Below are 576,716 nucleotides of genomic sequence, written 5' to 3'. Positions count from 1 at the left end.
AGAAAATACTGGAGCAGCAGCTAGTTCCTGCATAGACATGTGGGAGGGAGGGAGCGGATGACCACACACGGAATGCTGATGGATGGTCTGCCTTAGACCTGAGATTTTCAGCCTGGATCACGAAAGCTCGGGGCATACACGAGCTTTTGCTGAGAGGACTGAGAAAGTTGGCAGAGGAAAGTGAGCCAGCAGAGAAAGACGGCCAACTGCGAGAGCTTATGTCAGCCTTCCACCTCCAGCAGGCAAAGCTTCAGGAGGCATCAGACCAAAGTAGGGCGGAAATCAGTGTTTCTTCCCAAACAACCCCATCAGCACCACCAGGTGGGGTTAGTCCAGCATCAATGCGCTGCCGACGAGAGCCAGGTAGTGAATAGTAATTGCAGCCCCATTCCTGCAGCGATCTCTCCATAGAGGTTGCTCATTGACCCAGTGCAGTTTAGCTTGTGAGGTGTGATGAAATCGCAGCCGGAGGGCTTCTGGCAGTGGCTGCAGGCTATTAAAGCTCAGGTGCCATCCTCAGCTTCTGCTGTGGGCTCTTCTTTATTCCTGACGTGACAGGCAGAGGATGAGGTGTCAGGCATAACGCTAATGTTTCCGGGCACCCATTGGTTTGTATTGCTCACAAAACTTTGCCTTATTTAGGAGACGATTTGTGTATTTATAATTAATATGGATTAGATATTATTATCTATGCAATATGGCAGGCAAGCAGTTGAGAGAGGCTAACAGCTGTTCAATAATGCAAATGATGCGCACATAAATTACAGTTTAGTAATGGGATATTATTACCAACGCACACAAAAGTTCAGAACCCAGGGGTGGCAAATATAAATAACCATGGCATGGAAACATTCCCAAACTTTCCCTAGGCTTGCAGCTGAGGTGCAGGGAACAGACCCAGGCATCGGTTCCTCCTACATTCACCAACTGGCCTCGCTGTTTGCAGCAGTTATGAATGAATGGGAAAATAGCACAGCTGGCCTCTAAACAACCATCCAAGCTTTGTGTGCTCGCTCCCAGCCAAAAAATAAAAATACAACAACAACAACAAAAAATGTTTCCAGCACTTTTGTTGGCACCTGGAGTTTCTGAAGAAAGGCATCAGCTTTGACAAACGTTTGGTTGGGAAGGTTGGTCTGCTCTGAAAATGAGCCTCCCCAGGGAAGGACGTGTCTGTGTGGCCTCTTTGATTTTTTCCAGCCCATGCTATGTATGGTTTCTTTTCCTTTCCAATGCAGGCTTTCTTCTTCTGCTTCCCTCACCTGCAGAGCTGGGGGAGCTGGAAATCCCAATGTGCTCAGCAAGAGTGAGCAGACCTCTCTGGGAAGCAGAGGCAGTTGGACCTGGATCAATGTGCTTGTCCCTCTACGTGAGCTACAAATCCAAGGTGCTCCAGACAGGCTGCACACCCTGTCCACGAGCTGCACAAAACAAAGGCAGCGTTTTTCTCTGGTAAACTCCAGGTGAAAATTTAGGCTCTATTTTTCATAGAGATGCCTGCTTCTAGACCCAGAACTCTACCAGCAAAGTGCCTAAAAGTAAGGTTTCTTCCCACATTTCTGACTCAAGAATTCCTTCTTAGCAGCATCCTGTTAAGACTCCTGGAAGCTTCAGCTGAAGCTAGAGCTTTGTTAGACACTGAAGTCCTGCAACCCCCATGAAACCAGGACACAGCAGTTCTTGCATCTTCAGGACTCCCCATCCCACAGACATTGGGCTCTCTGCACTCCCAGCACCCATCCCAGTAGGGATGAGGGTTGCAGGAAATGGCTCTCCTTAACCCAAACCCAAATGAAACAAAGCACCAGGAGGGGATGGTTGTGGAAGCAATACATGCACCTTCTCACTTGAGAGCAGCAAACAGGCACAGAAAGCACCGCATTCCAGTGCTGCCTCCACCCTACAGGTGAGGAATGCAGTGGGACTTGTCACCAGCTCTTCATGATCTTGTTAAGCCTGTCTAGCGATGTAAAATATACTGACAGGAGTCCTGTTAACACAGTGAATCCAAATCAGCTCCTCTGCCAATATCCCCGCAAGGAGCATAGGAACAAGGGAGAAGCAGGGCAGCAAGGAAAGATTTGACATCGTACTCCCAAATCAGCTGTCACATAGAAAGGGATAGCCGGAGGTACAGAAATGTGGTGGGAGAGAAGAGGGGAGCAAGAGGAATGTAAAAGCAGAAAAAAGTGAGTAAGAATTGCACTTGTCTTCAGGACTGAGTCTGCACAGGACACATCTATGTCAGAAATCTCAGTGACACAGAAGAATCATTTCCTTTACCACACCATCCTGCAACGTAGTGCACCTAAACCACAGCACCCTCTCACTCCTGCTCTGAGCAGCAGCTGAAATCCACAGGTCTCTTCTCCATCCCAGCTTGTAATTTTGCTTGCAATAGCAACACGTGACAGTGGGAAAAGCGCAGCATTTCCCCAGTGTTGTAAATAAGGCTGAGATTACTGACGGCTAGAATAGGACTGACTATTGCAATATTTAATTTGCTGGGTGGGCAATTCATTAAAACAGATATCTAGGGCTTTAATCACTCTGCCAGGCTGCCATCTGCTTCTCTCACGCTCCCTCCTGGCTTAGGCCGGGTCTCGATATAGGAGGGGACAGCTTGTGAGAGGCTCTTTGGGGCCTGTGTCATAATTCATCTTGTGCACACAGCAGAGCAAACTGCTTGGTGCAATGAATCCTGCCACGTGTGTGCAACAGAACTGCTTCTGCTCTGACAGGGACTGCAAGAGCAAGGGGTGTCCCAGGCTTTGGAAACAGGGCTGGGAACAGAACTTTGGGAACAGGTCAGGGAGTTGGATCCAGAGCCATATGCCAGCAGGATGGAAAATGTAAATATCTCCTATTGAGATGAGGGAGTTGGGTCTCAGGAAGATTAAGAGGGAAATGAAGAGAAAATAGCGGACGGCAGTGGGGCAGATGGGGAAGAGGAAGTATCTCTGTGGTATTTCTGCCATAAGGACCAAAGGATCCCATGGATGACAAATTAAATATGTTATTATTCCTGGGCAAGATGTTGTCATTTTTTGTTTGCTAAGGCTCCCAATTCTCAATCCACTTTTCTCTAATAGCTGGCCTACACAAAGAGCAATTTTGGCTACGTAAAGCTTTGGGAGGAAAAGATTCTCAAGTGGTTTCATGTGTAGCATGCAAGGAATTGGGGTAGACAACTGAAAATGGGCAGATGGTCCTGGAGTCCTATGGAGACAAGAAGAAGAATAAATAGGAGACCCTTCTTCCCTCAAAGAGAGGGGTTTATGAATCATGCAAGAAGTTGGGGGGCACGCTGAGTAAAGCATCACTGGACAAAGCTCTTGTATCATGGTGAGCAGGGCAGTGCGATAATGGGGCAGAGCACAGGATTCTGCCTTTATTGGAAGAAAATGGCTCATGCTAGCTGAAAATCGTGATGTTTTTAGTTACAGGACTGCTGGGACCCACCTGGTGCCAGGGAGCAGCACCTGAAGAAACTACACAGCCGTGCAGATTAAGGAAGCATTTAACCAGCCAGGCAGGAGCCTGTCCCAGTCAGAAGTCCATCTTAACCGATAGGGGTTCAAAACTAATTTGTCTGTTTGATTTCCAAGAAGTTGATGCCTTCAGTGCAGTAAATGAGTCTTGTAAATGGAGGTCACAGCAGGGCCTGTTGTTTGCTTTTGCTCCTGTCAGGAGCCAAGCAGAAGGGCTTTCACACACCACTCTGCATTTCAAACCAGCAGCCGCAACAGCCTGGGAGCCTTTAAGTAGGCCCTAATTAGCACTGATAGATTTCAGGGTGCTCTGAGGCTAGATGCAGAGCTGGGAGGCAGTCTCCTTCATTGCCTGAATGACAAAAAGCTTTTTGCTGGGACTTCTTTGAGAAAGCTCAATACAAGTGGTTATGGCATGGCCACAGGCTTGGAATTAACAGCCAACCCAACAAAGAAAAGAGGTAAAATGGAAACCAATTAATGCTGCATCCTGAGCATCCTCCAGACAAACTTCCAGAGAGCTGCAGTTTTGGGTTTCAGCTGCTTACCTGCGTGTTCTCCATTCCTTTGGGTTGGCAAAGTTGGAGATAAGTTCTTAGGAAGAAATGTGTCAAGTCATAAATTCCCGGCAGTTTTTAACTCCCCTTTGTATGTGTTTGATAGTTGATGAACTGTTGCAGAATTATGATGATTAGGTTAAGCTTCAGCAGCTTGTGCTTTTTAACTTGGCATGCCTCCAGCTGTGACAAGTCCATGTGTGTCGAAAGGCTCTGCCCTGTGTGTCTTTGACTCACAGAACTCTAATTCTGCACTGGTTCTGTTTCAGCAAGAGGAAATGATCCTGGAATGGTCAGAAGAGAAAAATTATTCCATGAGATTTAATCAGTCCTAGTTTCCATGTGTTTGTGTCGCTGTTTCACCCTCAACATTTCCTCCTTGGAGTCACCTTGCAAGAGACCTTCACCATCTTAATCACCCACTCATTACCTTTGCCATTCCTCCTCCACCACTTGCTTTGGCTTCTCTATACGAGGAACCAGTGCTGTTCTGTGGGTCCCAGGCTCATCTCTTGATCAGTGCTATTCTGCTGCTGAATGAGAATCATTTAACCCACTATACTGGAGAACCTCTCTCATACACAACAATATACCGATGTCTGTGCAAGATCCAGAAGGATGCACTGACACTCACACGTGATACAAGCTGAAATCCTGTGTTCTTTTTGGATCATTGCAATGGTATTAAACTAAAACATCAACAAAGAAAAAACCCAGCACCAACAGAAAAGTTTCATGTTTGCAAAGTTAAAGCAGAAGGGCAAAGAGCTTTGTCTACAAGGGAAAGGTATGCAGAAAGGAAGAGGGAAAAAAAAACAAAAACTTATATAGCTGAGGGGAAAAAAAAGGTCAGTTAAGAAGGGATTTAATTGATAATGGTTTAGATAATGTCAAGTGAAGTTTCTATTCTCAGCCCAAGTGCAGATGATGAGGCGAAAGGACTAAATGTAGAAATTAAAGAAATACCCATTCAAAGCTAAACTGAGAAACCTTTTGTCACACAGAGAATCATAAGTGAGTGAGAAGTCCCAGCAGGAGAGGTTCTCAAGGCAAAATAACACTGGGGGCATTCAGGAAATAATTAGCTGGCTTCCTGGAGGGAGCAAGTAGATGTGTGTGAGGGAAGGAGGAGTGTAGAGGAGGGGGGATGACTGGAATGATATAAGATTCTAATAGAAAGAATAGATGAGGGGCCTTTAACTCATTCTGTGCAGGGGGGAAGAGAGTAATCAAGTCAGTAAAGGAAGAAGATCTCATATGCTCAATGTAGGGAGCTCCTCAGGAGTGGCAGTCTAGATCAGATGCATGAAATGAAGCTCCCTGCTCTGCCTGAGATACACCATCCCATCACACAGCACCAGCTCTGCAGGAGGCCGTGTGTTGCAGAACAAAGTGACCCATGGGCTGCTCCTGGTCCCTCTATGTGTACTTGTGGATGTCTGCTCACCTCATTTTGTGGTTCTGTTGTTAATAGGCTGGACCTGAATGGCTCTCACACTTATCCCCATTCTGGTCAGGGGTAGATGCATTTGTTGACAATGTTATTGTTGATGCTGTGGCAAGTCAAAGCATTTGTGTAGGAACAATCCTTCCAGCTTTCATGGGAGGACCTCCTCATCTCTCTCAGACAACACATGCCAACGTAGAGTTGGCCCTCAACATTTCTGCTGTTAACAAATGAAGGGCAGGTAACCTCTGTACCCCCAGCACCTGACTTTTGGCTGGTTCATGCTTAGAGAGAGAAATCCCACACTGAAATCAACACTCTGTGCAGTGGATTTGCAGCAGGGCCTTGGTTTATATGTCTGGAATTATTGTGATCACTTTGATATCGTTACCTCTTTGCATGAACCTTCTGGCAATTCTTGTGGAAGAAGTTTCTGTCACGATTGCTCTCATTTCAGTAGTTTCTTTCCTTTTTTATTTTACTCTAAAAGTGATAAATGATGATGCGTTTAGAATTAATTTCCATTCTAGCAGCTCGTGACAGCCTCTTTGTCTGTGTTACTTGGGACAAAGCAAAAAAATTAAGGAAGGGATTTCATAGGTTTTATCCTCAGTGCTAACGTGGAAAAAAAAAAAAGCCTAAAGCAGAGCCAAAAGGTACAAGAGCCACATAAAGACATTTGTCTGTACCAAATACATCTTCTGATTTTCTCCCTTCCCAACTATTCCCAAACTGAAAGATGGTCTTTTTTAGATCACAAAGGCTCAGACCTTCCAATTTCTATATATTCTTTGGGAAGGCAGCAAGTGGTTCCCCACACCTGCCTGCCAACCCCTAATTGGAGCAGTCACCTTCAAGGAGAAGAGTTCAAACTTTGGGCCTATTCAACAAGTGGCTTTTCAGCAGGAACTGCTAACGAGGGCACCAATTAGTACTCACTGTACTAGTGGCTTTCGCTATATGAGTAGGAGTCCTCTAGGAACCAAGTGAGACCGCCTTAGGATCTGACCTGACCCATTGAGCTCCAGCCATTCAACAGCTGCCAGAGGGTAATCACTGCAAACCACTGCCAACCTCTGCTGGAGATGAACCACTGACTGACACCCATGTGCCCCCATGGCAATCTTTCCTCATCCTCAGAAAGCTTCCCTGTCATTAACTGTCCCTCCTTCCACAGTCTCACTCCAGCCTCATTCTAAAAGAGGCAATCTGTGCCAGTCTCTGCCCCTACTTTGATGCAGTGTCATGTTCATAGCACGTTCCAATAAAGAGTGGTTTGCAGACTGCAAGCATCCTCTTGTCTGGAGCATTTCAGAGCTGCCAGCTATGTAGCATGGCTGGGAGCTGTGTCCAAGCATGCATGTCAAGCCACTCAGAAGAGGCTGAAGAGCATTGTCTGATCTATGAGGACTGAAGCTATGGAATAGGAGATTAGTTACAGTCAGAGCTCAGACACCATTGCTAGAATCCCTCCTCCAGTCCATATCTCAACAGCAGTGGTTTAGCTCAGTATACTGACTGTCACCTTGGGTGTTTTCTAGCTAAGTCTGAAACACCACCTCAGTCTCAAAACAACCCCAAGCTCAGGCCTGTCCCCAACAAAGTGTCCCTACTCTACACAGGTGTAGGAATACAGAGTAGACTCCTGAAGAGCAGTTCTTATTTTCTTCCCCCAGATGACTGTGGCTGTCTACAGGATCCCCTTCCTCACATGGTTCCCCAAAGCAGGGGCATCCTCAACCATCCCTGCAGGAAATCACTGCCTGAACAGAGAGCAGTTTCCTCCCTTGCTGCTCCTCTGCAGCCTGTTTCCATTCCTTTCTATCACAGCCTGCCAAAGCAAACAGCAAACACACAGCCCAGCACCAGCCAACATTAGGAAAAGGTCACTGAAGCCTAAATCACTCTCCCAGGCTCTCCCTAAGGAGATGGAGGGGAACTGGGCACTGTGGCTGCAAGCTACAGTTTAAAAGGGACAGACAGACAGGGGAAAAGCTTCCATCTTCCCCCAAGGCTGCTGACAAGGGGCAAATTAATGGGGAGATACAAAGCCTGGAGATTAGTATTTGAGCGTATTGAAGAAGCAGAGATTGTAGGAGGTCTGAGAGGGGACAGCAGAGAGTTTACAAACCTTTTAATCTGGCAGATAGTGGCTGTCGGGGATGCATGTTCCAACCTGCTCCATGACACTGTAGATCATGTTAGCCTTTGTGCCGGTTTAATTGGAGCTTTGCAGTTGCCCTTGGTCACTGCTAATTGCCTTAATTGAAATGGCTTGCGTCTGCGCGAGTGGGAATACATGCTCATGTGGGTTTAAGAGGAAAATACATCCTCAGCGTTCCTTGCCATTGTCCAATGAGCTTGGGCTGAGCGATGTGATTGCATCAGCTGCCTGCTGTGCTTTAGAAAAGCTGGCTGGATTTATTGCAAGCTTATAAAAACCCAGCTTTAGGCTGCATTGGTTGCACTTGGTTACTTAAAGGAATAGAAGGGAAAAGAAATAGCTGTTTGTGTAACATTCACCCTGATGCAGAGGGATTTCCATCCGCACCCCTTCTCCCTACACTCTGCATCTCCTCTCTGTCCATCTGTGTGCACAGCAAAGCGAATTAGATCAGGAGCCCCAGTTGTCATACTGTAACAGACCTTAGGACAGTGGCAGGTATCTCTCCTCTCTAGCAAGTGCCTCTTACTATAACCAATGCCTTTAATAGTGTGAATTCTCCCAGAAAGCAAAACCAATCACTCCACCACCTTGCTTGAAGGCCCTAATCTCCAAGCAGCCAAATGAAAGCTGTGATTGGAGTTCAGGAAATCCTATACTTAGCAGTGAGAAGCCCAAGAAAAGGGCTGGGTTTCAGAAACATCTCTGTACACATCATTCCCATACTGGCAGCCAACTGCCTGGCATCTTCCAGGGTCTTCTGTTCTCCCTCATTTGAAGTGCTGAACTCAGGGCCATGTACTCCACTCCTGCCAGTAACCTCAGAGCTGGGTGCCATGACACCAGGGCCAAATCCTTCAATTATATGCAGATCTAAGACCCAAATCGTCACAAGGACCTGGAAGCTTGCACAGGTTTTGGTATAAGAAAGCTTTGGCAGCCTACAAAGATGCATCACTTTGAGTTAATTTATAAGAACTTGGACAGGGAGAGAGTTCATTTAATTGAAAGATGTAATTATCAGGTGTTGAAGGCAAAGAGGCTCATTAATTTCTGAGACATGCTGTTGACTGAACTGTTCTCATTTTCATTTTTCACTCCATATCAAGGCTGAATTCACGTGCCAGGGAGGGCTGGAAGAAACCAGATCACTGATGGCCTTTTGCTTGTCTCATTTTCTACAGGACAGAGATTTCTCTGTAGCCCAACGGTGGCCACAGGCTGTGTTGGCCTGCCCTTGTTATATGACAGCTCCCATGCAGACACCTTGCCATGGTTTTATTAGAACCTGGACTCAGGTGACTCCCAAAGCTTCATGTAGCAGGGTAGGTTGGGATAAAGTGAAAGGTGATGGATTGCATGGGCCCCATCTGGTGATGAAAAGGAAAATGTGAACTCCCATCACACCTTTTCTCCTTCCTTCAGCTTTAATGCCTATATCCAGCCTTCAAGCAAAGAGGATGAAGATGCTTGGAGGACACAGGAGGTAAAGAACCTCATAGGGAACACTGAGAAGTTGTGGCTGAAGGCTATCAGTGTCCTTTGCCCAGAAATCCAGGTCACAGACCTCTCCATCTGGACTTGCACAGCCATCCCACCTCTCCTACTTCCTCACTTCTGCCCCCAACAGAAACTGAGGCTGCTTTGCCACATCCCCCCTTGCATTGGTATTCCCTCTGGCTTGCCAGTCTGCACTCAGATTTATGATTTATTTAGAATTGGATTACACTGAGGCTCAAGGCCAGCACTCCCTAATCTGTCACCGTCCCTGCCATGGCCGTACACAAACATTTGTTTTAGCTGCATCAGCATCTCTGGCTCCTGAAGAAGGACGCCCATTGTTAATTGCTATAGCAACCACAATTCAGGGTTTGGGTATTTTTTATTATTATTTTTTTTTAATTCTCCTGTCCCTGCCGAGAAGCTCTGGCATTGTCAAGTGATAGATATTTATAACTCAATATAACAGTGGCACGTTGAAGTTACGCTGCTGAAATGCATCACAGCCAGAGTTGTTCTGTTATTTGTGTTTGTGCTGAATAGTAGCAAGCACTTTAAGTTATTGTCCTCACTCCCCCATAAAAAGGGAAAAGAAGGGCTGTATAATTGTTGCTCGTATTTATAGCAATTGGATGCAAAGTGCCAGGGTGCAAGGAAGTCTGCCTTCAGCAATGTCACTCAAGATGCGATGGAGGGCTATGTTCCCTTCAAATACGCTGATCATGAATGTCTGCCCGGATTGGGAAATGAGGTTTTTGGGTTTGGATGAACAAACTGATTGTGCCAGGGATATTTTTGGCCCCAGCTGGCTAAAGTTTGATGAGCAAAGACGTGGAACCAACATAAAATAATGAGTAAGCCCTCTGAAATTACTGAGCATGAGCGCAAACCAGGAAGCAGCAACCCATCTTTAATGCACCATGACATGAGTGCAAAGAGTTTGCACTCAGCCTTTTTCCTACTGCTATCTAGGCAAGGCCCTGTGGTGATTTGTTCTCCTCAATCCCCCGGAGGGATGCAAGGCCAGCTGACCATACACTTATTGTACTTTGGGATTGCTCAGAGAGGATGGGCCAGGAACCCAAGGCTGAAGTGTGAGGTGTGCCACTGGGTTATGGGTTCACCTTGAAGGGGCTCAAGGGTGTTTCAGAGCTGTTCTAAGAGGAAAGAGGCTTAGAAGAGTGGCCGGGATTGGGCTGTGCTGTGAAAAATCTGAGTAGCTTGCTACTGCAGTGGGGCCTTTGCATGCCAAGGGAAGCTCTGTGCATAGATGCAACAGCATCATGCCAAAAGCAAAACTAGAAATCAGTGAGGGCCTCTTCTTCCCCAGGTCTCAAAGCTTTGTTCCTGTTGTGCTGCTAATGCTCGTGTGGTCCTGAGCTGTGGGGCTTCCCTAGGCTCTTATGAGTTGGGTTAATGTTTGGAGACCAGGTCATTGTCCCTGTGATGGAGGGGAATGCCCCAGGCTCAACTGCTCCAGTGTGAGGCATCTGATGCTATTTCTCGGCAGCTATTAGGTTAACAGAGAACTGCATAAGAAGCTGCTTGTGGGGCTGGGATGGAAGGAGGTAGGGCACTTCCTCAAACAGCTTTAAAACTCATCAATGATTTGATTTGCTTTCTGAGAATGCTTTAGCTCAACAAACAATTGCAAGCTACACAGTCGCAAGGTAAAATGAGAAGCCCATGGGCATTAATTATATATATAGATATTAAAAAAGAAGCTACTGCTTAATTATTGTTTGCAAATCTCAGTATTTAAATTGACTTATTTGCAAATGTCTGTTTAGAAATTGACTTTGTAATTATAAAGTCGGTGCAGGCATATCACAGGCCCTGGAGGGGTCTCTAACGAGGAATGATAATGTACTAGGCAAAGTGAACTATCCTGAGCTGCATGTTAATAACCAAGAGGTGCTTGGAAGGGGGAGCGGAGGGTCTGCAAGAAATCCCAAAGCCAACAAATGTAGAAGCAAGAGACGGAGGATGGAGATGGCTCCACAAAGCAAGGGGCTAACGTGTTTGAGAAGGGGTTTCAGGGAAGCAGGCAGCTCTTTCTGAAGCCCCAGCAATTGCAGTGAGTTGGTAGCAACCTCTGTTTCAGCTCTTGAATGAGAATGAGGCAGGCTGTTGGCAGCCAGGCACTGGCTGCTGCAGACCTGGAGCTCCCCACCAGTGGAAATGACACTGCTGGGCTTGCATTCAGCCATGCCCTCATCACACTCCCCTGTAGCAGGTGGGATGGACTCACACTGACAGTCATAAGCCCCTTAGTGGGCATGTCTACATGCAGTGGGAGGGCAGCTCACACTGCTTGCTCCCCAGGCTGTCAGAAAGTAAGGTGGTTCCCAGACCTAATGTCCTCTTCTTGCACTTGAAGCCTTGCTAACCAGGTGGAGGGTGATCTCCGTGACTGGACAGCCTGTATCTCCAGGTACCCATGGCTGTGCTCTGCCATGTGAAGCAGGTGACCTCTGATGGGTTGCAAGGTCTTCTGGGTGAAGAGTGGTATATTTTCCAGACCACAAATCTTTGTCAGTCCCACAGCATGTGCAATAACTCTTAAGATTTAACTTCTGCACATGTCCAAGTTGTATAACTACATCAAGGGTGGAACAGGAGTGCTCTATCACCTTTTCCTCTACATCATCCTTGACAAAAGCACTTCCAGTCTCTAAATCTAGTGGTCTAGGGTATTTCTTCTTTATGGACCATCACCATTAGCTTTATAGCCAGCCACTGGTCCATGGTTTCTTGCATAGTTCATTAACCAAGGGGGAACAAAGCTTGGCTGCTGAGCTGCACATTAGCAAGATCAACAGCTGGCAGGGTGCAAAAATAATAACTAAACAAATTACCATAGGCAAAAAGCTCTGGGTTTTTGACTCGTCTGCTATGCATAGTCATGTTATCCCTTATTCGTGAGCATTCAGATGGTGCCAGTATATTCATGAAAATGTGGCAGCTTAAGACAAGGTCTGAAAGTTAAATAGGATCCAGGATCCTGCTGGAACAGAATAATATTACACTTTTGAGTGAAACCATGAGTGAAAGTGTGGTCCTTGTGAAATTAAAGGCAAACACCCAACACCTTTTTGACATCGCTGGGAAGGCAAAGGAACTGTGTGAATCAAAAAACAACTGTTTCCCTGACCAGAGTAGCTGTGTCGGAATAAAGCACAACTGATGGACTCAATATCCTCCTGCTATGTTTTCTAAATGCGAAGCATTGCTCAGCGTTTGCCATTCGTTCCAATGTGCTGCTTGTGCCTATTAAATACAGAATAAATTCTACTTGGAATAGCAATAAATGCCTGGATGGAAGATAAGAAGCCCCACCCATTATAACCAGTGATATGGAAGACCCAAATTCCTTGCTGCCTGCTTGAGCTGGCCAGAAATAAGCTATCTCTCATCTAAAGGCCAGGTAGAGGTACTAAGGCTGAGCTGAGAACATAAATAGCCACTGAGAGCTGTTTGTAGGCACATGGCCCTGGACAATGTGTTCAGCTTCTATAAGTGAGATTTTTCTGGTTGTTCTGCACGCTGGCCCAGTGCATTTGCTTTTCAGTTACGTCAATGAAGCATTAAAAGAAGGAAAGAAAGGAAATAAGGAAAGCAGCAGCTTGTGTTGAATTAAAAGGTGGAACAAAAAACCCACCTTAGTACCTCAGTATCAGCTCACCTAGCAGAGAGACGATCCTTGTTCAATTGCAATGGCCTCCATGTTGTGAAGGACGTGTGCAGTCCTACCAGCTTTCCCAAGCTCAGAACTCAGAATGGGATCAGAGCAGCCCTCATCAATGCTCATCTTCCTCCCCAGGTGGGTTCTGCTCAGAGTTCCGCAGCCTCCCACTTATTTGTATTTTTCCCACAATCCTTCAACCCAAAGGTTGTGCTAGGACAATAACTGTTCAAACAAGAAGCATATTACATCTCCTATTCGTGCATTAATTAAAGCCATCCAAGATCTCACCAAGTTTGTCGTTGATTCAGAGTGAATGGGACCTGCAGATAATTAATGACTCTCAATGACAGTTCTTGTGGTTTCTGGCAGCAATCAGCATATGTTGGATAGGATTCTATTTTATAAGCCTGTTCTCTTCTTAAAGACACAAGAAGCGGGGAAAGCAGGCTGTTCTTTTCAATATTAATTAGACCATCATTTATTTGTTAAAGAGAGGATTTTGTTTTAGATACTTACGTGTTAGCTGCTGAGAATTCTACCCTAAGTCACTTAATAGCCCATTAAGAAATTGTTGTGATGACTAATTATTTATTACAAATTCAGAAACCGTTTACTAGATAACTCTGATTTTATTAATTAATAAGATTACTGCTTACAGCCCAAACCCACAATGACAATTCTGGCATTGTCTTGAAATACAACATATGTGAAATATGATACATCTTGCATTTTCCTATTAGCGTGATCTAAATTCTGTCTGTGGAATATGACCGTTCTGTGCTTCACTGTGGACACACCATTATGTCAGATTACAGCTAACTGCTTAAAGCAAACACTAATCAAGGGCTTCATTTTACCTTTAGGAGCAATGGAGCTGTAGAAATTCGTGCCTTTGCATGTATCTGTGCTACCAGGCAAAATAAATGGTGAGAAGCCATGATACAGCATGGCCAGACTGAGTTAGACAACTGGTAGGATGAAGGCAGCCTAGACCTCAACTCAGGTGAGCTATAAGTACTCAAATCCACCAATAGACCAGAACTAAAGTTGAACCAAGGCTGATTAAAACTGTACTTCCAATGCATACATCTAGAGAACCTCCTGGACAAAAAGTCCCATCCTTCTACCCTTTGTCAAGGAGAAAAGGTATTGCTTGTCTACTTCCACTAAATATGAGCTTCAGATCAGCTGTTATCTATGCTCAGTTTTCACAAGTTCAAATCCAAATCCTTCTCCATCAACACAACTATTGTAAGGCTCTTTCCAACTTGCATGCCCAGGTTGGATAGGGCAGCACCCTGCCCAGGTGCCATAGCTGCCCAGACCCTCCACCAAGAAATGCTCCTGCAGCACCACAACACCCAAGGTCTGTGCCCAAAGGAGCTTGCAGTCTATATAGCATTCATCAGTTTCAGAGGGCTGACCTTGAGGAGAGCACCTTGGGCTCTCTCCGTGTGGAAACAGCACCACGTCTAATGAAAATCCATACTGAGAGGGTATGCAAAGATCAGACTCGATTAATTCTTTCCAGAGGTGCCCCCACAATGTCAACATTGATCTGCTTCCTAGTTGCACAGTTTTCTCTCAGCTGACAACCATATGCCAGTCAGAGCTGTGCTGTGTTGTAAATTGTAACAGATATGGAGATGGGATCATTAAAATACCTAGAGAATACGCAGCAAGTCATTGTTTTGCTGCTTTTGCTGAGAAAATCTCACAGCCACGCTGAAAAAGTAAATGTTATAGGCCAATCTGATGGCAAAGAAGTTAATCCTACAATGAAATTGGACGGAATGCCTGAGGATGGGGATCAGTACATGGGTCTCCGTGCTGCCTGCGCTAAAAAGTTGCTGCCTTATGAAGAAGGCTTGTACGACAATCACTGAGATACACAGGGCTTTTCTTTCCAGCCATACCTATGGGAAATGATAGCAGCCTGCCCTGTAAGTGGTCACTCTCAGGGTGCCTCTGTCTCCCTTGGATGGTATTACATTAGATATGGGTTAGGGCTCAATCACCTCATCTTACCAGAAGAAGGTAAACTCAGTATCATCTGTCTTTTTCCATATGCAACCTCATGGAATCACCTTGGATATACATTAGCCTGAAACCACATGCAACCACTGGCTTTTGGCTTTGGGCATGTAACTGAGGCATGCACCAGCCACTCAAATCCTCTTCTCATAAACTTGGCCCGAATCTGAGAATGTGGGTTAACTCCGTCACCACTCAGCTGTTACATGCTTGATTGAGTCCAGGGATAACCACTCCTAATGGTCTATGCTAATAAGCAGGAACCTTTTTTCACTGTAAATACAGACCTTGGAGGCTTCTGCTCCAGGAAAGCCTACTTAGCATCTCCAGGTAATGATGACCTATTTTAAGAATGACCATTATTATTTATAAAATCCACCAGTCAGGATTCTGTCATTTTTGCTGTACTTTTTAAGGACAACTTCACTGCTACCCAGCGATCCACTTTGTTTGTTCATCTATCAACCTTTTTGGACTGAACTTCAATCAAATTGAAATAACATATGGAAAAAAAGAAAACAAACAAACAAACAACAGAAACTTCCCAATAAAAGAGTTAGAAGAAGGAAAATCATGAGATGAAGTTGCTTATTTTTCCTTAGGGCCCAAACTTTGAAATGAAAGCTTTGCAAATAACCACCACATGGCAAAGACAACGGATGCACTGAAGATATATGGAGGCTCCTGCTGTCCTAAAGGTCACAGGCACACATGAAGGATCTCCTTGCCAAGGTAAGCAGAGCCCAAGAAAAATGTACTGAGGATTACTCACCTTTCAAAGGAGTTGCAGACAAATGAGTACGGCCTTTCAAAGGGGCGGCGTGATTATGAGCATGTGCCTTCCTTAAAATGCCTCTGAAGGCAACAGGAAAGAAAAAAACACCAAACCCCGGTCGAATTAAATCATCAATTCAGCAACATCTTTGCTACTCATCGAGCTGGCATTTCTGGATGAATAGGGGTTGAAAACAATCCAGAAAGAGATATCTGTGCAGAACTCAGAGTGCTCCCCACGTGCCAGTCTGCTCTCTTCAGTTCTGGTGTCTCACCTGCACCTCCCATCTGCTTGTTTCCAGCATTGCATTCAGCAATGTGTGCAGGTTGCTGAGCCTGCTGCTCCGGCACTGGATAACTGTGACTTCCACAAACAAGAAGGCAGCAGTGAAGTACCTGACCTCATCTCGAGAGCAGGAGAGGGAGAATTATGTGAACGAGCTTTAAGGAACAGAAAGAGGGAGAGAGACAGAGAGATTTTATTGCTGAAGGGGAAGGAAAAAAAAAAAAAAAGATTATAATTGAACTGCAGAAAATTCTCCACGTCGCAGGTAATGGTGCCTGGGTTACCTCTCTTTATCTGTGCAATAGAGATTAGCAAACGGGGTCATAAAGGGAAATTAAAGTCAAATAAATTCCGGGCCAGCACTTGGTAAGTACTGATTTCCTACCATTTAGAAAAGGGAACATCAGGGCAAATGGAGTGGTGCAGCATAAGGCAGCAGCCAAGGGAGAGCCACGCTACTGTGAGCTCCTGCACTGCAAAGAGCCTGGGGGGGTCTGGGAGCTCCCTGCAGAGACGACAAGAAGCTTTGGAGGCTCCCAAGATTTCCCAACCCATTCAAGATTCTCCAAACGTAGTAGGAAAAATAACATAAGATCTCTGGAAATTAGGTTTCTGTAGGTGTCTGATACAGAGAATAAATAAAACACATGGGGAGGAGGCAGAAAACAGCAAACAGAAGACAGCCCAAAGCAGGCAATACCACAAATCACTTCGGATCTGCTGAAAGCTCCTTTCTGCTCTTCTTAGAAGTGACTGTTGCCTGTTGTGGATGTTTTTTCTTGGATTTCTCAAGTAATTTTTACTGACCTTCACAGAAGTTTTACAGCATTGCTAGCCAGTAAAATATTCAGGGAGCTTTCTGAAGGGAAGCTGATGTCTATATTGAAGCATCTCCATTCTTTTCTTACAGTGCCAAATTAAATCAGAACTCACCTTCCTCCCCTGGCCTGGATGGGCTGTACGTGGCCAGGAGGACAACCAGGATGTGTTGGGCTGTCAGAGGCTGTCAGCAGGCAAAGAGCTGGGCAGCATCCCCACCCTGCTCACTGCCCATTGTGCCGATGGAGAACATGCTGCACATCTCCTTGCCAAGTCCTGTTTCTTGCAGTATTGTGGGCAATTGAGCCCGAAGCTGGCCCAGCAGCTGGTAATGCAGCAAGTAATGCTTTGCAAGCAGCAGCATCCTTATCGAACAGGACTGGGGTGGTCGTATGCACTGGGGTTATTAGATTGTCTTTGGAATGCAAAGAGCCTGCTTTGGTTTAAGTGGGGCAAGAAAAGTTAATGGGTGTTGGTAGCAAAGATGGACAGAGATCAGAGGGAGAAATAAGCCCATCTGCACTCTTCTCCACTCACTCCTTTCAAGGGAATGTGTTCCCAACCATCCATTCCTTCACTCCCTCCCTCCTCCCCCGCCACATATTCTCTTGACTTATTTGATGCTGTTTGAAATCAAGTACTTGGTTTACCCTTCTCAAGCAGAGCTGATCTCTCCCAGCATGACTCTGACTGCAGCGGGAGGCACAGCGGGATGCTGGATATGGAAACCTGGCATTAGTATCACTTTCAGATGACAGCAGATCAGAGAGCTGGACCTGGAAGCGAATTAATATAGGGCTAGGATTCACTCGGAGGGTTTGCTGCTGTCACACTCCTCTCAAGATGTGAGAGAGAATTAATGTGAGGGGCTGAGATTCACTGCGAGTGCTGCAGCAGATGCCTGTCATCACAGGGAGCGTGGGACTGGGGTGAGGGAGTATGGAGAGCAGGTTTGCTCCAGGGCCTGCAGGTGTCCCAGAGGGCAAATGGAGGCCAATTTACTTCTGGGGCTGTGGGTTAATGGTTTGATCCAAAATCCACCAGTGAGGATGACTGAGGTTGGGTTAAACTCTTACACACAACCAGTTGGCATGCTGCTACGTGATCCCAAGGGATTCATACTCCTCACTCAGGGATGATGCAAATAAGAATGACATGGAAAATGGTAACAGTGCCCCCTTGTCTCCAGTTAACTCATCACCCGAGGGACAAGGCAGCAGATCCTGGTAGTCCAACAACATGACCCTTTCCACACATCATCCTTAAAAAGTGGCATCGCATGTCCTGGACAGCCTAAAGCTTGTGGTCATGGACCTCCATCCTATCCTGTTTCAATGAGGTTGTCAAGGACTTGGGCTGGGAGCACCATGTTGCTCTAAATAAGTTCTGGTGGCCACCATGAGCCTGGCTTTATTTGCTGTGGTCCACAGAGCATCTCACTGTGCTCAGTAGCAATGCACCCTGTAGGAACACGTGCACCATCACTGAAAAGTGGTGCAGGAAAGATGGGGAGAAACACTGCAACTGTCTGACCCACATTTAGGGGAGGTTGGTTCCTTAGAACAAGGCGTCCCTGAGCCAGTGGCTCTGTGGGACAGGAGGCAAAGGAGAATTTACTCCCTCTTTTCAAAGGGAGAGAGGTTTGGAGCCTGGAGCATAAACACAACCCAGGTTTCTGAAAACAGACAATATCCTTCAAACGCAGCCTAGGGATGAGATCAAATGATCCCACACACCCGATTTCTTGAGGAGAGAAAACAACAAAACAATAAAGGGAGGAAGTGGACCCTTGGAATCAAAATAAAGACAGAACAATGGGAAACTAAGCACTGGAGGAGATAGCTTCAAATAATTACCCTGTGCCAGCCTCCCACTGGGAAGCAGCATATGCTGAAGGAGCCCGGGGTGGGGATGCAGGATGCATGGATGGGAGGAGGGCAAGGGGAGAAGGCTTCAAAGCAGCTCATGCCTCGCCAAGCTCGGAGCCATTCCAGCTCTGGGGAGGTCAGCAAAGCGATGCCAGGGATGAAAATATCCTCCTGCTTAAAACAAATCCCTTCCTTCCATTGCTGAGAGCACCTGGTAATAAGCAGCAGGAGAGGGACTAATGTTGTAGCAGGTATTTGGGTCACGGGCTGTCACTCAGTATGGGCAAGCACTGCGGGTGCACGTCACTCAGTGCTCCTTCTCAGAGTGGCATGGAGCCCCTTGGGGAGCTGGGAAATGGCATTTAAGTATTGGAGATCAGAGGTCAGGCTCAGTGCAGGCAGCACAGGACACAGGGGGGTCGGCCCCTTGGGTTAGGGATCAACAGCACTGCATTGAGGCTGTAATTTCCCAGCATCACTGATGAGAAGTTAGAAGACAGTGAAAGGGGAGAGAGCTGCAAAGAGCTGAGACAGAAGCACTGCCTGTGACTGCACTCAGTTTGGTAAGCAAGGCTGAAGCAGGACAGAGTTCTGGCCAGGTTTGTGTTGTTCAGCAGGGGAAAAATGCAGGGAGTCAACACACTGCAAGATGTGAAACCTACTGCTGTAGGCTGGCATTTGTATCTTCACTATTTACACAATAAAAATACAGTTAAACTGCACGAGCACAAATGCACCTTTAGAACTCGTGTTTACCAACTCAACCCAGTCATACCTAACCTATCCAACTATCTTTATCTGCTCTTATTGTTGTGGCAGCTCTTAGAAGCAGAGAAAGCAGCAGGCCCCACTGGACGGCTTGCAAACTGCTCAGAGAGATGCACTGTGAGCAGGAAAAAACATCTCCCCAAGCACATCAGTGATACACAGCGCAACTTGTTAAGGCTGGATGTTCTGTAAAGTTCTCTGAAGTGGCAAATGCCTGAGCATGCAGCTCTCCTCTGCACCCCCCCCCCCCTGCTCCAATTCATCCTCCATGCCCACAAAATGAGAATAATGTCATCCCTCCAGAAGGCTCCTCAGCAATTCTGTTATCGATCCCCCAGCAGTTTCATTTCAATATCGACCAGCTCCATGATGATAATTGATGAGAGATGCAAGTGATGGAAGTGTGAAGACAGAATGCTGAGCAGGTCCTCCTTTGCACCAGTGGTGGGCATCTCCTCTCCATGCCTCATCCCCATCTCCTTTGGTATTTGGAAAGGGAAAAAAGAAAATCATTTATTGTGTTGTAGTGCCTGCAGCCAGAGGTGGGATGCAAGCTGGGTTCTTCCATTAGTTCACCTCATTTCATGTGCTTTCACAATTATACTTTTCACCTCCCAGGAAGTTTCTTTTCCAACAACCTCCTCCTCTCTTTTCTTGCTCCCTGTAGACTGGGTGTCCCATTTCACCTTGATTTCTTCCTTGTGTTGTTGTTCATGCAGGGGAAAACAGCTTGCTTGGTTGAATTTCACACTCGGTTAGCAGCAGCGAGGATGACATTTGCAGGAGCTCCAGACGGTGCTGGCACTGGCAGTGGTAGAGGCTTCCTTCCTTAGCCCACGTGCAGGGCTGAAGTCCCTGGCAGGTGGAACAAGAGTTTCCAAGACAGTTTCTGCAAGGAGTGGTTCTCTGTCAGACTCTGCTGCTGCAAGGAAGGTGCTGCTTGAGATGCAGGAAATGGTGGACTTTCCTGAAGATCCTGAAGACGAAGGATATCAGATACCATGCTCTGCACTTGTTTCATAGGTAAAGTGGGATGTCCTGAGTGTACACCCAGAAAACAAGTCAGTACGCTTTTCCTACTGCTATGTCAAACAGGCCTTCTTTAATGCTGCTCCACACAGTGCTATGCAGCTGAATTTACACAGATCTCTATCTCTGTTTGCATCTCACCCCATTCTCCTGCTTGGTTCAGAAAGCAGGGATGTATAATGCCAGATTTCACTGATCCCTGGATCCAGCTCCAGCTCTGCCTGAGAACATCTCCTATCCCTTCCCACCCACCATCTCTCAGTCTTCTCAGGTATGAATACGAGTTTAGGCCATGCCTATGCTGGGCCGTGTTTTCAAGGTGAACCTTGAGGATCAAAGAACCCAACTTCTAACACGGATACCCCTCAAAGCAAAAAAACACTCTCGGAGAAGAGTACACACGAGTGTGCAGGTTGAGCTCCTAGTGGCTGCACTCAGAAATTGCTCTTAAACGACCCGCAAATAGGAGCAAGGCAATTGCAATGTATATTCTAATAACTGCAGCTATAATAACACCCCCTCCTGCCCACTTTCCTCTTTAGGGGTGATCTGCCAAAATGAGAAACAAAATTACTGTGTCTGTTCAGCAAATTCTTACTGACAAAATCTTTAAGAGTTGACAAGAGTAATATACTGAAAATTAGTTTAGAAGTGTTTCAAGTTTCAAAAAATCAATCAAAATCAAATTAAGTTCTGAAGACGCTGTCTGTAGAGTTTAGGGAAAATAGAGATCAGCTGCAGCAACGTGGGATCGTGGGCTCAACTTCTGAGCAGGAGTTACTTCTGCTGTGCCCCCTCCTCTGGCTGAGGGCAGGGGCTGCAGCTGATGCTCTGGCTCCTGTGGGGGCCAACAAGAAGAAACCCAGTCAGAGCAATCTGCAGTGGGATCTTCAGCCCCATCCTAAGGCTATGGGGGGGTTCCCAAACACCTCCAGAGACAGCGATCCCACCACTCTTTCTAAGAAGACATTTCTCCTAATGCCCAACCTGAAGCTCCCTTGGCACAACTCATTGTATCGCTGCTACCTGGGATCACAGGCTGACCTCTACCTCACCATAACCTCCTTTCAAGGAGTTGTGGAGAGCAATAAGGTCTCTCCTGAGCCTCTTCTTTTCCAGACTGACCCATCCCAGCTCCCTCAGCTGCTCCCCATCAGACTTCTGCTCCAGATCTTTCACGGGCTGCTTCCTTCTTGGCTGTGTGATCTCAGCTATCCCAGTCCTACCCCAGCCCCGATGTCACCAAAGCAGCCTGGGTGAGAACATGAGAAAAACTGCTCAAGAGTTCGTGCTGCTTCTGAGTGATCTTGGGATGAGCAGAGCGTGCTGCTTGCTCAGACATTCTGTCTTTTTTGCCCTTCATCCATATGGCACTCTGACCCCATCCTGGCCCCGTCGATCCAAGAGCTACTGACCTACAAATCCTCAGCCATCTGCTTTGCAGTTCAGGCTCAGCCCAGCTATTCCTCCTTGCTGTTTCAGCACTCACTCCGTGTGGATGGGGTTTCCAATTATGTCTTTCTTAATTATATTCCTCCTTGGGGTCCTGGAGGCCCTAGAAATTTCCCCCCACTCTGTCTTTCCCCAAAGCTGTGAGTCAACAGTTCAATTATAGTCTCTTTATACAGGCATGAGAATTTGTTTCTTGGGCAAAGTTCCTTGATAAGATGATATGCTACATAAATGTCTCTAGCAAAACACATTTCACAGTGAATTTATCTCTGCACAACTTCCCTGCCTTATAGCACCTTATCATTCCAAGACGTCTCAAGGCACTTTCCAAAAGGTGTGCAATAATAATACTTCACAGTTATACACAGCCTTTCATGGGAATATCTCAGAGTGCTGTATGGAAAGAAGCACTCAGCTCCATCAAACAGCCAGGACTGCTGAGGCAAGGGAGGAGGAAGTCGATTGCCACATGAGCTGGGAAAATGCAGGGCTGTGATGGAGCCCAGGGCCCACAGAAACCTCCTTCCTTAGCACATCTTCCCTAAACCTTGGAACATAAATGTACTTTTGACCACATTCCTTCTCCTGACAATCTGTCTCCAGCTTTTGTGCACCAGTTGGGTATCGACCCAACTTCCTCCACCTGCCTGCTGGAAGTTCTTCCTTCCTATGGTGCTTTTCCCTCTTTGTTTGAGATGAAGCTGAAAACACAATGTGAAAGACAGCCATTGTCTTTGTCCTTGGGACATCATGCCACTGGATTGCTGGTGGGCTGCTGGGTTTGGTGGTGAGCCACCTTGCTTGAGCCTGCTGCCTTAGACTACTTGGTCCACTATAGCTACAGACACAAATGCTGTCGTGTATTCAGACCCCACTGGAAGCATCTCCTATTCCTGAAGTTGGGGCTGAAGTGAAATCAGAGCTGTTTCTTTCCTGCAGAGAAGCATCTACCACAGTGCCCATGGGGTGTAGGCACTGCTGATGCTCTCCTCCAGTGCTGCAAGCAATTGGCCAAGCACCTTGTGCTGCGGTTCCTTGCCTGGCTGGATGACAAGCAGGAGAGCCATGAATAATGATAATAATTTGCCTCCTCAGGGATGAACTTCCAGCCAAATAATCAGTTTTCTACCAATATGAGATGGGGACCAGGCCAAGAGCAATGCACTGGGGTCCTGGTTATTTTTAGGGGTATCTGATGGTTCCTCATGAAACTCCTAAATAACACACTACAGAGGCACAGCATCCTGGACACTTAACCCCTATTTCATCCAGTTCTAGCTCCTGGCACTGACCATTCTCCTCCCAGCCCCAGTGCTGAGCTGCCATGTACCCATCAGCCCAGTGCCCTTGGCTCCAGCTCTGCTTGTCACCTTCCTCCCCGTTTTATCATGTTCAGCAACCCCTCCTCTCCTTTCTCCCTCCCAGCTCAGCTTATATCATCAAAAAATCACTTTGGCACCTTCACTGTCAGCAAGTGGCTGTTTATCTGCTATATCATTGGAAAGATCTCTAAAGCCAGGCTTGGAAAACAGCCCTTCATTTTTTGGTTTGGCTTTTTTTGTTTTTTTTTTTTTGATGCAGGATCATCTGAAAGGAGGATGAGAAGCAAAAAGGATGTGTTTTCCTTGTACAGATCAATATGACTTTTGCCTTCCTGCTGCCTTTGCTCACTTATTTTTCCCCCCTTCTTGCACTTTTGCACTTCCAGCCTTCCTTAAACGTGGCCCTCCTGGCCTGGGGTGCGTCAGTGCACATTTCTGCCTGGCCAGAGTGCCATTCAGTCCTCTTCACCCCACTCTCTTTTGAAGCACCATAGAGAACTCCGTTTCCAGTCATTGAGAAACACGAAGTCAATTTTCCATCTCTTTTCCCTTTAGGGCAGAAACAATCACGTCCTTCTCTCGTGCACCCTTCACCTCCGCCAGTGGCAGATTTACTCCTGCCCAGTTTCCTGGCAGCTGCTGCAGCTGCAGCATTCAACAGGACCACACTGTGTTGTTTGCCTGGAGGTCAGAAGGAAAGCAGCAGTTGTTTGGGTCGTATGGTGCAGTTCTGAAGACCCAAGATCAAACCAAGACGGGCAGGCTCATTCCTGAGTCTTTTTATCTCCAGGACAGCTTGGTAATAGACCACTGTTATCAAGTTATACTCAGGGAAACTGAGGCACCACTTGGTGGAAGGACCGTGGTGGCACAGGGAGGGAGCAAGAGGTCTCTCAGGGCACCCAGCTCAACCATTACTAAAGGAGAGGCTGAGATACAGTGGGCAAGCTACTCTCATTCAGCCTGCCATTGAGCACCAGTGCCAAGCTCGTTTTCAAAGGAAAAAGACAGAGCCCTTCCTCTGATCAAAACCCAGCAGCACGCCCCATCCTGTTAATCATACCCAGAGACAGGGAAGCACTTCTCTTCTCAGATGGAGATAGGAGGGGGAGACAGGTTGTTACTGTAATAGCAGTAAAGACGCCCACCACTGTGCTAAATGATATATTTATATGCACGTCTGTAATGAGAGACTGTTCTTGTTCCCAAAGCACCGACAGCCTGAAGGAGAAAGGAAAGCACTTTTCCCAAGGTCACTGAGCAGCACTGATTGTGTCCTGGTTAAGAAGGTGCAGGGAAAGGTTTACCCACAGCCCCTCTCCTTTCACATATAACGTGCTCCCAGCCAGCTCTGAGCACTTAGGTCAGCCAACCCAGGCTCTGAGGGCTGACACGTCCACACAGACAGATGGGGAATGGGACAGGGAGTGGGACTTTATCCTGCAGGAGCAAACAGGATCCTGAGAGGGGAAAGGCAGTTTGAAATTTCACCTAAAAAAAAAACAACAAAACCCTTAATACAAAAAAAAAAACCCCAGAGCTGCTGTGTTCTGTCCACGTCCAGCCAAGCACCAGGTGCTGTCAGAGATTAGACGCCTTAGTAGATAAAAGCAGGTAATAGGGCCCTACCAGATAAGGACAATAGAAGGAGAATAAAAAGGAGGGGGAAAAAATCCAGAGGTGAAAAAGAGGTGAAAGGACGGACAACAGCATGGATAGCAGCAGATCAGAGACAGAGGGACAGATCCACTGCTGGGCAGGGGGAAAGCAAGGCTCTGGAGCCAGCAGGGGAGCATGGGGACTTGGAACCTGCAGGAAAGTGTCCTGGGCACTGGGGTCTGTGCTTCTGTGCCCCCAACGGCATCCCATCCAACCAGAGGTTGCTGCTGTCCTGACAAACAGCTGTGCCACTGTTTCTGCAAGTTCACCTGGGCAGCATCCCAGCACTCTGGCCAGGCTGGAGCTGCTGTGTGCTATGGCTGCTGAGAGCATCCAAAGAGACATGTCTGAGCTGAAGCTGTCTGGCTGGGAGAGATCCATCTTGCCACTGAGATGCAGCCATTGTTGAACAGCATTAATCTGAGCTGAATGCAGCAAAAGTTCATTGTGAATGACTCCAGCCTTGTAAGTCAAGTGGGGTCTGAAGAGTTCCCAGCATCAAACTCCCCTTCTGCCCCCAATTCCTCTTTTCCACCCTGTGCCCCATGTATAGAAAGGACATGGATGCTCAGCCACTCTGCAGGGAGCACCATGCTGTCTGCAGCATCCGAGTGCACTGCATCACTGCTGCTCTCCCACCCAAGGACCCCAGTATGAGTGGGAAGGAAGGAAAAGCAATCGTGCAGCATCACCCTCCCTTTCCTCTCACCACCAAAGCTTCCCCAGAGCTAACTGGGACCAGTCTGTTACAAAGGGGCACTCAGCCTCCTCACTGCAAAAGATGCTCCAGCATGGGTAGCTCATTTCAGTGCCATTAATTATGCTTTGTGAAAAGAAGGGTCATGTTCAGGTCAGCCATTTTTCTCCCTGTGTTACATCCCAGAGACCTGCTTGGGATGCAGAAGCACATCCTGCATGCTGGGTGCCAGATTCCAGTTTCAGGGAGGGACCTGAGCAGTCCCATGGGAAGAGCTCAACCCCTCAATGAATCCATCTCACTGTTCCTTCTGCAACAGGCTCCTTGGGACCCCCATTGAGGGATTCAATGGCTTAAACTATTCAAGGCTCCCTCCTGCATTCTCCCTGAAAGAGAAATACCTGCTGCTTTCTGTGATTTATCTTCTGTTTGAGGAGCCTGGTAATTCCCAAATCTGCTATTCTTCCTCATAAATGTGGAATCCTCCTCACTTAGCAGCCTCCTTGTTGACAACTTAATACAAGGGGCTCTGAAGTAGATATTGAATACCTGGAAAGGTCTTGGAAACCTGGAGTTCTGCAGCAAGCCAGGTTGTACCAGTGGAGAAAACTGAATTCAGAGGGAGCTTACAACTCAGCCCTGGTCATTTGTGGCCAATAAATCTTCTTGTGATGTTTAAAGGAGCTGACGCTGATGTCTGTGCCCCAGTAAACTTCCTTTCCTACCTTTCTGGTTCACACACATCTCTCTGGCTGGGAAGGATGGAGACCAGCAGCACGTGCAGCTTTTGACAGGAGACTCAGGCTTTGATTCACAGCTCCACTTCCCTAAACTTTTCTGGTGGAAAACGGGGCTGTTTTGCATAAGGCAGGCATATGTTGCAACTTTGGCACGAGGAGAGCCAGTTGGCTTTTCCTTGCCAGACTTTTCCCACCCTCCTCTGATACCATCTGCCTCTGCGAAACGCTGAAATTCCCATCTGTCAATTTTACTGTAAACACACAATTACTCGGGCTGCCGGGAAGGAGTGTGGCTCAGCCAGACCTTGGCCATCACGGAAGGGGCCAAGCTGGGACATGAGGACCTCTGGCTGTGGACCCCGGCCACAGACAGCACACAGCCCATCGCAGCCAAGTTCTGATGTTCCCACTTTCTTTCCTGTGGCCGCTGCCCCACCAGGAGGAGAGACCACCACCTCAGCCACCCTGCACAACATCTCAGCCTTGCAAATCACCCTGGGGCAGAATCCACACCAAAACATTGTCAGCATTAGAGAAAAAAGCCTTCCTGTGCTTGTTCACACCAGCAGCGTATCTGCTGTCAAGCTGGTCCCTTGCGTGCAGCGTTTATCGCACCAATGCCCAGATCCTGTGAGTCTGGATAATCCCCTCCAGGGGCTGTAAAGCTGAGAGTGTGAGCCCAGCAGGATGAATGCAAGGGCTGCAAGGAACAGTGGGCTGGGGGATGACTTTGGGGCTGGGAGGCAGCTCTGTGCTGTTAGATGGGCTCTAGTTCCCCATACAGTGCCTCCAGCCCTGGATCCAGCTCTGCCACCTGTTTCATTTAGATGAATGAGGAGGGAGGGGACTGTGGGGTGGCAGAGGAGCAGGCAGATGGCATGTGTTCCCAGAGATAACATGGGGCTAGTTCAGAGGTCACTAATTGGGTTCCTGTTTGCCTTTCATATTCAATGTGAATCAAAATGAGAACATGCTGTTCAGTGCATGGTGGGCTCCTTCCCCAAGGATGCTTCTGCATCCCTCACCCTGAGCATCCCCCCCACAGAAATCCTGCGTGTGCCGTTCATTGACAAACCAAAGTGAAAGGGAGAGGGAGAAAATAGCCAGGAGGAAAGCAAAGAAGCAATTAACAGTTTTCTCAGAGCCTCGGGCCTGCAACCAGCCCTTTGGCACATCACAGAATCACTGAGGTTGGAAAAGACCACTAAGATAACCGAGTCCAACCATCAACCCATCACCACCATGCCCACAAAACCAATGTTCTGTGGAACAGAATGCAGCAAGTGTGCACACAGGCTCCGAGTGTGGAAGAGGACAGAAGTCAACTGAGCAAAACAGAAAGAGCTTTGGAAAGGAAAAGAAAACAGAAAGAGAAAAAAGAAACAAAAACCATCAACATCCTTTTCAAAGCTTTTTTGCAAATATTGCTTTTCCTCCCATCCCTCATTTTCCAACAAGCTGCAATCAGCATTCAATATTGTCACTCAGCACCCGATTTCACAGGGGCTAGGTATCCATGCTGTAAGAAATACATAAATACATCTGGCCACGTAGCACCAGGGCTTAGCTGGGAGCCGAGCTCCTCTGAAAATCCGGTCAATCACGGTGACATTGATTTCAGGACAATTACTCCTGATTTACACTGGTGCAAATGAATGGAGTGGCATTAAAGTGCTGACTGGGGAGCCCATGCACAGGCAGAGCTCATCAGGAAGCCGAGTTCCCGTTCTATGAAAGATTGAGATTAGCTTCCCCATCCAAATCAGGACCAAAATGGTCTATTTTTCTTCGAATGGAACTAAAAATGGGTGAGAAAAGGCACTCGGGTTCAATAAAAACTTTGTTTTTGAATGTGTGACATTTATCAGTCTGACGCTTTGAAATGTTATTCATATCTAATAAACATGGCTGAGCCAACTTCCCCAATGCCACAATGAAGCAATTGGCTTCAAGTTTTCTTTTTGGCCAACTAAAACCTCATTGTGTCTGGGGAGGACACTCTGTGTCGATGTTCCCCACCCCATTCACCTCCTGCATTTTCCACTCCAACGTGCAGCACCTGTAGCAGCACATGGAGTGATGGAGAGATGGGAAGAGGAAAGGAGAGATGTTAGGAACCCCGAAAAGCAAGAAGAGGAGGGGAAGGAGCTAAAGCTCTTTGAAGGCCCCTCCTCCAGCTTTTAAAATACTTTTTACCTGGATGTATGCCCTGGTCATAAATCACTGTTGCTCAGGATGAATGGAAGCCCGTAAGTGCCATACACGCTAATGACAACATCCATCAAACACCGAGCTGCTCCATATTGTGGCGGTCTCCGGGATGCCTGTGGACATATGGACCCAGAGCGCTCCAGCAGCCCCATCCCAGCCCTGCAGGGACAGCCCTCTGGTGCTCCTGGAAAAACATAAAGTGCACAGAATAACCCCACAGCATCTCGCTGTGCTTTCCCATCCTCCTGAGAATGTTTTACTCCGGATTCTCAAAATCGTGCTATTGTGAAGGTTGGAAAAGACCAGTAAGATCATCTAGTCCAACCACCAGCCCATCATCAGCATGCCCACTAAACCATAAATGTGGTCTTGAGACCACAGGAAAAAAAAAGCAGCCCTCCATTAGAAGTGTTCACAGCAATGGGATGCATCCTATGAAGCAACTGAGTTCCTGAGCCTCCACCACGCAGTATCTTGCTGCTAATCCTGCTCTCTTGCAAAGTGCATTGCATTAGCTTAATTGGTGAGCAGAGTGGGGCAGAGATCTGGGAAGGGTTTGGGTCAACAGGAGCTGCTCCATAGTGCTACTGCAGCTCCGGTGATGGATGGGGACTGCATGGTGCATTTACCCCTCTGGTCCCCAAGTGCTTTCCTTGGGACATCATCTCCCTCTGAGGGGACATTAAGCCTCATAGATCCAATTCAGGGCAAAAATCCCAACCCTAGAAGGAAGGCTTTAAAACCCAAAGGGAAGAAAGGGACGGGAAGGGGGGGAGATGTTGTATATGCATTCAGTGGAGGGGAGCACTGAGTCTGCCCATCCAACGTTTCAAAGCACAGCCTGAACCATCACACGGGTTACTCTGTCCTTATATTTATCAAGAAACGTATTCAAAACGAGATCTTTTTTTTCCTGCAGATGTGTTTCAAGTTGAAGAGTACCTGTTCTCAAGGTGAAACAGGCAGGAGCCGGAGGAACAGAAATCTTGCAGGATACAGAGCTGCGTGATTCTCAGCAGGAATCTAAAGCTGGGTCTGTCTCACACCCCCAGCTGAGCTGATTTCTTGCCAGACCAAACTCTTCCCCTCTAAAAAAAAAAAGAAAATACCCGAAAGAACAAATTTTAAAGTCAGCAATGAATAACCAAATAAATAAACAAATAAAGAGCAAGGTAACCTCCTCATTTCCTGGCTTTGGAGCTTTAAGAACGAGGTAAGCAAAGCAATTTCCTCCATTTCCTAATTTAGTTAAGCAAGCTGCAAAACTTGGGTTCAATTTAGAAACAGAAGGTACAGCTATAGCCACAAATGACACAGCTTTCATTAGGGGAAAGGAAAAAAAAAAAATAGAAAAGGATATAAATGTACTGCTCAGATAATGAGAGGTTAGAGATTTTGTTTGCTTGCTCGCTTGTTTTCTTAAAACCTATCAGAAAGTTAATTTTGTGTTTGAGCTAAAGCAATTGTTTATGAAGATGTTGATTATAGTCATCTCGCTGCTTTCCCATGGGCACCGCGGGAGGAATATCAGCGCAGACTGAAGGGGAACGTGGCATTACCCAAGTGAAAATCAGCATTAGTTTTGGACTGTGTTCTGAATTGCTCGAAATATTCATGAGCGGGAACATTCGCTCAAATGGAAATAAATAAAAGTTTATTGAAATATGAAACTGCAAATAGAAACGTCTGTTTTTAGGCCCTTCTCAGCAATTATGAGGGAGACATTCATTTCCTAGCTTTTATATGCAACTAAAAAGATGCTTTAAAGTAATTTTATAATTTATTTACTCAGGGAAAGCCCAGCTCAGATGCAGCATCTGCTTTGTTTTAACTCCTCTCTCCAAACCTCAGTGCAAAATGCATTTGCCCCCCAGCACTTCTTCCTTATCCAGCTTCTAGCTATGATGCAGAAGAAAGGCAGAGGGTGCTCCTGAGGTCACCATGGTGGCCAAAATCAACCCGAGATCCCTTTGCCAAGGCTGCTTCATGTTGCATTGTCTGCAGCGTTGTCAGGCATAGGAATATATCAGAAATGAGTGGTGCTGGAGAGAGAAGCATGAGGACACAGAAGGAAGAGGCACTGCTCAAGGCCGGTCCAGAATGATGATGCTCATTGCTGGTAGAGCTTCCTTTGGACACCTCCCAGCCAAGGGCTGTAACAGCCTGGGGAGCAGACACCAACATTCAGTTTTCAGAGCAGTCAGCAGGAAACACTGGTCCTGTTCTCTTGCACTAATGCCCAGGCCATGCAGCTGTTTGAAGGCAAAATCTGGCTTTCAGAAAAGAACTCAGAGTGATACATGCCGTATTTCATCAGAGCGGCTGCTCAGGGAGGGGTTGGAGAGGTAAGAGTCCAACAGAAGTGTTCCCCAGGTGTGAGCCCAGCTGCACTGCACAGAGAGCTTTGAAAAACATGGAGTGCCTGCCATGGGCCTTCATCTTGCCAGACTCAAGACACTTAATTTCATCATTCCCTCATTTCATGGGTGAATTTCATGCATAGAAAGGCAAAGAATTAATGGTATGAGTGTGCTCTGCGGGTGCAGGACCGGATGAGATCAGGACAGAAAGCATCTTCTTCCATGAAAAATTTCAAGCTATTTTTAAAATTCTTTTAAGGGGGGAGAAAAAAAAACCCCAAACCTTCATTCCTTCATCCTAAAAGGTCAAATATCTTATTAAAAAGTTGGGAAAATAATTTTGTGTGGCTGGTTCAGGGCAGAGTAGAGAGCTCTGGAACACGCACCAAACAGCCACCAAAGCACCCATATCTCTCTTCCCCTCCTGCCCCACTGGATGGGGCTGTCACCAACCTGAGCACCCCCTGCTCCTTTCTCCACTCTCAAAGCTGTTTGCATCAAGAAGCACCTTCTGAGCACCAAGGCTTCCTTCTCTACCTTCACAGGTGTTCCACATGACTTGGTTTGTGTTTCTCAGTCTGACCATAATCCTCTGCATCCAGCTGGGTGGGACGTCCTCATCTCCTTGCAGCCACTCTGTCCTTCACTCTGCTGCCATATGCTTTCACATTAATTCCATTCTGAGCTGCTCGTTGTCTTGTTTCATGTCCATAGGGAACAGCTTCTTTAGGATTTTCTCCCTGGAGGTGTCCAAGGCCAGGTTGGATGGGGTCCAAAGCAACATGATGTTGTGCCTGATCTAGTGGTTGCCAATCCTGCCCATGGTCAGGGTGGATGGAACTGAATTATCTTGGAGGTCCTTCCCAACTCAAGCCATTCTATGGTTGTATGATTTTCAGCAGGACTGCCTGGGAGGAGCAGGGGGAGAAGCAAACACTCCAGGGATGGCAGTGCCAGCGTGTGTCAGCTTGCATTTGTTCCATAGAGAACTGAGGAAGAGAGGAACACAGAGGATGGAGAAACGTATCAGTGGAAGAAAAATAAGCAGATAGTAAAAAAATAAGTGTGCACGAGTGAGGGAGAGGTAACACAAGTGAACAGCATGGGTCCTAATCTCGTTACGCCTTCGGTTCGAGAGGCTGATATACCCCTGAGGACAGGTTGACATTTTGATGCTCCTAGTTAGGGAAAACATGAACTGGGGGAAGCTGCATTAACAAGCAAATAAATTTATGGTCGGCTGGCACCAAAATGAATCTCGCTGTTTGTCGGCAGCATTTTCTCCGTGATGAATGAGGAGGGTGAGCTGCAGGCACAGCATCCCTGCTGCCCCTAAGAGCCAGAGCTCAGTGCTGGAGGAAGGTCATGGGATTTCCAGTGCTGGAGAATGGGAATGGATAAATCAGCCCAGGTGGGGACCCAGCCTAGGAGCTGGGGTGTTCTGCACCTACAGAGAGCTGATGCTGGGGGGTCCTTTGGGACAGCCCCCTCGCCTCATCCTGCTTCTACCATAGGGGTTTGCAGCCCCAGAGAAGGCTGGGGAGGGGTTGAGTGCTCAGGGGTCCCTCATGGAGAGGCTCCCTGCCACGGGGATGGAGCCCAGCACTGGAAAGCACAGCTGTGTCCTTAAATCCTCTTTTCTGTCTTTCTGCCTCCTGGTGAAGAATAAAACTTCACAGAATCTCGCATCTTTACCCAGCAGATAGGGAAAAAAACACACAGAAAGCTGAAAAACGTGGACTTTCTCCAGTCCCCCTCCAGCAAAGGAAACCTTTTGCTCTGACAGCTCCCTCCAAGGCACCTTGTGCAGAACAGGGGTGTCAATCACGGGGCTTTGTCTCGCACTTTCAGGATCCACATCAAAACTCACCAAAGACAAAACTCTTCTCCCTGACATCCGTGCGTTCCCCACTGCACTTTCATTTCCCATTTAAGGACATGATTGAATTAAACCTTCCAACCCCTCCACATGGGAGAAAAGGAGGAACCGTGCGTACCGAACTGCCTCCCGCACACTTTGGGGACAGCCCAGCAGCAATTCAGTACCATGCATTAGAGCAGGGAAAAGCCACCACGGCCTCCCATTCTCATCCCACACATTGATGCTGAGTGGGTGCAACCCCATGGCTGTGACCCACCAGCAAAGGGGAGAGTCAGACCACAATCCTGCCCTTTCTGCTCGTCCTCCATTCAAGCAGGCATTGCTAATAGCCTGTTTTCCAAGGAATCAGATGTGGGAATTTATAGAAGTCATAACAATATTAATCAGTGATAGGAAGATGGTTGGACTAGATGGTCTCGTAGGTCCTTTCCAACCTTGTGATTCTAAGGAAGGCAGCACAAGATGCAGTGCTGCAGAGCAGGGCTCAGCTCAGTGTTAAGCAGCTCCGGCCCCATCCACCTGCACCCTGCAGCGAGTGGTTATTGCAGTCCTCAGGCATAGAAACATCCCCAATAAAACGTCCCTTATGGGTATTAAGGACAGGCTTGCTCATTTTCCAGATCCTTCATATCTCCTGCCAGCAGCATCAACACCTCAAAACTCCTTCAAAGCACAGCACCCCAGGAAAGCTCGCAGCCCCCTGCCTTATCAGCATGGCTCAGCACAGCTGATTTGCCTAATGGCATCTGAGCACTGACACACAGTGCACCTGCAGGCAGCAGCCGTGCAAGGTGCTTCCCCAGCAAAGCACCCTACAGCCCCGCATCCCTTCTGCTGCCACCTTCCAAAGGTAAAGGAGCTGGGCAGCAGGGTGGCCGCAGCCATCGGAGCTGTTAAATCACAACTGAGCAGCTGGAAAACAAACCTATAAATCCATATAAAAACATACGAGTGTCTATGTGCAAATGCTCACGTATAAATATAGCTCAATTTATAAGTAAAATTATAAATTACAATGCAGCCTGACCTGTGGATCGCATACGCACGCTGCTCTTTACTTTGCAAATGGAAATCTGAGCACAGCTGGGTCAAAAGTTTCTCTGCAGCAGATTTTTCAGGCAGCGGATGCTATTCAATGAATGCAAAGTGGATAGCAGGAGGATGACAATTCCACTTACATTTTACTGCTATTTAACAAAGCAGATATCAAAATGATACGCTTCTTCTTGGCCACGTTTTTGGCCTGTTTTTGGTGTTGTTTTTTTCTTCCCCCCCCCCCCCCCTCTTTTCCCACATCACCCCTCAGAAAAGACTCCCAAAGTCAAAATGCAAATCTCAGGGTGAGCCACCAAGTGTCAGAGCGCAAAACAGTTTCAGTGTTGATGGTGCTTTTATTCTAAATGCAAAGACTTCTTTCCAGATTATTCTGGCGTGGGTATTTTGCTTAGGAGGAGGGAGTTGGGGGGGGGGGGGGGAGGTTGTTTTTTTTCTCCAGGAAAAATAACTTTTATTCTCCATTGGAATGAAACCAGCCCTGGGAATATCACAGAACATCAAGTCTGAGCTCTGTTCTTGGCTGCTCCCCACACACCGATGTGATCCCACCCCTCTGTTTCGTAACGCCGGCCCCAAAGTGCCATCCGGATCTATTCCTGGGAATATTGGAATCCACACAGAGCCAACGCTGCGAGGAAAGCATTCATTCAGCCTTGTGCCAAAACGGACCCGAGCCTGTATTTCATCCAGAATTTCATTTCTATATTTAGTTGGAGCGCCATTCCTGCTGCAGAGGTTCTGGCGGCGTCCCCGCAGCCCTTCTGAAGTCGAAAACCGAACAGTGCTTGAAAGCAAGGCGAAAACAAATAAAAAGCAAAGCGAACGAGCCGCATCCTGCGCTGCCCCTGCGAAAATGCCGCACAACCGGAGCGCAAACAGGGACAGCGCTAAGGATGGAGGGGGGGGGGGGGGGAGGGCACATCTAGGAAGCCACGATGTTTTAGGAGCTAAAACACACTAATAGCGGCGATATTGCAGAATACGAACGGATTGAACGAAAGCATCCTCAAATAACTCAGCTATTCGTGCGGATCGGCCCCTCGGGCACCAGCAGCGAGCAGCCGGGAGCGCGCCCTATACCGCCGGCGGTGGAGCTGTAGCGCCCCCTGCCGGGAGACCGCCGCCTCTGCACCCACCCAGCTGGTAATCTATTTCAACGTGCACGTTAGTGGGTGCAGTATCTCCTGCATGGAGGAATTCAGTTTCATATCTTTGCTTCATCCATATTTCCACGCCAATTCCCTCAGACCTCCCCTCTGCTGCCATCTGTAGCACGGCAACAAAATGCAACGGAGCATTTTTGGGGATGATCCGGTGTCTACATTCATTTCCACCAACATCCGCCTCTGGTGCTGTTAGACATAAAAATAGGAGGCAGTACTTTCGGAGCAGCCCTCGTGTATATCTCAGTATCATAGAATGCTTTGGGTTCGAAAGGACCTTAAGGCTCACCCAGCTCCAAGCCCACAGCTTGCATTAGCTTGGCCCACCGGCACCAGCAACCCCCTGCTGTCTCCAGAGTTAAAAGGTGAATTTCAACCCCAAAGTTTCTTTGGGAAGCTGAGGGAAAATAACCAAAACATCCCATTCCAAACACCTCCCTGGGAATGTTCCTTTCGGTTCTATGATTAATGTTGAGGGTGAAAGCAACCCTAACCCAATGCACACAGTCACCCCACCAGCTTCTGCACAACCTCTGCAAAACAGGGGACAATAAACACTCCTTTATCCTGCAAGCATGTTAGTGAGGCTTCGTTAATTCCGAGCTTCAATTAAAGTCTATAAAAGGCTTTGAGCTGCTTGACCAAAAGGCTCTTAGGCAAATTAATTTAGTGCTTTTGTGACTGCTCAGCACTGCAGTGGGATGCTCTGTCCCACAAATGGGTGTGCTGTGCTGGCAGCAGGCAGGGATGCAGTGGGAAGGGATGCAGGGGGAAGGGATGCAGTGGGAAGGGATGCAGGGGGAAGGGATGCAGTGGGAAGGGATGCAGTGGGAAGGGATGCAGTGGGAAGGGATGCTGGGTTTTAGCACTGCTCTTCCTTGGGTAGCTGACTCACAGCTGCAGGCTGAAAGCAGCGTGCTCATCTCTTCACAGCTGTGATGTTTGCAGTGCTTGGGATCCTGATGAGATGAATCAGAGTAGGAGGGGGGTTAATGGCACAGCAGCATCCTTGTGGGCTTTCCCAGGTAGCCAGGAGCAGATACAAGCCTGGGGCCTGAGAAATCAAATACTCTGATTGTGGCCATTTCCTCAGTTTCCCTCTCTATAAACACTCTTAGAGCACATCCAGGAGCTGGTCAGCCTGGTACCCCCGAGTGCAAGGAAGGAATTTGCCAAGGAAGAGGAAAAGTGAATGAGGGAAAGGGCAAGAACAAGGGAAATAAAGAAAGAAAGATGAGCATCGGTGAGATGCTCCATTCTGAATGTAAATAAAACCAATTTCTTTTCTCCTGTTCCCTGACAGTTCTGTCTGGGGGTTTGTGTTCAGCACAGGCTCCTCAGTAAACAAATACGAGAGTTTTATGCAACAGAATAATTGTTTAGTATCAAACAGCTCTCTCCATTTGTACACTTCAAGCTGCAGATGCCTGGCAGAGCCGACACTCCCTGCTTAGTTAGAAAGGGAATAAACCGCACAGGTATGGGCAAAGCATTGAAATGGACCCAATATGGAGACTGTCCTCTTTGCTGTCACCCATGGGACATCACTGTGCCCATCAGAGGAAGCCCTGCTTGTAGCTCTCCACTTAGAGAGGCAGACAGACGGCAACTCTCAGGCCTCCAGCACTGCCTTAATACAAGACTCTGCAGTAAGGGAAATATTACATTAAATCTCTATATTTATATGTGTAACAAAAGTGGTATCAGCAAAATCCGACAGCATCAAAGCAAATCACTTACCTATTTTTAGCTGTGTGATTTAGTCACACGCTGAGGAAATAAGGTCAGGTTCTTTGCAATGTATCCCTCTTCTCTCTGTCTCTCACTGTTGTGTTTTTTTTTCCCTCTCCACTCCTTATTAAAATTCTTCACCCTGCAGCAGAGCTTTACGACATGGAGAGCTTGTGAGATCCTCACCATCTGCAGGGTCAAGCTGTAGCCCTGTCCCAGTAGGAGTCTGTCCTACTGTCAACGTCTCCAGATTAGAGGCAGCAAAGGATCCGCATCCCAGCATCTCCACCGACCTCCACTCAACAGGCTGGAGAACCTTGGGATTTTTCCAGCCCAGTGGGGTTAAATAGGAACCCTGGTGAACAACAGTGCTGGAGCCATGAGGGACATGGCCCTGGAGTGCCACCTCATGGAGCTCACTGCCTCAGTTTCCTCAGTTGCTGCTTATTGGCTTCGGTCTTGTTGAGTAGCAAAAGGGCAGAGCAAGGGAGGGAAGGGAAGGAGAATAACTTTCATATTTAAAACAGAAACTCCCTCACAAATCCCCTATAAAGTAGTTTTCTCTGTTTTCTCTGCATCCGTTTCCTACCCCTCTGCAGCACCTCTGCACTGTTAGCAATGACAAACAGGTAAGGGAAGCTAATTAAAAGAAAACAGAAAATGGCTTCTGTCACTTCTCTTGAAAGACTCCAAGTGAGATTTGTTCTGCCTTCAGTTGCCAGGGAAAGGTCTGGGCTGGTAAGCAGTAACACATTCATCTCATGATGCTGCTGAACTTTGAACTCCTTCGTACGGCACAAGATAACCTTATTACTTCTTCTTTTTCAGTTTGATAATTCACAGTTATTTATAACTGGAACATTAACCACCGTCTAATACATTGTGATATTTTACCTGTTGAGCAATGCTGGTGATTTATAGCCTTACTGTCCTGTGAGCACAGTTACTGACCCCTGAAAATTCCTTTTTTGCTTTGCAAGTTGCAGTAATACACACAGAATTGGCTCCAACTCAATTTCTGTAGCACGTGAAACCGAGCTTTCTAATAAGGAGCCATAAAAAAAAGCCTTACAAACAATGGTGTGTTTTGTTGCCATAAGTTATGCTGCTTTTGGTACTGGGGCAGAGTTAAAGTTATTGTTGAAACTTTAATCAATACCTTTGTTGCTTTTTGGCCCCGTGTGTTTTTTGACCTGCTGAATCTACGTTTGTTTTCAATCTTTCCATTGAGTCATGACAATAGAAGTCCTACTTTTCTTTTTTCATGAATAACTGCGAGGGACTAATTACGTTCCTGTAAATTAATGGTCTATTTACTGCCTTAACCTACCTTAACAAAGATTTTGTTTGGGAATATATTACTAATGAAAAAGCCCTGACATCTTAACACTCTCCTGAGTAAATCGTTAGAATAGATTCTAAATGCAATTAAAGAAAGCCTTTTTTTTTAACCACTGTATTAGCAGATAAATGGGCACGGTCTCCCCTCTGAAGGATTGTTTGTAAATGCACAGAATTCCCATTAAATCCATGCTTTTTTTTGCAAAAGAAAACCATACCAAAACAAAATGTGTTTGCTGAAGATGGACCAGAATGAAGAAAAGTTTGGGTAAGAGGGACAAGAACTTTGCGCCAGACAAGTCCCCAGCTTCTTATTGCAGATGAATGTAAGGTGTTTATGCAGCTTATCATTACCACTCCCCTGCCCTTATTGGCCAAGAGGGGGCTTTGTTCTGTGTAGGGGATTTGGAGGGACATGAGATGAATGCACTCCTCCTCTCCTCGTCCCAGATCTGTCTCTCTGGTTCGTGCTGGCCCCATTGGATTATGGCACTGTGCCACGCCACTGCTCTCCTCCTGCACTGCAGAGATGTCCCCTTCCCACATCCCTTCCCACTTTGCTCTATGAGAACAAGCAGCTTCGAATATGCCAGAGCTGCTCGTGTCACTGCTGAGATTTACTGTGCCATGCAGAACAAAAGCATGCACCGTGCGGCCAGAGAGTGAGAGTGACAGCAGGAGATGGATATTTGGTCTGAGGAAAGAGGGGAAAAGAAATTACAGGGGAAGGCTCCGTGCCAGGGCTTGGAAATGGGGCAGATCATGGCCCAGCACACCTCACTCCTGCTACCAGGACTGGGAAAAATGGGCTGCTTTCTCTTAGGAGGGCAGATGCCCAGTTCCATGCTCAGAGAACTCCTTCCTATAGTGTCTTGTCTCCAATGGGAGAGCTGTCCTGTGCCAGCATTCTTCAGCCTGCCCAAATCTGCCCCATTACTCAAATCCTGCACCAAACACACACTGCCTTGCTGCATTTCAAGTCCACCCTTCTGTGGGCTTTGAGCAAGGGTGAAAATTGTTTTGTGTTGTTATTTCTTTTTCTTTAACAGGACACTTTCAGCCCTGCAGAGGGCATTAGAAATCTCCATGTTCAGCCTCTCACTTTCTTCTTCCCAGTTCGGTTTTGGTTTCATAGATATATTTCCCCCCAGTGATTTTCCTGTAATTTAAATATGCACTTTACAAGCCTTTCTAGATGCTGCTGTAGGCAGTACTGTATGTCTTCACCTTCCCTGCCATCAAGATTTAGCTGGAAGATCCAACTCCAGTGGTAAATACCTGGCCCTTAAAATTCCAGCCTACTGCCATTGATTGCAGGGGGTTGTTTGGGGTTTAACAACTCAAACTGAACAAAGCAGTGCCTTTAATGCACAAAGTACCCAAGCCTATTGATGTGGGGTTCAGAGAGCAGGTGGGGGGAACTGGAAGCACAGCTGTGGGTGCTCACTCGGCCCCATGTTCACCCCAGCACCCTACACTCAGTCCACTGCACTGCACTCACCCCACGCAGTAGATGCAGCAAGCTATTTCCAGCAGGTAGGCCATAAATCCCCCATTTATTGCCTTTTATTATGTTGTTTCAACAGCTCTTAAAGCTGGAACAGCCACCGATTGATAGCTGCTTTAAATCTCTTTCATTTTCTGCCCATATTTCTTTATTTTTCAGGGAGGGGGCATCCACTTGTTTCACCTTTCCTTGTTTCACCATTGCCTTCCCTTCATGAGTCAAACCCCGTCCCTTTCCCTTTATGAGCCAAGTTTTGCAGATCCCCTCTTTGTCGGAAGACTGTACTGGAAGAGAAGCACTGGTGGTGCTGGGGGGCTGGGGCCAGGGAGCATGGGATGAGGATGCAATGTTCGTGTTGTGCACAGAGTAAGGGAGAAGACTCAATGGAGAAAGATTAACTGCTATGCAGTGGGGAAGGAGAGACCTGCAATTAAAATAATATGAGATGATTGTAGCTTGGATCAGTGTTCAGGTGTTCATTTGCAATCGCATTCACTCCTTCTGAACGACCGTCTTGTTCTGCAGGGGACAGGACAGCGAGCACAGCCCTGTCAGTTCGGCTCTAAGGATGCCAGCAGGTCTTTATGAAGACACTGGAGGAAAGTTATGGATTAAATCTCAGTTTCTCAGGCAGCTCTGAGCACGAACCCTCAGCTAAGGGTCACCAGGGTCCTGTGAGTCACAGCAGCAGCAGCCGTGCTCCCAGGGCTTGCTGAGGCAACCAGCCTGCAGGCAGGGATGTGATTGATGGCAGCGCTGGGGATCTCAAGCATCGCCCTCCCAAAGCCTGTATTTTTCCAAGAGTTGATCAAAATCTTATTATTTCGGTCATGGTAGCTATCTACTAGCAAAATAGAGTTTTCCCATGAAAACATTTCATAAGGATATGTCCACAGCACTGAAATTTATCGTGGGGGGAAAGAAAAAATCAGAGTGAATTATTTCAATAGTGTTTGCTCCAGCTCTCGTTTTGATTACCTTCATTTTGACACGTATTTTAATATATTCATATTTTCATGCTTTGACCTTATCAGAACGAAACGCTTCATTCCATCTAAATGAAGGGATTACAAATGGGCTGGATGAAACTCTTGGCTGTTCTGAATCTGCAAGTGTGACAGTTTCTGTTCTGCAGGAAACTTCCAAATTTCAGCATCTGATATTCATTCAAAGCAAACTCCCCAAAGAGCGAGAAGGTCTTGAACAAGCACCAATTAAAAGTCTGGGTCCTCTCACCAACCAGGAACCTTTTTAGGCAGGTTTCCAGTGTTCATTAAGGCTCCTGAACTAACAGCAGATTTTCATGCTGGATTCAACCTGGTCACTGCCAAGAACTTCTTGCTTTAAGGGTGGTTTTTAAGCACCTGGAATTGCAGCCCCAGGTTCCCTGGGCACTCTGATTCCAAGCCTTTTGCACATCTCTAATGCTCTTTTCTCTGGCTGGAGGTGAAGACTTTTAGCAGTCCATTAGCTGTAAGCAGACCCTTCTCTAGGGGTTAAGAAAAATACCGAGCACACACACACACACACACACACATACATACAAAATGTTGCTTAAAAAACAAAAAGTAAACAGTCTCAGGAATTAGCATCCTTCCTAGTAAGACTCTCTTAGGGCTGTGGCTGCATGCTGTGAAAGATGCCATCCACCCAGCAGGGCTGCTCATGTACCATCTGGGAGGCCAGCAAAACGTGTCTTCAGGCTTCCAGGGTTATGTTTTTCCACAGAGTGCATAGGGATTTATTGGTATAAATCCCAGAGGCCAAGCGTGACAAAACTAAATCATGTACACACACCAAAGAGGGGGGAAAAAAGTCTCCAGTCACTTCAACACGCTCAGCAGGTTTCCTATCCAAAATGAGAATGAACTGTCTTCTTTCCTCTTTAAATTAACATGGAGTGCAGAAACCAGAACTTTTCAACACACGACTTGTCGTTTTACACTGAGTGCGTCTGGATCCCACATCTCGACTGGCTCCACCTTTCCTGATTTATGTGACAATTTGCTCTACTGGGAACTGTGACAAAACCTCGTCGTCTCTGATGGATGGGATGTCACCGCTGAATAAATTCTTACCTGGGTGCTTTTCAAGCAAGGAATGCACCTTTTGTCCAACATCTTCATTTCGACACTCTGTTATTACGCTTTTAAAGCTTTCCCAGATAAAGGCCAAGTGTACACTTAAAAATTTGGCCAGCCTGAGCTATATCAGTAAAAGGGCAAATCACTTTAAAAAAATATATATTATTTAATTTTATTTTTTTATGACTTAGAAGTGCCAATAAAACTCTTGGCTAGTTTTCCCACAGTTTGCTTGCTGAACAGAGAGCAAATTAAACTGAGAAGGTAATGATTTTTTGTAGGAGCAGGAGCTGGTAGCAGAGCTGCTTTCTAGGACGGCCATCCAGGCAAACCTCTGGGCATCAGCTAAGAGTCTCTTTTTTATGCAGCATGGGGACAGAACCATCCCTTTCTGACATGTCTCGTTCCAAAGAGTTTAACTGATGATCCAAACAAATAAGCATAGAAAGAGAGTTAAGGAAAAGTGGGGTCTAAGCTGAGATAAATCTTTATCCAAACATGAATAAGAGTGGCTTGGGACTTTCAGGACTATGGATGACACAGTGAAAAGAAGACATAAAACTATTGGAGAGTGCCTAAATGAGGGCTACAAAGATGGTGGCAGGTCTGGAGGGCACAATGTGTGAGGAACAGTTGAAATCCCTTGCTTTGTTTGATAAGGAGGAGGCTGAGGGGAGGCCTCATGGCTGCCTGCAGTTCATCATGGCATCAGCTCATCATGGCAGCTTGCTCATAGGAGAGCTCAGCAAGGGGCACTTCACCTAGGAGCCCTGCACACCTATTCCATATTGGTTTATTGAGTACACTTAGGGCAATGCTGGTGTCACTGCCTGCATCTTCCCACTGCATCATCTATGCAGTGGTTTCCTAACACTGGGATGTCAGGCAGCAATATTCCACTATTGCCCCCATCTTGCTGTGTTTGGGAGGTGGCACAGATACCACCAGCACCTTGCAAAACCCAGCCTGCTGCTTCTCATTAGCAAACTGTTTATTAATAGCCACTGTCACAGCAACCAAACATTGCCCTCATCGGCCCCTCACAAACGAGGACAGTTGCTCACAAAACTTCTCCCTTTGCCCAAGTGCCAGACTGCTGGCTCTGGTGACTGGCGTTCTGACTATTTCTGCCTTTAATAGCTGCAGCACTGAGTAGATTGCTCAGAGTAGCCCATGTTCAGCAGTTTAATGGGTACCAGCCCAGACAGACTAATGGATCTGGAGACCAGGAAAGAGCAGGAAGGTGAGCTGAGTGGGGAATATTGAGGCTTTTAAGACAGAAAAGTAGCAGCTAGACATGGGGTAGCTGACTCGCAGAGCCTCACTGGAGACAGATATCCTCGCAGAACGTCCTCGGCCATTCATCACAGCGCGACATGCCCATGAAAAGCGGTCATTTCTAGAAACAATTGGCAAAATGCAAAGTAGAGCTGGGAAGGGTTCCTGGGGCTCAGGGCCAGGTGAGTTATTGTAGGCTGCACTCACAGGCTTTTCCCTCTGCTAACAAAAAGCGTTTCTATTCCCAACATCTCGTGTCACCACCCAAGAGGTGTCAGCTGCTCATACGCTCTGTGTCCTTGCTCCATTCAGTATGGGTCACTGTTCAGGCCTTGAGCGGTATAGAGAATAGATATCTACTGCTCCTCCTTGAAACAAACCCCCCCAAAAAATCCCACCAGCACTTTGAGCCTTCTCTCATAGAAGAAAGAGAATAAACAGGGAAAGATTTGCTAAAATTCTTTCTCGTAATCAGCAACTTCCCTTTGTTTTGCATTTCCATTAGAAAAGGAGACGATTCTGATTACATATGGAAGGAAGAAGATGGAAATCTGAGATGGTGTGTGTCCTTTGGAAGAAATATTCATAGAATAATGCTTATCATTCCTAAACTGACTACGATGAACATTCCCCAAACATTAAGAACTCTGAGTAATGAAGGATCTGCACCAACAGGAATATGAGCACCTGGAAACCATCAGAGCTTATGTAAAGCACCACTCTCTGGTGGAGAGAAAAGAAGCTCATGGACTTCTCACTGATACAATCTAAAGGGAAGGGTCTGGAGAGGACCTGGATGATCCCATAATTAAACAAAAGGCTTTCTTTAAAGTCCCCGCTGATAGTTATCCTCCTGCAGGCTGGGAACCAGCTTGTGTGGTTTGGTTTTGTTCCACCAGCCATAAATACCAGCTCTTTTGGGAGCTGTGAGGAAGGTAAAAGTAGTGCCTGGCAGAAGAATTGCAACAAGGACAAGTATGCGATTGAGACCTCAAGTAAGGGATGTAGCAATACATCAGACTCTAGGGAAATGCAGCAGACTTTGCTGTCACTTCACTGTCTAGTAAAGGGTGGGCTCTCCAGCAAATCCATCCCTTGGGGTTTCAATATTAAGTACGTATATTCAAATGTTAACACAGAGTTGCTGATTGCATTCATCTGCATTTCTGGGTAGAGCTCTGAACACAGCAATGCTCCTTCTCCTACAGACCTGACCCTTGGCAGCTAATGCTCTACGACAACGCTGAGCACATTTTCAGTTTAGTTACTTAAGGTAAATTGCATCTCAGCCCTGGCAAATTTAAAAGGTAGACAGCAAACCCGCCAAAGAAGAGCCAGGATAGAATTCAATTTGTGTTGACTCCAATGTGGCAAGGATTTACAGCCGTGCTCAATCCAACACAATGCACTCTTAGTCTTTTTATAGTGCAGCCTGAATGCAATAGTGTAACAGTCACGTTAGAGGGAGTCAAGCAGAAGCAAAAAGAATAGAAAGGAATTTTATGGATACAATAAGATTTATGAAGAGAGACATTTCTCTGGAGCAGGAAGTGAGGGAACTTCCAAAGTACCAGAATAATTCTGCTCTTTCCCCAGATCCTTTCAGCAGTGCAAGGAGTCTATTGTATCCTTCAGGTATTTGTTTAATCGTAAAATAGAAAGGAGCACAAAGTGGGATTGTGTTCCAGTTAGGATGAGAAGCAATAGCCTTAAGATGTCCCAGGGGAAGGTCAGGTTGGACTCTATGAACCAATGGTATAGGACGAGCCCAGGAGTCTGGGCAAATTCACACACCATAGTGAGATCTATAAAGCATCTGGAGGCTCTCAGATGTTAACATATTGATGTATGTGAGGCAGTGGACCTCTGCTAACAGTGTGCGTGAGAGCTGTTCTTCCCCTTCATTGCAGCAGGCCAGCAGAGTATCCTCTCCGGGCTGCACAGCCCCACTGGGCTGTCCCAGTGGCAGAGGACACCAGGATCCTGCTCATCCCTTACTGCCATCCTCCTTCCCTTGCTGCCAGCACTGCAGCTCCGCCAGCTCCAGCCGCGATTAATTGGAAGATCTCCCACTGATTCCTGATTAGCTGCTTTTGATTAGGGTTTAATGACTTCACTCGGCCCCTAATTCACAAGGATGAGCTTCGAAACGCCTGTGAACTGCTCAAACAGAATTACATTTTCTCCCACCCTGGAGCCACCACTTAAGCTCTGTACACACAACCCTTGCTTCTCCAACCCTGCATAACCTGCCTCCTCCTCCTCCTCCTCTTTGCAGCATCAGGCATCGGGAGCTAGGCATTTCTTTCCTAACTGGTAGGTCCAGGTTCTGGACTTTGGGCTGAGCCAAGGTCTCTTTACAATGCTGAATTCTGGAGAGTCTGCTTCCTTCCTCCACCTCAAAACTCTCATTCAGTGCCTAAAGGAGAGCAGAGGTAACTCCACATGGAAGGTGGGTGACAAGTCCCTGCTCCTTGAGTCTCTGGTCCCAGCTCATCCATCCCAGCCTGACCTTGCAGCTGCTGAAGGTCGTGTATCTCTGCCTTCCTGCCTTGTTGCCAGCCAGAAGCGGTTGTAAGCACAGGTTTCAGAGGCTGCCTCGCTTTTTGAAGATCTGAAAGTACATTTATCTTCTTGAGACATACATTAATCTATCAACTACAGGTGAAGATAAGGGGGATGAGAAGAGGCTTGGGGGGGGAGGGGGAGAGAGAAAAAATAAACTATAAAACAGGAGTAATTTTCATCAGGAAGAGGAGGTTCGTGGGCTCTTTCTTGCTACCTTAGGCAAATGTCCCACAGAGCAGCTGCCTTATCACAGCTCCCTGAGCACCCAGCTTGCCCCAGCGCTGTGTGGTGACAGCTCACAATGTGACCAGGTCCCTCACTGTGCCCCAAGCCATGCAGTGCATCTCTTTAATCGCCACATCTCTGTGAGGAGGCAAGAAAGCAGCTCAGCTCCCAGCAAGGCAAACCCAAGGCAGGCTGTCTGAGCTCTCTGTGTCTGGCAAGAGACTCCATTCCCCTGGCTGGGAGAAGGGCAGAGCTGGCTCCTGTCCTTCTCCATAAAGGAAGAGGATGAGAAGTGACCTTTTTTTGTTGGTTACAGACTGTTCTGCTGGTGGCCTCCCAGCTGCAATGCCTGCCCCGTGTCTTCTGGGTGCAGGCAGTTCCAGCTAGAGAAAAAATATCCCTTCCTGAAGGGCACACAGTGAGGAAGGTGCACTATACAGCAGGAGGGGGAGAGAATCCAGAATGCCTCCAGCCCAGGGAAGGCACATTCCCAAAACTTTTTTAAGGGGAAGGAGGGTTCATCACCATGCCGTGTGCTGGTGATTCCACCAGCAGCATAATCTGGGCAGAGCCACCCTGGGGACCTTTCTTGTGGGGGAACCTCAGCTGCATCCCAGTAGGCTCAGGGTGATGCCACCTCCTCTGCTCATACAGCCCAGGTGTCCATGAGTGTCCCTGGGCTGCTGGACTCTGCTGCAGCTGAAAGCAAAGGAGAAATTAGGTAAGGGAAAGGTGGGGGGAAGTGCCAGAGAACTAATAAACAGCTTTAAAAGGGATGGGAAATTGACTCAGGTCCACATTAAAGGGCAAGGAGATGAATGCCGAGATGAAGGCGCCTGCAATTTCAAATGTAGCAAGCTGATAAATAAATAAAGTTAAAAGAATGACTTTCAATTACATCTGAAAAAGAGAGAGAGCTGTCGGGGGGGGGGATGCAAAAAAAAACACACAAAAAACCACCACTGGCAAACCCAGCTGCTGCTGAACTGCACTCCTGTCTGCGGAGCAGCCAGTGGGTCCCAGCAAGATGAGCAAACGTGCCCTTAATGCCTCAATTAAGGTTCACTCCATTCAGCTTTAAAAAGCGATTTAGCCCTGCTAAGCTGCACCGGGGTCAGAAGCAGGGATAGATGGCAAGTCTCATTTGAAAGCCAAACACATATGTTTCCATCATTAGCAGTCCCTTCCCATTAATGAGAATAATATTGTTGGCTTATAATGTTGCTTTCATTTAACAACTGAAGAAGAATGAAATGCTTTCCTCCGTGCTTGGTCTGATGCCAGGAGGCGCCTGTAAAATCCAGATAAGCGTTCTTAGCACAAACTTCTGATAAGGGAATTACCAGGTAAATCTTAAACTTTGGTGGAGGAGGAGGTGAGGAGAGGGGAAGTGTTTAAGGTCCCTCACAGGTGTCAGCCTGATGGGCTGAACCTCACCCTACATACCCAGCTTCCATGCTCCGTGGGTCCTCATCCCTACTGTCCATCCATCCTGGGAAATTAGCTTTTTCTATGGCTTATGCTAAGGCCTCATTCTTGAAGGATCTTTGTTTTTCCTTTCCTTTTTATTTTCTTGTATCCCCATGCGCCACCATCCTTACTATTCCTAACGTAACACTTCCCTTAAGTGGAAACTAATTCTCCATCAAATCTTTTGGTCTCATGAACGCCATTAATGCATCACTCTCAGATATAGGGATGATTAAGACCTCCAAGTTCTCAAATTTCAGGAAAAGCTGACATCATAGAATCGTTAAGGACAGAAAGACCAATGAGATCATCAAGTTCAACCACCAACCCAACACCACCCTACCACCAAACCACGTCCCACCATGTGACATCTCCCCTTATCTAAACACCTCCAGGACAGCAACTCCCTGGGCGTCTGTGCCAATACATCACTACTCTTTCTGTTAATACATTTTCCCCCATCTTTATCATTGTCATCCCTGTCATTCTTAGCTCTAACTCCTGCAGATGTCCATTCCCTGTTTTGAACCCCGGCTTCACATTACCCAAAACTTCTGTCCTCTGTGCTGCCCATCATCAGTTACATACATTAGGCTTGTACAGGAAAATTCACCATTTCTGGAACAGCAAAAAGCAGGCAGCAATGTCTTGTTAAGACATTTATTTCAGTTTGAAAAAGGCTGATTCATCTCGATTGAAATGCTTCACAGAAAGAGCCGGTTTGATGAATTTCTTCTGTCGGGGGGGGGGGTAAAAAAAAAGAAAGCGATGAGATGAAGACGACCTGCTTTAACTTGTTATTCAAAGTGACTTTGTTTGGAAATTTAAGCTGATTAGAATAAAAAAAAATACATTTTCTTAAATGAAAAAGAGGTCACACGTGAAACACTTTGATACCATCAACATGAGGCACGGCGGGCAGTTTATTTATTTATTTGCCTGTTTGTTTGTTTAATTATTTTTTGTCTGTTCACAAAAGTCTCAAGAGATTTTTGACTTTTCTTCCAGGACGAGGAATTTTAAGCCTCGTCTCAGAAAGAAACATTTATTGCTCGTTTCTGATAGAAGAAAACAGAACCAGCTTTGCCGTTTCTCGTTGCGCTTTGAACTGAGGCTGGGAGTTAACTACAGCGATCCAAAGTTGTTAAAAACCCAGAGAAAAAGCTTTCAGATTTCAGGCTTCAATCTTACTCCGCTCCCAGCGGCCAAAGAAAATGCCATTAGCCTTGGAGGTGCTTTTGGTAAATAAAGAAAAGGGGAAAAAGGAAGAAAGAAAAAAGAAAAGAAGACAGACAAGAGAATTCTCCTTTATTCCTCCTCTTGTATATGTATAATAAACCATTTTTTCAAGGGTGTGAAAGTGTCTCACTTCAGTCCGCAGCATAAGAGGAAATGGAGGTTTCAAAGCCGCCTTTTGAAAGGGGCTGTTGGCTTTAAAGCCCATCTCAGACATCGTTTGCTAATCTGGGGCCCTTCACAAGGGTCTGCCAACACGCTGCTCCCCGCAGGGACCCCTCTTAGTGCAGCTGAGAGCCTGCAGGAATCAGCTCAGCGCTGCTATCTGCTGCTATTTGCAGCACCCAGAAGGAGGGGATGAGCTGCTCTGTCACATCTCTTGGCTGTGAGTTTCTCCCTGCTTCACCATTTGAGAATATTTGTGATGGGAATCGCTGTCAGGAGGCAAAGGGATGCAGGGACATCACTGCTGTCCTTCTCCAAAGGGATTTGAGGCACTCAGTGGTGGCTTGGCTTTTGTAAAGCCATCGCTGCTTCAGTCTTTACTTAGAGTCAATAGAGAGAGAAGCAAAGCTGTGCAGAAGCTCTGCTGTATGGAAGCTGATTTGGACAGGGGCTACTTTGAGAAGTTTTGTCTATGAACAAAGTCAGGAGTCCTTGTTTGACTTTCGAGTTACTTGCACACAGAGGAGGTGACTTTGCACTTTGCCATCTTCCTGCCCCAAGGTGGGAGGAAAAGAAAGAAATAAACAACAAAACCGAGGCATGAGACAGAAGCAGCAGACCTGGGCTGCTAAACGGTGTCACTTTGATTCCAGGACGTTCCCATAGGACCAGACTTAGCAGAGCAGTGGCAGTGATGACACACGTGTCCTGCCCCATGCAACCCAGAGCTGGCCATGCTGACAGTGACAGCTTCAGCACCATGACACAAAGTTTCTGGGCTTCTTCCTGCAAGAAAACACTCCAATTCCATCTCCTCCATGGTGTGCCCATATCTCAGATCTCCTCAGGACTGTGTACCTAACAGACTTCTGATGCTGGTATATATTTTTAAATGGGTCTTACTTTTCTGCCCATCATGCTGTCCCACTGAGCATCAGTCTGAGAAGCGTATTCCCCTTGGGAAAGTACATCGTCCATGCCTGTTCTGCTGAACCATCTGCTGCCTAATGTCTGCCTTGATATGTAATGAAATGCAGCTCCGGGAGGGACAGAAGTGCATTTGGGACCAAAGGCATCTTGAATATGGGGAGCGCACTGCTGACAAATAGCACACAAACATTTACACCTTGAAGATTTCTGACAGTGTTTTTGCACTGTGCCCTTTGGAAAGTCATCTGTCTGCCAAAATTAGAAACTTCGTCTCCATGCTGAAGGCACTTAAATTGCACAGGGTGGGTTTGGGAATGAGAGAAAGGCAGGAAGAGGAAAGGGAAAGGAATAAGGGGAAAGGGGAAAGGAAGGAGGAAAAGGGGGAAAGGGAAAATGGGAGAAGAAAAAGGGGGAAAAGGAAAGGGGAAAAGAAAAAGGAAAAAAAAAAGGATAGGGGAAAGGGGAAAGGGAAAGGGAAAGGAGAAAGGGAAAATGATATGGGAAAAGGAAAAGGGAAAAGGAAAAGGAGAAAAGGAAAAGGGGGAAAGGAAAAGGGAAAAAGGGAAAGTATCCCTTCAACTAGAAATAATCCGTCCTTTGAATAATCATGAAGTTTGTCAAATTTTGCATTAAAACAAACTTGTTTCCCAGCGTGCAGAGAGAAGAAGGAAAATACTGACTGAGCAGCTCCATCTATTTGTTCTTACTAAAGGAAAGGTTTCAATAACAAGCGCCCCAGGTAGATGAGACATAGACTCACATCCCAGTAGACACGGCTGGGATCCCACCCTGTTGCAGGTAGATAAACTGCCTTTAGGTGGCAGCAATTTGGGGACAAGAGTGTGATGGTTCTGGAAAGCAACTCATGCTACAGAGGCTGCTGCACTCCCAGCCTGGGAGAAGCCACCAAGGGAAGGACACACTCACCCCACTCTGTTCTACAATACAGGAAGGGCAGAGGAGGGGCTGGGGTTGCATGCTGTGTGGGAAGTGTTCAGCCAGAGAGCACTGTGAGAGAAACATAACAAGATAGTTTAAATGCTTCCAAATAAATGGCTCCCAGAGCGAGGCATCTGCTCCTGGCTCTCCCTGCTGAGTTCTTTAAATGCTGGTGGCAGTGTTTAGATTTGAAGTCACTGGGAGTTTTGCAACCACGTTGAGTACAGCCTGAGATTTCACCCTTTCTGAGAAGGGACCTGCAATCGCCAGCCAGAGGAGAACACAAGGGAGGAGGGAAACTGCAGGGCATGCTGGTGGGGTGCAGGAAGTCAGCTTAATGGGGCTGGGTTTGTCATGCAGTAATTGCATCCACTTATTTGCTTCCCTCGTGAGTCTTGATAACAGAACTGCTGCAAAGCAGTGCTGATGTTGACCCCATGGGAGGTGCAGCTCTTTTCATGAACAATGATGACTGTGCAGGGCAAAGGCAGCTCCGGTGCTCGTGATGCTCCCACACTGCAGTGCTCCATGGCATTTCTGCAGATATTTACAGTTGCACTCCTAGGGAGTCTAATAGTCCCATCTGGAAACATCAGAACTCAGAGGGGGCTGGAAGTGGTTGTGGTAATTCCGAGCAGCAGGAGATTGGTGTATGGGGCTTCATAAAAGCCATGGCAAGGATGTGATACAGGCAGCCCTCATCCCATGTAGCATCAGAAATGGGGAAAGGATGCAGTGTGACTGTGGGAAGAGCACAGAGTGCTGCATTGTGCTTTAGGGCAGAGCTGTGTGCTCACTTGCCCTGGTTCTGCCCAGAACGCTCCAGATAGAGCAGGTCCAGCCAACCTTCCTGAGCCCCTACAGGGCTCCTGAAATGGGAATAGCCTGGAAGTCTCCTAGTTAGCAGGTTTGGGTTTAGGGAAGAGGATCGGAAACCTTAAGTGAAGCAGTGCATCAGTGGGGTTCACTGCCTGCTGCTGGCAGGAAGGGCAGTGCCTCTCTGTGCTCCTTCCTAAGGTCATGCTGCCCCATTGCTTGAGCTCAGGGTGACCCTTACTACATCGATCAAGTATTTAACATCCCAGACAAGCAAAAACATCTGTGTCAGCAGCATCTCCCATCATTTCCAGGAGTCCTTGAGTAAGCATATACAGCTCTGCGTCCTCGTTATGCACAAGTGGGTGCCTCCAGGCACATTTAACAGTCTCAAGTGCTTAACATCCACTGAGAGCCACTGCCTGACTCCACTCACACCACAACTGGAGCACATCGTGTCCACCACAAACCACAGACACACACCACAGCACAGCCAGGTACGTTTTAGGCAGGCCGGATCCCTCCCTGCTCACAGCATCCAAAGCAGATCAGCCTTGCAGCCCTGCTCCAAGGAGACAGGATGATCTCATGCAAGATTTGCAAAGTTTTGCTGGAGTGGGTGGCAAAGGGGAAAGCCAGCTTATTGCAGGACTGACAGCTGTCCTATAACACACATTTGCCATGTGTCAGAGAGGGTTGAGCCCTCACAGCTGTGCGGAGCACAACGGAAGCTGTAACCACAGTAGCTCTGATGGGACTGGTGCATAAAAAGAGCAGCTGGTAAATGAGGCTGTGCCCCAGGGCTGGTGGTCACCACAGCTCCCTGTTCTGAGAATCACGTTTAGGGGTTTGGTAATAGGGGAGCGTTGCAAAACAGAGCTGAGCTGACAAATTCCACCCCTCCCCCCCAGTCTATTTTGCTTTGCAATCAGTCTAATCCAGAGGCAAATTATAATTAATAAAAGGAAGGGAGATTAAGGTGGCTTTTGGTTTTAGGCAAAATATGTGATAGGGAGCACCCTGGTGAGCATGCTTGGGAGACAGATGAAGGTATGCATCCAGAGAGAAAACTGCAAGTGTTCATTCAGGATAAGAGAGTCAAGCAAAGTGCAGATTCCAAATGGTCGCTACTCCATCACATTGCCCACTAAGCCTGCTCCCTGTGGGGCCCTTGCCATGTACTTTCAGACAACAAATGAACCAGGACCCCCAACAGAGGCTGGGTGTCAGGGCTCTGCCCTCTGCAGTGCTTCAGTTTCCCCAGTCAGCCAAGGGTACTGTGAAGGTGAGTGCAATAGCAGCTGAGAAAGGTTCTTTAGAGGGAAAGACTAAGGACAAATATAAAACAAATGAAACAAATGAAAAAGCAGAAATAGCATTATTATGAGCAAAGCAAAGCAGGCCATGCTATTCTGGGCTGCACATGCCAAAGTCCTGCATTGCTGAGCTGGACAGGAGCTGGCACTGCATGTCTGTGCTTGGGAAGGGAGCCAGCAGTATCCTTCATGGCAAGAAGGATGAAGCTCCCCAGGTGGGAAGTCACAGGGATATGGGATTGAGAGCTGGGAAACAGCCTGCTGCTGTGGCCTGCATGGGTTGAAGTGCTGCTTCTCACCTTCCCCATCCAGTGCCAACAGTGGTGATGCCAAGTAGGGGCATTGCCCCAGGTGCAGAATGCACCCAGAGCTTGTGGCACGTGCTGTGCTGCTCCAATGCAAAATAAAATGAAAGGGGGAAAAAAAATAAAAGTGTCAGCAAATTGGAGGGTCTCCAGGAAAAGGAGATAAAGATGATTAAGGGTTTAGAAGGATTGACCTATGAGGAAAGATTAAAGGAACTAATTATGTACAGCTCAGATAAAGGATGAGTAAAGAGGTGATTTAATAATGGCCTGCAAATACTCAGAAAAGTGTCAACAGTAAGGAAGGGGGAGGAATTATTTAGAGCCCTTCACTGATGAACAACACGAGATGGAATGAAAGAGGAAGGTTACGTGGGACATCAGCACAACGCAGAGAGAAAGAGATTTCTTGAGGGAGCTACAGGTGAGTCAGGAGCACAAATCCTCTGGAAATGTTTTGGCCTTCCATCCCTCAGTCACCTAAGAAAGCATTTTCAAATGCATTTAGATGCTTAAAGGTCCAGGGTAGTTCTTTAATAGGATTTCCAGATGCATCTAAGCAGGTTAGGCACCAGATTTCAATGGGAGTCAGGCTTCAGTTCCGTCAGATGCTTACTTATATCACCGCACAAAGTAACTTGAAGGTCTGGCTTGAGGACTGATCTGGAGGAGATTACAGCTGAATCCCACAGTGCTGGAGCAGCATCGAAGAGGGCTGGCTGATGTGCAGGAGGACGTCCTGTTGGAAACCATCTTGCCTTGTCAGGGCATTGTGCATTGATCTGCACTGTCGATTTGAAAGTCAATGAGATTTAAACTCCCAGGCCCATTAAAATACAAATTTAACAATGCCTTTGGCACTTCAGCACTTCGGTCAGTTAGGTAAGTCTGTGATGCAGAGTGGTTGTGGGTTATCAGAATCCAAGGTGAACATACACATGGGGAGAGGAGCTCCCAAAACAGCATGTTCTCTCTTGTGCTTCACTTGGATGGCTCACCAGGATCTGAGGAAATATCCCGTATTTCTTTGTGCCACAGTTGTCACCTGCTGTTTTCCTGAGGATAGAAACGTCCTTCCCCTTTTGAGTGGTGAGAATACTCAGCTGCCCTTGTGGGTGGAGGAGTGGGAAGACTTTAATTACCAAAGAGAAGGGGTGGGAAGACATTAAAGACGAAGTAGCGCTGACAATGAAAACTGAAAGTCAAGAGGTTGCCAGGATGAAACCCCCACCAGAGACTCCAACCACTAAACCTATAGAGTGGAAATGGCACGTGTGGGCTTCAAAGAGAATTTCTGCTGCAGTGCTCCACATTACCAAGGGTCCATGACCAAGCTGGTCTCCAAGGAGCTCAGTCAAGAACAACTGGGGCTCTCTGCTGACAACAACATGATCAATGCGCTTTGCCCATGGCATCCAGTAGGGCTTACTGCACGTACCTAAGGTAGGCAGCATGACCTCTCACTACACACCCTCCAGCTGCTTGAGGGGAACTCTAACCCTGCACCATGCACGCATAGAGTTCTATATCTCTGCCTCCAAGCCCTGAAGCACAATGAGCTGTGAAACACATTTGGTTTCCCACTGTTCCCAGATACATATGAATGTTTTTAAAACAAGAGGAAATAAAAAGTGGAAGCCAAAGTGGAAGCCCAACCGATACCCAGCGCTTGGACTGTCACAGCTATCACAGCAAGTCCAGGTGACATATGAAAACTTTGAACACGGTAATAATAGAAGGAAGAGTGAGAGGAGAAAGGCTGTGACTTGTTCCTGTTATCACCCTGAAGGATTCTTCAGGGCAAATATTCCAGAGACAGTTTTCATTAAACCTCAAACTTGGCTATTTAGCCTAAAATATACATATTTTTTTTTTTTATTCCAAGTAATTGCTTAAAAAAGGGGAGATATTTCCAGAGGCCAGTTAACCCTTTCACAGCACTTGAGTCCTCTTGAAATGCTATGAAAGAGGAAAGTTAAATACAAAGATAAATGCATAAATGGCCAGAGTTGCTATGGAAATGTAAGAGGATGAAAATTGAAAGTCAATAGAGGACTAACTTACTGTTCAATTTTAAAAATAGTCTTCCCATACAGAAACAGAACATTTTGCAAATCTCTGTTGGCCTGTATTATACAAAATGGGAAGTGGTTTTGTAGCCGGGTACATCTATTTACTGCTGCATGTTCAATGTGCAAACTGCACGGTCAGTGGTATATACTAAGTGGGACCCGCTCTCTGCTAATCTCTATCATGGCTACAGAGCCCTGCTGATAAATGCCAACCATGAAAAGCACAGGTATGTGAGTCGAAGGCTGTGGGATATAAAGACAAATAATTTGCAGAGATTCCAGGTCAGCTCTGTTTATTTTTTTTTCCCACTTCCCAGGGGAGGAAGGCTCATGGGATTGGGCCAGCTGGCCCACAAGCATTGCGTATCAGCTTTCTAAACCTGCTGGTCTGCAATCAGGGCTGGCAGAAGAATACAGGTCTCAAAGGAATGAAGTTCTAACAGACTTTATAAGAAAGGATATACCCAAATAACACTTCTTCCCATGATCATTCTATTTCCCACCCCACTCCCAGGCTGTGATATGGGCTCAGCCACTCTAGCTGATACCAATGGTCGCACATGGGAGCCCACCACAGGAAGCCAGGCTTCCTGTCCCATCACTTGCAAGATGACCTGCTTTCTTAAGACAAATGTAATCCACTTCTCTAGTTACATTCAGAAAAGGAGAGAATTACGTTTGAGCAGCATAAAGCATTGTCCATGAGCATCATATCAAGAGGAAAGCAGAGCTCTGATTCTGACTGCCTATACATGTCCTCTCTCCAGTGCTGCCAGAGGTTGGTGATAGACTTCATTCACCTACAAAATGCCCCAAATTGAAGATCAGCACATCTCACATCCCCACAGTACAGCTCTTTGAGCCTCACTGCCTTCTGTGCCTGCTTGCTGTGGCATCCTTCTTTCTGCACATGAGTTCCCTACAGCTGGAGGCATCTCACTGACTTTAGCACAGGGAACCCAAAAAAAGACACACGAGCTGTTGAAATTCAGCTCTGCAGGCGGAGAGCTGGCACGAGATTCAGCCTTGGCAAAACAATCCTGACACTTCCTTTTTAAGCCACATTCCCCAAGTCTAGCTCCATTCCTACATGGGGTTTGAAAGCAATCCGTGGCACCAGCAGGATTCTCACCAGCTCTATCTCCCAGCCTGACAGAAACAGGCCTTTAAAAATAGTTCCGTGCCGCTGGGTGGGATTTTCCTCTGCAGGTGCTGCGCAATACGGAGCGAGATGAGATTCTAATCATAGCTCCCTCGCAGAGGGAAGGGTTCAGAGTTGAGCCTCATTTTCACAGCAATATCGCTGTGTTCTCTGGGTGTCAGGGGAGCACATATTGCTGTCATTTTCCCGTGCTGTGTTTGGATATCGGATGCAAAGAGTGGCAATGATGCACGCAGCTTCCCCTCTTCTCACATCGCAGCCCCACCCCGGGCTGCTAAAAATCCCCCACACTGCAAAACAAAAGGTTTTTTTTCCCCAAGTTAGTCAGAATTAGCGAGTTTCTCTGCACATCCAGTTGCCACCAGCTTGCTGGAGGTGTGCGCCCTTCTTGGCTCCTCTTGCTGGCTCCATCACTGCCCTGCCAGCGGCTGAATGCAGCTCCTGCCAGGTCCCTTCACTGCAGAGCCGACAGCCCATGGGAAGATGAGAGCTCAGCATCTGCATCCCCTCGGCAGAGCAGCCGGGGTGCCTCAAGGCATGGGGGAATTCTGACAAGGTCTCTCAACCTGATCCAGCCAACACGTCTGCCATCTGCTGAGTGCAGTGCAAGTGGGAATTGCATCACCAGCGCACAGCACAGACAATGGCATCTTCTCCCTTTATTTTCCTCTTTATCTGGCACCGGTGCCAACACAGACAATTGTATGATTCTGTGATCACCCAGGAAAGGATGTGTGTATCTCAGGCCTGACCTAGGGAAGGATGGGAGCATTTGGGATCCATGACCATCCAGCTGGGCACCCAGTCTGGAGCATCCCCCCAGCCAGCAAAACTGCCCAGGTGCATCTGTGCCTTCAGGACCCCGTAGACTGAAATCATGGAAGCAGAAGTGATATCCATCATATGGACTCAAGCAGCCACAGCCTCATCACAGCACACACAGTTTAGTGCTGCCCTCCATCTCACGTCACCCACACTTCACCCACCACCAGCAAACCACAGACAACAGCAAAGTCATGGCAGTGTGACCACAGAGCTGTGACCTACTCTTAGATCCACACCTCCACATACACGGATGTTTAATCAGACGCGTGACAGCACCGGCAAATCCTGTCTCAGAGCTGTTCTGTGGTTACCAGCAGCGAAGCTATTAAGCCCCTTTTGCAGCCCCATATGCATTCACTTCATGCATTTAATCCTGACAGCCCCAGTAAATTCTCCCTGAAAATAAAAGAAAGCCCTTGTTTCCCCCCCCCCTTCCCTGAGCTACCACTTCTTGTTAAATGTCATTAAAAGCAGAACCCACAATAACATCAGCCCTGCTGAAGGTTGAAAACACCTTGACTGCAATCCTGGCGTGGCACTGGATACAAGAAAAAATAAAGCAGATACTTCCTTCCACTTCTCTGTCAGCTCCACTTTGCATCAAAATCTCCTTTGTATGTCACACAGTTATTAAAGTTGTGGATTGTGGCTCGCAGTGTGTGTGTGTGAATGTGAGTCTGCCTTGAAAACTGGGTCACCAGGAGAGCTCTGTGAAAACTCGGCCCTGACAAACCAGGCTGGTGAGGCTCAAAGATACCCCTTGTAATGCTTTCCTGCCTCCCGTCATGCTTTGAAAGGAGCAAATAATACTACTTTCTGCTGTATTCTTGTATCTTTTATTCAGCAGTTTCCTGAAGGTAAATAACCTCCGGCAGGCAAATCTAAGAGGATGCTCCTATCTCGTTCGCTGTCTCCTCACACCTAAATCATGATCTGTTTTGATTTCATGAGGCTTTTTATAAAACATTCCCTTTTTCCATGAGAAGCAGCTATCGGGGGGGGGCAATCAGCTCCCTAGATGTGGCTCCAGCACCATTCCAGCATCTCATCTCAGCAGGATAAGAGGTGATGGCCTTAAGTTGTGCCAGGGGAGGTTCAGGTTGGGTATTAGGAAACACTTCTTCTCAAAAGATTGGCAATGCATTGGCACAGGCTGCCCAGGAGGTGGTGGATGTGGTCAGTGGGCATGGTGGGATGGGCTGAGGTTGGACTTGGTGATCTTAGAGGTCATTTCCAACCTTAATGATTCTAGGAAAGCTTTTTCTCTGCCAGGTAAATAGTGAAAATGCAATTGTTCTCTCCTCAACTTATGAACCACACAGTACTTTTTGGTAGCAGGTCAGGCTGGGAAGAGAGGACAGCTGGGAGCATCTCACCCAGCAGAGCCTGTGGTGCATGGGTGGACACTTACAGCACACAGCAGTTTGGCACTGCACCCCAACATGGGGTGTTCTTATCTTCTGCAACGCTGTCCTGCTGAGCATCATGCCTTGCAGGAAAGCATGTCCTTCTTCTGATGCTGAAGGTCTTGGCAATAAAATAAATAAGACTGTATTTTCTAAGCACTGACTATTACTGAGACCAAGGGAAATATTTAAATGCATTGAGGGAAACAGGAATGATGTTGACTGGGCTCACAGAGGATGAGCCTCACCTCAAGGCAATTCATGTATCTGCCTCTGCGGTGGAAACCCTAAGTGTGTTCAAAGAGGATGAGGATGCCACGTGACTGCCTTCTGTTTGCTTTGTACAGGTGGGAGCCTCCTCTCTGCACCACCCCTGCTGTCCTCCTACAGTTGCTTTGATATGCAACAAACCATTCCTTTTTAAGCAATACTGGCCTAAACCCTTATTGTGATGCTCAGAACCACTTGCAGGCTTTCTGAAGCCCATTATTACAATTACAATCAAGAATCATAGGATGCCAGAAATGCGTATGCACTGAACTGTTTGCAGAAGAGACACAAAGAGGGATGGAGAAATGCTGCTTCTGTACTGCTCAACTCAGCAGCATTAAGTCTCACCCTATTTCATTTTCCTTCATTCTTTTTCCTGATGTAACTGATGATATCCAGGGCTAATATTTGCTTTTCCTCCATGTTCTCCTGTAGCCTTCAGGCATGGAAACTAGAGCTGGGCCTACGTCCCAGCATTGCCTCCCATAGCCCATCCCCATTCCCTGCCCTGGGTGAGGGGCTGGGGGTGCTGTGAAGTGCAGAGCTCAGGGACATCGAACAAGGCAGAGGTGAGGAGCGTTGCACTTTGGAACTGACTGCAGCAATAGTCAACAGGTGCAAAACAAACTGTCTAGGCAAGCAAACACAGCATCCAGCTTGGTTTTATTAAAGCTTTGTCTCATGGGTCACAGAAGACCTTAGAGAGGTTTTTGTTAGTGTTATCCCAATACACTACAGATAGAACACACAGAGAGGGGACTGTGGGGCAGCTTTTTCCAGCACAAGCCCTGAAATTAGCTTTCCCTCTTTTGCAAGTAACGTCTGAAGTCAATCTCGCCTATTGCTGGCTTCCATGGAGATGCTGCTATCTGGTGCTGAGAAAAGTGAGATGGATCAGGCCCTTTCTTCTGAGAAAATATCAGGTCTGATTCACCACTCAATTGCTTCTGTTTTACCTCTGTAGAACGGCATTGATTATAGAGGGATTTGCAAGTTTAAGACTAGACTAATTCAGTGATTAATCCCAACCAAAGCCTTCTGTAAATAGAGAACAATACTCCAGCAGTACTCAGTATCCAACACATCAATAAATTGCTCTGTACTGTAATTCAATGGCATTAAACTTTCCCTCCTTTTAGTCACATTTAGTAATGGGATGCTTTTAGTTTAGCTAACCCAGACCTAAAGACCTAAATCTTATTTCTTTTCCTACCATGTTTAGAGTTTAGAGCTGTTCCGTACCTTTACCCTCCCCCAGAGACCCCTGGGTCCACTCAAAGTATCAGACTGAAATTCCCCTGAGCAAATAGCCCAAACTGAGTGTCAGAGGTAAGAACAGCCCGTCCATTCTCATATCTATTCACTGACCCACCAGATCTGCATGGATTGCTGGACCAGCTTCAGCTGACTCCTACAGACAACCACAAGAGCTCAGGTATCTGCAGTTGTCACACCTTATCTTGATAGCTGCCTGGAGGAAGGGCGGTCATCAAAGTAGGTGTTTCTGTAGTGCTTTTACACTGTCTCTTTTCACTTTGTCCAACCCTGAACAGCCACAGAAGGACCAGCTTCTGAGCACCAAGCATCAGCCAAGGCCAGGGTGGGAGACAGGACAGAAGTGATGTTTCTTTCTCCTTACATGAGTTTTATCTCCTCCTGATTCCATCTTTTGCCTTCTAGCAGGACTGATGTCAGCTGCCTCCAGAAGATATGCCTGCTTATTTCCTTGTCTTTCCACTCCAGATACGTGTTTCTCCTCAGATATCGGGACAGTCCCAGCCTCTGCCTCAGCAAGGCCTTATCCACTTCCCCTAGTATGATCATGATGATTCCAACCTTCCCTTCAACAAGCTGCCAGGACTGAGCAATGTCGAACTCAAAGCTACACCACTTGCTTTCCAGAAAGTCAGCTGAGATGACTGCAATGACATTTCTGCTACTCAGAAAACCTTCTTGGATTATATTAGTGACAATGGGTACCCCTGGTAAAAAATCCCTGTAGTAAAGACAAAGCTGGAAGGGAGGTCTTCCTTCTTCTAAGGGTTCCACCAGCTCTTTCATCACCCATTCTTGGTCTTTGCTGGAATGGATAACAAAGGCATCGTAGGTATCTCCCCTTTCTGCAGAGTGTTTACACCCACTGAGCAGCACCAACGAGTAGTATAGCTGGAAGTAGTACTTATAAATGAAGAATAGAAACACTCCTGCAGCAACCAACACAATCACTGAGCATGCTACTGTGGTTGGGTTGGGATGGCAATAGTACATATCATCAAAGCTTGACAGGCTCACGTTCTTCATGTAGGCAGGTGTGTGGCATATCATTGAATGCTTGTTCCGCAGTAGATCCTGCTTTTCCTTGACCCATTTCAAGAAGTTCAAGTGTATGCAGGAGCACTCAAACAAGTTATGAGAAATGTCTAATGAGACCAGACTGTCAGGCAGGATTTCCAGGGCTGAGTCTGACAGGAAACTCAACTGGTTGTTGCTGAAATCCAGGGCTGTGAGGGCTTGGAGTGGCTTGTAGGTTACAGGATCAAAAGTCAATAGCTTGTTGTTGCTGATGATTAGCTCTTTTAGTTCAGAGAGAGCATTAAATGTACTTTGGTCCACCCATACTAATTTGCAATTTGAAATATCCAAGATGCGGAGGCGTCTTACGTTCTCGAAGTTGTTGGTCAATGTGTTGTTCTCAAAGGAGTTGCCTGCCATCTTGAGCACTTGCAAAGAGCTCAAGCCAAGAAAGATGTGATGGGACATAACATGAGTTTTGGTGTAGGAGATATCAAGGTAAATGAGTTTATGAAGGAGTAGAAAGACAGGATAGGTGCCATGATGAATTAACTCCGTGTGTTGAAGGTCCAAGTAGAGCAGATTTCTCAGATTAGCAAAATCTCCAGTCAAACTGATGTCAGAATTGAAGCTTAGGTTCAAGTGTTTCAAATTTGGAGACCTGGGAAACTTAGGGGAACAGCAGCTAAGGAAGGAGAGACGATTCTCACTCAAATCTACAACCTCCAGGTAAGTCAGACTCCCAAACTTTTGCTCGAAGCTATTTAGGTCTTTGCTCTTGGTAATACGAAGAACTCTCAACTCCTTAAAAAGAGACAGCTTCTCAGCAGGCAACTCCTGAAACTTACATTTCTTCCATTCCAGGTGTTTCACTTGAGAAAACATAGGAACTTCTGACAACGTTTTTATACGAAGGTCCACCAACCGAACAGTGGGGACATTGCCTATGCAGTCAAAAAGAGTGTCTGTGTCATTCTCAAAGTCTCTGAAACACATTAAGACAAACTCCTGCATCTGCACCTGACACAGACCACTCAAGAGTCCGTTCTGAAATGCTGTCAGCTTCAGAATGTTAGTGAATTCTCCAACTATTAGTCTGTTGACCTGTAAACCTGCCAGGCCCTGAAGAGAGGAGCGCATCACACTGAGGTTTTCGAAAGAGGATCTCAGAACCAGTTCACCGAGGTGAATCTTTGCAAAGGATCCTGACTGGATGTATTTGATATTGTTCAGAGAAAGTATCAATGTGAGGTTGAGTCTGTTTGTTTCCCTCAGGGCATCAAGGTCTCCTTTGGAGATGTATGTTATATTATTGGAAGAAAAGCTCAGGTATCTGAGAGAGGTCAGGTTGGCAAAATAGTTAGGAAGTTTCAATGAAGCAATATTGTTATGGCCCAAATTCAGCTCCTGCAGGGTATTCAAGTGTCCGATGGGTAGGTCAGACAAGGAGGATATGCTGGTTTCCACCAATACTAGTTTTTTCAGTGACGTTAAGCCATAGAATGCTTCCAGACCCAGGTGCTGGAGAGAATTGGCAGTTAAAATTAAGGTTGAAAGGTTATGAAGATCCACAAAAGAGTTATCTTCTATTGTATGGATGTGGCACCTGTTAAGCAGGAAAAGAAGATAAATGTGGATGAAACACTGTCTCTTTCGCTCCACGTTCACTAACATTACTGCACTAAGTACAGATACAATGTTATCAGGCTCAGCATCACTCTGGGGTTTGGTTTGGCTTTATAGCACTGACCAGTACCCCCGAACCCAACCCCTCAAACTATAGGTGAACAATCTCATTTCCCAGGAAGGGGAACCACTACCAAGACATAAAGAATTATATAATAACAGGAGACCTTCTCTTGCCTCTTCCTTCCTCCCTAAATCTAAAGCTCAATTGCAAAGCAAGAAGACCTGGAGCCACAGCAAAGGTCAGAACTCATGCAGGCAGAAGGACAGAAGACCCAAAATTTGACACCCAAATCCATTCTGCAGGGAACTCATGAGCCTTACAGCCAACCTGCTCTGCCACTCAGTCACTTCAGAGCTGTAATTGGATGGAGTGAAACTATTTACCCAGAGAAATTATTGTCTCAAGCGAATGAAAACTATATATCAGTTCACGTCTGCTAATAGGCCTCCCCCATCCCCTCCCCCAGGTGTGTGAGTAGAAAGGAAAAGAGGATATGCTGATATTTTAAAGCAACCTTTTAAAAAATTAATGTACCCACATTTGTATTTTTTACTTGGGATTACAAAAACGGTCCACCCAACGTGTTCCACTTCGGAGCTTTTCTAACAGTGAAAAGTCTGGCATTGTTCTTGTTTAGAGAGAAGTGGAACATCTTCCTTCCTCCTTCTCACATCCCATCCTCCAAGATCAGACTGACAGGCTCAGCTCTGGGCAGTGTGCACTCAGTATCTGGACTGAAAGCTGCACGTCATTGCCATGGGTATGTGCAGAGAGACAGAGGGATCGAGACAAGAGCGAAACAGGAAACAGCCAAGAGCCACGAGACTCCAGAATAAGGAACTGCTGAGTCCCAGATAGTGAAGACAAACCCATAACCACACAAAAAGGCTAACTACCTTGAAAGGTCCAGAAGCTGCAGTTCAGGTACTGATGAAAAACAATTAGAGCTCAGTGATTTCAGCTTGTTGAAACTGAGGTCCAAGTCCAGGGTGGTGTTTGGGATTTCAGCAGGAACTCCAGCGATGTTCAGTCCTGTGCATCTGAAAGCTTTGCTGGGGATGACCTGTGACAGATCTTAGTCAGCACCAAATGTCAGGAAATCATACTGCTATACAAGAAAGCAGGAGCAGAACCTTGTAGCTCATTTTTAAATGAACCTTGTAGCTCATTTCTAAACGAGCTGCCCTGAGCTTCAGGAAATGAGCTCATATATCCCGAGTACCTGTCCCACTTCTAATAAGACCAATCCTACTCCCCAGTGAGAGCTGCATTTCTTGTTGATTGAACAGGACAGCGTTCCCTGGGGCTGAGGGTGACCCAGCAACAACCTCTGAGAGAGCAAAACAAACACACAGAGACGTGTGCTGTGCTCAGGACCAGCTCTCAGCTCGGTGACATTGCAGATAAGCTGGCAGATAGAACAGAAATCTCTGAAAGTAGTAAGTAAAGTTTGTAACAGGCACTGATTGGTGCCAGGGGTTTGGGGTCGTGGTGAAATTGGTGTACAGTGTGAATCAGGCAAAACTTGTATAATTTGCAGTTGCTTTAGGCAGGGCTTGGATCTCTTCCTAAAAGGAATAGAGCCATAGAATCATTTGAGTTGGAAGGGACACTTAAAGGCCACCCCATCCCACTCCCTGCAGTGCACAGGGACACCCACAGCTCCATCAGTGCTCAGAGCCCCATCCCCTGACCTTGGGAGTCTGCAGGATGGAGCACCACCACCCCTCTGAGCAACCTATGGCAGTACCTCACCATCCTTACGGCAATATAAGCTACCAATAAGGAATGGCTAAAGCTGCTGCTTGTTCTGGTTCTTGGATGCTTCTGGGACCAGTGTTTACTTCAACTATTTCAATTGCCTTGGTAACAGCAGAAGAAAGAAGAGCTTTCCTAGGAAAACTAACACGCGACAGTTTTGACTTGCAAACCTCTCAAGCAAAAGAGAAAGTTGTACCAGAGAAGCGAAAGGGTTTTGTGTTCCTTTAGAGATCACATACCTCCAGGCAGGGACTGGGGATGCATCCTGCCAGCAGGGACAGCAGGAGCAGCAGCTGCAGCAGCACCCCAAGCAGCGTTGGAGAGATGGGAGCCGCTCTGCTGGGCATCTTCAGGAGAAAGCACCATGGGTGGCACTCAGGGATGTGGAGCAAAGGACTCCCCGAAGCACTGCATGCCTCACCACTCCTGCTTCTCACACAGGGCAGGAAGGGAAGTGAAAGCTGTGGCTGCCCAGTTTCTCGACATGCTTGCACTGAATTGCTCTTCTAGCAGTGCTGTGCATTCAAAAAAAAAAAGGAGAAAAAGGAAGTGATGAAATGCACGGTTTTGTATCGGTGTGATGTCACTCGATTGCCTCCATTTGGATCAGGCTAAATTAGTGAAAAAAGGGAAACTTTTGTGAAACTCTGAGCCCTGTTTCCAGAAAACCAGATTTCACATCCATAACATGAGCACAGGACCGGGATGCCCAGGACTGGCTGAGCTCTGGATTCAGAGCCTTGCTACAAAACTGAGTTTGTTGAGGGCTGTCTCAATGCCATCCTTTACTCACAGCACAGACACAGCCATTGTTTCTGGAGGAGACGTTTGTAGTATTAATTTAATTCAGCTGTGAGCTTTCTAACAAAGCTCCTTGGCTTCATTTACCTTGATAAATGGTAGTTCTTTATTGTATCTACTCGTGTGTTTCTGTAGATAACTGAGAGCTGTTACTGAGGATGTAGCTGTAGGGTTGGGGGATATTACTGACACAGAAAAGTGGCAAGAATGGGAAATGAGGACAGGATATGAGTGTAGAAGCAGATAGAACAGGGAGTGGCTAATCGTGAAGCTGAAAACTGATAGTAAATATAAGCTGCTACACCAGGTGAGTAGCAATACACTTATACAGATACGATCTCAGGGAGAGGGATGTGGGACTTCTTTGGCAAGGTCAGCAGAGGGCCGCTGAGGGATGAGGAAATCCTAACATAACAGATGACCCCTGTGATAAAAAAACACATGGCAGCACAATGGGAGCAAAATGGGACGCCCTGATATGCAGCCAGATAGAGCCCATTAAGCCAGCAGACAAAAAGTTTGTTGAAAATGGGCAAGTTCAACAAAAAGCCTGTTCTGAAAAGCCTCTTGTGATTGCAGGTATTTCCTTTTGCAAACGGAATCAAAAGTGAATGGAAACAATCGCTGACTGCTTCTGTGCCTGGATTAAGGAAATTGGCAGAGCATCATGAGTCTGCAGAGAGGACAAATGAGTGTGTCCTTTAGTATTCAATATGCAGAACGAAGCAATCCACTTTTAATTTTTATCTAAAGCTGAGATGAGCCTGAAGTAGCTCGAGACATTAACATTTCAATGGAGGCTCGCTGAAGATGTTGGAGAGTTTGGGAGCATCACAAAATCCATCAGACAGCCACACTTAGGGGTCAAGTGGAAAGCACGGTGTGAAGGACACGCAAGAAACGTGCCACTTGTGTCACACTGTCACAGTGACACTTTCACAATGCAAGCCACCAATAGTTCAAAAACAAACCGTGTCGAAATTGCAAGGAACGGGGCACAAGCAGAAAACACACCAGCCAGCAAATCAAACCCAGCCACCAGTTTAGAAAGTCAGTGCCAGTTAACTTCGCATTCTTCAGCTTGCATACAATGTGCAATGACTGTAGAAAGCATAATGCCTCTGTAATTTCCTCTTTCAGCTCACAGGAAACAAAAGTATTATTTTGAATCCTTTAAAGTGACAAGAATAACATCTAAAATAAAACACGACTCACTGCGCTGGCAATTTTCTGGTAGGATCATCAAAGATCTCTTAGGAAGGAGGTGTTAACGGGAAATCGCAGTGCTTCTACAAACACTTGCCAGGGTAAACTCTGTTCTCCTGATTATTATAATGTAAGTAACACAGCAGCACACAGCATACATGCAATCTCTGTCATCTGAAGGAAGATATTACCCAGCATAAGATGGCCACAATATAGTTGGACCAACAAAACACATTACGTTAGTTAGACAGTCACTGAGGTTCAGCTGAGGCATGGTCCTTATGCACAGCAAGTGAGTCATCTGGCTGCAAGAGAAAGGGTGTCTGAGTGGACACAAAAAGGAAACATCTGAAATCCAAAGTGCTGAATTTCACTGTCTGTTTGCTGGGAAAACAGATCGGCAACAATTTATCTAAATCACAATGAAAACTAAAAAAGAAAATCCCAAAATGGCTCTATGAGATCCTCTTGCTGAGAATAGCAGCATTGCATTACATTGCTTCCTGGAAGCAGTGAGTCAGTGTCTCCCGCAGCCGGCCGGCCATGGGTAGAGGCAGCACTGAGCCGTGCCCTGCGTTGAGGATGGAGAAGGGGCTGAGGATGGGTGGCACTGAAAGGGTCCTCACTAAGTGTCAGGTAAGGACGTGAAGTTGGGATCAGAGATGGTCTGTACATGCTTGTGTTGGACCAAGCCCCAGCCAACTGCAAATGGGGCCACCCAAAACAAAGCATGATCCATTGTAGCTAAGGTCTTTCCCACCGAGGAAAAGGACGGGTGTGGGTGTACAGAGAGGAAGGATACAAAACCAAAACTACTGTCCAACTTAGTCTGATTGAATGCAGCTGAGCCTACACTGAAGTAGGTAATGTGTGTCATCAGATGGGCTATTCCCCAAAGCCAAGGTCATATGAATACCCCAGATCTATTCAAAAGCTATTAGGGAAGAACTGTGTCAGGCAACCAGGGATAAAATATACAACCAAAGGAAGTGATTAATCAGTGTCAAGGCAGTCACTATCTGTGGCAGGTACTCCATATGGACTATGTCAGGTCATTTAGGAGCCCTACATTTTACACAAGTCAATGTTCAGTTGAAATGGTTGGAAGGATCTCACACAGATGGTGGAGGCATGCAGACTTACCTGCCAAGTGCTGCCAGGCAGTGATGACAGTGGCTTGGAGCTCCCTCGTCCCTTGAGGACAGGCAGGCAGGCACCACACAACCCAGCAGCTCCTGGCCCTTCTGCTATGGTCACCCCTCGACTGCAGAGCTGGGGACTCATTGTCACCATTGATGCAGGACTGTTTGCAGCGCTTGGCATGAACGCACAGTGCTGGGAAGGAGTGCAGTTGCCCTCCTGCAGCTCCGAGAAGGTTGCTACAACAGGACTAATTTCCCTTTTCTTTCCCCCTCCATTACTCCATTACATCCTTATGGTATCTGGTAGCCTAATTTACATATGTTCTGTATTACCATGGCTCTGCTTTATCCTACTTATTCCACCTCCTTTCCCTCAGTTCTCTTGATAATAACGAGCCTGCTGTAGGGCAGGGATTTATTCAAACTACCAGGCAGGAAATCTGTGTAGGACATGGAGGACTGCAGCTCTCACCCTTGATGGCTGTGACCAGTGTTAAGACTCCTGAGCCTGGTGGTTATGGTTTTTGTCACTACACAACAGGAAAATGTTGCAATGACTGCGGCATAAAGTGCAAATGCAGCTCCTACAAAGTGTGGTGAGGTTCCTGTGTGTAAGAAAATGTAAGCCATCTCCTGGGATTAGCTGGTAGCACGCCTTATAGGTCAGCTTTTAGACGTTCAGACTTCTGTGCCACTTTACCAAGAGAAGAACAGGGAGTAAGTGATTATCCATATAGTTGAGAGCCACTGCATGCAGAGTACTGCAATAACTTCTGAAACAGTCTGAGCCAGATCCAAACGCGTACCCGCAAACATTCAGGAACACCGGATTATTGGAACCCAGCAGAATCTGTGTGGTTATTGTGTGCTAGGTAGAAAGTAAAGGTTTATTTGTTTTCAGAACATAGCCCAGAGCCAATGTTTAGCCAATAAAGAGAAACTTATTGAAACAGCTTTTTTTTCTTCCTCCCAAGCTCAGTTCAGTTCAGTTTGCACGCGCAAGATTAGGTCATCCCCTTTTAGCCTTCAAGTGCCCTTTCTCAAAGCTGCAATGAGGCCTCAGTTCTTCCACAAGGCTCTTGGGGCAAGGCAGTATTTCTTTGGCCACAATGGCATGCAGGGACCAGGGCAAAACTATTCCAGCTGTAGAGGAGGAACCAGTCTGAGCAAAGAACAACATGAAGGGGGATCAGCTCTTCACAGACCATGAGAAGGTGTTAGAGAAAGCCTTCAGGAGAGAGGACTGAGAGGTTACCCAGGAATCGAATAGCATGGGAAGTACCCTGAAAGCCTGACCACAGCATAGATGGGAAGGAAGTGGGAGGGGAAGCAGAAGCTTTGCCTGGGGTAGAAAGTGTCAGAAGTTATATGGGTAGTGTTGTAATGCTGAGAACAGAGCATGTTTCCACACATGCAGCCTGACATAAATTAAGCCAGTCCCACCCTTAGAGCTGCCTTTCAATGAAGACCTGGCTGAAATGGCTGCAACAAAGTTCAGAAGTCCATTTATTCTCTAACAGAACAACAAAAGATACATTTTTTTTATTGTTTTGGTGTTTACTGCAGACATTAACATTTCCCAACAATTAGCAAGACAGTAAAACTCCGTGTTTTCAGCCTAGTCCATTTCCAAAGCAATGGATGTAACTTTCTTCTGCTCCAATTTGTGCATGAAGGAGTCTGAAATCTCAGGGTAAGCACTGCACCTTCACCCTTAAGTTTCCCAGGGCCCGCAGACCAGCTTAGCATCTCAGTCTGGTGCTTTTCACAAATAGTTCAGTGAGTACAGGATGGCTGATTACAAAGCAGGAGGAGATTATATAAGGAAGAAGTGTTGTACAACACATCCTCCACTACAGCAGGCAGTGGTGGAAGCCAGAGGCAAATAGAGGATGGGGAAAGTGCTCTGAATCTCAGGGTTTGACCTCCCATTCCACCTGGGAAAGGATGTAGTACGACATACTCAACCTGAAAGAAGGGAAAGCCCAACTGAGGTGTCTGGATGGGGATAGCATGGTCTCCTCTCAGTGGTTCTGGGCCTGGAAGGCATGGTTGGTAAAGTCAGCAGTCACTCCCCACTCAATCATTTTCAGAAGCCAGTTCCTCTCTGCTGTGAGATTATGCTGAAAGAGCTGCAGGGATAAGAAAGCCAAAGTTACAGGTTAATCCTTACAGTGCCTCTAATTCTCCCTGAAATGCACTGATCCTGCCTGACCCAACTTACAGCCCCACTGCACAGGACCTGAGTCAGCAAACTAGGACAGACTAAAGGCATCAAGAAGAAACCAGCATCTGTTTTCAAGTAGTTTTGGGAAGAATATGTACCCTGGCACTTACAGAGGAGTTGGTCTAGTTGACCTTTAAAAGGATCCCTTCCAACTCCAGCTATGATTCTAATTTCCACAAGCAGCACTGGCGATAGCTACCAGCACTCACTGCTCCTTTAGTCCCAGCTTTTTCCAATGGGTTCCCCTATGGAGAACACCTTAGTTTGAAGGGAAAGCATTTTCTACCTCGTTTTTCCGTGAGAGACCAGTATTGTAATAATGTATTGGTGTAGTATTGTCATGGTTGCCAGGGTAACCAAAGCCTGCAATGTTGACCTCTTGGCACAGATGGAGGGCTAAGTTCAAAGCACTGATTCCCGTGGTGGCATATCTCTGAGAAGGGAAAAGAGAGAACATCTGTTTAGCATTTCAAACTCATACTTTTACAAAACTGACATCAGCAACACCTTTGCAGCTGGGACCAGTAGCTTCCTTCACACTGCATGCAGGAAAAAAAAAAATACATAAATAAAACAGAACAGGTGCCTGGATAGCACTCCCAGAACTCAAACAAGGAGCATCTTATGAGGAGGACTCAGGAATGTACAGCCTCTGAGATTATAAAATGTGGAGCTCCATGGAAATGAAAAAGCTTTTGGATGGTAGCACGCCTTATAAGAAGACCACATCTATAACTGAGCCTGTATTAAGTCCCTAAATCTCTTTCATTTCTGTGTGCCTCTTTGTGTGTGTTCCCTGCTGGGGGCCTTCGTGTGAAACCTCGCTTCTCATCCATGCATTAAATTCCTGTCCCTGGCCTATGTGTTACAAAACTTCCCTCTGCTCACATAAACTAACATGGCCTTGTACCAGCTGAGACCTTGCCTTAACAACCTTGAGATGGTGCAGAACACCCACCGCACTGCGAGTGGCTGAACTGGTCCCACAGGCTTCACCCAGCACTTAGCACTCCTCCTCTGGATTGCCCCGCTTCACACTTTCCAAGCAGTTTAGCAGGGAAATGTACTTTTTTACAGCACTGCTTCAGCAGTCAGGAGACTTGGCACCTAATCTCAGCCCCCTCCAAGTTAGTGCATGACCTTGGACAAGGTTATTTCACCACACTAGGCCTTCAAGCTTCTCCTGCTTTTGTTGCAGATTATAAACATCCTGGTGGTGCCCAGCAGGCTTAAAGTTAATTAAAGATTGCACAGCACCATCACAAAGATCGTAAGGACTGAAGACAAAGTAGATTCATTAATGAAGTAATCCTCCATTGTGCAGTGAAGGGGAAATTTGCATTCCCGAAGTAGTGGGCATAACAGCCAGCCTCAGGCCAGAGATCTGCAAGACCTGAATGTTTTAAGGAATGCCAACCAAACTTCCTCTCAATATGCTAGCTAATTATCAGTAATGGTCTAGAGACAGGAAAATCACAGGAACACGTATGAAAGAGCGTTATGACAAAGCTGCTGATCACTAGAGAAGCAGGTGTCCTGAGGTCTAGAACTACAGCCAGAAATTCAACTCTGAAAAGTTATTTGAATTCAAAATGGCAAATATGCACCCATCTGCAATCTGGGGTCTAATTAGTGACAAATAAGGTCTCAAGTGCCTTGTGTGGTTCATTAAATATTTGAAAGATACATGATGATGAGAGCTATTGAGTAGGTGACTACAAATAACCCGGTTTCAACCATCCATCATTAAAGACATCTCACCTTGTTCTTTGTTTTCAGCAATACTTCCCTCAGCCATAAGAAATCCAGAGGCTTGAATGGAACAAACACCATCAGTGTATTGTTGTCACTGTTTTCCAGAGGGTTGGGCAGAGCTGATTCAGGGAAGAAGAGATGAATGCTGGTTCTTTCTCCCACATCATCCTTGTACTCTTTTACTGGAGCATCATTTAATCTGAGAATCAAAGCCAGAAGGGATGGATTTGTACCATTTTACCATTACCTGTTCCTAACCACAGAGAGTTGCTGTCAGATGCAAGACTGACTATATGAACACATATGAGGGCACCAACATATATTATGGCCCAGTACAGCAGCCTAGTTCCACAATATGGACCACCTCATTAGATATCCCCATAGCTCCTCCTTTGCAATATAAAGGCCAATGAAAGTGAGAGAAGAAGGAGGAGAAGGTCACAGAAAGGGTCTAAATAAAAGTGCTTGTCTACAGCTGCTGCAGACAGGCTACTTCATTTCCTGCTCCCAGTGAACATGGGCAGGAGCACCTGAGGGATTCACCCAACTCCCAGCCCGTCATGCTTGGGATGGAATTAGAGCAAGAGAAAATAGATGGGACAGGGCAACACTGAGAAAAGAACTCGGGGTATGACAAAAGTTAAAGGGAGGGAGCTAGGAGCTAGCAGCTTAAGTTCATCAGTATGAGAGCTGCTTGAAAGGGTACCTTTAAAAGGGACAGAAAGAGAAACCTACTGAGAGAGGAGATGAAGAGTGGCAGGAGTAAGAGGCAGAAAGACTGTGAAGTTGAACACTAAGAGAGAGAACTTCCAATAGCTGCAGAGACCATGACTCTCAATCTAGCTATCACTTCCCTGACAAATGTGCTTCCCCAGCTCCCATCTCCAACCCAGACTCCTGGCACAGCTACAGCCAGGAATTAAAGCACTGTCCCCATTTTTCAAAGGCATCCCATCCAGTCAGTCCAGATTTCCCTTGGTGTGTTGCTCAGCTGTGTTTCCATTTCCTCTGCAGCAATTCAGGCTGTTCCATGAATAAGAGGCTCTCCAGCCCCACACACAGTGGGGCAATACCAAGGGCAGAGTATTTCAATACCTGAACTGTACAGCCCAAAAGAAAGTTTATGGAGCCACAGAACTTCTTCAAGCTTAAAAGGCCTGTCCAAGAGTGAGTATATGGATTTGCTGGTCAGGAAAGGCTCCCAGTGAGATTCAAACCTAATGAGAGATACAGACAGGCAGCAGTTTATGGACAAGTAGAGCTGTCAAAGCAGTATCAGACACAGGACTGGTACAGCTGAAGCAGGCAGAATAATGAAGAGCTTTGGAAATCTACCGAGCTATCCTCAAGTACTTCCCAGAAATGTCCCACGTTTTTAAAATCTACTGCTGTTTCTAACTCATCTTTCAAGCAGCAGTGACAGCAAAAATCTCATTTCCCCTCCAGTTCTGCCCCTCCTTTCTCAGTCATTCCTCTCTCCATACAGGTTTGGGGAATGTCTACTCGTTGTTTCATTGTTTATCCACAGAGGAGAAAAGGGGAGAATTCCATGTAGATTCCCACTTTCATTTATTCATTCATTCATGACAAAACTCACAGCACCCACGACAAACTCTCACAACGCTCATGACAAAGCCTGACTGCGCACAACCATTTCAGCTGCACATCTCTTCCTCTTTGCTTGCCCTTTGGAGGAAATTCTGCACACACATCTGCATTGCATCTTCCCACTGGCCTTTTGACTCACTTGTTACGGTGCCAAGATGCAATTGTGCAAGAGTCAGCTCTATTTCCCCTTCTGCATATCCGCACGTAAACCCCAAACTGCCACTTCCCACCAAACAGTAGTCGCTCAGTGACTCATTATCTCATTATAATTCCCCAAACAAATGAGACAGTTAACAAACCTTCTAAGAAAAGGCTTTCTCCACATGAAGTGTCTCTGCCAAGCACCAACGTGCCTCCTCCAAAAGGAACAAGGTTCATTACTTATGAGCTCTTCCTGAAGGCTCTCAAGCCTTAGACTGTGGCCTGAAAATCAGGGACAGTTCAGGAGGTCTCCTAAAGGTGTCTACAAAAGGAGAGTTTTGAGCTCATGACCACTGGTGTCCATGAACAGGTCCCCTCCAAAGACTGTTTAAAGGGCCCCATTTCTGTTGAGTAGAAACACAGATGGAAAAAAGATCTCTGGAGAGGTAATACCAAAGTTAGGTCAAGCTGCTTAGAGCCTTGAACATGTTGAATTTTAGAACATCATTAGTGAGCACTGTTATTTCCTCCATATAGAGGCAGACAAAGAGCACCATGAGACATTCACAAGACTCCCAAGCAGTGACCATGATCACCATGGAATCTCCCTGTGGTCTAGCTATGACAGATAGCTACTAAATGAGAGTAGGCTGAATGCATGTCCTTCACAGGCTGCTGCTGTGGCTTAAAAAGACTAAGGAAAGCAAGTCTTGCCCCACTTCCCTGCAGGCTCACACTCTGCTCTCAGTTATACAGATCATCAAGTTTTCTCCTATTCACACAGTCTTAAGCACTAAGAAACAATTTTGTACGTGTATCGCTCTCGTACCTCCCTGGAGTTAATACCAGCCTGGTAAATGTAGGCATTTCTTGCTGCTTTCTTCTGCTGTAATTTCCTCGAGGCTTGCAAAGGAGGGCCAGCAGGTAGGAGAAATCCCATAATGAATTGCAGAAACCACTGGAGATTAATTTAACCCTTCCCTTTCAAGTGAAAGAAAGAGGCATGGCCAAGGCACTTATGACAATAAATGGTCCCCTCTCCCCTTTATTCTCCCAACAGAATAATTGTAACCAAGCCACACATCTGCCCTGCAGACAGAGCTGGAGCTGTAGGAGGTCGAGCAGTTTGAGAGCAGCTCTCGCTGCCTGCAGAAATGGAACACTACTCAGTGCAGACAGGCTTCCACCTGTGCCTCTTTCCTTGCACTAAGCAAAGCAATTCCCACAGCTGGTGTGAGTACACACACTTGTTTGTGCAAGATGCCTCCTGCCTGGGCTTCATTTGCTCATTTCTACTTCTTTCAATCCTTTCAGTTTTCACAGAGCTGCTTTATTTTTCTGTATGATATATTGGTTTTTTTCCTCCCTTCCATTCTAATTAAGGTATTTGTCTCCGCAGCAGGAAATATAAACTGCAGCAGACAATCTCAATTATGTATTTTAAGGAAGGAAAAAAAAAAATATTTAGAAAAGCTATTCACTTCAGATAGGCACAAAAACAATCACTAACCGCATCCCCAGAAACCAGGAAAAACAAGGAGGGAAAAAAAAAAAAGGAGGGATGCTAACCCTTTAAAAACTATTGAAAACTATGAAGTTTTTAATTCCGTGCCTAGGAATTAAGGGTCACGTTTTTGGTAAAGGAAAAACAGCGATTCCCATTAGTAAAAGGCAGGAGGTTTTCCTTAAGGCACTCCAAGAGTGGAGGAGCTGGATTCTTTTGAAAACTTGCAGCTCGGTATTGTCCCCGCTAAGCACTGCTGAAAGCCTCCTTTTGTCTAAGTGTAAAGAGCTGAGCGCTGCTGAAAACGCCGCCTGGATTATGTGTGCTGAGTGAACCGCTGTCCCACGATCTGAAGGGGAAGGAACCAATTTACTACGCCTGCCTCAGTTTCTCTGCTTGCAAAGCGGAGATGATCACAATTCCCTACCTCTGAAAGAGGCTACAAACCTGAAATCATTGGCACAGAGCAGCTACGGTGAGTCACTGCAGCAGGCCAAGAATAACACAAAAATACCGAAAGAGACGAGGCATTTTCTATTCTTCAGAGAGCAATTGATTAGTTGAGCTATACTGGGATTTTTGCCCATCAGAGATTGCAAACTTGAGAAAACGGCCTAGAAAATGAGAGCTCATTCTCGTTGATTCTCTTTCCTTCTTCCCACACCACTCCCAGCCTCTACCCCTCCTGCTCCATTTCTTTGTTTTTAAATCTACTTCTCTAAATATTGTTTCTCTCACATCAGCCCAGCGGGAGAGGCAGAAATCAAATTATAAGCACTGAAAAAAATAAACCAACCCATCAGCGTTTAGTGCCAGGGGGGTGGGTGGAGAGAGTGGAACATTTTGCTTTAGGTTTTGAGAAAATATATAATAAAATAAATAATCTATCTTTATTAAAATAAGCAGGCAGAAAAGGAGAAAGAAAATCAATCAGCTGCATTTAAAGCAGGGAGATATCAAGCAAAGAGCTCTCCATCCAGAGAGATGGGCTAGAGATGTAGAAACCAAACCCCACCATTCCTCTCCTTTCATGGAAGAGCTTTCTTCTCTTCTGATGCTGATTTTGTGCTTTTCATTCTGGATACGCATCTTGTTACTTATGGAGAAGTCCTAAGGATAACTTACGTTCATAGAGGGGTAACAGGAGGACGAAAAGCAAAGCCATCCACCTGGTAACTCAAGAAACCTCTACAAAGGTGGCTGCACTGTTTTACATAACTATGTGATCTGGGCAGAACTTGCTGCATCTATCCTTCTTCAGTACAGCAGGAAGCTCTTGTCTGCAAAGCACAGCTAACTATCAGAACTGTCACATGCAAGTATTTTTTTAAAGGATTATTTCAGGAAAAAGCACGTGCTCGGTGCAAATGCAATTATAGCTTTTCTGCTCCTCTCTACACCTCTCCCTGGTTTTTGGCTGGAGGATTAGTAGCTTCAGGAACCAACAAATGGTCTCACTCTCTTCTAAGCCTCAGGAGCCAGCCAGCAGGACGTTATCACACAAGACTTGCACCAGGGCTTGCTTCTGACCAGTGTGCATCTGAAGACCATCTCTCCACCTGCACGACCTCAAAAAGTCAAGACAGCTTTAGGGACCCAAGGGGAGGATGGAAATCCTCAGTACTCCCAGGTGAGCACGTTTTGTGCATATTAGTTTTTAAGTGCTGTATCCCAGATTAGCTCTGCACCTGTCTGGCCATCTCATTAAGCATGGCTGGTCTCTTTGGGGAAGGTTTGTTTGGGTCATCATCCGTTCTGCATTTTGGATGATGTTGGTCACACCCATTGCAGCACCATGTACTCTTCTGGTTCCTCCTGCCCCATAGTGATGGAGTGACGTTGTGGAGGCAGGCAGCAGCCTGGGCTCCAAGTTTTACCCTAGTAGGGAACAGCACTGGGCTGTCATGCCCCCCAGAGTTCTCTCCGTACCTTGTCTTTGTAAAGTGCACCTGCAGGAGTTTTGCCTCCTCGGAGGGCTAAGAAACCCAGCTGGGCTGCAGAGAGGTCTGAGGCAGTTATACGCTCCTGCAGTGCCATCGTGTGCTTTAAGTGTGCACTGCAGTATATCCCGGCGGCCAAAACTCACAGAGGATGAGGAAGCCGTGAGCAAAACCCCAGTGCTCCCGGGTGTGCCCAGCTCCCAGCACTGACCACTCAGGAGTGCCAAGTCCTGTGGCCACAGCCACAAATGAACACCCGCACCCAGAGGTGTCAAAGGACAGCCCTGCACCGTGATGCTTCCCGGCCCACCGATGTGCCGCTGCTCCCCCTACTGCAGAAAGTCAGCTCGGTGGCTGTGTTATAGCTCAGACTGTGAGTCCAGGAAGTGCCGTGGGCAGCGCAGCTTAATTACAGCTTAAAGTGACGTTTTACTAAAGGGAAAGAGACTGGGAGGACCCTCAGATGCATTCCTGGGGGATTTTGCAGGGAGCGCCCCGTTAGTGCAGTGCACCTACCTGGAACAGGTTCTCATTCCCTGCAGATACCCATGCCCAGAAGCAGGAGAGAGTACCAAGATCTCAGAGGGGAATAACAAAGAGTTCAAATAACAAGGAGTTCAACAGGAAAGGACTGAAAAATGGGAATTTTGCCCTCCGATTCACCTGGAAAATTCCCCATCCTGCAGATGTCCCAGCAGGGTTTCCCCTCTGCTGTAGAAGCCCTGTTCCAGCTGTGGCACGTCCTCAGCTCCTGTCAGCAGGCACTGTGCCACACTGCTAAGCGCATCCATGGGAGAGAGCACTCATTAACTGTGTGAGTAAATGGCATAACGATGCCTTGACAGCACCTATGGTGACAGCTGCAAAGTGTCCCAATCAGTGATGGCAGCAGCAAGCAGCATGCACAGCATGGTCTATGAACACCTTGGGGGATCTGGGATGGGGATATCCAGCTGTAAATCTGGAGACAGAGGAGCCCTGCACTGTGTACAGCATAGGCAGGACAGAGCATGTGGCTGGCAGCACTTGGGGCTGATGGCATCGCTGTGTTTCTTTAGCTGGGTCCAGACTGGCATCTTGCTGGGAAAAGGCACCTCAGGGTGCTGCAGCCTTGTCTCTCCGCAGCCAGACAAATTTCCCTTCTCTCTGCAGCCAGCATGACTCCTGTCTCCCCACACTGCTACTGCTGTTTTGCTCCTTCCCATTCCCCTAGTCCCTCCAGGGCACAGCTCCAAAGGAAACCCTCCTTCAGAGCTCTTATTTTCTCCCATTGCTTTGATGTCAGCCTGCCAGCCCAAAGCTGTGGCAATTCATCCTGTCCTCTGCAGCCTTCTCCTTTCTTACTCCTGAGCCTTAGAAAAGCAGCAAGGCACACAGGCAGGCCCTGGAGCCTAACCTAGACACAGCTTATTCAGAAAAGGAAAATACAAGCTGCTGCATAGAAAAAATGAGCTAACCCAAGGATTCAGGGGAGAAGCCCTGAAGGGCAGGAGGAAGGATCCATATACACTGTCAGACCCTGGGGCAGAAGCTGGTTCTCTAAGCCCTGGGCTGTGCATGTGCTTTCCCACACGTCCCTGCCTGCAGCCCAGGATGACACAAGCAGAGGGGACATTGTGCACATCCCAAAGTCCCCTCATAGAGTCCTTCCAGCCTGCTTGCCCTTAGCATGTCCTAGGGCAGACTGTCCAGCTAAACCCATGGGAAGGCGAAGCAGGAGGAAAGGACTGGAGAGTGGTGAGAGGAAAAACAGCCAATTATGGCACCTTGTGCTTTGAAGAGCAGCTGAACCCAGGTCCAGCCCTGCATGTTTGGGGCTGAAATGTGGATGCTGTCAGTGTGGACGGACACAGCAGCAGCACGGTGTGTCCCTGGTTTCACAACAGTACAAGTAAAATAAAAATGAATCACCAGAGAGGAGGAAAACGAAGCTGTCTGATGGCAGGAAGATAAGCAGTGGGGTATGTACCACTGGGGTCGGGGTTATAGTGCTGTAGTAACTGCGGCCTGGAGTATCTTTTCTGTGTGGGGGGGAAGTGAGGCCTGCTGTTGCAGGGCGCAGTGTGAGGGAGGCACTCAGCCGTTGGTGCATCCCTGCTGCTTGGACTGGCGTCGTGAGCTCCCCTCCAAGGGGCTGTACCACCCCTCTGCCAACCACAGCCCCAAAGAATGTTTGCCCACCTGTAACCCACCTGACAGAGGTACTCGGCCCTTGCTTCATCCTCCTTGCAGCCCGCAGTCATGCAGCAGGCCACCGTGCCGCCATTCCCCTCATAGCATGCGGCCTTGCAGGCCTTGGCTTCCCCTGGGAAGGCCTCACTTCGCACCTCTCACCCCAATACTACAAGAGACTTTAGGGGCAGAAGGGAGACTTCTGGTTCCTTGCTATCCCTACCTCCCTCCCCAGCCAGCTGCCATCCATGCTGTGTTAGTCACAGAGGTTTGCATGTCTCCAAAACGCCAACCTGCTCCAGGCTGGCCTTTGCAATCCCGTGGCAGCCATGCTTCGCCCTGTGCTCTGTGTGGCTCCCAAAGAGCAGCTTTATGATACTCGATAAAATCCCTGGCAGTGATGAAGGTTGCACACCGAGGTGGACAGGTAAGAATTTACTTTCCTGGGAAGCTGCTTTTTCAGTCTATGTATCTGTGCATTTTCCTATTTTCACTGCAGTGCGTGGCTTTGACAGGCCATGTTCAGTTAGTACTATTTAATGAAAGAAAAAAACAAAAAACAAAAGGTATTTGGGAGAAAGTAGGTTCTTTTCAATCAAATAATAAAATAAAGAATCTACCTCATCCAGATTCTGAAAGAAAATAGTACTGAGAAGAAAGTTATGCTAATACAAATGAATGTAAAAAGCATTAGAGTGGAATCATAATATTCTCCTTACTTTTTTTCTCTGGTTGTTTAAATGACATCAAAAACATTAGCAAAATTAGAAATATCCGTATGTTTTCATTCCTTTCCTCTTTGCATTTCCTTATCTCTCCTAGCCTGCTCCATCTGGAGAAAGGTTTCCAGCTAGGCAGCCTGGCAAGAAGTCAAGGGCAAGAGATGCCTTCAGGCCAGTTCCCAGGGCTGAGTCTGGGTAACAAGAGGGAAAGAAATGCAGGGTTTCTTTAACCTCTTGCTCTTTGCTAAAGCTTTATGGAAATGCACTGTGATAGAAAGGGTACTGAGGCTGCCCATTGCAAGAACACCCTCAGTGTGTCTTATACTGCTGTGAGCCAAAAGCTTCCTACGACTAACCATTCTCTTGGTCCCTTCACAACTTAAGCATATGCTTTGAAATCGCATTGACAACAGTAGGATGCAAGCAGTTTTGCTTAGATGCTCTCCTGATGTGGGTGTCTAGCTATCCATCAGCCCTATCCCTCTTCCTTCCCCCGCTTTGAGTCACTTTTCCCAGGTTTTTTTTGCTGGCGGTGGTGTCTATTTTAGTAGATAGGAAAGAGATCCCTCTTCAGACTACTGTGCTGCAGTCAGGTAGATAACAGTTGCTGGATTGATGGTTTCTAATTCATAGAAACATAATAATTGGAGTTGGAAGGGACCCTTAAAGGTCATCTAGTCTAACTCACCTGCAGTGAACAGGGACACCTACAGTTCAGTCAGGTGGCGAGAGCCCTATCCAGCCTGACCTTGGCTGTGTCCAGGGATGGGAAATCTACCACCCAAAAAGGTGGCAGGCAGCCCCACATCTGCTCTGCATCAAGTTCTATGTAAGGGCCAAGCCTGTTACAGTGCTTTGGCCCAGAGGCAGATAAAAACACAGCTTTGATTAGAGATAAGCGGCATGTTTTCCATTCAAAACTCTCAAAGAGATATTAGGCAGGATCAATGGAGCAAACTTCTCTTTAAACACCATCTGTAGAAGACAGATCCAGAGTTAATGGGGAAAAGAGCTGTCTGACACAGAAGTGGAGGCCTTTGATTTCATCTTATCCCTGTGCCAAAGCAACCAGCCCTTAGGAGCACAGTGTGCTTTGGTGCATAGCGAAACATCCTTCTGCAGTTCAGAGACTCTGCACAGGAGCTGGGGAAACCTCACTTTGCCCTAGAGCAGACCCATGTTAACAGGGATGGGGGAGGTCTGAAGCAGCAGTTTGTCGTCATGAACCAGCTCCTGGCAGTGATGGGTGCTGCTCTTAATTGCACTGACCCCTCTTGAAAGCAGGTTAAGCCCTTCCTTTACAAGTGGTAGCTTTTTATTCAGTGTATTTACACAGGATGTCTGCAGGAGGGCTGAAACAAATCATCAGAGCAGGCAGAGCTTGAAGGCCCTGCCAGAAATCTGGTGAATTGAGCTTTTTTAGCTAAGACGTTTCATGCCGCTCAGTACCTAACAGACACTGCTATCCCACCACAACTGGCTGATCCCACCGTGGATGTCTCTCAGAGCCCTCATTCCCCACCCACTGCAAGGAGAGACAGAGGAGAAAGCACGAAGGTTCTCTGTGCAAGCTGCCAGCCACCCACTTGTGTCTGCCAAACTTCCCAGTGTGCTCCCCCAGCCCAGATGAACAGTGTAGGTTCAGTCACGCCACTGCAGAGCAGCACTGCTTCGAATCATGAGGCTGACTTAAAAATAATAAACTTTGAGACATGATGAATGTTCACATCCTCTTCGTTTCCTCAGGTTTTTGGAGGAACTCCCGCTTTCAGCTTTTCTTCACTGCTATGATGGATAAAAGTTTGCATTTGCCTTAGTGAAACCTTATGTTTCTTGTAATTAAAAGGTTCCAAGAACAGGACTTAGAAGTTGATCAAACAAAGAAAACCACCAAAACAAATAACACTGTGTTTGCCATAAAGCCCACTAGAGCAGGCTACAGTAAAAGGAGGTCCTTGGGCAGGCAGTTTGCTTGCCTGTGTATTTAGAGGATTTACTGAGGTGCCATAAAAATGGGAATAGATTAATAAGGGGACAGGGATGTATTTTTTAGTCCTTTAAGCAATTCCTTTAACTTCAGCCAAGGGACTTGGTTTCTGTGCCATCTCCTCTTCAGAGCAACTCTACCAGCTGAATGACTAACTGCCTCCAGCACCATCTCCCATGTTTGCAAAGGGACTGTGAAATGGGTATGGGCTCAGCATCTCCTCCAACCTCACAACTGGAGGTACAGAGACACAAGGTGTCCATGGGCACACTGCAGCTGACATGCCCTGTGAAATCAGACTTAGTAATTCCCATCTCCCATTAGCCCAGGCATCCCTGTGCTGCTCTCTGTTTTGTGAGCCAAACATGTCCAAAGGATGGGAGCTGAAGAGAGGACGATTTTTCACTGTCTCTTTAATGCAAGGACTGGGAGTATCAAGTAAAATTAGTAGGTGATATGCAGAAAACAAAATAAGACATACGGCTCCATTCAGAACTGTGTGAGTCTTTGAGTGAAGATTTTGTGGATGCTGAAAGTTTTCGTGAGTTTAAAAAAGAACTAGGCAAGTTTGTGAAAGAAAATTCCAGTTGGAGGTAGAAACCATAAAGATCTCCCTGGACTGCAGATTGCTGGAGGCAGCTAGAGAAATAGCACTCTATGATTGACCTATTCCTGTACATTTCCTAAAGCATCCACTCTTGGCCACTGCTGGAGACAGAATACCCGGCTAGATGGACTTGTGCTCTGACCCAGTCTGGTCACTTCTTTCCCTTATTTGTACTGTTGTAGCAACTCTTGAGGGAGGAAAGATCTGTGCCATCGAGGAGCTGAGTTCTGTTTTCTGAAAAAGAGGTTCCTTTGAAGACTGAGTCTCATCAAGAATCAGTGGTGGGACTCAGGGACAGCAAGTCAAGGGTTCAATGACTATATCAACAGAAACGTCCCCAAAACAACCAGTAGAGCTTTATTAATAGACAACAGTCTCAGGTAGGTTGGGTGTAAAAACATATTCCTGCTACCAGTTCCAAAGGCTCAGCCTGGCAGAGAATGTGACTGCAGATTGTGAATGTCTGCTTCCTTTTCTTTGTTTCCTTGTTGTCTTTTTTAAACAATCTGCCAATTCATCATTAAGAAATTAAATATTTTATAGCTGCTGTGATGCTGATGACAGGTGCCAGATTGATTGGTTCTGGCAGAGGAAATTTGTTGCTCTTTTCTTCCCTTTGCAGCAATAAGTTATGTGCACAGGGGTAAAAAGAGGGAAGAGCTGAAGTCTCCAAGCTGTCCAGATCTGACCCAATAAAGAGTTTAAAAATAGGTGCAATCTGGAAACATTTTGGTGCCAACAACAACAGCAACAAAAAAAGCGCAGCTAGAATGGCTGCATTTGTTAGTGCTTTCTGCAGAGGGTGGAAGGAGAGTCCTTGGCGTGGCTGGCAGAGATGTCAAGGTTGCCCTGACTTACAGGACCCTAAGAATAATCATGTAATTTTGCCAGTAGCCCTTCTGCCAGAGACTGACAAATTAAGGATTCATCAGACCAGCAAATGTCCCCTTCCCACATGCAACCTACCTGCTCTTAGCTTCATCCTTATCAGCCTCCGTCTTGCATCCTAGGAGCGAGGGGAGTTGGAAAGTCTGTGACCATCTTTGATCGCCTCCACCACCTCCTTCTCCACTGCCTTTCCCGTAAGCCAAGTTCCCCTGGGGCAACCTGGTTTATGCAGCACTCGGCTGCGAAGACAGACGAGACACATTCCCAGAGATGACACTAACAAGATTTACTACGTGACTAAGGCTTGCAATCAGTGGTGATAACTAGAGAATTACCCTGATAAATATTTGATATGATTTGGAGAGTAATAATAGATTTTTCTTGCCCACGATTTCCATCAGGAAGAAGTAAGGGGAAAAAGCTGCTGGAAAGGGGAATGTAATTATGGCATCCATCTTTCTGGCTGAGGTTACCTGTCGTCTGCAACAGATCAGTGGGGAGTAGGCAGTGGGACATGGAGGGGTAGAAAGTGACAGTGCATCTCTCAGCTCCACTGCATGCAAGACCTGCTGGCAGCTCTGTAACTGTGGGAGGCTTGAGTGTGAGACAAGTGAAAGAGGAGGAAAGGGAGAAAAGGAGGTCAGAGAAGGAAGATGGGATGGAAAGATGCTGGACAGCAATGGATAAAAAGGCTGGGGTGAGGAGGGAGAGCTGGGATAGGGACGGGGAGGGAGGGCTGGGATGAACAGGCAGTTTTCTCCTTGATGTTAGATGTGAAAGGACAGGAGAGCTGCAAAGGCAGAGTGTCCTTTTGTGAATCATCTTGGGACGTGTGTCCAGAGGGAGATGGAAGCAGTCTGCCTGTAACTCCAACCACAGCCAGGCCAGGGGAAAGGCTTGTGCCTGTGCTTATCAGCCTTGTTCCTAAGCTGCGGGGCTGCTTGTGAGCTGTGCATTTTCTTTAAACATTGCCACATCTAAATAGGACTTCAGTTCATCAGCACAAATATATTTTATTAATATATAAGCAGCAAACATCTCTGATGGAGCTTGGAAAAGCAAAAGACACGCAGCACAGCCTCAAAGAGTGTGAAAGCAAATCTTCCCCTCTCCCCTGGCATGGAGTGGTCTCAGTTCTTTCTATGTTTGGTGCCTTCATTTCTTTCCAGTGCTTCATGCACCGGTTCTAGCTGTCCCCTTTGGAGCAGAGGCTTGACAATGCCTAGCACGGCAGCAGGATATAAATCGATGTGTCCTGATTTCCTGAGAAGCTGTCACTGGTGGAAGCAGCAGGAGCTCTCTGCCTCTGGAACAATGGGTCTCCTTTCATTTTGGTGCCCAATTTGAGGCCTCTGACAGTAAATGTTCATCTCATTCTTTATTCCCATCCTTATTTTCCACTCAAGTCATTACTCAGGTTGCATTCAGTGACACTGGCTAAGGGAGATTTTAAGCTAATGCAGAGAAAGCAAGTGAGAACAAAGATCACAGCAAGGAAAGTGGTACTTTGGCATGTTCACATAACAGCTACTCCGTCAGGTGGAACATGACAGTTATTGTAGGAATCTCTCCATAAACCCTAGTACACACTCAATTATATACTGTTAGGATTCTCTTTTTTCTCCATGTCATTCATCTAAAGAAGTGTCAGATGGAGAAAGGCAATAATCCACAGAGACCCCAATTCGTTTTATCCATATACTCAGAGATATTTATTAATAGCAAAGCTGCCGGTTAATTGCACGTGTCCTGTTACAGGAGATCAATCACATACAGAGGAGCTCAAAAACAGCTCAGTGTCATTTTACACAGAACTGTTTAGTCAGGGCTACACTCCTGTCCTTGCTGGGTTCAGACAACCTTTGGTGAGGGCTAAAATTTGCTGTGGTTGAGCTGTCCTAGAAACATTGTTTCCTTCCCTGAGCATGGAGTGAACCTTGGTTGGTCTGCTTAGGCAGTGGTGTAGGCACAATCGGTGGGGACAGGGCTTGCTATACTGATATGCACAGCCTTGATGTTTTCCATTTTAAAAGATAACAGGAAGAAAAGGGCAAAAGGCTTTTCTGCTGCAAGAGCCTGTGGACAACCTGGTTGTCTCTTTCTCAAGACAGAAGGAAGGGGAGAAAAGGAAATGTGCAGCACATAAACAATAGTAACCAACACGCCATTGATAAATACCCATGTTTTATTTAGGATCACACAAAGTTCCTAGACAGAGATAGGGATCTTTCTGCATGAGGTGCTGTGCACACATATAAATAAGATTTAGATTCCTTCAAATCATTTCTTAAATTAATAATAGCACCGCAGTGAAATCAGATGTGAAAAATAAATAAATAAATAATAAAAATGGATAAGAAAAGCCCAATAAAAGGCAAACTCTATTTTCTCCCCTCATCTCTGTCCCCAAATCTTAGTCCAGTTTTCATCACTTCCAGCTCCCGATAATATTCATGGGCTCTTGAAATGAACAACAACTTCCATCATCACATCGTAAAGGTTAATCTCCCCTTCAAGCAATCATCTTCATGAGAATGACGAGTTTAATTTTAAGGGATAGGTCCTAGACAATAAAGCTACAAGTTACACTTCTGGGCTGAAGTCAGATTCAGACAAACAAGGCACGGTCTCAAATGATGGATTCATTCAAACACAGAGAGCTGAAGTTAGAAGAAAAATTCAATAAAGCCTGCTTGATTTTTTCCTTTACTGTCCATTAACTTGTCACCAGATGCCTTAATTAGATATTGTTATTAACAAGAACGTAGCACAGAAATTAAACTTACTGCACGCTTCATCTCATTTGGTCAGTAAGGCAATTTTACCCAACTGTGCTCTCTTGAGGGCACTGGATCTGCTTTGTCTATTTTCTTCATCTCTGGAATAGCTCCAGATTTGGGTCCCAGTTCAGCTGTGCTTTTGGGCACACTAAACATGTGAGGCAGTGAGATAACAAGGCAGTGAGATACGCGTTTCACTGAGTTCAAATAGTTCGCAAAGACTTTTGTGTCTTACCCTGCAACCAGGACCTCCAAAATCACACCAAAAATGTGTCTGATGGGCCCCTGGACTCCATCTTTTGTCTTTACTATGTAGGATATGGGACAAATAATGGAAATGGTTGACCCAGGGGAAGTCAGACATGGCTCCATTCCTTACTCCCCTGCATGACTCCCTGACCTGATGCTTGAAGTGTGCTGGGTTGGATGATCTCATGGAGCGGGGACGAATTAGTGGAGCATCTTATAGATAGGAGGATCAGTGCAGAAGAAGGTGGTTGACTTCACACTGCTTCAAGCACTGCAGCACCTCTGAAGACTCTGGCTGTAAACCAGCTGAGAACAGCTGAGGAGCTGGCTGCAAATGTGTGTGTGTTTGGGAGACTTTTATGTTCTGCCACTAAAACAGACTCCTGGAAAGGCTGCCAGCTGCCCTCCTGCCCTGGCCTTTCTCCACAGAGTCACTTCCATCTGTCTGTGCTTTGAAAAGGTCATGGTACCACTGCCCAGAAGTGCTGGGCATTGACCTTTTCTGGAGGAAGCAAATACTGATACTTAGAGGTTCACTGTAAGCTTGCCAGTGTGGTGATCCCACAGGAAGGGGAGGGGGCTCAACACAGATGGTGAAATTATATCTGTCAAACTACATATGTAACGAAAGAGGACTTCGGCCTCAGCAGAGCTTGTCTTCCCCATACAGACTTGCTGTAGGGTGGTCCCATGAGCTACCAGGACCAGGAGAGGGGCAAGGACAGGATGGGGTGACATGTAAGTCACTGAGCATGTACCTGTGTGCTGGCTGGACATGCCTGGCTCAGGGCAGGGGAAGGATGCTCCCATCATTCAGACTCAGCAATTGAATCTTGCATCACATTGAATAAAGCACCAGATGCTTAAAATGACTAAATACTTTTCACAGCTCTATGCCTTGACTTTGTGGCAGCACTTTTACTCTCTTCGCCTCAGTTTCCTGTTTTGACGAATAGGAATTATAGCATTTCTTAGGGTTTTTGGCAAGGGTCGACTTTCTGGCAGGAGCCCAATTTTCAGGAGCATCAGGAATGAGGAAGCTGGCCAGAATAGTTGGGGTCTCTGAAGGGAGCAGTGCCCTGCCTGGGAGCACATTAATGTCAGGTTAGGAAGACCAGTCCTTGTCATTGCGAATGGGAGAGAAAGAGCTCAGAACTCAAAACTTTGCATTCTGTTCCTGCAGCTTCCACCAGTAGGCAGATGGACTCTCTTTTCCTAATTCTAATCTGACCATGTTCCTACCCAAAGTGCTTCAGGCCCAATATCCCATCAGCTCACAGAGCTCTTTTCATAGAATCATAAAATCATTGAGATTTTACCACTCTGGAGCTTCTCCTATAGCAACCTGTATTTTACCAGATCAAACATGCTGTTCCTGACTCCTCTGCTTTTCTCTCTCTAATCTGCTTTCCATCTTCTGTATCATCTTCCAGCCTTTCTTTGTGCTCCTGCAAGGTTAAGCTTACCTTGACCTTGAAAAGCAAGGCCCACAGTCAGTGACACCATTTGCTGAAATACCATTTCAGATAAATCCAAGAATATCATTTGCCTTTCTGTGGCTGAAATCTGTTAGCCAGTTTTCACTTAGACCGTGCGGGTCTTCTTGATCATTTTCAGCTCATACTCTCCTACACTACATCTGAGGCCACTGCAAATCCTCAGATTTGTGACCTGGCATCTGAAACTTTTTGTTTTCCATCTCATTTCTATTATTCTTCTCAAGGTCATTTTGTTCTTTCCGACTCGTATTCTTATTTTCCTCTGCATCAACAGAACTTCCAGTTCTGTGTCACTGGGGGATTTCAGCTTCAGGATTCTGCTTTCATTACCAAGATCACACACAAGAAGAAAAGAAGATCAGTTCCCAAACTGTTCTCTGAGAAACTCCTCTAGTAAATTCCCTCCAGAGAGTTGCACCTCACCTTACAGTTTACTAATCCTCATTTCCTCCAGCTTCACTAATACTTTCCCGCATGGCACCTATCAGATACCTTACTGAAGTCTGGATAAAGGAGATCAGCAGCATTTCCTTTGTCTAGAAAATCAGGTATCTTATCAAAACAAAGCTATCATGTTTGTCTGACACAATCTACATTTCGTAAACCCATGTTGCATCTTATCTCATTTCCTCTTTATCTCTAGGCATTTAATTGTTCTTTCCTTCCAAATTCACTTTGAAATCTCAAGTCAAGGTTAGACTGAGAGGCGTGTAGTTAACAGGATAACTTTTTATCCACAACTTACTATTTCTGCTGTTCTCTGCCAATATGGCATAGCCCCTACAAGCTGTTATGAATCATCTTTTCTGGTGGACCTTCATCTCAGTGTGCTAATTCCTTGTGACCTACCACTCTATGTTGTGGGAACTGAGTGGTTTCAAGTGTGGTCTGGTGTCAAAGCCTTCTTGGGGATACAATGCAAGAGACAGGATTTGCTCAGGTAACCCAGCAGAGTGCTGGATGCAATGGACAGAGGTTTGCAGGAGGAGCAATCCGGGACCTGTTTTCTGTTGAAAGCCAGCATTAAAGTGGGTAAAGAGGAGGCTGGCTCTGCTGCTCATGAAAACAGGCAGCACAGGGTATTAACGAGGTGCAACCGGGCTGTTTTGTTTGTGAGCAGCTTTTGAAATGTTAGACTTATTAGCGATGGTTGTCAAAGTGCTGCTTGCAAAGTTGCAAGCGACTGCCAGAGCTTTAATGTTAATTGGACAGATTGTCTCTGGTTTTGAAGAGAAAGCTGTGATTAATGAAACAACTGTTAACGAGGCTGGAGGAAAGCAGACCCTTCACCTTCCTTCTTTTGAGAGGAGGTAAACAACAACTGGCTCTGGCTGCCCTTATGAAACAGCAGATTGAAGGACCTCCTTAAGAGCAAGGCCAAAACCAGGCTGTAAAGATGAATTCAAGGGATGGAGAGAGATGAAGCAGCTTCATGCCTTTGTGAAGGTGGGAGCTTTTACTTCCAGTCTGCCTTCTGCAGAAGGAGGAGGCTGAAGGGTTTGGTGCCAAGCCCTACCAGGACCTTCCTTTTTCCCTAGGAATTGACTGAGGCATCTCTATGGAGCCTCCCAGCCATGTGACGGGCAAATTCATCTTAATGTTGTTCTTTCTGTAGACAGCAGTGCAACTGCAGTCTGACTTCAAGGGGACAAAGATCAGACCTCCAGTGTCTGCTGCGAGCAGTGAGCCGTGAGTCCTCCCCCCTTCTCATGGTGTGCTCGCACTCTCAGGTCTCTGGTCATTACTCTCCTTGCTGCCTCATTACCAGAATGTGCCATTAAAGTTTCGCTCACTTGAAAATGATCTCTTATTATCTCTCCATGGAAATTGCCCCGGCAACAAGCTTCCTTCAATATCTATCAAGCCAAAGAAAGCCATTAGAGAAATTACAGTGAGCTGCACGGATGCTCATACCCTTTCCCTGGCAGGTAGGGTCCCTGGGCACGCTGTGCCACCTCCATGCGCTGCTCTGGCTCCATCGTGAGGCCAGCAGAAGTGAGCCTGCCAAGGTGCCAGCAGGAATGGGCTGGAGGAGACCTAGAGCCCAGGCCAAAATGGCACTGCTGGAGGTGTACCCAATCATGGGTAAAGGTTCCCAGATAATCCTTACTGGTTGCCTTCATTTGGGGGTGTTCCATTTGAGATGCCCTGAGAGCCTCCTCTCTTCCACCTGGGTGTCTGTGGTGCTGTTCATCTGCTTTTATCACACCTTCCATCCCAAAGAACCAAGCAGGAGGCACATCCAGGGCATGATTCATTTCACTTGTTTTACACATCAGCACAGGATGAGTTGTACCCCAGAGCTGTGTGCTTCTCTCCCATGCCTACAGAAGTCAAAACAGCTCACTCTGCTGTAGGTGCCTGCATTGTCAGTTGAAGCAAACTCTGTGCACAGTATCCAGAAGTGCTAAAGCACTCAGATTAAGGGCTTTGAAAAGTTGAGGAGCACCAGCTGATTTCCCATTTCCAAAACATAACTCAGTACTGTGCAGAAGAAGGACTTTGTCTCATGTTATCTTGGCTGTTTGACAGGGGAAGTGTCAGACTACTTGAAGCTATATTTGATATTTAAAATGTTATGAAGCCCTTTGAATTGGGATGTGTTGGCAGCAGGCTAGGTCCCAGGTCCCCCTTTAATCTGTGCACCCTCCCATGACTCTAAGCCAAAGTGAAGGCACGTGGTTATTATTTTTATTCCTATTCCTCTCCCTTGGCAGAATAACAGCACTGCCTTGTCTGCCACCTTCAGCAACGGTGTAAGAACAAAACACTCAAGACATTTGCAGAACAGCAAACCAAAAACAAACTGCTAGAAACACACTGCAGGAGCAGGGCCCTGCTCTGCCCTTTCCATCACCAAACTCTGCAGGCTGCCCTTCCACACTTCAGAAGAGGTTTGATTCGCTACCTGCAGCCCTAAAAATGGTGAAAAGAAAAAGAAGGGCATTTTCTTATTGCCAGCTGGATGTCTGTCTTCAGAAAGATTTCTGTACGAGGAGCTGCAACATGGCATCTTTTTGCCAAGCACTGGACAGCCTAAGCACAACACAGCTGTACTACCAGGGTTACATCTTGCCTTTAGCTAAGACATACTAGAAGGGAGGATGGTAAGAGGTTATCTTCCAGGCTAGTGACAGGAGCATGCGGTTTGAGTGATCATTATGCTAGAAGCATAGACTGATCCCTAAAGGGACTGCATGTTGGATATCTGCTTTCTTTGAGCCTGTACTGTAGTGGCTTCTTGTGTTTCACAGCCCTCTGCTGTGTGTGCATTCTCCTGCCTCTCTGCACATCTCTGTTAGGGCGGTTTGTGTCTCCCCTGAAATGCTGAGAGCTTTCTTCTCTCTTTTGTCCCCAGTTTTTGCAAATATAGTCCACTGAGCTCCATATTACACAAGGGCTGACACGTTTGTGGGAGCGACTGATTCCAGGGAGACCTCCCCTATCTGCCTGCTGTTTTTCTGGATCTTATCTTCACTATATTCTCACCTATGTCAGATATTCACTGTGATGCTTCCAACTTCTCCCTGAAGTGGAGCAGCTGCTCTGCTTGGAGGTGGACCCTGACACCCAACCAAGGTCTCCAAAGGCTGTAATTATGCTACTAATTAAAAACAGCTCAGTGTCCTTGTGCCTAACTTATTCCACCCATCCAGCTTGCCAAACTTCCCAGGCAAAGCAGTGTTGTGGCTTATCCTAGGAAAGGAGGGGAGAGTAAGAAGGGAAAAGGGGGATTGAAAAAGAAACAAGAAATCAATAAGAAAAAAAGTTAAAGTGATGTTGGTATTGAAAAGCAAGCAAGAGATACGGGCAAAAAAGAAGCAAGCTATGGGCATGTGTTATGTTCAATGTTCTTAACTCCTAGGGAGCAGCGGGTTTCATGGTAGTGCTTCTCAAAAGCCTGCCTAGATGTGTTGGCCTCTAGAAAGCCTCACAGTACAGAGGTGAAGGGTTAGAGAAACGGGGGAAGTATTGAAGAAACACGTTTATATTTACCTGCACTGAAGACTTGCAGCCTGAACAAATCTTGTCTTCATGGTTTCCCTTGCCAGTGCCACTAAGGTGAGTTCATACCAGTAAGCAGAAAGGCTCATCTCGTGTAAGGAGAGGCAGGTTTTTCTAAGCACAAAGCAGAAGAAGGGTTTCTAGAGGCTCAAGAAGTGCTTATGGGACTTGGTTTGGACTTCACAGCTCACTGAGCTGCAGGAAAGAGATGTGGCCAGAGATTTTTGCTAGCTTACTTGGTCTTAAAACAGCCAATTAAGTCTGAAACTCTCTTGAGAGGATTTCATTTATTTCTGCTGGGCCCTACGTGTGCTCTCTTTCTCCAGCTGGCTGACAGCCAGGTCTGCTGGAGCAGCCTGGGTGTTTCTTTTACCTAGAGAGGCTTGCAAGCACTCCGTTGGTTTCCACTTACACTCCATAATGGACTCCTGAGTTCTTTTCCTGAGCCCACTTCTTCCTTGAGGTACAGCTTCAAATAAATCGCTTCCTTTCCCTGTGCTTGCTGTGTGTTAAGCATTGCTAGTGATACTCTGCTTCCTTTTAAGATCACTTCTAGATTCTCCATAGACTTGAGGTCGTATAGTATTATTGTAGCAACCCCTCTGGACTTTCCTGATGCAAAAATGGTTTTCTGAGATAAGATAGAAAACGGACTTTAAAATATCTCTACAGACCTGGGCACGAGTGGACAGCCCCGGTACAACACTACCAATTCAGGGAAGAGAAAGACATTCGAGCTGTGGGAATTGGGATCTGAATTATTTGCAATAGGTGAAGAGCCACTACCCATGCTTCCCATCTGTACAGAAAGATCTGGACAAATTTAGCCTGGATATACTTAGACTGTATCATTGTATGTTCTGGGTCATTTCACACCGGGGAAGATGTCAACGTTTAATTGAGATTGAAAAATTGAAGGGAAACAAAGGCTATTGAAGGCCTAAATGGGGTTTGTCTGTGACTACCCCATGTGGCCAGAATTCTCAAAGGGTACTTAGCCTGGGGAGGAATGTTAATGGCAGGAGTATTTTAGAATTATAAGAGCTACAGTGAAAAGCAATTTCTTGCTCTTCTTGTCTTACCCCATAATATGAAAACTATGGTGTTATTCCATTAGATTAATGGTTAGGTAAATTTAATACAGGTTAGAAGGAAAAAAAAAAACCCTACACCTGATGTACTGTGTAGTCAGTTCATGTAATTCACTACTGCAGGAGGTCAGAGAGTGATATGCTGTTGCTGGAGTTAAAAAAAGAGCTCAGTAATTTTACAGCCATTAAGAGCATGTCATTATATCTGTGAATGGGGGAATGGAAATCTCGAACTTCAGAATGCAGAGAAAGAACAAGCTTGGGAAAGAAATTTCCTCATCTTCTCCCATCACCTCTCACACTGCTGAGAAGCTGTATTAGACTGGGTTACTGCCATTACCCTTGGAATTGCCAGCCAGCAGCCTCCATAATGTATGCAGCTGTGCACTGGTGCAGCGAGGCACATCAATGGTCTCGTTCAGTTTACTGAACAACACTATGTTTCCTTGCAGGATCGAAGAGCCCATCCATGTATGTGTTTAAGGGAACACATTCTGCCTGCACCCTGAAATGCATCGGCCACAGTACTTCCCATCAGCAGATCCTCTCCATCTCTTGTGGGCCTATCCAGGAGCACACGAAAGGAAGGGAACACCGTTTTTGTGGTACTTGATTACTAAAAGGAAGCTGGAAGGAACTGTGTTTCTATGGTGGCAAATGGCAACAGTAGCAGCCAGAGGTCTCCAGGTAAGACAGTTCATCCTCTAAATTTTCACAGATCCATGAGATCAAATTAGTTGGTAAATCTGGACTTTCCTTCACAGTTCCCCTTTTCCCAGGGAGAACCATGGTATTAAATACCCAATGTCATGCCCCCACTCTCTTTGCTAACAGCTCATATTTGGATGAGGAGGAGTACTATTGAAGGGCCTCTTGGGTCCAGGAAGGATGTCATGGATGTGGCAAGCACACTGTGAGCTCATGGGACACTTTTTTGGGTGATGTTTCTCTACCTCCCCCACTTCGTGATTCATCTGCACATTCAGGTGCCAAGCTACACCTTCCTCCCAGCAGCCAAAGGCAGACAGTTGGGTTTGTCACATTCTTACGGATTAGCCACACATGGGAAACCAGGGCTTTCTCCACCTGCCTTTATCTTCAAAAACTGAATTAATCTGAATTTAAATTGGCATTGTTTTCTGTGTGGTGTGTGGAACTGGGGAATAGCTTCTTGTTTTAGTCAAGTTCTAATTTGGTGGAGAAATAAAGCCTAATAAATACGGCACAGTATTTATTCTGCACATCTGATGAAGACATCCTTCCTATAGTGCCAATACAATCCTTTTTCTTTCTAGAAGCTGGAGACAGGGAAATGCAAACATTTTGTATGCCATCAGCACATAAAACTCATGGCTGAAGCGCTCAGCTGGTGCAAACTGGCACCAAGCAGTGGCTGGCAATGCAAATGCACCCACCAACCCTGCACAAGGAGGTGGCAGAGCTGACCTTGCTTTGCTCTCACACATCTCAGAAACACTGCTCCCAACCTGTGCAATCACACATGCATCTCCTTCCAGCTTCCCTGCGCTTGCTGTCTGCTCTGTCTGCAGGAAGCAAGTACAGCCCTCTGCTCTGTGCCTGCCTGCCTCGCCAGCTTCCCAGGGTCCAAGTGGCCTTTCTCCAGCTCAGCTAATCCGTCACTGCTGTATCTGTCAGCTGGCGGATAATGTATGTGCACCAGCTCTGAGGTGAGCAGGGAGGGATGGAACAGACCCAGGATTTACACACAGAGGGGAGAGGAAGAACAAAAGCTTCAGACATGATGCTTTTCTCCCACTGTTCCCAGCAAGCTTCCCATCCCCTTGCAGGGGGAGCAGCCAACTACCGATTCCAAATTAATCCCAAATGTTCACTATCTCCCTGCAAATAGCCCCCGAGTAACTCGCATAGCAGACATTTGCCAGAGAAAGAAAATCAGGGTGCTTTCCAGGAGCACATTTCCTGCTCTCCTAGGTGAGTTTGGACAGCACTTCCATGCAGCTCTCAGTGCCTGCCACTGCAGATGAGCAGATCTGCAGTCACAGCATTCCCTTATCAGGTCAATCCGGTGCTCTAAGCCCACAAGCTGTATGCATGCCCCCCAAAGCCCCCAGCCAAATCCCATCTGCAGCAGGCAGGGGCTGCACCCTGATGGAAGGAGCCCAGCTGGCACTGCTTCAGCTGGCCATCATCCTCCGGTGACAAGCCGTGCTTTACAGCTTGTGAATCTCTGTCTGTTCCTGGCTATCTCCAGGCTCTGCATGGCAGCCAACACCTCACTCAGCTCCCTCACCTCCCTGTTAAACAAAGCTCCTTATAATTAACCACCACCCAAAGTCCTGCTCCTTCCCACAAGGCCACCAGGCCCTCCCTGAAGGGCAAGCTGTCTGTTTCTAAAGGCATGGGTCGAACAGCAGGCAGAGCTTTCAGTAACACGCTCCGAAAAGAATGCTATGACAGGTAATTATGGTGATCCCTGTCGTGGAGATCAGAGCTACACTCACAAAGCAATACAGCTAATCTGTGTGGTAGGACAAACCTGAATTCTTGCACTCATGTCCAGTCCCACACTGCACTCATATCATGTACCACACTGAGATATGTGGACACACACCTGCTCCTGGAAATTCCCAGAGCATTATGGGCTGCATGCTGGAGCAGTTCCCAGTGCACCGGGCAGGACAACTGCAAGGTTTCACAATGAGCTGATGAACCTAACAACGCTCAGCATCACTGCAAGCACCGCATCACCCAGAAAGGCAGAGCGTGCCTTTGTGAGGCTCACTCTAATTGCACGGAACTGTGACAGCTCTTGTGGCACCATGTGAATTACTTTGTCAGCTGGACACTTATCACCAGGAAAATAATAAACACTTAGAAACAGGGTACATCAATGATGTGCATGGCCTTTGAAGCACGATCGGTTCCCCCATCACCAAAGCAGGTGTCTCTACTTGATGCTCTTCTTGTGAAGCCAGAGAGGCAGAATCCTGCTGCATGCTTCTGGTAGGATGGAAAGTAAACAGTAATTTACCACCTGTTCTGCTTTCAAGTCCTCGCTGAAGAATTGGAACCTGGCATTACCCCCCAAAGACGGACAGAAGTCAGGAGTGACACCAGGCAGTCTGCTTGTAAAGGTGGCCAGAGGTGGCCCCAGAAGGGCCACATTTTCCTGTCCCAAACTTTTTCATGCATCTGCTCTCTTCATTTCCAGCTCTTCAGTGTGAGTGTCTGTGTGTCTTCTGCAGGGTTGCATCCCTGTAGGGCTGGATGTTTGGCATGGGGAGAACCTCATGGGATCTGCATGTGACGATATGTATCACCCAGATGGGATTCCTCCCCATTAACCAAAGCTCCACCACTTAGTATAAACCGATGGTCTGGATGCTTTCTGTGGTCATGGGAGAAAGATTGGCACGTCCCAGGGCAAATTATAGCCATAGGGCAGTGCTTATCTGGGGAAGGATGAGTTGAATTACCACCTCACTAGGGCTATGTAAAACAGAAAGGACATGCAGCTCACCTTGATTTGGCTAAAATACCTGATCTGCCCCTGGGGTAAGTTAGTAAAGCTCTTCTAAACCATGCCAACAGCACATTTGGATTGATCAATAGCCCTGGCTCAGCTATCCTTGATATGCAGTCCTGTTCATCTACAGCAATTACCTAAAAGCCTGAGGAGGGGAGGAGTTCAAGTAATTTAGCAAGGGGACAGGGCCTTTGCATTGATTAAAAATATAATGGGATCTTTGCAATGGCTTCAAAGTTGCCCCTGAGCTACTTCATCAGCTTCAGGCAGGAGCTGCAGAGCTGCTGGGGCTTTGCACCTGTCCTCCAGCCCAGCAAGCCAAACACGGTCAAGAGACCTCTTTTAGGCAGTGCCTGTCTGGGAGGGGCTGTGTCTCTATAGCCCCGTTACAACAGCTGGAGATCACAGACTGAAAGAGAGATGTGCCAGAGATTAGAGAGCGTGGGGATGGAAAGAGGGACAGGGCCAGCATCTTTAAATCGATGGAACAATCAGGCTGAGGCTAAAGCAATTTTGAGATTAGACCTCCTTTATGGAAAGCAGTGATCTCTTTCTGATGAAAAAGCCATCCCAGCCTCTTGTTGTAATCTTAACTCTGCTCATGTACTTTCCATGTGTCTCCTGGCTGACCCACTTCCTTCATCTCCTTCACTTGCTTCCTTCAAGTGCAGTTTTAGCTCCAAACCACATAAACACCTTGTTTAAATTGCTTTAATCTCCAAGTGCTCTTTCTATTGATTTGAAACAGTTAAGCTGTCAATCAGCCCTTTCTCTTCACACTGTAGACCAGGGAGGAAGATTAAAATAACAAACAAACAAGAGGCGGATGGGCAGGGACTTTAGTCTGAGTTTTGCAAGGGATGCTGGCTCCTAAGAGGTGGGATTAGGTATAAATAAAGTACATCCAACCCTTGAGATCTGTAGAAGGGAGTTCAGAATGGAAGGCAGCATGTGATGCTGCCCAGAGAGTGGTGGATGTCCTTGCAGACAGCCAAGGTCAGGCTGTTGGGGCTTTGAGCACTGCTGGAGCTGTGGTGTCCCTGTGCATTGCAGGGAGTGGGACCAGATGGCCTTTAAGTGTCCCTTGCAGCTCAAATGATTCTATGATTCTGTGTTTGTGTGTTCCTATGCTCTGAGTACCTGTATCCTTCAGGCATTGCATTCAGAGCAGCATCTAGGTGTCTGTTCAGGCTCAGTGCCACATAAGTGCTTCTAAGAGGCAACCTCAGTGTTACAAGGTTTGCAGTCAGCGACGATAAGATAATCAAAATTCACATGGCCTCTGAAGCCCAGATTGCTTGCATCTCTGCCCCCCAAATCTCTGCAGAAATGCCATTGAGGAAGGACATCCAAGCTGGACCACCGACACTGTGGATGCATCCCCTGGCACGTCCCCACGCCTGGATAGCACACCAGGCCATCTGCACTCAGGGCAATCCTGATGGCAGGCTGGAGGCAGCAAGCTATTATTTCATCATTACAGCAGGGATAATGACAGGGCCAGGGAGGCTGATTGCTGCTAGAGAGGTGAATGGTCAAGGAAGAATGAAGGAGAATGAAGATGAGGTATGGCCCATGTGTCTTTGCAAGAGGTGTACAGCTGGCTTAGCCTTGCTCTGGTTGGAATACTGATCACAAAAATGAAGCTGAGGGCCTGTGGATAGAGTCCTCAAAGTGGTCATGCACTGAAGCCCAGTTCAGCGTTAGTCACACGCTCTGAAAAGCTACACATTAATCACATTATGCAAAGCCAATATTAGACAGAGCAGCACTCAAATACTCCATGAGCTTGCATAGGCTGAGGAGAAGCCCTTCTGGTGCCCCACTTGTTTCTTTCCCCAACATCCCTCCAGAATGACAACGCCAGAAGGAGAAGGACCCTAATATGACCAAGCAGCAGCATCTGCTCACCCCAGGGCAAAGCTGCCATTCTGCAGCTGGGCACAGAACCATTCCTGGAAAGAGTTTGCAGAAGAAAGAAGCTTGAAATTGATTGGGTCATTCATTTGAATGTGTAATATAATTATAATAATCATAATAATAATAATAAAAACTCTTTGAATGGGTTTCTTTGCCCTTCAGCAATTCAGGCAGCTGCTTGATTTCCATTTGGCATCAAGATCCTTTTATTGATACACTATAAAAACGTGCATGTGGTGGAAAGGTCACTGGAGAGCTGGCAGGAACAGGGGCAAACCTTTTGCTGCAGGGACAGCAATGCTTTCATTTCCTCCTTCTGACTTTTGGGAGAAGGAGTGGGAATAGACACTGGGGCAGTGGGGTCATGGAGAAAGAGGCAGAGATTACAAGTGAAAAGATCACCTTCTGAAATGAAGTGACAGTCCTCCAGATAACATCTCCTCCATTACAGTTCTCTCTCAAAAGGCATCAGTGTTAGGCACAGACTAAGACGAAGGTCCTGGCGAGAAATATGAGGTGATCAGAAGAATAAAGATGGCATAATGAATTTAAACAAGCAGCAGATTTAAGGTCAGTTGGACTGGTCTTTTACTTCTAGCTGTACAAATAATTCCTTTTTACCATTATGAATAGTCTTTGGTCAAATGTGAGAAAGGGAAGGGGAGAAGGGAAAAGGAAAGGGAAAGGATAAGGAAAAGGAAAAGAAAAAGGGAAAAGGAAAGGAAAAGGAGAAGGGGAAGGGAAAGGATCTATGTGATTTTTGGAATGATTTGCAAGGATGTTGTGATCATGTTGCTTCTGCCTGGGAGAGCTTCAGGAAACCCTTCTGGATCTCAGGAGAGGACAAATTCACACAGGGAGCGATGTCACATGGAGGAAGAGGGTTATATGGCAACGTTTCTTTTCTGATGACAAAGCAGGGTCAGTCCAGGAAAACCAAATTTCAAGAAGGGAAAAGAGAGGCTGTGAAACAAGCAGATTGTTTTTCATGCACAAAAGACAAAGGCAGAATTGATTTCATGTGTTGAGAGAACTTCAATCAAATGAATAAAGAACACTTTCCCCTCCCTTTTTCCACTCGTTAACAGCTGGCAGTGATCACACACAGCAGTGAGGGCTACAGCACTGAGTGGAGCATCCAGAAGTGGCAGTGGTGAACGAGGACTCCAACAGCAGGACAGAAAGAGGGCTGGGAAGAGGTATCAGCTCAAATAGAGAAGGACAGCAGCAAGGCCACAGCACAATTACTTGATTTGTGGGTTTGTTTGAGGGCTGATGTGACACCCACGCGCTGAGCAACAGCTGGCAACATCTGCTGCAGCTCCTCCCCTTCTCCAGCTTCCAAACACTTGCTGTCCTCATCAATTCTTCCTTCTTCTCCTCCCCTTGTGCTTCCTGATTGCTGCAGTTTGCTTTTTTTTTAATGAAGTCCCATATTGGGGCTTCAAAGGGGAGGTGTACAGAAGCCAGGAAGAGGGGGGAGAGAGGGCCCTCCAGCCTTTCAGGTTAAAACTGCAAACACACACTTATGCATGCACATTGAAAAAGCAAAGCAAGAAGGGAAATCAATAGCCCTGGTCAAAACTCATTTTCAAATCTGAATGAAGCTTGTGATTAGTAGAACCTTGCAGAAGCCATGGTTTCCAGACTTGATCTCATCCTAAAATGTCAGCTTTGTGGAATCATGCAAGGTTAGGAACCAGAAGGACTCCCAGAGGTCAGCTAATCCATCCCTGTGTCAGACAGCACAGTGTGCACGAGGTTCACCAGCAGCAGGAAATGTCAGCTCCCTTCTCCGGTCCGGCACTGTGCTTGGACCAGCAAAATGCAGCAGGCAGAACCTGCTTTCTTTACTAATGGTCCTCCTCATGCCAGCTCCACAGATGGGCTTCAGCATCCTTGCAGTGGGGTCAAGAGGGATGGGATGAGCTGAGTGGGATGATTGTGTCTGATGAAGAATATATTCACACAAATCCAGTGCTGTCCCCAAAATTATGGTCATTTTTTTTAACCTTTATTTCATCAAATGGCACTTTTACCAGCACAGTCAATAAATAAGTGGAGATGGGTGGGAGGGTGGGGGGCCAGGCAGGGACAGATGGGAGCATGAGAGAGAGGAAATGAGAAAAATAAGCTTTGGCCACCTGAGCTCATTTCTGAAGGTGGTCATAACTGCTGATTAGCGAAGCCTGGCTTTATTACTATTATTTCCGCCCCAGCCCATGATGTAAATGTCAGCTTCCAGCAGCAAGGAGAGGACCACTAATGGCTGCAGCAAAGCAAGGAAGGGTGAGGAACTTCCAAATGAGCTTGACATTTTCTTAACCTGATACAAACGGAGGCTGCAAAGGGCAGGGAAGCAACCCATCGAGTAACTGAGAGGGCTATAAATGAAGAGCAAGACCTTGCTTAAACACAGCTATTTGTAATGGGCTGTTGAGCTGCTACAGAGGGTGAGCTGTGGGAGTTTGCATTGGGAGGGGGTGCCAAGAAGGTGGGTGGAGCAGCAGATGTGTTCACACTCCCTCTTGGCAAAGAGGATAATAACATTTGCCTTCTTTAAAGGGAATACTGATGAGGAGTCAGTAAGTGTGGGCTGGGCTGCTTTCCGTGCGCTCACTGTTTTCTCTTTGGGCTGATGGTACGGGATAGTTTGAGAAGCAGGACTTCCAAACTGGAAAAAAAGTAAAAATAAGAAATGAAGCTACAGAACAGGAATGATTCCCCTGCTTGCAAAACTTAGAACTCCAAAGGAATCAAAAGAATATTCCATCCTTCTTAGGGGAAAGATAATGAAATATCAAAAGCGTAGTAGTATGGGAAACACATTTCTTCAGATGAGTCAATATAATGATAATTAGCACAGCCACCTAAGACTTGTCAAACAGATTCAGTTCTTTGCCTCAGCCTGCTTCAGACCAAGACTGGTCTATATCACAGAGTCCATGCTCTTGGTCGCAGTCCTGTGCACCTCAACACTGTGACTCAGTTCTGCATCTCCCTCCTGGGATCTTCCAGTTGGGAATTCATCTCACCTGGCTCATTTCCCCCAGAAAGAACTGATGTCAGCCCACAGTTTTAATTTTGCATTTAAAACCTATTTCAGAGAAATGAGGGCTTAATGAAGGGTCTATGGTGCTGTGCCAGACCAAAGGTTTCTTGAACTCAGTCTTGGACAGCAGACTGCAAAGCTTCAGAGAGGGTTTAAGATCAGTGCACAAAGAATGACCCTTTCCTTGGGCATGTTTCCAAAAGTTACGTGTCTTACTAAATGCAATTCATGCCACTGGAAGAATACTTGGGATTTGAGGTGCACTTCCACTCCAGAAAGACCAAAGCACCAGAACTTTCCTTGAACCTACACGTAATCTCCACATTATTCTTGCTGCATGTAGGTACGTGCTTATTATAGTTCAGTGGAGAAGCACAGGATGTATTTTACCACAGATATACTTGCAAGGTTCATTATTGATTTTAATGGACCTGTGCCAGGAGGCAACGGCAAGCCCAGTTTTTTAGAGAGAATGAAGGAAGACTAAATATACTCAGTCCTTGCCACCTTAGCAAACATTTATCCATCCAGTTCTGTGTGATGAGAAGTCTCTATTCCAATGAAAGAATTAAATTTTAATGGGACAAGAAGTTGTTTGTAAGGTGTCACGGTCCAAGATAGGAACAGATTACTGCACTGCAGGGGAACACAGGAGGCTGCTGGTAGAAGAAAACGAGGTGATAACTTATTCCTGAAGTGACTGATGGCACAGGAATAGGTGATGCAGAGCAGAATGGATGTAACCCCTGATAACAGCAGAGATATTCCCTTCTTGGAAAGAGGGCAGAGCAGCTCCTACCATTACACTGGTTGTAGTTGTTGCTCACAAATGCAATGCTGAAGTTACAGAGAAGGCCAGTAAATCCCAGTAAGGACTACAGGGCTCCTCATTGATGTATACTCAGTGCCATGGGCTTTCCCAGCAGCAGGAACCAGCCTACAGGAGCATGTTTCCAAGTTAACACCTTCCCCTCTTTGCAGATGGACTCTGGGTGGGGAATGCTTAATCCCTCCAGGCAGTGGCAACCAAACTCAATGCAATTGAGAAGTTGGTCATCTTGTTTGGACAGAGAAAGGCTCCCATGGTGGTGAAATTTTTGCTGGGCTCTTCAGGTCTACTGGACTAAAGTTGGTGATATAATGTGCATTAAGGAACTGTGCCAGCATGGGCTGGCAAATGGTTTGGGCAGCCAACACCTTCTCTGCTGTGCTTGGCGCTGCAGAGTGGGCACAGCAGAGGTTGTGCGCTCCCACAGTCAATGCATGCGCCATGTTTCACCCCATGGAGAAGTCAGTTCACTTCCTGCCCTTCAGTGGCCTCCACATCTTCTTACTTCCAGTCATTACTGGCCACGGTCTGGATTTAATGAGGCCAGAGTTCACTGGATGAAATAAATGCAGGTCCTCGCACCTTCTAAACCAGAGCTAATGAAAAATATATGCTCCCTCACTCCTGCTCTCATTTTCACATCCTGCAAATTATCTGTGCTAATGCACGCAACTCTCTGCTCCGCCGCGGCTTCAGATGCTGAACTTTGAGTCTTTGTCACATCAGCCTGCACCAAGTAATTCCGTACAGAAGTCTGACATTTCCAGTTGAAAAAAATAAATTGATTAAAATTCAACAGGCATGTAGTGTTCAGCTTTTAAAGGTCGGCGATTCTAAGGAACTATCAACTGTAAAATAATTCAGCATTTAGAGGGGAGGGGCGGCTGGGGGGGGGATCCTGGGAAGAAGAAAGAAGTGAAGAACATCAGAATCATTTACCACCTTTATTTCACTGTCAAGAGCATAATTACAGGTAATTTAATTACCTTGTAATAGAAGGGCTCCATCTTGCTGAGCATTGTGGCCAGATCCTGCTTTGTGGTGCAGTGCCAGTATAGGGGACCTCTGGCAGTGACTGGTGTGTTCCTGCGGGTGAACATCTGGGACCTCACCAAATGAAGATAGGTGGTGCTGTTTCTAGGCTGCTACTCATGACAGAAATGGATTTGGTTCATCTAAAGACTTTCTGTTGCCTAGTGGAAGGAAGATGGACAAGAATGGTACAGTTGTGGCAGAAAACCCAGCTGAGAGAACTGCTTTCATCTGGGGAGGATGAATCCATCCAGGCAGGGGTCTTCTGTCGAGCTCACTACTGTCTGGATCTGTATGTCTCCTATAACTTCTTGATGGGGGTTCTGCTGAACCTGGAGGCCAAGATGGCCGCACGCTGCCCATATGTGAGCTGCAGAGATGAGTAAGGATCTCAAAGAAAACCAGGTCAGGGTTTGAAGAGCTGCCTCATCCATTTCACTTTACTGGAATGCTGCCTATATCCTAAAATTATTCAATCTATGTCACCTGCATTTTGCTTTTTGAGGTTCGTACTACTTGGTTTTGAGTTAGATCAGGTTAGACAAAGAGGAAACAAAACCCATTTGCATCAACCTAAATGGATCACCACCATTTACATGAGAAGAAAGTTTGGGCACAAGTGGAAATCTTGCATGAGCCTTTTGTGATAGGTTCCTGTCTCTGCTCTTGATTGCTCTTGATTGTTATGAAATACATCCTATGACAATCATCTGGATCTCAGTGGCAGAAAGAGACAGAGGAGGGGTTGGAACCCACTTCTGAGTGGGGTTGGAGGCAGTGAACATGGGCTGTGGGCACTTGGCATCTTGCTGGCTTTCTGGCTGTTGGCTGGCAGGAGGTGGGCAGTGTGTGCTCTGATTTCCTATCCCAACGATGGGATCAGAACCTGTTGTACAATCCAACTGTGACCCCTAGAGGTCTTTGAAAGGAGAGTACTCTCCAGACACACAGGGAGAAAAAAAGCATGAGCAAGGGATCTCCTTGGCCCTTATCACTCAGTGCCCTTGAATATCAGGGCACATGTGATACACTTGTGATTCATTATTCCTTGTAATATTAGATTCTCTCCACACTCACACAGTTGCCATGCCATTGATATCAGTGGAAACCAGAGAACTATGCCTGAAGGGAAAAACATGATCCATAAGGTTGCTGGTGAATTGTGCTCTACAGACCAGAGAGCACCAGAAGGACTCAACTCAGGGAGCAAATACACACATCAAAGCAGAGCAGGATGACTCCTACCGCAAGGTGGCTGTAAGAAGCTTCTCCATGAGAAATAGTGACTGAACAACAGGTCAAATCAACCTGGAAAATCATAACAAGGGAAAAGAGAGAGATAGCAGCAGGCACACTGCTGCTGGGTAACAGTGCAAAGGAGAGACGATGTAAAAGGAATGCTGTGTCTTTTTCACACGAAGCGCACCTAATCTCATTTTGCCAACTCATCTTCATCCTTAGGCCTCTGTCTTACCTCATCTCAATAGGATTCCACTGAAGTACACCACTGCAAACTCCTGGCAAGCTTTTGATCTTGCTGCTATTTGTATCACCAGAAGAGAGTCCCCTGCTCTTTACCTTGCCTAGTGGGTCTGTTTTGCAAGCAGTGGGACACCTATGCACCCACATCTCCACCCAGTACTTTATCTCAATAGTGGGATTCACCTACTGATAGCATAGACATCACATTGTGTGGCATGGTCTAGAACAACCACAGGCATGATTTAACAGTTGGACTTGATGATCTTATTGGTCTTTCCCACCTTAATGATTCCATAATTCTGTGGTCTCCCTACAGACCTGGGCATTCTCCACTTAAATTCCCTTCTCAGTGCTACAAACAGACAGCCACAGCCTCCAGTGCACCACATACTTAATGCAGTTCATGCTGAACCAGGCTCACTGCACACCATCAGGCTGCACAGTGGTCTTCCTGCATGGTTGAGACACTCCAGGTTTCAACTATTCTGGCAAGAAAATCCATAGCCTGAAAAATGAGGCAGAGAAATAGGAGGTCCCCTTGCAGCTCCGCATCCCACCAGTGGTTCTGTCCTGGGGAAGGTGGGAACAAGGTCTCCCCTCTGAACATGGTTTGCTGACTACCAGGCCAGGGCTCAGCTGTGAATCAACAGCAGTCAGCCAAGCTGCTCTGCCTCCTTCCTCCTCCCACTGCTACACAGCAGCCAAAAAGCACCATGTTGATTATTCAAGAGTGGACTCTTAACAGCTCTAATCAGCTGCTAATCCAATAACACACTCAGCTGAGCCACACTCTCTGCTCCCAGGTCCCAGATGCAGAAAGAACATTTACAGCTGCCTGGCATTGATAATAACTGCCCAGCGGTCAGGAGGAGAGCTCAGCAAATGACTCAGTGCTGCTGAGCCAAGGTAGTCCCCACCTTCCCCTGGCCCTCTTTGCCCCCAAGGAGCACAGACTGTTGTATGTGTGGTGGGGTGCTGCCTTCTGCTTTGTGTGCAGCCCAGCTCCCCAGATCCCTAGGACAGTAAGCTGCGTCTTCTCTTGGGCTTCCCCTTGGCAAAGCTGCTTTAAATATAATAAATAAAAGAGGAAGCATCAAATTCGTCTTTCTGAAGGCATTTGAAATGCAAGATGCCAGGGACCAGCCAGCACAGCCTCGGGCCCTTTCAGTTCTCCAACACTTCAGTGCAAACTGTGAGTGTTCAGCCTGGGTGGCCTGGAGCCAGCATGCAGGGGAGAAGCATTAAACGCAGAACCATCCCTTCCTCTGCACCACCCCAGCTTTCCATCCCCAAGCTTTTCCTGAGGCAGGCAGAACAGCGTCACACCTGCTTCTCACTGCCTTCACAGCCTGGTTCTCAAATAGAGATTTTGGCAGCATCTCCTGCTAAGTCCTCTCTCTTTGCCCTACCTTCCAGTTGGCAAAAGCCCTCTATGGGTTTTCGCTCTGTTTGTGCTCAGCCCTCTCCTACACCCACTCTCTCCCTTAATCAATATCCCTCATTAACCATATGATTACAGATGACTTTTCATTTTCCTCTGGGTGCACCCTAAGAGCTGCAATAGCAAAAAGGTGTGGAAAGCTGTTTCTGGGCTTAAATAGCAACTTCTCATCATGAGCTGAAACCGGTTTATCCTTATACTGAGATAACTACGCAGCCGTGTGTGCAGGGATTTGTGTGGTCAGGGCATGTCACATTTCTGTTCCTGGTAGACTTACTAATGAGTCCAAAGGGTGTGGAGAGTGGTCCATACCCCACTGAAACCCTTCTTTGGGTACAAGAAGAAAACATGCAAAATAAAATAAGCCAAAGAAAGATCTGTGCAGAGTATTTCGTTATCACCAGTTCTTACAGTGCCCAAATGAATCCAAGTGGTTATTTTTCATGAGCAGTGCGTTGGGTTAGGGAAATGCTGATGTGGGACCAGAAGAAGAACCTTCAACCCCTGCTTCCTCCCCGCTGACACAGAATGTGCAGACAAGTTCATGCAGTGTTTTCCCCAGTGCTGTTTATTTTGGGTAGAGTGCAGATCCTAATAGGTTGGAATGGCTCCAATGGGGCTCTTCTGCTCTACTGTGTGCGTAATCTCCTCCCTGCGACACAGCCCTGCCTGACTGTATTACTTGGGCAAGAGGCTAGAAAAGCCCCAGGGATGCTGAGACTCTCTACATAGGAATATGAGAAGAGATGAGTTTTTGGAACTCAAACTTTGGACAACAAAGTGAAGATGTGCCACTGACCCACTTTCTTCCTGCCTACCAAAAAGAGGGAAGGACCCATCTATGTATTAAGCTCAGTTGCCTACCATGGGCAACTTCCTACTGGGAAGCAGTGATGGTGCACAGCAGCTCCTCCATGTTGGCTGCTGGATGGTAGCCAGTTTGGGGCAGCAAGTGTGCAAAAGGAGGATGGAGCCCACCTCTAGGCTGGGTTTGGCACAGCCCATCCCATTGGCACCAATCCCTGCATCCAGTGTTCCTGGAGCCGCACGCTCTGCGTCCCCACACTGCTCTGCCCCTCCTTCCTGTCATTCGGTGACATAATGAAATCAAATTAAAGCCCCATTTACCAGTTTTATTGCCTATTATTTATAATACTCCAGCTCCAAAGTGCTGTTTTATAGAGTGCTTAAGCTGCCATTGCTGGATAGAGTTTGCCATAAATGTCTCCGCATGCACAGAACATAATGTCCTCGCGTCGCGCAGGAAAAGGGAAGAGATTATTCTCAATTATTTCATATAGTCTGTTTTATTGTCTTATTGTAATAAACTGTCATACCCTACAACACTTTAAAATCAATAGTTTGCATTAAAAGTAATGAAAAGTAGTTATTAATCCCGCTCAGTGCTTCCGCTCTTCCGCTCACCGCGAGGCCCTGGAACAGGGACTAGGTGATAATTATTCATTTCCGATCAATAGGAACATTTCCCAGCGCTGCTGTGTGTATTGCTGCTCTTGCAGCTGTGCCAGTTGATGATGATGGAGGCTGGGGGGGTGTTAGGTGCTTGGCTGTGCCTCAGTTTCCCTGTGTGATTTGCCCATGTGACAGAACTGTTTTGTTCGGGGAGGGGGGATGCAGATAAAGCAGGGTTTGGTTTGGTTTGGTTTGGTTTGGTTTGGTTTGGTTTGGTTTGGTTTGGTTTGGTTTCCCCAAGAGCTGCCCGATTTTTGTCATGCAAGGGATTTTTTGCAAACACTGAAAATGAGAAATATAGTATTGTCCCACAGCAGATTTTCCTCATTATTGGACTAACTCATACTGAGCTCTCTTCCTTGCCCAGGCTGTGACCCTGTCACTTGACCCACGTTCCGCTGATGGCCAGATGTTCCTGGGACACCCATTAGTGCCTTCTGACTGCTGTACCCTGACGACCCACATCACAGGACCTTGGCTTGAAGGTATGTGTCCAGGTGGACTCTGGTACTGAATGATGTGGTGTCACTCATTGCTGTGTGAGTTGGGATATGACAGGAATCTGCTGTACACACATTCACATACAGAGCCCAAGCCTTTGTAGAGATTTATTGTGAGCCTGGACCCACTGCTGTCCATGAACATAGGCAGTGCCACCCTAAGCAGACCCAGCATCTCTCCAGCACAGTGAATCATCCAGCAACCACCCCCTGCTATTCCCAAATCCAGGCTTTAGGTTTCCCTGGCATGTCAGACCTTGATAATCCCTAAAATCTTGGATTTATGCATAGCTTGGAGGCATAGATCTCATCTCCTGCAGAGAAAATCCTCATCCTCTGTCTGCAGGACAGGCTGGACTTCCTGCTCCCACAACAGCACACTTACTTCTTTGGGGGAGTGGGAGAGGGGCAGAGCCAAGCAGAAGCAAGGGCTGAGCACAATGAGCATAGAGAAAAAGTAGAGCTGAATTCCAAGTTTCTCTGCAATCCTGCAGCAGGGTATGCAAATCTCACAACAGCTGGGCAGGAGGAAACAGAGCTGAATCTCAGCTGAGAACGATGGAGAGAGTGAACAAAGGGCTGAAGGGACACACTGAGCAAAAGGCCCATCCTTTTATTTTTATTATTTTTTAAATCACATTTCCAATATATGTATATATTTTTCAATGGGAAAACCCAGCTGGTTACTTGGATTGACTCTGTCTCTGATTCAATGCAGTTGTAATGAAAAGAGCTCACTAGCACATTAATTGCCATGATAAACATCAGCATCACCCAACCACATGCGTACACACAGCTCGGTGGTATTGTGTCAGTATCAGAGCAGCATTTCTTCATCGCCGCCTTCTGCAATAACTGAGAAATAGAACAGAATCCTCGTACAAGCGAGAAGGAGTTATCAGTGCTTGATCAGATCTTGAGAGATTTCTTTATTTTTAATAAAGTCCACCTTCCCCCTTGTTTGTCAGAAGCACTTTGCTTTAAATGTTGGATGAGCAAAAGCAGGAACTACTTGTGTCTGCGTTCACTCAGGGAAGAAGACAGACAGGCACTTCCACTCCTCATGCCCAGAGATTTCAGTGCATGTGGGAGCATCTTTTTCCAGCACAATGGCTCCACTTTGGTGGACTCTTTTAAAAGGAAAAGAAACCAAAGCATAAGCCTGTAAATTCTAGTTTCCTAATTTCTGTGTGATTCCAGAAGAACCAAGTCAGTAACCCTTTCCTACTCTGCATGCATCCCATAAGGGGGATTTATGGACCAGGCACAGCAGTGCCCTCTACATATGTTGTTTCCACCATCCCTCATCTCCCACGTGTCCATGAATTACAACTGTCTGCGCCTCCCCTTGTCCATAGATGAAGCACACTGGCACCATATGAACATCCTGGGAGTGGGTGACACATGAGGGACAGGGGGGCTCTTCTGCCCAGGACCAGCACTGGGAGAATGTCCTATGTTGGGTGGGATGTCCTTTAGTTTGTTGGGATGCTCTACCTTGGGTGGGCTATCCTACATTGGGCAGGATGTCCTTTGTTGGGTGGGATGTCCTATGTTGAGTGGGATGTCTTTCGTTGGGTGAGATGTTCTTTGTTGGGTGGGATGTCCTGCACTGAGAGGGATGTCCTTCATTGCGTGGAAAGTCCTACATTGGGTGGGATGTCCTACCCTCCCATGCAGAAGTCTTAGTGCATGCAAAGGGAGAGGAGGGAGTTCTGGGAGTCATTGTCCTGCTGGCTCAGTGAGATGGGTGGGAAGGATGGGTCTCTTTTTCCCACCTAGATGGTAGGGCTTTAATCTAACCTTGACATTATCTGAAATTAAAATCAAACCTGACATGCGGACAGTGGCAGAAATGAATTACACCTCTCCTGTTGGTAGATAATCCCCTTCTAATTCCCTCACTTTATTCAGATGAGAGATGATTTAGGGAAAAGAGAGGTAGGAAATATCCTCCCTTTTGCCTTCTCTCAGATGGCAGCACCCCGTGTGGGATCACACAGCAAACATTAACCCCAGGCTAGCAGCACCCCGTTCTGCATCTACCAAACAATGTACAGCTGATCTTGAGGCTAAGGCAGATTAAGAGAGAGATATTGCCTCAGTGCAAAAGGGAGCAAAGGCAAAAACCCAAGCAATGTATCAGGGAACAGCAGAATGAAGACAAAAATGTTGATGCAAAGCAGCTTTATGCATTCCCATCTCACCTTGCCCACCCCTCACCTGTGAGTGTGAAAGCCTTGAACAGCCAGCATGCCCTGGTCAGAGGAAATCGAGGTGTTGGTGGAGATGCCACAACTCTTTGATCCATCACTGCAGCTTCCATCATGAGCATGGAAGTGAGGAGATGAGTTGTCTGCTCCTCCTTCACAGGTTCAAGCACATCTCAGAGCAGCACTGACTGAAAGCAGGGGAGAATCAGTGCTTCCAGCAGCTCTACAGCATTTCTTCCCAAACACTTGTAAAGTTTTTCCACCACAAATGATGTGACTGAGGACATCAAGATGGCCTCGCTCTCCCCACAGCTGGCCAGAGGTGCACGCATTGAGTCAGTTTTGATTAATAGTGTAAAGAACAATTTTTAATGCAGTTTCCTAATCTGCCTGATGAAAGCTTCTGCATAGGAAGTAATTATTTACAGAGCCCCATATCACCAGCTGGTTCCCCTCCTCCATCCAGACTTTACTTTTCTCCAGTTCTAATTCAATCCCTGGCTATGAGAGTGGGTAAAATCAGCTTGGACTCTGCAGCACAATTCAGTCTCAAAGCCATTCCAGCCAATAATGGCTCTAAACAAAATATAATGAGTAATTCACATAGTAATATCACCTTAGTTACATTCTTTTGAACAGGCTTTTCTCTCTTGCTGTCTCCACCCTCCCGTCCTAATAAGTATATCTAAAACTAGAGAAAGAAATTCATCCGCCTCTTAAAACATCAATAGAATTGGGAGGGAAATTGCAGGAAGAATAGATAAAAATTGCGAGGAATTTTGCCCTTTTTGTGGAGCAGTGTTCTCAGCATCACCCTTGCATGCTGGGTAATTGATTTTCCATGGAACTCTTAGGGGTTATTTTTTTCCAATTTAGTTTTTGAATTTTAAATGCACTCCATGCCAGTTAGCTGGGCCTGCACATAGAAACCTCCTGTGTTATCCTCAGAACAAGCACAGAAAGGACACAGCAGCGCTGAGCCATAATCCACCTGTCCTACGGATATGCCCTAAAACTACTGAATGCTGTCTAAACACTGACCATAGAATCATAGAACCAGCAAGGTTGGAAAGACAGCTAAAATCATGAAGTCCAGCCATCAATCCATCACCACTAATGCTAATCCATTCCCATGCAGAGGGTTATGGAAATGATTAGGTTATGCTTAGCTCTCCCCATGGAAACATGGGTCCTAAGGCTGAAGTAGCAACATAGTTTGACTTCTGGTCAAGGGGGCCATGGGATTGCCCTGCATTCATACCTGTTTGAAGTGCAGTGAAAATGTAGCACTGTACTCCTTCCCATTTAGCAGAGTATGAATTTCAGAGACAAAACTGTAGCTCCAGGTGGAACATCAACACAATGCAAGCATCTGCATTGCAGTTCTCCAGCATTTGAACTAAAGATACAGCTCCGTTACCAAAAGCTGCCAGAGGTCCATCAGCAGCTTTGTGTGACCCAGAGAGCACAGTGAGAGGGTATGGATTACAAGCACACCTTCTGCTGGAACAGCTGATCCCATCCATGGCTGTAGAAGCTTCTAACACCTGTTGGGCGAGTGCTGGAAGGAGCAGCATTTAACAGCAGCTGCTACACACGGGCTATTTTCATAACACAGGCACAAGACATAATCTTGACTGAGATGCCCAGCAAGAGGCTAACTGGGAGTCGACAGCTAGCAATGCACACAGCTGCGACTCACCAAGGCAGAGCTGAGCCAAGAGCAAGAAGCCATTAGAAGGTAATAGTGTGAAAACACTAATGGCCTAGAGCCAGATTTGAATTAACAGACCAGGAGAGAAGGAGCCTATCAAACCTTCTTGGTTTCCCGTCTGGCTTGTTATAGGACTGCAGTGCTGTCAAATTGCAGGGAGAAAAAGGTGGCACATCCCATCCAGGATTCTTCCCCCAGTGCTCTGCAGTGCATAACTTCAGGCTGTAGGATCCTCTGCTCACTGCTCGTCCAGGCTGGGAGGTTAATGAGGGGAGGCACTGAATGGTGGACCTAAAAATTAAAGACCAGTAGGGCTTTCGGCAGGAATTTACGGGCAACTTTAAAGAGTGTCACATCACAAAGACATCCGAGTGACTCTGAGAGCAGATTCTACTTTATTCTCCCTGTTTGAATTACCCGAACTGAAAGTAATTATCCACTGAGTATTCAAGAGAGCCTGTACAAACGTCAGTGATGGATGAACGTGCAATGGAGTTCGTTCCCTGAGACCCCATCCAGCACGAATGTGAGACAGAATCAAACTCAACAGAAGTCTAATCCACTTTGCAAACCCTTCCACCACCAGCCTGTACCTGCTGGCCTTCTGCACCCTGAGTCACATGCTGCTCTCAGCATCTCTGCTGCACAGTGTCATGGGTGCTTTTTGGCTCAAAGCCCTCTGGATGTGGGTCTCTGAGGCCACACACTGGCCCATTGCCTTTCCACAGATGGTTCCTTTCCCTCCCTCACCTCCCGTCCCCAAAATAAAAATGAGGTCTCTTTGCAATTCTGCATTCTGCTGTGACCGACAGCACTGGGGTGAGACCACTTAGCACAGATGGCAAATTATCCTTTCCAGCTGCTCCTGGGTAATGGGGACCTTTTCCAGCTTCATAACTCTTCATCCTTGGGTTCTTCTTCTTCTGTGCTCTCAGGGGATCTCCGTGCCATGAGGACAATGGGTTCCATCCTCACTGAGTCCCAGTAACTCCCAGTAGCTCCCAGTGATGTCAGCTGGGGCTACTTTCAGATTGAGAGGACAGGTCCCAGGGAGGGACCTCCCAGGGATGACGAAAGGGATTTTCAGTTCTCCAGGCTGTGCTCCCATCTTCCAGCTCCTCTTTTTCTTTCAGAAGTTCTTTGTTTTCTTTCTTCAGTGGAGGGAGTTCACAGAGGTTGTCAGGGTGGACCGCAGTCTTGTAAATACATGTGTGACCTCTCATAGCTCTTCTTTGAAAAAGTCCTTTTATTTTTTTCTCTACTAAAACACATCAGTAAAACACCCTTAGGGCCCCTTCTTCTGACTGCTGTGAACATTTCATCTCTTGTTGATGCTCCGTCCGCCTTCCTCTGTTCTCTGCCTACAATCAGTGGTTCCTCAGCTGTGCTCCCAACAGAAGAGCACATACATACAAGAAGGCCTCCATTGGTTTCACTCACAGTTAAAACAGCCCCTTCCACTCCAGCAGCGCTCCTCTGTTTGTTGCTCTGGTTGGAGTAGGTGGCAAAATTTGGAGCTGAAAATGAGAGGGGTCCACGGAGAGGTCTGTCTGCCACCTCTGTCACTCCAGTTGCCTTCCCCTTTGTGGGATACAGTCCCACCTTCTACCTGGGGGGGGTCAGAGCTCCACGTTTGCTCACACGAAGGCAAACCTTGAGAAAACAACCAAGAGATGCTGCTCATTATGAAGGAGCACTGCAGAACGGGAAGAAATTACAGGCGAAGCGCCTTGAAAGCCCTCCCATCTTCTAAACATTTCTCTCTGGTTTCTCGCCGATTTCAAAGGTCGCTGGGAGCTAATGAACCTCAGATAGCAAAGCTGTCTCTTGTTTGTTTGTCATTTCGAGTTCTTCTGGTTGATTAAGATCCATGCTGGCAGTAAGGTATAAAATAGCAGGTTTTGGTGTGGATAGTGAGTATGCAATTCCTATCCCCAAAAATGCTGAACTGAACAGGAAGGCACCGTTAGCCCCATAGACCAGAGAGCAAAAGCACAGGTAGGAAAATGAAGATTTTCCTTCCATGCCAGTAGATTTCTCCACCCTTCCCTTTGTTTTTTTTTTTCTCTCATCATTTTCTGCTTTGTTTCACATGTTTTCAGAAACAAAATGAGTTTTTGGTTAAAAGCAGAGAAATTGAATTCTTGGTTATAGGCATAAACTGATGAAGAAGCATGTTCAGAACAAGGCCCAATGAGGCAGGTCTCAGCAGACCATGCTCCAGCGTGGGACTGTTTGCATATTTCCCTATTTATTCCCAGTTCCATAGGCTTTCATTGCCATCCACCAGCTGAGTAGTGCACCAGGTGTACCCCAAGATGGGTTGATTGTAGTGCTGCCCTATGTTAGGGAATGACAAGATCTGTCATCTTTTTCCACCTGAGGACTTCATCTGGGGTGTATCTGAGGACTGTGGCTGTTTCTCTGGCTGGTCACCCACTTGGGGTAACAACAGAGGCCTAAAGGCACAGATCAGCTCCACAGGCACATCCCCATGTGTTGTGGCAGGTGGATGGTTGGGATAGATGATCTCAGAGGTCTTTTCCAGCTTCAGTGATTCTATGATTCTATGACACATCCACAGCCCTGTTATGAACGCCTGTCACCCCCAGCTGAAAAACAATCCAAGCTGGAGTAATGCTTATTGCCTGTGAGTCGATTAGCTATGCAAAATATTCTCCCAGTGCATGCTAGATACGTTGGTCTGCAAATACCCTGTGCATATGAAGAAGAAATCTGCCACATCAGAGCTCTCGAGTGATGCAGACTGGTAATGCATTGGAGCACAGGAGGCTTAATGACTCGTAGGTTTGTCAGACTCATTCTAGTTTGCATTCATGCTAGCACATGCTAGTCAGAAGTATGTTAATATCCCTATTCAGTGCCGTGGCTGATGACTCATCTTAGCCCTGCCCCACTGCAGAGTCCTTGAGGGCCAATTCTCCTGCTTTCATCAGCAGCATCTCATCTCTCCTCCAGAGCTCTGGACCCAAGTGACGATGGTAAAAACAAAAAGCAAACATCCAATTCCATTTCCCACCTCTCCCCCTTCAAGCCTACTCAGAGCTAAAGGATGAACACAACGCTGTTCTCCTCCCTGTTCAGGAGCTGAGCGTTCACAGCACAGCTCTGAGCAGCACCCATGGTTTGTGCTGGAAAAGATCCCCCAGCAACTCACTGAGCAGCAGCTGCCTCCCAAGAGCTGTCGACTGAAGTGGGAACGTTCTGCTTCCACCCGTACCACAAGAGAAACAACCCTGGGGAGAGAAATCTTTCTTGATGGAAGCTTTGATGTCTGTTTTTCCACCTGCTGCACTGGCTCATGGGGCACTTCAGGGCATCCCTCAGATGTGCTCTGCTCCAAAAGTAATGCCTGCTATTTTGTGGTATTTCCCCATGACATCAGGCAGATGTTGCTGGGATGGCAGTAGAGGCTGGATCTTGCCACCAATATCCTATTGCATTTTGTTGCTGTGTGACAGATGGCAGCAGAGGGGCTGTGTGACAGAATGGCGTCTGATGTGGCAGTGCAGATAGAGCAAAGGTGTGTCACCAAATTCCTCCGTGCAGAAAAAAATGGCACCCACTGACATTCACTTACTCTTGCTGAACACTGCTGGAGACCAAACAGTGGATGCTGGCACAGGGAGTGATCAGTGTTGCTCCAGCATCATTGCTGTAGCAGCTGTGATCCACTGGTTCAGATTTTGATGGGTTCGCCATGCAGGCTCTTGTTCATCGCTGGTGAAAATGCACAGCTAAAGGCAGTGACTACGTTGAAAAAGAGTGTTTTGCAGCTGAGAATGTGCTCTTTGCCTCTGTTCTAGTTTTCCTCTATAAATGAGAAGCAGTAATTTCAGAGCAACCTACATACTGCCTTCCCATTGTTGATTGCATTGGGAAGGGTTGGGTATCTTGAAGAGAAACACAGAGAGGAGTCTGAGCTCCCTGGCTGCAAGAACCTCTATCGAGTGGCATTACCTCACCAACTCTGACCTTTCCACTGAAATGCATCCCTGCTCCCACCGGGAGTGGGGAGCAGATGTTTAATCACACACCACGGCACAGCAAACTGGTGCAGGCCAGGGAACAGCGGAGATTCCACACTCCAGTGAAGCTGCAGGATGGATTTTGCAAAGCAGAATGCAATTATCCAAATTACAATTTGCTCAAGACGTAAGTCTTTTGAAATAATAATAACACTTAGCACATATAAAGCATTATAAACGTTCAAAGCGCAAGCAGTAACGTTTATGTCAAAGAGGTTTGAACTTCCACTCATTATTAGCAAGCAGAGAAATTGCATAGCTGGGAGATTTTTCCAGCTTTAATTCACAAGGAAGAGTTTGCTTTTGTTTTTAATTCCAGGAAAACTTTGCTCAGACTTCTCCCTGCTCTCTGCAGATCCCAGCTGAGAAAGAATTGAAAGAAAAACAAAAGCAATTTCCCTGTGCAATTAAAAAAAGAATCTTAGGGAAAGAAAACAGAGAAAATGAGGGGAAGATGCGACTCTGTGAGCAGACCACTTCTTGCAGCTAAATGGATATAAGTGTGCTAGAAACGTGTATGTTTTATATCCGTGTGTACATGTCTGCATGTGTATAAAACACACCAAAGTTCACACTTTGAATGTGAAGTTTTGGTTCATTCTGGCTCCATTCATCTCAGATAATGAGGAAATAGCTTGCAGTGACGTTTCCTACCTTCCCAGGTGCTCCAAAGACAATAGGCTGTATCACCTCAAGCCTTAAGGAACAGATGGAGATGGCCATAACACACACTGGTGCCTTGGCTTCCCCTCCTGTCTGCAGATACCACCCCAGTTTTCACACAGCCTCGGTGTCATTGAGGAACACAGAATTACAGAATCATTAAGGTTGGAAAAGAACTCTAAGATCATCCAGTCCATCCCCACCGTGCCCACTGACCACATCCCTCAGAGCCACATCCCCGTGGTTCTTGAGCACCTCCAGGGATGGTGACCCACCACTCTGTGTGCAGCTGTGCCATTGCATCACCACTCTTTCTGAGAAGAAAATTTTCCTAATATCCAGCCTGAGCTCTGATTTCACACCTTACACCAAAGCACACAATGAGCCAGTATTGGTTTTCTGACTGAGATGGGGCTGAGCATCCTGCTTTCGCTGGAGCAGCCGGGGGACTCTGGGATGTTTGTTCATGAGAACAGTAGGCACTGCATTGAAACAAATAGAATGAAGCCATGTCTCTGGACAACTTGTGGAGCCAGAATTTGTTTCTCTCATTCTGGTCTCCTAAAGCATCAGAACGGCCAACATTTCAACCACCGGTGGCACATTGGCGAACTCACCAGCACTCCAGGGCCCATTTCTCATTTGTATATTAACATAAATTTCCATATGGCACAGAAAAAAAGCCATAAATAGAGGTAACGCTGTAATTCTGTAATTTTCCATGTATTTGAGGTTGGGTTTGTTTTTTTTTTAACCCTGCCTGTTGTTGAGCCCTCACTGCCCCATTCAGCACAAGGACATGAGGTGGTGCTCAGCATAAGGGGCAGATGGGCTGATGCCAAAGTGAGAGCTGTGCTCTCAGAGAAGCAGCCCAAGGTGACAGCAAGAGCACCGGCATTTCTGAATAGCTGAATGCTTCATCTTGTAGATGCTACAGGGATAGGAACCTTGGAAACAGGCGGGATAGAGAGAGAAACTGCTTGAGGAACAGACTGGGCCATGGTGTAGAATACCTTGGTATGTGTGGGGCTTGCTCCCTGGGTCACTCCTCCTTGTTAACAGGTGGAAAACTTGCAGGTTAGGGAATGGGCTACAGGCTGCCCTTTGGCCTTTTCCAAGCAGAGATGCAGGAGAGGGGAAGGCAGCAGGAGGAAGGAAAGGGAAGGGAAGCAAAATGGAAAGGGAAAGGGAAAGGGAAAGGGAAAGGGAAAGGGAAAGGGAAACAAACAAAAAATCCACCCAGCCACAGCAGTATCCAAGCAGCAACCTTGGTTTAAATACCTTTTCCAGACACAATTACACTGAGTAGGCTGCCTGAACTTTCCCTGCAGGAGGATCCCACTGGGGTTAAGGCACGCTGAACTCACAGTGCCCGAGTTTCTCTCTCCCCAGCTCAGAGCTGGAGGGGAGATTGACTCATTTGCTTAAAAATAAAAACACTGCTATCTAAACTTTAATGTCTTTGTTTCTTATTGCTGCAGGCAGTGGTTCATATGCATTCCAAACAGCACTTTGACTGCAAATGTACCATTTTGGAAGCTATTCCACCTGAAAAACAATATCTTTCATCTCCCTGCCTTGCACTGTTGGGGGCTGGGAGCTTGGCTGTCCTGGCTCCACAGGCAGCAGTGGGGTGGAAAAGAAAGGAGTTGGCTCTGCCGCATAGATGGCCCTTGCTGTGTGCAGAGGGGATGCTGGAAGGCTGAGGTGTGCAGAGCAGGACTGCAGCCCTCACTGGAATAGAAGGGATTAGCCATGATGTTGGGCCGTGGGGTGAAGGGAAAGCCTGCTGCACACAGGATGTACCCAGGAGCCATTATGCTCCCTTCACATGGGTTGCATGCTGAGAGCATGTGTGCACACACTTATGTCTGTATTGGTTGCCCCTTCCTAGCCCAGGAACCAATTGCACAGCAGAGGGGATGCTGGAGCTGTGGGATGCTCTACCAGATGCACATGCACTCTGCACCTGTCTTTGCTGAAACCCCTTCCATGATGTCCTCACTACTACCACCACCTGTGTTAGGATGAATTTGTTGTGCTATCACCTGCCCAAATGCTCACCCTTCACCTTGCTGCTAGTGGAGCAGTGCCACACCTGTGCCACACACGGATGCTCATGTGCCTGTTCTGCCACTGCCTCTGCAAAGGGAAAGTGCACAGGGAGCTGTGCGCTGTGCACGTTGTGCAGTGGTCACTGCTGCAGCCCTGGGCTTCACATGGCTGTACTGGCCGTCCCACTTCTCATGCTGAGTTGCTCCATTTCTCGGTGTCCTTTTGTGAGATGTTTGGATGACCATTCCCCTGTTGCTCCTGCAGAAATCACTGAGCAGCCTCTCACCAGCTTTTACACTGCGAGATCTGCTTGGAAAGGGGCAGCCAAAAGGGATCAGGTCACACAGGGGTGGCCAAATGCCTGGTCCTCTGAGGGGGCTGCTCATTCGTCTCACGCATGTAATGACTGTGTGGTGTTACCCTAGCAACTACATCTCAGAGATGATGCAATCAAATTTTGGAACGATGTGATTAGAAATGACAGGCAAGGGGAAACAAAGGGAAGCAAAGTTGCTGTGGCAGCTGGGATGCAGCGCTCAGCGCGTAATGCATGCAGCGGGGCTGCGAGACGTTCTTCCGAGCAATTACACTAAATATCATATTCTATTTGCCAGCTAATTACAGAATATCATTCAGTGCCTGCCGTCCAGCCTGTCCCTGCTCTCCCCACTTTACAGAGGCCCAGGGAACGGCACTCTCATTAACCCGCCTGTGTTTGATCTTCTCTTACATTTCCAGTTGGCACCTGCCCAGCACAAAATGCTGCACTCTTTCCCCCATCCCTGCATTATTCCCTCCCCCATATCGCAGCCCCCTCTGTCCCAGGGTCCCGCTGCTCCCTCTGGGCAGCCCCACAGTCACTCTTTGGACATGGCTCATTCATATGCCTGGAGTCTGCCCCTGCAACTGGATAGGAGAGAGAAACAGGTGGAAAAATCAGGAATGGGAGCTTGCACTGTAAATACTGCTGATGATTCATAAACCCCTCTTCTCAGAATTTCAGGTTCCTTAACTATTATCCCTCTTGCAGAAAGCCCCGGCTGTTCTTCTGACAGGTTTATGTGACCCAGCAGGCACTTTTCAGTCATTTTCACTGTAAAAACAACAGGCTCAGTTCTCCACTGCTCAGTGCCTGGCAGCGTGGTTTGCTCAGCACTGAGGATGGGAATGGGAAGCTATGACACCTCTTTGCAGCAATCCATGCCATCTTTGGCCATCAGATGGATCTGACAGCAGCTGGGGGTTGCCTCAGGGGTGCTGGGGACACTGAGCTGAGGTTAGGTCTCTCCCAGCCCACATGGCTTTCTTTCCATTGCCAGAAAAAGAAATGATGGTTGGAACTGTGCGCCATCGGACCTCTGTCAGGATCCTGGTGGTGAAAGGACACCTTGGTGGGAGGGCAGGATGAACCCTGGAATTGCCCCTTGTGAGCAAACAGGTCCAGAACAGAGCAGCTTCTGAGTTAAGACTTCAGCATGGAGTTAACCACTTGGGAAATGTGATGAGCTGCCACAGATCTGCTGTTGGCATCCCACAAGGAACAAGCAGGAACCTTTCCAAGCCCTTCTGTCTCACTCCAGATGGGACAGGTGGGGGCCAGGGCTGGGGCTGGAGCTCTCCCCCTCCTCCCCCCCGTCCCCCAGGGACCCCACATCTTCCCTTCCATCCCTGCTGCTGCAGGTATCACTCCAGCAGGGAGCTGCAGCACCGTCGCTCCCTGCTGCTGCAAACAGCTGCGGCACAGAGCACTTGAATACCAATTTCCTTCTCCCACTTCCACCAAGTCTCCATCGTGTATCCAAGAATGAGCTGTGGGAAATGACTGAGGCTGGGATGCAATGAGCCCCAGCGGGTGTCTGTGCAGCACCGTGGGCCCACAAAATGCAGACAGATCAGCCACCATCAGATGCTTGAGAGGGAGAGCAGCTGAGAAGGCAGCACACGGCAATGGGGGATCTGCTGCTGCCAGATGGGGCACGGGGAGCAAACTTCATTTGAATTGCTTGCAGGCTTAGCAGCCAGGCAGAAAGAAATCATCACAAATCCATCTAATGCAAACTAATGCTGGTCATTAGGAAGCAGGCTGGAGCAGCACTGCCTGCATTGGGGAGAAGGCATTAGGAAGAAAGTTTCTGAGCAGGTTGCTGATCCAAAATAGATCTTCTCTGACCAATTTACTCTTTGTTTACTGTTGTTCTCCAGCCTGAGGATGGGAGGGTTGGTATTTTCCCCCCCAACAAGGATGAAGAATCCCAGGAGGATCTCACTGTATTTGGCCAGATTTGTAGTAACACTGGCCAGAGAGCAATTCTTGTGTTGTCAGGGAGAGCCTCAGTCACCCAGAGTCACCCAGAGAAGAGCAGCCCTTCCCTCCATACACGCACCCAGGGTAATATCCCCAATTGGATTCCTGCAATTCTGGGCTGGAATACTGAGCAGTGTTACCCAGTCTGGTTCTGACCACATCCCCTCCCCACTAACCAGGCTGCCACAGCACTGCTTTAACAAGAACCAAATGCTTTTTGATGTTCGTTTGTAAAAAATAAACAAATCAATAATAAATCTCAGCTGAAGACCTTGGAGGAGCTCTCCTAACTCTCCTGGATGCTATTGGAAGACAGCAGCAGAGCCGAAGGAACACGGAGACATCAGAAAGTTATCTGTCAGAAATAACCTGTCTGTCCCAGAGCAGCCTTTTTGGTTATTCAGATATCTCTGGCACCAAGGCTGTGTCAAAATGCTTTTCCATCTGTGCTGCCCCTGTTTCAGCATCAGCATCAGCCAGGAGATGGCAAGAGGCAGGATCACTTCCTATTTCAGTGACCTATGGAGGAGAAGGAAGAATGGCACATCCTCAAGGAAGCAGTCACCATGGAACTTAGCAAAGACCAACAAAGAAAAGGACGGAGTTGTGGGGAGTGGCTGAACTAGATCTGAAGCAAGATGGCTTTTGGGTACATGACCTCTTGTTTTGAGGTCTCTCCAGGGAGAAGAATGATTTGGGAGAAGAGGACACAGGATGGGAGGTTTGGGAGCAAGAGACTTTGTGAGTCTTTGAGCTGAGTTAGTGCTACACCACCCAGATGGGCATTGGTGCAGCTGGAGCAGGAGTACTTTCTCTTACCACCCTCAGCTTATGTTGCAGCAGCCTGCGAATTACAGGAGTTGGATGGCAGATGCTCTATCTTTTCTTGTTTTTGATACAAAGTGCCTTGAGCCCACCTAAGCAACTGCAGCACCAATTGCAGACCTTGACCTGCACATTGCAAGGGCTGGGCTGGGTTCCCGGTGGGGAAGGAGTTAACAGGCTCATCTGGCACAAGGGAGATTGAAGCCAGACTGGGCTCAGCTGGAGAGATTCACTTTATCAGAGGAGGTTATGAGTAAAAGAAACTCTTAAAAGACTCTCCAGCACACTGTGCAGCTGGGGAGGAAAGTCGTGTTGTTTGGAGCTGGGAGCACTGCATGTTATGAGAGCTTCTGCTGATCTCTACCAGGGGCAGATTTTGGTACAAGGAGCTCACTGCTGTGAGCCCAGCTTCTGAGGATGGGGGCATGGAGAGGTGATACTGCAGCCCTGTGAACCTCGTGGGGATGCACTGACAGAGAGCTGAGGAAACTCCATTTGCTTCACAGAGCGGCGTGCCCAAATTAGAAATGATCTTTTCTTATTTCTTTGATAGAATGTGAATTTTTCAAGGAGGTAATTAAATGCTTGTGTTGCAGGTCAATGAGCAGGGTTAGCTTCAAAAGAGCAAGAGAAAAAAGAAGGAACATTTTGGACCGTGTAAATACTGTTTCACTACTATTTCTTGCTGGTGTGACGTGCTGCAGCAATGGTTCTGCTAAGCATAGGGTTCTTTTCCTTTCTCATTTAGAAAAAGCTGAAGTTTGAATATAGATTAAAAGAAAACACAAATAACTTCTGAAGTCAATCATTTCATTCTGGCCTTAGGATGTGCCCAGAGAGGGTTGGGTTGGATATTAGGAAATACTTCTCTAAAGGAGCAGTTGGACACTGGCACAGCTGCCCAGAGATGGTGGGGTCACCATCTGTGGAGGTGTTTGAGAACTATAGAGATGTGGCACTGAGGGATGTGGTCAGTGGGCACAGTGGGATGGGTTGGGGTTGGAGAAGATGATCTCAGAGCTCTTATCTAACCTCTCTTAGAGCATCCCCGCAGCTCCCGTTAAGCCACACACACAGCAGCGCTTCTCTATCTTATCTCTTGTCACACAGCACGGAGGTCCCAGCACTTGAAGGCCACCATCACCTCTCTCCATCTCCAGCCCTCCAGGCTAACACATGCCGATGTTTGGGTTGATTTCAGCTTTGTCTTTCTGATCGCTGTGCTGTGACTGTTTTGCCACCTCTACGCCTCCCCGTCCTCCTCCTGTCTGACAGGCAAAAAAAAAAGAAGAAAGAAAAAAAAAAAGCAGCTTAAACATATTTTGTGGTTAAACCACTTTTTTTTTTTTTCATGTCGACCGGTTCCCACTGGGCTGAAAAGCAATAAAAAGTCAGGAAGAAGTATGGGCTCCCCTCTCAGCTTTGTCATATGGATGAATAGCACAGTAAAAAGCACTGAATGCTATCGGTTAAAACGAACTCACCGCTCTTCCAAGTACATTCCGCAATGCTCTGATGCAAAGGGGTGGGGGATCAGATGGTGAAAAACCTCTCCCATAGATGGATCCTTTGTCGGGCTAAAGATTTTTGCATTAAAAAGAAATTCTGGTTATAATCACTCTCCCCACAGCAACATTTCCAGCCCTCCCCCACCCACCCCCCCCGCCCTCACCCCTCTCACTTTTCCATGGCACCGAAATAAATCTCAAGGTAATGTAACTTGCAGCAAGGCTATCTTTGAGTATCTTGGAGGCTCTGTCAATAAGAGGCCAGGCAAGCAATGCTGGAGTGCAGAGATCCTCCTATTATCTCTCCCTGCAAGCCCTTCGTGGGCATTTCTCTCGCTTGTGTTCCTCATCAGGTGCCTGATCAGACTGATAAAGGGGGGGAAAAAAGCAAATGTTATGCATGGGGCTTGGGGGGGGGGGGGGGGGGTGGCGGAACAGCAAAGCTGGATGACAAGACCTCGTTGTGCTTTACATTTTCACCTGGAAAACACTCCAGTTTGGAATTTTAATATCTAATTGCAGATAAAAGTAGCCAAGCAATTGCTAGAGAATTTCCCATTAAGATGCTCCGATACTTAGAAATCACTTCTTACATGGGGTTTGATCTTCTATTGTTGAGCAAGCTGAGAGCAGTTCACATGAGGAGAAAGCAGGCTCCATTGTGTGCGACGGAGCTCTTCTCCAGCAACGAAAGCCAGGCTGCAGGTTTTCAAATAAATGTGCTTTTCTTTTCTTTTCTCCCTCGCTTTCTCTCCCTCTCCCCACCCTCCCCCTTCTTTTTTTATGTCTTTTTTTCTTCTTTTTCTTTCTTTTTTTTTTTAATTTTAATTAGAGTAAATCCAACTGCTCAAAAAACAAACTTTCCCAAAGAGCATCAAGCCCTGATGAAGTGGTGCAGCGGTGCCAAAGAGGGACCTGTGGTTAAACCCCTCTATGGGAAAGAGAGATCTAGAGAGCAGCAGAGGGCTGCTGAGTGCCTGGTGCTCAGAGCAAAGCACAGAGTGGGTGTTTGGTCAAGAGCGGGCACTGGGCCTTTCATGTGGCTCCAGAGACCCAACAGCGGGGTGCTTGGAGAGGGCAAGATGTCATGAACTCTGTCATTTATGTCAGTGGGAGATGGTATGTAGGTTGTAACCAGCTTGGTTGGATGGACGAGCCATATCCTGCCCAGACCTACCCAGAGCTTTACCCTTATCTTGGCCCAATTTTTTTTTCAGTTCTTAAAGATAAAAGGTACACGGGCACTTGTTTCTAAGGCAAAAACATCTCAGACAAGGATTAAACTGGTTGTTTTTGTGGTCTTTTTGTGCCCCTGGGGTGCTGGAAAGAAGCTGCCTGCACAGAGGCTCTAGCTCAAGCAGTACGGATTGCTCTGGTATCCCTCTCTGGCTGGTTTTGGTTGTGCTTCACAAGGGAAATGCTGAGGAAAAAGTCAAGAATGAGGTTTTATCCTTTGGTGTCCTTGTAGGATGTTGTTGTGCCAACCCCATCTCACCTATGCCTGCCCTAACCCTAACCCTAACCCTAACCCTAACCCTAACCCTAACCCTAACCCTAACCCTAACCCTAACCCTAACCCTAACCCTAACCCTAACCCTAAAGTGTCTCAGGATTTTCATATCTAGCTAAAATTTCTCCTTACTACTCGTGGCCGTTGCTGCTCATCCTTAGCTGTGAGAGGAGCCTGACTCTGATTATACTGAAATCTGAATGGGCAGAAGGGGCTGACTGGTGGAACTCAGTGCTACAAACCAACCACAGAGGGCAAGGGCTCCAGAGGATTCAGAGAGTGATAGACAGATAATGAACATCCATAGATAAGAGGATAAAATGCTTACAAGGGATATAATCCCTTCTGTTCCTGGTGATAAGCCAGCTGCTGACTGACAGAAGCAAGGAGGAAAACCCTTCTGGGAAGATTATTCCAGACCTGGTGAATTGAAGCCATGGATACTTGCAGAACTGGCTGTGGCGCAGTCATAGAGTCATTAGGGGTTATCTCTGGGAGAGTCAGAAGACTGAAAAAGGACAAAAAATGCATAACTTAGAAAAGCATTGGGGAAGCGAGCAGGGGTAGGGAGCTATAGACCCACCAATTTAACTTGAATCCACCAAAAGTCCTGAAAAAAAGACATTTATATAACATTTTTAGGTATCTAGAAGGTGTCAAGGAGAGGAGACTGACTATGGGTTTATCAAGGACACCCTTTTTAAAACACCTTCATGAAAGACTGGAGAAATGAACTGAAAATAAGAGGTTGAGATTCAGTTGGGGCAGCCTGAGGTTGATTGACTGGGCTTTGGTTCAATTGAACGAGAGCTGGGGCTTACTTTGTTCCACAAAAGGAATGTAAGGCAGCGATATCAAGCTGCTACAGAAATAACAAACATCATCCGGGTTGTAAAAAATGGCAAATGATTCAGGATGTGTGCAGTCCTTGGGGATGCTGAACTGGAACTCTATGGCCAGAGGGGTTATCACATGGGAAGGAAGAGGTGGGACAACTGGACAGAGATCAAGGAAAGTAACAGGAGTAATGAATCACGGAATGGCTTAGATTGGAAGGGACATTAAAGATCATGTAACTCCAGAGCCCCTGCCATGGGCAGGGCTGCCAAACACTAGGTCAGGCTGTCGATCCAACCTGGCCTTGAGTGCCTCCAGAGATGAGAGATGGGAGAATCTGTCTGCAAACTAAAAAGCAATCTAGGAGAGAAGGAAAGTGGAACAGCTGTTTGGGTAGTGCAAGGCTTGTCTGTAGAGCCAGTTTTGCAAGGAGAAATTCGTGGTAATTTCCTTTCTGCCTGGATCTTGGATTGGAGTGAAGGCTCTAAGCAAAGCCCATGCCTGGGAAGGGCAGCTCAGGGAACCCTGGAAGAAGAAATTTCCACATTTATTTGAGGACTGAGTGGGTGTAAATGAAGCGAGCCGTTCTTAGGATATACCCTAGATCTGCATCAATGGAAAGTGCCCTGCATGGCCCCCAGCATCTGCTACCGCATCGGGAGGGGATAGCAGGGAGGCTGGGGAAATGCTTAACTTGACTTTCTTCATTCTGTAAAATGCCTCCTGCTGTTTGTTGGGGTGTGTGGATGGAGGAGTGTCAGAGGAGGCACTTGGGTCACGGTGTCACACGGTGTCACCAGGAGGTGACATGCAGTGCTGTGCTGAGGTGTTCAGGAAACAGGGATATGTGGCACTGAGAGATGCAGTCAGTGGGCACGGTGGGAATGGGTTGGAACTGGGCTTGTGGATCTTAAAGGTCTTTTCCAGCCTTCATGATTCTGGGATTCTATGGGAGGTGAAGAGGCACAAGAAATGACGATCCTGCAGAAAGCCCCAAAGCAGCCTCACCACCAGCATGGGGACAGCAGCCAGCAGGGAAAACCCTTTTGTCCCACCCCATATGGGTCCACAGTCTCCACAGAGAAGCCTTCAGCAGCAAGCAACCTGAACAACCAGCCCAGCTGGGATGCCTCCCTCAATCAGTATCTCGGGGGAGAGAAATTATCCTTCCTTTCCTTTAGAGAATCACAGTTTGATAGAGAAATGGGAGCCTGCGACAGTTACTCTGAGTGGGCAGGAGCCCAGAAGAGGAGCAGAGAAAGGCGCTCAGTGCTCTGCAGGCCTCGTGCCAGCCCTGTGCTGCTTCCAAGAGCCGTCCCAGGGAAATGGTTCATGTCAAAGGAGCACGAAACAGTGCAGAGTGCTGCTCCATGGAGCGTGGTGGAGGTGGGCTGGGAGGAACCCATGGGGAGCACGGCCCGGCGTGAGGGCGAGAAGGGCATGGAGGTCACTGCATGGAGGGCACCGTGTCCGTATTGATGGAAAGAATGGCTTTTGGCATCCTATGTTTCCTTAAAAAAACACTGCTCTAAAAATCTCCCGCATGCACACGCTATGTATGAGCTTTACCAAAGACTTTTGGCCTCATTTATAGAAATCCAGGAAAGACTCTGCTTCCTACCACCCAAGGGCAAGCCAGAGTATCAAAAGAGATAACATCCCCAGCTATAAAGCGCTGTGTGCATTTACCCAGACTCTAAAGGCCGTTTTTATAACTTCAATCTTGGTTTCATTTCCAGCACTCTTATCTTTTTTGCCGTGTTTTGGAAAATATATAAGGATTGGCTATTGGAACAAGCAGCTTTTGCAAAATATTTAATCAAAGCCCTTAATTGCAAGCTGTAAATGTAGAACCAGTGACAGATTGTAAAGCCAGAAACCATGTGGTCAACACGCAGCAGCAAACAAGAGCGTTTCATCAGAGAGAAAAAAGCATCGTATAGGGTGGTTGTGTAGAACAGACATGAGTTTTAATGCACAAACAAAACGAACCTCTCGTGAAATTGAGGAGGAAGAGAAACGTGTTGGGAGATTCAAAAGGCGGCTGGTAAAAAAACAAGGCTTTTTTTTTTTCATTGCTGTTTCCCAGTAGGATAAAATATCTGCTTTAAGTCAGCCCGGAGAGGCGATACATTATCCTTACTGAAAGGGATTTTTTTCTACAAGCACTTTCAAGACCTCAAACAAAAACAAAGGATGGGAACGTGGGAAGATGCTCGCCACTGCTGTTCAACCCGTGTTTCCTCTTGTTGCTGCAAAGCATGGTTGGTTCTCTGATTGTTGGCAATGACAAGCTTCTCCTGAGATGCACGGTGCAAGGATTGTGCATCTGTGCAAAACAGCTTCCCTGTTGCATTTGCTGCGCGCTGAGCGAGATGCTTTGTGTGCAACACGGCAAGGTCAGGTGATGCTGCAGTTGGTTACTGCTTCAGTGGGAGCTGAAGCATTGGATATTTATATTAATGGGGGAATTAGCTATCTGTCAGAAGGCACCTCGTGAAAGGTTGTTAAGGAGAAAAAAAGAAGGACAATAACGTCTTTAATGGCTGCCTGAGTTTTAAAGGCAATCTTTAAGAATTAATTAAATTAAGAAGGCTGTTTTGAGAACCGAGAGACTTCTGTACATAAAAGTAAGGCTCTTTGGATTTATTGGAAACGGAATTTCAGCCTTGAGGAAACTAAAAGAGTGACTCAGAAATCTGAGTGAACAAAAGAGAAACTCATCAGATGCTCTGAGAGTTTCCCACTGCAGAACAAAGGCAATAAGAAGCACATTCCATAGGTGACACATGCCTGAGCTGCAGACTTCAGCGGGTCCTTCTGCAAGGTGAAGGGATGGCAGCCATCGGTTGGCCCTTCCATAGGGCAGAGGGGTGAGGTGGGCTCCGAATCTCTACACAGGGCTACAGTGCTGTGTCCCTCACCTCCTGCTTTGCCCAAGGGTGGGCAGGGCAGAACGGAGCCATGAGATACCAGCATGATGCTTCGTTTGTGTTTTTAAGCAGCCCCAAAGCGCCTTCATAACTCACTGTGTTGACAGCTCCTCTGCCAGACACCAGATCCGTTAGAATGCAACTTCCAGAAACTGGGAGCCCGTCTGAATTTGGGTCACAGGGCGGGATGGTGTGATTGTATTCAGATGTAAGAACCTCCGTACCCTTTGATCTGTCTTTCTTAAGGCACATCTTGCTATGGCTCCCTCTGAATAAGTGACTTAAATATTTGCACTGGCTTCACAGGGTTTACTTAAGATTATTCCTGTTTCTTATTACCAGCTGTTTAGATTATCCCTGATATACCAAATAGGATTTAACAGACTCCCCCCACACACACAGATGAGCCCTCTCTGCACCTTGTTTTTTATCTACCATTAAAACAAGATTCCAGCCTGTTGCAGGAAAAAGGCACTTAGATCCCCTCCAAGCGTAAATCCACTCTTACCATATAATCTCTGTTATAAAGTCTCCTCAGAGAGACATACGAAGGAGGCTGTAACTGGAATAATCGTCATTTATTGCTTATGATCTCCTTTGGTTCAGAGTTTGCTTTGCTTCCTTTGGCAATAAAATAACCACAAGTCAATCACACACATAGCTGTGCTTGCTCTCCAGTGAGGAAAGTTTTGAGAACAGGGTGAATAGCTGCACTGCCCCTTTGAACTGCTACGAAAGGCAATTTTGAAGATGAGACCTTCCTTGTACAGCTTGCTTTTAGTTCTGAGATGGAGCCCAGCAACAGGAGACATCGTTTCTAGTCCCACCTGCTGACAGGTTCCTCCCCCATGCACCTGGGAAAGGCTGGCAGGCTGGGAGAGCCCTAACGAGCCCTAATTAGTCCCACCTGTCTCAGCCTTGATGGGTTGTTTAAATTTAGATGAGTTCCTATGCTCTTTCTGGTGTGGCAGGGGGCTGCTTCCAACTGCTTTGTTGTGTGCTGTCTTTTGGGCCCTGCTCCAGTGTGGTGGGATCACCAACTCCAGGGCTCCTGGTGGTATCTCCTTGAGCTGGGGGTCTGTGGTGCAAGCTCTGCAAACCATCTCTATACACTGCCCTTCTCCATGGAGAGATCTGCACTGTGGCAGCAATCACAGTGATCTCCAGATTGTTGATAAAGAGCAGCCCGGTGCTATGAACCTTCCCTACTTTTGTAGGGTGCTGTGCTCATTGTCAGGCCTACCAGGAGGCACAAGCTGACCTTGCATTCTGGAGTGCATGGAGCAGCACCCAGGGAAGCAGCTTCTCAGCTTGCTGGCCTATGCTTAAGAACAGACTCTGGCTGTCAACACTTGCTGCAAGACTATTTGTGCATCCCTGCTTTATGCTCCCCTTGCTCATCTGTAACTCAGAGGTTCCTCCTGGGCTGCAGGTAGAGCTGCTCACTGTGGGAAGCTGCTGCATCCATCAGTGGAGCACACAACTGCAGAAAGTGAGCCAGGAGCTCCTGGCCACAACAGGAACTCAGGGAGAGTCCCATAGACAGTATTTGTATTGCTGTGCTACAAACAGTGTACAGATATTCCTTCCTGTAAACGAGGTGTGGGCTCACCAGAGCAGGGGCTGCCATGATTTACTTCATGCTCACAGCTCAGACCCCCGCTCTGGGGGCTGTTCCTCATGGCCCAGGACAAACAAAGAGCAAAATGACAGCGATTGGGAGCAGCCAGCTTGTGGTGCTAATCATATTGCTGCAAGATGCCAACAGAGGGCATCCGCTGCCAGGCACGCAGCCTGCGAGCTCCTGCTGCAGCCCCTCTGCCTGCCTTCACATCCAGAGCAGCTGAGCTTAACCCTCTCCCACTACAGCTCAGGTTCTGCTCTGCCAATGTTGTTTGTTTTTTTTTTTTAAGCAAACAGGCCGTTTGTTTATTTGTTTGTTTGTGGTGGTTTTCACTTTCTTTTGGAGAAAGGAAAAGGAAGAAGGGAACAATAATCCCCCAGCTGCAGTCCCTTGGCCAAGGCAGAGCTTTGATAGTTGGTGTCGGAGCAGGGATCTGTGCTGAGCAGCAGCCAGGTTCAAAGGGAGGTGGATGCTCTGATGTTGTCCTGTGCAGCTGTAAACAAAATCAGAGACACTTCTGTGCTGGGCTTGGAGGCGAGAGGGAGCCTTTGTGACTGATGTCCTGGCTTTTGTGGGCTTAAATAGTCAGTTTTATTTATAGGTGTTTATTCCGGGTTTTTAATCTCCTTGTTTCATGTCTCTTGTGGACAGTCAAAAAGAAATCGAACTTCTAAAGCCTGCTGCTCCCTCTGGTAGACACGCATTGATGTTTGGGCTCACTCTGAGCATGCTGCTGCTCTTATTTTTGGACCTCATACTGAAGCAGCAGAGGCCTTCCCAGCCCATGTAGCTGGTACAGAAGCACACTCATTAATGCAGGCTTGACTGAGGTCCCAAGGCAAGGACTGCTGGTAGACAGGGCTTGTGTGAGAGTTAGGAATGGCAGAAGCCTGATCAGAGATTTCCTTCCTGTACATAAAACCAGCACAAGTTTAATGGGTGCAGAGGGTAGGGAATTGTGCTGGGAACAAGTGGGCTGACAGCAAGGGTCAGTCTGAGCTGGGTTGGTGTAAAGGGGCTGATTCCAAGCTCCTAATGAAAATGACAGCAGGCTGTGAGGTTCTGCTCCCCTTCGTGCTGTGTTTCCCTTCCATCAGCCTGGATGGAGCGTGGCTGCAGGACCTACAGAAGCTCAGCAGTGCAGTGGCTGCTGATTGCTGCAGTGCCAGCAGTATGTTCTGTTCCGGGGCTCCCAAATGCTACGAACACAAAATATGGGGTAAAAACCTAAAAATTCAGGATGGCTGCTAGGCTGTCCTAGGGGAGTTTCCTATGCTTCGAGCCCCATCTCAGTAAGCTACAGCTGATCCAGGCTGTGCCATGCCTACCCTGGGTCTCTCTTAACCCTTGGTACAAGAATATACACTCTTTACATTCCCAAAAGCACATTTTCAATGGTATCACTTGAAATATACGGATGTGACATTTTCAGATATGGTTTTCTCTCTGTTATACCCAGGGTGTGTCCAACTGAGTGCCTAAAAATCCCCGTACATGTAGGTCATCTGCGCTTCGCATTACGCATTGAATGAGGGCCAGAAACAGAGAGCCAAAACTGATTTATGGACTGCCATAGGGACTTAAGAAATTTATGATTTGATTAATCCATCCCATCTCTCTTTTTCTTTATTACCGGTAATTCATCCCATATATCACCACCTTCTGAACAGTGATTTGGCTGGCGGGTGCACGCCAACGTTTCCAAAGGGTTAAATGACGTGGTGCACCAACCAGACAATAATCTGTTGTGATCTGCTGGTTAAATATGCATTCAGCGCTGCTGGAGTCTGACTTAGCAGATAGATTTGTTCTAGTTTATGAAGTGGCTGTGTATTTAGGACACATTATGTGCAGATGTACTGGGCTTGAGGGGGGAGCTGATGTGCCAGAGTGGTCAAACTTTGGAAGAGGAGCGGAGATGAAGGCAGTGCTTTGCCAGGATGAGTATTAGCAGTGAGGTCCTCAGCGCTGCTTCTGTGCAGGGGTGGAGGAGGTTTTGGCAGAGGGCAGGGAAAGCAAACCAACCGATTAACTCGGTGAGGAAACAGAGAACGTGCCTCAGATTGAGTGAGGATGTGACCCGAGATTGCGTGGTTCTGCTGCTGGTAAACATGTTTTCTGTCTTTTGCTGTAACACTATTGACATTTCGGAATGATCAGAATATTTCAGCGTGCGTTTAACGAGACAGAAGTACAGGATTTCAATACTGTCAGCTCCAGAAAGCAGGAGGCAGGCCCTAAATTACCTTCACAATCACAACAACTGAAAAGTGCCATACTTCTTTATTCACCTTCTACTTTTCCAGCCCTCTCTGCAGCCTCTCCCGGGAGCAGAGTGCAGCAGGAGGAGGCAGGGGCAGGTGTGCTGCTCCGGGTGCTGGGGAAGCAGTGAGCGAACACACCTGGCAGCCCCAGGGCGCATTCCTAGAGCAGCTGTGTGAGCTTCCCCTGCACTACCTTGCAATGCCTGGGGGATGCCTTGCCCTCACCCTGCAGCCCCTGCACTTTGCTGTGAGTGCTGGGATGCCAGTTAACACGGTGCTGGGTCCCTGTGGCAGTGAGGGCTTGCAGCTGGTGGGGACAGGTGAGCTGAGCGTGGTTTCACCCACAGATTGTAATAATGGCACAACACTGTGAAGCTGCCCGTTTTCAGCCAGCCATCTCTTTCAGAAAAGCCCTGTGTCTTCATTACCTTCCCCTCCAGCCATCTGGTCCCCCTGCCTGACCTTTTTTAAAGAGATTGGTTCAAAAAAAAACCCCACCAACATCCAGAGCAGTCCCTGAACAGCAGACCTTGTGTGTCATGTCTGAGCCCAGAGCAAGTTTTTATGTCCAAGCTGTAAAACCTTGAAAATAAAGATTTATAATTGAGATTCTGGCTGAAGCGGAGTGAACAGAGATGGTCTAATTAAATTCTGTCGTGGATATAATTAACCCATTTATTCATTTATTACCCTTTATACAGCTAATGCAGGCTGCACCATCACCATTTGTTTATGGAGAAACCGCTATGTAGTGGTGGGCTGCCCGGAAGCTGACTCTGTTTGGTCACCCATTGGGTTGCCCATTGGGTTGCCCATTGGCATCTCATTGAATCATAGAACTGTTTGAGTTGGAAGGGACCCTTAAAGGCCATCTGGTCCCACTCCCTGCAATAAACAGGGACACCCACAGCTCCATCAGTGCTCAGAGCCCCATCCCTTTGTTGGATGGGGCATCCAACACCTCCGTGGGCAACCTGTGCCGGTTCCTCCCTGCCCTTCTTGGACAAAACTTCTTTCTTATATCCAGTCTAAATCTCGTCTCTTTTAATTTGAAACCATTTCTCCTTGTCCTATCAAATGCTCACTGGGATTTTACCCTGGACTTCTGGGCAGACCTGCCAGGTGGCTGACAGCGTGTTGCTTTGGGATCAAAGGGCTTTTGTTGGTATTCTTTAAGAGCAGAGTGTCTCTGCCGTACACCAGTGCTGTGGCAGCGAGTTCTCACTGTGCCCTGTCAAGGGCTGCTGCGATATCCACACTGACGTGTGCAGATTTCTGCTTTCTCTCCTCCATAGCTCAGTGTGGGAATGGCACTTGCCAACCAGTAACACAGATAACTACTCACGCATCCTTGGGGAGAGCCTCATCTGACTAAAAGCCACGTTGGCTCTTCTGGAACGGAGCCGTCTTTTTCTATTTCTTTATTTATTTTTCCCATAGAAACATCTCACTTCTCTCTCTCACAGCCATCAAGAGATAAAAAAAAAAACCCAACACACAACACAACAATGAATCAACCAGAGATTATATTTCATGAAAGTTTAATGAGGCGCTGTCCCCTTCCAGCTCCTGCGTGAGCCAACCTGGATAAGCACGCAGGGCTTGAACGTGGAATTCAAAACTGTTGTTTGAGAGGCAGGAAGAGCAGCGAGAACCCTTTTCTTACTGTCCGTCTGCCTGGATGGAGCATCTTGCAAAGTCTCATTGCTGGCAGTGCAGTCTCTGTCCCTCTGCCCATCCATCTCCAGGCAGCAGCAGTCACTCCTGGTCCCTCCCCCCACAGCTTTCCCCTTCCCCTCCCTTGGCTGCTCCTTAATATTTCATGCATCAAAGAAGTTCCACTTGTAAGAAAAAAAAACAAAACCCCAAAATGAAAAAAAAAAAACAACAACACCCACCTGATTAATTAAGTAGAGTGCAAGAGTTACGTGCATTGAAAGTCTCTTTCATCTTGGGAAGGAGGGGAGCGATGCTGGAGGCTGCTATTGCTCAGGGGTGTCTGAGGGCAGGCAGTGATGGACTGGCGGTGAGGTAGGGAGGGGAATATCAGTGTGCAGCATTCCTGCTGTCTGTTCCAGCAAAAGCCTCACCTCCCTTGGCTCCAGTAGTTGGTTGCCTTCCAGTTGTCCCCATGAGGCACTCAGGTTATCCCTGCTTCTCTCTGCCCACCGGGCTGCTTGGAGAGGGGCAGTAGGGTGAGCTGTAGAGAGGTGGTGGCCGCACCATGTTGGCACATGGCAGGAAGATCAGTGAGTGCTCCAATGCTGTGGTTATGGGCACCAGCCCACCTTCCCACTGGGGTAAACCAAGTTATTGATGCTGATGGGACTCGTACAGAGTGAAACACAGCCCTGTGATTGCACCACAGCTTGGACTTTCCGCTTGCTGGTGAAGTGTTAGCAGTGAAGGTGCTCTGTATATTGTAAATACAAGGTGCATTTTAATGGCTGTTGCTGTGTGCACATCTCTTTGGTAATAGAGCCAATTGAAAGCCACTTCAGAAAGCTGCTATTGATAGCTTTGTGATAACCTCCCCAGCGCCAGCCGATAAAAGATGCATTAGTTCTGCGTGCCCAGAAACCCAGCTCCTGGGATTGGAAGTCGAAGAGTGCTTCATGTGTGACCCTTTAACTCCAATGACTCCTCCCTCCCCGTCCTTTTTATGCCTGAAGAGTTTGAGTATTTCAAGCATTTTCCAGTAAAATGTCTGCAGAAAGTTCCTCCCAGAGGAACAGAACCACGGGTTTCCGAATCTCACCGGGGATATCGTCATACAGATGAAACCAACGCTGGAGTTGAGCTTGGGAATAAGAAAGAAGGCAATGCCTAAAGCTTCCGCTGCAAGACATCTGCTTGGGTGAAAAGCTGGGAGGAAGGTGGGCAGGTGCAGACAGGAGGTGGCACAGCACATACACTGTGCCTGCTGCACTGAGAGCACCCCATCAGTGCAGCTAATAGCTGAGGAACACCCGGCTCACTCAGTCTGTGCTCTTGTGCATGAAAACCCACATTTGGGACTGCCACACATACCATTTCTGCAACCCTTTGTATCAGTTATAGCGACATCCAATTCTTTTCTTGCGTTTTACTATATGCAGGTGCTGACACCAGCCCCCATGTGCTGATGGAAGGGTGGGAATAGCACCGGTGTGCCCTGAGCTGCACATTGGGTGTGAATGGGGCCATGGCCTCCTGACAGCCCATCACTCCCCCTTGCACCCGCAGCAGATGGGGCCTGTCAGCAACTTCTGCAAGACAAGCAAAGTTCACTAAGGGTTCCTCAGTATCTTCCTAGCAGGAGGAACTTCCTCACCATGGTGTGTTTTCCTTTGCTCATAGCATTTGCTTTCCTATTGAATGCTGCTCAGGGTGGATAATAGAAATCCATTACCTCCGTTATAAACCAGGACAGAAATATTTCACTTTGCAAATATTACCATTGGCTTTCAAACAGTTTTGTGTTTATCTCAATTCTTCAGAACTAAAAAGCAGGTGGAATCCTTTCCTTGCAAAAGAGAAACTGAGATGTGTGCTTACACTGGGGCTGCATTTAGGCTGAATGTGCCTATTTAAAGGCAGTGGCTTGAGGAAAGCTCCCCTTTATCATCGTGCCCACGTTTGTACAGGAGAGCTTGCAGAAATCTCAGCTAGCTGCTAACCGTGCTTTACTGATGTGGGCATTAAGGCACAATAAAATGGGTGTACTGAGGATTTAACACAGGGTATAAAACAGACAGTGCTGATCTGGTATCTGGGTAGAGGCACGGACAGAACATCCCCCTGAGGTCCCTCCCAGCTCTGTTATTCTACTATCTCATGATTCACCCAAGGATGGACAGTCAGCAGCAAAGCAAGCAGATGAGCTGATGTCTCCCAACCTTCTCTTTCCAACTCTACTCCCTAAAACCCATTCCATTTGCTGTTCAGTGTCATATGCTACATCAGAGAACAGCTGGACTAAGCTGAGAGATGCATTCCCTTCTTCAATTCAGCCACACCAGGCATAAATCTGAAGGAAGAAACATGCACACCAATGCATGTTGCCCACTGGGCTCCATCCTGACCCCATGGGTTAGATTGCTTTCCCGTCGGTTTCCCATTGCCTTACCAGAGGTTCCCCTTTGCCTTCTCCTAGGTTGCACCCATCCATTCCATAGGTTTTCCATTGTCTTCCACTAGGTTGCCCCTTGCTTTTGCCTTGCCTTCCCCTAGATTGACCCTTTCCTTCCCCTAGATTGACCCTTTCCTTCCCCTTGCCTTCACGTGGTATCCCAAGGCCTTTCTTGAGGTTTCCCTTTGACTTCTTTCCTTCCCCTAGATTGCACCTTCCCTTTCCCTGGTTTCCTCTTCCCTTTTCCTAAGCCTCCTCTTCCCTTCCCCTGGTTTCCCTTTGCCTAGCAGTGTAGAAAGCTCCCTGCTCCACATGGGACGCATGCAGGTCTACAGCGAGTTGGCTACAAGGAGATCTAAGCACCAGGGTACGGCCCTACACAGAAATAGACTCTCTTTTTTTTTTCTCTTTGCAGGATTTCTAGTTCTGAAAAACAAAAGTGCGCTTCATCTCCTTTTAGACAGACTGTCTTACCATGTGTCATTCTGTATGCCTATGCAATGCTCTGCCTTTGCTCGCTCTTTCCTAGAATCTTCAGAACTAGGAAAATGAAACCAGTGACAGCAGCCTCAAAGGTCCCAAACCTTTCCATTTCCCCTTAAAAACAACACTAAGAGGATGGGTGGTTGCAGTTCTCCCAACCCATTGCTCCCTGTGGATGCTCTCCATGGGGGCTGTGGTTGCTGAGCTGTGAGCTGCAGCGGGGCACGACCCCCACTATTTGTTTGCTGTATTTCCTCTCTGCCATTCTGCCCTTGTTGTGGTTTTAACAGTCAGTGACCGAGGTATCTCGGAAGGCTGTTTTGCCTCAATAGGCGTATGATGAATTGTTCTTAATTAGCTTGTGGAAATAATATAAGCCTGAGCGTTAAGCGCGCTTTGTTAGGGTTTTGACATCTTCTTTTATCTGTACATCTACAAATAAAATCAGGTAGATTAGCAGTCACTCGGAAATTGTTGTTGTGAGTCATCGGCTCACAACTGCTGTGGGCTGCCCGTCCCCATTGCCGTTAGTCACTGCCCACCCGTGGGCAGCTCGTGCTGCTGGGGGCTGGGCTCAGCCCCATTGAATTGCCTGAGGTTTGCTTCCCAGCTGACCCCTGTGGTTCCAGCATCCTCCCTTCCCCTGCAATTCCAACCTCCCATCCCTCTTGGATCTGCTGTGGCTCAAGGCAGAGCGTGAGCCATAACCACACGGCTGTGGAGCTCGTGCAGTTGTTGTAAGCACACATCCAGCCCTCGGATGGCATCAGGGCACCTGTGTGATGGATGGATATGGGCACCCGTGATCGGACCTCAGCAGCATTTTGGCCTCTGGCTCCCATTTAAGTGCCTTCTGTTAAAGACCAAGTCAAAAATCTGCTGTAAGTCAGTGGTGTGTCTGCTCCAGGCTCAGCACTGAGAGCCATCTCCGTGTGCCCACAGATGTGTGTTCACCTGTAATGAGCTAATTACGAGTAAAAGCTCACTGTGCCTATTGCAGCCAGAATGATCCTAAAGGGAAGGATAAGCCTGTGGGTACACACAGCAATGAGCCACATCCCATTGCCAGAAACTGAGCAGACGTAGAAGGGAAAAGCTGGATAAGTAGGAAAAGGATGGTCTGCAAAGGATGGTGGTGATGGGAGATGTGATGGCGTGGGGAGGCAGGAGGGGGGTGATAGGGTGGCACAGCGCTGGGGAGAATCACAGGATCACAGAAGGGCTCAGGGGGCCTTAAAGATCGAGCACGGTCGCCAAGCTCTCGATCGGGCTGCCCGGGATCCCACCTGCAGGCTGCTACAGGTAGCGAGGGAACCGGGGCCCGAGTTAACCTTAAGGCGAGGAAAAACCGACGGTGAGAACGGAACCAGCTGCGAAACGGGGCAGCTCTGCGGGGGGGGAACCGCGGGCGAGCGGGGTCGGGGGGCGCCGGGCCTGGCTCCGAACGGGGCCGGGGCGGGGTGGGGGAGGAGCCGGGGGCGGAGCCGGGCGGCGGCGGCGGCGGGCTGGGGCGGCTCAGTGCGCCCGGCGCCGCTCGCATCTCTCCGCTTCGCCTCGCGTCGCTTCGTCGCGGTTCTCCCGCGCCCCGGCCCGGCATGGCCGCTCCGCCGCGCCGCCGCTCCGCGTCTCCGGCCCCGCTGCCGCCGGTTCCGCCGGTGCTGTTGGTGCTGGCGGTGCTGCTGGGCGGCGGGCCCGGCGCGGTGGCGGCGGCGGCGGCGGCGTCGCGGGAACCCCCCGGTCCGTGCCGCGTGAAAACGGTCACCGTGTCCACGCTGCCGGTGCTCCGAGAGAACGACATCAGCTGGAGCGGAGCCCCGCCGCCCGCCGCCGCCGATTCCCGTCTGCTGCTCTTCGTCCGCAGCGAGCTGCCCGGCCGCGTCGCCGTGCAGGACGATCTGGATAACACCGAGCTGCCCTTCTTCACCCTCGGTAAGCTGCGGCCGATCCCGGCCCGGTTTCTGTCCGTAGCGCCCGCAGCGGCACCCGGCGCTGCTTCGCGGCTTTCCGTTCTTTCTCTTCTTAACAGAAATATCGCTGCTATTTTTTCTATCGGGGAGGGATTTCAGCGGGGCCTGAGAGCTGCCCGTGCTAACCCTGCGAGTCGGCGCTCCCTGCCAAGTGCCGCCTGCTGCCGCCCGTACTCGGGCTCAGCCCCGGGGGAGGCACCGCGGCGCCGGGATCTCTTGTCTCGGCAGCCCGCATTTCTGAACGCTTCGTCTCGGTGCTCTTCAGCTTCGTGCCCAACTCCCGTGATAGGCTGTTACGGAACGCCTGCCGACTTTCTCCCTGTTTCAGCCTTTGTGGGGAGGGGGATTGAGCTACAGATAGTCGCGTGGCCGTGCTTGGGTGTCCGGTACATGGGGAGGGGATGCCCCAGCTTCGGTCCGGTCCCTTTCAGCCCTTTGTGTGCCGTAAGCAGCGCCGCTCAACCCGAGCGAGCTGCTCAGAATTCTGCGTGGAGTGCTGGCTGTGTGCTGTGCCAGAGCGCCGGCGGCTTCTGCTGATCTCTTTAGCCAACAGCTTTTTGGTGTCTGCACGTCAGGTAATCCCTGCTGAACTTTGCGTCTGAGCTGCTGCTCGGCATTGCACTGCTCGGCTGCGTGCACTGGCTGCACGGAGCTGCTCGGTGTGAGCACGGAGCTCTGTGTCCCCTCGTGCAGTAACCGCCGTCCTCCAGGTGCAACGAACACCTGGCTGTGCCCCCCGCTGCCTCCCTCCCCCTCCACCCCCCGTGAAGCCTTCAAGCCTTCTCGTAGCAAATCCCTCCAATAAACAAGTTGGTGGCACTTCTCAAACTGAGCCTCTTCCATCCCGCCTTTGCCATGTGCCTCCAAAAATCCCCCACAACCCAGCTGCTCTATTTCAAGTAATGAAAGTGGGAACCCAAGGCTGGATGCGGCAGGAATGACGTTTGCTTTGCAGTGATTAAAAGTAACGACAAGTTTTGTGGTTCGCTGCCTTGAATTTCCCCATTAGAGCCCGGTTTCTTCAGGGTCTGGGTGTGAATTGGGCACTGATCTGAATATATCAGAAGGCAGAGAAACCCCGCTGCGTGCAGTGTAGGTTACAGCTCAAGTTGGAGGAGAGAAATGTGTCTTGATAGATCCGAGACGTGATCTTGTCTCACAAATCCTATTGCTTTGACTGACTGCTGGTACAGAGACCACGGCTTGGTCTGAGAAATCCCATCTCCTTGCTCGGGGTGCCGGTTATGTGTGTTCTATGGAAATAACAGGGCACGTTTCTTGCAAAGCTGTGTTTCTGTCGCTGTCACTTTGCGGATGTGAGACCCCTGGATGTGTAGTGCAGCTAAATGGGGCACTGGGGTGGCTGTTGTGGGCCTGAAAGCACTCAGTGGGATGCCATCCTGGGAAGGGAAAGCCCTCGTCCTTCCCCACAATGTATCTCATGGATTGCAGTGGATGCTCTGATAGCTCAGATCTGTTTCTTCCCATCTCCTGGGGTGGCATCTGAGGCTCAGGCTTAGCTGTGCTCTGGGTCAGTGCTTTGCAGGACTGCTGCTGGCCATGAAGTTTTGTGCTGTTTCTTTTCCTGCTGCTCCGTCTCCTAAACTGAGGACTGACCTGAGAGCTGCTGCTGCCTCAAAGTGGGCTCTTGGAGGTGAAAACTGTGCTCCTGGTGGGGGGATCAGAGCAGTCGCTTAGCTGGGATTGCTTTAAATACTTCCCTGTGCTGGGTTCTTTGGTAGTCCCCATTGATGGTTAATTGCTGATGTCTGCGTGTGTTGTTGGATGTGTTTGCTGGGTGTCAAGGCTGGAACAGAGGGAGATGTGTAAGGGCTGAAGTCCCACTGCTTTCCAGTGTGACAGAGGTTCCTCAGTGCCTCTGAGCCCAGGCTGCTGGCAGCTCAATGGGTGAGGCTGCAGTAGGGAGCTTTCCTACAACCCGTACTCAGTGCTGGCACTGTGGTATCAGAAGTGAAATTATCTGGGATAAGAATGTGATCCTGTCCATGTGCAGCACGGTGGCTGCTGGGCACTGCCCTCTCTCTGTAGCTGCCAAGCGCTGCTGCTTGCACTGCCCTGCTCCATCCCGGGGCCAAAGCCCTTCCAAAGCATTGCCCTGACACGGGTATGGGTTGGTTTGGGTGCTGTGGCTGCAGGAGGTGGCCTGTCCTCTTCTGGGTTCTGAGCCCCTTCGTGCTGCTGGAGGGTGGGGGTCTGCAGCCAGAGCCTCATCTGCAGCAGTGCAAAACTTCTGCTGGATTTGCAGACAGATGGGTGGAGGGAAAGGCTGCTTAGAGCCAGTGTGTGCTGCAAAGCAAAGCCAGGAACCTTCCTGGGTGGAGATGGCTCTGTCCTGGGGCTGTCCCATTGGGCACCTGTTTAAGCGGTGATGGAGGTCCGGTGTGGCCCCAAACTTTGTTCCCTCCTTGCAGTGCTCCTGGCTGTGGCAGCAGTGCCCGAGGGCGGCACTTAGGGCCCTTCTCTTCAGGTCTGAGCCGTGTGTTCCCTCTGTGGATGCACAAAGGATGGTTCTCCCTTTTCTCCACGCTTGTATTACTTGAAAATCACACAGCAAAGCGCGGTGATGGCAGGAAATGACAAATGTAACTTCGCCACCAGCGCATTATGAATTGCTGCGCATCCCCTTTCCTGAAGCAGCCTCCTGCCCTTTCCTTAACCTTGGGTACAGCCAATGCTTTGCGGTAGGATTTTTTTCCCCCCTGCCTCTCATTCTTTTGGTGTTACACAGCGAATGGTGCAGCGTGGCACTGACTTTGTTCCTGCTCGACGAGGCTGTGTGAGGTGTGTGCTGTGCTGCAGTCCGTGCCGTGCACCACGCAATAGCAGCATCCTGCCTGAAGTGCAGTTTGGGAGCGGAGCAGTTCGCTTCCACCCTCGTTTGGATGAGCTCTGTGTGCACACAGATATTGGGGGAGGAAAGAGGCAGGTAGACGTTTGCTGCTCTTAGCTGATAGTGGCTTACGTAAGGATGGTTTACTACTATGGTTTACTATGGCTTTGGCGGATGCAGTGTGCCTTACCTGTGCCGCTGGGGCTGTTGGAGTGGTGCTGTGCATCCCCTGCAGCCCATCCACCTGCATCCATCCCAATGCAGGTATCCCCATCCCAATGCAGGTATCCCCATCCCAATGCAGGTATCCCCATCCCAATGCAGGTATCCCCATCCCAATGCAGGTATCCCCATCCCAATGCAGGTATCCCATCCTGGAGCCATGCAGCTCCTCCAGCACTTCTCTTTTTCTCTCCGAACTTTTCTCCAAGCCATCTTGGAGAAGTTCTCTTTTTTTCTCTGGGATAAGAATGCATTAAAATAATGGAAAGCACTTAGTTCCCCGTAGATTGTTTGAATTTACTGCTTTTCTCTTTTTTTCCCCCTTTTGAGCAGACGTGAGCAGGGTTTTGCTGCCTTTTGCATTTGTCAACAGCTGCGGGTTTTGTGGAGCAGGTGGGGAGGCTGAGAGCTGCCTGGAACCCTGCTGGGAATGGAGCTTTTTGGTGCTGCTTTAAAGGAGGGCAGATCCTCCAGACGCTCGCCGTGCTGGGCAGAGGTTTGGTCAGTTAGGTGCTATTTTTTATTCTATATTGCACTACCCGAGGTTTAGGTCAGATCTGCATAGATGGGGACAACCTGGGGAGGGCAGTGGCACTGCAGCGGTACTGAATGCTGCGGTTGCATTTATCCCTGTGAGCTCTGGGAGGAGGTCCTGGGCTTTGAGGTCCCTTTGCAGTGGATGCAGGGGGGTGAGCACCTTGATAGAACCCACAGGGCTGTGGGCACAGAGGTGTTCGTTGGGGTGGATCAGCCTTGAGGTGAATGCTGACCCCAAAGCACTCAGTCAGATGTGGAATGTCCAGTACGGTCAGGTGGGCTTGCATAGGTTTGGTTTCATCTCCAGGAGAGACATTCCCAGCTCAAACTGGAATCTGTAGCTGTACTGGAAGCTGTACTTGGGGAATTGCTGCTTTCCTAGAGTACCCGTGTTGACCAGCTAGTGGCAACAGAAGATTAACTATAGCAAAGGCAGGCAGCGCTGCGCGGCACGGCTGGCGGCTGGAAGGCTGTGCTGGGATCCCCTGCTCTCCGTGGCAGCAGGGCAGTATGTGCTCAGTGCGGGAGGGCACTGCCTCCAAAATACCCTGCCTGTGCCTTTCTAAGCCCTGGGTATGGCTGTGAAGCTGGTCTGGTTGGCCAACAAACCTCGGGGCTGCCATAGTGATGGGGTGCTGCTGCTGGAACCCCCCTGAGCAGCAGGGCTGTGCTGGTGCAAGGGTAAGGAGTGCAGGCACGGGGCTGTATGAGCCAGGATGAGAACAGATTGATGTCACCTGTGGGAGCAGTGAGGGGCTGATCTCATGCTGCTGGCACATATGTTAGCAGTCACAGGTGGCTGGAGAAGCACCTCCCAGCACAGCAAAATGCCTGTTGGAGTGTGGGGGCAGGCAGGGGCTGGAGGCAAAAGGGGTGGAAATAGAGATGCTTTGGTTGAAGCCTTTCATTGACAACACTGTCCCTGCGGTGCAGCTCCTGCAATGGGATACCTCGACCAGCCCTCCTTGCTGTGCCGGCATCGGGCAGGGATCTGTCTGTGTGTAACCGGCTGAAGAAGTGGTGCCACTTAAAAGAATTGAATGCTTGTGCTGCTGCTCGGGTCCCGGCTAATTTGGTTAAGGTTTCCAGTGTCCAGACAGTATGGAGACACTTAATGGTATTGAAGAAGCAGAATGGTATGCGGAGGGGGTGAGCAGCCATCGAGGCTTCCTGCGTCTGCTCTGCTGGGTAGAGCTTTCTGGCAAGGAGATGGGGCAGATAGGAGCAGATAGGAGCAGGCAGGGGCTGGTGGGAAGGGAGGCACAAGTCCTGGGGGGGGGGGAGGCACGAGTCCCTCTGTTTCTCATTACCAGCTCCCTGCCAGTCTTACACCCCTCCCTCTGTGCCTCCAGCTCCGCTGTCTCCGTGCAAGACAAAGTCTGCATGAAACCAGACTGGCTTTGAAAGCAGCAGAGAAAGGGGAGAAATTTTCCATTAGCAGCATCAGCAGTAAAAGAGATTTCCCAGTCACCTGGTAACTGCTGTGTTTAGGAAGATTACGGGGCTGATGGGGTTGCTCCTGGGCACGTTTGTGAGAGCTGTTCTGGTAGGGACAGGGAGCAGCGGCCACTGGTTTTGGGATCTGGGACTTTTCTTTCTGTGGTGTTGGTGGGCTGTCAGTCCCCGAGAACATCCATGCAAGAACTCAGCTGTATTGCTGTCTTTGAGGCTTTGGGTCACATTCTTTTTCCCTTTCCTATTCCCTTGGTGGGACAGGAGGGGCTGAGGCTGTGGTGCCTGCTCCAATCATAGTTCTTTCTCATCTTCTGTACCTCTCTGCTGTATGAATTGGAGGAGTTTAAGCTCTGTGATGCCCAGTTTGCTGCCTGGGGGGTTTCTCCGTGGGTTTCTCTCAGTACTCTTGCTGGTGTCACTTTGCAATGGAGCTCTGTGTTTCCCCAAGGTGTGGGAAAGAGATGGAGGGCCCTGGGAGGAGGTGCCCGTGGGTGGGCTTTGGAAGATGATGCAGTGGCTGGGTGGCCATTCCCCTCCCTCTCCCATCCAAACTGGGCAGAGCAGGCTTCAGCTACACCCAAAGGCTCATTGATAGGTCTCAGTTCATTCTCATCTCCCAAAGGGCATGACGGTCCTGACTAGTGGTGGCCTTTGGGGTGTGAGGCTCTGAAGCTGAAGAGGAGGGATGCTGCAGAGGAGCTGCTCACAGCATTTTGGGGACCTGACAGGTGCATTTGGAGCAGGGAGACAGCCTGCAGGCTGCGGGGTGGGCGGCATCAGTCTCATCTGCACAGGCAGCCCACTGGGTGCGGCATCCCCATCTCTGGTGATGCTGAGTTAGCTCTGTCACACACACAGCCCCCAGGCTCTGGCTGAACTTCGTGTTCCAGCAGTAAAGCCGAGCTGGGAGCTGTGTGCTGTAACCAAGCCCACGGATGTAACACACCCGTCTTGCAGCACACCTTTCATCTCCAGGAGCTTTGCAGACGTGCTGTGCTGCAGGTGATGGAGTGCCATCGGTGATGGCTGCGGATGCTCCCTGCCTCATCCCGGGAACAATGTGGGGTCGGGTCTCAGCTCAGCGCTGCACTCACTTGTTTTTCCCTAAGCATGAGTTTCTTGGGAGTCAAAAGGAGAGCGGTGCAGCTGTTTGTTATGCAAAAGCAGTGAAGAAATATTCTTCCCGGGGGCAGTAGGAGTGGGTGGGGGTTCCTTTTTTGCACAGCTTCAACAGCTTTGGATGTCGGCAGCAGAAGCGTTCACAGGGGAACGTGCCCTCCACGCGGCCCCAGGAAGGTGGGTGATCCAGTTGGAGTGCTGAGAAATGGCTCCTGGCTGTAAGGGCAGAGTTCAGCTGTGGGGCGAGGGGCTGCTCTGGGGGCAGAGATCACGTCTTGTCACCCTGCATCCCCTTCCCAGGTGACACCTGCTCCTGGCATCCCCAGAGCTGCGGTGGTGGGAGTTTGAAGCGCTGTCGTTGGTGGCAGCGCCCAAAAATCCACATTGCAAGTGGGAGAAGTGGCACTAAAAGGAGCCGTCATCAGAGGCATATGCTTGAAAAGCTGAAGTTAGCTCGAATCTATTTCGGTTTGGAGTGGTGCTCACTTAGCCCGTGTTGTTTAGCAGTTAGTTTATGGGATGCGTTTTCCCATCCTGTGTCGCTCCTGCAATGTGTGCTGTCAAACTGTAAAATCTGAACTTGCCTTTGTTAGTACCCATTAAAAGGGCATCCCGGTGCACGGGAGATGGAGGATGTGTGGTGTGCAGCGTGGAGGGAGGTCGGAGCCGCTGCCTGTAGGGGCTGCTCACAGCCAGCGTGGGGGATCGCTTCACGGCAGCTTGCACCGTCCTGGGCTTTGCTCTGCTTTTGCAGCAGCTGGCCGAGCTGCCGAACAGCAGGCTGTGCCTTAAGCACGCTGTGTCCTGTGCCATGTGGGAATGGGGCTGAGAATCACAGTGGTAGCATCAGGGCAGGGTTTGGGCTTTGCTGAGGCATCCCAAAATTGAATGCTCTACCTAGAATGTGTGTGTCTGGGGAGTTGGTCTCTGCTGCCCAGGCTTGCTTTGCAGGCTGTTGTAAACCTGCCCCTCCTGAAGGGTTTTACAGCATGTTTCAGTGAGCCACTGAAAGGCAAAACAGGAAAATAATCGTGTTTGCAGCCCTGCTCCCTGCAGGGCAGCCCAGGGCGAGGTGAGGATGCAGGGTGCTTTGGGGGATGCTGCAGAAAAGCTGTGAGGTGAGATCTCTGCAGAGCGACCCTTTGGTGTTCCTCCTCTGCTCCTCCCCCAAAGCTGTATTTGCTCCCCACTGGTGAGGACCTGCATTTGGCTCTTGCAGCTCTTTGGCATATTGTTGTGCAGCCTTGGTGCATTTTTCAACCGACCTTGTTCTGCAGAGCCTCCCCTCCCTGCAGCGGGAATGGTGCACATCTGCAGCAGCTCCGTGGTCACCTCCCTGCAGGGTGGTATCCCACGTTGCTGTGTCCTACATGGAGCTGGCACGGGACAGCAGGGTGGCTGGGAAGTGAAGAAGTCCATGCCCTGACTGCGGCACCAGTTGCAAGCATTGCCTGTTATCGTGGGATTGCAGTTATCACTGCTTGTTCTGATTGCCTCTCTGTAAAACGGTTCTGAAGGCACCTGAGGGCAAAGCAGGAGGTGCTGATATTCTTCTTTTGCTGTTGTTGGGTGAGGGAAGGTTTGGATGGAAGAAAAGCTTTGCTGCTTGTAATGGTGCTTCTCACCTTGTCTGTAGCAGCTGGAGGGCATGGATGCTGGGGAGTGAGCTGCAGCTTCCCTGGGACAGCTGGGAGTGTGTTGGTCAGCCTGCTCTACTTCTTGCAAATCCATCCTGATACCTGCAGGGCTGGGGAGCTGCCCAGGGAGCACTATCTATGCTTGAGGGAGGACTGCAGTAGGAGCAGGGTCCTGTTGTCTGTGGCCCAAGAAGATGTGATGGAGCTGGTGGTGCTCCTGGAGCTGGGGTGCGGTGGGAGCAGCTGGGCTCGTTGCGGTTCAAGCTGGTCTGAAAGCTGACAAATGCAAACAAATTTTTCACAGCTGTTTAGCAAGCATCTGCATAATGGATTAGTCAAAGGACAGAATCTGAGCTGTGGGTGGAGGGGGGAGGCTGCAAATGGCCTCCTGCAGTCCTGGGCTGCTCTATCTGGGGCAGGGGCTGGCTGTGAGTGCAGGGTCAGGAGGAGCAGAGCGTGGGGAGATCCCAGCTGCTCACGGCCTTCTCCAGAGACTTCTCTATAGAGTTCTCCATCTCCACAGCCTCTGCTTTGGTTCTCCTGTCTGAGCTGCAGGCCATCGAGTCATGGAATGCCCCAAATTGGAAGGGACTACCAGGGATCATAGAATCGTTTGAGCTGGAAAGGACCTTTAGAACTCATCTTGTTCAATTCTGCAATGAACAGGGACACCTACAGCTTGATCATAGAAGATGGAAGGAGCCCATAAGGATCACTGAATACCAATTCCCAGCTCCACTCAGCACCAACACCCAAACCCAATCCCTATGTCCAAGAATGGTGTCCCAGTGCTCCCTGAGCTCCAGGCCTGCTGCCCTGGGAGCTGTGCTGGGGTACAGCCTTTCTATGCCATCCCCCTTGGTGCACCCCACTGGGATGCAGGACTGAAGATGACATCTGTGGTGTGTGATGGGGTTGGATAGCACAGCTGGGCACCCATCTGTGCTTCTTGGCATTTTCTTTTCCTTGACCTAAATGCATCGCTGTGGGGGTGATGGGTTTGTGTTGCTGTTAAGCTCTAGTTTCCATTGTGTGCTCTCAGATACCCAGTGCCTCTGAGGCTGTGCCCTGTAATTAAAAGCCATCTATTATGATGTCTGAGGGGGCTGTGCTAGTTTCAGGGCCATGAGCCCTGGCCCGCTGCAGAAGCGCTGTCAGGCAGTTCCTTCATCAGAAAATAGGCACCAAAAATTCTTCTTCCACCCCCAACTTTGTCTTCCTGCCAGTCCTGGATTCCAGGTTTATTTTGGGGTCCTTTCTTTTGGGTTCGGGTGGGTGTGCGGGGAGTATTTTTTGCCATGCGAGTCTGACAGGCCCTCGGGGAGGATGAGTGGGTGCCTCGGAGCATGAGGGAGAAGCTTGGCAAGTGCTTCATTTCCAGGGATCTCTTTGCATTTTTGGCTGCAGCTGCTTTTTTATTCCTGCTGCTCTTCAACTTCTGTGGAACAGCTCAGTGCCGCCCCAGCAGCACCGCCGTCCAGGAACTGTGCTTATCCTGTTCCTAGAAAGCTTGGCCATGGATCCTGGGCAGGTCCTGATGTTCCCCCACCGTTGCCAACCTCTGCGTTGTGATGGATGGGGCAGCCCTGGGCTCTCTGTGCCTGCTGCTTGCAAATGTGAGCATATATTGTGTACCAGCATGGTGACATATTGCCTTGGTGGCTTCTGGAGGAGGGGAGAGTGGAGATGTTGGACGCACTGGTTTGCAAAGTGGGGCTGGGTGGTGGGACGGTGCACTGGTAATGTGGTTGGGACTGGGAATCGTAGAGACTTTTGAGTTGGAATGGACCCTCAAAGGCTACCTGGTCCAATTCTGCTGCCATGAAAGGTAGAGGGAAGGCTCTGCATTGTGCCCTTGCTGCTGACTCACAAGGTGACCTTGACTGAGTGAGCAGTGTGTGCTGCTCAGTGCACAGCAAGAAGAGGAAGATGTGAGTGGGGGGAGATGTTATGTGGGCTAAGCATCCTGGGATGTCCCCATTGCCCATCTAATGGCAGCAGCTCCCCCAGGGGCTGATGGGTCTGGCTGTGGTGGCACAGTCCCATTAGCAGTTAGGGTACTTCTGTGCTTTTCCTGTACTAAAACCACTCAGCATTGTTTCAAGTTCCCCTCCTCCCCACCATGTGCACAGCATCTCCTGATCCATGCTGAGGGGTAACCTTAGCAACTCTGCTTTGGGAGGTGCGGGGATGCATGCAGCTGCCTTGCACAAGACCCCAGGAGTGTTTCTGTCCCTGAGGTCACTGCAGAGCCCACCCTGCAAAGCAGCATGCATGCGAGGAGCTGCATCTGTGCTGCTTGTGCTTTCCTTGCTGATGGCTGGTTGCACTGCCTGGTGCTGCAGCCCTGGGGAGATATGGGAAGGGAGTGCTGCAAAAATAGTGGGATGCAGGAGCCTGCCTTCTGCTCACCCCGTCCCATAGGTGCAGGCAGTAGCCCTTGGCTACTCCAAATGCTGCTTGGAATATATTTTTTTTCCCCTTGTTATTATTTTTTATAGCAGCTGGGAGTGAGCCAGGGTGAAAATGAGCCGAGGCCACTGAAGGGAGATAAGCTGAGACGTAAACTGTGATTTTCTGCCCTGTGAGCCCTATGCATGGATTTCATCTTTTAATGGAAGTGCAGTAAATAAAAGCCATTTTCACAATAAGCTGAGCAACAGGTCATAAGCGTCTGAGCCACTGAAATTGATAGAAGTGAGCTAAGCGTAACAAATCTCCCAAAATTGCACCAGACTCCACTTGTATCTACTCCCTTCCTGCATCTCACCAATTACAGCAAATGGCAATTATTTCTGAGCCACAGATTTCTCTGAATAAAACCTCACTCAAACCGGAGATGCTTTATCTTCTTTTTTTTTTTTTTAAATACATTTGTGCCGGAGGAAAAACCCCCGATGGGGAGAAATCCCATTTGATGGGGTTTTCCCATGCAGGCAGTCAGTGCTGGCCCTGCATCTCGTCCTTGTTGGGATGGAGCATCACAGTCACCATCCCTCAGCCCTGCTTCTTCCCTGTGCACAGCAGTGGGGTTGCTGAGCGCTGCTGGAGATGCTGATGGATGAGTGCCGTGAGACAGAGGGTGCAGGAGGGTCTGTGGGCTCTGACTGATGCCATCAGTGCTCCCTTATCAGATAACCCAGGTGAAGCTGGGCGGTCTCTGCCTGGATTTCTCTGGGAGTTGTAGATGAGCAGCCTCAGCTCCCCAGGATGCTGTGGATTGCAGCTCCCCCTGCGCTCCATGGAGCCTCCTCTGAATGCAGATGGCCCTGCTGCCCTCTGCTCGGTTTAGCAAGCACTCTCTTTGTTTCCTTCTGCCTTAACCAGCTGTAATCCGTGCCCAGCTGTGCCTCTTACTGGGCAGCCATTTATTTTCCTTAATCTCTTATGAAGCACTTTTATCATAAGCTCTCCTAAAATCTGCTGAAATTAGACCCTCTACATCATCCTCCTCTGTTCTGAAGCCTTTCCTTGGCTGCCTGTACCACCAGGCTGCCTGGTGCCTCTCCTCCATTGTTCCTTATGGAAGTGGTGCTGCCCTGACCTGCTCAGGTTGTGCTGCATTGCCTAATGTGTTGGCTGACCCTGGCTCAGAATAGCCCCTTTCTGGCACAGCTGCTCATCTGTCTCCTGGAGGTGAGCTCTCCCTGCTGGGACAGGTTGCTCTCAGTTGATAGGGACATCACCTTCTGCATCTGCTTGGAAAACTGGACTTTAGAGAGGTCAGAATCGAGAGTGAGGGTTAATGTTCTATATTGTTTAGACCAGAGCTGTTGCTTTCATGATCTGATGCGCTCTGGCCATTCTAGGAGTGTTGTTCTAGGAACAGTGGCTCTGACCATGGAAGGAAAAGTTTGTACCTTTATATATGAGTGTATGTGTATTATATTTAAACATGTTGGCTAATCCATTGCCAGTAATTGTTATTGGTTACACAAATTACTGGCAATATTGCTGTGACTGTATTACAGCTTAAATTCTCACTTGATTGCCAGCACATAATTTTTTAGCAAATAACTAAAGCATTCCAACTTAAACATTGTCACAGTATCCTTTAAATAGGCAAATGAGGTAATTACAATCTCCTTGGATAATGGGATGGCTTCTACCTATAGTGGGCACATAGAGCATCTTAGTGATTTCAGCAAGCTTCACTGCTCTGCCTGTCCTTAAGTGGTAGTTCTGTAGAGCTTAAAAAGTATCAACTTTGGGTTGATGGGGAGCTCTGTGAATGGGAGGGAGAGAATGGAGCAGGTGGTGTTTGGGTTGGGGAATGTTGCTGTGTTGTGTCCTGGACACTGGGAAGGACCTGGCTCATAAGTTAATTGTGCTTTGAATCAATGCATATTGCAGTAGGTGAGTCTGGTGCAGTAGGTTGGTCAGTGTCCAGCCCTCAGAATTGGGAAGGTGTGTGAGCTCTGCAGCTGAGGGGCACCCACAGCCAAACCTGTCCTGCTGGGTGCTGGCCCCTTTCCCCCCATGCTGCTGTTTGCTCCAGGAAGGAATGCACAGCTGCAGAGCGAGCCCCATGGCCATACCTTGCTGTGCTCACCACCTCTGATGATTGTTCATGTAGGAGCACGCCTGATTGCTGACAGCTTTCAGGAGTTGTGGCACAATTGAATCAGTTCCCTTTCAGAGCATAGAAGCCCTCCAGATTGTAATCACGGACCATTCTCCATCTCTGTGTTTTGCCCAGCAGGCAGCTGCCTCCAGTGTGCTCCTCCTGCTCCTCCCAGCCCGCTCCCTCCCTCCTGGGATGCTTTTGCTCCTCTGCCCCAGTTCCAAACGCTGAGGTCCCTGCAATGGGCCGGGGACCAATGCTGTCTGCCCAGAGTGAGCCGATGCACTGAGAGTCAGCAAGTCAATGGAAAATTGAGTGTAGAGAGAATTAGGGCAGCAAGGCATAATAATAAAACCTATTGCTGTTGAAGCCGAGCCAGGAGAAGCTATAGAAGGAGGGCTGGGTGCCAACTCGAGGGAAAAAGTATGATTCAGTGTGGCCCTTAGCTCATCCATCTGCAGGCTGGAATGGAGATGGGAATAGGTTTTGGGGGCATGCAGGCATTGGGAAGTGTTGCAGAGCCCTGTGCCATGCCTAGAGCTGGGATGAGGTGTTGGGGACGTGATGCTGAGCCCTCTGCCATGTCCATAGTGGGGGAAGGCTGGGCAGGAGGCACCTCCAGCACAGCAGGGTATACAGGGGGATGTGGGGCTGCCCTGAGGCTGCATAAAGCCTCGCTCCCCTCCTGCAGCCCCGTGCCTGCAGGTTTTGCAGCCTTGTTCTGCTTAACTGTGGTCTGGATGATGTCAGGAACTGCTCTTCCTCTTCCCCGTAGGGTTTGGGGTGGTAAAACTGAAAAGAAATATCCAACGGAGAACAGCTTGAGCGTGGTGCTGCGCACAGAGCTTTGTTTTTTGTTGCTCTGGCAGTACTCAGCATGCATGCCTTTTTTCCAAGGGGGAAATCTCCAACTTGTTAAACAGGAGATGCCTGAGGTCCATGGTGTGAAGGGCTGGGTGGGAATTGCTTTGCAGTGAAGCACCTGTGCCGTGAAGGCTCTGAACGAGTGTGTGTGCTGAAGAGCATCCTGTAGGCTTCAGGGGCTGCTTGCTTTGCTGTGATCCCTCCCTTTGGAAATAAGGGCTGTACGAGAGTGGCAGTCAGATGGAAAGCAAAATGTGGAGCCCATCTCTGTGATCCTCCTCCCCACAGTCAGCCCCAACAGAGGCTGCTGAGCATGGGCTCAGCTCTCACAGCCGTGTTATCATCTGCCTATAGGCTGCTTTGTCTCCGAGGCTTTCAAACTTTCCTTTGTCCCAAGAAGTAAATTGCAGGCAACCAGCTAGAACGTGCTTTCCTCAGGGATCCGTTTTCCTCGGCAGATAAACAGGATTTGGTTAGGCATTGAGGTCTCTGCAGGCTCCTCAGCTCTCCCCCTGTACAACTGGTGATTATGGGCTGCAGGATGACACGTGTGCCTGGGGACCCCCTGACCGAGCTGGGAAATAGGGCAGTGGCTGGGGAAGCACAGGCATCCTTATTGCAGCATCCTTATTGCAGCATCCTTATTGCAGCATCCTTATTGCATCCTCCCAGCATCCCGTCTGCACCTCGCTGCATCCTGCAGCATCCTCAGCTGCACGCACGGATGATGCTGCTCTCACTGGGGGTTTCCTCAGGGAGGGCTTCCAGGTGAGGGAAGAACCAGCCCTTGTCCTGTTCTAGAGCCTCACATGGCCCCAACTCCAGCTTCAGATGACGGCTGTGAGTCGGTCCGGGTGGAGGAGCTCATATATCCTTGTTTCCCTAAATGAAGGATGCACTCAAGCAATTGAAAACAACTTCTGGGACAATCTCGTTCCATTATGTCTAATGGAATTGGGTATACGTGGTGCGTAGTGTGTGCTGATATCTTAGAGAAACAAAGAGGGATTTTCCCATTATTCAGAGAATGGATGAGACGTGAAATGAACTCCTCAGAGGCGTTTCAGTTTGTCACAATAGAGCAAAGTGAGTCACATTTGGAGGATTTGGGAACAAAATGTGTGCAAGTTTGCATTCCCCATGTTTGTGTGTTCCTTCCTCTTTATCTCCCTCCCCCCTCCTCCCCCTTTTCCTTCTTTTTCTGTTAAAATTTGGCAGCAACAACCCAAAATCCAAGGACATTCCTTACAAAGAGATGACCCTCTTGGCTTTGTCCCTTGCTGTCCCCAGGGTGGGCTGGAGCTCACGGCTGTGCTGTGGGTTCCGAGCTTTGCTCCTGGCTGCTGATGCAGGAAACCACACAGGTTCCCAATGGAAGCATCAGCAGGATGACCTGAAATGGGCTTTATTTGCCATTCTGTTGGTGAGCCCAGAGGAGATGTTGGGTTGTGTCTTAAAAGCTGGCAGTGACCACAAGGACTGGTGAATGCAGTGAAGCAAAGCAGAGCATCTCAGCTCTCCAGAACGCAGCAGCTGGAGCACACCAGGAGTACCTGAATATCCTGTTGAGCTGCAATAATTAATCTCATATTGATAAGTAAGCTAATGAAATCAATGAACTATGGGATGTTGTATGGGCATTGGTGGGATTGCTCAATGCTTGCCGGCCAGATAGGAACCAACAAAGCTTTCCTCATTGTTTTCCACTCAGACTGTTTGTTTCTATTGAAGAAACAAGGGAAGGAAAGGGGTGAAGGCTCTGTTTGTACCCTTGGGCTGGCTGGATTAGAATTAGAAGGGTAATTTTACTTGGAAACATTGTTTCCAATGTCTGAATTCCAAGAGGTTTTGCTGTGCAATGTTTGGCTGATTCTGCACTGTTGTGTTTTTTGAGGGCTGGGATGGGGCTGGAGATGCAGCACAGACAGCAGCTCCCCTCCATCACCTTGTGTTGAGTTCAGAAGGGATGTGGAGTCTTAGTTTCATGGCACCAAACACTGTAGTTTGTTTCTCCATCGGCCGCATCACTTAATTTTCTCCTGCAAAAGCCTGAGAATAAGGCCCTGATAGGAGAAACTTAATTAGAAAGAGACATAAATCTCTTCCATTGCCGTGCAAGTGCCCGGCTTCATCCCTGCTCCTTCCTTCTTTGGGTCTTTGTGCTGAGCTCCTCTGCTGCACCCTGACGAAGAGCTGCCTTGAAACTCGCAACTCTTTAAAGGGCTGTTTCCTGACTTAACAAATCAATGCATTAAAGTCTATAAATATTTAATCCCTGCTCGCCCTCTGGAGGAGCTCCATACCTGCTGCCTTGCACTTCTTCCCCTCTGTGCTGGGGTGAGAACCCTCCCCATGGTACCCCATAGCACAGCTGCCCTATGGCATCCCGCTGTCTGTAGGGGAAGCCCTCAAAGACCATAAAGAGCATGGGAAAGCCTGGATGGTGTTTTTTAGATGCGAGTTAACTGGCAAGTTGCATGGCATTCCCAGCAGGTTTAACCCTGGAGCTTGTAAGGGTGTGGGAGTTTTGTTTCTAAGTGTTCTCCCATCTGCTTGAGGTGCTCAATGGTGATCTTGGCCAGATAAAGAGTCTTTGGGAATCATAGACTCGCCTGTGTTGGAAGGGACCCTTAAAGGTCAGATAAATCCCACTCCCCATCCCACCTTCCAGTCCCCACCTGTTGTGGGAGCGTGGCTCACCCATAGCCCTCATTTCTGTGCATGCTGCAGCCCTGAGCTACAAAACACCAGCCAACACCCAGGCAAACTCTATCAGCTTCTGCTGTAGGAACCTTGGCCGGGTGTCCTGTTGCCCATGAGTTGTCTGCAATCTGCCCTGTTGTAATTCCTGAAAGCAGGACAGATGCCCAATAGATGAGAACTTCTGGGGGCTGGCTGTGATGTGGGGATGCAGCCTGCAGGGAGGTGCGTGGGATCCATCCCGTGCTAAAAGCCACGAGATGCCGATCGTCTTGAATTCACCCCACTCCCTGAAATGGAAAGGAAATTCCAAAACTCTCACCGTGACAACCCTGACACTTCTGTTCCCATTTGCTCTGAAATTACCTTTCAAATATAGTTCAATCCTTCTCCAACAGAAGATCTGTCAGAGAGAGGCTCTTCCAGGACAGCTGAAAAGGAGAGAGAATGCTGCAGCATCCCTCGGAGGGAGCTGAACGTGGCACATCTCCGCTCCCAGTGCCGTGCTGTGCTCTCTCCTCCTGCAGCACGAATCCCAAAGGGAGGCAATGTTCTGAGTATTGTAATTTGATGATAATAATTCAGCATTTACAGAATCTTCCATCTTTGAATAACAAAGCATGTCAGGTTAAAAAGAATGTGATCCCCGCTGACAGGTGGGGGGGGATGAGAGGTGAAGTGACTTTGCTGGCTGAGCTGAGCTGCAGATCTGGGGGTGAAAGCTGCATTTTGGGGCTTCGAGTTGTAGGGTTTCACCTTCCTGCATTGAGAAAGGAAGGGGAGGCTGTGCTGGAGCTTGGGAGAGGAAGGGATGACATTGTTCATCTGCAAAACAAACAAAAGCAAGCTCCTGAAAAATGATCCCGCTGCTTTCTGATGACATGTGAAATGTCAACGCTGGAGAGAGCAAGCAGTTTTTGCACCCCTGCCCTTGGAGAAGTGTTCAGACATCCGCATGGAAGCAGAGTCCGTGTTATCATTATACCTAATTGTTTCAACTCCTCCTTATCTGCATGGCTTCCCCTCTGAGATGACCGAGTGAGGGGATATGGGAAGGGGAGGGGACAGTGAGTCAAACCCCGGGACTGGAACGGGAATTGTCTTTAATTAAAGTGCTGCAATGCTGTACTCACTGAGGTGGCTCAGCAAAGCATGGATTGAGGTGCATGGTGGGCAGCGTCCTGGCAGGCTGGGAGCAGAGTTTGGAGATGGGTGCTGATCGGAGGCTGCTTCTTTCTGAGATCTTTGTTAAATGCTCCTGAATTAGTGGAGCTGCCTGCAGGCCGGCTGCTGGGCACTGGGAGGGATCAGGGCCGGGTGCATCTCTCCCTGCTCCAATGCCTCCGGCTGCGTTCTCGCATCCTGCTGCCTGTTTCAGGCATGTGCTGCCTCTTCTCATCCCTGTGCTCTCATCACAGAATCATTAAGGTTTAAAAAGACCACTAAGCTCCAACCCCATCCCAAGGTGTTCACTGTCCACATCCCTCAGTGCCACATCTCTGCAGTTCTGGAGCACCTCCAGAATGGTGATTCCACCGCTCCCTGGGCAGCTGTGCCAATGCATCACCACTCTTAAGGAGAAGAAATGTTTCCTAGCATCCAACTCGAACCTCTCCTGGTACAACTTAAGTCTGTCCCTTCTTGTCCTTTGCTGTTACCTGGGAGCAGAGGACGACCCCCATCTCACCATAACCTCCTTTATTGCTGGGGTACACAGTGATGTTGCTGTGGTGTGTTGTGGGGTTTAAGGAGCCCGGCATGGAGAAAGAGGGGGCCCGGATTGGGCATCCAGGCTGCAGTGCTGGTGAGAACACACATCCCTGCAATATGCAAAACACTTGCAGGAGCAATGGGAATTTCTGCCTGACCTCAGCTGGTGTGATCAACTGATGCCCTGAAGCATGAAAATAAATAGCTCTGACTCATAAGAACAAGTGGTGCAATTACTTTAGCTCGGATAAAATATTTGTAAGTATCTAATCCTTTCCTGTACCGTGTGCAGAAGCGAGCACTTATCTCCCTGCTGTTCCCCTTCCCCACCCCGTGCTCTATGTACAGTGCCTTTGCTCCCGCAGCAGTGCAGGGAGGGATGCTGTGACCCCACAGCCACCATTCACCGCATGGAAGTTATTCTGTCCATCCCATGCAGCTGAGGGCAGGGCAGGGGATGCTAACAGTGGTCAGCCCTATTGAACACCATGCAGAAGGCTGACTGCGGATTGATTTATGCACAGGGAGCTGTGTGGGGTTGCCTGTGGTTATGGGGCTGTGTGTGGGGTGTGCTCACCTCTGGGGTCTCCAACCAGGCTACCCAAAAAGGGACCCCCCTGTGCTGCCTGCTGCCTTGCCCTGTAGCTCTTTGCATTTGCCTGGTAACGTCCCAGGCTGTCTTTGTGCTCTTCTTGCAAAGTACAGAGATTTTTCTGACTCAAACATCTTATGTTTCTTAAGAAGTATTTTTGTCCGACACTGATTTAATGGTTCTTTTCCTCAAGCTTCCTTTCCCTCTCAAGCACTCCTTGTTTCCGAACTAATTGTCAAATGAACATTAAGTTGACAGCAAAACATTTTAAGTGGTTGTTGTTGGTTTTTTTTTCCCTCTCAATGCTTTCAGCAAACAGAAAAATGACTTAATCACATGGCAGTGCCCTGATGTCCAATCTGCCTTTGGTTGTGCTATATTTGGACAGATGTACGTGGCAATACGTTCCTCTTTTTTTTTTCTCCCCTCCTTTTTCTCCCAGTTTCACAGTCAGCAGGAAAATAGCCCTGACTTCAGCTGTGCTATTGCAGGATTAGCATCTTGCCAGGACCTGAGCTGTGCAGCTGGAGATGTGCAGGTAGTGGGTTTGAGGTTCCCTGCAGCACCAGGGTGAAGGACTTATTGCTGGATGGGGACTGAGTGACACTGGGCTGCTGCACCTGAGCTGCTCTGAGGCAATCTGAGTCTACAGAGCTAAAAGTAAGGATGCTGGACTGCTGTTCGTCATCCTCCTTCCAGCCCTCATCCCGTGTTCCTTAGGGTAGTGGTGGTGGTGGGACTGTGGGGTGATGGGACATTGGATGTCAGTAAGGAGAGCTCCATGCTGGGAGATTCATGGTGGTGTTAGGGCTTTGCTGGCCTCGTAATGCTGCAGGTGGGTTTCTGCATCTCAATGTAGTTGAAGCTGCACCTCAGGTACTGTGTTCAGGTTTGGGGCTCCTCACTACAAGAAAGGCACTGGGGCCCTGGAGCCAATGGAGGGGTGAGAGGTGATGGCCTTAACTGCAGGGATGAGGCTGTGTGATGAGGGCTTGGGGCACACGTTGGGCCAGGTTTCTCTGCTTGGCAGTTAGAGTATTCCTGCCAGGTACTCCAAGCAGGGCTGGAAACCAAAAGTACCTGTGACACACACAGACTAATTACCATGGGCTGCCCCTGGAGAGCGGCTGTGAGCAGAGCTGTGCATCCTGTATCTCCATCACTCCCTGGGAAGGAAACAAAACCAGGCTTGTACCCGCGGTCCCTGCGGACACGGGGAGATGTGTGGCTCAGACTTGATTGTATTACGGTCTGCTGCCGTGATATTAAAAGCATTTAATGAACACATTTTGGGCGTGCATCGATGTACCAGCGCTCTGTTTGCTTTGGGAGGGAGGTGCTGAGGTTCCTGGTAGAACTGGTACCCTGAGGGAGACAGCACACCCTGTCACTGGGCTGCCACCAGTTTCCCATAGAACTCACTTCCCGGGCATTAAGGGAGGAGACAATATCCCATAGTGCCTACGTTGTGAGCCTGTATGTCATATCTGTGGGGCTTTTTGTTTCCTTTCAAAATGGAGCTCTGTCAGTCTGCCTGTCTTAGGCATCCCAAAGGTTGTGTTTTGCCATGTAGCAGGATTATTTCTTTGGCTGTCTTACTGATAAGAAGTGACAAGAGTCTCCATATGGCACTTGTCAGCCTTCCCTCTAAAATGCAAGTAGCCTTGGAAGACTTTGGCTTGAGCAAAGCGTGCCCTTCCAACAGAAACCTATTAGCTGCTGCTTTTACTTTCCTCCCTCCTCCGCCCTTGTTAGAATAAAGTACTTTGCATGATTTTCCCCCTTGTTTCAGCCAACAAACATGTTTGTTTCTCCTTAATTACCCAGGTGTCAATGGGGTGCTTCATCACTGTCTCTCCTCAGCCGGTTCCTTTTCCTTTCCACGGGTAGCAGCTAATCAGAAGCCTGGATTGCAAATCCTGCAAAATCCTTAAGACTTGAAACTGGAAAGTAACCCAAAAGTGACCTTGAAATGACTTTCCGTGTCCATGGAAATTAAAATTAACTGGACTGATTTGACTGGCCTGAGGGGAAGAAGGTATTTTAAAATAAGAAAAAAAAATAGTAATCTGACAAATGAGCCAGGAAAGTTTTGAATGTCTCAGGTGAACAGGAACATTAGAATATGCATCAGTTATAAATGCTGGAGCGCGGAGTGCCTGGAACTGTTGGAGGAAATAATCAGTGGGTTTGTAGGAGATATGAGGATGTGGCCGTGGGAGCTGCTGCTTATTCTGGTGGCTCTGGAAGTGTGTTGCACAACTGCAGAGCGTTGGAGGGGTGTGCAGGTGTTGGTTGTTGTGAAGCTTAAAGTGGTTCGTGCAAGGTCATGGAGGACGGTCCTTGCTGAAGTTGTGGGTTAGTCCATATCCCTAATCCTGCTTCCTCTGTATGGATGAACAGCTGGGATGGAGGTGGCTGGAGATGTGCATAGGGTTGGTCCTATTGGGGTTTCCAGCAGGCTGCCCAGGGAGGTGCTGCAGTCACTGTCCATGGAGGTGCTCAAGAACTGTGGAGATGTGGCATTGGGGCATGTGTCAGTGGGCATGGAGGGATGGGTTGGAGTTGGACTCAGTGATCTTAGAGGTCTTTTCCAGCCTTTGGGCTTCGATGCCAAGCAGCCAGAATTGCAGCATCTGCAGGCAAAAGGTGTTGGTGTGCTCACTTGGAGAAACATGGGTTATGAAGGAGAACTGGGGTTACGTGGCAACCTCTGTTTCCCTGTTGTCAGTCCCATGACTGCCAATGGCCTCGTTTGTCAGTTTTGAGGTTGGGCAGCAGCCTTATCTTGACAAGAGAGAGAGATTTAGAGCTCTGTAATCCATGCTTGTCCATCCTAATTACTTCCCTTATCAGCCTTCAGGAGAGTAAGTTCACAATGGTAATTAGTCCCTCGAATCCCACCCTGTCTGAATAATTAACAGACAGTTTGAATAGCAGGGAGGGGGGAAATTGCTGTTTTGGGCTGGGAAGGTCCTTTTTGGGTGGAGAGTAACACAGATTTCTTAAGCAATCAAACACTGTCTGCAGAGGGCAGCCTGGGGAGGCACTCATGGCTGCAGGATGATGACCAGGAGGAGCGTGTTGCATTTGTGTTTGCATAGCATGAGCTGTTCCAGAGCAGGGAGTGCTGGTGGGGCAGCATCGAGGTTGTGAGCTCCTGTGGCTCGGTTGGGTCCACCTGGAGCTGGAAGCAATGCCATTGCTGCAAATGAGCCCATTCATCATTGCTGGTGGTAGAGACGCAGCACAAAAAGAGGGCAGTTTGACCTAATGCTGCCCTAGAGCAGCTGCAATTACTGGAGTATAATTCATTTCAAATGGATCCAGAGATTTCTTTCCATTAACATCCAGAGCCAAATAGAGGATTCCTGAGCTGAGCGGGGGGAGGCTGCATGCTGCAAGGGCAGGGCTGGACCTGGCAGGACTCCTCCATGCTTCCCTGGGTAGGCACCACTTGTCATTGCTGCTGTTTAAATGAGCACCTTAACACAGGTGGCATTATTGGGTGTGATGTGATGATGATGAAGGGCAGCCAGCGGTGGCAAATCTCTTGCAGAAAAGCTTAATGTTCATCTTTTTCCAAGTGGAAGGGCTTACATTCATAAAATGTGGTTATTCCAAGCCAGTGCGTTGTTTTGTGTCCAGAAGTTTGCAGGAGATAGAAAAGTGTGACTGGAAATGACTCATCTTTCATTGATTTTAGGAATTGTTGTTGGGGTTCAATGTGCAGAGAATCATTAAGGCTGGAAAAGCCCTCTAAGATCCCCAAGTCCAACCCCAACCCATCCCACCATGCCCACTGACCACGTCCCACATCTCCATGGTTCTGGAATGGTGACTCCATCATTCCTTGGGCAGCCATGCTGCTGCATCAACACTCATTTAGAGAAGAAACGTTTCCTAATATCCAACCTGAACCTGAGACTGTGGTGTTAGTTTGTGTGCCTGGTGTTGCCATCACTAGAAGATCCAGCTGTGTGTTTTGCATTTGGTGGTTCTTTGAAAGCAGACGAGTCCCAACCCAGCCCTGCTGTGTGCCATGATGAGGCCATTCAGCAACAAGGTGGGTCTGAGGGGCAGGCGGTGCTTTTGCATGCTATGCTGGTTCTGAGAATAAATGCAGCTCGGGCTCCGTGCTCCAGAGCTGACCTCTGTCTCCAAGGACCCTGCAAATAAATATATGTAACGGGAAGGACAGAATTGGAATCTTTTTTTAGGTCGCTGCTTTAATTTTCAGATGTCTTCTATCTAACCTGGCTCCGGGAAAAAAACATCTTGGTTTTTATTACAAGCCCCAAAGGCTCATACTAATAGGTTGGTTTAGAGCTGGCAATAATATCTTCCAGAAAGTGTGTGCAAAGCTGGCCGAACTCGAGGCTCTGCCAACACTTCAGCATCCCCATCTCTGCATCTTCAATGGCTTTTTCCATTCCCTGCTCCCAGCCCAGGTAGACCATTGGCCATGTCCAAGAGCTCATGGTTGAGCCCAGGTTTTTGGGGAAGGCTGCAGGGACATGGACTGGCATGGGAGGTGCATTCCCTTCTGCTCTTTCCAAGGCAGTTTGTTCCTTGCTATGGTGCTAGGCAGTGATGGCCATGAGGAGGCAGTGGGCACAGGGTAAGGACTCCGGTGGCTCCCACATGGTTCAGCTGTGCTGGGGGCACAGCTCCTGTACCATCTGCCTCTCCTTCTGTCATTGTGTCTCTAAATCAAAGAGGCAGCTCCATTCAATAATTCATAGCCTCGTGTTGCCTCTGTAATATTTAAAGGGGGGAAAGATGCCATTTGGGTTGTCCTTCCTGCAGGCTGGAGGGAGAGCAGCAGGAGTGATGGAGACGGGTTGGTTCCTTGAGCAGTGCAGTTCATCTGGCAGCCCATTCCCAACACCGACTGGCAAAGCTGTCCCTTAAGGAGGGCCTTTTAGAGGTCTTATCCTGCACCCAAGCAGGCTTATTTTCATTCCTGTAAAGACTTTCCCAAAATCGAAGTGGAATGGAGGGTGTTCTGCAAGTCCAAAGAGTCTGGTTGTTTAGAAGTCACTGGAGTATCCCATGTTCATTATTTTAACAATTGGAGAGAGGATTTTATTTTCTCCCGAATCATAAACACAATCTTCGGTGTGTTTTATGAAAACAATAAAGCTAAACTCTAATAACCACACATTTTCCTTGCTTTATGTGCGCGCATCCTTGGGGAATGGGGCCTCAAGGACTCATCTTGCTCTGCTTTTAACAGAGTTTTAATGTGCTCAAGTTGGGAAGCGGTGGAGAGCTGGATTCTGAATTTGCTTTGGTACCTGAAGGAATTTCTTTGCCTTTAAAAATGCTCAAGGTGAGCAAAAAGGGAACATTTGGAAGAGAAAATTAGTGACGCAATGCAAAGAAAGCACTGCGATCTGCAAATCAGGCTTCATTTAAATGCTGTATATCACAAACTCTTCTATACGAGGTCTAGTTCGTTTTGTAGCATCTCTTTTTTTTCCTTCTTTTTTCTTTTAAATCTTGTGAATAATATTGTTTTCTTTTAGATCTGAGGCTCTCAGAGGCAATTTGTGACATAGAACCAAAGTGGGGAGGTGAACGAAGCGGTTCCTAAAGTAGTTAGCCACCTGATGGATTGTTTTATATTGGAGTGCAGAAGTAGGTTAGGGCCCCAGCTCTGTCTGTGGCTGTGAGTTTTGATTGAGAACTCACTTAACGAGATACTTTCCATCCAGAAACATTGAGAAGTCCAAAATACCATGGAGATGCTCCAGTTTTGAGCACTTTTCGGGGAGCAGGGAGGGAAGGAAATGCCATCTTTTGGCATTTCTTTGAAGAAGTGTGGGTATGGAGCATTCTGTGCTGTAGACACTGCGGGACAGCAAATAGCAACTGACTGAGTGGAGGAGGAGGTGGTGAAGTGGGGGTCGGCCTCTCCTCCCAGGTAACAGCGATATGGTGGGATGGAATGGCCTTGAGTTGGCTGGTCCTTGAGAACAGTGAGTGGCAAGAGAAGGAACCCAACATGTGAGACATGGGGAAGGACAATCTGTGGCTGTGCATCCCAAAATGTCGACACCAGAGGGCTGAGGAGCCCAAACGGTGCTGGGATGGGAGGAAAGGAGAGGAGATGAGATGTGGTGCTGCTGCTGATGGCAGGAGGTGGTGCACTGGTGTGGGCATTACTCAGAAGGGGTCTTTTTAGAGGCAGCTCTGTGCTCTGTACATGGACAGGCTCTCACTCTGCTCCTTGGGTGTTTGGAAAGGGTATTTGGGGCAGCAGGAGAAACGATGTGCTCTGACCATCCCCAAGGGCACACACAGATGTGTGCTGAGCAAACCCTGGGATGCACACCTGCTCACACACGTGCCCAGCAGTGTCCCTGAGCTGGCAGAGCCATCCTGGGTAGCAGTGCTTAATGAGCCCCAGCTTGAATGTGCCAGCACTGCTCGGTGCCTGTTGGAGCTGACGCGGTGTTCTCACGTCCCGAGCCCTTTGATGCTTGTCTGAGAGCATCGGCGCGCTCAGGCTTCCAAAAGAGCTCTCGGCAGAAGAGTGATAAATGTGTTTAATTTTTGCAGAGCTTGTAGACTGGTTTTATCCCAGGATCCGTCTCTTGAGGTTTTATTAGCTGATGGCGACTGTAGGAAAAAAGTCAAAGCGACCAGATAGGAACAGCCGTGGAATTGATGTCGGAAGCAAGAGCGTGTTTTGGAGATAACGTTTCTCGTTCTCACCATTGCTGCGTGCTGAGTTCTGGCAGCACAGTCCCAGTTCTGCTGTAGCTGTGTGGCTGCTGCACACCAAAAACCCCTCCTGTATAGATGGGGGATGCTTTGTTGTGCCCTGCTCGGGTCCGTCAGAGCATCCCTTCAGGGACTGGTGATGAGACAGGTGACAAATGCCCATTTCCCTGATGTGCAGCTGATAAACCTGTGCAGGGAGAGCTCAGTTTGGGCGGCAGGAGGGGGCCCAGATCCTGTGTGCTGGGTGGGGGAACCGTTACCCACCTCTGGGGCTGCAAGAGGGACAATTTGCAAACATGCGTTGTTGCGTTGCCGTAGGGAGCCGGGCTGTAAATCATCACCTTGCAGCCTGCATGCAGATTCATCCAGGGAACCTATTTAATTAGGGGATAAATTTAGAAATCAATTATTATTTGCAGAAACAGTTTCCTTCCCTCTAATGAGGCTGCAAGGATTCATCCCCCTCTGCCTCTCCCATGACCTTTGTGTATGCAGAACAGGGCTGGAAAGGTTCGATATCTTTTCTTATTATGGCTGATCCTTTTGGGGTGGCGATGTAGGACTTTCCCCAGGACTCTTGTAGGGCAGCAGATGGGGATACAGGAGTGAAAGTATGCTGTTTGTGATCTATTGGTGCAGTGATGGTAGGGGAAATAGGTCCAGTGTGAATGGGGATGTGGATCAGCCTTTCCAATGAGTGGGCTGCTCTCTTCATCGCAGCAAGCAAAGCACTTGATGTGAGAGAGGTCCCGTGCTGGATGCAGGGACTGTGCTATGCCCAGCCCAGGGTGGCAATCACATCACTGTGAGAGCATCACTGCTCTGGGCTGCACGTGTTTCTGCCACTTAGGAGCTTTTAAGCTCTGACAAATTGCTTCGCCTCTGTTTTGATTCATCCACTTCTGAATGTGGAAAAGCTATTTTACCCACAGGCTCCGAGAAGTCTTAAATAAATTCATTTGCTTTTATTTTACTTTATTTTGGATTTTAATGCCTCCTCGTCATCTGATGCCACTTGCGGAGCCCTCCGGCTGCTCTGTGCTTTTAGCTCTTTTGGCTCAGTCTGCTTCATCTCAACACAGCTCAGTTCAGGTCAGGGAGAGGTGGCAGGTTTCATAGCCCAGTTTCCACAAGCCTGTATATTCTGGTAGGGGATCTGTGGGCAGCCGCCGTATTGCCTGGTACGTGGGCACGTGGGGCTATCCAGAGAGCAAGAACTCAGATGCATCTCCCAGAGAAGGGCAAGGATGCTCAGCTAATCCTAATCCTTGCTTGAAGTCTGCCTTGAAAGCAAGGGTGGGACCCTATTGGAGTGGGCTTTCCATCTCGATGTACATGGAGGAGTTCTGTCAAATGTTCCGCTTTGTATCAAATACTTCTTGCCTTTTGGGCAAGGACAAGCCCAGGCTTTTCCAGGCTGCTCATCCTGCTGCTCCAGGTGATCCCATCCTTGCTGTCCTGGTGCTGTCAGCCCATGGGCAGCTCCTGCAGTTCACCGGTTGCTGGCTGTGCCAGCGTTCACCAGGAGGAGAGGATCCGTGGGGGAACCGTGCTGTAAAAATTGCTTTGCTTCACTGTCTGAGCAACGCCGTGAGCTATCATCTTACCTTATGGTTTTAAGAGGTATGTTTCCCAAAGAGAGACGTTTAAAAATGCATGGAGGTTATAAAGATCTTGGCTAGTTGTAATCAAGCTCTGGGCGATGCTCGCCCCTGGAGTGCCGCTCTGTTGCTCCAGCAGTGCGCTGTGCACACGTGTGGATGCTATAAGCCCGCTGCAGTGCTCGGCTTTGTGGTGGAGCCTGCTGGCTTTGCAGTGCCCTTCGAGTCACCCCAGCAGGTCTGGCTGCCCTTTCCTCCCACAGCAGCTTGCAGGGAGGAGTAGTGAGGGGATACAAAGCTGCCTCATCCCTGTGGACTGTGCTGCAGCCACGGGCACTGCCTGGCTTGGGGCAGAGCATCCTGCCCTGGTGCTGCAGGTATCTGCAGAGAGCTGAACTCCCAGCCCTGCGTGTCCCTTTTGTCTCTCATAACCCAGCCCTAGCTCAGTCACGGGGCACTGCTGGCAGTGCTTGTTACCTGCAGGAAGGCTTCTCAGTTGGAGAGATGTGCACCGGTTTCTTTAATGGGGATTAATGGTTGAGTTATCAAAAAGGAAATGGTGCTTGTGCGTTTGAAATAGCTGGCAAAAGCCTCTTCAGATTATCAGCTATTCCCATTTATCAGCTGTGTCTGCTTGGCTTTGGGTATGGCACGCAATGAGATCTCAAAGCGTCCTTGGGGACGCTGTTGTGTCTACATGGGGAGTAGGGGTGCAAAAAGGGCATAGGGCTCTCCAACCCTGCTATTCTGGCACTGGTTTAGTGGGCATGGTGGCAATGGGTTGGCAGTTGGACTTGGTGATGTTAGTGATCTTTTCCAACCTTAATGATTCCATGATTCTCTTCTGGGCTCAGCATTCCCCATCCAAGCAGCAGTGCCCTGCTGTGCTGAGCCACATGCCAGACATCTCCATAGGGCTGGTTTAACACGTAGCAGCACCATCTGCCTGAGTGCAGTTGGCTTCCACGGCTGGTCAATGGGAGTCTCTGCTGACAAATAAAAATGGAATTGAATGGAAGGGAATTGAAAGTCAAAAGGGCCCTGTAATAATTTTAGACTGCCTGAGGCTCCGCGCTGAAGCCCTGGCATTATAAATAAGGGTAATGGACTAGGGACTGAATTGCAATCAAAGCAGCTGTAAGAACGGGGAACGTACACGGAGCTTCCTTAAGGTGCGTGGAGGCTGATTGTGATCTGCAGGCAGTGAAGGCAGATCAATACCTGCTCGTGGCTTCTGTCAGCCTCTGCAGCCTTTGGTTAGAGGGGACGTGGGGGCTGCAGAGCCACGAGGAGGGGTTTGTGGTGCACGGTGGGAAGGGCTGGCTCTGTCCTCATTGCTTGTCCCATCTCATCTCCTGGTCCTCAGCTCTGTCTGCATGGTGATGCAGCCTGCTGGCCTCCTGCTGTGCCTCACCGTAATTGCATCTGCCCGGAATATGCACTTTTTAGAAAGAAAAGCACAGTGCACACATGAATGTTTATGAATTAGTTTGGTGGGAGAGTGAGAAGAATCCCAACATTCTGGTTGGGTTCACTGTGCCTGATGTACACTACTCTAGAACGTACATGAACCCAGCTTCTCATTCTTCTCTTTCTAGACAGCCCCCAAACAGCAAAACCCACCTCTTTGTACACCTAACCTTGTGCTGGGCTTTGGCCATTGGGTTCATCCAGCATCAGGCAGAGCAGGGGAGATGCTGAACTCGAACCCTTACAGTGCTGAGGCTGTTCCCCACGGGCTACCTCAGGACCAAGGCTCCCTGCTGCCCTCCTGCATCCACAGCAGCTCCCAGTCCCAACCTTAAGGACGTGCTGTGCCAGAACCACCCGTGGAGTTCCGTGCAGGTGCAGAGCATCTCATGCTTTGAAAAGAGATGATCAGAGAGATCTTGTCAACCTTCTTAAACTTCTGAGCTTCTCTATTCCTTCTTTACAACGTGCAGCTGTGTTTGTGTGTTGCCCTGGGGAGCACTGCGAGGGGAGCACGTTTAGAAGGAAAAGAACATGTTAACATTGAGCGGAGGGAAAGGTGGAAGAAATAATGAAGTGAGCTAATGATTGAGGAGGAAAAATACCCACCGCACTGCCAACAAAAGACCCAAACCCTAAGATGTGTTAGGGCCTGTTTGACTGCAGAATTGTTCCCCTGGGGAACGGGGGGAAGCCCCATTACTGGAGTCATTTTGGAGCAAGTCTGCTATAATCTGCTCTGCAGGGAGCAATTGTGTGCTGGCAAGGGCGCTGGGGAGATCTCTGTTTATGACTTTGTGCATAATTTTGGTTCATTAGCATAAGTGGTAGTAGCTAGCACCAGAGAATCTATATACCAGCACTTGGACAGTGGGTGATGGCTTTGGAGAGCATGAGCTGGGGAAAGCCAGTGGCTGAAGGCAGGAGTGGTGCTGAGCATTAGGGTGAGGGATCTGGGGACCCTCTGCTTCTGTGGGTGCACCCAATGGGATTGGGGATGGGGACGGCTGTGGGTTGGGTCTGGGGCACAGAGCAGGGGCAAAGGGCTCTAAGCAAAGTGGGTTATTTTAATGCCGACCTTCAAGGATGAAACAAAACGTGGGCGACGGCGGTGGATTAGCAGAGAACAAGCCAATTAAATACAAAACAGGCTTTGTGAAACTTGGTGGCAGATAAGGCAGGGCTGCAACCTCCCGAAGAACCGATGAACGCTGAAGCATTGCATAAAGGCAAAAGGGGGGGGGGGGGGGGGGGGGGAGCTGCTGAATATTTCAAGCCTGGCAGCCTGCCTTGGAGAAGGCAGGGGTGAAAAGGCTATCAGCACTCTTTGTGCCATCAGCCAGACAGCACGGGAGGAGGAGGAGGGGGATTGGGGGGGGGAAGGCAGAGCGCCCGGCAGCCGGGAGGCACGAAGTAACAATTCTCCAACTTTAATATCTGCTGTTTCATTTTATATTCATCATGTCAGCATAATCTGCTTTTATGGGAATCGTCTTGGTTCCCAACCAAGTGCGTTTTAGGCCTTCTTGCTTTTAGGTTTGATTGTAATAAGAGCTGAAGAGTTAGAAATGTTTGTGTGTGAGGATTGTAGGAACGGTTGGAGGGAAGGTGGAATTTCTACATGGATCAGAGGGAGCCCTGCTGGGGTCCCACATCCCTCCATGACCTGTCCTGGATTGGTGGCTGTCCCATTGCCGTGAGCGGTTTGGGTTCTGAGCAGTGGGAGGTTTTTTGTTTGGAAGGTTCGATATCCAAGGAAAACATGAAGCTGCAGCCTTACGGGACCCAGAGGAAGGGCAGAGAAGGAGAAAGTGCTTTGTGTACTTCTTCTTGATGAATTCAGAGCATCGTTAGCAGATGCCATCCATCCTCTGGGGGCAGTCAGCATCATTGCCAACACAGGCAGGGCTGGATCTGTGGGTCAGCCTGACCATTTTCTCCTTGTTTCACCCACAGAGCTGTGGCTGTTGCTTTAGGGCCGGCTCGAACGCTGAATAGCTCGAGTTCTTGAATAGCTACAGCCTACAAGTGCTTTTCCATTGCTGCCCATTTCGAACCCTCGCTGTATCTCATTCTATTTTAGTGCAGGAATGCCCTTAATTTGCTCCAAAAGTATTTGAAAGCTCTGATAACGGGCAATCTTGGCTGCAGACTATTGCATTCCTGCTGATGGACGGCGTATCGCCGCTGTAACTACCGTGTAGATAGCGGAGTGACAATGCGTGTCCGGCGCAACACGGGCAGTGTAATATTCGTGTCAAGTGCTCGAGGCCAAGAAACTTCCCTGCATTTGGATATTGAAGGGTTCAGCAGCTAAAAAGGCTCGAGAACATTTTTCTTGCATTTTTTTTTACCCCCTTCCTTTTTTTCTCTCCCCGAGCAGCAGATCTGCTGGAAGGCTCCCAGTGTTCTGGCAGCGCTGGGGGTGGTGATGGCCAGGTTTCTTGCATTGTGGGGTTCAGGGCTTTGGGGAGCATTCAGATATTTATAAATGGATGGTAAATGGCGCCCGGCGTTCATCAGGAATTGCCTCGCTGCCGGGTTTTGCTTAACGTCGCGAAATGAATGTTAAATTGAAGTTTCTACTTTTGGAAGAGACCTTTTGAACATGAAACAGGCTTATCTCCAGTCTAGGCTAAAATCCAAAAAATTGCCTGAATCTCAGAACTCCCCAGAAATGTTCTCTGTGATCCGTTTATACACCCCGTGCAAAAAAAGATACGTGTGGAAAGGGAAGAACTTCGGAGGATTCTGGCTGCTCCTGGGGATTTCTTCCATGCTGCCCATGGTGTGATGAGCCTTTGAGAGTGGTGGTGGTCGGGTCCTGGCAGCGCCACATTGGGTCCCTGCTGTGGTTCAGGCAATGCAACTTCTGATCCTGAGCCTGTTTGGGCAGGGGTGTGTGGGAAGTGTGCGTGCCCAGCAAGCAGTACTACAGATTGCCCTGTCCCGTGGGTGACTGCACCTCTGAGCAGAGTTAGGATGGGGCTGTGCTATCCATCCTAAAGCTGTCAGTGCTTCTGCTCCTCCATGTGACCTTTGATGCAGTTTTAATTAGACAGGTAGGTGCTTTTCAGTGCTGAGCTTTGAACTATTGGTATAAAGACAACTGTGGCTAAACAGCCCTGATACTGCCTTCATTCTGTTCTTACTTTTACCACCATACGAGGCCCTCCACTCTCATCTCTTTGCAGGTGAGATGGCTGTGTTCCATCCTTACTGTGCAGTATCGCACCAGCTCCTGTCCTGAAGTGTGAGCCGCAGACCTGACTTGATTTGCAGGGCAAAGACTGCGAGCAGCTCCTCTTGGTTCTGCTTTGCTCCAGCAAACAGCTATTTATATTAAAGGAGAGAAGGGATTATTAGGAGACATCTCGTTGCAGTGACGGAGATGTGACAGTGAGTTCACGCATCCCCTCCAAAGTGCGAGCGTGGGCTCTTTATGGATCCCATGCATGGTCAGGAGCTGTTTAGTTTTTTTCCTCTGAGTGCTCAGATGTGCACAGAAATTGGGGATAACGACCAGTGCTGTGCTTGGGAGGCAGCGCTAATGAGCACAGACCTCGATGAGGTTCAGCTGGCAGTGGCACGCCTGCAGTGCCATTAGCGAGGTGCTGAATAAGGGGTTGGCAGTAGCAGGGTAGTCTTGTCCTTGCCCCAGCCCTACTGAATTCCCACAGTAGCAGTGGGGCATTGCCTTCCTGCAGCGGCAGCCCTGTGGATCCATCCTGTGGCACAGTGGGGGCTTCTCTGCTTTAATCTGTGGTTCAAAGCCCAGAGTCTGCTGCTGAACAATGTGCTGCTTTCAGGGTTGGGAAGAAGTGTTCCTGAAAAATAGACTTTTGTTGTTGGGTCAGGAGGGGTCAGGACACGGGTCTGTAGAAATGGAAGCTCTTGATCTTGTGGCTACCAGTGATCCAGCACCTTGAAGGACCTTGACCCAAAAGATGTTGGGAGCTCTCAGGATGCCCTCAGCTGGGCTCACTTCATTGTTCCAACCCCAACCCAACCCCACCATGCCCACTGACCATGTATCTCAGTGCCACATCTCCACTCTCCTTGGAAACATCATTCTGAAGCATGTCACGACCCACTGAATCAGATGTGAGGTGGCTCTCCTCAACAGAAGGGAATGGGGTTTGGGTTCCCCATGATATGACTGCTTGCTGACACCCCACGTCCGGTGACTCAGAGAACTGCCACTGGGAACCTGACATCCTTCCCATTGCTTGTCTTGCAAATGGAACAACAAATGCAAAAAGAGAGGTGGTGGAAGGAGAAATATTGTGGCTTATTTAGCAGCAGTATTTTTTTTTTCAGTTTCGGTTTAGCTGCCAAACTGACAAATCGGTTCTTTGCAGAGATCTGTTAAAAACTTGATAGGCAGCTGTGGAGCTGTCAGCACTCCTGTTCTGCTGCTGCCTGGCCAAGCCAGAAGCTACAGCTGCAGATTGGAGCTGCTGGGAGTGCTGAGTGCAGAACTGTGCTTGCTTTCGGTTGCATGAAGCCCAAATGGTCCCAGCTCCTCATTTGTCAGGTATGGTGCCGTGGTGGTGTCGGGTGGGGATGCTGCAGCGCTGGGGCGTATTGGGATGCTGCCATCACGACTCCCAGTCCTGAGATGGGAGATGCAGGTTAGATGTGAGGAGGAAATTCTTTACGCAGAGGGTGGTGAAGCCTTGATGTCGTGGAACAAACTGACTCTCAGTTTTGTGTTTCCTCCCTGCAGAGATGTCGGGGACGGTGGCGGACATCTCGTTGGTGCACTGGAAGCAGCAATGGTTGGAAAACGGCACCCTGTACTTCCATGTCTCCATGAGCAGCGCTGAGCAGCTCTCCAGGACCACCCCCCCCAGCCTCCAGGAGCCTTCCGAGATCGTGGAGGAACAGATGCACATTCTTCATATCTCTGTCATGGTGAGTAGGAGTGTATGGGGATAGTGATGGTAAAGGACAGGCTGGAGAGTCTGACGTGCGTGTCTTTGTCCTTGTCTGTGTCTTCTTGTCCCTCCAGAGATGGAGAGGTGTGTATGAAAGGGCCAGGAGACAAAGTGGGGCTGGTCTTGTATGAGAATGAGGTGGTGGTCTAGAAGTTAGGTTTCTAGATTCCCAGAGCACTGTGTACCTGCACATTGCTTGCACAAAGGAAGTATTTTATAGGACTGGGAATCCTACTGCAGCATCCCTGTGCACGAGGTGCATCTGTTTGTGTTTTACAGCCTGTGTGCTATTTCTGTGCCGTCTGTTTTTTTCATTTTGGAAAGCAGAGCAGAGGTAGCTTCATGATGACTTTTTTTTTCCTGCTTGAACAGGCAGCTGTTTGGCTTATACAACCTAAATCTGGTGGTTTGTTTTTTTTCTGGGCACCTCAACCCTTGTCAGCGAGGCTTCAGATTGGGCACTGAGTGCAAGTGAACACAGAAAGAGGCTCTGCATTAATGCTGTTGGGTGAGGGAAGGTACAGTGTGAGAGCAGGATGGCAGAAGGGGCCTTAGGGTGACAGACTCCAGATGAGCGAGGTGAGGACAGGAGAGAAACCAATGTCCCTCGTGCACTTTCTTTCCAAGTCCTGGTGCTCCCAGCAATGGGAGCTGTGCTGGGGACCTGCAGTGTTCCCTGGGCCAGGACTGCCCACCAGCAGAAAGCTTTGCCCATCTTTTGGATGATTCATTAACTTCTTTGAGTGAACCCAAGCCAAGGTTGGAGTTACTAGCAGAAGATAAATGCCTTTTGTGGGTTTCTCTCAAAACCACATGGAGTTGTGTAGCTTAAGTAAAACTTCTCAGAAGTCTTTGTTTCTTGGATTAAATGCTAATCCATGACCCTGAGCTTTGGGCTGCTTTCCCATACTATTACCTAACATCCTGACTGCAAGTCATTGCATCCTGCAGAGCCCACACTGCTGTGTGCCATCCGAGTGCCCAGCTCCTGCCCTCCCGTGTCCTGCTGTGTGCCATTCACTTGACATGACCTTGCCATCATTTCTCTGTGTCCTGCCACAAGCCCCAGGGGCAGCTGTGACCCTCTCTGCACCTCTGCTCAAGCTCAAGGACATCTGTAGCAGCACAATAGTACTTTTTTTCTTTCTTTTTCTCACCATTTTGTCTTAATCTTTCCCTGATGAAACATAACACATTAATTACTGCAGTTAAAGGGAATTCAGTCTCCATTACTGTTTGCCACCCCTTTCTTCTTGGCTTGAGCAACTAAGATTTGTCTCCCAGATGAAAAGGGAGGAAAGGAAATGTATATATATATATAAATATATTTATGTAAATGCTAGATTTTATTTACTCTTTATTTTTTGTGCAGCGCCAAGTAGGAAGGAATCGATATTTTTGTCATTATGTCTGTTGTGTTTTTTCCCCATAATCTTAGCTGTTATTTGGGTTTAATTGTGTTGTTTCCTCTTGTGTGGAAGTAAATCTTATCTGTTTTGGATTAAAATTCAATGAAGGTCACAGCAGCTCGAAAACTTACCAGGCTGCAGCAATTAATGTTCATTTGGCTTTGATAAATTGGAATGTTCCCCACAATAGGACTGGAGTGGATTTCAGAAGCAATAATTCTTCCATTAACTCAATGATTCCCTGCATGATAGAGCGTCTTGTCACTGCTCTGTTTGTCGTCTGTCACTTTGAGGATCTGGGCATATGCCTGATATGATTTATCATGATTATTGGGGCCGCTTGTGTCAAAACATTTTAAACCACTAATTATTCCAGCCTTGTAAATTGCTGAATTTAGCAGAACATAAGATATATTTTTCTCCACCATATTGTGCCTGTTCAGTTATTGTTGAGCATCGTTGTGGGCTCAGGCTCGGAGCCACGTTTTCTAGTGCTTGCTGCAGCTGTGTGTGCAATTGCAGGATGCAGAGCTGTGGGCATTGGCAGGATGGGCACATTTCACCTTGCACCTGAATGGATGAGCTTTTTGGCAGCTCTTTGGCTCTGCGTTGCCCTGTGCTGTGCCCCTAAGATGGGGATGCAGGACTGGTGCCTGTGGGATGTGATAGGTGGGGAAGGTCACCTCTCACCTTCCCAGGATGATAACACACCAAAGCCTCATTTCATCTTGTACCACCTCCATGCAAGGGGCTGTTGGAGTGTCTGGAATAAAGATGACCAGGTATCATCAAACTGATCTATGTTTTGTAACTTCCTGCTTTCTGCATGCAGCAGACAGTTAGCTGCTGGTTTTTCGGTCTCCCGGCAGATTTTTCAGCTCTTATTTAGACAAGTTTCCTTTTTATTTCTTGATCTTACGCATCCCAATGTGTCCCTAATGATCAGCTGCTTGTGCTGTGCTCTGTCAGCTTCTAAGATGGGTATAAAGTGTGCTCTTAAACGCTTCCCTCTGATTGAGCATCCTGCTCTGAAGTGGAGCAGAGTGGGATGTGCAGCCCAATGCCTTCCTCCCATTACCATGGTCATCACTACAGGTTCAGAAACATTGCATCTGTATCTAAGAGCTGGAGGGGGGGAGGGTTCAGAAACTGCTGCCTCCTTCCTGAAGCTGCTTCTCTGCCATCATCCATCCATCTTTAAACTCTCTTTTTCCCCTTTTCCTGTCAAGAATGTCATGACTCTGCCTCTCTGCACTGCCTGTGTTTCCTTGAAGAGCCCCATTCCCATTGGGCTCCCAGCTTCAGGTTGGCTGCACAATATATTGGGTGTAAGGGCTGAGTGCTCCGGTGGCTGTAGGATGCTGCTGGAGCCTCTTTGCACCTCTTTGCAGTGTGCCTTGTTGATGGCAGCCAGCTCATTTGGAGAAGAAGGGTGTAACATGAGTAATGAGGTAGTGAAGGAGGCACAACATCTGTGTCATCATTTCTGCACCAGGAGGTCAACCGGATTCATAAAACAGGCACTTCCAGCTTGTGATATGTTTAGGAATTAATTAGGGTAGGGGAAAAAAAAAATAATGCTGCAGCAGCAGATTTCCTTATCCGAAAGTTATTAAGCGGCTAAATTGATCTCCAATGAGCTGTTTGGGTTTGGTTTATTTTTTTTTATTTTTTTATATTTTATTTTTAATAAAAAGAGGAATAGGATCGGTAGGAGCTGCCCCAGGCCGAGCCCAACACGGCATCCCCACGTCGTCTGTCCCTGTCCATGGTGCTGAGCCCTCCCCGAGCTGTCTGAGGGCGCTGCTGGGCCCGCGGCTGTATCTGATGCCCATCAACCAACTCTTTCTAGGCTCGGAGAGATATCCTCTGCCTTTCCCAGTCTTTTCCCCTCTTCTTTCCACCTCTCCACCTTTGCAGAGATGGGATAGAATGGGAACCGGGTGTAATTAGCGATGTGCCCTTGTATTTGGGGAATTCGTTTTGAGGGGATTTGTCTTTCAAGTGTTGCTTTTGTGACAGAGGGTCCTGTTATGTTCATAATTCTTCACTCGTTCCTCTCTTTTCTACCTTAGTTACTGGGAATGCATTATTTTATAACTCTCCATCTAGCAGAACCCCCGGTGTTAAAATATGTAACTGGAGTGCTTGATTTGCATCCCTGATAAAGTAAGGATGAATAAACACTCTTAGTTCATCCAAGCTGAGCAGCGAACCAACTTTCTGATGTCATCCCCAGGGCAATCCAAGTCGATATTAGGGGAAAAGCAGCCATGGGAGGGACTGCTCCTTGCAGATGGCATTGAACGCGTGGGATGCATCTGCTGCCGTAGAAATTTTCCATCTTCAATGTGCTGAAGAAGGAGAATAGTTGGAGGGGGAAAAGCATGAGCTCGTGTTAGATAGGTGGTTGGTATAGACAGAGGGTACTTGAGCAGATGCTGAAGTGAGGAAATGGAGGAGAAGCATAGGGATTTGGGGAGAAGAGTAGGGTTAGTGCATGGCTCAGAACATGGGCACAAGGGAAGGAGCTGTGTACATCTGCCCTCACCCTGTCTGTGTGCATCTTCATGCTGCTGAAAAGTCAAGTGCGTGTTCATAGTGGGGCTGTGCTTGGAGTTTGCAGATCATAGAACCACCAAGTGGTTTGGGTTGGAAGGGACCTTGAAGACCATTGAACCCCACTCCCTGCTGTGGTTTGGCTGCCCCCCAGCAGCTCAGGCTGTCCCAGGTCCCATCCATGGCCTTGGACACCTCCAGGGATGGGGCGCCCACAGCTCCCTGGGCAGCCAGTATGGGAGAGGAAGGCACATCCCTGCCCCATATGGGCTCCCTGTGCCTTGTCTCGCCTTTTCCTCAAACTCAGTGTAATTTGCAGCTTTGCCTTCTCTCAGTAGTTGTCCTCGTTTGAATATATGTGCAGTGCTGCTTAGAAATGCTTCTATCAGGTAAAAGTTATCAGCATCAGGAGCCGGCTCTTGTTGAGGTGAGCTGTGACAAACCTGATGTAGGATTGCTTTGAGATGCTTGGGAGAGATTTTTGTACGAGACAGAATGTTTTGTTGGCAAATCTCACAGCCTGGAATAAGTCTTAATGACAGGATGAAACACAATATCTTATTTGTCCCAAGAAATATGATGTTTGCTTTCATTTAGAGCTTCTTTTTTCTTTCCCATTTAAAAATAAATTGGACTTAGTTTCACACAGCAGCACAGCAAAGTGAAAAGGCAGAGTGCTTTGTGCTCAGGAAAGTGTCAGAGTGAAATGTTTCTCCTCTTCAGCACTTTCCATATCCTCCCCACAACGCTTTCGTTTCAGCTGATGTGAAACTGTCTGAGCAGACAAACCGTTTGTAGAACATCTTGCCAGGCTCCTTTATTTTTGAGTAACTGCAGCTAAACCATGGGTGAAAAAGATTTGATGAACGGCCGTCAGCACCTTCATCACCCAGGAAGTGGGGATTGGCTGGAAATAAACCCGAATCTGAGTCTGGGTTCCATTGGGAAGGGATGCTCCAAAACGTGCTGATGAGAAGCAGAGGAAGAAGCTCATACGTGGGTGATTTTTCTGATTGTTTCAGGGCTGCCAATATAGCTGAGAACTTCTTTGAGGGGAACAAATGTGTGCGTGCGTGTCTGGATCTGCTGCAGGAAACTGGGCACAATTCCTACTGGTGTAACTGGGAGCAGTGTGGGCCACATGTGGTTATTTTTGCCTGTCCTGCTCCTGCTCCACCTCCCCCCTCATCCCCCCAGACAGCAGGACCCAGCTCTTTTTTAGCCTTCACAAGGTCTCTGTGGTGTGCAGCAAAGAAAAGAAACTAATGGTGCTTATTCTAAAAATCCAATTACCTAAAACCACGGGAAAATAATGATTTCTGAGGGAGCGGTGTGTGCTGGGTGCGGGTGCTGGTTCAGCCTGGAGAAGAGAAGCCTGTGGGGAGAGATGAGAGAGAGGTCTGTCGGTATCTAAAGGGGCTGTAAGAAGGAAGGGGGCTGACTCTTGAGCAGGGGCCATTGTGATAGAGGTGATGATGCTCCATCCCTGCAGACACCCAAGGGTCAGGCTGTTGGGTCTCTTGAGCACTGATGGAGCTGTTGGTGTCTGTGCACTGCAGGGAGTGGGACCTGATGGCCTTTAAGGGTCCCTTCCAACTCAAAACATTCAGTGATTTTGTGACTACCCTGAGCCCAGCTTTCCTTATTGCACCAGACTTGGAGGACTTGGGTGAAACCATCATGCTGATGGCAGCAATTGCAGAGAGAGCTACTGGGGAGCATGGAGCAGCTGACAAGGTGAAATGCAAACACTGGGGAGTCCTGGGAGAATGATTGAGCTCCAGAGAAAGCAGGGAGCACGGTGGTGGAGTACAGGTGTGTCGGAGCTGGATGCACTTTGGGACATGTTGTATGGATTCTGTCTCCCATGCCATTTTAGGACACCGCTCTTTGAGACCTGGGATGCTGCATGCTAGTTTTGGGGATCTCTGAGCTGATGGAGGGGCTGTGCTGCTGGTCACAGTCACCTGTGGTGTGGGGTTGGGAAAGACAAGACTTGCTTACAAATTGCAAACAAAGGGCACGGTAGCTGCAAGGCTTACAAAAACAAACAGAAATGAGGTGAAAGCTGCACATACAGCGACCTACAGCTCAAATTAGTGCCAGAGGCTCATCTGGCTTCACAGCATCAAGTAAACGAGCTGCAAGGCGCCTCTCAGCTTCGAGGCTAAGGTCTGGTTATGGAGGTGTGGGGTTGCCCCAACCATAGGGTACTGCTTGGGTTGGGGCGCCCCTCCCAGGACCTGCAATGGGTTTGGGTGAAATGCAGACCCTCAGAGATGCTTGCTCCATTGCCTCGTGCTGGCCACGTTTCCCTCAGCAAAACAAGCCGCGTGCTTTGTTTCTTTGCTTTTCCCCTTTTTAAAAGGCCACTTTTCAATCCTTTGTGCACTCCCTCCTTGGCATGCAGGGCCTCGAAGGGGAGGGAGCCCTCAGCCAAGCTCTCCATCACATGTCCCTTGTTTTGCTGTGTTATTTTTTCCCCACTGCTACCCTTGCCAATGAAAGGACATTGTAGAGCTGCTGAGACTGGCAGGGGCTGGGACACTGCCTGCCAATAGCCTCAGTGTCTGAAAGGGCTTAGGAAATATGAGCTCTAAATTAGTTCCCAATTTTTCCTCTTTTTCCCTGCTAAAAGAGCCCTGTAAAGCCTCCTCAGCACCCCCGGCATGAGGGGTTTTACCCAGAGAGCATGGGGACACCAAGAGCACCCTTGGAGCACCCTATGGGAGGAGGGGGGCAAATGTTGGGTATATGCCCTGGCTGTGCTCCCCCCTTCATGGCTTTACAATACTCCCTTGGCAAGTGCCTTCAGGTCCTCAGCTGCAGTGCTGAGAGGGTGGGAGGGGAAGTGCATGGCTGCCTGGAGGCAGTCAAGAGCTGTGGGGTGCTCAGAGCTTCCTAGGGTCCCAAACCATATAAGGGCCCTGTGCTTTGAGACTGTGGCTTTGCTCTAGGGAAGAAGGAGAGCATGCAGCCCTGAGTGCCAGCAGCGTGCATGGAGGGAGCAGGAGCTCTGCGTAGTAGCCTTGGGTACCAGCATTCTACCTACTTTCTCAGTGGTACCTTAGGAAACAGCAAAGGAAAATTCCAGTTCCAGAAGCCTACTGTTGTCTTTCTCAGGGCTCGGGCTCCTGCTCTCCCCCCTCTTTATGCCTTGCAGCCAGCTCTGAAGCAGAAGCAACGCTCTCTGCCAACCTAATGATTAGCCTTTCTGCTAATGACCCACGAACAGTGTCCAAAATAAATGAGCCCAACCTGCTCATCTTATTAGCCAAATGATAGCGAAGAAGGAAGAAATATCTGCAAAAAATTGCTTAGGCAGCTGGAATTTGGAAGTGTGATGGAGTCAGTGCTTGAAGCGTGGAGAGGGATGGGCGAGTTGTGCATCTCCAGAGCTTTGCAATCCCTGGTGCAAAGGCCTGGTGATGATGGTGGGGAAGGGCTCTGGGGTCTGAAAGCATTATCCAGTCAGCCCCCAGGACTGGCCCTGCAGCCTCATGTTTAGTAGCAGAGAAAAATGTCCTTGTTGCCTTGTCCCCTCCTCAAGCAGGAGAGCTGGCTGAGGATGCTGAGGACTTCCTGCTCCATCCAGCACCCAGCGTGCCCACCATATGCTCTCTGACATCAGCACTGCAGCTTGTCCTGTAGGCTCCTTCCGTTGTACATAGGCTTAAATTGTGTCTTGGGATTTGTTTTCTTCCTTTCCTAACTGGGAAGGGAAATGCTAATTGTTTGGTTTTGTTCTGAGGAGTTTCAGATTGAAACGATTATCTGTGCTGAAGAACATCCTGACAGTGCAAAAACCTTCAGACAGGCGGTAGATAACCCTTGGCTGGTTGTGCCCATTGATGCCTCCCTCTGCATTGACCCATCCTGCAGAGCTGCCTCTGCTTCCCCCACTGTGACACCTGGTGTACAAGGAGCTTCACCCCCCAAGAAGGCTCAGTGCCAGCTCACAGGTGTCACCTCAAAGTCATTCCTGTAAGCGAGTTTGTCAGGTTTATGCTGACGTGGTTTTGCTGGTTTTGGACTGACGGGTTGTTTTTGAGAGTGGAAATTGTTTCCTCGATGCTCCGACGTCGCATCCATGCATAACCCATCGATGGCACCAATATCCATTGAAATGCTCCAATGAGCGATGGATCTCTGTAGGGCTTTGCTGGATGAGGATTCCTTCCCCATAGCATCTCAGCAGTGGAATAGATATGGAGACATCATTAAATCCATCCCTCTGCTCCGAGCGGGATTAATAAACCCCTGTCACTGCTGATGGATGTTCCCCTATCCTGTTCTGCACTGCTGCCCCGGCCCTGCTGGTGGATGGAGGTTTGGGGTTGGGCTGTAGCTGACCTGGGAGCACCACCCCCCATCATGCTGACTGCAGCTCCGGTTTGCTCCTATTTCAGGGGAATTTTACACTCTTTGGATGGATTTAAATAAGCAGGTGGTCAGAAGTGATTGATTGAGATCCTTTCCCTATAAATGCTTTGCTCCAAGAGTTTAGCAGCCCCATTGCTCCCTGCAGTGCCGTGTGCGTGTCCTTGTCCCATGCAATGGGCTGCGTGCAACTGGCTGCTGCAGGACGTGCTCCTCCTTTCCTTGAGTGTGAAAGGCCCTGTGCAGCCCAGCCCTGCTCTGTGTGGGCATTAGCAGTGTGTAGCTTCACCTGCTGCTGCTCTTGGGAAGGGCTCTCCTTTCCTCGTGCCGCCGGGGCTATTACAGTAAATTGCCAGATGCAATTGCTTGGCCATCTCATAGATTTGTATCTCAAGTGTCCTTTGGAAAGGGAGCCCTCAGGTGATGCTGGGAATGTTAAAACAATAAATCCGCTTCTTCCCATTGCCCTTCTGCAGAACAGTGTTAGAAACTGTACCAGCGTGTGGGCAGCTCTGTGCCTGATGCAGGGCAGGAGCAGAGAGCAGCTGGGCCTTGTCGCTTGTCTGCTCTCTCAGCTGCTCCCCATTCCTCTGTTCTCAGACCCCTCATATGCAGCAGTAATATGCACATGGGGCCGGGAGGGGATACGAGCCTGTTATTATCCATTTACCCAGATATCCCAGCTAATCAGCTTTCAGATGGGGAGAATTAATTGCTTTCATTCAGAGAGCCGGGCAGGTTTAATTGAAATGAATCCTTTCCTGTTTTCAAATGGCCACTTCCTCAGAGGCTGCAGCATGGAGCTCTGCCTGGCTGCCTCTTGTAGCAGGGCTGGGCAACACAGCTCCCAAATTGTCTCATTCTCCCCAGGAGTGCAGGGCAATGTGTGCCATGGAGTTGGGCATGGAGCTCAGCATGTGCCCGCTGCTCCAGGGGAGGTGATGGAAGGATATGAGGTGGTTTTGCTGTGCTGTCCCCAGAAATACAGGGCACAGTGGGGACAAAGCTGCATGTAGCAGCACAATACTATGCCGGCAGCACAAGGCAGGCAGGGACAGAGCTGACACCGTGTCCCCGAGCCGTGCTGCTGCCTCTCCTCCTCCCCACTCCTCTGCTGTCTCTGCCCAGGCAGCGCTGGGCAGGCTGAAACCCAGCTTCCCTTAATTAAAGGTCTGTCTCCTCATCACAAGGATGTGGCTGTAATTAGAGCTGGATGCAAAGACTGCTCCGCACCGTGTGGGAGCACAAGTGACAGCTTGCCCTGGTGAGCATCCCCTCGAATGGCACCAGCAAGGACACAGCTGGGACAGGTGTCTCTGAGCTGCCCCTCCAGGTCCCTTCCTGCAAGCCGTGCTGCAGAACAAGTTTGCTTGCTGTGGGCTCGGAAATAGTAACGGGTTTGCAGATGGTGGTGCTCTAAATCCAAACCTGTTGAGCAAATCACTGCTCAGAGCTCAGCCCGTTTGCAAATGCAAGCATCTCAGTGCCTGTCCAGCTCCTGTAGCATCCCACAGGGAGAAGAGGCATGTAGGACAGGGGAAAGGTGTGGGAAGGAGCTGTGATTTCTTCTGCCTTGTCCTTTGCTGGGTTGCAGAGCGCAGTCGGATGCTGTGGGTGCTGTGTGTGAGCTGTGTGTCCCTGCTGCAGTGCCTGAACCCCCAACAAAGCAGCGGCGGTGCTCGGAGCGGAGCGGTGCTTCGTTCTGCCTCTGTTCAGAAAGATGCTCGTTATGCTGAAATATTTGCACTTAAAGAAAACTGCCTGACCATATTTACACAATAGGCTGGATCGTTCCCAAAGCAGCTGCCAGCTGTTGGCTCAGTCATAAACCTTTAACAAACCCCACGGGCAACGAAGGGAGCTCGTTCTTTCCTTCCCTACACGCACAAAAGCATCTACCCATCAGCTCTTAGCTCTGTAAGTATTGAAATGTCCTTATATAAACCTTCACAATCCTCCCATGTGTCATTGCTTTGTCCCACGTGTGGGCAAAAAGTGACAGCAGTACACTTGGAAGCAATGGGGACCCAAGGCACAGTGCTGGGCCACCAAGTGCAGGGCGCATCCCAGCTCCCATTACTGATGGATCTCTCAGGATACAAACAGCAGCGATCCTAAGAGGTCCTCTACTGTAACCCTGCTCTGTTATGCTGATTTTTTCCCCCTTCTTTGCCACCTTCTTTGGACAAGTGTAGAGGAGCTGACAGCCCCACGGAGCTGGCTGGCTAATTGAGCAGAAGAGCTGTTGTAACGTGCCACTCACAGGCACTTGGAAGCTGGAGGCACAATGTGAGTTGTGTTAATGTTCCCTCATCCGGAGATGTGCATCTCTTATTAGATTAATTTTTTTTAATATATGCAGAATATACAGTGGGAATGGTATTAATTCGCACTAATGGTTGTGAGATCCAGCGAGAATTAACCACGTTTTTTTGTAAATGAGTGGGAAGTGGATAAACACAATTATTACAAAAACAAAAAAAAAAGGCGCTGTTTGCAGCAGTGGTACATGGTACTCATTTATCTGACAAGTGTTCTTTACTTTTAATTATATTCCATCACTTGCTAGCAAATGCTCTGCTGGTAGATGTTGTAATAATCCGAGTCGTTGCGAGGGCTCACTGCGGTGCAGGGGGTTTGGTTGGAGAGCTGGCAGTGTGGGTGGTAGGAGCTGCAAGCAATGGGGATGCTGAGGTTTGGGTGGCCATGCAGGGGGGATGAAAGCAGCCAGGATTTGCTTCCTGGCTCCTAAAGGATGGGGGAGCTTGTGTGGCAGGGGGTTGGAATCATAGAATCACAGGATCACGTAGTCGTTAAGGTTGGAAATGACCTCTAAGATCCACACATCCAACCCCACTGATTGTGCCACTCAATGCCACATCTCCATAGTTCTGGGACACCTCCAGGGATGGTGACCCTGTCACTCTCTGGACAGCTGTGCCACTGCATTATTGCTCTATCAGAGAAGAAATATTCCCTAATATCCAACCTGAACCTTAAAGCCCATCCAGTCCATACTCCTGCTGTGGGCTGAGCACCAGCACAGGCCAACTGAAGAGCAGAAAGCAGCACACCCTGACCCATTATCCATGTGTTCTGCCAGGGGGTTGGGATGTGCCATGTGGTCACCCAGCAGCCCAGGGCACGAAATGCTGGAAGAACCCCACTGGATGTACCAGCACTAGATGTGGTGGCCCCTCCTTTAAAAGCTTTCCCATTGATCCTTAGCTCAAGTGGCTTTTCCCCCTCTGTTTTATAAGCTGACTAAAACGCGATACACTGAGCAGCTCTCAGTGAGCCGAGCAGGAGGAGCACGTGAGCATCACTCAGCAGGGAAAGGGATGGGGTTGGGGAGCTCCGAGCCTTTGTGTTCCTCAGCGATTTGCTCAGTCTGCCTGCGTAAGGGAAACGCACGACCATAATGCATTTTAAAATCATCCCTCTCTTAGGGCAGGCCCCGGGTTAGCAGGTCAGCCCAGCTAGGTGAGCCGTTCAGAGCGCATTAAAACCACAATTTATGCAATCTGCACTCAAGTGTTAGGAAGAGCCGGCAATCAGGTGCTTAATAAAATCACCTACAGCCCTCCTCTTTCGGCTGGCTGGAAATAAATGCCTTTTTTACATGATAAAAATGGATTAGGAGTCATTTGGAATTGTTAGCCAGGCGTGGGGCACGCAGGCGTGAGGTGCCATTGGGGCAATGCTGGGGAGAGCATTCCAACTGCCAGCAATGGAACGTCCCCTGTGTGCGCCTGAGCTGATTGGCAGCTCCACTCCTTCTTTTTGTTTCTGTTCCCGAATGGAAGTGCAAAACAAAATTCAGTGTGGCTTGAAAAAAAAAAAAAAGAAAGTAAAATTATATGGAAATGTGACTTTTTTCTGACTCTTTCTTTTAATGTGGAAGAGGCAGAGATTTTAAAGTTATGGTTCCCACAGCAACTGTAACTCTCATCTCTTGTACCTCTGCGATGCTTTGCAGGACTCTGTGTGCTATTAGATTTATGCCCGATGTGCTTATGTACAGCATAGCAAGCAGCGTGCGAAGATGCATGGGCTGGCAGAGCAATGCTGCAGGAACACCAGGGCCAGATCCTGCACTCTCCTGTGCCATGGAAACACAGGGTGACTGGGGTTGGAAAAGACCTCTGAGATCATCCAGTCCAATTGGACATTTACCACCAGTATTGCCCGTGCCCACTGATCACACCAATGGGGACGGTGACCCCATCACTCCCTGGGCAGGTTGTGCCTGTGCATCACCACTCTGCCTGAGAAATGTTTCCTAATATCCAATGTGAACCTCCCCTGACACCAGTTGGACAGGGCGTTTCTGGTCCCAGGCTGTGCTGCATGCGCTGAGTGTGAGAGGGTTGGGGGTCCTGTGGGAGCACGAGCCTCTGCCTGTTGGAATGATGCTCACAGGGTCTCCATCCTGCAGTTTGCCATCGCTTGGAGTTAAATTAATTAGAAATCTGCTATTTCAAATGACAGCTCGGCAAAAACGTGATGCAAATGTTTGCAGCTTGAAGCTGCTTTATTACAGCCTTGGACCAGGAGAGGTTTGGGCATCCAGGTGTGAGGTTGGTCCACGCTGTAGCATCCTCTCCGCTTTGGTGTATCTGCATTGAGCTGGAGTGGGGTGAAAGGTCTGGAAGAGAGATGAGGTGCTGGAGGGACCCCAAGGATCATTGAATTCCAACCCCACTGGCAGAGGCAGGGCCGCCAACCTCCAGGTCTGGTACTAGAGCAGGTTGCCCAGGGCCTCATCCAGCCTGGTCTTGAACATCTCCAGGGGCTGAATGATGGACCAGAAGGGGCTGTGGGGTCTTCTTGGACCTCAGGACTTCCCTGGAGCCTTTTATTTCTCATTGGAGTAAAGCGTAACTTTTCTGAAAGCATCCAGCCCTGGTATTAAAAAATAAATAAAAAATCAAAACTGACAGTGATGGATAATCCACTGCAACCCATGGTAAATTGTTCTAGTGTTTAATTACCTGTACTGCCAGAAAGGGAAGAGAGGAAAAACTACAGTGTGGAGAGAGCTCTGAAGGACTGCATGGCCATCACTTGGCTCACAGCACGGCCCCTGTATACCGCATCCTTGCTGCTTTCCAGCTTCACCTGAGCCTTGTTCCTGTGCTGTGTTTGACCCCATAGTTTTGCAGTGCTGCACATGCCCTCTCCTCCCTCTTGCCACATCCTTAGCAGGACCAACCCCATTCCCCTCTTTGCTGTGCTCCCATTGCCGTGGCTGTGCAGCTGGGATGTGTCCACATCCCCATGGTGTCCAGGGGGTCGTGGCTGCATGCAGCCCAGGGATCTCAGGAGAGCAGTGAGGAGGAAGGACATTACGTGGGAGAATATGCATGTTCACAGCTCACAGGATTAAAGGCCCATGTTCTTATCACTGCAGAACAGAGTATTATAAATCCAGCCTTAGCATACCAAATCCCCTCGCGGCTCGGCCATTGTTTGGGAATATTAAAAAGCTCTGAGACAGAAATAATCAGTTTCCGAATGACACATTGTCAAATAAAACATTTCTCATATTATCCCTTCCTTCCCCTTTCTCTCTCCCGCTCCCTCAGTTGGATAATTTAACATGAAAAATAGATTAAAATGAGGCTGGCTTGAATGCCTCCTAAGTTTGACTTTTCTTTCCCCAGGAAGCTCTCCCTGCGTGTGCACGGCGCTCCAACAAGCGGCTGTGATGCGGGGTCAGGGATGTGGGGAGCACATGAAACTGAGCTGCTGCTGAATGCCGGCGGTTGGCACAGCTCCTGGGCACATGGACCTGACCCAGAGCCACCCAATGTGCAGCAGGGCTGTGAGGCTGAGAGTAGGGCAGCAAATGGTGGGGCAGAGCGCCGCTCCATCTCGCGTGCAAGTTGAATTGGGAAAGTCAAGCTGAGCATTGTCATCCTGAATCTTCCAGCCAGGCTCCCATTAGTGTCAATTAGTGGAGAGATGAGAAGGCAGAGGGCAGGGCAGCAGGCTCCTCCTGCAGTACTGCCCACTCCACACCCTGCCCCATCCCTAACGCACACACTTCCCATGCCGCCTCTTTACAGATGATCTTCTCTCTGCACGGCACAGTGCTTTGTATTGTGTGCAGAAGAAATATTTGCACGTCTTCACACCGCTCTTGCATGCTCTGTAAGGTTCCCAGCTATGGCATTCTTTGTGCCAAACAGATGCTTGCCCTGCCCCAGCTGCTACATGTCATGCTGCAAAGCACCAATTGCTCACACTGCTCCTGATTTATGTGCTTTGCTCGCCTGCTGTGGGGTGAAATTGCTTTGGTGCTGCAGAGAGATGGAAGGGCCCAAGGTGGGTGAATGCACAGCTCGTGCTGTTTGTGTCAGCCTCCAGAGCAGGCAGAGGTAGGGCTGCCCCATGGGTGGGGAGACCACATCCATGGAGACATTCATATGAAGGAAGTTTGTGCCTTTAGGTAATGATCGATGATTTTGATCATAGAGTCATAGAGTCACGTGAGTTGGAAAAGACTTCTGAGATCCCCAAGTCCAACCCCAGCTCACCCCCACCGTGCCCTCTGACCTCATCCCTTAGTGCCACATCTCCAAGTGTGTTGAATGCTTCTAGGGATGGTGACCCCACCAGCTCTCTGCAGAGCCTATTCCAATACCTGGCTGCTCCTTCTGAGAATAATGTTTCCTAATACCCGAACCTCCCCAGCTTTCTTGCCCTTCTCTGGATGCTCACCAGGGCCTCAGTGTTTTTCTTGTAGTGAAATGCCCCAAATTGGACACAGTATTTGAGATGCAGTGTCTGTGCACAGGGATAATCACCTCCCTGCTTGCTGGCTGCACTATTGCTGATGGCCGTGATGCTGTGGACCCTGCTTCATGGCCTGCCACTGCAGCTGGGGGGCCTCATCCTGCAGTTCACAGGAGAGGAAGAGGGCTGGTTCTGGGAATGGTGAGTGGCTTTGGTTCTCTGTGCCCTGGAGGGTGAATGTTGGGTGGCTGATGTGTTGATTACAGGGTTATGTGTAAGAGGGGAGCGAGCGCTGGTGGTTGCTGCTCATCCCCCATCCCTACGTCTGCTGATGTGTCTCTTTGCTGCCCCACAGGGTGGGCTGATCGCCCTGCTCCTGCTCCTCTTGGTCTTCACAGTGGCCCTGTATGCCCAGCGACGTTGGCACAAGCGCCGCCGCATCCCACAGAAGAGCGCCAGCACCGAAGCCACCCACGAGATCCACTACATCCCCTCGGTGCTGCTGGGCCCCCAGGCCAGAGAGAGCTTCCGCAACTCACGCCTGCAAGCCCACAACTCGGTCATCGGCGTGCCCATCCGTGAGACCCCCATCCTGGATGACTACGAGGATGAGGAGGAGGAGGAGACGCCGCAGAGGGCAGAGCCCAGCAGCAGGGAGGATGAGTTTGGCAGCCAGGTGACGCGGACACTGGAGAGCCTGGGCCGGGGTGGGGAGGAGAAGCCTGACTACGAGAAGAAAGGTTGGTGGCTGTTCTGCCTGGTCTTCCCATCACTCGGTGCCCTCAGAGTGTCTGAGCTGCTTGGGGCTTCCTGAGGAGGAGGTCCTGGATCTGCTGTTTTATCCTGAGTTTTCATCTTTCAGCTGATTCCATAGAACCATAGAATGGTTGGGTTGGAAGGGACCTTATACCCCCCCCCCCCCCCCCATGCCTGCACCCCACCTTAGGCTGCCCAGGGCCCCATCCACGGCCTTGGGCACATCCAGGGATGGGCACCCACAGCTTTGAGCAGCAATGCTGGGGCCTCACTGCAGAGCATTGCACAGGGCAGAACTGTCAGTCTTACTACTCCAGCAGTGCTGATGAGCATTTGTTCCTATTTAGTCTGTGCCCCAGGCTCCTGAGTAGGTTGGGAATGCTGGGATCCCTGCTGACTTCTTGCTGTGGGTGAGCACTGGCACATGGGCATCAATCAGCCTGGGCTTTATTCTCTAGGTGGCAGAAATGCTCATTGCCTCGCTGTCAGGTAGTGCATCAATTCCAGCATAGAACACATCAGTGGGGCCCCGCTGAGCAATGCTGCTCCTCAGAGAGCTGCACCACAATGCTGTGTTTTCCAGGGGCTCCAAAACATTGTGATTTATTCTATGAGCCATCAGACAATGATCCTGGAGTCCTTAGGATGCTGGGATGGGTTGGAGCTCAGGTCCCTTCAGGTTTCCCCCCAGGTAAGGCATCATGGTGCTGGGGTTGGGTGCAGCAGGACAGGGAGCTGTGTGCTGTGGGCTCCTCTTGCCTGGAGAAGAGCAGTGCTTTCCCCAGCGTGTCTGGGCTAATGCACATTTGATTGCCTGCTTTTTTAAAGCCTGTCTCTGGGAAAGTGTATCTCCCGCCTCTGCTTATTGAAATATCATTAGAAGCAGTTTGATGTAGTTAACCTGCAATGTGGTGAAATGCGTTGGAATAAACAAAAGCGGAGCGCGTTGGTGCTAATTGCTGAGCGACTGCAGCAGGACTGGGAATGGGCACGGGGTTCTGCTACAACAGTGATGGTTATCACTGCTCCAACAACCCAGGGGTTCTCCTGCTGTCCCCACTTGGAGCATCCCCGTTGGCGTCCTCCTTTGTGGCTCTCATTGGTTCATGGGGTTAAGAGGTGCACCCCCAACCCTCTGCACGGTGAGAGCGAACAAATGAAGGCCTTCATGTACTGTAACTGAGCTGCCTCTTTTATTCTTTCATATTCTCTTCTTTGTTTTGCTTTTCTATAAATTATTTAGAGTTGTGTGAGTGGGGGAGACAGCAGTAACTGCATTTCAGTGCTCTTCAAAACATAATAGTAAACAAGATCTAGGGCAGAATATTAAACTATCTCAGGGTTTCGGGAACTGGCAGTAATGCAGTTCTTGTTCTGAATGCAGAAGCCCCAAACCAGGGCTGAGGGCAGGGACAATCTGCAGCAGTGGGTGCAGTTGGGCTTCCCTGGGGGTGCCCAGGTGGGACGTTGCAGATAACACGTGCCCACTGATCTGCAAGGGGAAATCAGGGCTGCTGAGGCACAGTTTCACAGGTGGTTTTGAGATGGATGTGGCAAGGGAATCCCAGCTGGGGCCTGGCCCTGGGCTGTGTTTGTATGGGTGCAGCAGGCTTGTGCCTGTGAGCCTGGCAGTGCCCAAGGGAGAAGCTGCGTGTGGTGCGTAACGTGGTGATAAGACATCAGCTGGGACTTGTCAGCAGGCTCCAAATGCTATCATTGCTGGGGCTGTCACCAAAGACTCTTTCAAGTGTCAGTTCCCAACATTAATTACCAGGGATGGCAAATGCAATGAAGATGGAGTGCTTTGGCTCACCCTCACCTGCCTGTGCCGCTCACTTCTCCCACGTGCTGGGCAGTGATTGATTTGCAGGTGCTGGTGCTTTCCATCCATTGGGATTCCTGCATGCTGTGAGCTGTGGGCTCAGTTGCCCTTGCCATGCAGTGGAATGCTGTGCTCTCAGTTGGATGGACAACTCCGTGTTGTTACAGCCCTGCAGAATAGGGGGGGAGAGCACCCAGTGGATCTGCAGCACAGATATCTGCTGTGCCAAGCGTGGCTGCACCCGGTGCAAACACGCAGCACCAAATGTCCCCCTGCCCGCTCAGGCGATGCGCTGCAGCTGGCGCGGTGCAAACAAACACGGGAGCAGTGTGCTGAATAATGACATCTAGCAACAAGCGTGTAGCAGTGATAAAGTTAATGAAATTACAGGTTCTGACCTGATACCAGGCTCTGCAGCGGGTTGATAAACAGCAGGGCAAAGATGAGATGTTTATTTCTCCCCAGCTGCAGCCTGTAATCTGGATGCGCTGAGCGGGGACATTAACATTATTGCTGTTATGCAAAATCAGTTTTGATTTGGGGGAGAAAGGAAAAAATAAAGAAGAAAAAGAGGAAGAAAAATTCCCCCAACTGCCTGGGAAATGGGAGACGGACAGCATTAGAATTGCAGTAGGAGCACAAAGTGACCTCGTGACATTGCACAGAGCCCTGATGAATTTAGACAGAAGAAAAATCTAAGGCAGTTTAGGAAGAGGAAAAGTAGTTTTTTTTTTTATTAACGTATTAAAATGAGAGGGAGAGAGAGAGAGAAGGCAATAGGCAGCTCTAATGAGCTGAAAGGAGGCCTGTGTGCTGGCATGGAAAGGGAGCTGTGAGGTCTCCCTGCAGTTTTGGGGTTGTCTGTGGCAATTTGAGAATGGAACCGAGTGATCTTTGAGGTCTTTTCCAATCCAAGGCATTCTATGATTCTGTGAATTAGGAAATCTCCTTGGGGTTTGTGCCTCATGGATAGCATGTGTCCAAACTCACGTGTCCAAAGCCCCATGTGGATGAAGCTCTCTGCGGTGAATGGCAGTGAATGAACATGGATAGAGCCCAGTAAACATGGCTGTGGGGCTGAGCTGGGTTCCTTGGGTTCCATGGGGAGGGAAGCCAGTGATGGGCCATGGAGAGGAGACTTTGGTCTACCAGGCAAAGCAGCTGTAGGACTCTGCTAGTCATGGCACTACCAGAGGCTTCCTGAGCCTTCAGTGAATAAAATGATGGCTTATCATTAGCTGGAGCTGGGAACAAAATGGGACAGTACATCAGGCTGGCATCTGATGCGTCCTGTGGCTCAGCCTTCTTTTCAGTGACCTAATGGGATCGTGACCCTCTCTGTATTCGATCAGCTTTTCCCAGATCTAATCCCCGCCAGCTCCTTGTGTAATTGACAGAGACCTTTGACAAATACATATTCACGCAGGCTGCGTGGCCATGACACAGAGGGTTTCCTGCACTCTGCTCATTCCTGGCTGCAAAAAAAAAACCCCACTGCAAATTCTAGTCCTGAGAAACTCAGAATATATGAGACGCAACAGGGTAGGAAATGGATCAGCCTCAGAGATGGGTTCTTCCCATCACGGCTCACCCCAGGGATAGCTGTGTTCCGTGCCTGCTGTGTGCCTGTGTGCTCAGGGATGGGACAGCCCTATGATAGAAGGCTCCCAGGATGAGTTTCCTCACACAGTGTTGTTTTTCCACCCCTCCCTTTGCTGTCGCTTTATCCCGCTGGCTGATTTTATGAGACAGAGGAGGGAAGAAGCAGATGGAAAATCAGCTTCTTGATGGCACTGTGGGGAACGGAAGAGGAAAAGGGGTGTTTTAATATTCCAACACTTTGCTGAGCATCCCAGAGGGACGGTGGCTTCGTGACATCTGTATCACAGCGTTGTGACATCCCATACCCACAGCCACCAAGTGCAAAGGGAAGGGCCCTTCGGGATCCCCTCTGCTGGCTTGTGGTCTCCCAGCTCTTCAGCTTGAGGTTTATGTTGGTTTTATGGGGCTGTCTCAGCCCCTCAGTGCTGCTGGAGATGTTGTGACAGCTTTGTGTGCAGGAGCCCTGAATTCCCCAGGTGTCCAAAGTGCTTTTCATCCAGGCAAAATCACCAGCGTGCAGAAGAAGAGCTGTGAAGTTCTGGCTGTCCAAGGAAAACAAGCCATCAGGAACTATATTTCTATAAATGCCAGGCTTGCGTGGTTCATCACTTTATGCATAACTATGAATGTTTGATAACATGCTGCATTATTAAAGGCGTAGCTGGGTTGTAGGCCAGTTGTTGACCAGGATAACTTTCAAGAAGATTGTTTTTTGCCTTGCCTGATGCAAAACATAAGAAGTAATGTGGTGGCTTTTTGTTGGCTTTGAGACCTGAACATCCTCCCTTCTAGGGCTTTCTGTGCTGGGTCTGCCCCATGGTGTGCTGTGTCTGCATTGCTGGGAGTTGGGATCTGTCCCCAGCGCTGTCCTTCCATCTGTAACATGGTGCTGGCGTGGAACAACTTGCCCTCAGCTGCTGAGTTTGGAGTGGGCCATATTTTCCATGGCCATGCCATATATCCCACCCATGCCTGCTGCCCATGGCCTGAGATCCCCAGCATTCCCCTGCCTCCTGCCTTGGAGCTGAGCTAGTGTCTTCCTTGGGCAGCTGGGGATGAGCTTCATCTTGCCCTTGGTTTTGCATCAATTTAGGGAGCTGGAGGGAGGGAGGAAGGAGGGCTGCTGGAGTTCAGTGCTGTGTGCTCAGCACTGTCAGCTCTCCCTCCTGCCATGCAACATTAACCTGGGCTGCTTCGTGTATCCATTAGCACCAAATGGGGAAGCTTCCTCCAGAGTGTTTTTATTTAACTTTTCAATTATTTTATAACTTGAGGAGTATTAGCTGCTGCTGAGGGTCTGCCCATCTTCCTGTTCCTCTCTCTGCTCGCTGCATAAGCTAAGAAGTTATGGTGTCTCATAAAATAGGTAAGTGAAAGGCTTTATTAGGCTGGAGATGTGGGAAGGAGAGCACCTGGTGGCCTGGATCTTCTGAGTGCTGGGGCAGAGAGAGCTGGAGCAGGTTTGGAGGGGCAGCATCGTTTTTGCTAAGGGTTTTTCTTCGCTGTGGTTCCATCAGGAGGAGAAATGGGCCAAGGGGATGAACGCTGTGTTAGTGGCAGGGGAGGGCTGTGCTCAAAAAGTCTTTGCCCCATAGGAAGAGCTGAGGATTTCCTATGGAAAAGCAGCCCTTGGGGAGGTCAGGGATAGGCTGAGATGGTGGTTCTATAGAAGACAGAGCTGGGGCTGTTGGACCGTGGCACACGAGCTTTGATCTTTCACAATGTGTTTATAATTATACTGCATTATCTTAATTACCAAAATGGGAAGTCAGGAGCGTGACGAGGGGAAGGGAAAGGCAGCAAGAAGAAATGCAGGGAAAGCAAGGGGTGACAAATAACTCGCAGCCTCTGTCGATGGGGCTGCTGGTTGTGGTCAGAGCTGGAAGTGATGCTATTAATACCACGCTTATTCATTTCATATAATAATAATAATAAAAAAAAAGGGAGCTCTTTGCAATTACCCGATTCCAAATGAAATTAACATTCCGTGGCATTTTCCAGTAAACGGTTAGTTTGCACACATGAGTGGAGGCAATTAGCTGGCAAGTGATTGAGCGCCGTGACTGGAGAGAGGATGAGGAGGGTCGGGGCATTGGGTGCTGGGGAGGGGCTGTGTTTTTTCTTACCATCAGGGTGTTTTTAAAGTCAGTCTCTCCCCTGTGCATCACAGGCTCCTCCAGTTTTGGCTTTTCCAAAGGAAAAGGAGCACTGAGATGAACCTCCAGACATGTGTAGAGGTCACAGCTTTCACAGGAGGTAAAGCTTGTTCCAAAGCCAAAGGGCTGTGGGTGCTGCCTTGTGCCCACTGCGGGACCATGATGGGCAGCTCTGCTCCCATCACCACACATCCCCCCCCCCCAGGCTGCATTAACAACTCATATAGAGACTTTTCTCCAGATTTGCTGAACTACTGAAAACTTGTGATCGTATCAGGACTCCTTCCTGCCTCGTACCAGATAAGGACAGTGCTGGCTCAGAGCCCGGAGATGAGGGTGGTAGGGAGTGGGGTAGGGAAGCATCAGCTCATGAATATATGAAGGAGGAAAGTACATTTGTTCGGTTTCCTTCAAAGGAGACATCTCGGAGGAAGTTTTATCTCTTCTTCTGCCTCCTTCCCCCTCTAATTTGCAATTACAATTAGGGTTTTTTCTGGTTTTTTTTTGTTGGTTTTTTTTTACGTATAAAAAATCTATTTTTATAGCGAGAGATTTATTAGTGGATATAATGATCTATTAGTGTATGTTAATGTATATTAGAGGAGATGGGTGCATCGCAGGAGCTGCTCGGTCCCCTGAAATAAAACTCTGTGCTATCTGGCTGTGTTTTCTTCCCAATCAGGGTAGAACGGTTGTACAAATCTCCCACCTTCATCACACAGGCTATGGCATAATTACCCAATTTTATGCTTGTAAAGCTCTCTGCTTCCTGGAGCTCAGTACCTTGAGGGTGGCACTGTTGAAAATCAGTCCACATCCCAGTTTTAGAACAAACACTGCTGCTTATTTCATGCTTCGGAAAACAACAAACACCTGTTATGTAAAGCTGGTGAGAAAGCAGGGTTTCCTCCATTCAAAGAACTTCCTGCGTTGTGAAATTGATGCCTATCCCAAAAAGAATAGCAAGGTTGATATTTCAAAATGCTTTGTGGAATAGAAGTCTCCAAAAAGGTCGACCCCCAACCATTTAAAGTATGGAAACTCAGAGTTCATAGAATGATGGAATCGTAGAATGGCCTGGGTTGAGAAGGAACACAATGATCATCTAGTTTCAACCCTCTGCTATGTGAAGGGTTGCCAACCACCAGACTGGGCTGCCCAGAGCCTTGAGTTGGTTTGCACGGAGTAATTACGACAGTATTAAAGTGTTGTAGGAATCTGACGCATTAATACGCAGCGCGTGATGGCCATAAAGGTGCATTGGGATTTCAGAGTCAGCATTGCAGGAGAGCACCCCGCTCTGTGCATGGCAAAAGTGGGCTGTACTGGGAATAGTGGAGACACTGGTGAGAGGGGAAGAGCTGCTTTTGGAGTGAGGTTAGCTCTGGGATGAGACTGCATTGCACACACGGCCACGGGACCAGCAGAAACGCATGCAGGAGTCAGGATGAATGAAGATGCAAAAAGACCTCGACCTCGATTTCTAATTACGTCCAAACGTTTCCGTTTAATCCCTAATTGAGTTTGATGTGCTGCTGGGAAACGTCGCGATCGCAGCATCGCGGTGCGTTCAGCTGTGCTGCTCTGGAGCTGCTTTGTGCATTGCTCTGCACGGAGCATTCCAACCAATTGTTTTGTGGGAGATGTGCAAACGGATAGGGGAGCCATAAGGAGAGCAAATGGCTTTCAAAATAGCGTATGGGGGTGGACAGGAAGGAGGTGTGCAATGGGAAGGCGTAATGTGCTTCACAAAGGTATGGTGACCTTCAGCTGTGTCCTTAAATCACTGATGGGGATAGAAGCTGATTTGGAGGAGGTTGGGAGCCTCATGTTTCCTCTGTGTGAGCATGGTGGGGGGGTGGCTTTGTGCTGCCAAGGCGTTTTAGGATGGGGTGAGATGGAGATGGTGGTGCAGGCCTGCCAAGGCTGGGGTGGATCTCACCACCACCTCTGCTTGGCTTCAGAAACGCCCCACGTGGTGATGAAAATGTGAGCTCAACGAATTCATCCCAATTGTCCTGATGAATTCATCTCCTTTACCTTGGGAACCAAGGCAGGAGGGAAGGTGGACTGGGAAGCTGTCAGCTGGTGAGCAAAGCTGCATCCTCAGCACTTGGGGAGGAGGAGTGCTGGCACTTTGTGCTGGCACTGTGTGGTTGGGGGGCTCTCCCTCCTTGTTGGTTTCAGAGCCTTCTCTGTCCCCTCATTTCAAGCTTCCTATCCTGCATGCCCATCTCCCCATTCTGCACTGATGCACCTCTGCGTGTGCTGCACAGGGAATCCATATGGCCCCAAATGGGCACAGATGTGCTGTGGGCAGGGGGAGCTCTGGGAGCTGATCTGAGGCTCCAGGACTCTCCTGATGGAGGCAGAGGTCACGCTCCACTAATGAGTTTATTCAAGCTGCTGACAGAGGCCAAGCTATTTGTTAAACCTGGGTGACCTCTGTGGCCTTCTGGAGGGCAGACCTTTTGATCCCAGATTTCATCTTTGCCATTTGCAAACATATTCATTGTTTCTGCCTGCTGTGCGGGCGGACAACGGGTTTCATAGGGCAGTTCTGTTTGGAGTTATTCTTTTTAGCATTACTGGGTGGTGGGGCAGAACCAACCCTCACCTGACCCTCCCCTGATGCAGCTCCATGCTGTCTCCTCAAACTCTGTTGCTGTCATCAGAGAGCTGAGATCAGCTCTGCCCCTCTGCTCCCTGTGAGGAGATGTAGGATGCTGTGAGGAGCTGTAGGGTGCCACGAGGGGCTGTAGGATGCCACAAAGGGCTGTAGGGTGCCATGATGAGCTGTTGGATGCCATGGTGGGCTGCAGGATGCCATGGTTCCTCGCTGCAGTCTCCTGTACCCCTGGCCAAACAAACCCAGGCACTTCAGCTGCTCCTCACACCTCTTCTCCTCCAAACCCTTCTAACTGCTCTCCCTTTGCTGGCGTTGCAGCTCCCGAGGTGACACAGGAGACGGTGGAGTCCCTGATGCAGAAGTTCAAGGAGAGTTTCCGCACCAACACTCCCATCGAGATCGGGCAGCTCCAACCAGCCCTGCGCAGCACTTCTGTAGGGAGACGCAAACGCCGGAGCCGACCCCGAGGTAGGATAGTAGGATAGTGCTGGGATGTGGCCATGGCTGTGGGGTTGGCCATGGCTGTGGGGTTGGCCATGGGTGAGGGCATGGCAGAGCAGGGAGCTTCTCATGGAGATGGAGCTCATCTTTTAGGGGGAGGTGTGGGGGTGAGCAGATGTGCCTGCCCAGCTCTCTGTGGGAAGCTGGGCAGGAAATACTGTGCTTTCTGTTTACTATTGGGTTTGTTTTTCATTTATTTATGAGTCTGAAATGTGATCTTTTATTCTGGATGCATTTTGCTGCGATACAGGCCTGGAGAGGGCTTTTTTTTTTTTTTTTTTTTTTTTTTTCTCTTTTTTTTTTCTTTATAGCCCTGTCCATAAATTATTCACTCAGTGTGAAGAAAATGTTCTGACTCTTTAACTGGTTTAAATTATTTGGTATGTTTTCTAGTCGTTATTCAAATCCGTGTAGCTGGATTTTAGTGTGGCTGAGGGGAGAAGCTTTGGGGTCCACAGTGACTGCCTGCTAAAATATCCCCGATTTCCTGCTCCAAATGTCGTTGTAGATTTGATTTTTATTTCACTTTAAGCCACGTGTAGCCAAAGAGGCTTTTGGTCACTAACAGAACAGCTGGATTCGTCCTTTCAGCTGAACTCAGGAGGAGGTGTGATGTGATGCCTGCTACAGGAGCACAGCCATGAGGCAGCTGCCAGCATGGAGCCCCAGCACCCATCCATGGGGGATGTCTCCTCCATCTCCCCTCACTGAGATGATGCTCCTCCCTACAAGCCCGTGTCCACTTGTGCTGCAGGGTGTAGGAGGACGTCTTCTGGATGTCCTCCAAATGGTCTCCAGGGCAGTAAGAGGCTTTTTGAATGTACTTCAGGCAGAAAGGTGTCTTCTGGGCATCCTCCAGAAGGTTCTTAAGAGCCCCAAGGCAGGAGGAGGCATTCTGAATGTCCTCCTGGTGTTCTCCAAGATCATCAGAGCAAAAGGAGTTGTTATTGAATGTTCTCCAGAAGGTCCTTAGTGCAGGTAAGGCCTTCTGAACGTCCTCTAGAAGGTCCCCAAAGCCCCAGGTCAGGAAGGAGGTCTTTTGGACCTCTGGAAGGCTCCCAGGAGCACGTTTGAGTGAGACCCATGCTGTAAGAAAGCATGCAAACCAAGGCAGCTCCAGCAAAGAGCTCCCCACGGCCCCATCCTCTCCTTTTGCTCCTGTTTCTATTCCTCTCTGCCCTGAGGGCCGTGTCTGGCCACTGCTCTGGGCTGAGAGTGTGGGTTTTACAGCCCATATTTAATTGTCCCTGCGGCCGTGAGTGGTTGGAGCGCTCCCGAGCATTAAGGTTAAATGATGATATCACAACTTACGATGTTTGCATTTTACATCCAATTGCAAACACAAACCCTTCGCCTCATTAATCCTTTGCAATCCGTTTTTGGTTCTTTTTTTTTTTTTTTTTCTTCCTCCCTCTAAATGAAATTGTCCGTTTGGGATGCATTTATTTCCCTCTAACAGCCACATGACAGTTCTGCTGATGGAGTTTGCATCCAACTTTGTTACTGGGTAGTGACAAGTTGGCCTGACGGATGCGTGTGTGTAATTATTTCCTTGCAGTTCGATTTAATTAATGCTTAACCTCATCAGAGTCCTACAGCTGGAGGGCTCTCCCTGCAAGAACTGCTCGCAGCCAAAGGATTTTCTCCTTTGCAGAAAGGCTCCAAAAGGGCCCTGAGTGCATCAGGACCGAACCAAACCACAGCGGAAAACAAACAGCCCCCAAAGCTCAGCCCTACAGAAACAAATCTCAGCTAAGCTCTTCCTTGCTACGTGTCCCCACACTAAGTGCATTTAAACTGCTGCCTATTGCTTGTCATTAAATCTGACTCTGCGCTAAGTGTTTCTAACAGCTCTGCGAAAGGTCATATTTTGCCGAGAAGATGTGCTTTTATATAGATAAAAAAAAGAAAAGCACCAACCTTCTCCATTTACAGTACCACATAACTTTTTTGAGTGTAATGCCTTTCTCGTACCAACTTTCTCCCTAGATGCCTTTATTGAGTGGAATGCCTTTAAGCCTTATAAATAATACAAGGAGAGAGGATGGTGTGGATGCAGGTGTGGGAGGGTGGCTCCTGGCTGCAGGTGATGGTGGGCTCCACATTGCTGGGGCTACAGCAGGAGCCCTTTACATGCCTGGATGGGAGCACACTGTGCTGCGTGCCCATTGCCATGCTGCTTGTCCCTGTGCCCCCCAGGGCCAGGCTGTCCCCAGGGCCACCCCAGGAACAGCAGCCAGGCTGGGTGCTCAGAGCTGAGGGCTGGAGGAGGCCCTGGGGAGGTGGGTGAGCTCTGAGAGGGGTCTGGTGCCCTCTCCTGGGGCAGGAGCTTAAAAGCACCCTGGCTGCCTGTAATGTGTAAAAGTCGTCTTTGCATTTGTAAAAAGACCCCCAGATGCAGCAGTGGAGTGAGGTTGGTGGCGGAGTTCTGTGGCTGCTTTGCTCTTTTAAAGTAAATGTGTGATTAATGGACTGTTCAACCTGAGGCACGATTTAGTGTAGGTGAGGGTTGTGTCTCAATGCATTTTAGATGTCACCACTGTGCCGTAATCGACCGAAAGTAACAGACCCCAGAACTGCATCTTGGCCAGGCTGTCCCATTGCTGCTCTCCTCTCTTTTGCCCCCATCCCATGTTTTGTGGCTCACTCAGGGCATTCACCTCAACCAGGTCACAGCATCGCATCCTGCTCCTGCCGGGTGCTCCTGCTGGAAGCAGAATGCAGTGGTCCCATCTCAGCCAAGCAATTGTTGCCATGCTGTGAGGTTTGGGGTCTTGGCAACTCCCTACAGCAGTCCTAAAAGGAAAATTACAGGGAATCTGCCTCCCTTGCCCACCCAATGGCTTCGTGTGCAGTCACAGCAGAGGGGCTTTGGGGACATTGCCACCTCCCTGAGCAGCCAGGTGGGCTTTATGGGACCATCTGGAGCCCTGGGACCTGTGCACATGTCCTTGGCCACCTCAAATCCCCAAATCACAGGGCTTGCACAACCCCAGCTGGGCTGCAATGCACGCACCTGTTAATGATAGGATCTCTAATTATGTGATCGTGGGACGTGTTTGCCTTGGATCCCTGCCTTGCTCCCATCTAAATGAGCATCGGATTGAAAGACTGCATCAGCACAGGCTGCCCAGCGTGGGTCTGAGCTGCAGCTGTTTGAGGGGATTAATGAGTTTGTCAATCTGCAAACAGGATTAGCACCTTATTGAGATGTCTGGCAAGTGCTGCAGGGCAATGTGAGCACCTTTCTGCCATCCTTTGGGACTGGCTTCATCTGTGGGTGCTGGGGAACATCAGCACTGGAGTTGGGGAGTTGTTTGCTGCGCCTTATAACATAGCAAAGTCTTGTAGGTTTGGTGGGTTTATTATTATTTTTGCTTGTGTTTTGCAAAGTAATCGTGTTGTCAGCTCCCGTTTGCTAAAAGTTTCAGTGCAGTGCTGCAGCACTCCTGTGGAGCTGGCGTTGCACTGTGCCAGCACAGCTCTGCTGCTGCAGTACTGCTGCAGGGGGGCTGTGTCTGTGCCATGTTACCTCCACCCAGCCCCTCATTCTGCTTTGGGATTGGAGCAGTAATCGGGGTCTCCTCCATCCTTATACCCGGAAAACCATCACCAAGATGAATCCTGGTGCCCGCAGCATCTTGGGGGGGGGGGGATAAAAGCATCCCTGCCCTGATGGATTGGAGCAGACATTTCCACCATGGGCTGGGGAACTGCGCTGGGTCCCCACCTCCTGTACTTTGGCATCCCGCACGGTTCTGGGTAATCAGAAAATGCAATATTGCTGTCACCAGTTCTCCGAAGACATCCAGCCTGAGTAATGTAACATGTCAGCACCATCCATCACGGCAACGCGGGCAGCAAGCAAACACGGGGCAGCTGGTGGCCGGGATTTGGGCTGGCACGGGGCTGGGCCAAGCTGAACCTGGCCCTCTGCCCTGCAGAAAAACATGGGGTTTTGCTCTGTGACTTTTATGCAGTAAGGCAGCACTGCTCCAGCCATCCCTGCTGCCCTGCCAGCACTGCTGCTAGTTGCCGGCCCTGCGGTTTGCAGCTTGTGTGGTGGGATGGAGGGGACCCTCAGATCCCAGGCTTAGGGTTCTGGAGGCACAGCTGTGAGTGGGGTCCCAGCCTCACTGCCACCGGCATCAGTGCTTTTGTCAGCTCTGTGCTGCATTAATGCCCTCCTGCTGCTTTCTAGGACCCTAATAGAAATATCTCGGTAACACCAGGTAATTAATGGTCACACTTAAGGGCCCTAAATCACACGTGGTAGTAAAGCAGCAAACACCAGGCAGCGTTTAAAGCAGCGTGAATCACCTCAGAGCCCTTCATTCCCATTTCTCCTCAGTGCCTCCCATCCTGGACACTGCCTGGCTCCAGCCCTGGGAGCTGCAGCTGGGGATGCTCTGGGTACAGCACATCCCCTGCTCCAGCCCATCCCACGGAGCTCTGGGTCCGAAGGCTCTTCCACCCACCTCTCATCCCAGTGATGGAGAATTCCCAGGGCAGGAGGCAGCGCTTTGGTTTTCTGTTCCCCTGCCAAGAATCTGTGCTGCTGCCTCAGAATAAAGGAGTTTTTAAAAACAGTAAAATATTTTAATGGCGGTTTAAAGGCCCACTGTCAACCTCCGGGGGCCTCTTTGCTTGAAACTTGGTTAGGATTGCAGGCCTCCTGCCAGAGCTGCTTCTCATCTGTCTGTCCCTCTGTGTCACAAGGAGGTGGCACACAGAGGTGTCTGTGACTCCAATCTCCCCACTGTGTGTGGGGTGCAGGTAGAACTCGGTGCTTGGGAGCCAACCCTGCACTGGGGGGTCCTGAATGCTCCTGAGTGCAGGATCTGTTCTTTTATTTCTGCTGCTTTTCCTGTGCATTGAGCCCCTGAGATTCACTCTGCTGCACTGCGTGGGTGTCTCCAGGAGGAGCAGCTCCTGGGTGTGGAGGTTTTCCTTGTTATATCCATTGCAATTGTCTCACTGCAGCAAGCAGTGAGCGTTTGCTCGTTCTGCCATTGGCGTGAGGGCAATTAGGTATTGGCAGAATCACAAATGGCCAAAGTGCTTGGCCACCTCTGGAGGCCTCAAGGCTCCAAAGAGGGCAGTGAGGCCCCAGCACTGCTGCCCAGAGCTGTGGGTGCCCCATCCCTGGAGGTACCCAAGGCCATGGATGGGACCTCGGGCAGCCTGAGCTGGTGGGAGGCAATAATCCCAATGGTTGGGGCTGGGGGTGCTTTGAGGTCCCTCCTGACACAATCATTGTGTGCTTCTCTGATCTTTTCTTCTCTGTCACTTCAGGTGGCATCGGCTTTGGTCGCGCCAAAGGGAACTCTGGCTCAGAGGCGGATGATGAAACCCAGCTCACCTTTTACACCGAGCAGTACCGGAGCAGGAGGCGAAGCAAAGGTAAGAAAGAAGCAGCCAGCACAGCACACACACCTCCTTTTGTTTCAGTGATGAGGCGTTGGGATAAATGCTTGCAATGTGTTGATTTGAATGTGAAATTACCTCAGCACCTGTGATCAATCAGCTCGTTGATTGCATGCTGGAATAAACGTGCGCACACATGGATGTATTGTGTGTGTTCCTGCTGAAATGTGGGAATTCCATCTTTTCCTGCGTGCTTTAGAACCACGGGAAATTCCCACTGGGTTTAAAAGGAGCTTTGGATGAAAAGCCAGGAGAGAAATCAAGGTTGAGTTATGCTGCAGTGCTAATGCAGCTGGATTAAGAGTGAAATGGTTTCTTGGTGCCTGTTCTTGAAAATAAGGAAGAAATGGGTTGTGTGGCACACGGTGACAGCAGAAATAGTGCTGCAATTCAATGGCACAAGGGGGAAAAGTTCCATAGTCCTTTGTTCCGTGAGTTACAGCGCAGTGCTGGGCTGTGTGCGAGCCCATGGGTACTTTGGGAGAGTTGCTGAAGTTGGGTTTTCTCTCTTGTTTTGCTGGGAAGGGGATCACTGTGTGCAAGCGAGGGGGAAAGATGTGTTTTAAGGGAAAGCAAATAAAGCCTGGCTTTCCTGCTGCCTCTGCACCATCCCCATTGGGCCAAGTGCTCCATCCGTCTCTTGAAACCCCCTGTAGCTATTGCAGAGACATCTGAGGTGTGTTTGTTTGGGCTGTTTGTTTATGCTTCCTTTATAGCAAGGAGAAGGGAACAGATAAACAGGAAGAATGCTTTATTTTCCTTTGAATACAGCCCTGTTCACCTGAGTGACTTTGATGGCTGAGTTAGAAGGGAATTCAAGAGGCAGAGCTGGCTGTTAGAGCTGTGTTAGGGATTGAGTGATGCTGCAGAAAGCAGCTTTGTTTGTGTTTGGTAATGGCTAAACAAGGGAATTGTCTTGCGTAAAGTCCCCATTGTATTTTCCTTCCTGTCTAGCTAAATTTTGCCGTCACTTCGTCCTTGAAAGGAATTTTCCATTATCCTTTCATTGACTTCTCTCTCCCTTGTGGAAGGAAAGCAGTGGCTTAGTGGGAAGTCACAGCACCGAACTCATAATTACAAGTTCAGAAAGATCCATAATTGGACAAGATCATAATTCTAATAGAGAAGGACGCGTGGTCAGATATGGTTCATTCGTACGGTGATGTTCCCCTATCGATTCTGCGATGGTTGTGTGTCACTGATGATGCTGCAAATAGTTATTGGGTCCGAGGAGAGAAATTCCTTGTGACTCCTCTCCTCAATTTTGCAGATTTGAGCTCAATTACCGACGCTGTCATTGATCCCAGACGGCGTGATGGGAAGTTTCTGCTCCGCGCTGTGCAGGTTGGCTCTGAGTTTGTGCTGCCCCTAAGCAAGCTGGTTAAATGGTCGTAGGCTTAATTTGTCTGCTGCAGAAGAAAAGCTGCGGGTTTCATGGGGCCCAGGGGTGTGCTTGACAAGGTAAATGAGCGGGACGTTCCCATAGGTAAATGCTGAAGGAGGGCAAGTGTGCTGCTGTGTGAGCTGTCGTCCTGCTTGGTATCTCCGCAGCAGCAGCCACTGACATTTGCTTTTCAATATGGGAATGCACAGAGGAGCAGTGCTGAGGCTGACTAGAGGGACAGGTGCTCTCTCTCATTCCCAGCTCTTTAGGATTCTCCAGTTTTGGGTTTTCCCTGCAGGCTGTTTTTTTTTTAGGACAAGAGGTGATGGCCTTAAGGAAGGTTCAGGTTGGATATTAGGAAACGTTTCTTCTCTGATAGAGTGGTGATGCAGTGGCACAGCTGCACAGGGAGTGGTGCAGTCACCGTTCCTGGAGATGGTACAGAACTGTGGAGATGTGGCACTGAGGGATGTGGTTGTTGGGCATGGTGGGAAGGGTTGAGGTTGGACTTGGGGATCTCAGAGGTCTTTTCCAGCCTTAGGGATACTGTGACTTTGTTCTCAGCAGCTCTGTGCCCTCCTGAGCTCTCCATCCCTGTGGGGAGAGCTCACTCCCCTCCTCTACTCCCCCCTGAGCCCTGGGGAAGCTGGGAGCACCCCAGCTCCATCCCAGCACAGAGAGTTGCATCAGGTTCAGCAGCTGCAATGCATGGAGGGCCCCATCTGAGGCCATCATACAGCAGCACTGAAGTCTCCAAGAGAACCCACCACCTTGCGGGGATGCTATCCCGCGTCCTCAGCTGCCCATCATCGGAGGGATCAGACCTCAATGCATATTCAGTTCTTCCTTTCTCCAGTGGCATGGGCTGTGTTCAGCCAGGTCCTGCTGCTGGGTTTGAGAGGAAAAGATGAGCAGCAAAAAGCAAAACAGAGAAATGGAGCCTGGTGCACAAATCCTTCCTGCATGGTGCGCAGCTCCTGCTCCATCCCCACTGCAAAGCACTGAGCTGCTCAGCTCCCAAGGGGACGAGCACCCTGGGTCACTTTGCCTTGAGCTGCAGCCTGGTGCAAGAGGAAACATCCCACTGAATTCCTGTGCATTGCTGTCAGCTGGATGCTACTTTGCTGTCCCTGGAGAGCTCCTTGGTGCTGCAGGGATGTGGGATTCGGGGATTACAGGATACAGGGATGTGGCATGCAGGCATTGCAGGATGTATTGTGTACTGTGGTGTGGGTTGCCCTTGGGTGAGGTCTCCCTGAACAAGGCATCCAACTGTTTCCATAGCACACGGCGCTGTGGAAAATTAGCACAAATTAGCAGAGCCCAATTATGCACCTTGGATTGGTGTCAGGCGCGTGTGCGCACGCATGTGTGTGCCTTGCTGGCTGGCAAAGTCTTCTGAGGGCTGTTAGAGAAATGAGAAGCCAAGCTTTGATCTGCCTCTGTATTTGGTGTTTAAAACAAGGCCTTTTATAAGCGAATATTAGGTATTCGGAGTCTGTTACATACAAGGAAGCTTCTCTTTGATCCTCTCCTGTCTCCAGAGGCGGCAGACACTTATTATTTCATGGGGAACTAAATGAAATGCAGAATGAAATTTGAGTAGTGCTCTCGGTGTGTGCCGGCCCCGCTGGGGCTGCGCCGTGGTGGTGGGGCAGCGTGTCACCGTGTCACCGTGTCACCATACTGCTGGCTTCCATGTGCTGCATCCCTGCTCTGTGCCGTTGCAGCCCTTGGTGCAGTGATTCAGGGATCAAGCAGGAGACAGAAGGAGACAAAGCAAGCATGTTGTGTTTCAGTGCTTGCACCAGCAAGAGGGAATTATCAGTGTGTCCCATGCCTTATGCTGTGCCCCAGCTCCTGCAGAGGGGGGTTTCCTAGAGCTGCAGGTGGATGGGACAGAGCTGTGCTCAACTCCACACTGGACACAGCTGCAGGCTGCTGCAACTTCCCCTCCTCCTCAGCTACCAGAGCTGTGCTGTGGATGCCACTTTTCCAGCAAGCTAATGAGCGCGGTGCTTTTTGCATGATGGCTTATTTTGCAGAAAGAGCTCACATGCCTCGCATCAGCAGATAAACCCCCCAGTCCCTCATTCTTCCCTGCTCGGTGGCATCCAGAAGCCATGCTGGGGCAGCTGAGGGGAGAAGACCCACTGCAGGAAGCAGCTGCAAAGCGAGGGGCCGGCAATTAGAGCGGTCGCAGTGCACGGCAGCCGCAGGCGCTTTAACTTCCGCAGACTGCGCCGCAGATAACGCAGTTACAGCCGCTCCCGGAGGCAGCGCCGGGCCTCCCCCTTTATTTATTTATTTTTGATGGTATCTGATGCAGCCTCCGCCGGTAATTGAGTGTTTGAGAGTGAAAAATTATCTCCCCCAGCTTGGCCCTTATCTTGACAGCAAAGCAGGGCTTTTAATTTAATTTTGTTCCGAGCACGCGGGTAACAAATTTCACTAATCGCTGCGCTGTCGCCCTCCGCATGGTAACAAGGCTCTGCTCCCCAGGTAGTCCGATGGGCTGGAGGGGGATGGCACACGGTGAGCTGCTCCTCACTCTGCTCGTGCTGAGATTTATCCCTTCCCGGAGCAACGAGAGAGCTGGAGGGCGGCGTGGGAAAGGAAACTGAGACACGGCCATGGCCCAACCCATTGGGAGCTCCTGCAGAGCAGGGATTTGTGTTGTGCGTCTCCTTTGGAAATAGAAGGAAAAGTGGTTGTTTGGGGTGGTTTGCACTAGAGCAGCCCAGCTTGGCCGAGCATCACCCCCATGTTCACTGTGATCCCAGCTCAGCTTGATGTTAGCAATCCTCCAAGGGCTGTGACATGGCATGAGCTATTGAGTAGATCATGGTTACTTTATTTTTCCCCTTTTCTGGTAGGAAATACGTTTTCATGGTGCTGGATTGAGCATTGCTTGCCGTCCTTCTTGCAGTGAAGCTTCCTGCTCAGATTTGCGTTTGTACTCAAATAATGTAGAACTGGGACTGGAGTTTAAAACAAAGCACAAAAATGAGACCTTAATTCTGAGCGAAATGTTTCCATTGATTTGCATGAAAGAAAATTCCAGTGCAGACAATCTCTGGCGTTCTGCATGTAACTGCTTCTTTAATGTGATTTTATCTCAACTGATTCTGCACTGAGAACATGAAAGCAAAGCTGACTTCACTGCCTTTAATTGTCCATGATCTGAGAAATGTGAGAGAAGTGGCAGCGCAGGAGAGCAAATGGGGCTGCAAGAATTCTCCCCTATACGGGGAGCCCAGCCCCTCTGGGACCCTGCAAACCCTCAGCCTGGGCCGCCTCTCTCCTTTCTCTTTCTTTCTCTGCTGCTGTCCCACTCCATGCCAGCCTGCAGGGCTCCCTTTTGCCCTCCTCTTCCCCCTTACTCCTCTTTCTCTGCACCGAAATGTGCTTGTGGCATCTCACTGCAAGCTGCAGGCTCTGCATTTTAGAGTGAAGCGGGAGCACTGCTGGAAGCAGCATAAACACGAAGCAAATGCATAAATACGAAACAAACACAGTTATTCAGTACAGGGGCAATAACACTCCAGAAGCACATCAGCAGCTGCAGCACTGCTGGGGTGAGCAGGAGCTGGGGTGCAGCCCTGGGCCCAGGACTTCACTGGCCCCATCCATCCAGCCTCAACCTCCCCTCATTGCCTTCCCTGTTCCTAAAACCCTGGTATGCTTTTCTTTGCAGCCCCCTGCACTTGGCTGATTGCCATTGGGTAATTCATAAGTGTTAATAGCATTAATCTGATTCAGCGCGTTCTTAGCAAGATGAAACTCTCTCTAAATTCAGATGCATCTGATTCTCCCCCATCTGCTGCTGACACTGGTTGGGAATCGTACTGCAGTGATGTGCATCCCCTGCTGGATGCAGGCACTGGGGCAGAGTGGTCCCTGCGGGGGGGTGTTGGGGGAAGTGGTGCATCCCGAGGGACCCAGTGTGGGGCAGAGATGTGGGGCTGGGAGATGGGAATGGAGTGTGGGGTGCTGGATGCTGAGAGCAGCCTGCCAGCACTGCCGCTAATCTTGATTGGTATTTGATTTGATTTAACATGATCTCCCGCTTGTAAAACACCTTGAGATGTTTCTGTGTGTGAGGCTGTCCTGGAAACGCTGTTGTAGTGTATTAATGAGCCTCTGCTGGAACATAAAGAAGCATCATTAGGAGTGCTGAACTCGTCTGACGTGCAAAAAGCAGCGCGCAGCATGGGCACGCCTTGCATGGAGCTCTGTGCTCGGGCTGCCTGCAGGTGGGCTGATGCTGGTAGTGCCAGGATGGGCTCTGGGATGAGGTGGGTGCTGGGATGCAGTGGGCACTCGGGATGCAGAGGGCACTGGGGTGCAGAGAGCATTGGGGTGCAGTGGGCACTCAGGATGCAGCAGACACTGGGGCACAGTGGGCAGTGGGATGCAGTGGCTCCTGGCACGTAGCTTGGCATGCCCGTGCTGGCAGCAGTGCTGTGTGTTACTAAGCAGTCACAGTGCTTGCTGTGCTTCCCCTATCCTTGTCTTTCTCAGGTGGCAGAAATGCATTTTAATATCCGAGTAGCCTCAAAGCATGCTGTATTATGCTGTTATCACGGGGGGGGGGCGGAGAAGATTGCGAAGCACTTGGTGTTTCACACCCACATGTGGTGAACACTATGGGCTGTGTGCTGATAAAGGTGGGGTAATTAAAGTTTATTTATTTTTTATAGACTAATCTCCCAAGTATGTATTTATGAGCCTGATTTAGAAACATCGTATTACCGAGAGCACGGGGTGTTTGTGTTGCTTGTAAATCCATACGTGGTCTGAGCTTACCTTTCTCTTTTTTTTACCTTTCTTGGATTTAAGCAGTGCTGCCACTGTCAGACAGAAACGAGCCTGGAGTTTCGCTGTACTTTTCCCCCACCTTGTTCTTTAGATGAGCAAGGGAAAGTGTATAAAGCAGTGAGTAATTAACTGCAGGAGCAAATGGTGTTTCATAGGAGGCACGGTGCATTTGGAGAGGTTGCTTGCAGACTGCTTACACTGGTGCCTTTGAATTATATCTTCGTCGTGCAAGAGGTGTGCAGTGTTCAGGGGATGGGGTGCATTGCAAGCACCAGCACAACTCCCTTTTCTTTCCTACCTCTCCTTTGCACAGCCTGGCAGGTCGATTCTCCCCATGTGATAGGATGGGATTGCTCCTGCCCACCCTCCTGGGACGTCCCCCTATGGTGCGGGCACTGCTGAGTGTTGGGCTCCTGGAGCTGCCCTCATTGCTTTCTCCCCCCACAAGTTAGGCTAAATCCAAGGCTGAGCTCCGCCGAAACCACCCAAGGCACGGCAGAAAGCTGATTAATTAAAAATAAGGAGGGAGCATCTCAGGATAGCAAGGATTTGCTGGGAATCTGGGGAGCAAGCTTGGGCTCAGCTGTGCCCAGACATAGCGCAGCAGTTGTGTGCACTGCGGGTTTCAGGGGCTCCCGAGTCCCATCCTCCACTTGGGGAGGTTGTGCATTCCCTTCCACACCTTCTCCTGTAGCTAACGGCTGATACCAGCCTGTTCAGTGGAAGTACGTTTGCAAATCTGCAATTTAAACACTTTCCTGGAAGCCCAGAGATCACAGTGGGAGGAGGGAGGTACCCGAGCGCAGCTTCTCCTGCAGCGCTGAGCCGCGTCGGATCCCACCCCCAGGACAAGGGAGGAATTATTCATTTTGTTTCACATCTCGAGCCGGAGCGCACAGCCCTGCTGAACCTGTTGAGGTTTGTTTGGTTAGCAATGGGTTGTTAAGAATACATTTGTGTTGCTAGAGGGCTGCCGCTCAGCTGGTTACCTCCAGATGGGCGTTTGAGCGCGGTGCAGGAGTGCTTATGCTGGAGCATCAGTGGTGGGATGGAAAGCAGGAGTTTCCCTCTGTTGAAGGAGCTGCTTAAAGCTGGCAGCAAACTGCCTGTGAGCAATAAAGAGCTGAGCTGGAAAGCACATTGCTGCTCGAGCAGAAGTCCCGTAGTCTTGGTTCAGTTGGTGAAAGCCAACTGCAGGCAGTTCTAGGGGTCAGTAATTAGCGGTGTGATGGAAATAAGGCGGGGGGCAGAGGAGCTGGGAAGGCAGCTGGAGGAGAACTGTAGCAGCAGCCCTTCCCTTGGGCAGCCAAGCTCATGCTCATGGAGATGGAAAGGGCTTTTGGTTGGCTCAGGCTTCTGTGCCCCTTTCTTCTTAGTCACGGGGAGAGAAGCAGCCATGGGGATGGGGGTGAAGGTGGGGATGGGAAGCTCCGGGGCCCTAATCCAGCTCCACTCTGCAGCAGGGTGCTGAAGGCTGCCTCATATACCTGCGGTTCAGGCTCTTTGTGAGAAGGGGATAATACTCCCCTAACTCATAAGGGATTTGTGATTTAATGTTTGCAAAGCACTTTAAGACCCTGGATTGAAAGGTGATTTATAATGGTAAAATCCGGTGTTCTCTGTTCTATTGTGTACTTGACTGTGTCCAATTATCTCTACAGCAGCCTTTTTTCCCTTTATTTTCTATTTCTTTTTATCTTTTGCATGAGTATCATAACTCCAACCTAGAGCTGGGTTTGTGGCAGGCACGGGATGTCCTGGGAGGGGAGGAGGTTGGAGGCACTAATTTATACTGATGATCCAAATAAAGATCAGGAAGGAAAAACAGGGTGTTGAGAGGTGAAGGGCACAGGAGATGGGTGATAAAGCTTTGAAATAGTGGGAAAGCTGTTTAGGTGCTGCATGCATAAGGAGAGTGAGAGATGCTTTGTAAATAATCATTTTTGCTACTCCTGCTGGTCACAGGGATACGATCAGCCACTCCTCTTGTCCTGCAAATGCCAGGAGCAGGGAGGCTTTGGTGGGGCACACTGCTTGCCTGGAAAACACAGGCTGTGCCCCGGGCTCCGCCAGTTCCTTGCTCTGGCACCAGCGTCTCTAAGCAGATTTGATCAAATTATAGGGTGAAAGACGCGAGTGCTAACTCGCTGGATGCATTTCCTGTTCAATTTTCAAGCAGATGCTTTTTAAATCTCACTTTGCTGATGAAAGAGTGAGGGCAGGGAGCAAGGAGGGGGAGCTGGATTGGATTCCAACGATAAAGACGCGTCTACGCCTGAATCCTGAGCAGCGATGGGGCCAGAAGAGCAGGGAGCAGATCTTGGGTTGATCCCTCCCTGGGACCAGGATGCTGGGGCTGTCCCTGTGGGTGGGTAGTGTTGGCTGGGGAACATTTCTCCTGGTCCCTTCCATCAGCAAAGTGTGGCTCATGTGCTCCTGGTCTGCTCAGAGCAAGAGCATCTCCTTGGACAGCAGGGTCCAGGTGCTGGATTCAGAGGCTCCTCTTTGTGCTGGGAAATATTAAGTTGGCACTTGCAGCAAACCCTTCAGTGAGCTGCTTTTCTGAAGATACCATAAGCTTCTGTGACTGACGAAATAGAACTTCTTTTGTAATATCTGCTGCCTGTAAAAGGTGGCTGGCTCTGTAGATTGCTTTGTTGTTCATCACAGTCCCCGTGTGATGACTGAATGTTTATACGTGTTTGTGTAAATAATTAACACTCATCAATGCTATGTAGGAGCTGCAGGCATGGATGCTACATGAGAAGAAATGCTGTGCTTGTCTGGGGGGTCCTGCAGGACCACAAGCAGAATGTGATGGGAAGGATGGGGTTGGGAGGCTCTGGTCCTGCCAGTGGGGGAAGCAGAGCAATCTGAGGAGCTTTGGGGCTGAGGCACGAGGCAGTCCCTCCCGTGGCTCCCATCTCTCTCTCTCTGCCTTCCAGGTTCGATGAAAAGCCCCGTCAACAAGACAGCCCTGACCCTGATTGCTGTCAGCTCCTGCATCCTGGCCATGGTGTGCGGCTCGCAGCTCTCTTGTCCACTGACCGTCAAGGTGACTCTTCACGTCCCCGAGCACTTCATTGCTGATGGTGAGAGCCCACGGGCACCAAACTCCTTAACCCCTCCTAATGCCTCCTTAAGTATGCACTCAGCAAGAGGACCGCGCCATGGAGCTGAACTTGCCTCTTCTGCATTGCACCTTTATTGTTGTTATCACTGTACTATCTGGTGGGTGTTCCTGTTTTCCCCTGGACTCGCTGGTGAGCCCTGGGAGCAGCACAGACAAGCTCCTGTCCCGCAGCAGCTGAACTGCTCATCTCAGCCCCTTGCAGCAGCACGGAGTGGAATTGCTAGTGGTTGAGCCAAGGCAGAGATGCTTTGAAAAATTAGACAAGGGCTGCTGTCACTATTTATTGCTTTCTCTGACTGGGCTCCTTGCATTTGTTGTGTTTCGCTGACCTTTTCTTTATAATGTGCAGCGAGCGTCAAGTGCAAGTTTGCAGTAAGACGAGGGCAAATTTCATTTTCTTCCAGTCAACGAAAGCCATTATTCAGTCGGTTCCAATTGCTCAGCTCCTGTACTCGCCATGCTGCTCGGGGCGTGCTGAGGGCGGGTGGGTACAGCTTCTCCATGCTAGAAACCCTCAGCACCCATTCCTATACTGGGGTCAGGATGGAGGGCAGGGAATGAATATGTTGGAGATGGGAGTTGACACCACTTGAAGAGGTGCAGTGGTGGTGGAAGGAGCAATGCTTAAAGCAACATCCCATGACATAAAGGAGTTCCACAATCTCTTTTAAACAGGTTTCATCCTTACTAAAGGTGGTTTCTTCCTGGGGTTGGTACGCGTGTGTAGGAAGTCACTGCACTGTAATACAGAGCTCTGCTCAGCCTGAGCCTCACCACGTCTGTGTGTCTGTGCCTTTAAGGATGCTTTTGGGATGGCACTGCAGGCCCAGCAAAGGCACCGTGGTCTCGAAAACTGAAATAAAACGTAATGCGGCTGCTTAGAATTGAAATGAAAAGCTGAGCCCGTGCTTGTCACCATGGAGGGAGTGGCAGTGCAAATTATGCAAATATGGAGAACACTCGAATGGAAACGGCAGTGAAATACCAATAAAACAGATTAATATCCTCAAAACTGGGGGGAAATGGGATGATCTCCAGTTCCGACTTAATGACTTTTCTAAAGAGGAAGTGGCAGGAGGACTGGGGAGAACGGTTTGGAGAAGAATTCAAATGAGCTTCGTAATGAAACTGTAAAATATAATTACAAACTGCAAAAAACTTGACAAATATTTTTTATGAGAAACAGTCAGATTCTTCACCGAGGAGCAGCGAAGGCGTTTTGCAGCAGCCATCAGTTTCACTGAAATCCCATCGTTTTCTGCAGTGCCGGAGTCCTTTATAAGGCAGAGTCCTTCGCCTGGGAAGGGAAAAGCTCTTCCAGTTGTCCCTTCTATTTGAATAACAACAAATCCCAAGGCAGCACCAAACTGGCAGCAAAGTACTGTGAAATGTTTGAAGGCGTCACTGAGCTCGGTTTGGAGATTGTAATGGCACCCAGGAAAACGCTGCTGGCTGTGTTTGCAGAGATGGGGAGCAGCTCGATACCTCCTGGTTGCCAGACGTTGGGTCTGGGCACGTGGGCATCACCATGTGGAGCTGGAAGGAGCACGGCCCCAAGGAGGCTGGGAGCTTGGATCAGCCTGAATCCTGCTGCACGTAGCAGCTCATAATTCTGCCATGTTCTTAAGCAGCCTGGATCCTTAAGCTCTCCTCCTTTGTATTTGCATGATGGTGAGGCGGGCTCAGCGAGCAGGCGGGGCACCGCATTGTCTGGAGATGTTCCTGCATGACAGAAGGGTGCCCACTAATTCCCATTTGATGACAGTATTTCAGTAGATGCCGGCAGCCAAGGAAAATCTCACAGCAGAGAAGGAGGCTACCAGCACCTCTGCAGGAAAGGCCAAAGAAAGACAGGCTGAAAGCTATCCTGCTCCTAACAGATGAAGACTCAGCTTTGAAGGAAACTTGAAATAGACACGAGCCAGCTCTGGTGCGCCAGGATCCAAAGCCAAGAGAGAGGAGGGAGGGAGGGAGGTGGTCCCAGCACGTCTGCAACCCCCAAAGAAAGAAGCTCTTCCTGCAACCAGCAGCAGCAATGGGAAAAGGAGCTCCCGAGCCTGTTGGAGTCGCTAATGGAAAGAGGAGGGGGGGAAGGACTGGGACCAGGAGCCAACTGGCAGCAAAGGCTAGGAGAACAGATTACCACCGGCAGTATTAATAACCAGCCTGTCTCTATTGCCCTTATTTCTCTCTCTTGGTTCATTTTCCTCCTTTTGTTCATTTGATGGGTTCTCCCCCCCTCTCCTCTCTCCTCTGAACAATTATTGCCTGGTTTGTACAGCTGCTCTGTCTTCATTTTCCAGGCCAGCCAACTACACGAGGACCTGGCACAAGCTGCCACGCTCTGCGCTGCCATGGCTGGCAGGGGGAGGCTGGGGGGCCTCCCAGAAACACATCTGTGCCCATCAGTCCCCTCTTACAACACACTTCTGTGTGGGGCTGAGGAAGGTGCTGGCTTTGTCCCTGCCTTCCATGCTGCAAGATGTTTCATTAAACCAACAAGGACAGGGACACTTCTTTTCTTCTCCTAAAATGACTTGAACATCATCTGCTCCCTTCTGCAGCATCCAGAGAATCATAGAATGGCTTAGGTTGGAGGAGACCTTAAAGATCATTGAGCTCCAAACCCTATCTATGGACAGGGATGCCAGTCATTAGACCATGCTGCCCAGTGTCCCATCCTTTGCTCCCTCCTGCAGCATCCTCCTCTTGCTCTAGGCTGTGGGATCATGTCCCCCTATATCAGCAGCTCAGGCAGCCTCTGGCTGCACCCAGCAGCAGGCACTGTGCCCATTTCAGAGCAGGCCTGAATTGATGGCAAGGCTCATGGTGGCTTTTATGAGGATCTGGAAATGCAAAGCATTATTTAGAGGAACGTTTAGCAGCATCAAAATGGGGAAGAAGAAAAGAGAGCCCCTCCATCTGAGCAATAAAACCCCTCATGAATATGATAGCCACTCAGCTCTGTGCATTCAGGGGGACTTTTTTCTTGTAAGTAATCATTCAAAACATGGAGAGGGAGAGCAGTGGGAGCTGCTTGCAGGGAAAGCAGGGATGGAGAAAGATACCCTAGAGGACTTAGCCTGGAGTATGTCCTTGCTGCACAACAGTTTGAAATATAGTATCAATTAAAGCTTCCCGTTTTTACAGCCTGCAAAGGGGTTATATATGGTGTGGGTGGATGTTTGTATCTGGATACTTTAGTGGGAGAGGTAAGTGAGGTCCACCGCTGCGTACGGAAGGAAGGAAGAGCTACATTTAGCCAGGGGCTTGTAGGGCTTCATGTTGTAAGTGGAAATAAAGTAAAGGACATAAAGCAGCCTTCTGTCGCGTCAAAGACATCTCCGGGCATTTACAGCCTTCTCCCTTCCTCATTGGAGACGTGTGCCAGAGAAAATGTGGCGATGCCTCTGGGACGTCATGCAGCTCAGGTCAGAGTGCTTTATGGAGGTCAGAGCAGAGGCATCGCCTGTGCAGCTGTGATGCAGCCAGCTCTGCTCAGAGTGCTGCTGCTGCTGCAGCTCCAGCCTGGGGGTGAATGTGGCTATGTCCTCCTCCAGCTCCTGCAAGACAAGGGGAACACAAACCGAGCACCCCCGTGTGCAACCCGTATGGGGCTGGTGAAGCCGGGTGAGCACCAGACAGGTGCACTGCCACTTGTGACTGTGAAAACCCAACCCAGCCCCACAGCGGGTCCAAGGAGCTGGTAAGGTGGAGGGAGCTGTGCATGTGGCTTGGTTTTTCTTCCAAGCTTTGCCTGCCTGAATGATGACACTGTGAGATTGTCACGCACCTGATCAGTAATTGTTTTGTCTGAAGATTATTTATTTCTTCCCCTCCACAACTGTTTCCTTCAAGACGCCACTGGAATTGGATGTTGCTATTAGCAGCTTCTGCTAATTTTCCCCAAAGATCTCCAGAGCTCTGCAGTCTGCAATTGTTGGGCTTGCAACAACTTCTCATTTTGGTTTTAATTAAATTTGTTGCTTTAAATTGTTTGCTTTTGACATCTCCTGCTCAATCTTGTGCAGCCCTCAGAGGTGACCAGGCATTAGGTTGGTTCCTCTGGTGCTGGCTCGTGTGGGCTCAGCACGTGCTGCGCATGCGCTCGCATAGCAATGAGCAGTATGAGAGATGCAGGCGGTGGGGAATTGCCCAGTGCTGGGCTCTGCTTTGCAGTGAGGAAAAGCTGGAGATGCTCATTGATTTACAAATGAAGCATCCCCACTTTGCACCAGAAGGGTGGAGGAAAGGCTCCAATCTCAAAGGAGTCCATCCCTCAGTGTTCCCCGGGAGCAATCAGGCTGCAGTGCTCCCCAGCTGGTCCCAGCCTCACCAGCACCCTGAAATCAATGGGGGAATGGGCTGCCTTGAAATCAGACCATGTGCTCAGCCTGGAGCCTTTCAGCTGCAGAGATGCTGTAGAGAGGTGTGGGTCAGTGCTTGGGCAGGAGCAGCAGCATCCCTTGCAAGCCTTAGCCTCACTCTGCCTGCCCCAGACGTAACATCTTTTGGTGAGGTGGCTGTGCTGGGGCAGCTCTGCAGACTGCATTTAATTTCATCAGCTCTTAATCACCGGGTCATCTCCTGCCTGCCTTACAGCTTGCTCTCGCTCCTGCGCCTGCTTGGCTGGCAAGAAAATGTGAGCAAATGGCTGCAGCGTTACCAGACATGAACTCTAAATATTAACATCAATTTATAAACTGTATCAGCGCGGATCAAAGGGATTCCAAGACGGTTTTACGGCGTGAACACTCTTTGCATGAGGAACGAATAAGATTCTGTAGGCTGAAGTACATCATGTTTTTATCGTGCCTCCGACAGGCTGTGAACCTGAGCTCGTCCCTGTGCTGGGGCAGCTCTGTATGCAGGGGAAGGCAAATGCCTCCTCCTCAGTCCTCAGCAGGGTGTATAGGAGCCGATCAGGGGGAATCGGTGCTGGTGTTTGGCTGGGGTCAGTGGGGACCTGCTGGGAATTGTGACATCCTGGGAGAGGCAGAGTGTGTCCATCACTGGAGGATGGCATCTCCCAGCATCTGCTGGGCTTGCAACAATGCCATTTACCCTCTAATCTGGGAGGGACAGCAAGGGAAGGGTGCAGTAGGATGTAATGCCTTTGACCATCAAGCATGTACTCTTCTATAGAAAGGAGAGATGCAAATCTTGGCATCTGTATTTGCAGGATGAGACCCTGCCTGGTCTTACCTGTGTGGAGGTGGGTTGAGTCTGGGGAGCTGACTGAGGTCATGCTTGGCGACCTCACTTAGGTCATGCTTGCTTTTGTACAGAAAATATGGGATACCTGCAGCAGCAGCAGTGCAGCAATGCAGATAGGATTTACTGAGGCTGCATAGCCAGGAACATGCTGAGTCGTGTTCTGATTCTCCCAAGCGGTGACATTGGTGTTGCGTATTAATCTCGTGATGAGCAGCTGGTAGCTCACTGTGGCTCTATAGCATGTAGACTTTGCATGTCCTGTGTCTTGGCTGTGTTTTCTGTAGCCTGGGGGGATGTTTGGTCTTTGTGCTGGCTGAAAAAACCTCTTGCATTCACACACACTTGATGTTTCTTAGAGCTTATCATAACTCATCCATCAGATACGTGGAGGAGTGATCAGATTTAGGCAGGATTTCCCTGAACTCTCGTCCAGTATCTTGAGTGTTGCTGAAGAAGAGCCTCTGGCTGGAGCGTGGGAGTGGGGAGATAGGGAGCACTGAGGAGAAGCTGTGTTTAGATATCTGATCTGTGTCAGCTGTTGCTTGCCCAGATGCCTGCTGAAGACACAAACGTGCTGGTACTGGGCGGTTATGATGTCTTGATAACAGCACAGAGCAGGCAGGGTGGTTCCTTAGCTGTTGCAGTTGTGAGCTCCAGCCTGAGTCTCGCAGCAGTGAAGTTGCAGCACGTTTGCATGTGGGCGTTTGGGTTCCTTTTGGGTTTGAGAAAAGGCATCTGAGTGATCGCTTGCTGTATGAAAGGAAATACAGGCGTTCTTTGACAGAAGTTCAGCCCTGGTGAAATCTGGACTGATTTCCAAGAAAACTCAAAGAAAGAATCTGTCAGAATTCTCAAGCAAGTAACAATTTAACAATTAAAATGTAACCCCGCTCTTCCCACAGGAAAGATGCTTCTGTGCTGTAATTGCATACAGGTTTACGGTGCTAATTTGCTTCTGCTGCACCAAGTGGAGCACTGTGCCAATTGATGGCATTTATAATGCGTGGCCATGGGCTGGGCGGCCCACGGAGCTCACAAATCCCTTCTGGAGCTGAGCCCTGCGTGGTGGGAGCTGCCTTCAGTTTGGCTGAGAGATAAATAAATAGACAAGAAAATCGTGTGTAGAGGCTTTTGTGGTTTTAAAGGCTTACTAAACTTTCTGTTTAGGCGTTAGGTAAACAGAAGGGAATGTCTGGGGTGGATTTGAACACACGGCGATACTATCCTTAGTTTCCATTGGGAAGGAAGAATTAGAGATGTGACTTGGAAGAGCTGAAATTAGTCCAAAATTCTCAGGCTTTGTGCTGAGCAGAGAGCTGGAAAGCTGGGCTCTGTGTCAGTCTGTGGGTGCAGTCCAGCCCCAAGCCCTGTACCACTGCTTGGCTCACTGTATGCGTGTCCTGGGATCTGCATGTTTACTTGGTTCTTTGTTCAATTTCCTGAAAGCAAACTAAGGAGCAGAGTTCTTTATCCCATTGTGCAAGGATGGGAGAGCAAGAGCTGATCAACAGGAAGAGCTGATAGGGGAGGAGTTGTCTCTTTGGGGAATATTCTTTCAAGTTTTACAAGGAAAAGAAGATCTCCAAAGAAATCAAATCATCCTTTGTGCCTATAGGGGATAATCCTTCCTGTGGTCTTCAAAACAAGTAACGGGAATCTGTAACAGGATTATAATTGTGAGATAGTGTAGGGATGGATGCATTATTAGCAACCTGTCGTACGACCTCCTGCAGGGTTCTAACACCGAATACTAACTTTAGATGACAAGGAGTTTTGTTGTCCAAGATACAACAAATGGAGCAGAGAAGAAAGAAGGAGTGGAGGGAGGAAGAAACAGAAATTCTTCAAATATATATATATATATATATTTGATCTCTTCCCTCGGAAAAAAAAGAAAAAACACAGAGAGAAAGGAAAAACCAGCCCCTTTTGGCTGCCTTTTGGGCTCTTTGTTCTTTTCCCTTGTTATATATCTCTCTTCTGAGCTGTTTTATCCTGTTTTGTTCTGGCAAATGATTTTCGAAATGTCAAAACTTCAAGCCTCTTTTGTCACGGCTTAAGCAGTCCCAGTGAACTTTGAAGGAGACCTCAGCATGAGAGACATGAACTTTTGCTGCTGTCTTAGCCGGCCCGGCTTTGATCAGCATTGCAGAAGGAAAGGGGGGGAAAACACACGTGCAAAAACCCAAACAACGCAATCCCTTGAAGCACCAGCACTGTGTAGCCATGCACTGGGGTTCTCTTTAGGGCTGTGATGCCTATTTGCCTGGCTTCTGAGGCCTGTGCAGCTGCAGGGCTGCAGCCTACAGTGGGGTTGCTGGGCGGTGGTCCTGCTGTTATCAGCTTGACACCTCACCCTGCTTGCTTTACCCTCAGCATCTCTGTTTAAAAGAGGATTTTGCTCAGCTTTCGGCTGGGAATATCATGTAGTGCCTGTGGATTGTGCTGCCCTTGGGGTGCTGATGGGTAAATCTAGATAACCCGATTACAGAGCTACAGGTGAACCCCATTCCCCAAAGGGTGTTTCCAGCTGGGAGCTGCAGCTTCCCCCACCATCAACACAGGCAGTATCTGATCACCACCGCTGGCCCTATTTGTTTAGCTCTGCTGAAGGACCACGCATTAGACAAGACAGATCTGGCGGGTCTTTCTGACAAGCTAACCATGTTGGAAATGACACTTGCTTAGAAGATGTTTGTTCTTGGTGGTTTCTAAAAGGAGCTGCTATTCAGCTCTGCCCCTTTGTAGCTATTCAAGATGGTTTTGATAAGCGCGCGCCGGTGTCTTGTGAAACTGTTTTATGTCTGAGGGTTCTTTGAAAACAAAATTTGTGTAGAAAGGCTTTGAAATCTTCACAATTTGAGCTTTCGAAATGTTTGTAGAACTCCTTTTCCTGTTCTTTTTTGGTTTTTTTTTGGGGGGCGGGGTTTGTTGTTCTTTTCTGAAGCAAACTATGAAAGGATCGAGGTTGGGATTTTTGTTTCTCTTTTCAATGGGGAAAATTGTCTGTGGATGCATTTCAAATGGTACCCAGCTGAGCTGGGATGTGAGAGGTTTCCTGGCTGGAAGCAGCCCCCTCCCACCCTACACACTCCTCAGTAAGGAAGTGTTTACATTTAACCAGAACTATCCATTTCCCTGCTTTTTAATTGCTTATTTGTTTATTTTCTTTTTCTGAGGTGCAACAGTGTGTATAGAATAGAACAGGAGAAGGCACAATTTCCTTCCCAAATCTGTGTTGTTTTTCCTTTCTCCCAAACAAATTTACACCTGATCCATCAGTCCCACCCCCGAGGTCACCCTGATGTCACCTGCTGGATTCCCTCCACCCAGGTCCAGTGCCAGGACACTGCTGGCTCAAGTCAGCCTTGTCTTGAATGAAAACTAATTACACGACTATTTTATGTCTGATTTCCTTCTGTTGCTTTCACTCTGGCTCCATTTTAAATTGGACTGGGGTTCATTAAGGATTTAATCAGGAGCTGGTGGTTTTTGCTTTTGAGTCTTTGGGCGCAGAGGGACTTGTCTGTCACCGAACCTCCAAATGCACTTATGTGTTTCTCCAGCCACACTCATTACTAAGAAGCTATAAAAATAAGTAAGCAACCAGGACTGATGCTATAATAGATGTAAACACTCCCAATGGGTTCATGTTTCCATTTGGTTAAAAAAAAAAACACAAAATCCAATGACCAGTAATAGTTATCATTGGTTTTTAAAGCTGTCTTTAAATATTGATGGAAAAGAAGGATAATTAACAGAAAAAGTTAGGCAGCTCTAGGGTCCTTCTTTGTGCTGGGTGCTACAGTGCTTTCTGCAGTTGCCTTGTGGCTGATGGAGATGTCTCCTGCAGCCTGGTCATCCAGCCCCTGCCTCACTGGTCCCCAGTGCAATTGTGTGCTGTAGCTCTGTGTTATTTGCGTGTACGCTCATCAACGTGGCTTCAACCCTCAACTATGAATGTAGAGATGCATCTGTGTTATCGGTGTAAGTGTGAGAGATTGAAATTCACATGAAATTAGGGCCTGGCTGTTTATGGTGTTGTGATCTCAGGATGCCTGGAAATGGGGTTGTTCGCTCAAAAGCCTGACTTCAGGTTTTGCTTCTTTATCTTCCATGTGGATAACGTGGCACAGCATGAGGTTGAGGCAAACTCCTTCCTGCTCAACCATCATCAGTTCTCATTCCAAAGGAATCACGTGGGGTGGCTGCTGCTATGTCTCTTTTGTTTTGCTTTTTTCATCCCTTGGCTTTCATTGAGCTGAGAAGTTCTGCAGCTCTCAGTATCGTACTTAGACATTATTTTTCCAAGTGGTTTAAGCCTTCAAGTTTCAAGAAAATACACCCTGGATCTGTAGAGTTCTTGAGTAATCACAAAGGAAGATTTGAATCTTCAGATAGTGCTTGCAAAGCTTGCCCCTATTTCCAGTCCTAGCACTTAAAAGAAAGGTGCCTGCCAGCTCCTGGGCTACCTGGCCCACTCCTCCTCTTTAAAGGTTTCTTCTCCCCTATTTTTAGAGGCTTTTACCTGGGTAACTTTTGCAAAGCACCTCGTAATGGCAGAGGCTTTTTGGCTCCCCTCTGATCTGTGCAGCACTATTATGGAGGCAGTCTTATAATCAATGTAATTGAAGATCAGAGTTAATGAGGACCTCTGTGCCTGCAAAATCCCCCAAGCGATGCTGGGCCTCAGATGTTAGATAAGGAAATGATTGGGCTGAACTGAAAATCTATTTGGCTAATTAGATGATGCATATTCCCAGATGCCAGTGGGGGAAAAATACATTTCACAAAAATAAACGTAAGATTTTGTAAGAAAAAGGGTTTGGTTTTTTTTGCAGGAATTTACTTCTGACTCTCAGGAGGGAAAGTGCAGGGAAGTTTTTTCTGATAGAAGCTGTGTTGGGTCAGTTCACGTGCCTTGAGCTGGGAGACATGAAGCAGGGACAGCCCAATGGACTGCTGCCCTCTCCCATCCTGGTCCTGGGATCTGGCTGACTGGTAGACATCGTCTGCATTAGCTGGGAAAGCGATGCTCCGATCCTATGGATCAGAGTAATTGCATCTTGTACACATTCCTGCAGAGACGTAGGAATCAAATCCAGCATTTTGTGACAGGGAGTGTCCATTCACTGTCCGTTTTCATAGACGTGCAGTAGGAATGAAAGAGTGCAAATAGACTGAATAATCTATCAGAGAGGAGAGCCTGTAACTGCAGGCCTTTGAAGTTCTGCTGCCTCACGTATAGATTCCTCTGTACCTTATTTAGAGTCACAGAATGCCTTGGGTTGGAAGGGACCTCAAGGATCATGAAGTGCCAGCCCCCTCACCACAGGCAGGGCCAACAACCACCACATGTAATAACATCCCAGGCTGCCCAGGTCCCCATCGAACGTGGCCTTGAACACCTTCAGGGATGGGGGCTAAGATAGCTCTGTTCCTTCTTGCAGCATGCTCCCTTTTGGCATGAAATGCTTTTCGTTTCCTTTTTATACTTGCCTAACACACTTCTTTTCCACTCTTAGGCAGCAGCTTCGTTGTGAGTGAGGGGAGCTACCTGGACATCTCCGACTGGCTGAACCCAGCCAAGCTGTCCCTTTACTATCAGATCAATGCCACGTCTCCCTGGGTGAGAGATCTCTGTGGCCAGAGGACCACCGATGCCTGTGAACAGCTGTGTGACCAAGAGACAGGTAAGGGAGACCTGGGGAGAGAGAAAACCTTGTAGAGGCTGGAGGTGTGTGGGAGGTTTATCTCTGGGGATGTCAATACCTACATGGCTCACCCATGCCTGGCATCAGGGCAGAGTACAAGCAGGGTATGTCGTGGTGACCTTCATTCACAAGGCATTAAGCAGCTGAGTGCCAGGATGGAGATTAGAAATGGTGGACTTGTCAGTTCTTTTCCCTTCAGTGCTTCTGCCCATTGTGATCTAGTGCTGATCTCTTCTCTACCTTGTAGAGCTACAGCAACTACACCTATCTACTAGTTAGGTCTTTCCTAACTTACAGATGAGCTTTTTGCTGCGTGCTTTGCTTGCACACGGATCTGCAAGCCTGCTGTGCTGAGGCTTTACTGGGTGTGGGGCCACCTTCCTTTTGGCCCCGTGCTCCTGGGTGATACGTGGGGACCTGCAGTGAGCTGGGAGCACAGAAAACAGCAAAAGTGCAACAAGGAAGTGATGGGGGTCTGCATGGTGAGAAGTTTCCATGCCAGGCTGGGAACAGATCGTAATTCCATGATGCACAGCATGTATTTTTAGATTTATATTTATTAATGTCATTCTATTTTTAAGGGTGATTTATTTTTATCACCACGAGAGAGAGAGGTTTTACAAGGGGACATAAATCCTTTCTAGATTTCAACCTTTCCAGGTCAGGGATTTTATCGTTGCTGTGAGCATCTAGAGGAATGGGTGTGGGGGGTTTCCCTGCCCTCCCTCCTCTCTGGATGGGAGAGGAGAGGTGCTGGGCCAGGTTTTGTCTGGTGTAGGACACGAGTGCCCTGAAGGTTTCCCTTATGAGGAGCAGCAGGGCACCCCCTGAGGTGCTTCAGTGTGTTTACAGCCATTCTGCTTTCAGTCCCCCTGTTTACAGCCATTCTGCTTTCAGTCCCCCTTGGAGGCCACTCTCTTCTTCAATGAATGCCTTGTCCCAAAGCTTTCTCTCTCCAAGCTGTATGCAGACCACCTCCACCTCTGTGAGAGGACTCATCCTCAGCAGCAGTGCCAGGAATTGCTGGCACAGGTTTGTGGACAGAATCCACCAGGTCACACGTGCTGTCTGGTGATGCTCAACCTCTCACTCCTCCCTGGGCTGAAGACCTCTTTTGGGTTGGAGTTTTGTCCCATCTGTCCGTGCAATGCACTGATTCGTAACCAAAGCCACAAGTGCTGCTTCAGTATGAATAACAACCCACACTGAAAACCATGGCTCGGAAACGCTAGGAAATGCCAAAACACATCTTGCTTGCCTGACCTTAATTTGCTTTCCCTTGTGTCTTCGCAGTGTGACTCATTCTTTAATTAAATGATTGCTGCCCTTGACAGATTCCAAGCCCTCACTGCAAAGCACCAGCTCATCAGAGCTTTTCAGGGAGAGCACCAACATCTGCACAGGAGCAGAATATCATCTGTGGCTTTGGGTGAGCTGGGTGCCTCTCCTGCCTCTATCCTCAGCCTCACACAGTGTGGATAACATGCTCCAGAGCTGCGCCTTGGTTGGGTTTTCCAATGGACGTCGCATTCATGCCAATGCTCTGAGATGCTTTTTCCTACAATGAAAGAGTGCTGTTTTTGTTCATTCACCTCCCTTACAGGTGCCGGTAACATTTATGAGGGCATCCTATTTTTTTGGTGGCATATGCAAATCCTGATTTGTGAGCACAATTACCTGCTTTGTATGCACAAAACTGATTCACTTGCACATTCTGTGGGCATCGCTTAAGAGACCTGCTGGAGAATTAGTCCCTTAGGGCCAAACGCTGGAAAAAACAGCCTCTGATTCTGTGCTGTCAGGCTTGCCGGAGCAGTGGCATAAATGAGATGGATCGCTACCTTGATTAGCAGGTGCAAGTGCGTTGATTTTTTTTTCCCATCCATAAATCAGGCACTTACCCGTTAAAGCTGTCTTCTATGCATTCACAATTGATTGCACCCACCAAACAATAGGCGCACGCTTGTAAGAACCCAATTAGATGTGGCAGCAAAAGGTCTTTTTCTAGAAATTGGCAGGGGGAAAAGAGAAAAAAAAGGGTTTCCATCATCTTCCAAATGGGTGAGTTCATCACTGGGGCTGCAGGTGGATCTGCTGCCCTGCTAGGACAGGGCACTTGTGGGTGGGAAGCAGATGGAAGTCATTGTTAAACGTAGCCTTTCTTTAAAGGCACTTGTTAGAGGGGGTTTGGAGGTTGCAGAGCAGGACATGTAAATCAGCAGATGACCAACCTTGGTGAGGGGGTACCCGTGTTTATGGAAACAGCCATTTTTCGCCAATAGTTCAATTTAATATCATACGGCTTTTGTGCGCATCGAGTAATATTTGTTTGTTCTCATGAACTTGTGCTATTTTCGCTGTTGGAAGATCCTAGTGTCTTTATTGACTTTGACTTTCATAAGATGAGGTTCTGTCTCTCTAAGGTATGTAGTTTAATAACTTGGTCAAAACTCACATAATATGCAATTGCTTTTCATGCGGCGGCGCAGCTTGCCTTGCGCACCAAGCAGGGCAGGAGGCAGTTAACTCCCAAGCTAACTGCTTGGGGCTGTGGTGTTAGACATAAACAGCAATCAAAATGCATGCCCGCGAGGGGGCTGAGTTAAGGTTATCTGTGCTGTCTTTGCACTCTCATTTTCTGCCATTAGAGTGTTTAATCCTGCAGCTGCTAATGTTCCTGTAATGGCATTTCTGAGCTTGTCTAGAGGCTGTGGAGAGGAGGGAAGGGAGGGAAGCGCTGTGGCTGGAGGTGTTCCTGGGCACATCTTGCCTGCTTGGCCCGTCCAACCAGCCCTGGTGGCTGACTTTGGCAGTGTCAGCCCAGAAGGTGATGGCTGGGCTCTGCAGAACACCTTTGGGTGCTGCCTGCTCGGGACCTTGCAGCAGCCGTGCACGTGCGCCCATGGGGAGCTTCCTCAGCTGTGCAGCTTAGGGGCTTAGCAAATGATAATGAGAATAATATCTGTGTTGAGCATAAACCCAGGCACAATCCTCACAAGTTAGGTTTGCTCTCAAGTGCTTTGATGCATCCGGGCAAGGAGAATGACTTGCAGTGGGGGGAAGGGAGGGTGTCTGTAGTGTTGATTCCATATTTTCCCTCTGCATCTGTAGCAGAGCTGAGCCCTCTGCCTCCCCTCTCAGCCACCTCGAGCTGCCCCTCATGTCTGTACCAGCTTGATGCTGCCCGTGTGCTGCAGTGGAGGATCTCTGGGGGTCTGCTGGTCATCCTGCCTCATGGTGGCTGTGTTCCTTTAGAGAGGAAGAAAATAATCAAAGAGAAAGAAAGTTTGTCCTGATAGGAAAGAGTTTTCCTTTCTTGTTCCTCGAGAGCTGAACAGCTTTTAGTGAATTTCTCATCAGGATTAAGCAGAGTTTGGAAAATGCCACCGCCAAAGGCCAGGAGCTGCAGATAATGAGGGTGGAAGAGAAACTTAACAGAGCTGGGAGCTGCTGAAGAGTCACGGCCTCAGCTGGGCCAGTCCTGGCTACAGCAGCTGCTTTCTGAGGACCCCTCACTTGTCCATTGAATTTAGGAATTTAATGATCCATTAAGACCATTTTTATCCTTTCTGTGTTGAATTTTCTCAGATTCTCTGCCATCCCACAGGGTTGCAGCAACCCATTTAAAGAAGGGTTTTGTAGAGGTGCCTTTTTAGCTTCCCACTCAACCACACCTGTATCAATCAGATACCCGTGCCAACCCTTGTGCACGTGTGCACTGTGCCTGTCCCTGGCCAGCTCATCCCCTCCATCGTGGCTGCCAGCCAAGGACAGGAGCAATGCATGCAGTGTTGAGGTGATGGCAGAGACTGAAGGGCCAGGCTGTGCTCTGGAATGAGCCCTGCAGCCTCCTGCCTGCACCCAGGGTGCAAGTTGTGCTGCTGGGAGAGGTACCCACAGGGCCAGAACTTGTGCTGGGATCCCCAGGGCAGAGGCACAGTCCCTGATTCCATGAGTAGAGGTTCTGCTGCCTGCAAAGAGCAGCTTCCTCAGGAGCACAGGGACTCTGGGAGCCTCTGCTATGTGCCAACTGGAGGATTAGAGGGATCCCACAGCATTATCACAGCAGATCGCCTCGCCCTAACGAGGATAACAGGATTACCAGCACGCTGGCGCAGGAACACTTGGCTGCATTGCACTCATGCAGCCTGGCTGTGCTGCTCTGTGGATAAGCAAGGAGATGGCTGGGGGATGTTTTTGCGTCAGGAGCAGAAATGTGGCGTGATGAGTGAGACAGGAGAAACCTTTTAGCTTCCCGTGTAGATGTTTAGAAAAGAGCTGAAGCTCTCATTGCGCTGGTCTGGGTGCAGCTGGAAGGCTGCTGTTAGGCCTTTGCACCAAGGTCCTGTGTGTTTTCCCTCTGCCATAGGAGGTCAGGAGCACAGTGGGGGTTCAGACAGGCTTCTCTCCTTTTGGGAATGAGTGAGCCATGGGACAGCCCTGAATCAAAAGCTGCTGGTGCAGAAGATGCTGCTTGGGCTGCAGAGTGCTCCTGTGCTGCTTCTGCATGAAGTGTACCAACATACGGAGCCCTGTTTGCCCACCTCCTCCATGCTCTGGGTCCTGCTCCTCTTCCCAGTTGCAGCAGTAGTGCTGGATCAAGGCATGGCTCTGCGTGCCACTCAGTGCTGCTTTGATCTCTGTGCTTTCTCGGTTCTCTGCCAGCACTGTGGACATGAAAGCACAGCAGGAGGAGGCTGTGAGACGTGTCAGGGGGCTCTGCATGCATCCTGCAGCTTCTGCAGCCCTGGAGACTCTGTGCTCCCTGCCATCAGCCATGGCTGGGCAGTCTGATCCAGCCTGATTTGTAGGCTCTGAATTCAAAGGAAGACAAGTGGCCTCAGCATCAGTGTTTGCACCATGTGCACAGCACGGGTCGGTGTCTGCAGAAACGGGCACAGAAATCACACTGAGATCAGGATATTTTGGGGGGGGGCTGAAGGAAGAGGGTGCTGGTGGACTCAGCCCTGCACAGCATCCCTGCTGCGTGGCGCTCCCACTTCCCAACACAAACCTCCCCATAAACCTTCCCAGTAGAGCCTCCAGCGCTGGCTGTAGCTGTTGAAGCTCTAGGATTGAAGTCAATAAAATCAATATTTCTGCAGGTTGATAGAGTTCCTCCTTCCGACGCCGAGCTGCTTCAACTGTAAACAAACTGGCGGACAAAATAAACACATCGTGCTGTGGGAAAGGGGTTAACGGCCCTGGCACCTGCAGCCATCAATAACCGAGGTGGTGATCAGGCTGTTGGATGCCAATCTCTGTGGGTATTGGTTTTTTTTTCCCCCTTATTTGCTCTAATTTCTATGGCAGGCTCAGGAAGTGAGCCGGTGCCCCAAGACTCCCTGCTCTGCTTTGCAAGCACTCTGAGATGTCTCTCATTTGCAGATCATATATTTGTTATGTAATAAGGGCTGGGAATTAATGATCCACGGCGTGGCTGGGGGAACTTGCGTACTAAGCACCCAGGGAAAGAAATAACTTTCCTTTTTTTTTTAACTCACTGATGGAGCCATTAGGACATACAGTTCTTGTCATCAGACCGCCCTGGGCCAGGCAGGCTGCAGCATGGTGAGCTGGAGCAGCTCACCCCATCTCCTTCCCAGCTCCTTCCCTTTGGAGAAGTAATGCTCCTGCCTCTCCCGTTATGAATCATGAGGTTAGCAGCTTTTGACAGATCATAAATCAGTGCTTGGAAGTCACTAGGACAAATCCCAGGACATTTAATCTTTAATATTAGACGCGTTTAAAGCGGTGAATATTTCATGAAGGTGCTGTTGCATTTTAGCACATCATTAGCTGTCTCTTTCTTTCCCCCCCCCCCCCCCCCCTTCTCTTTCCCTACCTCCCCTTTTCCAGACATCTCTTAGAATCTCGTGGGCTGCACCCCCGTTTCGTTCCCTCCTGACAATAAAGCTCTTTACTGTAATCCCTGCAAGACATGCTGAGCTCTGATGGGGACTGAGGTGCACACAGTCCCTGCCCACCTGCAGCATTGCTGGTGCTGGGGGCTCTCCTTCCCTGCCATCCTTCTCTTTGTGGTCCCCCCTGCTCTGCCCCAGGGCTTAAAGCCCAGCAATGAGGAGCAGCACAAAGCGAGGCAGAAGGAGTGGGAGAAGTAATCGACAGATGCTTGTAACAAAACTCCACGTGCTAATCCAATTCATCTTTTGATTTTTGCTGTTTCTTGCTCCGGGTTATATATTCATACTGAAAGAAGGATCGATCTGGGCCAAGCTCAGGTCTGTGCTCCTGCTGTCAGCAGGGTGTAACGGGGGTGGGAGCCCCTTGGCATGGCAGAGGCTGGAGGCCAGGAGGGGAGGAAGGTTGGTACTTCTGTGCTGAGTGGGCCAGGGGGTTGCAGAGTGAGCTGCACATATGGGGTGGGGGTTTGCTGTCCTGGAGAGATTCTGGTGTCATGCTGAGCTTCCTTGGAGGCCATCAGGCAGGGCTTGGCTGGGTCTGGAGAGCTGCAGGGATGCACATGGGTTGGGGTCAGACATCTTGCTTTGTTGCGTCACATCTCCAGAAACACATCATGTAACCTTGTCAGAAAAGTCAAAGCCTCATAGAATATCCCAAGCTAGAAGGGGCCCATAAAGATGACTGAGCCCAGCTCCTGGCTCCACACAGCTCCATCCCAAACCCTATGTCTGAGAGCAGTGTCCCAGTGCTCACTGAGCTCCAGCAGCTTGGGGTCATGCCCACTGCTCTGCGAGCTGCGCCATGCTCACCGCTCTCTGATGCAGAACCTTTTCCTAACCTTTTCCCAGCTGACACAGCTCTATGCTGTTCTCATTGGAGCAGCCAGCGTGATGCTTTCTGCACAGGAAGGTCTCACGTGTCCCTGGTCTCTTGCAGGGGAGTGCAGCTGTCATGAAGGCTATGCCCCGGACCCCATGCATCGTCACCTGTGTGTGCGCACTGACTGGGGGCACAGTGAAGGGTGAGTGGAGCTGTGCCTCTGTGCACAGCAAGCTGGCTTCATGCTGGGCTCAGCTCCTTTCCTTGTGACCTTCATCATTCTCACCAGAGACCTGGTGGTGCTGCTGTCCTTGCTGGGGGATGTGACTCAGCTTCTCTCTCCCTCTTGGTCTCCCAGGCCATGGCCCTACACCACACTTGAGAGAGGATACGACTTGGTCACAGGAGAGCAGGCACCGGAGAAGATACTCAGGTGGGTTGGGTAGCATTCAGCTTGTCTGTTTGAGTTGGAAGTCCCACCATTCACTGTGGATTCTGTATTCCTATATGACATGTTTGTCCCCATTCCAGGTCCACATATAGTCTGGGACAAGGCCTGTGGCTGCCTGTCAGTAAGAGCTTCGTGGTGCCTCCCGTGGAGCTCTCCATCAATCCTCTTGCCAGCTGCAAGACAGATGTTCTGGTGACAGAAGATCCGGCAGATGTCAGGTAGGAAACAGGTTTCTCATTTTGCTCGTGCTTGAGTGGCTAGAATGGACTTGAAATTGCTACTGAGGATTCAGTCATTTTTATAACAAGTTTGATCAGTTTTCTTCCAATAAGAGATCTGATGTGGTTATTCTTCAGCTGATTTTTGGTTGTTATGGGTCTAGGCTGGACATGTCGTGTAACTGGAGCCTGACAGTCCTGTCAGGTGAATTGGTCAGACCTGTGACAAGGCTATTTCCAAGTGGCTTAAATCTAATGTTTGCTTGCATAGCTTAAGTCAGTGCATTTATAGGTATGTCAGCATGTTTCTGAGATGCTGATGTATATCACATCTACTCAACCACTGATTTTCTATTTTGGGCCTCATGAAAAGCCAAGGTCAGAGCCCGGTGAAAGGTTGTGATGCTCATCCAATTACTATGCAATTAGAGGGGTTATTTTTCTCCCTTGATTCAGCAGATGCCCAGATTTATCTCTGTCTCTCCCATCCTCACTACCTTGTGCTTCAGCCAGACTTCCTCTGACATCTCATTCAGCAGGGCTGAGGGTTGGCAAAGTTTGGGGCTTGGAAAGAGAGTCCAGGCAAAACAATGGTCTTCTGTGCCTCAGCTGGAAGGTGGTGGTGTTACTGCCCAGCTCCGCTTGGTTTGCAGAGGTTCAGCTGTTTGATTTGTAAGCAGTCGGTGTGTATTTCCTCTCCTTGCTTAAATCAAGATGAAGTGTGTGACCACAGGGTGCCAGGGGTTCCCTAGGAACCCTCCCTTGCCTTCCTGCTTGCTGCCTTCTCCTCCTGAATGAAAACAGTTTCTTGACGTGTTAATTCTTGTCTGTTCTGTGGATCATATTCCTGGGGGTCCTTATCTCCCCCAGCCCATATCCTTGTGTTTTCCCAGAGCAATGGGATATTGGATTTCCACTTTTCTGTCCCATCACCTTGGCAGGGCTCCTCATGGAGGAGCGCTGGGGCAGGAGGGCAGTGTGTGGCACAGAGGCTGTTGTCTGCTCTCCTCCAAAATGAAACCTCAGATGAGAATTCCTGATAGAAATACACCAGGGGTGACCCAGGTAGAATAAAAGAGGTGAGTTCGTGGCGCTTGTATCCTACATGCAGGGGATGCTGAATTATTAAAACTTTAATAAACGTAATGATAAATATTTGATGCTGAATTATGGAAGATTTCACAGACACAGTGAAAACCCCAAACTGAGGTGCTATTATTCCTGCATTAGAACCTAAATGCTTCTCAAAGGAGGATCAGGCTGGCGGCTCAGGTTCCTGAGCATCCTGTGAAGGGTTGGGTGGAGGTGGTGCTGCACAGGGGCTGCTGGAGGTGCTGGTGCAGAGCAGCTGTGCTTGGGATGCTTGTTGTGCAGCCCATGAGGAAGGATATTGTGGTGTTGGGCACCTGTGAGCATCGCCCATCCTGTCTCCATTCTGCTGGGGGGCTTATATAAAATGAGAACGGTACTATGAAGCTGTTCATCTTTGCTTTGTTCTTCTGGACTGAGATGTATGTTGATAGCAAGTCAGGGGAGCAGTAATGCAACAGTTCTGGTGGTTCAGGTGTCTGAATGTTGGCTGGCAATATTGGACCCAGCATTGAAGTTGAACACATTCTGTCCAGCACACAGATCTTCAAGAGTCATCCCTCTGCCCTCACACAGCCCTGCTCTCTGGGGCTGTGCTGACACCACTGTCTGCGTGCCGGCAGCTCCTGCTTGTGTGCTGTGGTGCTTTAGCTGTGACCCCTCATGTCCCGATGCCAGCATTAGCCCTGTGCTGTATTACAGCAGCTGGAGCACAGCTCAGCTCCTGCAGTGTCCTGTGTGCTGTCCTGTAACGCCGTGATGGTAATTCAGTCCAGTATTTCTTCTGTACCTTTAGTAACAAGCGTACTGCATTCCTCCAGACCTTTCATTAGTCTGGCACCTTTTCACTCTGAGGTCACTTCTTGTGAAGAGTTTAATGGAGGAAAATTGCAGAAAGCCTGGCTTGGAGGAAACAAGTGATGAAGTCTTTACAATTTGGAGGGTTAAAGGTTTGAACACGGCCTTGTGGTTTTATGAAGACACTGGGGACTGCAGAAAGGCCAGGTGGGGCTGTGCCATCAGCAGATCTCTGGAGCAGTGCTGGCTCCCTGTGGCTCACAGGGATGGTGTTTTTCACGTGGTTCACTGCTGAGGCTTCTTGCAGCCTTCTGCCATGGCTGCAGCCCACCCTGCAGGTTGGGGTGGCAGGTGGGATGCTGCCTGTTCTCTGTGCCCTGCTGTCACCATGCTGGTGGTGTCACCCCGTGTCCCTCCGTGCCACCAGCTCTGTGCAAAAGTTTGTAATTTCTCCTGAGCTGGTATAAATCGGAGGAGTGAGCCTCAGCTGCTGCCTGACATGACATATAGCTCCATTGTTATGGCAACCATAGAAACAAATAAAAGCTTTGCCTTCGCTTGACAAGCCTTTGAGATGTCCTGATGGAGAGACAAGTGTTCAGTGGCGGAATGAATTCTCTTGAACTCTCTGTCAATTCATCTTCGTTTTGCTCCCAAGCGAGTCCCTTTGCTCTTGGAATTCTGTGCCAAAGTACAATCAGTGAGATTCTTTGTTACAGTTATTATTATTATTTTATCTTCATTTCTCCCAGTGCTGCACACACTGCGTTTGAGCTGGTTATTCTCCCCAGCTCTGAGCCTGTGCATCCTGTGGAGCAAAGACTGGCCTGTGTTGAGGCCGGGAGCTGTGCTTTGCTCTGGACACTTGGCCTGACCTAGCTGAGCCCCTCTGTATTCTGTAACACACTGCCCAGTCTTGCTGGGGCTGTCAACCAGTAACACCAGTGTGGCATCAGCTTTTGCAGCAATTCGGGTACTATACACCTTGCTGTGAGTCTCCCTGCACTCTGTCCTTGCAGCATCACCTGCTCCCGAGCCTTGGGATGTGTTTGTGCAAGGGAAGCCCTTTTTGGGGCTGTTTCTCAGCAGGATCAATGACCCCGGGCTGCTGCCTTCCCAGCTCTTTCCCTGATGATAACAGCAGCCACAAGCTCCAGTGATGCGGCCGTGAGTGGCTTGACAGCAGGTGTCTGTGATGAATGGACAGCTTAACATGATGGAGCAAATTGATCATTCCATCACCAAGCACAACTTACTCATTTCTGGATGGAGGGCAATCCATTACTGTGCACATTGCAGAGGCACCGGCATCCCCAGAGATAACATCCCCGTGGCTCTGGTTTGAGTTTCTTAACACCCCAACATGCTGCCAGCTGACAAAAGGGTAGAGAAGCAGCTCCTGGTGCTTAACATGGGATAAAGGCAGACCGCAGCCTCATCTTCCTTGGGGAAGGGGTGGATGCTGCTCAGAGGCAGCTGGCAGCCTTTGCTCTGTGTGTGTCAACCCCACATCGTCCTGGTGCTTGTGGGATTTTCCTGCTCACTGCCTCCCGGCTTGATTTCCTCGAGCAGATTGGAGGAGTCAGCTCTGTCTCATTTGGCGAAGGGATGACTAAGTGGGGCTGTAACCTTGTGGCAGCCACTGACAGCTGTGAGTGCAAAGAGGGAGGAATCGCAGGAGTGGTGCAATGGGGGAAATGAACAGCGGAGAGGAAATGAAGGAAAACAATTAAACTCAATCTGGAATCACCCAGGGAGTATCTTGGTTAGGTCAGAACCAAATCCATGGCCAGCAGCACCTCCATCATACCGGGAGGGTGCAGAGACCTCACCGTGCTCTGAGCATCTCTCTGATCCCCCACCAGCAGTGGGATCTGCACTCCCAGAGGCAGAGGGATATCTCAGCCCTCCTTCTTTGTGGGCTGTGCAATAATCCCTGCTACTGTAATGCTGAATTTCCCTTTTCGTGTGATCCGGTGAAATTCCTGAGCTCTTCACACTGCATCATAAAGCTACGTAGAAAATGATCCAACCACACAGGGGCAATGCCTGTAAATTTGAACCCAGCTCATAGGCAAATCCATTACAGAGAGCACACACACCAGGAGCAGCCGTGAGTTGTGCAACAGAGTGATTGCTGCTCCTCTCATCAACAGTGCCACAGAGCCCAGGAGGGAAAAGCAAACAAATGCACAAGCAGATTTTGTTTATGTATTTATTGAGACAATTAAAACCCCCGACACTTGCCAAATATACACATGCTGTCTCATACCCGGAATGGTTCCCTTTAATGTAGCTGGGATCTCCCATTGCAGAGCATGATTTGGCACTGAGTTCTGCAGCTTCTCCTTAGCACAGATCTTCAGTTGCTGGTAGCTGTGTGTGTGTCCGTCTGTCTGTCCATCAGAGCAGCTCAGCCCTGGGCAGCAGCTGGCATTCAAGCAGGATCTGGGCATAGGAGATTTGCAGGGCAGGCAGTGGCTTTGAAACACAGGACGGGTGGATGCACTTAGAGAGATGGAAGGCTGCTAAGCCAGGCATTAGAATTGCTTTAGTGAAAGGAGTTCTCCCATCTCTGTTTGATGGCAGCATTTGTTTTTACATCCCTGCCTTTGTTTCCTATTAAACATTGGCTGGAGCATGCTTTGTAGCTGCAAGTTCAAAAGCAGCACAGCCCCATGGCTTCTCATTTTGTCCAGCCTGTCTGTGCTGTTTTTCTCTAATTACGTATTTTCCCTTCATCTGAGTTTTCTTAGCTGTCCTTTGTGAGTGTCTGCTGCTTGGGCAGGGCAATGGGAAACAGGAGAGGGACTGGGAGATCACCTCCTGGCAGCAGCTGCATCCAGCTTCTGCTGAGAGACTCTATTTTCCTCTTTCTCCTCCTTTTCCTCTTCTTCTGCCCTTGCTGTTTCATTTGCAGTGAATGATCAAGCTGTGCAACCTGTCTGGGGTATCACAAGGATGAGCTCATGTCATCCAGGGCAGCCTGGGGCAGGCAGGAGGCAGCTGGGGAACACAGTGCTCCTGGGCTGCTGAGCTGGTGTTGCAGCAAAGGAAAAGGCTTCGTTTTGTTGGCAATTGCACATGAAGGAGGAATGAGTTAAAAACCACAGCATTGCTTGGTGAGGGTGGGATGTGTCTGGGGAAGGATTTGCTGAACCTGTGCCCCCTCTCCCAGGGCTGCCAGGTCCTAAAGACCCTGCGGTGCTTTGAAGCAGGAGCAGATGGGATGATGGCCCGTACCCACCTGGCTGTGTGCCTCCCCTCCAGTTCAGCTGTGTGAGTGGCAGCTACAGTCCTGTGTGGGGCTGTGACATTGGGAAAAGATGAACACCTTTTCTTTAGCTGTTTTGAAATGCAATCGGAAGGAACTGGCCCCATCAACCGGCCGCTTCTGATGAGATTTCGGATGCCATAAACTTGCCCGATGTGGTCCATTTCTGCTCCTCCTTTCTGCTTTTTATCTCCCGTGGCTGCTGTTGGATCACTTCATCCAGAGGACAAAACTAATAAAATGCATCCGAGCTGAAATGTTCCTGGGAACGTGCCAACGACCTGCGATGGGCTTCAGAGCTGCCAGAGGATGAGAAACAACCTCACAGTGAAGGCAATGGGAGCAGAGGTGGACACGAGCCGGGGGAGCTTGTCTTTCTGCTTGAGGGATGTTTCAGGGAAGACACCATCCCTTGTAGGTTCGGAAAGGACCATTAGAGAAAATCAACCCCTGGGGTCATTTGATTTCTTGGTGGCTTTTGTAAGGGATGGTGGATGCACACATGGCTGTGAAGGAATCGTGCTCACCAGCAAAACTGCCTGGGAAAACCCTCATGCAGCTTCAACCACAGGTCAACCACGGCAGCAGCTGGTGAACCAGAGAGAGGCTGTGCTATCCCAAGATAAATGCAGTTAATTAGCGTTGGCTGAGCTCCTGAGTGGCCAGGATGATGTTTGCACTGACCCTGCTGTGCTGGGCACAGTGTCCTGCAGCTGCAGCATTCTCCATAGGCTTTGCTTTGCTCCGAGATGTCTCTGTGGCTCTTGAGTTACTTTGTCATGCCCTCTGCTCTCGGGGTAGCCATAGGGAGAGACAGAGCAGCACTTCCCAGATGTAAAGCTCAGAAAGCTTAGCATGCGTGTTGTGTCAGTATCAATGTCCTGTGTCCATCATTGCCCATTGGCATGGATAATCCTTGAGCTCCCTGTGCTGTGCCGCAGCTGCAGACCCTCTGCCCTTTGCCTCCGCTGCGTCCAGATTCTGCATCATTGCCCTTTTTCATCTGCTTATTCACCGTGTATTTGACTTCTCTGTCTGTGATGTAGCTGATGGTAAGTCCTGCACAGGTTCTGCAGCCTCCCCAGGTCTGGCTGCTGGCTACATAGCGAGAAGAAAAAGCTCCCTTAACTTTTTCTTGCTGCTATGTATGTAAAGCCCGGGGGTCTGGTGGGCGGTGGTGCTTTCCTGAGTGCCACACTGCAGCGCATTAGGCAGGATATTGTTTGGAGAGACTAAATCAAAGTGCTGCTAAGCTGGAGAGGGTGGGAAGGAGGGCTGGGGAGCGAGCTGGAGGAAAAATAACACCAAGAAAATTAGGTGAAGCTTTGCAAAATAATAATCCCATCCTGGGAATTGCCCTGCTTTCGCTGCCTGAAGAATTCCTGTGTGCTAATCAATTCAGCTCCAGACATTTCCTCCGGTGCTTTTGATATAATGAGGTGCTGGCAGCTGAACCAAGAGCCTGTTGTTGTAGCTTAGGGTGCAGGCAGGGACCTGCTGCACCACGAGGCACTGCTGCTTTCTGTGCCCTCTGTGTGCCACTGAGAGCACGCTTGGTGTCAGTGTCCTGCTGCCTCACATGCACACTTTGCAATGGGCTGAGCAGTGCCCTGCCAGGAGCCTGGGAAACCCTGAGCAACTGCCTTAGAGGATGCACCAAAGTGACAGCAGGGGCAAAGGGATGTACCCTGCAGGGCCACGTTCCTATTCCTTGTTCTCCATCAATGCCCAATTTCCCTAGCTTAGACTGAGGCTCTCTCTGCCTGCATGCATCTGAGCCATGTAAATACCATTAGTATAAATGTGAGCCCTTAATGCCTTTGAGGCTGTCCCTTTGGTGATGTTCTCAGGCAGTTCTCACCTCAGGGAGATGTCCCACATCGCTGCCTGCCCATGTCCCTGCTAATCCCAACCACGCTGCTCCGACCACCTGTGGATGGAGGGTCTCCCTGCAGCAGCCCTTAACCCAGAAGCACACAATTAAACACCAGCTAATACTTCCCCGCTACTATGCAGGGCTTAAAATGACACAAATGAAGAAGCTGAGAATTAAGGCAGGATACTGTGTAAATATGCACTGATATTTTGCAATAAGAAGTCTCTTTATTCAGTTCAATCCACATTTTCTTTCTTTTCTTCTTAATTAGTGTGTACTAGACACAGATGGGCAGAGCTGAAGGTGTTGGCTCTGAGTTGTGGTTGCTCTGGAATTGGAAGCAGCTTCGGGCCGTAACTGAGTAGTTTATAAAGGGTTAATGATGAACTGGTGGGTTGTTTAATAAAGAGCTCCTTGACCTGTGGAATCCGAGAGGCAAATACGTTGCTTATAACCATCTATCGCAGGGCTGATCCGTGTGTAATGGGCCCTGACATCTGCTAGGGCTCAGCTACCTGAGTAAATGCTACGGAGAAGCTGCTGTGCGCCAGCTCCCCAGAGGGGTGCCCTGAAAACCCCATGGAAAAGGATGGAGTTAACCTGCAGCGAGGCTCTTGAACCCAGCCCCTGTTTATTCCGTGTGTGCCCATGCTGACAGCCTGTCATCTGCTGTTAGCCCTCATTGGAAGTGTCACTGCAGGCTCTTAACACCAGAGCTGAGTTTCCTGGTGGCAGAGCCTGGTGCATGAGGTCCCCGTGTGGTTGGGTGTTGATACCCAGGGATGTTCCTCCTTTTGATGTGTGCTGATGTTCTCCTTTGGGGAAGCAGTGGGTTCCCGCTCCCCACCTGCCCCATAGTGGGTGGTTTACCCAGGAGCTGGTGATTGGATTCAGTTGGGTCTGTTGGATTTCCTGGTTCCTCCCAGTGACAAAACCAATACCAAAAGGCTTCCATTAATATTCCAGGAATGGCAGAGAAGATTGACTGCCTCATTAGCAGGCATCGTGTGAAACTCTGACAATAATTAACAACTCAACGGTCTTATTTGCTGGCCTATCACAGAAGTATTCAATCAAAAATGTAATTTGCTCGACGCTCCCATTTACCATAAAGAGAATATTCCTTCAAAGTTTTAAATAGACTAATTAAGAGGGAAGAAATACAGGGAAAAAAAAATTATTAACAGTATAGTTTTAATGGGAAATTACTGGAGCATATTAATAATGCAATAACCATTTTTAACAGCTGTCTGTCAGTTTGTGGGCCGGGGTAATTAAATTAGTCACTAAAGGGTTAGTCAAATTAGGCGTCAGAGAGCAGCGCTGGGGCTAACGAAGGAACGTCAAAGCTTAATGCTCCAGCATAGGGAGGACGAGGAGGAGGAGGAGGAGGAGGAGGAGGGGTTAAAGCAGGAGGCACTTAGTGCTGGGGGTCACCCCACGCTGCCAGGGGTTGTGCAGGGCTCTGCAAGCCCTACATGGGGCATGGCCTCTAAAAGCACTTGGGATGCAGCAGGACTCTGAGCATGGGGATGGGGCAGCAGAATGCTGGGTGTGGGCTGGTTCCTCTCCAGGAAAAAGCGTGATTTAAGAATGAATAAAACCAACACCTAAAAAGCTCCTCTCCGAGCATATGCATGGCCTGCAGTGGCCTCCTTCAGCCTGATGTTGCTGCAGGTTTTAATCTCTTTGCAGAGCCAGAAGGCAGCTGTGCAGGGGCTTTTTGGCAGTTGCTACCAAGGCTTTATGTTCTGCGGGTTTCAGGCTTGTGTTCCCCCTGCCTCCCTCCCCTTCACCCTTTTTGAAATGAATCTCAGTTAATTTGGGATGTTGTTGAGTCTGAAACACATCTTTCTTGCCGCCAGCCTATTAAAAAATGTATTTACAGCTCCATAAAGCAAAGCCAGCTGTCAAGGTAATGTCCTGCTGGCTCCAGTGTGTTCAGGACACGGGGTAAGGATGTGGGGAGGTGCTTGCATGATTGCAGTGAAGATTTTAAGCTAAAGAAAGAGTTTTTAGGCTGGGAAAACCATTGCATTTGCCTGGGGAGGTGTTTGTAGGGGGCCTAGGGTTCCCTGCCAGGGAATGGTTGCTGCTGTGATTCACTTTCCTTCTCTGCTCTCTAAACCAGGATGAGGATGTTGGCCTCTGGGTCTGTGTGGGACAGGATTGCTCCTTCCACTGTGCTCCTCTAAGACTTCAGACGTGTCCTCCATTTTGGATTGATGGAGTGGGACCTTTTCTGTACACCAACTCAAAGCAGTAACCAAAGCACAGATGATTCCCTGATTCTTTGATAAACCTTAACCCACAGAGAGGTATCAAACATGGCTGGGGCTTCTGGAGGGCACAGAGCTTTCTGAAACCATGGCAGGACAACATGCAAGACAAGAACATGTTTGTCCAAGTATTAGCTAGCAGCCTGGTTGGTTCTGTACATTCCTTTTGCAAAGAAGCTCTTGAGCTTGGAAACAGATAGAAGTCAGGTCCAGGTCTGTTTGTTCCCATGAGAAGTTTCAATGTTCATCAGTCAGTGGAGTTTGGTAGCGTCTTTTATTACCCATCACACCCAGTTTAAGCCGACTAGAGACAGCCCTGCCTACCTCAAGTACTTGGGACTTTGTGTTTCTTTCCTTTTTTTGTATCATTAGGGTGAATGCAAAGTAAGTAGTTCCTTTAGCTGAATGCTTTGGGGAAAACAGGTTATTCTGTAGTGTTGTAGAAGATGGTGCCATGCTGGAAGGGTAGAAGGGACCCACTGGTTTCATGTCATCTGGCAGTAAAACCAGCCAAGCTCCTGGATACCCCAGCAACTGTAAGAACACGTTCCCAGCCATGCTGCAGCTTGGGGAAGGGCTGGGCAAGCCACACTGGCAAAGGAAGGCTCTGCTCTTTCTCACGTGTTGGAGAGTTACGAGCCGTATAGATTATTTTAATGGCGGTATTACTTCCAACTGTGCCTCCACCATCTGTTCTTCCCCAATTATGGATGCAAAAACCCAGCATGTTTCTCCATTCCGGCAGTAGAGAATGAAATATAAGCACTATAAAGGGGTGTATATTCTGTATATTCCTTGAACAATGGAGTTGGCACCTGCAGTATTTTGCTCCCGCTCCCGATGCATGGTGGTCAGCATGTCCTACCTGGTCCCAGCATCACTCCCTACTGATGCCATGAGCCACACTGATAAAAGGAAGAGACTCATGTACTGTATGATTTGTCCAAGCTGTGTGGGGTGAATTATTAATATTGACCAGGCTTTGTGGTTCTACAAAACTCAACAAGAACCTCTTACCTTCAGTGCGGCGATAAACGGGACTGAGGCACAGCAGGAGGGAGGGAATTAAGGCAGGACATCAAAGACTGGCTTCCATCAAGTAAATCATGCCATTGCTTCAATAAAAGAACCCTTAAATGTTTTATTAGGGATTTTCAACAACTACCAAAATTAAGATGGAAGGGATGAATTATTAAAAAATAGATTAACTAAACTAGCCTCTGAATTAAACATGGAAGGTAACCACGAGGAGCAGCAATGCCGCTGTGTATTGCAGGCAGTGAGTCCTTCAGCTGGGCTCGGTGCAGAGGGGAGCAGTGCAGGTGGGATGGAGGTCTGATCTGGTCCGACGTGATGCTCTCAGCCCATGTCTATGGAGCACAAAGAGCAGGAGGTGAGGAGATGCTTTTCCCTCTGTTCTTTTTGCTCTTCCTGCCTCCTGGAGGTGGGCGCTCTGTCTCTGGGTGCTGAGCACAAGATACAGTGGAATTTCTCTCTGTCTGTTCTCCCCACCACCTCTCTTTCTTCTTTCCCCCCCCCGACTCATTCAAAGCTGTTATGTGCAAGCCCACAATGCAGCTCCTGTGAATGCCAGCAGTCGTACAGCCGCTAGGAACAATTCACTGTATCTGCCACAGCGCTGCTTTAAGGTTCACTCTAATGGAACGAGTGGAAGCTTCATTCATAATAATAATAAAGCGCTATTTTGCAGTTATATACCGCTTTTCATCTTCGCGACTCAAAGCAGCATTAATTAACTGCACGGCACCGTGGGAGCGAGGTAACTGTTGTTGTCCCCATTTCACAGTCTGGAGCAGTGACATATCTGGAGTTGCCCGCGGTTGTGCAGTAATTCAGCATCAGAGAGGCAGTAAATCCAGAAACGCCAACTCCTGCTCTGTGCTTTATTTCTGGGGGAACGTTCTCTCCTCATTCCTCTGGCAGAGCAGCCCCTTAGGAGACTTGGAGTCATCTTCATTTCTTAAGCTGGGCATCAGATAGAGAGGGGGATGTTGCTGGAGTTGAACTGAGGCCGAGGGGGGCTCCTGTGATGTGATGGGAAGCAAATTCCACACCCCCAGGCTTTGCTGGGCTCCTTCCTCCTTCCATCCAGACAAAAAATTGGAGAGCCGAGTTCTTTTTGGTCTGTTCTTTTGCAAATACGCATCCATAAGCCTGCTGTGGTAAAATGGTAACAGACAAAGAAAGAAAAACCTCAAATTCAGGCTGTTTTCTTGCTTGTAAAAGCTCAGGTTTCCCTCTCTGGTGAACTCCAGTATCTGTTGGTTAACTCCTTTTCCAAGGGTCACATTAGCAGCCATTCCCAGGGATGTTCCTCACTGACTACAAATCAAAGTTTTGTCCCTAAGCCACCCAAGTCTTGGTCAGTATTTTGAAAGGGCATTTGTTTGGGAGGCAGTGGGCATCAGCAGCGCTCCATGTCAGAGTGCACCAGGGCATTGCCATGACCAAAACACCGCCCCATGACTGGGGATGGAATGCATGAGTGCCCCACATCCTCAGGGAGCCCCCCAGGCTCTGTGCGCTGCAGGGACCCCACATCCCATGGCTGCTGATGTGTTCCCGGCATCCCATCACCTGCAAGGCTGAGCATTTCCCACCATCCCTGCATGGCAAGGATCGTTCCCTCCCTGGAGGCATTTCCCAGCACACCCCAGCTGTGCTGCAGCCCCACAGCTGCCCCTGCCTGCAGCTGCTTGCTGGGTGCCTGCAGTCTTGCTGCTCACAGCCTCCTTTGTATTCTCTCCTCACCCTGCCAACCTTAGCTGGTGTTTTGTGCTGTACAAACACCCGTTTAGTACTGAGCAGGTTCCTGCTGCTGCCTCCTTGGCGCTGGGTTTTATGGTTCTCTCTCTCATATCTGGTGGAGGAAGCAGTCTGTATTCCGTGCAGTGCCTTCACGTCCCTCTGAGCAGGCTTCAGATTAGCATGGATACATTTCCATTTAGTCCCTTTCATTAAAACAGACATAAAAACAAAGGTGGTGGATGGAATGCATTGGGCAGGAAGAGGGTGGTCTTGCAGCATGCAAAGATTTCTCTTTACCTTCCTTTTCTCCCCCTTTCCTCCTTCACTGTGATCAGTCTCCAGTTGCAAAATGTGCATTCAGAGAGCAGATTCCCCAGCAAGCTTCTCCTGATCTGCTTTGACAGATCCATCCGGGCAGGAGTGCTGATGGCCGCATCCCATGTGTCAGCATCTCCTCGTGGTGTTACGGTTCACACTGAGCATCCCCTGCTCCCATTGGCTGCTGGCAGAGCTGATGGCTGAGATCAGGATGGTTCCAGGGCAGGGATGTGCCCATCCCATGCACCCCTGCTGTTAGTGGCTCAGCCCCTTGCATCCCATGCAAGCTCATTCACCCCTCTTTAGGTGAATGATGATGTTCCTTTTTCCAACACTCCATTCAATTTATCTTGTTTATTGACCCAAGCAGAAAGTCAATGTTTTCTTCATCTGCCATTTGCTCTGATGGCAGCCAATTTGGGTCGGCAAGAGCAGAAATGGTTGCATCAGAATTCAGTGCCAGCTTACGTCTTTATTTTTTTAAATGCTGATTATCCTTTATTTTTCCAGTACACACCTGGCCCTGGACACAGCGCTTGCTACAGGATATAGCTGCAGGCAAGGCTAAAAATGTGCAGCCATCACCCCCGGGGCTGCAGAGCTGGGAGGATGCCTGGGGGGCTGCTCATTATGGGCACTGGGGGCTGCCCGCTGCCTGCCAGTGCACACAGTTTGGTTGTCAAATGGTCACATCTGCGGGCTTCATGCACATCTTTAGCTCTGCATCTTCCTCCGAAGTCTGGAGGCCGTACTTTTCAGCTGTTCCCCAAGTTAGAGGGGGGCAGGCACTGCACTGCAGGCTGTCCGGGTCTGTGTTTTGGGTCTGCTGGCAGAAAGCTTGCTTGCTGCCCATAGACAGCTTGCTTCTCTGCTTGGGTATTCATCAGAGTGCAAGTCAGCAGAGGTTCAGAACTAATAAATGAGCAGAGCTGTCCCATGCACTGGTCTAAACACAGCTTTTGACCCAAAAAAGCTCCCAAGCTGGGTACAGCTGCTTTTAAGCAGCAGGGATGTGCTGACAGCGCTCACTTTTGCAGTGGTCAAAGGATTAAGGAACATCTGGTGTCTTCATGGCTAAGGTGCAAATGAGGTGAACCCTTCTGGCAGGGTGTGGGCAGCTTTGGGGTACAGCCGTGGTGGTCTGATGGGGCATGGGTGCTGCACAGGGGAGGTATTGGTGCTCCTCACTGATGCCCATTGTTTCTTCATGCCAGTGGTGGCATCTCTGATCCCGTGCTTCACCTCTTCAGGGAGTTGAACCAGCAGAAAGCCCTTTTCTTGCTGCATGGGAGGAAGGATTTGCCCTTTGGATGCCCTCACCCAGCCAGCAGAATGGATCCCTACTAAAGGCAGTGACAGATTGGAGTGTTCCAAGGACCAGACCCACAGAGGTGGAGTCTCTGGAGGGGTTGGGTGACCAGCCAGCTTCCCAGTGTGTGCTGCACCTTGTGACAAGCCCGGCTGTGCTCCCAGGAGCTGCTAATGAACACTGGGCACCTTGCATAACACGGTCTGCATTGAATGCCTTAGATAAGAGCCAAGACCCTTTGAAAAAAAACCCATCCATATGGACGGAAAATCCCTATGCAAATCTCTCCCCAGGTATAAAATTAATTGGATTCCAACTTCAAAGGCTGCTTCAGGAAACAAGCTCTAAATAACCGAGTTGTGCCTCAGTTCCTCTGTCTGCGGACACTCACCTGGCTGTTTCAAAATCATTGAGTGTTGCTGATGGAAGATGCTATATATAGCAGCAAAGCTATGCATATATGTATGCTTATGCATAGTGACACCCCTAGTAAGTGACCCAGTGGTTTTGTTAAGTGCAGCTTGCTGGTTTGGCTCTCCAAACCGCTCTGGTTTTGCATCTTACGGGTGCTGGGCAGCAGCACAGCCAGCTGCAGCAGGACCAGGGCACTCGGATGGGGCCTGGCACTGCACTGGGTTTATGAAGTGATGCAGGGGGATGTTCCTGTTTTCTAAGGGCTCAACACTGTCGCTTCCCAAGAGATCAATAGGAGCAGCAGGTGCTCAGCAACTGCGAAAAATCAGAGGAGAAGCGTTTGGTCTAGCAACCCCGGCCATTTCCTATTTATCTAATCTAATTCTATTGGCATTTCTAAAGTGCTTTTCGCCGCTGTATCTAAGCACTTTATGTGTATCTAGGAAAAACCCACAGCTGCCGTGTAATTAGGGCAACTGAGCCTGGGATGTGGGCTGGTCCTGGTGCCTGTGTGCAGGTGAGCAAATGGGATCCTGCTCACGACATCCAGCTTTCCCTACTGACCCTCACAAATCACTGCAGTGTCAGTCAGATCCAGAGGAACCCGCTAGACCACACAACTCACCCCAAATAGCCCTGAAAGCTGTAGGATGGAAGGAAAAAAGAACCAGTGGGTTTGTGCCTAAGCAAACACTGAAGGCTGAGTGGTAGATATCCTCAGCCTGAGGTTTGCAGACCTGCTGCTGTCGCTGTACTTGGGGTGGGGGTGGAGGGGCTGACCCCTCTCGTGTGTTCAGCCTTTAATAATTTTGGATATCTTATGCCTTCTGTCCAGGATTTTGCTTGATTGCTTGCCTTTCTGAGATTTCTTTTGCTCCTCCAGGCAAAATTGTTGTAGAGGATGAAGGCAGATGTTTGTATGACATGCGGAGCTCTTACAAGCCAAAAAAATAACCCAACAAAAACCAACCCTGATTAATTTGGCCAGCTTAAAGGCTTTTCCGAATCACTCCAATTGCTGCACACGGAGTGAAGTCTTGTTTAATTTTAGCAGCTGAATGGGCAGTGCACTCCTGCCTGAGCACAGCCTGCATCCCTGCCCCACAGCAGCTCCCAGAAATGCCAGGCTGGGACCTGGGGGGGAATGGGGCGTGCTGGGATGAGAGGGGATGGGGGCTGTGAGTGGAGCAGGAAGGTCCCTGCTCATGCAGGCTGAGCATGAAGGGCTGAGTAATGCTGCATCCAGCAGCTGCGGGTGATGAATTTCCTCTTTTCCTACCTAAACTAACCTGCAATACCTTCCCCTTCCTCCCTGTCCAGAGTAAAACTGTGCATGACCTCCTCTTTAAAAAATGCTGTTAAGATTGGAGAGCTCCAAAGCGAATAGTTACCAGGGTCAGCTTGCTGTGCAGCCTCCAGGCAGCCCCTCGGTGTGGATGTGTTATGAAGCCTGCTTTAATGGCATGGCCATGTGCTAGCTTTTCACCTTTGCCTCGTTCAGCGCAGGCAATGAACCTGCTCTGGGAATGATCTGCATTAATGTGGAGCAGTAAAAACTTCCACCCAAGTCAATGAAAGCTGCTCTGCGAGCAGAGGAAGTGTCATTTAATGCTAAGTACTCTGAAAAAAAATCAAGTCTAAATGTCACAAATTTGGTGCATGTAATGTACTGGAGATTTTCTTGCATTACCATTACCGGGTCTTGGCTCCCCATCTGTAAAATGGGGATGATAACAGAGAGACTGGGAACTTAATCACTTTATTGGTTGTGAAATACTGCTGCTTTCTGGTGCTGAGCAAAGAATAAGCACTCGTGAGGAGCTGAGTAATTGCACATAGAGAGCAGAGTAAGGCAGGAGCTGTGTGTCCTCCAGTGAGGAGGAAGGTATAGGATCAGTGGAAATACCAGCCCAAAAGGTATTTACAAGTTGACAAGTTTGAAATGAGTCTGTGGAGGGGATGGGATGGGATGGGAGGAATTGCCGGGCAAATGGAGCTAATAAAAATATTAATTAGCATAGAGAAATCATTTGATAATTTTCATTTACGTATTTTTTAATTATGCATTGCTTCCATGACTGATAACCCCGCACCATTAGCGTGATCCATTTTGCTAGATAAACATTTTACTTTGTGAGTTAATTAGCGTTCAATTACTATCAATTACTACGTATTACTGCTACCAATCCCATGTTAAACAGGCAGATTCCACCGCTGCTAATTGTTTCATTTATCAACGCTTGGAGCTGTTTGGAACCCCTTTGAATGGAGTACGGGGGGTCCCTGCAGGGCTGGGGGTCCTGGATGTCCCCTGCACTCCTTGCTGTACGTGCAGCTTCCTTGTCCTGGTGCTCCAAGTGTGACCATTTCCTGTCATTGGGTTTCTTAAGATGCTGAATCTGTGCTTTTCTTCAGGCGTGCTGCAGCTTTTTGAACTGTTGGAAATTGTGTTAGAAAGTTGTTTTTTTTTTTTTCCCTTTGCAAGTGAAATTCAGAGCAGCGCTGTACAAAGAAGGGGAGGAGAGGGGAAGGGGAAAGATGAAGGGAAGGGATGGGAAGGGAAGAAATGGGTCAGGCTCATCTTGGATAATTGTGGTGCCCTCGTAGTTAATAACAGAAGCTAATACAACTAAATTAGGTATGTCTGTCTCTGGCTGCTGATACAGTCAACCGAGGAAAGCAGATTGCTCTGAAGTAATTTGGAGGAGTCAGCTGAGAGCAGTAGCTGAGATTTTAGGAGCAATTGTACCGATATCACCGGAATCTGGGGCTCTGTGTTGGTGTGTGAAAGGAAGAAAATAGTTCATAAGTGCTGGCCACCTTCAAAAGAGGGAAAGTCATATCCCTGCCTTGAGTAATTAGCACTTGGTGAAGCTAACAAGGAGCCTGCGGAAGGCACACAGCCAGAGGGGATGCGTGCCTGGTGTGGAGGGGCCGAGCCCTGCAACCTGCTGGGACATGGCTCAGCACCCCCCGGGATGTGTGCATTGCAGGATGGGCTTTGTTGGCTTGTTTTTGTTGTGTGCTGTTTGTTTTGTTTTGCTTTAATTAAATTTCCGGTCCTTCTGGTTGCCAAGGATCGCTTCAAAACACTCCGACGGAGCGCTGGTTTTATTGACTCTGCAGCAAGTTATTGAAGCGTGGTAGGAAATACTTCACACTTTCAACCTCAAGGTTTTTTGGAGAGCTGGTTGGTTTGTTGTTTTGGTGGTTTTTTTTGCAAGTGTTTATTATAGCTTTACCACATGAAGTGTGCTATCAGGAGAACTGATAGTAAGCAGCTCCTTGGCAGTGTGTGACAGGTAGCTCGGCTGAATGCTGTCTGTGGTGCCACCCAAGTAATAAGGAGGAGTTCTCCCAGTTTAGGACCTAGCCTGGATGACAGCTTGTCTTCAAACCTCCCACCACCGTTAGAATGACTGAAAAATGCCTGTGGGTACGCTGGGCTGATTTGAGAAACTCGTTTCTTTACTTAAGATAATAAATCTGCTCCATACCCACACGTCGTGCACCACGTTAGGAAATACAGCATTTGAAGTTCACAACTGCATTGATAGAATCATAGAACCACCAAGGTTGGAAAAGACCTCCAAGACCATCCAGTCCAACTGTGTCACCAATATTTCCCACCCTTGTCCCCCTTTGCTTCACCACAAGTCCATAAAGTCAAAGCTGCCACTGCCTTTGGGGCTGCCCTCTGGCCTCCCAACACCATGCGTACCTACCCAGTGCAGCTTACCTCTACCAGTGTAGGGCTGGCTCAGTGTGTGGATGGATATTTATTGCACATTTGTTGTAATTTGGGTGTTTAACAGCATGGCTCTTTAGAAAAACAGCTGAGCCTGTGCTATGATGCAGCTCGACTGGAATGGTCTGTGAGTGTCTGAAGTGCTACAAGCACTAAAAATAAATGCAAGCATCTGAAGTTGGCCACCTAGCAGTGGCGAGCACCTTTAATCCCCTTTGCTTGTTGCCTTGGTTCCTCAGCTTGAGCAGGAAGAAAACACAGGGCTGTGGGAAGAGCTGCAAAACAAAGTGATGTGGGTGAGGCTTCAGGGTCTCCAGTGGTGGCTCCAGAGCAGGGAAGCCCCCAGGACAGGACAGGACAGGAGTGGGTCTGAGAGCACATGGGGTCCTGAGAGTGCTTTTCATGGGGGGAATGAAGTCCCCTGGCCCAGGTGGAACTTCAGCTACTGTTCAGGGTAAATCCATCCTTAGGTGAGATGCCCCATATGCAGGGAGGAAGACAGAAGTAATGGGAGATGAAAGGAAAAAAGGGGCAATGCTTGCATGATGGCAGAGCAGCACAAGCTTAGTTCTGGCTGACACCTTTTCTTCCTTGCTTTTCTCAGTTATGGTTAACCTTGTAAGATGCTGAAGCCTTTAGTCATTAGCAGGCACTAAAAAGGGGCAGCTAAGTTGAATAACACCCACTAATCCCCTTCCAGAATGAGCTGGAGAGAAGAGCCACTGTGATGCTCAGGAGCTTATTCCGAGTTGAGTACTTTGGAGGCTTTGAGAATTGCATGGTGTTGATATTTCATGAATAAATAACCCACAGCAATATTTGTCACTGAATCTGCTTCATTAATGAGGTCCTGGAACAAAGGGGAAGGACAGAGAGCTGTGACAGGGTTGAAGACAAAAGGTTTTTTTGAGTGAAGCAGTATGCAGGTGATGGGAAGTGGCACAGGGTGCGTGAGGGTGGGTGCAGGAGATGTGTGGTGATGGGGAATGGGGCTGCTGAGCATCACGTAGACCACTCACTGTGATATAAGGTGGGGACTCCAGGAGTACCAGGGACAGGTAGAGAAGCATGAAGACATTGCAACATGCACCTCCATCTGTGTTTCCCTGCCTCCTTGGGCAGCTAACATGTTAAGGTGCATAATGACTCATTCAGGCTCACCTGTGGGGATCTGCTATGCCAGTTGCCATGTCGGAGAGCAGATCCCCACTGTCCCAGGGCACCAGCAGCCCTTGGTTTGGGCTTGCAGCTTGGCATTATGCAAGCACCTGATCGATGCGGGCTGAGCCCCCGGATGGGACTGTTTTCCAGGTGGGTGGAGGGAGAGTTGTCGTGGTTTTGTATTTTTATTTAAATAAGATCTTTCTGTGTTTACAAGCAGCATTTTTGGTTTAATGAATAACATGGCCTTTCTGTTCCCTCTTTCCTCCGCCGATATACGCACCCTGATCTAATATATTCTGCCTTTCTCACTGCCTCACTTTGGAGGAGCTGCAAATTCTAGTGGGAACAGAGTGCTAATAGAAAAGGGCCTCTGAAGACATTTGAAACATGACCAAGAAAGTACAGAGGGAGATTGAGCTCCAAATATGCTGCAAAATCTAGGAGATGGGCCAAGAGAGGGGGAATATGGGAAACATGATCATTGGGAGGGAAAAGTTAATTGGGAAACATTAATTGGGGTGAAAGTGGGCAGCACAGGCGGTGAGTCCCAGCTTCTAGAATCCAAGGAAATACGAAATCTGAAAATCTGACCTGAAAACAGCGCGGGGTTTCATTGTGTTGGGTTTTGTCTTTGGATAATTCCGAGCCCTCGTGTTTTCAGGGGGAAGCCTGGTTACACCCTTAAGGCTCAGAAAGCAGAAGGCGAAGTAAGAAAAGAGCCCTCCTAATGATGGATTTATTTTTAAAAGCTCATCATTTTTCCTGCCAATCTCATTACCATTTTTTTTTCAATGCCTGAGTCATGGCTTTTTGAAGGCGCAGTGTTGGCGGGGCTGCGTGCGTGAGCGTGACGGCGTATGTGCACAGAGCCCCTCCTCCAACAGGAGCCTGGTGCCAATCCTCAAGGACTGCTGAATATTCTTCCTCTGCTGTTTCCTTGCCAGCTTTTTGCATTAAAACCCCAAATCCAGAGAAAGGCAGTGGGCACTGAGTCATTGCATGGGTTTCAGGTGCTGCTGGGGGATGCTGCAGGGGAAGCTCAGAGCGCTGTGCGGTTGCCAGCACTGCCTTGTGGGTGCCTTAAGGCCACGAGGGTCAGTTTATTTGCAGCCTTCTGTGTATAACAGTGTTTTAAACACCCCACAGAGGTCAAATCTGTCTCCATCGCTGCCTTGTCCTGTGACCTTGGTTGGGTAAATGCTTTGTTTCCCATGCGTCTGCGCTGCCAGTGAGAGGGTGACCAGATCTGGAGCCCACGGTGCGTTGCAGCAATCTGTTAACATATACAAAGTGCTTTGAAGATGAAAAATACCTTGGAGATGCTCAAAGCTCTCAACAAGCATCTGCATTCCCTTTGCCGGAACCCAGCAGAAAGAAAGTGCCGGAGTGCTTTGTCACAGACAAAATCTGCTGTGTGCGCAGCACGGAGAGGCAGGGCTGGGAGCTCCTCAGGTCTTTAAGCGGTCGCTGAATTTGTTGGTGTTTGTGCTTCGTGTTTTTACTGTTGGTTAATATGGGGTTGGATTCAACACCAGCGATGCTAATAAGGCCTCTCGTTTGCATGGAAATGGTGTAGGCGCTTTGCATACTCGGAGCAGGTTGGTTTTGGTCAAAGATGTCAGAGTTACACGGCAAGTTATGTACATACAGCAAGACCATAAACTCCTCATTGTCTTGGCAAACTTCCTCTGGGCAGGTTTCCATCACAACACTATGATTTCACCCCTGTGGATGAGATACAGCAGTGCCACATTGCATGCTGCCTCTCCCTGCCATCCCCTCTAACGGTGCCTTTTCTCTCCAAGGGAAGAAGCGATGCTGTCCACCTACTTTGAAACCATCAATGATTTGCTGTCCTCTTTTGGGCCGGTCCGGGACTGCTCCCGCAACAACGGCGGCTGCACTCGCAACTTCAAGTGCGTTTCGGATCGCCAGGTGGATTCGACAGGCTGCGTGGTACGTCCAGCTGGGGTGGGCTGGGGGCACACATTGCTGGCTGTCTGCAGAAATGCCCAGAGGGACTTTGGGGAGGGGGAGTCGGGGATTGGGTGTGGAAAAGCCAAAGGGATGAGATGGAATTTGTGCCTGGTGTGGAGGTGTCCATGGGCTGTGCCTGTAGCAGAAGGGACATCACCTGCTGTCCCAACCCTGGCTCTGCAAGCTCAGCCCGTCCCCCCACCAAGGCAGGAGTTAAGTGTCTCTTTATTTATTGAAGATGTTTATACACGGCAGCAGCCTGGAAAGGTCAGACTGGAGTGGTGCCGTCTCCGGGGCGGCATTTTCATTATCCCCTTCTCCAATTGCTTGTTAAGGCCATTTAGCACGACAGCCTGATGTGTCACCAGCAGCGCCCGGCCCCGCAGCACCCGCTGTCTCCTCCTTCCTATTCCTCTCCCTTTTCTGCTTTCTTTTCCCATCCTTGTTTTCCTTTGTTCTGCTCCTTACCAGGGAGGGGCTCCGTTTCTGGCGTATCTTTTCCTTTTTTTCCCCTTCTCTCTTTATTTTTTTTTTCCACCATCGTTTTGCTCTATAAACTAATGTGCCTCGCAGACGCTGTCAGAAACAATCGGGGCTCTGATTGCCCCGTGCCTCTGGGAAGAAAACGCCTCTTTTTAAAAGTCAGGATATATTAAGATAGAAATTGTCAATAAATTACAGGCCCGGCGCTCACCACGGAGCGGCAGGAATTGCAAACAGCGTCACTCAGGGAAAATAGCCCCCCTGGCTTTTTGTAATGGCTCAGCGAGGCTGGTTTTAAAGGGAACGAAACACATCCAGCTGGAAGGAGGGGAAGTCACCTCAAGGTCCATCCTGCTCCCCGGGAATTGCAGCACTGTGAGGAAACGTGGCCATTTCCTAGGGGAAAAAGAAGCGTAAAGCAGTGGTTCCTCCATCCGTGCTCCCCGTGGGCTGGGTTCATGGCACGGGATGAGGTTACAGGTGATGGGAGCTGGGTTGGTGACCCAGCTGCACTCTTGTGTCCCCTCAGCCAGTCGCTTGGTGACAGCATCTCTCGAAGGCTGTGGGCCTGAGCTGGCTCCCCATTGCCGGGAGGGATGGGCTCATTTGCTGTACATTTGCAGGAATGTCAGTTAGTTTTAAAGCTGAACTGCCGTGAACTCAATTTGCCAATTTGGTGAGTGCTGTGGGCAATATCGGGATGTAATTTAATTAAACTATCCCCTTTTTATAGAGTTCAGGGAGCGCTCGCCCGCTAATTTTAGCACTAGGTTTTCTTCAGCTTTACTCTGGACGCTGTTTCTCAAATCATGACGTGTTGTTAATCTTTACCAGTCAACAGTTTATTAATTTGCTGAGGACCACAGAAGTATATAATCAGTGGTTCATCAATCAAGGCTAAATCCAACAAATGTTCCAGGCAGGTACCGAGCATAAAATATACATGTGGGCTTGTAAGCAATTAATGCACAGCAGAGCTGGAGCCTAACAGCTCGACCAGGGAACAGTGCAAATCTCAAAGATTTCTTACTCCTTTTATTTATAATCATCATCTGTTACCAGTTCCTTCATGCCCTTAGCACAGCTTCCAGTAATTCTGCAAGGATGGAGGATGCATTTATCTTGGGGCTTTTAGCAGCGCGCTCCCTGCCATTACCCAATTGCTTGGCCTTCAGAGGACGTGGATAAGTGTCAGGGCAGCTCCCTGCAGGTGTTGGTTGTGGCTCTTTGGGTTTCTGAGTAAGACCTGAACACGTTGTTCCATTAAAGCCCCAGTGCACAGATTTGAGGTTTTGAGCCCATTTCCCGCAGGGCAAACCACCTTTCTCATGTTTTATTTCTCTGTTATTTTTCCTTGTACCCAGTAGGTGGCATTCGTGCATAATGGTTTTCTGCAGTTCTTTACTTATCGGAGGCTTTTTATTGCATGGTTAACTATAAGAAGCATGGGTTGCCACCTTGTTATGACCTTTGTTTGGAACTGCTATCTGGTGCCTTGCCTCTGAGCCCTACCTTGCAAAATAACTGAGCAACCCCCGAACTCTGTGTCTGTTTCCATCCCACCTGTCCTTGCTGTACCCAGAGCTGCTGTCAGCCAGGGGAAGCCACAATCACTTACCTGGAAAACAAAACCCCAGTGAGCATCTCTAGACCCAGCAGGTCTTAATTGTGGCTGTGCAAGCTTCCAGGATCGCAGCAAACCAGGAGGAACAAGACAGGTTATTTATTGCTGATAGAGGAATGTGTATCGCTGAGCCCTCCTTCCAGCATGTGGGTAGCTGCTCAGCCACGAGGGAAAGGATGCTGGAGGAGGGAAAGGGCTTGACCCTTGCATGTTGCTCATTTATAATTTAAGTTGAGAAGCTGTGAATTGGACCTGAGGGAATGAAGGGAACACCTGTAATGTGGCTAAAACTCAGGTTTCCCCACCTGTCGCTTGGTTGGGATTTGCTCACAGCTGCCGGTGCTCCCGTCGCTCATCTCTGTCACCCTGGCAAGGTGACCATGTTGGTGTGCGTGGTTCCTGCACTACAGCTCATCAAGCATCAGTTCAGGCTGAAGTCCTGCTAGCAGAAAGGTGTTTCTAATACAAGCAATTTGGCTACAAGCACAGTATAAGCTGCTCTTCTTCATGATGGTTATGGGGTCAACCCATCAGCTACGAGAACGTTTGGCTCCACATTGTGCAGAAGGGAGATGGTTTCTTAATTGCATTGTGGCCCACACTGTGGCACCTGTGCCGTGCCTTTTCAGACACGGAAAGAAGAGAATTTGGCATGGTCCACACAGGCGTATAAACCTGAGCTCAGCCTGTCTGGAGATAATCCTCCCCTTTCGCTCCTTTCCATGTCAAAATGAAGGACTGTTGAAAAAGCACTGTAGAAAAATGGTTTAATTTAAGAGGGTAAGCAATTGACAGAGAAGTGGGATTAGACTGAGAGAAAACCAGTGGCCTCTCTGGTCTCTTCCTATCAGCCCAATCGTCCTGGGGCTTCCTGGGACCAAGGAGAGCATGGGAGCACTTGGAAATGAAATGAGTGTGGCTGAGAACTGATGTTCATTGGGGACGTTGGGTGTTGGGAGTTCCAGCCCCAAAAAGCTGTGCAGAAATGCCCCACACAAACCAATTCCAGACTGTGTGGGTCCAAAACATCACCGTTCTATGCAGGAGGGGGAAATGTTTCATTCCAACATTATCATCTGGAGTTTTATGTCATACGTTATATCATCCCAGCGTTCAACCTGAAATAAAAACAAAACTAAGCAGTGGAAACCAAAACATTTCAACCTTGTCAAAATTAAATGCTTTCCTAATTTCCCAGTGAATTTTGAGATGTAATTGATGGAATCCCATAAAGCACTTAAGCTCCATCAAATCTGCATTTTCTGACAGACAATTGTTCATTGAAAAATAAAAACTCATCCGTCCCTGCCTTAAGAGGCACCTAGCTAATTATGTGGAGATGCACAACACGCAGGGGAGGGAGATGAGGAGGAAACCATTCTCTTCTAATCCTGTTAAAGTTTAGCTGGCTCCTTGAAGCAGAAGATTACTACTTATGCATATTATGGGTGGAAGCAGAAACCCCTGGTGCTATTGAGATGGAGGCACTGAGGTGAGCTGGCTCTCTCTGTGCCGAAAGGAGGTGATTGAGATGTTAAAATCCCATCTTCTGTGTTGGCTTTTGCAGTGGCATTCTATAGAGGTTACCAGTTGGCACCTCTTCCCTCTGCACCACAGCAGACTGGGTTGCTGTGTGTTCTGGTCACGTCACACTTGGTTTGGGTCCTTGGCTTTGTCTTGGCTCTTGGGCTTTTGTTTGGATCCTGGGTTTTGGTTTGGGTCCTTGCCTTTGGTTTCAGTCCTTGATTTTGGTGTGTAGCTTTGTGCTCTGTCTGTCCCCTAAGGTCAGATGAATCTGTAGTTGAATTTCTGGTCTCCCAAAGGGTTCTGGTGGTGCCAGGCTTCCCTGTGATATGGGCAGCAAGTGCCCCAGTGGGCAGCAGCTGATAGCGGGCTCTGAAATGTGCTGGCAGGGTGTCCTGGGGACACACTGAGGACATGAGCTACCACTGCACATGCTTTGGAACCTGCAAAACAGATGGGTCTGATTTTCTGAAGCTAAAATAATGACTGATGATCTTGCGATGGAAAATGAAGCAGGGAGAAAAGAGTAGGAAGATAATGACTGTTATTTCAGCAAACGGTTGTAATGTTGCCCTTTGGGAAGGATGTTCCCTGCAGCGGGGCTCTGGGGGGTCAGGACATCGCTGCCCAAGGAGGTGATGGATGGAAGGATGGCCCTGGAGAGAAAGGGGCACAAAGAGCCCCAGAGGGCCTTCAGATCCAGGGAAGTGGAGGCAGTGCAAGCCAAAGCTGTCTAAATATATCTGTGGGCACAAAGGAATTTAATGTGTTTGTATCATTTCTGAGCTCCAACAAGCAAATAAAATACATGCCAGCGCATAGTTCAGAGCTCATTAAAACACGGGCACTTGCTGGTGCCTCAGCAGTGCCTCGGACTAATGGTTTTGTTTCCCACTGGAGAGGTTCTTCAGTGCTGAGGAAGAATGTCTCTAACGAAGGTGAGTTCATTAGTGCCGTTGGACTCTTTCACACCCAGTGCTGGAGCCCCACACTGCTCTGGGGGGTAGGAGAGAAAGCTGTGACCTCAGGATAATGGTTTGGTGCACTGCCCGTCTGTCTGACCATCTAATATAGAGGATCTGTTCCATTGGTGCTCTGACTACCTGAGCGTGTTGTGGATGGGTTTGACATTGCAAATTAAATTCCCAGTGACCCCACTGCTGCCCCGGGTGCAGGACTGAGTCCTCACCTCCATGCCATGGGTACGGGGTCCCCAGCTCACATCAAGTCAGGCAGAAGCAGGAGCCTAAAATGGGAGAAGTGCCTGACAAAAAGGCTGCTAATATTGAGAAAACAGAGCAGAATAATAAAAAGCACGCTTTACTCTCTACCAAAATACTTTATTAACTATTCTTTTTTTAAGTAACAGAGAAGAGGAGCGGAGCTGTGAGCAGTGCTGGGGTAGAGCTGGCTCCTCTCAGGAGGAACCGTGTCATTAATGAGACACGCATTTTGTTTCCAGTGACCCCATCGCCTGTCTCACTGCTAATGATCTTTGTAAGGGAGAAAGAAAAGAAAGGGCCTTTGCTCACTAACACAAACAATACAGATAGATGTTTTCCTAAGCAGCAGTCTTGTATGGCGGATGCTGGCTGCCTTTACCCTGGGAAGGGGCTGCCTCGCAGTTTGTCTGCCCTGGCTTGGTTGAGGATGAGGGCTCTGGTTGGCAGGAGGTGGCTCCGTGGTGTCCCATGATGAGGTCCTGTCACACGGTGAGGTCCTGCTGTGGTGGCACTGTGGGTCAGGGGGATCCCTTTTGGTTTGAGCCAGCAGTGCAGTGGCTTGGAGTCCCCAAGAACAAACGTTCCTGCACCTGCTGCCGCTCCGTGGCACCCTGGTGACATCATTTCAAAGGGAACAAAGCACACTGCTCTGAAAAACAGGTAAAAACAGCGTGTTCTTATTCAGCATCTGTGCTCCCTGTGTGTGCTTGGAGTCTGTTTTTGCTGACAGCAGTGACAAAGAGCAGGACCTTGGGCTCTGCCTGGTGCAAACAAGGACAGTGGGCTCATATCCATCCGTGCTGTCAGCAAAGCACGCACCAAGCTGACCTCAGCTCTGCCTTCCCAAACCCATTGGCAGGAGCTGGGCTGCAGTTTTGTGGCTGTGTGTCACATTTTGTCTGCAGGATCCGTGTTATCTGTGAGAATGCACAAGAAAACAAGAAGCTCAGCTTTCTTTCCAATCCCAAGAGCAATTTTGAGGGTGAACCATCACCACAGAGAAACCAGCGCATTCATGCATGTGTATCTCAAAGGTCTTTTCCAATCTAAATGGCTCTGTGATTCCTGTAGTGACCCACGTGGATCTGCAGGACATTGGAACTGCCTTGGCACGGTGATGTCGTTGTGGCTTTCCAAGGCAGTGGCAAGTTGGAGGCTCTCCCTGTCTCTTTTCTCTCTGCAGCCTGGACTAAGCACCACTTGTGAGGTTCCTGTTTTTGTTGCTCATATCCCTCTGTGAAGCATGGGCTGACAGGATGGAGTGAGATCCCTTGGTTCCAATGTAATCATAAAATAGTTGGGAGTTGGAAGAGGCCTGAAAAAGCCATCTGCTCCAACTCCCTGCAATGAATAGGGACACAGCTAGATCAGGGTGCTCAGCGCCTGCACCATGAGCCATGCTGATGTAACAAGGGAATCCCTGGAGCCTGTGGGTGCTGGGATCCCTTTGAATCTCTGGAGCCAACAGGAAATCCAATTTCCATGCTGGCTTCCCCAATGGAATGGGGTGGGACGTGTCATCTCCGAGCGCACAGACAGAATTATTGGCTGAGTTACTTATTGATTTTCTAATCATTTTCAGACACAGCCCCCCATCCTGTGTCACTGCCAAGGCAGATCGCAAATTGAACTGCAGCTGAATTGATGTGGGATTGATTAAAACTCACAGTAATTATTGGTTCTCTGCTGCCCAAGCCAGACAAATCAATGTCAGCAATAATAGATACGGTCCTTTATAAAAGCCCAGAGCAAGTGCTGTTTTTGTAAGGAGCGCAGAGAGGCCAGGTTGGTGCACAAAGTGTTTTCCTGGGTAGCTCCAACTCTCTCAGCCTATGGGCAATAGCAGAGAGGCACCCAAATGTGCTCCAGTGTTGTCTGTTCAAACAGCAGGACATCCTGACTGAATATCCTCTGCTTGGTGGACAGGCAGACCTGCAGGGAGTTTCCTTGTGCCAAGTGCTCTCCATCCACCTGTGCATCCCTCCTTTCTGCTGGAGCTGCTGATATCCTGCAGGAGAAAACTCCCAGTCCTGGGGCTGGTTCCCTCTGCCCACATTGTGCCTGCTTGCTTTGCTTGCTGCCCCCATTTCCTTGTCCCCAAAGAGGAGCTCGGCTTTCTGTCCCCAGGGAGCCCCGTTAGCAGCTGCTGAATGGCCAGGATGGGGATGGATGCAGGGATGCTTTCGTATGCACATTTTGTGCTGAGTTATTAGCATGCCATAATTAATGCATATTAGGATGCACAATTACAAACAGTAGCCAAGCGTGATTCCTAGTGATTAAAAGCTGATCTGGGATATCCCAAGGGGTCTTGAGCAGAACAGGGTGAGGTGGGGAGCGCCCTGTATGACCCACTAACCCAGTCCCAGGAAAGGAGCCATCGCTTTGCCCTGTGGGCTGGGCAGGGTGCAGAGCTCAGCCTGCTGACTTCAGCTCCTGGCAGCTCCCACCAGCATCCCCGAGGGCACTCCAGGAGGTGCTGGGTGACACACCTGGCTCAGGAGGGTGGACACAGCCGTGGTGGAGATGTGTCCCTGTGCACAGCTCTCTTTGTACCCCAGGGCCGCAGATGCAGAGGAGGCTACAGTAGATAAGTATGATGTACACGGAGTCACAACCACACTTATCTCGATGCTGCTTCCCAGGCAGCTCAGCAGCAAAAAGCACAGATTGTTCTGAGTATCCTCTGCTCCTTCATATTTATTCTGTGTATGCAGCCAGACAGCTTCCTGCTCCCAGCTCTTTGGGAGCTGTGCGGGTGCTCAGAGGGGACAGGAGCTGCCTCCTTCTCCCCAAAGCGCTTCCCCTACACCCCATGCCAGCAGATTGCTGCCATTGGCCCTTCCCATGCCAGCAAACCCGGGGTGCAGGAGCTCCTGAACTTTTATTAATACGTACAGCGTTTTGCTCACGTGGGAAATTGATTTTCTTTTTTAAGCACGAAGCAGAGCGGTTTTATAACCTTTCTTCTGCTTGACAGAGGCCATTTATAACCTGCCTTCATCACTACGTGTACAAGCTCCAGTCTAACTCATCTTCAAGAAATTCCATAATGCATTTTTAATTGCGAGCTGCTCCTCGGCAAGATTTATGTATTTTCTCAAGGACTGGCCCTTTTTGTTGTTGTTTGTGCGCCCTCACGTTTGGTGAGAAGGGATAAATAACGGGAGCGGAACAGAAGAGTGCTTTAATCTGGGTGACGATTTATTGATGGCATTTGCTGCCTGCTGGCTTTTATCTGCTGGGACAAGAAAAGCCAGCTGGGGAGCTGAAATTAAAACCCAAAGCCAGGTCCTCGCTTGTGTGAATCAGCGCTCTTCCTGCCCTCCTGAGTCATTGGGGCTCCATTGCAGAGCAGTTATGGCCACATCACACAGTCACAGGGATCTGGGGGTAACATCACCGTGTCCCCTCTTCCCACAGTGCCCCGAGGACCTCCGGCCCATGAAGGATGGCACCGGCTGCTACGACTATTCCAAAGGCATCGACTGCTCAGATGGCTTCAACGGCGGCTGCGAGCAGCTCTGCCTGCAGCAGACCCTCCCTCTGCCCCACGACCCCTCCTCCAGCACCATCTTCATGTTCTGCGGGTGAGTCCCCCCTCCCCTCAACGCTCCCATTTCTCATGGGGTTGCTCTTTGGAGATGGGGTGCCCAGCAGGAGGACTCTTTGCAGAGCTCACTTTCACCTGCTCTGCCTGGTGGGAAAAGCAAACACGAGTGGTGGCAGCGGGGTGAGCAGATGCACCCTGCTCGTCTGGTGACGGTAGGGTTGGATCAGTGACTCAGTGTGAACGTACTCAAAGATCGTACATTGCGTTGGGGGGGAGGTGGAGGACTCTTCTTTTTTTTCCCCCTGCTCTTGTGACTGTCTTAAAATAGAGCTTCATCCCTGATTTTGGCCGCGATCCTGTAATCCTACACAATGTAATTTGCTCAAAGGAAAATCTCCCCGGCTGCAGGATGCTCTGAAGGCAGCGCGGTGCTTAGCAGCCTTCCCTCTGCACGGCCACAGCAGCCGCCATCCATCAGCCACAGCATCCTGCCCTGCTCGGGGCTCAGCATCCATCCCTGTGCCAACACCTGGCAGCAGCCTCTTCTCTGTCTTCATGGGAGGGGTTGGGGTGAAGGAGGGGGAAGAGGGTCTCATGGGAAGGAGTTTCCCATGGGAGAGTTGGACAGAAGCACGGAGAGGAATGGGAAGGTGATGGTGACCCATGGGTGCAGCACAGCTCCCCAAGGAGGAGCCGGCTGTGTCAGAAAGCTGCTGTTTTGGTTGGCTTTCCTCCCCTCTCCCCCCCCCCCTTTTATTTTTTCTCTCTTCTGTTATTATTGTTTAGCATCACACAGCAGCTGAGTCATCAACAGAAAGCACATTGCTTCTGTCATGCCTGAGAGTGGGCTGGGAAGCCATATGGGCACCACCTCTGCAGGGTCAGGGAGCCTGAGTGCAGGACAAGGCCTCTGTCTGAGCCGCTGCAGGCACTGGGACTGAGCTGGCACTTCAGACATCTGTCCCCAAGGACAGAGACCTTGTCCCTTGGTTTTGCACAATCCCTGCTCAAGGCAAGGTGTCTGTAGTTGTATCACATCTCTGCTGCCACCTCAGTTCCCCTTGCTGTGCCTGGGAGGTGAGTGCCTGCCTTACCCACACAGTGCTTGACAGCAGCAGCAAGGAGCAGCCATGGTAGAGCTGCATCCTTGCAGGAGGGCACTGATGTGAGGAAAAAGGGGAAACAGCTCCAGATTTGTCTTTGCTCTTGTCTGGGGAGCATCGGTGCACTGCAGCAGCATCAGAGAGCACTGGGGGCTGTGGGAGGGAGTGGTGTGCTCTGCTCTGCAGAGTGGAGTGATTCCCAGGGGCTGGGGTTGACATCCAGGTCAGGGTCAGGGATCCAGGGTTGGGGTCTGGATAAGATCGGGGTCTCTCTGATGCAGCTCGTGGTCCTGCAGGTGCGTGGAGGAGTACAAGCTGGCCCCTGATGGCAAGTCCTGCCTCATGCTGTCTGACATCTGCGAGGGCCCCAAGTGCCTGAAGTCGGATGCCAAGTTCAACGACACTCTCTTTGGGGAGATGCTGCACGGCTACAACAACAGGAGCCAACACGTCAACCAGGGCCAGGTGTTCCAGATGACTTTCAGGTACGGCCCCACTCTGTTCCTCATCCAGGGCAAGATGAAGGTGGGCAGATGGAACCAAGGTCTGGTGGTGGAGGGGCAGCAGGTCTGACACATTGGCTGGCAGATATCTGGGGAAGAGAGCATGAGGGCAGCACGCTTCCATGGTTTTCTTATTTGTTCATCCTCCCTGCAAAGGGTTTCCCTGTGTTGGTGGATGTCCCCTTGGCCGAGTGCTTTGATGAACTTCTGTCTGCCTTATCGTACCCATGAGTGTTGATATATTCCATCTCCACCACATCTTGCAGTGAGTTCTGCCGTGTAATCACATCTGCTGTGAAAAAGAATTGCCTTTTGCATGTTGTCAGCCTTATGGGAGTGAATTGAGGGAGGAGCTGTGGCAATGGCATAACAAGAAACAGCATTGACAAGTGAAGTGAGATGAGTGGCACGTACCGCAGGGTGTCCTCAGGCAGCATCCTTCACTGGAGGACTTCAGGAATGCTGGAGATGTGGCACTGAGGGACGTGGTCAGTGCCATGGTGGGGTGGGTTGGAGTTGGACTTGGTGATCTCAGAGTTCTTTTCCAGCCTTAATGGATCTGTGATCCCGGGTGTCAGGAGAGCAGAGCAGGGCTGCTGCCGTCTGGTTTTCTTCACTTCTACTGAATGTTGCCACATTTTGAGTGAGTGCAAACCTAGGTGGACCCATGAACTTTATAGCACCTGTGCTGAGCAGTGTCAGGAGGGGACTCAGCTGGGAGCGCTCAGCCCATGTTCTGCCCACATCCCACTCTTGTGCAGCATCTGCAGCGCACCAAGGTTTGTTTCCTTATTCAGGCACTGAGACCTCGTTGCTGCCTGTGATTTCGGCTGAGTTGTGGGTGCTCGCTGCCTCTGGCCTTGCTGCTTAGCCGAGTACTTCTTCCCCTGCTGAGTGTGAAAGTCCTCCTAGCTACGAATTCACGCTGAACTCTGCCCTTTTGCTCTGGGGATGGCAGATGAATTACGGGCTCCACCAGCAGCGAGGCGTGCAGAAAGCGGCAGCCAGCAGAGTGCTCGGAGCCAACAGAGCCGCAGCCTTTGCTGGAAGTGAGAATTGACAGCACGCGAAGGCAATTTTCCCTGCAGGCTCCTCTCTGCTTTCTCTCTCTCTCTCTCTCTCTCTCGTGCTGCAGATCCGTGGGTCCTTCAGAGCAGAGATCTGTGGAGCTGAAATGCTTCATCAGCTCAAAGGTGGAGCGGATGTGAGGGGTCCATAAGCTCCCCAAATCAGGGAGCTACCCAGCTAAGATGGGGTACCCCAGCCCCAGCTCTTGCAGTGACCTGTGGCTCTAGCATACAGGCTTCCTGGTCAGAAAGGGCTCTTGGAGACACATCCTTGTTTCTGAGGGCACAAGTCTTGCTTCCAAGAAGGGCTCACCTCCCTGCACGCCTGCATCCCTCCACAACCCAGCGTGCCGGGAGGGCTCTGCTGTAGGAGCACCATTACATCATCTCCTAACAAGGGAAGAGAAGGAGGTTAATGGAGAAGAAATTATTAACTAAAAGATGTAATTTGCCTCTGATTTTCATAGATATTCAAGAACCTCTCTGAGCATTAAGACACCAGCTGTTAGAGAAGCCCTTAATTTGGTGCATTTGAAACATAGCAGGAAGCTGCCTAATACCAGGGATTAAAAGCCTGTTTCTGCAAAGTAGGAGCAAGAACCTGCTATCAGAACAAGGGGCTGAGTATTTTAGAGGGATTTATAACCGCCGGGATCCTTTAGCTATGCAGATGTGACAGTCCTCTGAATGGTGTCTGCTTCCCATGTTGCTCCATCTTCAGTATCTTTAATAAATAGGATATTCTGGACCCGCCTGGCATGTCAGTGTGGTGCTGGGAGGGAGCCTTTGTGCTGGAGGCAGCGGTGCCTCTTGCAGAGTGTCCTGAGCAACGCCTCTCATTTACAGCAGCATTTCCATCCCATCAGGGCTGGGTGGTCCCTCAGCCACCCAACAGCCTGCAGAGATCATAGAAGCACAGAATGGCTCAGGTTGGATGGGACCGTACAGATCATTGTGTTCCAACCTTCCGGATCCGTGGGAGCGCTGATGGCTGTTATTTTGTCTCTAGTGGTTGAGTTGCTCAGCAGACCTGTTGGAGAAGCAAGAGTCGAGGTTTCTGCTTGGAGGAGTTCTCCACATCGCTGCTGTTGCTGTTTTATTGCAGGCACTTCTATTTGCTGGGCACCCTTTTCTATTTTTAGCTTTCTCTTCTCTTTGGCCAAGCGCTGCGTTGTGTTCATAACTACGCGGGATCAGAGCTGATCTATTCCAGTCATACCTCTGGGTTTAGCCGGGAGCTCAGCACTGGCTCCAACTCACTAAAGCTGAGATTAGAGTGATTTTCCCCCCTTTGCCTCCCAGTGGGGCAGAGCCTGAACTCCACACGGTGCCCAAATCACCGGGGGACGATTTTCCAAATGGATTGTTTGTTACTTCCTTATCTGTTTTCTGCCATCTCTTTGCCACGGGGGAATAGAGATTTTTGTTTAAGAGATGTTTGCAGTTTCAGACTGTTGCTTTTATGCCATTAATATGTAGAAAACCCAAATTACTACCCGCGGAGCAAGCTTTGCTCGCTAGCTTATTGCTGCATGGCAAATGGGATGCTGGAGCCCACGCACCTCGCCCTGCTCCCTGCCTGTTACAGCCTCTGGCTCTTGCCCCAGAGCATCGTCCTGCAAAGCAAGGAGCAGCTCCTGTCTGCCTGTTGTGCTATGGGGGTCCCCCACTGAGCCCCCCAAAGTTTTGATGCATTGAAGTTCCTGGATGATGGGACAGCTTCCTGCAGTTCCATTCCCTCTGCAAACCCAACCTTGTAGCCTACAGGAACCCTGCGTGGAAAACAGAGCTGCACTTCCTCACTGCTCTGGAGAAGGGACAGAGAACCACAGCATGCTCCAAGCTGGCAGGGACACGAGGGGCTGGCTGGGGGCTGCAGAGGGATGGGTGCCCATGGCTGTGTGCTGCTGGTCTGCTGCTGCTGCTGCAGAGCCCCACTGCTGCTGCCAGGCAGCACGCCGGGTCGCTGAACCGATGCAGGGAATTGCTGTAATATTGATGGTAGTTTGGCAAGTTCATTTTGAATCTGTCGCTCCTTCCCTTCTCCACTTCTCAGCCGTTAATAAACCAGCAGGGCGTGCTGGCAGCCACACCAGGAGCTGCATTTGGAGACATCACCAGCCCAGGGCTTGCCCAGCATCCAGTGCCCATCCATGGGTGCTGTGGGACCAGGCAGGTGCTGAGCTATGCACAGCACCATGTCCATGCAGGCACCATGCCGGCACAGCCCTTTGGGAGCACCTTGCAGCCCCAGTGAGGCCATCCTGCTGCCCTGCAACACCACAGACATTAAGCGTATAACTAGTTAAATTAACACTATTGATTTCTTCTTCTCCTCTTTGAAACCTGGGAGTGCAGCAGTTATAATTGCGTTGTTTATTATTCCTGTGCTGGCAAGCTGTGTGCCAGGCAGTGCCTGAGTGCCGTGTTTACCCATTACCCTTCAGGCCGGGATAACGGATAGATCTCTTTTCCAGTGGCTGCCTCCCATTTCATCCCTCTTTTTATTATTTGTTGCTGCAGTTCCATTACCTGTTCACACTCTGAAGCCTGAGACATGCTGGATGGAAGCAACGATGCCTCTCCAAGGCAGGTTAATGCCTCAGGCCACGCTCCTATGGAGCTGAACCACACCGTGCCAGCCAGAGCGGGCAGTGGGGCTGTAGGGCTTTGGCAGCTTTGTGGGGCTGAGGTGGGATGCAGTGCTCTGCTCTGTGCCCTGCTGCCTGCTCCCAGCTGCACATAGGGTGCAGTGGTCAGGATTGGAACAGGGATTGGTGGGGTCGCCATGCATGGAGGTGCTGAATAACAGTGGAGATGTGGCACTGAGGGATGTGTCAGTGGGCTTGGTGGGATGGGATGGGGTTGGATTTGGGGATCTGAGGGATCTGCTCCATCCTTTCTGGTTCTGTGATTCTGTGTCTGGAACTCACTGCAGGAGCATCCCTGCCTGTCACTGTGCCACTCGCTGCCACATCTGGTGGTGTTGCTACCCCTCACCCTATTGCAGCTATCGTAGCTGCTCTCCATCCAGCCCTTTCAGAGCCTGTAATGAGAGCACATAGGCACATCTTACGTATTTTGAGTGCGTCTGCACTCGAAAGGATAAGCACCGAGATTTAGTCAAGTTCAGGATATAAATGACTAATGCAATTAGCACAGCACCCCATCAGTTAGCTTGCTATTGCATCCTGCGTGCATCAGCCCCACTCCATTTCAAAGTTTGCATCCCACAGAGCACAAGAACAGATTGTGCTGCTCGGAGCTGGTGTTTCCAGCAGTCTGCAGCCACATGCTTTCGCACGGGGTTGTTAGCATTTTTTTATTGTTGTAGCAAAACAAAAGCGAGCCTTGTGCAAATGATACCCTATGGACAAGGCAGGGGGGCTGGGCGGGAGGGAGTAAATTGTTTTTAAACAATACTGATTGAGATGTCAGCAATAGGTGTGGCTTATGTACTGCTGGTTTTCAGACTCATTCTGCACCTGGTGGGGAATGGGACTTGAGTAGTGGGCTGGATCGACTTTGGGGAGCGTGGGCATGGCTGATGCAGCTCCTGCTGTCGCATTGCCTCTCTGGGCACGTCCCTGAGCTGCTCTGCTGTGTCTCACCCTATGCCAGGAGCAGCTTAACCCAGCACAGTGCCTGTTTGCTGTTTGGCCATTGCTGGTGGAGCCCACGCTGCAGCTCATGCCTGGCTGCCATCAGAGCCGCCGCTCCTGAGGGGTGCCAGGGAGCTGCTGCCATCCCGCTCCCCTCGGCCCTGCAGCACGTCTGTGTCTGCACAGATGTTTGTATTATCTGCAGCCGATGAAAATATTCATTATCTTGTTAGCTGCTGCGGCGAAGGAAGTTCAGATTTGCATTTTCACAGCTAATCATGCAGTGCGGAGCAGAGCCTGTCACCCACCAGCAGCACTAATTGGGCAGGAACCCTCCTGCTGCCCCTGCCCGTGGGGAGCATGGCCAGGGCAGCTCCAGGAGAGGGGCTGGAAGAAGGCAGTGTGCTGGGCAGGTACTCAATGCAAAGTCCTGGATGGGGAAAGAGTCAGAATGGGAGAGAAGGGGCACAAACCCATACAGGAGGGAGGAGAGCTCAGTGCTGGCACTGCCATCCTGAGCTGCTGCAGCACCTGGAGGTCCCCTCACACACGGTGGTGGGGAGCAGCCCTGGGCCTCTCTGACCTGTTGGCTTTCCCATTGCTGACTTTTATGACGCTAATTATAGCTGGTGTTATTGCACAGTTAATCTGCGTTCTTAAGAGAAGGGGTGGAGATTGGTTTTACAATAATAACAGCTCAGATTCATAGAGTGCATTGCATCCCAGGGGGTCCTTGCTGGCTATATAGCCTTACAGCAGAGCAGGGAGGATTCACTCCTCTCTTCCCTACTCTGACACAGGACACAGCTGCTCCTGGGTGTGGGGCAGCCTCACAACTTAGAGCTGTGATAGCTGAGGTTCCCAGCACACACTGTGTGCAGCTCCTTGGCAGCCGTGAAGGAGACACTTCCACTTGTCATTGGGTGCAATTGCACATGGCTCTGGAGGAGCTGGGAGAAGGGGAGTGAAAGGTGCTCCCAAAGCCTGGTGCAGGGCCGTGCTCTGTCCTTGTGCATTGCTCTGGGAGGATGGGGCACAAAACCTGACCCAAGGAGCTCGTTGTTTCATGGCTTCAGTAATTAACTTTGCATACAGAGATGCAACTTTGCAGAGGCGGTGGCGAATTTCAGCTCATTAACCATATGGCCTCAGCTGCCTGGTGGAGCCAGGGAGAAACTGCTATAAGGGCCACATCCTGTACCCAGGGCTTCCCCACAGGGATGGGGCTCCCCTAGGCACCCAGCCTGGCCCCACACATGGATCTGCTTTGGCACACGGCAGGCGTTGCGTGGAGGGAACACGGGTGACTGAAAGGCACTGAAATGCCTTTGTCAGAGCGCCAACATATGCAATGCACGGTGATATTACAGCCCTGCCGCTGCCTGTGGCTGTTTTTTCCTCTGCTCCTAATGACTAATAGAGAGAAGACAAAACAATTTCTATTAGTTTCTCCCACGCTGCAGTGGGTTTCTTATTTTCCAAACCTCATTAGGGTTTGTAATACCGCCGTGGTAGTCAAGAGCAGTCCGAATCACCCTGGGGCGAAAGGAGAGCCGAAGAGATAGGATGTGCAGCCTGGGCTCAGCACTACTTCTGGCTCACATCCAGGGGCCCTTCTGATTCCTTTCCAAACACTTAACGCCTTATCTCCATCTTAAAGGTTAATGATGAAGCCTAGGAGAAAAAAATACTTAAGATCAATTGTTATAGAAATGGATGTGTGCACTGGGCGGAGAGCTGGGGCTGCATTCACATTGGAAAGGCAAGGGCTTTTTGGAAGGCAGTGCGTGTGGTTCCTGGCAGGCTGTAGCAGTGTGAGGCTGTGACTGTCGGATGCCCTGACCCCAATCCTGCAGGCACTGCCTGTCATTGGGCACCTGCCTTGTGCCGGCTCCTTGGGAAGTCCCAATGTGCAGTCCTGGCTCCTGTGAAATCAGTGGGAGTTCTGTTATTTGTTGCCTCGTTACAAATAAGCCTAATGAAAGCAGCAGGCTTGGAGCTGCTTGAGCAACACTCGGGAGATGATTGCAAACAGCGCCCAAACCAAACGGTGGGAGGGGAGCTGTGAGGCATACAAACACCCAGCACACTGCTTCCCCATGATGCTGCAGGATGGCTGTCTGTCCATCTGTCTTGTTGCATGACACCTTCCCACCCAGCTTGTGTCAGTGAGCCATGACTATGGAGCCAGCAAGGTCAGCCTTGCGGCTGTGAGCCACCACTGATCCCATGGAGGACACCCGGAGCAGCAGAGCATCCTCCCATCCGCCCTCTGCAAACGGGCTCCTTCCTCATCAGCCACAGCAGCTGTTGGACGTCCCCAGGACTTTCCCATTGAGTCAGGCTAGTGTGGCACCAATGGGACCTCCTTGCCCTGCCACCGGGCTGCTGTGCAGCGGGTCAGGCAGCAAGAACCAGGCTGCCCCTTTGCTGCTTTTCTCCAGGCCGTGGATGTATCCACTTTTCCTCACCTCCTTCTCGCTCAAACTCTTCTTCTTTATCCTTTTTCCCCATCTGAAACCTCTTGCAGGAAATCACCTCCGAGCGAAGGTTGAGCATTGGAAACTCCAAACCCGATGGGAATCATCTGTATAATTTGCAAAGTTGTGAGAAAAAAGTAAAAAAAAATAGAGCTTTTTTTTTTTGCATGGAAACGCTCTTGCAGCCCCAGCTCCATCATTAAGGCATAAATCCAGCTTTGTAGACCTTGGCTCTGCCTGCTCCATAGGCACAATGCGTTGCTGTGGGAACCGCAACTTTCCGAATTTGTTTGTGCTCTGCACTGTTTCAGCACGCTCCCAACAGGAGCTCCAGAGGGAAAAAGATCCACAGCCTGCTGCGAGATCTCACCCCCCAGGAGATGTGTTGTGGTGGAATAAATAAATAGCTGTGTAATGGGGAGCGAAGGGGGAGAGTGGGCGGAAAAGGGGGGGGGGGGGGGGGGGGGAGAGAATGATAGCAGGTGACAAACGGGTGATGCTGGGTGTGAAGATGTGGGTGCTGGTGGTGGGGTCTGGGGGATTTGAAGTTTGGAGCTGCTGGTGGGCAGCAGGGAGCTGTGCAATGTGCTGCTGCACTTCTATGTGCCTGGAGGTGGGATGGTGATGGGCGCTGCTGGTGGTTTGGTGGTGTCACCCATCGCGGGGTCACTAGGCCTGAGGAGGGGACAGTTGGGTGTTCAGACAGTTTGGGGCCACCTGGAAGAGGATGGGGCTCAGGTGGCTGTTTGCAGTGCAGGAGAGATGTAATGCTGCTTGGCATGGGCAGCGTGGAGAATCCATGTCTTGGCCTAATGCACCTGCAGGGCTTGGCTTACTATGAACTGCTGTCAGTGTTCTTGTCATCCTCAAGCCCCACATCTGGACATCATTTGCTGGTTGCTATCTTTAGGTGCCCACGTGCTTGCCCACAGCCCTTGCTGGTCCCAGTTCCCCAGAGGATGGTTTTGGGGCTCCGAGGGGATGCTGCGAGGCAGAGCGTGGTGCTGAGCACAGCACTGTGCCCAAGGACAAGGAGCACCATGTGTGCCCACCGGCAGCCACAAACGTGCTGCATCCCCAGTGCTTCGTGATTTACCTCCCTGCAGCACCTCAATTTAAATGCTAATTCTCCCCGTGCTGAGAGGCAAAGCAGCTGGTGTGTGGTGTTGGGTAGTTATTGTGCACGCTGTGCGGCCAGGAGGGGATAGCAGTGTGAAAACAGTTGTTTGCTCTCCCCCAGCCCCATTGGCCAAGTTCGGGAGCTAAAGGAGACCCCCGGGTCTGGCAAAGCCTCCTTGGTCTCCACTGTGTCCCATCTTGTTAATGGGAGCAGGGGCTCCACTGGCACAATCAGCTGCATTTGCAGTAAGGACAGCACTGCACATGGTTTGTAAATCACTGGTACCTGAGGTTGGGGAGAAATGTGGGGAGATTTACAGGCTGCTTACCTACCCCAGAGTGGCTGTGGAAACACAGCACCCTCATGTCTGTCTTGTAGCAACTCCATAGATCATACTTTATACAATTACAAGGAGCCCTTTCTGACCATCCCTGGATCAAGCTGGGCTCTGGTAAGCTCACAGCTGCTCCAGCAGAACTCTTCTCTGAAGGGACACTGACTCAGAAGCTGGCATTGGGCAGCCTTAGATGCACTGCACACTCCCTGTGCCATTGCAGGCCAGAAGGATGCAAGATGATGAACAAATTCATAAAGGGGAGGGCGTCCTCCCCAGCTTCCATAGCAGAGCTGTGCAGAAAGCACAGTCCTCGTACCTCCGCTGTGCTCAACACAGCCACCCTGGATGATAATGTGATTAACATTTGTAGCTGTGCCGGCTTAGATAAGGGTAATTAAATCTCACGCTTCAGGGCATCAACTAATCACTCACGGGGTCATTTTAATTTATAACGTTATTTTTTTTTCTTTTGCTCCTTCCTGAATTTATTTGCCCATCCACCACGATGCGCTCTGTGCGTCCTCTGTCAGCTCCTCAGCATGTGGCTGCTGTGGGATCTGGGGGGCTATGGATACATCCAGGACAGGCAGGGAGCTCTGACTGCCCCCAGGGACTCTGCTGATCCATGGGACCCCATGGGATGCCCTTGGTCGCTCCACTGGCTTCCCGTTGGCTGTGTGACACGGTGCTGTAGGGCTGCAGCTCTGCACTGCACTGCATCACAGATTTATGGCATGACCTTGGGGCTGTTGTTTAAGGTCAGGTCCCCCCCCTGAAATTCCCCAGTGCGTGTATGCAGTTTCAGAAGGGCAGGAGGACACAAATGCAGCAGGGGAGCACATTGGGCTGCGTACTTGGGGGACTGGGGCAGCGAGGGAGAAGTATTTCTCTCTGCAGTGACCCAGGATCTCTCAGTTGCTCCAGTGCATCTCCCTTGCAGGAGTGCTGTGAGGTGATGTGTTGGGCCAGTGTGCATTCCTGAGCAGTAGTGATGTGAGGTGCTGGAGGCAGGACGAAAGGCAGGAGGATGCTGCAGGGACCTGGGAGCAGATGGGTATGCTGCTTCTTCCCCCGATCCCACTGGGATACTCAGGGCTTGGTGGGCATCCATGGGCACAGAGTGCACGAGCACGGGGCTGCTGCATCCCTCCCACCATACCTCCAGCCCTCCCCTGTGGTTCTGATAGAGCCCAGAGCGCTGTGGTTCTTCTCAGTGCTTCCAGTGGGTGCAGAAACTCTCAGTTTGTGCATGGAGGGTGACGGTAACCGCAGGGTTATTAATAAAGAGGAGAGGAAGAGGAGCTGCAGCCCTCTGCCGGCTGCTGGCCCTCAGCACACTGCCCGGCTTGCTGCGGCCAAAGAGTGGTTTTGGCTGATCCCCCCTCAGCCCTCCCCAGTGCACTGTGTGAGGTGGCAGCACGGTGGGTCTGCGGTGCCTGCAGTCACCCGGCATGGTCACAGCGGTGGCACAAAGCAGGATGTGTGCAGAGGTGCTGAGCTGCACCCCGGCAGAGAAGCAGCTTTGGGTCAGGGAGGGAAGAGATGCAGGAAAGTGCCATTGCTTTGCTGAAATTCGGGCTTTGAACACTGCTGTGAGCATGTGCACATCCACGTCTGTATGTGCAGGACCCACTTGCACCTGGCCCTTGTTTTTCCCCAACCTTTCGACTGCAGAGCAGTTAAAGCAAATGACATTACAGCAAGCAGCACTGCAGAGCACGGCTTTTTGGTAAATACCTTCTTGCAGAGGCATCAGAGGTGACCAGCAGCCGTGCATACAGATGGGCTTCGCACTGCCTGCACTGCTCCTGCTGCCTCAGCACAGCCCCTGTCTCCACTGGGACAGTGTCCCCGGTGTCCCCTCCTCCCTGTGCACACTGGAGGCAGCACACAGGGCTGGGCACACCTCAGCTGCCTGCCCCTTGTTGTCACTTGTGTGTGACACGCTGTCACACTGTGGGCTGAGCTGTGTCCCACACGTAGCATCTCTTCTCTCCCAGGCGTAGAGAATGCACTGGGATTGCAGTTCCCCATTTGCATTGCTCAGGCAGCGAAGGGCTTAGAACAGCAAATCACTGCTCCGCCGCTGGGGATCCCGCGTGTGATCAATGGGAGATTTGTGAGCGCACGTGTGAGCAAGAGGTTTTTCCCTGCAGACAAATAAAACACTTTTTTTTTTCCCTGGCAGTGCCTGAAGCTCCTGAGACTCCATCAGGTGCTGGAAGCTTTGAGCTGCTGGGCGGGGAGATGCATCCCCTGCTCTCTTCCTACATCCCTATGTGCTGTTCTGGTTGCGTCCAATCGAGAGCAGTGGGGAGGACCCAGGAGGTGCTGCACCAGTGTCACACCACACCAGCACCTATGGAGGTGGACGTGTCCCTCCAAGCAGGATGTCAGAGCATCCGCTGAGTGTGGATGGGTGCAGGAGGGGGGAAATAGGGCTGGTGGGAGCCAAAGCTGGAGCTGATGGGAAGGAATCAGCTCAGAGAGAGGGCAGGCAGTGCCAGCCTGAGGGCTGACCTGGTTCTGCAGGAACCTCCTCGTCTTGTCGCAGCTCCGGGAGGATGCAGAGCATCCTGGCCTATATTCTGTCTCTATGATCAATATTGAACATCTCCCCTCCTGCGTTCCCTACGCAAGTGCAGGGCTTGCCAGGGGGGGCTCGTCTCGCAGCCCTGTCTGCTCACCATTTCAAACAATTTCTATTGCTATAGTTGTTCTAGAAACAATTCATTAGGGGCCTATTATACAATGTTGCACCTGCTAAGGTTGGGAAAGATCCCACATATGGTGAATTTGCAGCCTAAGCTGCGCTCTTTGGCTTTTTCTGGCATCTGCCTGTACATTGACTTCTTTGTCCTCATTCGCCCTGGAGCAGAGCTGTGCCTGTAGCACTGCTGGGTGACCAGCACGATGCTGCACGTGGTGGGACGTGAGCAAATTAGCCTGCTTTCCTCTCAATGCTGCCTGCCATCCCTCCCACAGCACACGTTGGGAATCCAGGCCAAAAGCAGCAGGCAGGTCCCCAGGCTGGCTGCGGTTCTGCTGGAAGCTAAGAGCTGCAGCCCTGGGGAGCTCGTTAAGCATCACCTCTCAGCCTGCAGATGGGGCAGAAAGGGAACCCCATCCCTGCTAGGACTGCTCCCAGGTACCCACCTGGAGGTGTCCCTTGGCCGTGCCACCCAGCCGCAGCCTGCATCCTTGCTTTGCAGTTGTCTTTTTCTCTCTGCAGGGAGAACAACTTCATCAAGGACTTCCCGCAGCTGGCTGATGGGCTGCTGGTCATCCCGCTGCCTGTGGAGGAGCAGTGCCGTGGAGTGCTGTCTGAGCCCCTGCCCGACCTCCAGCTCCTCACTGGTACGAGCCCACCCTGCTGGCCAAAGAGCATTCCCCCATAGTTGGCTGTGGGGGCTGAACGCCAGCTGTTCCTTTGCAGGAGACATCAAGTATGACGAGGCGATGGGCTACCCCATGGTGCAGCATTGGAGGGTCAGGAGCAACTTGTACCGTGTGAAGCTCAGCTCCATCACCCTCTCCTCAGGTGAGAGATGCTCGGAGAGATGCACAGGAGATAGAGAATCATAGAACCATTTGGGTTGGAAAGTCCATCATCAGCACCATGTCCAGCCATCAGCCTATGATCCCGAGTCCCATCAGCAACCCTCTTACAACATCCCTCTTACAAACCTCCATGGATGAGGACCCCACCTCAGCCCCAGGCAGTGACCTGCCTCATTTTTGCAGATGGGAAACTGAGGCAGGGAAGTGGGCACTTGGTTGCACACAGCGCCTGCAGGCAAAGCACACAGAGACTCGTATGAGTGCATGTATGCGCACATACATGACAGAAAGCTCACTTGTGGTTTATAGGGACCCAAACTGTTTGTGAATGCAGGTCCCGTTGTGCAGGGAGTGTCAGATGAGGAAGGGGCAGGCAGGAGGATCCTGCAGCCGTCAAAACATTTCACTTCCATGTTTTTATAACTGCACGTTTTGTTTCAGAGATGCTGAAACGTTTTGTTGTGACCTGAAAATGTTTTGCTTTATCTTTTCGTTTCAAAACAGCATTTTTTATTTAAGAAATCAACCTATTTTTAAACGGGGGAAAAAAACAAAAAGAAAACAACCAAACAAAAAACCCAACCCAAAAAAAAAAGAGAAGATCCAGCACAGCCGGGCTGCACAGCCCCAGAATGAAGCAGCCTGCTTGGAGCTGAACAAAGCCTTTGGGGTCAGCTCACAATGAATTGTTCCAGCTTTTTCCTTCCACCACCCTTCTCCTTCAATCAACCAGCCAGGCAGATAACCTCGTTTGGGTGACAGATGCGACATATTTCCTTGCAGTGTGTTTTCACTTCCACCACTGAAGCACAGCAGCAATAGGGGCCCTCTCCAGCAGTGCCTCTGTGATCTGTGGGCTCTGCAGAGCAGTGACACGTCCCAGCTGTCTGCATGGCTTTGCAGGAGGCATTGCCTTGGTGCAGAGCTGCCACAGCCCAGCTCCGTGGATGGCAGAGCCACAGCCTTGTTAATCCACAGGTTGTGCATTGTAGCAGCAGATGCAAACCACAGCAGATCAGGGGGGAACGTCTCTGTGCCCTGTCGGGCTGTGCGCTGCAATTTCCCTATCCATCCCATGCTTTGCTTCCTCAGGCTTCGCCAACATCCTGAAGATCCTGAGCAAGGACAGCAGCCGGGAGGAGCTGCTCTCCTTCATCCAGCAGTTCGGCTCCCACTACATTGCTGAGGCTCTGTACGGCTCTGAGTTCAGCTGCACCATCCACTTCCCCAGCAAGAAGGTGCAGCAGCAGCTGTGGCTCCAGTACCAGAAAGGTGAGGAGGGCAGTGCCCTGAGCGCCGCGTGCTTCCTTTGCTCTTTGCCATGGTTCACCCCCAGTCCTGCCACCAGGCCCTGAGCCGGGGGTGTGGGTGGGTTTATGGAGATGTGACATAATTGAGCTGTCTGAGAATAGCTTCGTTTTATTGCTTGTGACAATGACAGTCTTTAAGGAAGTGTATTAAATCAATAGCAGACTCATTGTGCTACACTATAAATAACGAGACACATCATTAAACAGGGCAATAAACTTCAGGACTTTGAAGTAATACAATTAGGTTATGTTTATAAAAACTCCCTTATCGCTGTAGCCTTCCATTTGCCAATCCATCTCCCTCCTCCAGGGAGCTCGGGATATTCCTGATGTTCTTCTCTTGAATATATCTGCAGTGCTCCTTAGGGCACACTGCAGGACTCAGGAGCTGACAGGTGCTTCCATCACTTCCAGTGAAGAGGCAGTGCTCACCAATGGTGGTAGATGGATTTTATCCCCAGCTTCTCCCCTGATTTACCCTCATTTTATCAATGTTGTAGGGAAGGTCTGGATAAATAGCCCCAGCTAGATGGTTCTGGATGCATTCTCAGCTCAGAAACAGCTCTGTCCTGCTGTTCTCCCATTGCTCCTTCCAGCACTGCTCCAAGTGTGTGTGTGTATCATCTCACATAAATACAACAGCAAGGCTGGGGATGAGCGCAGTTTGTTAGTGAGCAAAGCAGGAGGAGAGGAGAGGCTTGAGTTAATTGAAATGGCAGCAGATATGATCAGAATGCACGCTGTGTCGTGCTCACAGCATCGTACCGAATTATTTTAATATCGTAATCAACTGCATAAATCAACTCGTGGGCCTTGGGAAGAAGCTGCTGCCAGGAAAGAGCATGATCAGTGTGTTGAGAACTCATGGAAAACACGACCAGTGACATGGCTTAGCAGATGGGCATCCATTTCTGCAGCCGTACAGAGGAGAAAGGGATGCAGCACTTGTGGAGCTGGCAGATGGTTTGTGCTCTTGGGACAAGCGAGTTGTAGGTGCTGCCAGCATTTGTGGACTGCTCTACCTGTGGAAATGGGGATAGTATTCAAGCAGCCCGGGAGGAAGCTTCCACCTGGGGCAGTGGGAGCAGCCTGGGGACAGGGATGGGGACAAGGACAGGGAGGGTGGCACCACACTGCCCTATTTGGTGCAATTTGTGGGGATTCCTGGGAGGCATAGCCCTGTTCTGCAGTGGAGCTGCAAGCAGGAGGGGTGGGGAGGCTCTGCTCAAACAAATGCAGCCACTTCCCCAGGCTCTGCTCGAGGAACTGTGTGAGCAAAGCAAACCAAGCCCAAATTTTATTTCATGCTGAGCAATTAAAATCCTGTTTTCAGGCCCTGTTTGCTTGGGCACTGTGCAGCCAAGCGGTGCTCTGGCTCAGCAGAGGGGCTTCCAAGCAAGGACCTGCAGATCGACCTGGACATCGATCTGTGCCACGAGAGCCCGCATCCACTTTTCCCGTCATTGAAGGCAGTGCTTAATGCTGACGGTACCTCATTAAGTTCTCACCAGTTGTGAGAACATCTTCATTTGGCAGCTGAGGCCAATGTGACAATCCAGACCATCCCCTGTTGGGTTTAAGATTGGGTCACATCTGCCTACAACAGGGCAAACCAATGGGGCTCTGGCTGAGGTTGAGCACTGCTTGCACAGTGTCAGGGCTTTCCTGTTCCCTATGAGCAGTCTGGGGCTGGGCAGGAGGCTGAGAAGGGAGATTTTGGTTAGATTTCAGAGGAAATGCCTTACTCAGAGGGCAGTGCGGCCTTGGCATTGATGCCCAAAGCTGTGGGTGCCCATGGCCATGGATGGGCCCTGGGCAACCTGAGCTGGGGGCAGGCAGCCCATGGCAGGGTTGGAGCCCTCCACCCCACCTATAGGGCTGCTCTGTTCACCAGCACAGATGTGCCATAGACCTGCTTGCTCCCTGTCTGGAAGAGGAGCAGAGCTGGGTGAGGGTAGATCTGCTCCAGCAGCACCATCTGACAGCTCCAGTGGGATTTCCTGAGCGCCGTTCTAGCTTGCTTGCTCCCACCGCGATACACAGAATGCAGAACAAATGTCTGTAAGTGCTCTGGCACTTAGAGAAAATGGAGATGTTATCAGTCGTAATGCAGAGGGTCTCGTCTCGTCAGGCATTTGAATGACAACTCTTTTCCATCTCACCTTGCAGACAAGCTGAGCTTCAGCGTGGGAGATGTGTGTTCTCCAGCTGGGAAGAGCTCGCTTCTCCCATGCCACAGGGACCTGGGAGCAGGGCTGGTGTGATTGGGGCATGCATGGGTGGAGATAAAGAGGTTTTCAGTACCAAAGTGTTACAGTGCTGTGTAAGGTCTGAGAGATGCTCGCTCTCGGCAGCTGATCGCTCTCTAAAGCAGAAGGGGATGTGCTGACAGCTGCTGTCACGTTCACTAAAGCCTCCTGACCATCCATCACCCTCTGCTCACTTCTCTCCCTCGGATCACGTGTCTCTGGATGTGTTGCCCTGTAAGAGGTTACAGATTTCGTGCTTTCTTGTGAACTGAGCAGCTTAGACACAGATCTAAACGTAAACCATAGGATGCAGCCTAAGGGTCTGTTGGAATAGCAGTTGTATCCTTCAGAGCAGGGCCTGTGGGTCCCTCCTGTCCCTGCATGGTCTGAATCCTTTCCCTTCAGGTCTGGTACTGCCATGAACTGCCCACGGGAACCTTTAGCTTTTCATTCCTATACACAATCAGGTGCATGAAGAAAGGTGAGCTTTGCACCTATTAAAGGTCGTAATGGCCTTCCCTTGCCACCCGCTTGGTCCAAAGTAAAGCACTTTGAATTTCCCTATCCTTGAGATAAGCTCCTACAAACCACCACTCCGTTACCTTTATAACACTCTCCCATCTTGTGGTTTAGACGATTCTGTTTGTTTCAAACCCTCAGATTTTGACATTTTGCTCAGAGGAGGAAAAAAAAAACCAATCTAGCTGGTTGCCATGAAATTTAGTATAGACTAAAGTCTGCGCTGTGACTCAGCCTGCTAAGCGACCTTATGCACCGCTGATTGTAATCCAGAATTACCAGGCGAGTAATTAGTTGTGCAAAATGAAATAACTTAAAATCCTCACATGGAGTAATGACCCAGAAAAATCACTTAAGCTATACAATGGAAACAACTCAAAGCATCTGGATGGAGTTTTTACTTTTGTAGCTCTGCCCCCTTTGATTAAGAAGCTCTCTCCTGCTCGTCCCCCATTTGAAACCATGGCTGTCAGCTGCTGCCCGGAACAAATGTTAGAGCATTCATAAGCTGTAACTGATAAACTGGCAGCTCGTCGCTGTTTAAAGAGCTGTTCTGTATCATCTGAGATGAGCACGAATAATGACAGCCTTTCCCCAGATCAGCAGCTGTGCTGCGTGGCAGGGGAGAGCCTGCATGTGCTGGTGATACACGGAGGTCTCTGAAAGCTGAGTACAGCACTGCTTTGCTCCCCTTTGGCTCCATGTAAACGCGCTGTTCCAATACAGACGTGTTGCAGTGTTGAACGTTCTGCCTCTGTAGCCATGCAGCACTGAGGCAGAAAGTGCAGGAGCATCACTGCCATTGGATGGGAGAAACTCCAGGCTTTGTTTATGGGGTGGGTAGAGAAATGTTAGATGAAGTTACATCAGAGCTGCCCATCAGATCTGTCCTCCCCACCATGCCAGCGCAGAAGGGGTGGTGCAGCCATTGTGTTAGCGAGGCTCATTCCCACCAGCCATAAAACATGATCTGCCACCAAAGGGAGAAGACGAAGCGTTTTTAATAACCAAATGAGCCGTCTGCAATGCACTGTTAATTGGATCAATTTTTCCTTTATTACACCATCTCGAAAAACCGAACACATACGTACAACCAGACAAGTTCTTTCTCCAGGTAGAGAGCAGAAGCAAAACTATTTCATCACAATCTTTTATTGCCCCGTTTCATCTCATTTGGCAGACGATCACAGCATCACACTGGGGGCACCACAGCAAGAAATACAGCTCTGCAACATCACCTCCCAGTCAGCCGGGTTGTGGCAAGGGAAGGGCTAAGGATAACAGATTTCCTTTTTCCCTTTCTGGCCTGAAACCCCAGCCCAAAAGAGCTGCAGACAAAACGCAGGCAGGCAGCCCTCGCCCTGCTTTGTCCCACCAATGCATGGCACAGCAGTGTTATTCTTCCCGAGTGTCTGGGCGAGCAGCAGATGACAGATGCTTTGTTTGAGCTGTGTACCCAGTAACAGAGCGGGGTAAACAACAGCTCAGCCCATTTGCTGGACAAGCTTTTATGTCCCTTTAAGCACACCAGGACACGTTCCTGCTGGTAGTGTGGTGTTTATTGCAAAACAGAATTCCATTGGAACAGAAAATGACAAGAGGTACATATTATCATAGATAATATTGCTTCAATTATTCAGGTCCACAGTAGCTTCCTGCTTGGAGCAGTTCTTAGAAACAGGAGAGATGTTTAAAAGAGATCAGTAGGAGAGGAACTGACATTACCATAATACTGGAAAAAAAGCGCCTTGAGTTACAGTGTAATTAACTGCAGAAGGTGCCAGTAATAGTAGTCATCTCCCAAAAACACACATGCAAGATGAGATCAGCTCCCCACATTGCTGTTACGTACCTCAGGCAACTGCCCCCTCCCATCCAGAAAGAGAAGCAGGGAATGTAAACAGTTGTGTGCATATCGATGGCCTCAGCAAATACACAGAGCAGTGCAGGAGGGAGGGGGGGGTTCAATTCCCTTGGGCTCCTTTAGTGCCTTCCATCATCTGCCCTGCTAATCATCCCCTCTTAGCTCCTATCCTCTTCTCTACGACCTTTCTACAGTGCATTACAGTGGGAAGAACAGGACGTGGTCCTGCTCATGGGCAGCTCCATCACACAGCTGGGCTCCTGTTGTGCCGGTCCTGCTCTGTGTTGCTGCTGAGCACAACAGGGAGAAGGAAAAACCAAATTGTGCCAAAGGGTTCTGCTCCCAGAGCTGCATCTGGAAACCCCATCGCTGCCCTGCAATGGGCTGCAGCAGCAGCTGCTCTGAAGGCTGTTATACTTTGCTGCTTCACCAGGGAAAAGTATACAGGTGCATAAAAAAAAATCACCTGTTGCATACATGTTGTAGGACAAGCAACAATTTGCTGTCGCACGGCAGCCCACCATAAAATCAGCTTTTATACTGTCTGCCGTGCCCCTAAATTTGCAACTATGTTGTTGATAGCAACAAAATAAATGCACTGCAGCGTAACTATTATCTGTGGCAGATTAACATGCTACCACTGTGCCCTATTTGAATGCGTCCTTCCTTCAATAAACTATTCCAGGCAAGCAGCACCACACTGAGGTACACATTTATCAGTGAGGAGAGTAGCGCTGTGGGGGCTTGGTTCACACAGCTGCAGTTTTGTGCTTCATTTGGCCCAAAGCCGGTGATGAACATGAACTCTGGTGCCTGCTGGCGCCATAAAAAAAGCTGAGGAATGTCGTGATTTGCTGTGTGCGAGGAGAAAAAGGCAACGCACCAATGGATGTGCTTCCGAGTGCTAAAAGAGATTAAAATGAAGCAATCCCACCCCCACCCCCCCACCCCAAACCTCATCGTGGGATATAAAGTGCAGACACGTGGAAAGCTGTCTGTAAGGGTGATGATCCAGAATGCAGGCAGTGAGGTGCAGGTGAACATACAGTTGTGTGTGATCTAATTTACTACCCTCCTCCTCCCCCCCCAACCCAGATGAAGGTACCTCCCAAAGACAGTTCCCAGGATACATTTAATACCAGAACACTTCTGAATATCAACAGATTTCCCCTGATTTCTTTTTCCTTCAGCCCCCCCCCCCCTCCTCCTCCTCCCCAGTGGAATTCTTAGCAGTAATAATCACCCCGTTGCCATCAGAGGGCAGTTTTCTGGCTCAGCTCGGTCTCCCATGATTGCACTGTACTCACTTCACATTGAACAGACGCGGTTCACAAACGGCACGACAGGGGCAATCTCCTGAATGGCAGAAAAGCAGAGAGAGAAACCCCTCGCTCCTCAGTTTGAAAGTAAAGCTCCATCTCCGTGCAGTTTAAGAGGGCTATTTTATTTTATGCAGTGCTGCAATCAGAAATTGCTTTCTGTAGTAGTTGCCCAGACAACTGCTACCAAGTTCCTCGTGAGTACCATGGCAAGGAGAGGATTGCCTCTCCAGTCCCCTAAAGGAAGGTGATTTAGGGCAGTCAGTCAGTGTTTATGGCACAAAGAAAGGTACAGTGGATGAAGACGTAGTCAATGCAGAATAAGGAGGTGAGAAGGGTTAAGGAGTGACTGGTCATTTAGCAAAAAAACCGATTTTCCAGAAGGATCTCTTCCTTCTTGCTTTTCTTTTCTACTGTGCAGATTGAAAAAGAGAAAATGCAGAGCACCACCATGTTAGTGATCTTGTTCCCAAACAGAAAACAGAGTGATGGACTCCATGCCAACCCCTGTTGGGCCATGGTGCAGTTTTCTCAGTGTTTGACACTGGTTCCTGTCAGATAGCAGTGAGGCTGGAAGAACTGCTGCTAATGACAGGGGTTTTCTCCAGTGAAACGCCTTTAAGGGGTGGAATATCTTCTCAGATGGTAACTGTAGATCTTAATGCAATGATCCCAACAGTCCAGCACCAACAGCTGCCCTTTGGGAGTAATGGCAATACCAACCGGGCAGGTGAGTCCCTCCCGGATTAAGATATTATAGCCACCTCCTTTAGGAAAATGCAGGATTTCTTTACGGCTGCTGTCAGCAACGATGAGGTCTCCTCTGGCATCTACGCACATCCCGGCAATGCACCTGAAATCCTCATTCTCAGAGAAGAAGTGGCTAATCTGGCGTCCCAGCTGCCCGTCTGGACCGACGGAGCCAATAGAAAAGCCTCCTTCTAAGTGGTGTTCGTACTGCCTGTTTTCCAAGTTGAGCCCCAGCCCCTGAGTGAAGTATATGGTCCCTTCAGCATCACAAGTGACAAACTTGGGGCGCACCGCGCTACACAAGCAGGTGTATTTCACCACCCCCACGCCACGGTCCACAGTGAAGCACCACAGCTTCCCCCCTTCCACATCAGTCACCACAAACTGCCCAGAGGGCAGAGCCGCGATGCCCCAGGGCTTGCTTAGCTGGCTCCTGTGACATGCCACACAGTGGCCATCCATGGTGTACACCTTGACGGAGTTATCGTAGCTGTCGGTCACGCCTATCAGGCCATGGCAATTCATGGTGACAGAAAGGGGAGTCAAATTAGGCAGGTCTGCTCCAAGGAAGCTCAGGACGAAGCTGTCGATGCCGCTGGGGCTCCGTCGGATCTCTTTCAGGAAGCCCTTGCGGGTGAAAACCTGGATTCGAAAATTGCCTCTGTCTGCCACAAGCACCTCTCCTTGGAGAGTGACGTACAGGCTGACGGGCAGATTGAACATCCCTGGCAGGCTACCCTTAGAGCCCATCTTCTTGATGAAGTGACACTGTTGGATGCTTGCAGCTGCTTCGGGCATCCTCGGCTTGACTGGGGAGGAATTTGGTGTGCAGCTGGCTTCTTGTTGCACCAAGTCAGGCTCTCTAAATGATGCCGATGAGGATGCTGCGGTTTCCATGAGTGATTCTTCCAAGTTAACAGTCCGGGGTTTCTTCACCACCTGCCCAATCTGCAGTGGTCCCACATGGCTCACTTTAAGGAGTTCAACCTCGTGAAGTATCAGCTCCCCTGGGAGATTGTTTGTCAGTTCTGGTTCTTCCTCATCTGCTGCCTCCTCCAAGAGGGCGATATCTCCTTGCTTTATTTTGGCAAGGAAATAATCACAGCGAGACAATATCTGCACTTCTGCTAAGTTCAGCAGATAAGCTTGTTCCTCCATTACCTGATTATTTACCTTCTCCACTTCAGACAAAGAGGTGGTGAAGAACTTGCGTGACCTGGCCAGCTCTTCCTGGATCTTGCGCTCTTCTTTGCTGTAATCTTGCAGAACTGCTCTGTATCTGGATTGCAGGTCACTTGAAACAACCTCCAGAGATGCTTTTCTTTTCTGCAGATCATCCATGAGCTCCCGAAGTCTGGCAAGCCTTGTCCCAAATTCCCTCCTACGCTCTTCAGCAGCTTCTTTGATGGCAATGACGTTATGCCCTTGGGGCATGTGTGATGTCTCCTTGCACGGCTCACATAAAACCAAGCCACAACTCTTGCAGAAGTGTCTTGGCAATCTTCTCCCACAGACTTTGCACATGAGGAGACCAACCACTTCCCCCAGCCCCGTGGTGTCTATGATCTTCAGTACAGTAAGATTGTCAGTCAGCTGAGCTAAGGTTTTGATCCGAGTGATTTTGCTGCAAAAAGGGCAGCGTATCCCGTTAATGCTGGTTGCTAGGAGCTTCTCCAAGCACTGTTTGCAGATGGTGTGCCCGCAATGTAAGAGCTTGGGTCTCAGGTGCTCCTCTGTAAAGGACTCCATGCAAATGGGGCACTCCAGAACCTCTCGGAGCGCATCCGAGTTGAGCTGAGGAGCAGAAGCCATGGCTTTCCACAGGCAGCTTTAGCCAGTGCAGAATCTGGTACTCGCATGTATTCTAAGGTGCTCCAATTCTGTCCAGAAAGAAAAAAGAAAATGTGATTTATGTCATCACCAGCAGTTACATATACATGCAGTTTATTTCTGATTTATCTCCCAGACCTGGAAAACAGAAACCCAGTTGGCTTTTCCACATGTGAGAAGGGTAGATTTATCATCGCTGATCTCAGAGCGGGCAAATCCTAAAACTAACCCTCAGCTTCTAGTGCAATGAATTATTTGCTTGCAAAATTTATAAGTAGAACTGAAAGAAGTGTAATGGCAGCAATAAGGAAGCCCAATATATATTGATGACTGAATCATCTCCTCATGGTGCCCATCTCCTGCTGCCAAGCCTGCGAGTTTACATAATTTACTCTGAAATCCAGAGAGATTAAACCAAGCGTTCAAATGTTGTGCATCAAAAGAGGAACCAGATGGTGCAACGCTTTAGGACATTAATATATCACCTCTGGAGACCTGCATTCAGATAAGACATCAGACATGAGCAAAATAAATGTTCATGGTTTAAAACTGCTTTTCTAGAAAGCCAAAATAAATTTTCAAGGTTCCATGTGTTTGCCAGGAGGCAATCCTAGAAGGAATGATGTGTCGGCTTCCACTCGTTCTGTGATTGACTGTTTATAGTGGAAACATGCGTTGATGTCTTTAAGCCAGTGTACTTCATTAACCTCTGCCATGCTGCATCATGCAAATAAGTACAGCTTGATGCAGCAGCATTCTATCAGCTATTAGCAGAAACGGAGCTACCAGGCAACTCCGAACACTTGATAATACAGACTGCACGTGTTCTCTCTTAGGTCCTGAACTTAGCTTAATTGCATATAATTTCTCTGTATTCTATAATCTCGTAGCACCGACTTCATTCCTGTGTTTAGGTTCAGTTTTGTACCGCCGTGGTTGCCATTCAACTTCAGTCCAGGTTTCTTCATCCTCACATCCCGCACAGCAGGGAGCAGATCCCAGCAGCTCCCTCGCTGAAGCAGCCATCCGTTCAAAAGGAACAGAACAGGGTTCACATCATTACGTTATTATGCAGCAGACTGAGTTTCAATACCTCTGCTATTGCATTGCTTAGCCGTTAAAAAGAAACGGGGAGAAAACATTTCTTCTAGGGGGAGAGGAGGGGAAGGAAGTAGTTGGTCTTTAAAACGAAGAGCTGGGCACAGAGGGATGCGAGCAGAAAGCTTTCTTCCCAATAATGGCTGCACGCACGCAGCACTCTCTCTTCCCCGCTGCGTTTGCCTGCTTTGCCCTCAGGAGCATTTCAGACAGAAAGGTTCAGTGTGTTTCAGTTTAGCGTTTGCTCAAGTGGAAGGAGACAGTTGGAACGGAGAGAAGTTCTTTATGTTCATACAAAGAGGAGGGGGGGGGAGATCTGAATTTATCAGCTATGAGGATCTTTTTAGCCCACATTGCAGGGATGGGCACTGCGGGATCTCCAATAGTGGGGTCCCAGGCTGGGAGCTGACCCCAAAGCGGGGGCACAGCTTTCCTTTCCTGCTGAGCAGCACCTCAGCTGTGTTACAAGGAGGCTGTGCGCTGCTGTGCAGATCGGGTGCATTGCTCTGAGGGATGGACAGCAGCGAGGGTTACGAATTAAGCACGGGATGCAGGACTCGTTACTGCCGTTTCCCTTTGGCAGTGCACGAGGAGCTGCCGGCTGATGGGTTACAAGGGGAGCTGCGGTCAAAAGTATTTCCATTCATGTAAAACGTCAGACGGGCTTTCCTTTGGTTTTAACTCAGCTTCGGTTTGAAGGTCGCTTTGTGTGATGCTCTTTTCATAAGCACAACCTTATCGCATGCAAGCACGCATCTCCACGCGGCGATGCCATTATCCCCGCAGCTCTCCCCTCCCTCGCTCGTACCCCACGTCGGGCCGTTGCTCCCACACAGCGCACGGTGAGCCCGAGGCCCGGCCTGGCCCTGCTCGCGGCCCCGCAGCGCTGGGGGAGCGCCGCCTCCCTCCCGATCCGACCCGGCTTCGCTGCCCTCCGCGGCGCTGGGGCGGCCCCGCAGCTGGGCGCGGTGCTGGGGGCAGCCGCCCGCCCACCCGCCCCGCCTGCAGGGGGCGCCACTCGCCGCGGGGCCCGCTCTGCGCCTTACCTGCTCGCCGCAACCCGGGCCGCGCAGCCGCTCCCCGGCATGCCCCGCGACGCCGATCACGTGTGCTGCGCGGCGCACGGCGCGCTGGGAGGTGGAGTCCTGAGGGCCGCCTGCGCACACGGCGGGGTAAGGGGGGGGCGGGGCTGAGGAGGGGGTCGTAGGCTGCCATAAGGGCCTGTAGGGCCGCCATGATGGGTCGTAGGCTGCCATAAGGGCCTGTAGGGCCGCCATGATGGGTTGTAGGCTGCCATAAGGGCCTGTAGGGCCGCCATGATGGGTCGTAGGCTGCCATAAGGGCCTGTAGGGCCGCCATGATGGGTTGTAGGCTGCCATAAGGGCCTGTAGGGCCGCCATGATGGGTTGTAGGCTGCCATAAGGGCCTGTAGGGCCACCATGAGGGGTCGTAGGCTGCCATAAGGGCCTGTAGGGCCACCATGATGGGTTGTAGGCTGCCATAAGGGCCTGTAGGGCCGCCATGATGGGTTGTAGGCTGCCATAAGGGCCTGTAGGGCCGCCATGAGGGGTCGTAGGCTGCCATAAGGGCCTGTAGGGCCACCATGATGGGTCATAGGCTGCCATAAGGGCCTGTAGGGCCGCCATGATGGGTTGTAGGCTGCCATAAGGGCCTGTAGGGCCACCACGATGGGTTGTAGGCTGCCATAAAGGCCTGTAGGGCCACCATGATGGGTTGTAGGCTGCCATAAGGGCCTGTAGGGCCGCCATGATGGGTTGTAGGCTGCCATAAGGGCCTGTAGGGCCACCATGAGGTCCTGCACGCTGCTCTCATGGCCATTCGGCTATCACATAGCACGAGGCCACAGCCTCCCTTCGTTCTCACTTCCTTCCTTCTCACTTGCAGCTCCTGCCACCATCTTGCTCTACTCAGATCCATCCCTCTCTGCTGCTCATGCCTGGAAATAGAGGAGGGTGTTTCTATCACACAGGCACAGGGCTGATGAGCAAAGCCATTAATCATATAATCAGTCATTTCCCTCCTGCCTCTTCCCTCCTCCTCTCCATCCCTCTGACCTTTCTATCCGGCCTCTCTTCTCCCTGTGCATCAGGAGGACGGCACAGCCTGTGCCATGCTGGCAGCCATGGGGTCCTTTGGGAAATGCATTGAGTGAGGCTCGTTCAACATCGTGGTCTGGACGAATCTCAGGACACTGGGCTTACATCGGTGCTAACACGCTTTGCCATTCAGGAAAGCTCCCCGCGGGGCGGTAGGGTGTGATCCCTACTCGTGGGTCTCCCCCACGAGGGTGAGGGCTGGTACCTGCCGTCCTGCTCCGTGCCACCAGAGGGCAGCAGGTCCTCGCGGAGCTCCGGCCACCGCTGCCCCGCGGGGATGGGGACAGCAGCCCCACGCCAGCAGCAGTGCAGTGCTGCATCCCCCAGCATCACACCCACAGCCTCCTTGCAGTGCCCATCTCTTGCACTGGGCAGCCATAAAGCTGGCTGAGCTCCTCACAGACCTGTTGGATCCGGCAGTGACAATCTCTCACTGCAAGAGAAATTCCCAGGCAAACACAGCTATCGATTTTCTTTCTAGCTCCCTTTCGATGGATTTGCCGACAAACGGGTTGTTTTTCTATCCAGTAACGAACCTGCAGCCTGTGCCTGTATCAGCCATAAATCCCTGTGCAAGGCCTGCACAGCCAGGGGGAGGTGGAAGGGACAGGTGGAGCAGAAATAACTCAGCCTTGTTAGGAAATGCAAAGCCTGGGTACCAGCTTCGTCCCGGCAGAGCATCCTCTTGGTGTCAGTGGGGTAACTTGGAGGTATCCCTATGAGGATCTACTCCTTCAATTCTCTTTACAGCTTTAGCTTGTTCGGAGCTTTTCTGCAGTCAAAGAGCTGCTACATCCTTCTCCTGTTGCTGCTGTGTTCTTGTGGGAAGCCCAGCGATCCCCAGTTTTGGAATGACCTGGGATCCTTTGGCAAAGCACAGTGTAAAATGCTGGACCAATAGCAAAACCTGCACCTCCGGGGAGCTCTCAAGGCAAAGCAACTCTCCAGTACAAAAGAGTTACGAGTTACATGTGGTCATTGCTCTAGTAGCGTCGTTGTGCTTCCCTCTGGTCTAAGCACCAGGAGGTGCTGCTGTTAATGCTGTGAGCACTTCCCCACCTCTGCAGCTGAGTCCTGGTGGAGCAGAGAGGGAGAGCTGCGCACTGGAGCAGGCGGTCAGAACTCTGCACGCTCTACTCTGCTCGTCCTCCTTTCTTACACGAGGTTTGACACTTAGCAGAAGGTTATTTTATTCCGTGTTGCTGTTGTTTCTTTTTCTAAATACATATTTCAGGCAAACAAACAAACAAACTAATGGCTTCCACAAGTTGCTGTGATGCATCTAACCACATCCGCAGTCCTCCAGTGGTGTGTGGGGCTACTGCAGCTTCGCTTTGGGTTTCTCTGTGCACATGGAGGCACAGGGACCCTTCAGCTCTTCTTTGCTTTGAGTTGTAGTGGCAGGTCCAGGAATAATCTCACGTGTTTGAGAGGAAAATATCCCCTAGCTTTCAGTAACCTAATTTTGTTAGGACTGTCCTTAAGCCCCTTAAAGCTCATTCCACAAAAGCTACCAAGAATTGCACTCCAGTGCTGATGACTTCCAAGACTCGTCTGGATGAGTGCTGGTGATTTGGCAGTGAAGCCCATTTCCTTCTGCTGAGCCATGGCCTATTTCATTTTCCTTATTTGGAGTTGTACCCAGAGCCTTTTCGGTACAGGGGAGCACTATGAGTTAGTTCCCAGCACACTGAACTGCTAACTTAGCTGCAGTAACCCCTCACGTCCCCAGGAACCCAATCTACAAAGCACTCCTTTTCCCCTTAGTGACTGGAGCTTCAACTGCAATAAAGGGGATTAAATGCAGACACCCATTTCCACCTTAGCTATGAAGTCTGCAGTGCTGACAAGTCTGCCACGAGTCACCTGGTTCCACGATCAATCTTCTGTGGCTGAGAGCATGGCTGCTCTGTGAGGGGAGCTGCGCTACGCACACAGCCTCCCTGATCAGCTGCTGGTTTTCTGCCTTCTTTTATTTGCAGACCTCTGCTTTTACCCACCATGCAGCTCCATTTGGTGGCTGCTGCTCCTGAAATGGCTTTACCCAACCTGTGTGTGCATCGTGTGCCCCATGCTTGGAAGTAGAGGAGACACCGTCTGCAAAGCACAGAACAGGGAGCTCGGGCACCTCAAATAAAGCATTCTCATGTGGTGCTCCAGCAGCTTGGCCATGCTGCATGGCCAGCCAATAGGTACCAATGGTCTGCACCATTTAGCTGTTGAGACAACAATTCAGGAAGACAAGTTGTTTGGAATTTGCTCCTTCTTCCCGTGACAGCTTTGCACGTGAGTGCATGTGAGTGTTCTCTGACAGCCAGACAGAAGGGGAAGGGTTGTCCCTTGCCTGAAGGGCTTTAAGAATAATGAATGAATACTGTGTTTGTTTGTATTTCTAATTGACAAGCGCCTTGCCAGGTCAGCTGCATGTTGCTGCAAGCCAAGGGTATTAAGACAAAGCTCGTTCCTGTGCAGCTCCTTCTTGGGATGGGGAGGTTGTTGCTGAAGGTGGCAGCTGTCTCCATGTCCAGTGCATGGTGTTGGGTGTGTTATTTAGGTGTAGGATGAGCAAGGTTTCTCTTCTTTAGGCCCATCTCCAGGCTATGAAGGTCAGCCCCTCATTCTTGGGTCAACCCAAGAGGAGATTGTACAATTAAAGTTTCAGTAACAGCATACAGCATTGAGATGGGAATCTTGACTCCTCTTATCGGGTACCACCAGGTGTGATGCTTTCTTGGACCTTGGCAAACATTCTTGGACACTTGGCTCCCTGTCCTGTCCCTTTTGAAGGAGGTTCTCTTTGGCAGGAAAGATATTCCTGGGTGGTTCTGTTACATTTCAAAGTGTAGAAAGTGAAGACACGAGTCATGAAAAAGGGGAAAGGGAACACGGCCAGTTCCGTCACTCTAGAAGTATTCGGCTGGAAATGCTCCTACTTCCTACCCACTTGCAAGTCCTGTTTTTCTCCTTCTCTCCTTGACCTTTCTGGTTTCCTGCTCCCACCTGGCCCGTGCCCTCAGCAGCTGCATTTACCCTGGCTGCAGTGAAGTTTGGGTTTGGGGAAAGGACTGCCCTGAGATTTGTTTAACGCTGTTTGTTTTCTTTCTAAACCAGAAACAACTGAGCTGGGGAACAAGAAGGAATTGAAATCCATGCCATTCATCACCTATCTCTCGGGCTTGCTGACAGCACAGATGCTTTCTGATGACCACCTCATCTCAGGCGTGGAGATCCGCTGTGAGGAGAAAGGGCGCTGCCCATCCACGTGTCACTTGTGCCGGCGCCCAGGCAAGGAGCAGCTCAGCCCCACACCCGTCCTACTGGAGATCAACCGTGTGGTGCCCCTGTATGCCCTGATCCAGGACAATGACACCAGGGAGGTGAGTGAGCTGGTGAGGGACCACTGTGAACCTTCCATTCACCACCTCTTCAACTTGCCTTTCTTGGTCCCAGTGGGCTGGGACCAGACTGTTGAGGTTCAACAAGGCTTGGGTGTTATAGTGGAAGTGCTAAGTCACAGCCTGAAACAGTGACTGAGCACCTGATGGGAAGGCAAGGCCAACTCAAGGGAGCTCAGGTATGTGCAATACAGCTGAGTGACTGTAAGGGCCTTTGCTCCCAGGTGGCAGTGATGGGATGAGAGGTAGTGGCCTTAGGTTGTGCCAGGAGAAGTTTGGATTGGGTATGAAGAATAATTTCTTCCCAGAAAAAGTGGTAATGCATTGGAACAGGCTGTCAGTGGAGGCGGTGGATTCACTGTCCCTGGAGGTGACAATGGAAAGGGTAGAAATAGCAATTAGGGACGTGATTTAGTGGGTAATATTGGTAGTAGGTGGATGGTTGGATGAGATGATCTTTGAGGTCTTTTCCAGCCTTAATGATTTTGTGATGATACAATGAGAGCAAATGGCTTCAGGTTGCAGCAGGAGAGTTTAAATTGGATATTAGGAAACATTTCTTCGCAGAGAGGGCTTTGGAGCAGCATCAGGGTAGTGCTAGAGCAGATGTCCTTGTGCCACCCCCAGCCCTCACAAATGTGCATCTCTGTGCCTACATTGCAGCAATAGCAATGCTGTGAGCAGGTGCTGTAGGTGTTTCTTTTGCACCTCAGGTCTCAGCAGCTGGGCCTTGTCCCCCTGTTTCCTCTGGGATCTGCTGTGTCAGGAAAGCCCAAAGCCCTGCCATGCTCTGCACAGCACAAGTGCAGAGGGATAAGCAGCCCCTCGGGACAGGCCCGCAGCCACAGGAGGTCACTGTTACTCCAGGAGGGACCAGCAGAGCTGGAGGTGACCCTTCCTTGGGGCTTGGCTCCTTTCCCTCCTGTGAGAGCTCCAATGTTAATCATTTGTGGATTTATTTCCCACTTTCTCTGTTCTCTGCAAGCCCCCACTCCTCAATGCAGCCCCCTAACCCCAAACCCAGAAACGACAGACCTGCTTAAAGTCACTTATTAGCACTGAGCCTGCACTTGATTAAGATGCTTGCAGTGAGCCAGCATGCAGCAGCTGTGGGTGGGACAGAGAGGGCTGCAGGTCTGGAAACAATCCTGGCAAATGGAGGTGTGACCACCAAGAATGATACTTCCCCTTCATGTTTCTCCCCGAGATCTATGGGCAAAAGAGCTCCTGTTCTTTTCCTGGCACCCAAGTCCCTTACAGGGACTGTCCTTTCTTGTCTACCCCTTGATCTTGTTCTTCTCTTCCATCCATTAACCCTTCTGCTTCTTCCATACAGCCATACCTGACTTACCTAATTCTGTTCATCCTTTGAGTATTCTCCAGACATCCTTTCTCCGTTTCTCCTTATGCTTTTCCCATTCCTGTTGTCTGCTTTCCCCTGTTCCACTTTCACTTGAGGAGGTCTCCACAGCCTGCCTGGGACTGCTCCCTCTGTGTCATGGCCACACTGGTGCCAGCAGCCCTGCCTTGCTGCCTTCCAGAGACCTGGTGTGGCTGTATCCACAGCAAGGACAGGGTTGTCCCTTTTTAGCTATGAACTGAGCGGGTTCTTCTGCAGAGTCAGGTCACCCACTCTGACTATTTTCACTGCCAGCCCCTCTCCCAAATGGCACTGCCTCCCTGCCATGGCTGGAAGGTATTCTCCTTGTCCTGGGGAGCCAGAGCTGCCTGTCCTCAGCAGCTGCCTTCTCCTGCCCTGGTTCACTAGAGCTCCCATCAGCTGCAGCTGGAGGACAGCCTGCATTGTGCTCTCTGCCGAGATGCTGGGGGAAAAAACAAACAAACAGTTGAACAAACAAAACCTTAAAGATGGAGCCAAACAAGGGAAGCCCTGGCAATCTTCTGGAGGGCTGTGCTAGCCTGGTGCCTGCTGTCCAATGCTGCAGGAGGAGCTGCTTGTACAAAGGTCCGGTGCCTTACTAGCAAGGGCTGTGCTGCGGGGCTCAGTGATGGAGATGGATCTGAGATCTGTAGATAGCCTAGGAGAGGGTGGGAGGCTGTGTGCAGTTAGAGGCCACCAACTCTATAGTGCCAACATGATGTAAAGCCATTCATTTGCATTTCTTCCTTGATTTGTGCCTGGGAATAGATGTTCAAGGGGTGCGTGCTGCAAGCGGCACCCGATGCAAGGTCTGGATGGTGAAACATCCTTTTTCAGCATCAGTTTGGAGGCTGGGGGTGGTCCCTGGCACTAGGAGAGTGATATTTGCCTGTGGCATAAACAAGATGTGGAAATGTCTGGGATGAGCGCTTGGATGCTGCTGTTTGGGGCAGGGGAAGATCCCTTTGTCTAGGGAGGTGGCTGTTGTGGTGACAGTGTGGGGACATAGCCTGCACAGCCACCAGCCACCTCCCTCCCCTACCCACCAAGTACAGCAGCTGCTTCCCTGCCTGCTGCCCTCATTTCTGCATATAATAATCCATGGAGCAAATGCTGGCTGTATGGGGACTGCGAGCAGATCCCAATTCCTTCATAGTATTAGAAAAAACAACCAACAAGATAAACAATGAAGACCTTTGTTTTTGCATGTGATTATACATAGCTAACTATGTATGTGTACAGGAGGAAGGTAAGGCCATTGATTACATGGATGCTAACATCTGTTGTATTTCCTGGAAGCTTTCCATTGTAGGCCTAGCAGCAAGAACATAGGCAAGATACAGGTAAAGAAATATTGCCCACAGTTTTTAGGTGTCTTTTCATCTACCTCGATAAAGGGAGCTATGCATTTCTTAACATCTGCAGCTACCTCATGTACAGGCCTTGTTCTCAGTTTCTGATGACCTTGCCAGACTTTTAAGTGCTGGGTTTATGTTTCCAGGCGGAGCGTCTGTCTGCCTTGGGCTGATTTTTGTACGTGTGTATGTTTGATTTCAGCTCAAACTGACCATTTGCAAGAGGGAGATTAGGTGAAAATATATTGCTTTGCCCATATGAAATAAGTTGGAGACCTATTTCCATGACATTGAGACTAGCTATTTTCTTCTCAGCTCAAAGCAAGGACTTGGAATTTAGCAGAGATCCAGAAGTCAGGTTTTGCCTTTTGCTGCCCAGGGAACATTTGTCCAAGGCTGTTTGTGCTGTAAGCTCCCAGCTGTGGATGCTCAGCAGGAGTTTTGGTTTATGGTTGCAGTGCTGTTCAAAGCCTCTTGTCAGCCCCCAGCAGCATAAATGTGCATGAACAGCTCCACGAGTGCCTGGTGCTGCTGCAGCAACTGGTCCTGGCCAAGCATTGCTCCCAGCACCAAAGGGATGGGAACATCAGGGGCCCCAGGCTGGGTGTTGTATGACAGCCCCTCTTTTCTTCCTGGTGTGCAGTGAAAGTTTTACAGGCTGAGCTTCTGCCAGGGAGTGCCTCTATTTGTCTCTGTTGTTAAGTAGTGTTAGTCAGAGAGATGGTGCAGCCACCGGGTATACCCAGGGGCTGTGCTGGAGCAGGGGATGTCCCAGGCTGCTCTTTCCATCCTAGGCCATGTGGCATTTCTCCTTTTGCAAGTGTTTTCTGGGACAGTCTCAACCACCTCCTTCCAGGAGCTCAGAGCTTTTGGGGAGGGAGGCAAAAATAGACAAGGATCAAGGAGATACTAAGTCCAGGTACCTTCTGAAGGGCTTTGCTGGATGGTGAGATCAGGTGAACACAGGTTGGTTTCTGGCACCATTGCTGTTGCAGAACCCCTTCCTTCATTCTACACACTGACATCATGAGCTCAGGAGATGTGACCTTGGCAGTGGCTGCACCTGACGTCTGTGGATCCTGCACCATGTTTCAGCTGATGGATGCTCTCATCCCATTTGTCTTCTGCTCCACTTGTGCTCTGTAGCAGTACAGGCACCAATTCGTGGTAAAGCAGTGGTTGCTGTGCTGCCACATCCAGATGAAGCTGAAGGAGAATTTTCACAGCAGGATTGTGGAAGAAATCTTAAGTCATGTCCATGGCTGCATGGTTTCTCTCTACTGAACGTTCTGAAGCTGGAGGAGAGCAGAACAACACATCAGAGTGCCATGGGATGGCAGCCTTCTTCCTCCTCACTGGCCCCATCAAAACCTCCCTGCCTGCCTCACCCCATGGGATGGTGAAGGTGGTTCTTCCTGTCCAGCAGCACAGCGAGGAGCCAGAGGTGAAGAGTGTGCTGTTCTCCTTTCCCTTTGAAACAAACACAAAAGCCCCACAGCTCACACAGAGCAGCTGCAGAAGTGCTTAGAGGGTGGCAGGCAGGAGAGATTAATCCCACCCCTCCTGGGAAATGGGCTTGAAACCCCATCGCTTGTTATGCAAGGAGACAAATGGATATCGAGCTTGGATTTTAGAAGACCCGTAGGACCTTTGCTTAATCTGAAAATGGTGTAATTTCATCATTAATCTGCAGGCATGGCCTCCCCATTGGACCCAGCCCATTGGAGACAGCAAACTGCCCAGAACAGGAGCATGGGTGGTGGTGATGGGATGGCAGCAGTTTCAGAGCACTGTGCAGAGCAGTGTCCCAATTCCCTCCATGCTCATATTGGATGCACACTTTGCTCTGTTGGTTGTATCTTAGCAGCAGTGCAAAGCACAGATGGGTTTGTTATCTCCTGTTGGTGGTGTTTGGTCAGATCTCAGGCTCAGGGTTACGTTGCACTTGCTGCTGGTGTGTGATGAGGCCGTGCATTGGGAGTGCTTCTGTGTACTTCAGCCAGCACTGAACTACCAGGACAATCTAAGCACATCATGTGGTGAAACGTCCCTTGTCCCTGTGTCACCACCCAGCACCGTGGCAGCAGGAAGCCTACGCTGATTTATTCAGTGCTGTCTATCCAAGTGCTGAGCAAGGAGCTTTCTGCATGTCCCTGTTATGGGAACAGTGCTCTCAAAGGGCAGAGCAGGGGAAGTGCCCTGGCAGCGCAGAGATGGGATCTTTCCCTGGAGCAGCCTCAAAGGCGTGGGGAGCTGGTGCCAGTGATTGCTTTTTCCACTGCTGAATCGGAAAGGCGGCCAGGGTGAGCAGGGACAGTGTTTGAATTGTTGAGGTGCAATTTATTCTTCTGCTTTGGTCTGGATTTTGGTATTGTTGTTTTATTTGCATGTCTTTTAATGGGCCATCCTCCTCCTCACACCAAAGCCCAGCACTTGTGCATCCCAATGCAGCCCTACCCCACATCCAGCTCAGTTAGCCCGGGGAAGAATAGAGGCATTGTAACTGCCTGACTGTGCTGATGGGGAGCTCTGGAGCCTAGGTGTGGAAGCAGAGCTCCCTGGGCCAGGACGCTCCTTGCACTACGAAGGCTCTCATCTGCTACACCACCAGGTTTCAACGTCCTCTGCTGCTCTCTTGGTTCCCATAAATAACAGAATCCAGGATGCTGCCCACCCTGAGTCCCTGCCAGTGCCCTGACCTTAACGGCGGATGCTTCCTGGGATGAGGTGATGCTGTTCCCTGGGGACAGGCAGCAGGGTGGGAGCGGCGCAGATGAGATCAGCTGCCAACAGCAGCGGCGGGGAAACTTCATCCTCCTTTGCTGTGAACCTGGAGCAGACATTCAGACGCGAGCTGCGTGATCCTGGAAAGAGTCTCTGGCCTGGGAAATCCTTCACTTTCCTCCTCGTTTTTGTTGTTTTTCCTTTTGGAGGTGTCTAGACTGCTAGGGAGCGGCATTTATCTCCTGTGAACAGCATTAAGCCTCAGCATAAGGGCATGGAAAGCTTTTCTTCCAACCACCCTCTCATCATAGCATCCCATTGCGTGTGCATCCCGCACCTTGGTGGCACTCAGTGCAGCTGGCTCAGGTTCTCATTGCCCCATCAGCCATGGACATGACTGCATCTCCAAAGCCAGCTCAGCACCAGCGTGCTCCCCTTGCAGTGCCCCACCTGGAAGCAGCAGCCTCTGTGCTGATTCCTGCCAATGCTGCTCTGCAGCGTTCCTCCATGTCCTGTAATTTTTCTCTCTGGGGATGGCAACAGAAAACCCACGGTCAGGAAGAACTCAATGCTTTTCCCTCCATCAGCCAGGTCTAACAGAGGACAAAGAGGAAATGTTCTTCTCTGTTCGCTGCAGAGCATCTGAGCTATAAAACGGGGCCAAATGGCCTCCCCCTGAGCACAAATAACAACAGGAGAAAGATCCATATGCAATGGAGTGTGGGATAAATGTGCTTAGCTGATCATTCATTTCCTTAATATTTTTTTTATGAATAGGCTTAGCTTATGGTAAGATGGGACTTTATGGTCCTGTAAGTCTTGCTCGTGTCAAAACAAATGAACTAGCCATCCTATGGGGGAACTATCAATCCAGTATATGTGTGTGTATGGGTGTGGGGAGTCAGACCTATTATACCTTTAAGAGCAAATTAGATGCTGTTCCTATGATTCATAATGCTATATATCTAATGGCATGACTCGTCATCTAGAAAATAAATGTTTCGAGCCAGTTTCTCATCTCATAAATTTCCCCTCTGGCACTGAAGGACATAAACTAAATGGGCTGACTCACAGGGAAACAATACAATTTGGATACTTGTAAATGAAAGATAGAATTGCTGTAGGGCATGAGGGGCAATGAGGGGCTGGGGAGCAGTAGGCAGGAGTGGGGCATGGCCACCATCACCTCCAGTGGGCATTGCTGGTGCTGGGATGCCCTTCCTACTCACAGAGCCCAGTGGTTTGCTTCTGCTGGCTGCCTTGGTGTGGCCACTGTGGCTGAGCATCCTGCCCAGAGAGATGGTGATGCCCCATCCCTGCAGACATCCAAGGTCAGGCTGGTTGGGGAGCTGAGCGCTGATGGAGCTGTGAGTGTCCCTGCATTGCAGGGAATGGGACTGGATAGTCTTTAAGGTTCCCTTCCAACTCAAGTGGTTCTATGATTCTGTATGACCTTACCTATTTCCCCTATCTGTTTGCTCCTGCTGCTTCCATGCCCTTCGACACAGGGAAGTCCCATATCTTCTGGCCACACTCCCTGCTCTGACTGGTGTGAGAGGCTCTGTGTGCCCATCAGCCCTTATTCTTCCCATAGCAAACCTTGGGCAGTGGGATGCTGCAGCCCTGCTGCTGTGTGTAGGTGTGCTGCCCTAATGAGTGTAACTGAAGGACGCATCGATCTGCTAACCTTGTTTGCACAAAGGTTGACACAAGGCAGATGACGGCTGCGTACCTGCAGGATCCAATTAATGTGGGGTAAAGCTGGGCGGGTGCAGCGCATTGCTCATCCAGCACAGTGCTTAACAGCACAAAAATAGGAAACAGAAGGGGAGCACTGACTGGTGGGTTCGGTGGAAGGGTGTGAATGGGGAGGTGGGATTTCTCCCTTGCAGGCTGTGTGACAACAGTGCTGTGGGGCTTTGGTGCCTCTGCAACCCCTGTGCTCTCCCAGGGGGGCTGTGCTGCTCCATCCTGCACGGCCACAGCAATCCCTACAGCTGTGCACCCACGTTTATCCATGTTCACAATAAACTCCTTTCTGTCCTCCCTGCTCTCCTGTTACATTGAGGTGCCCTTTCTCACCCAGTGCCATAATTACATTCCAAAGAACAAAATCAGGTCACGTTTTCTCTTTCAGTGTTTTTTCCTTCCCATCCTCCTCCCCCCCCTTCACCCTTTTCTGTAACAGTGCTGTTCTGTAAATGTCTGCAAGCAGAAGGATTGCAGAGGCAGGCACCTCGCTAAAGGTGCTGCTGTGTTTGGGGAGAGCGCTGCAGCCCCATACAATAGCAGCCTGACGTCAGGCTCTATTTATACCTCTTCTTTTCACTAATGTCCCCAGGACAGCGCTTTTCCTACAGTTCTTTGCTAAATGCCACAGCACTGCAGCTGTCCCTGTCCCCTCTAAGGATGAGTTTTATCTTGGAGGTGTGAGTTGGGATGCAGGTGGTATTATCAGGGCTGGGCATCTGTGAGGTGTGGGCATGGGCAGGGCAATGAGGGCAGTGTGGCCCCAAAATGCACCAAGAGGTTAAAGATGCTGCAGAGAGGTTTGTTTCATGGTGGCTGTGCAGCTGCTGTTGCAGTCGGTGGTGCCTCTGGCTGTGGTTGTGTGCAGGAGGTGCTGCTGGGATGCTGAACTAAAGCCCTGGGAGCTGCTGGGTCTCGTTCTGGGCCACACAGAACCAGTGTCAGAACAAGAAGAACCCCCCCAGTATTTCCCAAACCCTGCACACCCAGCACTCAGCAGTGCTCAGCCGGCCTGCTGGCCGTGATCCCCCCATCCTCACACTCTCTGTTCTCACGGCAGGCTTTCAGAGGCGCGCTGATGAGCTCATATTGGTGCTCGGGGAAAGGCGACGTGATCGAAGACTGGTGCAGGTGTGACCTCAACGCCTTCGACGAGAACGGGCTCCCGAACTGCAGCCCCCTCCCTCAGCCTGTGTACGTATCCCCGCGCTCCCCAGGGCTGGTCCCCATCCCAGGGGATGCAGGAGCATGTCCTGCTGTGTGCCACTGAGCCCATTGCTGTGCTTCAGGGTGCCTTGCTGCTTGGCTGCTGCATGTAGGAGATCCTGGCTCTGGCTGTGGCCCTGGAAGGTTTCCTTCCAGATTTTCATCACCTGATTAGCAGGACTCGTAGAAGGGGATTTCAAATGCTGAAAGAAATGGAATTATGGTGCAATTCATTGTGGCTTGTCAGAGCAAAAGCAAATCAGGAGCAAGCTGATGGGGAATTAGCTGAGAAAGCAGGAAGACTGGCTCCAGAGCTCCACAAGGACACCTGAGCGAGCCAGTGTTCTCCAAGGGGGATTCATTTCCCATCCTGAGTTAACAAACACACTCATACATGTGGAGCTGGACTCTCCCAAGCCTCGTGTTGCATTGCTGCTTGCCCCATTGTGGAGGGGGCAGTTCCCTTTGTGTTAGCACAGAGCCTAGAGCTGCTCTGCTGCACCCATGCCCACAGTTTCCAACCCAGGCAGGGTTTCACTGCCCAGCTTTTGCTTTTTTTCTTTCACTCACACCCATCAGAACTTGTTCCTCTGCAGCTGAGTACGTTCTCAGCCACACCTGCCACTTCTCATAGCACAGTCCCAACCTTCTCTTTGTGTAAACTCAGCCCCACTGGTCTGCCTGGAGTTAAGCTGGGTCCTCTCCTGCTCCTGGGCAGTCAGTCCGCAGCTCCCCATGGAGCTGCTGTGCTCCAGCAGCTCTCCCAGGAGGCAAAGCCTCCTCCAGATGGGATATTGAGGATTACAAGACCTCAGCTCTGCTAGGAGCCGGGAGGTGAGGACACCCACACAAATAGGCTGCACCCAACTGCAAGCTTCTTTTGTGCTCTATGTGCGTGCTTCTCCGCGTGAAGGCGGGCAATTCAAGATCTGTACTGCTTAGAGAGGGAATTCCTCATGGAAAAGGAGATGAAGCTGATGTGTTCTTTGGTTTCTGCCCTGCCCAGCCTGCGGCTGTCCCCCAACGTGGAGCCCTCCAGCACTGTGGTCTCCCTGGAGTGGCTGGATGTGCAGCCTGCTATTGGGACAAAGGTGTCCGACTACGTCCTGCACCACAAGAAGGTGGATGAGTACACAGACACGGACCTGTACACAGGTAGGTGATGCTGCGGGGTGACTCTGTGCCCTTCGGAAGTGTGTGTGCTGTGCTGAGCTGTGCTGGGTGTCCTCAGAGCTGTTGCTTCTGTGCAGAAAGGTGCAAAGAGTTGAGGTGGTGGTGAAGCCTTTAGGAGGTGTCTGAAGGCTGAGGTGGGTGTAGGACGGGATGGGGAAAAACAGAAAAGCAGTGTGTTGGACTGAAGTGATGTGCACCTCTTGGGTAGGAGAGCCGTGAATTGGAGTTCTTGGAAGCTGGTATTTGATCTGATCAGCCTGAAATGCTTCAGGATGGTGGGTGCAGGGGAAGGTCAGCCTGCAGCAGCTGAAGGGCTGTTCTGGTCCTTCCCAGTGAGTGGGAATTGCGTTCCGGCCTTTGGTAAGACACTTAGAGTTACCTTGCACAGCTAGCAGAGCAATGTGAAGCCTGCAATTTTTAGAGGGATCACATAAGCAGCACGGGGAAATCTGAAACTTCCCTGGGCTGGAGCTCAGTTTCCAGCTCTGGGCTGGGCTGAGCACTCTGTGCCCTGCAAAGGCTTTGTCAGCAGTTCAGCTGTGCTTCAGGGGCTGCTGGCAAGGTGGAGGGATGCGAAGAATGGGGTGGATTTCAGTGAATCAATGATTTATTTCAGAAAATACCATTGGAGGCCTTGAGTGTTGCTACTGCTGCTTAGAAAACCAGGGAAAGCCTCCTACTGCTTCTTGCTCAAGGACTTTGGGTTTAGCTCATTAAAGTGGTTCATCTGAGCAACTGAGGGCAGCTGGTTGTTGATTGAAGCAGAGATCTGCCTTTGTGCAAAGGGCCCCTGGTGCTGGCAGTACCAAATCCCATCCATCTCTGGTCAGGGAGAATTAGGAGAAGGTTTGGTTGGAGTGAGAGTTTGCAAAGGCCAATGGCTGCTGTGATTGAAAACCTTATTTGGTTGAAAGCGGGGCTTTCTCCTGCACCTCCCTGTCAGCATCTGCTTACAGAGCTGCCCAGTGCAGCCACGGCCCCAGCATTGTGTTTGTAGTTTCCTGGCCTGGAAGAAGTTTTGCTCTTCATCACAGAGGAGCAAATTCCAATAGCGGAGAAAGAAAACAAGCCACCAAAGCTCTGTGTTTGGGATGGGGATTCCAGATTGCTCACGCTTCGGTCAGGTGAGGCCAGACCAGGGAAACATGGGGTTGCTCCTTTGAAGTGGCTGGAGCTCTGCCTGGCAGCCAGAGTAGAAACACAGATTATTATTATTATTATTATTCTTTTTATGACTGCCATGTGTTTGACAGGCCATTGAATTCACTGTGAGGAGCTGCCCTCCCCTTTCCCTGCTCTGGGGGACCATTCAGGACACAATGACCCCATTAACAATTAAAAAGAAAAGCCAATCCTGAAACTCTCCCTTATTTTCCTGCATTGTTTATAACCAAACAACATTCCTTCCTTCATTCCTTTCTTACCCTGCAGGCCACTGATGCCAGATGACTTGATTCTCTCTCTTACCTTGCATAGATGTACAAAGATGCTGGCTGCTACAGCTCTAAAAGGCATTGCTTGGTGCCTGTTTCACCTGACCCGCCATTGGTATCCCCTTACTGCCATCATGTCTCCATCCCATCTAGGCAGCACACACAAGAACAACCTTTAAAGACAATTCGGCCCCAGAAGTTGGGAAGCCTTGAGAGAGGGGTGTTGCAGGATGTGAATCTTGAAAGGTGTTTGAATATTGCTGGGTCTTCTTTCCCCACCAGTCCTTTAGCTGCTGGTAGGTAATGGCAAGTTGCTGCTGTTGTTAGGAGGTGCGCCCATGTGTTTGCATAGCATTGGCAGTGTGGGGTTGGCAGAATCCCACAAGGTGAGAACGCTGTTGATAATGCTGTTGTTTGGTCCCTTGGGTCTTCTGAGTCTAAGCATGTGTGCTGTTCATGGTTGGGCATTGTTACAGTTGCAGCCATTTCTGACTGTGTCCTGAGATTGTGCCAACCTGTTATCCAGTTCCATGGAAAGCTTCAGCTCTAGATGGTAGCCGGCCCTGCCTTCTGCCCCCTGCAATAACCTCCTACTTGCAAAACTCTATGGCCTCTCTTTGCTTTGCAACCGGAGTATGCAGCCAGAAAATATTTTCTCCTTTTCTTCTTGGGGTTCAGTCAGGAGCAGTGAGTTTGGGGCTGGTCTAACACACGTCTTCTGCTCCTGCAGTGGGGTGGAAGGGGCTGGGAGCCGATGTGGGTCGGCTGCCCCCTGGCTGGACGTGGTTTTTAAAGAGGCTTCTTACTGGTGCTTGGAAACACACAGCCCTCGGCCCAGCTGATGTGAATAGGAGCAGTTCCCGAGGTGAAGTTGTGTGCAAAACAAACCACACTTTCAACACCAGAGCGCGGGGAGTGAGCGGCTCTCCACTCGGGAGCCAGCAGAGAAGACAGAGAGCAATTACATCCCAAACTGTTTATTAAAACTTGTGGAAATTACTCATAACTCCATGTGTGCGATGGCTTTGTAGTTGAGTGATGCTCTTTGTTTGAACATGAGGCTCTCGAAGAGGGTGCGAGCGCGTGTGTGTGCACGGCCCAGCCGCCAGCGCATGATGTCATGGCCGAAGCAGGCGCTGCGCTGGAGAGAGGGAGAGAGAGAAATGTGTTTTACAGGGTGAGGTACAAACTGAAATGGCTGTGAACATCTGGAACTGATATTAGGCTTGGAAAATGTTTTCTGTCACTCCAACACTCCTCTGGAGGAAGGTTTCTGAAGTTAAGAAGCTCCGAAGGGGATGAGGGGGAGGGATGAGGGGATAACGTGACCGCTGTGCAAAGTGCTTTTTATTTCTCTGTCCTGGTTGCTGTTGCCAGTCTGTCCCTGCCTGTGTCAGACAAGGGGCCTGAGTGTCACCAGTGCTTGTTGTGGTGGCCCCACTCAGAAGGTTCCTGGGAGAGCTGAGCCCTCCATGTAAGATGCTCTGGTAGATGGGACACTGCATCCCCCATTGGGGTGGGTAGGATAGAATCTCCCATTGCATTCTGCTGGAGGAAGGGGAGAAAAACCTATTTGGCCAGAACAAATCCTGGGCCTGTCAGGAAGGAGCCCGTGTGCTCTTCTTATGACCAAGTTGCACTCACATTATGTGCCTTAAAATAGTCTTTAGGGCTCTGACTTCGGTGCAGGCTGAGCACCAAGGAGATGATGCTGCCCTTATAAGGTTGCATGAGTTGAGGTCAGTAGGTGTGTTAATGATAATTAAAGCCAACAAGTATAGCAGATGTTAAGGTTTCAGTGGCTAAACCAGTTGTTGTTAAAGATGCTGATGATCTTGAATGTGGGTGATGATATTGACTACCTCTGTGAAGTCATTGGAGACCAAGCTCTATGTGTTGATGCAGGTGCTGTGTTTGTAGATGAATTTTCTTGTCTCAGTGTTGGCCCAGGGGATGCAGGCTCTACAGCTGGTGGGGCACAAGCTGAGGCTGAAATAAGAAACCAGGGTTCAGGGAACAATTCTTCTGTAGGTCGCCTGTGTGTTGGACTTGGATTCAGAAAGGGTCCTTGAGCATCACTGGTGTGAAGAAAGGTGTGATGGTGGGTGGGAGCTGAACCAGCCTCGTACTCAGTACTCAGTTGTCCCTGACTGATTGTTCCTGATCTCTGTGGGCTTCAGGGTGGGCAGGTGCTTGGCAGACTCCAACCGCCCCTTGGTGAGCACTGTGTTGTTTATGTACTGGGGTTGGAAATGGAGCAGAGCTTTGGATGTGTGCAGGAGTCTTGCCAGGGTAGGGCTGCTGCATGGACGTGTCATTGCTGCTGCCTCCCCAGTAACCAGCGCACGGACAAAGCTGATCTCCATCCCACAGGACCTTACTCGAGCGCTGCATCCACTTCTCTTGTTAGCAACAGGAAAGTTGATTCAAAAAGAAGCCTTTGAAGAGAAGGTCAAGTTTTTGGAAGCTGCTTCCTGGGATGTGTTGTGTAATAACACCAAGCTAGTGCTTAATTTTGGCCATTGCGCTCACTGTGAAGCACTGATTTCTCTCCCACTGGGACAGCTGTAGTTATTTCCACCTACCAGTGTCATTTTTGTATCCTGGAAAGCAGAAGGGAGGTGGAGGGTTCTCAGCTCTCAATTAGAGTTGAGTCAGTTGCTGAAATATTTCATTAATTCACATTTCCATATGGTTGTTCCAGGCATCTATTTTTATCTGCCCAGACACCTTTTGGACAGAACTGGGCACTATCTTTGCTTTCTCCCGAATCGTTTCATAGGTGGAGAGCTGGAACTGGCTGCTGCTCCCTGGGTGGTGCCAGGAGCATGGCACGTATTGAAGAGCACGGTGTGTGCCAAGGGCTTTGTGCTGTCTGCTTGCAGCTACCTCGCCCTCCACGCAAAGGACAGCTGTGGATGCTCCCTTAGAAGGGAGCAAAGGAGGCTCTGAATGTCTTAAATGGCAGTTAATGAGGCCAGGCATTGAGTGTTTTGCTGGTGTGTAACTTGAGCTCCTAGGATAAACTTTCTCCCGATCTGGAAAAGTCAAGGCCACAAATCCGTCTTGTCGGAAAGCATCAGATGAGAGAGGCTTGCTGACATGGTTGGGCTGATTGTGGCACGTGAATGCACCGCAGTGGAACTTTTTCATAGGAGCCGTTATTGATTAGAAAATCCTGTCTAGTCAATAAATTGTGCCTGAAATTTGGAGGGAGGCTCAGTCTGTGTTTGCAGAGCTGATGCTTGGCAGTGCAGCATGGAGAAACGTGGGAAGCTGGGGCTGTGGGCACCTATGGATGCAACGTGGCCCCGCTCTGGGTGTGTTGCTGTTCCACACAGAGATCTTCCCTTTGGATGGGCTCAGAGTTACACCCAAACTGGCCTTCCTTGTCAGGCTGGGATTTTCCTGAAGGTTTTGCGTGTTCCTCTTTCCAAGCAAAGCCTGAAATGAGATCCTGAATGGGACGGCGGATCTGCTTTCCAGTCCTTTGGCTGCTGTTGAGGTCACCCTGTGTTCAGTTCTGTCAAGTGGCTGAAATGCAATCCCAAAAGTTAGGTAGCATCCTCCCATGCTTCTATGGAAAGAAATTAGGATAGGAAGGGGATACAAGAAGGCACAAAGGCTGCCTTGGGACAGTCTGTCAGTCCTACTGGAGGATGAGGTGCTAGATGGTACCTGGTGATGCCAGCCTTTGTGCCTCCATCTCTGTGTGTGCTGTGCATGCCCTGAGCCCCACCGTCCTCTACCTCCCTGCTCACCGAGATCCTGGGGGCTGCTCCTGCTGAGCTGTAGCTCCAGGTGGAGCGCTTCATCTGCTTCCCGTGTTGCTTTGGCATGAGGGAAGTTGAGCAAAAATGGAGAGGGATTAAACCTTGAGTCTGGGGATTTGCCAATTAAAATAGCTGCTCCTCCTGCAGGTTTCATATGATACAGGAGTAGGGAGAGACCCTCCCCATCTCCCCCGTGATCCCTTCCCAGTTTGTTCAGCTTGCTAGGGATTGAGATCTGGCTCTCGGGAGGGAGGGGGCAGCTGGGTCTACGTTACATTTCATGCTGTTTAGATAGGATAAACCTTTCCTTTTCATAATTGGGTGATTGGACTTGTGAGCTTTTTCAGATATTAATCTGGAGACCCCAGAGGAGGTCAGATTAGGTTATAGAGACAAAATAGGAAATACTGCTATGGCTAGTGGGGTTTTTGAGGGATATAGTGGATATTCTGCAGCATTCCCCTGCTGGGTTCCCACTGATGGAGCTGCATGGAGGGTCAAGGAGCAGTCTTATCACAGCATCAGCTTGGTTTGGTCTTTGCTGGGAGCGACTGCCTCTGAACTCTTTCCACCCCTGTAATCCTTCTCTCCCAGACACCCGGACCATGACCTCTGCTTTGCCATAGGGAGGGGCAGGCAGCGATGACCTGCTGCTGTGGCTCCCTTGCAGAGCAGTAAACATGTCTTTGCAAGTGGATGTCATGGCATGAGGGACCCTGGGACAGAGACAGCTTCGTATCCTGAGTTGTGTCATTTGGAGCTTTCTCCTCGTTAGCCCACGTCGTGCTGATTGGAGTGAAGGGTTTGATGCACTCCAGAGGGAGTCATTAAGAGCTGTGAGCATTTAAGTGTGTGCCTTTACGTGTCCTCTGTGAGAGCTGTGTGATGAGGGATGCTGTGTTGGTCTGATCAGGAGTGCTGCACTGCTTCCAGCCCGTGTTTCTTCTGTTAATGGGGACTGGCAGACAGGGGATGGCCACTGATTCCATAAAGGAAACTTCCAGTTATGAGTGTTGAAGTCTGCATCTTGGGTCTGCTCCTTTTGGGGTACCCCACCAGGAGGGTGGTGGTGCAGTGATGGTTGAGCCTCAGTGCAGAGCACAGCAGAGCTGATGTTGGAGGTGGGGAAACTCCTTCCTCCCTGCACCCCAGCTCTCATCAGCTGCTCTTCCCAAGCACGTGATAGTTTCCCTTTATCTGCTAATATTAGTCATAAAACAGTCTGGTTCTGTCCATAATCCCGTTACAGCCTTTGACTCTTGTTCCTGTGACTCCCGGCAGCTCTAATTACAGATACTCACACTTGTGATTAATGGCTTGATTCACCTCTGGTGGCACTGGTTTGATGTGTGAAGCCCCTTCCTCCCCACACTGGTTTGTGCAAAGGGGAAATAATCTCTGTGAAAAAACAACAGCACAGAAATGCAGCTCTCGGTGCCTCCATCTGGCCCTTCTGCCTCTTGTCCATCCTCTCGCTCATCTCCCCTCCGCTTTTCATCCCTGTAGTTAATGAGAACGCCCATAATTGCGGCTCTCTTTAATTTTGCTGCACTGTAACCCATAAATCACTCCGACATGCGGAACGTTTTCATGCTCCTTCACAAAAGGAGCAGGATTTTCTCCTCTGCTCCGTGTTTCACAAGTGACTAATTGCATCAAGGCACCTTTGAAGCAATGACTTCATCAATTGCTCATCCTGCAGACGCGTGGCTGGTTCTATGTGCCTGATCAGAATCCTACATTTATTAGGATTAATTTATTCTCCAATCATTTTTCTTCCACCACAAGGACAGGGAAGTTGAGTGATGTTACTTGCTCAGCTACGTAAGCATGATTTCTTGCCTCATTACTGAGCCTGAGATATTTTTGTTGCATTCTGAAGCTTCTCCAAATGGGAATGAGTAATGTTACTTCTCGGACAGAAGTTCTCCTGGGACACCAGAGAAATCAAGTTATTTCAGGGTGCCTACAAATTGGCTTTAGATCCTCGGTGTCTTTCTTCCTAGTGTTCCCTCCCATGTGTTATGAGGTTGTTGTTTTCATGAGCAATAACAAGTCTTGGGGACGTTGTGCAAAGGGGCTGGTGGATGTCCCATCTAGGAGCCATCCAAACATGGAGACAGCCAAGGTCGGGCTGGATGGGGCTCTGAGCACTGATGGGGCTGTGGGTGTCCCTGTTCATTGCAGGGAGTTGGACCTGGTGGCTGTTAAGGTCCCTTCCAACTCAAATGATTCAGTGAAATGGGATCACTTGGGCAGGAGCCATGCATTGGGGTGGGCAACCGTGGCAGCGCTGGGGGGTCTCGGCTGGGTGATGTACAGTATAAGGTGCAGGAGCAAGAATGGAGCTGGAGTGGTTTCCTTTATGCTCGTGCATATTGCCGAGCTCACAATAAAGGAGGTGGCTGCTTAGAGGTTGGCAAGAGGACAAGCTCCAGACCTGGAAGCTTGGAGCCATATAGACATGCTTATTTAATTTTGCCAGCAGCGAGCTGGCACGAAGCCGGCTATTTTAATGTCAGATCTGTCCTGCAAGATGCCCAGCCTGGGTGCACATGGCCTGGATTCGCATCACCAGGAATGGGGCAGCCCCAGTGGGTGGCAGAGCAGTTGGTCCCTGCTTGGCTCAGAGTCCCCACGTTGGGTGGCTTGGATGAGGGTGGGCAAGAAGAAATGTCACCCAAAAGCGTGTCAAGCAGCTGGTCAGTGAGGGTCTCTGCCTACAGAGGGGGCTCCTGCACTGCCCGAGGCCGGCTGGGCTGCAGGCAGTGCGGGCTGCAGGCTGCCAGCTGACCTTTCTCAAACAGTTCATGGGTTTCCAGAGCAGCCGAGGTGTCAGCGGTGTAGAGCAGTCACAGCTTCCCAGGCACTGGAGGAGGAAGGCAGGGGGCACTCGAAAGGGGAGGAAAAAGCTCCGTCCTGGAAGGGTGGAAACCTTGCAACCTATTAACTGTTTCTCAGCGGAAAGCAAACAAGGGTGTGCTTTGCTCACCCGCTCCCATCCTTTCTGCCCTTCTTCTCTTCCAACTACCCACACTTCTCTCCTGGCTTCTGCAGAGGCAGGACCTGGAGGGCAGCGTTGGGTGTTGAGGTGATGGATGGCTCAGCCCTGAGGATGGGAGCAGACCTGGAGCAGCAGCGTGCTGGGCAGCACAGCTCTGAGCACTGCAGCTCCGTGCAGAGCTCTCTGCACTGACGAAGCCTCTGCAATCAGATCTAATTAACAGCTGTGAGTGCACTCAGCCCTTTTGTGCACCCAGAATGTTGTGGGGTGCTCTGTGTTTCCTGACGGCTCTGCTTGCTGAGAGGGAGAAGCCCCTCTGAGCTGTGCTGTGATACAGCCTACAAGGAATTATCCACTGTCGCTTGTATGTGCCAAAGCCTGGGAGTAAATTAGCAGGCAGAGTCTCTGAAAGGAAATGTCTCCTTAAATGATTCCATAAAAGCTAATTGGCCTCTGAGAGCCACGTACCGGTGGGTGCTGCGTCCCGGGGGCTCTGTGCTGCTGGGATCCATTCCTTGCTGCTAACGATGCTCAGTGTGATTTGAGCAGGCCACCTCAGTTCCTTCTGCCTCGGTTTCCCTGTCTGAAATGGGATGAATACACCCTTCCAGAGCACCGATAAGGTTTATGTACTAAAATTTTATTACTCCGTTGGTGATCCCTGGCAGAGGGATATTATGCAGAAAGAAGGTTAATGATGATAGCGGAGAGAGAATAAAAACAAGAAATTGCTGTTTTATTTTTATTTTGTTCTTTAAATGATGTTTAATAGCCAGTTTTCAATTCAGGAATAAAAGCCAATCCTCTGTGACCACCAAATTATCTAACGCCGTCCTGCACGCTCACAGAGCCTGGGGAGGAGAGGAGCTCACCCGATCTCTGGAGAGATTTTCTTTTCCCAATTAAGATTCTTATCTTCGTTCATGAATTATTAAGCTGACACTTCCCAGCTGACACGTCCTGGACTGGTGTTCCCATGGGGGTTGAAGAATTACCACCCCAGAACCCATAGAATCGTAGAATTACCCAGGTTGGAAAAGACCTTGAAGATCATCAAGTCCAACCGCAGCCTTACCAGTACCCTAACTCCATATTCAAACCTAAAGCGTCAGGTATCACTTCTTAGCTTTGCTGTTAACCTCTTGATTATATTTTCTTCTCACCTCTTGAAATCATAGTTTTTATTACCTATTTAATAGGCTTGTAGACAAGGGTCCTTGCAGTGTTTCCATCCCCTCATTGTTGGCCCCAGAACTTCCCCAACCTGCTCCTCTCACACATTGCTCCCTCTGGCATCGTATGGGGAGGGTTTCAGGGTGTAAGTGTTGGAGAATTCATGGAAACAAGGGTTGATTGGTGGCTTTGTGGGTTTTTTGTTCATCCTCCTATCTGTGTCTGCATGGAGCAAATGCAGGTGGTGATGGTGATAGTATTTGAAGCAGTTGTTGTCTGTTGATATGTGTGTACAAAACCTCACACCACAAGACCCCGACCTCTCTGGGGACCTTGAGGTGCTACTGTAGGATGAAATGGTGAAATACTGTTGCACGGCAGAATGCCACATTGCATTGCTCAAACTTATCTGTGTAAATGAGAGGAGCTCAGATCTCTGTCTGGGAGCCAGGCTGTGTGTCGGTGCCAGACAAGCCAGTTAGATGTGTGTAGGAAATAATGGGAACTGGTAGGATTTGGGATGATTTTCCTTCCTGCACCCACCTGTTCTCCAGGTCATTTAGCATCATCAGCTCTCTCTCACAGTGGGAATGAAGCCAGCCCTCCCTTTTTTGACCTTAAGTGAGGCCTTAGGATTTCTTTTATTTGTTGACCTTGTCTTGGCCTTCTCCCGCTATTTGTCTCTCCAGAAAAAGGATTCTGCTCTTTCAATTTCTGAGCCCAAATTGGAGTTGGGGGGTATTACCAATTGGGATCAGTAAATAGCTCATCTGTTCTCGTAACACTTAGCATTTAGATAGTGCTTTCCATTTTCCCTTTGCAAACTCCAAGTAATCCTCCCAGCACCCCTCCAGCCGGGTAAGTAGAACTAATCCCAAACAAATAGCTTTGGTGTAGAACTGATGTAGAGAATGGAGAAGAGTAATTTTAGGTTTAAAAAGAAAACGAGTGGGTAATCTCACAGGAAAATTGGGGGGGTGGGAGGGGAGAGGGCAGAGAGAAGGAAAAAAAGCCCAAGGTATTGATTGTGAATAGTAAGTTCCACTTCCACTTCTTGTTGTGCATTTCAAATAGCCTGGATAAGTTATAAGTCATAGAATAGAATCACAGAATTGCCAAGGCTGGAAAAGACCTCTAAGATCATCCGGTCCAACTGTTCACCTACCACCAATATTGCCCACTAAACCTTGTCCTTAAGTACCATGTCTTCATGTCTCTTGAACACCTCCAGGGACAGCAACTGCACGGCAGCCTGTGCCAAACTGCTCTTTAGGAGAAGAAGTTTGTTTTCATGCCCTCTCTGAACCTCCCCTGATGCAACTTGAGGCCATTGTCCTCTTGTCCTGTAGAATATTGCAACTACAAAGCGTACACAGGTCCTGCCATTTGCAGGTAACCTCCTGCCCTCAGTGTTCCTAAGCAATTGCATCTTTGCCCCAGACCTCTCCTCCCCTCCATGCTCAGCCCAGGGGTTGGAAAGAAGAGCAGAATGAAACCTGTCTGAGTGGGAAAGGGAGAGGGGACACACCGGGGCTGCCCACCCTCCCCTCCACAGAGAACTTGTGCAGGAGAAAGAATAATAAAGGCTTGGCAGGTCTGTTCACACTGTGTGAAATTGAATTAGTGGAGGTATGTGGGGAACATGGCTCAATTTCCATGGGGATGAGGAGATCTTTATCACCCCCCCAGGATTACTCCTGGCAGCACAAAGCCCTTCGGTGTGCCTCGATGGGGTAAAACCAAGGTGATGTCTGAGCCAGGCTTAGCCATAGCCCCAAATGAACGTGTTCATGAGGTCCTCCCAACCCAGCAGGGCCCCATGCACCTCAGGGAAGGGCTGAGCGTTGGTGGCAGCACTGCATTGCCGATGTCCTGGTGCTGGGGAGGCAGAAAGCACAGCAAGGCTTTGCTCCAGCACAGAATGGGAAGGAGAAGCGCACAGCTCTGCTTGCACACACCCAGCCGAGCTCGGCGCCGGCTGCCTCTTGGCTTCCTCCACCTCCACCCTGCAGTAGGTGGGTGGGGAGGGATGCAGCAGGGTGGGACCTGGCTAAGTGTCCATCCTCACTTGCCAGCGCAGCTGAGCAGGGGCAACTAGGGTAGAAAGAGAGGGATGCAGGGTGTACAGGAAGACTGGAGGGAGCTGTGTGCACACATTGCCATTCCTCACATTGCAGGCTGAGTCTCATCCTTCTGATTGAGAAAAAAAACCTGTTTCCTTGAGGTGTGACCCTCAGACATCTTGAAAGTTACATTTGTTATTGTGCTTGGATGCAGCCTCAATAAGCCTCTTCACGGAGCCTGACTCCTTAGGGCCTCTCTCCACATCTGTGGTTCCCCAGAATGACAACCGAGGGCTCTAAATGATTCATAGAATCATTAATGTTGGAAAAGACCACACAGATCACCAAGTCCAACCCCCAACCCATCGCACCATGCCCACTGACCACGTCCCTCAGTACTACATCAATATGGTTCTTGAACACCTCCAGAGATGGTGACCCCACCACTCCCTGGGCAGCCTCTGTGGGTTGGGAGAAACCTCAGAGATCATCTACTTCCAGCTCCATGCCGTGGGCTGGTTGTCCCCCACCAGGTCAGGCTGCCCAGGGCCCCATCTAGCCTGGCCTTGGGCACCTCCAGGGATGGGGCACCCACAGCTTGCAATGAGGAGCTGCTCCTTTCCCAGCACACGTGTCTGCTGGTAACTGTGTGCTCCTCCTGCAAAGCACCCACTTGTGAGGCTGCATCAAAACATCCAAGCATCTCCTGTAACGGGTGGGATGTCTGTGTGGGGATCCGAGGTACTGCAGCTGGGTGCTCTCAGCCACTTCCCTTCATCCATCTCCTCCCAGCTCTCAGGTCTGCAGTCTTGGTGCTGGGGATGGGGTGCAGGGCAGCTCTGCACTACTCAGTGATGAATTAAATGCGAACCCATCGTTGTAGGCAGCCCAGTGCTCAGCCCTTGGGTCTCCTCCTGCCACCAGCCCGTTTGTTGTTCTGAAAAGGTTAAATTAAATTGGTCAGGGGAGAAAAAAAAAAGGAAAACAACACAAAAGCTTTTTTTTTTTTTTTCTTCCCCTCTCTAATGAGAGTCTGGGGACCTTTTCCCTGCTGACGTCAGAGTCGTATCCAATAGCCTTTGCAGTGAGGCCTGATTTGCAAAGGACACCCTGGGGTAAAGCAGAAATCTTGGTGAAACCTTTTTTAAAAAAAGAAAAAGCACCCTTGGAGATGATTTTTCTGCTCCTTTTACGTCCTGATTTCACCTTCTAATTACTCGCCCTTCATTTCTTTCTTATTTATTTCCAACCTGGGGAGGGGGCACTGCCTGCAGCCCCCGTGTGCGCTTCCCGTCCCTCCCCACGCTTGGCTCTCCCCCCCCAGCTGCCATGCAAGGAGAAGCCAAGCCTGAGCAGCTGGGCTGCTGCGTCCTGCCTTGGCTGGGAAGCTGAAGGGGCCCCGTCTGGGTCGCTCTGAACACAGCAGCCCCAGCGCTGCCATTTGCAGCCGTGCGGTGCCGAACGGCTCCGGGACCATCGCGTCCCTTCCTCCTTCCTCAGATCTGGCATTGATCGAGTGGATGCAGTTGTGCTCCTGTGCCTGTCCAGGGTTGGGGAGCTGCACCCCAGCATCCTTTAGGAGTCACAGCAGGTACCACGCTGCCCCATTCCCATTGCAGGACCAGAGAAGGTAGAGGTGGTGGGGGCTTTGCTTTTGCTTGCCCGGTGCCATGCTGGGTATAGCTTCCAAAACATCCGCTTTGTTGTAGCAGAGATTTTGTTTGAGTAGAAACACAGTAAATTTAGCGTTGGGGAGCCTCTTCCTGCTGGCCTGTGCTGCTGAGGGACGGGGGCTGCAGCAGCTCTGTAGCACTTGGGCCTGTCTTGATGCTCCTCTGCCCACCACCAGCCCTTGGAAGCCTGGGAGGAAGAGGTCCCTCTGGGATGCTCAAAGCCCTCCACACATAGCGAGTGCTCCTCTCCCACAGGAAAGCCACGTAATGCCCGGCTCATAGTGAAGAAGCTGTGTTTGGATTCCTCCATGTTATGGATAGGCTGGGAAGATGCTGGGCTGACCAACGCTAGCTTTTTACCTACCTGCCCTTCCTGCTAGGACTTGGTGGTCACCTTGGTTTGGGGCAGTGCTGGCATCAGGCAATGACGGGTATATGGTGGAAATAATACAAGTATAGCATTGTACAGTTGAAATAATACAAGTATAATATACAGTTGGAATAATACAAATATAATCATGGGAGCAGCTTTATGAGCCTTTCTCAGAGGACAAGGACAGCTCCACCAACGTGTCCAGCAAAACCTGGAATTTAAGCAGTGCATTTCAATAGCACTTCAGTTCTAGGTCCAGACATCAAGGCCATTCTCTTCCTAATAAGTTGAATATTTTCCCAAGCAGAATCCATCCAAACTTTGAGAAGGCTCAGCTTCTGCTCTGGCTCGAGCCAAACATTGCAGATTCAACGTCTCCTTCCTTCTGCTTTGCTCTGGACCCATGTCAGCAGTCAGTAGGGCCTGGACTTCCCTGATAGTCACAATCTCCTCATCCTCCCAGAAGTTTTCCTGGGAGGCACAGAGTAGCAAGTGTCCATCTGTCTGTGCACCTCACTGCTGCAATCAGTGGGACTTGCTGTGAAACAAGTTGCTGCCTCCTACGAAGTGCAGGCTGTGACCGTGGACTCAAGAGTCGGTGTGACCAACCTGCATGTTCCTCTGCTGAGCACTGGCTCCTGAGCACTGAGTCTGCCTCTGTGCCCTGGTGTTGAGGGCATCAGTGTGTGAGTCCATGGTTGTGGCTTTCTGATGGTACCTGGGGCTTATTGTACCACAAACTGAAGACGTTTGTGTTTAAACATGTGCTGGGTGAGAGGATTCACCAGCACGGTGCAGTGGCTCCGATGGGAAAAAATTTCAGGATCTTGTGTATCTTAGGGCAGGATTTTGTTCACTGCACTTCGGAGCAGGGGTAGAGAAGGACTTGTGCTACCTGGCTGCTTGAAGAAGAACCCAGAAGTGCTTTCTGGATGGTTGGGGGTGCTTTGAAAGGAGGGCAGGTACCAAGACCCCAAGACCACGACCAATGGGGAAAAGGCCAGTGGGGCCACACAGCAGAGCTCTGCCATGCTTGGGCACATCGCGGTGACACAGTGCCATGGCAGCAGGGACACAAAGGACCCCCTGGAGCAGAACTCCACCCATCTGGGGGGCATCCCAGCCACCACCCAGCCCCATTTGGGCACAGCCAAGGACAGCGTCCTGGCTGCCATGGGCACTGAGCACGAGGCCATTGGGATGAGCACAGTGTTGTGACGCAGGCGGGTGAGGAGGTCCCGCTCTGGGCTGCAGCCCCAGCTGTCCTCTGGAAACCTGCTGTACAGCCAAGTGTTGTCTCCGAACAGCCGTGATACGTTGGGAAGATCGGGAGCACCCTCCGGCTGCCCCTCCTCCTCCTCCTGGTTTTCCTTCATCTCCCTTTGTTTTTCCTTCCTCCCCTCCCCACCACCACCACTGGAGTTACCTTCGGCAAACACGGCTGCGTCCCGCCCCAGCCAGGCAGCCCCGCTGCCAAGTGTAGGCTTAGAGGCACAGCACAGACACAACTCCATTAAGCCAGGCTGAGCCTTACGGGAATCATTCCTGGCCCGGGCTTGGAAAACAAATATAGCACGTTGGTTTGCTTTGGCTGCACCAGGGGGGTCACGCAGGGACACAGGTTTGCTGTTCAGATTGGAGGCAAGGTCCAAAGAGCGGTGTAATAGGCTGGAAAGCCGTGGAAATGGTCTGTCATTATTTACATGTCCGGGCTGGAGCCAGCGAGTGTAGAGCACAGGCTGTAGGACAGTGTGGGGCTGTGCACTGCACGTGTGGGAGGGATGCAGGGCAGCTCGGTGGCAGTGGGTCCTGCAGGGCAGGCAGGAGATTTCAAACTTTCTGATAGCATGCAGAGTTTAAAAAGCAATGCATGTAGGATGCACGTAGGATCTCTGCAGGAGCAGCATCACCCTACGCTGGGTGCATAGCCATGCATTGCAACCACCTGGTGTCCCCAAGACGGGGAAGCATCCAAGGGTTGAGCAGAGGTTGTGCCTCCATGCACCCACTCTTCTCCGTGCCACGGGGCCATTCATGCTGCAGGCTTGCTGTGCTGCCTTGTGCAAGTTGTTCATTCTGCACTACCCGGGCAAGGACACTTTTCTCCCACTTTTTTCTGCATCTAAAAGCTCTGAATTGCTCGTTCTTTGGGATCGGAATTATTCATCCATAAAGCATCCAGCATGTGTTGGCTATTATTTGGATATGTTATTATGAGTCAAATAGGCAGCAATAATTTATGTTGGAGCTGGAGCTGACCTTTGTACACCAGGGAAACCAACCTGCAAAGAGAAAACAGTGACGGCATCCACCGTGTTTACTGACATTTTGGCTTTTTACTGGCGGGTTGTCAAACCAAATAGAGCCAGTAAGTGGATTCTCTCTTAGTATGCATAGATATATTGAAATGTGACGTACAAGCACGGAGTTTATTTCTCTGTCTTTGAGTAGAGGCGCATATGTGTATATATATATATACAGAAAGGCATGGAGCAAAGTTGCAGAGCTAACATCTAAATGATTTTCTATTTGCATGTTTTCTATTTACGACCAAAACACAGCTTCCTTTTCTTTCATAACCCAACATTTCAGCTGCAAAACAAAAAAGCCATAAATCTAGATTATATATAAAAGCCTCTCGTATCATCTGAAGCTTATACTAGACTAAGAGGAAAAAAATATCTCAAAGTTCATTTACTATTTTTATTGCTGTGTTTGGGGCAGGGAGAGGAAACACAGGCTGGTAACGAGATTCAGTCTTTGTTTTCCTTTGTTTTTCTTTTTTGTTTTCCATTACATTTCTGGGTAGTTTCATTGATGGTTGCTCACCCCACCCGGAGGAGGGTATGGGTGTGTGTATGTCCATACACACATGCAGGCTCTCTCATCTCTCTGGTTCTCACATCCAGCCCAGCCCAGTGCAGACAGCTCTTTGTTCACTCATCACCTTATAAATGCCTTTTCCTTCCCGTATTTGGCGTGATGCACAGAGCTGGTCCTGATTGCAGATTTGCTGCTGACCCTTTGTGGGACTTGAAGTGCTTTGCCCTTAGATCCTCCTTCTCCTTTTCTTTGCTCATGGGCTGTTGCTGTCCACGTGCCCAGCACAATTAGTGAACCCCAGGGGCAGCTCTGAGGAAAAGAAGGGGTATGTACTATCAGAATCAGTAAGGCTGGAAGGATCACTATCAATACCAAATCCAACCTACAACCCATCCCCACCATCCCACGTCACTCAGTGCCATGTCCACCCTGTCCTTGATGAAACCTCCAGGGATGGGATGGTGTCTGTGTGCGCTGATCTGTATGCACAAAGTGTGTGTATTTAATTACACCAAAAAGGAACAGTTCCCCTTCTTTCCTTACTGTAGTCACCTGAAAAATTCCTTATATTAGATCTCCCTTTTATAGCCTCCTACCTCCTCTCCCTGCACCCCAGTAAAATCCATTTGGGGTTAACTTAGTTGAGTGAAAGTGAGAAGCGTTTCTCTTCCTGACCTTTTTAAAACCTAGTATTGTTAATGATCAGTGATTTTTGTTCAAAAGAACTCACTTTGAAGGCTAAAATTGCATTGTTCCATTCCAAAGATGTTGTAATGGGGCAGTTTCAACACTATCTAAGGCATAGTCTTGCTTTGTTTCCCTCGAACCAAAATTTCATTGAACTCTACACTACTTCTAAACCTGTTATTTTTAACCAGAAGGGGATTTGTTTTGCTGGAGAACTGGTTTTGACCTAATATTCCCAACCAGTTCTGCTCATAATTGCAGCCTGGTCTTTCGGGAACTGTTGTAGCTCAATGAGGGTGGCCCAAAGCCTTTTGTTGGTGAAGGGCCACCAGTTTGGGGGAGCCTTTGGTTCCCCACCAAAGCAGTGGAGGGGAGCAGTGGGGTGCCTGGGGCACATCCCTGGGTCAGTTCCCACCACTGCTGCCCAGTGCCAGCCAAGCTTTGTTCACTCTGCTCTGCTGCTTTGAGTCCAAAGCGGCTCCAGCACCGCTGAGGACAGACGGAACTGAGGTTTTATGCCCAGCACATGCACAGGTGCACGTGTGCGCCTACGTGCACGAGTACCCTTGATTTATTATTATATGGTTTTGAAAGACCTTCCCTTCCCCGGTCAGCCAAGAACGTGTCCTGCTCCTGCTGTACCACAGCTCCCCATTGGCTTGGCTCACCGGAGGGTTTTCATGTTTGCTCCTGTGGTCTCTCAAGACAAAAGCACTGGGATTTCTCCAAGCCTGGGATGTTTCTGTTTTGTTTTGCTGTGATTCCGTGCATCGTCCATGCAAGGTGAGCTGCTCCAGCTGACATGACATGCCTGCATCCCTCCCCTCCTGCCCCCACCCACTCTGAATGCAAAAACCCCACAGTCCCTCATGGGCCCTGGGTGTCTGCAGGCGTAGGAACCCCTTTGGCTGCCCCAGGCCCTCGATCATGAACGTGCTTGGAAATAGCTCCAGCAGCACCTTTCTTAAATCATGTATATTACATGCAGCCTCGATGTTCGCTGGGAGGCCACTGGAATGGCTGGGAGGGATTTACCAGGTCCAAATTCACTTGACAGAAAAACAAAATTCCAGCATAATTTTAACCAGCTGTGGTAGGAGAGTGAAAGAGAGAGAGAGGCAAGAGAGAGGAACACTCGGTGTGAGGGGGGAGCACAAGGGAGGGGGAGGTGGGAGACATTCGGGGCTGGGGACAGGCTGTGTCCCACTGACATTTGCTTGGGGTGAAGTGTGGCCTCGTGTCCAGGTGCCAATGGGGTCCTGGCTCCTGCCCCTCCCACATAGCCTCATAGGTATCATAGGAGAAGACCCACGTGCAAAATACTGAGGTTGCAGCATGGAGCATCTAAGCAGCCCTGGAGGATCCAAGCAGTCCTGGAGGTGCCTTTGTGCATCCTGGTGCCTTTGGACCTCTGCAGTCCATGCCGTGTGGACAGGGCAATACGCTGTGCCCATAGGGCTGTCCTCTGCTTTCATAACATCTTTGGTTCCACTGTAGGGAATACGTGCATAGCATTACAAAAGTTGCCTAAGAACTTCAAAAAGGGAGGGTTGGGGGGAAAAGTTTAAGGAGAAAAGAGCTACAAAAGTTCAATACTTATTCTCTGTTTTGTGTGTTCTTTGGTCTTAAGGAATGAGTGTGGTGCGCCCTACCAAGACATATGGCAAACAAGTGCACTTAGTCTTAGTATGACTTTAATTTTAGATTTAATTTAAATAATGTAAATATGCATTTTACAACGTAATAATACCTTTTTGTACATGTGTACGTTGTGTGTATTTTGTAGATATAATTAGAACAATGCAATTTTAAGTTAAATATGAGCTACTTTCAAGTCTAACTTCATAAGGGTACACGGTCATGATTTTAAGAGTTTCAGAGCTTACAAAGAGAGATTTTTTAATAACCTGAAATGTTTGAGGACGTTTTTTGATTGTGCCTTATTATATTTCCCATCCCCTACTTCCATGGTAGGCTGTGATTGGGCATCAGATGAATCTGAGGGCTCTTGTTTGAACCCTGTTGCTATGTAATAATTTTTCCACATACATAAAAAATAAGTACAACTTCAAGCCTCTTCAGCGAGCTGCAGATGAATAGCTCAGTGAAGCCAGGGAGATCTCAGGCATACACAAAGCTGTGCCCGTGTAGGGATTTTGCAGGATCAGAGCGATGTGTTATGATGCATAAATGCTGGTAAAAATGAGTTCTTGTAGGACATAAATAGAGGAGAACGTTCACACCATTTACAAGAAAAAGCTGCAGCCTTCCATACTTGTAAAAGTGCCCAGCTGAGCGTTGGCCTGCGGGGAGGGACACCCAGCTCAATTAAGAAGAAATTTCTTAGAGATAAACGAGCTGAGCATGCTGATCTTCCCAGTGTTCATCTACCATGGAAGAACAACCTGTATTTCTATGTACTTATTTATTGAGAAAAGCAGCCCAGCATTGTGGCACTGATTGTTGGGAGGGTTTCTTTCTGTGCCAAACTTGATGCAGGCAAGCAATGGTGTGTTGGGTTGGGCTGAAAACATGGGTTAGAGGAAGAAATATGCTTAATCCCTCCTGCAAAGGAGGCTCTGGGGAGGCAGTTGTCATCAGAGGTGAAAGCCTGACAAAAATCAACCATTATGGTATCGATGGACGACTTTCAGAGCTGGGATTGCTCCTTTCTTGTGGATTTGGGTGTCGAATGGTGTTGGAGAGTTGGCTCAGGAAAGGCAAGCTTTTAAAGAAGTTGTATGAGTGTCCAGGTTGATGTGGCACCTCCCTTTCCTGGCATCCTGAATGCTGGTTGTTCAGTGTGGTTTGAGATCCTGGGACGAACATTCTTGGCCCCCAGCTCTTGGTCCCCTTTGTGGTGCATGATGTGGTTTCTGTCAGGCCAGATGGCCAAACTAGGCTTAAAGAGATTATTATTATGACTGACTCTGTCTGCTCCTCCGTGGCTGGGAAAGCTGTGAGTGAATCTGGGAGGCCTGGAGAGGCGGCTTTGTCCTGTGGCGGGTTGTGTTTTGCCTAGATGTTGATTTCCCATGATTTCTGAAGTACCCTTTTCCTCCGAGCGTGGTGCTGGCTGTCCGGAGGGCGTTACGTCACCACTTCTGGAGATGCTGCTGACTTTAAGTATGATTTAGTGTGAAACAACCAAGCTTAGATGTAACATGTGTCTAAGAGGATCTGCTTCCCACGGGAGCGTGGAGGTGTCAGCTCCCTCTGATCACTCAGTCCTGGGCTTTCACCCACGGATAATTACGTTCTTTCGCGGATGGTCTCGAAGGCCAAGTTCTGCTGGAGCAGGAGGACGTGCAGGTGGGCAGCGATCCGCTCCTCACCTCCTGCTTTGTACATCTGTTGCCGCAGCCACTCTTTGCTGTTGTGTCTGGGGAGGGTTGGAGGCAGGGAGGAGAGAACCTTGACGTAACTGTCCCTCCCTTCCCCTTTCGGTAGCAGCAGTGAAATTGGCGATCTGTTCCTGTTGGCGCGGAGCTGCCCTTGATGGCGTCTTGTAGGAGTGCTTTGGCTTGGCCCAAGGGGTGACATGGAGCAAAACACTTCGTACCTCAGCCCGCAGTGATCCGTGGTCTGGAAGCCAGGCTGCTATGGTGACAGTCTCCCTCGAGATGCCTAAATCAAGCAGACAGGGACACAACATCTCCAGTCTCTCCACTTTTCCCCATTGCCCTCCCCCATCCCATCTCTCTGCATGTTCTGTGCAAGATACCTACCACTCCCAGCCGGTAATGACTTCCACATGGGGCTGGACCTTGTGGACAAATCCCCTGTAACAATAGGAAATGTTCCTTGGTCTCTCATTGTGTCTGTCTTTGGGAAGGAGGAGAAGGCGTTGACGACAAGCCGAAGAGCTCTAATATTCCTCCCGGACAGCTGATTAATTCCATCCTCTGCATCCGCTCTGGACCATCCCGCCCCGCCCCGCGCCTTCTGCTTTTTATTGTTCTCTCCACCTGGCTCCCTCTGGCAGGGAAACCGATGGGATTTTGTGCCACGTGGAGCTCCGAATGGAAAACCCGGACAGCAGGAGCCTCCGCTCCCCCCGCGGCCCAGGCCCAGTGGCTCCTGCTGGGGGAGGAGAGGCTGCGCCTTCCTTGCAGCCAAGCCGAGCACTGGAACGGGGATGCTGCATTCCTCCCCGGCACGTCCGCTCCCACCTGGGAGAGATGAGACCTTGCCTTTTCCCATTCCTTCCCCCGCCATCGGCATAGCTCCCTGCTTTGGGGATGGTTGCAGGCTTGCTCTCACGCTCAGACCTTCTTCCTACACATGTTTGTGCGTTCCTGACTAGAAGTGGTCCCACGACTGCAGGGTTGTGCCCGCCCTTGCCCTGAAAATGATTCACCCATTGCTCCATGGCCCCTTGTGCTCCTTCCTCCCTGTGCGTTGCCTTTTGCTTGCTCTCATGCTGACGTCATGAGGTGCTTGGGACGGGTTCTGTGCATATACATTCGCACACACGTTTGCATGCATGTTTGCACGCCTACTTGCACACTGCTCCTTGCCATTTGCCTGGAGCCAGTTTTTGTCCCGAACGTTCACCATTCCCTCTCCAGACGCACACTCCAGCCTTGTTGCTCAGCTGTGATACACAGAAGAGGGGGAAGAAGGAGACAAGGGCATTTTGATTATGATTATGGAGTTGATTTATTAGAATAATTTTAAAACACAAAGCCATCTGTGTGCCTCTTCCCCATCCAAGATTTATAAAAGACCAAACCATCCATCTGACCCCCAGCTCTCCCTCCCCTCCTCTTCCCCCGCTTCATCCTCGCCTTCCATTCTCCTCTGTGGCTCTCTTGCCAAAACACTTGCCCATACTTAATTCTCCTCCCAGAGAGACAATGCTTTGCATTCTTGTATTGGAAGCCAAAGAAAAGACAATTCTATTCTGTCTCTGCTTTGCAGCTTGGTCTGTTAAGTTGCTTTCCCGAGAGTCTGTGTTTAAAACAAAAAGAGATAAAGGAAAAGGCAAGTTGGTGCTGAAAGGTGCTGGAACATCATCATGTGGGGGTAACGTTTTCATTCACTCCACATATCAAACAGCCCTTGGAAGGCCATCCCCCAGCAGAGCCAACACAACTCCAGCTTGTTCCAGAGGGCTCACCTTTAGAGCGGAAAGACACTTTTGGACTCCGTCTCCCATGCTTCCTTTGCTCCCTTTTGAGGGCCTTGGCTCGAGCCCCAGTTTTCTAGGGTTGAGGTGCGCTGACAGATTCTCTGAGCAGGATGAACTGGTGGCTGAAGTCCAGAGCAGGAGGAGAGCCGGGGTGCGGGTTTCCTGGATTCACTTTGGGACAAGCAGGAAGAGGCTCAGCCCTCTTCCTTGCTGCTCTGCTTGGTGCTGGTCCAGCCTCCCATCCAAAGAGCTGCAGTGATTTACGCCTCTGGAGGATTTGCTTCTCCCTCCTGTGGCCAAGTCTTGTTAGCATTCCTCCACTTTTCCAGATCTGAGATGCTTTAGGCTTTTCTATAGAAAAAAACAACAACACAATGACAACAAAACAACAAACCCAGCGCTAACTGACAGCCGACATTATAACATTGGCATTATGACACTGTCATCCTTCTCACGAGGTTGGAAGGCGAGCAGGTTTAAAACTTTGGAGCTCTTGTCTTTGTTGAAAGAAGAGCTAGAGGGAGTATTAGCATAGAGTTTGAACCAAAAGCGATCAGTTGAAGTCTGGGATTAGCTAATGCTGCTGAGCCTTTTCTTATTCACACATCAGGGAAGCATTTTCCTCTGTTTCAGTGACTTAATTTGTAGCCAGCGTCTAGCACTTCAAATGGCAGCGATGGTGGGAGAAGGTTGTGAGCGATGTTGAGCCCAATCCTGACCAGGAGTGTTTTGAACTTTGTTTTATTTGTTTGTCATTGGGTACAAACAAAGACTTTCTGTGTTTTGTAACTGTTCTTTTGAACTTCGTCTTTCCGTATAAATCTTATTTTTATGTTGTTAGTGGTTCCCATATGAGATCTGACATTTGTTATTTGATACTGGCAGAGAAGAATGAAACCTATTAGTGAAGGCTCATGGGTTCAACAGGATCCTAGGGAATAAGAGCTGGGGTTGTGAAAAGACCTGAGGATTTAGTGTCACTGTCATCCACTCGAGCTCTTGAATCTCTTTACTAACCCATTTCTATCCAAAGAATTGTCTGTCTTCGGTTTCTCTGGTTCCAGGTGTACTCTCTCTGAAGCTGATGACTTATCCACTTTGTTGTACACTAAATCACCCAAGTGCTGAGCGTCCTTCAGGACCTCCTTGCAATTCCCGTATGACTGCTTAGAGGAGATAGGCATAACCTCATGCATCTCTTCTGGAACGAAAGAAAACAGGAGTTTTGTCCAGAGAGCAAAACTGCAGTGACTTTGTGTGGCACCTCTTTGCCCTGAGGTCTCCTTGTGTTTTAGAGGCCCCTCTGGCTTGTGCATGCCCAAGTGGGAGTGCAGGCAGCAGGCGGCCGCATCTCCCAGGCTCTTCTGCAAGAGTTGCTGTGCAAAGATCTCCGTTTGCTCTATGAATGTTGACCAAATTGAGTTTCCAGCCCACATTCCCATCATGGGTGCAGAGATGACTTTTCTCCTCCTTTTTTTTTTTTTTTTTCCTCTTCTTTCTTTCTCCCTCTTTTATTTTATTTTTTTTCCTCTTTCCATTGGTTGTTTGGATTAAGGGGCCTTAAAGGGGCCAGACATTTTTTGTGTTCTCTCATACCCTATAAATAACCGGCACCTCTCCAATGCTTTGCGCTCCACCCTTCAGTTACAGATTCCACTGTCTAGCTGCCACCACTCTGCATGGCCTTTCACACTCTTCCTTTCTATTTAATATGGAACCGTTATTAAAAAAACAACAACAACAAAAAAGTTGCTGTCACCAATTCCCCAAGAGGAAGAGCAGGGGAAAGGAGAGAGGTGGGAGGCAGGGAGGAGAGGACAGGACCAGCCAAGAAAAGTATCCGAAGGAATGTTCTTCTCCCTCCCAGGTTTACAGCAGTGCCTTTCCATCCAGAGTCATCTGTTTTGTTTTCCTTCTCCCTCAGCCTGAAAGTGCTGCAGCATTATCATGTAATGTTGCTTAATGTGACCAAAGGCTTCAGCGAGTCGCCTCGCGGACCGCAAGCATAGCCCAAATTCCAAGGCAGAAGTGCCTGCGGCGTCTCGTTAAAGCTCGGGACTTGCATCCCTCTATGTGTCCCATGAACAGTTGTTTGGGGTTTTGTTTTTCCCTTTCTTCTTTCTTCCCCCACCACCCTGGGTGCCAGGCAGGGATTTTGTAACCACACCGGCGTATCTAGGAGGTATGCATGGAATCCTTCAAGGCAGTCCTCTGTGGTTTCCTTTGAGCAGCCGCCCACCCTGCCAGCTCCCACTGCCCCTTCCCAAACCCCTGACACGCAACCAGTTGCGCCATCCTCGGGAGGTTCACATGACTGTTGTCTCCTTGGGAATGTTGGTTACAGCAAAATTCCAGGGTTTCTCTCTGTTCTTCCTCCCAACACGTTTCCTGCTGTTGGCAAAGGATCACATGGTAGCCCTGAAGACTGGGGTCATCTGTTGAGCCACAGAGCAGGTAGAGATACAAAGCAATGGTTTGCAGTTTTGTCTTGTTTAGTTGAAACTTGCTTGAATGGAGATGTGGACCTGGGATGGCATCTCATGCTCCTCCCTGAAGCTCAGTCCCGTCTACATTCAGTTGTAATTCCTTGGCTGTGAATGCAGTAGCAGTCTCAATATGAGCTGGTTGTTTCTGTGAGAGTTTAGCTGTAGCAGAGGGCCTGGACACCCTAACACATCATCTGAATAGAATCGTGTAGGTTGGAAAAGACCTTCAAGGTCATCGTGTCCAACCATCAGCATGTGCTGCTAAGAACCATCTCTAAACCTTGACCCTTGTGTGTCCAGATCACCTCATCAGGCAACAGAGCCTGATGTGCTTTGGTCCCTGAGCAGGGAGTGATGTAGCTGTGTGGCTGCTTTTGGCTGGGACAGCCCATGGGGTGAATGTGTCTGTGTCATGGGCCAGTGCTGGAGCTGCTGGAGTTGTGAGGGGCTGAGGCTTCTCTGGGAAGCCATGAAAAGCTGAGGCACCTCTAATGAGTGCCTGCAGTGCTGGGACCTTGTAACACTGCCCGTTCTAATAAAACTTATATAGAGGTGACAAAGCCGTATCTTCAACACGGCAAGCACTCAGCTAAGTGCCGGGTCCCTGCTCTGAACAACAGAAGCACTGAGGCTTCAAAACGGAAGTTGTAAGTTGGTTTAGAGTTGGTTTAGTTTCTTTATGCATTTATTTTTTTTATACAGAAGGAAAGCTGTATATTTCCCAACTGCCTGCTTGGAATTACCTGGATTTGTTTGATCTGAAACTTTCCAAAGAAAATTCAGCCTGAGGCAGATACTCAGTGTGGAAAATTTCAGCCCAAATTCAGGTTCAGGTTTGGCAGCGCTGTCGGAGCAGAACATATGGGCCTTTCAGTGCAGTGCATGGGGCCGTCTGCTGACACCACGCTACCTGCAGGGCTGCTTTGCTCCACTGTTATTGGTGGGAGGAGGCTGTGAGCTCAGGGCTGTCCCTCTGCAGATGCACAGCATCCTTTGTCACCTCCCTGGTGGCCATGAGATGTTTGTGCCACCCACATGGGGACAGCCATACATGCTCATGTGGGATAGCGTGCTACTGCCAGGCAGCCCAAGTGCTGCCTTCTCCTAATTCACCTGGTGGTCCTTGGACCCTCATTGGCTCAAATGGGACCTGGGCTGCTTAGTTTTACAAATCATGACTTATTTTTTTTTCTTAAAGAATATATGTAGAGGGAAACCCAGTTTAATGAGGAAGGTTGGACCAGGCAGCATGCCAGTCCCAACTGAGTGTCACTGCCATCTTCATTGTCATGGTTCAGCCGTGTCCCCCTCCTTACACGCTCATTAAGTCGATGTGTCACTGAGTGTTATAAGTGCAAACTTGGGCAGCGTTTGTTTATTTGCTGTAGCAGTGTTGCTTTTCCAGCGTTTGTTTAGTTTTCGTTCGATGCATAAAATATGAAGGGAACAAAAATCGCATGCACATTGTATCGTGTAATTAGACAAGCAGATGTTAATTAATATATGAATATCATTTTTATTTTCCAATCGTCTGGCTGTGGTTTGAGCAAACCTATGTCCCCCAGCTGTTGCTACACAAGAGACAGTCAGAGCGAAAACAGAGCTCGAGTTCATCTGCTCTATTCCCAGAGCACAGACCATTCCCTGGGCTGAAAGAGGAGACGTTTCTAGGATGTGATGTCCCCAGACGTGACACAGCAGCATGGCATTCTCTTTCTATCCAGTGGAGGGCAACAGGGGATGTGCTTACAGCCATGGCCCTCCAGTCTGGGAGCCCTTAGAGCTGTGCCCGCATGGAGTTGCACCCAAGGCTTTCATCTTGGTCACTGCAGTCAGATGGGGTTTCTGCTACCAGGCAGTGGTTATTTGTACACCAGTTCTTAGCATTCTTGGAGGAGACCATGGAGATTCTCAGCTGCTTTGAGCAAACTGCTTTGGAGATTGGCCCCACTCTGAGGAGGGGGTGGACCCAAGGACTTCATGATCCCCTGACTGCAGTGCAGATATTGGGCCACCTTTAGCCTTTTGCTACAGAAGGATTTGATTCTTTATTTCAACTGGAAGGTCCTTGCTGGATAGCTCTGAGACTTTCCTCCAGCTCTTGGCCAGCAACACCTGCTTGTATTGCAATCAACTGATTCATCCAGGTGTTTCTCCTCTTCCTCTCTGCAGATCTTCCTAGTAACAAGAGAACTATGCTAATGTCCATCTTCAAGCTAATTTGCATTTCTAAATGTTAAAATCCAGTCAACTTTTTTTACTGTAGTCCTCAGGATCTTTTACTTTCTCTTGGCTGATGCTGATCCATCGTGCCCCTATAACGCATTCCACTTCATTGGTGCTAAACTCCTTGTTGTATTTCCAGTGAGAAATAAGATTGATTACAAAGCTGATCATTGAGGAACTCCACTCTTTATAACTCAGTTCCCATTACTCTCTTTTCAGCAGTACCTGTTTTTGCCTGTCCATTACTCAGTTCCTCACCCAATGCATAATTCTTCTGTTAATTCCCATCTTTTCAAGCTTAGCTAATAACTACCCATGTCGTGTCGTGGCTGGTGCCTCTCGATACCCAGATAAATTAAATGGTACCATGCTCCTCATGTCTGGGGAATGAACTGTCTCATTGAAGAAATACATCAGGTTCGTCACACACAATTTGCTCAACCTGGGCTTGCAGTTTATTCTGCTTGTCTCCATGTCATTAGTGATTCCTTACCACAAAAGAAAAACGACCTCTAATGAGATCATTTCTCTCCCAAAGCTACACCTGTGCCTTGAATATCAGCACAGAGGGCCGTGCTGTTCAACCTCTTTGCCCCATCACGTGGTCCAGAGATGCACTGACTTTCTTGGGGCATCCCATCTTCTGCTAAGTCAACACAAAAGCCCGTGGCTTTCTCTGAATTGCACATGAGCCCCCGTTTTTCTTTCTCCCCCCCCCACCAGAAGCTGGCATGAGGAGAATAACAGTAGAATCTCCACATTGCTGCGGTCTGAGCAGGTTTCCCCTCACATTATGTCTAAATAAATATTAATAAGAAAAATGGAATAAGAGCTCATTGACAAATTCAACAAATATTTGCCTTTTGCCATCCCTTTCCAGCCGCCTGGCTCCCGGAGGAGAGTTTTGCCCTTTCTCCAAGCAGAACTTTCAGGAAATAAACATTCGTTTTATTTTCTCAGAGGAGGAGGAAAATGAGAATAACATGATGGGGCCTGGAGCCCACATCTCACATTTGGTGTGCCTGGAAGCAGCTTCCAACCACTCACTTGAACAATGGCTTTTGTCTTTGTCTTCATGTGACGCAAGCTATCAGCAAACTGAGCGGGCTGGGTCTGCATTATGCTGATGATTTCACCTTGAGGACCTGCAGTGTTTTTCCACACCTTTGGAAGGGCTGCGTGGCTGAAAACCTCCCAGAATAAGCCGAGTCTTGACACCAAAGTCTGCTCTTGAAAAACTGAAGCAACAACAGGCAGAAAGAATAAGGAGAATAGGGAGAAATAACAACAGGGATGGACACAGCATTATTCCCCTGGGTTCAGCCAACTGTGGCCATCATCACCAGCAAACTGCTGTTGGAAGGGGTTGGGGGTGCCATCTTGTCTTCATGCTCAGAGTTTTCAGGGATGACTTTGAGCCTCTCATTGCTTTGTGTTGTGTTCATTAGGAGCACAAAATCTCAAGAGAAGCCGCCTTTAGAGCAATGCTAGAGGCAACTCTTTAGCCATCACTAGTAAAGATCTGCTTTCAGGTGACAGCCAGGTGACAAAGCCATTGGGTTTACATCTGCTGTCCCTGGGATACACCACGTGGTGGCCTTCCTTAGCTCTCCAGGGACTGAGAGGTGAATCCCATTGGTTCCCTAATGAGACAGACTAATTATTTATTACAAAGGAGGTTGTAGGAATCTGGATCAGAAGCAGCTCCCCAGGCCAGCCTGCTCACACCTAAGCATGCCAGGCTGCTTTCAGAGCCCAACACATGTTGGAGCCATCAGACCTGCTGCTGGGAGGCTCACAGGAGTGGGACCAAGGCTGTTTTATACACGTGTGTGAGTGTGTATATATGTATGTATAAAAAGCGTGTGTCTCTGTATATTTTACTATGTTAAGCTATAAACTGTATGGGTTAGGTATGAATTAGAACCTTATAAAATGTGTTTACTCATTCTGTGTAACTCAAAGCGGGGATTAAACAGTAGGAAAAACTGACCAGGAGAATTTTCCAAGCTGAAAAAGGTTTTACAGCTCTCATTGTGAGCTCGAGAGGGAGGTTGTTTTTTTTTTTGGGTTTTGGGGTTGCCTTTTAGAATATTTATTTATTTATATCTATGTTGTGTTTTTGTCAGAGCAAGACTTTAGTCATTGAATTGTAGATAAAAGGAGAGGGGAGAACTGAGGAGGAAGGATGGAGGGAGGATAGCAGGGGAACTCCATGGCAGGCAGAGTCTCCCTCCAGGCATCCTCCTCCTCCCTGTCTTCTGTGACAGTGTGCTTTCTGTGCCAGTGGCATCCAGGAGGGCCTCCCCTCGGCATGCCGTGCTCCTCGGCAGGTCCTGCTTTTCTCATCTCCTTGAAGGCATCTTTTATGGGGAAAACAGAGCATTGCTGCCTCAGTTCCAGTGGATGGCTGCGGGAATGGAGCGGTGGATGCAGAGGCAGCAGGGAGGGGATGCTGCGCTGAGCATCCGCAGAGAAAGAAGGGCAGGGAACGGGGATGGATTGAAGTCTTACATCTGTTCTTCCATCCTCCTCTTAAAAAAGGGGCTGGACAGAGAACCAAGGGAATAATTTCGCCATTATCAAGTGAATCATCCTGAGTCAGTTCCAGCTGAGTGCTGTTTGATGAAGAGCAAGGTGCACAGCACCCGGAACTGTTTCATTTCTTATTTCCTCCCCTTCTTGGATGCAACTTGCTTTCCCCACCCTCTCTCTGGTCCCTTCTACCTTCTAGCTCCCGTTGCTTTGGTGAATCATCTCCGCTTCAGGACTGGTGGCACTGCTCAGTTAGCAGAGCCTGACTCACTGTTCTGCTCTACATGTTGTTTCCATAGCCCAAGGAGGGTTGGGTTTTGCTTGTTGGGGTTTGGGTGCTGTTTTTTGTTTTGTTTTGTTTTCCACTTCACTTTATGAGTATTTTCCAGGGGACCAGGGGAAGGGAGGGAGGGAGGAAGAGAGATGGAGGCAGTTTGTTGTTTGGGTAATTTTCCCTACTGCTAAATGTCAGCTTGCTATGTCTGATGCTCAGCATGGGGAGCAGTGGGGCTTCTATTTCAGGCTGTGGATGGGAAAGATTCACCTTATCTTCCTAACATGGCCCAAGCGATGTTTGGGTTCTGTTTACAGTTTTGAAGAAAAGAGAGAAGTGATAACTTCTCCATAGAAGCTCTGGGTTGGCTACCTGGCACTGGCTTTCCTCGTCAGCACAGATCCCAGGGCAGCCCTGGAATCCATTTACCACTTGGCTTAATCCTTCTCTGTTTATTCAGGGAATCTGTCTTTTGTCCTCTGAGTTGAAAGATGTTGCACAGTTGCTGGTGATGACGTGTCTCCCACGGACCCGGCGCTTCTGGGGATGGGGAGTGTGCCCAATACCTGCCTTTGCCAAGGACATCTAGGAGGCAAAGCATTTTTCCCACCAGAGCGGGCCTATGTTGAGATGGGTTCCTGGGAACGTCATCCATCAGGGCTGTCCTGGCTACCAGCAGCTCCCTGCTCCTGTGGATGCCAGCATTGATTTGTCTTGGTTTCTAGGAATTGTGACTTAAAATTCAGAGCAGAAGTCCTTCCTTGTGTGCCAGTGCCCTGCTGTGTGCTTGTGGCAGGCATCCTCAGTGCCTGGATTCCCTGTAATCATAGAAAGGAGTTAATGGTCTTTCAGAGAAGACAGCCTGGACTGAATGTCTGGATTCTAGCCTCAAACCTGCTGCCTTTAAAAAGTAACTTCCTTTCTTTGCGTCATCTTTGTGAATATATGTTAGTTACCCAGGTTTTTCCTTGTTCACAAGCAGTTGTCAGCTCTTGTATATGTTAGACCCAAAGGGGTGGGTGTTTTCTAGATTAAAGTTTGGTCAGATAATCACTTCTTCCTGAGTTTTATCGTGGTACCGTCCATGTTTGGCTTCTCCTCTGATACCTGCGTGGATAAATGGGAAGTTAGGAAGAGAAGCACGGTAAGATGACATGCCTTGCAGGCTGAATGTGAGGCAACTGAGCGTACCTACAGAAATAGTTAGAACTCACTTGTGTTTTCACAAGGTTTAACCTCGGTTCTGCAGACATCTACATTAGTTTATCTGGCTCACGGCTGTAATGGAACAACCCACATGAATAAAGCTAAACATGTGTAAATGTTTGCAAGATATGGGTCCATAATTCTTTGGAAATCATAGCAAACCAACTCTATTTTCCTGCGCAGTGGTGTTCTATCCATCTCACACGAGTGATCTGAAATATCTGTAATAATCATTATGGTGTAGTTGTTCCAAATAGCTCACAGCCAGGATGCAGAAACTCAGCTAGTGTAAATTGTTATTGTTCCATTGACTTCAAGGGAGCTACAGGAGATTTTATGAACTGAGTAGCTGCCCCCACATTCTCAAATGTTCAAAAGTGAGCATTAGGGCCAAGTAAGAGGTCTGCTTCCATGCAGGTCTCTCCATCAGGACCAATTTCTGTAAGTGTTCGTTGGCTAACAAGCTGCAGATCTGGCTGCAGTTGTGCATGCTGAGCCCTTCTGAATGTACTGGTCCAAAGTCTTAGCATTGATTCTCTGTGAACATCTGCAACTGTGCACATTGTCTCTGTTTAGAGTAAATGGGACTAAATGAAGAATAGTTTCTTTAAATTGATCGCCACTTCAGGCAGTGAACTTTGGTGCACGGTTTGGTCCATTTCCCAGCACTGAAGTGTAAGAAGGGACCAGGAGGAAGGATAGGAAATAGTGATGATATGGAAGGAATCTGCTGAACTCACAGATCCAGAAAGTACAGGATGAATTGAAGCACAGATCAGCCGATGGCTTTTCAGCATAGGCTTACAATAATTTGATTTGACAAATCACCCAAGATAATCATATTTGTAGAGGTTAATTGTACCCTGAACTTCTTTCCAGGAAATGTTCTTACCCCTCCTGCTAGTCTGGTGTTTGAGGCTGGTGGATGTCAGTGTGCATGCACATATGCATGTGTGTCCTCTCTAATGGCTTCATCTCATCATCTCATCCCTTTCCCGTTCCCTTCTTTAGGAGGTTACAGAGAGCCGTTTGGTTGCCAATTGGTCTCCTCTCCTTCATTCAGTGCCAGACTAAGGACAACCTAAAAGTGTCCTCATCCTTTCCTCATAGGACATGCCTTCCAAACTAGTGCACCCCAAAATGTAGTTCACCCTCTTGGCTGCCGACTCGTGTTGAGATGTTATGATACAGGGCTAATTGCTGTCTCTGACATATCTGAAAGACCTGTTTATGCAGTAGAAGAGTGACTGGGGCTGTAGTGGGGTGGATGGGCTTCCTGTTGGACACGAGGCTCCATGCAGTCCCTAGATGATCTGCAGACTGCTGACCATGGGCCTTGGGGACTCTGGGCCACTGGTCTGTTGTTGAGAAACCTCTAATTAAAAAGAAGAAGAATGAAAAGAAAGCAGGAATGAGGATGGGAACTAGATCTGTGGTGGTGGATAAAATCTTCTCCCAGACAAGAAGTGTTTGAGGACAAAGCTCATCGTGTCTTTTCTTTGTGTCTGCACAACTCCTAGCTCAAATGGGTTCCCACTTTGCCTTGAAATCAAGTAACTCTTTAACATGTTGCAGAGGCCAAAACTAACTCCAAGGGAATACGTACATTCACTTGGACTCTCCACCATGTTAATGTGAATACGTGGCTTTGAGGTTGGAACTGGCTTATGTCTGGATGGCTCCAAGCATAGCAGAGTCTGCTTGTGTCTGGCTGTGGTTGACCCTTAGCAACCCAGTGAACCCTGAGAAATACTGGAGGGCTCACAGTAAAGAGTGAAATGCTTTAATTCTCATTCTCTTCCAACAGCATACTGCCTTGGGGGAGATGGGGGGAGGCAGTGCGTTTTTACGTGAGTTGAAGGAGTTTTTGCAAGGTCTTAAGAGACTGACTGTGAAAGAGCTGTGATAAGCAGTGTCTGTGGAGAGCTCCGGTGAAAGAGCAGTGAGTCCTACTGATGACCCTAAGGGAAGAATACACTCGTGATTAACCTTGTGCATCATGCTTTCAGAACATTGCAGCTCATCCAAATTAAGACCATTTTCTTTCTGTGCAACTGGCTGCTCTTGATGAGAATGGTGCAAGACAGCCCGTCCTTCAGTTCCACGTGGTTGCTGCTCATGCAGTATATTGTAGCCCTGGAGAGAACCAGCAAAGCCGTTCTTGGGATTTCTGTGGCACTAGAATGCAATTTTCACTCTTAGCTCAGCTAAAAAGTTTCTCCTTAAATCCAGCCATCTACAAATGCAGCTTCAGCAGAAGAAGTGGGAAGCCCAGAGGAGAGCCTTTCATCATTCTTGTATCTAGTAATGCACAGGTGTGTGAAGGAAGCTCCCCCAAATTCATAACTTAGGCCAAGTGAAATCATTCAGAGAAGTGCCATCATTTGTGCCATTGTACAAGTTAGCAATTGAGGCACGAATTGTGCCTGAAGTTGCACAAAATAATCACCATCTCGGTACAGACAACTTGTGTTGAGCCAGAGAAATTGGGAGAAGTAACCAGAAAGAGGGGACTAACTGTATTTATGGGCATGGGGGCCTAGGGATGCTCCATGTACACAGGAGGACAGGGAGTGTGGGTGATCCCAGAATGCAGGCAAAAGGTTTTTCAGTAATAACTAAAATACAGTCTGGCACACCTTGCAGGGAAGGAGGTTTTGACATCCTTCCACCAGCATCAGTGGGGACCGTTTGCTTTTAGTGTTCTCCAAGGCAGAAGACAGGCCATCTGCTGATGTAAATAAGAGCAACTCTGATGCCTGAGGTTATGTAACACTAATTTAAATCAACCCTTTGTCTCTAAGATGAACCGCTTCTCACTTATTTCCCCTAACAGGAGCCAGACCTGGAGCTCATTCAGCCCAGGTATGGCCCATTGGGAAGGAGCAGCCCTGCTCCCAACCCTTCCCTCCCCATGCTGCTTCAAGCCTTCTGCTCACAGACCTCCTGGGATCCTCCTCTCTTCAGGGGCAGAGCCCTGGAGGAAGCAGAGGGTGTGACGAGCTGCCCCAAAACATGACAGATTTGGAGGGTTCAGCGTGACATTTGTTTCCTCATTTCAGGAAACAAAACCTGGCAAGAGCAAAGTGGAGTAGGGCCTTTTTTTCCATCTGCTTTGCTGGCCTTGCTCTGGAGGTCACAGCCGGGGACAGAAGTCCTTGCAGGGCCCCATCTGCCTTCCCTGGGCTTCCTCGTTCATGCCCACTTGGGCCTCTGACATTCTACTCTGTTTTTCTTTCCTTGAAAATGGATAGGGAATTGGGAGCCGCTGTGCAGGAACGCGCCTGTTCCCTATTACAGCTCCACCGGGGCTGTAACACGATCGTGCCTGCTCCATACCCACACAGATATTTATTTATCCATACAGGCTTTCTCCTTGTTTTCATTAAGTTAGGCAGAAAAGGTTAATCTTTCTTCTGCTAAAGCTTCGAAACCAACCAAGCTAAATAAAATATGATTTCTTTCATTTCTTTTCTAAAGGACACTCTTTTTCTCTCTCTCCCTCTCTTCTCCCCCCCCATCCCCCCCCCCAAGTACCAGAATGAGGTCACAGTCAGAGATGCCACAAGAGTAAATTGAAAACAGGTTGAAAAAAAAACAAAAGGCAGAAAGACAGAGAGAGAAAACCACAATCAGAAGAAAGTGGCTGGTAACGTTGCAGGGTTGGTTCAATCCAGTCTAGTAAAGAAGCTGTCGAGACAGAGATGTTGGTGCCTTTCTGCTTTCCCCTTCATGATCTTTCTAGGAATCTCCAAGGTCGATCTCAGCACAGGTCTCCTCTCTTCTGCTCTTCCATTTGGATTCACAGCATCTTCCTGGAGGTGTGGGAGCATCTCTGAGAGTCCCTTTTGCTCCTCCAACCTCACCAAGGCTCCTGGCCTCACTCTCTTGTTTGGTCTGGAGGAGCTCAGTGCCACAACCCTATTGCTTTCAATGGGGTGGATGATGAGCAATTCATCCCATGTGCTGTCTGAGCCTGCTGGCCCGTTGGCACACATTGCAGTGGATGGAAGCCGTGTTACTGTCCACCAGAGCAGACATCCTTTCAGGTTCCTCGTTGTCTCTCCCATAGCCTGGTGGCATGACCTACAACATGCCTTGTTGTGAGCAGCTTTGGGCCATTAGACTACAAAGCATCACGCAGTAGAGCTACCTCCCAGCAGGTTCCAAGCGTGCTGTTATTTCCTTCTGTTTTGGGGAGAACACTGACTCACCGTGACACCACAGCCAGTTTAAGATTCATGTTTACACAACAGAAAAGAGGGAGTTTGCCAAACTCCACAGCTCCGTCTGTGGAAGAGGATGAGGCACAGTGAGGAGTTGTACTGGAGAGAAGGAAAATGCCTGGAGAGAGCTGCATCTTTCTGAGGGTCATTAGCAGAGCAGAGATTGGTATTCTAAAGCTGCCTGGGGAACTGGGTGCTTTGAGGCTGACTGGTCTTGGGAAGGCAGTGGCATGGAAATGAGAAAGAAGAGATTCTGGCATGGATTTGGTGTATGATTAGCCCAGCACTGAGCACTATTTCTCCATTGTCTGTAATCAGTGTGTGAAGAACCTTCTTTGGCTCCGTGTGCAGCACTTAATATAGTGACACTGAGCTCTGGTTTGGATTTCTTGCCATTGAGAACTGAACACAGGTGAGGCATCCTCACAGGAGCTGGTCATTTGTCCTTGATATCTGTAACAGCTCATAGCTTTATTTAGTGTGACATCAATTATTTATTACTATTAATGAAGGGCACAGATGTCTGTCTGGTCAATAAAATATCTCCTCCTCCGCAGAGATGATCTACTTAGCTATCATTTACTCTGCAGAGAATCTTTCTGAATTCTTACTGAAATTTAATAATGCGAGCAAAGCTACTACAGCAAGTCTAGAAGGACTGTGCTGCAGGGCTGCTCTGGGAGGCTGAAATCCTTCTTTATATTTGCTGGCGGGGTGTGTGAGAACACAGGTCCAGACGGGAAAGAGAAGCCCCATTGCTTTCCATCACAAGCTACTTATCCATATAATCCCTTTTATGAAATGATCAAACTCCATCCGAAGAGATAGTTAGGTTATTTGTCCTTCTCAGGAGTAGACCATCTATTCATATCCAATTTACTTTCTTGTGCCATTACTGCCCATTAGCCTAAATATTTAGTTTCCATCTGAGTGCCTGCCCTGGTGATGCATTCACAGAGCCACGTATCTCTTCTTGGTCTTTTTATGTCTCTGCACGTACGGTAAACTTGTGCCTTTTGTTATCTCCCTGTGAAGCCTCCTCTCCTGCTTTTACCTGTGCCTTGTTCATGAGCATAGCAGAGCAATGCAACGTGGTGCCCTCCTGCTGAGCCCTTGTCTGGGCTTTGTGCAGCCAGGTGGGTACTGCTCTATTGCTGCAGCACCCCAGGTCCACTTTCACTTGGTTCGTGGTCTGTCATCCTTTTGCAGCGCTGGCAAACACACGTGCTGCCTTAGGTATGTCCAGCTGACAAGCTTCTGGTCCACATCTAGGGAATGATTTGGTTTTTGGTCCCAGGGTAGTGCAGTGACTGGGTCATATAAATAGCCGGCTTGCAAAGAGCAAGGTCCAATGGAAGCGGGAAAGGAAGTGAAGAAAATGCAGCAATGAAAACTCAATAAAATGAAACAAACACCAACAATTTGAGTAATGCTGTAGGAGCTGCCAGACGGGCTTGACCCGGGGGCTGGGTGCTCTGTGCTCCAGAGGAAGATGTGGGATGCCCACAGAGACACCCGTGGGATTCTCTGCCCCCCGTGAAGTTTCTTCCTCATCCAAAGAGAGGTCGTTTGAGGTCTGAAGAGGATCGAAAGGTCTGTCTGTAGTTCAGCAGCACACTCTGGTGCTGCTTTCTCGTGACGTGTCAGTGATTCATCCATGGTGGCAGTGGTGACTTTTGGTGACAGGGAGTTCCCCAGTCCAACCCGATGTCATATGGGGGAAAGGATGGAAATGAGAGTTGGAAATGTGCAGCAGAGTGTTGTTTGTTTGTTTAAACCATCACCCCAGCGCTGAGGGACTTGTTGAAGTCCGTGCAACTTCCAGGCAGTGACTTTTGGGGCTGCCAACCCAACCTGCCCGCTGAGTTGACCTGGGCTGTGGTACAGCCCCGGCTCTGGTAGCCAGGGTAAACTCTGGAGCCTGGTGACAGCTGCCTGAAAAACGTTTGGAAAGAACAAGTCGTGCTGGGAGCATTAAAATGAATAATTAAGGCTTGGATTCCTTTAGGGAGGAAAAGTATTTATTGCTGCTCTTTTCTCTAGCCAAGGGGGACATTTGTTACTGAATTGTGTATCTTGAGACGACTCAAACACAGCCTGGGGGGGCTGGGGAGGATGGGTTTTTTCTTCTACCTGGGTAATCCGGCCACACAATGAGGCATTCTGGGCTGGGTATATCAGTGGGATATTCCTTACGGTCTGTACCAAGAAACTAGACTTGTGCTTCACTTCAGTAGTCCTCAGTTTTGCTTACAGAAGAATAAAGGGAGAAGTGTGCTGAGAAGGGAATTCTCCGGTCTCTGCTGCGGTGCTTTGACATTTACACGTGCATGAGTACCCAGTGCTGCAACCTGGGCCCAGCTCTGCTGATCCCAGCACCTCTCAGCAGCTGCAGCCGCCCTCTCTCTGCTTCTCCAAGGGCACAAACCAGGGCAGCTGCTCATGTTTTGTACTGCTGGGTACCTCGAGCTTTCGGTCACACCGATGCAAAACGGGAATGGAATGCTCAGCATCCTCAGTGCGAGGAGCCAGCTTGCACAGCAGTGAATAATCGGGTCCAAAGAGCTCAACAAACGGGACATTTTCAGTTTCAGCTGGGTCGTGATCTAAGCGTTTAATAAGCTTTATAACCCAGGAGACAAAAAGAAAGAAAAAAAAAGAAGTATTTCAGCAGTTTTTTAATTGTTATTATTTTTCTTTGAATGCCTGTAATGGGGCGAATGTCCTTCAGCGTGGCTGAGCTGAGCGCTGTAGCAATCAGCTCCAGGAGCCGGCGGAGCACACATGAAAGGGAGCGCAAAGCTACTGATTTCCACTGAATGAATAAAAAAATAAACAGCACATTGAAAGCAATTACACCCGAGCTCTATAAACGTCTCCTTGCTTGATAATCTCACATAGCTGGAGCATATTTCACAGTGACAGGGGGTTTCTTGAAAAAGGCCATGTCCCTTTTTGAGAACTGGAAGTGCTTTCAGGGCAGGAGGGCCCTGTTGATTGTGGGTGTCCATGCTGTCCCTGGGACCTGGGGCCCTCCTTGGTGGTGGTCCCACACGTGTTGCCACTGTGCTGATTGAACACTTTCCCAAGCTCTGACTTAGCACTGGGCACAGTTTCTGCTTTGGATCCCGGTTACAGCTGTCAGCCTGAATGTGTTTTCTACTTGCTTTGTCCCCAAGCAACGTTCTCCACATAGACGTGGGGCCGTTCCTCCAGCTGGATGTTGTTGCTTCCCCAGTAAACTTTGCTCCGTAGAGATATTCCTGCATTATTTTGTCAGCGTCCAGTGGTAATTTGCACCTACGTTGATGTTTTGGTCTTTCTCATCTCTTTGCTCTCCAGGAGAATCCTTAAGCTTTGCAGATGATTTGCTTTCTGGCCTTGCAACATCCTGTGTGGCAGCGGGTCGGAGCCATGGAGATGTCCCTGAAACCAGCCTCTATTCAGTTATTTTCAAGTGCCTGGAACCGGATGGTCTGTACAAGTAAGGAGAGGCCTGTGGGGAGGTCCTGTTGGCAAGGGGGGATCTCCAATGGGTTTACATGATGGTTATTATCCTTTTTGGTCAACACAGTGTTACACCAGACAGTGGACACACAGTGAGGCTGTTGCTTTGGGTGTTGGGCTCAGTGAAATGGAAAACCAGTGTCTGCCAGCACAGCAATGGAGACACTGGGAGCCTATGGGAGACTCCACTTACATTTGTGATGGGCTTCCAGGTGGGATGAGTTTGTCTTGCATGCACAAACCAAGCTGATGTTACACACACTGTACTCATTCCTGGTCAGCTGAGAGGGCAAGATGTCAAGGGTGTGAGGGGGTTGCTCACATCAGTTGCTGTTTGTCTCACTAAGACACATTAACCAGATTGAAGAGGTCCCAAGTTCACCTGCCCACCATCCAGTCACTCCTGTAGAGATGCATGGTCACACCTATGCTGATGTTCTTAATCACTTGGCTCTTCTGAGATAACGCATTTGAGAACTTGAGGCTGGATTTGTTGTTTGAATCTTACGAAGTAACTCATATCCAAAGCAAAGCGATAATTTCAGCGTCCCACTATCGGCTTCTCTTTCACTGGAGTTTGCAGGGTATCTGGTGAAGAAAGTAGGAGTGAATTTCCATGGGAAAGAAGGTCATGTGGAGATGTATTGAAGGCAGGGGCCTGAAGGAGCCTGGAGGAGGCAGAGCAGAGCCAAGAGGCAGACAGCAGCATGCTCACCATTATGTTTTTATTCCCCCAGAACGGGACAGTGGATGCTCAGCAGCTGCGTGCTGTATTCAAGCACACCCATGTTTCCCTGTCCTCATTGCTGCAGCCGTAGCATCCTTGGGATGTTGAGGAGTTTTGCTGCCTATCCCCCTTGGCAGGGTTGTTGTAACTGGATGATCTTTGAGATCCCTTCCAACTTAAGCCATTCTATGGTTCTATTATTATGATTCTATCCAAGAGGTCCCAAAGTGCAGAAGTCTGTGGGAAGGATGATGCCAAGGGATTCAATCAGCTCTCTCCCACTGGGGAGCTGAGATCTTCAGACTCTTCTCTAGCCATGGCATCCTTTGTCCTGTGGGGTTGGCAGGAGTCGGGAGAGTCAGAGAAGAGGAAAAAGGAAAAAAAAGGAATAAAAAGGCCTCAAGGAGATGAAGGAGAGACAGAGTAAGCAAGAGAGAAACACCCAGAGCTTAATGTCAGAGCGACTGTAATAATTAAAGCACATTTTGTAGTGAGTAATGAAACTTTTTATGGGACCACAAAAGCAGTTAAAGCAAGAGCTGGCAAACGGTCTGTCAGCGAGAACTTTTTAAGATCTTGATTAATACTTTCCCTTTGCCTCCCCCTCCACCGCCCTGAAGTTAAATATGTTGACAGCCTCCAAAGATGGCAAAGTCTTTATTTTGTATCTCTGAAGCAGAACAGTGTCCAGGAGAAGGCTCCTCTCTCCATTTCATCATTTTAAATGTTTTCTTGTTAAATATCTATAATGGATGAATATAATTATTAATATCATTGGGAACTGGGCTGCTCTGAAAAGGTGCCAGGGACAGCTTGGAACAAGTGCAGAGCTCGCTAATGACCCACTGCCCATAAACTTGGTTGTGAGCTATCAGTGATTGCAGCTGCCAAAGCGCCAGGCACAGGACGAGCTGCTGGGTTGGATGGGGGGGTATAGGGTTGGGAGCCAGGAGGTCTGGCTGCTTGGCAGCCTGCACTGCCGGATCATCTTCCCCATCTGCTGGGCAGGGATAATTGCGCTCACTCGCCTCTTCGGGGGCTCTGTGATCTAATTCCTGATGGCTGTAGAGGGCTGGGAGAGCCTTGGGTGGGAGGCTTTGTTCAGGGTTGTGTCATCCCTTTGGCCAAAGCCAGGCTTCTGCTTCAAGGTCTTGCATCACACTGCTGTGGTGGGGACAAGCAGGGCTTGGCAATGCCCTGTGTCCTGGGGATGCTCCTGGCAGGTGTCTTGGGGTGAGGGACAGCAGTTCTGCATGGGGAGCCAGCAGGCATCAGTACCCTGGCACTGGGGGGCTTTGGCCCTATTGATTCTGTGGGGACAGGGCAGAGTTGCTGAGACAGGACAGGGACAGCATTGTCTCTGTCCACTAGCAGGGCTTGGCACACTTACACACATGTAGTGACATACGTACATGCTGGCATGTGTGGGGCACAGACCTGCTTTCTTGGCCATGCAAAGAATGTGCACACACACAACAGCCCCCTTTGCTCAGCATCTGCTGCTGTGTGCACCAGGACACCTGCATGGACCAACACTCCTATGCTCAGTGTGTTTGCAGACCCTGCTGTGCTTGCACATCCAGTGCACACACGTTTGCTCCAGCCTGGGAGCCAACCAGCACATATTTACTTAGCATCTGTGCATTCTCAGATACATAAGTACACACATTAAATATTCCTCTGTTCAGATGTCCATACAGTTGCGACACAGCATGAAGAAAGCCAGAACAGTGAAATGTGAGGCTAACACTCTGTTCTGAGCCCGCGTGGACATAACAACAACAGAAACACGGGCACGGGGTCACTTCTTAAATTGAATTTCTTCTGCTTGTTTCATTTGTTTTTGTGGGGGAAAAAAAAATATATCTTTGTTGGAAGGCTCCAAGCTGGTATTAATCCTGATTACAGCAGCTCAGCAGGGATCTGTACTTGTCCCCAGGCTGGTAGGTGAGCACACAGATCCTGCAGCACCGGAGCTCTTCAAAAGCAAATGCTTTTGCTTGTTCAGTAGTCTGAGGGTATCACTGAGACTGGGGGCTCTGAGATCATGGGAGTCTCTTCTGCTTTGTAAATGCATCTGATGTCCTGTCCCATTTCTTCTGTAGTACCTACAGCAGTTTCGCTGCTGTTGGCCACTTGTTTGGCATATTACCACCCTGAGATCAAAGCCGAACTTGCGCATGAAAAACAAATCCAAACAAAAAAAAAATGCTCTACAAACGAGCAAACAAGCACTAAGATTGATTCCTCTGCTTCTGAGACTTCTGTAATTTCAAAACACGCACTAACAAAAGGAGAACAGATTTCTTTGTCCTTTGCAGTTTCAGACTGATGGAAATACGTTTCCTGTCAGCCCTTTTCTTTCCCCTGCCTGTAGTACGCTGGGCTTGAGATGATGGAAAGTAATCCACTTCAGCAAGGCTGCATGGGCTCCATTGGCTCATGTATACAGTTGACGTGGATGTCCACATGTGGAGGTTAAATTCAGCCTGGAAGACCGACCTTGAATATCATACAGCCCATACATAGCTCAACACCCTACAAACCCAACAGTGCTCTTCGCTGCTGAGACAGAAGCTTCCCTTGTGTGTCCCACAGCCTCCCTGGGCCTCCAGTCTGGCTCAACTATCTCAGCTTCTCCCCTCGCCATCCCCTGAGTGCCTGGGGATGCTGAGCTGTACCTGATGGGCCACCGAAAAGCAGCTCCACTAACCCAGCACAATTGCTTCAGATTCGTGAGGATAACACCAAGAGGTGGGAGCCAGAAATGGAACATTTGGAAAGGGAAATAAACCCCCCCCTCTGGTTCCTCTATGGAGCTGCAGTGCAAACACACCAACCTCTTCCCTGCGCCACAGATACTATAATTATAGATTAGATTAAATCCCAATGTTTCGCTTTATTTACATTCCTGACCTAGCCTATTCATTTCCGGTGTTTGTGCCAAGAATCAGCACAAAATTTACTGGAAATAATATGGAAGTCATCAGGATCCCTCCCAGAGCCTTTCTTAGGAAGTGTGTTCATGCGCTGACAAGGAGCTCAAATTTACCTTCCCTTTGTTGGCCCACGTAGGGTTTCCCGTGAGTGATCCCAAACCAGCCCAGGGGATCTGGGAGAGTGAGTCTCAGAAATGTTGGGAAGGTGGATGGATGAGGGTCAGGCCCTTCAATGGGATAGAAGTGGATTTATTGCTCAGAGCAACAACGCAAGGCTCTTGGCCAAGACCCACATGCCCTGCGCAGCCAGTACGGATGCCTGTTGTCCTGGAGGCCACCTCCAGCATGGCTAGGCTTAGCCTGTCATCACACAATGAAAACACTTCTTTTGGATGGGCAATAAGGAAAGAGGCAAAGTGGTTGAGTGTTGGGATCCTTTGGAGCACTGAGAGGCAGCAGTTGCAGTTCAGCAAAGCTGAAGGAGCTGGCTCAGAACAAGACTGATTAATGTTGACTGACCTCTGCTGTATGCATAGCTGGGATAAAAAGTGGAATGGAAACCCTTGGTGCTCAAGTGTCTACTAGTGCTGGCAACAGTCTGCTGCTCCTTATATGATACTAATTGTTATTGTTGGTCTTCCGTCAGGAAGACACATGAATGAGTGCTGGAGAAATCGGAGACGGATCCCAAGTAGCTCAGTGGCATGGGTTAAAACACATCTGTTACAGCCCTTGGCTGAGTCCCTCCTGTTCACAGGAGCTGTGCTGCTTCACTGAATCCACCTCTTCTATTCCACATGCTTTCCAGCTTCCTGAAGTTAAGCAATGGATGGCTGTAGTTTCTTTTCAGGCATTTCTGGCTTGCAGAAACTCAAGGAAGGCAAGTCAGGAGTAGAACAAATCCCAGCCTCTGAATCCTGGCTCTTCCTTTCTCAGCAGACCAGGGTTGCCTTAGAACCAGGCTGCCCACACGTTGGCTTGGATGTGCCGTTGTTTTTGCTGAAGTAAACCCAACACCGAGCAGCCCATCTGGACTTGGTGCAAATCCCTGTAGTGGAGGAAGACTGGCCCCCTGGAACATGGTCTGTAGGGAGGACAGAGGCTCAGCACAGTGAGGAGACAATCTTTCTGCTAATGTCAGTGACATCCCATGTTGGACTCTTGTTGAAGTTTCTGAGCTCAGGTTAGAAGCTGCCTCTTGCTAAGGACAGGGCTCTGAGCAACATGATTGAGCTGTAGATGTTCATTTCAGGGAAGCTGAACTAGATGGTCCCTTCCAACTCAGACACTTCTATGACTGTGTTTGTATCCAACCCAGCCTGGTTGACTCAGAGCAGGGCCTCCAGGATCTACTGCAGTATGTCTGTTCCAACACTTGCCATCGCCATTCTGAAAGTTGGATTTGTGCCTCAATTCTCCTTCACATCCATCTCCTAACAGTGTCCAGCCACCTGGGACAGATCTGGCATCAGGAGCAGCCTTTCCACTGACCTCTGTGGAGCCTTCTCTGGGACCTGCCAACCGTATGAGCATCTCCTGTCTTTTTGTTGGAAAAGCCAAATTATCCATCCCAAATTCTCTGCTTTTTCTCCCACCTTGTGCCATAAAGAGAAACAGAACAGCCTTTGTTGCCTCTCGTGGCCAACTCCTCCCCACCCTTTCCTCAGGACATCCGGATTGAAATAACGTTCTTGGTGGTTTTGTTCTGAAATCTCCTGGCACCCGAGCTCCAGCCCTGGCTGGGTCCAGGCCCAGTTGCATCGCTCCTCTGGGGCAATGGGAGGAAGGCATGTGGTGGGAGCAAGGAGGAGGAGGAGGAGTCACAGCTGGATGGTTGGTAGGGGATTGCATCTGGGGGAGTGTGTGAATGGGGGATTCTTCCTGGAAATGGCAGTGGGGTGGAGAGGAGGGGTTTGGCCTGTTGGTCTGCTGGTAGGCAAATGGAGCTCTGCAGTTCCACCTCTTCCCCATCATAAATTTACTCACCCCTTACAGTTATGGACTTGGAGAGTATTTTTATCTCTCTGTGTGTAGAAACCTAATGCCACTAACATAGATCCGTCCAAGTCTTATCTCATTGACTGATGGCAGAGCAAGTACAAGAGATGCAATATAAATACCAGCACAGATACTACTGGCTTTGATTTGCCTCTAAGCTAGCAAAAGTTGCACTGTGCTGTTGTGTTGGAGTCCTTTGTTTGGTTCTTCAGTTCTCCATGTTGCAGAGCACCTTCTTTCTTAAGACTGGAAAGCTGAGGACAGTGCTGATTTGATTCTTAAGCAGTGTTGGGTTTTGAACCCACTTCCCTTCCAGGACAGAAGGGTTTCACTGGTTGCAGTGTGTGTTTCTTTTATATTGTACAGGAGAAGTAAATCAGGACAAGGACAAGTGGTTTTGTTCTTATTGACCATTTCCTAGCAGGGGAAACTGAGGCAGGAAGCAGCAATATGCCTTGGTCTGGAGCTGAATGGAGAGCCGCGGGATGCCTTCACTCACACTTCACCTAAGCCTCTCTCTTCAGGAGAGCACTTCAGAGAGTTGTTTCTTTATCCAGAGGCTGTGCAATATATATCTCATACACAAAAGTGGGGCCTCATCTTCTTCAAGTCCTTGGGTGGTCTGGGCTGTAGATCTGAGAGTCGACATCAAGGAAGTTGAGGCACGCCTGTGAAAATGCAGCAGACTTATTTGGTGTCTCACCTCTCCTCTCTCTCTTGTTCTTGCCCTCAGTGTGTTTCTTTTTCCCTAGCAGAGCCAATCTGATAGCAGGATGACCTTTTTGCACAGCAACAGCGCCTCTTTGCCAGCTGCAGTTCCCCTTCTGCTGCCAGGGCTCAGTCCATTGACTAGAGCATCTCAACTGGGGCGCAGTGACATCATTCATCATGGTGTCCCTGTCACTTCCAGCCCAAGGCAGGAAGGTCAATGTGGCAGTAGAAGATGAGGTGAATTTGATTCTTGAGGGATGCTACTTCTTGGCTTTCTATCCCCTGTCTGAGCTTGGCAGATCCTGGCTGCCTACTGCTCCAGTCCCGTGTCACCTTGTACTGCCAAGGACAGGTACATTGCCCTGATGAGCAGTGTCCCCAAGTACACATGTCCTCATCACTGCTGGTCACCTCTCATACACACACACGCACACGCTTCCCTCTGCACATCAGGACTGAGATAAATTTGATTATACAGCAATATGGTTTCTGTTATGAAAAGAGGAAAGAAAATACCCAGGCTTTCACTGAAAGCCCTCGGAGCCAAAGCTTATGTCATATATTTAAATGTTTCTAAAAAAAGACGGAGGGTGAGGGCTGTACTTTGTTCAGGGAGTGATGGCTGGAAGGCACAGGAAGACAGGGATTCTCTTGTCACTGGATGAGCTGATGGAGCTGTGAAGATCTGCTGCTTTGAGGAGCTGTACCCAAATCTGGGGAGCTGGGTTGCTGGCAGATGGTTGCCCAAATGGCTGGGCAGTTTGGTGCTGACCCATTGGGCTGTAGACCTTCTGGGATGTTCAACCTTTGAATCAGAACCTGTTGTTTTCCTTCCATGTTTTCTGCTCTTGATTTCTGCTGGGGAAGCCCCAGGACTGTGCACAGAGCAGGGACCTAAGCAACATTGGCACACACCAACCCCTGGCATTGACTTCTTCCTTCTGAGCATCTCCTGCCCCGCTCTGCAGTTATGGAAACATCCTCAGCTCTTAATCTTATTGCACAACCCTGAGCAGAAGTGCCTGCTGTTGGGCTGGGATGCTTTCATCCTTTTTTTTTCTGTCTGGTTTGCGTCATTGCGACATCACAGCCTTCCAGCCCTTCCATGTCAGCTTTGTGCTCACTGCGGAGCCAGGATGCTGGGGTGCGCCTTGTACGCACTCCCCAGGAGGTGATGGACAGAAACAAGCACCCTGAACCAGAACACTTACTCACTGTCCCTCAGCACATCACCCAAAGGTGTGAGGGAAAGTGTTCCAAGCTATTAGGGCTGCCACAAGCTGTGCTCCTGCCCTGCACAGTATTTCTCTTCCTGCTGGGGCATCCATCATGCACAGCCAAGGGCCCAGGTGTGTCCCAGCATGGCATCCATCATGGACCCACATGCATGGAGATGTGTGACAAGGACTGATGGTGTGTCTGTCCATCCCATGTATCAGCTCAGAACCAGAGCGCCTCTTCTCTGGGAGCTTTTCCATACCAGTAGCAGGAATGCATAGCTTAGCACAGCCTCATACCACATAAAATCACCCTGCAGTCCCCAGCCCTTGCAGACCCCCTCTGGCTTTCAGCTCTGCCCATACATTGTACCTGCTGTACACAGGATTGTTTTCCAAGTGGAAACATGAGGTGAAGCATTAACTCCACAGGGGCCTTTCTGTGCAATGTGCAGGGTTTAAATATTTATGTTGGCAAAAAGCATATAATAGGCAGCTCGAGATCAGAGATAATGAAACTGAGGTGTGTGGGGAGGCAGGGGGAGATGGAAGCAGAAGGGAGGGGGACCCAAGTGGGTTGTAGTGTGCCTGCACAGGTGATTGCTTTTGTTCTCGTTAATATCCACCTGTGTGGGGAGAGGGATCCAACCACATTGCTGGGAGCTCTGTAGCACGTACTGGGAGAGGAATGTGTCCCAGCTTTGGCTGGTGGCTGTCCTGGTGGCATGTGGGGACTATCCTGGGGGTGTCATCCACCAATGATGTGTGGCCCTGAATCACCAGTAGTGCTGATACAGAATCCCTCACTCTTTCAGATTGCTGTACTCAAGGTTATTGACCAATGGCTGTCTCTGATTGGGTAGTAATATGGTTTGCATTTGTAGCAGAAGTGCAAAGTCACAGCTTGAAGCAGTGATTGAGCACCTGGTGGGAAGGCAGGGCCAACCCAGAGGAGCTCAGGTGTGTGCAATGCCCCTGAGTGGAGCCAGGATCCACCCCTTCCCAGACCTCATTTAAGGGTTGGCAGTGGGAGTGAAAGCATCTTGCAGGAGATTCCTGTGCACCTATAGCCTTCTGAAGGTAAGCAGCTTTTTTCCTTTGTTTCTATGGCTGTTGAGTGTGAGCAAATCCTTGCTTGGTGCAGCCTAGGACTTTGCTGCTGTGCTTTTGTTGCTGAGCTTTCCATCATGTTTGCAGCATTATGTGGAGGGTTGTCTGGTGGGTCAGGAGCTGTTTGTTGCTGTGATAACAGCATACTGAGCACGTTAATGGATAGCTTTGCACTAATGAAGAGCATAGGATGGACTAAGATGAGGGGAGTGGGCAGGAAGGTGGTGGAGTTGTGATACTGAGGAGCAGTGTCAGTGGGTATTGTGGGGTAAGCTGGACTTTGTGATCTTGGAGGTGGCTCTATGAGGAGTGGGCATAGAGCATGCTGCAGGGAGAGCTCATTCCATTGCAGGAGGGGAAGAAGGAGCTCACACAACAGCGAAGGGTGCTGCTCTTTCTCAATTCATTATCTTTACAAGACAACGACTTCTCTCTCTCTCCCCACTTGCATCAAATCCCCCAGAAGTGGGGGGGGGGGCCCCGTGCCACGCAGTGGGACTGCAGCCAGTCATGTAGCCCCTGGGGAGGTATGAAATGAGGCATGAATGGAGTGTTAGGAGAGAATGGAAACTCTCAAGCGGCTCCCAGGCCGGCTCTGTTGCGGGGGGTCCCTTACTCACGATGACAGCGCTGCCTCTCATAAACATGCATTTCCTCATCCCCGTTTGTTTCTCTCTCTTGTGCAATCGCGTGTACCAGACGGGAATGGGAGTGAGTCCCAACGGTACGTGAATGTGTCACAGAAAACCTTCCCACCCTGCCACCAACGAAGTACTGAGAAATAACAACAGGATTTGAGGGAGAATGGAGAGAAACTGGGGGGGGAAAAAGAGAACGAAAAGATGGGGAGCTGGATGGGTTTGCTACCAGCCATGAGTTATTGTGAGTGTAAATGTGAAGGCATAGCTGCGCTGGTAGTTTGCAGTGTCAACCAATGCTCAGAAGCCCCCATTGCACTCAGTGTTGGGCATCCTCTTGGGAAAACAAAATTGCTTTTCCAGATGGCTTTACTGGGATGGTGGGGGGACAAAAATAGGGGCAGAGTGACTTGGCTGAGATGACACAGTACTGAAACCAAGCGAAAAGCTCCATCCTCTGTGCTGGGCTGGTTTCACTTGGGAAGTGAGAGCATCACAGCTCCTGTGCTTCCCTCCTGTTGATCATGTTGTCCATTCAGAAGCTTTGCTTCTGAAATAACATTCTTGGCATAGATCACAACCAGGGTGTGTTGTGGTTGTGTGGTGTAGGGGCATCATGTGCAGCAAGTCCCCTGGGCTGGGGCTGATGGCAGCAGTGCTGGAGCCCTCACTTGGGCTCATGGGCAGGATGGAGGAGCAGGGTGTCAGCTCAGAACAGCTTCTGTGAGCTGCAGTCGTTGCTTCTGCAGCAAGAAGCAGGAGAGGAGGCCTGCAGGAGGGACGATGCCTCTGAGCACTCACTGACCCAGCTCACTGCATGCTCCCTCAGGAGTGAGGTGGCTCTGTGCTGTGGGAGCAGGGTCTGGCTGCTCAGAGGCCATCTGGGGGTAGCAGAGCTCGCTCTTAGGGCCGCTCGGCCATATAGCCACCATTTCAATAAAGAAATGATTAAATGGGGGTGGGGGTGTAGAAAAACCCAAAACATCTGTTTTACTTCAAATCGGGTAAGATTCCTTTGCTCACAAGGAATGTGTAAATCACGCCGGGCTGGGAGATGTACATAACCCTGCCTGAAAGCTCCCTTGCACTTCAAACGAATTCTAACGTACTTACTGGGATTTTGTTTTTATTATTTGTTTTGCTCCCCCACCACCACTGGGGCTGTGAGAACCGAGTCCAGCAAGGACCTGGACCTGGTCAGCATCCTTCTGCTGGGTGCACAGTGGGGACAGAGCAGCACAGGGTACAGTCTCCCCTCGCTTGGATCTGCCTTGAGTTTTGTGAGCAGAGGCATCCCCCACCTCCCAGCCCCATTGTGTGCCTTTATTGTTGGCAGGCTTGGCTTTGTTTGATGCTGAGGGCAGGCGATGCTGGGGGACAAACCCAGTGGAGATATGCTGTACTGGTGGGGAGCACGCGGCCTCCCCGTGCCGACCAGCGGCAGTCGGTGCGACCCATTGCCTTTCTTGTTGGGCTCTCAACCAGGAGGCCCTATTGTGGTGGCTTATATAAGAACAGAGAGCCATCAGCTCGTTTGACCTAGACCACCCACCACTCCTCAGATGACACTGGCTTTTGAAGTCGCTACCAGTCTGGGCTGGATTTCAACCAGTGGTCCAGATGGAAGCCAAGCCCCCAGGAGGATGAGAACAAGCCCCACCAAGGGGATCTCGTGGGGTAGCGAGCTGTGGAGTGTCTGGTTCTTGTTTAGAAGGACTGTGAGGTTGGGAGGGGAAGCGTTTCCCAATTTGCCAAGGGTCACCACCTCCCTCTCCCTCCCATCTCTTCAGGGCTGGCCATGGCCAAGCTTTGCAGAGCATTTGTAGGTTAAGTGGCTGGGCTGGTGAGCTGTGAACATTTCCATTGTGGAGCTCGTCACAGGGGTCCAGTGCCTCTCTTCTTTCTCCTTTCTCTCTGGCACAATAGGAGGAAGAGTTTGATTTATTCTCCCTCTCCTTCTGAGCAGCCTTGTCATGTCCTGAGCTGCAGTCCTGATGGGAGGAGGAGGGCTGTGCTCCTAGCACAACCCAAGGCACAGAGACCCAAAGCAGTGTCCCTCTGGAGGCCCATCAGGTGTGCAGGACTCACGTGCTAATGCTTTCAGATGAGCTGGTCCCCAACACCCCCTCTTCCTTTTCTCCTGCTATGATGATAGTTGCCCAGTGGTCTTGCTTTCTCTGTCGTCATATCCACAGTGTTTATGGCCATCCCCTGAAGGTCTTTTGTGCAGCTTCACTGTAATATAAGACCAAGTCCACTTGGTCCTTAGTGTAAGCATGGGAGCAAAAGCCCCAGGGTCGTGACACCGACTGCACAAGTATTATTTCATGTCAGGGCTGCTGCTTTGGGCGTACTGTCTTGCTCCAGTGCCAGGGAGCTGTTCTCTCATCCACATTTCATCCCCACCAGCAGCTTTATCCAGCACAGCGGCACTTCTCTCTGTGGGACTTGCTTTGCCCTGCCTCCATCCGTGGTGTAAAGCCCCTGAGCATGAGCCAGGCACCTGCTGGCAGTATCTGATGGTTGCTGCTTTATGTGCTTCCAAAAAGCACCTGGCACCTGAGGCACATGGTACAGGGAAATGCACTCCTCCTATGCAAGCTCTCATTTCTCCATGTCTGCTGGCTTTAGGATGAGAGGTAACAGCCTTAAGTTGTTCTGGGAGAGGTTCAGGTTGGATATTAGGTAAGACTTCTATCCTCAGCAGAGTGGTAATGCACTGCAGTGGGTCTTCCCAGGAGTGATGGGGTCACCATCCCTGGAGGTGTTCTGAAAACAAGGAGACGTGGCACTGAGGGATGTGGTCAGTGGATGTGGTGGAGTGAGTTGGGGTTGCACTTGGTGATCTTTGCTCTTCTTCAGCCTCCATGACTCTATGGTTCTGTTTGCTTCAGAGTGGTGTTGCTCTCATTTACCTTTCTAAGTTCTCTCTAGTCTCTGAGTTGACAATGGACTAAAATACATTCCTTTTCATGAGGAAGCCATTGGATTAGTTTTCAGCTGGAACGCAAAATGTGAAGCACTGGCAAGAGCACGTCGTGGCTGCATCACTTTGGAGAGACTGAGCCTTGTCCTGTCCCCCATCTATGTGATACAGCTGGGTTATTGCCCAGCCACATTGCATACATACAGCCAGCAGCTTGCAGGCACTTGGACACTTTGCACGGGTGTTTGGCAGATGCTGGGCTGTTTATTGAACTTGGGGTTGTTAGACCCTTTTCCCTGCAGCTCATGGTGGTTGAGCATCTCCTGGAGCTGCACAGGCCAGCAGAAATGTCTGTGTTATCTCCTCAGGATGGGGAGAAATCCACCACCAAGCCCAGGACGGTCAGCACAGAAGTCCTTTATCTCCCTTCCCACAAATAAGGATCACGAATAAAGCACTCAAACATTGTCAGCATTGTGAGATGGAGTTTAAAAACATTATGAGCCAACGTTGTTGTCTGTAAATAAATAACACGTTCTGGGCTTTCATTCTCATTGCGGTTTTGGGACTTTAGAATTCAGTATTTTGTGCTTTTTTTTTTTTTTCCTTCCTCTGCATTGAGAAAGGCAAGAAATGTATTGTTCTTTTTTATCCCCTTTCTCAATGCAATTGACAATCTTCCACAGTCAGTGGATTCCAGGAACTGAAGCTTTAACCCTCCTCCCTCCCCCAAGAACTATCTCAAACCCAGCGATAAAATCCCTGCTTTAGCCAACTTTGGGTGGGGTATCTACAAAGAAGGTGTTGCTGACATTTCACGAGGGCACATGTTAATTGCTTTCTATCTCTATCTATGAGTTCCTTCTGGTCCCAGTAGGTTTCAGTGTAGTAGTAAACATTTAAGCAGCATTATTTTATAGGACTTAAGCTTTATTTCTCTGCAACGGTGGCTGCATTTCCAGGCATGGAGGGCTGCTCTCTGCCAAAAGCATATGCACATCCACTGGTGAAATTATTGTTCAAAAAGCAGCATCCATGTATGATCGTGCTGATAGTACTGGTGGAAAGGAGGGAGCACTGCAGGGAATGCTTATTGCTGCACAAACCAACCTCCGAGGTACGGGGGAGGCAGTGCTGCCTTATGGTATTCCAGCGTGGAATTCATGCAAGTATGGAGCCAGCTCCTTTTGGTTCCTGGCTTTGCCATCCCTTGGATAGAACACTCAGAACCACCTGTTTGTCTTGGTTTTCCTTACAGGCTCCCCAAGGGCCCCATTGGCACTGTTGGGAGCAGCTCTGTTGCTGTCAGAGAGCCCAAATGCTGTATACAGATGGTCCTGTCCCCACCTTCCCCACAGCTGCCATGGGTGGCTTCTGGACAGTGAGCAGGACCCACAGATCTCTGTGCTCTCTTTATTATCCATTTCCACAAATAAAAGGGAAAAATAACCCACCCGCTATGCAGGGCTGTTAAGAATTGCTCTAAGAGCATTCAGCCACAGAGAGGCTGGGTGGTCAAGAAGGTGGGCAACCATCATCTCCAACTTTTGCAGTCAGCCCCTGTTGCTGTGGCTCTCCTGGTTGAGTTGCTTCACTCCATACACGTCTGTTTGCCATCACTAAAGCAGAGCTGTCAGTACAGCAGTGCTTCAAGAGTCAATCTTTTGGATGTTAGTGGCAAAGCCCTCTGAGATCCGATGCTGGGTGGAAATGGAGAAGGGCAGAGGGTGCCCAGCAGCTCTCCTTGAGAGTAAATCAGAGTCATTTGGACTGGAAAGCCCTTCAAGACCATGAAGTCAAACCTCCCTGCACTGAACAATCAGGATGCTGTTACTCTTGGCAGCTGATGACTTTGCTCTGTTGGTGTTGGCAGAGGGCAGAAGCACAGCCCAAAGGGGTCCTTCCCCCCAGCAGACAGGGGATGCGCTGTGACCACTGCCATGCAGCCACATCCCTCCTTGACCTGCAGCTGGTAGAATAGCTGATGCAGGTACTAATTGTTGACTATTACCATTGTTTTCATCAAAATCTGCTGTTTTCAAGGCAAGTGTTCTGGTACTGATTGCCCCACAGATAATAGAGCCTTCTTGATGAAGCCAGCATAGACAGAGCAGAGGTTTCATATTAGATGTGCTCACCCATTCACAAAGGAAAATACAACCAGCACAGCTAAGCCAGTGAGCCAGGATGAGGACAGAGGTCAGCTTGCAGCAGAAACCCACCTTCTGAGCCCCTTGAGAGCTTGCCACATTCACAGTGACTCAGAGGAGACTTGTATCACACTCCATAACTCCTGAAAGGAGGTTGTGGTGAGATGGGGTTGAGCTCTGCACCCAGTAATGCAATAGGATGAGAGGCGATGGCCTCATGTTGCATCAAGAGAGGTTCAGGTAACATTTCTTCTCACATGGAGTGATGCAGTCACTGTCTGTGGAGTTGTTCCTTAACCTTGGAGATGGGGTTGGACTTGGTGATCTTCAGTCTTCTCCAGCCTTAACGATTGTATTCTTCTAAGAAGAGCATTGCCTCCCACTGGGTGCCAGGATGGGCTGCAGGACTCCTGGGGTGCCCTTCTTGACACTGCACAGCCCAATTACAGCTGCTTTATGGACCCAAAGAGAGCAATCTGCGCTGCCAAGCTGCCCACAGGAGACTCCTTGCTCAGTAGGTTGAGTAGAGACAGCAGCTCTGCAGAGCCCAGCAGTCACACTTCTGACCTGAATTTGAAATCCCCTATTGCTCTGCTGCTGTCCCTTAATTATAGCTGGAGAACAGCCTGTGTGTGGTACTTGTGAAGTTGCACAGCACGGACATCCTTCCTGAGATGCTCCCACTCTGAGCCACGCTCCCTGTAAATTAAGGAAAATGATGTCATGCCAAAGAATTAAATAGCAGCTCCTTGGGCAAGCGCAGCGTCTGCATATCTCCTGCCTGCCCCAGCTTTGTCCCTTTGCACAAGCAGGTCCCTTAGCAGTCTGCTGGTGCCCTTTCAGTCAGCAAATATTGTTACAGAACTAATGCTAATTGCTCAGAGAGAGCATGTCCTGTGCTGGGAATTGCTGCTGTGCAGACATCAGCTCTTATCGGCTGCTGGTGGGATGTGGGAGCAGCACAGGGGTTGGAAGCAAGGAGCAGGCAGGCATCCCTGCTGTCCCTGATAAGGATGCTAAGAGTTAGGGCCACTCCTTAAATAAATGTGCCTCAGGGTCTCAATCCCCTTTCAACTTACAGCTGCAAGGCTGTGTTATTTCAGGGACCCGTGTGCCCAACTCCTACTTTGTCAAAAGCAGCTTTAGTTTCCATACCTGGTTCAGACTGGGTAAATACAAACCAGTCCTTCCTGGGAGAGTGGATGAAGATTGCTGCGCCTGCTGCGAAGAACCATTCCCATTTTGGAGCTTTGAAGCTGTGAGCACGGCTCTGAGCTCAGCATTGCAGGACGTCCCATGCAGCCTCAGCCTGTTTATTCAGTACTCCATCCAGCACAAAAGCTGTATTTTACTGTCAGATGCTCTCCATTAGCTTCAAGTGTGAAATTATCATTCCCACCCTTTTAACCAGCCCCACCCTGGTGAGGAAATGATCTAGAAAACAACCTCAGGGGCCTTTTGCAGGATGCGTGCGAGCTGTCGCTTGTCAGCACAGAACCTACTTAGGGCAGAAATACTGCAGGGAGGTGCAAGCACTGCAGTGTTGCTGCACTGCTTGGGTGCATGGCACCTCACACAGAGGTGTGCGCATCCTTCCACAGCTCATGGAGCTACATGCAGTCCATACTTGGTGCATGGGGTTGCTGCTTCCTGCCCCCATGGCTCCTCTTGTTGTTTGCTTTCTTGTTCTTAGTCAGAGACATCTTACATCCCCTTCAGATGCCAGAAGTGACTGATGGGATCCAGGTCCACACTTTTCACTTCTCATGAAGTCAGCTCCCATAATAACCCAGTGGTATCAGACCAAGAGATAAAGACATTTTTCTTTCACTTTCTGCCTTCCAGGTTCACACTGTATGCAGTGGACACACGAGGGAGACACTCAGAGCTGAGCACGGTCACCCTGAGGACAGCCTGCCCACTGGTAGATGACAGCAAGGCAGAAGGTCAGTCTTCAGGCACCTCATTTCCCAAGACAGAAGTCATTTCCTGTTAATTTTGCTTTTCCTGTATCCAGTGCACACTTGCAATCCACTCCAGTCTCCTCTTCCAGAGCACAAGCTCCTATAAACAAGCCCTGGGCATAGGAACATGGGGCTGGAATGGGTAGCAAAATGCAGACATCTTGTAGTAGAAGCTCTGTGGTCCTGTGCAGCTCAGTGCCATCATGCCTGTTCCCTTGCATGACCCTGGGGTCCTGCCAGTAAACATCCTATGGAAAAGGGTGATTGCTGCCTGCAAAGCAAGGGGCAGCCCTGGCTGGGGCCCAGCTCTGAGTCTTCAGTGGGACATCAGTGGCTCCATTGCATCAGCTCCATTGGTTCTGAAATGGAGACACCAACCACCTTCATAGTTCCACTCACCAGCTTTGAAACCAGTCAGTCTGATTTGTTCTCTCCTTCCCAAAGCATTTTGCTGCTTTCAGGTTTCAAAAAGATTTGTCAAAGACAAAAAGAGCTGCTGCTTATTCCCTTCCTTCCTACCTTGGGAAACAAACAAAAGAAAGTTTTGATTAATGCTTTGTTTAGTGTTATTGATAAGCACTTCCAAAAAACAAAACAAACAACAGAAAAAACAAGAGCAAATGAGAGGCTTCCAAGAAAAGGAAAGAAATGGGGGTTTGTGCATTTTTCATTTCTGAAAAGATATTCTTTCCTACAGCAGAAAATGCACCTTCTTGTTCAATAAATCAAGCTACACTTGCAGCCATCCCAGCATCTCCCACCCAGGGCTCTCTGCTTGTCCTTTTTCCTCTGCTGTAATGCTATAATGGGGTGGAAAGTACCACAATAATAGCAGGGTGGCAAAGTCTTCAGCTGCAGCAAATGGGGGTGAGCCCAAATGCAGCAGCAATGAAGGAAAAGAGCTTCTTACCTTGAGAAGGCTTCAGGTATGCAAGGACCTCCAACCAGGGATACCTTCTCTTTCACTGCCAGCCCTTAAATGAGGTCTCAGAAGGTCTCCTGGCTCCACCCACTCATTCAGGTGCATTGTGTACACCTGAGCTCCCCTGGGTTGGCCCTGCCTTCCCACCAGGTGCTCCATCACTGCTTCAGGCTGTGACTTAGCATTTCCACTACACCTGTGCTCATTAAATCCTGTCCTCTGCTCCCTTTCAGAGATAGCTGACAAAATCTACAACCTCTACAATGGCTACACCAGTGGGAAAGAACAGCAGACAGCCTACAACACGCTGATGGAGGTCTCTGCTTCCATGCTGTTCCGAGTCCAACATCACTACAATTCCCACTATGAGAAGTTTGGAGACTTTGTCTGGCGCAGTGAGGACGAGTTGGGGCCCAGGTACCCACCCTTATCCTGCATCCTCCTAGCCCTGCTGCCTCTCCTGTTATTTGCCATCCAGTTGAGCAGACCTTACTTGGTCATTCATAAGCATCTGTGGGACATCAAGGATCTGGGTGGAAAACTAATCTGAGCTGGGTGGTACTGCAGGGTACTGGGCACACCATGGGGAGACCAGAGGGTCTTAATCAGGTACAGGTCCTTAATCAGGACCAGAGAGGATCAACAGCTGAGCAAAAAAAATTGGCTAAAATGCTGCTAGGGGGTATTTTTTATGGATTTCTCTCCCTATTGGACCTGACACATCTTTATCCTCGCTGTGACATATGATTGCTGTACACACTGTAAACATTTCCAAAGTTCCCTTTTCCACCTTCACTCTCCCGTAACATTGATTCAAGTCATTGATGTGGGTGCTACGTAAGTTGTCCTTTATTTCACTGCTGTGGTACCCCTGGTTGCCATGCAAGGATACCACGGGTGCACAGTGCCTCATCTGTCACCTATGTACAGCCTTATGCTAGACGTAGCCCTTGGTAAACACTCAGCAAGAAGTGTTCGGAAATAGTCATAGCTCTATGGACAAGTTAAGATGTCTTACAGAATTCACGTAGACTTGAAGCTTTTGTAGACACTGCTCTTGAATCATCCTCATCTAACTTTGGATGGGGCCCTGGGCAGCCTGATCTGGTGCTGAATTTAGTGGTTGGCAACCGCTGGGAACTAGATCCCTTCCAACACAAGCCATTCTGTGATTCTTTGTTGTTCTTTGTCAAACTGGAGCGGGGAGGGATGGAGGAGTGGGGTTGGGCTGTCCATGAATAACTGGAAAAGAATTTCCTTCTTGCTCCTCGACTCCGGTCTGCTTGTTGGACACGAGTGAGGATCTGTCCATAATACCAGGATGACGGCACTTCAGAACAGCTTCTCCTCTCCCAGACATAAATCCAGGCTGGCCTGGTGCTTGCCCTCCCACAGAAACGACCTTGGTCATAATTTCTTTGATTGCTCATTAGCGCCTGACGCGGAGCCACTCTTCCTTCCCACCACCTTCCTCCTTCTCTGATGACACTGCGGACTTGTTTGTCCTTTCCAACTGCTCCTCTCTGTGTGAGCCCCTGGGGTCCATCAGCCTCTTCTTGCACTCTTCTTACTCTTCTTACTTCCCTTGTCACTTGAGATCCAACATATTGCACCATGTTAGCTACCCTGATACCTGCACTGCGCCGCCAGATTTGCAAGGTGACATTTAAATTGCCCTCATTGTTGCACTCCATACCAAGCTACATCTGGAGCCAGTGGTCGATTCGGCTGCTGTCTGCCTGCCTCGCCAGGCAGATGATCCCTTGCAGAGCTCATGTGCCCCCACTCCGTACTTGAGCAGTGTTTGACCTGCAGCCAAGGGGAAATGCAGCGGCAGTCGATGCCAGACTGTGACAAGAGCAGAGCTCTGCATCCCGCCCAGCATCGCCGGGAGCTGGGACAGAAGCAGAGGCACTGATGTGGGGAGGATTTGCCAAGGGAGGCCATCTCGTAACACGATTTTAATTGACGGGCTGTTCTCCTTCCCAGAGGAACATTCATTTTCATACCTTGAAATGTTTATCAGATGAGCCTCAGATTCGCAGTAAATGTTCGCTCATAAAACTGAGCGACAAGAGGGAAGTTGATTGCCTCCGTGTAATAAATACATCACACTGGAGTCCTCGTGAGCCCAGTTTCCATGAAAGCCACAGGTTACTGCAAACAGCTGCTCGCGAGAAGACACGCTGACAGCCAGATGTCCCAACCAGACGGTTTACATTAAGGAGACATTAAAAACTTAGCTCATAGGTGGCCCTAAACCAGGACTTTCTGTGGTCAGCAGCATCTTGGCACCTGGCTTGCTTCATCCCGCTCATCTCCTTCAGCAACAACAACCCCTTTCCTGCTCCCCCCATTCCTCTTACAAACACCAAGTGAGTCTCGCAGAGTTGATTTGTTCCAACAGAACACAGGAATCTGTCTAAAGCAGTGAAGGTTTAATGCTACTGTGCGTTCAGACCTTTGGATCGGTGCAGCAAGAGCGCTTCCTGACATGGCAACGGGGAGACTTCTTTATTATTTTCTCATACTGTATTTTTGGACTACCCTTGTGACCACTGCAAACAGAGCCTGGCTTTTAGGAGGAGGCGGAAGAAAGAATTAGGTTAAAATCTTCCTTCTGTGCCCCTGCCTGTGGCTACCAGGAACAGCCAGGTCAGGATGTGGGGCTCACAGCTCTCCTTCCCTCAGGCAGGTCCCCAGGCAGCAGCCGGGATGGCCGCATGAGATCAGTGCATCCCCAGAGCAGCTGCCTTTCTGGGGAATGCAATGTACCGATGGGAGGTTGTGATAAGAGGCCATCGAGTCCCGGACTCATTATCCTCTCAGATGAGGGTCTGACAGACCTGGGTCAGTTCTCAGTAGAGTGGAAAAATCTGAATTTATGACAATATTGTCCCATATGGGAACAGTGCAGACAGGCAGCCACCTTCTCCTGCAGCAGACAGAGGAAGCTCATCCTCTCTCTCACTTGGCACCTTTCTTGGCAGCCCCCTTTCCCCCTCTCACCCTCCTTCCCACACCAAGAGGGGAGCAGCCGTCCAGAGCTGTCTCTATTTGAATCCCTCTCTTCACCATTTATGATGTGGGTGATGAACTCCCAAATTCATCACTCAAGAACCGGTCCCTGGGGACACAGAGTGGGGACGCCCTGCGGTGGAGCTGGGCTAACGGGGGGGGGGGGGCAAAAAGGGGCTGTTCCATCCCTTGGGGGGCTGAGAGCTGGGAGCTGGCCGTGAAAATGACCCCCGCCTCGCTCCCCTGCTGTCCTCTCTTGATTCCTGCCCTTTAATAAGGCAATAAATTATTGTTTCTGGCAGGGATGAGGCTGGTCAGCATTTAGGAAGATTTCATTTCCAGTATTTGAAAAGGTGGTCGTTCTGACCCGACAGCCCCTCCGCAGGGAGCACTTGGGTAATACCCAGGGCTTGATTTATGGTGTTAAATTGGCAGCCCAAGAGCTGCTCCTGTAATTTATTACCCAGCCTTCACCAGAAAGCTTCTCTCCCTTTCTCACCCCTCCCCTCACCCGCTCTGTCTCTCTTGCTCCTTATTTTTTTTTTTTAAGAGGGAACAGCTGACAGCCAAAAGCTAAATCTAATATTTACACATGACTTCATTACCCCACTAAAATAAGTGACTCAGTCTCAAAGTGGTGAAACCCATCAAAATTAGGGCTTTGGTACCAGAAACCAAAAGCAAGGAACCCGATTCCCTCCCTCCCATCACCTGGACCACGGTGCTGTGCTTTCTCAGCATCCTTGTAGACTCAGCTCATCGTGTGCTGCATCCCCTTTCCTGGGGCTGATTGCACCGAGCACAACTGCAGATGCTGCAGATGTGGAGACCACCGACCCAAGAAGCATTGCCTGCAGGTAATGAGAGACCAGCAGGTCTGCATGGTTCAGCCCTGGGCTTCTTGCTGCTCTTTGTTGAGCTGTAGATGTAGATGTTCCTGCTTCTTTCAGGGCAGTTGGATTAAATTACCTTTGAAGGTTCCTTCCGACTCGAAAGCATTCTGTGATTCACACATGGGAGTGTTTGCCTTGCCAAGAGACCTGTACTGTCTATCAGGAAAAGAAGGCAACCTGCTCATTTTTAGCCCTCCTTCCCCACATCCCATCATGGGTGCTGCTGGTGCCGCTCCTCGCTGGGAGCTCGCAGCCCAGGCTGCAAGGCTGCTCAGCTCCCATAATCAAGTAATCCCCATGTTTATGCCTCGCTGACTGACAGCGCTGCCTCTGACATATCATTATCGGGAATTTACATTCCTCCAGGAACTGTGAAATCCCCTAACCCCAAATCCAGAGCTTTCCTGTGGCACCAGAGGGAGAGGAAATAATCTGTGATCTTGAGACTTTCAGACCACTGAAGTAAACCCTCTTCCCCTCCCTTTGTTTGATTTAGCACTTTGCAGACTCCCACAGGGGGATTCTTGGTTTCTAACGGGTTTATTTTGTTTTGTCTTAATGTGTTGTGCTTTTTCTCTTCGCTCTTTTAGTGTCAGTCCTTTCGGGCCATTTGCCTCCTGGAGCCTTGGGGAAACAGAGCAGGGAGGGCAGCGTTTGTGGGCTTGCAGTGCTGTGGGGCATGTTGCTCTCTGGTGACCACCTGGCACTGTTCTCAAAGCACCCGAGCTGCTCTGCTGCTCAGACCTGAGGTCCCTCCAGCCCCATGCATGGATGTGCTATGAACTTTGACTCAAAACAGAGCTGCTCTCCACCTAAAATGGGCAAGGCAATGTCTCAAGCCGTGGGTCTCATCCATTGAACCTAATGAGTTTCAACAAGGCCAAACGTGGGCTGTTGTGCTTGAGTTGGCTTAATCCCAGCTATAAGTACAGAGTGAGAGAATGCACTGAGAGCAGCCCCGTGGAGGACTTGGTGGATAAAAGCTGGGCATGAGACAGCCATGAAGATGCTCAGAGGTTGGAGCACCTCTGCTATGCAGACAGGCTGAGAGCTGGGAGCGTTCAGCCTGGAGAAGGCTCTGGTCAGACCTCACTGCAGCCTCCTTAAAGGGAGCTTATAAGCAGAAGGGAGGGTGACTTTTTACATGGGCAGATAACGATGGGACAAAGGAGGAAATAGCTTGAGACTAAAAGAGAGGAGATTCAGGTCAGATGTGAGTGGGACATTCCTAATCCAGAGGTCGGTGAGGCACTGCTGCCTAGAGATGTGTGGGTGCCCATCCCAAGGCCATGGATGGGGCCCCGAGCAGGCTGAGCTTGGGGGGGCTGCCAGCCCACAGCAGTGGAGTGGGGCCGGGGGGCTTATAAGGTCCCTTTCAACCCAATCATTCTGTGGTTCTGTGATTCTTGCCATGAGACAGAACCAGTGATGGAAGCCAGGTGTGCCCCGGGGACTCCTCTGCCTCTATCTCTGGTTCTTCCCTCCAGGAAGGCACACCTGATCCTGCGGAGGTTGGAGAAAGTCAGCAATCACTGCTCAACACTGCTCCGCAGCGCCTACATCCAGAGCCGCACCGAGACCATGCCCTACCTGTTCTGCCGCAGCGAGGAGGTCCGGCCTCCTGGCATGGTGTGGTACAGCATCCTAAAGGACACCAAAGTCACGTGTGAGGAGAAGATGGTCTCCATGCTGCGCAACACCTACGGGGAGTCCAAGGGGCGGTGAGAAGGACGGTGCCGGCCTGGAGCTGCGGGAGGCTGAGGGACTCCGAGGAGTCGAGGACTCGTGATGTGCTGAGTGCTGCTGGGGTTCGGGGACGGGAGGTGTTCAAAGGGGTGAAAGGGGACAGCGAGGCCAAGCAGGACTTTTCTCACATCGATGGCAGAGAAACACGAAATCTGCGAGTTGGACTTTAAATTTCCTTCCCTTCCGTTTTTTAATTTTTTTCCAGAAGAAAATGAAACAAAACAAAAAACACAACAAAAAAAAGACCCACAACCAACCAACCAACCAAAACCCAACACCTGACCTGACGCAGCATAAAAGTCTCTCCTTTTTAATCTTTTCTTACTGAATTTCCTGGACTGCTCACTCCGAAACCCTGGGAGGAGGCGAAACCCACTGGAGGCCAGAGCCTGAGCAGGGGAACTGCTGGGCCTGGGGATCCCCTGCCCACCTGGAGCTGTGGGGCCGGGGCTTTGGTGCAGCGTTGGCTGAGGACACCAGGAACATCCCAGCTGTGAGCGCGTGGCCCAGAGGTGGATGCCAGGCAGGTGCCAGGACGTTGTGGACACGCTGGGGTTTTTTTTTTACCACTCCGAGGTGGCAGAATGGCTCCGTGCCTTCGTTCGCAAGGCTCCCGGCAGCTCGTTCTGTGCATTAAAGGTTCATATTAAGTCCATCTTCGTGCTTCCTTTGGTGTTTCTTCCTGATGCTGTCTTGCCGTCGCTTCAACTGAGAGGAGAGGACATCCCCAATGGCCAACACCAATGACCAGAGACTGGCGCTCACCCTGAGAGCAGGCACTGGGAGAGGAGGGGAAAGTGCAGCCTCTGTGTAGGGTCCTGGCCCTGCCCAGCACCCATCCCAGCCCCTCTGGGAGCTTCAGATGTGTGGGAAAGCCCAAGAAGGAAGCCAGGGGCTAAAAAGACATGGAGAATCTGGTTTCTTTTACTGTCAGATGTGGGTTAGGCTGGCCAGGGATCTGTGTGGGTAATGGATTTTTCAGTCTGGTCGCCAAACCAATAAGTGCAGGAGGGTGAGAGGAAAAAAAGAAACCAACACAAATCAGAGCAGCCCAAAGCTATTGCTTTTTGTTTCTTAAAGCAAAACAACAAACCTGGAGGGGGGCTGGAGGGGGAAAAGGAAACAACTGCGGGCTGAAGGAATCAGTTCAGTCAGCCCAAAGCAAATAGTTCTGCTTGTTGTTGTTGTTGTTGTTTTTCCCAGGTTATTTAACCCTATAAAGAAATGCAGGAGGTGAGGTTCAAAATGGACGTTTTGAAAGCAAACAAAGGTGCGGGATTTGACGTGGAGGAAGTTCAGCCAGAGACTTATCACTCTTGAGATAAACCTATTCGCCTGCTTTGGCTAACTGTGCTTGTGTCTCCCACATTGCTCTCATTGTCCCCTTTTTCCTTTGGTCCTTCCTCTTCATTGGATACTGCAGGTTGGGAAGCCCTCCAGCACCTGATCAGCATCCTGCTGGAGCTCATGGGAGAGTCTTTGAAGCCAAAGCAGCACAAGTTGCCCGGGAGCCCTTTTCTTAGCTAAAATCCCTTTTCCTGATCTGGTGTTTGTGGATGATGATGAGGAATGGGGACCGTGCACCAAAGCCCGCTCACATCCTTGGTGATGCTGGTGGAGGAAAGGGGGGAACAGAGCATGCGGATGTGCTGGTGCAGAGTGGCAGAGTATGTTTGGCAGCCATTCAGCTGTCGAGGAGCACACTGAGCTCCCATCTCAGCGCCAGCCCCAGGCAGACTGTGGCTGCGGATGCTGCCCGGCGTGGCTGACCCAAGCCAAACAAACCCGAGGAATTCGTCGAGGTTACACATCCTTGGGCTCACAGCTGAAAGGAAGGTTCTGTGTTTTCTAGCTGGAAACTTTGGAGAATGTAACCCTCAGGCTTTCAGGATAAACAGCTGCAGTCACAGCCCAGCAATGCTGGCCCATGAGCTTGCAATCCGCTGCGTGCGTGCCCGCATGCAGTGTGCACCGCAGCCATCCCCCTGGGTGCATTGAAGGGAAGGAGCAGCACAAAGGGCTTCCTCTGCAGGCATTGCTCACCCAGTGCCCTGCATGAGCTCACACTGCAGTTAAACCCATCCTCACCTGCCCTGTTTGTTGTTAAGAACACCTGCAGGCCAAACAAGGGCACGTGGGCACCAGCTGAGATGGGAAGCTGGCACGCTTCTTAAAAAGAAATATTGAATGTACAACTGGGGGGCAGGGGGTAGCTTCCATAGAGGTAAGCTGGCAGGTAATATCTTTGTAGGAAGGGGGTGGAGTGCCCCATCGCCCACTCTTTGAGCAGTGCCTTCAGCCCTCTCTCAGTGCAGGTATTGATGTATGTTTTTCCCCTCACCTGCTCTTTAGTGATTGATTTCCAGACAGACACATGAACAGACAGACATAGAAATGGTGGGTTTGGCCACACGCTGCAATTGATTGTGCCCGTGTGGTTGTGCATATGTGGGGATTGGAGATGAGCATCGCTCAGCAGTTGCAGCACAGGAGCCGCCTCCATAAGTCGCTCCTGTCTTAAAGCCTGTATTAATGCTTAATAGATCCTTCAATGCACAGCTAATTGATTTATGTATTGCTATAGACACAAGCCATTTAATACACCATTTATAGGCCTTTTTAGCTACAGTGTGTTCTATTGACAGGGCCGTCCAGCGTGCTTATACTCCATTAATAATGCACTGGCCACTGACAAGGACGGTGTAGAAGCACCATGCGCTGTCACGCTCTCTCCCCACTCAATATATTGCAGTGGATTTTGACAGCTGAAATGCAAAACATCTTTTTTACTGACTCACTTCTGTCAGTGTGAAAAAAAATTAATTTATTGCTGCCCTTCAGTTTATGGCCCCCAAGCGCCCCATAGACCGCGGTGTGGAATTCATCTGTTGTTCAGTCCCCAGCCTCCTTACACACAGCAAAGTGTTGCTTTTTAGTAGTGCACATAGATCAGGATGGCAAACAGAGCTGTCTGCAATTATAGTCCAACGGCAACAAAAGGACCTGCAAGTGGTACAGCACAGCCGGCATTAAGGCTCCTGCCCACGTGCTCCATGTCCTCTCCAGCCTCCCTATCCTGTCTGGGCTTCCCTGGGGAGTTAAATCATTGATGAGGCTGAGAGTTAACTGGGTTAACAACGACCCTCTTCAGGATCAGGGAGTCAATAACTGTCAGGGCTGAATGGCACCTATCCTGACAGCGTGCACAAGCCCAGTTTGGAGACATCGATGCTGAATCAATTCACATTGTAAATGCTGAGTCGATACACATTTCCCAGCTACAGCAGCACAGACATCCCTCCCCTGCCTGCTGCAGCAGCTCCAAGCTGGGAGGTGGGCTGGGGTCTGCACCATGGGATCCTGCTGTGGGGTGGGCATGGATCTGAGCCCCGTCCATCCCTCTGCTGAGCAAAACGATGTTAATGGGACTCAGAGCCTCATTCTGCGGTGCCCACAGGGTTCTGCATCTGGCACGCTCAGCCTCGGGGTGCACGCATGGCTTTCAGCCTTCCTCCCTGCATATGTCATACCCCTGAGTCATGGCAAGATCCTGCTGGGACTCATCTGCTGGATGACAGAGCTGTGTAGCTGGTGGAGAAGGTAAGGAGCAAAGGGCAAGGGCAGAGCACCGCGTCCTTTCATGTGCTGGATGGCAAACAGGTCACAGCGGTGCTGAGCTGCAGCCTGGCACAGCCCCACGTATCACAGAGGCCAACAGCCCCTCACACGAAATGCAGCCAGCACACTGTTACACGTGAGAGCTCTTTTCCAAGCGATGAGAGCACTATTCAGACACGCTCATGGGCTTGAACGTTTCTCTAAAGGTTTCCTCATCGAGACAAAGTGGAATTCCTCAGGACAGATCCCATTGCCTCAGGGTCTGATGGCAGAACCAGACCCATTGGGAGGGAACAACATCACACCCCAGGGGGGTTCTACCAACCCACTCCTACCACCAGAGCACTGTAAGTGCCACAGACCCTGCCTGACACTGAGGCACAGCAGCACATACAGCTGTGCATCCAGATGTGCCCCCCCCCCCCCCAACACACACACATCCCCAGTGATGCTCGGGGTCAGCTTGACTGAAAGCAAAGACGTGGCAAAAGCAAATGGTCCAGTTCAGAACTCTTTAATACAAGCTTATATTGTTTTGTGTTTCTGATTCTCTGTTCTCCCAGCATCTGGGGACATTAACCCTCATATGTGTGTGAGCATGTGTATGAAGATATATACAAAATCACACAGTTAAATATTTAAGCATACAAGGTATTATATATTTATATAATATAGAACTTTAGGGTATAGGAATCAACAATGGCAAAATATTTCTGATGAATCTGACAAAAACTTATTGGAGTGAAACATGACCTGTTCCTGAAAGAGCAGAGGAAGTCGGTGTTTATTAAAAGGAAGAGGAAAACCTGCATAAAGAAATTCTGTGAAAATGAGGAAAAAAAACCAAAAACAAACCCAAAACCTCGTGAACCAAAAAAAAAAGAAAAGAAAAGAAAAACTGTTCAAAACTGTATTGAAAAAAAAAAAAGAAAATAAATTAGATGAACAACTGTGTAAATATAAATTAAAAAAAGATGACAATCTTAATAAATAAGCTTTACTATTTACATCTTTATATATTGCTTGGAGACTTAAATTAGATCCGTTAAAAACAAACGAACGCAAAACGAAACCCAAACTCGGAGCAGCAAACGTACAGGCGTGAGGTACAGAATTAAGGGTTGAACTGTATTTTGCTTGTTTCTTTTTTTTATCTTTTTTATCTTTTTTATACAGTAGACCAGTAGAATCCTTGTGAAAGTAGATCCTCAGCACTTCATTGGAGTATTGGTTGGCGTCGCTTCCAAAAGGTGCCAAGAAAGATTCCGTAATAATAATAATAATAATAACCGTAATAACCATAATAATTATAACAATAATAAAAAGATACAATATGATACATAAATATGGAAGAGCGGTTGGTAATATGAATACATTTTTTTTTTTTTCTCTAGACGAGATCACAGTTTTATTTGTAAATATTACACTGATATATATATATAATATTACACATATAATATTATATATATATCATATATATATTTATATATATATATTTATATATATAGTACGGCTCAATCCTGCTCCCAGTGAAGTCAACAACGACAACAACAACAACAACAAAACCCCCCGTTGACTTGGTGGAAGCAAAATTCAGCCTATCATCTGCAGACAGGTACGTAATTACAGAGGCCGTACAATGCAAATTCCACAATGGTTCCAATTCCCTCTTTAATTGCTGGTGAAATGTTTCATTAAAGCCCTGGTTCTTCGCACTCAGAAGATGGAAACTGGTGGCTGAATTGTGGCCTCGCCAAACGAGTGAAAAAAACACGAAAGACCAACCCAAGCCAGAATGGGAACCAAAGACAAATTGGACTCAATTAGCTCTGCATCTCGACCTAACAGGACTAACACCGAGTAGCACCAAGATCCTCGTCTGTCATGTGAAGCCAACGCAAGCTCTTGGTTCTGGCCTCAGAAGAAGCGATGATGATTCTTAATGAATCTTGGATGTGTAGATCAGGTGAAAAGGGGAAAAAAAATCCGCTTGCAAAAAACTAAAACTGAAACAAAACCTTAGGCCCTACTTTGCTCCTGTTGACACGACCAGCGGCTTTGAACGCTGGTTCCCCAGGTGGCAAAAACAGCCCAACACAAAGTCCTCAGATTGCCCAGATCAGCCATAGCTCCAAGAAAATACATCTTGGGCCACCTGGGCCTGCTGGAGCCTTGGTCAACAGAGCCTCGGTCATGCTCCCATTGATCTCAGTGGTCAGCAACCACCAGTGGCAAGAGGACTGGTCCCTGGCCTCCAGGGTGCACAACACACAAGGCCAGCTGCCCACACATGGGAGATGGCCACAGCTGGAGGATGGGGTGGCATGGAACAAACGTGAAGGATATCACCTTCACTGCACCACTGAGACTTAACATGGGACCACTGAGATCGCGACCGTGAAGGTACAGAGAGCGCTGTGTAAGCTGGGCAGAGGGTCTCCTCCCAGTGACACAAACACACCCACCGAGTGTCACTGAGGCATCGTGGATTGAGCAGGGGAGGTCAGGACGAGGCCATAGAGGTGGCGATTTCCCTGGCATCCAAAATAATTCAACAGGCAAAACTCCAGCTCTGAAACACCCTTGGGCAGCCCAGCCTCGCCTGACCTCACCGCAACGCCTCCTGTTTTCCATATTGGCCTCGAGTGGGAATGATGGGGCAGGAGCGCAGGAAGGGAACATCAGCACATCGCTCCCTGCTAATGGGATCACCCTGTCTCCTCCCATTCATTCCCAACCTCTTGCAACTCTTGGGGATTCAGACTGTGCAGCGCTTCTGAGTGCAGTAATTAGAGCACAGTGAAATACTGGTTAAATGGGTACGTACAGTTGGATAATGTAAAAACAAGCACAAATACTTAAAAAAAAATAAAATAAAATAAAAAAAAATCTGGAAAAAAAAAAAACAAACTCCCCCCTCCCCCCAAACAACAATATACCAGGGGAAAAAATACCTTAGCCTTAGTTCCTGGACTTATCACAAAGCACGAGGAAAACAAAACCAGACAATGTTATAAAACCTCACAGTACTTCTAGGGAAATCTACACGTAAGTATCTAGCTCTACTCAGCTGGCACAATCAGTGTTTTCCTTTCAAACACACAAAAATAGGCTTTGCTCTTCTTGGATTTGGATTATGCGGGTTTTTCTTTTCTCCTATTTTTGTTATTTATTTTTTTCCCCACTTGGATCCTTTGTAGCAAGAAACTTTTGTTGGCTATTGGCTTTCTTTTGCTCTATTTTTTTTTTCTTCTATTTTTTTTCTTTTTTTTTTTTTTCTTTTTCTTTTTTTTTTCTTTTTTCTTTTTTTTTCTTAAACACAGGTAAAACCCAGAACAAACCGACAGTTACAACCAAGTGAAACCGAAACCGGAAGGGAGGTAGCTGGAACCCGACTCCAAGAGTCCTCTGGTACCATCCTCCATTCTCAGCCTGGGAGGGGACAGCAGGAGATGCAAGAAAAGCGGGATGACACCAGCTCAGCTCATCTGCAAGAGGGTGGGGAGGGAGCGGGGTAGCAGCTGATAGGAGTTTCCCACCCCATCCCGCACCGTTCACTGCTTTCTGCTCCTGCTTGCCCTCCTGCTGGCCATGGAGACCACTGGTGGCCCTTTGGGTGCAGCCCTGGATCACAGACTGTGACAGAGATGCCTTTGGCACCGATGTGACCTGGACTTCATAAGCAGCTAAATTTCATCAGCACGAGCACCTTCTCCTATTCCCCCAGTTTTCTTGTTTGGTTTCGCCCTGTGTCACCCTCTCATCTCCCACTGGATGTCCATCATGAAGGCTTATCCCCCAGGACCAATCGAGGCCCATGCAGTGGGTAGATGCTACAAGGTCATCCAGCTGGACAGGCATCCACACCCCAGGGTTACCCTCTCCTTGTTCCCCTTAATGCAATCTGATCCCATTGTAAAATTAAGATGTAGCGTTCTTAACATAAGTTAATGTGACTCAGAGCAGCACCTCTGCTCGCAGTACTCTCAGCCCCACTGGAGGAGATGGACAGTGCCAAAAATGGGGGGAAAAAACAATAAATCAAATAGCAGCATGGAAAGCCTCCGTGCGGGGAAGGGACCTGGTTGTCCCCAGATTGCTGTGAGCAGAGGCTGGCCCTGGCTGGAAAGAGTCACTCAGAAGGCCCTGAGCCCACAGCAGCAGATGACCATAACGCTAACACAGACCTGTCTCCCTTGGGCAATTCCTAGGTGGGAAAAGCAGATGGAAAATCTCCTCCATGCTGAGCTGCAGAACTGATAGGAGTTCTGCAAACTGGTCTGTCACCAGGACGCATGTAGGGCCTGAAGTGGGGTCTCCTGCAAGGGTGAAATCTGGGTGGTGTGGATGGGAGAGTTCCTGCCAAGGCACCTCAGGTGCTGATGTGCTGGCAGCCTGAAGGGGTTTAGAGGTGCTGTGCTCCTCTGATGGGCTGGATGGCACATGAACCAACTACCAGTAGAAAGGAGGAGGGTGAACAACCAAGAAGGAATCAACCTTCTCCCAATTACTTATTTCCATTGTTAATTAGGTGGCAAGAAGTACAAGTGGAAGTTTGCCCAAGACCTATTTTTGCTAATGCTCTCTATGCTGGCAGCCATTCAGCTTTGCTCCATAGAAGGAGCCCTGATCCCACTGCATCACCCTTTCCCCATAGCCCTGCACAGTGGGTACGGAGCCATCTGCATGGCTCCCATGGCCAGGACCTCTCCAGGAGCTTCCCAACAGACAGCTCCTCACCTGCTTATGCTCACCTGCTCTCCAGGCCTCCAGATTTTAGGTCATGAGACTATTCTCTGGGTTATACCCATAGAAATGACCCCAACAGTGAGTGAGAAGAGCCTGGCTCTTTGCACCTAACAGCTGTCAATTTCCATTTCTAGTTTTCCTACCTATCTTTACATCCATCTCCATCAGCTAAATGACTCCCCTTAACATTTCTCCCTTGCTGTAGTGCCTGAATATTCAAAAAAGCAAGAGAAGGAAAATATCTTTCCAACCTTGTCTTCTCCCAGCAGGTTGTATAAAGCAGAAGAGTCCCCAGGAACAGGAAGAATTAACATTTGGGAAGATGCTCTTTCAGATACGTGCTCCTTGCAGCAGGAACCCAAAGCAGCAGGAGACGAGCCCAGGCCACACTGAAGACATCTCCAGGCTCTACGTGGGATGGTTTTAACAGCAGCAACAGCACTAAGATGCATTGGACATCTCAGTGACTCAATGTGATTATGAACCCTACGATGAAATGAGCTCCCAGGAGTCTGGCACAACGTGAGCCCCTCTGGGCTGAAACAGGAGGATGGAGCCATATAAAAGGGAATTATGAGGGCTGCTGCAGCTAATGCCCTTCCTGCTGTAAGATTACAAGCAGCTAAGCTCCTGGTCTTTCAAAGATGTCCGACCTACAGGCCTGAATGCTTAATACTGACAAATATGGCCAAAATTCTAATACTTTCTCCCCATAGCACATACTTCCTCCTCTTCCCCTCTCCTAGGAAAACAAGAGCACGAAGCAGTTGTCCAATATACACAGCCATAAGAGTGGGGTGAAGGAAGTTCAGAGAACCCCTTGGGTGGGTGGAGACCAAAAAGCAGATTCCTTTGGCTGGCTGGTGTCCTGTTTTCTTGCCCCAATGCTGAGGAAGAGACCAGAGGGTTTGAAAGGCAGGTTATAGGTTAAGCTTTAAGGCAGACTGTTTGGTTGCATGGGGTTGTTTTCACCCTGTCCTGACACAGTAAGGAAACTAGTTGTATGGGACATAGCAGCAGCAGTAGCAGCAGCAGACATGCTCAAATGACAAGTGCAGGGGTGAGTTACCCTCTCTGCTCCTCAGAAGCAATCATCCACATCCCTCAGTGCCAGTCCTGACTCCCCGCTCCCTGGCTCCACAGTGGGATCACTTGCCCACCTCTGCAAAGAAACCTCCCAGCAGCCCTGAGGCTTCTGGCCAGGCGACAAGGGGGCTTTCTGTTTGCTTTTTGAGGGTAGGGGGGAGAAGGAGGAGCTGTACAGAAAGGTCACTGCAGTCTGCTGAGCTCTCTGGCTGGACGTTCTTGTGAGGAGCAGATGCGTCCCACGTCTCGAGCCGACTGGGCGCCTGGCAAGTCACTTGCCAAGAGGCACAGCCCTGCAGAGACCCCACCCCAGCATCAGTGCCCCGAGCATGAGATACCTTGGCATTCAGCATCAGAAAAGGCTCAGCCCGGAGTCCTCCAAGAGCACAGCCTCTTCCACTAATGGTCTGAGTTGTGAGTGCTGGAGAGGGGAAAGTGTTTTTGCGTTCATCATTATCTCTCTCACTCTTTCTCTCTTTCTCTACTTATTTCTATAAATATGTGTACATAAATAGCTTGTTTCTCGCCTTAAATCTAGATACGAACTGTTCAAATTAGGTGGGCATAACATGCTGTTTTGATACATGAAAGTCTTCTCGACTTGACTCTTGGTTGTTTCTTGTCACCACTATTTAAGATATAGTTAATACATAAACCCCTACTTTGAGTTCTCCTCGGACAAAAATTAAAGGCAGACTGGTTGAATTCTAAGGGTCTCTGGTGCAGAAATGCCATCCAGTTGAGCAGCTAAATGTTAAAAATGATACCAAAAGGGATGTGGTGTCTCTCTCCATTCCACGTCACTCGGCGTTACCCAAGACTGAAGCCACGAAGATCTTTCTGATGGTGCTCTTGGGCGTTGGGGTCCCGGCAAGCACACTCTCCTTGTAGGTCACAGGACATAGGGAAGGGAGTAACCTGGGGAAGGAAACACAGGCACATGAAGGGGGGGGAACACACAGCATTGTGGAGAAAAAAGACCTCTGGAGTGATATCCTCAGAGATCAGATGGAGTTTGCAGCTGCATTAATTCCTATAGTTTCATTTCAGTGGCCTCAGATGAGCCACCTGTCCCTGCGAGAGGCTGTGAAAAGGATAAAGAAGAGCCTGCTCAGCTTGTGCAGTCATTGGTCAGCAGATCCTCCCTTAACAGCTCAGGTCAGGCATGTGGACACAGCTGTCCAAGGAGTACAAGAAAGTACAACTGGGCAAACAGACTTCTCCAAATACCTGCTGAGTTTAAGGGGAAAAGATGCAGCTAACGGGCACTGAGAAACAGCAAAGGAACACAAGTGAGTCGCAGACAAAACCTGACCATGATCCCTGCAGAAGCGTGGGAAGGAGCTGAAACAAGACTGCAGTGCCTGGCTAGCAGACGTTGATTTTGGCATATTGCATCATCGCGTTTACATAAAGGAAAGGGGGTGCCAAAGGAACACTGTCTTGCTTGTCCTGAAGTGAATTCCCAAGAATTTCTCCCATCTGCACAGCCTCATGAATGACCTCATTCCCCTCCTTAACACTCCTTCCCAGACAGTGCCACAACCTGTTCAGTGCTCCCCATGTCTGCACTCCGTGGCCTTGCTGCCACACGTTTGCTCTCTCTTTCACAAACACGTTTCTCCAGGCCGTGAAGGTATGCCCCGTTCCCTATACATCAACAGCACATCTAGGAATGCAGACCAAGCACTGTGCGTGAGCGCACAGCTGTCATTTCCCAAAGACCTTCCATACGTGTCCCTGCACGTCCATCATAGCGTGTTTTTCTCCTGACACATGAGAACGGGATGGAGGGGTGTGGGTCTTTATTTCACAACTGGGGAGCGTACGGCAGGGACATGCTGACAGAGACATTAAATAGCCAACACTCATCACCACATCAGGCTTCAGAGAGCCTCCTCCTGCTGCTTTTGACTTCTATTCCCAGAAGACGTGACCTTCCTCACCAACCTACGCCCTCAGTGACTTGTGAGCTGAAGAACCAAGCAGTGAATAACCTGAATCTACTGATGTGCCAATGTGGGGGGCTGCAAAGGAGAGAGAGAGTCCAAAAGGTTAAAAACGAATGGATTCAAGTAACCGGATACTAAAGAAGCTTTAGAAGCTGCAGAAAACAATAGGAGCTTACGGGTCACTTGATCCAACAGAAGCCAGCCACAGTAGGACTGTTCCATATCACAGTATTATGAATATTCTTCGATAGGAAAATGGAGAAGTCTGTAAACAATGGGGTTCGGGAGGGACTGTTTAACGACTGAATTAAAATACTGCAGAGAATAAAATGACACATGAAAGGAATTGACTTATGTTGTTCAGCGGGGAGGGAAACATTTTGGTTTAGATTATCTGCTGCAGTTCAGGTTCGACCTTTCCTTACAAGAAACGAAAATAAAAAAGGCTATTCAGAGCAAAATTTATGTCTTGGAATGAAAGCTCAGTTCACTTAGAAAATGCTCAAACAAAGCATGTAGATACGTCTGGAGTTTTCCCTTCCTTTTATTTTTTATCTTGAATCATTCAGCTCAGCCTGGATTTGGCAATGATTTTGACTTAAAAAATCCTTCCTGTTGTACAACTGAGCTACTGGTTGGAGGCGAGATCTGGGCTCCTGGTTCTTTCATTTGTCTTGATCAAACTTTTTCCTCTCCCTGGCCTAGATTCACATTTGTCTGTAACAGCCTAACAAAGGCAATTCAGTGTCCCTGCATTCAGTGGAGAAAGAGGCTCACAGAGAAGATGGATTCTGCACTGAACACAGGAACACCAAACACAGGCATTTCACTAACGTGGCTGAAATTAGCCATGACCATCTCATTGCTCTTTGTCTCCGCTGCTCTCCACGCACGAGCAGGACTGCACCATCTCTCACTGGCACAGGCATCCCATAAATGCTAACATTTCACTTGGAGGAACAAGAGCCAAGAGTGAAAGCCCTGCACGGCCGTATCCCCAAACTGCTGGCTCTCACTAACCCTAACTTACTTTGTGGGCTGTGCTGAAATTGTGACCTTAGGAACCCAAACTGGCAGGAGTTTGGCGTTGCGTTGGAGTGCTCAACCTCCTGCATCCCCTCTCCTCCCTACCTGAACAAAAGCTTCACGTAAGAGAACAGACTGTTACTGCACTGCAGCAAGTATCTGGGAAGGAGTCACTAGGGAGGTGTCTTCCCATGTGCTGTCCTCTGGAAACCCTCTGGTCTTCCCACAGCAGTCACGGACAGAAGAGACAGAAGCTGTCCCTCTGGGGCACTGCCAAGGCCCCAATAGCAGCAGTGCACAGCCCAGCAGCATCACAGCAGCGGGGAGCCTGACTGGGAGAGGGTTTCTTCCTGATCAGATTAGCCTCATTCACTTTATGACCTTTACAGATTTTGTATGCAGTTTAATTTTTACAGTGCTATTGTCCAGAGAGATGAATAGTGTTGTCTATGGCAGTGAGCTCCAGAGATCAGTTTTCTATTATGTGAAAAGGCAAAGATTTTTTATGGGTAGTGAGAACATCCACAGTCAAATTAGACAGGACAAAATATGCCAAACATTAAACAGTGATGCGGGACTTCCACTTTAAACATCATCTACAACAATTAAACGTTTGATTTCCTCAAGGACCTGATTTCCAGAGGTATTTAAGGAATCAAACCCACACACAGCATCTACCGGGACTGCCAGAAGAGCCCAGCACAGAAAAACCTTAAAACGCCTTAGAACAAGGACTGTCTTTTGTCTTGGGCTCGCTCTGTGACAGCCCTGCGGAGCACAGATCCATGAACAAAGCTGTTGGATGTGCTACAAATAATAAACACGGAGCATGTTTCTGAATGATGTTTAGGTGTGGAGCCCAGATACATGGGCTCTGAGATTAACTGCTGCCTTTCTTTTTTAATAGACTGGGGAGAGCCCAACTCATTAGCAACATGTATGATTTGCACAGAAATTCTGATATAGCCATTGTAAAACAGCGTTAAGGAACTGCCTCCTCTTCCACCTGCCAAGTCCTACGTTCCCCTTCCTCTCCTCACATAGAAAACCTGGCTAATATCTATGAGAGAGTGGAACGAAAGCTGAAAATCAAGCTTATGGCCTGGCTCATTACTGGATGAAGTACTGCAGGATACTGTCTCCACAGGCTACCTAAAATAATCTGAGAAAGACAGAAGTGAAGAACACAGCTCTGCACACCTACGCGCTCCCCCTACGCAAGCACACATCTCCTGGAGGTGATCCACAAACAAAGCCATGGCTTGGATCAACAGCAATCAGGGGAACGTGGGCTGGACCTAAGGCACAGAGGAGCACAAGCCTATTTTCGAGGCAAAACATGCACAGCCTAAGTCATGTCTGTCACCCTGGTAGCACATATGGCACAGCAAGGATGACCTGGACTGCCCCGCTCCCTTCGTGAGTTACTCAAGGAGTTCTGGCCACACTGCTGCAGGTGGTGGGATGCTGTGCCTGTATCCAATATACTGGTAGTGTATTTATGTGTGCCTGGGGTGTGACACCACCCAACTCCCAGCTCAGCACCAATGTAGCCAGTGTATGAACCCATACTTCTGTCCTCTATGAAGGCGTGGGAGCCCTAAGAATCCCCTCCCAGGCAGGGTGATGAGACTGCGGCCAAAATTCACACTGCTTTTGGAAGCGGGGCTGCATTTGCCCTTCATGCCACATTCCAGACTATGGGAGCAAAGACAATCATGAAACATAGCGGTGCAGAAATGGGACCCAGGTCATGAAATCAGTCAAGAGCCACAAATCCTATCTAAAGAGGCTGGTGATATCCCAAGACAGATTCCTGCTGAGAAAGTCCAGTGTGGGAACACTGACAGAAGAAACAGCCAACAGGTACAGGGAGGGGTGGGAAACACTTCTGTAGAGGGTCACAGCTCACCCCTAGCACATGCTCATATCATACAGACCCAGCTCCACCTCCCATCCAGGGTTGGGCAGCATTGGGTCTAAGCTGGAGGCAGGGGGAAGCAGGGGAGGAGGCATGGAAAGTGTTGGGAAATAACTTCTTGTTAGACTTCAGCTCTGAAGTGTTTGCAAAATCTCCCAGACGAGATGAATGGGAGCTATGAAGACCCCACTGCACACAGAGCCTGTGCAATGAACGCGGCATTGAGATAAGCGTGGCAGGCGGTGCTGAGTGCCATGGCCCTGAGACCCTCACAGCTTGAACGCTGGGGAGTATTTTGCTCCCTGTCAAAGCCCTTGTGGCACAAAAATGCATCTTGTAATGTTCTTCCCAGTGGTTTTTGGCATTTAGGTCATAAGGGCTGTTTGGAGATTATGGAGCAAAAAAAAAGAGCCCCCTTTTAACTCTGGGGGGGTGGTATGCAGGTTCACACCTAGGGCACCTCTCAAGGGGGCCTGGGAAGGGTGAAAATGAGGTTTGTAGAGAACATCCTGAATTTCTCTTATTTGCATCTCTTTAAACTGGGCTTTTCCCCATCAAAGCCAGCAAACCCAACGTAATAAAACACAGCTCACCTAAACCCAACTGACCCTCATCAGTATCCACTGGGTCCCAACCACACGCAGCCACACTGGAGGACCAAGAATGGCCCAAAGCCAGCTGGGATGCTTGGGAGAGCTCTGGTGGCACAGGGCACTTGGGTGCCCAATGCCCACATCCTCACCAAGCTCCGGCACTTGTGGGGCTGAGCTACACGAAGGAGCCCTCGTGCCAAACCACACAGAGCTCAGCTGCTCAGCCATCAGCTGCGCTTCCTACCCTTGTGCTACTGATTGTGCAAACATGAATGTAATTAGTCTAAATAATCACCAAAGATTTAATAGCAGCCAGACCACCCAGAGGCCAAATAGCTGGCAGTGGAGCAGGGAAGGTTTGTTCGCTGGTTTTTGTAACACTTGCTAATGAAGTGAGGTCGGATAGCAAAGCAAACACCCTCCACGAGCACTTCCCCTGGGAACGCTGTATGTTGTGGGAAGCCCCACGTCCCTTGAAGCCAAGAATGTTCTCTCAGGATAGGCAACATGTGCTACTACCATCCCTGCTTTTAATTTATCACCGCCTGGAAAGCCTCCCCGAACGATTATGAAACCGGCTCTGAGCCCCAAAAATACGCTCCCATCCCAACCAACCATGACTGGAAGCGCTCCTCACATGGCAAGCAGTGAGCCACTCACACTGCGATCAAAAGCTCCTGGGGAAGTGAGTTCACCCAAAGGCCTGGGTGAAGCAGCATGCTCGGAGCATGCAGCAGCACCGAGCTGCTTCCAGGGGCATGAAGCAACACTCCTCATTGTGTCCGGCCTTCCTCCATGCTCACCCGCCATTCATTGTATCTCGCCAGCTAATTATAGAGCTGACAAACACACCCGGCTGGGGAGGTTCAAGCTGTTGGGAGCAGCATCGTGTCACGGCCATCGATTCTTCCACATAAGCAGAGTTTCCTCAGCTGAGGTGGTCACTTAGGCTGCTAATTGTGCACACTGCCTCAACATCATGTTCCGCTAAAGGAACAAGACCTGCAATTCCCCAAGACAGGCCTGTGTATGAGGGAGAGCAGAAAGAAAGCAATGATTTATCCAAAATCCCAAGAAATGACTATTTCTGTTTTCTTAGGGATGGGAGGGGGCAGACCCCCCTTTCTAGGGAGACAGGGACAGTCTTGGGAAATCCCTCCTGGAGCCAGCAGCAGCCCTTCAGTTCAAAGCTCCTTTCTTTAGGCCTTGAATTCTTGGCCATAAAGTCTCTGAAGAGGTTTTGATAAGTCACGTATCTCATAGATAAGCAAAGCTGTGGATGAATCCCACGCGGTTCTCTATCTACCGCAAGTCCTCATTTGTTTTCCGCCAAGGCACTTGCTGGTTTTCCTCTCCAAGGTGTTGGACAGCAATGTCAAGAGGCTGAAGGGGCGACATTTGAGATGGGAGTTTTTGCCAGGTTGATTCTCCTTTTTCTTTTCTCAGGACTCTGGGGCAAAGGGGTTGAGGGAAAACCCAAGAGATAACTGAATGAGATGGGTTTTTCTCACGGGGGCTGTAGTTCTACCCCTTACGTGATGAAAAGGAAAGGCAGAAAGACAGATGAAAGTTTGCCCTTTCGGATGGTTTAGGCTGGGGTAAATTTAGAGCAGCAAAATTCCCTGCTCTTAAATTTGCAGAGATGAGACTGCAGGGACTTCAATGTGAAAATCTGCTATTTGAGACTGGAACAAAGTACGTGAGCAGCCTGAAGAAAAACGTTTCTGATTTCTGTGAGGCCTTTCGAGACAGCCCTGAGCTGGGAACATTTGTAGAAGGGAAGGGAAAGAGAAGGGAAGGGGAGCAGTGACTGGAGAGAAGATTTCCTGAAACTAATCGGAAAGAAAGAGCCATCAGCCCTCCCTGGCACATCACACGCCCCAGGAGCTCCACACAACCGCCGCCAGCCCAGAGGCAGCGAGCTATGCCCGGGTTATTTATTTTCCCCACTTTAAGAGCTGTCATATATTTAATGCTTTAAAAAATAATATCTTCTTTTATCTGCGGCGGGACACAAAGCAAGAAGCAGTTTCCTGGAGCAGCCAGGCGGAAGGGAGCTGGCAACCTGCGCTGGGTCAGGAGGAGAGGAAGATGAAAAGGAGACAGGCTTTTGTTTTGTCCTTCACGGAAGACTTTATCCCCTCCAGATACACAACAGAAGCCTCCTCTCTCTTGGAGGTTGGCTGGCAATGGCCTTCCTGTCCCTCCAAGCTGCTCCTGGGTCATGCACAGGGCAAGCTGTGCAGCCCCATCCACTGCCAGTGCTTCCCTGCTGCTCCCCATGCCCTGCAGACAGCTGTCCCTGCTGCCTTGGGTGCCACTGCACAGCCCTGGCTTCCCTCCCTCTGCATGGGCACACTGATCAATTAGCACAGAACAAATAATTAAGCTGATGAATGTCTTTTTTTCTTTTTCCCCTGATTGCTGATGGCCGTTTCCTCAAATTTATGCCTAGAATATGACTGAATTTACTCGTTGCCATTTACAGCATTCAAAAGAAGTCTTTAATGATTTCTTCTAAGCTCCCTGGACAGATTGTGAGTAGCACAGGGCAAACACTCATTATTTCCTATCTAAGCAGCAGCACTGATTAGTCAGTGGTTGGCCAGATAAGCCACGCCACCCTGCTCCCCTCTCTCTGCTGAAATGCACAAGGTCATTTGCTGCTAATACTCAAATGCAAAGCAAAAACGTGCCCTAACGGAATGGCACATGGAAGCCTCCTGTGTTTTTTTTCAGGCTAATAAAACAGGAGTGTGCAGAATCAGACATTAAGTAAGAAGACTGGGGATCAAAGTGAATGTGGGTTGAATCTTTGTGTTTTCAGGCAACCCAGTTCACAGCACTGTGTGCAGCTGAAAGCGTTTTCGGGCGGGGAGTGGGAATGCAGTGAAACTTAAGTCTTGACAGTTCGCGGACATTAAAGATCTGAAGTCAGCTCTTACTTGCCTGTTAGCTCCTGAATCTTCACATGATGCAATGCTAATCTTCAGCCCTTTCCTAAAATAACGTGCGGAGTTGCTATGTTCTGTTAAATGTGAACCATGTGTCACCTCAGCAATGGCTGCGACGGCGAAAAGATGATAAATCTAAAGCTTGTAAAATGTCCTGTGACATTTTGGGAGAAAAACAGGTGTTGCATAAATGTTAGACATTTATGGGTAAACTTGCAAGGGGCTTTGAAAGACTGACACATCTGCCACATAGTCTGTAACCCTGAAAGAAACGGAGCAAAGCAGGCGTTTGCATGTGTCTCGTTCTTTCTACAACTGTATGAAAATACATCCTCATCTGGTATTGGAATTAGCAGAGCTGGACTCACCCCTCCCTGTGTCTCCTCCAGGTTTTTGGCTTTTACACCCAATGTGTATTTTAAAACTGTGCCTGTTTAAGTAGGTGGCAAATTGTGCTGGAAGGATTTGGTATGCGGAGTATTTTTATTCAGCTCCCTTTTCTCACACCTTTCATTGTTTTTCCCTTTGGAATATCTCCTGTAACGCTCTACTCATAAAGCTCTTCAAAGGCAGGGCTGTGTTTGAACAGCCTTGCCCAAAATGTGCTCTCCAGTCAAAGACCTCAGACAGGAAAATAACTCAACAGGGCCGCGCCGCCGCTGCTGCAGGTGTCCCAGTCTGCCTTGCAAGGCTGTTATCCCCTCTTCACTTGATAAATGTAATAAACTGGGACTTGGTTTTGACCTGCCAAGGTCCAAGGAGAAGGCAGTTTTCTCACTTCCCAGTGCCCTGTTCTGCCCCTGGGTCATCAGTGGGGTTTAGGGAAAGAGGCAAGGCCTGGGGAAGCAATAAATTCCGCTCCCAAACATTACTCCTAACCCTCAGTTCAGCCCCACACTCCATGTCCCAGTCCTGTCTCTGCCCCACCACAGCACTGCACTGCCATGAAGCTTTTGACTGAGCCAAGGAAAAGAAACCTCCAGCAAAAGCTGCCTTAGGAAGGACTGCTCCCAACAAAGAAGACTTCAGTTCCTCATCTGCTGTATGCAGAGGGGCTTCTTCTTCAGCCTGGTAAAACGCATCATCTCATACACTAAGCCCACGCTTCCCCTGTCTACTCTCAAGCTTTCAAATTTATTAACGTACATCAGATACTTAACATAGCCGGATTTTCTTCAGTCTGATCTACACTCAAATCCTCAAGACAAGGTAAAAATTTTACATGCCAGAGGCTGAGATTTTCTCTCTTTTCTTTGGGAAAAAAACAAACGTTCAAAATCTGTCACGGGTAGAAATATATGAAATGTTGTAGTGCTTCAAACCACAAGCTTCATCACTCTCCTGTCTCTGTAACACTGGCCAGAAATGAGTATTAAAAGAAGAATGAAAATATGGGGATGTACAGAGGGATCCTTCCCTTGCTCAAGCAGTCCATGTTTTAGATATTCCTGTGCCAGAAACTGCATCCAGATCACTGTGATTAATAGCCACTGATGGGCTAAATGTCCATGAATGTGCCTATTCTTGTTCTGAATTCAAATATATTTTGGTGTTAATAATGCTCTATGGGAACGCATCCCATCATTCAGATACACACTGTGTGAATGGGTCGAAGTTCAGACTTACTGATGCATTTGTTTTGCTCTCTGCTCTTCTCCTCATGAATCCTAACTTTCAGTTTCCCTTTTGAACACTGAGGGCAGATGTCAGGACAGGCAAATACAGCCTTCTTAGAGTGCTTGATGGAAGATCTCCTGAGCACCAGGTACAAAATGGACGACCAACAGCTTTTCTGATGAACATGCCCTAGCATTCTGGAGGGAGACAGCCTTTGCCTACAGAGCAGTAAGGGTTCCTTTACAACAGGAATGAATGATGGCCTGAAACTCTACATGTCTTGCACAGGTATAAGGCAGGTTGTGATGAGAAATGCACATGCCTATCAAGAGAGAACTGCAAAATGCACCAAGAACCGAGCATCCATAGTGAGCTGACGCACAGACTCAAGGTCCTTCTGAGGACCTTGGATCCCCTCTTCTAGTCAAAATAAATTCTCCCTGGACACAAAACAGCACGCCCTGAGGAATTCACAGAGAAAACAGGAAGGGACATCCCTACCTTTTTGGTCTTGACTGTTGAGGCACAGCAGTCCCCACCATCATAGTTGCAGAAGGCTCGGTTGTTGATGGAATCACAGTAGTTGTCTCCCATGAAAGGCTGGAAAATAAAAGAGCAGAGACTAAGGACATGGACACGGATTAACAGTAACAGTTGTCAGAAGGAGAAGATGAAGCCTTGAAAGAGCCATGTAGTTTGTAACGTTACCAACTGCCCTGAAAAGCAAGAGATAATTATTCCCCTCTCCCTTCAAAGAAGAGAGAAAAAAGAAGGACACTAGAGCCCTTGTTGGCTTTTCACATCCCACACAAGATGATGCTTCGGGAATATTAATTTGACTAGGCCCAGAGACAGCATCAAGGCATCTAAAATTGTGTCACCTTTTCACAATTTTAAGCTAACCTTCTGAAACTATGTGGGGTAAGAAGAAGGTTACGCATAGCAACAAGACTGGCTTGCTTTTAATAGTTGTACTTTCAACCACAGCTCTCCTAACTACGCAACAAGTGTCAGCAAGGAGAGTATAAAGCGTATCTCAAGGAGAAGTGGAAGTGGTCTGAGTTAAGCACGGGGTCCACACACACTCATTCCCCAGTCAGCACTAACTGTGCGTGATCTTGGCCATGACACCTAATCTTCCTCCACTCCACTGCTCAGAGCTGGGATAATGGAAATTACTCATAGGGACGCTGAGGAGAGCTATTAAGCAAAATTCATAAATCACCTTGAAAAAGAAAATGTGGTCTATGTGCTGCACAGGACCTGAATAATAATCACAGCTCTGAAGAAAAGGCATGAGGTCTGGATCTCACCTCGGAGCCTTATTGGTCATTAAGTACAAGAGCCTTTCTTGGAAATCCAAACTGTGCCTGATGATAAGAAGTGACTGTGCCAGGTATAAGGAACACAGGCAGCTCCGAAAGCTCAGACAAAGGGATGCTGAGCACAGAGCACAGTCACACCTCCACAGTACTTCTACACTCACAGGCTCATGGGGCCGTTCCCATCTGAATGGATTTTGTGAAGTGAAATTCTGTTCAACCTCCTAAGACATCCTGATAGGCTTCCCTGTGCTTCCCTTGTATTGCCTGGCTGTGCCTGCTCATTAAGAAAGGCCTTGCTTTAATTTCCTATGCCTATGTCTGTACCTATGAGCAGTGAAAAATTACTAGCAAGAACTTGTAGAAGAATCTGCTTTTTACCTGCACTGGTACAGTAACCAAATCATCCTTTGGAGGAAAACAATGGGACAAATAACATCTATTCTGGTTTGGTACCCAAATCCTCATTTGGGAAGCCTTGGAGGGCTGGTTGCTGAAGTCTGTAGAGGTCTCCATGTGTATCTTAGTGCTCCCACATTTTTGGAGGAGCTTTGTTTTCTCCACTGACTATATAGGCATGGGGTGGGGGGACTAGTTTTCACCAAAACATCAGTTAGCTGCCTCCAGGTACGTGGCTGACTCATAAACCTCTATTCCAGCCACTAGGGAGCGACAAAAAATCACGTTGCAGCAGTCCGGGTTACTGCTGGGAGTGCCAAGAGTGAAATAATGCCCCGCTTACAGCTTTCTATTCAGGGAACCCTCCCTAATGCAAAGGATATTAATACATTAGGGATTGTATCAGCTTAATGGCCCAGTATTATTGACCTACTGGCTTATTATTTCCTGTTTCCAAAGTTATAAATAAAGGCTTGGTGAATATGGCATTTCTTCTGAAATCTTATTGCCAGAGAACAAGCTCTGGCCCATTCTTGGATCCTGGAAGCATCATGCTCTAAAAATGATGCTAGAGGCCATTATCAATTGTCTGGGCAAAGCCTCCCACGATGACAGATTGCGATACAGTGACACTGCTGAATGAATGATGAAAAGAAGGAAGTTTCTACTGATGTAGAGGGATCTGGCAATTAGCAAGGATGGAAGGAAAGAAAAGGCGGAGAAAAAGCATGTCAGTAATAATGGCTTCTGGTAAATTATTACATCACTGCAAAGTTTGCGTCAGTAACAACTATCCTTAAACAGCAGGAGAATGGAGACCCAATGGTGCATCAGCACCTGAATGGCATTTCTTAATGGTTGCTGGATGTTATTTTAGCTCTCTTTGGAGAATAGGGGCGCATAGCCAGCCTGCATGAATGTAATGCGTGAGATGGCTTATGACATTCAAAGCACTGACAGCAGAATGCTTTTCATTTAGGGAACAACTAGACAGAAAGTATTACATTGTTGGAGAGTTATTACCCTCTTGGGCTCAACTTTTGTATGCGAAGGAAACCTGTCTTTCACTTCAAGAGAAATCGTGCCGTGCAGCCCTGTGGCCTTGTGTTTTGTGTCAGATTTAGGAGCTCTGTGCCATGGTCTACCACTGCAGGCAAATAACTTCAGTGTGCTTGTAAAATTGGGTTACTGAGTGCCAGGAGCGCAGTTGGTGCTGCAGAAAGTTGGGAGATCTGGGCTTGAGACAAAGCTCTTCCAGAGCATGTCCACACAGCCAAAGCTTCTGCCTGTGAGTATCAAAAAGGGCATCTCTGTAAGGCTGGGCAGCTTTTTGCCCTTTTTGATACTCACAACCTTCAGGTTGACTTCTTCATGTCAGTCCAGGTGAGACACTCAAGTGCTGGCATGATGGAAACTGTATGACCGGAGAGACGTGATCCAGCACTGCTTATGCACTGGCCATATTTTAGGAGTTCTCAGACTTCACAAAGACTTTTGCCAACAGAAACATCTCTCTTCAAATAAAAAAAACTGCTTAGTGCAAATAAGACAGAAGACAGTGAGCACGACAGTGGCATCATTCCTTCCTCTGGCTTTTTAATCTCCACATCACAGTTCAAAGGCCAGCTGGCCTCAGAAAGAACTGATCCTCTAAAAAGATGTCAGAAACAAATAAAATAACTGAAGCTTTTTGCAGCCTTCCAGAAAGTCCCACATCCTGGGAAATTCCAAAGGTCGGCCAATTACATTTGAACCATTTGATCATTTTGCTCATGCAAGAGTCACCCAACCATCAGTTCTAGAGAAACCACCAGTTTCAACCACTGAGTGTCAGAACTGGTGCAAGAGATCTATGTTTAACTGACAGGACAGCCAGGGCAAAAGCCTGTTTGCCCCACTGGAAAAACATTTCCAGCCCACGTGGCTGCAATGACTGTTAGCATAACACGTAGGAGAATAAGCATGACCCATCTGAGCAAATGCAAATGCTCACCTCACAGCCTTTGACACAATGAATCAGGGAAGGGTGAGGGTACCACTTGAGTCCCGCTGTGCAGACAACGCTCTAGAGGAGAGAAGAAAAGAAAACAAACATCGAGTTAAGACAAGGAAATCAGTGTACAGAAAGTCAGTGTGCTGGCTCCTATGGCCCTACTGTACTTAAGCAATGAAGTTTAGTTCCTAACACCTCTTGTGTTCTCAGGACCTGGCTCTCCTCCAGGTATTTACAAGAAGTGTTGGACTTGACACTTGCAATAACAGAACATTTGAGAGTAAAATAATATTTAACATTTTCCCTAAAATGTCATGTCCAATATTTCACTCATGGTGGGGGGAACATGGCAGGAAAAGGCAATGGAAGGGGTCCACCGTCCAGCTCCTGGGTAGTGGGGAGGCACTTTAGGAATTCACTTAAGGATTTCTTTGGGGCTGCAAAGCATTGCTCTGTTTTGGTACCCGTCATATCTTGTGCTTCCTGAAGATGCAAACAGCTAAAGGTGGACTTTCAGAAACATTTTCTCACCATCCTTTAGATCTTAAATAGAAGCACCTCCCACTACACACCTTCAAAATAACCCCCCAAAAGGACAGCATCATCTGTTACACTGCACGAGCTTTATAATAATTTTGGTACTGACTACATTTATAGGTTTTCTGTAAGAAATAAAGTTGATGTGCTTAGTTTTGGAGAAAAAATGAGACACTGGCCTACTCAAAGACACATCACGGACAGGTATTGTTTGCCTGCAGATATGGAAACCTGGATTTTAAGGAGGCTTGGCCAGTCAATGGTGGTGGTGGTTCAGTACCATGGAGGTCCAGGTGATGGGACAACCACCCATACACCACAACATTCACCAAGACAAGGATTGTTCTGGGTTACCTTCCACGGATCAAACAATGGCCAACATGAACACGTGGGTACTCATCAAAGGACAGGGGCTGGGGTTGGATGGAGGCCTGGGGAAGGAAGGGATTAACATTTGGGAAGACCTGACGCACAAGCCATCCCTCCCCCTGTTTATCCAAGGCCTAATTTAATCCATCTGCAGGGGAACCTCAGCATGTTTTTACAGTTTCTGTCATTTGAGGCTTACCTGGCGTGTGCTAGAAAAAGGACTTTTATACTATCTGACTGGGGCTGTTTATCTTTCCGATGCTCTCGGATTTTCCACTATTAGTCAAGCCCGGCTTGCCCCACCTGCCTCACAACAGGGCCTGTCTGTGTGAGCAGGGCAAGGAGGGGAGGCTGCAAGGTGCGGGGGCCCTGCAGTGTCAGACGCTCCCCCAGCGCGCTCCTGACAGGCAGCTGGAGATTTCCAGCCTGTTGCCTGCCACAAATGGCAAGAGGGGTTGTTTTGGTTTTCTTCTTCTTTGCTGTTTATTGCACTTCAGAGGGAAAAAGAAAGGAAACTTTTCCAGTTTTCAAAATAAACAAGACCAGTCAACAGGTTGGGAGAGGGAAACACTTCAAGGAGCCTTTGAACCGAAAAAGTGAAGTAGAAAAACTCAGCCATATGCCTCCTGCATCGAAGGCCAGCCAATGAGGAGGAAAAGTGCCCTTCCAATCAGCACCTCATATTCCCAGTAAGAAGCATCAACATCTACACAACCCCTTGATATGTGTGAGCATGTGGAGTTATCAAAAGGAGCCAAACAGCCTTGAAATGGGCTCTTAAGGATGGAGGTTTCTAAGTGAGACCAGTCCCTTGCAGAAGACGCGCTGCTTTCCAGGCCCTTCCAGCTTTAAAAAATCCAGCAGCTACTGAATTTTGTTGTTCCCCTTATAGAAAGAGATGGAAGGTGAAGTCTCCTCAAGCACAGATCTCTGTTCTCACTCAAGGCTGCCTTGAATCCCAGTGGCTAGAACAACTTTTGGCTGGCCAGCCTCCAGGAAAGGGTGTACAGCCCAGGGCTGCAGTGCAGCAGAGCCAGCTGACCCTGTGTGACATCCATCACTGGGTCAGTGGGACACTCATACAGCAGCTGGGAAAGGCTGTGGGTCCCAACAGATAACCAGAGCTTTTCAACACAAACACCACTCGGCTCTTCTCTCTGCAGCAGCCAGGATGTGCCAAAAGGATTCAGATGGACAGTCCTGCACAGGAGCGTGTGCCAATGGCTTAGTCCCAGTTACTTCTCCTTCTCTTTGGATGATTCATTGCTAGCAGAGACGATTAGAGCTACTCCAACTAAGTTCAATCCTGCTGACATCCAACGAGCTGGAAGCAGGGTACACTTGGAAAAGGCCCTCGATCACAATTCTGGGTCCCCCTGCTGGTTTTTCAAACCCAGATTCACACCACAAGTCCTGTCCGTGCCCTCAGCACAGGGAAAAGGGCGAATCTGGGCTGGAAATTTGAGGGATGATTTGGGTAGCTGTGTATCATTCCTGCTTCTTGTGGTGCCAAGAGGTCCAAAGGTGCAGGAGTGCAGTGTAGGGCAATGAGGTGGATGGAAGGGTGCAGGCAGCACTGCAGGAGTCTTGTTAACACTACCGAGATGGCATCAGCGCACAGAAGAGAAGGCTGCACATGCCAGGCGGTGCTGAGGAAGCCCACGTAGCAGGATGCAGGCCTCCCTGGGTCACTGTGGTGACACATGGCTGCCTGATGGCCCAGCTGCCCTGGTGCATCGGCTCCTGCAGCACAGCTGCCCTCCCGCCTGGCCTGTCCCCATCCCAGAAATGCCGTTCAGCTCCAGCTGCGGTTTGGTGGCTGTGACTCCATCTGCTGCAAACAGAGGGGAAGCCGGGATGCGCTCCCACAGTAGGTAACAAAGAGCCAAGAAAGCAAATCAAGCTGTCATTTTCTCCTTGTGAGGGAAGACCTAGTGCCTCCGGTCACGGCGCTTCCCTCCCCATTGTGGCACTAACACAATGATGTCAACCATTTGCGGCCTGCAGAGGGGATTAGGTTTCCCCAGGAGAGGCTTTGGAGAGCTCTCCTCCACCTTAGATGGGTCAAGTGTCCCCCAGAGCCCAAAAATGAGGACTGGCATCCACCGGTCTCAGCAAACCCTCTCCTCAGGCACTAAATGAGCGTGGCAATTAACCACAAGGGTTAGCAAGGGGATTGGTGCTGCTGACAAGGCAGGGAGATGTGGCTTGTTGCGGCTGCGGTCTCCCAGGGCTGCATGTGGGTGGCAGCTCCTGTGCTCCTAGAGTTCAGCCCCCATGTTGCCCTAAGCTGTGACTCAGTTTCCCTGCCTTCAGAACAAGCTTGACACTCATTGGAAAGGAAGGAGAAAAAACTACAAACCCTACCTGAAGGGGGAGAGATGCTGGTTGCTCACATCATTTTTGATATCTTCTGAGCACCCAAAATTGCAGGAATTGTGGCGTTAAGGCGCAAGGATAGGGGGAAATACATTGCCACTACTGGGACATCATCCCCACTCGCTCAGCCCCACTGCCAGCCAGCCCTTTGGAGGCTATCCCACACACTGACACAGTATTTGGCACAAAGGCAAGCACCCAAATTCAGACAACCCAGGAAATTAGGTGTCGGCACTCACTGGGAGAGAGCTGTCAAGCTGTCTTTCTGAGGCACTTCCCTTTTTTCTCTTCGCTGCCTTGTAGTCAGCCTTGGCAGCTCTATCTAGAGGTGTCTTCAACAGCTCACTGCCCCTCGCACGCACGCAGCAAATGGGAAATCACAGGAAGAGCAATGATTGCCCCAACCTCAGTCTGCCACAGAGCAGCAGACGCACAGATTGCAGGTGGCTTTTTGTTCCTGCTGGAAATTATTTGGGAGACGCTGCAAATTTGCACTGATTTCAGCAATCAGTTTCAGACCAAGCAAAGCAACTCAAAGCCTCAACCAATGCTGGGAAAAAAAAACAACAACCCGTGGATGTGATGACATATGGTTGTTGTTCCTGCGAGAAGACACTGGATTTCTAAGCTTATTTCATTTTTCTTAAGCAAAAAGAAAAATGCTCATTTTCCTTAATCGACACAGAAATAGTTGGAAGTTAAATACGACGTTATGTTCAAACCCAACATGGTTTTCCTCCAACATTTTGGTTCACCAAAAATCACAGCAACAAAAACATCCCCCTGGTTAGAAGAAAACATTTTGTTTTTTCATGTTTTAATTTGACACAACTTCCAGAGAACCAAAAAACACCAACTGATCTGCTCTAAACAGCTCCCAAAGGAGGGATGGTTCCCTCTTTCCCACTTTGCCTCCATAACAGCTGTTGCTTGAGCAGCCACACACAACTGTTGTTTCTTTCTTGCTGGCTCTCCCTGTGTTTTATCTGCCCTCTCAAATGCAAGTCCCACAGACTGGTTCTGCTTTTATCTGCTGCTCATACCGCACTGATCTGCACATTGTTTGTGCCTGAAGTTAAGTAACAGAAAGCATTTCCCTTGTATCACTGGAGTACTTTGAGACCAACAAAGACGCCCGTAAAACCAAGCAGCTGGTCGCTTTGCTCGCATGGCACAACAACGAGCTGTCAGCAAACGTAAATAGAGACACACATTATTAATGATATATAGCATATGGCCATGGGGACCTTCCCCTGAAGCATCCCAATCCCCATCTCTCCAAGGTCTCCACTGGCAGCAGCATTTCCCACAGCATGGGCTCCCTGCAAGGCACAGCTCGCTCTGGGTGACATCCTGTGTCTGGGGAGCAGAACAAGACGGATGTCTCAGAGCTACCAGCCACCCCCCCCATCCAGCATCACCCCACCAGCTGCCTACCCTATGGGTCTCCTCTCAGCACTGTGCACACAACTGCTGCTTGACAAGCAGAAAGCCCTGCATGACCCCATGTGGCTGCCAGGACGCAGCTCTGCGTTCCAAGGAGACATGAGAGCAGAACTGTTTCCTCTACATGCCCCAAAAGCCTCCCTGTCATCATCCAGCACGTTTTACTTCCCAAATCTCACCCTCTATCTACAAAGTATTAGTGGGGCCAACCTACAACTACTTTCCAATTGCAAAGTTCCCAACCATCAAGACAAACAAGGTCTTATTTACCACTGTACTCTGGGAAACTGTGAGTTTTGCCTCCATCCCTCGCTCCCCTCATCCCCCCTTTACCACTCTGTGTTTTCCCTGCTGCCTAATGAGCCCTCCAGAGACCTGAAGGCATAAAACTCGTTACAGCTCCCTCTGCGCACCCGCATCAATAAACGAAGGCGCACGGCACAGAACGGGAGGGAAGCTGTCACTTTATTTCACCATGAATTACAAAACCACTTTAAAGTCTAGCACTCGGGAAAGGGCCAGTGAGAAATTGCCCCTAATACAGATAGGGGTTTTCTTTATGTTCCATGCCAGAAACTTGGCAAGGCCTGGACTTAGGCAGTAATATAACCTCACTGCCTGGAGGGAGTGGGAAGTGGGGACGGACACTGTGAGCTTGTTGTATTCTGTGGACTTATGTTCCTCATCCCTTTCCAGGTTTTATTCTATTGCTCTGTACGTGAAACAGGGAAATACAAAGCAGCAGAGATTTTCAGAGCAGCTCCCTAACCACAGCCACAGCACGTGTGTGTGTCTCCCACTGATATCCAAGCGAAAACAAGCAGTTATTTGCTGCCTGCACATGCCTGAGTTTGTGTGTAAAGCACTGAGTATAGGTGTGTGTGCCCCCATGGGGGCTGACCTATAAGCTGGAGGGCACCCAGGACAGCACGCTGCAAGTGCTTAACGCTGCTGTGCTTCTGCAGCAGGCAGAGGGAGAAGAGGTGACCTCTGGATGGGGCTGTGCTGAGCTGGCAGCTCTCACATGCGGGTGAATGGGGGGGGCTGGCAGGACCCAGCCAGCTCCGCTGCTTTGGGAAATGAAATACCCCCTGTATCAGCTTCTTTTGTCAGCCAAAAGCAGTGCAGAAAAAATCCAGCCCTACCACCCAAAGCGTGCGAAACCCAGAAGAGGAGGAAGAGAATAAAACCTGGCGGGTGCCCATTCTCTCATTTTCCACCACGTGTTCCTGTATAATGAATTGCAATCCCCACATCAGCCCTTTGGAGGTCCTGGGTGGATCTGAACACAACGACTGGGGGACTCTACCTTGAATGGATTTTCATTGGGAAATCACAGAAAGAAAACAACTTGGAGAGAACGGCACCACACTGCTACAACAACACACAAAGACACTGCAAAACCCAGGAGGTATTTCCTAAAGGGCAAAACACCTTCCCCATACGTTCCCCCTCACTGGATGAACCGTGGCTAACTGATGGCTTGCTCCCTGCACACAAACATGTAGTAAGGGATGTAGTTAGCACAACTGCCAGGCACTGACCTTCACTCTCTGAGGGTTCATCCAGTGCTGGATGTCCTGCACGGTCTCGTTCACACGCAGGAGGATGGGCTCATGGCTGTGGTCCAGACACGAGGTGGTACACTCTGCGCCTGCACAAGAAAGGAGATGATAAAGCTACAGGACAAAGCACGCAGCTCCTTACCCTTCCAGCATCCTTCCAGCTGAAGGACAGGATTAGGGCTCACTTTTCCTAAACTGCAATTAGCAGCCAACCGTAACTATCACATATCTTCTAGCCACACGTGAAATGCTGAGTACAAATCAGCATCTCAGCAGACTGCGGGGGTGACAAACACACCAAGGCCTTTTTGTACAAGCTGTATACCTAGGTATGTCTCTGGCTGTTAACTCCAGGGAAGGGGTCAGGTTTTGTTCTTTCAGATCATCAAGAAAACGTGAAGTTTCTTCCCATTTTGGCTGCTCTATCAAGCGATGGGGCCGATTAAGGTAAGGCTGCCAAACTCATCACCTGTGACATGACATAATCCCATCGCTTCATCTGTCAGATTGATGGACCTTCAGTAACAGCCCTTTCAACGTGACCAAGCCTAATGGTACTGCAGGCAAACTATCACCTAACTCCCATACTTGATAAGAAGAATGCAGAGAGGTAATGATGGCTTTCTTCGCACATAAACCTGTTTTTTCTCTGATTAACTGTCATACCCAGTGGGAATCCTGTCCTCTCGTTATTAAAACACGCTGTGATCCTCTACAGCAATATCCCAGAGCCCTGTGGTGACACAACCATAAGCCATAGTGTGTTGGACCATTACTGTTTTCCCCCTTGAAAAATCACTCCTGAATGGCACAGCTGCTACAAACATGTCATTAGGATTTCTGCACTCCCATCAGCACTGGGGGAGGAATTAATCTCTGCACTGGTTTGGAGAGCTGAACCATTGGCTGAACACACACCTCAAGGGCAGATTAGGTGTCTGAGGAGTTACCAAAGGTGTGCGGGATTCATAGTGACCATGACTGGATGCTATTATTTTCCCCACCTGCATCTGTCTCCTCACATCTTCACACATGGAGGAGTCAGTGAGAGAGAGCAGACCTTGCTCATGGAGGGAGGCCTGGGCAGCACTTGGGGTTTGTTTTGCTTTTCTAGTATGGATGGTAGCAGCTCCATGGACTGCTGGGTAAGTGCCCATAGACACCAACCCAACTGCATGGGAACAGAAGGAGCATGACTTCTCAGAAGGCTTCCCAAAACCACACACGTAGGCAAAAACCTGTTGTGGGTTTGGCTGGATTAAGGTTAATTTTCTATGTAGAGACTCATATGGTGATGTACCCTGGATTTTTGATAAAAAATCAGGGATAACACATTGGTGTTTTTAGTTGCAGCAGAATAGTGCTTGCACACAGCCAAAGACTTTGTGCCTCTCCTGCTATCAGAAAGGCCAGGGTGGGGGTGCAAGAAGCAGGGGGACGCAGCTAGGACAGCTGCCCTGGACTGACCAAAGGGTTATCCCATACCATATGGCATCACAGTCAGCAACAGAACTGGGGTAAAGGAGGAGGAAGTTGGGGGCGGGATGGGGACACTGGGAATGATGGCATTTGTTTTCCCAATAAATCACTATATGTGACAAGCCTTGCTTTCCTGGAAGTGTCTGAACATGTGTTTGCTGATAGGAAGCAGTGAATGGATTCCTTGTTTTGCTTTCCTTATGCACACAGCTTTTGCTTCATCTAATAAGCTGTCTTTACGTCTACCCATGAGTTCTTGTACTTCTTCCCTTTCTGATTCTCTGCCCCATCCCACTGGAGGAGAGCAAGGGGTTGTGTAGTGCTGAGCTGCCTGCAGGGTTAAACCCCAGCAAAACCCCAACAACCTGCTCCCAAAAGGTGATGCTGGACAAACTAACAAAGCGTGTGGTATGTCTCCATCTGCTGAGGATAAGAGCCAATGGCCGCTGTGCCCTCTGAGAGCTGCTCCTCACATATCCACAAGGATCCCATCCACTTCCTGACCTCCATAAGGGCTGCAGGGTCTCAGGACAAGGACGCCAGACCCCACATCAAGGCACAGCACTGGTGGCCAAGCCAGAAGGGGCTGGTGGAGCCTCCTGCTCCCAGCCCCCAGCTGCTGCTCCCTCCCTCCCCACCAGACCAGAAATCTGAATTTCTCTCTTTGCAAAACCCTGGTAGGTAACCTCATCTCAAGGGTAAAACACCTCGCCACATTAAGAGCTGCTGCAGCCCGCTCACCACCTCGCTATTTACACTTACGGAGAGGAGCGGGCCTGAATTGTTTTGATATATGATCTGTAACTGGCATCATTACAGAGCGATGATCTCATCCAGGTCGTGTTCTCCTCCCCGGGGAGGGAACACAAGGCAGCTCACGGTCCCTCGCGTGGCTGAGATATAATGAGGGAGCTGCAAAACGAGGAGATTTCTCCAAGTTCAAAGGGATGGGCAGGGAAAGGGGGGGCTGGTGTGGGGCTGCAGAAGGGGCCTCATGGGGCTGCTCCCCTTGCAACCCGGGCAGCAGGGGTTGAAAGTATAATACGGTGTATTTTTAGTATGGAATCTATGCCTGGGTGACACAAAACCAAACTCAGAACATCCCCCCAAAGCTCTCAACTCATTGCAGAGTGACCCCAAAAAGAAGGGGCAAACATCCTCACATGGGTTTCTGAACAACAGGCATACTAAAGGGGACACTCAGCTGGTCTCATTCCCTCTGGAGAGAGCTGAATGCTCCTTGCTGCTGTGCTTCCCTGCCAGCACCCTGCTTTTTGGCATCGAAGGTACGTGTATGTATGTGTGTGTGTAGTTGAAAGACATTATGAAACTGTCAGAGCAAGTGCAGGTACAACTTCTTCCCTTACTCTGAGGACTGGATGTGTCTCTGGTGCAGCCTGGCTTGCTTGGTTGGCCAGCTGGCCCAGAAGGAACATGATGAAACTGGGAATGCTGGAAGGAGCAGGCAGGAAGCATATTCTGTGCTGCCTGGCCTCCTAAAGCACCACCCCAAAGCAGTTTCCTGCCCTTAGCAGCCCCTCACTCAGGTAAATCGCTCTGTGACAGAAAGCAACCCCAAGGACTGCACACTCCTTCATCCCTCCCTCTCAGTCCCATCCTCTTCCACACTCCCCATGCCCACAGACCTATGCCGTATCCACTGGAGCACTGCAGCTTCAGGTGGCTGTTGAGCTGTGTGGGCAGAGCACACTGACCCTGCATCTCCCTGCAGAGATGAAAGGAGCCGCTCCAGGTGCCATCCTTCCGGCAGTGAATCACATTGCTTCCACGGCCCTGGGAACGAGACAAGGAGATAACAAGGACGGTCACAAAAACAACAGCAAGGACAGCAGACACAGGGTGAGAGGAGAGAAGTGGGCAGACTTGAGCTGGGAGCAAAGTTCTGGAGCTGGGAGAGCCCCAGGAGGGACTGCCAGTTCTGGGGGGGCAAGGAAGGACTTCTCTGCTGAATAATAAATAAAAGGAAGGCTGCGTTGCACACAGAAGCACACACACTCCTCCTCTATGCAATGTTATGTTTTTACAAGGTCTTTACAAGGTCTCTACATTAAAATGGATCCACTCTAGCTGCTAAAAAAGGCGCATTCGCTCCACCTGCCCTCTGTTCCTCTTGCTGAGAGGTTCGCGTTGACTGCAGACAACCTTTTCTCTCTTCCATTTTCTAACTAGTTGCAACATATTTGTCTCAAAAAAGAAAACATCCCCAATGGCCATCTGAAGGAGGAAGGCACACAAGAGGGTTGCTTAGCAGGGCAGAACATGTTCTTTAGAGCTTGGCTGCCTTGAATGACAGCGAGTGAAGCGGCAGAGACAGACCATGCACAGAGGCAGGTGTAAAGGAGAAACAAATCCTCTGGTATGGGAATGGGCAAGGAATGGAATATGACATTTCTCTTGTAGAAAAGATTCTCTGTACAATACTGAAGAATGAATACCAAAGTCCAGAGAGAAATATCATGCCCTTTAGAAACAACAAAGCAGCGTGCAGGCAATCTTTTGTCAGATCTATCCACGTGGCATTGGGGAGTTCTGCACAAGCTGTTGTGCAGGAGCTGTGAGCCTCACTGCAACAGGGCAGTGGGGACATTCAACAGGAGGATGCTGGGGTTGGGCTCCAAGCCTCTCACAGTGACCCTGCTCAGTGCAAGAACCAGACAGGACTCTGCTTCTCCTTGTACTGTTGCCTTCAGTCTATCCACCCTGCTGTTGGAGACTGGGCTGGATATCTTTGGGTATCTATCTCTGTACAGCTGAGTAATGACCTTTCAGCACAGTGATGATTTCAAGAAGAGATGGCCAAGAGATAATTGAGCACAATTTGCTGTTTTAGGAAGTGTGTTGCACTTCCATCACAGTTTGCACGCCGGGGTTCAACTATGATTTCTAAAGGTGAGCCACTAAACCTGATTCACGTTCCTCGAGTTGGCTGCTCTCGAGGGCACTATTGTGTAGTTTCTGCTATGTGCTCAGAGATCCCAGGATATCCATTGCTATAGTAACATCCTGTCCATCATCCCCTGACCTGCAAAATCTCTTGTGAAAATCCCTGCTGGGTTTCTTGCTTGGATGCAATGTGCATTATCACCTTATATAGCTGAGAGAGACTTAGTGGGGTTTAATCCTTAAATAATTAACACCTCTCAAGTGGTTCTGGCTTGTGCCAGGAGTCCTCCTTCTTCTGTTGTCTGTTTTCTGGGATATCTGGAAATACCTTTCTCTGCAAATCCCTTTCTTTGGATGTTATCTGCTTCTCTGCTCGAGGTGCTTTTGCATCCAAGCAGTCACTACAATCTTCCTTACACTGAACAGAGATGTAGCTGTATCTCTCACTTTCCACATGTCATTTGTTGACGTAACCCTAACTCCAATCCCTGCTTCTCTTCGTGTCTAGCTCCTTCCAAAGCAACCATAAAGCCCTCGTACCATTTGTCAGTGCCCTGGTGCAGCCAGTCTGAGAAAGCAGAGATGCACAGAGGTGCTGCATCCCAGAGCTTCCCACCCAAACTGCACCCATCTGTGCATTTCCTACGTGCCAAAAATTCACAGCATCCAAGCCAAACTTCTTTAGGGTGCTCTGACACACAACCCTAAGCGCTGCCTCTCACCCCCATGAAGTGGGCAGGACAGCTTTTGCAGGGAACAAATGCTGTTTTCCAGCCTCAGAAACCTCACTGCTGTTTCTGCAGTAGCTGTGGATTTTGATGTCTGGAACAGGTATCGGAGTTGGGTTTTGGATCACTGTACATCACAGCAGGGCTGATCCCTTTTTCACACACCCTCAGGACTGACATTACAAGGCTTTTGACAGAGCACTGTGCTCTCCGCAGTGCATGTAGGAACAGCAGCTTCTACATCCCCACTTTCTCTTCCCCAGCATATGAAGCAGCAGCAGCACTTCTGGGAGAAATTACTTATTTCACGACTATAATTAACTCTGGTGAGGAAAACGAAGCATTTCAAACATGATATTAAAGGCCAGACCTTCTTTATCAGTGAACACAGCTCCTAGGTAATCAAAGGCAACGTGCTGATTTATGCCAGCTGAAGCTCTAATGACTAACGACACCTTGCAGCCAAAAAACCCACAGAAGTTTAGACAGTTCACCTGAGCAGCAATAAACCCTATAAACCATCACACAACGCACACATAACAGTATCAGGAAAAGAAGAACTGGAGAGAAAAGCAAGGTGAAACTGAACGAACAGGATGAGGGCACGCACCTCATAGCCACTCATTACTACTTCTTTCCTCTTGTATTAATGTAATACCAGAAACCATGCTTGATTACACCTATCTACATCATAGAGACACTAGAGCAGATTTTCCAACCAATTACTTGTCCAGCCAGTCATTTCTTTCTACCCCTCTATTGTTAACAGTTAATACATACCATTACTAGTCTTAAAAACATTCCCAGTCTCTCTGAAGCAGCTCTCTGCTTCTACTTTAATCACACATTTCCCTTCTCCATCTCTCTGCCTCTGGCCTCAAACAATCTCAAGGGAGGTTTGGCACTTGGTCCCTCCAAGACCACAATCCTCAAGGATCCTAAGACAAAAACTCACATTTATGGTATAAGATAGTGAGGATAAGAGAGACTCACCGACTGACTATCATCATCTTCACACTTGATCCTGCACTCACTGTTGAACTGGAAGCCATTGGAGCACTGGTAGAGCCCATGGAACTTGGAAGGTGGAGGGTCACACGTTACAGGCACACAAGCACCCGGCAGCCATGTGCCATCCTGAGTGCACTGGATCTTAAAGGCCCGCCTTCCCATGCAGAAGAAAAACACAAGAGCATTTAGTGAGCAGCTGAGTCAGCTAAGAGCTGTTAGAGCTGCTGAGTTGTGCTAGCAGGTGCAGGGGATGAGTGTGCTTGAGCTTTTAACACCTGGGGAACAAACCATGAATCTGCATCATGAGGTCTCCAAGTGAAAATAATGATTATTTGCAAAGCCAACATTCAGCCTGAGCTCTTTTGGCCTTGAAAATATCTCCTATGAAACTCAGCTTCCCAGCCTCATGGGCTGCGGTTGGTTTGAAGTGGGTTTGTACCAAGCTAGAAGGACAGGACAGTACAGTACAACTCTTTCCCATTCAGTTTCAAAGGGGACTCCCCCAGTCTGCATACCAAAGAGTATCTCTAAGGTCATGTCTGTTTTTGAGCACTGGCAAAGTTTTACAGAGAAGCACAACGGAGGTGCCAAAAGCCCCCTTGAAAGTGCTCAACTATCTTCATGTAGGAAGCATTCAGTGGTGTTCCCTACAGCACCCTGCTATAAGTTACTCATCTTTTTTCCTCCAAAATCTTTTTGACCTGTGGCTGCGTGGCATTGCTATTTTACGTACTTTCTGGATTTTCTGGAGGATCCAGGGACGTGGTAACCTGGTTTGCATTTGTACTTGCAAAATGAGCCCACTTTGTGCTTATCTTCTAGGCAACGTGTAGTCTGAAGATCTGCATTAGGGACAACGGAGGGTGCTCGACACATCAGTTCACACAGAGCCTCTGGAAAGGACCACAGCCCATCGTCCATGCAGGTCAAGTTGCTGTTGTTCCCTGAGGACAAAAAGCAAAGTTATCAGCAGGAGTGTTTTCATTTCCCAAACGTCATCATATCCACAATATATCAACATTCACCTTGGTTGGCTCGGCACATTCAACTGTCCTATGCATCTTTTTTTTACACGATGGTTTTAAATCATTAAAGACTCTGTTTTCAGGAGACGACAGGCAAACAGCGCTTATTTCAGGACATGCTATAGCATAAATGAAACCTCACTGGATCCTCTTGTATTTCCCTTCCTTATTTTGCTCTCTGAAAGAAAGCCTGCTTCATACATCAGCTCCTTCTCCAAAGCCACGGAGCTATCAACCTTAAGTCAGCATTCACTGCCATGACATTCTTCATTCTTCTTCTGTGTTCTACCCGTTCACCAAACCAGCTCTTTCTATTTCAATTTTGAGCCTTTTGGAGTAGCATCTGTTTGTTAGCATTACAGTCACTACTCCAACACATTGAGGAGCCCTTCCCAGCTGAGGACTCTCAGTCCTTGGGGACTACAGTGATAAATATGATTCATAATACTCATTAGAGACTTGTTTTCCTCAGGAAGCTTTCCTAGCCAGCACCTCACAGGTAAAAGGTACAATAGATCTCTTTGCCTCTGCTGTGACCTACTTGACTTCAGAAGGTTAAGCTAGAAGTCGCTTTGTCTCATTCCACTTCACATTCTTTGTTATTTTATACTTTATGCTAAAAAGGAATAAGCTTTTCCTAAGAAACAAAACACAACTATGAGCCACTAACCCTTCAAAAATCCTTAATACTCTATTGAAATCCTCGAGCATTGCTGCAGGAACTCTTCTCAACCCACAAGGCGTATTTTCAGCAGCCAGCCAACTTTGGTGTTATCCAACATAATACTGACAAACTTCAAACCCCAGAGCAATGCCTCCTCCTTGAGAAGAAAGGAAGAGGGCCCGGGCACGATGTTGGAATTCAAAGAAGAAAACAAAAGGCTCTGGAAGGCTCAGGAAGTTATTTGGAGGAGCCCTCCTGCCCTTAACACAAAGATAAGAGAAGTTTCATTAAATCAGCCCTGGCTTTCTCTCTCCCCTCCCCAGCTGCAGATGATTGCAGAGGTATTTTGAACAGAAGGGAGCTCTTTTCTGGAGCACCAGAGTGCTCCTCTGACTCATGCAGCAGCTCTGCAGACCAGTCATGGTGATATCATACTACCACTGCAATGTGATAAGCTGTGACATTACCGACGGGGCTGTCATGACGTCAGTGATTGAATTAGGCATGAGTCATTTGAACGCCATCCTCCAGAAGTTTAGTGGCAGTATCTATTAGTCATCACCGATGGCTGTACACCAAGCGGTGCCATTAACTTACAACTCACAGAGTGTCTGGACAAGAGTGAAGTGATGCTAAAACCAACAGCTGCACTCTCTGACCCAGGGTGGGCTATGGGTCCTGCAGCTACCCCTGCCAGAGTCACCAGCTCTTGTTGGTCACGACTTCTACTCTCTAATGCTCAGCCACTTGGATGCTTGGGGTAACATTACATGTATGTGAATGGAAAAAGGGAATTCTTTGATAAAAATCTCCCCCTTGAGCCTTAGCCTTCACTGCAGGTTGGCTTCTTGCAGTTACCTTCTGAGTAAAAGAATTGAGTACATTGGTTATGTATAAAGAAATCAACAAACACATCCTTTCACCAAAACATGGAATACTTCACGTGCCTCTTCTGCAATGTGCAGTGAATCCTAACAGAGGAGGTGACACCGAGTGTACAAAAAGAGCTTATACAGCAATTGTACCTGAGTCAACAGCAACAGTTAAGATTACTTCAGGGCAAGGTGACATGTTTATACGGCTTTAATGTTCTTCCAAATTAACAGTGATAAATTTTCTTGTTTCCTAAGGACCGGATTGGAAAGGTGAACTGACAGTGAGCAAAAGAGTGGATGGTGCTGAGCAGGATGGGGATGCTACCAGCAACGCAGCAGGGAAGATGGGGGAGAAAAAGGGAGAATGCAGCAGAGAATGTTATTTTTAAGAATGAGAACTCGCAGAGATTCTCAAACATGAAGAGAAAGGCAGAATTAGAGCCAAAAGCTTTGATCGGTGGATCAGGAAAAACAATGATGGGGGACTGTGCCACTGGGATGTGGAACTTTTCAGTCTTTTCCCTCCTTTCCAGGCACGTGGAGGAGGCATAGAAGGGAGACAGGCACAGAAAAAAGCAGAGGCATGGAAAAAGCTGAGAGTTCAATTTGATTGATCCCCATGACTTCTCTGTGTTTTGGTTGTATGGAAGTAATATTTAGCGTCGTTCCTGCCCGGCCAGCCACGATCAAGCAAAGGTCAAAGGAAGGTAACAGAGAGATGCAAAGGAACTCAGCTTCTAATATAAATAAACCTTCCCCAGACTCTCATAATTCTTCATACTTAAAATATCATAAGGAATTCTAAAAAACAGCTAAAGTAACATACATGACTGGCATCAGTCTGTGCTAGCTGCGCAGCTGTGCCCAGCTCGATACCCTCTGTTACCTTTTAGAAGAGCAGGAGGTCGGCACGTGAAGGAACACTTCTTGCCAAAGGTGGTCCCCTCGCTGCAGTTGAACGTGGCTGGGTAGACGTGGTATTGGTCTGGGACACCGCAGTCCACGGGCTCACAGCTCACCTGCTTGCTCCACTTCCCATCCGTGCAGGTCATGGTGATGCTGGACTCCATCTGGAGGAAGACACACAACTGCAGCCACCACAGACAGCAAAGGAGAGACCAAAGCTGTTTAAAGCCTATTAACACTGATTTTGTGTCTGACAAGTAAAACAAAGTCACTAAAGTGCCTTTGGGCACCAGGGCCATGCGCACTTGACAGATAGACTGTCTACTACCTGTACGATTTTGCAATGGATGGACCCAAGAGCCTGGGAGGGACAGGAGAAACATGAAAAACACAAACCCAAAACACTGTGGAAAGGGAAGATACCAGCGAGGAATCTGACCAAGCCATACGGCAGCACTGCTTTGTCCCTAGGGAATATTTGATTCAGGCTGGTACGCTCGCAGGAGATTTGCACCGCCAGCCATTGATCTGACTTTATAAAAGGAAGGGAAATTTTTCTAGCACACATCAAAGAGACCTGGATTCCCTTTTTGCAAAAACACCCTAATGGTTTCAGCAGAAGTTCAGACCTGTCTCTCTTTGATATATGGTTGCATTCAGAATGGAAAAAGCAGTCCCCGAGCTGAGAAACTGGACACTTCCCAAGTGGGCACAAAACCCCTTTTCTGGACCATGCAGTTTATTTAAACAGGGAGCACCGCTGATAGAAAAAAAATGCCTTTTCTACACATTCAGAGCAGCACATCTGGGAATTCGTGGAACGCTCAGGTGAAATGACACTCTGTGTTCTCATTCCAGTCATTTTGCTCCCCAGTGGCTCTTAATTCTTTATTGTCCAGTGGATTGTTTGCACTATTATATATATATTCTGTAGCTAGATGATGTCTTGAAGATGTCTGTGCTTTCAGGAGGTTGCTGTGTAATTCTGATGGCCACAGGAGAAGGGATGACAGCATATTCCTATGTCTTCATATTGCACGTGCATAGCAGCAGCACCACACTTGTGGGTAGGACCTGTTACTTCTCATCTTTTTCCAATAATTTATTCTTCACTTTATATGACGGAAGCTGAGGTTTTCAAGGTCAGATGTAATAATGAGACATTTTAGAGCACGTCTATCACTAAGCAGCATAACTTCAAGTGATAGGAGTTCGTGCATGTAGCAGAACATAACAGAGCCAGCTTCCCACCATGACGGCTTTGAAAGTGCAAAGGACAACGCTACCATAGAAAGCATTGCAGATGGCACCTACTGGCTTACAGCTCCTCCTTCCGCAGCATGTCACTGGAGGGTGGGATCACTGCAGCACCTGGCTGCAGGACGTCAGAAGGAAACACCTCGGGGTATTTGCACACAGCACAGCCCAAGCACTGCTGCCTTTGGATCCGGCTTCGGGTCTTTGTGGCAGCATCTGCGCCTGCCTTTGCACATCTCCCACCTGACACCTGAGCAGGCGTGTGCCTGTTTCGCCTGTCTGCTCTGACAAGGTCACCCCGTGCACAGCAGTCCACGCGAAGCACTTGGTTTTCTCATCTGGTTTATTAGCTGTCACTTTGGGCACCTTGTGCTGCTTTGACTGGCATCGCAGCGACCGCTTCCCTTCACGTCCTGCCTTCCAAAAGAGGCTTAAGCAAGGAGGAAGGGCAGGAGAAAAGGAGAAAAGAAGGAAAAAAAACAACAATACAGACTGAAATGCAGTGGAGAGGATGCAAATTTAAACAAATCTGGTGTCAGAAAGATTTGTTTCTTGGGACTTTTAAGAGAATTCATGTCTCCTTCCTGCTGCCCGAGATCCCAGCTGGCTCCTTCTTCAAGCGATGCTTCACGTGTGAAGTTTCCTCTCCTTAAAAATGAACAGCTGTGCCCTCCCCTCTAAGTATTCTTCCACTTCTGCCCACTACTGTGCCTCTAATTGAACCCACATGAGCCTTGCTTTCTTTTCCTGGCATGATTGATGATGCCTTTGCACAACATTAGGGAGCTGCTGGGTTTTAAATAACACCTCTTGACCAGAGCAGCAGTGGTGGTAGCTTCAAGGAGAGATGACAACAAGAAACTGAATGAGCGGGGCTTTCAGTGAAGGACAAGGGGGAGGAAGGCAGTGAAAGACAAAGGGGGAAGCAGGAGAGAGAAGAAGAAAGAGCGATGGAGTTGTCAGGGGGCTGGGAGGACATTGGGGGGAACATGAAAACATCCCAGGATCTTCTTTGTGAAGAAAGATACGTGATGGCTTTGCCTCCATCAGTATGCCAGCCCGTTTGTTGTTGTTGTTATCCCTAAACGAAGATGTGAGAGAGAGCCTCGGACAAAGAAAACAGCTCAGGTTTTGTTTTGTTTTAAAGACAGCAAATGGTTTCTGCTGCCGCACACGGGGCTGATGCTTTTAGGGTTTGGTGATTTCATGGAGTGTTACAGGGTTTGGGAACAGGAACTGCTCCGAGAGCAAAGATGAATATAGTTGTGTTTCTTTTTTTCCCCCCCAAGATTTTTTAAAATGGTGGCTTCAAGAAGACAAAGGGGCCAGAAAGTGCAGGAACTGTTAGGATGATCTTCAAAAAACCTTTAGATGTAAAAGATTGATTTGAGATGTGACTCGTGCCCTTCCATCGCCGAGGTGCTTTTGAAAACTTTGCTTTTAATTCTCTGTTTGCCCTTTCTTTTTCCCCCCCTTTTTTCCTGCCTTTCAGTGAATTACAGAAGATGGATGTGGTTCAGATGCTAAACCAGAGCATCCTCACTTCCGTGCCAGTCATCACCAGCATGCTGCAGCCACGGGCCACTGATGCTTGGATTGCTCTTTGATGCACTGCACCCTCTCCTTCATCTCCCTCCTACCCAAGAATGAAGTATCAGCACATGTAAAACTCCCTTCTTTCCTCCCCCTTATGCAGCCTTTCTCACTGTCAGTTAAGCAAGGAAAACACAGCTCTTGTCCCACCAATCAGTCTAACCAGGACACACACCCAATTGAATGACCACAGGGAAAGACCCATCAGCTCTATGGAAAAGCAGGAAGTCCCACAAGCAGAGATAACAAGCCACGTATCCCATCTCATCTCCAACTGCTTGTGATCAGAAGAACCGAAGCTGGGAAAGATTTGTGGCAGGAGCACCATGCAATTCAATACAACACAATATGAGGAGTCCAAACCACAGATTCTGGAGTTGCTCTGATAGTTCATTTCTTGCATGCACGTTCCACAAATTCTGGCTTAAAACACCTTACAGAAAGAAATGAAACAAGATGATGGGGGAACGAAACTGTCTGCTCCTATTCAACAGATCTCTGAAGCACGTGCATATGCTTGCAAAGCATGTTGCTGTTAGTGCTCTGGTGATCAGGGACATCTCTAAGATGCTTCACTCCATCCCTGCACAGCACAGAGCAAATGAATCCATAGGGCTCTCAGATTGTATCAGTGGAAAAATAGACAAAAAGTGCAATAGTAGAGAAGAGTGAGAGGACGGATGTTGTAATAGGCAGTGAATCACATTAGCTAAGGGTGCTAAAAGCCTCCACTCCTGTCATATGAATCTGATCAAGGCTCCAAAACCAGACTTCTCAGAGAAGAACCATACACAGTTGGCTGAGCCTCCCCCAAAAGGTACTTTTTGCATTTCAATAACGCAGCGCTGGTGAAACACGTTTAGGCTGTTTTATTTGGTTTTGGATTCCTGTGTGCTCAACGTACAGATCATTTCCAACTATTTCCTGGTTCAGCCATTCAGGCTCGTTTCAGAACTTGTTTTCTGTTCTGTAAAATTGCTCAGCTGGAGCTGGGGTTCTGGTGCTGATGCCAATTAGGATGGAAGAGGCCCAGCTCGCGGGGTCCTGTATTTGTTTTGTAATTGAGTTGAAAGGGCTGACTCATTCCCCTCCTCTCTGTCTCCCCTCTCTGGGAGCTCATGAAGAACACGATAGTTCACAAATACAGACAGGCTGCCGAGAGCAGCTGCCTGCCCCCAGCCCCAGATGTATGTGCTGTCCCCACAACAGGCAGGAAGGTGCCAATGGAGGCCACCACCATCCCAGATGGCTCCTACATGGAGATAAACTATTTGGATAAGGCCCTGTCCCATTGCTGAGCTGAGATTCTGGGTTATTTCTCAACTTCTCCGCACCCATTTGCTCATCCATAGTTTGTGGGTCACACAAAACCAGCAGCACAAACCTGGTTCTTGCTGAGATCGTCGTCTCTCTGGACCTGCAGAATGTAGCCCGTCCTGCAGCTCACGTTGCACTGGGCTCCGTTGTACCACCCACCCCCGGTGCAGTTCAGCAATGCGTTGTCAATCTCCAGCTTCTGGCAGTCTGTGGCTTCACAGGAGTAATGGACACAGCTGTGGGGAGACAAGAAGTGGCATTTGCATTCAGTTCCTTTAGGTCATTCCAAAAACAGCAAGCTTGTGTGCCAGCCTACAGGGATATGATTGCACGGCGGGCCCACTCAGCAAAGTGCTCCTGACCAATAAGCACAGCCTTTAGCTGCATCTCCTGAAGGACTGGGGCAGTGGGAACAGTGATGACAATGAGAGCAAAATGCAGGTCTTGCTGCAAAAGGGGAAGAGCCTGCCAAGTCTGCAGAATGGCTTTCTGTTCTGCAACACTCTCAGAGAGAAACAATGCAAACGACAGCACCGCAGCCTTCCTGTGCTGTACCAACATGCATTCATACATCCCATGTGAGCAATCCCCCTCCAAGAGCAGCACTTGTGCCCCATCCAAGCTACAGCCTCTGCTGAAATCAGGAGTGCCTGATACTGCCAGTGATAAGTGTGCGTGTGTGTGTGTGTGTGTGTGAGGAAGGGTTTCTCTTATCTCTGCGAAACTCGATAGCAATCAACACATCCATTTTATTCCACTTCATGGGGAACACCAAATATCAGCCATGTAGCTGTGTTGATAAGCTCTTATCAAGCTCAGCAGCATGCTGTCATTTCAGATCTCTCTGGTTGCTGTCCTGCCATCCATAAAATGTTTCCCCAGATGGAAACTCACCGCTCTCTCGACAGTGAATCATTCTAACATTCAGCATAACTTGTAAATAAGAGCATTTTGTTTTATTCTTGTATACACGGAGATGTCTGGCAGACATCAGATCTTTAACCATTTCTGATGACCCGAGTCAAACATTTTAGCATGAAACCAAACGGGGTGTGGGATGGTCCTTCAGCTCCAGGGCAATGGAAGTGTTGGGAATCCTAAAGCACATGCAAAGATATTCTGTTGGATTAGCGACAAAGTTTCCAGGGTTAAAGATTCCTACAAAGCAATCTGCCTTTGCTGAGAGTTAAGCTGAATTTACATTAAATACAGCTAAATTCTGAGGTAGGAAAATCCTTACATCATTCACCAACTTAATAGGTGAAGAACCCAAAACATCCCAAGTTACAGAAGGAAGTAATGCATCAACACACATCTTTTGACATTGATTACAAGCAAGATATTCCTTTCTCCTAGAAAAAAAGGTTAAGAGCCACCAAAAAGCCATCCACCTCACTAAGCACAGGACTTAGCATGTCCACGATGTTTTGCTGTGTTCAAAGTGTGGTGCACACATTATCTAATTAATTTTCTCAGCACCCCTTTGAGACACCTGGGCTGGTGTTGCTATGCCCACATTAGTGATGGAGAAGCACATTTGCACTGAGTTCTGTGCCAGGTGAAATGACAGCATTATGCACCTCCACAGCTCATTTCTCTGCCCCAGACTGGTGCTATATGAGAAGTGCTCAATGCTGGTAATTTAAGGTTGCTTGTTCCCTGCAGAGTGATGGGCTATACACCATTTCTGCATTCAAACAGATCTTATTTTCTCATCGTGCACAAAGTATTGACATCAATGGGGCTGAGGAAGAAGAATTCTGCCTCTACACTGGCCAGCTCAGTGTCCTCATACACAGCACACAGCATGTGGTATGCCAGCAGCACGACTGGTAGGTGATGCTCATCACAGAGCACAATGACCCTCCCTTCTGTAAGATCCCTCCCTACCAAGGGCTTCATGCATCTTTTCCAGTCATTGCAACACACTGCCTGACCTACAAGTTTAAACTGCCATTGACTTCACTTTTCACTGATGAGAAAGGCATGAGATGGGGGGAAGAACAACTGGTTGGTACATCCCAGAGCCTAAGTGGTCTTCTCCTGCAAGGAAATGAGGTTAGAATAGACAGTGTCCAATATGAATTGACCAAGAGTGTGAACTGCAGCATATGAGGCTGCCTAGGAGAGCTGGGTAGTCACCAGTTGAGTATGTCACCAGTTAATCAGAAGAATGTCTGAACACGGATGCTGAGAGAGCGTCATCAATGAGTGATGCCTCACCGAATCCTCACTACACGTCCCAGTTCACCTACACATCAAGTCTAAGCATTATTTCATCCCCCTCCATTTTTCAGACAGTGAAGCTGCCATATGAGTTCCTTCCATGCCAAGACTCCAGAGACAAGGAAGTTGACTCATTGCGGGTGAAAAAAAGAAATGAACACCACTGCCAAGCCATTCTCAGAAGCACAATATTGCAAACCTTCGTGCCCATTGCAAAACATGCAAAATCTGAAAACATTTTTGCACAAAACTTGGAGAAATAAAATAACAGAAGACCTATTTCATTTAATGTCTCATGTGAACCAGCGTTCAATGCAGTGATGTAGAACTGAATGCTTTCCAAGGGAAGGACGAGCCTAAGAAAACTTTTGCAAGTTGCACCAAGAGAAATCTGTAGCAAAACCACCGCAGAATATGGCATTGCTTTTCACTTCCTTCAATGTAAAGGAGAGAAAGAATCTAATTCCTTGAGTTCAGATCAGGACACCAGATGAGCAAGCCTGAGCTTAACAGTCCTACAGAACTGAAACACCACAGACAAAGGCATTAAGAAACACTTATTGTGATGTTCTTCTTTCTGTTTACAAGTCCCCTTGTGGTCTTCTTAACTGGCCAGGGAACATTTTTAGCCACCCCCTCTAGGCTCCAGATTATGCCTCGGTTAGCAGATCATCTGGGCAGCTCTCTCTGTCTGTAACTCTATATGAATGACTTCAGTGACAAACAATACAACCATTCACTTTTTGTAAAAAAACAACCACTGCCACCAACTGTTTCTAATTTAAATATTTCTGGTTCTCTAGCTACTGGTTCCAATTTGGTATCAGCTACTGTCAGCCATAAATCCCAACGAATTTTGAAGTCATGATCTTGAATTGAGTTCTGCAAATGCGGAATAAAGGAGAAATGAATATCTCCAAGTAGGAAATTTAGACAAAGAACCCATCACATCCATATAACAGAACTGTGGGTTACAGAAGCTCTTTTGCTTGGGTACTGCCATTTAACAGTGGTTAATCATCACATGTTCCAGAAACTGTGTATGACTCTGGAAAGAAACAATATAGAGTATCTGAACATTAAATCACTTCTACTATAACTCATGTTGCTTCCTGGCATGAGACAGCTCAGCCCATTTTCTTGCAATCAGAACTGAGTGACTTCATCAACACTGCCTATTCCAAGTCATCCCTGGTTTATTCTGACTCCCCGAATGCATCTGGGAATTGCTTGCAAAAGTACTGGACAAAAGCCAGGAAAGTGACCCAAAGACCACTCAGCGTTCTGATATCAATAAGAATCAAGCATTGGTGCCTGGGTTGTTCTCTGATGTTTGGGTATTTTACAAGATCCACCTCATGATTCACCTGCTCCTGTTCTTGCTCTATGAACGGACGACTTCCTAAAACAACATTTTTGCACCAAGCTGAGTGCAAGAACATTTCACAGTTTCCACTGCCTGCAGAATGTTACAAACACAGACCAAGACAAACCATTTCAGCAATGTAAAAAGCCCTGAGCTGAGTTAGTTTCACATGCAGGCTGAAGTTCTGAGCCAGTTCTTACTTTACTCAAATCCATTCTGCCCATCCCTAATCTAAATGAGCTCAGTCATTAGCCTCTAAATCTTTATTTCTCTGTGCCAATATTGGCCCCGATTCAGCAAGGCACTTAAATATGTGCTTAACTTCAAAAGCATGGTTAAGTCCCACTGATAGATTTGACTACAGGGGGATGTAAGCAAATAGCTAAAGGCTTTCCTAAATTGGGGTCTTGGTGACACAATCCTAGAAACATTTGTATTTTAACATGTTTATAGAAAACCGTAACAATTAAGTGGAACTCTTCCTTCCTCACACAAAAACAAACCAGCACTTCCTCCTTCAAAAAGCTTACAGCAGCCAAATGGTTTTTTCCCTAACCCCAGGGTCAAGCACTTTTCCAAAAACTCAACACAGTGCCTTAATTATCTGTTTCCTTAGGACAGCTCTGACACATACACACGTATAGGTGAGCATATAAGCACACAGTACACACTTGTGTACAAGAAAACTCCAAACATCATTCTATTTACAAAGTCCCTATTCCACAGCCCAGGCCAACCTAGGCTGCAGACCCAGAACATCATGAGGTTTCGTTCTGTAGCATCACACACACATCTCACACCACGTGGCCTTCTGAGGGCGTCTCTGGAAAGATCTGTCCTTACAGTGAGTTTGTCTTCTCTCTATATAGAGATCCCCCTAAAGACAAGAGCAAGTTCTCTCTCTAATCCAAAGACAGATGAGCCATTTGGAGAAGCAAAGGCTGCCTTTGCATTCTTTGCTGCAGCTTCAGAAGTGAAAAAGGTACAAACTGCAAGGGTGGCGATGAGCTCATCTTCTTTGGATTTCCAAGAAAACAAATTGATCTTGCATGAACACAAAAACTCAAAGAAATCGACCTGAATCCTGAAGCAAGATGGGGAATGGTGAGCCTGTGCTGTTAACGCCACTGGAACTGAAATGCAGCCCCGTTTGCATCATATCTGGCCCATGACAGTGACCAACAGTGCAGACATCACAGCCATGGTCCCTTCAGCAATCTCACTGCAGTGTTGCTGAGTCCGACCCCAACAGCAATCCCAACAAACCCCCCAGATGCAAACAGGTGGGATCAGGAATGCACACCAGCACTGTGATTTACTACAAACACTCAATCCAGCCCCAGGTGAGCTATAGGGCATGTGGGACATGCCTGTCCCCACACTTGATGGGGCAGCGGCCCCAAGAATGGGCTCAGTGCACCCTATAGTGCGAGCTGTGCTGCCCAGAGGTCCTATGGAGCCCATAACACTCTCAGGGCCCCACACACTGGGGCAGGCCTGGGTGCCTGAGTGCTCACAGCCCCGCCAGCTCTTCACAAACAAAGAAAGGGCATCGCGTTCCACTTTAATAAAAGCCAAATGATGCCGTCTGCCAATTACCAAAATGGGGCGAAGGTTAAAAACCCACTGAATTATAACACATGTCACGGACCAAAGCTCCTATGATTAACAGTTCTGTGAGAAATTCATTAATTTCACCAGAACCAAGCTGACAGAGATTGTGCTTAATGACAGAACACAGGGCAGGGGAAAGGGCCAGGGGAAAGGTGGCCCACACGGTAAATAGAAAGCTGCACTAAATAACAAAAACAGAGATGAGGAGACCTGTTCTTTTGGTATAAAAAGGAAAAAATAAATAAATACAGTTATAAAGGGCAATTGCATTTGCTACACTGCTGGAAATTTCTCTTCATTTCTTGTTGGAGGAGCTGACAGCAGGAGAGAACAAGACAAAGCAAAGGGGATGGAGTGGGCTCCTGCTCCTTGGGGACCAGGTGGGATGAAGGGGAAATGCTGCCCAGGAGAAACAGCACTTGGCAGGGAATGCCTTGCCCTACATCGTGACAAAGTCAAAGTCCTGATTGCTGAGGCCAAAGGCAGCCCCAATGCAGAGGTTTCCATTGTGCTCCAATGACCATGTGGGGGGAACTATAGAACTGCTTCTGCACATCCCATTTCACTGCCACAGAATCATGAAAGTCATTAAGGTTGGAAAGGACCACTAAGATCATCTAGTCCAACCATCAATCCATTGCTACCATGTCCTGCCCACACATCTCCTCCCCAAGGCTGAACAGGAAATAATACAAGTGTAATCATTTGAGTACAAAACCAGTGCCAAAGAACAAACTGGTCACCATATCTGGCCTGAGGATGCCACGTGATAACAAAGAGCTTTGCTTTTACAGCCCATCTCCAGCAGTTGGGTAAACTTCTGCTGAAAGAAAAAGAGCTTGTGATCAGCTGTGGCAGAAAACACCACAACAACTGCAAAAACACAGCTGGAAAGCACAGAGAATTTCCTTAAATCCCCTATAAATGTCTTCAGAAGGATGGAATGGATTTTCAGAGAGAGCTAATGATGACTAAGGACAGCTACCTATAAAGCTGGATGGGATTTTCACATATGAGCTCCTTTTTCTCTTTTGAAATACAAACTGTAATGCATATTTTGAGGGGGGGGAGAAATGAGCACGTTTTATTATCGTTTATTAGGTTGCCCCTAACTCACGGCAGAGATCCATTCACCCTCATAATAAAAACGGTGTTCGCATTTAAGGGCCGATATATTTCTTTTCCCTCACATATTTAAAGTCTGCACCCTCGCCTAGAAGTGCCTGTATCTGCCTATAAATCCTCTCCAACCAAAATAATTCTCCTCGAAGAGAGAGAAATAATATCTCTTGTAGAGAGAAGCCAAAAAGGAGGCAAAAATATCCATGTTTACCTAAGGAAAATGAAAGCGGTGAAGCTGATGCTTGTGCATAAGAAGTTCCTTAAAAAAAAAATAACTAAACAAAAAGGAATCATATCAGGCAAATGCAACCAGTGGGGAAAAGGGAGTAGGAAGTGTGGGCTGCATGGGATCATGCTCAGATGGTGTATGGCAAAGAACACGAGTGGTAAAAGGGGAGTACCCAGCTCCTAACCTGGTAAAGAGTGAATGCAAGAAGACCTTCTCTATGTTCTTACTGGGGAAATCAATGAAGCAGAAAGAGAGCAAAGGGCTTTGATGCTCACCTGCCTCCTGGCTGCACATCTCAACACACAACATCTTGGATACCCGAGCTGCTTAGAGCTCATAGTACAGAAGACAGCACAAACCATCACCCCAAACGATCCCACCGCAGGGCTGGTTGGATGCCTTCCACTACAGCGCTGCAGTCAGTGGGAAAAAACCCACTGATTTCAACTGGCTTTGGATCAGGGCTCTCTTTCAGTCTCATTCCTTGACTGACATGGGCAGCTCAACATCCAACCCAGCACCGCAACCTGCAAGACCTGCAATGTTTCCCCGAACAAGAAGGGCTGGGACTGATGGGTTAGAGAGCAAAGGGCTGGGATGGTGCGCTGCATCGGCAACGCAAAACACTACCAAAAATACAAGGAAAAGGGGGAAAAAAAAGAGGGGAAAAAAAGGCAGCACAGAGCAGGTGATCCTTCAAGAGATTTCTAAAGGCCGCGTTGCTGCGCTGCAGAGGCCCCTCCGACGCTTTGCCTAAGGGGAAGGCATTTTTTATTAAGGAAATAGCTTTCCAAACACGGAGCACTTCTAATTTCATAAGCGAACAAACGGTTCAGTCCCCACTGCAAAACCAGAGGGAGGAATGTGGTCCTGAGCTGGGTCCTTCCCTCTATTTTTCTGCCCCACAAACTGCACTTCACATCGGCAACTCGATGATGCTGCCTTTGGGCCTCTCCATTCACACAACCTACTGCACAGAACGAACAGACTCCTTGAATCTAGGTCAGAACACACGGGCTGGATTGATTTAGCCATAGATACACTCTTATTATTATTTTTTTTCCTCCTTATGATTATTTTTCCCCTCCCTCTCCCCTTTTCTCACCCTCCCCCCCCCCCCCCCCTTTTCCTGGAATCAAAGCAGCTCCTAAAAGCACGCCAGAACATTATCAAAACCCTGACAGCCTGCTTAGGAGGCTGAGCAGAGCTTTGCAGGGATGTGCGACTTGTTTTACTATTGCTGCTATGCTATGACGACCGCTCACAACTCGGAATTCACAGCGGGGAAAAAAAAATGATTCTTTCAGGGTTTTTTTTTTTTGTTGGTTTGTTTTTTTTGTTGTTGTTGTTGGTTTTTTTGCTAAATTCTCCCCCTCTTCTTTTCACCGCTCTGCTGAAAGGCTCCGCAAAGCTGCCGCACCAGAGGCCACCAAAGGTCACCATCTCTGTGGGATGCTGTAAAGCGGAGACCGAGAGGGGTTTGGTGGTGATCTATTGATGTGTCTGCAATAACAACAAGAATAAAACGGCAGCCATAAACCTTTCATCCTGGGGGGTCCCACTGAGCTTTTCAGAAGGTGGGAAGGATCCGGAGAGGTGCGGAGGGCAACGCTGCAGCCGTGGGAGAACTGCAAGGACTGGAAGCATGGGGCTGAGCACCAGGGCAGGATGTGGGGCATCACTTTGTGCCCGCACGGACTCTTCCATGGGAGGTCCCCCCAGCACTTCAGTGGCACAAAGCCGGCCAGATCCGGGCCTACGTGTGAGTGGCTGCAAGCAGGGGGATGCATGGGGTGTTAACTGGCCCCAATTCCAAGCGCAGGATAAAGGAGGGAGGAGAAAGGAAGAGGAAATAATTCACTAGCGGTATCCTATGCGGGTTAAATGTCCCATCCATCCTGCTCAATAAGAACAGCGCCGGTTTCTCAGCGGCAGCACAAAGGGGTCAGCAGGGTTCAGGCGTGGTGCCCCCCTGCCCTCCCTCGCCCGGTATAGGGCGGTGGGTGGGGGTGAGGGCGCGGGCCAGCAGCTCACCTCTGCTCCGCCGGGCTGTACGTCTGTCCTCGCTGGCAGCTGCTGACGGTGATGGGGTCGAAGTTGTGGAAGGAACGCAGGGCCACCCCAGAGATGGCCACAAACTGGGAGCTGAAGCTAATGAGGACAGCCTGGGTGTGATAAAAAGGGTGACTGAGGTCATGGATGACGGGGATAATCAGGGGATTGTTCCTGCAGCTCAGGACGTGGACACCTGCCAGAGGAGAGACAAGATCAGAGGAAGGGTCAGACTGAACACAATCGCTTCCCGAAGCCGTGAGCACTTCAGAAGCATTTCACCCATAGGAATGGCCCTATAGAGCTGAAAAGTTATGGTAAGCTGCCTGGAGGGGCTTCCCAAATCGCTCCGGAGAGCTTAGCACAGAAGTATATCCCTGCAGACAGCTGAAGAAAGGCTGCCATTCTCTCTGCGAGCGCGGCAGACTCTCAGAGCTGGCTCTTTAGACCACAGCCACATTTCTATTGTGCTCTGTTAAATCAGGAGCAACCATCACGGAGGAAGCGGAGTCGAGCTATTGTGAAACCCGTCGGAGGGGACAGTTGGAGCCTTTATCCAGTGCATCAAATGGAACCGGCAGGCTGGGTGGCTTTGTGCACCACGGGCAGTGCACCAGTGGCTTGTTTGTAGCTGTGCATGTCATTAACACCCAGCATAAAACATTTTTTTTTTCCCCCTTCTCTTTTTTTTTTCCTTTTACATGACCTCTATGCCAAGCGTGCTCAGTTTTGCTTTTCATTTATGGTTTTCAGCCTTGGGATATTTCGCTCTTTCCTAAAAGAGGCAAACATGGTCCTGGAGGGAGAAGCAGAAGCAATGGACCCACTGAGGGTGAGGAGAATTACGCCTCAAGAAAACAAAAGCATCTCAAGAAGTTGAGGTGGTTCAGCAGCACCGACAAGGCGCTGAGGGGACTTTTCAGTCCCATTTCTCCAGCAGAGGAGGCGCTCGGTGGCCACCAGGATGAAATCCCCACCTGCCAGCAGAGCCAACCTGCCTTCCAATGGACCCAGAGCAGCTGGGAGGAACAGACAGCCGCCCCCTGCCCTCAGCACCCCTTCCTCCAGGCTCAGGCTGGGTGGCTGACAGCAAAGCCCCGTCCCAGCAGCTCCGTGGCACCGCTCCGAGGATCCGCTTGGCTTCAGCTCCACACTCATTGCTGGAGCTCCCCCAGCAACGGCTTTGGCCCAGGCCCTTTGGCTACCCCGATACGCTCCCGCCTTTGAAATAAAACAAATCCCATTTGCATGTTTAACTGGCTCAGGGATCACTATTATTATTATTATTTTCCAGTTCAGGTTTCTTGGTTCAAAAGGGGAAGAATAAAATAAATAAATAAATAAATAAATAAATAAAGCTTTCATTTTTTTCTCCTTAGAAAGTGATTTCCTGTGAATTAAGACAGACTTCTGACCACTCTCTTTAAACATCTCCTACCCTTTACTTTAAAACAATCTTCCTGTAATAAAAAAAATAAAATCAAACAACAACAAAAAAAAAGCCAGCCTCTCTTTGTTTTGGTCTTTATCTGACCCTGAAATAACCTCCCTGTCTACTTGCCTCCCACAAGTCTTTTGATATCAGCTCCTTGTGGAACGGTGCACGTTTCTCACTTACAAACAGGTGCAGTTAATACTTGAAATCCCGAGTTCCCAAATTCCTTGGAAGTTTCTGCCTTCTCTGATGGAAAGCCAAAAAAGACCTTATGGTATGAGGCTGTTTATTCACTTCGGTTCCATTCCTTGCACTCAGGTGGTGTCCACAACAAACTAGACCTCAGAGCTGTGCTGCAGTTGCTGGGGCTTTCTGATCCCAACAACTCAAACAGGAACAGGGGCTTAACAAGTCAGGTTCATTTAATCTACCTGACTTCATCAGCAAAAAAAAAACATCCCTCAAGACAGCACAGGAGCCCATGGCAGGGGAGTGAGAGTTGTCCATGTTTGCCCCCATAGCTCTGTGTCCACCTACTGGGCCCTCAGGGCTTCTTGTAACTCACCCCCAGCATCTACAAATGCTCTGAATTAACAGTGCTGGTCCTTGATCCTGCAGGAGGTCAGAGGGGCTTTTCTATGATGAAGGGAGCATCTCAGCCGTGAAGATCTGCAGGCATCGGCTTAAACCATGCCAAAGCCATGTTGCAACTTCATCCAGGATTTCATAACCTCACCCTCAGCTTTCTCTTTGCTCCTCTTTCTTGTTCTTTCTCTCATAATCTGTCTGTCTCTTTACAAGATATTGCATTAAGTATTTGTTGGCTCGCTCGCGTCTCCGTCACTTATTTCTCAGAGGGAAAGAACTATGTGCCACTGTTTTGCAAATGGAGGATAAAACCAATCCAGGGCTCTGGCCAACTGGGAGCTATTCTGACTCAACCTGCACAATTGCTCTGAATTTCTCTTTGTTCTCTGACAAGAGACACCACACACACTGCCCTTCTTTTGTTCTACATCCCACCGACGTTACATATCACATGGGACAGTCATCCAACACCTTTCACTTGTGTTGGTGTCTGCTCTTCTTGTCACCAGGAGGAAGTTCAATGGAGTTTGAGCTTGTTGAAACCACAAAGTTCTGGTCACACAAAAATCTGGGGGAGGGGGCTACGTTCCCTTAAAAACTGCCTTCAAGATGGCACTGTCAGCTTGCTTCCCAGTGGATAAAAAGGCAAAGGAAGGCTGGAAAAGAACTTCATAAACCGTGCCCTAACACAGAGCTGGAAGCACAGGAGAGCTGCCTGGTCCTGAAGCTTAAATGCAGCTGTAATCAGAGCATGAGACACAACTTTCCCAGGTATTTCTACTCAGAGTAGAGGTACAAGTGGTCTATGCAGGGACTTCACCATGGCCAGCAGGTCCATAGCTTCTGCCAGGCACAGGCTTGAGCCAATGTATCTCCCATCCAGCCCATGTGGGCCCTTGGGTAGGACCTTCATCAAACCTGGCACACTTGGGCCGATATAAACTGCTGTTTCTCATGAAGAGGTTGTTACCCCAGAAAGAAAAGAATCTGAGTAACAACGTTTATTTCATTGTAAGGCATCAAAGCATCTTGATGATGATTTTCTTACACTGGACAATGGCACCAGCAAATGGCCCTCACACAGCTGGCTCAGCAGCCATCCCTGGAGCCCCTCCAGAGCTTATGGGAGGCATTACAATGAAGCTTTAGAAGATGCAGTTTCCAGGCTGTTAAACAGCTGTGGAAGCCTCCCTGCGAGCAGGGCTAGATGCAGCCCCCTCTGACTGGGCAATACAACCAACTACACCTTGTGAAACAGAAGCATTTGCTGCTCCAGCTGCCACAGAATGGGGTTAATGTCTCTCTCTCTCTGCTACCAGCAATTCATCTGTATCACTGTAAATGTCTCTCCAGGGGGGTTCTCTGCATGAAGCACTAATGTGATCTTATTCTAATGACTAAATGGGAACTAAACTCTTCTGAAAACGGAGAAGAATTGTGGAGAAATGTCTGGGCAAAATGTTCCGTTGCTTTCAACTGACTCCAGTCAAACTCAGGTCTAGAGGCATTAAGCAAGTGCCCTTTCTGTCTGACCTTGAGAAAACTAAGCAGGAGTACCGGTCATCATTTGTGAATGGGGCGACCATTACGCTAACAATAAAGAGGGTCTTAAATTCAATACAGTCTCACCGAGATCGTGGCTTTGTTCTTTGGTGTCAAACAGCTGCACACCGATGGTCTCCTGCTTCTGATCCAGGTAATAGGTCCCATCAGTTACCAAGTGGACAAGGACTGCCGCAGCCACCATCGGTGTGGAAAAATAAGCCTGGGAAAACAAAAGCCCCACATGGGTTGAGACTGAGTACAGCAGATGTGCTTGAAAAAAATACAAAGAGCCAGCACTGAACTTTTGAAAGATCAATTCCCATTCCAGGTCACGAAGACGTCTTCTCTTCCAATCTCTCCTACATAAACTAGCTTAAACCTGAGTTAAAAAACCCTGCAGCTGGAGTTGCAGCCTCTAAGAAACTCACCAGACCTGCCATAGGAATGGACTTCACCACTGGCTCTTTAAATGGTGTTCAGAGACTTTGTTTTACCCAATTTCCCACTAAATGTACTTCAGGGAAAGTTGCTGCTTGGCCCTGGGAAGGCAGTCCCATGATATTTTGTCTATTGGAGTAACTTCATACAAGCAGGCAAAGGGAAGACTTGCAAACAACGCATGTACTTACCTTTAGCCAGAAAATGGTCTGTGCCATGTGGGAGTACTGGAAGTTGGCAGTGCAGGGGTACCAGGCGTACTGGGAAACACCATCGTTCAAGTCAATCACCTTCGTGCGACACGTCTGAGGGAAGAAACATCCAAACAGATGTAGGTGTCAGAAGGAAAGGACTGTGAGTATTTAAAGCGAGGGGAAAAGTCCAGGTGCACTGCTAGGATAAAATAATACACAGCAGTGATATTTCTAAATACCGTGAGATTATTCAAAAGTTAAAGTTTCCAGGTCTTCCACCTCAATGAGAAAAAATGAAACATAAAAAAGGAGTGAAAAAGACTCACAGCAGCCGGATGGCAGCCAACAGTTCCCTCCTAATTTGGTACAACAAGGGCCTTGACAGCATGCAGCCCAGCTCCGCTCCCACCCAAACAGACCGCAGCTCTTCCCTTTGGACTCGAAGTGACGACCACTTCTGAGCATGCCAACTCCAAGCACAGACAGCCTGCAGATGCTCTCCACAGTACTCAAGCAATGTCCTATTTAAACCTGCGTGTTGTTGTAACCCCAGGGAAGCCACAGATGGCCACATGAACTTGGGAAGAGGCGTAGCCAGCAAAGTCCTGTCCGTACAACCCAATTTCAGCAAACTCATTTCTCTTGTTGTTAACCAGGCTCAACAATTTGAATCATCTTCTTATATCTACAGTACTTCCCATGGAAGGCAGCAATGGGATCATTATTTCTCTTTTCAGTGAAGAATGAGTAGATGAATCCCAAATGCTGGCACAGATGAAAAGCCTGAACAAGAGAATGCCTGAATTTAAGTACCACAGCCTTGCAGTGCCATCAGTGCATAGAAACAAAGCTGCAAGAAATGGTAGGATTGACACTGAAACCACACAATGCAGTGATACTACTTGGAGAAAAAAAGAAACAACAACAAAGGGATATGCATGACCATAGCCTTCATATAGCCTTCATTTCCCAAGGAAGAACAAGAAAGGGAAGATGCACAGTCCAAAAGGCAACAGCTGCACTCCAGAACTGCTTCCATCACAAGAGTACCTGCTAACATCCACAGCACTTGGATAACTCATGGGGAGGGAGGCAATTCCTCATGGTCATGCAGTGTTGCTGGCAGCAGAGCTGCGAGTGCAACCCGGGGGGCCCAAGCAGCTTGGTGGGTGTGCAACGTGGGGAGCCCAGGGCACAGGCACTTGCATCAGGTGCTAAGTGAAGCCGTGTACTTCTGGGGACATTATGAGATTTCTTTCCAAGACTGGAGAATTAACTGTGCAACCTGATGGTGATGTGCTGTCAGTACAGCCATTCCCATAAGCAATTTTCCTGATTATTCAAACAAAACGAAAACCTTGAAGTATAATGAGAGTATTAACGGAGGTGCTTTTAATCTTTCAAAGTCCTATGCCTGCTTGGTAGCTTTGAGAGACTTCTTGGTCTCAATAGGCAAAGTCAGTGCAATACAAAGAGAGCCTGGGATGCCTGGGAACGAGAAACCAGATTGGCCAAGAGTGAGGTAATCCCTTCTATAATCTGAGTCCCTCAAGATCCAGCACAGAGGAATCCACGGGCAAAACATAAATCAGCTTTAATGGGCTGGAAGAAGATTTTTAGTTTATTTATTTTCTAAAACAACTGTGACCAAGCTTCATTGAGGCTAGCCAGTGGATAGTGTTACATTTTACAGCAGAGCAAGGCTTTACATAAACTATCTTTGGCATTTGAAATCCAGGCCAGCAATTCGACATGTACCATTTCGCAACTCTCCCTTCTTGCATTTTCAGCAGCCTGTCTCTTGTTGGGAGCGTGGTTTTTATTTTAATACCTCTCCAGCTAGGGAATTTATCATACCCACATCTGCAATTTATATGGTCAGAGAGCTCTTTGACATGAACAAAGGTCTCATTACTTTTATGTGATTTTGTTGTTATATCTCCTCCAGCTCTACTGCTCCAAAAAGGTGCTTGAAACAAACAAGATTCCTGACGTTCAGTGTGTTTTAAGTGCCACTTGATGGATGAGTGAAAACCTGTATTAAAAACTTCACCCGGACCTTCGCCAAAAGTTTGAACCAAACCCAAAATAAACCCCTGCTGAGGTGGATTGGAAATCTCTGATAACTTCTAAATGCCTTGTTTGATTTGTGTGTGTGCGTGAACTCCAGCACTCTCTGGTTCTGCCTGAGACTAGCGGCAAAAACCTCAACATAAAGAGCCTGTGTTGGAGGCTGCGCAGCCTTGGCAGAGTGCACTGAATCCAACAGGTTCGACAAGCTCCCTCCCGCTGAGGTTGATCCATTGCTCCTCAGTCAAGGGATTCAAAACAGCAAAAGGATAAAGTGTTCTTCCATGAGAAGAGCATGGTTGGCAAGTATGGGGAATGTCCAAAGACGTGACATTAGGAGCGACTTCAAGAGCCTCTCCTACACTAGCTGCTCTCCAGCAAATCCACCTGGTGTTAACATATTCTTTGAGACTTTTAATAACAACCTGATTGGATAAATGGTTCCAATAACCTACTCATGGCAAACACATCCCCCTTTTCAATTCTAACAAGCAACTGAGAGTCATTCAACAACTGCAAAGCCAGAATCACTCGCTCAGACAGCCCTTCACACATCTGCCTCCAGGGCATCCCTAGAAGAAGTCAGCAGAAGGCATCTATTACTGCCATACCATCACTCCTAAGCCACAGCTGAGAGGTACGGGACAGCTGCATGCAGGGGGAAGAGGAGAACACACAAGAAAGGAGCAGTAGGAGACAAGAAGACTAGAAAATAGCATCTCAGTGCATTTCAATGGCCAGGAAGACAGCATCACCTCTCCTCATGGCTACAAATTAATGCTTAGGAGAAATAAATTATTTCCTAACATCCTCCTGTTTGCTACAATGATGAAAAACAGCAGCTAAAGCACCTGACAGCTGCAGAGGGAAGAAGGGATAGATGTACTTTTCATTTCAGGGTGTTACCACACACTAAAGTATTTGCTTTGAAGAATGACGGAATCAGGCAAGACTCAAAACTTCACTCACTGGGGCTTATCCAGGTTCTCAGCCCCACACAGCACTGGGAACCATAGGAGTCCAGTCTTTGTTCCAAACTATTTGGGGACTATTTGTGTCTACTTACTGGAAGCCCATGCCATACCCCTCCCTAGAAAGCTGCTTTCAATTAAAGAAGTTTATGTCTGTTCCTTTCAGAGGTTCTAATCCAGCTCATCTCCCACCCACACACTTTGTACACAAGCATCGAAAGACAGAACGAGCGTGGCCAGGGAGCACTGTGGGATCTTCTCACAAGAGGGAATGCCTGGAGGATTCCCTTTGACTGATTTACGCAGCCCCCTGTCAATCACAGGGACAGCATGTTCTTCAAAACGCCTCTCCTGTTTTCCTTCTCTCACTCAAGGGGACCAAAGAATGTGTCAGCAGGAAGGGAAAAGTGATATATCAGGAGTGCTCAGTTCATTGCCACATCTAAAAAACATTCAGTATTGCAACCAGCTTCATTTCCTCATAATATATATATATTTTTTTCCCTCCAGGTAATGTGGGAAAATTTGCTGAAGACCAAATTTTGGAAGGCAGCCTTGTGAACGTTGGCCGTCCCATGAATAACAGGTAGATTGCAGACAGCACCGCAGGACGTTCCACTGTAAGCACGTACCACGACCAGAGCAATGGTGCCTACCTTTGGCCTCATTGAATCATCAAGGTTGGAAAAGACCAAGATGGAGATGACCAAGTCCAACTTCAACCCACCCTCACCATGCCCACTGACCACATCGCTCATTGCCACATCTCCCACCTCTGAGACTCCACCTCTTCCATGGGCTCAAATACTTGACCACTCTTTCAGAGAGGAATTTTTTCCTAATACCCGACCTGAACCTCTTCTAGCACAACTTAAGGCCATTACCTCTCATCGCATTGCTGCCATGAAACGCTATGTTGTGCTGCAGGGATCTATTGCCAGCACAGCACAAGTTCAGGATCACCATTCCTGTGGGCTGGCCATGTGGTCCTGGGCACTGGGCTTCTCCAGTCCACATTGGTAAGGTGAGAATGATACTGTTCCACGTCACCAAGGTATCCTGAGGGTAAATGTCAATGACAATTCATTGCCCCATCTCCGGACACACACGGGGCCAGACTAGATGGGGCCATGGACAACCTGGCCCAGTGGCTGCAACCCCACCCATGGCAGTGGGTTGGAACTAGATGATCAGGTCCCCTCCAACCTAAGCCACTCTGTGACTCTATGATAGCCACAAAAAAGGTGCTCAGATGTTATGAAGAGGCGCACACATGTGGAGGAGATGCCTCCCACAGGAGTGGGTTAAACATGCATCAGTGACACCCGGCCCTGTCCTTCCTATTGAGCAAGCACAGCCCGACACCGCAGGCTTTGCAGACGCTGGTAGTTCTCAACTCTCACATCGTTGTATCAAAATAATCCTAAATGCAGACAAGCAAAACTGCTATTCAAACTGGGACGCTGCCCTGCTCAGTGCTGGCACCCGCGGTGGGAGCGGACGTGCCTGTCTGCGTGCCCACAGGCGCCTGCACACAGCAAATCTGTTCCCCAAAGCCATCTGTTCCCTATGGCAGGGCTTTCTCCAGACCGTGTCTGCAGGGTACACATGGGAATGGCCATCACAAGTGTTTGTCCATCAGACAGCACAGGGCTGACGTGGCTATCACATCCCAAACACCACACTGCCTCTCCCTCCCCATTCCTGCTGCCACTGCTGTATTGAGACAGTGCTGTGGGTTGCTGTCCTATTTGCAAAGTCATAACCCCAAAACAAACAGGAGGAGGATCCACTGATAAAACCCACAGTAGCATCTACTTGTAGAGCACAGAACATCCCAAGTGAGGCTATACAAGCACATGGAAACACTCACACACCGATGGGAGATCTGCAGAGGCACAAACAGGACATTCTGTTTGAAGATCCAGCTGAAGAACAGATTTCGACTGTACTAATGAACCCTAATTAGCCTGTAATTTTTAGCATTCTGCTCAGCAGAATGTTATTTATATTTAACTCAACAAATACCAGAGCATCCCAGCCATGACACATGCAGCATTTTAACACATCCTTATGGATGCAAATCTCCTCTCTTCTCTGCCAGAAACGGGGGCTGACCATTACCCAGACATTTTATTCTTCAGTATGCTATTATTCTTGCAGACCTAAGGTCAATTTTTCCCACTGATGGTGCAGTTGCTAAATATCAGAAAGGTTCCTGCCTGCTCACTGCCCAATGTTATAAGGCAGCTTGATTGCCACATGGACACCCCCAGTTTGCCTACTGCAGCACAGAGCTCCAATCTGTTCTGAAAGCTGTTGCACTGCTCTCCTCATTTCGGCTGGGAATTGGGTTGGAGTTGCAGGGGAAAAAAAAACAACCCCAACAAACTGTAAAAACATAAAGAAAACCAAAGCAGATTCAGCAGCACACGCTACAAGCACGAGGCAATGGAATTTGTGTCTTTCAATAGCCTTCTTACCTTCTACTCTGCTTCCTCATCTTAAACAGCAACTCTCCCTGACCTCTGATATTTATAAACTGCAGCTTCCACTCCAAACCTCTCCTGGTCCTCCGTGCCTGATTTGTTTGCAGCGATACAATCCTTGAGTAGTGGTGCTTTTAAAGCAGCAAAGAATGAGTCTGAAAAAATGCAGTCCGACTAAATTTCGTGCTCTTTGTCTGCTTTCGCCTATTTTAGTTGGGGTACTCAGAAGTCTGAAGTCAACAGATGAAGAACCGTAGCATGGCTGCTTCTCACCAGGACAAAGGCATGAAGGCAGGTGATCAACAGAAAAGCTGTTATCAACTGGAAGCTGATAAAACTCCTGGGGTAACACACTGATGCTGTATTGCTCCCAGATTCAGTTGGCTCAGAAATAAGAGGAAATCGCATCTGTCAATTTCACCCGGTGTAATGAAGAACAGGATTTGGTGGCGGGATTGGGAGGCAGATTGCATCTTGTGCAGGATGGAATAAAGCCCCACTGCCACTTGCACAGCCCCTTCCCATTTGAATCTGGAGCAGCTGATGGCGTCTGGGTCTTGCAGACCTGGCATTCAGTTAGCCTGTTACTACAGCTTTCTTAACAAAGAACCACAATTTGCAGCTGAAGGTCTGGCTGGATTTTTTTTTTTATTAATTGAGAAATGACCTTTAAGTGCGTGGAAATACCAATGCTGGCATCTGTAGTTTGCTTGCAGTATGACAGGATGATAAATTCCTCTACTTACACAGTAAGAAATGATAGTGTTCGTTACCAAAGGGAGATTTCTCAGGATAGAGGACTGAATGTAACACAGGGTTCCCATTCAGAAATGAGTGGGAGATGCAAGGGCTATTTTATTTTGTCATGTAAGTTGACTTAATCTCAGGAAAGCAAACGAGAGCTGCAGGGATTTCCATCAGATAACAGCCCAGATTGCACGTGTATTCAATGTGTGTTATTAACATCAGCGCTCTCAAAATACATAGTTATTTCACTTCCAATGAGTCCAAATAAGCAACGTAAGTTCAGACTTTAAATCAAGCAGACCCACACCCTTAAAGCTCTCCTTTGAATTTCTGCTACCTCCGAATTCAAAGCAAAACTTCATTTAAAACAAATGAGTTAAAAATCAAAATCACACCATACCATAAACTTCACATGGCGTACCTGAAAAAAAACCCCGTAAATCAATTCTGACTGGCCCTCTCCCAAACCCACACTGGCTTTAACATCCAGCCAAGTGTAATCAAAATGCATAGGATGCTAGCTGGACATGTGGAAAAAACAATACAGAGCCCTAACTTTACAACAAAACCCTAACCAGGTGATCTCCTCATGGTTCAAAGGATCACCCCTAACACATCACCTGAGCCAGGAACGATAGCAAAAGAGCAAGAAAAAGAAGGGGATTTAATACTTAACTCATCTTTTGCACAGGCTCACAATTATATGCTACCACTCAGAGCTCAAGGGGGCAATTAGCACTTGCTCTTGCCTCGTTTGCTATTCAGCAGGGCACAATGAATGGGCGCAAAGGCAAGTGATAACTCACAGTGCACCACAGAGCACAGTCTTATAGGAGGCACATGAACGTGCAACACTCATTTTCCTGCCATGAGCCCCTGGTTACTCACACCAGGAGCTCACTCTTCCTTCAGCACAGCGACGGGACATGCAGGTGCTGCCCTCAAACAACAGCACCTTGCTCCCAGTGCTGCCAGGGTTTCACCTAGAAGGATCAATTCTTGGAATCAGCCCTAAATTGCACTCTGCTATCATGATCTGACTCCTAAATACGGCCACCGTTAGAAACAGCAGCCAAATGCGACCTGCTGGACAAATAGCATGAAGAAACAGCAAACAAACAAGACCTCATACTCCACTTCTACAAACATCAGTCTCATTAAAGTTAATTGACACTTCCAACCTGCAGCAAAAGCTCTGTCTACAGCTTCCACATTGTTGCTCACCAACGTGTGAAGGCATTATAGACTGACAAGTGCTTTAGCAGACTGTATATCCATCCGCTGCAGAGCGAGGTTAAACAAATACAGTAGCCAGAACATTATTGTTGGCTGCATGCTCGGCCTCCAGAACTGCTCATCTCTCACAGCCTGGTCCACTGCAGCAAGGGCTGCACAGTACTGCAGGCCAAGGCTGCCCATGGGGGGGCTGCAGTGAAGGAAAACAATCCCACCCCGTACATTTTTACCACTGAGGAGTACAGCAAAAGGCTTTTCTTTTTTCTTTCTTTTCCCCCCTTTGATGGGAGCATTTCATTTGAGAGCAACTGGCACCAGGAAATCAAGCTGTTAAAGGCAGAACGCGTGCCACATACTGGGAGGATCTTCAGTGTAGTTTTCTACTGTTGTACTAGTGGATTCGACTCACTGGATCCATTGTAGTTTTGCTAGCTTGCCACTACTGCAAGGCAAAGCAGGACCGAGCTTCTGACAGTCTGCTGCACAGCATCTCCTTCTTGCTACCCAAAGCAGGTCCCATAAGTTTACTGCAATGAAAGAAGCACGCAGCTTGCTGGACAAAGCCCCAAAAGCAACAAGAACAAAATCCCAGAGAACTTCAGCTTCACCTCTTCAGAATATGGGCACACAGAGATGCCTAGAAGGACTCGTGCAGCATTTCTGATACAAAGATAGACAAACAGGAATAAAACCCAAGGCAGCAGCTGCCATGAGGTGTGGGACAGGTGCCACCAGAGCAACGAGGACACTGCTGAGCTTTGCCTGCGGCCACAGGGAGCAGCCAAGCAGTGGTTAATGTCAGCTCTGACCACATGGTCACATTCAGGGAAGGTCAAAAGAGTGATTTTTCATTTGAGAACATCTGTGTGTTCAAAGAACAAAACTTTCTCATGTGCAAAAAACTCAGGGTTTCCAGCGCTTTTGTTTCCAGAGTTAAAACTCGTGCTTTTCAGCTTTGTTTAGGGTTAGGGACATGTAAACACACTGCACAAACCACATGCAACCTTTGCAACACAGCATTTCCCCAGGCGATGAGAACTGGGGCTGCTAAGCCCCCTGTCCCCACCTCATTTTCTCTCTCAGTGCAGCTCAGCTGTCCTTGCTGCGCACCCAACTAGACACCACATCGTTGGCCTCCCCTATATGAAGACATCCACATGCCTACAATCCCAAGGGTAGAGGTCTACTCTGGCCTGTCAGCAGGCTTTAATTAGTCACATCTCAGGAGATGATGCATTGAGAAAAGGCTCCAAGCACAGCAGCAAGGGAAAGGCTGCAGCAGGGCTTGCAAGCCATGCCGGCACAAGGACCTGGTTGCACCTACACTCCAGCCAGCCCTTTGGTTCCCTACTCATCTCCTTAGCTCCAGTTGAGATTCAATTAGTCTGCAGCTTGCTTTGCTTAATTCCTGAAGGCACAGCCTATGGTATGCAAGTCATAAGGTTCACAATTGCTTACCTGAGCTTTTCCCATTGGAAATGGAACTTCTCAGGTTGAGCTGGGCCCTCCAGTCCATGCACATCTGCAGCCACGCAGCACCATGAGTGGAGGTGTGGGGGGAAGCCTACCACCTCCCTTTAACTCCAGTACAGACCTGGTTGCTCAGAGGAGCCCCACGCTTCAACAGATCAAACCAGGAAACCACGTGTGTCCCAGCTGCTTTCACTGAGCTGCCATGGTGACTCAAGGACAAGCATCACCTGCGTGGGAAGCTCACAGCTTACTTCCCAACTAAGCACCCAAATGCACCTGGGAATTTGGCCTTGGTTGCCTTCGTAGGATTTTCATTCTAATTAGAAGCTGAACTGCACAAAAGTTCCACTCCAACAGGACAAGAGGGGTCCAGCTGAGGGCTGGTGAGGCTGTGGGCAAGTAATAGGGACACATGAGGTCACAGGTGGGGACAGAGGGATTGACTGGAGGGACTTTCAGGACAGGGCTGGATAAGCACTGCCATCCAAAAATCATGCCTTTTAGAGACATCTTGGGATGAACACCCCAAAATTGAGTGGCATTCAAAATATGAGGTCTCCCATTACAATGTGGGCGAAAATGCCTCCAGTAGTCCGGACGAGTAGTGCAGACAATCCTCCATTTAAAAGAAAAAATAAATCCCCTGCTACTGGCATGAGAAAGTTTACTTTCAGGCTTAAAGAAATGATCGTGTGGTTTTGAGGATGGCATTCCGTTCTGCTGAAGAATAGCACCCTGCCTGCCTGTCTATCTGTGGCTTTGTAGCTACATTACAATCTTGGAGAGCTCTGTTTACATATTTTACATGTTTTCTTGTGCAGAACATGAGACCAAATTACATAGTAAAGGATGTTACGGTTTCACTCCTGCACACTTTTCCATCCTCTCCTTCCAAACATGTTTTAATTCCATCCAAAATAATTGACTGGGTGTATTTTTAACCGGGCTCGATTGACTGGCAATCCTTCAGGCAGGTTTGTTTGCTGTTGCACGGGGAAATCATGCAAAAGCTGGAGAAGCTACATGCCACGGGGTGTAGGGGGAGGACGGCCAGGGCGGGGGTGGGATGAGAAATGCCGAGAACCCTTCATGCATGAACAAAGCAGACGTGTCGATGCATTTATGCAAAATCATTCTGCTCTGAATGGAGAGGGACCCAAGACAAACAACCCGGATGGGATGCAGGAGAGCTATCCCACGCTTATGGCTGGACATGCTCTGCATCTAAAGGATGGTGAGCAGCAGCAGCAGACAGAGAGACTGGCAGGTTGAGGGGCAAGGGCCGAGGAGGGGGGTCTCCTTTCAGAGCACTGCATGCTAACGAGCATCGCCATGGTTGCAGGGTCCGGCTTTCCTGCTTGCTGAAGCCGGGGGGTCCGAGCTGTTTTCAATTACAGCGTGTAATCTGGGTAGGTGGCTGGGTGTACAGCAGATATGATCATAAAATGGTAAGTTACTTCCTAAAGAAGCACATAATCCTTTACTATTACCCAGGACAATATTCCTTTCTTGCCTTTCTTCTCCTCGCCTCAAGCAACGACAAATGGGATGGAATTCTGTTCTCCTTTAGTTAATGGTACACGTTCTCCTGGTCCAGGGAAGAGACAGCACCAATTTCCGGCACCTGAGGAGTTTTGGTTTGACCTTCATCTCTGAAAAGGTCAGACCAAACCTCTCCGAGAGTACTGATCACTGCTCTGCTCTCTGCATCATCCTTTGTTTCTTTTATCTATTTTCTGTACCGTACACAAAGGGAACACAGTGTACCAGCCCCTGGTACTCACTGTTCTTTCCCCTTAGATGACTTGCATATGTGCTCTTGAAAAATTATTCTAAAAACTAGTGGGGGAGGGGAGTGGAAAGAAAAAAAAAATCCCTTGAGTGTTTGGCAAAATTGCTTGGAATCTCCTCTGACATCTCATTGTGTTCTCTCTGTCCTCCCCTTACACAAATCAGACGGAGGCTACGGCATCAGGCGTGGGGTCTGCTGGTAGCACTGCCAGGAGCACGGGAGCATTGCAAGATGGGATGTAGGGGTGAGAGGGAGGGATCCACTGCCCATCCCAGCAGGAACAGGCAGCCAGGTGATGGGCAGCACCCCCTGCTCTTCAGCCAGCTCTGGATCGCCTTTAAGGGTAACACTCTTTCTCAGCCATCTCTCTGTAACTGGGTGTTTTTTTCAAGCTATCCCATTTTTTTCTCTTTTTTTTCTTTCTTCAGAAAACTGAGATCATCTCTAAGCAGAAGCTGCAGCACAGGTGTGAGCACACATCTTTGCAGCATCCCTCACCTTGGCATGAACCTTCTGCATGGACCACATCCTCCAACGAGGCAAAGCAGCAATGCAAACACATGAAGAAGGACCAGTGGAGCTCCCCAGACAAACAGCATCACTTCAAGATCTCCTGAACTTCCTGGTCTTGGGGACACCTGGGCCTAACAATGTCCAGTGCCTGCAATGCCTCATAGGAAAATCCAGGTTCAATACTCAAACAGTAGCTTTATTTTTTTGTTCCCTGATTTTCAGCTCTATTAAATGGACTGGAAACCAGAGAATGTGGCTGTGAAAAGGCTCAATTAATCCATATTCACTGAAAAGATATGAAATATACATTAACTTATGACAAGGCAGGTGCGTTGCTCAGAGTTCCCCTGCCTGAACTCACCTGAGCTTTGGGCCAGGCTCAGCGTGCCCTTCCCCAGCTCCTGGAGAAGGAAGCTCTGCATTATCTGTGGGACAGCTGAAAGAAAAACTCAGTTTTGGGCTCCCTTGAACTAATTTTTGACTTGGAAATTCTCTGAACTACGCTGCATCATCCAGCACTGGAAATGTGCTCAGACGAGTACAGCAAAGCTACATTCCTCTTGCGACAGCCTGTGCAATGTCCAGTTCATCTTTTTCCAGAACTGGTCTCTGATCACTCATGGTTCCTCCATTAATGGTTTTTCTTAGCGGGATTTTGTACTCAACCTCCGGAGATCAGCAGTTCAAAGGCTGGCTCAGCTATAAATAACAAAGACATTTGCGAAGCAAATCATCTTATTAAAAATGGGGATCTTTTTCTCTTCCACCAACCACAATAAAACCCTTAGCGTTGAAGAGCAACAGGACTTGGCTGCGAATGGGCAAGTTCAAAAAGGGCCACTTGCAGAGCCGACAGACAGACACCCTCCCTCTTCTCAGCAAGATCACCCCAAAGGAAAGGAATGGCTTCTCCATTAAAAGTTGCAGGTTTCCTCTCTCCCCGCTCCTGTTCATGACTGCCCTATTTGCTGGCTTTGCTGGGTCTTTGGGGAATTATCTTTGGAGTTATATTTATTAGTCAAAGTAGAGCTGTGTGGCAGAGAACTTCATCATTTTCCCCTTCAATTCTGTCACAGTATTTTCTTCCCAGCCTTGAAGCTTTCGTTCTGCCATGCTACTTCTTCCAGCACTCAAAATGTTTTTGTGCTCTTGGAAAGTTCAGGTATACTGCAATTCCTGACCTCTTTCTCTGGACAGCTGAAGACTGTGTTTGCTGCAGTGAGTCTGGATGAGTGCAATTGTGGGAAGTGCAATAGGGGCAGGAGGGGGCCTCTGTTTGTGGGAAAGATGTAATAAGAATCCTCTTCCACAGCTTCTTACTCCATAGCAGCCCCCGTGGGTTACCCAGGGGGAGAAAAGGGTGTGTTAGTGTGGGAAGAAAAATGAATCCCAGGATCTGTGTGCCCAGCAGCCTCAGGAAAGAGCCCCTTTTTCATTAACTGTGCCTAAGATGTGCGAGTTCCTCCTGCACAGGGGAAAAGCCAGTACTGACAATGGCTTAAGTAGAAATACATATATATACGTATATATACACACTCATATATATATATGGTTACTTGAACTAAACAGCTTTTATGCAACTGGGGGGAAATGCAATGAAAGACAAAGCTGCTGGGGGACTGCTGCTCACAATCACCAAGGTAAACACCAACTTCCAAGTCTTGAGCACATTTTGCTGTTACGGCAAGGACAGCAATAAACCACCTAAAGATCCATCAGTCCCTTCCCATGCTCCTCTACTATAAAGGCCATAGGGAAACTACAGACAAGCCATTCTCCAGAGGAAGGAGTGCCACCAGCAAGAGGAAAGGAGCAATGGCATCACTTCCCAGGCTGCTCCAACCATGGTGTGCAGTGAGAAGACAGAAACTGAGTCCACCGATGCCACACCAAGAGTTCTACAGGACAGCCATCCTGTTACAGTGCCCACACACCACACATTCCTAATTAGCAGCTCTCACTGATGGATCTTCACTGGGATTGGCCATGAAGACCAATGGCTGGCTTTCCGAGCCCACGCTTTGCCAGGCTCAGGAGTGCTTTACATGGTGTTAAGAAAGCCACGTCCTCTCCCTCCTGCTGTTGATGAGAAGCCTGACCCTGGCTGGGTAGGAACTGGTTGGAGAAACAAGTCCCAGAGGACTGCCCCAGTAGTGGCAGCTATTCACAAAACAGATCAGTCGGAGCGCCCTTTGTCTGCCTATTTATGCCGACTGGATCTGTCCTTCAGCTAGTATAAATCTGCCCAGCGCTACTGCCTTTTTGCAGTCCTTGCCAGCGTACACCAGCTGATGACTTAATGCTAGCATCAATAATCTTTAGCACAAGAAAAGCCCTGAGAATTAAACAGAGCTGCAGAAAACCCCACACAACCAGTCCATCAACACCGATAATATTTCACACACGGCGGATGGCAAGGAGAGCCTGTTTACAAACTCACTGCAAGAGCAGGAGGGAAATGAGAGGCCCAGGAGCATGCACAGCCCTTGTTGCTGAATTCCTCCTGCAGCTGATAACAGGTACCGAGGATCTGCAGAGGATGTCAGATTAGAAATCAAGCTGTAAAAATACCCTGTGCTGGTGCTCGCGTTTCTGTGCTGGTGTGATGTTGCTGACTAGTCCTCTCCGGCTTTAAATATGATGCTGTCAGTACTGTGAATATTTCTTAATCTGCACCGACGAGTGGCTGCCAGGAAAGTAGAAGTGGCCGTCTATCAGCTTTGCTTGTGCAAAAAGAACGGCTGTTTGGAAGGGGGCTCTTTGACCTTTCCATTTCTCAAATGCGTATCTGTTTGCCAAGAGCGTGTCGTTCTTTGTAAGCATTTTGTTGTTCAAAACACATCTTATACGGCAAACTTGTTTTTTCTCCTCCCTCAGTGTGATGCCATTCTGCAGCTTCATGTGAGCATGTAACGAAGGCACATGTAAGATCCACCTCAAAACAACAAGCAAGGGCATACATGCGTTGTTCCTAAAGAACAAGAAACAGGCGATGTCTTAAATGTGCAAACAGGCCCGGGGTGTTCAACCTGCAGAAGGAACCCTATGATAGCAAGAAAGCACACTCTGGCTTTTGCACATAAACAGCCCTCCAAGAGTAAATAAGAGTAAATAAGTAGACATGGCTGAGAGGCACCACAGTGAGAAACATGGAGCTCAAATACAGGCTGAGCAAAACTAAGGCAGAAATACAGCCGTGCAGAGTAATGGGTCTCAAAGTGTCTAAGGATGAGAAAACGTTTTAAATTGGGAAATACATCCTTAAAATGCTTTCAAGCACTTTGAGAGTGTCAGGTGATTATGAGAAACGGGGATGGCTAACAAACAAGCAGCTTATGTATTCTGTACATTACCGCCCGCTGCACTCAAACATATCTTTCATGGCATTCCTGATGAGAAGCCAACACAAATGCCACTCTGATTAATCAGGAAACTACCCAGCAACAACATGAAAAGTTTGCACAACACCAGCAAGCACACAACCTACTCTGAAAGATAGCTGGGTAAAGAAAGGTGCTCCTTTCATCAATACAAAACCCCCTCGGGCGCAATGCTTGCGCAGATAATGAAGCCAAACATGTTTACACACCAGTGATCATTACACGCGGTGATTAGAGGAGATGTTGGGTTAATTTTCATCTCAAGCACTCCGCTAGCTAACAGTGATGACCTGCTGCCCCACCTCATCTCCCCAGAGCGACAAGTCAGGTGCTCCTGCACAAGCTGCAAGTCCGCCTTGTTCCTGGCGAAAACAAAGGCTTTCCCAACATATATGATTAAAAAGGTCAATGAACCCCACGTGCCCACACTGGTGTAATACAACCAGCTGAGCTAAAGCAAAGATTCCTTTTGCTGGAAGTAAATAGCACACTGTTATCTCCCCAGGGCCCGGCCAATAACGGGAGGCATGTTCCCATTCACTCCACCGGTGTGTGATACGCTAGTGCTCTGCCTATAAATACAACAGCTTGGTTTCCTTGTTTTTTTCTTAACAAGGATGTGACAACTTCATCTCTTCTGGGTATAACAAACATGCTCGAGCTGTGGGGACACAGCAGGGCTTTCTGCTGTGTGTGTTCACAGTGGTGTTTTCTCCACCGTGTGACCATATGCTGCCTACTGCACAGTGGCTGCATTCCTACCAGATCATAAGGAGAAAATGAGGGCAGAAAATCACAGTAGGATGGGGACAGAGGGCTCGGAGACACACACATTCAGCAGCACCTGAACTGGAGGAAGCAGACTTTGGCACTACAGCCCACTGAGCTCCAATCAGAACAAAGTGACAAAGGCTTTCGTAAAGGTCCAGAAGAAGGTTCCTTTTCCAGTGTGAAATAATAAATGAGACCATGACAAAAAGGTAATACTGGGTTCAGGATTCTGTCTTGGTACCAGCTAACCATGCTTCGGACATTTAGAACTGACCTGGTCATTCATTTGTTACAGACTTGTGCAATGTGAACAAGGCCAAGTCTCTTGGATAAAGATTGTTTTTCTCTTGCAAGGCAAGGGGAAATGCTCAGTGTTTACTATTCACAGAGAAATCCGCTCGTCGTATCTGTGACATTGCATTCCTCTCTGCACTGCCCACTCAGGACACCTCCCAGATAACCACACTGCAAGAACAACAACTTGGCTGCATCAAACCCAAAGTCCGTTTGATTCATTGTTCTGCCTCGCAGGGGACAATGGTGGATGCTGAAGGGAGAATATACAAAGTAGCTTCTTTTCTTGCTGTATTCTCAAAAATACAAAAAACAAACAAAAAAAAAAACCCAAAACCACCAACAAGCAATTCTGGCTTTCTTAAATCAGAGGGTTGCATCTGGACTGTTGCATCTGCATCGTGTACAGCTCTGTTTTCTAGGCATTTATCGAATGTCTTTTTGAACTCATTTGGATCTAATTCTCCCAGGGAGACAAAAGGTAAAGTTATGGTAACTGGAGCTATTTATGTTACAAAGGAGACATGTAAGAAAGGGGTTAAAGCTAATGAATGGCTTTGGGAATGGAAGGGACCTTTCTCAGAATAGAACAATAGGGTGCTTTTATGAAACCGGGAGGCAGAAAACACAAAACTATTAAAAAGGAAAGAACACTCTTTTGTATTATTCTACATTAGCCTTCAGAACTCATTGCCACAAGATAGAACCCTGTGCTGGCAGCAGTGAGCCTGCCTAGTCTTTTGGGTGGTGATAGTTTGCTAGAGGTGGCTGCTACACAGCTTACTGAACAACGCAGAGCACAACTTCAGCCAGTTTTCAGATGGGAGACTGGAACTGAATCTCAGCTCCGTCGCTACTCAGAAAGAGGGCAATGGGGATCATCTTCCATTAGCAGGCACCCGTGGATGCTGACCATCTTCTTACTTACACTCATAAGTGTCCTCGATGGACTCCTCTTTCAAGGGGAGGTAACAGTCTGCTTCCCTTACCTGGGTTGCTGCTGGCTGACCGATGACCACCCAGCCTGGGCACTGCTGGTCGCTGTGATGGGAGACGGAGACGTTGGAAGCCCACTGATCGAGGAAGCCTTTGGGAGTGTAAACACCACAGTCTTTGATGCTGGTCATTTGCTCGAATTCCTCGCATACTCCATCACCATCATGGAAATAACACCTGCTGGGTTCATCTGCCAGGAGAAACCAAAGAGGAGAAATAATAAAATGGCTACATGTCTGTGGCTTAGTTGCTAGGATCTGATAACACTGGTGGTGCATCTGCTGGTCCAGAATTCTTTCGCCAATAGAAGGCCATTTGAAGAAAGCTCATCAAGAACAGCTCGTTTTGCTATTGGGCAAAACCCTCAAAATATTCCTCACCGTAAGAGATTTTCTGCTTATTTTTGTCTGTCGCTATTTAAAAGGATGGCGACAGAAGAAAGTAGAGATCAAAAACACATAGGAAGAGAATGTGGGTACTGGCATCCATTTCCATCTCTGACTTAGATGGAAAAAAGCCAACAGAGATCTGGTCTACAATGTATCCCTTTTTGTTCTTAGAAGATATCTGCAAAACAACAGCAGCAGCATCTATGAAGTTAGAGATGGTGAAAACAGCCAAGTTCACAGCCACAGCGACCAAGGGCCATGCAGATCTGTTTGTCCAAAGAGCAAACAGAGGATGCAATACATAGTGTGAGGGTGAGCTTGCCACGTACACACACAGCTTCAACCAACGTAACTCAGATTTGACCTGAAAGGATCAAAAGCAGCAGGAGACTTTATTATCCTTGTCCATTTATTCTGTGGCTTCTCTAATGAGACTACCAACAAAGATGCCAAATTTTTGAGGTTGTTTCTCTAACTCCGGCCCATTAAAAACTGAACCGAGATCCATCTACTCTTTTCAAACAGACTGCATAGCAATAATGACTTTCAGTCATTAGAGTACTCTGTGAAATGGAAACCTTTGACCTGTTGGTATCCTATTTTGTATTGTATTATCATCGCCAGTCCCCAGAGGTATCCAGTTCTGACAGCCTGTTGTATTTTTGTCTGGCAAATAAGCCTGATGAAAAAAAAACGGTAGGAAATTAGCCAGAGCTGTGAGCTGGACTGATGGAAACGATCCCAAAGGACAGCCCTGTCCGTAGCATTGCACTATCTCAAGCCAGGTGTCAGAAAACCCAAAGGCTGCTCGATTTTGAGCTACTTCCAAACTATGAAATCCCCTGTTTATTTTTCATCCTATTTACTCAGTGAAATACCATCACGAGCCTGAAAAAAAATAATAATAATCAAATCATTTCATTGCCATTCAATTATTTAATGACTTTCTCTCCTTTTCTCCTCTCTTCCTCCCTGCAAAACTGCAGGTCCTGGAGAGAGTACGAGTTTGAAAGAAGCCTATCAGGGAATAATGTCATTGTGGTTTCATTTCATCACGACCTCTGCAGCCAACTTGCATACGTGGGTAAGCGTGGGGAAGTGTGCGTTTGCTGGGCCAGGATTCGGAGCTGGCAAAAGTGAGCCTGGAAGCTGTTCAGCAGTGTGAGCACAGCTCTGTGTCTGAGGTAATATTCCAGGGGTGGCCAAACTTCTTGATCTAACAAGTCACATCTTAAAATCTTCACGTGGTCGGGAGCCACCGAGTGTGTAGCACACGCCTTGGAGGGCTTGGAGGAGCAGTGCTGTGATGCTTTGCAGAAAGAGGATGACAGTGTCTCCCCGGGGTGTGCCATTACACCACAGGGGGAGGGGGCTGGGGTGGATGTGCAGATGAGCCCTAATGCAACTCAGCAGCTCTGGAATGGCCTGTGGCCCTTCCTCTCACATTGCCCAAGGGCCTCAGTGCCAGCATGGAAGGCCCCATTCCCCATCATCTGGTACCAACCCCACTGGGAATATAAGCCTGAACTGCTCATGGGCCCTGAGAGCCCCAGCTGGGTCACACCTTACTCTTCAACAGCATGCATTAGTACCACACCAGTGTGGTGGGGAAACAGACTTGGCATGTGACTGATGAGCCTGAGGAAGGGGTAGAGCTCCACATAATAGAGGCTTGCTTCCCTCACCATATCTTCCTGCATCTCCTGCTCTGTAGTGATGTATCAAAGCATAGGACAGACCTCTGCCATGCAGAACAGTGGGACAAAGCAAAGCAGCTCACGTGCTGCAGAGCACTGCGTCCCAGTTTGAGTGAGAGCCTCAGCAGGAGCCTCTGAGAAAGGCTCAGCTCTGGAAGGGCTGTGGTCAGCAATCAAAAATCCTCAAAAACAAATCCGAACACATGAAAATACCTATTTTTGGAGTTTCTTTGTCATTTAATGAAAAGAGGAGGAAAAAAAAGGGGAAAAAAAAAATAATGGACAGCCCTACTGTATTAAAACGATCCAACCTTCAGCCTATGAGCAGTCAGATGTATGCTTGCAGTGACACACTGGCATCCAAATACATCAAGCTGCACGCCCACATTGACACTGACACTGACACACACACACACACACTCCTTTTACAGAGCCCCAGCAATGCAAACACAGCCAGAAACTCACAGCCTACTTCCCTTGCCTCCCTGAGGCTTGGACTTCTTTTCACGATAGGCACTGAACTAAGCACAACATTTATATGGCCAACACAGTCTTGCACTGGCTCCAAACGTTCCCTCCTAATGCGATGATAAACGTAATGGGCTTCTGATAAGATCATGTGTTTGGGATAAAAGAATACGCGAGACCTACTCCAATCAGATGACTTAATTCATGCTCACATGGATGGGAAGGCAGCCCTTGAATAGCTGCGATCCAGGCCAGTGTGTGATCCTAACAGAGGCTAATTTGTTCCTGATTATGCTTAAGACCCCAATAAATCTGTCTGCTCGGAGCCTGCAACACCCGAGGGAGGAACAGAATGGAGAGACTGCGATGTCTGAATTCAATGGAGCCTGCCTGAATGATTAACAAAGTCTCACCGAGCCGCACTGTCACCAGCCCCTCTGCAGTGCATGTCCCCTGCCTGCAGTACCCACTCATGGTGGTGTGCTGTGTTGGCTAACCGGGACCTCTGCCATGGACTGCATCCATCAACACCACGGACCTCTCACTTTACAGTGGAATCTGATTCAAATGATGTATGGGGGAAGAGAACATTCAGTAAATCGGATTTGTCCTCAAGGTAAAATGACTTGAAAAAATTAAAAAGCAGTTGCCTGGAAATCCAGCTTAAACCTAGAACAGCAAAATATCTGCAGGCGTAGCACCTGGCAGCAGGAGACAGCAGCTCTGGGGGATGGCAGCAGATGCTCAAGGATCCTGAGCTGAACTCGGGGAGCACGTGCTCATCCAGGCGGTCAGAGCAGCTTTTATCTGACAAAGCCCTCACTGAGGGCACCAAAATGTCAGAGCCAAACCTAAGTCATGGAATCACAGAGTGGTTTGAGTTGGAAGGGATCCTTAAAGGCTGTCGAGTCCCACTCCCTGCAGTGAACAGGGACACCCTCAGCTCCATCAGTGCTCAGAGCCCCAACACCTGAGCTTGGGTGTCCGCAGGGATGGGGCACCCAACACACGTCCCTTGTTTTGGGATGGTGGGAGAGCAAAATCTTTGATTGAGTGAAGATTTACGTGTCATCCAGGAAGGGGAATTTGGTGGAGAAACAGATTGGCAAACCTGGTATGTTTCCTAGAACTTGCCTATTGCAATTGGACTTCAAGACCTGGAATAACTGTGGGGCTACAGCGTGCTGCACTGCAAAATGGTGGCAGCTCCATTTACCCATGCTTCTTAAGGTGCTCAAGCTTAGTGCAGCACGCAGTGTTTAATACAGCCCCCTACCTTGGGTTTAAAGACAAAAGGACCCACCAGGTAGGGCAGAGGGCAGCGCTTCCTCCCCACCACCAGCACCTGCTCAGAGCGAGGGCAGAAAAACTCCAGTGACACGAACCGAGTCTGGCACGCATCAGGAAGCAGACATGCAGGATATAGACTTATCTGTGATAGGCAGCCTTCCACCTCATTAAAAAGAAGAGAGAGATAAAGAGATCCACTTCATAGCAGAGGGCACATCCTCTGATGAGGCTTTTAATGTCCAAGCTGCACGGCCAACATGCCAGGAACAGAAACTCAGGGTAGCTTCCTGTTTTCAGCCAGGATGCACTGACTGCCTTCAGCTTAGTCCTCTTTTGTGTAATAACTACCGTGATTTCTTTTAAGGCCAGACAGAATAATAATAATAATAATAAAAGAAGTATTTTTAAGCTCGGCTGTTTACTTAGGGATCCTTCCAACTATAACAAGCCTGATGCCACGGAACTATTTGTCCGAGTTAAAAAAAATAAAAAAGAGGGAAAAAAAAAAATAAAGGGAAAAAATGGGGGACACAAAAATGCAGCAGCATTGTCTCAGGGTTACAGATGGTTGGAAAGGAGCAAGCTGCACGTGTTAACCCCAGGAAGGTCCGATCCGACCTCCAGCAGCTCCTGCAGGAGTGGGATCTGACCTGTGGCACTTAACGGCACCTCCAGCATTGCTCTTGGTGTCCGGAGATGAGGGGAAATGTATCCAGAGGTTTCCAGCACAGCAGAAGGAACAGTTCCACTGCAGATCTACATGGTTGGAGACTGAGAGAGAGCAGAACCTGCCCCGTTTATTTCTGAGAGCTTCACCTTTGGCTGCAGCGGGTGCAGGGTGAGCAATGTGGTTGCTTCCAGGATATCTGCTAATCTCTTCTTTAGTACTGAAGAAGCCAGAGGCAGAGATATTTCCTGCTGCAGCAAAATATTTGAGAGCTATTTTCCTTCCTGGATATTCTGATTGGAAAAGACACAACACCAGTGCACAGAGCTCGGGACGACCTTTCCGAATCAAGTCGCCTATCAATACATGGTGACATTTTCCTTCAATGAAATAAAGCAGACCCCTTGGAAATGAAGTAAAGGCGGGTGTTGCAATCTACTGCAGGGCGTCCAGGGGCCTTGCAGGAGGCAGCTCCATGCACAACGTGATGACGGTGGCTGAGCACAGCACAGGCTGGCACCACATGCGGCTCCCAGCAGTGTGGCTGCCTTGTGGTGATGCATCCCTGGGTTGGGTCTTTGATGGAGCACACTCTGTGTGTAGCCAGCAGGAGCCATTATGGCCTTCCCCTCATGCTAGGAGAGCACTACAATACCTTAAGATGCAAGGATAGGTGGAGCTCACAACATTTTTCTGATGCAACACACAATAGCCCCATGATTGTTCTGCATCACGAAGCCAGCCCCGTTGCAATCTTCTTCCACCCAACCTCGTTTCCCTCTCTCTCGGTGTTTGGATAAATTGCAAAAGCAACGCTGGTAATACTTTAGTATTTCCTTACACAGAGTTATTAGCTGCACTTGGAGCCCGTTCAACTGCAAATCTTGAGATTTCAGTCACACGAGGCAGCAACTGCTCCCATTGACACCTGGCCGCTTGCTGAGAGCCTGGGAAGGAGCCCAGGAGGAAAACCGTTGCTGCCACTCACTAAGGAAAACAAACAGCTTGTTTGTGTGTGTGGTGGGATGTTATTGCAAAGGGAGGTCTTGTGCCTGGCATCACCCTCGGAGCACAGCAAGCTGCTGTTGAGTCACAGAGGGTTCTCCAGGGAGGGAAGCTCCAACTGCGGAAGCCTCTTTGATCCACCAGGAGAGCAATGCATGAGGGACACAGCAAGCAGAGGAGAAATCCTCCGCTGGGCTCTCGCTGTAGCTGCATCCTGGACTCCAAAGCTGGATTGAGCTGGGCTGGAGTCACTGGCCAAGAGAAAAATGCAGGCAAATGCCACCCCAGCCCACAAGCTCCCCCACAAGAAAGCATCTGTCCTTTGTGCTTTGCTGCCTGAGATGCCTGTGTGCTGTGGTTCAGCTGGCCCTGCTAAGACAGCACTATTAATGATGACAGTCTGAAAATCACTTTCAGAGACTTTATGACGATGTTGTTATTACTAACTTGCCAAATGAGTGCTTAGACATTTTGGAACATGTAGCCACACTCCCATGAGCCGCAGGAAACAGTCAGCTTCAAAGTATTTGCCTTAAGCTGAAGGATTCACACAAATACTATCTGAACAGCTCCAGTCAGTAAATTAATTGCTATCTGCTATGAAATTCTGCTATAGATCCTCAGCTTCTCTACCCGTGGCAAGCTGCTTGCTCAGTGCCTTACTGATGCACTGTGAGATGCTGAGTTTCTCCTGCAAGACAACTCTGCTTCTCCCAATGCTCTGTCCTGTTGAGAGCCCTCAGTGGGGTAATGCCAGGCCTTGAGTGCTGTGTGTGGGAGAAATCCCCATTAGCTGCTACATCACAGCCATGTTCCTTTTGCAGGGGACAGGAGGGGAGGGAACGGGATGGAGTGCAGCGCGCTCTCAAAGCATGCCCACAATGAATATGGATGGTCATCCATCAATGTATTTTAAGCACATTACTTCTCTGTCAGAAAGAGGGAGGGGGGGGGGGAGAAAGAAAAAAAAAGGGAAAAAGAAAGGAAAGAACAGACATATAAAATTAAGTTTGTGTCACTCATTTAACACTGCAATTTCCCCAGAGGATTATGCACCAAACGGAGATAGCAAGCTCATGAATATTAATCATTTCCCTGAATGCAATGCAGCCCTCCAAACAATAAGATTAGGGGAAAGTGCTATGCTTAATTTATGGATAATGGGAGAGGTAAAGGACAGAGCTCCCACAAAGGTAGGGCTCACAGCTGGAGGGAGAGGCCTCCAGGAGGAGGAGGAGGGCAGATTCAGATCTGTGAGGAACCAAACAAGCTCTTGGGGCCAAGCAGAAGCAAAAGAAAAGGTGTTAACGGATCGCTGACAAATTAAAATCATACTTCTCTCTGCACAGCCACTGTGACTAATGCTGCAAGCACGCCAGAAACCGGCGGCAAACTCAAGAGCTAGAAGAAAGCTTTTCTGCTTTCTTCCATTCTCGTGGTGTTTTGCACCCCAAGTCCCAACCCAGTGCCCATAGAGCTGTGTGTCTGACCTCCTCCAAAGGCAGCAGAAGCTGTACAGTGCTTTAGTGAGGAGCCCATCCAAGCAAAGGAGATAAAGTGCAGCAATAATAACACCAGTAAGACATGGTTCACAGCCCCATAAATTACCAGGCAAACTTACAGCTAGATAGAAGTTCTGCAGCCACTTTCCAGCTGGGTTGCAATACGTCTATCAGTCTTTACTCATCTCTTTTCATATTACTCTCTCTCCCCCTCCCTTCTTTTTTATTGATCTCTGCATCTTTTCTATTATATCCTTCTCTTTCTTCAGCTCTGGAGAGCTAAATCAATGCATAATGCACATCACACTCAACAAAAGGAATGCAAATGAAAGCAGAGCTCTTTTTCAATGCACGCACATATATCTGGAAGCATGTGCACGATGTTTGTGGGAGAGTGCACACCAAGGACGAGGTGCTCAGCTGCTTATTAGACACCCATTTCCCAACAACCCGGTGGGAACGGATCGAGTGCTAAAAGGCTCCGGGTTCACACAACAGCAAATCATAACTCTCCCAAGTGGGGCCTGTTTTGAATGGGATTTTGCTCGAGCTCAAGCAATGCCAAAAGCCAGGTGTCCTGGGTGAAACCACAAGCAAGGTGAAAGTGAAGCAGCCGGGAGTAGGTTCACTCCTATTCCATGAACCAAAAGGCAAAGCAGGGCAGATATAATATGCAAAATCTGTTCCAGGAGGGGGGAGGTGGAAGAGTACAGGTGATAAATTTCAGCACGAGGATGGGTGAGTGTGCTGCAGAACTTAAAAATAAAGCAGCGCTGCCAGATGCTCCCATTAATTAATTAATTAATCTCGCTGTCGCTCTTCAGCATGTTGCAGGGGGAAGATGCTATTAATCTTATCTGTTTTCTTTGAGTCGGCTTTGTGTGCAGAGAAGGCCAGGACAACCTGACAGCAAAGACCACACAGTTTTGTCCCTGCCTCCCTCCCCCTGCGCCCCTCCTCCCAGCAGAGCAGATTGATCTGCTGTTATCTGATTAGAGAGGAGAGGAGGAGGGAAAACAAAACCAAGAAGGAAGAGAAAAAAAAAGAAAAGCCTAATTTCATTACAGGCACTAACGCAAAGTGTCTCGTGCCATTTATTCAAAGGAAAATCGGACCAATAAAAAAAAAAAACAAACCCACATTAACATCGTGATCCTAAAAGGCAAAGGGAGCAAAAGAGAGAGATGGACACCTGCAAATGGGCTGCCTCTGTCTGTGGGGATGTCAGCACAGCTGGATGTCAGCCGGAGCCACGGGCTGCAGCACTGAGGCTGGAGCCAACTTTTAAGGACCAGAGACCTCCAGGGACTCCCTCCAGCCTCCACAGCATTCACAAGATCAAACCTACAGCCCTGACTCTGCAAAGCCTCTGAACATGATGGGAGACTCGCTGAGTTCTTTGGTGAAGAGGAGTGATGGACAGTGCTGAGGCACTGGTGCAGGCTGCCCAGGAAACTGGGGCATACCCCATGAGTGCTATGGCCAGGAGAGATGGGGCTTTGGGCACCTCCTCTGCTGGGAGGTGTCCATGCTCTCAGCAGGGGTTGGAACTCAAAGGGCTTTAAGGTCCCTTCCATCCCAAACCATTCTGTGATGCCCAGGGCTCTAAAAAGCTGCACAGTACAACAAGAACATCACTGCATAAATAACAGACTGAAATAATTTGTCGTTGTCCTACAAGATTATAACATGTATTAGCCTCGTAAACATAGAAACAAATTACGCTTTATTTTCCTCTGCTCCTCAGACAGGGACCCAAGCAGTCTGTATTTTCCAAGAAAACACCCCACCAGCCTCAAAGGAGACTTTTGTTTGGCTAAAGGCAGAGGACTCAGGGTTATATCCAAACATAAAGGTGGGGTATGGCCAAAGAACCAACCCGGACCAGGGAACTCAGACCTATGACGGTGCACAGCTCCATCCCCAACCCTTGCTGGAACCAACCTCGGACCATGCCTGACTTTCCCAAAACCCAAAACGTCTGCGTAAGTGTTTATTTCGCTTTCAAAATATTATGACTAATATCTTTCAGTGCTTGAGGTCTGATTTCTGCAAGTTACTTGAAACATAAATGTCACTTCAAGACCACCAATAGTCACAATTAGCCCTGACCATAAATATTCTCAAATTTCAATAGAGATATTTACATATGTAAATATGGAAATAAGTGCATCGCCAAATCAGGCCTCAAGTATGACTGTGTGGGATGCTGAAGTAAAAATGTGGTGGATGAGACAAGCAGTCCCCAGCTTACCACCCAAGGGAAGCGAGTTGCCTGTGAGGTCCTTTATATGTTGTTCCAGCCACAAGAGATAAGCATCAGATTGCCAAAAAGAGCAAAGTTCAGTCTTGCCAATTATATTAACTGCTCAGGACTGATGCCCTGAGCTGAAGGTATTGGATCACAAGATGGGACAGACAGAGCATTCGCTTGGTTAGTCCAGATAAGGAATCCCATAAACCTCTTGAGAAGAGACTGATCCCTTATAAACATTAACTTTGGTTTCAGAAGGTCTGCATGTTTCATCCTTTCCCGGATCTCTGAGTCCTGTTTGGGAAATGCAATCCGCCAACGCAGGGCTGCCCAGCACAAGGTGCAGTGAGAATTGGTCTTTCCCCCTCTCTGCCCCCAGCATTCCTAGAGAGTTTAATAAATATGTAAAGCTCACAACCCCGGCCCTGCTATCCCAGATAGCCCGAGCATCTTCCGGCCATTGTGCTTACAGGTTTTGCTAATCAGAGCAAACCAGGCTTGCAAATGAAATCTGATTAAGTAGTTTTCACCTCTCAAAAAGGGGATTAGCCAGACCTTTGATCTTCAGATACTGATTTGCAACTCAAAGGAGGTGTGACCTCAGCTGGACTTGCTTCTGGTCTCAGCCCCTTCCCCTTTCACTCCTCCTCCTGTTTACCAGAAAAAAAAATCAGTTCATGTCTTCTCACGTAGCCAGATCTAAAGCCTATTGAAGGCGGTGGAAAGCCACCCACTGACTTCAATGGGCTTTGGATCAGTCCCACAATGGCTGACTTAGCCCTAAGTCCTAGGTTGTTTCAAAGCCAGCAGAACCAATTTCCCATCAAAACGACCAGAAGCTGGGAAGATATGTTCGCCTTTCAAACCTACAAATTCCAACTTTTTTCCCTCTTCCATGACAACTCTTCAACTGGAGATGCTGAAAACGCTGTTGATTTTTTTCCTCGCGCCTTGCATAGAGCAGTTGCCCACCATAAGTGGAAAGGCTCTGAGCCAGACTTACCAATGCAATTAAAGGATAACTCCTGCAGGCAGAACAGGGAGCAGCCGTCACCATTGATCTTATTCATGTCATCGCATTCTTCCCCCAGGTCTCTACAGGCAGGGCACAAACAAGAAAAATGAGTCAGATGGCAAATGGCGTCATCCCAATGATCCGCAGAACCCCAAAGCCCTGACATCCCACAGAGTGGCACTGCGTTCCAACCCTCGACACTCCTCTCCTTTTTTCCTTCAGCTCCTACTTTCATCATTCTTGGTTCACAGACTTGCCTGGCCACTTCTCTCCTGCACATGTGGATACCACTTGCTGTTCTCTGATGAGGATATGAGCAACTTCCTTCATAGCTGGTGAGGCTGCAGCTCAGCAGGTGGGGAGAAAGAGAGCAGGAATCTCTGAAACACTTTGTGTTAAATCTGGAAAGGCCAGTCTATGACCCCAGCATGGGAATAACAAGGTACAAAGCCCAGTGCAGTGCTATTCCAGGTGACAGCGGTCTGCAGGCAGTGGGTGGTGTCACGGATGGGATCCTGCCTTGCTCCAGCCCAAACTGTTGAGTGCAAACCAGATGAGAAAGAGGCTCCACAGCTGCAAGTGGGGACACAACCAAGCACACTGTGACACAGTCTGGTTCCTGCTCGCTCGTGAGGCAGCTCAGCTATTGTTCGACGCTTGCTGCAAAGCCACAAGTGATGTTTGAGGAATGTGCAAACATAACAGTAGGAGAAAAGTTATGGAAAGCAAAATTAATCTGTCTTTCTCCACCTCTCTCTCCAAGACTGGCCTGAATTCGTAAGTCAATTGGCTGCTCTGTTTGATTTTCCTGCCCGTTGGGCCTCTTCCTGCAAATACTTGCTGCCAGGTATATAATCTGACAGAGCTGCACTGGTGACTGCTGATCAATAACATTTCACGACAACAGTATCGGCTGGATTAAGCATTTGTTTGTTGTTACTTCTGTAATCACAATGAAATAATCTTACGCCACGAAGCTTAGAAGCAGGTGTCCCTAATGTCCAACACAGTAAAAGAACAGACCCCAAAGCAGTTGTGAAGACTGTTTTACACTTCCAGTGGGCTGGGGGCTGGCAGCCCCTGGCACCAAGTCCAACATCTCCAAGCACACCCCAGTCCAACAGGAGGATGCATCAGAAACCCATCTGGGCTCTTGGGGTTCTACCCTGTCCACCAGCTGCCAGGCACATGGGGCTCTGCAGGGAAGGACAGCATCAAAGACAGTGGGAATTCTTCCAGCATAAGAGCTCCATGTAGGAGATGTTACATACATGCTCATGTAACAAACAGCACAAGCAGCATAGAGCGTGCTACATATTGATCCCGCTGTCTGGACTCCACTATCTGTATCTTTGTCTATATCTACCAGAGCAAGGATAGTAGGGCCTAAGTTCCAATTAAAGGTCATCATCCTGGCAGTCATCAAGCACATGAATCATTACATGCAGATGAGAACTAGCCTAAGCTAAGGAGGCATCAGAGGTCATCACTTTCTTTCTATGCCCAGTTTGTGGCTGGGTAGATGTGCTCAGATTTGTCCGTTTGCTCTTCCAGACTTACTTTTGGATAACTCCATCTCCACAGTATCCACTCCCAGAGACGTAGACAAGTGCTGGCGAGGGCTCGCTCTCCTCCGCCCCGGAAACAACGATGACCTGGTATGTGTATGTGGTGCTGTCGCTCAGCTCCCTGCAATACAAGAGGAAATACTGAGTGATAGCATGTCAAAGGCAATGACAAAGGACAGAGAAAGAGCTACTGCAATGAGGGCTGGCCAACAGAAAGCAAGTCCTGCTTCCATCAGGCCCTCAGAACTGCTTAAATCCCATGAATCTGTAAGCGAGACAAGATTCTTCTTAGTATACAACACAGAAAAATATAAACCTAATATGAATATTTAGGTTTTTTGTGGCATGTTTTGTGTTAGCGGAACTTAAGATGTTCCACAAAGGAACTCATTACCATTGTCCTCATTGTGCTGATCTGCAAAGCAATAGAGCAGGGGAAATATTTATCCTCTACAGAGCACCAAGCCATTGAAGTAGGCATCAGTGGACTGAGGTCCCCCTTGCTGACATAACTATCTCCTTACAACACTCATTAAGTTAACAAGAAAGACCTGCTGCACCGTGCCCACTAACCCACATCCATCAGTGCCACGTCTGCTCTTTCCCTTAGTACCTCCAGGGCCAGTGACCCCACCACCCCCTGTGCATCCTGAGCCAATGCATCACCACTCCTTCAGAGAAGATCCTCCTAATATCCAACCCAAAGATGGGAAACATCTGATACACACTGACGAAACAAAAGTACAGGCGAGCTTTGAATATTAAAGGGAGATTATCACTCTGTTTCACAAAACCATTCATAAAATATTGAAGATTAACAAGGATGTTTGTAGAAATTCAGATTTTGCCTCCGGATATCTTCCAACCACCAAAACGTTCAGCTCTTACAAAAGGCTGGTTATCAACGAACCATCCAGGCAGCTGCAACAGCTACAAAACAAACAGACCAACAGCGCTTTCCGATGTGCTGAAATCACACACACACGCACAGGCCTGGAACACCGACAGAGGTTTTCAAGTTGTGATTTTGCACGTCATTTCCAGCAGCAGGTGATGGATGGGGCATCCAGCCAACAGAGAAAGTGCATCCCTGCAAGTGTGTCTGCGTGTGTGGGAGTGTTGGTGTGCGCTGGTGTGTACGGGGAAGCAAAGCAAAATCAAGGCAAAGTTCGTGTTTGTTTATGCACAGGGTGGGAAGTTGGCAGAACAGAATGGAAGAAGACACGACTAAATGAAGCACAGGAGAGAATACGGAGTTTATGAGTTATGAGGTGACTGGAGATGAATGCGTATGTGGGTGAATAAGACAGAAAACTGGATATGAAAAGTTATTATGTGGGGAGAGCTCTGGTGTATTTAATTATATTGACTGAGAATGCAAAAGCTGGTATGCAGGAAGCATCCTGAGCATGTTGGGGAGGGCTGACGTCAGGCACTGCCAGCAGTGCTACTCTGTGCTGTCACCTGTGAGACAAGGGCTGCTCCAAGGAGGGATAAAAGCAGGATTAGGGCCATCCATTCCCCCTGGCTGCTGGTGGCACTGATGGTGACAGTGCTCCTTGCACTGCCGCCAGCCCCACGCCACTCTGCATCGGGAGGTGAGACAGGAGAGCATCCTTAACACTGAGGATGTGAACAAACACTCGTTTAAATTTATATCTATGGTCTTTTAATGACCTTTTTGAGAACTGAGTGAGCCACATTGATCGCTGCGGCTTCCGCCCGTGGGGAGGCACTCGTATTAAAAAGCAATGACTCAAGTGCTCTGCTCAGAGGGAGAACTGGAGCGTGCCGTGCTGAATGCCACCAGGGCTCCTCACCCGTCTGCTGGTGAAAGCAACAGACCCAGGGTTGGAAATGTACAGCCCCCTCTCCCTCCTCCTGGCCTTCTTGGGGATGGGGGGCAGTCACGTTGAAGTTGAAGCGTACTGCAGGCAATGGATTGCTACTCTCTGATTGGGTATTTCTGTACAGCTTACAGGAAAAACATCACTGGGAAGCAGTTTTCTATTCAGACTGAGGTGGTTTTAAAGGATCACCAAATTCGCAGGTAACAAGCCATGCCCCAGCCACACCTGCCTGATTCCCATTGCCGGGCATAGAACCATAGAGTTATCTGAGTTGGAAGAGACCCTTAAAGGCCATCTGGTCTAAAGCCCTGCAATGAACAGGTGTACCTGCAACTCCGTCAGTGCTCAGAGCCCCATCCAGCCTGACCTGGAATGTTCCCAGGGATGGAGTATCCAGCACCTCTCTTTGCTATGGCCTCGTTAGGGGCATGGCCCCTGAAAGCACCGAGGGAAAGCAACAACCTGCTCCCCTCTCCCCACTACCACAGCGTGTCTGTTTTTCCTGCTACAAAAAATAGCAGGAAGTTTGTTTTTTTGAGCACGACAAATTCCTGTTTTGAACAAAACTGAAAATATCTGAAAGGCTTATCCCAGTTTCTGCCCTATGAAAACAGAGATGGCCAAAAAGCAACGAAAGCAGACATTGTTCCTGTTATTTAAGGACAAAATGACAAGGTCCGAGGCATCTCCAGTTAAATTACAGCTGTCAGAGGTACTGTTAAGTGAGACAGACACATTCTGCACCTCAAGCACCCTACAAAGGACCCAGCTTGCTTTGGCCTTCAATAGTCACCAAGTCTTATGTCCAAAGGCAGCACTTCCAATACAGCTCTCTGCATCCCAGAACGAGCCCCAGTCCATGACTAACATCCCCATATCCCTACAACATAATCAACATTTACAAGCTCCCCACATGCTCCCAAAATCAATCAATAAAGAGAAACCCAGAGGAGGAGGTCATTTTAGGACAGTGTGTATAGAAGTGCTCCCCAGCTCCCCTCCTTCTTCCTGTGTTGCCATTTGCATTGTCCACATAAGATCATTCTCTTCTTTTACCTTCTCTCTCACATGCTCTCCTCTTGCTTTTTCCTTTTCTTCTTTTAATAAAAATGGCATGACAAGCACGGCAGAAGATAATGAAGAGAATTCCTGCCTGGTTTTGCGGTTGGGAGAAAGGAGGGGCGAGATTCTGTAAACAAAAAGACGTCAAAAATCCGGGCTGTTTTTCCAGCTGCAGCCCAGTCTTGGGCTGTTTGGATAAGCCCGGTGACATGGCAGGTGCAAAGGCCTCAGAAGAAGTCTGTGCCCCTCTCCTGGCCAGCGAGCTGATTCAGAAGACAAAAATACCTGGGGAGCAAACTTGGAGCAGCTTCTCCCTCAGCCCATAACAGGTTCCCAATAGGGCAGAGGGTCTGCTCTATTCCCCTTGCTCCCAACATGGGAATGGAATGAGAGCTCACATGTGGGATGCAAGGGTGGGGAAAGACTTCATGTGACTGTGGTTAAGTCAGAAGTTGAAAGGTTGGGCAATTAAACCTATTAGAAAGAGGAAAACATTCTTTGCTCCGTGATATCCATCCGCATACAAAGGTTACCACCACCTCTCCTAGTTATCACAAAACCCAAATGGTCGATTACTGTGTCATTTTGTGCACACCGGTGTAATTGTGGAACAGCTTCAGAGACCTCGGTAACACACCCGGGTTCCAAACACACCAGCCCTGCTGCAGCCCATCTCTCTGAGCTGCATGTTTGCTCTGCTCAGGACCTTGAGCACGTCGAGCATTTGCCTTGAGAGAGAACTCCCCCTTAGAATCACAGAATCATTAAGGCTGGAAAAGACCTCTCTCTATATATAGATATATATGTATATAGATATATATGCAACTGATTAACTCCAGCAGACTTTGATATAATCGTCCAAGTATTTGCCCTGGTACCAATTTAAAACGCAGTAGCACATTTAATAAAAAAAAACCAACAACTGTGTAGCCAAGGCCTGAAAGATAATTCTGGTTGGTTTTTCTCCTCTTAAAAATAAATCAAACATCAGCAGTCAATTTTCTACTTTCTTGGTTGAACAACAACAGCAAAAACAACCACGTGAACGCTTAAGAGTGGAAGACAGAGATGCAGGATCTACGTGAGATTGGGTTACAATTACCAGAGCAGTGGAAATGCGAGGGGCCCGGGGCCTCACGTGGGTGTTTGCACTAGACAGGCAATTTCACGGCGGTACACAGGTTAAGTGTCGGAGCACCTGGTTGCTATTAAAAGCAAGGCAGGAGGGGGGAAAATCTGTTTTGCTCAGTTCTTTGCTGTTCCAATCAGCCCTGAGCTGAGAAAGGAAAACTCTGCGCCCTGACCCACAGCAAGCCCCACTTGCAGCCGGAGGGAATCAGTGCATCTCTATTCATTCCCAGGGACTGGTGCCAGCAACCAGAGCCTGAGGACACAGTGCATGGCAGCAGGCAGAGAGCAGCATCAGGGCTGGCAGCGGGCTGGTAGCTAAAAGGCCATCATCGTCACCAAAGAACCTCTCTGCCTGTTGCATCGTGCCTCCGGATGAGCAGCATGTGATTATTCACACTGCCAACGATGCCCTGGCTGTGCCTGCAGCACCCACAGCCACCCTGCAGCACCCTGTTATCCATGGCCGGCTTGGGGGTGTCCTGGCAGCATCCTGCCCCAGGCCGTACCACAGGGCTCTGCCTGCAGGATGAATGCTCTTCCCCAGCCTGGGGTCAGCAGTGTGGCAGGGGGACGTTCTTCAGCTTCCCCACATCCACGCTGACCTCTAGCATTTCCTTTCAACGGGAACCAAGACCTGATTTTCAGAGCTTAATGCCCTCCTGTGTCTGTGAAATCCCCCGAAAGGGTAAACAGAGCCACGTGATCCTGATCTGACTGCTCCTGGAGCCCGGGAAAGCTGTGTCTATTTTCAGCAAGGCCAGGCCCACAGCACACAGATGTTTGCAGTTTCCTCAGCTTCCACCTCCATCACTGCTCCTCACCAGGGCTCTGCAGGGAAGGGATGGGCACTGGGATTGTGCTGGGCCCACGGTGCTGCAATGTGGGGTCAAGAAGCAGCCCAAATCCATGGGTGCATATAGGGAATGGATGTGCTGTCCCACATGAAGAGCACAAAGGGGTGTGCGAGGAGGGGAGGTGACTCCTCCAGAGGAACATTCTGTCATTTCCCCCCTCAGGGGCTCTGTGTTTTGCTTTAAGCCACGTCAGATTATGAGAAATCCTACTAGCTGGTCTCCAGTGGGATCTGTAATGGTTTAATAACCGAACATTACTGAACATATTTCCACTAGCCTCTTTCTAAAATCCCATCATGAGCTAATTTCCTCTATTGTCATTAGATCTGCAACTGGTCTTACATCTAAGAAAAAAATCTGCACCGCTGTGAGGAAACGATCTGAGCTCTGAAGGCAGCAAATCCACTCATCCTCAGTGGGTACAACGTGCTGCTTCCACTCTGCCTTTCTCTCACAGCAAGACACAGGGCAGTGCTGGAATGACAGCAGCAGCGTGGAGGTGCCCATGACAGCATGTGTCTCAGAAGATCCTGGCCTGACAGAGCAATCCTGGGGGAAGTGATGGAAAGCTTTGGGCTTGCAGTGATGAGCAATGAGGCACTGAAAGGGTTTCTGCTTTGGTTGATGCTTTGCTATCCCATCGGGTACTGAGGACAGCAAAGCATTACTCCCTGCTTGAGGACAGCTCCAAACGTAACAGAAATGTTATTTGGTAGGAAAAACATATTGAAATGAAATGCCCAGGAAGCAAAGGGGCCAACAGCTTGGTGAAAGTGGCAGAAAAAAGCAATCAGTGCTGGCTGATGCTGCTGATAAAAAGCAGGTAGCACTTCGATGCTGCTGCTGCTGCTGCTGCAGTATTTGAGGCTCACTCTGACTTTTACAAGAGGGTCATTTTTAATGCATTGCATAACACGTCTGCCCAATGGAGCAAAAAAATACCCCAAACAAACCCCCCCCAAAACCAACAAAACCATTTGTTATACCTGGGAGATTTCTGGTACTTCTCATCTTATTGAGAGCCCAAAACAGATGCACACAAGAAGGCAAACATCAGAGAGAAATTACGAGACAACACGCACCTGAATTTACCACATCTCTCAGACTGTTCCACCTGCAATAAATTATTTCACCCAGCAGGAAAAGTCTCGTTTGACCTTCATTTTTGCTTTTCCTGCAGCTGAAAACTCTGCTACTGCTCCTAGGTCGGGAGTTCAAATTCCAGCCTGGCTGGGAGTGATTAAATATATCCATTTCTAATAGTATCTATGCGACTAATAAGAGGAGGGCAGTGAAGGCTCATTGTTTGAGGGATGTTGGCACATGGCTGCATTGCAGACCCAGCAGTGGGATGCTGGGGACATCCACGCAGTGCAGCAGCAGCGTGTGGGGAGTCCCTGGTGGGAGCAGAGCTGCTCTCTCCTTTAGCAAAGTGCTGCTCCTGAAGCGGGGCAGACACTGCTTGCTGGCTACTCCTATGCTCTTGATCATTCAGAGCCATGTCTCGTGTCAAAGTCAAACCCAGGCTAAAAAATCACTCTGGCTGCTCAGTTTTAGCACCGCAAACCCAAGAAGAGATGAACCCGCCCTTCCTACCTTACTCTTGCATCATATGCAGCTGAGCCAGAACAGGAGCTACAGTTCTGCCAAGTGCCAGCTATAGCTACAGCATTACATAAGAAACCACAACAGCAAAGAACCACAAATCTATCACTACAGCTGGCACCAGGCTGAGCAGAAAAGCTGCCTGCTGAATGGGCACGGCCCGCCAGATTGTTCTTCCTCTTCTCTGGATCAGGGTTAAGGCAATTTGGCAGAAGGTGGTAGGGAAAACTTGCTGTCTTGCTCTGCGTGTGGGGTCAGGAAGTAGGTTTTATTCATCTGCTGAGATAACCTGGCACCTCTGATGAAGACAGGAAGATGTAAGGAAAGCTAACAGTGTTTTTGAGCTGCCAAGGGCTAGCAGGGACATGGAGAGCCTGAGCTTCCTTCAGATGGGTGTAAGAAGGATGCAGGAGTGGACATATCTGAGTCTCAACACTGTAGTGGGAAGAGAAACCTGGTGGGACACAGGGATAGAAGGGTGTCTGCCGCTTGGGAAAGCATGAAGTAGCTTTGTTCACACAGTGCTGTGCATTAACAGTACAGGAGATGTGAAGGAATGAGCAAATAAAGAGTAAAGTGAGCCTGTTCACATGGAAGCTTGGTAGAAGTGTTTTCACTGGAGATAAGCAGTAAACTTTCATATGGATAAAGACAGGGATCTCCTTAATACTGGAGAGAAAAAAGTATGGATAAGTGGCTAATTATGGGAAAGAAATCACCCATATGCAGACTAGTGCTTTTAATAAGGACAGGTCTCAGGTACTGCTAGAGGTGATAGAAGGCATCAAATACCCATGGACTCAAGAAGAGGTGATACTGCTTTGCACCTCCTTCTGGTAGCTGAAGACGGTTGGACAAGGCAAGAAGTAATTGGTTGCATTCATTCAATTGGAAGGTAACTATAAAACCATCAGTGGGAAAGATTCACGAAGAAGTGCATGAGGTCCTTGCACACATCAAGGCGAGGCATTTCTAGGCTTGCTGTAAGTATTCATGCTGTTGCACAAAGACATCTGGATTCACCAGACACAGTTCTAAAGCCTGTTGGGAATCCAGATGTGTAGCGTGCCGATATCATACAGACAACCTAGCAGCTTTTGTAGATAAATCTGGGCATGTAAAGTGCTTTCTTAACATTTCGGTCCTATCTTAGATACTCCCCAGTATTTCCTGGCATATCAAGAGAGATTTGGCATGGCAGCTGTGGAGGAGGGGGGAGCAGAAGATGTTGATAATGTGGGCTTCAGTTTTTGGTATCGGGAGAAAATCCACCCAGCGATCTGTATCTTGTTTGGGTGGAAATATGCTGTTAATTATCTTCATGACAGATGGATCTGGCAATTCATTTCAGCTGCTTTAGATCATACATTCCTCTGGCTGGTAGAGCTTCAGAAAATAGAGAAATAGATCTTCAAGATGAATGCAAAGGAAGGAATGCCATAACAGGGACAGATGTTGCCATGAAATTTTAGTGTTGCATTCAACAGGGCCTTAACGTTACATATCATCACTGTGATATTTGTGTATTTTTCAGAGCCCTGTTGAGCTGGGCCTGCTATGAGTAACTGCAGCCTTCCAATGGAGCTCCTGCTCACCTCCAACAGCCACTGCTGATTCTCCAGCCTCTCTGCTTGCTATGTTTGAAGGAGTTTACAACGTATTTCATATGCATTCAGACTAAGCAATGTTTTCCATCTCCTTCAACACCACATCAACAAGGGTTTCTGACAAATCATGTGCATGGCTTCCGGACCGCATACCAACAAATGCCATCAATAACACACATTTTGAAACAAACCCCTTCAGATACAGCCTGCAACACGCCAGGAAACCATGAACAGCACCACAGCAACCTCCCCAAATACCTGCAGTCCCAATGATGTAATTCCTCAATCCTTTTCAGTCACATCAAGAAGCCCTGCTGAGATCTGGATCCCACTCTCTTAGGTGCACAGTTAAAACACTGCACGTGAAATTGAGCTTGAAGCTTAGCACGGAATGGAACTCCTGAATCTAACAAAATATTTTAAAATACTGCACTTGCTTAAACAATAGATGACAACCAGTCCCCTCTATTTGCAAGGAACAGAAAAGGCGTAGCCATAGAAAGTAGGTGGAAAAAAGCTATAGTGTGACAAGGAAAATATATTCTCTAGATGAGAAAATGCAGGTTTCTCTCTCAGTCTCTTTTTTCTTTTATTTTGAAGTATGAATGCAGTATCTCCAGGTGTCACTTAGGTACTAAAGCACAAGTCAGTACGGGAATAACTCAGATGGAGATATCACAGGAAAGCATACTTGCTGCTCAGTGATGTTCAACTCTGCAAAATCAAAACTCGTAGCAGGGCTTTGTGCTGGGATTCTTTCTAAGGCTATTTCAGTCAGTGTCTTTGTCATGAAAAATCTTACAGGTTAACAAAGAAGAAGGTTACAAAGATGACCCGCTCCAGCACAGTCCACCACGTTCTGAGGTTTCCTATGAAGTCCATGGCAGAAAAGTAGGAAAAAATTCCAATTCTCAGAAACTTTTCCAGTTATTCCAACTTTACAGAACTAACCTCGGCACCTCCTGGCTTGGCACGTTGGAGGGGTGAGCTCAGATCAGAGCAGGAGCACGGTGGGAATCATGGGCTGCTCGCCACCACCTCTCAAGGTGCCCATCGAGGACTGGTGTCCAGCTGCCCCCTGACATCCTCAGTTGAGCTTCCACTGGAGACACTCCTCTCACTGAGCTCTTCCAAACATCAGTGGTTGCCACAAGTGATGACAAGAGCATCCACGTGAGCGTAAAAGCGCTACAGCAAGGCCAAAGCAAGAGCAATACAATTACCTCCATCACCATCCCCACTATCTCATGGGCTATTCCCAGGGAACAGCAACAGCAAAATGTAAGAGCACAGCCTGAACTTTGGATTAAACCGTGAGCTGAGACTTTGAGATCTGCAGATGTGGCTCTGCCCTTATCGCTGACTGCGGCGTGACGACTCAGCAGTTCCGCACTGCACCTGGCCTGACCTTTTTTCCCCCCATTGATTTATTCAGCTTTCTGCTCTCTTCCTAGGCACCGAGCCTCATTTTGTACTGCAGATTACAGCAATTCTGGCCAATAGCACTTGGTGGAAGCGAGAGCATCTTGCCTTGTTTCTGGGAGGTCCAAGGATAAGGTCCAGTCCCTTAGAAACCATTGAGCCAAGAGCTGAGATTAAAATTCAGCTTGAGAACAGAAGGTCTGGCATTATTTTGCATTTCTTAATAAAAGGTTTCCACTGCTCTAGCTATTTCCTCTCTGTTGTGGAGCACCCACTGCTGACTAGGCAAGGGCTATCCATTAAAGGCTTAAAGAGAAGTTCCCTCTCTTTGACGGGAAGAAGGTAGGAGAAATTAATTTCTCTTTCAGCATCGCCACACCTGGGGAAAGGATCTTGCTCACAGATAACAGTGCAAGCAAATATTTTCTTTGGGAGAAAAAGAGAAAGTGAAGATCAAGGTCAGAAGAGGCAAGAGTAAAGACAGGCGACTGCCTTCAAAATAACCTTCCATAGAACATGTGGGGGTGTCGTTTTATTTAATATAGAAAACATGCAAAAGCATAAAAAGGAGGGGGACTGCCTTGGGGCTTACCGAGAGATAAAGGGGTTGCAGTGTCTGGTTGTGCAGATATGCTGAATTCCAGCTGTACAGAAGGAGACACGCAGATGAGGAAGGGCTGAGATACTGCATTTACCCCTCTGTGTACATACAGTACACCACTATCCTCAACTTTCTGAGGCATCTTCCTGCTCTCAGAGCTCAAGGGCTGTGGCTGCTCTGTGTTATGAAGCTGCAGGACCCCTCAGCTCCAAAGGGTATGAAACATTGCTATGCACATATGCATGTTAAGATATGAAAATGCATTAAGAAAACCCATCTCCAAGTGCTAAGCAATCTGCATCTTTGAGTCTTTACCCAGTGGCTAAAGGCTTCATTTTAACTTTCCAAGTGCCCAGTCACAGCCCTCTGTCTGGATTTTCCCTGCAGACCCTTGGAGGACCCATTGCTCAGAGCTGGTCAGATGAAAGGCTTTGGTTGGGTTGGCTTTGCCAGTCTCTGCCAGCTGCTTCTGTCTCCTGACTGCAGAAAGACAACCTTCTATTTTCCTTCTGTTTCAGCTGACTCCATAACCGAGACATGCAGACAGGTACAGCCGCGTTACTCTGTGTGATTTATTCAGTGCCATACAGGAAAACTGCTATTAATCCCTGGCTACCAATTGAACCGTCAGAGCACCTTCCCATTTTGGATGGCTATAGGCTAGAAGTCACCCCTAAAATTATACCAAAAGATACAGGACTAGCAGTCAGAACACAAGTTATGTTTTGGACTTCTTTTTTCATGCTCTATTATGAACTCAAAACTGGACCTGCTTCTGTGGGAACTTATGCTAAGGTATGCAAATACTTCAGACCAAACCAGTCCCATTTTCCAGTGTGAGTGGGCCAGGTTTCAGGCAAAGATGCTTTCGCAGCAAAACTATGGGAAAATTCACCAGTTTTCCACGTTTCCAATATACCAATATTCATCTGTGAAGTGCCAGCAGTTGTTGGAACGAGGCTATAACCCAAGAAAGCAATTACGCACATGCTTAACTTTCAGCATTGAGGTTCAGGGGTTTGCTTTTATATTCACTATTGTCAGCTACCTTGAATTTTTAAACCCATAGGGACAATTTGCATCTTCTGAGCTGTATAATTGCGCCATGAAAGGGATGGTAGCTCATGATTGCTGAATTGTTAATTAATCATTTTTATTATATTTAAACATGCTTCAGAAGACCATAATGATGTATGCTTCCTTGATATTAGCTGTACTAATTAGATCATCTTTTCTAAATTAGAGTGCAGTTTTCTTAGCAGGTTTCCTTTTATCTGGTGTTCATTTTCAAAAGAGCTTCATGTTGTTCCCACAGATGAGTGAATCACTTCCAGGGAATCGTGTTATGCAAAAGATGTTTTTCTTGCTTCTGGAGGAATGCCTGTGGGTAGATCGTGGATCTCCTCGAAATCATTAAATATTTTGAAGTTGAGCTTTCCTCAACGATCGTACATTCCTTCAACAGATGAGCGTAACTGCAGCTGAGATGAAATTCACTCCCTACAACCAAGTGGCACGTACGTTGTGTTTACTGTGCAATACAGCCTGTGTCAGTGACACATGGAAGGAGGAAATGAAAGCAGCTGAAATACATTTACATACCTGAACACCCAATTTTACTTCCCGCGTTCTCTCTCAAGCAGTTAATTAGAAGTTACGATGCTCTGGCACTGAAAGCAAAGCTGCCTCCTTCACCAAGATACTACTGTGAAAAAAATGTCTAAGGAAACGGTGACTGTGATACTCCTGAGGTCCTCCCTCAGGTTATCTTAAACATTGAACTTATCAAAGCTCAAGTGGTTTGCAATATCCTTTCAGCTTAAAGGAAGATGGAATTTCACCTTTCTCCGTGAGCAGCAGGCAATTTCACCTGGTTCTAATGCTCCTGAATTCCAGAAAGAAACAAAGAGAACACCCCTCTCTTGGTGATAACTGATACATCTACCTGCTTTAGAAGTCCACTGCTCAGTGGCAATACCTGACATCAGCAAGTTGAGAAGAGGCTATAATCTTTCTCTGATTGCACCCCTGCAAAGCAGTACTTACATGTCAACGAATCTTCTGCTGAGGTTCGAGATGACAACTGGAGATCCGGACTGGAAAGGAGGGTCTCGAACCACTTTGTATTGGATGGGTTTGCAGTCTGTGCACAGCGTGCTGTGCGGGACGGAGCTCAGCATGGCAGCATCGATTTCCAAGTGCTCATCCAGAGTGTAGATCTGGATGCCGTACACCTCCTCGCCCACCTGTCCTGCGTCCAGTTTGATGGTCAGTGGGATGTCACAGAAAACATTCTGTGGCCCAAGAGAGATGTTCTTCCCACTGACGGTGAGCAGCTTGACGTCATTCACCGCTCCGCTGGAGTCCCAGTCGGGGGAAACAAATGTCACCCATACTGTGAGGGACTCTGGAGTCAGGGGGTAGCGGAACTCCAGCTGCAGGTAGCAGCCCTGGGGCTCAGGGCAGGCAGGGGGCACCGTGTGCTGGTTGACAGCTGAGTTGGGGCTCCACGTCCGGACGCTGGATTTACAAGGCTGCTCAACATCAGGGTGCCCTGGAAAGAAAGAATGAAACTAAGAAAGTGCATAACAGAAAGCAGAGAATATGGCTCATCATTGGCAACAGTACTGAAAGAGAAACTGGTGGCAGGAGTGCACATCTGACCAGGAAGCTCATTACTCAACTGGGCAGAACAGGCATGGCCGGCATGGAGAGGAGTTTAATGCCTATGTCTCATTGCTGGGTGAGACACAAACCCACCTAAGCGCCCAGATGGAGCAGACACCACCCAGCACACACCGTGCCAGTGTGTCCGGTCCCACACTTCTCATTTCTGTTACATTTGCCTGCGCCAAACAGTATTTTCTATCCTTTCTGCTTGGTAGTTTATAGGATAAACAGACTCACTTTGCTTCCATTTCACCCTCGTGCTCCTCTTACACCCATCTGTTACTCTAAGATGTTACCTTTTCCTCTTGTCTGCAGCAAAGACAAAAGAAAGAGCTTCTGCTGGCTCCACATTGTGCTGTTGGGCAGCAAAATCCTCAGCTCACTGCTATGCCCTTTACAGGCTCATCTTGTACATTGTGTAAGATCCCTCTCTTGGAAGCACACGGAGCACAGGTTTGAGTTGGCTCTCTGCACTTGTCATGATGAAACAACAGGCACTTGTGCTTTTACGTGTCTCACCATTGGCTATGTTCAGCTACATGGGAGGTATTACCAAGAACTAATGAAAGCCACAGCGCTTGCTGGGATCCCAAATACTATGGTAACATTACAATTTGGCACAGAATCGTGGACTGCGAGATCCAGAGAGGTCATATGGGTGGAACAGTTGGTAACAGAATCCAGCGAGTGCTATAAGTTCCCTCTTCCTTCCCAAATAATCACACGAAAAGGGAGCGAGCAGAACAGAGAAAAGACAAAGTGTAGGAAAGAAGAAAGGAAAAAGAAAAGATAAAGAGAGGTAACAAGAGGAGAGAAATGCAGATGGCAGAGGAAAATGAGAGAGGGAGAGCGCAGCTGTTGGCAACCAAGGGAGAAAGTGAGATAAAGCACAGGGCAAACACAAACAAACAGGACATCACTGCTAATTTGAAGAGAAAAGGGCAACGTGTGAAGGTTATTCTTATTGTCTGTGATCCAATGAAGTGATAGAAATGTGCCTTTTCTGCCAAGGATTCGCAGCCCAGGGAGTTCTCCCGTTCATACCAAATGAACCCAGACACAGAACAATTCCCCCGTATCTCAGCAGGCCTCTCAGAAAACCAACACCATGTTCTACCCCACAGCTCTCCCCTGTTCCTCACATGCCACAAAGCACTGCCACTAAGCCAGCACCTGGCAGACCAAAAGCATCCGTGCACTGTGCAGGAAGCCAGAATTCCAGTGAACACCCTCAGTCGTTCCCTCTGCCAAGCTCACAAGGACTCAGAGTGTAATCCCTGTGAGCAGAGAGAACCCCACTCAACCCACACCATCCTGCAATGCTTGCTGCCATCCACATGTGCTTGGCTGGGCCAACAAATGATGTTCCAACATTCACAGACAGCCTCTTACTGCAGCCCTAAGAGGGCAAGTTTTTTACCCCAGTACCTCCCGTGCTTTGGAAAGAGTTGTATTAATGCTATTATCTTGCCAATAGGAAAATGGAGTGGATGAACGGCTCACAGCCTTGCATGTATCTTGATGTTGCTCCCCTTGGGTTCCTGCATATTCACCTCTGCCAGTTCAAAAACTTTGAAAGACTTAAGTAGAGAATAAACCCACATACTTTGATAGACAAGGGAGTGTTCAGTTGAATTGAACTCAATGAGCACTGCAGGGAGCTGAAAGCAGATCATTGCTGCCTACTGAGTGAGAACAGCTCTGCCTGGCAAGAATGGGAGCTTGACCATAGTCTGGCATGGACTGAAAACTGAAATGAAGTACTGAAGTTGAGATAAACAGTCCCTTTCTTAAAGATTATTAGACACTCAGACTTGAAATGCCCGTTTGATTGTGGGACAGCATCAAAACTTTACTCCATGCATCTAGATTTCTAGACATGGGTGCATACTATGAAAATTACAAGTAATTGTATATAAAAAGAAATGATGGATTGATCACTGTGTGCCTGTGCTCTCAAACTCTAAAAACCCTTTAGCTTATGAGAGCATCAGCAAGATCAATCATCAAGCAACATTTTGTGTGGCCTCCCCTCTGGCCAAACACAAGTAAGATACAAATGTAGGGTTTGTGAGGATGTGGCAGGTGCCATCTCCAGTTACACAGCAGGGATGGGAGGCAGGGAGGGAGGTCTCACTCAAAATATGGGCTATAAGCACAGCCTGGTGTGTCAGTGACAATGACCCAACTGTGCTATCTGTAACTCAGACCAAGTGCAAGCAGGCAGAAATCCTGAATGTCAGGGACATTGGAAAATTAGAGAGCAACAAATCCCATACACTTGGTGTATTTTCTACCCTAAAGCAAAGACAACTTGTTAATGTAGTAAAAAGATAGGATTCCCAAATTTTCTTTCCAGAGCAATGGCAAAACAGCAATTGAATGAGACAGATAAGGATCTGACTTCACCCTTCGTAGTTAAGAATATGCAGGAACACACTGTACAAAGAGGAAATTAAATGCAAAATGCAGCTGAGTAATAAATCTTAGAGAAGCTTCGTTTCTCTAGGAATGATGCCGCTGGCAAGACGTGCGAGATCCAGAAGTTTTCAAATCAGAGCTTGTCGGAGAAATTGTGATGGAAAGGAGCATCTCAATGGAATACAGACCTTTCAAAATCAAAACACTTCACAAAAATGGGATTTATTTGGCCAAAAATTTTACTCTGGAAGAGAAGATGGGGGGAAAGTTCTAGCAGTAATAGAACGCCGTGTTTTGACATTTCTGGAAGAATTTCATTTAGCTTTTGCACTTTCAAACACTTTTCACTTTGATATTGAAAGTTGCTTTTGCCCTAGATTATATACTAAGAGGAGACACTTTCAAATGTCATAATTGAACTGAAGTTCATGAAAGAGGGATTACATAAGCTAAATAAAACATCCTGGCCAGCCTCAAACACTTTTTGTTTTTAATTTTCCTTCATGGTGAAATTCAAAAGTTTCAGATTTTGTTCCAAACAAAACCAGGTTTCAAAGCCTTCTAAGAGTTGGCGGAGTGGAAATTCACTCTTCCACCCCGCACTACAACTGCAAGCCATCCAGATTTTGCTAATCCTGTTTACTTGACAATCAGGTCACACCTGTGGCTGGAGAAATGCTTCCCAGGATGGGGCTCCTCTGCAACCTCCATGCGAGGGACAGGTGCACTCTGTGTTGGGCTTGGCAACCTTGGCCCCAGATGTCCAAAGTTGCAATGGGTTGGAGTGAACTGCAGCCCCAAGTGGGCTCCCACCTGGGGTATGTCCATGCAGGGCAAGCAACACTTTGTTTATGTATGTATTCCCATATTAATTAATAGATAATCTTCCTTGTAGATTAACTCCCATGTATTCTAGCTGAAGGACAGAGAAGCCCTTAAAATAAGAAGACATCTATATAAAGAGTTAGCAAATTCCATGTGCTAACCTTTGAGTTCAATGAGATTCGTGTACGTTTGGGCTCAGAGTGTGCTGCACCTGAAGGAAAAGTTAGCAATGGACAGACTGAAATAACATTCTGCTCTTCTCAAACTGTAAACTGTGATTACTGACCTCTGCCTGGTATAATCACGTATATACTCTCCTACATCCAACTATGTACACAATGGAAGGTATGGATGTTAGGAAAAAACAGGTTGGATATCAGTAAAGATTTCTTCTCAGAAACAGTGTTGAGGCATTGGAACAGGCTGCCCAGGGAGGTGGTAGAGTCACCATCCCTGGAGGTGTTCAGGAAAAGGACAGATGCAGCAGTGAGGGATGTGGTTTAATGGTCACGGTGAGGATGAGTTGATAGTTAGACCTGGTGATCTTTGTGATCCTGCGCTTCTCTGCTTCTTCCAGCGTGACTGCTTGTGCAGCCTGTTAGTAATTCAATGTTAAGTGAAGGCAGCAGAAATCAAGCCCAAAGAAACAACATGCAATTCTTCATTTTTGGAGTCAGAGCAGAAGGACTAAACTGCTCCCCTGAGGAATTCATCTGGCAGATGTGAATGGTCAGTGTTTCTTGGCACTCTGCTGCTTTCTGAAGTTCAAGTTCAGCTCCTGAAATTCATTAAACTCATGGGCAGGGTCAGGGCACAGGGACCAAAACACAGGGGGTATTACTTCAGGAACGCAGTGCATCCATCCGTCCTCTCATTTTGTTCTTGCTACTCGCAGGTACAACCAGCCACCCTTCCCCAGAGGTCCCCACATGCTCTGTGGTCTCCTTTTGCTCTGGCCTGACCTCTCCCATGCCACGATTCCGCCCCAGCCCCATGCTTACCTTCTGCTTCCCGTGGGCTCCAGTGCCCCGAGGGATCGCAGGGCATTGGGGACGAGGCGCTGAAGGCATGCTGCACCAGGACTCTTCCCTCCACGCACAGATCACACGCTGATCCCACTTCTCTAGGAGGCCAGGAAAACAGGAAAACACACCACCTTAGTAACAGCTGAATGAGCTGCTTATTCAACTATATTAAAAACAGTAAGATTTGGAATTCAGTTCCACTTAATCCTCTTTTCTTACAGCACAGACAAGAGTGCTTTCTGGACTTGGCTTGGCTGGTTTGGGCTAATGGCTGTGAAGACGGCATCAGTGTGAGCCACCATCCCATATAAAAGGAGAGCAACCTAGGAACTACTCTCAGCTGTAAGGTTGTTGGGGTTTTTCTTGCCCTCACACTACAGCTGGATGAAATCCAGACAAAAGAAAACGTGTGTTATTTAAAGGCTGGAGCAGAGAAACGGGACTTAGGAGGTATCAGACCTATTTCTACTCCCATGATGGGTTTATTGCATGAACTCACAGCATCTTCAGGACTTGAAAAGATTTGGGCCCAACTGGACCATTGATTAGAGACAGAGTTAAACCCCAGATCTACAAACATCAGAGAGCCGCTCAGAGAAGCACGGCTCACTTACATGTGCAAGGACCTGCTTTTGGAGGTGGATCATTGCCCAGATCACTAGAAGTCTGGAAAACGGGGAGGGTTGTGATTATACAGCGAGAAATATGCCCTTAATCCTTTCCACAGGGGAAACTGGATTCAGTACCTGGCAGCCTTGGCACCAGCAGATGGCTCTTTCTGAACTGAAACCCTCCTGGTTCCATGCCATGGGATGGCACGACGGGGCACTGAGAAAAACACTTTGCTGCCCAGTGCCAGATTGCTTCACCTAGACAATAAGCCTAACATCAGCTACTGCCACTACAGCACTGTTGGCAGAAGCTGCTGAACAGGAAAACACCGTGTTTAACACCACCACTTTGCACCAACATTTGTGCACACTCACGAGGTGAGGGCTTAAGCTGGTACAGCTCTAACGTCTTCTATTACGCTGCATTGATTTATATCAACAGAGGATGTGGCTCACACAGTTCATCCCTAACATTCCTTTGTAGTCACACAATTTGGAACCACATACAGCTCAGAATGTGTGGTTACTGATCCCCCAAACTTGTTCATTATTCACAATTCACTGTTCTGCTTTAAGGAATGATGCCACCCAACACGAAAGTAGGAATTCTTGATCTTAAGTGAAGGAATGCACTTAGGAAAGGACAGAAACATCAGGCAAGCAATGCTGTGCACAACGCAGTGCACTCTCTAAACACCCCAAGTGCAGACTAAGCCATCAATTATCACCACCAGTGATGCAAATTTCAACTCTCTCCCATAGTGAGATTTATTTCAGCACACTTTGCAAAGCACATTGTGGCCCATGGGCAAAAGAGGACCCTGGGACAGGGGAGCTGCTCTCCCAGCCCTCCTAGGCTGTCCCTGTTTCCATTTGGCACCAGGGACAACTCTCGCTCAGCTGCACTCTGGCTTAGCATCTCCTATTTGTTGACAGGGATCTGTGTGAAAGTCAGCTTTCTGTTGGCTTAATTAGGCGGAAGCAGGGATTGTCAACAGGGGGGGCTTGGAATGAAATCAGTGGCAAAACTCGTATCCATTTCACTATGGCCCACTGCCACCCTGCAAAGAGACAGCAAATGACCGAGCTCATCGTGGGGAGGGATGCACCTGCTGGAAACACTTCAAGTGTGGCAATGGGGAAGAACAGAGAAATAGGAAGCAAAGGTGCTCTCCCCTTCCCTGCACGTTCTGTACCAGACATACCGAATACATTTGGGCACAGTGTGAGTCACGTCTCCACTCTCTGTCTCACTTCACCCACTTGTATTATTGTTATGAGACTACCTGCTAATTTCATCTCTCAACAGGCTGCTCAGCAGTGGCTTAAGTGCTTAATTCAGCTTGCCCAAGTAATGTATGTTAAAAAATATATATAAAATTAAGACTCTGGAAAAAAAATGAGATTGAGAAATAAAAACACATCATTGCTATTGTGTGGGATTTCTGTTGTTGTTTTAGACACATCCACCAACAGTAAGGAGAGAAATCCCTGCAATAATAATCTTCCAGTTTCTCTACAAAGAAACTCCCGCGTTACTGTTCAGTCCTGGATGAGGACGGGGAATTGAAAGCCAATTTTCCACAATTAGAACCGCTTTCTACTCAAATTAGCAGCTATACAATTTCATCACAGGCTGCCATGGTGGAAAAAAACTGTAGGCTTATGGACAAACATTTCCTTTTACCAGCAAGGACTTGGAGGTAGGAGGAATCACAAGGAGCATCATGTGGGAAAGGCTATGAGCAAACTTTCTCTTTTTACTTTTCCAGTTTGGGAGCCAAACTCAGCCCTGATGTAACACCACTGGCTGAAAGGAGTTACACAGCGATGACTCCTGGGTTAAAGATTTTCGTCTGCAGCTTCTTGAGCACAAACCCTGCAAACAGCCACGGATGTCAAAACTAATTATGAATTGCATGTAAAGGCTTGTGAAAATCTAAGGCAGACCTTTACACCTTACGCAGCCAATGACATCAAGACCAAATGAGCAGAAAATGGTTCAAAACATCATTAAATAGGAATGATAGCATATCTGACACCTCATACACCGGGCACATGACTCCTGAAAGTGAAGGGTAATGAACAATGTAGACTTTGCTGTTTTCTAATAAGCCAAGTACTGGGGAAATTCCAGCTCATGAGGTTCAGAGCACAGGAGGGATTCATTCCTACAGCATCATATTCCAGCAAAGTGGATTCAAAACATAAAGAATACTAGTGGAAACCAATTCTCATCAGGGCTGGTAACAGTTTAGGGGCAACCCAAAACCAGTAAAGATCTGTCGTTCCTTTTGGTAACAAACGCCTGTTTTCAGTCTAAATTGTACTAGATTATACCTGCTCCGTATGCTACCTGACTGGAATTTGTATCACTGATGGCACTGAAACTTTCCAGCAAGATTCAAGCAAGCAGTTATCAAGCCCAGCCATCTAGACCCATGAACCATACTGGCCAAGATATTCTCTTGCTAAGAATGAGAAGATAGCATCAGATGCATGGAAATTAATACAGTCACCTCAATGAAAATTTGGAGGAGCAGAGGCGTTCAAAGTTTTCTTGTCCAAGCAGAATTAGCTGCAGAGCTCTGTGACAATAACTGTTTACATCCCGCCTCCGCATATCAAACAGGAGGCACATGAATGGATGCTCAGCGACAGCAGATGAAGGCATCTCATAGATGCAGTCAGGAAATGAACAGAGTTTCCTTCTTCTCGCTTGTTTTCCCTTGTTTTGTTGGCTCTGTTATTATTTCATTATTTCACGTTATTATTCACACACGCAACATTCTCATGCTTTTTTTATTCTTTTTTGGAGGTAGCATGGAGAAGGGCAAGTATTGCAAGCCCATGTGTAGTAGCTGCAAGAAGAAATACTGGGTTCTTATATATTTGGTAATTAGGGATGGTCAGAAGCTCAACCAGCTGCTAGAGTTTAGGGCCATGTGGGCAAATTTGTGTGCAGGTAAATGACTCTACGGAGCAACACAGCACCCATCAATGGCTCACAGTCCCGAGGCAAGGAGGGTCTGCAAGAAAGGCTTCATTTTTTGCTCAGCTTGTGCACTTATACTTGTAAAGGTGTGAGGACGTGGTTGGATGGATGGACCAAATGGACTCAGTGGTCTTTTCCAACTTAAGGATACTGTGATTCTATGACTTGGATGGCCAACCCTACATCCACAACGAGTCAACGTTGCACTCTGCCCGCAGACTCACAACACTAACCATGCAATTCTAGAAATGAGGCCTTAAGAAGAAAGCATCAAAAGCTGCAGCACCTGTGACACAGTTTCATCTGAGCAGGGAAGAGCCTGAAGACAGAAAGGAAACCGTGCCTCAGGACCACACTGATGTGCCCCAGCACTACCAACATGCCATACCCAGCCATGCACCAGGCTGCAGCAAGTGCCCCAACACCCCTGCAGTGCTGATGGTGGGTCTTCATTAACAAATGTTTTGCATTAGAGATCTAATTATATTGAGCCACAATGCTTGCTAATGTAGCCAGAGCCATTCATCCTTTTAAGGCCCTTTTACACTGTCAAAACAGCACGGAAGGGGCCTTCGTGCATTAGAAACCAGGCCCAAGGCACTCAGCAGTTGAGTATCAGTCTTCTGTTTTTTACATGAATAGTGCCATTGAAGTGAATGAGTTTATTCATTCAAGTGAGGCAAGTAAAATGTGGGCCATGGTGAGCACTTTGTGTAAAAATATCTGCAGAGATTTACAGTATTCCCACACACAGATAAGATTATACTTGGCCAATTTTACCTCCTACACGTCTTGCACAGTGACCTCATTTCAGGAGCTGACACAGGCAAGCATCCCTAAACAAGCACTGCTGGACACATGGGCACTGAAAGCTTCCAAAGTTTCTTACCATAACACTATCAGACTCGTTTTGGTTAATACATCAGAAGTATGGGCTGGCACAGGCATGCTCACTGATCTGTTATATCTATACACGACCTGTTGATCTATCTAGACTCACTGATCTATATCAGTGAAGTTTTAGAACAGTCGCAGCAACATCTCCATATCCATTAAAAGTGGGAATCTCATTTCAGCATGGAATTGGCCTCGTGTTTGCATTTGCAGCTGCCTCTTTAAATCTCCTCAGTAAAATGGGGCACACACATTTAAAAACCCAAAGGGTGTTTTTTTTTCCCCTTGAAAATCACGATTTAACATAACTCTGTTATGAAATGTTAGATTTAGCAAGTGATCCACTGTATGTCATTTAAGAAGCAACTAACTGGGGGTTATTAAGAACATATTGATCGAGTTATAAGAAATATGTAATAAAGGCATATTTGGTTACATAACAATTAACTCTGTACCAGCGTGTTTTAAGAGGCAGATGGTATTTATTTAACACACAGACAGTATCTTCTGAAATCTAAATTAAATTGGAGAAACTTAATTTACCTAAAAATGATTACGGGCCCCAAAATTCCAAATTAATTCTCAAAACTTCACATAAGTCCTTTTCACACATAGGGAATGAATGGATTCGGTTGCAAAACTGAAATTAAAACAGCACGAGTCCTGTCTTTCTTCATCAACTCCTAATATAATTTGATTCCCCCTCTGCCCCCCGTATTAACCTGCAATAAAAAAGGGAAAATCTCTGAGCACTCAAATTAAGTGCAAGCTGGACACTGAAACAGCCACACTGTCCTTACAGTGCTGGAAGGAGTTTCTTCCATGCTGAAGACGGTGGCTTTCAAGGTGCTCTCAGTGAACAAAGCAGTGCTGAGGCAGCTCTTTGGGTGCTAATATGCCTGTAAATTTGGCTTCCTGCAATACGTGCTGCTCCAGTCCTGAAGGACACTCAAAGTTTGTTTTCTGTAAGGTATTAAAGCAAGAAGGGGAGAGGAAATGCAAGCACAGAGGTGAGCTAATGACAGTGTGAGCTCAGTTATCTAGGAAGTTCTCATGCAGCCCATCCAAGCTCTGTACCCACGAGCCCTGCGCTGCCATGGGGGTAAGAACAAGATCCCATGACCTTGCAAAGGAAACATGTAATAGGAGGGGGAATGTGTGGGCAGAGCTGGAGCCAACAGGTATTTGTGAGCAGCAATAAGCAGGAATCACAAAGCCAGAACTGCTGATTGAAAATTCCTCCCGTGGCACACGGGAAAAAGATTTGCCCTTTATATGGCAAATCAATGGCTCTCAACAGAGTGCTACAGGCTGAGGAGGGAAGAGCAGAAAACAGATCAATAATCCCCTCAATACGAACCAATTTAGGAAGGAGCCTCAGCCCAGGCTGAGTGCAGCTCATGTCGTGGCTGCTTACCAATCCCCTGCCCACCCAACTGAGCACAAGAGAACTGAGCAGCGCGTGGTCACCTTTCAAAGAAGTGCCCATCGATGGGTGGAAACCACTCCAGGGTGACAGAGGTGGGGGTCCGAGCCACGATCTGGGGGGCAATGGCGACAGGAGCCGGTTTCTTTGCTGGCTGCCAGCTCTGATAGACCAGGTCCAAGTAGCAGTGCATCCTGGCCACTTGGTTGGGAGTGAAGGAGTCGGTGCAGTCATCGTCTGAAAGAGAAGCAGAAACTGCATCAGCTGCATGGGATTGACAATGGGAGAATTACAACCCGGTGAAGGGGAGCTCCTGGATGGGCCAGGATGGGGTCTCGCAGCCCTCAGAAGTTAATGGTCTGTGAAGAAATTAATGCAGGCACCACTGGTGGAGGTGGGTGGAAGGAAACAAGTTAAACAGGGATACAAGTAAATAAACACAGGTTCCATCCCTCTGAACTGGGATGTGCATGAAGCACCCAGAGGCCATCCCGAGGCAGGACACAAGGCTGGAGATGAAGGCAAGGATTTGGAAGAACTTTGTGCCTATGAGAACATCTCAGAGAGGATACAGAAGAGCAAAGGGTAGCGAGTGTAAGGATAGAGCACTGATCAGCAGCCATATAAACTGTGTGCGATGGACCGTGACAGTGTTCTTAATTGAAAGAAATCAGAACTTAAAAATAATAGTTAAATAACTTTTTACAAGTTCTTATATTTTCTAATGAGCAAATTGAGAACGTTCTAAAAGACCAGTCTTAAAAAGAAGTTCCTGCTGATTAAGAACGGATATTTTTGGTGCAGCAGAACAGCTTTATTTGCACTAAAACCTTCCCCCATCGCTCTGCTTCTCATCTCTTCCTGAGCTTTTTAGAAACATTCTTGATATTTCAAGTTTCCTTTTCATTCAACACGGAGAAATAATTTGCTGGATCATTTCCCATAAATACCCATTTCTCGTGCCTTATTTCATCTGTATTTCACAAACACGATTTGGCAACAAGAACACGCCTGGTACCATCTGAACATCACACAGTTTTACAACTGCAATGCCCTGGAGAAGCAGAAAATGACCAATCCACCATTGGGCACATCACAGAAAGAGTAACTGCATTGTGCAAAGCCACCCAGAAAAGCTGTGCTGAAGGCCTCGGTGCTGGCCTGCTACTCTTCCCATCACGTGAACAGCTCTTGAAAGCCCCAAGTGTTTCTTCATGTATGACTGCAGAGCTCCCAGCCCAGTAAATCTCAGGCCCAGATGGGACCTCTGCATGCTGCCACGATGCAAACAATGACAGTTTTGCACAGGTCACGTAATACACTTCTCGGGGAAGATGCAGGTCACCGAAGGCTGTTTGGAGCATCGCCTGCATGCACGCAAGTTGGCAGTTTGATATTGTAAGAGCGTTATGAGATGCTCTCATGTCTTCGAGTCCATGCCCTGCGAAACTCACAAAATACAAATCTGTTCTGAAGAGAAGTGTGAATCTTGGTGGCTAATTTAAAACCTTACCGCATCTTCCCTGAACCACAAGGAAAAGGAGTCGGCTCTGGCTGGGATCCTGCTCAGACTGCAGTCCCAAGTGCAGCCTTGCTGCTGCTGACCCCATCAGAACACCTTGGATTGCATATCCTCATCTCTCCCTCCTGATTCCACTGAGCAGTGTCCCTCCCCTGACCAAACAGGCACAGCAGGCTGACAGACACCACCAGCCTGAGAGCCTCTGCAAATCCCCGTGGTTATGCAAAAAGCTGCTTTAAAATGACATCTCTACATACCCTCAATAACTGCCGATGGTCTATCCCTGAGCATGCTGTAAAAGCCATAAATACTCTTCACGGAAGCCCAGAAGGAGACAAAAGGCCCTTAATAGCCATCATAAAGGAACAATAAAATATATATAGGACAAAGCAGTGAGACAATGGCAAGGGAGAAAGATGACCTGCATTTTCAATCTGTTTAAACAGCAGCACAGGCTGTGTCCTGGGGGAGGGAGAAGGCGAGGGCAGAGATGTTTCACTTGATCACTCAATTTCAAGAAGGGCTGAAGAGCCTCAAATGAAATTATAATTAGAGAAATTCAATGCACTTTGCTGGGATGATTATTCCAACAGAATTCAGAGGCGGAATTCCCGCTGACTTTGTGGAGAGTGGTCTAAAACATTAACCTATATTTTTACCTAGGAACACCGCAGCCAGATGGGTATTTAAAGTAATCAAAGCACTGCTCACACTTCTTGATGTTCGAGATTTTGTAACTTGGTATTTTGGGGCTGTTTTGTTTGCTGCTTTGCTACAAAGTTGGGGGTGACAGGACAGACGGATGATAGATGGACAAACACTACGTGCTACAGTTGCATGCAGTCAGCAAGAGAAAAAGGCAAGGCGATGTTTAGAGCTGCATGACCTCAACCAACATGTTTCAAAGGTATTTCCACAGTGATTTAATATCCTGATATGGTTTTTATTCCACTGGCAACAACAGAAAAGCAAACAGATTCATGCATGAGCTCTAGAGATACCTATCATGTCGCTTCACTTCATTTTTCAAGGGAAAAAAAAAGGGTTCTGCTCAGAACACCAGCACACACGTAGCTCCCAACAGCAGATAGATATCGCTGTGCTCTGTCTCATCTCTTGACACGGCTGGCAGGGCAAGTTCTCTTTGGAAGATGAGACCTTGGGGTTTTGAAACACGCATGCATCACCTCCTCTTCACATCCCCACAAGCAGATTTGGTGGAGGGATATTGTAAAGCCAAAGTGCTACCGACTTATTTGTGTGGAACAGACAAAAGACTGCACGAGACACTAAGACATTCTGCCCTACCACATGTATAGAAGTACATAACACATTTAGGACCTGACTCACTGCTTGTATGTTGACCCCAAAATCACCCTCTAAATGAACAGAAAAACAAAGAGGAAACGAAGCACCACTTTTAGCGAGTGCCACAAAGGGCACGAAAGCATTTATGTTATAAATCATTTCAATCCGTGCCCCGGATGACATTAAACATTTTGCTTTCCTACAGTTTTATTACAGAATAAGCACTCTTATGACCTTTTGAGTGGGCAATCTGTGTTTCTGCCCGTACTGTTAAGGTGCCCTTCAGTGTCTCTGCTTGTATTGGTCACCTTTGAAGTGTTGTGGATGCTGCTAACTTGGTGCCACAGACCTTCAGCACTGCTAGACCCCAAGGCCTGAAATAAGAAAATACAACCCCAGGCATCCTCTGATCCTTCTGAGAAACAACAGAGCATCCTTCAGCTCCCCTTCAGCTCCCAGGAGTGGAACGAGGAGCAGCACTCCCAGCATAAAGCATCACAATGTGCTGAGTGCCCCTGACCACAGGAGCGCTCCTGATCCAGCTGCTGCTGATGGCAGCTGAATGGCAGAGAGTCTAAATCAAACAACAAACGTGATATCTGAACTGCTGCACAGAGGTGTGAGCAGCGGCTCATCAGATGCATATTACAGGTACATCCCACAGCTTTGGTGGTGTCAATATTCATCTGACATTTGCTATCTCCCAGAAAGAGTGTAAACAGACTCTGAGCTTGAGCTTTCCAGAGAAGAATTCTTAGACCAGACATCCAGCTCTTAATCAAATAGTGTGTCAAACTTGCTGAAGAGCTTTGAGGTGCTGTTTTCTTAATGTTTGACCCCCCAACATGATGACCTACCCAGACACCATGTGAAACTATGGACAGTTTGGGAAAATTGGGGAAAACGGGATGTGGAAGGAATTCCTGAGGCCATCAAATTCGGTCTCCATCAAGACTGGCTGTAGACCTGTCAGGTCTAAACCTAGACACGACGCATGCCAGCATAAAGCCCCACATGAGATGCACTGCAGAAATCAGAGATAATATTGCTGCTCTCTACTCCCACCCAACCACAGACCCAAGGAGCAAACCAAGGAAGCCCAGGTACCTGCATAGCTCATGAAGTTACTGAACGGTGTGTTTAAGAAACTGTGAAAGCCACACGTGTCGTTGCCAGGTCCAGGATCCCCGCACAGCTTGTGCTTAGGAGCAGGGTTGGTGTCTCTGCAGAGGTCCCCGGTCTCGAAGGAGGGCTCCGTTTCCATGCATGGATCACTGCAGGACAGGATCTCTGAGATCCCCCGGAAGACGTGGTAGAGCCCCAGGCTGTGCCCAATTTCATGGATCATTGTGTGCGTGTGGCCAGGAATGCCGTAGAAGGAAGGATTCAGCACAATGCCACCTGCAAGGGGGAAAGAAAAGAGCTTCTACACCTGCCTGCCTTCCTCAGAACAGCAAGAGAAAGATCCAGCAGCTGTTCATTGGATCCTCCATAACGCAGACTGTCTTTGCACAACTGGATACATCACATACACAGCATGGTCTAATCTCACTGTAACGTGGGACTCCTAAGGATGAGGAATCACAGCACACAGTCCCACAAAGCCAAAGCCACAGCAACAACTGGCCATTCCACTGAATATGCTCAACTTGGGTTGCGTGTTTTTAACTAAGACAAAAAAAAAAATCCTACATGGAATTATTTCATACTGTGCAATTTCAGATCATTTCATGTGCTTAGAATGATTCTGCCCAGACAAGCGTAAGCAATGCATTTGACACCAGGAGTCAAACAAAACATACCTGGAGCCCTCGGTACGTTATTCCACAGGGTAAAAATATAACACAGCTGAACACACTAAAAATCGCAGCGGGTTGAGCTGATATTTGCAAACTAATACCTGGGTGAAGGAAATGGAATGCGCTCAGTGCTGGAAAGAGGGAGGGATTTGTGGGGTGTGCTCTGATCCCGTGGACAGTTTTGAAGTAACAGTGAGAAATACACTGCTCATATACTCAGATGAGCCTCGTTTGGTCTGAGCTGCACAGTCCGCTAATGAATATGCATAAGTCTAATGTGTCAAAAGAAGATCATATCCCAGAACGTGATAATTCTGAACGAACCACACGGCTGTTAAACATTCGCAAAGAGAAGCAGTGGTGATTTTTTGTTGTTGTGTGAATTATGGGATGGGTAGATGAGCAAATAGTAAATTTGTGAGGCTTGACAATTTATTGAATTAATCATAAGCATGATATTTTTAGCCCAGATGTACCTTAGGATTTATGATACGCATCGTATTTTCTTTATTTAGCTTGTTGACCTCAACTTTTCCAAGCCTTTTATATAAAACTCTTTGTATATATTACCTACCATGAGAACAGGAGCCTGCTTTGTAAAAGTAATAGTGGGAAAATAAATCTCGGATATGGTACACTAATAATTCAGTGACAACGAGAAGAGAACAGATTTCAGCAGGAGGAGTTTTATCAGTGACTGCAGCACAGGGAAGATGAGGTCACCAGGTTCTGATGCAGCGTAGACTGTTCATTCTCATCTGCCTGGAGACTTTCATTGTAACAAGCATGGAATTACAGGGAAATAAGACTGAGAAGATCTCAAGAAGTCATCTAATCAAGTTCTAAGAACAACATGGGACCAATTACATCTATACCATCCCTCACACCTATATGACTGATGTCCCCTTACAACCTCCAATGATGTGACCGCCCCAGCAATCAACTTCAGCAGTCATCATCCTCATGGCTGCAAGCATTTAACTCACATCTAATCTGAACTGATTTTTTGGCCTCACACAGACTCAAACCACAGAAGATTCTCCTCTCCTTTCATCGGCTTTTATGAGATTGTCATCATCCCAACTTCAGGCTTTTTTCCTTTAGTCTGAATAGCCATAATCCATTCAACATTCCCATGCAGCTCAATTCTTCTTCTAGACCTTCCTGACCATTCTTCCTTGGTTTACCCAGTTGTCTCACGTTTTCCTCCAATGACAGCACTCAGACCCAACGCAGCGCTCCAGCTTTAGTGGTATCAGTGCTGAAGAGGAGGACCACTTTGTATGTCTTGCAAAGATAAATGAACAGACAGTGGGAGAAAACAGACTTTTTTGTGCATTGGCATATGTGAATGTATGCACACAGTGGAGTCACGTGTGCACGTATCAGTATTTATTTAGCACAAATAACTCAAAGGCAAGTTTAAATATAAACACTAAAGAGCGAATAAAATGCATCATACTGCAACATCAAGCCCACCATGGCACACTCAGACCCTGCACATCAACCCTGAGCTGGTCCTTACACTAGTTCTCCACAAGCCTGGTGTACAGAGAGCCACAAAATGCCATCACCGTGCTCCTGGCATCTTTCTCTCCACCTTTATATGACACATATTCCGATCCCTCCAGTGCTTGGGTTCCACTCAGATGGATCCATTCACACTCGGAAGGAATCTTGGCACGTTGTTTGGTCGTTCTCTTTCTCAAAGGTACTTCCAGAGTTTGTTTTCAAATGGTGGGAGTAGTGGTGAAATTCCCCAGCCTTCATCATAGAGGCTGGCCAAATGGTTCTGGCACTGGGCAGCCCTGAGGCAGCTGGAGAGGGAGATTTTATTTTTGCCTTTGTTGAAAATTTATATTTTTCACAGCTGTCAAGAATCTAAATCAATTGCAGTTTTACAGAAAAGATAAACTCCTGCACCCAGACAATCTCTATCCCAGCCTTTAGATCTGCACCACAGGACATATTTCATATTTTTTTATTAAGTACATATTGGATTTATAGAAGAGAGTAAAAAAGATTAAAGATGAATTCTTACAGACCAAGCACAGGTCTGGGAGGGCTATTATGACAGGAAATTATGGCCATTATTTATTTATTTCTACTTTTTTTCCACCACAAGTTCACTTTAAGCTGTTGGCAATGTCTTCTTTTCTTCCTTCTTCTTCTATTTTTTTTGTCAGATCTCTTTTTTTTTTCATCAATGGATTCTGCCAATACACTGTAAGAGCTGCATTTAAATTGTTTCGCTCAGGCATGATGTTAGCAATTAACTTAACGAAGTGACAGAGGAACCCATCAGGGTTTTGGGCAAGCCCCAGCCCTCTTGCAGAAGGTTCTTCTCTGTTCTCTGGAGCTCTTTCCTTGTTCTCTGCTTCCTCCCATGGCAACACCAAGGGAAACTATGAACATACTCATTTAGGGGCAGATCTACGCCAGCCTTATTTCACTCCAGCAGTAACATTAGGGGTGGTGTTTCCTAACACCAACCAGAAATGCTGTGGGCTTTCATCAGTATGGGGTTGTAGTGCTGCAAAAAGAGAAATCTCAGCAGCGTGGGGAACAGAGGAGCCCGGGGTTAATACATTTCTTTGTGTTTGCCAAAAGATGTAGCTGCGGGGCAGGCTCACCAGCAGGCATTTCCAGCTCCTTCTGTGTTGGGTGCTGCCAGCCGGAGCCCACAGAGATAGGGATGGAAAACAAGTCAGTGGAAGTGGCTTCACTTCCAGCCTTTCTCAGAAGGAGGTGATGTCTGGATGTGTGTCAGTGCTGGTTCCTGCAGAGGGGAGCTTGCTCATGCTTCTTCCAGAGCAGCTGCAGAGCTGGATGTCACAATGAAACACTGCTAATTGCAGTAGGGCTGCCAGCTTGGTCTGAGCATGGTCCCTCTCAGTCAGAGAGATGGGTCACTATAGAGAACTGTTAACACCAGTGTCTGAAGTAATGCAGTTCTGATCATAGTGAAGTTGTAGTTCAGCTCTTATAGCTATAGGATGGACGTTTAGTATGCTTCACAGTAATAAAAACCATATTTGCTGTCTTTTTCTGGGCTTTATGTTTGCCCATCTTTGTTTTTGCTCATTTCAGGCTTGGATTATGAAACAAAAAATGGTTGAAACAGCCTTTCATAAAGGATGTATGAACATGGCTGAAGTTGGGCTACATCTGCCTAGGGGAGCCCAGTCAGGGTGAAGAAAGTACCTGCTATGAAGTGTGCAGGCTCATCTGCAGGGCAGCAAACTCTTCCCTGTTCCACTCAAACAAGCATTAGAAATACAATCTCTGGGCAGTTTGTCTTTTGCATGGGGGTGGGGGAATAAAACATAGCAACAAAATGTCATCTGTGAGGAAAATGAATGGGATGCTTACTTAGTAACAAACTCCGGATCATAACGTAACAGGTTAAGGTTAAGAATTCACGTCTGTCTAGCATTCCCTCACCTATCTCCCCCAGCCCTCTTTGCAAAGTGCTCTCATGGAGCAAATGCCCTGTAAAGTAGCTTCACTTAAAAGGTGAAATACTTTCAGATTGACATCATCTACAAATACCATAATATGCTTTGGGTTTATAACCTAATATTTTCCTGGTTGTGAGCCAGTATCTGGGAATCGTGAAATACTTTTTTTCCCCTGACTATATATTAGAGGAATGATAAGAAATCAGACCAGAGCTTAGTGCATATTTGTCTTGCCTTCTTAGCGCCTCAAAAGAATGCTTTAGAAAGAAGAAACATCTTTATCACTCACCTAGATGCATCAAGGCCTCCTTGTCCCAGGGCCAAGTTGCCACTCCAGCCAGCTCTTCCTCGGAGGAGTTGGCAAAGAAGATGTTGAGGTGTGTGGATCCATCCAGTTTGAGTATGTTCTTCAGTTCATTGACATCTAAGTATGCTCTGGAAAATAATAATAATAATAATAAATAAATAAAAGGAAAAAAATACATATTTTTTTTCCTAAAAATGGCACAAAAAGCCACAAAGTATTGAAGAAGCGCTGCAATCCAGGCAAAGATCTTATAATATCCTGCATATCACTCACCTGAAATATTTTAATAACTCACTCCCAAATTTCAATTACTTCACATTCGTGCAGTGAATCTCATCTGAGGACTTCCAGCCCTTTCTTAACTATGGCCACAAAACCCAAGGTAAATACATAAAGCTGTCTATATTCCCAAGATAAGTATAGGAATCTTTTTATTATGTATGTAATTAACTGTGTACTGTGGCCAGTAAATCTTCCTCTATCTGCACTTACCTTGCACATTTTCTCTAAGCTATTTGGTGTTTTAAACTGCTATTCTCCCCCACAACAAGCTCCATACCTTCTGAGTTCTGCTGTCCCCACCTGACAGGTGGGAATATAGAAAGGGGAGCACACACTGAGTCAAATGTGGCTGAGCAGTTTGTCAGGAAGGACACCGTTATGGTCTCCAGCATTTTGCTCCCTCTTGCTTAAATCCCATTTCCATACATACATGGTACGTATAGATCCACGTAGCTTCACAAACCAAATGCACTCCTATTCAGTAAGCAGGGTTCCTTGCATATCTTACAAGGCTTTTGCTCCCAGCGGGATGAAAAGAAAACAACCAGGGGAGATGGCTCAGCACCAGGATCTTTCTGTCCTTCCCTGGAGGACTCCCCAATGGAAAACACATTCTTATTTCCACAATAGCTTCCCCTGCCACTTGCTGAAGTCATTGCCTCCAAAATAGCTCGTGGCTGGGTGTCCCCAGGCCCTCACTGACTCATGGAGGAAGACGTACTCTTTGGGGACACCGATGGAAGGGTATGTTTCCATTCCATACAGTGTTTATCTTCCAATCAATGCGGATGACATCCTGAAGGACAGGTCAGCACTGTGACCCTTTACACATTCCTCATCTCTCCGCTGTTCCCAGCGCATCTTCCTAAAATACACAGATCATTCCCTTAGCTCCTCAAGCTTGTTCTGCATGTATCCGCACAGCGATCTGGGCCTGTGCTTAATCTATTTCCAGGATCTTACTTGTGCTTTTGAAAACATCTTTTCCAAACATGGGCTCACTAAGCCTGAAATTACATATGAGAGCTAGTGAGCATTTCCAAATGATCATGGATTAGTGGGAAAAAGTGATGGGAGACGTGTGTGTTTGGAGGGGACAACGTCTGCACATCCGATAGCATCAGTAAAAGGCAGCGAGTAAAAGTGTAAGGGAGAACGTGGGAGTGATGTGATACTCTGGGCAAGGGAGTAAAGGACAGGAACAGAAGCACTGCATACCCCTGAGCAGAACAATGTTTGTGTTTCGTGTCACTGTGGGAAGGAAGGGCCCACTGTACGTGTTTGAGGCTGCAGTTGTTGACTCTGGATGCAGCCGCTTTATTGCCTGTGCAAATCCCTGTAGCAGTTACTACAGTCAAACTCCCCTCCTGAGATTACCAGCTTTATTCTCATTCTTCTCTAATGGCTTCAAATTATTTAAACTGATAGTTCTTTATTCTCAGCTGCCTTTTTCTTGCTGTTTACACAATCCATTCCCCATCTATATCCTCCACGCGTGGCCACAATCACGCTCTCAGTTAGGTGCATGCAGGCTATGTGCTTCACCATCTAGGGCTGTTCTGTATATGGATCATTACTGCAGACAGCATTTAACTAATTGGCCAGTGATGTCAGTGCATCACTGAGCCTGAATTCATGCCCTACGTAAATCCACTGTAATAAGTCAGTTGGAATTATCTTTACACTATTTCTCTGTCCACAACATCTCTGTGAGCCAACGAAAGGCTGCAGAGGAGCAGGACATATACCAGGGGGTAAGAGTGGAATGCTAAGAGGATTTTAGCAAAGGTGCTGAACAAAAGTAAGGAAGAGTAAACAGCTCGTGCTTGGGAGGAAGTAAATGCAATCCCCGTCGTAACAGCACCCTGCAACCCCCAGCACGTAAACATGCTAAAGCATTTAGCTCAGGCAAATCCCTTGCAAGTGTGTGAACATGTGCCTGCATGTGCGTGCATGAACAGAGGTGTGAGTGGAAGCAAGGCTTTGGACTGTGCACACGTGTAAGCCAGCCAAGGGTATGTATGCAAAGGAACGTGTGTGTGTGTAAGAGATAAAAACATGAGCTGGAATTCCATCTTCTCTTTCCTCCCCATGTTTCTAATAACCTCCCATCCCTATCCATCATCACCACATTCCTACACTCAAGGAGGCATAAATTAACTACTTTTGCAGTTCATGTCCAACTTCTCAGCCGCAGGCAGCAGACCCAACAGTTACCAGGTCAAAACAGCTTTCAGTTATTGTGTTGGACCGGGCTGACTCCCCCCTGCTGCTGTGGCTGCTTTGTTATCAGCCCAGACTATCTGACCCAATGCAATGTGTGAGCACTGCTTACACTTCTCAAGGTTATGTGGGTCCCCTGATAGAGGACATAATGTCTGTCACATGGGTTTGTGCCAAAGAGAGCCAAAGAGCCCAGCCTTTCCAGAACTGCCAAACTTGCATTTCAAAGACATGAGTGCAGTCTTGGAAGGGGATCAAAGCCTTTCTAACTGTCATTAGAATATTTCCTTTATGCATCTCTCTGTGAGTGCCAGCAACATATTTCATCAAATTCATTGGCTCGAGATGGTACCTCCAATATAAACCTGAATGGGGGGGAACTGTCAGGGCAAGTCTAGGTGGAAAACAAAACAAAACCCAAAGCACAACAAAACACGTGTAATTCCTGTAATGGAAAAAACATACGATGCCGTGTGCATGCCTAGCTCAAGAAATCCTAATGAGCCTATTAGTGCATCATAAAAAGTCTCCTTTCCTGGAATCTGTTTTAGACATAGAAACTCTATGGTCTGCTCCAGGCCATTTAAGACACCGAATCCTATCAGACAACAAGCACGTTCCCACCCAGGTCTTTTCTCTGAACTATCTGTCCAACACAAATCCCTGGTTTGTTGTTTTTTCATCCACTCTGAAAACTGTGCTGTACAGCAGCTTGCTCTTACCCAGTAAGCCCAGACCTCAATCAGTGAGATGCATCCTTTCCAGTGCTCCAGTTTCAGTCTAATGGGTCTTCAGCGCCCTGCAGCCTGCCCCATCCGTCACAGAGCCATTAGCCCCATGCCTGCCTTGTCTGCCAAGCCCATTTCCTCTCTACTTGGGCTCCTCTTGGACCCCCCACCCCAGAGCCCATTTGGCCAAAGGGCTGCCATGCAGAGCTGCCTACTGCGGGTCCTCAGCTCCACTGCCAGCCTCAGACCCCTGCTCTTTACTGCATACACAGCTGACAAGGGCTCCTGCACTTGGCCGTATCAGGTATCAGATCCAATCATATTAAATCCAGTTTTGTAAGAGGGTTGGAAGCTCTTCCTGCTCTGTTTTCCTCTTGGTGCAGAGGCAGAGAGCAGCCTTAACACAGCCAAGGTGCAGTTCTTGCTCTTGTGGTTGTTTTTGCATGGAAGACAGAGTCCTACAGCCCTCATTGTTAGGAAATGTTTTCTACTGTTTGCTCTGAGTTATTCACTATTTGTCTTTGTTTTGTTTTGTGTTGTTTTTTTTCCCTTCAAAGATAAATGTCACTTTGCAGCAAGAAAACAAACAGGGCACTTAGGGTATTATTTGCAAGACCCCACACAAACAAAGAGTAGGAACTCAGCTATCTGCTCACTGTGGAGTACAGTCTCCAACCGTCTGATGGGTTGGTTAGGAATAAAAGGGACTGAATTTCACCATCTAAAACAAAAACAAACAAACAAAACAAAACAAAACAAAAAAGCAAACCAGCATTGTCTTGGGAAGTCAGCCTCAAAAGTCTGCCTTTTAGCCTTGTGACATAGTGCCCTGTCCCTTACCAAATGGGTTCAGCATATGGCAGGGAAGAGTAAAGCTGGTGGATCCACACGGATCTGGTGGATCCATCACTCTCTTTCCCAAGACCACTTGTTTGTGCTCTCATTTGGTGCAGTCATTTGGCAGCCCAGCCTGAACCGTAGCACACAATTTAGGAGGCACAGAGAAAGCCCATCTCATCCACTCAGCATCGGAGAGCCAAGGTGTTAGGGTGCACCTAGAGATCTTTAAGCACCTGCAGCAAAGATAGTTTTGAGACAGATGATGCTCTTCCTGAAGCTAATGGCAAACGCGTGGCTTCACCGTGCTGAAAGGCTCCGCAATTGCCTCAGCAGCCAGAATTCCATGTTTTGATTCCTTTACTGTCAGGAAGCTTTTCATAAGATCTTCCTGAATGCTTTTTGCTGCAATAGAAGCGATGAACGCTTGTGCCATTCCCCACAGACAGGGAGGTTAGATGATTTCCTTCTGCTTTAACTAATCTGTTACCTATTTCAAAGCTTACAATATCCCCTGCAAATTATCCCATTTGGGGGTTGAAGTTACCTTATTTCTTCAGTCTGTCCCTGCTGGTCATATTTTGACGGCTTCTGGTCATTTCTGATGCTCCCATATACATTCTGTATCTTTCCTAAAGACTGTCATTAAAGGTAGACACAGTCCTCAAGCCGAGAGATTATCAGTGCTTTATAACTGCTACATTCAACTTTATCCTGACATAAAATACACAGCAGAGCTTTCAGACCTCCAAACGTTCCTACTGGTTTTTCTTCTTCTTTGTCTAAAGTGCCCCAGGTCTATCAAAAACCTGAACAAAAAAGGACGGCTACAAACCCTCCTTAGCAGTCGACTTGCAATAAAATTTTTGTCTGACCTCATGTTAAAGATCTGCCTTTGTTGGCAAATTTAATTTTACTCCTCATTTCAGACGGACTGCCATAAATCATGAGAAGCAGGAAGTGTGCCTCATCTACATTTAGTTTAGTGTTAATTTAAGACACTGGTGTAAGTGTAGTAAAAGTCATGATAATTTATTGATAAAGGTATAAATCTTTCAGTGATTGGGAAAGAGCCTGAAATAGAGTAGAGCCAGAACATTACAAGTGAAAGGTTTTTGGTCCCAGTTTAGATCCAGATCACTGCCTGTATCCGCACTGACATCCAAGTGTCTAACTGCAGCTCTGACCGCATCCAAGCCAGGCAGCCACCAGGTCATGTCCACAAGCATAAATCGCAAGCACTGTCAGCACATGTAGGCTTGGCAGCTTTGAAAGAATTTCGGTTTATCTACTTCAGCAAAACATCCTCTACAGCCCCCAAGTCTGATCTCCCATTACAAGAAAGAGGGTGTTTATGGAAAGGAAAAAAATAATGTTTAGAATCCAAGAAAAGACACTCAGCGTAAGTGCTCAAATAGACCCAACTTCTTGGGTAACTTCAATAGCTGGTGCAGAACCTCGTATCACTCTGGTGACACTGGTAATGCATCTATGCTGGCTGGTTAATGCTGGTCTAGGTAACAAGCAGCAAAGACCATCCCTAAACAACACATAGGACAAAATAAAAGTCCAAGGGTGGTTGGCGACCCTGCACATAGCAGGGGGCTTGAAACTAGATGATCACTGTGGTCCTTTTCAACCCAGGCCATTCCATGATTCTATGAAAAGTGTGGGCGTATGGTGGTACAAAAGTCTGGGTGTTTCGCTATCCTACGATGTCCTGAGTTAATTCTACCATTATGCTGGTGACTCAGGCTTCACACACCCCATGGAAAGAAAAAAGAAGAAAGAAAAAAAAAAAAAAAAAAAGAAAGAAAATAAAGGTTTTTATTATGTTAAATGTGGGACTCATTTGGGTCTGGCTTTTCTTTATCCTGGAACAGAGACTGAAAGCAGCTCCTTGGTCTAAAGCAGGGATTTTTTTACAATTGTGAAGTCATCAGTTTCGTTTCATTTGCCTTGAAATGCTGGCTTTCCAACAGCACTTCTAGACAATCCTAGAAATAAGCCCATTTCTACTGTAACATTCAGCATTATAAATCCATAGGACTGCAAGGAAAACAAACCCATACATAAAGGACATTGATTACTGCTAAATTCCTAAGTCAATACTAACAGCAGTAACACTGCAGCCTTGCTCAGCCCCAGCAGCCTTTCTCACAATGAGACCACTAATAAATATAGCTGTATTACACACCATCGCCTATAGGGAACTTCTGGATGTTGTAGATGTGAATGTAAATTTGCATAATGAGCTGAACCACAGCAACAGACTGGAGTAAACCTGGACTGCTCTGCACTTTGGTCCGGGTCCTCTTCTGTTTCGGGTCACACGAGCTCACACTTGGAGCCGGCTCCTCACCGGGCAGCACACTGAATATCAGCTCTGAGGGTGATGTATTTGTTCCAGTAAACCTAGAGTCAGTCAGAGCAACATTTGATTCTCAAAGTGCAGCTTCAGGTTCAAATCCAAACTCTCAAAGGAAACCTCAGTTGAAACAACCAATTTTTGCCCAATTTCTGGCCAACGCGACTTGCTTTTTTACAGAGGGAGGCGGGTTTCCTCAGATCTCCACACGGATTCTCTCAAAGGTTTGTAAATCCTTGCCAAATCCTTCACAAACCTGGGCTCAGATTCAGAAATACAGTGAAAACAGATTCTTTTTTTCTTTTCTTTTTTTTATTATTATTATTTTTATATATATATATATATATTTTTTTTTTTTTTCCTCAGCACTTTTGCTGCTGGTTCTGGCCAGGAGAAGAAAGAGCAAAGGATGAGGGGAAAAAAAAAAGAACAGGGAAAAAAAGATGATGCAAAAAACCTCTTCAAATGTCAAACATGTTCTGTCTGAGCTCTGGGCACAAGTTTGGGGTGGCTGTTAATGCTCAGCAGATGATTCATCCCCCCCCCCCTTTGCCTTTCATCCTCCCTGGTTGCACTGCCCACTGCTTATACCAGAGACCCCATCTTTATATAACCTTTTTTTATAGGGTTATACAGAGTTGCAGCACTACGGGCTGTAAATATGTGATCACTGAGCCTTCTTCCTTTGCAAGTTTTACATCCAAGAACAGAGGAACATTTGAGTTCACTCGTGCAGCAAGAACCAAAAAAAAAAAAACAACAAAACAACCCCGTTTCCTCAAACAACCATAAAAAATAATTAAGCAAACCAACTCCATGGTAGTAGGAAAAGAGTTGCCGGCCAGCCAACTTGCAGGGAGAAAAAAAAGAAAACAAAGGGAAAGCCTTGGCAAAGAGAATGGTGATCTTACTGTACAATCAACTCCTGAGACAGTGAGGAGGATGAAAGCATGGAACATCTCAAGAAACGTATCTTTAAAACAGCAAAGCGTTATGAAGCGTACATGCACATTTCACAGGCCTTTGAAATCAGCAACACTGGCAGGTTTATTTGTTTTGATTGCCTCTTTCTCCTTCTTTTACTACTTTGGGATTTTTCTCCCTCTCCTTTTCAAGCCTAAAGCCAAATGACCCATGAGAAATGTGCTGTAATTTGTCTCTTATCCATCCCTCATCTCCATCTGATATTCCCTCTGCCCTGGTTACCCTGATGTTTTTCCAGGCTCTACAAGCTGAACCAGTGTAACAAGGAGAAAAGTCAAACGATAAAGAAAGAAGTGGCGTAAGGATATTTTCAGGAACCGGTTGTTAAAACAGATTTCCTTTGCCGCTTTTCCAAAAGCCCTTTTGGCTTCAGCAAGCCTCATTCACGTATAACAGTGAATTCAAAACAGTATAGGAAGGTATATATACTTGAGGCTATTTTAACCATCAGTTATATTGCTTGGCACTTCCACGGTGCTTCCCCTCTGGGCCTCAAAATGCTTCCTAAACATAAGAGAGAAATTCCACCCTGGTCAAAGCCCTGACACAACCCTCTGCACTGCTCCAAATCCCATCCGAGGGCTTAAGTGGTCCTAAAGTGGGACAGGAACCGCCGCGTTGGGCCTCCCCGCAAGAACTGCTCCCATGGCTGAGGAATCCATGAAACCGGCAGACAAGAAAACCTCCCTTGTCACGCAAAGAAGAAAACAGAGGTATAGAAATGCAATAATTTGTTCAAAGGAACATAATGACTCAGTGTGACAGTTGGGATTAGAAACTCGGCCTCTAGCCTACGTTCCTTGATAACGTGGACCATCTTTCTTTTATATAAGCGGTGGTTTGTGTTACCGATCCTTCAAGTTTTCTGCTGGTGGCCACCAATCATATTTTACAATCTCATTTTACAATCTTTTACTCATATTTTACAATCTCCAAAACATTCTAAAGGTCCGGCGCTCAGCAGATGGAAAATCAGAGCTCCCTACAGTAAGCCGGTCCTTCCTGAATCCCTTGGCTGTTTCTGAAGACGACGTAGCACATTCAGTTCATAAACAGATTTACTTGTGGAACCGGGGCTCTGCTTTCAATGAGTGAGCAGCCACCGTTCTAATGATATTTGGCATTTACATACCAACTCTCATCCCAAAGAGCTTCCAAGAACAACCAACGGATACGTGCATAGCACACTGCACAATAGTTCAAGTAAAGGACATTTTGGTTTCCGTCACAAGAACAGACCTGATTTTTTATGAAAAGCACCAGAGACCAGGAATGCAGCCTGTCATCGCTGCCTTGAATCAGGTCAAGAGTTAGGTAGAGCCTCTGTTAATCAGACTGGAAGCTAGAGATCAAGAGGAAACTTGAAGCTTTGACACAGAATTTCCTTTGATTATAGGAGTAGCTCATAGCAAATCTGTACGTTAAGATTGCCAAACAATTTCCTCTGTTAATACTCAACTTTGTCCCAGTGGCTCCTGTCCCATCCTAGTGACTCTGCGGTTTGAAGTCCCATTTACAGCCTTGCCACAACCAGTGCCACAGTGACCCCTTGGGAGTCATGCCCAGGACTGGGCACTTCTGAAGCACAGAGATGCTCACTGAGCCCTTTCTTTAGAGGACACCAGAAGCGTGGGGTTACCCTATCCTCAGATCCTGCTCCATGCTGAGCTCCGCAGCACCCACCCCTGCCCTCTGTGCATGCACACGGGCAGTGAGGAAGAGCAAGGAGTCAAGGAACATGCCTGGAGCAGCCCTGCTGGGCCACCTATCATGGGGACATTTGTCATTTCTTGGAAGCTGAATGCTGTGCTGTGGCCTCAGGGTTCTCGTAATGAGATCGCAATTAGTCCCAGCTCCTTCAGAAGGGTGACACATTGCTTTATCCCTGCAGGGTTGTGCAGCTGGGACTTTAAGGGGCCTGGACATTTAGCTACTCGATTAGCATCTTCTCTAATTAACATGCAGTAAAAAACGAAGGGTAAAAAAAGAACAAGATCAAATTCTTCGCTCCTTTCATCTCACTTTTTGACACTAATCCTCCCTGCACATAAACCCCGTGCCACAAAGTGAGATATACATTGCTATTGGAACAAAAAGAAACTTGGAATCAGGCCGACATCATCAAAAAAATAAATAAAACCATATATAACCACAAAGGACCCAGCAAGTTTATTACAGATACTTCTGGAGATGATGGGCCAAAATAATCAGCCCAAATATGCATCTTGCAAAACATCACTTTTTCTTTGGAGATGCCGCTTCTTTTCTGTTTTTGTTTTTACAACTCATGAACTTGCAAATCTCGTTTCTTATCCTTCTGGCAGTGCTGTGCATAAAGCTGGTCCTGCTGCAGTGGGCAGATCATCAACGGCTTGGAGTTAGGATAACCCCAATTTTCCTCTTTTCTGAGAAAGAATTGAAAACCTGGCTGAAATTTCCTCCCGTTCCATCCCATGCAGGAAAGAGTAGGAGACACCAAAATACGATTGCAAAGAACATACTGGTGATGGAGACCTCAATCCAAGGGATACTGAGAAAATCTTAAGCACTGACACTAAAAGCCTCAAGTTTCCAAACTTCCAGAGAGGTCTCTTCAATAAAGAACTAACATTTGGGTCTATTGGTTTTCTCTTCTATTATATGAGGGTTATTGGTGTGTCATACCCAAAAGCCTTTCTCTTCAATGGTGATGTTCTGGATGCAATTTTAAAGTCAGATTCAAGGAACCACTAAATGTTGGGAGATCTGTGGAAGCTGGTTGCTCTTGTTCTTTCCCAACAACAAGCAGATAACAAGGAAAGAGAAAAATGTCAATCACTGAAAGAGAGATTTCACATAAGAGCATTCAGCTTTGAAGTTCCCAGAATCCACAGTAAATTGCCAGGTGATCTGGCAGAAACACGAACACACCTGCAATGGAAATAGTTCAGAGCTGCAGAGAGAACAGGCTGTGGGGAATGTATTTTCTAAATCCAACGTTCTTCTTTTCCTTATTTTTAAGTGTTCTGTTCCTGTTAAGCAGGAAGACAGAAAGAAGGGAAAAGTGTGGGAGAGAGGACTTCACAGGTGATGACTTTGTCAAGAAACCACTGTTGGGAGGTGGAACATGTGGCAGCAGTGGCAGCAATGGGAACTGCTAAGATAATTAACTCCCTGACATCAAAATCTTGCCTCCCGTTTCTCTTTGCTGAGGCAGAGACAAGCAGTGGGAGGAAAAGATGCAAATGTTTTATTGGTCTTTGTTTTGTTTAAACTCCTGCAGGACCTGCATCCTCCACAAAGACACAAGGTAAAGGAAAAGCCATTGTACGTGTGTGCTTCTGCAAGCAGGCATTTCTTGAGCTGAAGGATATGCCAAGCACAGAAGGTCTTCAACCCCTTATATAAGCACGGGCAGCAGACACATCAAAAGGCAAGGTTATTAGGTGGATGGGAGGATGTTTTTGTTGTCTCACATATGGATCTGCTAACACGTCCACCAGAAAGCAGGCACTGTCAGTCCCAAACATAAGACTGATTGTAAGCATTCCCCGGAGGACACATTTCCCAAGACCCTACAAAATTGGACTGGCAGATTATGAAAGGTACAATACTGATCCAGCATGTAACAGTAAACTAGAGGAAATCATACCCATATATTTGGCCTTCAGACATGAGTGCAGAAATTGCCTGTTTTGGCACCACAGGACCGTGGATCCACTTGAATCAAATACAGACCCCTAACAAAGTGCTATGAGAATGCAAAGATCTGTTACCCATTGTCAAATGATAACACAAGATGGGGGAAAATGATTTTCCTTCGTGCCAAATTTCTTTACCACCCTTCAACATGAGTACCATCACTGTCAGCAGGCTGTAGTCTGACTTTGGTCTTCTCCATGACAGTGACACCCCCTGCAAGCCAACTTACATAAGTCAACCATGCATCTCAATCAAGATTTGCGCTGGTTTACTGCAGCAATGTATCAGTAACGTGTCACTAACAGCTCCTAGAGGATTTAAGATCTCAATGATGACAAATCTAGCTCCAGCAAATGCGCAGGCTGCAATTTTTGTCCACTGATTCCTATACAAATCATACAAACCTGAGTTTATAAATGCATGCTAGCGTGAAACATCTCGCACCTCCCTGCCAAAAAGTAGGTGTCCTACAGCAAATTGCCTAGGAAAGCATCCAGGCATGTCTCGAATATCTCTTGTAGAAGACTCCACAACTTCCCTGAGCCAATTCCAGGACTCTGACACCCCCACAGTATTCTACTTCATGTTTGAATGGAACTTTCCAGATGTGGCCACACAGCTCCGCTCCAGCAGGTCAGCCCCCAAGCTGTACTGATGTATGTGGTCCTTCCTCCCCAGGTGCAGGGCTGAATATCTGCTCTTGCTGAACCTGCTCAGGTTTCTCTCTGCCCAACTCTCCAGTCTGATCAAGACAAGAGTGAGCCTGAACTTTTATGGCAAAACAAGATATTCGGAGGCAAAGCACGTGAATAAATCTATCCTGAAAAGTAAAACTATCAGAGGAATTCTGAGCAGATGAGGAGAGAGCCAAGAACTTCTATCCCTTATCTGAACCCAATTGGGTGCAGAGGGGGAATCAAACAACACGAATACCTTCAGACAAAGTGGGAGAAACACTCTGATGTATCTGACGGAAGCATTTTACTCTGTGTCTGGAAGTTTATCATGACCGATCAATTCTGGAAGAATTAGTGAGTGAGTTCTGGTTTTTGGCACCGACACAGCAGTGGTAAAAAGGCTGGAGGCAAAAGGGAAGTAATTTTCATAATGCTGTGAACTGTTGCCATCAATCCTTACCCAAAACATTTCTTCCACTTACTCTGTGCAGTGCTGTTCTGTAGGAGCTTCCCTTTTAGCTATTGCCCTTCGTTTCAGGAAGGCTCACGACCTCTCACGTGCTCTGGATGTGGAGATCCAAGCCAAAGTCTGTTGGAGTTCAGTCTTTCTAGGGACTTCAAAGAGCTTGGGATGCGTAACTTACTCCAGACAGAAAGCATAACATACACTTGGAACAATATTACACACATAAAAATAGAAATGATTGAATGACTGTTAAGGAATGCAGTGTGATGGGGAAGCCTGATGTAAGTTGTGCATGGCATTCGCATTCCTATTTCCATCTGCTAACCTAGGTGCTCCAGATCGTAGTGGAAGTACCTACCTTCTTCCCAGCAGTTACAAAGACTTCAGATTTAATTCTCTGATTTGTGCCTATGCTGCACGTCTGTGTGTGCTGCAAGCAGATGGCATGACTGCTCCCCTAGGAACTAACTGAGCAACAGCCACAAATAGCCAGTGCTAAAGGAAAGCTGCAACTACCCATTCTGGGAGGAATCAGCAGCCCAGACTCCTCACAGATACATAAAGGTAAACTAAAAACCCTTTACTAGAACTATAAGATGCAGACATATGAAGGTCCTTTGAATGACACAAGTTTGCGTTGTTCTATATATTCCTCAGACATTCTTAGTTTGACTCTATTTGTGCTCACTAGAATGGAAGACAGCAATAGAGCATTGCCAAGCTCACGGAAGTCAGGAGACTGCAGCAAAACAACGCCATTTTGCAATTGCTCCCAACCAGGTTTGCAAACATAAACAGTTCAGGCTGTTTGGAAAGATATTCACACTCTGATGCTCATTTGAAGCAAACTAGGGCCAGGTCTTTTCGAGGTCCTTAATTCTTCATTTACTTACTGTTTCTCAGCAGTCAGTCTCTCCTTGTCTCATTTTAATTAAAAACAAATACAAAATTACTTAAGGCAACACCTCCCAAATGCTTAAGGTTTTTGATACCCACTTGCTACCCGTGGGTCCTGTTTTAAGCAAATAATTCCCTCTTGTGCCTTTGAAAAGAGCACAGAAACTGTGTAGACGGTTACAGCAATTGGCCTATTAATTGATATCCTTTTGGATTTTATGTTATTTAATCAATGTCTGAGCTCTGACTGCAAAAGAAGCTTAAATTGACAACCTCATTCCCTTCTTCCCAATGCTCCCCAGCCTGTCGGCTTTGATACACAGATACTCTTTGCGAGCCTGACAAGGGCACAAGTCTCATTACGTCCTATCATGGAAATTAGAAATGAATCAATAAGCAATGAGGCAGGCTCTGATCAGCTCGCTCCTACCACACAATGCAGAATTCTTCACATTTCACCCCTAATCCCGCATCTGATCAAACCGAAATGTCTTTGGGGTCAGGAATGCCTCTGCTTCCTTTGGTATTTCTCTCACAGCCTAATCAAACCTCAGAGAAGTCGATGGTTTTGGTCCGTGCCTTATCTTTGCCCGCAGTATTTGCGCTCTTGAATGCTGAAGAAATAATTCAGCAACGTGCTTCATGCGATGGGGCAAATCATTATTGGAGCAGAAGTGCTGGCGAGGCCCGAGTAACAGCCTAAATCCCCTTCTTGGCACATCCACTTGTACTGTGTCTTTCAGCATAATTTTGACATGGAATTTTCCTGGCATAAATCACACAGGTTTCCCTCTTCCCTTCCACACCACGCTGCGTAGCTCTCTGTTTTGGTAAATCTCATCTATTAATAGTTGCCCTCTGTGGCTATAAAAAAATACGGCGGTAGTCAACAGCCAGTCGTTGGTAGGGAGCAGCTGCGGCTGCCTGAACGCACGCAGGACCCGGCATCGCACAGCAAAGCCCTTTCTTGGCTCCATGTCAGAGCAAACTGATTAAATAAGGCCACAGCCAAGCGAACGGAAAAGGAGCCCCTTCGCTGCAAAGTAGGGGAGAGCGGCTGCAGCATCGGGCTGCAGAAGCATCAGGGTATTTCCATTTTCTCGTTGACATTTTCTTTTTTTAACTCAGCAAACCTCCCCCCCCTCCCTTGCATCTCTTCCTCGCTCCACCCTCCTGCCAAGTCCCTGCAAACTCTCACACTTGAAGAAACAGAACAAAGACGTCATCGCAGCCAGCACCAAAGGTCGCAGGGTACATTTTAAGGTCTATTCTACTTCTTCTGTTTGATTGATTTAAGTGATTAAAGCATTTCTGCTCTTCCTGTGCTTTCAGCGGCATCCTGGGTAACTCTGGGGAAATTCAAACCAACCAGCTGTGATCCGTATTACAAAGTCACGGCTGGAAATACACACAAGGATGGCAATGGGGCCGTACCATACTGGAAAGCGTGGAAGGAGAGGAATATGACCTCCTGGTAGAGTGAGGAAGGGCTTCCATGTGTCGGGTTGAGAAGCACTCAGCTCAGCAGAGGAGATACAGGGCTGGATATTAGGAAATACTTCATTGAAAGAGTGATCAGGCAGTGAACAGGCTGCCCAAGGAGATGGTTGAGTCATCACAGAATCATAGAATGGCCTGGGTTGAAAAGGACCATAATGACCATTCAACCCCCTGCTGTCTGCAGGGCCACCAACCAGCAGCCCGGGCTGCCCAGAGCCACATCCAGCCTGGCCTTGAATGCCTGCAGGGATGGGGCATCCACAGCCTCCTTGGGCAACCTGTTCCAGTGCGTCACCACCCTCTGGGTGAAAAACTTCCTCCTAAGATCCAACCTAAACTTTGGAATCTCAGGGCCGGCCACACCATGTCCATGCAGTGCCACAGCCATCACAGAGCCCTGCAAGCACTGCAGCACACCTGGCCCGAGCTGCAGCCATTCAAAAAGCCCATGCCACATAACTTCTATGCTTCTCAAATTTCCCTGTGGATGTTTCACTAAGATAAATTCTCCCTGCAAAGCTGATGGGAATGATATGAAAACGAAGCCTTGTGCCGGGGAAAACGAGAACCACAGCTTCTCATTGAAGTCCTCAATTTATTGACACTACAAGGACATAGCATGAGAAGCAAATTTATTCCATATTATCTACTGTCAGTATAGCTCAAAAGATGAATTTTGAGGGAGCAGAAAGAATTTTCTTCTCCCAAGCCCTGTAATTCAACACTGCTGAAGCTGCCCTCACACAAATCAGTGATGACACATCTTTTCAATGTCTGGGGCCAAAATTATTTTTAAAAGCACTGCAGGTAATTGCCATTGCTGTTATTCCAAACCACTGCTATTTCCACTATTTTGCTATCACTGATGTAACTCGACAAGCGGGCTTATTCTGCAATTACTGAATTAAAGGAAATAGTATATTTCACAACAAACAGCTCACACGTATCCACGGCCATGAGCAGATCTCGAGGTGGAATTGCCATGAGATGCCCCCATGTTTCCACGCTCTGTTCAATACTACCCAAACATCTGGGTACCTTCTAAAACAACTGGTCTGCAGGGTGCAGATTTTATCAGGGTTTTTTTTTTTTCTTCACCGGGTTGGATTGGCCACAAGAGCCTTTAAAACAATGGCTGGGAACAACCAAACGCTGAACCTCGTTCTCCTGAAGAATTTCAGAGAGATCAAATTAGGCCAAAAACTCCAATCTTGATTTCAGCGAGGTCCCTTTCTAGCAGGGGTCCTTCTAACAGGGTCCCTCCTTTAAAAGAAAAAGGAAATTAAAACTGAAAAACAGCACTGGGGAGAAGTTAAGCGTGTGCTTCACACTCACACATGCCAGGAAATTTAGAGTTAAAGGTGAACCCCCACCCTAAAAAGCCTCATAGTGGAGACATTGCAGCGAGCAAACATAACGTGTTCTGAAATACAAAGTCCCGGTAGGGTGCACGAGGTATGGAGTTTCAGCCTTCACTCCAAATTTCCTGGCTTTTTGGAGGTTTAATAGGCTTCCATACCCCAAGCATTTAAGTACTCCAAGAAGTTTCCCCAGTGCAGCTCTCCCTGAGCCTTTTGGAAACTGAGCATCAGCACTGTGATGGCAAAGCTACCCGTCCCTCATTAATGAACCTGAAAACCTCTTTTTTTTGCCAATTTATGCCAAGCTGGGGGCTGATGCTGAGTCCAAACTGCTGCAGCCTGTATAAGCAAATGTTATAAATACTGAGCTGGTTTCACAGTATCCCATCGTAATTCTAAAATACCTGTTTTGAGGCTCTGCATCGCTGCCTTTCCTAAGAGCTCTAAGGAGATGATTACCAGCAGCTCACACGATGTGCACACAGAGGAACCTGGAGCACTCTGTGTGATGACTGCAGTGGGTGTCCTGACACACAGCTAACGGAGCAGGCATCCCCTCCTCTGCATCAATCTCTGTGCATAACCTCTCCTTGTGTCGGACAGCTGCAAAAAGGATGGAACAGCTCCTGAATGGAGACATCACTTCTTGGGCTTCCTCCAGCCATGGGCCAGGCAGAGGGAGAGCCTGAAGGGCCGGGCTGCGTGCAAAGGGGGAAGAAGGAGACAAGGAGGGAACGTGGAGGAGGCAAACAGGGACTGAAAGCTTCAGGAACTGGTGCCAAAGGAGTTCAAACGAGGGCCAGGAGACACTAACGGTGCTTCGGGCTGTTGCCTTCAGATCTGCCTCTGCATCCCTTCCCCTTCAATCTTTTCCAAGACCTTCCTCTTTCCCCTCACCTTTCCATTTAGTTAATCCCCTCTTCACTCAGCTCCAGCTATCAAATTTAAACACACACACATGGCCAAATCCCCTGCCACACACACTCCTTCTCATACCTCTGAAATCCTCCAACAGGCCAGCAAACTAAAAGCAGAAAGCCCACAGAAAGATCATAAGCAATGATTTATTGACAGTGACCTCACTTTTTTTTTGTCTTTTTTCTTTTTTTTTTTTTTTTTTAATAACAAACTGATTAATTTGGGAGGAAAAAAAAGTAATGAGAAGATTTAAACTCGCAAACCCTCAGAATCGCAGCATCACAAAATCATTAAGGTTGGAAAATACCTCTAAGATCATCTGGTCCAACTGTCCAACCCTTTTTTTGTCCTCTTCGTATCTTTTTGTCCTCACACTACGGCTGTGCTTAAAAAAGAGGCAAGCTGCCCTTCCCCCTGTCTCACTTGTGAGCTGCAGCTCTCACAGTGCGTCAGAGCATCGCTGCTCTGTGAATCGCAGCGCTCGCACAGTGTCAGCACTTTATTCTGCTCCCAACTTGCATCCCTTTTCCCAGTCCTGCCATCGCATCTACTGATGCTGCAGCCAACTCCTCTGTGGCATGAAGGTATTCTTCTACCCCAAAATATAAACTACTCATAGCAACTATTATCCAAGTAATCACGCTGCCAGGTTGGCTTTATTCCATGGCATGAAGTTCACAGATACTGGGCGAAGACAGAGCTGCTGGGCCACTATTAATGCCTCCACTCACATCAACATTTTCAGCTGAGACTATATAAAGAAAATTCACCTTCACCTTCTCACCCCTTCTCTCCTGAACCCTGTGAACTGCTACATGAAGGCACCAGAGATGCTGAAGCGTGTCTGCACAGAGCGAACTCCCCTGGGCCACAGCACAAGTCAGCATCTTCTCTTCTGAAAGGTTTCTGTACATTTCCACCGGCAGTAATAGGGAAGGGATTGCTAGTCAAAACAAACAGCCCAAGTGCTGTTTGTCCACATGCAGCACTGCACGTGAGGGGCAAAGCCAAAGGCATTGTGTTCTTCCACGATGCAAACAAAGCACGGTGGAGGTGGCTGCTCTGTATTTCCTCAGTGGACAGCTTCTGCTCACACGAAATGGATTTAAATTCCAATCAAAAATGAACTTAGAAAGGTAGGATTGGAATTGCAAATGGAAGTGTTGCACCTGGCTGAGCCTGGCACAGAAATAACCTGTGCTTTGCATCTTTCAGTGTGAAAGGTGCAACCTCCTGTATTTATAGAAGGCTTGGGTTGCTGATAATTAAAAACACAAGGAGCACCTTGCACCCTGCTGAAGAGAGGCTGTACCTGCTTGGGTACGGGAGAAAATGGTATTAAATGCAGAGCTCTACACATTCCAAGAGGCATTTTGGCCATGACCAAATGGGATGGGTCGGACAGTATCACCTGCACTGACCAGCAAAGGGAACAAACCAGCCTTACCCAGTCTGCTGCATTCCAGAACGTGTGGGGGATGAACCCCAGCTGGTAAAGGGGTTATGGAGAACACTGGTGCCAGTGTTGCAGGGTCTCTACCAATCTTCCATGCAGGGTTCCAGAGCCAAATGGCACTGGAGAGTATGACAGGACTTTCATCTCTTGCCTCCCACAAGGATTCATCATCATCTCTGATAGTTTACTCCATAGATTTTATAGGCTGTCTCTATTCCAAGCATCCTGCAGTTTGACCAGACAGTGATCTTTTTACAGAATGGATAATGTCCATGAAAGAAACTGTGAGTCCTATGAGTCTTGAGGAAAAAATGCTTCTGGAGTAAAATAAACTGTTGGAAAAGATGACTTTGACAATCTAAATAGAGAAAACTCCTAGCAATTTGAGGGTGTGCAATTGCATACATAGGGATAGTTTCTTTAGCAATGAAATCCTGACTGTATCAGAATTCAATAGTAGACTTATAAATGTCAGTTGCTAGCATGGGAACAGATGCAATCCCTCCCAGCTGATTAACATCCCTGACATCTGGAATAGAGGACAGAATAAACAGAGAGAGAAGAGGATTTCCTGTTGGGACTTGGCTGTTGGGTGCAAACTACCAACATACAGCAACTTTGTCCTTGAAAGCATTATCTCACCACCTTCCAAACAGCCCTGGGGAATGACCTGGACATTCAGCACCGAATCCCTAGGCAAGAACTCAGATATTTGCTACAGTTCTGCCTGATACCTGTGTGAATGCAGGAATCCTTGATGTCAAGAGCTGTACAATGGCCTCTTCAAGGCAGGGGATTAAGTCCTCAAGCTTCTTGAATTGAACAGCTTTGATGAATTTCTTCTGTTCTTTTCAGTGTTTCAGATTAGGTGGAAAGTAATTTATTCTTGGGAATCAAGGAGTATTTCTTACAACTCTCCCAGCTCCTCGAAGAGGGCACTGCGTGTGCCTCCTTCCCCCAAAGTAAATTGATTGCATTTTGCAAAGAAGCCTCATGAAAGGATTTTCGGTGGAAAAGAAAGGCAGTTAAGAGGCTGACTTATTCAGAAACTCCATGGAAGAGCCCTGACCTGCAGCCACTTCACTACCTGTATGAGGCTGAGCTAGCCTGAGGATGAGCCACCCCCTCCTGCTTCTCATGCGTCCCACATGGCACAGCAGGTTGTGCCTTTTGTACAAGGCTCTGCCATAGCTACTGAAGTTCAAAACTACCACAGAAGTTGTTTCTACACATGGTTCAAATGTGTATTTAAAAGTCTGTTTCATGTATGACTGGAAATGTCCTCAATTCTGAGTTGAGCTGCTGTGATGCAATGCTGGGCTTGCCCAAGCTGTGCAGTCCAAGAGTTGGAGGGGGCACAGAAAGGGTTGGGACCAGCAGGGCACTGGGCTCCAGTTCTTTGGCTCCATGACATTCTAAGCTTGCAGACAGGTGCTCTGCCCTCCTTGAGGTGAACAGAAAGTCTATAGGAGCCTTCAGGCCACATATGTGGACACTGAAAAAAGTTTTCCCCTTGGTCAGTTATTCTGCATTGTCTGAATCGAGGGAGTAGCCTGCACTGTTTCAGGAATTTCATCAGAACTTTCCTAAGAAGCCATCAGAGGAAGGCTTCCTTATCTGTATATGCAATCCTGTGGTGAAGCCTGATGTGAAAACCCAATATTACATAAAAGGAATGGTTCAGTTAGCCATGGTATGGTGCAAGAATTCGCCACATCAAATGGCACTCACAGAGGATAATTTCCTATGATCCCTTGCTGTTTGTTTCAAGTTTTTTGAATAGGAGCCATGGTAGGTGTCATGAGCCCAGTCTTCCCTGTTTTGTAACCAGCAGTATCCCAAACAACACAAGGAATGTGTCTCTCTGGCAACTACGTCTATCCTTGCTCCTTCCTTTTGGTACCGGGACAGACTGCATGATCTTAGCATGTTCTCATCTTCCCAGAACTGCAGAAATAAAAGAAAAGCTGAAGAGTATTTGCAAACCTTGTGCTGGGACTAAACACATTCAGTCCCAACTCTCATGAAATTAGCAAAAAGAAGTTGGGCAGATGTCTCGGGTAGAGCCTGTTGTGTGAATAATGATAACCAGTCATGTTGGCTTTCTTTCCCTGCAGGCTAATAGAGAGATGATCTAGTTGGTACCACAGTGGTTACAGCTTTTCTCCACTGCAGCTCCCAGAGCAGAGGCCCCATCCATCAGTGCTGTCCCTCCGAACTGTCCCTCTGACAAACTTTTTTGCAGATTAGATTTCTATGCACCAGCATCCCCACTAACTGAGTTTCTTGTATTGATATAACAACATTAGGAGATCCCAGGATGGGATGGAGGCTGGAAGGGCTGGGGCTGAGACAGTCACACCGAGACTGACACAAGAAGGAAAGAGACAGGAAATGAATCCACCTCCTTTTGGGGACGAAGAGGCACTGAAGAGGGTTTCTGTTTATAACAGCATTAATCAAACATTAGCACTTTCTGGTTGGTTCCAACGAGCAGAATTATTTCAGGAATAAACTCCACATGGTGAACAGCTGGCTACAACTGCTGATGCTGAGCACGTAGGAAGAACAAAACCCAGTAGCATCTGAAGACTCCCCAGTACCATGGAAGGCTGAAGAGCCTCTACAGCATAAAGCTCAGGGAACTCCGTATTGGTCACATTTCACCCGTTCCATCCTACTTTATTTGAAGCTTTACCAAACCAAGGGCTCGTTTCTCTTTCTTCTGCTGTTGTTAAACAGAACTCTGGCACAGGAGATACCTGGAGTTTGATGAGAGCTCTCAGCACTGCGGAGATGCCCTCACTGATGCGGTGCAAGGCCTGCACTAGAGGGGACTGAGGGCTGCCAATGAAAGTGCTGACAAGAGGGGCTGGTGATGCAAAATGGGCCCAGATGGTGCCAACTGAGTCACACATTTTAACTGAGTCAGTAATTGGCACCGAAATCTCTCTCAGGGGATGGTGCTGATTGCCCTCAGCCAAACACAGGATTTGAATCTTCACCCTTTTAGTCAATGAAGTCTTAGCTAACAAAGCCACTACCCTAGAACTGTATCCATTAGCTCAAATACTCCAAGCAGAGTTCAATCTTAACAAAGCTCATTGATCAAATCTACAGTCCTAAGTGCTGTGTTCTGGAACACCGACTGTGAGCACCCAGCACTGTGTGGGCAGGAGCTCAGCCAGCAGGAAAAGGCTGCAGAGAGAGGGCTGCCTTCTGCTGCCCTTGGTTTGACTGCCAATGGTGAGTGCTGCATTACAACTTGTAGGCAAATCCAAATAAATGAAATCTAAACATTGCAAAAAAAAATCTGTGGATGGACTGAAGATTTACTCGGGCTCTGTGGTGTGGAAGAGGAACTTCAAGGCCTCCAGCAATGACTGATGTGTGTCACTTGAGAGCAGGTGCTGCATACAGATCCTCCAGACAAGCCAAGCAAGGTGGTTGTCTCCAAAGAGAAGATACAAATGCATATGAGAAGCAAGTATTCTGTCTTAAGGTACATGAACATCTTGGAATTGAATTCCTAGTCTGGGCTTGTGCAAGTGCAGCAAAGAAACTTCATGTGCAACAGAAACAATAGAAACCTCAGAGTAATATTAAGGCACAGCCTTGAATCTGAAAACTACCATTTAAAAGGCATCTCTTGTTTCATTTTGCATGGGTATTACGCTGGTCACAGAACAAGTGCTAAAAGGGTACTATCAGATTAAAAATAATGCATTTTTCTAAAAATTGTCATAGCTGTTATAACTAACACCTCAAGCTCCCAGAACTACAGTGTTAAAACAACCACACTTGCATTATGCCTTTGATGCTATTTGCTCAGTTGTGTTCCTCTCCAGTCGAACAGCATTAAAAGACTGGTATTTTTCCTTTCTCTCTTTTCAATAATTAGTGCTTCCCATTTGAGCCTTGTGCACTGATAACTGCATGAAGTCAAGCTGAGCTATACAGATGTTTTTTTAAAGAATACCTCACTGGAGTGGGAAAAGAAAAGGGAATGGAAGCATTTCTTCGCAGCTTAATTATGTGTATTTTAAGCTCCAATTGAGATGATAATGTTGTTTAAAAACTTCCCTCTGCTGAGGAAATTACAAATATAGTCTGAATTGATATAATTAGAAGAACTCCAGAACAGCTCATACTTTCCTCCTTAACCTGAACTTCAGTACTGACAACACACGGTGTTCTGTCTCAAGGCTTTTCACTGTGACTCCATGAATTGCCCTTAAAAACAGTAACGTGGAATACATACAACAGAAGCTTATCCCTCACCTCCATCTCCCGTGTGTTTACATCACCAACTCAGCAACAAGCAACTATTTTTTTCTACCCAAACATACTAATTCTTGTCCGAAAGTGACAAAGAAGTTGGAGTAATCCTCTCTACTCAGTGCTCGACTGATGCAAGTAACTCAGGAGCCCCCATGAACCCCCCTCTTCAAACTACAACATGCAGGATTTTATAACCTGCCGTCCAATTACAGAAAGCTGCTCACCCATCTGTGGTAAGGGGGAATTATTCCCAATTTCATGTTTATAGAGAGACTCAGTAGAGGTGAGTTACCCACCCACCACGTGCAATAGCGCTCCCAAGAACCGAGTACCTACTTTCCTCCTCATAACTCACACACTCAGCAGCCCCTTACAGCAGTTCTTACAGTAATCTGCACTCATACAGCATTAAGAACATAGAATAACCTGCCCATCTTCAAAGGCATCCTACAAAATTTAAGACTACTTCGGAGTATTTATGTTACATGCCTTGTAGGGCTCTTCACTCTGTAAATACACATGAATCATACAATTATAGAATCACTGAGGTTGGAAAAGACCTCCGAGATCATCCAGTCCAACCATCCACCTACCACCAATGTTTCCTCACTAAGCCATGTCCCTTAATACAATACCTAAACATTTCTTGAACATCCCCAGGGACAGTGACTGAAACCATGTGAGCTTCCTATGGCATCTAATCTAGTTTGTGGTTAGAATAAGCTGAGCAATGCTATGATGCACTGCTCAGAACCAACAACAAACAGGTCTTCCAATATAGTTAAGATTTCAATGGTAAGACACAGTTGAAACCATTACTGAGATTGCACTCAGGTAATTGCAGTGTCAGCCAAATACCAAGAAAAAAACTAAATGCATTAAAAACACCAAAGCTCATAATGTCAATAACACAACAGTTCAGCAGCCAGCAGGCTGATCAATACCTAGACAGATACTCATTAATATGAATGTAAAAAGCTCGCTTCAGAAATTGCCTACCTGTATGGAGAATACGGATCAAAGCACGTCTTGGTGACTTCTGTTATCTCTGGGTTGCAGCACTCCCCACCATCGAAGTTGTACCTCTCGTAATTGCAATCCATGTCACACACTCCATTCTGCTTCTTCTTATTGAAGAGTGTGTGCCGTACATGCCGGCAGTCTCCTCCGTCGTACCCGGTCAAGGTGTGGTTGCACTCGGGGTCGCAGTTCTCATCCCCTATCTTGCTGATATCACAGTTGGCCAGGATGAGTCGGTGACGAAGGGACGAGTTCTTCACCTCCAGCACCTCCAGCTCCCAGGTGATGTTGTAGCGGCTGAAAGCCTCGTTTAAATGCTGGTGCTGGAACTCGATCTGCTGCTGGCTGACGGTGGGGTTCTGATGTTTGTCGTCGTAGAGGTTTACCACGCGGTAGCGCACGATCTTGTTACGGCGGAAGCTGGGGAGTTTGTTGTAGCTGGCAATGACGTCCGTGTTGTCACAGACTGTCTGTCCACAGAGAGGAGGCTCTAGGCTGGTATCCAGCAAATAGCCGTGATGGTAGCTGTACTTGCTCTGAGGACTGCTGCCATCCTTCATGGGAGACCAGGTGTTTTTCACATTCAGTAAACTGTCTTGAAGAACTAGCTGAGGTAGAGGCATGTCTTGTCTGTGAATAGCCTGGCCCATGTCCAACAAGATCTCCTTCTGAGTCCTGGCTGTCCACCAGAGGCTCAAGTGCTCCACATAACCCCGATAGTTCTGGTTCAGGGCATTTCCTCCAACCATGAGCACCTTGCACTTCAACGTCAGAAGACTGAAGATGCTGCCCACCTGTTCTCCGCTCGTGGCTACCTGGGCACCATTGACATAGAGTTTCATCAGGTGCCCATCATACGTGGCAGCCAGGTGCACCCACTGGTTGGGGAGGTAGCTGCGATGTGCTGCAATGGTGGTCACTTTGCGAGCACGGTCTGTCTTCAGAGAGAAGAAATAGCGGGGGTCTCTATTCCCCTGGTCACTGACGGTGTTAATCCCCAGGACCCATCCTCGGTCACGGGAGGTGTAAGAACATTTGTCATACAGTCCTATGTGCCCCCAAAAGAGAAATACGGATAAATAAGGATGACAGAGCAAATAAAGCAATTAGTCTTTATACCGTATAAATCTCTCCCTAGATTCGTATAAACACACGCTCATCTATATACGTTAGAAAGTTAGTGTACAAGAAAGACATTAAATCATCCAGCACACAGCTGTGGGAGGTCATGTTAAGATTCGCTATTAAAGATTTGCCAGTGGCACGTATGAGTGGGATTCCCCTTTTCTGACCAAAGACAAATGTTGTTTACAAATTCCTATCAGTCGGAAGTTGTACTGTGCATTTGGTCTTTCCTTCATTCAAGCCATACATCACTGGCTGAAAACAAGAATGCTCCTGAGAAGCAATTTGTCGAGCTCACTCATATCTCACACCCCTGAACCCTTTATCTAGCAAGGGCCAGAGACAGGTAGGTACGAAATCCAACCACTGCACAGTTTGGAATTCTCTTGGTATGATCAAAGACCCCAACTTTGCTGAGAGCACATGTAACACTTTCAGGCTGCCTTCAAGCACATATCCAGGATAAAAAAATCCAGCATGGAAACGGTATACATTGGTGTCCATGAATAATTTATCTCACACACAAAGTGCAGTTCCACACCTACAGTTCTCTCCATACACCCTCACCAACAAGAGACGGAAATAGCCCCGTTCCTCCCAGCCTGGGACACGAGGGCTGGCGAGTTAAAGATGTACATTTCCAACGCTCAGTTCTCAAAGGCCACGGGCTGCGGTGAGACCCTTTGACTGCAAAAATAATCATTAGAGCCTTCAGCACCAATGGCCTTCCTACTACCAACACGCAGAAACTCCTTCCCCCAAGCCTTCGCTTCCAAAATCCTAACCAAAAATCATAAATCTCTGACAGTTCAGTCCTCATGAAAAGACTAAATATCCCCTTACCTCACCTCTGCACCCTAACCCTCCCAGCACTACAACCAAATAACATCTTCTGCTTCTGACAAAGTTGCTCAACAGCCATCTGTTAACAATCACTCATTAACAGCGCAGTCTTGTCTAGTATCAACAGAGCAAAGGTTACAGGAGCATTCACTGTATTTTTCCTCCCCTCTTCCAGCACCCACCTTCTCCCTCTCCTCACACCCTACCCCCCCAACCCCCCCCCAAAAAAAAGGCTTCTGATGGGAAAGTAAAAAAAAAATTAAACAGGGCTTTTTTTCTGCACGCTGGTATTTTGTTAGGGACTCTGAGCTCCCCCTTTTCCTGTTTCCCTTGGAAGGGAGATCCCAGGGTTCGGAAGGTAATGTGTTTATTCATCTGTAGGGCGCACTCGGTTCAGAACTTTTCTGTGACCAGCTTCTAGTTTATATTGCTACTTCTGATCACGGGAAAGGAGAGGAGGAGGAACAGCAAAGGAAAAAACAAATATGCCACAAAAAAAACCCCCCGACATTTGCTGGGATGGATGTTTACCTGAGAAACTCGTGATAGAAAAACCAAAGCAACCGGTGACCTTCTGGAATCAGGGATCTGCTGTTTTTTGAGGGTTTCTCTAGTTTTCTTTATGGAATAAATACTTTCAGAAGGCACTCGTTTATTGAGATGTATGACAGCCCATAAAGGTCTGCATTTTTATGAAACTCAAATGAAGGTATTGTCCAACAGCAGTGGGTGGATAACGTTGCAATGAATGAGAAGACGGTTGGCAAGTCAAGTCCCTCTCCTGAATAAGTCATTTAAAAAAGGTCAAAAAATGATGTTTTATTAAAAAAGTTGCCCTGCCAGTACAGCAGGCAGAGGTCCCTGAGAGCTGGGCATTATGGAAACAGTTATCCTTGGGTGTGAGGGGCATTACAGGAGAGACACGAACTCTCTGCTTCTGGCACTGACTTCTATTGATTCTCCCCTCTGCCCCAAAGAAACATCTGAACACAATCTGTATAGAGGGATGGCATCCACGTAAACCAGGACTCAAAGGTGAAGAGATGGGATGTTCCAAAATATACCCACTTCTGGAAAATTAAACTCCCAGGGGAGTCTATTCTGTTTCAATAACTTTTTGTTATTGAATATCTTCGTTGCCAGCGTGGGAATTATGAAGAAAAAGAGTAAAGGCATATCATATAAAAGGAGCCCAGCATGAAAGACAGCCTCCTCCCTTAACAAGGAGACCTTTTTCTAGGTACACCACGGTCTCACTTAATTATAATAAGGCCATTTGAACCCATCAGACATTTTGTAATGGAGATTTTGCCTGCCACCAAATGCCAACCCGGTGAAAGCAGAAGTGATGCAGACATGGGCTGGTCCTAACAAACACCCCAGAGAAGCTGTGGGTCTGCAGCCTGGCCCAAGGCCCTGCTGGGTTCTGATGCAAGCACAGAAGTCAGACCGCTGCACTGTGCTCGGTGCCATCCTCACCATCTCTTCAGCCCAGTGCCTCGTTCTCAAGGTGCCCCACGTCCCCACTGTCAGGAGGAGGGCTGAAGTCCACCACACAGACTGCCAGGGTTGAGTTTTTGGGGCTTTCTGTACTGACTGGCTGGAAATATTCCCCCAAAGAATGAATAAATTATCATGGAATGGAAATTCAGTTTCCTGGCCAGGATTAAAGAACATCTTCCCCTCTCTCTGAAGTGCTGCATGATGCTAGTGATTGACCTCAGCTGAACAGATGGAGCTGCTGGAGGAATACTACAGAATAGTAGCAATCCTCCCTTGCCTTTGAGCACTTAAACCCTGATGTGATGCAACGTGTCTTGAGTTTGGCTCAAACAGCTGCCATCAATTCGAGATTTACAGGGAGCCAAAGGAGGGCAGAGAAAGAAAAAAAACAGTGACAATAGGGACACCACTGAACAAGGCAGTATGAAAGCTGCTGAACTGAAACAGTCTACTATTCCAGTTCCTTACATTTTCTAGTTTAGGGCGAAGGTCATTACTGAATCCATATGCCAAATCCAGTATTCTTTTCTTAAACTTTTACTATTACAGACATCCAACTCTTGATGAAAAGATGGATTGATCCCAACGCCTTCAGCAGAAAGACTTGTTTTATCCTTAAAAGCAAGGAGAAAGAATAAGAACGGGGATTAGAAACACACACTCCCTGTAACTCGCAGAGCTGTACCATTTCTATGTGACCTTCTTTCGCCTGGATGCCGTACCTACTTTCCCACTCCTTCACTTACTTTTGGCTTCAGACTCCGGTTCCCCCGGCTAAGGGAGTGTCACTTTTCCGTTCTGTCCCCAGCACAATGAAACTCATCTCAGCTGGGACTTGGGATGTCATAATAAAAGAATTTATTACTTCTTCTATGACAACTAATAAGGGCAAAACCATTGGAAGAGGGACCGTGTCAGATAATTGCCAGAACTTCTGAAAACTGAATAATTTGATGTTTTCACAATTTATTTCAATTCAGTAAAAGGTTCCATAGCCATGAGTTATTTCTTAGACATAATTAAGAACACTTTAAACACGAAGAGGCCTCGTTTACCCCAAACAAGGCTGTTTTTGAGCAAAATCACCCCCCCTCACCATGGTTCACACTGAATTTCAAAATTCAGCTGTGACCGCAACCGACGTTTACATGAAAAACATACAGAGCGTGGATGCTCATTTACACAGAGAATTCTTTACAATAACGTCGCAGAGGACATTTTTAGCTACTCTGCCGTCCCTCAAGAAACCAAGAGCGGTGTAAAGAGGCCTCATGGTAAATGAGACTCGATCCAATGACTGCAAAACCACAATTTGGCGAATAGGCCTCAACTTCCCGAGCCAAGAAATGGTGCGAAATAAAACTGATGTTTGTTTTCCCCACAGCAATTAGATCAAAAAAATATGTACAAGTTTCATACAGCAGCAAACAGTTTTCCTCACTTCTGCTCTCCGAAAGGGATGGAGCTGCAGCTGAGAGAACAGAGACAGCCCTACTACCCCCTCATCTGAGTGACTTCTTTCCCTGCAAAGCTCCTGTTCCTGAAGCCCAAGGGATTAAAATCAAATTTATCCTTCATTAAAGAACAGAAGAGGCACAAGTTCAGCTTTCCACTAAGAGTCATCAGTAACCTTCCCTCCCCACAAGCAGTGAGTCAGGCAGCTCTGGAGGACAGCAAGAACACACCACGATGCTACCGGGCTCAGCCAGGGGAGGGAAGGTCCATCAGGCTCCTTCCAGCCCTTTGATTCCTGTCCCTTGTGGGAAAGTGACTTCCTAGGCACTGAGATAGCGGGTACTGCTGGAAAATTGGACCCTGAACGCCCAATGCCAACAGTCAAACATGGAAAACCAGTAGTACAGTTTCTCCCTTTATTTTTCAAGTGAAACGTCACTTCTTCGGCTTCCAAGCCACAGCTGCTCCCAAATACAACAGCTCATCACACTTGATCGCATCCAGGAAGCATGAAACAAGGCCAGTGTATGATTTCTTTCCTCAGAGGGCAATGAGGCCCATGCACTGCTGCATAGAGCTGCGGGTGCCCATCCCTGGATGTGCCCAAGGCCATGGATGGGCCCTGGGCAGCTTGAGTTGGGGTCATCCCAGCCCATGGCAGAGGTTGAGACTGGATGGGTTTAAGGTCCAGGCCAAGCCATTCTATGATTCTACGACGATGTCTACCTCTGTTTGTTCTTAGGACCCCACTAGAAACTTACAGCCACGCTGTTGAGCTCCGTGTGCTAGATGGGATGGGGCGGCATGAGGTCAATGGGCAACATCATCTGCTGAGTTCTGAGGGATGTCCTGGCTTTGGGCACAGGGCACTGCATCCTCACGGTGCCAAGAGGAGCACACGGCTCCCAGGAGCTGTCAGGAGCCGCCGCAGAGTCGGGAACTCGCAGCTAGAGGCTGAGGCTGAGAGTCATAAGCAGCTCTCTGTGGGCAGAGTTTGAAAGAAGAGGCCAGAGCAGCCCGTGCAAGCTGCTGTAATTCGTTTTAACATTATCAATAACAGACTCCAGGCCTCCCTCGGCCCCTTCAGTGCCAGCTCTTGCATCTCGCTAACAGCATGCTTCCCGGTAATCAGCCCAGCCATAGAATTACCTAAGAATTTATTTCTCTACGCAGAAAAAGTTTCCCCCCCTTTGCTGAGCAATGGGAAGGAATAAAGTCGAGACTTTGTTTTGCTTTACTTTCCAGGAGCTGAGGCTGGGGGAAGGGGAAGGAGGAGGTTGCTGTGATGCTGACCACCTCGGGCGCGTTGCAGAGCCGTCCCAGCCATGCGGCGCGGAGCGGAAAGCGGTGCTCTGCACTTCTGGAAGTTGGCTGTGCCTGTTTTGCTGGGAGACTACAACCAGAGGTGACAGGACTCAGTTATGAAAGGGGAATTTAGGTCAACAATCAAAGCCGCAGTCAGGGGGCCCAAGAACAGGGAGCTAAAGGTTGGGGCTGTTTTTTTCTTTAGCATGCTTTAATCGTTTAGTATCAAAGCACAGAGGAACGCTTGAAAGAGCAAATATTCTACAGGAACCTATAGAAAGCTTTTATCTGTCCAGAGGAAAATAATTAAAACCGACAGATTTGGGTTAAGTATCCCCATGTTCCATGCAATTGGATAAGTCAGCGAAGATCCACTGGAGCAGTTCTTGAGTTCTGCACTGGATATTTCATGGTATGATGTTGAACCCAATATAGTTTTACAAAGGGGAGAAATAATCTCTCCTTTCCTTTGCCGTGCTTCTCCCAGCCCCCAAGCTTCCTTCCACGATAGTTTAATAATTCAAAGTCTGGAGTACTTAAGGCAACATCTCTATCTATACCATTTCCAATGCAGTTAAGAGGCCTCTTGAGGTCAGCCCCTGAGCCCAGGAGTGTCTCAAGCAAACCACCTGGGACCTGCTCAGGTGGCAATGTACTAAGTGAGGAAAAGGGGGATGTTTGCTGCTGCTATCAACCCAGCTAATTTCAGACAAGATATTAACATCTCCAAGCTATGCAACAGGATTCAGATCCAAGACAGAAGGATGGAATTCCTTCATTTTGACATGAAAGGCAAGATCTTCATTCTCTAGAAATAAAGAGCCTAACACAGCCAAGCCTGTCTAACGCTGAGAATTTGGCACAAGGCTCTTTGCAGTATCAAAATCTTGATATCGTTGCCATTTAGCAGCGCACTACACACATCTTCTATACCATTTTTCAAGTTCCCAGACACTCGTATGCTCAACAAGATAGCTTGAAGCCTAAAAACAAGGAGGTGAGAAAGGCTACAACAGCAACACATGAATTTGCAGTTGCTGGTTAGCTATGAACAATACATAAATCCTACTCTTCTGATCAGAAAATCATGTAGGCTGCAGCTGAGCAGCCACTGGCATGGACAATCATGTTAGTGACACTTGGCTGAGCCCATTGTGAGAATATACTCGCTAACAGTATATAAGAGCTTACTGCAAACAGATCTGGTAGGCTGGGGTGAGTGAGAAATTATTAGATTGTGGGGGATTTTGAGGTGTAAGCAAACACACAACGCTGCATAACCATGTGGCACAGAGGAGTGGGCTCCAGGCCTGGCAGCACTGTAACAGGGTCATCCTTGGACCACGCACTGCTTTTGCAAGGGCTTCTCTGTATATAGGATCAGCGTAAACAAGTATGAGCGGGAAGGGTGCCTTCTTATCTAGATCTTCCTAAGCATTTCACAATAAAGCTGCAGAACCAGTGGAGACTGGTACTTGGTTAACAAACTGTGGCTGTTTATAATTCAATAACTACATTTGGGCAGGCTTTGAGATGGATGGAAAAAGCACATCCTTCACAAGGGTCAAACTTTAGGCTCTTCTATAAAGCCCAGGAGCATAGGAGCATTCCATATATGAGAGTAAGAACCTTCTAATACCTGCAGAACAATTTGTTTCTTCCACTTCATTCTCAGAAGCAACCAAATATTTTGGGCTGAATCTTGGAAAACCAGCATGTGTCCATGTTATTAGAGATGATCACAATGAGAGCACGCATGGGAACAGTAATTAAGATGGCACAGGCAGTCTCTGATGGGTCACCCCTGTAGGTGCTGCCATTAGCATGTTCCTTCAGAGAACCACTGGTCTATGCCATCAACGTGGAAGACTATTCACCAGGATTGATCCAGACTAGAATTAGGCTTTAGACACACTACTGTGGCCCACTGATAATAAAGCAGTTTGGCGCTGATGAAAACCCAACTTCAAGCAGAGACAGGGAACGGAGAACCCGCAACAGTTTATCGGCTTAACTCAAAGCAACCTGAAAACTTCTGGGCTTCAAAGCTTACCTGCACTCAGTCATCAGCAGAACTGGGTTACAAATTAACCGTCCCATTGTAGCTCAGGCAGTGGGTTCACCTTTAGAGAAACTCAGCTGTTTTTTTCCCACCTTGTAAGTGCATATTGCTTATATAGAGACACACGTGAACATTATCTACCTTTCACAGGTGCACATACAAAGGAACTAGAATCACATAAAACCTATAAAGGACATAAATGCAATGGCATGCCAGGGAACTGTCCCCAGCAACGTGCTTGGTGGCACATCCGCTACCTCTGCTTCCAGGTCTCCTCCTCCTCTCTGTGCTATTAGCCAAACACTGATTAGCTATCAAGTTCTATTGACAGATTTACTTCTGAGCATGCTAACACGGAGCGACTTTCCTCCCTTTTGTAAGAGTTAATGCCTGAGAGCAAACAGAGAGTATCTCCTATGGAAGGGACAGATAGGTAAGTACCACAACTTCCAGGCAATCTAAATGATAAAGTGGTATTTCTGGTCTCCTTTCAGAAAACAGCAGAGAGAATTGATCATAAACTGGGTCAAGATAGGTCAGCATACCTCAGAGTAGATCAGATGGCCAGAGCTTCCCAGGAGGAAACGCTCTCCTGGAAGGATTATTAGGGGCACATCTGTGCCATCAGATGACCGCGCACAATACCCATCAGCTCACTGGGAGTTCAATATGGCATTTCCTTTCAAAATGTGCTTTGTGCCTGACAAGCACTGCAAGTCAATCAGCTGCAGCAGTGGTCGAGCCCGGAGCTGTGCTGGAAAGCCTCCCGATGTGCTGCCCTGCAGAGCCCTCACCACAGCCAGCAAAGCGCAGCAGCAAGCAGGGGAGGTCTGCGCATGAGACTGCTTGTGGTGCTGATCAAAATACATAGCAAGAAACGAAAGGGGGTCAACAACACAGCTTGTTTTGCTTTTTAGAATTCCCTAGTCACTGACCTTTACAGCAGCTTTAGGGCAGTTCTGGAACCAGCTGAGCTGTTACTACTCCCAGCTGCAGAGAGAAGAGCTTTTACACCATTGCACAATGCGTGTGTGTTTGTAGGGGGCAGGTTAGGGCTGGAGAACAAAGAAGGAAATCTAGTGGCACCTAAATCAAACATTATGATCAATGAGGGAGAGGGAAGAGAACCTGGGGAGCGGGAACAACCTTACAACCTTTCTGGGATCAGACAGATGGCCAATATCCACATTATTGCAAAAACAAAACGAAAACAAAAAATTCCATGAATGCAAACTAGGGCACCCTGCAAGGAGACTGTAAAAATCACATCATGATAGCTTAGACTTGTCTTTGTAATTGAGGGGCATTTCCACATGAAACAGTTCTAGTTATTTAATTGGATTTTGAGAACATTCTTGGGCAGACACTTCGTGAGCACAGAACTGAGTGGTTCCAGCGCATTTGCACTGATTTATACCATGCGAGATCTTGGCCTCTGTGAGAATTAAATCTCTTATTGCAAAAGTATCTTAGATCTAATCCAGACTCAAATATCTTACCGCATCTGGCTTTCCCATATGACTGCATTCTATACTCATAGAAGCAACTGAGGGATCTACCACCCTTACCAGAAACGCTGCAGATACAATACATAGAACAGAGCGTGGTAGCAGCAGGCAGAGCAGAGCTCACTGTGCCTCTGTTCTGCTGCCCCTTTTAAAAGGGATCCAGGTTGTCTCTAATCATGACTATTTCAGGCCTCACTCCATACTTGCATATAAGCTCCAAACCCATACACAAACCACAGAGATATTTTTGCTTTCTAGGAAACATCCTGCTGAAAAAAAAAAAAAAAAAAAAAAAAGGGAAAAAAAGAAGAAAAAAAAAGAAACAAAAAAATCTGCTGCTCTACCATGATATAACTACTATAGTATGCATTCCAGATAGGCTGTAGTCACCACACACTAACTTTAGTACATGATCTTAGAGCTCTGTTTTCTCTGCTCAGTTTGAATCTGGGTTTACTTGTTTGGGCATCATTTTCCTCTTGGAAATACCTGAGTGTGTATTTCTGTGATACAAATAGCGGTGATCCCTTGATCTGTGAGCACAACTAAATGGACATCTAATAGGAAAGTCTCACGTAAATACCAGCAGCGTCTTAGAGGTGTAAGGATGCCAATTCACACCTATTAAACTGAAGGCTGGAGCTTAACATTCAGCCCTTAATTCTTAAAGGACGAGATGGGACAGCGATGGGCAAACCTCCAAAAGGTCATAATTCTAGTTCACTTTCCATGAGCGTTGCCAAAGTCAAATGCTTCTCAAAAGTAATTGACCTTCTCAAATCTGCAGAACTGGAAGGAAAAAAAAAAAATGTAAAAGAAACAAGCTACCTTGGAAGATTGTTGGCAATTCTTATGTTTAGCTGAGCAGCAGGAAATATCATATGTTCAACCCTTCTTATGTTATTTCAGACCTTCCACTTTCGGTTAGATCTGGAACCAAAGAAATGAAGACTAACAAAAAAGCATGTACATGTACTACCTTCTCTGTGCATCACATTCATATGCACATAGGACTGAGGGAGCAGGCTGGGGCTATTTGAGCACTGGGCTTCGTTCTTTATTTTAAGGGAAGATCTCCAGATGGGTTTGGATCACACAAGATTATTCTTCTGAAACAGAATTTCATTCCTTTGGTTAGGTCTTTGTTCTGTATTTCTGTTTGCAACTTGGTCAAAGACACAGGAATAGGTCATTTCAGCATAGAGCCTACATGTCCTTCTGGAGTGCTGTTCTGCCTTCAGACTGACAGACAGACCACCCAGCAAGGAGATGACAAACAAAAGTCACCCCAAGCTTATTTTCTGCTTTCTCATTCACTCCTTTGTTTTCAGTGATGTCTGCTGTGTTAGTTTTGCAGCCCTGACGTTGTCAGTGCTCCAGTTTGCAATGGGGAACCCCAATTTTGCTCCCCAAAGGTCTCATTCTGGAAGTTAGATCTTGGTCTCAATGAAGACAACAGTTAAGGTTCTGAATACAATGGCCTGAGTTGAAAAGGATCTCGAAGATCATCTAGTTTGAACCCCCCTGCCGTGGGTAGGGTTGCCAACCACTAGACCAGGCTGCCCAGGGCCACATCCAGCCTTTAATACTTTCAATGAGAAAAGATTCTAGTCTTAGAAGAGCCAGTCTTCAGACTGGTATTCTTTGAGGCAACCCCTCCTGGTTAAAGGTGACAAAACCTAACTAAAATGAAGAACATCATGTTATACTAAGCCTGACATTTCAACCAGAGCAATGCCCAGGAATCCATAGTTACAATGGAATGTTAAAGGATTTGATGTCAGCATCCTACTGTTCGCTCCAATCAGTTAGAATCATTGAACCACGTAGTATCCCAAGTTGGAAGGAACCCACAAGGATCAACTCCTGGCTCCACACAGGACTACCTAAAAATCAAACCATATGTTTGAAAGTGTTGTCCAAACGCTTCTGGAACTCCAGCAGGCATGGTGCCATGATCACTGCCCTGGGGAGCCTGTTCCGCCCTCTTGGTAAAGAACCTTTTCCTAATATCCAGTCTGAACCTCTCCTGAGGCAGTTTCATGCCATTCCTGTTTTTGCTGTAATAACTGAAAACCCCACAGTGATACGACATTAGAAGCACTCAGACACAACAGGAGGTGAGGACTGAATTAACTCCTCTTTAAAAGAGGATCTGAAAAAACACTGAGCTCTCATTTAAAAGAACCCGGTGGCAGAGTGACAGACACTCCACCACTCGGCTCAGAAAGGCTTCTCAATGACTGAGTGCTTTCACCAAAACAGTGCATTTTCTCTCAGTTCTGAAGTCGCTCGGTTTCCATGTGCATTCATTGGATTTACTCATATCCTCTTATTATTAGATTTCCAAACTCCAATTATCAGATTAATGTTCCCTAAACATATACTTAAAGATCATGATGACCAACTCACCTCTTAATCTTCTTGAGTCAAATGCTTTAGGACTTGTTACAAATCCTATAATCATTCTCATGATTGTTTTTTTTCTCTCTAAATCCTCTCTCACACAACATCCTTCTTAAGCTGTGGATGGACACCAGAACTGTACAAAGTGCCTCAGCAGCAGCTTCTCCATTGTCAACACAAGGATAACACAACCTCCTCAATCCTGTTCTACTGTTTCCTTGTTTACACAGCTAATGATGACTCGAAACCTTTGGCCACGGCATCACACTGGCAGTTCACATTCAAACGCTTTATCTGTTCCGACACAGAATCACTCCAACACAGCTTCCAGGTGAAAGATCTTTCCCCCACCATCCATCCTTTATGCATGACCTGCCTCCTGTCTTTCTATATGTATGACTTCACATTTGGCTTTATTCTGATGCATACTGTTTGCATGTTCTCAGTTTATGAAAACACCCAGATGAGAGCCCTGTTTTGGTCATTGTTTACCACTCCCTGAACTCTGCAACATCTGCAAATTTTATCAGCACTGATTTTATGTTTTCTCGCAGGTTGTTGACAGAAAATATTAACTAGTAAAGAGCCAAGATTGCATTGTGCTGAATAGGAGGGAATGTGGCCAGAGTCACTGTTCAGGCAACAGCTCTGTTTTTCAGTGGGGGGAAAACAAATACCTGTGATGTTCATGAATACAAGCTTACACAAGTCAAGACAAATTGACAAGCTGAGGTAGGCAAGAACTGCATCTGTCTTTTTGTCTCTTCAGCATTCTACAACCCCACTTCCCATTCTGGAGCTGCACAACACTGCAGGGACCTAATGTGACCCTGGCCAATGGGAATCCATGGTCAAGCATTTCTTTCTCTTTGTACAACGGGGTGGTGTTCACCATGAACTGCATCACACCCAACCAAAGAGCTACGCTGGTGTAATGGCCATTTCCACTCTGCAGGCTTCTGAGAGCCATTCTCCCACCCTCATCGAACCCAGGTCTGAGCTGAGGACACCTCTGAGCAGCTGCAGAGGAGAAACTAAAACCCCAGAGTAACCTGTGCAACACCAACTACTCAGCCACAAAACAAGATACTTGAATTTGCAGGAGAGGGAGCCTACTTATCTCTCAGCGGTGTCACCGCTGTCCAACCAAACACTTTCTCCCAAAGTATCTAATTTACTGCTGGAGGAAATGGCTGTTCTCCTCCCAAAACCACCAGTAAAAAGGGAACCTTTTGCAACTGCCTTTGTTTTCCTCTCTGCCAGTTTCTCTCAGCCTGTCCTTCCCTTCCAGAACATCTTGTTGCAATGCCCATAACATCCCCATAAAAATGTGCGCCTCGTCAAGCTTGCCTTGTCACCAGTGTTTGACAACTGTCAGAGAAACCCCATAAAAGCCAGGCTGCAAGCTCGTCAGTGCAAAGGACACCATGTGTGGAACACACTGACAGCTCTCAATAAATAACACTGCTGCTGAACAGCTGGTTGGAGCACTTGGCTTCAGAAGAACGTTGTCCGCATTACCCATTTACGTGCTCAGGATCTTCTCAGTGATGCACTGAAGATCCTGAGCATGGGAGCAGATATATATCACTTCAAGAAGATACCGCAGGCTTGTCCTTTTCCAACTGAATCTGAACAGAACTTTTAGACCCCATTTCAAGGTTTATGGCCCATTACAGTAGTACAGTTGTACAATAAAGTGTTGACTTCTTGATAGAGATGTTCATCCTGAAGGAGAGGTGATGGGAGACAGGCGATAGTAGGAAGAGCTATCCCCACCTCATTCCCTTCCTTCTTCTCTCTCAAGAAACACATAGCTCCCATTTCATTTAGTGTTTACTTAAGTACCAAAGCACAGAAACCATCAGTGAATGTTCACTGTCTGGCCATCACAAGTGGGACTGAAAACACACAGTTGGTGCAAAAATGCCCTTGCTTTTCTGCCCTCTGCGCTTGAGGCAAAGGGAAGAGTTCAATGCTCACCTTCTCCAGCTGGGAGGTGTCTTCATCCCGGCTCACCTTCACTGAGAAGCCCCAGCCCTGCAGACAGCAAGCTGCAGAAGAAACACAGATCGCCTCGCAGGATCATTCCACCTAAGTGAGATGCAGCTGCTGCTTCTTTCTGTCTTGTTCCATGGAGCCCGCAGGTGTTTGAATACGGCCTTTTCCCAGTAAAACTGGGGGCATGCTGATGTTTAAAATAAATAAAATAAACCCCTGGTATTATGGCATATAGCTGAAGACCACCCCAGTTTGAGCATTGAGACGCAGAATGTAAACAGTCTGTTTGATTAAAGCATCCCTAACAAGAGGACTTAGGGGAATTCCAATCTTTCCCAGCTCAAAGAAGAGCAGAAGATACGCTGGTACTCCGTCCTTCATTAACTCAGAGCTCTCCAAAAGGCAAAAATGAAGCACTCAACTTCCCTCCTGGGACAAATTGCTGATGGTTACCCTGGAATTCCTGGAGGAAGCTCACCAGTGTAAATCAGGTCTATTTTCTCCCTTCTTTTTTTGCTTAATCTGTTCACAGACAAAGAGGTTGTGCAACGTCTGATAAACTTTGCCCACGTTGCAGTGCAAAATCCCCATTTCTGATTGAGAAGGGGAGGTGGAAAGGCCACACTGGAACTGTCTTACAGATAAGGCTATTAATTACATGCCAGAAAATATTTGTGCAGTAAGAAGAACTGCTCTTTCAACAAAAAGCAACAGATAAGACTGTTGAAAACCATCACAATTTAAGGTACAGAGATTCTGCCAGCACTGGTGACCTTTTGTAACACATCTAAACTTTCAAGGTTCTTAGAATGAAAAGTGAGACCACAACTTTCACACCTACAACAGTTGGGAAAGCTCCTTCATCCTCACTTCCCAAATGCACTTCTGGGGACAGGAGCACTGCATGGCTACCACACCTCTGTGCAAGTGAGGAACCACAGCCCGACCGCTGCAACCTCCTCACTCACTGAGCCTTTCTTCATCCCATCATTTTCCCATGCATCCTGAGAAGCTGGAAAGGCTTTTCAGAGGATTCCAGTGTCTCCTGGATGGAAGCAAACAGGTAATTCCCTCATCTCTCATCCGAGACCACCAAGGTGCACCAACAGAAGCACAAGCCAGAAGGAGCATGGAGACAGTGACCTTTTGTTTGACTTTCCCCTGTGCTGGGGGTGTCTCTGGAGCATGTGAAAGCAAGTTCATCCAAGCTCGTCTCCTTGCTTGGGGTTCCCAGCTACTGTGCGGGCATTACTTTAAAGCAAACTGACCCCGTAATTTGCCTCCATCATTTTTTTTTCTGTTCTCCAAGACAGTGGGAAAAGAAGAGAAGGGCACATAGGGAGGCTGACATCTCATCAATGAAACTCCTCCAAGCAGATGTAGAGTAGGAAGCATCCAGTAACCCTGCTGGCTCCAGGCCACCGCTTGGACCTGAGTGCACGGTTGATTTTCATTAACTAACTTGTCTTCCTGTGAACTTCCTCCGAGGGTGTTTGTTTATAAACAGAGGAGGGGATATTATTGCTGGAGATGGAACAGTATGGGAAGGGGTGAAGAAGCTTAGAGCCACAAAACTGGACAGCAGAGCTGAGAAGTGTTTGTTGCTGGAAGCACAAAGGGCTCACTGTAAAAGCGGTATATGGCCTAGTTTTACAGCCTAAAGGGAATAGGTTAGGTGTATGTAGAAAATGCTCCAAGAAGTAAAAACAACCCCACATTGTACAAACATTTCCCACTGCATCATCATAACCATTACACAAAGCAGCGGTGCTTGGAGGCTGTTCTCCATGACATCCACTTCTCAGCTTGTTTGTTTTCCCCACTGCACGCTCTGTATCGGCCCCACACTCAGCATGATTGCCAGCCTGCAGCAGCCCCCTGATTTCCTCTCCAAAGGAGTAACTCTGGGTTTGCACTGGTGTGTTCAACAGCAGAATCTGGCTTGTACTACTTACCCTTCCCTCTGCCAAGTACATGTTTCAAAACCGTGTGCGTAATGCATTTAGTTAACATTTGCTTTTTCTCCTGGTACTGCATTTCTCCCTGAACATCTCCATTCATGAGCTACAGCACAGGAGGCTTCCAATTCTCGCCTAGTTTGTGCTGAAAATAATTCCTATTAAATTATCACTGGTGGAAGGTGCTGTTTTGAGCTCAGAGAGGCTGCTCCGTTTATCCACAAGGCAGAAGCAAAGGAAGACAGTAGTAATGCAAGCTCCAGGTTCCAACCTTAGCACCTCAGCCTTTATCAGCACAGACGCTGCTGAATTAAGAGCAAAACACAATTTGAGTGGTTCACACGAGGCACAGCCTTCCTACTGGCGTTTCCAACAGAAGCACTGGCTGTTAAGACATGAGGGTGTGCACTGGCTGCTGACCCTTCCCAAAACCAGGCTGCAGTTACTGGAGCACTAACACACTGTGTGCAATGCTCTGTCTGCAACCATGTCTGCACCTGATGTAACTGTGGGGTAAATTAGCTGGTTTTGCCTTTAATTAATACCCTTGGCTACACAGGGCCAGGCTTTTTGTATTCTTGAGTCAACATACTGACCAATGCATCAACATTAGGAAAGCACTCAAGCTCAAGAAGTACCCTGAACCGAGGGGCTTCTGTGATATTTGCTCTTCTCTCCCATTTTGGGCTGCATACACTGCTTCAATTGAGAAATACAGTAACTTCTGCTCATTCCAACCTTGCCAGCACATCTGGAACAGAGATAAACTCAAGATCATCTCATTTTCTACCACGTCCAAAGAAGGCATGTCAGTTGCTGGTATGTGAAGGGCTTCATAACCATAGTCAGCACAGCACAGCAGTCCCCCAGCAAAGAAGCATCAACAGCTACAGGAGCCAGACACGACAAAGAACCTACATTCAAAATGAAGTAACACTGGTAACAACAAAGGCCCATCTTTTCTACTTCTTCCCCTCACTGTCTTAAATAAAACAAACAAAACAATGGTGATAGGATCTCTTTCCTCAATCCAATGGATGATCTTTGTGAATACGCTTCCAACACTAACAGCAGAGAATAGACAAGAGAAGGAAGAAGCCTGCAGATGATGCTCCGTGTTGGGAGCAGACCTGCTCTTCTCCCAGCTCCATGACAAGAGAAGGCTCTGAGGAATCAGAAGAAGGAGAAGAAGATCAGTCAGAGGAGAGAAATCCATATGGGAAAGTGATTTAAAGCAAATAAACAATAAACCCAATAAGGAAAAAGAGGAAAATCACAGCAGAGAGCCTTAAGTATCACTCAGAAAGAAGACTCAAGGAAAGCCTAACAGACCCTGGGAGCTAATCAGCAAAGAACAGCCTGCTTTTCTTCTCCAATGCTGCAATTCTTTCGTTTTCTTGAGCTGGTGTCATATCTCTCGGATGCTGCCTTGCCAGGCCAGTTCCAGATGCGTCTCAGTTTCACCTCACCCTCACTCCCTCTTTGTGAGGACAACTGCTCGCTGCTTGTTTGTGCACCACTAGGATAGATATTAAACAGAACCATGCCAATAATTCCCAGAAAATATGCATGAGCATCTGCCTGCCCGAGCACACAAACAACAAAGCCTGCTTACCCTGTGCTCCCAAACCACTCCAACACTGTGTGGCTGAACATGGCAGCCACCAACATGGGAACAACCCTTGGTCTGCAAGGAAGGGACACCAACCTCATATGGGGACAGAAAAGGATAACTACAGAGAGCACGAGGCTTTCCATGACATGAGTTTGACAGGGAGGAAGAAAACAGCGGCTGTGCAGAGCAGGAAAAAGGGAACGACGGAGGAATCAAGGACATCAGATAGTGGAGAAAGAACTGAGACTGTGATGGTGATAAGAGAGGGTGGAGGGATTGGCCAGGAAAGTTACACACATCACCCAGCAAAAGGGAAAATCAGCGTGTTTTGAATAAGTGCTCGTTTTAACACTGAAGAAAAGGGAGAAAGGTTGACAGAGACGGAGGCCAAAGTGGGATTTGGAGTATAGCAAAAACAACTAGAATAAACAAGTCCCCTTCCCCTGGCCAATTCCTCTGACGTTAGAGCTTTGCAATTTTTCTTCTCTTGTATCCAAAGCAAGAAACGACAGCAAAATAAAGGATGATAATGCGAGGACCGTGAAAGGGTCTGGGATGTAGAGGAGGGATGCAGAAGACTCTGAAATCAGAGCCTAAGCCAGAGTCAGCCAAGGTCAACGGTATTTTTCATGATTTTGGATAGGTTTAGGATCAAATCCATGCTGCGTGCGTAAGTCTAGCAACATGAATACATATCCATCCTCACTAAGAGATAAGCTGACTTCTATCTATTTACGCTTGTTCACTGTTTTAGCTATGATACACACTGCAGCTTCACTTGGTGCTGCAACCTTATGGACACCGAGCAGCTCCCAACTAAGTAAACTGCTCGGATGGCGATGAAGAATGATAGCAGAAACACTCTGCAATAAGATGCTCACTTATTCTCTTATTCCTTTTTAGCTGCCTTCTAGAGTTGTGCTCTGCTCACGTTCAGAGTAAGAGTGCTTTGGCTTTATGGATGGCTGTGGGGAGAGCAAACTATATAAAAGGCACTACCATCAAATCAAAGCAGTTTACAAGATCTGCCACTTGTGTCAGGATACATAGGGAAATAAACAAGCTGCTTTTCCTTGATCATTGGAGTTTAAATGCTCTATTGATCTGGGGGAAAAAATCAAAGGTGCTTTGGAAATGGTGTATGCGTGCATGCGTGCTCACACCAGAGAAAATAAAGAGGTTAGGGACAGGCAGAAATTAGCAGATCAGGCAAGGATTTGTCCTCCACAGAAAGCTGAACTAAAGCTAAGATTCCTGATCAGATGCCAGCAACCATAAGGTAGGGAAACGCTCAATAAGCAGCTTAAGATCACAAGAAAGGAACACCTTAATTTTTATTAGTCTCATTTTGAGGCAAAAAAACGAAGAAAAGGGCAACGTACCCAACTGCCCTGTGTCTACAACAGTTACTGAATGCCCAGAAGCAGGGAATGGAAAAGCCTAGCGCCCTTTCTGTATTTGAAATAGAAGGATTAATATATAATGGAAGATTAATACATAATGTATAATGGTTAAATGAAGGGAAAGATGACATTAGACTGGCTGATACAGCTTAGAGAAAAACACAGAGGGTTTTGATCAAACAGGACTTTACTGATCCACGCTCAGAATAATGGGGGAAGAAGCAAAAATGCAATGAATGTGAATGTGTTCACTCTTCCTATGTGATGGGATATAGGAAACTGCCGTACAGACGATGATCAGAGAAGGGTGGGAAATGGTTGATAAAATATTTTTCTCAGGAAAATGGGACTTTAATCAAAACAGCCCATCTGTGGGAAAGGATCAGCCCTGGCAGATATTCTGACTTCTAATTTCAAGGGAAGTTTCATAACTGTCAAAGCACCTGATTCGGTTTTAACTTTCCAAGAATAAGAAAGCCGGTATCTTACACCAGAAGATGTTTTTCTTTCTCCTAGTTGACACAGTTAACACTTATCAAATCGATGCTTTGGATTGCTGGCTCCTAAAGATGCTGTCAGTCTGTCCGTCTCTCTTCCTGCCTTACATTATAGCGGTGTCTCTGGGTCTTTGCTAAAAGATCTTTGGTTTACAGTAGAGCACTGGGAAATTTTCTGTGCCCTGTGCTATATCAGAACCAACAAAGTGGATATTCTGTGAATGTTTGAACTAATTATCTACTGTTATATCCCCGACGCGGCAGGGGACTAAATTTGGCAACCCAGGAGGTCCTTTCTCTGCTTGTGCTCCTGTAATTTCTTTCAGAGAAAAGAAAAGAGGAGCTGAAAAACAACAGCTAAAATCAGAAGCAAAACTATTATATGGGAACATCTCAGCTGACCCCTCCCGGAAGGCTTTATTTTATTATTATTTTTTTTCCCCAATACATCTTTTTTGATAATAGACGCTGTATTTTAGCTTTGCATTCTTGCTTGGGCCGACCTGAGTCTCAGAAATCCAAGGTGAATTCACCCAGTTAACCCCCTGTTCTGATAGCACTGAGCTCTCAGAGCACCCTGGTCCAGAGGTCCTCCTGCCTTCAGGTTGCCCAGGCACACATCCTTCCTGCAACAGAGCTGAAAGGCTTTGGGGTGAGACAAAATACACAAGATAGGCCTCATTACATCTGCTCCAGAACTCAGCAAGACCTTGAGGACGTGGGATTTATGCACGTCCCAGAATTAAATCAGGACCAAGTGAAGCTCAGTGTGGTCAGCTCAGCCTGGGTCACAGCTCACATACACCTGATGTGTATTAATTCAGTATTGGACTCCACAACTCCAGAAGTGGACCAAATGAAACCAAATCCCAAACAGATATTCTCAAACCCTGTGGAGGGAGCAGATCTACACAGTGTCAAGTACACATCTTTATCACTGCTCAATGATTGGTCTCCAACATAGACGTTTCTCAGTCTCTCCCATGCAAGAGCTGTGGCTTTAAGTGAGCTCCACTGTGCTGATTTTGGCATTTCTTTCCCTTTGGATTCTGCTGCAGTTTTATGTTCACCAAGGACCAAAGCTGGGAAAACATAGGCACTCCCTTACATAGGAAGCTTTATTAAGTTGGGATCATGCTCTCTGTTGGCAGGCAGAGGGACAGAGAGACAGAGGAGAATGAAACTGGGAAGGGGAAAAAAAAAAGCAACAACAAAACCAAAACACAAATAACTCTCACTCTCCAGAGCAGGAACGCCTTCCTACTCCAGCTCCTGCTGCCGATCATTCATCCCATTCCTCTCGGCTCCCAGACAGCAAAGAGTCAACATCCCCTTCCTACAAAAACATGAGCTCCTGCTCCTGAGCCATACACCAGAAAACACCCTGACAGGGACTCAGGAGGATCCTATTTCTCAGGATGGGGTTGCATTTCCACAGTAGAACTGAAATATCTTTGATTACAACAGAAGCAAGGTCAACGGTGCTTTGAAGCATTCTACTTTGCATGGCACGCGTGTTATCTAACTTGATTACGGCCCGGACCTTAACTCCTTCATTGACAGCTGGAGATGTATTCAAAAGCTACGGGAGAAAGCACGCAAACTTGAGTGATGAATGCCATGTGCCCACTGCGTGCATCTGTGAGAGGGATGCACTGTGCCAATAGGTGCACACTTCCAAGGAGCATCCACCCAAGAACAGTGTAGCCCAGGGAGAGACCCAAACACGCATGAGCCAGAGCCGCACCGCGGGAGCCACGCGAATGAGGCACAGCCCAGCTCCCAAAACACTGCTGAGGTTTTGCGTAACACGGATCAATGGGTCAGACTTCCAGTTTCCCAACTGCTTTCTCTGACAAATGCCAGAACAGATACGAGTGAAGTCAAACAGGGCAGCAATAACATCACTGCCAACCAGCGTGAAAATTGGCAGAGCCTGGCACCGAGGGCTGCCTATCATCAGAGACAGGGCACGGCCCGGCGCAATGACGAACCCACTTAACAGCGCTGTAAAATTAGCCATTTATGAAAACAAATTGAATACTGCAGCAGAGGGTGACGTAAGGAGAGCTGGCTCCAGACAGAAACAGAAACTCCTGTAGCAGGATTAGCAGAGGAGCTCCTTTGTATCAAGGCTCAGGCAGGGAAGCTGATAACAACTCGAGTCCTACATGACATTTTTAACAGACAGGCTTCCCCTATAGGCTCACGTGTGGGTGTGTGGCTCCTATACGACTCGCAGTGACCGGAGGGATCACAGAAGAGCTGTCAGCACAGGCAGAGGACGGGGGCAGAAAGCAGATGAAGATAGACAGGCAGGACCCTCCCCTTCAGATCTGTGCAAACAATTTCCCACTTTGCAGCTGCAACAAAAGTTGGGGAGAAACTCACTGTCCGCAAAGCAGAGCCATTCCCTGCCCACCCAACACCCAGAAGGGCTCTGGCTTTCAACAAGGTCCTACAGATGTAACATCAGCAGCAGAACAGAGCTCCGGAGTCTGTCACATCCCAAAACAGTGAAAATGAGAAAGCCAAACGTTTTGGCAGCCAGAACCCTTGATTTCCTCACGGAGGGAAGCGTAATCTCTCCCTAAGCTTGCTGCAGGTCTGGGAGGCTGTGGTGTGCAGAGGATACTCCGAGTGAGTTCCTCTTGGAGCTCTTCCAGGTGTTTACACACAGAGCCAAACCTGGCTCCTCTTCAAGAGCGTGTGATGGGGGGGAAGGGGGAGTTTTAGACATGAAAATAAAAATCACCAAGTCCTCCCGAGCAGAACTGAGAGCTCAACAGGGCTAAACTGGGCCATTTCTTTGCATTTTTTCACCGCGGAATGTTATTTCCATGCATAAAATGGGTCAAGTGTTTCATACAGGCAACAACCCAACCTCCCCCAGCCAATCAAAGTATTTTACTACAAATGATCTTAGTGTGTGTTTGTCCAGGTCCCCTATGGTATGAATTACAGATACTCGCACCGAAGGCAGACGTGGGGTCTTAGATGCCGGATTAAACACAAACAAAAACACAAACCATATTCTGAGATCTGTGTAAACCCTAATTCTGCCTCCGCTAAGCTGAAAGGGAAGCGCTTTGAGCCCGGGGCTTTAAGTTAAGATTGGGAAACAGAAGAGTGGAGCACGAGAAAGCCTTCTCCTATGGAATTACTCATCTGACTGTCCTACTGAAAGCAAAGGGGACCATCCCGTGCCCGGCAGCTCCTGCCCACCCCAGCAACCACACACGCTGCGTCCCCCTCCCCACCGCGAGCAGAGCAGCTGCTGGGATTGGGGAAAGTTAAGGAAACGCGCTGCTGAGTTCATCGTAGTTTCTGTTTTCCTTCGGACAAAGCAACTTCACCAACAGGCGACAGCGGTGCGGGTCAGGGACGGGGCAGCGGGGACGGAGCAGACGGCAGCGGACACGGCGGCAGGGACGGGAGAGCGGGGAGAGCGGGGCGGGCGGCGGTGCCAGCAGCGCAAGCATCCGCCTGCTCTAGGAAGTGCCTCCAGTTAAAGGGAAAGGGGAAATCCTCCCTGTCTCTTTAAGGCATCCTAGGACATGGAAACTTTGTGCTTTCAGGGAATCTCCTTGCCAAAAGAGCTGTAAAACATGTCTTTCACCCACCCCCCTCCTCTTCCCCCCCCCCCCCCTTCCCTCTCTCTTTGCCCCCCCTCCCGGCCCGTTTCTCTTTCTGACTTGCTTCCTTTTTTTAAGGGCATTTCCATTTTCTATGACTTCCTCCGGAGCAAAGATGGATGTGGCGACATTTATAAGGGTTTGTAACCCTCCAAAAAGTATCCGATTTCACGACAACTTTGCTGCACTTTATCACTAAAGCGGGGAGAGGGAGGGAGATGGGGGGGGGGGGGGGGGGGGGGGGAGCGGGAGCGAGCGAGGGGGGAAAGGACCCAAATCCGCGATGGGCTCGTAAAATTTAAGCAAGAAATGTGCAATATTCCTCATTATTGTTCGGCTCAGACAGCTCAGCCTGGTAGCTGCTTCCAGTACTAAATGGTTTTATAGGGCTATTTGACCTTACAATCATTTGTGTTACACTTGCCGTTTCTAAGGGGAGACGAAAATACTTGACATCCTCTAGCTGCAGCGCGAGTCCCAGCCCCAGCTGAGTGCCGAGGGGTTGGGAACTTTATAAACTCATTTGATTCATTTGAGGTTTCACAATAGCCAAAAGTTCCTTTATAGCTTTTTGGAAACCACATGCTAACATAGCATCTAAAAAGGTAACAGTGAAAGTACGCTAAAGAGCTCATAAAACTAAGGGAATCGTACAGGGACCTTACACATGCATTTCTCTGCAGCCACACACTAGACATACATTTCTTTCCATACATACACACACGCGAGCTACTTTTAAATGCTCTACTTACAGTTTTCTGACCTGCAAATGAGTTAAAAACCCACCGTAAGAGCTCTCCCTCCTGTCTGCATCTCAATCCATACACACAGAAATACAGAAACTAGCCCGGATACTGCCATTTCCCTATGTAAAAGTTTACATAACTTTTCCTGCCAGCATATACTTTCAGAGAGTTTGCCGAGCTCCAGTATTCCACAGAACATATGTCTAATAAACACACCCGTGCATGTTTACACATGCACTCACATACGTCCGTATGTTGCAAGGCACACACGCACATTTAAATGTACACACACGTATCCTATACACACGCACGCCTACAGCTGGCTGTTCTGCCGGCTCCCGAAACGTAAAAGGGATGCTGCAGCCACGGGCACGGCGAGCGACCTACCTGCAATGACAGCCGGAGATCTCTGTCCTCCTTCAGCTTTCAGCCACACTTGCAAAGTGAAGGCATCTCGGGGCAGCTCAATATCTGCCTTCAGCCGCAGCTGATCACCTTGTCCACTGAAATAGAGCGCCCTGCTCGGGGTAAGGGACTCCTCGCCGTCCTCTACCTCCCGCTGTTGCCTCCTGCGGGGGACATGCCCAGGCTCCAGCCCAGCAGTGGAGCGCCTTCCTCGGGCTAACCTGGTGGCACAGGTGCCCGGGGCAGTGTAGAGGCGCTGGCGGCTGTGCCTGGTGTCCCTTCTCGCCCTGCGGGAGCGCTCGTCCATCCCACATTCGGGTCCACTGGCTAGGGCTGTACAGAGAAGCGCAAGAGGCAGCAGCAAACTCCAGAGCTGCATTTCCAATCTTCCCCCCCCTTCTCCCCTGCAAATCCTCCCGATCTGCCAGCTTTGGGCTCCTCCTTGCCTTGACTTTCTTCTCTTGTTCACCCTTCTTGGTATTTGCTCTTTTTATAACCCTTCTCAGTTGCTTTTTCTTTTCTTTTTTTCTTTTTCTTTCTTTCTTTTTTTTTTTTTTTTCCTGCTTATAGATTTTTTTTGTGTGTGTGTGGTTTTTTTTTTTCCCCCTTAAAACAAATAAAAAATAAAATAAATCAAAACTGCTTCTTGGTTGAAATGTATTTCTCTGTTCTTCCTCCTCTATCTGTCTTCTTCTCCTCTATTCCTCCACAGCTGGAATTCCTCTCTCTTCTTTTCTCTGCTGGATTTTCTTCCCTTTATTTTTTTTTTTTTTTTCCTTCTTCTTAAAAAAAACACACACACTCACACACACACACACACACACACAAAACAAAACAAAAACCCAAAACAACCCCCCAAAGCTCCTCCAGGACTCAGACCCACTGATTTCCCTCCCCCCCCAAAAGATGCTCTAATCTATTTATTTTTTTGGCCTCCTTTATAACATAAGCCACAACCCCCTCCTTCCCCCCAACCTCCCCCCCTCCCTTCTTCTCCACAAAATGAAAGAAAAGAGAAAAAGCCCCTCAGAAGATGAGTAAACAAGAATATGCTAATCTACTCTAGGGTGCTCCACCTTCCCAATTGAATGATTCCCATTAAAACTGCAGGGATCATGACTAATCAATCAGCTTGAAGAAGCAGATAGCTCCAGAGGTTCAAACAATTTTGCTGTTTTTCTTTCTTTCCCCCCCCCCACCCCCCCTTTCTCTTCTCCTCTTCCTCTTCCCCCCTATCACTTTCTCCTCTCCTATTTATTGTTGTTCATTTTCTGTTGTTCTTCAAGGAGACAATCAAGATGAATGGATCAATGTGACAGAAATGCCGCACCCCCCTTTCTGCAGTCTCCCCAGCTTTCTTTCTCAGTCCAGTCCAAAACACACATTCCTATTATTTTTTTTTTTTTCCTCTTGGCAAAAGAGAAAGCTATTTCTCCTCTCAGGCTCCCCGTTGCACTTTGCTGGTAAACCTTATGCTCCTCTGCAGCACATAAAGAGTCTTGAAACTTGAGTCTCAGATATTTTTTTAATTGCTTTCTTTCTTTCTTTCTCTCTTTTTCACTCTCTCTCTCTCTTTTTTTTCCCTAATTCTTTCTCTTCCTCTTATTATTTCCTTAAAGTTATGCAATCAGCCAGGCTCCCCCTTTTGTGGTCCCCCTCAGAGCGGTTGTGTGCAGCTAATCCAAATGTTGCATCAAAAGGTCCCCATCGAATCATGAGCAGCTAAAAGGAGAGAAGCTGGTTGGAGAGCAACTGCCTTCCAGAAGCTGCAGCAACAGAGCAGGATTTGGCTTCTGAATGCTCCCAAAGACTCCTGTTGTTGTTGTTTGCTTGGTGGTTGTTTGTTTGTTTGTTTGTTAAGTAATTAAAAATAATAATAGTAATAATTTTGTTGGTGGACTGAGTCAAAAAATCCTCTCTCAATATTGGTAGCTTTTCAGCCTAAGGAATTCATCTCCCCTGGCTTCCCTGGCTTAGTTGTAGCCACAGGTAAGCTTCTGGCTGCTTGCTGGTTTGAAGATCTCTTTCTGAGCTGGGACGTTTCTTTTTTTTTCCTCCTTTCCTTTTTTTTTTTATTTTTTTAATATTTTTTTTTTATTTATTTTTTTTTCACTCTTGAAAGATCTCAAAAGCTCCCCCTGATGGCAACAAAAAGTATTTTTCCCAAGTACTTCGTAAGTGGAAATAGCAGCAGCACGCTGAACCTACTGGCCGCTGCTCCGTTCAGGTGAAGCCCAGTAAAATGGAGCTGAGTTACATCAAATTCAGCCTCAAACCCCAGAATTCTGACCATCCTCTTGTCCCATGTCAAACTTCAGTGCTGTCGCTCCTTGTTTGCCTACAGACAAACTCTCAAGTGTTTTCCTAGGACTGTAACCTTGCTGCTTTTGCAGACTGCCCCGTTGGTACAAGTTGTTACGGCCACTTGAAATATACCTGATGAACATCATGAAAGCAAATACTGCCATGTGGAAGAATTGTTGTGTGTTTTCAAGGCTTCCAGCAGACGGTTTTCCAGCAAACACTCAGGGATGTATAACTGGCAACGCTGTGCAGAGCCACAAGGATCCACAGAACTCAACAAGAATCAGAGCTGCTCAGCCCCTCTAATCGTGTGACCTTCCCTCCATGCAGCTCTGCTAGCAGTAAAGATACCAGCAACGTCTATGAAGTTTTGAATACAGGACCTCAAAGCAATTAAGCCTCGTGCCAATCAAGAGGAAATTGATAGGTAGCAAACAAACTATGGTCAAAGCTCCCACAAACATCCCGAGGAACTCAGAGGGATGCAAAAAAGCCACTTACACAAACATGTCCGCTCAGCACAGCCTGTGCACTCCACTTTACTATTATAATATATGGGATACTGAAAATCAAACAGAAAATCAAAAAGTTAACATGAACGGGCTCAACTTCTACTAAAGAGATCAACCATGATGAGTTGTGATGCCCAGGATGCTGCTTCCCCCAACTGGAAAACTCAAGTGTCCTCAGGAACTCTGCCCTGCCTGGTAGGACAGGTCCTCCAGCTTAAATAACGTGGCTTCCAGTTTTACCCATGGAGAAAATTAATCCTGCAAAATCAGAATGTTTCTTTGGGGCACTGAGATTTGGCTGACATCATCAAAGGGAACTGTTGGAATATTTCAGTTTGATGGCATTGCATCATTTCATTTTGAACATACTTGACCTTCTACTCTTAAAATAGCAATGGCAAGAGCAAGAGCTTCACTATGACCACACTCGATGTTCCAATGCAATGGATTACAAATCCTGTAAAGATTTCAGGAGTATTTCTGCTACAAGCCAAATGTCCAAATCTCACCTTCCTGTATTTATTGTGGACAGGAGAAAAGCACGAAGAGATGGAATTTACTTCTAAAGGACAAATCACAAGTTCAATCAGTTTGACTTGCAAGACATTGCAAAAGCCTAAAGAAAAAGTGGTGCCGAGTCCTGAACGATGAAGAACAGAGAGTAGAAGAGTGATGTGATTTTAAGAATAGGGAGTAAATCTGGGATTCCTTAAGTCCATGGGTCAGATCTAACTTCCCTGACAACAGATGAAATTTTACCCTGCACAGATGGACATTTATTTTCTGCTTAAGCCAGTACTTAAGTGATGTACGGGCCTTCTGGCAGGGGGGTTTCTACCCAAGGAGAATAATCCTCCTGTTGAACTCGAGTGGAGTATTCTCTTAAGTAAAGGGAGCAGGATATTGTCCTGCATGTACAGATATTCTCACCAGAAAATGGGGGGTGGGGGGAGAAGCACCAAACCCTAGATACACACAGAGAGAGAAAAGAATTAAAATAGATATTTATGATATGATGCCAAAAAAACAGCACTGAGCTACATGCTGCATGCAGTCATTATAAGTAGAAATACTCAGCAGGAATCTTAGCTGAAGCTGCCAATAACTCCCAGGTTCAAGACTAGAGCTGAGTGAATAAATCATAACAAATAATGGTTTTGTCAAATTCTGACTTCCCCCCCCTTCCTATTCGCAAGCTGACTGCAAAACCTCTCAAATATGTTTGAAATTACATGCCCATTTCTCCCTCATATTTAGGATTTCTTTAAGGCCAATTAGCACACAATTTGCTGCAATGTACACATTTTCACATTTGTTCGGCGGCAATTAGGCGAGGAAGTCACACAGCATTATTCTTGGCTCCCTGGGGGTCAGGTTTAATCACTCATGGTGTAGTAAAATTACTAATTACACATATGACGGGAGACTCCACCGTCTGAAATCTTCTTCGTCAAGAACGGCGTTGAATCTTCCAGTTACTCATGTGAAGGTCAATTAAAAGCAACGCTTCTTGAAAGGCAAGCTGAAAAAGTCTGCCAGATGCAGCTGAATTGAGGCCCTCCTATTCTGAGCAAGTATTTGTACATCGTCGTCCTCGCTGCGCACAACTCCATCAATCACAGCAGAGGTTTATATGGTTTTTACCCCTCACCGACATCCCAATCAAGTCTCTCTGAACTTGGCCTGGGTCGGAGATGGCTGACGCGCAATCCAACAGCGACGCTGCTCAGAATCAGACAGGGCCCAGACACCAGATTTTAATGCAACGTGTTGGATTCAGGGAATATTTTATGCAATCAACAGTGGTATGATAGGAATCACGCTGCCTCCACAGAATAGCGAGAAATGAAACCCAAAGAGCCGAGAGCAGCGTCGAAGTGATGGGGATCTGAGCATTCTGGGCTGCCAATCCCACACAACCCAGCACCTCCATGCAGACAGAGCCATGGACTCAACGTGTGAGCGGTGGGACCTGGAACCTCCACTGCCCCTCATGAGGAAAAGGCAGAAAGGCTGATAACTGAAGAGACAACAAAAACAAACGTCACATGTGCTCAATGCCGGAAAAGATTTAACAGAAGACCTCATTTGGACTCGGAAAATTTGCCTTTTTTTTTTTTGTTGTTCTGCTGTTTTCTCTATCTGTCTTTTCTCATCCTGTTTTGAAAAGGACAAAGAATTCAACCTTGCACTCCATGCTAACAAAACCCCTCCGAGTTTCTGAGTGCTTTACTACTGCCTGTGTTTTCACAATGCCATCTAATGACCCTAACACGAGCAGAAACCAAAACCCCAGCACTGCCTTACCTTTATTCGTGGGCAGGAGACTCAACTGCCCCACGTGTGAAACACACGTGCTGTTACTTCACATCAATGAAACAGCCTCACGTCAATTTGAAATATACCATTTGATCCAGAAAAGTTTCCTGGACAATAAAGAAAGAACTGCAATAAATGACAATCAAGACTAAACACATAATGGATGGCTTTACAAAGGTATCAGTAATTTTATAAAGTAATTTGCAGTCCGTGGCTGTAAATTCCTACTTGAACCTGGCACGCCACTCTTTTTTGCCCTGCAGTGAGCTGTATTACCTAACAATACTGATGCCTGTTCGCCTGGAATTCGGTTACTTTATCCTCCAAATTTCCCACATGAAATATCGTATTTCCAGAAAAGTTACATATTCTTTGTATTTTATTATTTTATTTTTTTTTTTCACCACATTCTTGAAATACATTCTTGGGGGTTGGGCTATAATCTCTATTCTACAGCACTGTGAGGAGAGCAGAAAGTGATGTTTCTCACTGTAGAGGATTTAAACAATGGGACAAGTCCTTCCTCCTTGGATTAAACCCCATACGTTCTAATTAATGCCACGGGCCATCTTTGCTTGGCCTGCATGCCAGAACCCAGGTGCTGGGATCAGATCATGTGAGTGAAACCATCGCTGGGTGCAAGGAGCCAACCACCACAGAGCATGGCCAGGTGCACCCCAATGCCCTTCAGCCACATCCCTAAAGTCCATAGGGTGGCCCTGGGTCCCCACTTGGGTCTGTGGGACCATGTCCCCACCCAGAGAGCATCGCAGGGTGAGGGAGGCAGGTTCCTAACCCGGCGGACTGATGGGGGCAGCAAAATCCCAGCCTATAGCAGGAGATGTGAGAGGAGGAAGGACCTCCTGGGTCCCAGAAGTGTCCCCAGGCCCAGCAGCTCCCTGTGTGCCCCCAGTGGGAACCAGCTCCCAGCACCATCACAAACCTCCTGGCATCACCTCTGCACCCAAAGCCTCCTCTCACAGTGGTTTGAAGCTTCAACAAGGGCACAAACACTTTGCCTCGTCTTTCCCCCTCGTGTAAGGGGAACACCTGGTGTAAAAGGCTCTTTGCCCACTGATTTAAGATTCTCAGATGAAATCGGGATGCTGAAACCTAGAGCTGCAGAATGCTATTTTTTATCACTTCTGAACCTCCAATGAGAAATTTCTGAGAGGCCACGGCACTGCAGTATTAACAATACTTTCCTTGAAAAGACAGGTAAAACCCAGCGGAGTACCCACAGAAATACTTTGATTTACCATATGCAAGATGTGCTGTGTAGTTTCCAAACCATCTCATTCAAAAGCCACATATCATCTGCTATTCTGGGGGACTGGCTTAAATGCTGCTGAAAGAGTTCAGGTATTTTGCCCCAAATCCTGCTAGTGTTATAATAACACAAGTCTCTATTGAGTCACCTGAGGGACCCAGCTGGGAAAGAAAGGGGAACAAGACGAGCAGCCAAGAGATTGGCATCTCCCAGTGGTTTGCAAGTTATGGTGGTTGGGTTTTGACCTACAGACAAAAAAGAGCACAGGGCCATTTCTTTACTCAGTCCTGAGCACTTTTGGTTTGTTCAGAAGGGACCATCCCACTGAACCAAAGAAATATCAGCACTGCACAGTCAAACGAATGTAACAAGGAAAAGACAGCCTTATTTCACTGAGGTCTCCACTGAAGAACCAGCCAGCTGCCATGAAAGCCAGGAGGAAAGCAAGGTGCTGGCACATACATACGTGTTGGGAGAGGTGAGGAGCAGAACTCATATGGGAAATGTGTGTCCCAGGAATAATCTAGAAAATCCAAACATATCAGGCCATGTTTCGGTATTTGCAGGCATCATCTACAATTAAGTTCAACATACCTAAATGTTTTTCCTAAACTAAATTTCTGCTTCAATGCCAGTACTAACAGGATTAACACGGGAAACCTGTTGCGTCTTGCTATTGAAGAAGATAATCAAGCAAATGATAAACAAATTGATCAGCAGACAGACACTGTGTGTCATTCTGCAACAAGAAAGCCAAAAGACAGAATTCAGCAGAAAAAACTTCTCTCTGCATCTGAGAGCAATTCCCAGCGAAATGGGATTTCCCCTTTCTGCTTTCATTTGAATGGCATTTGAAAAACACAGCTGTGGAGTCCCATGCACTGGAGGTATGGAGCCAAGTGGGGAACCCTCCCAACCAGGCCCACGGCCCTCAGCAGCTCCAAAGTGAGCACCAGGGCTCAGAGTTACACCTTGGCTCCAATGCTCCCAAATTTGAAATGGAACTTACTCCTTGTCCAAAGCAACGCCATTATCAGCCTGCCTGGAAGATACAGACGCTTTTCAGTCCTGTGCTTAAGTGAGGTTTCACAACTTTCTGTCATCCCTTTGCACCTGAACAAAGCTCTCCCCTTCACCTTCCTGTGCCCCCCCCCCCAGCGCTCTGCCACCAGAATCCACTGATATGAATTGATTCGTCAAAAGAAAGTTTGGGTAAGGATGTATTAAATCAAAACATTCCACTCATACCTCCCAGGCTTCTCGGTGCAACTGAGATTCCTCAAATATGGTAGAAAAAAAAAAAACAAAAAACCACACACACACACACAAAAAACCACCAAAAAAACCCCAACAAAACAAAACTGAGAAGGAAAGAACAGAAAGGGTGGAAATAGAAACCAGGCAGACGAAAAGCAGAAGGGAAAAGAAAACCAACAACAAAACACAAATAAGTTGGAGGACGGCTCTCACTAAGACAGCTTTCTCTTGTTTTCTTTGGTTAAGAATTTGGCCTAGGTGGCTTTCTGTGATATGTCACTGCGGGACATAAGTACAATATAGAAAGCATTATAGGAAACGATTGCCATATGTGAGGGTGGTGGCAGCCTGTGCTTTCCCAGCCACCCCCTATTGCTTTTGTCTGCACTAAAGCTGCGTTTAAGCTAGTGAAATCCATCTCTATCTACTCTAACTTACAAATACGTTTTCAGCCAAGACCCACCACTGGTTACAGTTGACTATGGCAACTCTCAATCAAAACGTCTAAGCAAGGTTCTGACTTCATCCCCACTTCATGGTTAATGCATTTAATGGGATTCCCAAAAACTGCCTTTGCTCTTCCAGGTGATACCCGGCTCTCCAGTGACAGGCAGCAGATCTCTCCAACGCAGCACCGCTCGCTACAGAGCATCAAACCCTGTTTGCCCAGCAGCAAACAGAAAGCATTGCAAGGACAGCTATAAAAGCTTCAGAGAACTGGATCTGAGAAAAGCATTACCTTGCTTGTACCGGAGGATATTTCATGAAGCTTGCTTTTCAAACTGCTTGCTGTTGCATAAGGACAGCTGTGTGCAGAACTGGACACACAGATGGATGGGACTGTGGAAATGTGTGACCCACGGTAGCTGTACTTTCGATACGCTGCCCAGTTGGGTAACAACGTGTGAGTATTGGAATGACCTGGTTAAGAATCTCAAGAAAATAAAGAATTCCTCAGGAGGCAAAAAAAACTAGAATTGAAATATCAAAATTTATCCTGTAGCAAAAAATAGCCTCCTTTCACTTCCCTGCTACCAACGCTTTAAAAAAAGAATGAGGAAGAAGAAAAGTGTATCACATGAAAACCCAAATAATACATGAAAATATTCTCCTAAACTAAATAGGCATCGAATCGCAAAAGCCCTGGATAAATTCAATAATATTCGTAGAAAACCTTGAAACCTACAGACTTAAACTTAATTTTCTAAAGTACATTTCTACAGTGCAATACAAATCTCATTAAATTCCATAGTCTGTGATATTTATACAAAAAGGTACCCGTTGTTATTAAATGCTATGCGACCAACCCAGAAATGTTAGGAACTCTTTCTGGGATACCAAAATCTTCAGTTCAGGCATCAGTTTTAAAAGAAGAATGAAACAGTTTGGTCTGATTTTAATTTGATCAGACCGGAGTTGTTTTTAGAATAGCGCACTGAATAGATACAATGAAATGTAGAACGGCTTGATGTGCACAAATGAAATCAACTTTGTTAGGAGTATTCACAATATTTCAGCTCCTAAATGCCATGTGCTCCAAAACGGAGCATGTTTTGTAGCAAATCACGTCCTGAGAAGTTTCAGAACCAACAACTGTGGGCTGGAAGTACCCAGCTCAGGTTCGCTGGAGCCACGTTCAACCAACGCCTTCCAGTTTCAACTGCAACTTAAGATTAAACTCAGGATGCTCATAAGGCAATAGACCTGTTTGCCTTTCTCTGTTCTCTCTCTGCCACCACACCCAGGAGTAAAATCCTAACAGAGCTCCCTGAAACTATGGGTACATCCTCAACAACCCTTTTCAGGGTACAGAATAAACTTGTTCGGCGATTAAGACGTTCTTGACGTTAAGGATTACTAAATGAGTGATAATTAGCATTATCCCCTAAGTCAGCTTCAGCCAGAAAAGCTCTAAGAAACTCAGTGCACTCAAATGCAATCTATTTCGGAGGTCCAAAACAAGAGGCACTGTGGGAAGCTGGCTGAGGGTCTCAGATCTCAATGAGCAAGAGATGAACACAACTGGTGCAGGATGCTGGTGCTGGGTAGAGCACGGGTGGCCAACGCTCAGGCCAGCATGGATGCTGGGGGATGGGTGGGAACCTCTCTCAGGAGGAAATGGCACTTCTCTCCAACAGCAGCTCTTCCCAAAACGGCTGCTGAAGCCAGCCTGCTTTTTGTTCTCAGTAATCACTTTACCAAAATTTCAAAGGCATTATGTAACTGAAACAGTGTAAAGTTATTGCTACCGACATTGTCAATAAATCATTAACATTTCTTAACAGGAACAGCACAACTGTTCATGTCATGGCTGTCTCATTCACTTTCAAATCAAAGCTTTCAAATTAAATATTCATTTAATATTTAAATATTAATGCAGTCCCACTGTTTCTGTAACAAATATTAATTTCTTATGGCATTTCCAGGCAAATGCATATATTATAAACTCCATCTCCCACAGGAGAGCCCTCAGCCTTCCCCTTCCCTCTTTCAGCATCATCCTGACACCGGGCCAGGAAGGGACTTTGAAAGAAGGAGGGGCAGACTGATGCAGGGAAGCAAGGTGGATAATTTAACTTCAAGTGTACCCCATTCCTCTCCTCCCACACAACCTCCCCACCCTTAGATCAGGATATCGAAGGCTGCCATTATATCTCCCGCCTACAGAATGACTCATTCATACATTCAGCAATTCCTGTTGGAAAAAAAAAAAATACAGTGAATGCCTCTGTCACCAGAACCCATTACAGAAATTAAACTTTGCAAATCATCAGGGAGGGGCAAGTTTTGAAGTCTTTCAAGGCGCACGCCTTGGTCTCCCAGGCCTCGGTAAGAGCAGAATTGATTTGACAATAAGCTTTTACAGCCTTAATGCCTCTGGTAGGCAACACTCCTGTACCTGGGTAGGAAGCAGGTCAGAGGAACAGAGTACTTCTCTCTTGTATTTTTTTCCCCCAGTGGTTCATCTCAAGTAAAAAGACTCTGAACAGCAATTTGCAGTGCTATTCCCATTGCTATTTCATAGGTTGATTTCTTAAGAGTTGTACAAAGGGTGCTCCTTGTCCATCCATTCTGCCTCCCATCCCATGCAGGGAAAGCTCCGGGCTTCCAAGGATGTTACTCAAAAAGAAAACTCAGATTGGAAGCATCCAGAGGAGAAGCTAAGCTTACTCACTGATAAATACCCATGATGCATCCCCATTCACACAGACTAATTTTCTACACAGTTTACTATAATTACTTCTGTTGCTTGTAGCTTCCTTATCCCCTCTCCTGGGACCATTAAGCCTAAGTTACCCAGAATGAGGAATAAAAGCTCTACGGCCTTCAGGCTCTTTCATATTTTCTCTCAGTATTTCCTTCTCCAGTCACAAAGCATCTCGGTTTTTGTTTTTACAAAATACTTTGTCCACATAAAATTCATTCACACGCAAGGGAAGGAAATTATTCCTTGTCTCAACTTATTAATGGCTCCAGACCTCCCTTTCACCACATATCAGCCTATGGGCTCTTCGGAATGAGGTCAGCATTATCAAGAGTTAACAACAGGGCTCAAAGTGGAGTGGACATGGGTTGCAAATGAAATACTCCGGAGATGGATTCCAGCAGTCATTTCTGATTGCTTGTTGGATATTGACTCAAAAAATGGTGTTGAAAGATTCCTCTCAGAAGAGCAGGAGGTGCTTGCCTGGAGGTACCATGCAGCAGGAGCTGCATGACTTGGTACCATGTCTCTATGCCCTTCTAACCCCACTACTAGCTAAGCCTTTGTATTCAAGCATTCATGTCCTAAGTGCTTGATAGGCTTATGGCAGCTACTTTTTAGTTAATTCTGAAGACATGAAGACTGGAGTTAAGGTGAAAATCCTGCCTCAAGTGGGATCTCTCCTTGCCCTCACAGAGCAAGAGGCAAAAGCCAGATAATCACTTGTGATTAAAATCACAAAGGACTTTGACAGTGTACATCAAGTACTTTTACCAGTGAGAGAGGAGTCTGGATGCTTAGTCTGCCTGAGATAAGTCCAGGTGCTTATACATAGCAACCTTTCCTTCAATGCCAACCCCATAGAGACAGGCTTATCCTGGAAAGCCCAGTCCTGTGCAGAAATCAGTGGCACGAGAGGTGAACCAAAAATTGGAATCACGTTTCCTTAAAGTCTCAGAAATCTCATACCAAGGTACTTGTCCTTTCTCCATCACCTCCAGAATCATGGAAGCCCACCAATGTGGTCAAGCAAACACCTCACCCACCCATCACCCCCCCACTTACAGCCCCCACCACCTTCCATTCCCCCCCAGAAGCATCTTCTTGCCAAACCCACCCCTCCCCTTCCTGCCAAAACTTGTTCCTGTTCTTCTAGCCCCAAAAGTAATGTTCACGTCCCTTCCTCTTTCCTTGTCTATAATTGCATCCTTCTCCTCTCTTACTGTTCAACTCCTCCACATTCATTTTCTTTCTCCCATTACTCTCACTCTCCATTCTTGTCTCCTATCCTTCCCACTTGTAAATGGTACCCATCCTTCTTTATACTCTGCTTCATCCTTTCTCCTTCCAAAGCAGCATCCAGCTCCTGGAAGCATTCAGTGCCTATTTTACTGCTGTTCCATAAAATACTTCCTGAGAAGAGAGAGATGCTACAGAAAAATAAACTATATCCATTTTTGAAAGTCCCTGTGCCCATTAAGCCACCTCACTCAGCTGAGTTTTTTACTGCTCATCATAAAGCCTCCTGCAGTCCCATTATAGTTGACTAAGAATAACGCACGGCTTGAAAATAATCCCAACGTTACTGATTTCCTCCTGTGCTTCTTAACCTATTTAGAAAAATCAACATCTTAGGAGCAGCACTCCACCCTGGGTTTCAAGGGCAGTGCCCAAAGGAGAAAGGTGATGGGAAGCACAAGCAGCTCCTGCTGCGTCCACCAAGCTCTTAGCAGCCCTTGAGCAACACAGGGAGTGGCTGCAGCGCTGCCAGTGCTCACCTTGCCCTGAGACACAGGTTTGCTATGGATTAGGGCACCTCTGAGTGACGTTGGTCTTGTTTTTCAACCAGAGATGAGAGGGAAGGTGCATCCAGGCCTCCAGAAGTGACACAAGTAAGCAAAACAAAGTGCAGGAGCAGCCCCAGCAGCAGATGGCAATGCTGGAACGGGCCCCAGGCTTGGCTGTGGGAGCAGGGGACCAAAGGCCACTTGTGTTTTGGGGTGGACATGCAAGAGGAACATGAAGCGTGAGTCAGAGCCACACCTCACGCGTGGCCGTCAACAGTGTCTGATATTGTTAAGCAGGAGGACTCTGGCATCAGAGGGAAGGTTTTCTGTGTCCTCGCCAATGAAGTGATTGCTGAGGAGGATATTAGGTGTAACAGGATGTTTTTCTAGCGATGGATGAAGGCAGAAGCTAAGTCACTGCTTTGGCTTCCCTTCTTCCACACCTCCATCGGGGATCAAAACAGATCCCTAGGCGGAGGAAAAGCTTTGGCTGTGCAGCCAGTGTAATTCACTCACACTCTTTCTGAACAATTTATTTAAAAAATATTAATAATTTCATTAGAGATGAACGCATTTTCCGGCTATTCAGATCATTCTCCCCCCTTAATGCTGACACTTCAAATATACTGTTATAGAGTTATACCATTACTAGATTAAATGGATGTCACAGGCAGTGTCAATTACGAATTCAAGTGATTGCATTAAAAGAAAAGATCTCCTGGAAGTATTAATGTTACTTGTCTGGCATTATTCTCTGCAGCTGTGATATGCACTGTAGGTAAGAAGGAAAGTTAGAGAAGCTCTGTGTGCTGTATCAGGAGGTGGGTAACGGTGGCCCAAAGTTTGTCTTACCTCTATTTAATGATCCCCAAAAAATTTCATACAAGAGGAGCCCAGAATTGCCAGCAAAATCTGCAGTAGCGCAGACTTGGGAACCTTTTGGCTGATGGATTTATGTCCCTTGAAAAACAGAGGTAAAAGATTTGCCATCAAAACAAGCCCCCAAAGAACCACGAGCAACGTGGAGTCCACAGGACTGTGTCACATCACCGCACAGAGCCAAGCAGGGCAGTGAGGGAGGTATACAGGTTTTCCCTTATGTTGTCTTTCACCAAAGCTTCTTTGTCTACCTTTGCTGGCTCTCAACCTGCCACTACCTTCAGCTCAGACCAGACACAGCTTTTCTCCTGCCTTCCTGTAGACACTGGGCAGGAACTGGCATGCTGTATCAATGTCACCAGCCTTGCCAGCAAGCTGCAAACAGCTGTTTTGCTTCATTACTGTTAATACTCTTCTCCAGCTATTACGTACATAAAGCTCCTTGTCCTTTCTCTGAAATGGTGTCACCTATCCCTCGCAGCCTGCAAGACAGATGTACATTCATACCAGTTCTGCTCTATGTAAACAGGCTGAGATGATGATGATGCATCCCACGAAGCTGAGCTGGACGAGCTGTAACAGTGACAAGTGGCTCCTACGACCTGCCACTACCCAGGAGAAGGTTTGTGCAAAAAAAGTGAGCAGGGATTTTTCTAAGATGAATCAGGACTACTGCATTTCACAGCCAGGTGAGCGCCAAACGTGTATGTGTATCAGAACATGACACTTCACACAGTGTATGATGGTCCCACGTGCCAAGTCACTCCATTTTTTACTATTTCAGTTTTTCGCCTTATCACGTTTCCTACATTACTTTTTTTAAGCAGCCATCTGTTGCAATTATAGCAATGAATTGCACCAGCACAGATGGGAGAAAATCCGTAAGGTTGCAGAGCCAAGATTTCAGTGATTAGGAAATCCCTGAATTATGCTTGATTGTGCAATCAGAATTTGTTCCCCATACGCACACACTCTAAGAGCCACCTCCCAAACGCTGCCATCATGTGCCGCCTCATCACATGCTGCTTACCTCTGCCTCACTCCACACACAGATCCTGGCTCCAGGAATGGGCTGGAGATGAGAGAAAATGAAGTTGTATTTTTTTGCACAGCAGAGAGGGCTCCTCCTTTGCAATGCATTAGTAGCTCAGGTGCGAGGAAGCTCCAAAACAATGCAACAGGGCACAAGCTGGAAACGCACCTCCAGCAAAATGCACATCAGCAATAGAGGAGTGAGGCCCTCACCGCCATCCAGTGTCAAGCCTGTGTGAGTGGAAGTCTGAGAGTTTCGCATTGAAACAGCTGTGAGGTTGTTTGGGTTGGGTTTTTTTGTTGTTGTTCTTGTTGCTTTTTTAATGGGTAATACAACATAATTTCCTCCCAATTTGTTCCTGGAAGGAGAAGACGAGTTTGGCTCACATCTTATGTGAGCAGCAGCAGGGAAAATTTCAGCCTGAAAGAGTGACTGAGGAAAATGAGAAGGTTTTATCTTGAAAGCATGAGAAAACTGTAACCTTGGCTGGTACTTCTCATTCAGCCCACACTGTGAAGTAGCTGCATCTGAGAGCATTTCTTTCCAGGTAGGTTTGATGTCCATTCTCTTGTTTGTTTTGCAGCCACAAGGTCAAATCACATTCTCTCTTGAAGCGATACAAAATTAAGCAAATGGTTTTGGCCAGAAGACATGGAAAATAACAGAAAACAAAGCTTTGACAGCTTGAATGCTTCGGTTCCAAACCTTTCAAAATGACTGAATTCAAATTTTCCCTCTATGTGAGGTCCTGAGACTGATTTCACCTCTGTTTAATTCTGAAGCCCTGAGTTTCGACTTCATTTTGAGCTGCACAGAGATCGTTGTCTGATCTGAAGCCCTCCACTCCTTGAGGGTTATGTAAGACTCTGCTTTCCCTCTATGGGTATGGTTTGGAATTCATTGCCCGGCTCCATCACCTTGATGGTAACTGAGCTACTGAAGGCAGTTCTCACCTTGCAGATGGGAGGTCAGGATGCTCATTCCCTTTGCCATGCAGGAAACACAAGTCAGACTGTGCTATACTATCAATAAACTCAGCCTACTTTTTCAGCAACAACCTACAAGTTTCTTCCAGCAAGTGCACTTATTGTAAGTTTGTTTGCCAAGCAGAGTGGTGTTGCCTCCCTCCTTGATTACAGTTAAGTAGAAGTGTTTTTGTTTCAAAGGGGAAAACAAATGGAACAGTTTCTCTGGCCATCCAACACTCACACGCACCTCTGGCACGAAGTTTATCACTCAGCATGGGTGGGAGGGAGGAAATAGCTTTTTGGACACCCCTTGCTACAATATGGGAAGCTGATCATGATAGAAGATAGTCCACAATCTATTATCTTTGACAGTGCTTTACAAAACTGTCACACTGGTATGCAAGCCAGAGAATAAAAGCTTTGGGCCAAATCCCTAGAAAACACAAAGCGATATATACTGGAGAATTTGCCCCTCTGTCTACCACGTATGGAGTGATTTGTGCCAAATCACTTCATAGGGAAATCTGGGCTTTTTTCCTGTTGCTGGACAAGTTATTTGGAGGCACAGTGTTGCTGGTTCCTGCACAAGAACCTCTTTATCCATGCAGCCTCCGCCTAGCTCAGCATCCTGCTTCTAACTTCATCCAGGTGGCAAAGGGAAGCGCCTGGAGCAGATGAGCCTTCAGCCCCAGCACTGAACAGATGATGCCTGAAGATAAGCCAAAAGCCTCAGCTTCTTCATCCCAAAGGAAAGTGAAAGAAGTACCCAGACCATTTCATGGCTTCCTGTTTTACTAGTGTAAAGATAACAACTCCCTAAAAATCGTACCTGTTTGTTAGCCAAGCGTTTGTTCCTACCCACCACCTTCTAGCTCAGTGGTGAAAGCATGTGTGCACTTGGGATGTGGAGCTTCGGGCACCCTCCTCCTGGGATTTCAGATGGAATATCCATATTCTACTGTCAGAGAAGAAATTAAGCACTACCTGTTTCTCTCATCTGGGACTGTTAGACGTTCAGACTGCGATTTCTTATCCACTAAAGTTTCTGAGGGCTGACCTGAAGGACACGGGCTCTGTTTCCTTGAAATAGCACATAGCGTATTACATCAGGCTTGTGTCTGTCCCAAGCTGAACTATTCAGTAACTGGAGAATGGAAAAATGCTGCCAGCGCCCAAGTTGCATGTTGCCACCTCCCTCTGTAAGCTCCTTATCTGGGGAATGCCCGATGGATGGGACAGCAGAGCTTCTGCCAGAGAGCCCCATCCCTTCTGGGGGCCTGAATAGTCCCAGACATCCCACTGCAGCAGCAGAGCTTGTCCTGGGCAGGAGCAGACCCAATATCACAAGGCAGGAGGAGGGACACACTTAGGGATCGATGAGGATCACCCTTCCCAGGCTTTCGTAGTTCTGTGTATAACAGCAGGATTCTGATAAGCACAGAGGGGCAACAGGTAGTTTTGCCATCAGAGGGAGTAAAATCAGCTTAGGTGAGCACCTAAGGGTGTCTGGCTGGCAGAGCTCCTGCTTCTAACACAGCCCAGTGAACTCAGCTCCACCGCCAAGAAAACAGTGGGATTTGTATCTTAAAGTGCCTCGTTAGATCAAGTGCTCATAGCCAACGCTGAAAGTCATAAGGGGAGGAATGGGGTGGTGGCAGCTGGGAATCTGGCAGCTGTGTGATCTCTGGGGGCTACAAATGAACATGTAAATTTCTATATTAAGCAGCAAACTCATCTATTAGGGTAAAATTGCTCCAGCTTAATTGTTAGATAGGCATGTTTGTTAAAATACAATTTAAGCAAGATCGTATCGTTCTCCCTCACTCAAGAGTGTATGCTCGATAACGTCGTTTGTCAGCAACTGCCTATTATGTTAAATAGCTGAGGAATTGCTGGATATCTTTCTGCTTAGATAATAACATTAAAGTTTCTTGAAGCATTTTAGAAGTCTGACTAATCTCTCTGTCTCTCTATTTTATTTTTCTAAAGTGAATTTAGTGCTGGTGAAAGGTTCCAGATTGACAGCCCTGGAGACAGGAGCGGACTGCTTATTCACGTAATAGGCCCAGGCCAGACAGCTGCAGCCAAGCAATGCTCCCTGCAGCCATCAGCTCCCGTGCCGTCATTTCGGACACTTTGCTGAGTCTGAGATGGTGATGGGCATGACTTTGTCTGGTTAATATTATATGGTTTCCTTTATATCCAGAGAGGTGGTTAAATCGAATCATCTCTGGAAAGGCACCAGGAGCCTAACTTGGTCTTATCTCCATCCTTTTGACTATTAAGGGTGCATCAGGACTTCACCAAAGGCGCAGTGAGCAGGATGAGTTACTCTACGTGGCTCGCTGATCTGAGAAGTGACAGCATGTGGGCAGGCAGCCTTCACAACACACAGAGCAAATAACCGCAGCCTCAAAGCAATCTTGAGGTCCAAGCCTGAAGAAATGCCTATAACTGAGAACTAACAAAGATGTGGAAAACAGTCTTGGGTCAAAACTGCCTAAAAATGCAACAAATGGAGCTAGGTGAGCAACAGAAGATTTGTTTGCCATTTCCAAAGCAAAACAAACACGTTTGTTTGACATGGAGTGAGCTGACACCACCTGGCTGCCTGGGCAATCATCAGCTGGCTCAGGAACCACCACACCGAGCTGCATCGCAATGAAAGCCTGGCTACAGAATAGCTGATGATATGTGGTACTAACGCTATCCAAGTCCCTGACTCACAACTTGCTCTCATTACCAAGCAAATCTAACCAGAGTGGGTAGATCTGGCTGCTATCTTAAATGAACGAGGAGGATATTTTCTTTGGCTGTCATTTCTGTTTTCATTTGCAGGAATGTTGTTGGTCTTCGGGTGCCATCATGGCACACTTGGAGGTAAGAAATTAACATGGGCTATTATTTCTCTGAGCCTTTCCTTTCCCGAGCCAACAGCATCCAAACATCCAGATTAAAGCCCAGCATTAGCAAGCTCGCTACTATATTGTATTGGGGTCATTTCCAGCATCAAATCCTTCTGAGTGAAAAGCCATCCTATACAAGATAAATGACCTTTTACTCAACAATTCTGAAGTTGCTCTTGAGAAACCCTGTAATTGTTGGAGGAGGGAGGAGGATAAACCACAAGCCTCAACAAGGAGGAAGGTTTTACACAATAGTTCCTTGTTTTCCAAAATTTCCCCAAACAAATATCGTACTGGCAATTTCCATGCTTCTATTTCAATCTGTTCTGGCTGTCAGAAGAAGAATATCTACATCCCCAGCCCTGTGAAGACATATGTACATTCTTAATACACACATAATGATTGCTGCTTCGTGCAGCTACTCCCAGGATGCGAAGTTTTGTTTGTACACAAAAGCCTTTACAGAATAGGGTTTTTGTCTTCTTATATACTTATTCAAATGAGCTCGGATATCAATTCAGTTCCCTACCATGGGAATATTACAATTGCAAATAAATTCCCTTTTATTCCAAATATTGACTATTCCAGGACACAAAGTGAAATTGCAGACATTTGGTTAGAGCTGTAAGCAGTGCACTCAGCCTAAGTGCAAGGAGCCGAGCTCACCCCAGTCCCAAAATTGATTTGGCTCCCAAACCTCTGCAAATTAGGTTCCATATTTCCATGCTCAAGTACAAAACCAACCTGTAACTTTAACGCTTCGTATTTAAATGAAGTGTTTAATGCTCACACAATAAGTTCTTTTTTAAAATGTAAACCCTTGCCCAAGCAAGACAGAAAATAGCAATGGGTGAACCTCAAACCGCTGGAAGGCTGGGTCCAGTTCAGAAGCTTATCCAAACCTCTTCTGTGTGTAAAAAACACTGACTTACAGACTTGTGAGAACATGAGTCATCTGGACGCAGCTCTGACTTACAGGCCATCACTTTTTGAGTGATGGCCCCCAAGTTCTCCTTCTGATCACCAATTTTGCTATTGCTTTCAAATTTAATGATGCTGAGTCACACTGATGATAAAATCTTTGGAAAACCAGTTTAATCTGCCTGCAGAGCCAGAGCCAAACGGAGGTCTGTCTGAGCACTGCCCTGATTTGCTCCCATCTCAGCCTATTCCAGTCCACCCTGGAACATTCCCCGAGGCCAGGGCTGATGCAAAGGATGATACAAAATTAATAGATTTGCATTCGACTCCCCAGTCATCCTATTACCAGAGGTATTCCATAAAGGCCCTCTGATTTCACCTGCAGCACCTCTCTGTCAGCTTGGTTTATGTTAAGAGCCACAGGAAATTGTCAATCCAAACCTTGTGGCTAATGTAAGATGTAAGAAGCTGATGCACTAGTTATATAAACCTCTGACAACTACATTCACCCAAACTGCACCCCAGAGCTGGGCAATGCACCGGTTGTTTTTTTAACTCAAGACTGAATGTATGTCCACCATAAAGAGAAAGCTGCACACTCTGCAGCCATCCTTAGGGACTTCTCTCTAGAGACTGCAACAGCCGGAGCCTCCAAAGGAAGCCATGGATAGGTCTGAGTGAACCTGGGGGCCTTCAGGACATCAAATGCCTTTCCTGATCTAACTCACATTATTCTCCATTAATCCACCAGGTTGAGGCATCCCTTCTCATTTTATCTAACCGCTTATTGTAGGGTGATACATTCCACCACGAAACCACATCAGCCTTTGTACACCAATAAACAGTTTAAATAGTCATAGCTCGGTGGTCCAGAAATAACAACCATTTTTATCATTGAGGGATAAAGGGAGACTAGAAAAGTTAATAAAAAGGGAATAGCCAAGCTTTCTGGAGCCTAAGCTAAACCTGATACAGCTCAACTGTTTCAGTTCAGTCATTGTCTTCTTCAGCTTAATTCCTAGTGGAAATAAACCCAAATAGTTAACTGGTGCCGTTGAGTCCATCAGAAGGAGAAAGGAAGAGTTTTGCAGCTTGAGAAGGACGAGTTCCTGAGCAAACAAACACACAATGACAACAAAAAATTAAATTAAATTAAAACCCAAACTGTTTAAACTCGGTGTTCATGGCTGCCGATGCTAATGGGACTAACTTCACTGACTTTATCATCTTCTCCATCATAACTGCTTGATGGAATGACTTCAGTAACATCCAGACCAGCCTCACTGCTCTGCAGTTGCCCATCTCAGGGCACCAGATTTTGACCCTATAGAAGCAGGCAGTGGTTGTGCCACAGTGAACCAGCTGGGACAATGTCAGCTGTAGCAGGAATCTGTCCATTGGTACTCGTGTTTTCTGTTATATCACTTCAAAACAGAAAGGAAAGGACAGAGAGCCAGAATTTAAGAAAAAATTACTTCCTTTAAGCAACAGCAGCAAGTTACAATATTATCCATCATCCATGACACTTCCTAGGAATTTCTGGACTCATTCCTGTGACAACTTCAGAGACGAAATCTGGGCTCTGCAAGGACCTGAGTTACATCCTCTGATGGCAACATCACAGGAATCGAATTCAATCAAGGGAACCCAAATAACCTCTTTGTGTTCTTGCAACTTCTGGTAGATTTTATTTCCGTGACTTGAGGTGATTATTTTTCCCTTTTTGATACCATTTTCAGTGCATGCCCTTCATTTCCCCTGTGGAGCCAGCCCAAATGTCACAGAGACTATTAATGGTGTATACTTAACACACATACTCACAGTATGTTCATTCTCAGGAAGACTAAACATTATTGAAAGGTTACAGCATTTATTTTGATGTGTGTCTGTTTAACCAATTCTAGCAAATGTTACACAAACACGAAATGGGCTTTCCTTCCCTGTTCCTCACCAGCCATCCCAAGCCATTGATTTTTAAACAGAAATCCTTTCTCAAATCAATAAGGAATTTAAAACCTGATGTCACTCGGCACGTGGAGACGGTTCAAATGTACAACAAACAAATATGTAAAGAGGAAAGAAATGTTTCATCCTTTCTCCCTGTAACCCCACTGAAGCCCACTAACAGCTTCATGCTCACCACTTTCTACCAGCTTCTGCCTGATTTCAGGGGCCACGTCTCCAGCAGCAACTTTAGGAAGAACCGGAATTTTGGTTTCCTCACTGTTTTGATTCTCATTTAATGGATGGCATTTGGACGGACTTCTTGTGATTCCTAAGGATTTCACTGGGACTGAGCACAACAGTCGATAAATAGAGCCCTTCTTGTGGCTGTTCCGAGAATGGAGAAAACAACAAACTTGTAAAACACGAGTTAGAACTGAAATTTGCACAGCATCCCAGCTGCAGTTTGAGGCGGACCTAACACTGTGAGTTCATCCTCATCAGCCACCACTCATGGGCAAAAGTGGGATTAATCATCTCCACTACAGCTACTAACAACGCTATTGATTATGTGTTATTTCTAGAGAGTTAAACCTTTAGGGCAAAAAAAAAAAAGAAAACCAAAACAATAACAATACAAAAATAACACCAACACAGAAAAACCTAAAGCAAACAAGCCTTTCCCTGCTCTTGAAAGGCAACCCTGCATAAAATCACTGAGATTTATTGCGAGGGAAGCCCCACCACACACCTTGGTTGACATCAAAGAGAGTCAAGGGCATCTGAGGCCACAATCAAGTCAGGCAGCTTCTACCATCTTGTTTTTTCATTACCTTGTAAGTTGCTTTGGACAGTACATCCAGTGCCATCAAAACACCGTGCTAGCATGAATGTTGCTCACACAAAGCCAGAATCATACAGCAATCAGAGCTAATATTCAGAGTATTAGCAAAATAAATGGATGGGTGCCCTCAGTATACATCCCCAGCCCAAAAATAGAGCCTTACGCAGTCAGACACCAATCAGAAGTCAGTGTCTTGTCTTTATGCTGCAAGAAATTAGACTGACTGGACTCCTTAACCAAGAGGTCAAACGTGAAAATAAAGCCAGGAAAGAAGGCTGTCCTTTCCTCGAGCACTTTGCTGCTCTGATACCTTGTCCTTGAACACTAAGCAGCCCTTTTTGTCAGGATCTCATCAACAAAGCCACACAACCACTGCCCTGCTCCCCATATACCTTCCCACTGCCTGCAGCACCTGCTCAGGCTCTGCCCACCTGGGGAAGCTGGAGCAGCAAGGAGATTTGCAGCTAGGAAGGGGTGTCAGAGCCCATGGAGGCCTCCTAATTGCTCCCAAGGAGCCCTGTAATCCTACCTGTATCTTCTCCAAACGGAGCAATGTTGAATCTTGGGTGATGTTAAGGGGTGAAGGAGGAGCCTGGAGTTAGGGCAGCAGAAGCAGAATAAAAGAGCAGCCCGTTCTCCATCCCAGCCGCTCTTCCTGCTCACCGCAGTGTCTTTTTGTTCACGCCTGTCCCAGTCAGACTGGGCAGCTCTTGGTGCACTGCCTCCAGCTGAGCAGGCTTGGAAAAGGGAAGGAGAGAAACGTCATGCCTCGTCTGGAGACAGCAATCCTTGGTCCTCAGGAGATGACCTTGAACAGAAATGTCCTTCTCAGGGCAGACAGCCCAGTGATGGAAGGGAGCTTAGCAGCACTAGCACAAATAGCCATTGGCATTTTCCTATTGCCAAGAACGCAGCCTTAAAAATAAGTAAATAAAATAGAAACCTTAGGCTGGGCGACATCTTCATTCCTTAGCCAACTGTGAGGAGTAACAGAGAGGGTTGCACCCTCTGCTACCAGAGCAGAGGGTCCCTGGGGCAGTGGATTTACTACCACGTCCACCTGGAAGCATTATTTCATGTGATTTTTTTGCAGGATGCTCAGCCCCACAGTGCCAGGGCCCTCTAGGAACACAGCAGCCCAGCTGGGGAGCCAGTAGGGTTCACAGTGACCTGTTCCTATCATGGCATCCCACGTTGACCCTGTGCAGCAAGGACAGCTGGGGGTGACCTCTGGGGACACCCCAAGCAAAAAAAATCCTGTCTTTCTCTCACCCCAGAGAATGAATGAACCACCAAGCACAAAAACTTAAACCCAGCTGGAAAGAAACAAGGAACCATTCCCAAACACGATACGAAAGCTCTTACTCGAAGTATAAAAGTAAATATTTTCATAATTCATTTTTCAATTTCATGCCACCTCGGCAATAATTATTTGCGGCGAAGATTCTGCCTGCCAAAAATGTTACGGAACTCTACCAACACAGACACAGACATCTTTGGGAGGACTCTCACACTGCAGCCCCACAGCCACGAGAAGCAATGGATGCAGACGTGCCTGGAGAGGGGCAGCCAAGTCACAGCATGGACCCTTCCCTAGGGCAGGTCCCAGTCACTCCAATGGCCCTCCACTACGCCTCCTGTTTGCAGCAGGGCTCGCAGCAGGGGAATTTGCCCAGTATTCCGACAAAACAGGGCCCTACGGGGTGCTGAGAGGCTGGACATGTGCAGAACTATTTCAGCAGTGGACTCAAACAGCTGCATAGTTTCTGACCATCTCAGCACAACAACCCCATGTCAATACGCCGAGAGGAATGCGGAGACCTCAACGGTGCCTCTCGACACCCATCTGTTTTTTAGAGTCAACTTCCCTGAACTCCTCTGCAAACTATTAGCACGCCGAACGTCCAGTTGAGGGCTATGTTTTGTGAGTGTGTGCTTTAATTCCAAAGTAAACTCTTCTGCCTCGAGAAACATGCAACACAATAAACTAATTTGAGCTGAGCTTAGTTTAATCTTTCTGGGCTTTTTGTTGTTTTGATCTGATCCCAGAAGTGGAAGTCTGGTTTAGGTATCGTGTTTTTGTTTTGTTTTGGGGTTGAGGGTTTTTTGGTGTTGTTTGTTTTTTTTTTTCTTCCTCTCATTCTGGGATTTGCTCTCCACAAGCCAGATTCCTGGATTTGACAAGTTCTGTTTTATGCTACTTACACTACCACCTGCACAGCCAGAGAGATTTAAAAGGCTGACTTCCCTGTTGGTAAAAGCAACAACAAGCAAACAGAGCTGCGTTCAGGACAGGCTGAAAAGTAATTGGCTTCCTTTCTTCTCATGAATTTACAGACGTGTCCTTCCCTGTTTTCCCTGTACGCACCCAGTTCTTTTCCTCTTCATAATGTGCTTGCTTCATCTCACTGAAGTTCTCCTGATGTGTCGGCATTGTTTAGTAATCCTCTTTTTTACACTCACTAATTAGCCCCTGCCTAAAGACTTAATGAAGGGGAGCCACACCGTACCCTGGCTGCCTCTGGGGCTGCAGTGGCCATTCCTGCTGGGCAGCATCACCTCACCTCCATGCCAGCTCATTGCTTCCCTCACCAGGCCAGGAAGACCCAGAGACCACAGCTGTCCCATCAGTAGCCCGGTGATGCAATTTGCCCAATATCCAGGCAAAATGAGGCCATACTTCCTTGCCTGGTGAAGTGACTCACACTGCACACGGAGTCTTGCATGGGGTCGAGGGGAGGTCTGAGTGTCCTGATTCTCTTGTGTGCCTCAGCAGACCACAGCTGGAGCAGGAAGGGTGGGGAGTGAGAGTGATGGAGCAGAGCAGAGTGGGGGCTCGCTGAGCCTCACAGAACCAAGCTGATGGATGGGAGATAAGGCGGACCTACACGCTCCTGCTGTAGAGTTTAATTCTAGAGAAGCAAAGGTCAAAGGACTGGAAGTTTTGCTCAGCTCTTGAGGAAAGTCTGCCAAGCACTACTGTAACAGCCCAGCTCTCGGAGTACATCACACTACACTAACGGAACAGGAAGAATAATAATCATAAAGGAGGAACAAGTAATCCCTTTGTATAAAAATAAAAGCAAATAATGTACTGTAAATACAAAAGTTATGTGGAGAGGTGAGATCTGACATTACAACTCAATGGGATTCTCCAATACAGCGTGCAACTCAAAAAGCTGCCTTAGAAAAAAAGTGTTTTCCTTGACTTCTCATTCTTTCACAGAAGTATCATTCTTCAGTCAGTAAGACAAAACTAATAGTGACAAAAAATAAAGGCCAGCTGCTCCCAAAGGAAAGCAGGACCCTTCCTTCAATCTGCACACTCCCTCCAGGCTCTCTCCCTCCACTCAGATAAATCTAAATGAGTGAAGCACGCTGGGATACAAGAGAACACAATGACTAAGAGCTTGATGTGTAATAAGACGTCTGTGTTGTAACTAGACACAAACCTTTTAAAAATTAAAATAGGTGAGTCAAAGCTACAGAGACCTTTCTAAACACCAGACAGAACCAAGAAAAAAAACCTCATCCCACATTAGGGCACTTTCAGTTAAAGCACTTTTTACTTAAATAAAGCTGCCTATTATTGTAATTGCAAAAAAGCTCTTCATTTCTGTTTAGCTTTGGTAATGAGGCATTGAGTAAAAGCAGCATCCTGAACAGACACTGCCTCCATTTGGTTCTGTCTCCCTCCAAGTCACTCATCTTCACCCACTGGAGACACAAGAACGGAGCGTTGCTTCAAGCCACTGCAAATCAGATGCTGTTTCAGACAAGCCAGGATTTGAGGAAAAAAGCAAAGCTTCTTGTAAAGATTGCAGTGCTTGTTGGTCCACAGAGCAAGATGAAATGCCAACAGGTAGGAGGAGATACAGTCACTGCTGCACTGCAGATGCTGCATGAACCTGGAACTACGAATGACTTGCTTGAGGCTGAGCTCCTGTAGGACTGATACCCCGAACCTGTCTGCCATACAGCAGCACATCCCTACACAGCCCACACTGCAGTGAATGGCACCCAGACCCACAGAGCGACAGCTTCACAAACCAAATTCTTCTCCCACCGTAAACACTGCCAACTTGCAGCTAAGAAGCTAGCAAGACTCGCATCCATAAAATGCAGAGCTAAGAATAGCTCCATTCAGAATCCGTCGATCAAATAGGCCATAAAACACATTAAAAAAGAAGAAGAAGAAAAAAAAATGGTGTAAAGAATATTCAGCCTACGATTGACAAAAGATAATTCCACATCAAGGTACTCTTGGAACGCAGGAATGTAAGATATTCTGCTCCGGGCCTAATCCTGATTAGGTGCCTTGGGCTAAAAGGAAATACTTGATAGTTCTGTTACAAAACATGAATAAACAGAAGCCTTGGGTCACAAAAAGTGAAAACTGAGCAGGGATTCCAAGATTTACCCCATTAATCATAAATTACTAAGAAAAGCAAATCATAAAAGAGCTCACTTTGTTTCCTCTGGGTTTTTGTGCTTTTTTTTTCAAAGCAGGAGAAGCCACAAAAAACGTAAGAAGCGGTGATAAAATAGAAACAATTGTGTAGGAACTGCGTCTAGGATGTTCATGGCCAGTTGTTCATTAGGATGGCTCACATCCTAACGGAAGGGACAGGTTGTGCAACGACTGCTTGCGCAGAGAGGAGCTATGGATGCAATGGTCCCGCCGGCCCTGGTGGAGCTGGAGACGCCCATCCTGAGCGCTGGGGCCGTAGTCTGGCCATCGGCTGCAGTGATTCAGGCAGCAGGGCTTTGGTTTGCCTCCTGGGAAGCTGCGCTCAGACCGTCTGGGCTGGAGGTGGAAACGTCTCGTTAGATCATCCAGCTCATCTTCCTGCCAGTGCAGGTTTGTCTCCAAAGACATTTTCTAGGATTTTATCCAAACTGCTTTTATGAAGTCCTGAACAATGGGATTCCACCATCGCGCTGCTGTGACTATTTCATAGCCCGGAGTCCTTTGCTTGTAAACATTTCCCGATAGCCACATTTGTTTCATGTTGCTCCCGTGTTACTCTGCTATCTGTTACCCCAGACTGCTCCCTTTCTAGTAATGGGATGGCATAGAAGAAAAACTCAGTAGGATTCACCCTGTGCAGACTGCAGTGGTGCATCCCGCGGTGATAGATTTCTCTTCAAAGGAAATAACAGAATCCCACTTCAGGAAACAAGATGTCCCCCGGATCATCACAGTCTCAGCCGTGTTTGGCCATCAGCTCAGCAGATCTGAAAAGGATCATTTCGGGATCTCCCTGCTCTCCCCCCTTCCACACTTAGAAGCTCCGTATCCCACAGTCACATTATACCCTCACCTGCTATTTCTTGCTCCCTCTACTGCACAAAGCCTCATTTGGCCACATCGGTACTGAATTATTCCTTTCTTTTTTAACGTTGTTCTGGACTTAAGGTTTACTCCCAAGAAACCAGCACACACAGCATAGTTGCCTTAGTCTAATATTTCTCACCACAACACCATATGAACCTTGAAACTCTGATCAATAATGCATTCTAGCAAAAGATAAATCCATTCCCTTCTATTAGCTACAGTTTCAGCCTAAAATAGTAAAGGAGTTATTGGGTTACTAAAGCAGCCATGGTTTTATTAAGAGCATTCACCATTCAGATCGCACTTTGAGCCCAAATAGGATAACTTCACGTTTTGGTCCTCGTCCCCCTCCACTTATTGGCAGTGAGAGATTTGCCTGATTTGCTCCTTCATTTTCCAGATCCTTGTAGAGGCTAATGAAGGAATCAAGCCTTCCTTTGCCGCATTATTTAATCTCACCTGGGCATAATAAATGGGAAATCCCCAGCACTCTTTACAATATTTGTAGCACTGGGCCACTTTTACGACATTAATACAACTGGAGCATTGTTGTATCTTGAGATTTTTGGAGAGGTCTCACTACGAGGCATTTTCTCTCAATGTTCAGCCTGAGTTTTACTTATTTCCCTGCCTCTGCCTATAGGTTTGCCTCTGTTGGCTCCAACTAGACATTTCTGTTTCTCCCTGGTATTTATGTGTTTGAAGATACTTATCATATGCCTACTTAGTCATTTCAAACCGAGCAGCCATATTTAGCTCTTTTTAATCTTCTAGTCATAAATCATCCCGCCCTGGTCTCCTTTGCCAACATCAAGAATGTTTTCCTATAGTTCCAAAAGTAAAACATGCCCTGGTTAGAAAACAGCTTGTATATGATTGCAGACAGAAAATGTTAAACTGAGTATCCTCCAGCAGGTAAAATTCCCATGGTTCCCCAGTCTTATGCCTTGGGTTTCCTGCTGCAAAATTCTTAAAGAACCTTAGAAGTAAGCAACGATAGATCAAAATATCCAACAACACACCTCATCATTCATGTCACTTCTGACCCTTTGCCACTTGGGCTCAGGGCACTTCCTTCCTTGCACTTTGTTAAACGTGTTTTTAATCTGCTTAAATTGCACAGCAACATGGCACAGTGTAAATGGGCACATAACCCAGGCAATTTTTAAAGGACCTTTTTAGAGAAGTGGCTCTTTCCTATTTGGCCAATGAAAAGGACTGGGCCATATCTTGCCTTGTGTGTAAGCAAGGGAAGGATGGAAGGGAGCCCCAACACCCTCTTTCCGCATTGCCGACCATGCACTCCCCTCCACATACCTTCAGCCATCCGCTGCAAGAGCAACGATTCTATCTGTGCTGCCTATGCAACAAAACACATCCTGCTGGGAGGCAGAGATGCTTCTGTAGTCACACTGCCCATCCATACTGTGCATATGCTCGTCTGCCGTTCACATTCACTTTGGACCTTTCATTCTCACTTTTCTAATGGGATGGTGAGTAGAGATCAGAGATCCCAGGTAATTATCCCATAAAAGAAACCACTCTGTATTCTTCCCCTCCTCCCTTCTTTATTTAAGAGTTAACCCAGAGGACTTCCGTGTGTTATCAGCCAAACACTGCAGTACAACTCTAAAAGACAAAACAAGGGCTTTTTCTTTTTTCTTAATACATTTCTTCCACTGTTCACTTGTTTATAGGATTCAGTCATTCTCAACAAGCCAAACCTGGCAGGACTAACCCTGATCCCACGTTCAGCAAAATTGCTGCAGTGTTTATATATCCAAGGGGACTTTTCAGAGAGGGAGAAAAGCGCCTCCAGTATGTTAATTCCTAAGGACTCAACGATTAATGAACTAATCTTATTACACGTGCCGGGGGCGGAATCCTGCTAGATGAAACCTGAGCTAATGAATTAAAGCCCCAAACTCCTTATGGCTGCATAAACATGCTTTTAATTTCAGCTAACCTTTCAGTAATAATCCTGTAGGATTTTTTTTTTCCATTATGCTTATGCTTTCTGAAGATACGTGACTCCTCTTGGATACAAGCTCCTTTGTTATTTTATTTCTTGGAAATATTTAGCAATGTCCCAATAACTTCTTGTTAAAAGTGTATTTGCTTTTCCTGTCCTGAAGGTTGTAGCCGAGTTTTCCTCGCTCTATGGAAGGCCTTTGGCTTTTTACTGAGTTTTTACTGCTGGGAGTAAACAAAGAATAGGAGAAATGTTTGCCATATGTTGATATAATGGTCACATTGTGGGAGGTGAGCCGAGAGGAAGGTTGCCCCCCTGACATCATGGTAGAAGTGCCCTTTTTCCATGGTTAAAGGTGGGTATATAAATTACGGTAAATAAAAAACAACTTGAACTTTCACTAAGGACTTCAAAGGAAACCCATAGGCCGTTATTATTACAGAAGTTGAAAAAAGCTGAAAATAAGCACTGCACATGTTTAGGGACATTGCTCAGAAAGACGCTCTAATTATGAGCAACTCGTGCTCACATGAGACCGACTCCCACACAGGGACTCCCCATAAAAGTCACTTTTTCCTGTGAATGCCTTACATGCCATAATGGATAACAGTAGAGGAAACACAGAGGTAGAGATTTTGGACAGTCTTTCATACCTATTCCTACCTCGGCACTCTCTGTTCAATTTAGATCCTTATCACTCTCCTTTTCTTTTGTTTCTACACTGCCCATGGAAATGTACTTGATTTTGTTTTAGCACTTCTACCGATCTCCAAAATACATTAGAACTGAGCTAAGAACTTCTACCAGAACGTGTTGGTTGAGTCACTGATTAGCCTGCAACCACGGTCTTTATTTGAAACAGTTTGAACGTTTATTCTGGGAGCATCAAAGAGATTTTCATGTCTTACTACGCAAAGAAAGTTGTGAATGAATAAATGAATAGCAAACAGGAAGGACTCGCTGCCTCAACACGATCCATAAGAAATAAATGGAGAGAACCTGTCAAACCTTTCCTTACGTCCCATGAGCAGTACAGTCTCTCCTTCAGATACCCAACGTGATGTAGAATGTTTCCTTTTTTTCCTTCTGTTTCGAACAAAGACAAAATCCCGTTACAAATTCAGAACGTCTGCAACTAATGTGGTTGGCTTGCAGAAGATATGCAACTTTCCCCGTTAACTAAATGAGAAAAACGCCAAAATCTGCAAGCAACCTCAACTTTCCTTTCTCAGTCTCACTCTGATGAGATGGATGCGCACAAACACCATCTTCATTTCATCTTGGGTTGGTTAATACCTTTAGATAGGCCAGATTTCCACAGAGACTTCAAGGAACAGTGCAGCACAAAGTCTAAGAACTTAAAAAGCCTCACTTTGTGCAAAATGATACCCCATGGATGTGCTCAGGTTTGCTCAAGAATAAGTATGGTATTTCTTCATGGAGTCTTCAGCAATAGTCTTTGGCCAAGTCTTTGGCCAAGCACCCTATGGGGAAACTAAAGGCAAGCAGGAATGGCTATCAAGGAATTCCTGATGTACACAACTCCAAATGTGCTGCCTGCACCTCACTAGCAGCTTCAAGGAACCCGCCTTGCGTGTATGGCATCCTCCCCACTCCGTCTTTCTTTTTCCAGGCATCCCACTAGAAAATATCACGTCTAATAATACACCTCACTGGCAGAGCTGACAAATAATTCTCTAAGTGGGACGGCGGGGATGGCCACATTGGACCCTGCTGGCCGGGCTATAGGAGGAGCGAGGCTGGGGAGCCCTGGGGGGCCATGGCTTGGCACGAGCTGCTGCTCATCTCTTCCTGCAGGTTTATTCCACATGCTGCTGCTGATTGTTTTTTCCCCCCTAGACTCTCCATCCGTCAGTGTCATAAAATAATACGCAAGTATGTGATACCTCAGGAATAGGACGGGGCCGTTGCAAGCGAGACAAAACAACAACGACAACAACAACCTGCTATTTTACATTCTCTGGAAAAACGGGTTATAGATTCTATATTTAAATAAAGGTTAGAACAATAAAAGCGGCGGGTTTTTTCCACAGTTCACTCTGGTCTCCTCAGACAGTGAATGCTGAGTAACTCCTCGGCCCTCCCGCATCCCACAGCCAGCCAAGGCGCTGCTGTTTACCGAGCATCTGCAGCCATGGTGCCAGCCGCAAAGCACCGCTGGATGGGGAGCATTCTGCTTGTCACAGGGCGAAAATAAAAGAGGGGAGGGAGGACGGAGCATAGGCTGGGCACTGAGGAGGACCTTTTGGTGGGACACAACAGGCAGCGTGAGGGGTACGACCTATTTTTGTCCAGCTGGAGTTTCCACGAGGATTCCGAACTCTCTGGTTTCATTGGGGCGGGTGTGCTTTTTTAGGAACGGGTCATTTGAAATTGTGGTCGCGTCGCTCTACTTCTTTCCCTTCCAGCACGAGGCTCGGGATATAAATAACAAACCTATCAAATAAAGCAGCAATCCCAACTGTACGATGCAGATAAGGACCGGCCCAGAGTCTGAAGCCGGACTGATAAACGAGGGTGGGGTACGGCCCAGCCAGCACTGCTGACAATGGGTGCTGTAATGGTCGCTGGGTTCAGCGCTGTGTCTGTGCTTTCAGGGTTGCTTTTCCCAGCCTGTAACAAAATCACATTTACCCCCTCAAACCAATCACAGTCCAAGCCTGTTTTCCATATGCATGCAATTTCTATATGCTTCGAAATAAACAACACACACGAAGGCCAAGCTCTCACGCTAAGTCCTGCAATGCCCTGTATGGGACCTGCCCATTGCAGCCTCTCGCAGCACTCACAGTGATGTGGCTGTCAGCTCCCTGGCCAGGTACTAGCACACATCACCCCCTGACCCCAAGATGGCAATCCACCCCTTTCCCATCCTCTCAAGAAACTACTATTTTTTCCCCCTTCCTGACAAGGCTAAACTGTCTACTTACTGCTCCCCACACAGCAGCAGCAGCTGGGAGCATCTGGCATGGGACATATGGAATTTAATTTCCCGATATTTACATAGATTGAAACAATTCCGACTCCAGACTTCAGAAGGCCTGTTGCACCAGACCTCAAGGCAAAAGCTTTCGGTTCATTTCGTTTTTCTCCTCTTCTTTTGGCGAATGAGCTGGGAATACCAGTTTAAAGTCTGCACGGGCTTTAGGAAGTTGAAAGATACTCAAACCCTTGATCTACAAGGCTTACAGGGTAAGTGCTGCTTTTTTCTTTTTTTTTTGCTTCTGGGGAATCCAAAAGGACTTTTAAGAGCCCTAGCCACTTTAAAAATAGCTTTTTTCAATGACCTTGACTAGATTTGAAACAGCCCATTTGAGAGCTCTGCACATGTGGCTACGGATAAAAGTTTCTTTGTAAAAATAAAATGGCTAAAGGGAAATATTTGGTTGTACAGGGGAGAATGAAAAGGGACATGTCAAGTGCTGACTGCAGGGCCAGCGTTGCTGCTGTAGAGCAGAGAGTTAAACCAGGACATGCTCCTGAGCAAGACAGATGCTATAAGCAAATGGCAACACAGAATGTGGCTGAAATCCTGTACTCCTCCGAAACAGTTGGTTGTCTTTACTTTGCTGGTCAGCTACTATCCATGACATTTCCAATAATTGCAGAAACAGAGACTTTAAAGGTGATGGAGTCCATTATCAACAAAGAATTGCCAGGGATGGCAGCGCACCAATCCAGCTTTGCAAAATCCCTCTTGTAACAACACTTCAAGAGAATGGCTTAAAAAACATCCCACCTCATTTTAAGCAAGTTCACAACACATTCATCAATTAGAAAAACAGATAGGATGCTTGTCTACTTTATGGCTGTAAGTGACCAGAGTTTTCAAATGGCACTGATGCAAATGTGAATACCAGCAGTATCAGTCACTGTACAGCACCAAGGACCTCACACATAGCTGTGCAATTTGCCAGCAAAATCCCAGAGGCTGAGCTAGAAAGATAGTATGGTTTCCTGGGAGAGTTCATCCAACAGAAAATATGCCTCTCACTTGGTGTATACGCATTTTTTAAGACAAAGGTAATTATTTTTAGGAGTGCATCGGGATGAAGCCAAAATGGGACTTGGATCAACAGGCATAATTTAGATTCCTACGCTCAAAACGGCAACCTGAACACTCCTGCCAACCCTAAAGGCACCTCACTTGGTTGCTTTGAACTCCCCAGACTCCTCGGGTTTTGCTTCCTTTCTTGCTCAGCTGTTCCATGAAAAACACTTCAACAAGTTGGAGCTGCAGGAGGACTCAGGTCTCCCATCACTGGCAAAGTGGTAGGAGGCCCTTATATATATATATATATTTTTACAAGGCCCCAGATTTTTTCCTCCTCATCATCCAGTGACTCTTGTATTCTTATTAGGAGACCAGTAAAACTAACTCCAGCACTGAAAAATGCACCCACTGCAGAGCAATCAGTTCCCTGGGCAGACATCTTTCTTGGAAAGAAGGAAACTTGGGTCTGAATCCTTCCAGACAGTGGAGAAAACTGAATCTGGGTTGTCCAACACCCTGGCTAAGCATGTGGACACAGAAGTGTCACGTAAGAAAGGGTCACTCTTTCTTAATCTCTCAGTTTCTCAGTCTGACCTCCCACAAGAATCAGGTGCTGAGCCTTTATCAGAAGGTGACCATCTCTTTATAGCACTGTTGTTCAGATATGGCCACCACTGAGACAGCCTGCAGTGCACAAGGCAGATCTCTGCTTGCGCTAAATTAGAGCAACTGAGACTGGAAAGTTTTAAATCCCCACTCCTAATTGCTTATTTAACTTGCTCGTTAAATTTGATTTTATACTCGTGTGCCAAAGGATCTCCTTGTTATGGACTTTAAAAAAACCTAATAATATATAGTGTTTTAATATTGGGTTCGTTCAACTTTTGTTACTCTATTTAGAGGACCTTATTATATTTTTATTGCTATAAAATAGCTTTATTCTCCTTATGATTATTTTACAGGGCTCTAGATAGTTGATCTGGATGCTGTCTTATTAACTGTACCAGGTGGTAGAAATGCCAATTACCCTCTTTAATATCCGTAATTCAGACTACATTGCAAGGCTGACCTCAGCGTCTCTGATACCCCAGGAGGAACTACATTATATCACTGAATTAGGGGTCAGAGATGAGAGAGCTTTTGGCAAGGGACTTCCACTGTGTAGATGAAAGCACCCTGATTAAAAATGGTGCTTCCTGCACAACATTGCTTTTCTCGCACTTTCCAAACTCACAAGAGATTGCTTTCTAAAGATGGGTAAAATGATCCCTGTATGGTTTATGTCATATCTGATGTCTAGTTTTAGGATTTTTCAGGATGAAAGATACCGTAGTATCTTATGCTTCACGACTGGTTGTTCAGCATCCAAAAGTAATTGGTACTAAGAAAGAATAAAAAGATAGTCAGATGCCTCTAGGCTGCTCAGAATTGGGCTTTAGAATCTGTATGTGTGATTTACAGGCTCTATCAGCTTCCTTCCCAAACACTTCTTAGTGTTAATGCATTTGTCCTCACCAATCCCCAGGAGGCAGGACTTTGAAATAGCAAACAAGCAAACCAAGAAGTCAGAGCACACAGGCTGAGAACGAAACTGAGCAATAGCTGTGAGTGCCTCTGCTCTCATTCGGGGTGTTTCAAAGAATACAGACAGGTCTGAAAATCAGGTCTCTTCCAAGTATCTTATCTGTAGAACTTAAAAGATGAACCGCTTTCTTCTGAGCCCCAAATATTCATTAAATAGCCCCCAAAAGCCCAGGCAAAGACCTGAAGACCATGTGTGGATAGCAGGAACAAAACACCAGCATACCACACTGCAGTCCCCTTCTTGCATTTCCTCTTATAGCTCCTGCTATAAGAGCAGCCCAGCCACTCACACCCTACGGTGTCACACTACTGCAAACCACAGGGACAAGAGGCAGAATCAATTGCAGGGTGTTCCCAGCTTTGTACAAGAAACACAAGGACAACCTTCTGAAAGCCCTCAGTCCAAGCATAGACATGAAATGTAAGCTATTTTCTCAAGTGTTCAGCATGCAATCTATTGGGCTCTTTTGAAAATCTGGACCTTATTTAGGTGAGTAAATGAAAGCCAAGCTACTTTCCAAAAAAGAAAAATAGGGTTTAATAGAAAAGTCTGCTGTCTCCTATTCTTAGGCCTCCAAGTGGTGTGTGCTGGTGCATGGCTGGTGACTGGCTTTGTATTCCCAGGAGACCCTATGGTTTGCTTAAGCATCCATGGAAAGCCAACAGAAAATGGTGCACAAACGGAGCAGGGAGCAAAAAACCAGCTTCATGCTACAGCAGATGCTCAGGGAAAAGGTTTGCATAGGTCTGGTGTGAACTGGTTCAAAGTCCAACCCGCATGCTGGTCTCCTGGCAGCAAAATCCATATTACAAAATCCCATTGCCTTAGTTCACTTCGGAATTGTCTCAGCTACTCATTCCTATATCAGTGGGAAATTTGGAAGTGCTTTGGATTCGCAGTTTCCTTTTGATAAATGTATTAAAAATACCAATATAACAGCTTTTTATATCATAATAAAAACACATGGAGGATTAAATCCTGCCTAACTCTTGCTGAGTTGGAAGCAAATTTGCATGCTTTCCTCACATCCAGATTCAATTACACTAACTCTTAATGTACAACTTTGCCAGAAATGTTTTTATTAGACAAAATTGCACTTGGTCCAGAATGTGGCAGAAGAAATGATCTCTGGCATGCGTGGTAACAGGCCCTTCTCACCAATCTGAGATCTCGACATGGGTTTTTCATTTCAGCTGGAATTAAGCTTAAAAATTGGCTTTTGGATCAGTAAGAGATTGCACACAATTATAGGCAATGCTGGACTCTGGAAGTCTTGGACAAAATCTTTTGGCCAATAGGATTTTTGCATTATGTTCCTGTGCCAGGGTGTACTCACATTCACTCTTGAATTTCCTCCTCTTGTTACCAGACTGTATTTTACTCCTTAAAACAACTTCTTAAAACCCTTTAATTCCCAAAATAATTTAGCTGTGTCTGGAACTGCACTATCCCATCCCAAACAGCTTTTAAAAGCTTTGATAATTTGGACAAGGGCGTTGAAATACCAACTCTGAATAAAACTGCATAAATGAAATGGGACTGAATGCTTGACAATCTTGTTTCTCTTTTACTGGCTGACTTTGCACTACTAACTACTGATTGACTACGCAATCAATTAGCCTGACATATTTCTAAAGTGTCTTTTTTATGTATGCACCTTTGGCATCATTCATTGCCAACTTAAAGGGAACCAATAATGGTTTGAACAGTAAATGATCGTTATTTCTTCCATCAGATTTATACCTTCACATAAAACGTACTCAAATCATTTCCACTACCTTGCTGGAAGGGACTGCATCTCCATGCATCTGCATAGTGATTCCCCTCATCTTCCTCTAGGCCTGGGGACAGGAGTATATCATCACTGAAAGGAGAGAGCTGCAATAAGGGACTGAAAGGAACATAGTTTGGGACTGACAGCCATCTCATTTTAATGGGCTGACTGCATCACTGAGGACTCTGAGGAGCACAGGCAGCAAGGTCTGTAAGCAAAAGCGAGAATCAGGTTGGGAGTTGAGCCTATAATGAAGGACAGACTGAGGTTTCTGAAACCAGCCAAGAAAGTCTAGGTCTCAATCTTATGAGATTCCCAAGGCGGGCAGAAAACACTTTAATTACATGATCAATAACGTTTCAGAGAAAGCACAGAAGCCACAATGACTCTGAGGGCAAAAACGTTATCTGAAGGGTAAAATGAAAACCTATTGAAGAGCAAGAGATCTCTGCTCTAGAGAAACCAGTCAATGGCTGCTCAGTCTCCTACTTGTATTGTTTAGAACTATTTGAAGACATCTGAAATAGAAGCGTAGACAAAATTATGCAAGCACTCAGCAGCTTCCCAGATCCCTCAGCAGCCAAACAGCAGAACTGCAATCACCTGCAATGAGTTCATCCTGCCCAAGCAAAGCGGGTGGCTGAAACGTCATTGGAAAGTAAACATTGTTTACTGCAGAATCACGGGACTCCCATCACGCAGAACAGCAGTTGCAATGTGTTGTGCCCTCCTTCACTGCTGTTGTTTCCTTGGGCAAATTAATGAAGATTTCTTCTTCGCTGAGAAAATTCTGGAGCCAATATCCCATGGGAGACATCAGAGTGAGATGCTGCGGCAGTAAGTACATAACCTACCCTTGACTTTATCAATTAAGGTAATATTCCATAATTAGAGCGCAACCATCAGAGAAGATGAAGGAACAAAAGCAATGATCTCTATTGCCTTCATTTGCCTTTCTGAGAAAAAGCTGATTTGTTGAACCCAACACTGAAGTGATAAATTTTAGTCCCACTGCTGTTATGGAAGGAAATCAAGAAGCACTTGAAGAATACATTCCAAGATGCCCTCTGAGATGGCTGAGGTGCCCACCAAGATGTGGGAAGACTGGATTTGACTCAAGGCCTGAATAAAGAAAAGAAGGACTTTGCATTTGAATCATCTCAATCCAAGCCACTGGATGGTGATGGTTTGGGAGGGATGAAATCACATCTTCTCACCTCCCCCATCCTAAAAAATGTTAAAAGTTTTAAATCTGAGGAAAAAATGAAAACAAACATTAGAAACACACACAAAAAAATGCTTTTTTGTTGAATTGAGTTCTCATTTTCTGGCCAACTGTAACAAAAACATTGTAGAAGTACTTGAGCAAAGCCAGATTTTCCAGGCTGGAACACAGTCGAGCCATTAAATGAAGACTATCACAGTTGTGTCCCTCCTGCAACAGATAACTGCATCATTCCATCACCTGCAGAAATCTGTCACCCTCCATCCTGAAAGCACTGTGATCTTCAGCAATAAGGTAACACAGAAGAGTGGTATCAGAAAGAACAACTTTGCATAGTAAGTATAAACTTGAGAGGAGAGGAAATCTAGTTGATAAGGTTAAAAAAGGGCAAACTGGCAAAGAAAGGCTTTTTTTGTTCCTGGTATGCAAAGTCCTGTTCCTGCATTCCCTATTCACCCCTTTTTCTGTTCTGTTTACTGGATAAGTAAATTCTTTGCGACGGGACATTATCAGACTGTACATCTACAACACCCAGCTGCATCAGACACAGCCCTTTAAGCCAGTCCCACCAACTCCTTACACAGCAGAACATGCCAAAAGTGGAACACCCATCCTTGGTCATGTCCCATTGGGTTTTGATGAGGCTTTGAACAAAGCAAGTGGAGCTTCCACCAGAACTCAGCAGGATCCTGATTCCAGCTTTTTCACGTTCCTTGAAATATCCCCACTCGTACACAAGCTGCCCTTTTCCCTTCACAGTTAATTTCTCTTGCCCGGAGCCAGTCCACAGCTGAGTTTTATGGACCAGGGGTTTAAGGGTAGACGCATCCAACAGGATAATAAAGCATGTCCCTCCCAAGGTGTCCTGAATTCCCTGCATTTACAGAATGAGGACACTGCAGGTTTTTATTACTGATGAACTCCAAGAGCAAGAAAATTTCTCTGTACTTATTAAGAATGATAAAGATGTAAGTGTGATTATTAATGTGCATCTCATCCATTTGCAATTATGCAAATACGCATGCAAATGAAGCACAACCTTTGGGCTCCTGTCATCTTGCCAATGCTTCCCTCTGTGGCACAAATTTTGGGTAATGCTCCTTGCTTTAATATCAGGTCTTACACTCAGGGCCCAGATGCTGTTGGATTTTGAGCATCTCACAGCAAGCTATTAACAGTATGGGTACCTTTGACTTAAACAGATGCTAAAAGCTCTACATACCATTCCCAGGCCTCAAAGCTTCTCTAGGGCAGGTTAGGAGGACATCAAACCCACCACTCACATGGGAGGCTTTGAAGTAAAAGATAGATACATGAAGGAAGGCAGCGAGCATCTCTCTGCTTTACTGGGTCTGTAATCACTCAAGAGACTATTTAACACTGGCTCGCAGCAAAACTAGAGACTATGCTCACCTTTCTGTTTAATTAAAGCACAAAATGTAATTGGTAATTTGTTTGTGGGCTCTCTTGGGATTCTGAGGAGCAGACCTGCTAAGGTGAAACTCATCTGGATGCAGCTGGCAGCGTGCTGCCTGCCCGCTCAGACTCTGCTCGCCCTCCCCACCGCCTGCCCTGCCAGAAGCAAGATGAACCCACCTCCTGGAGGAATAAATCTGTTGCTTTAATTCGTCCCCAGCCACGCACACATTGAAAATCCTGATAAATGAAAGGGCCATAAACTTCCTACGAGAAGTGCTGACTGTACATCAAAGTTAGCATATTCCCAATGCTGATGTTGGGGGATCCACTGCTGGGGCAGGCCATGACTCTCCACATAATGGTGCCACTAGGGCTGGGAGCACATCCTCCTCAGTCCCTCGAGGTACAGTGGCTGAAGCTGAGTCCGGAGCTGCAGCCTGACCTCCTTATTCTCACCTTTAGCCAGGAGCCCAGGCAAACCTGGTGCAGGCATCATGCTGCAGGTACAACAGATGTGGGAGCCCAGAGGTTCTTCCAACAGTTATGCAATGCACACAGAAAAAAAAAAACAGAAGCCAAAGTTGCTATCTTCTTACACACAAACAAGACTCTTCTGACTTACAGACATCAATTTTACTCCTGAACAGAGGCAGAGAACATTACGGACAAAGTAAGACGGAGAAATGAGAAGGCACGTGATAATTTTCCCTGCAATGCAGTCTGTGCCCTGCATTCCCTCTCTTCAAGAAATGGTGAAACCCTACTCTGATTTGATTCCCATTAAAAAGAGCCACATAAATCTCCCAGATCAGAAAAGTGTGCAGAGAAAAGCACTGCATGGAAGTACTTGCAAGGTGACTGCTGCCAAGGCAGGTTCTGTAGGAGTCCCCTCCACATTCAGCTCCTATGGATCACTCCCAGAAGAGAAACTTTTTCAAGGGAAGATGGGGAAAAAAAAAATCAGCAATCAAAACAGGGGTTAAATACAAAAAAGCCCAACAATTTAACTGAGCAAACATTTGGCAGAGTATTTTTAAACTTTCTTTGGTGACTCTGGGACTGCGGGTGTGGGTGGAGGTGGAGTATAAACCCTGAAGAAATCCTTTCCCAGCCAGTTATCTGCAAAGCGATGTCAGTGTGCAGAGTGTTCTGCTGTGCTGAGGACAGCAAGGGACTCTGAGTCCTGGCGAGGGCCAGGGAGGATTGAGCAAGCATCTTCCAGAGTGTTTGCATTGCACCTCATCCCAGCAGTGGGGGACCAGTCCTCTACCTCCAGGGGTAGAAGCACATGGAAAGTCTCTTTCTAAAAGGATCTGGATCTGCAAAGAGCTCGTCTCCCAAAATGCACTCCACAATCATGCCTGGTTCCCCATCCATGCATTTCCAGGAGGCAGAAATCTTGCTTTGCTTCTTTCTAGATTGCAAAGCCATTTCTCCCCCTCATAGTGTTGGGGTGTCCAGAAGGAATCTGCCCTGCACCCCTCATCCCATCAGCTCAGGTGAGAAGATCCAAACAGCAGTGAGCAATAGAAGAAAATGCACATCATTTTCACAGTCTTCACCTCCTAATGCAATTCAGAGTGAAGATTCCCAATGGACCACAGCTCCTTCCTGTTCCTGCAGCACTGCCACCTCACCGATCGCCCACCTCTCACACTGGGCAATGCACAAACAAATGGGGAAGGTGAAAAATGGACAGAAGGGAGCCAAGATTAAAGAAGCCCTTCACTTTGAGAAGGGCAGACACGCTGCCGCAAACTGCACTGATTTAGACAGGATGGTGTCTTCCTCAGCTATGCAAAACAGTTGAAAGGAGAACACCATGCACCAGCCAAAATTCTTCATGTAACAGGATGTCATCACAAAAGCAAGAGACGTTAAAAATGTGCCAAGTGACACCAGAATTTGAACTCTGAAGTGCTGCTGCATTGGAACTCACTCCTCATAGATAGCCCCTTGGATTGACACAGACCAGTCTGCTCTGAGAAAGTTGTTGTAGGTTGAAATTCAGAAGAAACTGGCTCCGTCTGCTGATATACTTTGTTGAGTCTATGCTGCACAAAAAATGCAGTGGCACCATTCAAAGTATGAGCAGCATAATTCATCATCAGCGATATACCGTATATGCTCAAGTCACAGACACAATTTTAACCTCCAAAAGCCAGGTGCAGCAGTTGTGCATGCTTGCTTAACGTGTCAGCAACGTATTGCTTGCTGTAAATCAGGACCGATGATTCCATAGTGGAAAATATCTTACTCTCACACGGAACATCTGGGTGCCTCTATCTATTCAAAATCCTGTTTTGCTTTTGTCTCTTTGAGAGAGCAGAGAAAATACAGGACGTAACAGCGGATTTTCAATGCAATTACGGGTCTAATTCTCAAGCACTTACAAAGTGTTGTCTGAACTGGCTTTTCAATAGATATTCAGCAAGATAACCAAGAAGAAAACAGACTTTCAGTCCCATGCAACTAACTCCATTTGTTCAACCGTTTTTCTCGTCCCAAGAAAAGGGATTGCTGGACTCGTGAAAAAATACTTGATGGTTTCAAAGTTTGGAGCTGGGAAATGCTGAACAGCTTTTCTTTGAAGCTGTACATTAAAATTTCATTGAAACGATCTTCCTTCTGTTTTAGAAGCGTTTTATGTTCTCAGGACATGCATTGAGAAAGGTCCAACCAGGGCCCATTGAAGCATGCTGGAATGGGGTGCTCGGCCACCAAAGCCTCTTGTTGTGACAAGACCTGGGTTGGGCGTTCATAAAGAGCTCTGACCAGCAGCATAGCATGCAGGCATTGCTGGAAACAAATAAAACTTCAGCAACCAGAACAATGTTGACTCCAGTTTTGCAGCTATTTCACGTTTCCTTTCAAAAGGGAAAAGTAATGAGGAGCCTGGGAGGACGCATTACCGCCGGCACCGATCCTCCATATGCATGTGAACTCAAGTAACCTCTTGTTCATCCAGGCCCTGAAATAGGAAGGCACAGTTCTGGACGAGCATATTGATCTGGATTCCTGTAACTATCCCTTTGAAACACAAATAAACTATTGTTGAAAAAAAAAAAAATAAATAAGCCAACAGATCTCAGTGTGTGCTCTGGTTCCTTTGCAATGTGTACTATCTGACTACAATCCATCTTGGCAGCGGAACAGCTACGCAGGCGTTCTTCTGAGCCAGCTCTAATGTAAAGGGATGCCAAGTATGTCTTCCCTTTTGTATTTACAGTAATAGTCTCAGCTTTCCCCACCACTGGGAGTGCTGTTGTGGATCAGCTGGCAAAAATACACTTATCTAAAAGGACCACTGTAATTCCACTTGAAGCTGAGCTGTTTTGCAGGGGTTGTCGGCGAGGACCTTCTCCCACATTAATCTGAGCTGAGTAAAGTTGTGGTGCTGTCACTGGCACGGAGCTGACAGCAGCGCCTGCTCCTGCCTCCCCCCATGGCCTCAGCCAGGCTCACACACTGCTGGGCTGGGGGGGCTCTCGGGTCTGAGCTGTGCTGGCTGCTTTGGAGGAGGAAGGAAAGCCAGGGTGAAGCATGACAGCAGCAGGCCCTGGGAAATGCAGGCATACAGATGTTGAATGTAACAGCGCTGCAGTGCAGGGAGGGCTGTGCTGGCCTCCAGGAGATATCAAAGGACAGTGGAAGGATATGGGATGTCCAAGCAACGTCTCTTCACAAAGGAATGGGAGAAAGATAATGAAGAAAGGCTGCTGTGAACCGCATCACTGCACCAAGCAGCTTACAAACAGGGCTCTTCTGCAACAGTACCATTTGCCAACTGCAGAGCAGCTCAGCACTGCTTCTGCCTAGAGAAAGATGCCTCCAAATAGCTCAGTGATTCTGCCAGCAGGTCCCTCAAAGCAGCTGTGCAAAGAAAGTTCCACTGCTGCTGGGCTTAACTACACTAAAAACAAGAGCTAGAGACCAGTTTCCATGACTTGCAGTACACCTGGACCCACAAGGTCTCAGCACCGCCCTGAGCAAAACGCCTATAGGGGAAGACAGCAGGTAGAACAGTGCAGTCATAGACGGCAACATTTTGCACACAACAGGATGAGCAAATCTGTGTTGGATTTTGAATGCAGCCCATCTCCACATTCTTCTCCTGAGCTCCTACACATGCACAACAGTCTGGATCCTATGGTCTGGCCACTCATCATTTTGGTTTTTCACCTATAGAAAGGAATGAATGGAGCTTTGTCCACTGGACTGTGCAACACAACACAACCACTGAAATGGAACTGCAGGGAGTCAGTTCCCATTGGGAACAGCAAACACAGCTTCAAGAAGTTGAGAGGTCTGAACCCAACCCATGTGCCCTCCCCTAAAGGAGGGCACAGCCACCATCCAGCCGCCCTCTGCTCTCAGTAGCACATGATAACACACAGGTTTTGCCACAGAGCCAAACGAAAAACTCCCACCAGGAGTTCAGAAGGACTTTTTGTTGCTGATTTTTTAAGGTGATAACTTGTGTAAATAAACCACCTCCCGCAACCGTTTAACATATAACATATCATACCATTATCCTAATTTATATTTTGTTAAGCCTTAGGGGATTTAGCTGAGAGTGCAGATCCATTGAAGCAAGTGCTATAAAGACACACAGTAGAAAGCAGTGCGCGCTCCAATGAATTTACAGTCTGAGCAGACAAAAGACAGGAGAAAGGAAGAATTATCCTCCAGGCCCCACCAAAACAGCCAATAAACTTACCCCACTTCCTGCTGACTTGTGCTCCAGAACGTCAGCTTTCATTAAAAAAAGCAACAACAACAAAAGACATTTCTAGCTCCTGTGGTTGTAAAAAGACTCTTGAAGACGCGCTAAATCAATGCAATCACATTTACCCAGCTATGCAGATGACTCTGGAAAGAGACACAGCCATTCATCTCTGACAGAGCCCAAATAATTACAAGTTTCTGCAGCCACAGAGTTCTCCATTTCAGTGCAGCTCCTCTTGGTCTTTATTGTCCTGCCTTACTTTGTCCTATAGGACACTGTGACTTAGCTTCCCATTTTCTAATCCCAAATCAATGTCTCTGTGCACGTTCACAACAGTCTAAGTTTTGGGGCCTGAGCCTGGGGTATGCATCCTGCACTCAGTGGTAAGAGCAGCATCACATGGGAATAAAAGATGTGGGGCTGAAGAGTACCATGCAATAGCAGACCAGAGGAACAGATCAAGGCGAACAAAGAGAGGAAAAACACACCAAAACAAATGGCTACTGGCTGCCTAAAGCACACGTCCAACAGCAGCAGCGTGGGGGGCAAGGGGCATTTCATTGAAAGGAAGCAAAGCACTCTTTACTGCATCGTTATGGTGAGTACCACAAAACACGTCCATCCCCCATATGCATCCTCATTGTGAGAAGAGAGCTCATGGGATTTCAAAAAGCATCCCCAGTGCACATGGAGATGGAAAAGAGCTCGTGGACCTCAAAGTCAGCACCTGAGCCCAAACCAGACCTTCCGCGTGTTGCTCTTCTTTCCCAGCAGGACATCTTGCATGCAGGTAAACCTTACTACCCATACACAACCACAGGCATTGAAAGCACACAAAGGTCTTCAACACAACCCCAAGCCTGTCCTCCCACCCTGGAAGGACACAGCCTGTCAACGTGGTGTTGGGAACACAGCACACAGGGAACACGCTGGAGCTTCCACCACCTGCTGGCATCCTTGAGACACATCTAGCTCTGCGAGCTGCACCTCCCCTGCCAGCAGGAAATAAATCTTGTGGTTTTAGAGTTGGAGAGTGAATCCATATTCAGTTAGGAATTTATGGTGACTTTATGGATCCCACAAATGCTTCACTACCACCATTTTCTGGAAACTGTACAATTCCTGCAGTTCATTCACTGCATTCAATTGGTTTTTCTTTTGCTTTTTATTTTTTTTTCAGGGAAGCACTTCTAATTGCTTTTTTACAGATATGGGTTTCTGTAAAGAATAGAACATGGCTCATATTGTATAAAATGTTACCATAGCCTTTTCAACTATATATAGCTTTTACAGCTAGTTTTAATTTCCCCATAGTGTTCATCCCAAAGGGTCACATCCATCCCCCCATGCAACTCCAATGGCTGCACACCAGAGTACATTTGACACAATAATCACATCACTACAACTCAAACAGCATTTTCTCATATGATATCTGCCATCTCAGAAGGGCTCTTTTCCCTTCAGCTCCACCGGCATGTACAGTGCTAAGCAAATAGCTGCAGTCTGCACTGATTTACAGATATCCAGACGCTGTTACCAGCCCCTATGTCCCCATGGCTGTTTGTTTGTTGTTGGGTGGGTATATTTTGTTTTTAATATCACACTGGATTGTTCCACTCTTTCCCTGGGAAACATCCGTACGCATTTTTGCACCACAAGCACTGCGAAGCCGGTATCAATTTTCTTCCTTTATATTAGCCCCTCTGGTACCTTTACATTAACCCAGAATGAATCGCTGGCCTCCCAGTCATTTCTTGCTACACACAGTTTTGAGAAACGGTATAACTCACATTTCGGAGCAGGCCTGATGTACTCCTCAGCTGCCAAATAGCTGGTGCAGTGGCTCATGTTTCCTCCGTGCTCCTCTGCTTTTTCTCCCAGCTCTTCATCCAGCCTTCTGGCAATGCAACCCCACTGCATGCAGTGCAGCACTCCTGGGGTGCCTCCAGCCGTCCCACCAGTACGAGCTGTTTGCACCAAACAGGGTCAGGTTTTGCTGCCAGCTCGGTGTCCTTCTATCCACATGGCTCATCTTTTTGCTGATCTGACTCTGTACAAAACAAAAAGACGTGCATGCTTACTTTGAGTGCCTTGCAGAAATCAGCTCCATATCAAAAACAAAGACACAGCGCGCAATCGGAGCCAACATTTAATTAGCTGGATATCCATAGCAAAATCCAGGTGAGCTAATAACAAAGAAAGAGCCTGTAAAGTCTATGTTGGACTGGCGAAATCTGTGTTGTGGTTAACAATGTGGCAGACTGAGGTGGATGAGACTAAGCCACCAAAACACCCAGTCAGCAGAGCACGCTTCACTGTGTTTGGAGAAACAGGGCAATGGGACACGTTAGTGACTGGGGATTTGAGGCTGGAAAACAACAACCCAAATGCGACTGCTGCAATGTCCCCTTTGCTCACAGTGGACATGGAGCACACAGCAGGGCTGAATGCACACCTTCTACCTCTGCCTTTCCACTCCAGAAAGACTGCAGTCAATCTTGCTGACGCCAGCAGCTCTCCAGGCACTGTGAAAGTCACTCTCAAACCCAACAAATTCTTCCAAGATGAATTTTCCTTTGCTAAGGGAAGAGCAGTAGCACAAGAGAGAGAAAGTCTGAGAGATAATGAGGCTGAAGGGCATCAAAAAGGTGCACCTCTTTTCACCAGGAAAAAGGAAATTAAAACGATTATTTAATGAGCAATGAAAACAGTGGGGGGGAGGGAAAAAAAATTAAGAAGATTTAAACAAAAGCATTGAATCTGGCACTGAAAAGACACTTTCTTCCATCTTCCTGGTCACAGGTCTCCTTTCTTCATTAGTCTTATCCCCTCCACTCTCAAAAGCGTCGTTGTCCCCAGTTTACTCATTAGAAACTGGGGCACAATAGAAGTTGGTTGGGAGAGGCCATGTGAGGTTTGTATAGCAGAGCAAGAATAAAATATTTACAGCATTAAATATCCAGTCCTTTTCTCCTTAAGGCACCGCCAGGCTGAGAGGTATTGACTTCTTACAGCAAATCTGTCTTGACAGCTACAGTAAATCTGTCTCACGACAAGGGTGTTAGGATCAGCCCACTACACTGCATGACATAAATCTATCCCTTATAGTTTGAGGAACAGGTGTAGATTTGGGTATTAAACCCATGGAAATCTCCTGTTACAAAACCCCAAACCTCATGAAAAACATCTGTTTCTTTTAGGGTCTGAGGTCCAGATAGCTGAGGTTCGTGAAACCTTTGGTTGGGGTTAATACATCTGGTTGGGAGAAACAAACAACAATACAGAGATTCAATAAACAGTCTTGGTCCAGAGCTTTGACATGATTTTTCGGGTTCTTTTGGACAACTGATCCTTTGCCCATCACATGGTGCCACCTGGTCTCCTTATCTTGTGGGCTCTTCATGGAGATGACCATCTATCTGTACAAGAACACACAGTGCTCAGGACCCAAAGCCCAGAACCAGATCTGGATATCAGCTCACTTAAAATACAGCATGAAATGCTATCAGATACACTCTGATATCCCGCCCATTATTAGCTGCAGTTTGATTTGTTGCCTGTTCCCCAGCATGAAGTGACCATACCCAAACCCATCAGTCCACACTGGTGCCACCACCCTTCCACCAAGCCCACCTCACACAGCCCTGCCAGAGGGGCAGCTACAAAACAAAACTGAGCCTGTTTAAAGATGAATGTGTTTGTAATAATTCAGGCTGCATTAAAGAGTCACTGTGAGTACTCGGCTGGTAATGGACCACATACATTTGTCAACCAAACACAAATCCATTTGAATAGATTTCTCGTGGCCTGTTATTTTCGAGGGGAAATATCCCCTGGTCTCAAGGCTGATGAGAGCCTGTATTTTCCCTTCTAATCTTAACTGCCTATTATTAGCAACCCCGTTTATAGAACGTCCCTCTGCCTTATATATATATTCCAGGTTCCCCAGTTTTCCACTCTGTATGGGCATGAGGCAGGGGAAGACACAGAGCACTCAATTACTGGCATTTCAATGTGCCTTTTGCAGCACACTCCTACACTTGGGATAATCTAATTACACAGGGCAGAAAACTCACCCTACCATATATTTTCCTTAGGCCCTGTTGCCACCAGCTACTTTTACTCATTGAAACAGAGTCCCCCTCTTTTTTATATATATATATATATTTCCTTCTTTTTCTTTTTCTTTTTTTCCACGTCGTTAAAAATTTATTATTGAGACGGATGATGACATCATCTGGAAAGGGACCCAGGCTGTGGTCATCAGGGCCTTTTTCTGCATTACAGAGAAGCCGTTTCTCCTCTCTCTCTCTTGCAGATCATTAATTTTTAAAATAGAGCTTTGCTTTAAATACATCCAGCTCATTTTGCTTTCGGCTGATGAGTCAGAGGAGCTGTCTTTCAAGCAGACCGGAGCCCCCCCGTGCCATGTGCCCAACCCAGCATGTGTGTTACCCGGTGGAGCTCCGGGTTGATCCGTCCCTGCAGAGCCCATCACCCAGACCTGACCTTGCTAGGAGCAGTTCTAGGTATCTCAGATCTGCTTCCATCCACTTAACTTTTCATCCAGCCCTAAATCAAAGGGTGGTGGCTGCAGAATGCATTACCTGAGGGAAGGGGAGGATGGTTTTTCTCGGCTGTGCATTTCTTCATCCTTCGGCATGCAAAAGGCTTTGCAAACATTTCTCTTACTTAAGGCAGTATTTTGTGGGTGCGAGTTCCCTCAATTGAAATGAGTTTTATCACCCCCATCCACAACTAAGTATTCACAGAAGCACAGGGGATCACAACGGGCCATGCAGCCATCTTGGAAATGCTTTAACAAGGAATAGCAACCTAGGAGGAAGGGACAAGGCAGGTCTCATTTGAATGAGGATGCAGGACACGCTTCGAGAATGGGGATGTAAACATCACTTAATTTTAGATACTCAGCCTGAATCACAAGACTAATCTCTCCAGACTTCTTGTATACTTAGTAGGGGAATAAAAACATTTCAGAAAGCAAGTTAGAGCAGAAACTTAATTTAGATGTACTCTCCCTCCACAGACTAAATGGAGGAAGAAAGTGATGCAGGGAGCCTCCTAACCAAGCTGCAATCCATATAAATGGCTGCAGTGAACGCAGAGGAGACTTGCATTGATGGGTGTCTGAGCAGGGCTCACACAGCAGGGCAAGAGCTGCCCTGGGCTCTTTAACGAGCACACATGGCTTCAGCTTTGGTTTTAGGCTTACTCCAAGCACAACACCAGTCTTCCAGCTGTGCTGGGGCACGAGTTCAGGACAGGTCCATGAAGAACACTGCTCACCATTCAATCATCTCCAGCTATTACTTTCCTTAATGCCTTGTTTTTCACTGAATTTTCCATATCCTAGCACAAGCCCATCCCTTAGCTTATGAGCACTCAGATGCTACAGAAACCCTAGCATGGGATGCATGGATTCAGGTTTAAGAAAAGTCATACGATAGTCACTTATTTTGTTGCTGTTATATTACTTTCTATAGCTCTCTAGTCGATAGAGAGAGCTGTCAAAGTTTGTACACAGGAAACAGTGTCATACATAGCTTGCGAGGAGAATATGAAAAGGTCAGGAGTATAAACTGGCTGCTACATGGATTTGTGCTGTAATATTTTCTTGGACTCGGTGACAAAGCCCATCAGAAAACCCAGAGTGTCTTGCTCCCTCTCCAATCACTGCTCTCCACTCCAGCTCCTCACCCTGAGCACTGGCAGGTTCAGAGCTGCCTCCTCACCCCATGGGCTTCCAAGGGATAAGTTATAGAGCACTCCATGATCCTTCTTTCTTGGCTGAACCAAGCAGAACAGATGGGAGAAGGAGATGAAACAACAACAACAAAATAAGTAAGAATCACAATCAAATGCAGTTCACTGCACTTGTATAGAGTTATAACTACAAGAAGTGTGATCCTAACACAGTTTCTCCAGGGGATGGCAAGGGCAAAGAAGGAAGGATGAAAAGCTGTATAGTGATAAATGGAAAAGACCAGCCTATAAAAGAATCTCTGGGAGCAAGTAGGCTGTACGCTGTGGAAATTTTCAAGGAAAACAAAAGAAATATCTCACTTTCACATTGCAGCACAGAGCCTGCTTTAAAACTCCCCGCTTCACCTACACCTCTCATTCTCCTGTTTACTTCCCAAGCTCCAAACACCCTTCCCAAGACCTTCCATTGCCCCCAATGAGGACACCAGCCACCCTCCTGCTCGGCACCCAGCACTGAGCCCTCTGCACTGCCTGCCCCAAGGGTGCTGCTGGAGGAGGGGAAGGCTTCGTATACAGCACAGAGTGGAAATTAATTAAATTATGGTCGCATTAATTCAGGGCAGCCACCCAATCCTCTCATCAGCTTGATTCTCCTGCTACTGCAGCGATGTATAAATGTTATAAAATTTAAATGTTGTACATTCTTTAAGCTTCATAGGAAACTACTATTAACAAGTGGGGAGGAAAGGGGGATGCTATACAGCATTATATACGAGACCTCCAAGGCCACAAGTACACAGTTTTACCCTAAACATTCCCAGCACTCAGGACAAGGCTTCCAGACTGACATCTGAGGGGACATTTCCAAGCCCCCCGGCCATGTGGGATCCTTTCCATCTCTTAGGTCATTTGCTGCCTCAAAAGGAAATGTTGCGGGGCTGTGACCGGTGCCAGCACACGGAGCCATTCAGCCTAACCCTTCACCCTGCAGCCCAGACAACCACAGGCGTGTGGTTTGCAGAAAGTTCCCTGAACTTCTGAACTCTCCTTTTTTCTCTTAGGTGGGGAATTAAGTGGACTTAGTCAGAGGGAGCTGCAGGCAGGGGCTTTGAAGACGAGGAGCTGGCAGTGATAATGCCTGGTGTGCATGTGCACGAGGCGTTTTTTCCCCTCAGCCCTGAATGCTGCGTTCTGCTCCTCAATGAGGGGGGAAAAAAAGCAACAGGAATGAGGGCAGCAGCCTTCATATGGCAATGAAATCACTTCTTCCTAATCACCGTTGGAGCCTCGGCAGCAGGAGAGCAGCAGGTCACAACCTAATACCTTTTCCAGTCATAAATTTCTAGATATCTCCAGTAATGGGTCTGATCTCAGTTTACTGGAGCTGGGCTCTTTTTTTGTGTGTGTTTTTCTCAGAACAGCCTTATGGAAGAGAAGATCCTTTACAGGTAGTGCCCGAATTTATGGAGCTTTATCTCAGCCAGGGAATGACCATTAAAGTCCATATTTACATCTACAGCCAAATGGGTAAACAAATACTCAGTAATGCTAAAAGTCTAATCCCCATTAACTGTTATGCAGCTGAAGATGAGATGAAAGCTCACAGGCATTGAGCCTATAGCTGCAGTGTGCTTTCCAGGAATGGAGCTGTGCTTATCTTCCAGATCTGGAGGAAAACTAGCCATAGTTTTGCTCTCTGATTATAAATGAAGATATTGTCCTAAACCAACGTTTCCTCTCTTGAAGCAGCCCCGCCACCTGCACGTGCCCATTCTCAACCTTCCACCTGCACAACAGAAAGTTAAGAAAACAGAGCACTGGACGCGTTTTGTAACCAAAACATCCAACAGCAATAGGGGAAAAAAAAAAAACCCAGGAGCGCACACACACACAGTAATAGCTATTTTCCTTTCCTCCCAAAGCACCACAATGAAGCAATTACGGCGGGTTGTGTTTCCCAGCCTGCGTCAGCCAAAGCGGCACGGAGGTGTGGCGGAACGACTCCTACCAGATATGATTCACTGGCAACAGAAACAGCCCCGTTGTCCTTTTTTTACTTTCAGGGGATGAGGACAGGTTTTCCACCAGCAGAGTTTTCCGATTAGAGGAATTTTGCTGTAATAGGATTGATGACATAG

At 48.0% G+C, this 576,716-nt stretch overlaps 4 protein-coding genes and 1 pseudogene across 8 annotated transcripts; 1 reads left to right on the top strand and 4 right to left on the bottom strand.

The window, feature by feature from the left end:
• Window positions 1-59,035: 59,035 nt before the first annotated feature.
• On the bottom strand, window positions 59,036-64,718 carry TLR4 (toll like receptor 4). Its single transcript, XM_072352747.1, has 3 exons — window positions 64,596-64,718; window positions 63,492-63,658; window positions 59,036-62,511 (listed from the first exon to the last, which is right to left on the bottom strand). Exons 1-3 carry the CDS (start codon window positions 64,701-64,703, stop codon window positions 60,249-60,251), a joined length of 2,538 nt encoding a protein of 845 aa, XP_072208848.1. The 5' UTR covers window positions 64,704-64,718; the 3' UTR covers window positions 59,036-60,248.
• A 4,800-nt stretch (window positions 64,719-69,518) lies between these two features.
• On the bottom strand, window positions 69,519-79,128 carry LOC140260587 (uncharacterized; annotated as a pseudogene).
• Window positions 79,129-93,254: 14,126 nt separating this feature from the next.
• On the top strand, window positions 93,255-366,926 carry ASTN2 (astrotactin 2). 5 transcript variants are annotated; one of them, XM_072353115.1, is made up of 24 exons: window positions 93,255-93,367; window positions 107,785-107,902; window positions 171,762-171,949; window positions 187,417-187,801; window positions 196,345-196,494; window positions 201,823-201,930; window positions 211,105-211,251; window positions 222,035-222,202; window positions 229,085-229,169; window positions 229,326-229,400; window positions 229,499-229,636; window positions 250,480-250,630; window positions 258,929-259,095; window positions 260,458-260,646; window positions 272,503-272,627; window positions 272,707-272,811; window positions 273,924-274,103; window positions 288,999-289,264; window positions 297,552-297,685; window positions 298,704-298,852; window positions 337,302-337,443; window positions 353,728-353,828; window positions 355,002-355,185; window positions 360,167-365,419. In XM_072353115.1, exons 1-24 carry the CDS (start codon window positions 93,338-93,340, stop codon window positions 360,402-360,404), a joined length of 3,723 nt encoding a protein of 1,240 aa, XP_072209216.1. In that variant the 5' UTR covers window positions 93,255-93,337; the 3' UTR covers window positions 360,405-365,419. The 5 variants fall into 5 exon arrangements, with proteins under 5 accessions (XP_072209216.1, XP_072209215.1, XP_072209217.1 ...); XM_072353114.1 differs by lacking the exons at window positions 93,255-93,367; window positions 107,785-107,902 and adding an exon at window positions 138,592-138,940; XM_072353117.1 differs by lacking the exons at window positions 93,255-93,367; window positions 107,785-107,902 and adding an exon at window positions 171,466-171,569.
• TRIM32 (tripartite motif containing 32) lies at window positions 277,952-284,891 on the bottom strand. Its single transcript, XM_072353119.1, is given in 4 exon segments — window positions 277,952-282,663; window positions 282,665-282,722; window positions 283,570-283,685; window positions 284,817-284,891. Coding segments are annotated over 3 exon segments (2,082 nt in total). The 5' UTR covers window positions 283,641-283,685; window positions 284,817-284,891; the 3' UTR covers window positions 277,952-280,710.
• A 432-nt stretch (window positions 366,927-367,358) lies between the features above and the next one.
• On the bottom strand, window positions 367,359-525,027 carry PAPPA (pappalysin 1). Its single transcript, XM_072352928.1, has 22 exons — window positions 524,631-525,027; window positions 500,161-501,229; window positions 476,485-476,630; window positions 472,043-472,336; window positions 468,150-468,342; window positions 462,156-462,277; window positions 457,285-457,792; window positions 445,099-445,227; window positions 443,527-443,618; window positions 433,245-433,441; window positions 416,517-416,630; window positions 415,972-416,107; window positions 412,302-412,515; window positions 403,778-403,946; window positions 399,524-399,707; window positions 396,807-397,017; window positions 396,056-396,227; window positions 393,077-393,224; window positions 389,931-390,040; window positions 383,656-383,727; window positions 380,443-380,541; window positions 367,359-370,796 (listed from the first exon to the last, which is right to left on the bottom strand). Exons 1-22 carry the CDS (start codon window positions 525,025-525,027, stop codon window positions 370,689-370,691), a joined length of 4,884 nt encoding a protein of 1,627 aa, XP_072209029.1. The 3' UTR covers window positions 367,359-370,688.
• Between the last annotated feature and the right edge of the window lie 51,689 nt (window positions 525,028-576,716).

Source organism: Excalfactoria chinensis, chromosome 18 (assembly GCF_039878825.1).
Source record: "Excalfactoria chinensis isolate bCotChi1 chromosome 18, bCotChi1.hap2, whole genome shotgun sequence".
Lineage (NCBI taxonomy): Eukaryota > Metazoa > Chordata > Aves > Galliformes > Phasianidae > Excalfactoria > Excalfactoria chinensis.
This window is presented reverse-complemented; position numbering and strand designations above follow the sequence as displayed.

Bases quoted from the DNA above. Each gene is read 5' to 3' on its own strand.
- TLR4 (XM_072352747.1), bottom strand. From the start codon at position 64,703: ATGCCCAGCAGAGCGGCTCCCATCTCTCCAACGCTGCTTGGGGTGCTG. The intron at 63,659-64,595 runs GTATGTGATCTC...GATCTGTCACAG, and splicing joins TCCCCAGTCCCTGCCTGGAG to GTCATCCCCAGCAAAGCTTT. The intron at 62,512-63,491 runs GTAGTTAGCCTT...CCTGCTTAACAG, and splicing joins CAGCTTCTGGACCTTTCAAG to GTGCCACATCCATACAATAG.
- ASTN2 (XM_072353114.1), top strand. From the start codon at position 138,607: ATGGCCGCTCCGCCGCGCCGCCGCTCCGCGTCTCCGGCCCCGCTGCCG. The intron at 187,802-196,344 runs GTTGGTGGCTGT...CTGGCGTTGCAG, and splicing joins GCCTGACTACGAGAAGAAAG to CTCCCGAGGTGACACAGGAG. The intron at 260,647-272,502 runs GTACGGCCCCAC...TTCTCTCTGCAG, and splicing joins GTGTTCCAGATGACTTTCAG to GGAGAACAACTTCATCAAGG.
- PAPPA (XM_072352928.1), bottom strand. From the start codon at position 525,027: ATGCAGCTCTGGAGTTTGCTGCTGCCTCTTGCGCTTCTCTGTACAGCC. The intron at 501,230-524,630 runs GTAGGTCGCTCG...GGGGGCACATAG, and splicing joins ATCTCCGGCTGTCATTGCAG to GACTGTATGACAAATGTTCT. The intron at 396,228-396,806 runs GTACGTAAAATA...CTGCATGGGAAG, and splicing joins TCCTCCAGAAAATCCAGAAA to GCGGGCCTTTAAGATCCAGT.